The 546,051-nt window shown below is 50.3% G+C and overlaps 161 protein-coding genes and 2 non-coding genes across 163 annotated transcripts in view; 76 read left to right on the forward strand and 87 right to left on the reverse strand.

Moving 5' to 3' along the window:
- Positions 1 to 36,828: 36,828 nt before the first annotated feature.
- On the forward strand, positions 36,829 to 39,321 carry J4E84_000532 (uncharacterized protein; the record flags this gene model as incomplete). The annotated part of the gene is made up of 7 exons (XM_049383170.1): positions 36,829 to 36,871; positions 36,924 to 37,050; positions 37,750 to 38,011; positions 38,062 to 38,322; positions 38,371 to 38,856; positions 38,905 to 39,017; positions 39,069 to 39,321. 7 exons carry the CDS (start codon positions 36,829 to 36,831, stop codon positions 39,319 to 39,321), a joined length of 1,545 nt encoding a protein of 514 aa, XP_049248688.1.
- A 6,604-nt stretch (positions 39,322 to 45,925) lies between these two features.
- Positions 45,926 to 47,113, reverse strand: J4E84_000533 (uncharacterized protein; the record flags this gene model as incomplete). The annotated part of the gene is made up of 2 exons (XM_049383171.1): positions 45,926 to 46,615; positions 46,664 to 47,113. The coding sequence occupies 2 exons, from the start codon at positions 47,111 to 47,113 to the stop codon at positions 45,926 to 45,928; spliced, it is 1,140 nt and encodes a 379-aa protein (XP_049248689.1).
- A 5,246-nt stretch (positions 47,114 to 52,359) lies between these two features.
- J4E84_000534 (uncharacterized protein) lies at positions 52,360 to 54,855 on the forward strand (the record flags this gene model as incomplete). Its single annotated transcript, XM_049383172.1, has 1 exon — positions 52,360 to 54,855. One exon carries the CDS (start codon positions 52,360 to 52,362, stop codon positions 54,853 to 54,855), a length of 2,496 nt encoding a protein of 831 aa, XP_049248690.1.
- A 415-nt stretch (positions 54,856 to 55,270) lies between these two features.
- J4E84_000535 (uncharacterized protein) lies at positions 55,271 to 57,704 on the forward strand (the record flags this gene model as incomplete). The annotated part of the gene is made up of 3 exons (XM_049383173.1): positions 55,271 to 57,088; positions 57,197 to 57,294; positions 57,353 to 57,704. The coding sequence occupies 3 exons, from the start codon at positions 55,271 to 55,273 to the stop codon at positions 57,702 to 57,704; spliced, it is 2,268 nt and encodes a 755-aa protein (XP_049248691.1).
- Positions 57,705 to 59,487: 1,783 nt separating this feature from the next.
- On the forward strand, positions 59,488 to 60,035 carry J4E84_000536 (uncharacterized protein; the record flags this gene model as incomplete). Its single annotated transcript, XM_049383174.1, has 2 exons — positions 59,488 to 59,682; positions 59,892 to 60,035. The coding sequence occupies 2 exons, from the start codon at positions 59,488 to 59,490 to the stop codon at positions 60,033 to 60,035; spliced, it is 339 nt and encodes a 112-aa protein (XP_049248692.1).
- Positions 60,036 to 60,361: 326 nt separating this feature from the next.
- Positions 60,362 to 61,423, reverse strand: J4E84_000537 (uncharacterized protein; the record flags this gene model as incomplete). Its single annotated transcript, XM_049383175.1, has 1 exon — positions 60,362 to 61,423. The coding sequence occupies one exon, from the start codon at positions 61,421 to 61,423 to the stop codon at positions 60,362 to 60,364; it is 1,062 nt and encodes a 353-aa protein (XP_049248693.1).
- Positions 61,424 to 62,490: 1,067 nt separating this feature from the next.
- J4E84_000538 (uncharacterized protein) lies at positions 62,491 to 64,591 on the forward strand (the record flags this gene model as incomplete). The annotated part of the gene is made up of 3 exons (XM_049383176.1): positions 62,491 to 62,520; positions 62,572 to 62,776; positions 62,829 to 64,591. The coding sequence occupies 3 exons, from the start codon at positions 62,491 to 62,493 to the stop codon at positions 64,589 to 64,591; spliced, it is 1,998 nt and encodes a 665-aa protein (XP_049248694.1).
- A 567-nt stretch (positions 64,592 to 65,158) lies between these two features.
- J4E84_000539 (uncharacterized protein) lies at positions 65,159 to 65,918 on the forward strand (the record flags this gene model as incomplete). The annotated part of the gene is made up of 2 exons (XM_049383177.1): positions 65,159 to 65,714; positions 65,779 to 65,918. The coding sequence occupies 2 exons, from the start codon at positions 65,159 to 65,161 to the stop codon at positions 65,916 to 65,918; spliced, it is 696 nt and encodes a 231-aa protein (XP_049248695.1).
- Positions 65,919 to 67,351: 1,433 nt separating this feature from the next.
- Positions 67,352 to 70,304, reverse strand: J4E84_000540 (uncharacterized protein; the record flags this gene model as incomplete). Its single annotated transcript, XM_049383178.1, has 7 exons — positions 67,352 to 67,513; positions 67,561 to 67,707; positions 67,757 to 68,302; positions 68,353 to 68,827; positions 68,877 to 69,414; positions 69,461 to 70,095; positions 70,171 to 70,304. 7 exons carry the CDS (start codon positions 70,302 to 70,304, stop codon positions 67,352 to 67,354), a joined length of 2,637 nt encoding a protein of 878 aa, XP_049248696.1.
- Positions 70,305 to 70,738: 434 nt separating this feature from the next.
- On the forward strand, positions 70,739 to 71,057 carry J4E84_000541 (uncharacterized protein; the record flags this gene model as incomplete). Its single annotated transcript, XM_049383179.1, has 2 exons — positions 70,739 to 70,744; positions 70,767 to 71,057. 2 exons carry the CDS (start codon positions 70,739 to 70,741, stop codon positions 71,055 to 71,057), a joined length of 297 nt encoding a protein of 98 aa, XP_049248697.1.
- A 625-nt stretch (positions 71,058 to 71,682) lies between these two features.
- J4E84_000542 (uncharacterized protein) lies at positions 71,683 to 72,218 on the reverse strand (the record flags this gene model as incomplete). The annotated part of the gene is made up of 2 exons (XM_049383180.1): positions 71,683 to 72,122; positions 72,176 to 72,218. The coding sequence occupies 2 exons, from the start codon at positions 72,216 to 72,218 to the stop codon at positions 71,683 to 71,685; spliced, it is 483 nt and encodes a 160-aa protein (XP_049248698.1).
- Positions 72,219 to 74,003: 1,785 nt separating this feature from the next.
- J4E84_000543 (uncharacterized protein) lies at positions 74,004 to 76,564 on the reverse strand (the record flags this gene model as incomplete). The annotated part of the gene is made up of 5 exons (XM_049383181.1): positions 74,004 to 74,196; positions 74,252 to 74,579; positions 74,637 to 74,815; positions 74,899 to 75,217; positions 76,354 to 76,564. The coding sequence occupies 5 exons, from the start codon at positions 76,562 to 76,564 to the stop codon at positions 74,004 to 74,006; spliced, it is 1,230 nt and encodes a 409-aa protein (XP_049248699.1).
- A 3,799-nt stretch (positions 76,565 to 80,363) lies between these two features.
- J4E84_000544 (uncharacterized protein) lies at positions 80,364 to 83,150 on the reverse strand (the record flags this gene model as incomplete). Its single annotated transcript, XM_049383182.1, has 3 exons — positions 80,364 to 80,543; positions 80,599 to 82,312; positions 82,363 to 83,150. 3 exons carry the CDS (start codon positions 83,148 to 83,150, stop codon positions 80,364 to 80,366), a joined length of 2,682 nt encoding a protein of 893 aa, XP_049248700.1.
- A 425-nt stretch (positions 83,151 to 83,575) lies between these two features.
- Positions 83,576 to 84,553, reverse strand: J4E84_000545 (uncharacterized protein; the record flags this gene model as incomplete). Its single annotated transcript, XM_049383183.1, has 3 exons — positions 83,576 to 83,876; positions 83,929 to 84,331; positions 84,382 to 84,553. 3 exons carry the CDS (start codon positions 84,551 to 84,553, stop codon positions 83,576 to 83,578), a joined length of 876 nt encoding a protein of 291 aa, XP_049248701.1.
- A 263-nt stretch (positions 84,554 to 84,816) lies between these two features.
- J4E84_000546 (uncharacterized protein) lies at positions 84,817 to 86,592 on the reverse strand (the record flags this gene model as incomplete). Its single annotated transcript, XM_049383184.1, has 3 exons — positions 84,817 to 85,931; positions 85,981 to 86,239; positions 86,290 to 86,592. The coding sequence occupies 3 exons, from the start codon at positions 86,590 to 86,592 to the stop codon at positions 84,817 to 84,819; spliced, it is 1,677 nt and encodes a 558-aa protein (XP_049248702.1).
- Positions 86,593 to 87,504: 912 nt separating this feature from the next.
- On the reverse strand, positions 87,505 to 89,210 carry J4E84_000547 (uncharacterized protein; the record flags this gene model as incomplete). Its single annotated transcript, XM_049383185.1, has 5 exons — positions 87,505 to 87,761; positions 87,815 to 88,182; positions 88,231 to 88,491; positions 88,545 to 88,911; positions 88,964 to 89,210. 5 exons carry the CDS (start codon positions 89,208 to 89,210, stop codon positions 87,505 to 87,507), a joined length of 1,500 nt encoding a protein of 499 aa, XP_049248703.1.
- Positions 89,211 to 90,121: 911 nt separating this feature from the next.
- J4E84_000548 (uncharacterized protein) lies at positions 90,122 to 91,610 on the forward strand (the record flags this gene model as incomplete). The annotated part of the gene is made up of 4 exons (XM_049383186.1): positions 90,122 to 90,403; positions 90,463 to 90,885; positions 90,933 to 91,348; positions 91,406 to 91,610. The coding sequence occupies 4 exons, from the start codon at positions 90,122 to 90,124 to the stop codon at positions 91,608 to 91,610; spliced, it is 1,326 nt and encodes a 441-aa protein (XP_049248704.1).
- Positions 91,611 to 93,009: 1,399 nt separating this feature from the next.
- Positions 93,010 to 94,442, reverse strand: J4E84_000549 (uncharacterized protein; the record flags this gene model as incomplete). The annotated part of the gene is made up of 2 exons (XM_049383187.1): positions 93,010 to 94,309; positions 94,363 to 94,442. The coding sequence occupies 2 exons, from the start codon at positions 94,440 to 94,442 to the stop codon at positions 93,010 to 93,012; spliced, it is 1,380 nt and encodes a 459-aa protein (XP_049248705.1).
- A 453-nt stretch (positions 94,443 to 94,895) lies between these two features.
- On the forward strand, positions 94,896 to 96,272 carry J4E84_000550 (uncharacterized protein; the record flags this gene model as incomplete). Its single annotated transcript, XM_049383188.1, has 3 exons — positions 94,896 to 95,130; positions 95,223 to 95,684; positions 95,734 to 96,272. The coding sequence occupies 3 exons, from the start codon at positions 94,896 to 94,898 to the stop codon at positions 96,270 to 96,272; spliced, it is 1,236 nt and encodes a 411-aa protein (XP_049248706.1).
- Positions 96,273 to 101,364: 5,092 nt separating this feature from the next.
- On the forward strand, positions 101,365 to 102,367 carry RPS18 (ribosomal 40S subunit protein S18B; the record flags this gene model as incomplete). The annotated part of the gene is made up of 4 exons (XM_049383189.1): positions 101,365 to 101,368; positions 101,517 to 101,541; positions 101,878 to 102,083; positions 102,135 to 102,367. 4 exons carry the CDS (start codon positions 101,365 to 101,367, stop codon positions 102,365 to 102,367), a joined length of 468 nt encoding a protein of 155 aa, XP_049248707.1.
- A 2,674-nt stretch (positions 102,368 to 105,041) lies between these two features.
- Positions 105,042 to 105,991, reverse strand: J4E84_000552 (uncharacterized protein; the record flags this gene model as incomplete). Its single annotated transcript, XM_049383190.1, has 2 exons — positions 105,042 to 105,868; positions 105,919 to 105,991. The coding sequence occupies 2 exons, from the start codon at positions 105,989 to 105,991 to the stop codon at positions 105,042 to 105,044; spliced, it is 900 nt and encodes a 299-aa protein (XP_049248708.1).
- A 612-nt stretch (positions 105,992 to 106,603) lies between these two features.
- J4E84_000553 (uncharacterized protein) lies at positions 106,604 to 108,292 on the forward strand (the record flags this gene model as incomplete). The annotated part of the gene is made up of 2 exons (XM_049383191.1): positions 106,604 to 107,081; positions 107,133 to 108,292. 2 exons carry the CDS (start codon positions 106,604 to 106,606, stop codon positions 108,290 to 108,292), a joined length of 1,638 nt encoding a protein of 545 aa, XP_049248709.1.
- Positions 108,293 to 108,974: 682 nt separating this feature from the next.
- Positions 108,975 to 110,888, forward strand: J4E84_000554 (uncharacterized protein; the record flags this gene model as incomplete). Its single annotated transcript, XM_049383192.1, has 1 exon — positions 108,975 to 110,888. The coding sequence occupies one exon, from the start codon at positions 108,975 to 108,977 to the stop codon at positions 110,886 to 110,888; it is 1,914 nt and encodes a 637-aa protein (XP_049248710.1).
- A 219-nt stretch (positions 110,889 to 111,107) lies between these two features.
- J4E84_000555 (uncharacterized protein) lies at positions 111,108 to 112,945 on the reverse strand (the record flags this gene model as incomplete). The annotated part of the gene is made up of 5 exons (XM_049383193.1): positions 111,108 to 111,644; positions 111,699 to 111,804; positions 111,859 to 112,375; positions 112,438 to 112,846; positions 112,898 to 112,945. 5 exons carry the CDS (start codon positions 112,943 to 112,945, stop codon positions 111,108 to 111,110), a joined length of 1,617 nt encoding a protein of 538 aa, XP_049248711.1.
- A 1,867-nt stretch (positions 112,946 to 114,812) lies between these two features.
- J4E84_000556 (uncharacterized protein) lies at positions 114,813 to 116,397 on the reverse strand (the record flags this gene model as incomplete). Its single annotated transcript, XM_049383194.1, has 2 exons — positions 114,813 to 116,108; positions 116,392 to 116,397. 2 exons carry the CDS (start codon positions 116,395 to 116,397, stop codon positions 114,813 to 114,815), a joined length of 1,302 nt encoding a protein of 433 aa, XP_049248712.1.
- Positions 116,398 to 116,572: 175 nt separating this feature from the next.
- On the reverse strand, positions 116,573 to 117,703 carry J4E84_000557 (uncharacterized protein; the record flags this gene model as incomplete). The annotated part of the gene is made up of 1 exon (XM_049383195.1): positions 116,573 to 117,703. One exon carries the CDS (start codon positions 117,701 to 117,703, stop codon positions 116,573 to 116,575), a length of 1,131 nt encoding a protein of 376 aa, XP_049248713.1.
- A 2,650-nt stretch (positions 117,704 to 120,353) lies between these two features.
- Positions 120,354 to 122,435, forward strand: J4E84_000558 (uncharacterized protein; the record flags this gene model as incomplete). The annotated part of the gene is made up of 2 exons (XM_049383196.1): positions 120,354 to 120,542; positions 120,588 to 122,435. The coding sequence occupies 2 exons, from the start codon at positions 120,354 to 120,356 to the stop codon at positions 122,433 to 122,435; spliced, it is 2,037 nt and encodes a 678-aa protein (XP_049248714.1).
- Positions 122,436 to 123,541: 1,106 nt separating this feature from the next.
- On the reverse strand, positions 123,542 to 126,871 carry J4E84_000559 (uncharacterized protein; the record flags this gene model as incomplete). The annotated part of the gene is made up of 5 exons (XM_049383197.1): positions 123,542 to 124,197; positions 124,246 to 124,799; positions 124,852 to 126,094; positions 126,266 to 126,667; positions 126,715 to 126,871. 5 exons carry the CDS (start codon positions 126,869 to 126,871, stop codon positions 123,542 to 123,544), a joined length of 3,012 nt encoding a protein of 1,003 aa, XP_049248715.1.
- Positions 126,872 to 127,311: 440 nt separating this feature from the next.
- On the forward strand, positions 127,312 to 128,458 carry J4E84_000560 (uncharacterized protein; the record flags this gene model as incomplete). The annotated part of the gene is made up of 2 exons (XM_049383198.1): positions 127,312 to 127,438; positions 127,488 to 128,458. 2 exons carry the CDS (start codon positions 127,312 to 127,314, stop codon positions 128,456 to 128,458), a joined length of 1,098 nt encoding a protein of 365 aa, XP_049248716.1.
- Positions 128,459 to 128,898: 440 nt separating this feature from the next.
- Positions 128,899 to 132,913, forward strand: J4E84_000561 (uncharacterized protein; the record flags this gene model as incomplete). The annotated part of the gene is made up of 5 exons (XM_049383199.1): positions 128,899 to 128,906; positions 128,997 to 130,594; positions 130,643 to 131,652; positions 131,700 to 132,053; positions 132,101 to 132,913. The coding sequence occupies 5 exons, from the start codon at positions 128,899 to 128,901 to the stop codon at positions 132,911 to 132,913; spliced, it is 3,783 nt and encodes a 1,260-aa protein (XP_049248717.1).
- Positions 132,914 to 133,077: 164 nt separating this feature from the next.
- J4E84_000562 (uncharacterized protein) lies at positions 133,078 to 136,131 on the reverse strand (the record flags this gene model as incomplete). The annotated part of the gene is made up of 1 exon (XM_049383200.1): positions 133,078 to 136,131. The coding sequence occupies one exon, from the start codon at positions 136,129 to 136,131 to the stop codon at positions 133,078 to 133,080; it is 3,054 nt and encodes a 1,017-aa protein (XP_049248718.1).
- Positions 136,132 to 136,605: 474 nt separating this feature from the next.
- Positions 136,606 to 141,957, forward strand: J4E84_000563 (uncharacterized protein; the record flags this gene model as incomplete). The annotated part of the gene is made up of 2 exons (XM_049383201.1): positions 136,606 to 141,348; positions 141,400 to 141,957. The coding sequence occupies 2 exons, from the start codon at positions 136,606 to 136,608 to the stop codon at positions 141,955 to 141,957; spliced, it is 5,301 nt and encodes a 1,766-aa protein (XP_049248719.1).
- A 393-nt stretch (positions 141,958 to 142,350) lies between these two features.
- On the forward strand, positions 142,351 to 144,855 carry J4E84_000564 (uncharacterized protein; the record flags this gene model as incomplete). Its single annotated transcript, XM_049383202.1, has 1 exon — positions 142,351 to 144,855. One exon carries the CDS (start codon positions 142,351 to 142,353, stop codon positions 144,853 to 144,855), a length of 2,505 nt encoding a protein of 834 aa, XP_049248720.1.
- Positions 144,856 to 145,865: 1,010 nt separating this feature from the next.
- Positions 145,866 to 146,647, forward strand: J4E84_000565 (uncharacterized protein; the record flags this gene model as incomplete). Its single annotated transcript, XM_049383203.1, has 3 exons — positions 145,866 to 146,305; positions 146,370 to 146,551; positions 146,601 to 146,647. The coding sequence occupies 3 exons, from the start codon at positions 145,866 to 145,868 to the stop codon at positions 146,645 to 146,647; spliced, it is 669 nt and encodes a 222-aa protein (XP_049248721.1).
- Positions 146,648 to 147,271: 624 nt separating this feature from the next.
- On the reverse strand, positions 147,272 to 148,832 carry GLD1_1 (mitochondrial glycerol dehydrogenase Gld1; the record flags this gene model as incomplete). Its single annotated transcript, XM_049383204.1, has 5 exons — positions 147,272 to 148,118; positions 148,331 to 148,344; positions 148,440 to 148,527; positions 148,582 to 148,629; positions 148,813 to 148,832. The coding sequence occupies 5 exons, from the start codon at positions 148,830 to 148,832 to the stop codon at positions 147,272 to 147,274; spliced, it is 1,017 nt and encodes a 338-aa protein (XP_049248722.1).
- Positions 148,833 to 150,230: 1,398 nt separating this feature from the next.
- Positions 150,231 to 151,216, forward strand: J4E84_000567 (uncharacterized protein; the record flags this gene model as incomplete). The annotated part of the gene is made up of 2 exons (XM_049383205.1): positions 150,231 to 150,893; positions 150,947 to 151,216. The coding sequence occupies 2 exons, from the start codon at positions 150,231 to 150,233 to the stop codon at positions 151,214 to 151,216; spliced, it is 933 nt and encodes a 310-aa protein (XP_049248723.1).
- A 2,189-nt stretch (positions 151,217 to 153,405) lies between these two features.
- Positions 153,406 to 154,257, forward strand: J4E84_000568 (uncharacterized protein; the record flags this gene model as incomplete). Its single annotated transcript, XM_049383206.1, has 1 exon — positions 153,406 to 154,257. The coding sequence occupies one exon, from the start codon at positions 153,406 to 153,408 to the stop codon at positions 154,255 to 154,257; it is 852 nt and encodes a 283-aa protein (XP_049248724.1).
- Positions 154,258 to 157,440: 3,183 nt separating this feature from the next.
- On the reverse strand, positions 157,441 to 157,995 carry J4E84_000569 (uncharacterized protein; the record flags this gene model as incomplete). The annotated part of the gene is made up of 1 exon (XM_049383207.1): positions 157,441 to 157,995. The coding sequence occupies one exon, from the start codon at positions 157,993 to 157,995 to the stop codon at positions 157,441 to 157,443; it is 555 nt and encodes a 184-aa protein (XP_049248725.1).
- A 3,097-nt stretch (positions 157,996 to 161,092) lies between these two features.
- Positions 161,093 to 162,851, forward strand: J4E84_000570 (uncharacterized protein; the record flags this gene model as incomplete). The annotated part of the gene is made up of 3 exons (XM_049383208.1): positions 161,093 to 161,196; positions 161,259 to 161,854; positions 161,902 to 162,851. The coding sequence occupies 3 exons, from the start codon at positions 161,093 to 161,095 to the stop codon at positions 162,849 to 162,851; spliced, it is 1,650 nt and encodes a 549-aa protein (XP_049248726.1).
- A 680-nt stretch (positions 162,852 to 163,531) lies between these two features.
- J4E84_000571 (uncharacterized protein) lies at positions 163,532 to 165,500 on the forward strand (the record flags this gene model as incomplete). The annotated part of the gene is made up of 3 exons (XM_049383209.1): positions 163,532 to 163,684; positions 163,741 to 165,318; positions 165,369 to 165,500. The coding sequence occupies 3 exons, from the start codon at positions 163,532 to 163,534 to the stop codon at positions 165,498 to 165,500; spliced, it is 1,863 nt and encodes a 620-aa protein (XP_049248727.1).
- Positions 165,501 to 168,024: 2,524 nt separating this feature from the next.
- J4E84_000572 (uncharacterized protein) lies at positions 168,025 to 168,991 on the reverse strand (the record flags this gene model as incomplete). Its single annotated transcript, XM_049383210.1, has 3 exons — positions 168,025 to 168,442; positions 168,495 to 168,812; positions 168,873 to 168,991. The coding sequence occupies 3 exons, from the start codon at positions 168,989 to 168,991 to the stop codon at positions 168,025 to 168,027; spliced, it is 855 nt and encodes a 284-aa protein (XP_049248728.1).
- Positions 168,992 to 173,588: 4,597 nt separating this feature from the next.
- Positions 173,589 to 175,650, forward strand: J4E84_000573 (uncharacterized protein; the record flags this gene model as incomplete). Its single annotated transcript, XM_049383211.1, has 3 exons — positions 173,589 to 173,602; positions 173,655 to 174,434; positions 174,489 to 175,650. 3 exons carry the CDS (start codon positions 173,589 to 173,591, stop codon positions 175,648 to 175,650), a joined length of 1,956 nt encoding a protein of 651 aa, XP_049248729.1.
- A 1,536-nt stretch (positions 175,651 to 177,186) lies between these two features.
- On the forward strand, positions 177,187 to 179,271 carry J4E84_000574 (uncharacterized protein; the record flags this gene model as incomplete). The annotated part of the gene is made up of 10 exons (XM_049383212.1): positions 177,187 to 177,366; positions 177,416 to 177,438; positions 177,530 to 177,611; positions 177,663 to 177,688; positions 177,741 to 177,805; positions 177,860 to 177,957; positions 178,011 to 178,121; positions 178,188 to 178,302; positions 178,350 to 178,899; positions 178,947 to 179,271. 10 exons carry the CDS (start codon positions 177,187 to 177,189, stop codon positions 179,269 to 179,271), a joined length of 1,575 nt encoding a protein of 524 aa, XP_049248730.1.
- Positions 179,272 to 180,216: 945 nt separating this feature from the next.
- Positions 180,217 to 182,088, reverse strand: J4E84_000575 (uncharacterized protein; the record flags this gene model as incomplete). Its single annotated transcript, XM_049383213.1, has 6 exons — positions 180,217 to 180,517; positions 180,574 to 180,995; positions 181,060 to 181,445; positions 181,502 to 181,776; positions 181,828 to 181,947; positions 181,994 to 182,088. 6 exons carry the CDS (start codon positions 182,086 to 182,088, stop codon positions 180,217 to 180,219), a joined length of 1,599 nt encoding a protein of 532 aa, XP_049248731.1.
- A 1,802-nt stretch (positions 182,089 to 183,890) lies between these two features.
- J4E84_000576 (uncharacterized protein) lies at positions 183,891 to 186,931 on the reverse strand (the record flags this gene model as incomplete). The annotated part of the gene is made up of 3 exons (XM_049383214.1): positions 183,891 to 185,852; positions 185,903 to 186,681; positions 186,733 to 186,931. The coding sequence occupies 3 exons, from the start codon at positions 186,929 to 186,931 to the stop codon at positions 183,891 to 183,893; spliced, it is 2,940 nt and encodes a 979-aa protein (XP_049248732.1).
- Positions 186,932 to 188,125: 1,194 nt separating this feature from the next.
- Positions 188,126 to 190,754, forward strand: J4E84_000577 (uncharacterized protein; the record flags this gene model as incomplete). Its single annotated transcript, XM_049383215.1, has 5 exons — positions 188,126 to 188,165; positions 188,218 to 188,937; positions 189,493 to 189,533; positions 189,584 to 189,611; positions 189,658 to 190,754. The coding sequence occupies 5 exons, from the start codon at positions 188,126 to 188,128 to the stop codon at positions 190,752 to 190,754; spliced, it is 1,926 nt and encodes a 641-aa protein (XP_049248733.1).
- A 2,078-nt stretch (positions 190,755 to 192,832) lies between these two features.
- J4E84_000578 (uncharacterized protein) lies at positions 192,833 to 194,536 on the forward strand (the record flags this gene model as incomplete). The annotated part of the gene is made up of 1 exon (XM_049383216.1): positions 192,833 to 194,536. One exon carries the CDS (start codon positions 192,833 to 192,835, stop codon positions 194,534 to 194,536), a length of 1,704 nt encoding a protein of 567 aa, XP_049248734.1.
- Positions 194,537 to 195,152: 616 nt separating this feature from the next.
- J4E84_000579 (uncharacterized protein) lies at positions 195,153 to 201,302 on the reverse strand (the record flags this gene model as incomplete). Its single annotated transcript, XM_049383217.1, has 2 exons — positions 195,153 to 198,350; positions 198,402 to 201,302. 2 exons carry the CDS (start codon positions 201,300 to 201,302, stop codon positions 195,153 to 195,155), a joined length of 6,099 nt encoding a protein of 2,032 aa, XP_049248735.1.
- A 1,042-nt stretch (positions 201,303 to 202,344) lies between these two features.
- Positions 202,345 to 203,532, reverse strand: J4E84_000580 (uncharacterized protein; the record flags this gene model as incomplete). Its single annotated transcript, XM_049383218.1, has 1 exon — positions 202,345 to 203,532. The coding sequence occupies one exon, from the start codon at positions 203,530 to 203,532 to the stop codon at positions 202,345 to 202,347; it is 1,188 nt and encodes a 395-aa protein (XP_049248736.1).
- Positions 203,533 to 203,993: 461 nt separating this feature from the next.
- Positions 203,994 to 204,777, reverse strand: J4E84_000581 (uncharacterized protein; the record flags this gene model as incomplete). The annotated part of the gene is made up of 2 exons (XM_049383219.1): positions 203,994 to 204,326; positions 204,391 to 204,777. 2 exons carry the CDS (start codon positions 204,775 to 204,777, stop codon positions 203,994 to 203,996), a joined length of 720 nt encoding a protein of 239 aa, XP_049248737.1.
- Positions 204,778 to 205,661: 884 nt separating this feature from the next.
- On the forward strand, positions 205,662 to 207,468 carry J4E84_000582 (uncharacterized protein; the record flags this gene model as incomplete). Its single annotated transcript, XM_049383220.1, has 3 exons — positions 205,662 to 205,931; positions 205,994 to 207,251; positions 207,320 to 207,468. 3 exons carry the CDS (start codon positions 205,662 to 205,664, stop codon positions 207,466 to 207,468), a joined length of 1,677 nt encoding a protein of 558 aa, XP_049248738.1.
- An 8-nt stretch (positions 207,469 to 207,476) lies between these two features.
- Positions 207,477 to 209,507, reverse strand: J4E84_000583 (uncharacterized protein; the record flags this gene model as incomplete). The annotated part of the gene is made up of 3 exons (XM_049383221.1): positions 207,477 to 207,497; positions 207,584 to 209,254; positions 209,415 to 209,507. 3 exons carry the CDS (start codon positions 209,505 to 209,507, stop codon positions 207,477 to 207,479), a joined length of 1,785 nt encoding a protein of 594 aa, XP_049248739.1.
- A 1,134-nt stretch (positions 209,508 to 210,641) lies between these two features.
- J4E84_000584 (uncharacterized protein) lies at positions 210,642 to 214,402 on the forward strand (the record flags this gene model as incomplete). Its single annotated transcript, XM_049383222.1, has 3 exons — positions 210,642 to 211,089; positions 211,711 to 212,854; positions 212,917 to 214,402. 3 exons carry the CDS (start codon positions 210,642 to 210,644, stop codon positions 214,400 to 214,402), a joined length of 3,078 nt encoding a protein of 1,025 aa, XP_049248740.1.
- Positions 214,403 to 216,153: 1,751 nt separating this feature from the next.
- J4E84_000585 (uncharacterized protein) lies at positions 216,154 to 216,658 on the reverse strand (the record flags this gene model as incomplete). The annotated part of the gene is made up of 2 exons (XM_049383223.1): positions 216,154 to 216,448; positions 216,504 to 216,658. The coding sequence occupies 2 exons, from the start codon at positions 216,656 to 216,658 to the stop codon at positions 216,154 to 216,156; spliced, it is 450 nt and encodes a 149-aa protein (XP_049248741.1).
- A 4,078-nt stretch (positions 216,659 to 220,736) lies between these two features.
- Positions 220,737 to 222,046, reverse strand: J4E84_000586 (uncharacterized protein; the record flags this gene model as incomplete). Its single annotated transcript, XM_049383224.1, has 3 exons — positions 220,737 to 221,020; positions 221,062 to 221,419; positions 221,471 to 222,046. The coding sequence occupies 3 exons, from the start codon at positions 222,044 to 222,046 to the stop codon at positions 220,737 to 220,739; spliced, it is 1,218 nt and encodes a 405-aa protein (XP_049248742.1).
- Positions 222,047 to 227,387: 5,341 nt separating this feature from the next.
- On the forward strand, positions 227,388 to 227,953 carry J4E84_000587 (uncharacterized protein; the record flags this gene model as incomplete). The annotated part of the gene is made up of 2 exons (XM_049383225.1): positions 227,388 to 227,607; positions 227,658 to 227,953. The coding sequence occupies 2 exons, from the start codon at positions 227,388 to 227,390 to the stop codon at positions 227,951 to 227,953; spliced, it is 516 nt and encodes a 171-aa protein (XP_049248743.1).
- Positions 227,954 to 239,842: 11,889 nt separating this feature from the next.
- On the reverse strand, positions 239,843 to 240,118 carry J4E84_000588 (uncharacterized protein; the record flags this gene model as incomplete). The annotated part of the gene is made up of 2 exons (XM_049383226.1): positions 239,843 to 240,057; positions 240,112 to 240,118. 2 exons carry the CDS (start codon positions 240,116 to 240,118, stop codon positions 239,843 to 239,845), a joined length of 222 nt encoding a protein of 73 aa, XP_049248744.1.
- A 974-nt stretch (positions 240,119 to 241,092) lies between these two features.
- Positions 241,093 to 243,126, reverse strand: J4E84_000589 (uncharacterized protein; the record flags this gene model as incomplete). Its single annotated transcript, XM_049383227.1, has 1 exon — positions 241,093 to 243,126. The coding sequence occupies one exon, from the start codon at positions 243,124 to 243,126 to the stop codon at positions 241,093 to 241,095; it is 2,034 nt and encodes a 677-aa protein (XP_049248745.1).
- Positions 243,127 to 244,174: 1,048 nt separating this feature from the next.
- On the forward strand, positions 244,175 to 244,590 carry J4E84_000590 (uncharacterized protein; the record flags this gene model as incomplete). Its single annotated transcript, XM_049383228.1, has 2 exons — positions 244,175 to 244,404; positions 244,455 to 244,590. 2 exons carry the CDS (start codon positions 244,175 to 244,177, stop codon positions 244,588 to 244,590), a joined length of 366 nt encoding a protein of 121 aa, XP_049248746.1.
- Positions 244,591 to 244,735: 145 nt separating this feature from the next.
- J4E84_000591 (uncharacterized protein) lies at positions 244,736 to 245,425 on the reverse strand (the record flags this gene model as incomplete). The annotated part of the gene is made up of 1 exon (XM_049383229.1): positions 244,736 to 245,425. The coding sequence occupies one exon, from the start codon at positions 245,423 to 245,425 to the stop codon at positions 244,736 to 244,738; it is 690 nt and encodes a 229-aa protein (XP_049248747.1).
- Positions 245,426 to 245,918: 493 nt separating this feature from the next.
- On the forward strand, positions 245,919 to 247,292 carry J4E84_000592 (uncharacterized protein; the record flags this gene model as incomplete). Its single annotated transcript, XM_049383230.1, has 1 exon — positions 245,919 to 247,292. One exon carries the CDS (start codon positions 245,919 to 245,921, stop codon positions 247,290 to 247,292), a length of 1,374 nt encoding a protein of 457 aa, XP_049248748.1.
- A 231-nt stretch (positions 247,293 to 247,523) lies between these two features.
- Positions 247,524 to 249,465, forward strand: J4E84_000593 (uncharacterized protein; the record flags this gene model as incomplete). The annotated part of the gene is made up of 2 exons (XM_049383231.1): positions 247,524 to 248,912; positions 248,959 to 249,465. The coding sequence occupies 2 exons, from the start codon at positions 247,524 to 247,526 to the stop codon at positions 249,463 to 249,465; spliced, it is 1,896 nt and encodes a 631-aa protein (XP_049248749.1).
- Positions 249,466 to 250,201: 736 nt separating this feature from the next.
- J4E84_000594 (uncharacterized protein) lies at positions 250,202 to 251,863 on the forward strand (the record flags this gene model as incomplete). The annotated part of the gene is made up of 3 exons (XM_049383232.1): positions 250,202 to 250,346; positions 250,411 to 250,563; positions 250,626 to 251,863. The coding sequence occupies 3 exons, from the start codon at positions 250,202 to 250,204 to the stop codon at positions 251,861 to 251,863; spliced, it is 1,536 nt and encodes a 511-aa protein (XP_049248750.1).
- A 241-nt stretch (positions 251,864 to 252,104) lies between these two features.
- J4E84_000595 (uncharacterized protein) lies at positions 252,105 to 253,668 on the reverse strand (the record flags this gene model as incomplete). Its single annotated transcript, XM_049383233.1, has 2 exons — positions 252,105 to 253,532; positions 253,660 to 253,668. The coding sequence occupies 2 exons, from the start codon at positions 253,666 to 253,668 to the stop codon at positions 252,105 to 252,107; spliced, it is 1,437 nt and encodes a 478-aa protein (XP_049248751.1).
- Positions 253,669 to 254,167: 499 nt separating this feature from the next.
- On the forward strand, positions 254,168 to 254,734 carry J4E84_000596 (uncharacterized protein; the record flags this gene model as incomplete). The annotated part of the gene is made up of 4 exons (XM_049383234.1): positions 254,168 to 254,224; positions 254,291 to 254,425; positions 254,480 to 254,534; positions 254,577 to 254,734. 4 exons carry the CDS (start codon positions 254,168 to 254,170, stop codon positions 254,732 to 254,734), a joined length of 405 nt encoding a protein of 134 aa, XP_049248752.1.
- Positions 254,735 to 257,609: 2,875 nt separating this feature from the next.
- On the reverse strand, positions 257,610 to 259,802 carry J4E84_000597 (uncharacterized protein; the record flags this gene model as incomplete). The annotated part of the gene is made up of 1 exon (XM_049383235.1): positions 257,610 to 259,802. One exon carries the CDS (start codon positions 259,800 to 259,802, stop codon positions 257,610 to 257,612), a length of 2,193 nt encoding a protein of 730 aa, XP_049248753.1.
- A 2,050-nt stretch (positions 259,803 to 261,852) lies between these two features.
- Positions 261,853 to 262,656, forward strand: J4E84_000598 (uncharacterized protein; the record flags this gene model as incomplete). Its single annotated transcript, XM_049383236.1, has 2 exons — positions 261,853 to 261,858; positions 261,925 to 262,656. The coding sequence occupies 2 exons, from the start codon at positions 261,853 to 261,855 to the stop codon at positions 262,654 to 262,656; spliced, it is 738 nt and encodes a 245-aa protein (XP_049248754.1).
- Positions 262,657 to 263,151: 495 nt separating this feature from the next.
- J4E84_000599 (uncharacterized protein) lies at positions 263,152 to 264,699 on the reverse strand (the record flags this gene model as incomplete). The annotated part of the gene is made up of 2 exons (XM_049383237.1): positions 263,152 to 264,574; positions 264,692 to 264,699. The coding sequence occupies 2 exons, from the start codon at positions 264,697 to 264,699 to the stop codon at positions 263,152 to 263,154; spliced, it is 1,431 nt and encodes a 476-aa protein (XP_049248755.1).
- Positions 264,700 to 265,197: 498 nt separating this feature from the next.
- J4E84_000600 (uncharacterized protein) lies at positions 265,198 to 266,673 on the reverse strand (the record flags this gene model as incomplete). Its single annotated transcript, XM_049383238.1, has 2 exons — positions 265,198 to 266,618; positions 266,667 to 266,673. The coding sequence occupies 2 exons, from the start codon at positions 266,671 to 266,673 to the stop codon at positions 265,198 to 265,200; spliced, it is 1,428 nt and encodes a 475-aa protein (XP_049248756.1).
- A 407-nt stretch (positions 266,674 to 267,080) lies between these two features.
- On the reverse strand, positions 267,081 to 268,327 carry J4E84_000601 (uncharacterized protein; the record flags this gene model as incomplete). The annotated part of the gene is made up of 4 exons (XM_049383239.1): positions 267,081 to 267,506; positions 267,567 to 267,789; positions 267,842 to 268,017; positions 268,070 to 268,327. 4 exons carry the CDS (start codon positions 268,325 to 268,327, stop codon positions 267,081 to 267,083), a joined length of 1,083 nt encoding a protein of 360 aa, XP_049248757.1.
- A 1,130-nt stretch (positions 268,328 to 269,457) lies between these two features.
- On the forward strand, positions 269,458 to 271,023 carry J4E84_000602 (uncharacterized protein; the record flags this gene model as incomplete). Its single annotated transcript, XM_049383240.1, has 1 exon — positions 269,458 to 271,023. One exon carries the CDS (start codon positions 269,458 to 269,460, stop codon positions 271,021 to 271,023), a length of 1,566 nt encoding a protein of 521 aa, XP_049248758.1.
- A 1,371-nt stretch (positions 271,024 to 272,394) lies between these two features.
- On the forward strand, positions 272,395 to 274,935 carry J4E84_000603 (uncharacterized protein; the record flags this gene model as incomplete). The annotated part of the gene is made up of 2 exons (XM_049383241.1): positions 272,395 to 272,402; positions 272,481 to 274,935. The coding sequence occupies 2 exons, from the start codon at positions 272,395 to 272,397 to the stop codon at positions 274,933 to 274,935; spliced, it is 2,463 nt and encodes an 820-aa protein (XP_049248759.1).
- A 338-nt stretch (positions 274,936 to 275,273) lies between these two features.
- J4E84_000604 (uncharacterized protein) lies at positions 275,274 to 276,662 on the forward strand (the record flags this gene model as incomplete). The annotated part of the gene is made up of 1 exon (XM_049383242.1): positions 275,274 to 276,662. The coding sequence occupies one exon, from the start codon at positions 275,274 to 275,276 to the stop codon at positions 276,660 to 276,662; it is 1,389 nt and encodes a 462-aa protein (XP_049248760.1).
- A 220-nt stretch (positions 276,663 to 276,882) lies between these two features.
- On the reverse strand, positions 276,883 to 277,728 carry J4E84_000605 (uncharacterized protein; the record flags this gene model as incomplete). The annotated part of the gene is made up of 4 exons (XM_049383243.1): positions 276,883 to 277,349; positions 277,411 to 277,534; positions 277,557 to 277,652; positions 277,708 to 277,728. 4 exons carry the CDS (start codon positions 277,726 to 277,728, stop codon positions 276,883 to 276,885), a joined length of 708 nt encoding a protein of 235 aa, XP_049248761.1.
- A 360-nt stretch (positions 277,729 to 278,088) lies between these two features.
- J4E84_000606 (uncharacterized protein) lies at positions 278,089 to 284,115 on the forward strand (the record flags this gene model as incomplete). Its single annotated transcript, XM_049383244.1, has 2 exons — positions 278,089 to 278,464; positions 278,516 to 284,115. The coding sequence occupies 2 exons, from the start codon at positions 278,089 to 278,091 to the stop codon at positions 284,113 to 284,115; spliced, it is 5,976 nt and encodes a 1,991-aa protein (XP_049248762.1).
- A 1,322-nt stretch (positions 284,116 to 285,437) lies between these two features.
- J4E84_000607 (uncharacterized protein) lies at positions 285,438 to 286,481 on the reverse strand (the record flags this gene model as incomplete). Its single annotated transcript, XM_049383245.1, has 1 exon — positions 285,438 to 286,481. The coding sequence occupies one exon, from the start codon at positions 286,479 to 286,481 to the stop codon at positions 285,438 to 285,440; it is 1,044 nt and encodes a 347-aa protein (XP_049248763.1).
- A 1,107-nt stretch (positions 286,482 to 287,588) lies between these two features.
- Positions 287,589 to 288,476, reverse strand: J4E84_000608 (uncharacterized protein; the record flags this gene model as incomplete). Its single annotated transcript, XM_049383246.1, has 4 exons — positions 287,589 to 288,095; positions 288,146 to 288,151; positions 288,212 to 288,389; positions 288,445 to 288,476. The coding sequence occupies 4 exons, from the start codon at positions 288,474 to 288,476 to the stop codon at positions 287,589 to 287,591; spliced, it is 723 nt and encodes a 240-aa protein (XP_049248764.1).
- A 1,527-nt stretch (positions 288,477 to 290,003) lies between these two features.
- J4E84_000609 (uncharacterized protein) lies at positions 290,004 to 292,149 on the forward strand (the record flags this gene model as incomplete). Its single annotated transcript, XM_049383247.1, has 7 exons — positions 290,004 to 290,236; positions 290,324 to 290,404; positions 290,465 to 290,749; positions 290,804 to 290,901; positions 290,965 to 291,182; positions 291,254 to 291,490; positions 291,553 to 292,149. The coding sequence occupies 7 exons, from the start codon at positions 290,004 to 290,006 to the stop codon at positions 292,147 to 292,149; spliced, it is 1,749 nt and encodes a 582-aa protein (XP_049248765.1).
- A 521-nt stretch (positions 292,150 to 292,670) lies between these two features.
- Positions 292,671 to 293,843, reverse strand: J4E84_000610 (uncharacterized protein; the record flags this gene model as incomplete). Its single annotated transcript, XM_049383248.1, has 4 exons — positions 292,671 to 292,725; positions 292,774 to 293,545; positions 293,593 to 293,635; positions 293,730 to 293,843. 4 exons carry the CDS (start codon positions 293,841 to 293,843, stop codon positions 292,671 to 292,673), a joined length of 984 nt encoding a protein of 327 aa, XP_049248766.1.
- Positions 293,844 to 295,452: 1,609 nt separating this feature from the next.
- Positions 295,453 to 298,196, reverse strand: NIP1 (Translation initiation factor 3 subunit c; the record flags this gene model as incomplete). Its single annotated transcript, XM_049383249.1, has 4 exons — positions 295,453 to 296,706; positions 296,751 to 297,123; positions 297,172 to 297,784; positions 297,869 to 298,196. 4 exons carry the CDS (start codon positions 298,194 to 298,196, stop codon positions 295,453 to 295,455), a joined length of 2,568 nt encoding a protein of 855 aa, XP_049248767.1.
- Positions 298,197 to 299,092: 896 nt separating this feature from the next.
- On the reverse strand, positions 299,093 to 302,016 carry J4E84_000612 (uncharacterized protein; the record flags this gene model as incomplete). Its single annotated transcript, XM_049383250.1, has 6 exons — positions 299,093 to 299,883; positions 299,932 to 300,410; positions 300,459 to 300,718; positions 300,766 to 301,125; positions 301,175 to 301,452; positions 301,518 to 302,016. 6 exons carry the CDS (start codon positions 302,014 to 302,016, stop codon positions 299,093 to 299,095), a joined length of 2,667 nt encoding a protein of 888 aa, XP_049248768.1.
- An 887-nt stretch (positions 302,017 to 302,903) lies between these two features.
- Positions 302,904 to 304,593, reverse strand: SIDA2 (L-ornithine N(5)-monooxygenase; the record flags this gene model as incomplete). The annotated part of the gene is made up of 3 exons (XM_049383251.1): positions 302,904 to 303,026; positions 303,081 to 303,627; positions 303,674 to 304,593. 3 exons carry the CDS (start codon positions 304,591 to 304,593, stop codon positions 302,904 to 302,906), a joined length of 1,590 nt encoding a protein of 529 aa, XP_049248769.1.
- A 1,561-nt stretch (positions 304,594 to 306,154) lies between these two features.
- On the reverse strand, positions 306,155 to 310,475 carry J4E84_000614 (uncharacterized protein; the record flags this gene model as incomplete). Its single annotated transcript, XM_049383252.1, has 7 exons — positions 306,155 to 306,643; positions 306,757 to 306,887; positions 306,935 to 307,335; positions 307,391 to 308,958; positions 309,014 to 309,668; positions 309,724 to 309,883; positions 309,947 to 310,475. 7 exons carry the CDS (start codon positions 310,473 to 310,475, stop codon positions 306,155 to 306,157), a joined length of 3,933 nt encoding a protein of 1,310 aa, XP_049248770.1.
- A 7,923-nt stretch (positions 310,476 to 318,398) lies between these two features.
- On the forward strand, positions 318,399 to 319,082 carry NPS2_1 (putative NRPS-like protein biosynthetic cluster; the record flags this gene model as incomplete). The annotated part of the gene is made up of 1 exon (XM_049383253.1): positions 318,399 to 319,082. The coding sequence occupies one exon, from the start codon at positions 318,399 to 318,401 to the stop codon at positions 319,080 to 319,082; it is 684 nt and encodes a 227-aa protein (XP_049248771.1).
- A 107-nt stretch (positions 319,083 to 319,189) lies between these two features.
- On the forward strand, positions 319,190 to 334,629 carry NPS2_2 (NRPS; the record flags this gene model as incomplete). Its single annotated transcript, XM_049383254.1, has 2 exons — positions 319,190 to 334,441; positions 334,495 to 334,629. The coding sequence occupies 2 exons, from the start codon at positions 319,190 to 319,192 to the stop codon at positions 334,627 to 334,629; spliced, it is 15,387 nt and encodes a 5,128-aa protein (XP_049248772.1).
- Positions 334,630 to 335,702: 1,073 nt separating this feature from the next.
- J4E84_000617 (uncharacterized protein) lies at positions 335,703 to 336,985 on the reverse strand (the record flags this gene model as incomplete). Its single annotated transcript, XM_049383255.1, has 2 exons — positions 335,703 to 336,068; positions 336,125 to 336,985. The coding sequence occupies 2 exons, from the start codon at positions 336,983 to 336,985 to the stop codon at positions 335,703 to 335,705; spliced, it is 1,227 nt and encodes a 408-aa protein (XP_049248773.1).
- Positions 336,986 to 338,139: 1,154 nt separating this feature from the next.
- Positions 338,140 to 338,817, reverse strand: J4E84_000618 (uncharacterized protein; the record flags this gene model as incomplete). Its single annotated transcript, XM_049383256.1, has 2 exons — positions 338,140 to 338,639; positions 338,802 to 338,817. 2 exons carry the CDS (start codon positions 338,815 to 338,817, stop codon positions 338,140 to 338,142), a joined length of 516 nt encoding a protein of 171 aa, XP_049248774.1.
- An 870-nt stretch (positions 338,818 to 339,687) lies between these two features.
- Positions 339,688 to 341,103, reverse strand: J4E84_000619 (uncharacterized protein; the record flags this gene model as incomplete). Its single annotated transcript, XM_049383257.1, has 1 exon — positions 339,688 to 341,103. The coding sequence occupies one exon, from the start codon at positions 341,101 to 341,103 to the stop codon at positions 339,688 to 339,690; it is 1,416 nt and encodes a 471-aa protein (XP_049248775.1).
- Positions 341,104 to 341,732: 629 nt separating this feature from the next.
- On the forward strand, positions 341,733 to 342,530 carry J4E84_000620 (uncharacterized protein; the record flags this gene model as incomplete). Its single annotated transcript, XM_049383258.1, has 1 exon — positions 341,733 to 342,530. The coding sequence occupies one exon, from the start codon at positions 341,733 to 341,735 to the stop codon at positions 342,528 to 342,530; it is 798 nt and encodes a 265-aa protein (XP_049248776.1).
- Positions 342,531 to 342,677: 147 nt separating this feature from the next.
- On the reverse strand, positions 342,678 to 345,127 carry J4E84_000621 (uncharacterized protein; the record flags this gene model as incomplete). The annotated part of the gene is made up of 2 exons (XM_049383259.1): positions 342,678 to 345,032; positions 345,119 to 345,127. 2 exons carry the CDS (start codon positions 345,125 to 345,127, stop codon positions 342,678 to 342,680), a joined length of 2,364 nt encoding a protein of 787 aa, XP_049248777.1.
- A 683-nt stretch (positions 345,128 to 345,810) lies between these two features.
- Positions 345,811 to 348,211, forward strand: J4E84_000622 (uncharacterized protein; the record flags this gene model as incomplete). Its single annotated transcript, XM_049383260.1, has 4 exons — positions 345,811 to 346,222; positions 346,272 to 346,486; positions 346,628 to 347,344; positions 347,453 to 348,211. 4 exons carry the CDS (start codon positions 345,811 to 345,813, stop codon positions 348,209 to 348,211), a joined length of 2,103 nt encoding a protein of 700 aa, XP_049248778.1.
- A 292-nt stretch (positions 348,212 to 348,503) lies between these two features.
- Positions 348,504 to 349,163, reverse strand: J4E84_000623 (uncharacterized protein; the record flags this gene model as incomplete). The annotated part of the gene is made up of 2 exons (XM_049383261.1): positions 348,504 to 348,783; positions 348,847 to 349,163. 2 exons carry the CDS (start codon positions 349,161 to 349,163, stop codon positions 348,504 to 348,506), a joined length of 597 nt encoding a protein of 198 aa, XP_049248779.1.
- A 1,478-nt stretch (positions 349,164 to 350,641) lies between these two features.
- J4E84_000624 (uncharacterized protein) lies at positions 350,642 to 351,029 on the reverse strand (the record flags this gene model as incomplete). The annotated part of the gene is made up of 2 exons (XM_049383262.1): positions 350,642 to 350,908; positions 351,015 to 351,029. The coding sequence occupies 2 exons, from the start codon at positions 351,027 to 351,029 to the stop codon at positions 350,642 to 350,644; spliced, it is 282 nt and encodes a 93-aa protein (XP_049248780.1).
- A 1,691-nt stretch (positions 351,030 to 352,720) lies between these two features.
- J4E84_000625 (uncharacterized protein) lies at positions 352,721 to 354,361 on the reverse strand (the record flags this gene model as incomplete). The annotated part of the gene is made up of 2 exons (XM_049383263.1): positions 352,721 to 353,608; positions 353,660 to 354,361. 2 exons carry the CDS (start codon positions 354,359 to 354,361, stop codon positions 352,721 to 352,723), a joined length of 1,590 nt encoding a protein of 529 aa, XP_049248781.1.
- A 3,067-nt stretch (positions 354,362 to 357,428) lies between these two features.
- Positions 357,429 to 358,355, forward strand: J4E84_000626 (uncharacterized protein; the record flags this gene model as incomplete). Its single annotated transcript, XM_049383264.1, has 1 exon — positions 357,429 to 358,355. The coding sequence occupies one exon, from the start codon at positions 357,429 to 357,431 to the stop codon at positions 358,353 to 358,355; it is 927 nt and encodes a 308-aa protein (XP_049248782.1).
- A 2,713-nt stretch (positions 358,356 to 361,068) lies between these two features.
- J4E84_000627 (uncharacterized protein) lies at positions 361,069 to 361,627 on the reverse strand (the record flags this gene model as incomplete). Its single annotated transcript, XM_049383265.1, has 2 exons — positions 361,069 to 361,408; positions 361,464 to 361,627. 2 exons carry the CDS (start codon positions 361,625 to 361,627, stop codon positions 361,069 to 361,071), a joined length of 504 nt encoding a protein of 167 aa, XP_049248783.1.
- Positions 361,628 to 362,629: 1,002 nt separating this feature from the next.
- On the reverse strand, positions 362,630 to 363,266 carry J4E84_000628 (uncharacterized protein; the record flags this gene model as incomplete). Its single annotated transcript, XM_049383266.1, has 4 exons — positions 362,630 to 362,822; positions 362,889 to 363,014; positions 363,073 to 363,085; positions 363,143 to 363,266. The coding sequence occupies 4 exons, from the start codon at positions 363,264 to 363,266 to the stop codon at positions 362,630 to 362,632; spliced, it is 456 nt and encodes a 151-aa protein (XP_049248784.1).
- A 175-nt stretch (positions 363,267 to 363,441) lies between these two features.
- Positions 363,442 to 364,491, forward strand: J4E84_000629 (uncharacterized protein; the record flags this gene model as incomplete). Its single annotated transcript, XM_049383267.1, has 2 exons — positions 363,442 to 363,613; positions 363,674 to 364,491. 2 exons carry the CDS (start codon positions 363,442 to 363,444, stop codon positions 364,489 to 364,491), a joined length of 990 nt encoding a protein of 329 aa, XP_049248785.1.
- Positions 364,492 to 365,258: 767 nt separating this feature from the next.
- Positions 365,259 to 366,510, reverse strand: J4E84_000630 (uncharacterized protein; the record flags this gene model as incomplete). The annotated part of the gene is made up of 2 exons (XM_049383268.1): positions 365,259 to 366,424; positions 366,477 to 366,510. 2 exons carry the CDS (start codon positions 366,508 to 366,510, stop codon positions 365,259 to 365,261), a joined length of 1,200 nt encoding a protein of 399 aa, XP_049248786.1.
- A 2,232-nt stretch (positions 366,511 to 368,742) lies between these two features.
- Positions 368,743 to 370,567, forward strand: J4E84_000631 (uncharacterized protein; the record flags this gene model as incomplete). The annotated part of the gene is made up of 3 exons (XM_049383269.1): positions 368,743 to 369,061; positions 369,299 to 369,418; positions 369,471 to 370,567. 3 exons carry the CDS (start codon positions 368,743 to 368,745, stop codon positions 370,565 to 370,567), a joined length of 1,536 nt encoding a protein of 511 aa, XP_049248787.1.
- Positions 370,568 to 373,355: 2,788 nt separating this feature from the next.
- J4E84_000632 (uncharacterized protein) lies at positions 373,356 to 375,117 on the reverse strand (the record flags this gene model as incomplete). Its single annotated transcript, XM_049383270.1, has 2 exons — positions 373,356 to 373,841; positions 373,888 to 375,117. The coding sequence occupies 2 exons, from the start codon at positions 375,115 to 375,117 to the stop codon at positions 373,356 to 373,358; spliced, it is 1,716 nt and encodes a 571-aa protein (XP_049248788.1).
- A 684-nt stretch (positions 375,118 to 375,801) lies between these two features.
- PAM16 (mitochondrial import inner membrane translocase subunit TIM16) lies at positions 375,802 to 376,325 on the forward strand (the record flags this gene model as incomplete). The annotated part of the gene is made up of 3 exons (XM_049383271.1): positions 375,802 to 375,804; positions 375,851 to 376,235; positions 376,297 to 376,325. 3 exons carry the CDS (start codon positions 375,802 to 375,804, stop codon positions 376,323 to 376,325), a joined length of 417 nt encoding a protein of 138 aa, XP_049248789.1.
- An 802-nt stretch (positions 376,326 to 377,127) lies between these two features.
- On the forward strand, positions 377,128 to 379,238 carry J4E84_000634 (uncharacterized protein; the record flags this gene model as incomplete). The annotated part of the gene is made up of 3 exons (XM_049383272.1): positions 377,128 to 378,095; positions 378,189 to 378,888; positions 378,972 to 379,238. 3 exons carry the CDS (start codon positions 377,128 to 377,130, stop codon positions 379,236 to 379,238), a joined length of 1,935 nt encoding a protein of 644 aa, XP_049248790.1.
- Positions 379,239 to 380,441: 1,203 nt separating this feature from the next.
- J4E84_000635 (uncharacterized protein) lies at positions 380,442 to 382,901 on the reverse strand (the record flags this gene model as incomplete). The annotated part of the gene is made up of 4 exons (XM_049383273.1): positions 380,442 to 381,671; positions 381,722 to 382,153; positions 382,202 to 382,502; positions 382,555 to 382,901. The coding sequence occupies 4 exons, from the start codon at positions 382,899 to 382,901 to the stop codon at positions 380,442 to 380,444; spliced, it is 2,310 nt and encodes a 769-aa protein (XP_049248791.1).
- Positions 382,902 to 384,679: 1,778 nt separating this feature from the next.
- On the reverse strand, positions 384,680 to 385,867 carry J4E84_000636 (uncharacterized protein; the record flags this gene model as incomplete). Its single annotated transcript, XM_049383274.1, has 2 exons — positions 384,680 to 385,473; positions 385,540 to 385,867. 2 exons carry the CDS (start codon positions 385,865 to 385,867, stop codon positions 384,680 to 384,682), a joined length of 1,122 nt encoding a protein of 373 aa, XP_049248792.1.
- Positions 385,868 to 386,628: 761 nt separating this feature from the next.
- Positions 386,629 to 387,918, reverse strand: J4E84_000637 (uncharacterized protein; the record flags this gene model as incomplete). The annotated part of the gene is made up of 1 exon (XM_049383275.1): positions 386,629 to 387,918. The coding sequence occupies one exon, from the start codon at positions 387,916 to 387,918 to the stop codon at positions 386,629 to 386,631; it is 1,290 nt and encodes a 429-aa protein (XP_049248793.1).
- Positions 387,919 to 388,574: 656 nt separating this feature from the next.
- Positions 388,575 to 388,923, reverse strand: J4E84_000638 (uncharacterized protein; the record flags this gene model as incomplete). Its single annotated transcript, XM_049383276.1, has 2 exons — positions 388,575 to 388,745; positions 388,801 to 388,923. 2 exons carry the CDS (start codon positions 388,921 to 388,923, stop codon positions 388,575 to 388,577), a joined length of 294 nt encoding a protein of 97 aa, XP_049248794.1.
- A 1,649-nt stretch (positions 388,924 to 390,572) lies between these two features.
- J4E84_000639 (uncharacterized protein) lies at positions 390,573 to 391,919 on the forward strand (the record flags this gene model as incomplete). Its single annotated transcript, XM_049383277.1, has 6 exons — positions 390,573 to 390,603; positions 390,652 to 390,671; positions 390,724 to 390,810; positions 390,858 to 390,953; positions 391,006 to 391,633; positions 391,690 to 391,919. 6 exons carry the CDS (start codon positions 390,573 to 390,575, stop codon positions 391,917 to 391,919), a joined length of 1,092 nt encoding a protein of 363 aa, XP_049248795.1.
- Positions 391,920 to 395,673: 3,754 nt separating this feature from the next.
- J4E84_000640 (uncharacterized protein) lies at positions 395,674 to 396,924 on the forward strand (the record flags this gene model as incomplete). Its single annotated transcript, XM_049383278.1, has 1 exon — positions 395,674 to 396,924. The coding sequence occupies one exon, from the start codon at positions 395,674 to 395,676 to the stop codon at positions 396,922 to 396,924; it is 1,251 nt and encodes a 416-aa protein (XP_049248796.1).
- A 446-nt stretch (positions 396,925 to 397,370) lies between these two features.
- Positions 397,371 to 397,646, reverse strand: J4E84_000641 (uncharacterized protein; the record flags this gene model as incomplete). The annotated part of the gene is made up of 2 exons (XM_049383279.1): positions 397,371 to 397,474; positions 397,523 to 397,646. The coding sequence occupies 2 exons, from the start codon at positions 397,644 to 397,646 to the stop codon at positions 397,371 to 397,373; spliced, it is 228 nt and encodes a 75-aa protein (XP_049248797.1).
- Positions 397,647 to 398,728: 1,082 nt separating this feature from the next.
- J4E84_000642 (uncharacterized protein) lies at positions 398,729 to 401,258 on the reverse strand (the record flags this gene model as incomplete). The annotated part of the gene is made up of 2 exons (XM_049383280.1): positions 398,729 to 400,378; positions 400,428 to 401,258. The coding sequence occupies 2 exons, from the start codon at positions 401,256 to 401,258 to the stop codon at positions 398,729 to 398,731; spliced, it is 2,481 nt and encodes an 826-aa protein (XP_049248798.1).
- A 292-nt stretch (positions 401,259 to 401,550) lies between these two features.
- Positions 401,551 to 403,816, reverse strand: J4E84_000643 (uncharacterized protein; the record flags this gene model as incomplete). Its single annotated transcript, XM_049383281.1, has 2 exons — positions 401,551 to 403,477; positions 403,530 to 403,816. The coding sequence occupies 2 exons, from the start codon at positions 403,814 to 403,816 to the stop codon at positions 401,551 to 401,553; spliced, it is 2,214 nt and encodes a 737-aa protein (XP_049248799.1).
- Positions 403,817 to 404,334: 518 nt separating this feature from the next.
- Positions 404,335 to 405,662, forward strand: J4E84_000644 (uncharacterized protein; the record flags this gene model as incomplete). Its single annotated transcript, XM_049383282.1, has 2 exons — positions 404,335 to 405,526; positions 405,592 to 405,662. The coding sequence occupies 2 exons, from the start codon at positions 404,335 to 404,337 to the stop codon at positions 405,660 to 405,662; spliced, it is 1,263 nt and encodes a 420-aa protein (XP_049248800.1).
- A 2,457-nt stretch (positions 405,663 to 408,119) lies between these two features.
- On the forward strand, positions 408,120 to 410,652 carry J4E84_000645 (uncharacterized protein; the record flags this gene model as incomplete). Its single annotated transcript, XM_049383283.1, has 2 exons — positions 408,120 to 409,778; positions 409,828 to 410,652. 2 exons carry the CDS (start codon positions 408,120 to 408,122, stop codon positions 410,650 to 410,652), a joined length of 2,484 nt encoding a protein of 827 aa, XP_049248801.1.
- Positions 410,653 to 411,262: 610 nt separating this feature from the next.
- Positions 411,263 to 413,615, reverse strand: J4E84_000646 (uncharacterized protein; the record flags this gene model as incomplete). Its single annotated transcript, XM_049383284.1, has 3 exons — positions 411,263 to 413,016; positions 413,072 to 413,392; positions 413,447 to 413,615. The coding sequence occupies 3 exons, from the start codon at positions 413,613 to 413,615 to the stop codon at positions 411,263 to 411,265; spliced, it is 2,244 nt and encodes a 747-aa protein (XP_049248802.1).
- A 378-nt stretch (positions 413,616 to 413,993) lies between these two features.
- On the reverse strand, positions 413,994 to 414,223 carry J4E84_000647 (uncharacterized protein; the record flags this gene model as incomplete). Its single annotated transcript, XM_049383285.1, has 2 exons — positions 413,994 to 414,022; positions 414,076 to 414,223. 2 exons carry the CDS (start codon positions 414,221 to 414,223, stop codon positions 413,994 to 413,996), a joined length of 177 nt encoding a protein of 58 aa, XP_049248803.1.
- A 451-nt stretch (positions 414,224 to 414,674) lies between these two features.
- J4E84_000648 (uncharacterized protein) lies at positions 414,675 to 415,208 on the forward strand (the record flags this gene model as incomplete). Its single annotated transcript, XM_049383286.1, has 1 exon — positions 414,675 to 415,208. The coding sequence occupies one exon, from the start codon at positions 414,675 to 414,677 to the stop codon at positions 415,206 to 415,208; it is 534 nt and encodes a 177-aa protein (XP_049248804.1).
- A 1,070-nt stretch (positions 415,209 to 416,278) lies between these two features.
- On the forward strand, positions 416,279 to 416,648 carry J4E84_000649 (uncharacterized protein; the record flags this gene model as incomplete). The annotated part of the gene is made up of 2 exons (XM_049383287.1): positions 416,279 to 416,287; positions 416,352 to 416,648. 2 exons carry the CDS (start codon positions 416,279 to 416,281, stop codon positions 416,646 to 416,648), a joined length of 306 nt encoding a protein of 101 aa, XP_049248805.1.
- A 522-nt stretch (positions 416,649 to 417,170) lies between these two features.
- J4E84_000650 (uncharacterized protein) lies at positions 417,171 to 418,228 on the forward strand (the record flags this gene model as incomplete). Its single annotated transcript, XM_049383288.1, has 2 exons — positions 417,171 to 417,324; positions 417,375 to 418,228. 2 exons carry the CDS (start codon positions 417,171 to 417,173, stop codon positions 418,226 to 418,228), a joined length of 1,008 nt encoding a protein of 335 aa, XP_049248806.1.
- Positions 418,229 to 418,472: 244 nt separating this feature from the next.
- AMT16_1 (Phospho-2-dehydro-3-deoxyheptonate aldolase amt16) lies at positions 418,473 to 419,646 on the reverse strand (the record flags this gene model as incomplete). The annotated part of the gene is made up of 2 exons (XM_049383289.1): positions 418,473 to 418,753; positions 418,806 to 419,646. The coding sequence occupies 2 exons, from the start codon at positions 419,644 to 419,646 to the stop codon at positions 418,473 to 418,475; spliced, it is 1,122 nt and encodes a 373-aa protein (XP_049248807.1).
- A 1,217-nt stretch (positions 419,647 to 420,863) lies between these two features.
- On the forward strand, positions 420,864 to 421,786 carry J4E84_000652 (uncharacterized protein; the record flags this gene model as incomplete). The annotated part of the gene is made up of 2 exons (XM_049383290.1): positions 420,864 to 420,947; positions 420,995 to 421,786. 2 exons carry the CDS (start codon positions 420,864 to 420,866, stop codon positions 421,784 to 421,786), a joined length of 876 nt encoding a protein of 291 aa, XP_049248808.1.
- A 2,323-nt stretch (positions 421,787 to 424,109) lies between these two features.
- RPL7_1 (60S ribosomal protein L7) lies at positions 424,110 to 425,156 on the forward strand (the record flags this gene model as incomplete). Its single annotated transcript, XM_049383291.1, has 3 exons — positions 424,110 to 424,123; positions 424,177 to 424,289; positions 424,477 to 425,156. 3 exons carry the CDS (start codon positions 424,110 to 424,112, stop codon positions 425,154 to 425,156), a joined length of 807 nt encoding a protein of 268 aa, XP_049248809.1.
- A 2,665-nt stretch (positions 425,157 to 427,821) lies between these two features.
- On the forward strand, positions 427,822 to 429,189 carry J4E84_000654 (uncharacterized protein; the record flags this gene model as incomplete). Its single annotated transcript, XM_049383292.1, has 1 exon — positions 427,822 to 429,189. The coding sequence occupies one exon, from the start codon at positions 427,822 to 427,824 to the stop codon at positions 429,187 to 429,189; it is 1,368 nt and encodes a 455-aa protein (XP_049248810.1).
- A 1,933-nt stretch (positions 429,190 to 431,122) lies between these two features.
- On the reverse strand, positions 431,123 to 432,755 carry J4E84_000655 (uncharacterized protein; the record flags this gene model as incomplete). Its single annotated transcript, XM_049383293.1, has 2 exons — positions 431,123 to 432,604; positions 432,705 to 432,755. The coding sequence occupies 2 exons, from the start codon at positions 432,753 to 432,755 to the stop codon at positions 431,123 to 431,125; spliced, it is 1,533 nt and encodes a 510-aa protein (XP_049248811.1).
- A 3,159-nt stretch (positions 432,756 to 435,914) lies between these two features.
- On the reverse strand, positions 435,915 to 436,930 carry J4E84_000656 (uncharacterized protein; the record flags this gene model as incomplete). Its single annotated transcript, XM_049383294.1, has 3 exons — positions 435,915 to 436,396; positions 436,734 to 436,740; positions 436,922 to 436,930. 3 exons carry the CDS (start codon positions 436,928 to 436,930, stop codon positions 435,915 to 435,917), a joined length of 498 nt encoding a protein of 165 aa, XP_049248812.1.
- A 263-nt stretch (positions 436,931 to 437,193) lies between these two features.
- J4E84_000657 (uncharacterized protein) lies at positions 437,194 to 437,905 on the reverse strand (the record flags this gene model as incomplete). Its single annotated transcript, XM_049383295.1, has 2 exons — positions 437,194 to 437,252; positions 437,317 to 437,905. 2 exons carry the CDS (start codon positions 437,903 to 437,905, stop codon positions 437,194 to 437,196), a joined length of 648 nt encoding a protein of 215 aa, XP_049248813.1.
- A 2,611-nt stretch (positions 437,906 to 440,516) lies between these two features.
- On the forward strand, positions 440,517 to 441,886 carry J4E84_000658 (uncharacterized protein; the record flags this gene model as incomplete). The annotated part of the gene is made up of 3 exons (XM_049383296.1): positions 440,517 to 440,710; positions 440,775 to 441,419; positions 441,475 to 441,886. 3 exons carry the CDS (start codon positions 440,517 to 440,519, stop codon positions 441,884 to 441,886), a joined length of 1,251 nt encoding a protein of 416 aa, XP_049248814.1.
- Positions 441,887 to 442,117: 231 nt separating this feature from the next.
- Positions 442,118 to 443,912, reverse strand: J4E84_000659 (uncharacterized protein; the record flags this gene model as incomplete). Its single annotated transcript, XM_049383297.1, has 5 exons — positions 442,118 to 442,402; positions 442,471 to 443,216; positions 443,272 to 443,383; positions 443,438 to 443,498; positions 443,827 to 443,912. The coding sequence occupies 5 exons, from the start codon at positions 443,910 to 443,912 to the stop codon at positions 442,118 to 442,120; spliced, it is 1,290 nt and encodes a 429-aa protein (XP_049248815.1).
- A 261-nt stretch (positions 443,913 to 444,173) lies between these two features.
- On the forward strand, positions 444,174 to 444,789 carry RPS14 (ribosomal protein S14, S11; the record flags this gene model as incomplete). The annotated part of the gene is made up of 4 exons (XM_049383298.1): positions 444,174 to 444,242; positions 444,298 to 444,402; positions 444,454 to 444,538; positions 444,593 to 444,789. The coding sequence occupies 4 exons, from the start codon at positions 444,174 to 444,176 to the stop codon at positions 444,787 to 444,789; spliced, it is 456 nt and encodes a 151-aa protein (XP_049248816.1).
- A 278-nt stretch (positions 444,790 to 445,067) lies between these two features.
- Positions 445,068 to 446,111, reverse strand: J4E84_000661 (uncharacterized protein; the record flags this gene model as incomplete). Its single annotated transcript, XM_049383299.1, has 1 exon — positions 445,068 to 446,111. One exon carries the CDS (start codon positions 446,109 to 446,111, stop codon positions 445,068 to 445,070), a length of 1,044 nt encoding a protein of 347 aa, XP_049248817.1.
- Positions 446,112 to 446,931: 820 nt separating this feature from the next.
- On the forward strand, positions 446,932 to 448,680 carry J4E84_000662 (uncharacterized protein; the record flags this gene model as incomplete). The annotated part of the gene is made up of 1 exon (XM_049383300.1): positions 446,932 to 448,680. The coding sequence occupies one exon, from the start codon at positions 446,932 to 446,934 to the stop codon at positions 448,678 to 448,680; it is 1,749 nt and encodes a 582-aa protein (XP_049248818.1).
- A 394-nt stretch (positions 448,681 to 449,074) lies between these two features.
- Positions 449,075 to 449,724, reverse strand: J4E84_000663 (uncharacterized protein; the record flags this gene model as incomplete). The annotated part of the gene is made up of 5 exons (XM_049383301.1): positions 449,075 to 449,209; positions 449,265 to 449,408; positions 449,507 to 449,591; positions 449,643 to 449,658; positions 449,712 to 449,724. 5 exons carry the CDS (start codon positions 449,722 to 449,724, stop codon positions 449,075 to 449,077), a joined length of 393 nt encoding a protein of 130 aa, XP_049248819.1.
- Positions 449,725 to 450,840: 1,116 nt separating this feature from the next.
- On the forward strand, positions 450,841 to 451,744 carry J4E84_000664 (uncharacterized protein; the record flags this gene model as incomplete). The annotated part of the gene is made up of 4 exons (XM_049383302.1): positions 450,841 to 450,885; positions 451,032 to 451,137; positions 451,186 to 451,301; positions 451,583 to 451,744. The coding sequence occupies 4 exons, from the start codon at positions 450,841 to 450,843 to the stop codon at positions 451,742 to 451,744; spliced, it is 429 nt and encodes a 142-aa protein (XP_049248820.1).
- Positions 451,745 to 451,982: 238 nt separating this feature from the next.
- J4E84_000665 (uncharacterized protein) lies at positions 451,983 to 453,329 on the reverse strand (the record flags this gene model as incomplete). Its single annotated transcript, XM_049383303.1, has 1 exon — positions 451,983 to 453,329. One exon carries the CDS (start codon positions 453,327 to 453,329, stop codon positions 451,983 to 451,985), a length of 1,347 nt encoding a protein of 448 aa, XP_049248821.1.
- Positions 453,330 to 453,854: 525 nt separating this feature from the next.
- Positions 453,855 to 455,334, forward strand: J4E84_000666 (uncharacterized protein; the record flags this gene model as incomplete). The annotated part of the gene is made up of 3 exons (XM_049383304.1): positions 453,855 to 454,091; positions 454,145 to 454,349; positions 454,403 to 455,334. The coding sequence occupies 3 exons, from the start codon at positions 453,855 to 453,857 to the stop codon at positions 455,332 to 455,334; spliced, it is 1,374 nt and encodes a 457-aa protein (XP_049248822.1).
- A 2,868-nt stretch (positions 455,335 to 458,202) lies between these two features.
- Positions 458,203 to 459,568, reverse strand: J4E84_000667 (uncharacterized protein; the record flags this gene model as incomplete). Its single annotated transcript, XM_049383305.1, has 2 exons — positions 458,203 to 458,834; positions 458,884 to 459,568. The coding sequence occupies 2 exons, from the start codon at positions 459,566 to 459,568 to the stop codon at positions 458,203 to 458,205; spliced, it is 1,317 nt and encodes a 438-aa protein (XP_049248823.1).
- Positions 459,569 to 460,188: 620 nt separating this feature from the next.
- On the forward strand, positions 460,189 to 460,929 carry J4E84_000668 (uncharacterized protein; the record flags this gene model as incomplete). The annotated part of the gene is made up of 4 exons (XM_049383306.1): positions 460,189 to 460,203; positions 460,336 to 460,447; positions 460,497 to 460,634; positions 460,685 to 460,929. 4 exons carry the CDS (start codon positions 460,189 to 460,191, stop codon positions 460,927 to 460,929), a joined length of 510 nt encoding a protein of 169 aa, XP_049248824.1.
- Positions 460,930 to 461,490: 561 nt separating this feature from the next.
- J4E84_000669 (uncharacterized protein) lies at positions 461,491 to 462,233 on the forward strand (the record flags this gene model as incomplete). Its single annotated transcript, XM_049383307.1, has 2 exons — positions 461,491 to 461,878; positions 462,199 to 462,233. 2 exons carry the CDS (start codon positions 461,491 to 461,493, stop codon positions 462,231 to 462,233), a joined length of 423 nt encoding a protein of 140 aa, XP_049248825.1.
- A 26-nt stretch (positions 462,234 to 462,259) lies between these two features.
- Positions 462,260 to 466,026, forward strand: J4E84_000670 (uncharacterized protein; the record flags this gene model as incomplete). Its single annotated transcript, XM_049383308.1, has 2 exons — positions 462,260 to 462,263; positions 462,299 to 466,026. The coding sequence occupies 2 exons, from the start codon at positions 462,260 to 462,262 to the stop codon at positions 466,024 to 466,026; spliced, it is 3,732 nt and encodes a 1,243-aa protein (XP_049248826.1).
- Positions 466,027 to 466,726: 700 nt separating this feature from the next.
- On the reverse strand, positions 466,727 to 467,821 carry J4E84_000671 (uncharacterized protein; the record flags this gene model as incomplete). The annotated part of the gene is made up of 1 exon (XM_049383309.1): positions 466,727 to 467,821. The coding sequence occupies one exon, from the start codon at positions 467,819 to 467,821 to the stop codon at positions 466,727 to 466,729; it is 1,095 nt and encodes a 364-aa protein (XP_049248827.1).
- Positions 467,822 to 468,112: 291 nt separating this feature from the next.
- Positions 468,113 to 469,797, forward strand: J4E84_000672 (uncharacterized protein; the record flags this gene model as incomplete). The annotated part of the gene is made up of 2 exons (XM_049383310.1): positions 468,113 to 468,599; positions 468,659 to 469,797. The coding sequence occupies 2 exons, from the start codon at positions 468,113 to 468,115 to the stop codon at positions 469,795 to 469,797; spliced, it is 1,626 nt and encodes a 541-aa protein (XP_049248828.1).
- Positions 469,798 to 471,418: 1,621 nt separating this feature from the next.
- J4E84_000673 (uncharacterized protein) lies at positions 471,419 to 472,811 on the forward strand (the record flags this gene model as incomplete). Its single annotated transcript, XM_049383311.1, has 4 exons — positions 471,419 to 471,690; positions 471,743 to 471,844; positions 471,894 to 472,589; positions 472,646 to 472,811. 4 exons carry the CDS (start codon positions 471,419 to 471,421, stop codon positions 472,809 to 472,811), a joined length of 1,236 nt encoding a protein of 411 aa, XP_049248829.1.
- A 675-nt stretch (positions 472,812 to 473,486) lies between these two features.
- On the forward strand, positions 473,487 to 474,385 carry J4E84_000674 (uncharacterized protein; the record flags this gene model as incomplete). Its single annotated transcript, XM_049383312.1, has 2 exons — positions 473,487 to 473,780; positions 473,834 to 474,385. 2 exons carry the CDS (start codon positions 473,487 to 473,489, stop codon positions 474,383 to 474,385), a joined length of 846 nt encoding a protein of 281 aa, XP_049248830.1.
- A 1,236-nt stretch (positions 474,386 to 475,621) lies between these two features.
- Positions 475,622 to 476,225, reverse strand: RPS25 (40S ribosomal protein S25; the record flags this gene model as incomplete). Its single annotated transcript, XM_049383313.1, has 4 exons — positions 475,622 to 475,647; positions 475,740 to 475,949; positions 476,106 to 476,160; positions 476,223 to 476,225. 4 exons carry the CDS (start codon positions 476,223 to 476,225, stop codon positions 475,622 to 475,624), a joined length of 294 nt encoding a protein of 97 aa, XP_049248831.1.
- A 1,424-nt stretch (positions 476,226 to 477,649) lies between these two features.
- Positions 477,650 to 479,987, reverse strand: J4E84_000676 (uncharacterized protein; the record flags this gene model as incomplete). The annotated part of the gene is made up of 4 exons (XM_049383314.1): positions 477,650 to 477,697; positions 477,752 to 478,101; positions 478,150 to 478,984; positions 479,034 to 479,987. 4 exons carry the CDS (start codon positions 479,985 to 479,987, stop codon positions 477,650 to 477,652), a joined length of 2,187 nt encoding a protein of 728 aa, XP_049248832.1.
- Positions 479,988 to 483,924: 3,937 nt separating this feature from the next.
- J4E84_000677 lies at positions 483,925 to 484,060 on the reverse strand. Its single transcript has one exon. It is a non-coding gene; the product is annotated as a tRNA-Arg (tRNA).
- Positions 484,061 to 484,334: 274 nt separating this feature from the next.
- On the reverse strand, positions 484,335 to 484,422 carry J4E84_000678. Its single transcript has one exon. It is a non-coding gene; the product is annotated as a tRNA-Gly (tRNA).
- A 674-nt stretch (positions 484,423 to 485,096) lies between these two features.
- On the reverse strand, positions 485,097 to 486,176 carry J4E84_000679 (uncharacterized protein; the record flags this gene model as incomplete). The annotated part of the gene is made up of 2 exons (XM_049383315.1): positions 485,097 to 485,223; positions 485,284 to 486,176. The coding sequence occupies 2 exons, from the start codon at positions 486,174 to 486,176 to the stop codon at positions 485,097 to 485,099; spliced, it is 1,020 nt and encodes a 339-aa protein (XP_049248833.1).
- A 508-nt stretch (positions 486,177 to 486,684) lies between these two features.
- On the reverse strand, positions 486,685 to 487,373 carry J4E84_000680 (uncharacterized protein; the record flags this gene model as incomplete). Its single annotated transcript, XM_049383316.1, has 2 exons — positions 486,685 to 487,109; positions 487,244 to 487,373. 2 exons carry the CDS (start codon positions 487,371 to 487,373, stop codon positions 486,685 to 486,687), a joined length of 555 nt encoding a protein of 184 aa, XP_049248834.1.
- Positions 487,374 to 490,474: 3,101 nt separating this feature from the next.
- On the reverse strand, positions 490,475 to 492,011 carry J4E84_000681 (uncharacterized protein; the record flags this gene model as incomplete). Its single annotated transcript, XM_049383317.1, has 2 exons — positions 490,475 to 490,948; positions 491,073 to 492,011. The coding sequence occupies 2 exons, from the start codon at positions 492,009 to 492,011 to the stop codon at positions 490,475 to 490,477; spliced, it is 1,413 nt and encodes a 470-aa protein (XP_049248835.1).
- Positions 492,012 to 492,482: 471 nt separating this feature from the next.
- J4E84_000682 (uncharacterized protein) lies at positions 492,483 to 493,933 on the forward strand (the record flags this gene model as incomplete). The annotated part of the gene is made up of 5 exons (XM_049383318.1): positions 492,483 to 492,522; positions 492,576 to 492,777; positions 492,831 to 492,883; positions 492,933 to 493,561; positions 493,649 to 493,933. 5 exons carry the CDS (start codon positions 492,483 to 492,485, stop codon positions 493,931 to 493,933), a joined length of 1,209 nt encoding a protein of 402 aa, XP_049248836.1.
- Positions 493,934 to 499,775: 5,842 nt separating this feature from the next.
- On the forward strand, positions 499,776 to 501,117 carry J4E84_000683 (uncharacterized protein; the record flags this gene model as incomplete). Its single annotated transcript, XM_049383319.1, has 2 exons — positions 499,776 to 500,113; positions 500,163 to 501,117. 2 exons carry the CDS (start codon positions 499,776 to 499,778, stop codon positions 501,115 to 501,117), a joined length of 1,293 nt encoding a protein of 430 aa, XP_049248837.1.
- Positions 501,118 to 507,984: 6,867 nt separating this feature from the next.
- On the reverse strand, positions 507,985 to 508,806 carry J4E84_000684 (uncharacterized protein; the record flags this gene model as incomplete). The annotated part of the gene is made up of 2 exons (XM_049383320.1): positions 507,985 to 508,538; positions 508,605 to 508,806. 2 exons carry the CDS (start codon positions 508,804 to 508,806, stop codon positions 507,985 to 507,987), a joined length of 756 nt encoding a protein of 251 aa, XP_049248838.1.
- Positions 508,807 to 509,683: 877 nt separating this feature from the next.
- J4E84_000685 (uncharacterized protein) lies at positions 509,684 to 510,890 on the reverse strand (the record flags this gene model as incomplete). The annotated part of the gene is made up of 3 exons (XM_049383321.1): positions 509,684 to 510,129; positions 510,186 to 510,592; positions 510,646 to 510,890. The coding sequence occupies 3 exons, from the start codon at positions 510,888 to 510,890 to the stop codon at positions 509,684 to 509,686; spliced, it is 1,098 nt and encodes a 365-aa protein (XP_049248839.1).
- Positions 510,891 to 520,324: 9,434 nt separating this feature from the next.
- J4E84_000686 (uncharacterized protein) lies at positions 520,325 to 521,909 on the forward strand (the record flags this gene model as incomplete). Its single annotated transcript, XM_049383322.1, has 3 exons — positions 520,325 to 520,352; positions 520,403 to 520,699; positions 520,753 to 521,909. 3 exons carry the CDS (start codon positions 520,325 to 520,327, stop codon positions 521,907 to 521,909), a joined length of 1,482 nt encoding a protein of 493 aa, XP_049248840.1.
- Positions 521,910 to 523,267: 1,358 nt separating this feature from the next.
- On the forward strand, positions 523,268 to 524,516 carry J4E84_000687 (uncharacterized protein; the record flags this gene model as incomplete). Its single annotated transcript, XM_049383323.1, has 2 exons — positions 523,268 to 523,464; positions 523,526 to 524,516. 2 exons carry the CDS (start codon positions 523,268 to 523,270, stop codon positions 524,514 to 524,516), a joined length of 1,188 nt encoding a protein of 395 aa, XP_049248841.1.
- A 636-nt stretch (positions 524,517 to 525,152) lies between these two features.
- On the reverse strand, positions 525,153 to 528,161 carry J4E84_000688 (uncharacterized protein; the record flags this gene model as incomplete). Its single annotated transcript, XM_049383324.1, has 2 exons — positions 525,153 to 526,271; positions 526,323 to 528,161. The coding sequence occupies 2 exons, from the start codon at positions 528,159 to 528,161 to the stop codon at positions 525,153 to 525,155; spliced, it is 2,958 nt and encodes a 985-aa protein (XP_049248842.1).
- A 3,666-nt stretch (positions 528,162 to 531,827) lies between these two features.
- On the reverse strand, positions 531,828 to 533,654 carry J4E84_000689 (uncharacterized protein; the record flags this gene model as incomplete). The annotated part of the gene is made up of 4 exons (XM_049383325.1): positions 531,828 to 531,893; positions 531,944 to 532,260; positions 532,309 to 532,885; positions 532,935 to 533,654. The coding sequence occupies 4 exons, from the start codon at positions 533,652 to 533,654 to the stop codon at positions 531,828 to 531,830; spliced, it is 1,680 nt and encodes a 559-aa protein (XP_049248843.1).
- Positions 533,655 to 534,491: 837 nt separating this feature from the next.
- On the reverse strand, positions 534,492 to 535,478 carry J4E84_000690 (uncharacterized protein; the record flags this gene model as incomplete). Its single annotated transcript, XM_049383326.1, has 3 exons — positions 534,492 to 534,741; positions 534,796 to 535,342; positions 535,403 to 535,478. 3 exons carry the CDS (start codon positions 535,476 to 535,478, stop codon positions 534,492 to 534,494), a joined length of 873 nt encoding a protein of 290 aa, XP_049248844.1.
- Positions 535,479 to 535,837: 359 nt separating this feature from the next.
- GAL7 (galactose-1-phosphate uridyl transferase) lies at positions 535,838 to 537,182 on the forward strand (the record flags this gene model as incomplete). Its single annotated transcript, XM_049383327.1, has 4 exons — positions 535,838 to 535,938; positions 535,990 to 536,041; positions 536,096 to 536,873; positions 536,923 to 537,182. The coding sequence occupies 4 exons, from the start codon at positions 535,838 to 535,840 to the stop codon at positions 537,180 to 537,182; spliced, it is 1,191 nt and encodes a 396-aa protein (XP_049248845.1).
- A 534-nt stretch (positions 537,183 to 537,716) lies between these two features.
- J4E84_000692 (uncharacterized protein) lies at positions 537,717 to 538,239 on the forward strand (the record flags this gene model as incomplete). Its single annotated transcript, XM_049383328.1, has 3 exons — positions 537,717 to 537,821; positions 537,926 to 538,000; positions 538,123 to 538,239. 3 exons carry the CDS (start codon positions 537,717 to 537,719, stop codon positions 538,237 to 538,239), a joined length of 297 nt encoding a protein of 98 aa, XP_049248846.1.
- A 2,602-nt stretch (positions 538,240 to 540,841) lies between these two features.
- OLE1 (stearoyl-CoA 9-desaturase) lies at positions 540,842 to 542,336 on the reverse strand (the record flags this gene model as incomplete). The annotated part of the gene is made up of 2 exons (XM_049383329.1): positions 540,842 to 542,101; positions 542,154 to 542,336. The coding sequence occupies 2 exons, from the start codon at positions 542,334 to 542,336 to the stop codon at positions 540,842 to 540,844; spliced, it is 1,443 nt and encodes a 480-aa protein (XP_049248847.1).
- A 2,974-nt stretch (positions 542,337 to 545,310) lies between these two features.
- The window catches only part of J4E84_000694 (uncharacterized protein), a gene marked incomplete at both ends in the record, with an annotated part of 1,172 nt that continues 431 nt past the window's right edge, over positions 545,311 to 546,051 (reverse strand). Inside the window, 2 exons of the mRNA XM_049383330.1 lie at positions 545,311 to 545,582; positions 546,034 to 546,051. The exon at positions 546,034 to 546,051 is cut by the window's right edge and continues 69 nt beyond it. Of these exons, the coding sequence (XP_049248848.1) occupies positions 545,311 to 545,582; positions 546,034 to 546,051 (290 nt within the window). The remainder of the gene's footprint in view (positions 545,583 to 546,033) is intronic.

Here is a 546,051-nt window from a genome sequence, read left to right on the forward strand (position 1 = left end):
TATATATTTACTTATTCTTTTTAATACCTTATCTACTTAATTACCTTACACGCTAATTATATATCTATTCTTAAGTACTACCTATAAAGTCTAGTCTTATTATTTATTTATAATAGCTTTATTATTACTATTAGATAAGCTAACTACTTATACCTATAGTATACTATGCAATACTATATACGCGCGTTACTAAATCTTATAGATAGAGAGGCTACTAGTAGTATAGACTAATAACTAGTTATAGATTAGAACTTCTATAACTTATATTAGAGTACTATTAATATTAACCTTATAGTTATTATAATAGAACGCCTTATAGTTCTTAGTAGCGTAGGTAGCTATAAAGAGATAGATAACAAGGTTTCTATTCTTATTAACAGCGACCTAGTTAGAATTATACTTATTTAGAACTACCTAAGTAAAGACTAAGTAGGCCTACTAGATTTAATAATAGTTGTAGATAATAGAGAGACTATTAATATTATCTCTAAATTCTCTAAAAAAGATAGTGCTAATTTCTATCTATTTATTAAGTATAAGGCTAGCGTTAGTAAAAGCTATACTATTAGCTAGTATATTATCTTAAGAGTCTTCTTTAACGCGTAAGTTAGAGCCTAGATTAGTCTTATAGTTAAGAACATCTCTAGGTAGAAGAACTAGTAGAGTAGGTAAGAGCACTAGTAGAGTAGCTACTAATACGTAACTAGCAATAATCTATATACTATATAGTATTAGTAAATATTACACTTGCGTATATAGAATATAAAATATATTTACTTAGTAAGGTAGAAGAAGTATAAGTAACTATAGATATAGTAGTAGTTTTACTATAGTAAAGTAGAACCTCTTATTAGCAATTGCGTAGTAGAGATAAAGCTAATAGTTTAGTATAAAATATACGTAATAAAGGTAGAGAGTAGATAAGATAGCGCTATTACTAGATACGTTAGAGAAAAGCTATACTAACAGGCGTAGCTGCTAAGGCCCTTAGGTGTTTACCTTTACTTATAGTTAGTAAGGCCTATAATCTACGCTCTCTTACTATAACGTATTATTAAAATATATATAATATATTACTTAACTTTCTAAAATGTTTATATTTCTATAACATATTTATTTAATAGTTTAGATATATAGTTTAGAACTACTCTATACTAGAATTTATTTACTAGAAAGAACGCAGAAATCTTATATATATAGCTATTACTGTTTTTAGTATAGCAAAATCTATAATATATAGTTATAGTAGTAGTTATTTTTAGCGTATATATTCTATACTTATAGTAGCTATTATTTTTATAGCGCTATATAGATAAGATTATTATATTTATAATAGTTATTGTTTTTAAAGTAGTAGTTTAGAATTCTATAATTACTTTTAGATTCTAAGACATTACTAGTCTAATAGCTGTTTTTTAGTAGTAGAAGAGTAAAGTAAAAGTATTAGAGAATTATATATTTATAGCTAATAGTTTAAGTACCTACGTAGTATTAAGATATTTCTAGTTTTAAAAACAGTATAGTATTAGAGCTATAGGTAGATTAGTTATAAGATTAACAGTCTATGTAGTAAGTGTAGTATTATCTAATTTCTATGCTAATAGAACGTATCTATAGACATTAAGTAGTTCTATCTAAGTTCTAGTTAAACTAGACGCATATAATTATTTAAGTAGTTTCTTTTAGTTTTAGAATATATATTTAAAGTTCTCTTATTCTAGTTAAAGCGTCTATAGGTACCTATAGACACGTAACTAAGAATAGTATAAAAATGTTACCTAGGTAGTCTTCTATATATACTCTAACTCTACAACACTTAATAAGCGTTCTAAAAAGAAACTAAAAGAGCTAAATATGCGCTAGTTCTTTAAAAAAAACAACTATAGATCTTTATATAGCTTTGTCTTTTCTTAAAAATAGTAAGTAGTCTATTACTATAAAGCGTAGTCTTTTTACTAAAATAAATAATACTTACTCTAACTATATAACGCTTAACAAGCGTTCTAAAAAGATATTATATATATTAAATATGCGTCTTTTTTCTAAAATAGCACGCTGCCTATTACTATAAGGCGTAGTCTTTTCTCTAAAATAAATATAATAGTTTACTATAAAATATTGTTCTTAAAATAATAACTATATATATATATACTACGCATGTGCTAGTTTTAGTAGTGTATAGACTAGGTAGCTAACTATATATATTACTACGTGTAGAGACACTTATTTCTATTATTATATACTTTACTTATATAGGTATTCTCTAAAACCTTTTACTCTATCGTAAATATATAGTAGTAGCTAGACTCTAAAAACTAAAAGCTTATTAGCCTATAGATATAAGATTACGTTAGCGCTGCCTAGATAGTAATAGTATTAAAATTACAGAGTAGTAAAGCTATATACAAAATAGCCTAATATAAAAGAAGTATTAGCTAGCTATAGGCTTTTTAAATAATAAAGCGCTAAGATAATATACAAACTAGCTTTACTTACGCACTTCTCTATACCTTATCTTAAGAAAGTAAACGTGTAATAAGAATATAAAACGTTAACTATATTTAATACACTTTTATTTTTATTATATTCTACTTCTTCTAAATTATTAAAAAACTTCTAGACTAAAATTTATAGTTTAAGCTAGCAGCGTAGTAGAGTAAAAGACCTTAGTAATAAGATTATAAGCGTGTGTTTAATACTACATTATAAACAATAGATATATTATTAAACTATAGAGGTATATATATTTTCTATACTAGACGTAGTCTACTATCTTAGAGTTTACGTTATCTTTAAACTATACTAAAACAAAAGCAAAAGCTTTCTATAAGTTAAGTACTATTCTATTCTACTAAATTTATTAAAAGTAGCGTAGGCGTAATAAAAAAGCTTAGTAATAAAATTATAGGCGTGTATATAATACTACGTTCTAAATAAGCGTTATTAGACTATAGAGATATATAAATATTCTGTACTAAACGCATTCTACTACCTTAGAGTTTACTTTATATTTAAACTATACTAAAATAAAAGTAAAAGTATTATATAAGTTAAGCACTATTCTATTCTACTAAATTTATTAAAAGTAGTATAGGCGTAGTGTAATAAAAGAGCTTAGTAATAAGATTATAAGCGTATGTACAATACTATATTTAAAAAGCGTACTATAATATATTATAATAAGCTAAGATAGAGTTAACTATATACTAATTAATACTAGAACAAAGTATAAATTAACTCTTCTAGTACTCTATCTACTTTACACTGCTTCTCTATACACTAGTCTTCTAAAACAAAATACCTAACTCTAAAAGATTATAAGTATATATATAATACTATATTCTAAAAGTATACTCTACTAACACTATTATCTACTAATATAGTAGGTAGATATAGGTCTATGCAAAGTAATAATTTAATAGCCTAATAATATATAAAACGTTAATAGCGTTTAACTCGCTATAGTTTCTATTATATCTACCTTTTCTAGTTTATCTAAAAACCTTTAGCTTATAATTCTATAGGTTAAGCTAGCTATTAAAATATAGAAATAACTACATAATATTATAGTCTATATATTTATATCTCTAAGGCGCAACATAGCCTATAAACCTCTTTACCTATCTTAAAATTAAAGATTACTTATTAATAAGTTATTATCTTATCTTTCTTTTTTACCTCTTACTAAAAGCTTATATATAGAAGAAAGTAAGAACAGCTAGGCGTACTAGTAGAATAAAAAAATAAGCAGTTTTCTACTACTAATATATACGTATTAATATATTACTAATATCTTTATTAACACTAGAGCTTATAAGACTAGTGTTAATAAATAGTAGCTATCTACCTACTAGGTAGTAGTACCTATTTAACTATATTATATATAAGTAACACTAGTACTACCTCTAGGTAGGTAGGTAGCTATAAGTTTTTTTTTATTTTCTTACTTTTTAGCTCTGTGTTTAAAACATAACAAGGCTATATTAAAGAGATTTAGTAGTAGGCAACTACAAAATATTATAGTAAAATAAAAACCTTTATTTCTAAAAAAAGAGTAAACTTTTATATATATTAAGCTATTTTATAAATACGTAGTAAGAGTAGCGTTATAGAAGTAAGTATAAAAGATTAACGTTTTTTATACGCTTCTTAGCTACTAGTGCTTATATAGGCGCTTAATATATAGATTTATATATTAGACTACGCGCTAAACTTTAAACTAGCTTACTCTTTAGATATAGATTATATTATACGTATATAAGTAGAATCTACAAAAACTATAGTAGTATTATATTAGTAGCTATAGCACTATGTAGGCATCTTAGATATAGAGTAAATAGGCGTTAGTAGAAGCCTAGTGCCTAGTTAGCTAAGCGCTGCTAGCAGCTCTTATAGTAACTAGAAATCTCTTTAACTTAGCTAGGTTATTAGCAACGCCTTTAAATAAGTATTCTATAGCTACAATTATATTAAACGTAATCTAGTTAGTCTCTCTACCTAATAACTATAGTAGTAGCTTATTACTAGTAATACTTAAGTTACGTACGTTAAAGCTAATAGTATTAATCTTAGATAGCGTTGCTATTATAATATATTCTAGTAACGCCTCTCTATTACTCTTATATCTAACTACTCTAATTACTAGTATTATTATCTCTTCTATCTTACGCACTAACTTTATAAGCGTAAGAAGCCTATTCTTAGTTACGTAATATCTAAACGTCTTACGCAGTTTACCTAGACTTATATACTTAGTAAAGAGAATATATTATAAAATTAGATATTAGAGAGTACTACTATTAGTTATAGTTATAGCTAGGTAGTTATTAGTGCTATTATTATTACTATATAAGTTAATAACTAGTGCAGACTCTTTAGTATAACTACTACGCTGCTAGTAGTTGCCTAGAATAGCTACACGCTGCTTTTGTAAAGAAATACTATCTATAATATTATTATTATTAGAGTTATTATTAAGATTATTAGTTAGGTTAATAATTAGTAGTTATTTGCTAGTAGGTAGAGTTGCTCTACACTACTTATCTATACTACCTACTAAGCTAGGTACTGCGCAAGTTCTAAAACGTAGTAGTAGTAGCATAAATATTCTATTATTACTAGCTAAACTAAATGTATAGTATAAACTAGTGTTAGTAGACGCTATAGACGTAGTAGACGCAGTAGATAGTAAGTAGGTAGAGGTAAACGCGTAAGTTAATAGTATATAGTATAGAGTAAAAGCTACTAGAGTAGTAGGTATAGTAGTTAGATTTATAGAGAATATAGTAACTAGACGCAGCGCCTATACGTTAGTTATACTTATAATATTCTAGATACTCTATAAATATAAAATTATATTTATATAGATTATAGTTAGGTAATATATCTACTCTTATAGACTTATATCTTTTATAATATTAAATAGTTCTCTAATAGCTATATAGTTAGTGCTAGGTAGCGCTAGGCGTTCTAGAAGCTTATTAGGCGTAATACAAAGAGCAGCAGCGTTTAGTTATACCTTAAACTTACGTATAGTCTACATATAGACTAGCTATAGATAGATACTAAGTATATTATAAATATTAATATCTTAATAATAGTTAAGTTTAATACTACGTATAGCTATAGTAAGGCGCTAGAGTAAGCTCTTTAAGCAAAAGTAGAAGTAAAAATATAAGTAGAGTTAGCTATATTTAGAGTATATTATAATAGAAGTATTACTTAAGAAGCTATTATAATAGAGAAAAGAAAAGTAAACGTAATTAGAGCTGCAGCCTTATAGTTATAGTAAGTAGAGCTAGTAAGTAGTAATTTTAACGCTTTGCGTAGTAGTAAGTAAAGAGAAGATATATAATAAATAAAGCGCGCTGCGTAGTAGAGATATAAGTTATAAGAGCGCGCAAGTAATAGGTAATAAGTAGGTAATATAAAAGTATTAAGGCAAAGTAGTAATATAGTTAGAGTACTAGCTAAGAGTTGTAGAGGTAGTAAAGCAAGTGTGTTTAACTAGTATTACAATATCTAGGTATTACTTAGTTACCTTAACTTTAAACCTTGCACTAAATCTATATCTAAATTTACCTCTATATTACTACAAAACTTACACACTAACCTCTTTTTCTATAATAATCTAAGTTACTACCTTACCTCTTCTTTCTATTATATTAACGTACACACCTATCTAATCTTTATTCTCTTTACTATACCTAACTACTATAAGCTATAGTGTACTTATTCTAACTAGTATATTAATTACTAGCAAGATTAAGTGTACGTATACTAGATGTAACTACTAAAATAAATAAGACTAATACTCTAATAGGCGTTACTACTAGAGATAGCAAGTTTAAGTAGATAGTATATCTAGACCTAGAGTATAAGTAATGCTGCGTTGTATTATATACTAGTAAAGCTAGTAACGTAAGTATCTCTATCTAAGAACTTTACTATATGCAACGTATATCTTATAAGCTACTATATATAGACTAATATTATTTACAGACCTTACTAGTCTACTAAACTTTTAATTCTATCTTACTTTTATATTAAATAATAGTAGCGTCTGCACTATACTTATATACTATTAACTAGTTAATTATAGCTATATTAATATACCTAATATATTACTACTAAGTTTAGAACCTAAGTGTAATAGCTCTATAGTTTAGGCGTATAACTACAAGCCTATAGGTTTACTAGACGTAGTAGTTAAAGACACAATAGGTATATTATAGTTAGAGATATATAATAAGAATTTATATACGTTTAATATTAACTACACTATATATATTATTAAGAAATAGCTAGACGCCTTACCTCTAGAGTATAATATAGCAGAGAATAAAGGCGCATCTATTAATATAGACACTAAGAAGTTTAGTAAAGAATATAGTAATATATTAATAGCTAGTAACGTAGGTATATAGTAAGTATCTAGTAGAATAAAGAGATAATCTTAGTATAGAACGTACGCGCAATATTGTGTTCGCTAAGAGCGTAGGTATATAATTACTAAGTACTCTCTACTTAAGTAGCTATAGCTATTTTAATTATAGTTATTTTAGTTATAGCTATTTTAGTTAGAAGTTAGGTAAATATTCTTCTACTAATGTATTTATATTAGATTATTATTTAAACTTATATAATATACCTTACTCTTATATATAATCTAAGGCGTATCTTATAATTCTATAAACTAGTTACGTTATCTACCTATTTTAGAAGTAATTATTCTAGACTATATATCTATATCTATAGAGGCGTATACGCGCGCAAGAATTATAGAGATATCTAAAGTAGTTAGATAATTCTAAGGTAAATAAGAAAATATAGAATAGTATTATTAAAACAGATAGTAAAGTAGTAGTAGCTATTACTAAGAACTAACTAATAACTTACCTTTACGCGTAATACCTACCTACTACCTATATACTTGCGTTAACTTACCTATAACTTAGGTAAGCTATCTTACACGTAATAACTACTCTAGACTATACCTAACTTCTACTCTTTTCTAAATAGTTTTATCTTCTTAAACTATAATACTAGAAAGAATACACTAACTATATAGGTTGCTCTCTATTACGCTCTACGCCTACGCTATAACTACGCTCTTACTACCTAGTAGTAATAAGGCTTTATTATTATTAACTAAGAAGCGTCTACTAATAAACCTATAGACCTATACTAAGAGTTACCTATTAGTAGAAAGCAGCCTAAGTATAGGTAAGCCTATTAAGGTAAGTAGTAATAAGAATGCTTATAATAGTTAGAAAGAATAAAACACTTATAGATAAGAGAGTAATAGTAGTGCTACTATTAATAATACTAACTATAACTATAATATATTCTTATATATACACTATAGTAAGCAGTCTATAGATATTAAGAAAGAAGTAAGTAATCTACTTACTCTACTAGTATAAAAAGACAAATAGCTACACTATATAAACTCTAGAAACTAAACTCTATTTATATATAAGTTGTCTAATAATAAAAAGATTATAATTACTAGATAGATATACGCTTCTAAGAGAGTCTCTATTAATAAGAATACTATAGTCTACGTAGATATTATTAGATAACTATATTAAGACTAGTAAGCGTACCTAGAGTACCTTATTACTACCTATATTTATAGCTCTAACTTAATTCTAGAAGTACTCTTAGTTAGTATTAATAGCGCTAGACTAGAACTATAGAAAGTAGGTAAATTATTTTCTACTATCTATTGCAAAGACATCTAACTCTATAGCTACTAGTTCTCTCTATTTACTAGTATAATACGCGTAGTATTTAAGAGGTTTCTAAAAGATCTATATTATAGTAAGAGAGAATAGCCTATAGGTTTTCTTAGGTAGAAGCTAGAGTCTATTTAGTATATAGAGAATTAGGCTAGTAATAATAGCTTATTAAAAAGTGTATAACACCTAAGAATAGGCTATAAAGCGTTAGTAGTAATATATAATATAATATAGTATTACGCTATAAGCTATAACTTCTATTACGTATTCTTCTTCTATAATATTACTCTACGTATATATTACGCGCGTACTACGCGTATATACTATTATTATAAGATAATATTATAATATATAACATAATCTAAGCTAGTAATTTTACCTACTCTATAGTCTATCTACTTATTATCTATAATATTCTCTTATAATATCTCTATATAACAATATTACTACCTAATTATACCTAGCTACGCCTTTAATAATACCTGCCTACTTCTTACTAGCTTCTATTCTCTTTACTTACCTTACGCTACGCTTATCTACTCTATATTATATAACACTACTATCTATATTACTATATTACTACCTTTTACTCTACGCCTAAAAGGCTTAGCTATTAGGTAATATAACTTACGTAATATATATATACTTTAACTACAAAGCTATTAGAAAGCGCTAATTATAACTACGCGCTTACTACTATATTACTACTTTTTACTTTACGCCTTTTAGGCCTAGCTCTTAGACAATATAGTAAGCTACTATTCTCTTACTTACTTACTATACGTATACCTTAATATTAGTGTTCTTAGAAAGCGCTAACTATAACTACGCGCTTATTTCTATATTACTACTTCTTACCTTACGCCTTCTAGGCCTAGCTCTTAGACAACGTAGTAAGCTACTATTCTCTTACCTACTAATAAGAGCCTACAACTTAAGATAGCTATCTCTTACTACTTAACCTACCTAAACTACTATCTATACTCTTTTAGTAAGAGCGTTAATAGCTATACGCAATTCTAACTAAACTATAGACTAATCTAATAAATAGAAAAGAGCCTAGAATAAATAAGATTAGAGAAAGGTAGTAAAGTTACTATAGGTAAGTAAATAGAAGTAGATTTAATAAGAGCTACTATTCTTCTTACTAAACACTCTTTATATACGCCTCTACTCTAGTTACTACTCTAGTAAGACTATAAAGTAAGTAACGTAGAAGAATAAGCTATTAGAGCTATAAAGTAGAGCGCTAGTTAATATACTACACACTAGCTCTATTACAGTTACTAGTATCTCTAATTCTAACTACACACTAAACTTATCTACTTCTAAGTTTATAGCTCTACGTCTAACTAGCTACCTATTAGGTAAAAAGTAAGTAAAGCTAATAAACTAAGCTACTACGCTAGAAAAGGTAAACTACTATTATAATATAACTATCTAGTAAGCTAATATATATAGTTAGAGATATAAATTAACACTATAAGCGTCTATAGGCTGTTCTTTAAGTAGATCTAGTTAGAGATATAGTAAAAGTATTTACCTACTACCTTTACCTCTACTACTCTCTAAAATAAGAAATCTATTATTATTACTATAACTTATAAGCTTCTTAACTACCTTAACGTAGTGCTAAGTAAGGCTACTAGGCAACTTAGATTATTAGATAAGAAAGTATATAATAAGATACGCGTAGAATATTATAATATAGCTAAGACTATATAGTCTTAGGTTAATAAATTAAAGAGCGTAGATAAGTATAAGGTATAGTACGTAGCTAACTCTAACTACACGCAAATCTTAATATACTATATAAGCAGCTTAGAAAGCATACTTATAGTATTAGTAGTAATAAATAGTAGAACTAGCTTCTACTATAACCTAGGTAACTATAGTAAGCGTACACTACTATACTAAAACATATATACTAACTATAATAGCTTACTATTACTCTATTATTATTGTCCTTAAAATACCTAGACGCCTACTTCTACCTAAGATAAGGTATAGTATAGAGGCAAAAACTAGCAATATTATCTACTTTCTAGCAGCGTAATAATACTATAAACTAGAGATTCTTTCTAAACCTAGTATAAACGCAAGATAGATAGTGCTAACACTATAGACTAATTAACTTACTATAGATACTATAAAGCTACTAGAGAGAATTAAGTTCTTTATAGCAGCGCTAGATGCTAAAGACTAGGTTAATAGCTAATATAGAAAATAACTAGACTAACTAAGCTACTACTAACAAGAGACTACTAAGTAATCTAACTACTTTTCTATACTAGTACTAATTGCATAAATTAAATAATAAGCTAAATTTCTTTCTACTAACGTAAACTATTTACTCTTATACTCTTACTCTAGTAATATTACTCTATAACGTAATTTCTAGGTCTAACACTCTCTACTTTATTATAATAAGAGTAGCAAACGCCTACGTAGTTAGTAAGATTTATAGTAATGTTAAGTAAAGCGCGTAAGTAGACCTTAGTCTATATAAATAGCACTATAAGTACGTTAATTCTATAGTAAAGATAACTTACTATTAGAAATTTAAACTTATAGTAAAGGTAAGTAGAATAAATTAGGTTTTATAGTAAGAATAAGTAAGATAGTAGATAAGCTACCTAACTCGCCTGCTCTTAGAATTCTAGTCTTAACTACTCTACTTTCTATAAAATAATAGCTCTACAACGCAGGTAATTAACTAGTATAGTAGAACTTAGCGTATGTTATATTAAGAGCGTTAAGAACCTAGATATCTTTAATAATTTTAGAGTTAACCTCTATAATATTACTATTACTAACTTTAACTACCTTTACTACATAGTTTAAACTACTACTCTTAGCCTATACTCTAATAGACTTATAGTAGATATATAAGTAATACTACCTCTACTATAAACTACTCTTAATAGATTAAACTCTCTTATCTCTAAACTTAAAGAATTATAACCTTAAACCTTAAGTAACGCTATTACTAAAATTAATTAGAGAGGTAAGACTAGTTAGAACTCTACCTAGCGTATTAGCGACTAGGTTAGAATATAAATACTACTAGTAGCACTATAGACTATAGCAGTACTCTTAACTACACTAATATCTACTATATAAGCTCTATCTACGCTGCAACGCCTTATATCTCTAATAACTACTAACTCTATAAGCGTGTTAAAGAGTAGCTACTAGAATAATAATAGAGAGTTGTAACTAGTACCTTATACTAGCTACCTATACTAGAGTAGCCTATCTACTAGTAATAAGTATAACCTATCTCTAAAAAGGTTAAAGTTATTCTAGCGTAGTGTACTCTTAACTCTATCTAAGCTAGCTCTAGCGCTAGTAAGCACTCTAGCAATACCTATACTAATAAAAGAGAGAACTACTAACTAGCCTATTTTACTATCTAATAATAAGAATAATAACGCTTCTAAGCTAAAGTCTACTCTATTCTACTCTAGTAAGCGTAGTTACTAATAGACACTAGCGTTAGCCTCTACTTTATTAACTTACCTATATACTATAGAGTTACACTAACTAGTAAATAAGGTAAAGTAATACTACACTACTATAGAGCGCTCTAATATATATATAGTTATTAGTAGTATAAGAAAGTGTAATAAAAACGCAACTACAAAACTATAATATATAGTTACTATAGCTTTAACGTTAAATAAGAATCTTATCTACTATATCTACTTACGCGCTACTAATAGTAAGCGCCTAGCTAACTAGAATAATAGAAAGAGAGTAATTAGGCGCTTTAATATTAACTGCATAGACGTCTAGAATAAGTATTTTATTAACATCTCTAAGAGTAACCTTATAAATATTCTATATAGGTTATAATAAGTAGATATATTATATACGCTCTAGGTAGCGCCTAAGAATATAAAGATATAATATATAGACAAGTAAGAAGAAAGAGCTAATCTAAATACTAAAGTTTATACTTATAATACAAAATATAACTTTATACAAAGATATATATAACTATAAGTATAGTAAAGTTAAAGTAGACTAGAATATAGTAGTCTACTATAGTAAGGCTAGCCTAATAGTTACTAATTATATTATTAGCGTAAGTCGCGCTGCTAAAGACTAGCTAAGTACCTAGGCGTAGGTAGCTAAACGTACACTAGCTAACGTTAATATACCTACTACTATAGTTATAACTTGCCTAACTTTTACCTACTAAGTCTAATACTATCTTATTTATATATCTTCTAATAACTAACTAAACTTTATATATATTATAACTATAGCTAATAAACTACGCGCGTAGTAATAACTTAAAGCTCTCTAAATCTACTATATTAGTATTAGAAGCGTAGACACTACTAAGTATAAATAGATATCTAATATTACGCGTAACTTACTCTTAAGCTATATTAGCTACTTACCTCTTCTATAGTATATAAGTATTAGACTAAGTTAACTGCGTAAAAAGACTAAACTATAGTTACTAGAGCGTATAGTTAGACCTATTAGGCCTCTACCTAAAGTAAGTAATAGAAATATTAAAGTACAGAAGTAATAAGCTAACAGAAAGTAGTAATAGAATTAATTAGAAGAACTTAGACTAAAATAATAGACTTAATTATAGAGATATATAGAAAACAAAGATCTAAAGTAAAAGCTATCTTCTATCTCTAGCACGTATGCGCGTAATACTAGCTTATAGATAAAAGAAATAAGTAGATATATACTACTTATCTATAGCTATTAAAGCTAATACTATAAAGTTATTTAGTAGCGTAGCGTACGCTAAGTAGGTAGTAAGGTATATATACTTTAGCCTCTCTTAAGATACTCTAATTACTACTATAACTAGAGCCTAAAGTCTTTCTCTAACTTATAAAATAAAGTTAATTTTATTTAGTTTACTACTATAAAAGTCTTATATATAGGTAAAGGCAAGTCTAGTATACTTTATATTAGCTAAGCAGTAGGTAATATACCTATACTTTTATACTAGTAAACTACAAATACTAGCTATAAGTAGAAAGAAAAAAGTGCACTACTAGAAGGCTTAAGTAGACTACTACAGAACTTTTAGATAGAAATATACTACTACTAACGCCTTTATATATAGATCTATAAGCCTACTAATATTATTTTATTATTAGCTACGCCTACTACAAAGCTACTATTATCTAAGCGTACCTCTAGTTACGCTATATAGCACTAAAGTCTTTCTTACTACTTTACCTATCTAGCTAGTACGCTATTCTTAGAATAATAGACGCGTAGAAGCTTAACTTATATAAAACTATTAGATTACGCTAAGAAGACTATACTAATATATAAGAAATAGACTTATAAGAAAGTATATAATTAGGTATATAAAACTAGCTAGTTAATAAGAAATATAGAGATTATAATGTTAAGCTTAGCGTTCTAGAGTACTTAAACTAGAGGTCTAACTAGATATTAAGCTCTTTATCTAAGTCTAGATATATAATATTAGTGTTTTGTTTTTTCTTATTATAGTAGTAGAATAAGGTAGTAGTTAATAGGTAATAATATAGTAAGCGAGGGCTACCTTAAATTAGTATTTCTACTTTCTAACTCTAATTAGTAGTAAAGCGCATTTCTAGGTTTATAGTACTTTAGAGTATTATAGTATAAGTGTAGAAGTGTTTATTATACTAGCGTAAAGAGAGAAGAGAGAGTAAACTAGTAGATATAAAGTAGGCTTTATTACGCGCTTAATTATTATATATAGCGCTACGCCTAAAATCTCTATAATATTAGTATAGTGCTAGAGGTAGATAATACTTATAGTTAGTAGAAAGAGTAGAATACCTATATAGTAAAGAAGAGCTTACGCTATTCTCTATATAAAACTTATTAACGCTATTATAGTTACTTCTATAGAAGCCTAAATCTACCTTATCTATTAGAGAGATAGAAAAGTCTTATATAAAGGTAATAATATTAGCATACGTAGATACTCTATAGAGAATAAAAGTAAGCTCTTATAATAGGCTATAAGCTACCTACCTACTCTAAGAATCTAGAATAGCTATTTCTTCTTATATAGAAGTAGAATTAACTAGAAAATCTTATTAGATAAGGTAGAATACTACTATAGGTAATATACTAGCCTAGCGCTGTAGCAAGCTTCTTCTCTTTTACTATCTAAGCTATAGCTATATTTAAGACCTAACTTTAGTAAAGTCTATAAAGTAAAAACCTATTTACTAGATTCTAAACGTCTTTTTTAAGCTCTTTTCTTTATACTTATAGAGGCGCTAAATAGTTAGGTCTTCTTCGCTACTAAATGCGCAATTTAATAATATAGAAAGTGTTAAAATTATAGCCTCTATACTTCTTAATATTAACCTCTCTATATTACCTACTTTAAAGTTAAATATAGTAGGCTAATACGCGTAGTAGCGCTCTAGTAACGTAGAAAAAGATAAATATAGAACTTAGAATAGTAATAATAATAAAAACAAACCTTTAAGAGTTATACTAGCTCTACTACGTCTAAATAGAGGAAATAAAGATAATAAGAATAATAACTACTACTAGAGCTAAGAAGAAGAGAACGCTAAAGACGCAGAAGATAAAGTAACACTAGCTAATAGATAATATAAAGTTGCGTAAGTTAAGAAAGGTAGAAGACCTAGCGCTAAATTATTTAGATTTACTCTTAAACGCAACTTATTCTTTAACTTACTAGGTCTTAGAAAACTATTACAACTAGTGCTATAAGTATAGTAGCTATAGCACTAGTCTTACGCTCTAATAGAGTAGTAGATAAAGTAGTTAGAGTTCTTATTATTGCTCTGCTAAGCGTGCTTAATATAGAGAGAGTAACTCTAACCTATTACTAGGTTAAGCTATATAGTACTCTTAAGAAAATACTTAAAAATAGACTATTAATCTCTATAGCTCTATAATATAGCGCTAAACTTTAGCTTCTTACCTATCTTCTATCTAAGATTTACCTATTTATAATATAGATTAGAAAAGAAGTAGTAAAGTAGATAGTTAGATTACTATAGCTAAATTTTACCTATATTCTAGTACTATTAATTCTATAAGAAGTAAGTGCTAGGTTTATCTATAATATAAAACTTATAAAAGCCTATTAGTAGGTAGACGCTCTAGCTATAACTACGCTTAATAAGAGTAATAAGATTAGCCTAGAACTAGTTAGAAAAGACTGCCTACGTAGTAAGAGCGTAGTAGTTTACTATAAAAGAAATTAGTAATTAGAGTAATAACACTAAGTAGTAAACTTATATAGAAGCTATAGAAGGTAGTCTTCTACTAGACTTATATGTCTCTCTTAGAGAGCTCTATAACTATAATATCTAATAGTTATTATATAATAAGCGTATAAGCAAGGTAGATTTATTAGATTATTAATAAAAGTATAAAGGTAGAGTAAGTACTACTAAAACCTAGCCTATAGAATTAGTAAGTAAGCGCTAACTAGCGTAAAACCTAAGGCCTTACTAAGAGTGTTATATACTATAGAGTAAGTAATAGATGCTTTTATAATAGAGTAAAATAGAGAAGAAGTGTTTTATTCTAGTAAGAGAGAAAGAAGCTACCTTAACACTAACGTTACTAAATAACTAAAAATAACCTAATAACAAACGCAAACGCAAATAACGCAACACTACTAGTCTAATGTTACTAGATCTTATTCTAGCTAAAATTTACCTTACTTATTATACGCTGCCTCTGCTCTAGTATTATTGCGCTAGTATTACTAATACTTACTAATAATTAACTACGCTATAAAACTACCTCTCTAAAGTAGCTACTATTAATAGCTTAAGTTAGGTATATATTACTATATAATACGCTTGCGCTAGGTATTAATTTAGGTATAAACCTTTGCATTTTACTTAATACAATACTAACTACTTTTAAGACTAACTATTTCTACCTATATAACCTAAATATAATACTTATTCTCTATTATACTAGGCGTGCGCGCAACCTCTCTACTCTATCTAAAGTAATACTAACTCTAGCTCTTTTAGCGCTTATAAATAGCATAACGTTAGCTATATATATAAAGACTACCTATAGCAACGTAATAGATCTCTCTCTCGCTAGCTAACTACTTACTAATATTAACTTAAAGAATAATAGATAGGTTATAGTAGAGAATATTTACTTTCTAGAGTAGAGCCTAAATATAAGAATATACTCTATTATACGCAATAGTAATAGCTACTAGATTAGTTACCTACTACTTATAAGGCTGCGCCGCAAGTTAACAGACTATAATAAGATCTATATAGATATTAATAACAACGCAGTAATTAACCTATTTATAAATAGATATAATAAAAACGCTATTAGTTTTAGAGCTACAAAGATAATGCAGAGTACTAGCTTTAGTAGAGGACTTGTAGTAGAGGCTAAATTCTAGAACTAGCTACTTACTAACGTAGAAGGTAGTAGAAGCCTTACTAATATATATAGAAAGGCGTATATAGAGCTATATAGTTAAGTTATACTTACGTAAAGCTATAGCGTAATTACATAGATAAAGAAGTATAACTATACTAAAATACAAATATAACTCTACAAGTCTTATAATATATTAAAGAGAAAATAATATATACATTTTTAAAAAGGTAGAAGTAATATTATACTTAGTAGTAGAATACCTAGAACTATAATAGTTTTACTAAGCAGAATATAAGCAATTTGCAAGTTTAGTTAAGTACTACTAGAACTAATATAGGCGCGTAATAGGCAAGCTAGAGTAAAGACTCGTAATTTAGAGTAGGCTAGAACCTTATAGTTAATATAGAAGGTTTAGAATAGTTAGAATAGCGCTAGTTTTACTAGGTAGAATGTTAGTAATTTGCGTATTTAAGTAAGAACTAGTAAAACTAATATAAGCGCGCAATAAATAAGCTAGAGTAAAGGCTTATAATTTAGAGTAGGCTAGAACCTTATAGTTAATATAGAATAGTGTAGAAGAGGTAGAATAATAGTAGTTTTGCTAGGCAGAACTTAGGTAATTACTAGAACTAAAACTTAAGAAATTTTTTCTAATATAGTCTCTCTAAATATAGCTTTTTTTATAACTCTAAAGTAAGAGCTCTAATTAAGTCTAAACTATACTTTAACTAATATATAATAAAGTAAGTAGCGCTATATAAACTAGTATAAAGTTAAAAGTAACTCTAATAACTTTAACTTTACTAAAGCTAACTCTAAAAATTATCTATATATTTTATATATTACGCTACTCTTTTAGTTTAGAAAGTATAAGTATAAGCCTAGTGCTAGTTTATTCTATTTAGATTCTTTTAAAAGTCTAGACTATAAGCTAACTTCTTCTAAGCTTTTTATATTTTTTCTATAGCTATTATAAAGTAAAGTGCGCTTTATATATACTTAAGTTTTCTATTAACTCTAAGCTATACTATGTATTCTATAATTAGAACTACTATATTAAGTAAAGTACTAAGTATAGAAATACTTATATTATAGATTTAAAAACGTATAGTACTATATAGCTTATAACTAGAACTATACTAAAGTTTATACTATACTTTTATATTCTCTACTACTACTTTAAATTAACTCTTACTATAGCTAAGTAAGACTCTAGTTTAGCTACTTCTTATAAACTCTCTACTTAATACTAGTATAAGGCTTTATACTTATCTAATAACTAGATATTTTTATTTAATTTCTCTTAAAGAAATATAGTTATTTTTATAGTATCTAGTTATAGCTTAAATAATTTAAATAATTTTATATATTTTATTAGTAGTGCTTTAAACGTTATTAGTAGTTAGTTTTAGTAGTAGAAGAATATATTTAGTAAGATTATAGTATAAGCTCTAACTTTCTTTATACTATCTATATATTAACTTTTATTAGAACTAACTTTTACTTAGTATACTCTTAAAGTACTACTACTAAGTAGACTATCTACCTCTAAGTAGCTTTAGTTTCTACTACTAAGTCTACTAAATTAATAACTAGCCTAAGAATAAATATAACTTAGATAATAAGAAGTATAAAGTCTCTACGCGCTATACTAACTACTATACTAACTTTTTTTATAACTACCTCTAAACTACTAAAAATACTATCTACTATAGTTACTATTATATTAATATTTAGTCTAGTGCTATTTTTTTTCTAAACTTAAGTATATAAGCTTTCTCTACTATATATAAGTAGCATAGTACTTTTAGATATAGTACTTTAGTACTTATCTCTACGTAGAATTCTCTAGCGCTTTATATAGATATAGTTTACTATAGTACTAAAGCTTATAAAAATATTAAGTAGAACTAGAATAAGCTAATAGAGAATTTTACTAAGTAGCTTAGTAACTCTAGACTAGCTCTAAACTCTACTTTATCTACTAACTTTTCTATCTTTAACTAACTTTAGCGCTATATTTTAATATTATTTAGCTAGCTTATATTTAACTCTAAGTTTAAAGCTAAATTAGAAGCTTATCTTTTCTAGATTTTACTATTATTAACTTTTAGTAGTAATACTTTACGCTAAAGCTTTATTAAGTAAGAAACTCTTCTACTACTATATAATAACTATTCTATATACTACTATATTAAAGACTAACTTATTCTAGAGCTATTTTTTTAGAGCTTTAGCTATATCTAAAAGCTATATCTATCTAAGAAAGAGCTTTCTTTACTTAAAAAGAATCTAATTCTACTTAAAGAGAACTTATAATAGTAGCTAGAGTAGAAATTTCTTAAGATTAAGAAGAAGATTCTAGAGCCTAATAAGTAGTTTAATATAAGTAGTAGTTTTTTTAATAAGTAGATCTATTATAAAATAGAGAATAACTAAGTAGACTTTATATACCTCTAGTCTAGATCTATATAGTATCTATAAAGTTACTATTCTTAAGATTTATAGTATATACTAGATAGTATAAACTAAAAGCTATTAAATTAACTTCTTTATTATAGGCCTAAAGCTAAATTTATTATATACTTTTTTTTTTTTTATTATAACGCACTAGTCTATTATAAAAATACACGTCTCTATATTTAGCTTTAAAATAATCTAGCGCCTTAGTTTTAGAAAGTTTAAGTAAGTTAACTTATATTAGTGTAATATAGCTAGCCTACTTTACTAAGGCTTTCTACTAGCTCTAACTAGAAGTGTTTTTTACTTATAAAACTTTCTTTACTATTTATTTATATAAATTCTTATTATTCTTATATAAGTTTACTATAGACTCTAGTTATATATTTATTAGTAGCTAGCTTAGTAGAGAATTTACTACTATCTACTTTACTAGATCTATATAGATAGTCTTATATAAGTTTCTAGGTAGATTTAAAATAACTATAAGAGAGAATAGTACTACTATTATAGTATACTTTACTTAGAGCTAGTCTAATTTCTTACTAGACTAGTTTATCTTAATATTACGTATAGAAAACTATACCTTATTACTAATCTAAAATTACTTTATAAAGTAGCGTAACTAGTTTATAGTCTTTTATTACTACTACTAAGTAAAAATAATTATAGCTTAGACTAGATTAAGCCTAGACTTTAGGTACTTTATAAACTAAATAGCTTAGCTTTTAGAAGTATATATAGACCTCTCTTAAAGTAGAATCTACTATAGTATCTTTACTATATATTTATTAAGTAGTAGATTTAGGCTAACTTCTATAACGCTTAAGTTATAGTTATTTAAGGTAAGTTAATATACTAAAAGATAATTAGGCTAGTTAGTCTATTTAAAGTTTACTATTATATATAGTACTATCTATACTTTTTAGTTTACGCGCTTTATACCTCTATTAGTCTAGAGATAGTATAATATTAAAAGTAGCTAGTTTACTTTTATTACTTTATTAAATATACTAGTGCAGAAATATAGATATAACGTAGTTAAGTACTAGTCTATCTTTATAAGCTTATATAAGATAGTCTAAAAAGCCTCTAACTAGTTAGAGCTATAGTTTATAATAAGAGCTAAGAGAAATTTATAAAAATACTACTAGTAGTTATAGAATATCTACGTAATATAGTTTAAAGCTATAAAAAAAACTACTTCTAACTAAATAAATTTTAATAAGTAATCTATAATAACTAAAAGATACTATAGTAAAGTTTTATTATAGGCTAGTAGTTCTATTATAAAGTTTATTAAGATCTACTACTAGTACTTATTTACTACTAAAATAGGCTATAATAGCTTTTAGCACTTTTTTTAAAAAAAGTAAGTAGTATAGTAGTAGTAATTTCTAATATAACGCGTAATATTACTTAATATACTATTTTAGTAATAGTTTTAGTATATATAGTAAAAAGTAACGTTTTTTTTTAAATACTTTACTAGGTCTAACTTATAGGCTCTCTAAATTACTATTATAGTAAGTAGCTTCTAATTTAGTAGCTATAAAACGCTTCTCTAAAGTAGTATATTATATACGCTAATAGCGTAGTTTTTAATTTACTAAGTTATATTAGCTTTAAGTAAAAAAGCTCTTATACCTAGATAAACTACTCTTTACTTCTTAATATAGCTAAAATTCTTTACTAGTATAGCGTTTTATAAACTTTATATATAGAAGTTAAGAAATACTAAAGAGTCTAGTAGAGGTATATTCTCTACTTAGACCTAGACTATATTTACTAAGATCTAGATAAGTATTATAACGCGTATTAACTAGTAAGAATTCTTTACGTAGTCTTACTTATAGTAGCTTAATATATTAAAGCGTACTATAAAGCGCCTAGGCTAATAATATAATATATACTAGAATTTAAAAAAATACTCTACCTAGTAATACTATTACTTACTAAGGTTTTATATACTAGTAAAGTACTTTAAGTTCTTATAGTTAGTAAGAACTTTAAAAAGCTTATATACACTAGTAAGCTTAGCTACTTATATCTTAAGATAGCGTACTATAGTAAGTAACTTCTTATTATAAATAATATAGTTATATTTTTTACTTATAAAAGCTACTAAATAGTAAGTAACTAAGTATAAAATACCTCTAATATACTATAAAAGACATCTTTCTAAAGTAACGCTTAAGTAGTTTATCTTAATAATTATTTAGTAAGAAAAGTTTTACTAATAAAGAATAGAGTTTATAATAAATATAGACTTTAATATTTAGAAAGCCTAATTCTTCTCTAGTCTTTATTTAAACTAAGTAGCTTTTTCTATAAGTTAGTAGAAAGAAGTAGCTATTTTAAAGAAGTTAAAAATAAAGTTATAATAAAAGTTTATAAATTTAAGAAAACTATATATACTTATTACTATTATAAGCGCTTACTAGTTCTAGACTATCTAGAGCTTATCTAAGTCTAGATGTATAGTACGCTTTACCTTAATAATATAACTAAGGTAGTAGATCTTCTTTACTATAAATACACTTTTTTTAAAGTTTAAGTTAAGTTAGGTATTACGTAGTAAAGTTAGAACTTATTTTACTTTAGTAAAGTAGTTAGCTCTACTTTCTCTAGAGTAGATTAAAATATTATTAAGGTACGCTATTATAAAATTACCTAGTACTTTCTTTAGCATACTATTAATATACTACTAAAAGAATATAAGTATACTAGTTAAGCTAAAAGAGTAAATAAGCTACTTAAATAATCTAAATTAGATATAGAACACTATCTTTGCCTTATTACTATTAGCTATATATAGCTTATAGAATATAGTATAAATATTAACTTTAGTAAACTAATAAGTCTCTAAAAGTATATATAGCGTTTTCTTAATTAAAAGTAGTAAGTAGTAATCTATAACTATAATTTTATTAAAACTATAGTAGTTAATATAAAAGCGCTAACCTCTAGAGGCCTTCTTTACTAAAAGAACTAGTAATCTAGTAGAAAAGAAGCTAGTCTAGATTTATCTTTTATTAAGTAGGTCTATAAGCTATACGTGTAGCTCTAGTAGCTAGTTATATAATATTAGATATAAAAGGCTTTATAGTGTATTTTACTTATAGCTATATATATCTATAGATAAGTTAATATAATAATTAAAGTAGCTCTAGTAAGAGAGTAGTCTACTAGCTTTATTCTTATTAAAGAAGTTATAAAATATAAATAACTTAAGTAGTAATTTACTTAGCTTAGGCTTTATAAAAAGTTAAATACTTTCTAATAAAAGATAGAACTAACGTAAAGTATAAGTAAGAGTATAGATACTTATAATAAGAACTGCGCTTTTATATCTAGAAATATACGCTTTATAATCTACTACTTTAGCTACTTTCTTAATACTAATTATTATAATTTCTAGCTACTCTAAAGCCTAATTATACTTATACACTACTATTTCTCTAGTATAACTTATAGTAAGAAAGCTTTATAAAATATTAAGAATAATACTCTTTTAGCGTATTTATAGCTTACTTAAAATAATATTATAATATAAGTTTAGAACTATATAGATAATAAAATAAGTTAGCTAACTATTAATATTATACTTTACTATAGCTAACTATAAAATAATAAAGTTTTATAAAAGACTTACTACTTAGTATAGTAACTATAAAGCTAATTTAAGAAATTAAGTACTTACTTTTCTAGTAACTACTTTATTAATTACGTAGAAATATTTATACTCTAAGTTAACTAATACTTATACCTACTTAGCGCTCTCTAAAAATAAAAATACTAAAAATAGACTTTTATCTATAAACTAGCTAATATTAACTAAGTAAGTATTAAGGCTACGTATTAGTAACTTTTTTACTAATATAACTATAGTTTACTTCTAAGCTAGACTCTTTTTAGAAGTAGTTAGTTTTTTAAATATACTTCTTTTTTATCTAAACTAACTAATTATATTATAATAAAGCGTATTATAGCTATATTTAAGTATACTCTTATATAGTAGCCTACGCACCTATACTATATATAGATATCTACTATCTTACGCTTACTAAATATATCTATAGAAATTTAGTTCTTTTAGTTAGAAGCTAGACCTCTATAAAAGCCTTTAGATATAGTACTTACTACTTTAATATTTACTATATAAACGTTACTATTATAGTTCTACCTCTAAAGTACTATAAGTATAAAGTAATAAAGCTAAGACTTTTAAGTAGACTTTATTTCTACTATCTTAAGGTTAACTATAATAGCCTTATATATAAGAACTATAGTATTATAGTTAGTGCGTAATATACTTTAGTTTATAAAGACTTTTTTTATATAATTATTTAAGGTGTTATAAAGCTAGCCTAGCTTATACTTATTAGTCTAGTAAAGTCTACTTACCTATACTAAAGTTTAGCTAAAAATAATAAAGAATTTTATAAAAAACTAATGCTTTCTTTAGCGTAAGTAGTTTAAGTATACTAAAGCTTACTTTTTACTATAAATATTACTATAGTAGAATAATAAATAGTTAAGAAACTTTAGTAAATTCTAAGTACTATATTTACCTATCTTAAAGTATAGAGTAACCTACTACTAGACTATAAATAATAGTTTAGCGTTAATAAATATAAACTATAACTTTCTATTCTCTAGAAACTCTTAGTCTATTACTAGCTTATACTTAATTATTATCTTCTAGACTTAAAAGTATACTTTATTACTTCTAAAGCGCTCTTTTATCTAAAAAGGTCTACGCTTATCTATATATATAAGTAGAGTGTTAGAAACCTATATTCTAGATAGTTAGATAATGTTATATAACCTAACCTAGCGCAAGTATAAGTAGATCTAGAGAATTATTACCTAGAAGGTAATAATTTATCTATTCTTACTAGATAATATACTATTACTCTACTATCTCTTACATTCTATATTAATTAGTAGTTACTAGTCTAATATTTAAATTATTTACCTTATAATACGCCTATATTATATAATATCTACTTATAATACTTATAGTAATAGTTATATACTAATAAATATTAATAATAACATAAAACTATCTAATATAGTAGCATTAGCTATAAGTTTATTAGTACTAACTTCTATTAAGAAAAAAGTATATAAGCTAATATCTTTTGTATCTAAGATAAATAATAATATTAGTAATAGTCTAATTCTACTACTATTACTATAAAATTATATTCTTACTTCTAATAAGACTTAGAATATTCTAGAAAAGGCTATTCTAAACTAAGAGCTATAATGCCTTTATACTTAGAGAACTCTCTAACTAAAGCGTATTAAGCTAGCTAAGTTATAGAACCTTTACGCTAGAGTTACTATAGATAACTTAACTACTCTTAAGAAGAATATAAAAGTACTATCTATAACTTACTTAAAAAATACTCTCTCTACTAGAGGCCTTTTAAGATCTAAACCTTTATAGTTATTCTTAAAGACTAACTAAGCGTAATATAATTACTAGAAGTAAAATTATAAGTTATACTTTCTTTATATACTATAAAGCTTTATAATAAAAATATAGAAAGTAGATTTTAGTACTATATATATCTCTAAGCTATTAAAGACTCTATAGTATACTTATTAGATATTAGAGAAGTACTAGAACTTTACCTAGACACTATTATAGGTAGACCTTAAGTATATTATATTAAACTTACTTAGTTCTCTATAAGAGCGTAAATAATATACTTATAATTACTTTAAGCGTACTATACAGCGTAGTAATTAGAATTCTATAAACTTTTTAGATTATATAAGGCTATTATAAAAGAAACTTAGATTAGACTAAATACTAAATATATAAGTACTAGAGTATACTATAGTCTTATAAAATAATATTAGAAAGAGCTTACTCTTACTCTCTATAAACTAACGTTCTATACTTCTATAAGTAGAAGAATATACTAATCTTATTTTCTAATAAAAGTTTTATATTATAGAAAATAAGCTATAACTACTTAAGAAGAATAAGTCTTAATCTACCTAAAATTAATCTAATATTTAGAGTACTAGTAAACCTCTAAAAAACGCTAAGCGTACTAAATTAGCTTAGAATAAGTTAAAGAGAAGTAGTTTAGGTAATAATAACGCATTTAAAAAGTAAATTATATACTATAGATATAGTAAAGTTAGTTATTATAAAAATAAATGTCTAAAGGCTAATAAGTTTAATACTATAGGTAAGTCTACTAATAAGTCTAAGTTAGAAAAAGACTAGAGGCAAAAGAATTAATCTTCTACTTTACTACCTATATCTCTTTAAATAAGAAGAATAAGAATATAAGAACGCTACATAAGGCCTTATAGCCTACTTTATTCTAACTCTTAATAGTAAAGTTTACTCTTAAGATGTCTAAGCCTAAAAAAGTAATAATTAATAGTAGTTTATAACTAAACCTTATCTCTACTATATTAGTAAAAAAGTAAGAATTAGTTATTAATTCTTTATTTAACCTTCTTATAGAAGAGGTTAATAGTAGAAAGCTTACTATCTATAAAATAACTAAAGTAAACGTTACTATTACTAATTTATAGAGCTGCGTAAAGACATAGTATATTCTATTTATAGTATCTAACCTAAATAGATATACTATATATTTAGAATTACTATAGATTAATTACTATAACTCTAAGTTAAACTACGCTTTGTAGTATATACTCTTTAGAGGTAATAAAGCTAAAGAAGTTAGCTCTTTTTAAAAGATTATAGTAAAAAATATCTAATTATTTAAAAAAAGTATACGTAATTCTAGTATAAACGTATATATCTATTTAGTAGGCGTAGTAGGTTAGAATAACCTATTCTTAGCTTAAATAAGCAATATACCTCTACTATATATAGAGTTTATTAATATTTATTTTAAGAAGAACTTAGTAATTATTACTAAGTATAGCTTATAAGACCTAGCTCTAAACTTAGAACCTAGAATAAATCTACTATATATACTATTATATAATCTTTCTTAAACTAAGTTAGAGCTTTTTAAAAAGTACCTAGAAGAGTATATAGTATAAGAGTAAATAAGACGCTTAAAATTACTAGCTAGCGCACTTATTCTCTTTATTAAGAAGAAGAATAGCTCTATAAGACTATATATTAACTATTATAGCTTAAATAAGATTATAATTAAGAATAGATACCTACTACCTCTAATTATAAAGTCTTTAGACTACTTAGCGTAAGCTAAGTACTATACTAAGCTAGATATATAAGAGACTTACTATAGAATTTATATCTAGAAAAGAGATAAGTAGAAAACTATATTTTATACTTAATATAGTTATTTTAAGTATACTATAATGCCTTTTAGCCTTATAAATGTATCTACCTAGTTTTAGATATATATTAACTAGACTCTTATTAGTTTAATTAATATATTATATATTATCTATCTAGATAATATTCTTATCTTCTTAAATACTCTTAAAGAATATAAAGTATATATTAAGAAAGTCTTGTAGAGACTACGCAAGACTAAGCTTTATTTAAAGCTTAGTAAGTATAAGTAGTATACTTAACGCACTAAGTACCTTAAATATATTATTATACTTAATAGAATTAAGATTAACTAAGACTATATTAAGACTATCTAGAATTAGCCTAAGCTACGTATAGTTTATAATATTTAGGTATTTATTAGCTTTATAAACTACTATTACTAATTTATTACTAGTTTTTCTAAATTAGCTCTACTATTAACTATTTTAACCTAGAAAAGTCTAGACGTAGCTAGAGGTAGCTACGCTATATAGAGAGAGAAGAGCTAGTCTCTAGATATTAGTAAAGCTACTAGAAAGGCTTTCTATAAGCTTAAGAACTCTTTTTTAAAGAAACTAATCTTAGCTTACTTTAAAAGAGATTATAAGATAAAGATTAAAGTTAATATATCTAGAAGTACAATATTAGGTATTCTAAGCTAATATATTATAGAATTACCTAAGCTAGATAACTAGTACCTAGTTAACTTTTATTTACGTAAGCTTATTATAGTAGAGTATAATTATAATATATATAACTAAGAACTATTAGCTATTATTAAAAGTTTAGAATATTAGTAATATTACTTTAAGAGTATCTATTTTAAGATCTTTACTAATTATATAAACTTTAAGTAGTTTATAGAAACTAAGGCTCTTAACTATTATTAAGTTTAGTCTTATCTAGTACTTACGTAATATAATTTTAACTTAATTTATTATTCTAGAAGTACTAATCTAGTAGATAGTCTATTACGCTACTTTAATTATATAGCTAAGTTATAGAAGCTAGTCTAAAAGTATAATAAAGCCTTTATATAGTCTATAAGAAATATTATTCTTAATAAAAGTAAAAAGACCTTCTTAGCTATAGCTACGCTAATAAGGTTTAGTTCTAGATTAGAACTACTAAATAAATTAAGTAAAGCGCTTAATAAGTTTAAGTAAGTTAATTAAACTAAACTAAGAGAGTAAAAGCCTATAGAAGATTAGAATACCTCTAATAAGGCTAGTAAATTCTTCTTAGAAGAATTAGACTTAGATATAGAATAGATAAACTTATTAGAACTTATTATAAATTATAGTTACTTTTAAAAGCTTACTAATATAGAAAGTAAGTTAAAGGTACTTATAGAGTACTATAATAACCTACTAGTAGAATATTTTAGAGTAAGACGTATATTAGAAAAGCTCTAACATTAATATACCTAGAAGAGTATAAGAAAGAACATTACTAAGTATTATTATAATTACTTAGCTTACTATAAAGTAACGCTAGCTTACTATAAACTATATAGCCTACTAGAATCTCTACCTTCTCTAGATTAACTCTAGAAGAAAGCTACTATAAATTTTATTATAGAGCTTCTCTCTAGTACTATATAAGGCTAAGTCTATAATATAATACTAGTTATTATATATAGACTTACTAAGATAGCCTATTATATTCTAGTAAGAGGTAATTAGAATAGCTTAGACCTTACTTAGGCCTAGATACGTAAGATTATCTACCTACATAGTATTCTAAAGTAGATTATCTTAGATAGAGGCCTACTAATAAATATAAAGCATTAGAATACCTTTTAATACTATTTAAACTCTAGAAGAGTTCTTATATCTATATTCTACTTCTAGATAGATAGTTAAACTAAGTAGTAGAACTAAATACTAGAATAGTACCTATAGTATTACTATACGCTAGAATAAAATAACTAGGCTCTATAAATATCTATTAAAGAATTTGCGTATAATAATAGTATTTACGTAACTACTAGTATAACTCTCTTTTAAGCCTATTATAGTATAGACTTAAGAGAAGTAGACTAGCCTAGTATAGCCTAGAGTAATAAGAAAAGCTTTATAGAGCTCTCTAGTACTATAAAAGTACTTAGCTTATAAGCTAAGTGTAAGAAAAAAATTATTATAGCTAATACCTATTAGAAAGTATATACTAATAAGAAGAAAATACCTCTTCTATTTAAGGTAGAGAATTAAGTTTTAATTTCTAATTAGTATATATATTCTACTAGGCTAAAAAAGAAGCTAGATTAGAAGTATATAGGCTCTAGACGTATAATAGCCTAGATTAGCCTATCTATATTTAAGATTAATATACCTAAACTAAAAGTAGTCTATCTAGTCTTTTACGCATTACTTCTAGAACTATATAAGCTAACTAGATAATTATTATATCTACTAATACAGAGTATTAATACTATATATAGATTTAGTAATAATATATATAATATTAACTAAATCTTAGATTAAAGGCGTAATAAAAATAATTAGTAGAAGTATCTTATTAAATAGTAAAGCTACTCTAATAAAAAGAACTCTTAGAAACTAAAACTAGAGATTAGCGTAGAGGCGCTATAGAAGTTTTAGAATAATAAGAGTATATAGCTCTAATATTAGTTTAAAAAGAAAAAACCTAAGTAGAGCTATAGATAGCTTTCTAAAAAGAAGAGAGATAAGTTAAAATAATACTTAGAGAATAAAACTAAGTATACCTTTACTAGTTTTTTTCTAATTTAGATTTTTTAATATAGTGTTTAATAGTACTATAGCCTAATAGCTTACCTTAGCTATTCTTATAATAATTATATACTACCTATTATAAGTTATTATAATCTATTCTACGTTATAAGACTTTACTTCTATTAGTTTTCTATAAATCTTAGACTTTAAGATAAAATATTATATTTCTATAAGTTACTTAGAAAATAGATTTTATAAAACTTTAGTAATTCTTACTAAGCTAGGTATACGCTAGAGAATAAGCTATTAAAGCCTATTATAGGTTAGAATAACCTAAGATAAGCTAAGAGTTCTAAATATTACACTTAAAGGCTACTTTTCTACTAGATTTACTACTAAATACCTAAACTAGTACCTAATACTCTAAAATTAAGCTATATACTACTAGAATAACCTAAAATAGCCTATTACAGCGTATTCTACCTATTCTTAGTATTATTATAAATTATGTTAGCTACCTTAATTTTCTTAGTAAAGACACTTTTCTAACTTTAGATAGTATTAACTCTACTATTCTTAAGAGTGCAGATTTTAGTAGTCTTATCTAATATAATCTTCTTAAGCTAAACCTTCTTAGAATTAATAACTATATACTATTATAGATTAAAATAGCCTATAATAGCCTAGTATAGAAAAGACTTATCTTCTTAGAACTATTCTCTATTATATTATTAAAGGTGCGCTTTTACTTAGCTATGTAAACTTAATTAGAAGCTAAAACTAACTCTTTAGAGTAACTAGAAGTAAAGAAGTAAACTAAAAACGTAGTAGACTAATAATAATAAGTTTTACTATTATAAAGAAAGAGCTTCTCTATATAGAGATAATATTACTTATTAGAAGTTAGAATAGCTTATAATAGCCTAGAATAGCTACTTACTTCTTAATAATCTTCTTAAAGGCTATAGCTATCTTTAGAAGTTTATTAGTAAAGCTCTAAATTTCTTAAGTAGTATAATTATAAATAGATTTAATCTACTAAGCTAGAGCTAAAACCTTAGTACTATTAGTATTAGTAGAAGATATAATCTAGGCGCTCTAATTATTAACTTAATAGAGTAAGTTATAGTTATAGATAGTAATAGTACCTTAATTAATCTTTTATAGAAAATTACTAATAGTGTAATTAAAGTAACTATTACCTAATTCTACTTAAGAGAACTATATAATAGGTTAGTATAGATTATAATAGCCTATTATAGAGTATTATAACTTACTATATAGTAATTTTAGTTAAGAATCTAGCACCTAAGGTACTTAGACTAATAGTAGATCTTACTATTTATAACGCAGAACTAGCTACTTAGAAGACTAATATACTTAGCGTATTCTAGAATCTTTTTCTTATCTAGTAGGTAGATAAAGTAATAGCTAACTTTTCTAAAGTACTTAACGCTACTAGTAGAGAAGAATATAATATAGTAGTAATAAGAGTTTATAGCCTACTTACTATATTCTATAAAAGTATTTAAAATATTAGTAGAGTTTATAGTAGGCTATTCTAGACTATAATAGTCTTAAATAAGTCTTCTAGAAGCTAAATAAGGTAGAGTTATTAAGAGTAAGCGTAAACGTAAGTAGAATAAATAGTGTAATATAGATAGTTATCTACTAGTATTATATTAGCTTAGTTATATCTTAGTAATCTATAATACTCTATAATAGCCTATAATAGGCTATTATAGGCTATCTAGACTACTAGCAGAAAATATTAAAATTAGAAGTACTTACCTAATTATTATTAGTTAGTATAGAAGTAATAGTTAAGAAATTTAAAAGATCTTAATATAATACTACTAAGACGCTAGCTACTAGCGTAGGTAGTAGTGTTTACTATAATATTTTATTATTACCTATTTTAGTAGTAAGTAAGAAAATTACTAGATAAAGGTAAAAGTAAGTCTAAAAAATAACTTTCTTATAAGATAGCGTATTTTATATCTACTAACGTACGCTTTAATTACTAGATAATAATAATCTATAAGATAGCCTACTTTAGCCTAGAATAACCTATTCTACCTAACTCTAGAGAATTAGAGCTAAGAAGAAAGATATTATTAGAAACTTATATTCTAGATAGTTAAATAATATTATATAATCTAATCTAGCGTAAGTATAAGTAGATCTAGAGAATTATTACTTAAAAGGTAATAATTTATCTATTCTTACTAGATAATATACTATTACTCTACTATCTCTTACATTCTATATTAATTAGTAGTTACTAGTCTAATATAAAGAAGAAGAAAAAAATAAAAAGTCTATACTAGCGCTAAAACTACTAATAGGTACCTTTATAGTAGAAGTAGTATTTCTCTTTTATAAAGTATTACTAAAAAAAAGTATAGTATTAAACTATATACTTAAAGTCTTAAGGCGTTAAGTAAAGTATTTATTCTAGACCTAGAGTATCTAAAATAAAGCGTAGTTTTCTACGTAGTTTTAAGTTAGTTATTATAGTTAGTTTAGAATTACTTATAAAGTTATATCTTTAGCTATTTTTATTTCTTAAGCTTAGCTAGTTTATCTCTAAACTTATATATAGTACGTAAAAAAAAAGCTTTATAAATATTATAAACTAGCCTTAAAGTTAAAATATACTAAGTATTAATAGAATATTATAAGGCTTAGAACTTAAGAAGCTATATATAGAATCTAGAGGTTTGTGTAGTAAGTCTAGACTTTACCTATACTTTCTCTATTCTAGTCTAAGCTTAGATAAAGCCTAAGACTATTATACCTATATTTTAATATTAAACTTAATTCTTTTTTATATTTTTATAATTATATTAATTTATTAACTAATATATAGCTTTACTAGTATAATATTACTATTATTAATTTTAATTACGTTCTAGAGTTTTATAAAAGCTACTATTAGAAGATAAAAAGCTCTTAAGTAGTTAACTTTAGCTTAGAATATCTTACTATTAGTAAATATAATAGTATTAATTACGTCTACTAGCGTAACTTCTACTACTAAATTACTATTTAGCTTAACTATATAAAAAAAGCTTAGCTTATAAAGCTCTTTATTAATAAAGTTAGCTAAGTAATTAATACTATTTATTAATATAGTTTTAGAACTACTAGAAGTATTAGTAAAGAGAAAAATCTAGTAGATATTATTAAATATAGTTATTTTAAAGCTTTAAAGTTAGTAAAAGTAGTAAAATAAGAAGAAGTACTAACTTAGAGTTCTAAGTAATAGAGTATAAAAGAAAAAAGTAAAGAATAAAATAGTATTTTAACTTAAGGTATATTTATAAATTTCTCTTTTACTACTATAACTAAATTCTATAGCTTTAGCTATATTTTTAGACTTAAAAAAGCTTATAGAGTTTTATAGTTCTTATTATAAAAGTATTTTTTAATAATTTATTAAGATTTTTTTTTATTTATAGCTTATTATTAGGCCTTTTAGCCTAAGACTATTAGTTAAGCTTCTTATAATTTATAGATAAACAAAGAGCTTATATTTTAATAAATTTACTTATAAAAGAAAGTATTAAAAGCTAGAATTATTTATATATTATAAAAAGATTTAAAATTTAAATAACTATCTAAGTAATTAATAATCGCGTAGTAGAATATAAGATACTTCTACGCCTTAGGCGTATTAGTATAGAAAGTATAGTATATATTACACTTATAGGTTATAGTAGTAAATAATAGCTTATATATACTTTATCTAGATATAAAGAAGAAAAAATAGAGTACGCCTTTAACTTAGACTATAGTCTAGTTCTTAGTTAGACTAAGTTTTTAAAATAGTACTTTAGTATATAGTATAATTATAATAGCTTTAATATTATTTACTAAAGTATCTAGTATATTACTATAATACTATAGTTATTAATAAAGCTAATAATTTAGAAAGATACTATTAGTTAAAAAAATACTAGTAACTTTTAAAAAAATGTTTCTTAGTTATAATAAGTTAAAGATTTTTAAGTATAATAGTATATAAAGCTATATACTACTAATTTCTTTTTATTCTTTTATATAATACTTATACTATAATATTAACTTTAATACTAACTTTTATAATTCTAAGCACTTTTATAATAGCTAAAGTTATATTTAAGCTAGTACTTTTAGAGCTATAAGCTAATAATACTAAGCTCTTAATTTAAATAATATAAAAAATACTTATAAACTTATAAAAAGTTTAAATATTATTTTATAATACTTTAGCGCTATAGTAGAGTAGCGTTTTAAGTAAGTTATAAATAAAAGCTTTATTATTATCTAATACTAATAGTTTACTTTAAGCTATTACTTTAAGTTAAAAGGCTAAGAAAAAAACTAAAATTATAGTAATTATAGTACTACGTAATACTACTTATAATTAGTTTTTTTCTCTCTCTTTTATATAAACTTACTTTCTCTAAAATTTTATAAATTACTATAAGTAAATAATAGATAACTTAGTACTACTATATAGACTTTAGAGTAAGTTAGTAAGTTATTATTAAAGATAGATTACGTAGTATAAGTTAGGTAGCGTAGCTAAAAGTAGTAAGATAGTAACTATTAACTAGACTAGCCTTTAGCAAAATTAATAAGGTGCATTAAAATATTCTTAAAGACTTTGTAAGGTACAAAGAAGAAAAGTGTCCACTATGTGGAAATGCAAACACGGGCTATGTGTTCGGCTGAAGGCTATGACAAAGGCATCAAAAGTCGCAAGTCTCTTCTCCAGAACCGCAGAGTACGACTAAATGTTCTACACTGTACACCGTAGTGTAGCTAGGTAAAGGAGAAATCCAGGTGAGATAAACTTTGCGCTACCTATGAGCAAAGGGTGCATGAAAGTCGTACGATTGACCCTGCAGGAAATGATATTCAACATAGCCGAGCTTCGGTACTCATCATGTTGTTGGACGGAACGGGTGCAATGAATGAGTACGTTACCCGAAGCGTACTTGATCTGATAGCTCTGCTAGCCACGTTTTCAAACACTTCATTGTGTGCGCTATTCACGTATGTCACCGAAGATCTTCGGGGTTTGGATGACCCTGTGGCTAGATTGGACGAAGTTCCGAACCAATCGCGAACGTCGGCGTGGCTTCCGTAGCCACTGACGTGCTGAAGGCACGAAACGGTAGAGACCCTGATATAGCGTGTGCCAGACTACCGGGACAAGATGGAGAACCGACAGCAGGGGACTGAGATGAAGTCAGGTCTGGACCTCGATCGATATCCTCCGTACAATTCTCTTCTACGCCTCTTCGACGCTTGCAAAGTAAGCTTTCTAGTTCTGCCATATGTGCGAGCCATCTGTTCCAAATCAACGTACCAATCCACGGATTTATGTTGCCTAACGTCATTTACCGGCGAAGACCGGCCACACCGGGGAACACCACAGCACACCTAGCCGGCCCTGAACTATGCCCTCAACTTCTATTCTCTAACCAGCCCCCAGTTATCCTTGCGACTTCATGTCTCCTCAGCAGCGATCAAGAACAGATGGAAAAATTTCAGGTCTTGAAAGTACGCAAGTAGAGAATGACCTACCAGTGAGACAACTCTCACATCTAGAACCTATGATCTAGCTCTGGGATAGATTGAAGCATTACCAAGTTGTGAAGATCCTCGGCCAGGGTCTGATCACGGTTCAATGGGTGAATGGGCAGCAGTAGAGCCCATAGTAGTCTGAGACGTCTGAGACTCCAAGGCCGCAAAGTCTAGCGCAGGTCCGCAAGAAGCCGTAAACTCTGCGATCCCTGTGTACTCGAGACTTCATAGCCCAAGGTTACAGACGGAGTTCGATGAGCAAATCTCGGTGTGATGGTCTAAGAGTACCTCGCAAAAGGTTGCTGATCGAGCTTGGAAGGCGCGTCCAATTTCCTTTTTGGGAGAGGCAGAATATCTGCCCGGGCAGAATACATCATCCAGACACGATCAACACAGAGAGAGATATTGGTCAAACATGACTAGGGAAAGTGCTTACTTGGGAAACATCATAAGCTTCAGAAGGGAGATGGGCTTCAATAGTCTTTCGTACCGCAGCTACACTTCAATAATGGGTTTGATTGTAGTTTCTGCTCACCGAGATGTGTAGCACGTGGTTGCACACTGCACGGTGGAATGCTCGGTGAGTTGGCGTTAGGTCATAGATGCGATCGGGATACCAATCAGACGTGGTTAGAGCCATGTATCTAAGGAAGCGACTGCGAAGTCTTCCCCGTACCCGTTCATGGTGTGGAGCTAGTTGAAAAGCCTCGTGCTCCGTCTTAGGGTAAGAATACCCTCTTGGGCTAAGTTTGGGCCGACTTAGAATAATTGCTTGATGACAATTGAAAAAGGGTCAGGAACAGGTTTGGAGGTAAGGTACCACTACAATAGCATCGACTTAGACGGCGTCCCGTACAGCTTGACATAGGCAATGTTGTGGAAAGTTTCAGCCTCGACGCCGTATCCCCGCGTAGTCTGTCTATAACCCACTATGCGTCGAAGTCGAGCATCCAGCTAGTGGAAAGAAGATCACGGGAGTTCTTTCTCGTGCGTATGCCGGCGGGAGGCGCAGTGGAAGAAGCACTATACCCGCCGCTTTGCTTACCTCGCTGCACGGAGGTATGCCATCCGACTTGGATAGAAGAAAGAAAGGCATATGAGCGTGGCGTGGCTTCGTGGTGGCGTTCTGCACTCTAATGCGCGTGCGGGAGAATGTTCCTGCCCAGCTGCCTGACTATTGACCCTGGCAAAAGCTACTTGACCGTGTTGGTCTTAACGTCCGGGCGTCGAGAGGGCACATGAAGCCGACATTCGTAAACTTAAAAACTACGTCACACCCTACCATCCTTGATGGTCTAAGCATACTGCGTTTTTCTCATGGCGGATCCCGGTTGGGCGCTTCAACGCGGCAGCGCGTCCAGCAAGCTTTGGTGGCTATCGGTCCGACTAGATATTACCACACCGGCTTGGGTCAAGGGCGTCGCGCTGCTTAGATTCTACGTGTTCCTAGCGACATTCCAACAAGCGTCCATGTTAGGTTGAGACCATACGGGATACTAAGCTATGGAGGCCTGGAACTTCGTTGAAAGTTGATTTGAGACGATCTGCCGCACGTCACTGCACCAGTGAGCATGCAAAGTGATGATCGACAGGCGTGATCTAACCGTACCTATGTTTACACCAAGAAAAAGGGTCCGATTCCACATAGCAACCTTGATCGCGCGCATGGCGTACTGAGGCTACTTGCGGTTTACAGATCTCTGTTCAATCAGATGGAGAGCGACTCATACCAGTCGAAAACTTCATGACATAGTATCATGGGGTCGCATGTCCGCGTTCGGTTTCGCATGCCTTTGCCAGCATCTCGTAGGAGCGGCCGTTCTAGCCTAGTCTAACAGTGCCGTCCGCTAACCCGATTTCCCCGCGGTCGTTGCTGTGTGGTGCGCTAAAACACTAGATCCAGCTGCATCCGAAAGCTGGTGTTTAGATGGGCGACGCTTTTGAAACTTCGTCCCAGTTCTATGTGCGTGTCAGCAGTTCCGCACAGGAGTTCGCCGGGCACTAATGAACCTCAGGCTCAGTGCTCTAGTAGAGGATATACAAAGTTAATGCCCGATATGCATTGCGGATCTTCCATGTGAATTTTGCAGAAGCAAATCCTTCCCTCCACCACCACCTTACTCCGACATAGCTCCTTTTGTTGATAACTCCGCCCTGAGATATGCTCGCATTCATGCCGGCACAATCATCGAATTCGTCTCCTGGTAGGTCGGCATCATGTCCAGCTCTTGATCCCCCCACTAACATATACCGCAGGATTGAACTACTGGTATGGCAGTGGCAGCTTGCCTGACACTTTAGAAGGACTTCCGCAAGGTAGCGCAAATCCTCGCTTGATGCGTCGTGCCTCGGAAGCCGTAGGACAAGCTCAGGGAATCCAAATGTGAGTATGTCAGTCTTAGCAGACTATCCCCACCAGCATACACACGATAGCAATCGACCCCGTCTCTGGACCCGGACCGGACCCATCTTTCGCCCACCTCGCACTCCGTTACCACTCCTCAAAAGGCCGAACCAGTACCTGGAAGGTGGTGGATGGCCTTGCAGTACGATGAGTCGACGACGTCCCTCTGAGCTCGCGGCAGGCTCCAATCCCCATCATCCACCAGAGACACAGAGCACGTTTCGAAGCACCGGTACGATCCGGAGATGCCAAGAAATACCTGGGAATCGTGAGAGATTGCTCAAGCTATTGCTCGAGCGATGATCCCCGGGGAAAGGATCTGCAAGTCGTCTTACGACCGCCCGTGGCTGTGCATATCGGCATGTCGTATTGGCGACGGAGAATATGTGCTCCGTTTAGGGTCTCCTGGCTATCACGACGGTAATTTGATATACCTGCCCGTTGCGGCGTCAGGATGACCCGTGCATTGCTGCGCTTCCAAGGATTTCCTTCGGCACTGGTTTCGGGGCTGTTGAATTCGGGCTGCTGGCGCGGGGTCCAAACCACCATGGACGGCGCGCATATCGATGCGAGTCTACGCAACGATGTGCGCAAGCCAGATGCGCGACCGTCGGGATGCATCGCCAGCTGCTTCTGCCATTTTGACGCGGATTTTGAGTTTTGCTGACACTTCATCAGTCAGGAGCCCTCCGAGTGGGACGAAAGCCAGGTGCCCCTCCACCTCGACACCAACCAAACCAACCTCGTGATTCGCCCGCTGGCAGCGTCCGCCGCTGCAAATCACAAAGCCCCGCTGGCGCCCAAACAGGGACTTGGAGGCGCCCTTGCCAATGCTCGGGGGCAGCATTCGTCTCCCATTGCCGGCACGTATGCGTTGCGGACGCCCCGCGGGAAGATCACATCGATAGCATGTGAAAGCTGCAGGAAGCGCAAGTCCAAGGTACGTACCCGTTGTGCGCGTATGCCACAGGCACACTGACACATGCGCAGTGCGACGGCGTGAGGCCCAAGTGCAACACTTGCCAATCCAAGAACCTCACATGTGTCTACGATGTCGCCGAAGATGGCAAAACGACAACTCAACTGCGGGCCCATGTCAGGCGGTTAGCCAAGGAGTTGGATGATATGAAGTCCGTCGTGTCGCTGCTGGCAATGGCACCGGATCGTGCATCGGCTGCAAACTGGGCGTCCGAGCTGGAGAAGAATGGTTTCGCACACCATTCAGCTGAGGAGGTCAAGAAAGCGCTTTCGGTACGTTTCGCTTCAACCACTCATGGCCTGTTGCTGACTGAAGAAAAGGAGTCTCTGGGTCCAACACCTGCCCTTGCAGACGCCGATTCGTTTGGAACTCCAAGCAGTAGCGAGCCCTTTCCTGGTCACACGCACCCCTTGGCCGGCTCATCGTACGGCGGTTCTTCCCGTGAAGAAAGAGAACAGAGCCAGTCTTCGCTGGCCTATTCCCACGACAATCCCGTCGACGTGACTGTGGCCGCGAACCCCTCTCCACTCAGCCTCGAGGCTGCGGCGAATGCCCTCAACAAATTCGGCTTCGATTGCGCGTTCTATCGGAGGACCAAACGAGATCAGCTCGCGAATGGGTGGAGCGAGCCCCAGATATTTGGAAGATCGGAGATCGATGTCGATACTCTTTTGCTGGGCTTCTTGGACCCTCAGGATGCGCAGCCAGTCTCGACGTGGTGTTCCAGAACAGTCAACAGGCTGCTTCCCTCGTCCCCTCTGCCAGTCAGACTTGCGTCTACATGGCTTTTGACTAAATTGATGCGCGTAAGTAATGTTTCGCACGGCACGAAGTCGGAGCTAATCCTTCTGCAGTTCCTCATATGGCCCAGTGTGGAGAACGTGAACGCAAGTCCGGAGTGGTTGATGCCACCCGCAGGAAAGCAGGAGACGTCACCGTACGATATGCTCATTGACCTTGTTCCCTGGTACGTTCGCCGGCTCTTCAAATCTTCTGATTCTTACTGACCATCCTACAGGCCTCAAGTACGCCAGCTGCTGTATGCGCATCCCCAGGAATATCCAGTTGTACATCTCGTTGGATTGATCGGTATCACATGGCCATACGCGGACGATGCGTGCCATTACTGGGACATTGAATCCGGCTACACCCGTATGACACCACTTTTTGAGAGTACCATCGCCGACCTGAACAACTGGACTGTCGATCCAAAGATCCTCGAGATTATGCCGCAACTGGAGGGGCATATCCCGATCAAGCCGGTAGCATGATATTCTTGCAGCGTTTTGGGTTGTTCATGTTATTCTTTCGGAGTTTAGTCCATCATCGGGTTCTTGGTGAAGTTCATCTTCGCATCTCTTGGTCGCAATCGGCGTATCCTTCACGTATCTTGGGGCGTTGGTCACATCGCAGGGCCGCTGTCCGCGAAAAGCCGTCTTTGGGTAATCATGTCTTGTAATCAAATGTCCGGGAGTAAGGCCTGGGGAGTGTAGTAATTGGGAATCGGAAAGGAACGATACAAACGAAAATGGAACATACTTGAATATAAGCAGCAAGTGCACGATTGCCTGAAAGTATCCGAACCCGGCCCTAGCAGCGCCAGGCCTTCCAAATAACTCTCCTTCGAGTCCGCGGAAAGCAATCTAGCGCCAAACTCCACTATCGGCTTCCAGCCATGTGGCTCTTGTGGCTCTTCTGTACCCACTCTGATCAATGTGATGCCAAGGCTAGACCGGAAGAATCAAACCGGTGTGGCGATCGGTGGAACATCTCGACTCTTTACACGGGCGATCCCGCTAGGAACTTCACTATGGCAAACGGCATTCGTGATCGAGAGTCTACTCGAGTCGGTAGATGATTGTGGTTCGATTCTTACTCATGTCCATGGCTATAGCGCATCCCTCTCGATTGCGGAGATGACTGTTAAAGTATTAGTGAAAATATCGAGAGACGGGCGCTGTGCTCTATACCCAAGAACGGCATATCTACGTGCAGCTTTGCACCTTACTGGTCCCGGCAATTCGAAGGGCACGCGTGGGGAACACGGCTTCTGCCGTGTAAAAGCGACCCACTTGCGATATATGGGTCTTTCGAAGATGTTGGTATTGGGAAGGTATTCCTCACTGAGCGTTAGGAACTCTTGTGTTATCGTGGCTTGAGCAGAGCGGATGCAGCGGGCAAAGAGCGACAGCGCTGGCTTTTGTGAGGCATCCTCTCCGCGGAAGCCGCAATGGCCTAGCCAAGTATATTCCCGTCTCTGTATCCTGAGCGTGCAGCCATTGTCCCACTATGCTCTAGCTTCGACTGACCATTCTGTCGGGATTTAACATTTCTTGGATGCTTTTGCTGTTTGGGAGGTTTGGGCTACAACTAACATTTTACCCAGGTATTACCGGGTGGAAATGGATCTTTGTGCAGATGGCTAGAACGAGCTGTATTTCAAAGGCCCCGTATGCAAACGAACATTCTCATAAACCAGACTCCATTGCGTTCACATGGGGATAATCCTACGAAACATTGTAGGGCATAGCGGATAGCAATTCTCGATAGGTATCTCCCCACTTGGGCTAGCGTTCCTTCTCAGATGTTAGACGCTTTTAGCCACAACCAGACTTTGGAAACGTCCCCAATGAGCATGCGACGCCCGACCACCGAGCATCAATCATCAGCAAGTTCGTGGGAAATGCCCATTCAGGCTGAGCGCATGCAGCCATGCACAAGCGACTTTGTACGAGCTTGCCTATAGCATCACCCGGTGGACGTACCGATGGATGACTCTGGAGCTGAACTTCGGTTGCATGGGGATGTCAAGGACTGCAGTATCCCATGCATGTGCTGTCGCCGGCATGCGCAAATCAAATCCCATCTCGCAATACCACCCGCGCATCGCGAGCCGGGCCCACTCTTTCATGGCTGTCAGAAACAGAGTGCTTGCGCAAGGGTTGGCATGATTCCGATTGGCTCCAGGTCAACTCAGGTGCACCATCAGCAACTGCGCGTTCATGATGGTTGTTCGGCCCGAGTCTTTGATCGAGCACACTTCGGCCTTCATTGCCGACATCCCTGTACTCATAATGCTCATCGGTTGGTGAACATGTTTGATCATGATGCATTGCATAAAAGCGCTGCCCACGGGATGCGCTGGCTAAGTCTGCATTAGAAATTATTTGGACTAAGCTGAACACACCGGGTGTTCTAGGACCGAAAAGACATTGCAGCACATCTGCGAACGATTGAGAACAAAGGAGACGATTCGACAGAGGAAACGCGCGACTCAGAAAAGATCCTCAACCCCCACTACATTGCCCCCTCCGCTACCGATAGGATGTCCACAACCTCTTCGACTGCTTTCGGATATATCCTGGTTCTCTTTCCCAGCGTTGCCGACCAAGTCATTCATCCCTGTGATCCATTCAGTTCGCCCCGCCGTTTCATTATCAGCCTTCAGATCGTACGTGATTTTGCTGCCCACGTAGCCGACATGGTTACCAATGACCTTGTTCACTTTGATCTCACCGTCGGGGCTGGACACACATATTGTCATGGCAGCATCCTTCCTTGCGGCAAGAATTCTTGATTGTGCTGCGAGACGCGATCGCATCGGTGTGAGGGCGACATCTGTATGGCTCGGTTCGAAGGTCGGGGAGCCGACTACAGAGTCTACACGTAACGCTGATGTCACCCCATAGATGGACGCTCTGTATTTATTTGGAGAATCCGCGACAGGCTCTTCCAACACGATGGAAAATCCGTCCGAAGTGGAGATGCGTGAAGCGGTCGCAATCTTGGACGTATCGGACGGAAGTAGTGCTGTCGCAAGAGGTTTACAAAGCGATTGTATGACCCCTTGAGGGTCGTGAGGCATGCGAATGCGACGTAGCATTGGAAAGCCGTTGGCCTGGATACTTGCTGCAAGCAGAGATGTGGCGTGGCAGCATATCGGTTCAACGTTAGGGAAAGGGAATGGTAGTGATTCTGGTAGCTCCGCAGATCTGGGTGAAATGAATGAAGGCAACGGGGAGGCCTCGGAGCGTATTTCCCAGTGGATGTATTGGAGTGATGGCGAGTCGAACACAGGATCGAAATTTCGCCTCGATAATATTGGCGCTCTGGTTTGGACGAGCGAGAACTCCTTCAAGCTGGCAAGATGTGGAGAAAGAATGTCCGCTATCGTGAGTATGCTTTCAATTTCCAAGTCCACAAGCGTCAGTTTCTGGATCGAGACGGCCTGCCGTGAGGTAGCAAGGCGCTGAATACCTTTCTCCGTGACGCCGGGGAGGTTTTCAAGGCGCAGTGACTGTAAGTTTGGTGGTATAGCGTTCAAAGCCTAAAGATGAGTGTACGAAGTCAGTATTTGTCTCACATACAGTTCGTACATGGACATTACTAACTATGTTGGTAAACGAGTGCGCCGCGAGTCCAGAGATCGCCAGATTTTGCAGATGTGGAGAGTTTCTGAAAGTTCCAACCACAGCTCGGAAATTGAGATATGTCAAACACTGGCCCTGCTCTTGATGCAGAACCAGAGTTGATAAATTGGAATGTTGAGAGCTCAGGTTGAGGAAGCGTTCGGTCGGGTCACATTCGGCGATATAGTTGCCTCTTACTGTCTCGTCGTCTTCGTCATCTGCTCCGGCGTCTCCATCCGCATTGGTCAACATCCACGCTCTTTCCCTGAGATTTGGTCTTGTAGACAGCGCGTGCGACAATCGGTCAAAGGCTTGTGAGAAGTGGACATGAAATCCGACTAAGCGTTCCAAACGCGGACAAGCCATAACCAACGAAGCTGCAAGATCCACGATCTCTTCTCGTTCAATGGTTGCGTTCTCGTAAAGCGACTGAAAATCAGACATGTGCAATTCCAGTACACGCCGAGATAGTCCAGAATTCTCGCGAAGTGTCCTCCGTAACAACTTTAGTCGGCTTGTGCCTTTTGTCTTGAGCTTCGGAAGCCCTCCATGCTCTTCATTGGTGAGAACCAGGACTTTGCTGTACATGACAGCACTCGCAGCCTTATCCCATGCGCGGCTCGTCAATGACAGGCTGTGGAGATCTCCAAGATAACATGATCCACAAGCTTGGTTGCGGTCCTGATAGATCATATTCAATTGGGCAAGAATGCAGTCGTACACTTCCCTCGGAAGCTTCTTGAAAATATGCGCCGGGAATTGGTAAATAGGCCTTGAGCGTCTGCGCGTTGAGTTCCTCCTGCCTCGTTCGAGCTCCCACGGAGTTTTCGTCAGGCGAGGTACAGCCCAGGCATCATACGCCGCATCTTTATGTATGCTCCGGATGGGAATCTCGGCATCGGTATATCGAGTTGATGAACGTATAGCGGCCTTTGGAACTACAACCGTTCTGGACGCGGTGGAGGATCGGTCTGTCGACACACTAACGGATCTCGGTCGAGACGGCTCATATCTAAAAACAGTCAGTGAATGAGGTTGAAGCTACTTCGAATACCGAACCACCCGCAAAGTCTGAAACGGGGGCCTGAAAAGACCCTGTGAATCGTGATGGCCATGAACGGCCTTGACTCCTTCAGAACGTATGTGTGGCGCGCGGTCGATTCGATCAAACTTACACATCGACCTGGTGCTTCTCCCCTTTATCCTTCCAGGATCTTGATAAACGGAACATGATTATCGCGCGTTCCTGAACAACACTGCGGCTATTGAAGAGAATGACAAAGGAACGAGTGCCAGTCTCGACAATACGGGAACAGATGTCGCATCAATAAGCCCAAGAACAGTACAACACAAAACCGACGAAAAATTTGGACCAGACGCGTGTAAGACGGCGCGCAATGTTCCAGCGCCGCGACCTACCCTGCAACACTCATATATCCCGTACGACGCACCCAGACATGCGCTCCGCACGGGCGGCAACCCAGCATGATGCCGTCACAAACCCACGGACTACCCTGCAATTAGCTCCCAAGAAAGACGCCGAGATGGTAAAGCCCACAGCGGACGAGGTCAGCGGGTCAATCAGAGAAATGCATGTACGCCACGAGTGAATCATGGCGACAGCACTACGATACGACAGGTAGGTTCCTTCGGCTGTTTCTGGAGATTGCAAATCCTCCGTCGGGTTGGCGAGGACTTAGCGCCACCGAAGCCGCGGGTATAGAATTGTGCTCTCGCTCTCGCGGGTAATGACAGATAGTGGGACCAGGAACGAGAAATATTTTCTTGGTCACTGTTGTGCCGTTGTACCTAGGTAGTTATGCGACCATGCAACGGCCCTCCGCAGCGTCCACCTCACGATATCGTACGACGCTCTCGCCGCGCAAGGGCTGGAGATGGGTGTTCTCTGTGATCTGCCGAAGATCATGATGCCCAGGTGCATTCTGCATTTGCGATGTGGAGGCTGGAGAACTGTAAAAGGGTCGAACGGATCTCGGAACGACCGCGGCCCTGGTTTGGCGATCCACTTCTGGGCAATCTGCGGTTCCTTTCGCCAATCGAAAGCTCGGACGCCGCGAGAACCTGCATATTCGTCCGCTTTGTGGAGAGCTGATTATCGCTATCCGTCGCTTTTTCTGGTAAGATATGCACTCACAGCGAGAGAGCGTCGACATCGAGATAACGCGATGTCTTGCGGGGTTTCGTTGATGATCAGAGTCTTGGTGCATAGGGTTTTCTACGGCGTCCGTGCCAGCAGGATCGATACCACCTCCCTTCGAAATTTCGACAATCCTTCCAATTTGAGCGCTATTTTCCCCCCACAGCTGGATGTTCGAAGAGAAGCGTTGTGATTTGAGTTTCTAGAAAACTCCGTGTATATTCCCATGTCTAATACGAGTCAAACACCGGTTCAGACAGGTACCCGGATAGTAACATCGCATGCAGGCACCTGGTTTTGCTTCGTTTGCGGCAGGCGATATGTTAAGTATACAGCCTGGCATTTGTCTTCGATATGATCGCGACGCACTGGGAATCCGACACTGCCCAGGTGGCATGGCGATAAGAACGCGAAACTGGAGAACACCCCAAAGGTGTGGCCGAAACTACCAGATGCAGTAGCCGTGGAAAGCGGCACTAAAATGTCGTGAAGATTTAGCGTTTGAACCCTTACCCGAGCGGTTCTTAAGCTCGGAGGATTATGGACACCGAACGTGCCGAAACTGTTTTAATGGGGCAGCCGGTGCGGTGGCTTGAACGCTGGTTTGTGGCACAGTTCGCAACAGACCAAGTGAGCAGGGACGATGCGATGAAGGGGTCTTCCCGTCTTTGCGCGCGAGGCTCTCTGTTAACAAGTTGAAGAAAGCTCTTGCGCAAAGACACGCGTAATTGGGCATTTGCCGTGGTCACCTTGCTTTTCGGTCGGACTGAGGCGTGTTGTGCTTAGTAACATAGGATTTTGTGCACCAGATGCCATTATCCATTGTGCGCGATGTATTGTACAACGTCATTATCTCAAATAAGGGTGGTGTGCCACCGGGTAAGTCTGCCGACCTGAAACGCAGTCACATGGAGCGATTAATCTAGAGCAGACATGATACGGTGACATCGAGCTGTGAGACTCGGACTCAAAAGCCGTCGCACAGTGCTAGAGACCGATGTCTCGGCAGATTCATCGACTATGACGCGAACACCACTTATCGACAACTAAGATCACTAGCCAACGAAGAAGATGTACGCAATCTACGTAGAGTCACATTTGGATATCGGATGCGCGAACTACCATACTTCCGCAATTAGCTACGAAGAGTAAAATGAATCTCGATTTCATGTCTAATAACGTGACTGGATGAGCGAGTAATTCGCTGAGGTATATTACATTACTCCATAAAGATCGTCCCTTACAAGAAACCCCCTATGGATATCATTCACACAACAAGCCTTACACAATTTGCGAACCTGTATACGCTTACAAGAAGTAAACTGCAGCAGCGCCGAGCAGCGCGCTCATGCCAATGGCACCAGTCTGCCTGGGGGCAGCGTTGTCAGTGTTGGAAGGAGTGCTGGTGGGGTCAGCAGCATCGCTAGCGTCTTCGCCGATGCTGGTGGTGGGAGTGGGCTGGCCACTGGTGAAGGGAACATCAGAGACGGGAGTTGCGCCCTCGAATGCTGGCTCTCCCTCGTCAGAGGTGGAGTCGGCAATGGTCGCGTTGGAGGGGTTGAGGACCTCGTCGATGACGTGAACAACACCGTTGGCAATGAGGATGTCGGAAGCGACGACACGAGCGTTGTTCACGAAGATACCGCCCTCACCAATAGTGATGGTGAGTTGCTCGCCGTTGGCAGTGGTGAGATTGGTACCGTTCTCGAGGGTAGAAGAGTAGCCAATGGTGCCGGCGATGACGTGGTAGGTAAGGATGCTGGCAGCGTCCTCAGTGCTTAGGTTACCGAGAGCAGAGCCAATGTTCTGGAAAGCCTCGTTGTTGGGTGCGAAGATGGTGATGTTCGGGGTGTTGTTGACGGTGTCAAACAAGTCGGTCGCGTTGATGGCTCCGCGGAGGGCAACAAGGTCGGCGGCAGAAAGGGTGTCGGCAGTGTTCTCAGGTAGAGTCAGGACACTATCGATGATGTGGATCACACCACCAGTGAAGTTAACATCCTGCGTTTGTTAGCTAAGCAAAAGACAAAATTAGAGAAGAGCACATACGGCTGTTGTAACAGTTGAGTTGGCGAGCAGACCACTGTAGAACATTACGCTGTCATCCATGGCAATTGCCTCGACGACCTGACCTCCAGTGACATTGGTGAACATTGGGTTGGTCAACGCTGTAGGAACGAAGGTGCTAGTGTTGGTGATGTCGGTCGACCTGAATGTACCGTTGAGCACGTGGTACTGTAGCAGGGCGGTGAGGAGGCCCTCGTTGGAAGTGAGACTGGAAAGTGTCTCATTGTCGATCTTTCCGAAAGCACTGTTGGAGGGTGCGAGAATGGTGATGTTGGTGAGACCAGCCAAAGACTCGAGTACACCTGCGGGAATGACCGATTGGAGGGTGGAGAGCTCGTCGGTGGAGTTCAAGGCGGCAGCGAGATCAGGGACAGTCTCGTTCTGAGCAAGTGCGAAGCCCGCAAGGGCGAGGACGGAGAGTTGCTTGAGCATGTTGATGACAGGCCGACCTGATGATACTAGGATATCACGAGAGGAGGTAGTATGAGGTGGATGATTGTCCAGATGGTACACAACAAGAGGGGAAGCTGGACAATAAGTACTATGCCACCCATGCACATAGCCACAGACCAATTGTTCCGCCGGGCCTCAGCAAGGTTGGCATTTGCTCTTCCAAGCACATCTCGAACAAACGCCACCGGCCAGTTCTTTCCGCACCCCATGCTGGCCAATAAGGCCTCCTTTCGTAGCACGGCCTTCCAGGGCGAAGCTTGTAGCTCGCGATGTTGCCCAGTGACAACGGGAAAGAGTTTGCCAAGTCATCGCACAAGTGGAGCTATGACACAGCTGAAGCCGTACATAGATGCGACCAACAAGCGGCTAGCGTTCTCCGCATGCACTTGGGTGGCATGTAATAGCGACGTTGAGGCTGTTGATCACCCGTGTGTATTCACTCTCTACCAGCTCTTGCTCTTTGGAGGTTTTCTGCCAACGACGGTACCCATAGCGGCCGCTCTTTTACAGTAGTGCTTGCGACTTCCTGGTCAAGCTTGGTAGACTGGCTGTCAGAAATCGATTGAGAGAGTCCGCGTTGTTTCTAGACCCAGGACGCTGGGCTGAGGTGAAGTGCAACAAGCATGCGCCGCTCGATCCGGAAAGTGTGGGGTAAGCATGCACCAGTAGCTTGGCAGACGACACCATGACCCAATCGAGCTCGTCTCGAAGGTCTGGGGCGCGTACCTAACTCCGTTTCTTGGGCATACGATGCAAGCATCGAACATTCCTACAGCAGATCGGGCGGACACGCCATGTGGCTAAGGAACCATTGCGCGTCTCTTCACACAGCCTTGTTTGTTATTTTCTCAACCCACCACTGGTCAACATGCCGGAGCCGGTGCTGGTGGCACAGTCGCATGCTTTTACAAGCAACACGCGTCGACAGTATGAATTAAACCTCTCGCGCAACCGTGAATGTCATAGCCAAGCATCACTCCAAGGTATCACCAAGATTCAAGCAACGATGCATGACGACATCGATCTCGAGATCTCTCCCTCAACCGTCTTTCTAAGTAATACAAATCCATTTCTAATCAAACCGACATTGGCCCGTATGTTACAACAACAAAGAACATCACGGCAAATTTTCACCGATGACCCTGCACCCTCCTCCAAGCCCGGAGTATCATTTTAACCGAAGATCACGAATAAGACTGCTACGCGCTACCAAGACGCGTCTCACACCAATGTCGTCTCGTTGTTCCAAGCGACTCCGTACTCGTCTATACAGACCCCTGTCCATTTTCCCTGAACATCGAGCCCTAGCGGTGAATTCAGGTACCCATACAAGTTTGTATAGTCAGGACCCTGATCTGAGAGGAGTGGTAGGTTAGCTCGCATAAGCTGACGGCGCGGACCTCCGTACCACTTTTTCTAGGCATCGTGGACTGTGCTGCCGGCAAGTCTTACTTTAGGACAAGGCGACTCTTAGCATTTCTAGCCAGAATTGCAGTACATTACACGATGCGACATGTCCTCCTATTTCGTTGTTCTGCGCCGTATCGACTCATACTCGAGTAGGGCATTGCTCCGTTCGTGCTGCGCCTCGCTTTGATGTACCAAGGAGATATCGAGAAACTCGTCTATCTGGAATCACCCAGATGACAATTATATCCATGCCAATTATTGTCAGCAGCTTGTTTCGAAGTTCGGTCGGTCGGAGGACTAAATGGTCCGTAGCCTCTTGTTTCAAAATTCCACTGCTTGGCTGTGCAGCCTCGTCGGTGGCCTGAGCATTGCACATTGAGCCTCCCCCGAACAACCCCTTCGCAAATCCGAAATGCAGGAACGTCTCCTACTTAGCGGCAGCCAGCCCGAGGGCAATCTCGTCTTCTCGCCTTTGAGTAAACCCATAGGCCGGAAGGCATCCTATCCGGTGCTGTCGTTGGATACCACAACGCATCTTCGTTCTTCCAAGCGTCATGGCGATAAGAGAGTTGAGAAAGGCCGTGAAGGTTGTCTCCATTAATCGCTTCGTCATACTAGCCCGGGGAATATGGAATACAGTGATATTTCCTTGGAAGAGTACTTCGGGTGCAGGGACTTCAAAGAGTAAATCTTACTTCCACGTCCATCTGCGGGATACAGTCCAGAGATCGGATGAATGCCGCTACATACTATATATGTTCGACATCGAGTGGTGGAAGACAAGACGAGATCGAGGGCGGAAGACTGAAATTTATGGCAGTCTGACAGTGCAACTGGACAGCTGAGTTCAGCTGGCATCGTAGAAGTTATATTGATCCAGATGTGTCGGCGTGGTGTCCTCGCGAGGGATGAAATTCGAAGACTGCATGGGTGTGTATTCGCTGAACAAGTCGGCCATGCTCGCTTCTGGACCGAAGCCAAGGTTTTGCATGAATTGTGGTTGGGAATTCGACCTAGTTGTGCTATCCAGTGACGCCAATTCGTCGAAAAAGCTCTCCAGATCGCTGGTAGGCTCTGGGCAGCGAGGATCGAATTGAGACGGAGTAGAGCCCGGATGCAGCGTATGTTGAGGGACTGCCACCGGCTGAGCTATAGGACGTGTGTTTGAACACATCGATTGTCCTGGATCCGGAGTTACCATATGGGCATCGTTTATATGCTGTCTGAAAGGCATGACCGAGCTCTCCGGCACTTGCAAATGATTCGGCACGTCAAAATAGGCTATGACCTTTTCCTGCAGTCTTTGTAGCCGCATGTGGTATACGTCATGCAGGACAATGCGAGCTGCATGCCTATTGACAACGTCTATCAGACACCGGATTGCTGGTGGTAGGCATTGAGAGGAAGCATGTTCGAAGCAATGGTCTAGCACATCCAACAGCCGGTGGAGGCTTCTGTCAGACGGAGTGCATGCGAAAGAGGCGCAATGATACGTCGTTAACAGTAAGACGGCCGGTGGTGTCAAAATCGCGAAAGTATTGTCGGAACATATGTGAGCTAATTTCATAGGCATCAGCGCTCTCCATCTTTCGAGATGCTCGACCGCATCTTTGTAAAGATACTGTGACGTTGTATCTTCGATGCTAATGAGTACGTCGACAAGGTCGACAAGACTGTTGTAAATGCTGAGAGAGAGTAACGGGGCTCGCCTTCCTGCGTGTGAGGGATCCTGAAAGCCAGACCATGGTTGCCACTCTTCCAGACCGTCTTCATCAATGGTTCCAAGGTGTACGAAGTCGCTTCTTCGGAAATGCGGACGCCGTTTGAGTTGAAGTGCTAGCATGCTATCGAGCAGAAAGCAACCAAAATAAACATGCTTGCCTCTGGGATTACTCATCAGCGTCACCTGGTCTACACTTTCCAGGACCCTTGAGGCAGATCCAACAAGCAACCAGGCATCTCCAGTATGTATTCGCAACATGTTAAAGACAACCAAATTGAGAAGGGCTTTGATGTGGCCAATGTCGAGGCGATCCAGTTCACTGGGTACGAGCGACTTGGCGTGCTCGTATAGTTTCCTGGGCTTTACTGATGAAGAGTCCAACGGATTACACGTCATGGCTGTTCCGTAAAGTGATCCCACCGCCAGCACGCTCCATAGTTCAGCGAACAAGCCAGATCCAGGCTGACCAGATACACTTGGAATGCCCTGAACAGGGAGGTCGTAGGCAGTCTTCAAGATGTCATGCTTCTCGCAGATTGGAAGCCAGGATTGTACGTTGGTGAAGTAGACCTCTATAAGCTTCCAGCTGTCTCCCAATATTGGTTCAGATGACGCTGCCATAAGCTGATCGAGATTTGCATGCTCGACATGCTCCTGTAGGTAGGCGCTGCGATCCTGGGTATGGCTAGCATGTGCAGCTACAGACTCATCTGCTCCGGAGTCGTCATCACTGGTATGAGGTGAAATTCCAGTCGATTGTTCATGACGCGAAGGTTCTCCTCCAGATAGTAGCTTATCCACCTCGGTGTAAAATTTCGCTTTCCGCCATCGTCTGTGCAGCTTGTTTGCCTCTTTCGAGTCACCACGACCCAATAGTAGTGAAGATGCTCCTTCTTGCGCCAGCTTCTCATGGAGAGCTGTCTCATTTTCAGAGTCTCGCTGGAACAAATAGGCAAGTGCTAGCTCAAGAGTGCGAATGTAGCCAGGTTGGATACCTCTTTTCTTGGGATTTGCAGTGTACGAGCATTCTCTCGACGTTCCTGAGCAAGTGGAGCACGTTGGCTGTACTCCGTCGCACTTCTCACGGGCGACACGGCACTGGTCACATGCTCGTGATACTCGGGTTCGTTTGGCAGGCTTCTCCTCCGGCTGGGGTGCGGAACGGCGCTTTGCCTGGGCTTGGGCAGGCATGAGCCTTATTCGGACGAAAAGACAGCGAGTGAGCAGGTGCCGAAACTAATCTCGGGTGACAAAATTGCCAATGACGTCTTCGCATGGTTCGCGGATTTGTTTTCTGCGGTATTATGAGTAAACGCGGCAAAGCTCGGTGGCAGGCGCCGCCAACCCACCGTTTGAACTGTCCACCTGCGCCGCGGAGCTCATCAGCTGCAAGGCCGGGGATCTATCATGTGTGAGTAATAATTGACCCGCGGATAGTTTTTTCGTACGCCCTCAAGGCACGTTAAGGGAGTGCAAAGTTGTCGCGTGTCCAGGCGAAGTCGGGAAGGCGCAAAAGAGGGGGAAGATAGCTTATCCGGAACTTGCAATGTGCGAGTGCTCCTCGCACACAAGTAGCCTGCGCCAGTACCCAACCACCATCGCGACATGGCGTCGCGTAAATGTAATCGTTGTCCTTCTTACAACCTCTTCCCCTACTCCCCAGGCTGACTGGGGTTCTTTGTGTGTTTACGGCCTTACCATGCATATACATAGAGGTCGCAAACACACCCGGCTCAGCAATATACAGCGCACCTCACCTTTTGTCCCTGGGATCACCGGAACTACAGCACACTTCCCGAACACCAGATACCGGATCCGGGGGCCAAGGGGTACCTGAAATAAGTCTTGCGCATCCTGGAGGTCTCGACTATGGCTTCTGTGGTGGTTGGGAAACGCGTCTTTGCGTCCTTGGGCGAGGACGATGGAGCCACCAGTGACTTCTACCGCCGGCACAATAGGCCAATTTCAGGGGAGGCCGCTCCATCCAGGACTGGTGGATCCCGTCAGAGGCGGAAGCTCAGTGTGGGCGACATGTGTAGGAAAATAACCCGTACCTTGATCGGTCGCATACTGACCAGCGACAGCCTCCGCAATGTTCGGTACCCGCTCCACTCCTCTCGCTGCCCCCACCCCCGCCCCTCCTGCGAGTTATCGCCGCCGCACGTTCAAGAAGGATGCCTCCATCGTGCTTCTCGGTATGCCAGGAACTGGCAAGTCCACCCTGGCTGTCATTGCCTCGATGGCATGCCGGAGGCGCGTTGTCGATATTGATGACATGTTCCAAGACACAACGGGCTTTTCTACTGCCAAATACCGCAAGCAATTCGGTGCGGCCAACTATAATTTGCGACAAGAAGAACTGCTAAGAGGTCTTCTTCATGAGCATGACCACGACGCGATACTTGTCTGCAATGGTGTCTCTCTGGAGCGGAATGGGCAAACCTTGATACAAGACTTCGGTCGGACACATCCCGTAGTACATGTACTGCGCGATCTTCCTAGCCTGCATAGCTACCTGGGCCGGCCTGACATGCAGAGACTCAATGACATGTTCGCCTTTACCGCACCTATGCTACGGCGCTGCTCTAATTACGAGTTTTACAACATATCCGAAGCCAAAGCCGGGAACGTTGACACGTCAGATGACCAGACCATGGCTCCAGCATTTCTCACACTGAAGAGGGCGCAGAGGACCTTCCTCAAGTACTTGTCGCTTATAACGACTCCCGAGCTTCCGGATGAGTCGGTTGGGGCGTCCATTCCACCACTAGAACCTGGTTATCCGCTGTCCGATGTAGCAACCGAGCTTCGGAAATACACTTGTGCCGTGCAGGTATCGCTGCAAGACATACTTGCTCCAGACGCCGACGTTCAGAGCCTAGAAGTTGGCGCTGACGCCTTTGAGATCACCCTTGATTTGAGTCAACAACGTCCCATGGCCACCCTCATGGACGATGTTAGCGCTTGTGTGTCGAAAGTACGCAGAAGCACAGTGGTACCGATCATATACCATGTGCTGCCTACTTCTACCTCGGATGGCAGCCGAACACTCTATCTGGAATACATACATCATGGTTTGCGCCTGGTCCCTGAGTACGCGACTATCGACTTGTCGCTGGACCCTGGCGCGCTTGCGGACGTCATCAACTCTCGTGGTACAACCAAGATGATCGGACATCTACATGCCGACAAGCCATGGGAGGATCATTCTTGGGTGGCACAGTACGAAAAGGCCGTACGTGTTGGGTGTTCCGTCGTTCGATTTACTCGGCCAGCTCATTCCATTGATGACGATGTCTCAGTTCGCAGCTTCAGTCGTCGAATGGCAGCGCAGGATGCCCAGATCCCTTTGATTTGTTATAATACAGGACGAGCTGGTCGACGCTCCGTATGCTTCAACCAACATTTTACGCCTGTTGTTGCGGCCTCGAAAAGGGACGAGGCTGACGATACTGCGTCAATAGCACAGTACCCACGCGATTCTTGGCTTACTGCTAAAGAAGTGACACAAGCCCTCTACAATTCATTCACATTCGACCCCATGCAAATGTACATCATTGGTGTGCGCCTAGGATACAGCGTATCGCCAGCGATGCACAATGCAGCGTACAATGCTTGCGGAATGCCACACGTTTTCAGTCGCATCGAGAGCCCGACTGTGAATCGTCTCCAGGAGCTTGTACGCAAGCCGAACTTCGGTGGGTCCATTGTCATACAGCCCTTCAAGATGGAGGTAATGGCGCTGGTAGACTCACTGAGTCAACATGCCCGAGCGATTGGCGCTGTCAACACGGTTATACCTGTACGTCGGAGAAAGGACGATGGCAGCATCCCAAGCGACCTCGAACTCTTTCATGAGCGCAACCAGTCTGGGCCTGTCCAAGCTCTCTATGGAGACAACACTGAATGGATTGGGATCCGGTCCTGCGTACGACGTGGTCTCTCTCCAGCTAACGCGGTACGGCCGTCAACGTGCGGACTCATTATTGGGGCTGGCGGTATGGCGAGGGCAGCTGTTTACGCGCTGTTGCAATTGGGTGTAATGAATATTGCCATTTTCAACCGGACTTACAAGAGAGCCGAGAGTCTCGTAGAGCACTTCTCGCGGCTCGCCTCGAGCTCAGTGGACCAAGTCAGCTCACGGAAGATGCGGCAGATGCGACCGAACTTGACGATATTGAAATCGCGCGATGAGTGCTGGCCGGAGCATCTCCGGGAGCCTACTATCATCATTTCGTGCATACCCACGGATCCGATAGATGGGGGCCCAGCAGCGCAGTTTTCGCTACCTCCACAGTGGATGGAGAGTCCGACTGGCGGTGTCGTGATGGAGACGGCATACAAGACGCTCAATACACCACTGTCGCAGCAAGTGCGCGACGCGCCAAAGAAGCTATGGACGTACATGGACGGTCTAGACTTTATCCCCGAGCAGGCATTCGCTCAGTTCGAGCTGTTTACTGGCAAGCGAGCGCCACGGAGGGTGATGCGTGAGGAGGTACTGCGTGCATGGAGGGACGAGCAGGGCAATACTGATTTGGAGATGGTGAAGAAGAGATGCGCAGCCATAGACGACCAGGAGCCGTAGGGCTGCATGATGATACGAAGCATAATGTTATAATGCCTAATGACGAGCGTTGACTACAATATAACTACGTCGAGTCGGCTAAGCATGCTCACCTGGGCAAGATAGACGATAAGATCCCTGCAGCGATCTGTGGTGCACGTTCCTAGTGAAAGTCGGGACGCGTCGAGTTGACAACAACTGCACAAGCCAATGCGCTTACCGCTGCAATCCCGCCGCAACATAACTTAGCCACGCATAGATTCAGCTTCCGCGCAGCTCACACTACTATGCACCATCACGACAGGACGGCTGCCCGGAAATGACGACGCGCCAGCCCCTCCAAACCCTTCCCCCGCCGTCGGCCAACGTTATCAACACCCGCTACGCCCACCTCCAGCGGCCGACCACCACCCGCAGCGCCAATGGAAGCGCAGGGATGGACGAGCAGAGATACGCCCAGGAAGACGTGCAGGATGCAGCTTCCGTCGGGTCTGCGCTGAGCGATCTCGAAAACGATGCCGAGGACGAATTCGAGAAGCGCATGATCCAGAATGCGCGCGACGAGCGGCGGCTGAACCAGGCGCTGGGGAGCAGACCGCAGGCTTTCCGGAAGGCACGCACGCACCCACGCGTCGGGCTGACTCTGGACAACCTGGAGAGGAACAACGCGGTAGCTGGGGCGGATGGCCATGTCAAATTTGAGAGCCCGCCCAGCAGCACCGGGAGCGCGAGGAGCGACCCGGCGATACACGCGCCAGCTACATGGGGGAGGAAGAGCAGGAGCAACCGGAACTGGATGCGTACCATCACGTACGAGGAAGAGCAGCAGCAGACACCCGAGCGAGCCGACGACACAATACACGACCACTACGATGAAGCACATGCAAACGTGCCGCGTCGCTCAGTCGAAGACAGCCCGCTCTCGCACAAGGGCACACCACGCAACGACCAGTCGCAAGAGTGGGACCTTACGTTCGAGCTCAACGAGGCCTCTATGATCGCATCCACGCCTTACATACCACGGAACACTGTGTTAGACGATATACGGCAGAGAGAGATGCAGAGTGTCAAGGAGCAGGCAGCCACTGCCCGGCTGGAGAGAATGCGCCAAGGGTCGCCCGAACAATCGCGCCCGCGGACGTCTTCTATACGGACGGTAGACACCGTAGATAGCAGCGCGAGAATAACAGATCAGGTGACACAGCCAGCTCCTTCGCCCAAGCGGAGACTGCGCACGCGGACTCATTCGTGGCAGTCCATTGGGAAGGCGCAACCGGTCACGGGCATCGGCATGGAAGATCCGCCGGTTGCCATGTACAAGAGTGCTGAGAACATAGCTACAGTAGATCGCGAAGTAGTCGCCACGGCCCAGCCTGTCCCTCCAAGACGCATACCGAATCGAAGAGAAGACTCACAGGATCTATTGCGGCGGCTCGCGAGAGTATCCAACACACCAAGCCCGAGACAGGCAGCACCATCCAGACCGGAATCTGCGCCCCCGGCACCGCTCGACAGCGCACCGCAGACTGTGCTGACCGAGACTACGCAATCTGAAAGCAAACCCGCCTCTGTGGAGGAGACGCCTGTCTCTGCCGAGGTTCCTGATGCGGCAGCAGCGACCTCGATCGTGCGGCAAGAGCACACTGAATCCAGGGAAGCTGCGGCAAGCACCGAGCATGTGGAAGCTACACCAATGCCGAAAGAGCGACCTGCCCTGAACCCAAAGACGCCAGTGGTGACTGGTGCTTGGGTCGATACACCAGGCCCGCGTACAGTACAAAGACCTGCCGTGGCGTCCAGATCGCGTTCACTTTCACCCAAGAAAGGCAGTCCGCGCAAGCAAAGACCGTCTGAGAAGGCCGAAGAGCCATCCGAAGCCATGTCCGTAGAGCCTGTTCGCCCTCAACTTCCAAAGTCTGCATTGCAGGCTCTCGTAGACGAAGCCAAATCTCAAGGCAGACGGCCATCAGCCGACTTCGGCGATTCGACCATCAACTCACTCGAGGATCTCATCGCTCCGTCAGGTGAAAGCCAAATAGACGAAGACACTCTTCAAGGCCTTCAGCTACCGACCGAGACTCCTCGTAACGAGGCAGAGCGCCAGCGACAGCAAGAACTGTTACATCTCCACCGCATGAACGACCGGCTTCGCGCAGCGCGGACCAGCATTCGCGACGCAAGCCGCGGCATGAAGCGCGTCGAAGACCAAGTCGAGCACGTAGAAGAGGGCGAGAATGGCGAAAAAGTCAAAGTGGTGAGTCGTGCATGCCCTTGCGCGATAGACGATCATGTCCAGAACTTTTCCATGTTGAGATGGTGGAAAAGTCTGTTTTGGCAGCAACAATTGAAGACCCTGCGCCAGACATCGAACAGTTGGGGGAGAGCGTGGGGCGGGCTCACAGGCTTGAGTATCTTCTTGATAATCCTTTTCACTTGGTGGATAAGTGAAGAGATTGCTTGGTATGTTGCATCTGTTCTGCCGTTACGCGTACAGGAATGTTACTGACTAGTCTCACAGCGAGATGTACTGCCAGCCGATGTATGCTTACTCGTCGCCCCACCCGTTCAGCGTCAACATGAAGGCTCCCAAGTTCCCCTTTGTCATACCCACAGTCATCTACCGGACCTTCGTTCAAGGCTGGTGGGTACCAATATCGTCCTTCTTTTCTTGGATTGCCGCCACCATGTGGAGTGTGTTCTTTGGTTTCGAAGAGGCGCAGGCCGTTAATTACAGTGCCAGCCAGACTATCAAAGCTGGGAGCACCATGAGGGAAAGCCACTGGATTAGCGACGAGGCGGCCAAACTTATGGAGGAGAAGGGCTGGGATCACAGCATGTTTGAAGACGAGATTCTGCCTGGGGGCAGGTGACGGCAAGGAATTGCTTTTGTCACGGTCATTCATTACTTTCCTTTTGTCGCATTGATTCAGCGAAGGCGTCTTGTCTATTAAGGCCGCATGTTTGAAACAGGAGTTGGATACGCCACGATTGTATTATTATGATAGCGTCTTGGATATCGCGTGTGAGTAGCAAGGGTCATGTTGGTTTATCGACTGATCCTTGATCATTGCATAAGAAGAAATTTATCGCATACCTCAACTTCGGCTTTAAGATGCTTTTGTGATCGAGACGGAATGAAGGACTAAGACATCTGCTTCGCATCTTTTTGGATAGTTCCACCTATCTGGCATCAGCCTCGAGTAGCGCGTTGTCTATTCTGTTCAAGCTTGGCCTGCAGTTCTCGGGCTTCTTCCTCTTCCTTCTCCAATTCCCGGCGTAGCCTTTCTTCACACGCTTTGGCTTCAGCCGTAATGATCAAGCCTGTACTTGTAACTTCGAGCGCGCAGGCGGGGTCTCTCAGCTTCAAACTCAACGTGAAAGGTGGAGCCCAGTGTTTACTCAACAGCGACCTGGTGATAGCCCTACTTACCTTGTCTACGCCAGTATAGCGCGCGTAGTCGAAGCCTTTGCCTAGCACATCACTCTAAACGACAGGATTACTCCCTTCTTTGAAAGCTGTTCTCGCTGTTGAGCGTCGATAGTTGGTGGACCATCCAGCAACGCGTCTCACATGGTTGATACTGCCGTTACATGGGAGTAGAAGTAGTACCTGATCTTGTATCTACTGACGCTGTGTAATAGAAGTATGCCGTCATGTAATCGACGATTAATCGACATAGGTCAGGGCATGAGTGAACACCTGGGCAGCGTCGACAAGGAACAACGAGGAATATATTCTGGGGTGGTCGTCAGACAGCAGAGTATCGCATTTCGCGAATGCGATATACTATAGTGCTCGTTATGCGATACGCAATGCGGCTGTTGTTGGATGTATCAGTGATGTCGAAAGGCTACCTAGGTAGCAGCTTGTTGCCCCGCGAGCAGCGGCGCGTCCTCGCAGCACGTGACGTATGGGCTTCCACCTGAGCACTCTCCAAACTCTGCCTGCCCCTCAACTCAAAACCTACGCAAGCCACCATTTGCAGATTGCTCGGCCAGACTCCGATGACGAGCGACCAACGCGAACCGTCGCCTGGGTACTGATACACAATCGCGCCGCCACCCCAGATCATTGGCGCGCGCTCCTCGCTTCTAGACAAGTTCACATCTGCATCCGGCATGGTGTTGCGGACTTCAAACACCTGCTAACTCAGACACCCTTGCATCACCCCAGCTGAAACATGCTGATTGGTTTCAAGCGCCGCCCATCCAATCCTCCAACCATTAATAGTTTCCCGGTTCTGGGGTGTCGTTCGCAAGGTTTAGGGGCGGAACACCTGGGACGCGTACCTTGTGGGCTCGAAGTGTCTCAGTATGCCGCCCTCTGTGGGGGCTTGACAGGACGTTAAAAGGTGGAGGGGCTCGCTGCTGCGCGAGGGAGGTAAAAGCAACGTGAAGCAGGTCTAGCAACTTGCGGACGGTGCGGTGTAACAACATTCTTATCTTTCGAGCGCGGGCCGCACACAGTACATTCTCTTCTTGTTGACGACGACGCCGTATTTACGCCGTAATTTGGGGTCGGAAGGCTTACTATCACTCATTCTTTGTCGCCGCCCCTCGTTTCTGTTCGACCTCACTATCTGGCTTGCGCCTACACTACGATCCTTCGGTCATTCCCACGTTCAACGCAAGATCAGTTCTCAAAACGCCAAAATGTTTCTCGCCACAATTAAACTCTTCTCGTTCCTGATCAATCCAGAGTTCTGGGCCAGGACCGGCTTCTTCGTCGGCTACATTATCGCTTTCCTCCTCGTCTTGGAAGTTGTCCGTCTAGCCAGCACAGATGCGAATCGCAAAGAGGTTGAGAAACTTCTAGACGCGTATGCTGCGTCGAGGAGTGACGTGCCTGTAAGAAGACGTCGAGAAGAGGCTGCACCAGTGAAGAAGGTGGTGCAGGTATCCATCGATGAATTGGAAGACATGGAGAGGAGAAGTGTGATTGCCGAGCAGGAAAGACAAACACAAGAACATCAACAACGGGAACAAGAACGGACACGCACTCCTAGCCCTGCAGCGGCGCGGATACCAGAGTCCAGACATACCGAAGAGAAGCGCAGACGCAGAACGACATCTACATCCGTATCTCCACATGCTACTTCTCAGTCCCACTCACACCCGCAAACCACCTCCTCTTCGAGTCCTACCCGCCGTCTTCGGAAACGCAGCGACACGCTCAACTCTTCCAGCAGCGCAGAGGCTAAGGGCACTGCCGTACGGAGGCGCAGGGAAACTTCTCCCATAGAGTCTAAGACACGGGAGTCGAGGCATGCGAGTCCAACACCAAGATCGAGAAGCAAGGAAGCCAAGATACTAGGTGGATCATTGGGCAAGATGCTGAGGAGTAGAGGCTGAAGTTGAGCGGAGAGTCCGAGACGAATCATGTATAACCTTTTATGCTACGTAGGCATGACTTTACGAGTAGATGTAAATCTTCGAAATGTACAAAATTGGGTATCTCATCAACGCGTTCACGCACCCCAATCATGCTTCCTTTTTGTCTATCCTGAAACTCGACGTTAGGTCCAGCCTATGCACCTGCCAACCCATCCATACCCCCAATCTCCTTTTCAAATACCTCGAAGTCCACTCCTTCGTCTTCGAACATCTTCTTCACCTTCTCGGCGGCAGCTATCTGTCGCTCTTGCGTGAAGCCACCCGGAGCGTTGCTTTCGTACTGGATGAGCTCGACCCATCTGAAGAACAAGCTCTCCTTGCCCATGGCTGTGAGCCGGTCCTTGAACTGTATGACCTTGTCCCTCGCTTCGGTTTCCGAGCCTTCGTCGAGCTTCGCGCATTCCCAGACGGCCCATTGTCCGTTCTCTGCTTCAGGGTCGCCGACGTAGACGAAGACGCATTTGCGGAGGTGGTCGAGTGTGATGTCCTTGCGATCGAGCAGTTGCGTGGCAGCAACCATGCCAAAGAAGTCCAGGTCGAAGTCTGAATCCATCAACAGATATCCCGTCTTCTCCCTCAACCTCGTCTTGTCAACCGCGGGCAGAACTCTGGTCTTGAAGAAGGGATTATCCGCGCCTGCACGCCCACTTCCACCTTCAGCCTCCCCAAGCAGGTCCTTGGCTCCCCATCCTCTGCTGACCCTCACATATACCTCCTCGTCCCTAAAGCCCACATTCCACCGCCAGCTCACGGGATTGCCTGGCTGCTCAATGAAGAAGGTGAACGGCCAGAGCGCCACGAACCGGAAAAGTAGGAAGTCCAGCATGAACATTGCCATGCGCTTTCCTACCCTCCATAGCAGAGTTGCCCAAGGCGTGCCTGCCCAGTATATGGTAGTCTCATTGTGGTTTCCCATGACGGACATGAGGATGGCCCAGTAGTGAGGCCCGATGACGTACAGGCGCCATAGTACGAGCGCGGTTATGGCCGTGTTGAGGAGGACGGGGACGCCGAATATACGCCGCTTGAACCAGGCTGGATGCACATCGACATGTGTTATGTATACGAGCGAGCGGTCGAAGGTGGACAGGAGCGTCTCGAGTTCAGCCGGGGCTGCGGTGAAGGGCTGTGGGATGGCTTTCTTGGACTTTGTGCCGGCGGACTTGACCGCGCGTTGTTTAGTCTTGGGGGGCATGGCGAAGGCTACGAAATTGCGGAAACTACGACGGGGTTTGGAGGAAGCATTGGCCGAGATTACGATGTGCTGAACGTTGTGGTTGGACACACGCAACGTCGAGCTCCAGCATCATTCCGATCAGTTTCACCGTTCCGAAAATCTGGGGTAGCTGCCATCCGCCACACCACACCTCGAGATATCCATTCTCAACCTCAACTGCTCCTTTTCCCTAGCTTGACACACGCTCGATTCGCTCCTTTATGCAAGTGCGACACCTTATCTCTCAGCCTCCTCTAGGCTTTCACATGCGACGTCTATTTCGGGGCAAAAGCAGGTCGGCCTTTGTTCTGCAAAACCCCCCGATGGACGCATCATTCAGAACCGTGCCCAAGGCAGTGCCCTGTCCCGGTTTGGGTTCATCTGGGTCGGTGCTCGTTTGACGTTTTCGCCGACCATCCACTCAGGAACTGCGTTCTGCTGATCTCCGGCATCACTGAGGAGACCCGGTACTACCGTCAGCCGTCGATAACGTCAACATGAAGGCACCTTATTGAGGCACAGTTGACTGCGGCGCAATGTAAGCAGTGTTCTTGGTCATGGAAAACATGTTGTACATTCCTCAAGATGCAAGAACACCTATACACCGCAGAAAGGAGACTGAATGAGAAAAAGCATACTATGCGTTGAGAATAGCAAACGTTAGATCTGCGGAAAGATCGCTCGCGTACCACGGGTGCGGTAGGTATCCACTCACCGCAGAAGCCGGTAGCCCCAATCCAGTGAGGCCTTGTGCTGCCACATCTAGGCACGGCTGCGGATAGGCCGGGCCCGTCGTATGGAACGACCGTCCATCCAATGGGATTGAACATGGTATGGTTATTGCATAGTCGTCATCTAGTTTGCTTATCTGGGTCAGCCGCTGCTCTGCTCTAAGCGATGCATACTACCGTTTAGACTGCATCAGTCGCGTGGCAGTAGAACCTGATATACACCACCTCGTTCCCGCCTCCCAGGTAGAGCTTTTTGGTTCTCTCCAACCTCCTCTGCAGCAAACGTTTCACACGTCCAACATCAAACGGGCAAAGATGTCGCAGCAAGGAACCCAAGGACCTCCAGTGAGTGATGTCAATTCCAGCCTCCTTCTACGCGCAACTAACCATGATCAGTCTGGAGCTTCTGGGCAAGCCAGTCGAGGCCCTCCATATGCGCCCCTCAATGCCGGCCTGGGTGGAACCCCTGCCATTGTGCCTGACGTACCTCTCGCCATTGTCTTTCTCATACTCTACCTGATCTTTGGCGTTATCCACATCAAGATCTTCAAGGGTAACAAGCATCGCGGGCACAAGTTCATCTTCAATGGCGCTATACTCGGTAAGTCCTTTCAGTCCTATTGACTAGTATGCACACGGCTAACACATTGCAGGTCTTTGCAAGATCAGAATCATCACCATGTCCCTGCGGATAGCATGGGCCAACTATCCCAGGAACATCGGACTCGCCATCGCGGCCAATATCTTCGTCTACATCGGTACCATCATCTTGTACGGAGTGAACTGGTTCTTTGTCCAACGTATTGTCCGCTCCCAGCATGCGCGCCTAGGATGGTCAACGCCGTACCGCATCTTTCACCGAGGTGGACTGGTTCTGTTGGTAGCCACTCTACTTATGCTCATCATAAGCCAGATCTGGCAGTTCTTCACACGCGACCAAAGCAAGCTTACTGCTTTCCACGACCTATTCGTCCTAGCTCAGACATATTTTACGATATTCTGCTTTGCGCCAGCTATCCTAGTAGGCATCTCGCTCCTCGTTCCTAGGACAGAAGTCGAGAAGTTTGGCGCTGGTCGACTGAGGTACAACATCATCATCCTCCTCATCTCGGTGTCTATTCTCTCCATCGGGCAGATCTTCCGCTGCGTTCTGGCCTGGATTCCAGGAACCCCATTGATTGATGTACAGCGCGACGTCATCAAGCTGCCGTGGTACCTGACCAAGGGAAGCTTCTACTGCTTCAATTTTGTCACTGAGATCCTCGTCATCATCATGTTTGCAGTGGTTCGCGTCGACCTACGTTTCTACGTGCCAAATGGGGCCAGGAAGTCAGGTGACTACTCCAGGAGCCGCGTTGACTTGCACGACGAGAACGAGAAGAATCTTACCGTACCCCCGCCCACTCTGGCTCACCCGATGGCCCACCCCAACGACTCAAGTCAAACGCTACACAGATACCAGTCTTCCGTGTTCGAAGACACCCAGACACTGGCTGATTCACTACAATACCCTCATTCGACTCTAGAAGTAGACAACACAGGTAGCTGGAAGGTCAAGCGTCTCTCGGGCGACTCATCGAGAAGCCGCCACACTACCATTTCTTTCGCAGCCTCATCTAAGACAACACTAAATGACAAGGCTTCGCGCCCCGATATCAATGTGCCGCCAGTTCCAGAACTGCCTGCTGAATGGCCATTGCCGGCTTCCACGCCACCGCCGGGTGCAAGTTCTGTTCTGGAGCATACAAATCCGCCATCGCGTCGGGGCACCCCGCAACAACAGACATACGAGCTTGAACATCACCAATTGAATGAGTTCGATGTAGGCGATGCGGTTACCGACGCATTGGCCAGGCTGGAATCAAACAGTGACAGACGTAGAGCCAACCCTTCGACCCCACCTCCGAGATCTCATCGCAAAACGCCAGTACCGGTTTACACTCCTACTATGCCATCTAAAAGTGGAAGTGTTTCGCCATCCCGAAAGACCAGGAAGCGCGTTAGTTTCCCGCAGACAGAGGTCATCCGCAGCCGCGCAAACAGCGCCAATTCTCAGGGTGCAAGAACCCCTGCTATCGAAGAGATCCCCGAACTCCCGATCCAGAAGCCCTCCGAGTCATCGAGACCAGCTCACCGAACTGGACCGACAAGAACTCCTAGTCTCGAAATTATCTCCTTGTTGAACCACATGAGTGGCGATTCCACTCGCATCCGAGACGCATCACTCCAGCGAACACGCGCCACCTCAGTCGCGGGATCGGACGAACCTAAGACTCCTGCTTCTTGCGATCTTACTCGACAGACAAGCTCAAAGTACAGTAATGATAATAGCAGCGCAACAAGCTCCGAAGTGCGAGAGAAAGAACTCGCGAGGGAGGAATTCCGTCGCTTCAGCTCAGAGGCACCGCACAGATAGGGTTCGTCTCTTTGAGCAATACCCACGAACTCACGACTTTCCTTAATCTCTAATGGCTTGACCATCATACATTCTTGTTTTGACCGGCGTCTGCAGCATCTCGTACCTATGGTACACTACGCGCATATTGGTCCACATATCGTCCCACTCTCTGGACGCTTCCCTTATTGTACATACTTACAACTCAATCCTGAGTATCTCCTATACAATTATCTTAGGCGTTTAGTGCTATTAAATTGAATCTATCATGCTGGTCGCCTAACGGCACGGCGCATCACACATATCCGCTCCGGTTCTTTGTCTCCACCCGATATTTCAGGCAGCAACATTCTTGCAACCACCATTCGTTCGTGACGCTAAATACAGTCCGCAGACATTTTGAGTATCGTACGTATGCAATATCATGTAGGAAGCTGCAGCGGACCGGAGATTGAGAGTTCATCCGATGCGTTCAAATTTCGAAGTGAGTAGATATGTATAAAGTAGCTGAAGGCGTTAAGCAACTTTCCGTACCACCAACCAGCATCACAGTTTCAGTTCCATCTCAACCTTCACAGTTCAGCAACAATGTCCTCCACCCAAACCCCCATCCGCGTCGGCGTCCTATACGAGGGAACGCAAATGACGGACCTCGCCGGCCTCGACCTCCTCGGCAACCTCACACCCCAAACCATCAACCTGATCATAGCCATGAACCCACATTTCGCGTCCATGGCACCCCATGCCATCCCCATGACCTTCCTCTACATATCCTCTACCATGGAGCCCGCCCACGTAACCCCAGACATGTACGTGCGACCCACGCATACCTATGCAACCGCGCCGCGTGACCTCGATATCCTGCTCCTCGGCGGCCCGAACCCCGCGACTGTTCACGAAGAGAGTCTGGTATTTTTGAAAGAGGCGAGTAAGCAGACGAAAGTCATCCTTACCACGTGCACGGGCGGTATGTGGTTGGCGAGGAGTGGGGTGTTGGAGGGGAAGAAGGCTACGACGAACAGGGTCATGTTGGGCATGGCGCAGAAGATGTTTCCTGGGACGGAGTGGGTGGATCGTAGGTGGGTTGTTGATGAGGGGTGGTTTGATGGCGCGGAGATTTGGACCGCTGGGGGTGCGGGGTGTGGTGAGTTCCTTTCTCTTTGATGATGAAGTTGGGTTGAGATGTATTGGTGCTGACTTCAATGCAGGTATCGATATGTTCATTGAGTATACGTACCAGAACTTCGACAAGAAGATGGTGGAGTTTGGATGCGTGGGGTTGGATTTCGACTTTGAAGGGCGTAGCGAGTTTTACAAAGGAGCGCTGCCTGATATGACCATGGCCTGAAGATGTGAGTATTGCAGAAGGACGTATCAGCTTCATATAAGCTTTTGAATGAATCTATGTAGCAGTTTGAGTTCCATCATGCCCTGATTATGAGATCGATGGACGACATCGTAAGCTTCCACGCTCGATTTGAACAGAGAGACCAGACACATTCCCATGGCTTTGATGATTTTTTGTTGAAAAGAAGAAGGGTTGGAAGTTATGCGAGGAGAAAGAATCAGAAAGCCAGATTGGAATTTATACATTTCTTGATGCACCCCACAGCACTACAGCGACACGTCCTTCGCTTTCCTCACTTTTCATACATGGCGATCATTATGTCAACATGCATGACTTTTTGTTCTCATTGTCTGCCACAGTCGCATTCCAAATATCACAGCAGAGTTCCACCTTTGGCTTTTGTTACAAATCAGGTAACAGATGTGTAGAAGCTACTGGTGTATAAGCTATTGAGATAATGAAGAGCCCCAGGAAGGCCCATGTAGGCTGTGGTGAACAGTTTTGAGAAAGCCTGAAGGCACACCATCAATTCACATGGACACCATTTGAGAGGCAGACGCTGAAGTCCACACGGAGAAGGAAATCCATGTCATTCTCTTCGATGTAATTTGGAGGAATACCGGTGGAACACATACGTCGTCATCGAGTAGTTTTTGGTGCTGAAAATGAAATGATAAAGTGTAGAAGACTTCCCAGACATGAGAGGAAGATATCATCTTTTGTACTTCAGCCAAACCTCCTAGCAGTCCATGAATAGTTGTAAGACTGTTTTCTGGTAGATTTAGCCCACCAAGAGCCCAAACCCATGTCCATGGTTGCTTTCGTTTTCTGAACCACAGCTTCAATCAATGCATACAGCAATTGCGACCACAGCCACCAACATCCGAATTTTCGATCTTCGTTTCGGGATAGTACCTGATGTAAGAAGACGATAGCGACCAAAATGAGTATTAGTCGCAGTTTTTGGAGAAAAGAAGCAAATACAATTTTTCCTCGTCTAGGGTAGTTGCTGATCATACAAGAGTAACATTGGGCGGATCAGAAAAAGCCATAGAATTTGTTGATTGTGTTTTGAGGCAATGAATGCACCGAGCAACTCCGTTATGTGGATTCTGGTGATTTTTGGAGACAAGACCGAGTTCCCAGAGTGACAGAGAGATGAAGTAGAAAGGCGTAGAGATAGTTTAAATACATCCTAGCGCATTGGCAGATGCTACGTACAGTCGCGATGCTGGTCATCACCATATTGCTTGCAAGTGGTTATGAAAACGCTTGGCACATGGGTGCTATGGTACAACATGTTCGGCTTCATTAGCATTCTCCATTTTCCCATACTATGTACTTGGTATACGAGCGTGCAATATCCATGTCCATCTAGTCGTACAAGGACTTCCAACTCAAAACAGGCGCCGCATCTCCCTTTCCCACTAACATTACTTTGCCGCTGTTACCACACCCTCGTATTCTCGACTCGCTATGTAATCCAGGGTGCGCTGGAAGTGTTTCCTTGGGTTCTCGAGCGAAGAAGCGTTTTCGTTGGATTGTAGGTTGGAGTGAATGAGCTCGATGAGACCGTTGAGGTATTTGGTCGTGACCTAGTAATCGTTAGAAAAGCTTCGGAGTTTGCAAGATGGCAACTTACAGCATCGTTTTCTTGGTCGAAGTAGTAGACGTATCTGTTCAAAATCTCGACAAAGAGCTCGACTGAGACCGCGGCATCCATGCATGCGTCGGCCACACGGAGAGCACGTTGTAAGCACTCAAGCACTCGCTTGCCGTCGCGGTACAGCTGTACTAGTCAGTACTGGTTTCTTGAAAGTCGGGTTGGGTTCACTCACGTTCTTCGGGTCCTCCTCGCCTAATGCCCTGATCTCAGTCGCCCACCACAGGTGACTTGCGAGGTACACTGCGCGACACTGATCCGGCTTCTTGAGCAGCTTGCTTCCATGTAACGCGCACTTCGTGATCAGGGTATCGTAATTCTCCTTGCCGAAATTCCTCGTTGTGTGTAGGCCACTCGCAATGACACACACAGCCTGGAACTGCGCTCTTGAGTCGCTGATGGCCTCCTCGTATATCGTAAACGCCTGCGCGAAGAACTCGTACGCGACCTCTTCGAAACCGTTCTGATCTGCGACTTGACCACAGGCGATGAAGAGGCGGAGGGATAGGTCTGCGGAGCCAGTAACGCGGGTGTAGAGTGTCGACAGTGTGCTGTGCATGAACTTGTAGAGAGCGGATGATTGTGATTGCCAGTTGTCTTCGAAGTGTTCGCGCTTCTTGTACTGCCGTGCGAGCTTGAGTGATGCTGTGATGATGGCGGGCGATGTGTACTTGACGCGCTCGTTGCCTTCGGCGAAGGACTTGCGTGCGGCTTGAAGGAGCTATAGGAGTTATTAGTACGTACTATAGTCTGCATGTTAATTGAACTCACCTTGAATTGGATATCGTTGTCCTTGCCGCGAATAAGGTGTACTATCCGCGCGAGCCATCCCTGCTCTTCTATCGTCTCTTCCGTCTCCTGTGCCCGTCTTTGAATCGGTCCTCCTGGGTATCCCTGCGCCTGCTGGATGCCTTCCCGAATGAGAACCTTCAAGATCTCCAGCACACTCTCGAGGTTCTCCACGGATGCGATGTAGGTCTGATTCCGCATCAGACTTCTTGCGACTTCGCCGGCCACGGCTCTCCGAGTCGGGTATGGTTGTGAATGTAGCAGAGGGATGAAGTTGGGTAATGCGAGCGCGGTAAAGAGAGAGATGTAGGTCTTGATCGGCGAAAGGAGGAGGCTGAGGATCTGGCTTTGGGTTGCTTGCGAGTGCAGGTCGGCGCTGTTGGCGTATTCGGCGACCTTTTGATTCGCAAACGTCAGGACTTGGTCGATGTAGTCGAGTCTTTCGGGGTAGATGTTCCTATGGATGTTAGTATCGTCGCTATTTTAGGAAGTATGCTGGGACGTACAAGGCGAGATTTGCTAGCGACACCAATAGTCCGATCGTGTCTTGTATTGGTAGCCGCTGCATCTTGACCAGCGTCTGCACCTGCTCATGGAAGATCTCGAACAGCTTGACATTGTTCGGTATGCCGCGTCTCTTCTCGATATCGCCATCTGTCTCGGTCGCTGGGGTCTCGTCGTTCTCGGCGGAGGTCTCTGCGGGTTTCGATGCCTCTTCGGAGTCTTCTTCGGTGCTTGGTTGCGTCTCTGAGGGTTCCTCTGCGTCTCCGTTCTGCTGCGCTTGCGCTGATTCGGGTTCGGCGGCCTTTTTTTCCTTCGCTATCCGCATTTGCTCCATGAGTTGTGCTATTGACTCCTCTTCCGTCTTCTTGCGCTGCTCTGGGCTTTCCGACTCGGCTTCTCTTTGCGCGTACGACGACAATCGGTCCATGAGGCCGACTACGATGGCTTTGACATTTACGTGTGGATTCAGGCGTGCGACGGCGGAGAGGAACTGGTCGAGCGTGTGCAGGTGGAATTCGTCCGGGAAGACCTGGGTGACAACTGCTGCGGGTTAGTGATATCCAGAGGTCGGCAATCGGATACATACCCTCGAGGAGGTATTCCTGGGCCAAAACATCGCGACATTGCACAATCTGTTCCAGCAGCGGGTTGAGGATCTTCTTGTAGTTGTCCAAGTCGACCAGCTGGCTCAGCCTCACCAAGTTGCTGCCCACAAGGAGCTGCAGTTCCTGGCGCTCCTTGGTCCGCTGCTCGCGCTCCCTGGAATGGCCCTGGTGCTGCAGGCGCACCCACAGCTTGTTCATCTCGACAAAGTTGGTCAGGATGAAGCTGATGGAGTCCTGGAGATTGCCCTCGGGCCCCTCGCTGTCGCCCGACGGAAGGCAGTCGCGAGCCTGGCCGGCCAGATAGTAGCGCAGGAAGAGGCCGCGGATGGGGTGCTGGACGCCGCGACTCATCTCCATCATGTCCTTCATGATCTCCTTGACGGGGGCATCCTCAATGGCCATGTAGACGGTGCCGACGGTGACCATGAGGTACAGGCGCGGGATGATGTTGCCGGCATACTGGACGAGTTCGTAGAGGTCGGCGAGGTGGTTGACGGGGTGGTTCTCGCGCAGGTAGACGGAGAGATGGCGCAGGGCATCGAAGACGGCCATGTACAGCTCGTAGTACTGCTTGGGGCCGAGGCTGCTGGTGCGCAGTTCCGACACGAGGGTCGAGCTATCATGGGGGTCATTAGCACACACAAAACATCACCAGAGGGGCCCTCGGAGCTTAGAGTATGTCGGCGCGTACCTGCACTTGAGCGCATCCATCAGCTTGCCCGGCGTCTCAAGGCAGCGCCGCATGAGCATCGTCTGCTGGCGCACCACGGCCAGGGCATCTTCGAGCAGCCGGGCCTGGTCTTCTACGGGGGGCGGCGACGCCATTGTGAGCGAGAGAGGCGGATCGTCCGGGGGTGTGGAGAGCTCGTCGTGGATACGCACCGCCGCCTTGGGTGTAACCGTTCGCCAAGCACGCAGGGATGCAAGCTCCCCTTCGACCTGCGTCATCACAGCATCCACCACCATCACTCTGCCATGTCAAAACTTGGGCTTGTGCATGCATCTATTATTTAATCTATTGGTACATCGGTATTCGTCTCACAGACGTGTCTAATCTTCATAATATAACTCCTCGCCGTACTAGGCTGGCTTCCGGCCATTATTCGTATATCGTAAAACACAGGGAGAAAGGAACAGGCGGGTCGAGCCAGTCTGCCGCCAAAGCAAAAACACCAAAGAAGCCTGGACCGCAGACATCACGCAGCTAGCTATGGCGCCGGAGTGACAGCTGCAGCGGCTTCGAACGTCTTCACGCGGTAATGCGTGTGCCACATGCCATCATCATAGTACTCCGTGGGGCCATTGTCTGGCGATAGCGTGACCGTGACGAAGATTGGCTTCGGCGTCTCGACTGGCGTTGAGATGCTGCTGGAAGACAAGCTCGAGATCGTCGGTGTTGCAGTTGATGTTGCTGAAGGTACCGATGGGCTAGGAGTTGATGTACTTTTGACGGATGATGTTGATGGTGATGTGGGTGTTGGCGTGGGAATCGACGAAGCCGGTGTAGGTGTTGACGATGACGACGACTTCAAGACGCTGCTTGAGCTGCAGCTAGATGACGACGCGGGCGCCGGTTGAGGCTGGACGACAGTCGCAGTGACCTCTTGGGTGACAGTCTGTGCCGGACCGACGACTTCGACCGTCTTCGTCGTCTTGATCACCGAAGTGGCTGTTGCGACCGGGGTCGAGGCGTCTCCGCCGACATTGACAACCGAATAGCTCTTGTTGCGTGGGACAATCTCGCGGGGCTTTGACGGGTCCAAAGGCCGTCCGGTAGCCAGTGTCGAGAAAAAAGCGGCCAGTGCCAGAGTCTGAGCGTTGAGAAGCATGGTATCGAAAGGATTGGGATGGTTTATTGACTGCGCCGTTGATAGTCGTGGACACGTGTTGAGCACGGCTTCGGTGTGGGTATGCGCTGGCAGAGCACAGTGTGGGAATCACGATGTAGGTATCCGTTTATTAGATCCATAGCTGCTGTCGTGCTGCGCAATTTCTCGAGGGCTGGAAATGTGGTGGTTGGGTGATGGCTGGTCGTGCACGGACCACGGCTCCCGCGACGCGAAGCTGGCAGACGCGACAGGCTGGACTCATCCAAACTCTTGACCGTCAAAAACTTGGAACTTTGCGACCCATGTAGCATGTTGTTATCTGTCGCATCACATGTCAATGTCGGGTAATCGATACAATTATAACGTTAATTAGTTCAACGCTGTCCAAAGGCCCCGTTCCCCGGCATCTCCTGCGGCGACCTCTGGTTCAGCGCCATTTCCTGAGGATCCCGCGTTCCCTGCGCTTCGACCATTGGACCACCCTGGAACTGGTTCCCATACGGATTCGCGTTCATCTCTTGGTAGTGTTGTGACTGGTAATGAGGCTGCTTGTCCTGAGCCTCGACCTCACTCCTGTATACCATGCCGTCCACTTCCTGGCCCTGCCTCATCCAGGACTGCGGCGGATCCGTCCGTTGCATCCTCGGTTGCATCAGAGCCGATTGTATTTGCGCCTGCTGGTTGATCTGTCGCGAGCGTTTCTTGCTATGTCGTCGGAAAGCCCAAAAACCCAGGCCGGCGAAGAGAAGAAACAGTCCTACTCCGACACCCACACCAATGCCGATCATCCTCTGTTGCGCGTCGACGGCTTTGTCTGATTTGATGTCAGTCAAATTAAACGGCTGCAAATTCGGATTTCGGACTCACCGAAGGTGTCTTTCATATCATCTCGGCTGGCATCTGGCGTCATATTAGAGACTCAAATGTGTGAGGGAGGCAGGCATACTGACCGAACTCGCTACTTGGATTAGACATACAGACTAAGCTTCCGGATGAGTCTCTTTCGCAATCTGAAATCGATACTGAAGTTGGGAAGGACATGAAGATGGGATGGGTATAATCCCTTGATATACAGTTCTGCTCTAACGTATACTTTATTGATCCTGTGTCAAGGAAAGGCAGTAAGCACTAACTATGTATGCGAGACGATCTACTCGTTCTACTTATATCACAGCACAGTGATGGCAATTCAGGGCTATGTCCACCCTTCTCTCGTTGGAGTAGCACAGAGCTAACTCCTTCAGGAAAAGTGCATGCACGCGAGGAACCGCCCCGCCAACCGGTAAGGCTGATTGGCAGACTCACAAGATGCGGAGCACGCTCAGCCTCGTCACGTCGGACGCCTAACCTGACAGGAAGATCTATATCCTCTTTGGGGTGCGCTGCAACGATGGCTTTCAGGATTGTCGCCCAGCACTACGGTAAACTCGGATCCATCCTTACCATATATCACTGCTCACTTCGCGTGTTCCGATGGTCATGCACGGTGGCAACAGCGGTGGAGGAGCGACTGGGAAACGTGCTTCATTTAATACTGTTAGCAAACGTCTCAGACAAGACATTCAGACCCCACGGAATTCTGGCAAATCCTCATCTCGCACCCGTACCTGTCGCACATGACCTTCACCTTTAGCCTCTTTAGCCTCTTCAGCCGAGAAGTCTCGTGGTTCAGCCTCGTTCAAAGCCCTTGTTTTCACACTCTTGCTGAACTTCTTGCTCCACCACCGCGCAATGCCTCGTCCTTCACGCTCCACTGTTGCTCTTCCCTGTCCGTCCGATTCTGCCTTGTATCCACCTATCGGAACATCGCGTTCAGTAACAACAAGGTCGCTTGCGGATGACTGATGAGTAGAGCTGCGTCTTCCAAGTAGGAAGGCGGCGACTGCGATGAGAAGAACCCCAAGTATGGCTCCGATGCTGATGCCGGCGATTGCCCCGCTCGATAAGCCTGTGTTGGGAGAGGTTGAAGCTGGCGCAATGGTGTTTGGTGGTGGAAGTGCGGATGAGGAAGGTGTCACTGAAGATTGTGTAGCTGGGATTGTTATTGCAACGGATGTTGAAGAGGAAGCATAGGATGAGGAAGGGAAGACAACGGTGATCGGGAAGGTCCCTAGAGTCGAGCTGGACCTTTGCGGCGTGACAGGCGACACCGGAGGCGTTGTAGGAAACGGCACAACCGCTGGGGGAAGCGTCGTGATGAATGCGGAGACAAAGAGGGACATATTCTTGTAATGTAGGGATCTGGAGCTACGTTTGCGAAACGCGCGCAGTAAACAAGATACCGACGAGTCTGAAGTTGCCTCGTCAATTCACACGATAATAACGGACGAGGAGATAAGGAGACCGGCAAGGGGGAACTCGAGAAGATAATCATACCTCCCTCGGACGGCCCCCACACCACACCAGCCGTTCACTTCAGCCAACTACTACACTTCTTCCTATAATTGGCGCCTGTTCTCATAATAGCGATAAAACCTCAGCCTTTGGATAGCCAGGGACCGGATCTAGTAATACCTAGCGAGGCCTCACCAATGAGTGTGCTTTTTCGGATAAGATGTTGGAAGAATTACTCATCGGGGTTGAGCTTGGCAGCCTGATGTCTTCAGCCTTATGCATCACGGAATACCGCTGGCGGGCGAAAGTCATAGGGGAAAAACGAGATGTCTGTCTTCTGATAGCAGTCATAAGCCTCTACCTACTCAGCCGGCTTCGCCTGTCCGTTCGCCATACTCGGCTTCGGATTTCCCTCAAAGCTCTTCGCATGTCTCCAGCCCGCTTCCAAAGAACTCGCAAAGAGCCGTGTAGTACCCCAGACATCGAATTGCACTGCGATACCTCGCATACCAGTTTGGATAGCCATGGGTATCTGGTCCAGCCCCATCACACCACTAAAGCATCCGTCAGCCGTCTGGCCCAATACGAAGTAACATGCGATATACGTACCCAAAGATAGGCAGATCATACTTGGCAGCCGCCGCATTGAATGTCCCCATGGCTTCGAAGAACTTCGGATCGGGGTTTCCGTTCATGAATGAATGTATGTCCATGCCAGCGTCAATCATGTAATCGCCAGGACCAAACATGAGACCGGAAATGCCCTCTACAGCAGCAATCTCTTCGCAAGCCTCAAGGCCCTTTAGAGATTCGATCTGGGGGATGAGGCAGACGTGGTTGTTGGCCGTTTGAACGTTGTAGGGGTCGTTGGGGTAGAGCGATTGTACCATACCAGGTGTAAATGTCCAAGGGCTGAATGAACGATGGCCTTTGCCGCCTGGGAAGACATATTGTGTCAGAATAGGTGGTGATGGTAAAGATATGAGGGACATACCGCCAAAGTACATTTCCTTAATGAAGTCTCGGACTTCTTGCGCACTCTCTACATGTGGGATGACGATACCGGCGCATCCTGCGTCGAGGGCAGTGGTAAGGCTGAGCTCATCGTGCTTCGGTACACGGCAGATGACCATTGATTTACCCTCGGAATGATGCTGAGCTGCGTGAATGCAACTTTATCGTGAAGGTTAGCATTGGTTTCTTATACACATTCAAGTTCTCAAAGTCTTGTCGCAATTGGATCGAAGAGAACTTACTCGTGCAACGTCAACCTGTTGTACATGCCGTGCTCAACATCCATCCAGATGAAATCCGGCTTGGTGGAGGCAATCAACTTGGTCACAAAGGTGCTTGGGATACCTTGTGCAATGCCCATGAGGGTCTTACTCGCATCTGCCTGGGCGTCTTTAAGTGCTTGTTTGAGGTTTGCAGGTTGCGTGAGCATAGCGGCACGGTAGGGTGCTTTGGCGTGGAGCTCGGGTTGCTCGCTGTACGGCTTGAAGTCTGCCATCTTGGATGATGTGTTCAGCGTAGTGAATGTGGGAGGTATTGGAAGTGCAGTAAGATCGTGAGAGACTCCAAGAGGTTGCAGCTTGTATGTTCTGGTTCAATTGCTGACTTTGATGTGCAAAGAATACTCAGTCTTTATACCTGCTGAGTATATCTCCACATCTTATCATGCGTGAGTAAGCGGTAGTACCGTGTAGTCGCACCCGCATGTTTCGGAGCGGCCATGACTGCTGCCTTGATAGGGCGAAAAGTCGTCCGGTCTAGATACACAACTGGGCAACGTCGAGGATGACGGTGGCCTCGCCTGGTTAGCGCTTATTACCGAAGACTTCTTGCGCTGACGATGCTATGCGTTAACACAGTGCTAATCCCGCTCCATCATAAGATTGTCGTGAGATGCGCGCTACGGAAAGACCGACGACCTTTCGCACTAGCCTGCACAGGTGCGTACTGCGCAGCGTGTCAACATTGCACGTCTGAACGGATCATAGAGGTTTCGACGAACGATAATGGTCTTCTTTCTTGATGAGTGATTTTGGTTTCTTCATTACTATCGTAAGTGCTGACGCCGAGCAATTGTGGACAGTTGCAATCTACCGTGCTGCATGGAAGCGATCATGCAGGTGTTGTGTAACACATGCAATTCGGCCGAATGATGTCTCGACACGCAGTGACATAAGTGAACAATCTGCTTTGTATACTACAGAGTGTCCGATAATCGTACTCAAGTAGGATTAGACCGTGGTGTATGGGGCTTTCACGTAGTAGCATGACACGCAGCCTTGCGTTACCCAACGGTGATAACAGTTAACTCCGAACATCCATCAAACAGGGTATCAAACTTCCGGCCGTGACGCTCTCGTCTCATCTGAACAGTTTTTTTGAAAGGTTATAAGAACATTCCAGGTCTTAACGCCGAAGGTAACCTTGGAATGTAAGATGTCCTCTGACCCGGTCCCACCCGGGCGGTGTAGACGTGTGCGAATGGATAAAGTATCCACAGAAAGGTGTCGTAGAACATTAAATGTAGCGCCGATGAACTCATCTTAGTGTTGTGGTATTCGAATAGACTGGCGAGGGATGTACGACTATCGATGGGTGGGCGCATTGACACTCTGGCGACGCTGGCCGAGCAATATATGTGCTTGAATATAAGCTCGGGGATTGAACTGATATCTCTCTTGTCGTTTGCTTGATAGCACCCTTTTCCGCGTCGTCAATCTCTACACTCTTCTTCTCCATCTCCTCTGGTGCCATGAGGCCAGTGTTCTTCTTTTGCTTCATACGCTTTGGTATGTCCAAGATGAGAGACGTCACGACGATGAGGGCTAGCAGGCCTGCTACACCACCGACAGCGATGATGGCGACGACGCTCGTAGAAAGACCACCGAGTTTACCTGACGGTCCTGACATTATGTTCGAAAGTTGATGGTTGGCGTTGGCTGAGGTGTGTTGGGCTAGTGCTGTAGAGGGTGTGACGATACTCGAGAGGAGGTTCGTATAGGTATGCTAACGAAGTATGCTGTTCGGCTGATTGCAATAAGCTAAAACGAGTGTGATCGTGTCTGTAGCGCCTGAGAATGCAGTTACACCTCAACACCATCGCGGCGCATCAGTCTCCTTATACAAACTATCACACCACCTTGTCATCTAATCCTCCAAGCAAAGAAGCGAGCAAAGTTTCCCATTTCGAGCCATTCTAGCCCTCCAAAAATCCACGTTGTGCTGAAACTTCAGCTGGTGGCTTTCTCATCGAACAAATGCAGCAACGCTACAACTTTCCCGAGGCCAGCAACGCAAGCCACGAGACTTGGCATCATGGGCCTGGTGTTTTGTCTAGTCAGCGGATGAGCTTCCGTGCGAGTGAGAATAGTCGAATATCCCAAGCGGCACTCTTCGCTGCGTGGCTGATGTGCTCAGGGGTGCTAGGGCTGAACGCTAACGCGATGAGGTGTTTTGGGCTTGATGGCTGTATCGAATTCAGAGCGCCTTCATTTTCACCGGATGAGTTGCGCTCGAAGCGAGAGATGTGTTGTGCAGCGCATCGGTTAGCGGCACCTCAGACCGGTACCTGACGAGATCCTTCATGTTTTCTTTTCTAAAAGCTCTTTTGGTCAATCTAGAAGTTGCATGGCGTCCTGTGGTGGCGTGCTGGCCAGCGCAGCGCTCAGGTATGTGTAGAACAAGGACCCGAACTCAGATGCAAGCGATGACAGAACAGCATGACTGACCAGTGCGTTGTTTTGTCCACGCGCCGATGTTGTTATGAGAAGTTTGTCGGCGCGGCCGAGATGCCGCTGAAGGATTGATGAGTGACAGCTAGCAGCCACTTAGCGTCGTTAGCGCCTGCCTGACTCCACGTTTTTCGGTTGCAGCCGCGGCAGTGTTCAGCTGGGACATGGGCTTCGCTTCACACAGTCACAACGTGGAGATTTGCACCATCATTACTCGCACGTTGACCCTGCTACCAGATCTACGGGCTCCCGGTACTTTTGAGGTTGCTGCTTTCCTCGCCAGGAAAGCGAGCTCGAGCCCATGAGACAACTTTGGAAACTTTCGGCTTCACCTAGCAAGAGATTGCGCCGATAGAGGTTCATACTACTGACATACTATCTCGAAGCCGCTGTCGCACACCAGGACGCGAGACACAACATGCGCCCCCAAACGTTCGGATGCTACTCGATCGTCGATCGTTGGTATCGTTCTCGGAGCTGGCACCCCCGCCTTGCGATTAAACGAAGCGTCATTGTAGTCAGCTTTCCGGCACGTAAGCGATGGGCATACTTCCTCCAGGCCTAGAATCGTGGGATTTTTTCGAAGCATGCCAATGTACGGTGTAAGCCATGCAAGAGACAGGAAACATGTAGCCGTCTTTTTCCAGGTATCGCTCAGAACCGCCACGCTTTTCTTTTCCCACCTGGCCAGGCATTTTCTACCCCGCAATCTCCCCAGCTTCTGCTTACTCCGCAGATGCAAACAGGTAGGAAATAAGAACAAACGATGGCCATGACTGCGGATTCGACATTCTTTATTGTGTACAGCCAGGTCCACCTACGAACATGTCCTGGTAGAAGCGAGACTTTCAATTGCCGAGCTAGAGGCAACAACATGACTGTCTGCTCTAACTCTTTCGGAGAATTATTCAAATGCGAACTTGACAAGAATGAAGGTGTATCACTCCAGCGGGCGCCTCTTTATACCTTGTTGAATCGTGTAGGGGCTACTTCCGCTCAAATCCAGAAATTGAGCCCAGAGAAAGATGTGAGCAAAGGGGAAAGACATGTCTTCCAATTTGGCCTGTTTTGGCAGCTCATGACCCAAATCACGAATTGAATCAAAACATTTGACTCCGTATCTGATCATCCAGTGGCACGCGACTGCCAATTCAATATTGTAGCGACCTCGATATCAAATCATGGGGACTCCTAGGGAAGATTTTGGAAAGAGGATTTGGCCTGCTCTATGTTTATTAAGGCGTTTAATCCAGGGAGCGAGTCAGCCTATTCAACGTTGTAGAAAAGAAAATCCAGCAAGACGGCGAAGATTCTTTACTCAAGTCCGAAGACCGTCATAGGCACGTGGCAAACGTAGTTCCGCTCAAACATGCCGCTTTAGTTTCAGATCTTTGGACAAAGGCAGTACGATCAAGTCTCTGGATCATCTGCCAGCGTATCTCGCGTTTTGCTCAAGCTCGTCCGCTCGGGTAGTGCATAGTAGGCAACAGATGAGGAACGGCTCTCTCCAAACAAAGTGCCTATGTTCCCTCAGTCGAAAGAGCGACAGGATCTCTCCATTCATCTAAGCATGCTATGTTTGAGAGACCACACATGACGTGTTGGTAAAGAGGTTTTGGCTTTCTTCGAGATATGAAGTGAGAAGCATTAAAGGTGTGTATCGCGCGAAAAGTTATACATATGTTTGAACACTGATCCTGTTGCGAAGCACACATGTCGGATGTAACTATAGTTTTTGGAGGGTCGCGGGACAACAGGAGAACCATAAGGCTAGTATCGTCACCTTTGAGAGAAGAAGCGCCATGCTACGTCGTGGGGCTTTTTAGAAAAAAATCCCCGAGGAAGCAGACATCCATCGAATCTCATCAGGTTTTGGATACTCATAGACGACGAGGATGATGGTATAAGTTGGGTATCGAGCAGGCAGACGACTTACATATCACTCACACCACACTCTATTCCTCTTCGAATATAGTTCAAGAACGTCCCTTGGAACTAGGTGCCAGCTTTTACATGAAGCATTGAACACTTGCAAACACTGCGACATGCAACGAAGACCATAGACTCGGAAGCTAGGTGTTTTGAAGTCTGCATCAAACTTCTCATCGGTTTTCCGAAGACATGCAGATGCAGGTATAGATCGGAGGAGGTATTTTGATTCGCTTTTGAGCAACGGTAAGAGATGGGAGACAACCGATACAGTGTCTTTGAAATTCGATGTTTCGCACCACGAAAGAGAGAGAGACAGGGCAGACATGAGCATTAGCTTTCGGTCTTTGAAAAGGACTGTCCACGAAATCCATCACTTTGTCGCATGGAGTTTTGATGCTTGAAGACTGTCAAGAACGGCGAGACAGTCGATCGTCATGGCCGAGTTTGGTGTAAATATCATTCCGGCCCAAGTAGAAGCCAGAGAGACCCAAATCGATACATTGTTAGAATTGAAGATCTTTGAGAGGATCGTACAGCTACTCGTGTTCGACTTTCTGAATGAAGGGAAGAGGGACATGCATGCGTGATATGTGGCTTTTTGTGAGGCGCGCACAGAAAAACAGACCGACGCCTAGGCCGCCTTTTGGAATATTGACCACGTGGATGAGAAGCCATCATGCAGAAAACGAATATATTTTGAAAAGAACAGGATATTTCGCCGACATGTGAAGGTCTGCATGCCTTTTGTTCATGAAGATGGCGAAATGAGGTAATTGAAGCAGAAGAGCACGAAAAATAGATTTATATAGACGCGAACAGAGTCGGGCTAGCACAAGCACGTGAAAAGGTGGCGCATCAAACAGTCTCTTAACTAGCGATGATGACGACGCTCACCAAACAGAGATGAATATGACACCCAAATAAAAAGCCGAGGCCCGGCACTAGATACGAGACATATTCCCAGCCCAATAATGATATGCAGCCGGTCTTTCGCTACGCCCAAACACCGCGGAAATGCAACTCTGCTGTACATATACACACATATCTTAGCCGAGCCTGTCGCTCGCGCGGTTCAATATATCAGCCGTCTTCTTGATGGCTTTGGATGCGGCATCCCAGTCTTTCTTCTCGATTGCTTCGCGTGCGAAGGGGAAGACACTGGCTTCGAGGCCGTTGTTGAGGTCGGGGGCGAAGACGACGTGTTTGTATTGATCGCGGTTGGGAAGCTGTCTGTGTGTTAGTTCATGATGACCATATTTACGGCGCGGTTGAGAAACTTACACCATGCGGTCCCTTGTCATCCTTTCCCCTCGCGAGATCAAGCAAGTCTGTCTCGAAACCCGCGATCCTCCCATTGTGGCCTACCCTCTGTATTGTGACACCGCTACTTTCGAAGCCACCAGTGGCATAGACTTGGTTATACCAACTTTGTTCCCACCGACCGAACGTCTCTGCTTTCTTCTTGAACATGCTCAGACTGTCGACTAGAGGTTGGAACATCTCAATGTCGTACTCGCCACCACCGCTTTTCTTCTCAGTCCAGTCCAACAACTGCTGGCCTTCTTCCTGCAGAGCGCGGGCGTAGTCATCAATCTTCATAGGAATGATGGGCTCTTGAGCGAGCTCGAGGATGAGAAGAACCCAGAGTTGGGCGAGCACGGCGTGGTAAGCGAAACCGGGGTCGATGTATTTGCGCATCCAGGAGAGAGTCTCGTAGCAGCTGCGCGCAATGGGGTTTGATTGACCCTCTTTGCTGGTGAAGCCGAAGTCGAGTGAGGAGGTACCAGCAATGGATTGGAAAGCAACGTAGTCGCTTCCAGCAGCTAGGTTACCAATTTTGGAGTCCGAGGTCTCCCACAGCTCCTTCATAGTCTTGTTCTCCCGGGGGTCGGAAAGTCGGTCGAGCACGCGCGTCCAGGCGTGTTGGAAGATCGGAGAGCCTTTGGCCCACAGCTTGTCACCCGTTACACCTACGTCGACATTCAGGTAGGCGATGGCGCTATCTCGAAGGGCTTGTACGTTGGCTTCAACATGCTCGGTAGAGCCGATTCTGTTGTATTCACCAGCGTCCCAGGACGCAAATTCGATTGTGCGGAGCGGTCGCCATCCTTGCGAGCGCAACTCGCCTAGTACACGTACAACTTCGAGCATGACAGCCGTGCCAGAGCCAGGGTCTGCCGCACCGAAACACCAGGAATCGCGGTGGTTACCGATTATGATCTTGCTAGCCGGATCTTCGCTGCCCTTGAGAGATCCGAAAACATTGGTGATCCGCTGTTGTTCGACCTCATCCTGGTCGTTTTGCAGGAACACCTTTGGCGAAGTCTTTGGATGACCAGAATACCAGTGCTCACCAACATCCGGTACACCACCAATCCATTCATCTGGCAATTGCTCGCCTGAGCCTTTGAGCGACTTGAGCAGCTTCTGCGCATCCTTCCACGAGAGCGGTAGACTTGGGATTTTTGGCAAGGCCGGGTTCTTGTCTCGGGGCATGCGCTCCACCTTCTTGAAGCTCGGCAGTCCAGGCGTGAGCACATCTCCCATGATCATATTTGTCTGTGCGACGGATCCTCGCTGCACGCTGTCTCCAGGCCGCCACTTGCCATCTGGCCAGGGATTCCCCTTCTTGAAGCCGTCATCTGCTGGGTCCGAGTATACCAAGACTCCCACAACCCCAGCATCTTGCGCAGCCTTGATCTTCATGGATAGATCTGGCTGTGTTCCGTAATATCGGCAGAGCGCAATCGCTCCTTGTACGTCCACCCCGCTATCCCATAATCGCTTGAAGTCTTTCTTGTCGCAGTAGTTGACATATATCAAGGGCCCGGTGGCGTTTCCTGTCGCAGATAGGCCATGGTAGGCGGGCGTTTGCGCTTTGGCAGGATTGAAGACGGACGGCTCTTCGAGTTTGGCCTCCCACTTCTTATCCTGTGGCTCGACGATGGCGACCCTCCGTCCGCCCTTCTTCGCGTAGTTCATGTATACGTAGTACCTGCACTAGTTAGCGTGGTCTTTTGTGACGTCTCACAATGTGTAACGTACTCGTCGTGGGTATATGTGTCCATGTGCGCATCCTTGAACTTGCCCTCGATCCACTGTCCCAGCACATAACTCCCCTCAGTGCCCCCTATGTGGTCGTAGCTTGTAATGTATTCCAGATTCTTCTCAATTCGCCAGCTCTCGACGCTCTCCATAGCCGTCGACCGTACCCACTCGGGGTTGAATGGCGTGCCGAATCCTCCGCCCATGGGCACCACCTCGCTGACGACCAGCAGGTATACCAGAACGATGATCAGTATGAGACCGAACAATCGCGCGATAATCGACCATCCCGGCTTGTATTCTTCCGGTATCGTCGGTATGTGGTCCGTCATGGCGCTGAAGTTGGGACGCCAGCTGGGCCAGGGTATTCGCGGCAGATTCCAACTCGATAGGGAATGTCTGATGCTGTAGAAGCGTTTCGAGAACCTGCCTCTTGATCGATTCCGCCTCGAGCGCCCCTCCTCAGCAGACTCTGGATCTAGAATGTCCATCTCCTCCATGGTCTGGCGCAGGTCCTCGTCCTGGCTCTCTCGCACCGGACTCCCGAGATCCGAGTCGCCATCGTCGTCGACCGACTGTACGGAGGGGGCCTGGTAGTATCCATTGCGCCTGCGCGGATCGGCTTGTATGCGCACATCCGGGCTCAGGAGGCCTTGCCGCTCGGCATCGTCGCTGGTCTCGTTGGGCCCGAGGCGCGCAGGGGCGTTGCGCGAGGAAGTCGCCTCGTCGTATGTGGGGATGGGTGGCGGAGATGGCTCGCGGACGTAGCCATGTTTCTCGTCGCTCATGGCGAGCTAAAACCACGTGAGGGTGTTGTCGTACACGTGGTGCGCGGTGTCGTGGTAAGGGATGCTCGCTCGCCCGCGGCGAATAGTCCGCAGGAAGCGAATGCTGCGTACGCGTATGCTTTGAAGGGTAATTGGGTAGATGGACTATCGATTGGGCATGTACATGGTGCACGGGTATAAGGAACGACGACAACTATATCAATACAGGCAAGAAGAAGGCGGACGAGGGGCTGCGTCTTGTCGGATGCAGGTGGCTGATGTGCATCCAGCATCTGGGGATGGCGGAGCGGAACATGGGTGCCGAGACCCTGTCCAAGATCTTGGTAGTTGAAACCATAGCTGTCTATCTTTGCGACTGCATCACCACGGCATGTGTTTGAGCTTGGAAAGAAGTTTGTCAGTTGTCGCACGAGGCTTGCACTTTTCTACATGCCGCGCCCTCCAGTCACCTTGATCGTTTCTCCGTTTACATAGCTGAACAGCGGACTCGCAACCGCCAACACGGCACTCGCCGCCTCGGTCGCCGTGCCCGGTCTCCTCAGAGGAATGTCCATGTGTTCCTGGCCCTGCCCTGCGCCTGCCTTCTGCGCCTGTGGTATTCCCAGCGCTACCTTCTCGCCGTCGGGCGTGGTAATGAATGCGCCAGCCTCCTTCGCCGCCGTCAACCGTGTCTGGATGTGGCCAAAGGCTACTGTGTTGGAGCGCACGCCGAATTGAGGGCCCCATCTGAAGACGCATTAGAGGGCAATACATTGGAGTGAGAGAGGGGGGTACATACTCTTTCGCAATGGTCTTGGTCATGCCGGTCACACCTGCCTTCGCCAGCGCGTAGTTGATCTGTCCAGCGTTGCCGTTCACACCACTTGTGCTGGAAATGTTGATGATATTCCTCGGCTCGCCGTCCTTGACCCTGAAGTATGGCGCCGCAGCCCTCACGATCTTGAAAGGCGCTGTCGCGTGCAGGTCGACAATCGTGTGCCATTGCTTGTCTGTCATCTTGTGGATGACGCCATCCCATGTGTAGCCGGCGTTGTTCACGATGATGTGGATCTTGCCGCCTCCGAACTCAGCGGCCTTTGCAATAAGCGTCTTGATGTAGGCGTCGTCGAGCACGTCGCCTGCGACAGCCAGGGCGCTGCCACCAGACTCGTTGATTTCCGCAGCTACCGATTCTGCCTTTTCTATACCAATTGTCAGCCCGTGTTTGCATGCAGCAACTGCATTGACTTACTGGCATCTACATCGGCAACCACAACCTTCGCGCCTTCCTTTGCAAACAGTTTCGCAGCCTCGGCGCCAATTCCCTGTCCTGAACCAGTGATAATGGCGGTTTGGCCAGCCAATATACCCTTGGGGTAGTTGAGATGGCCTGCAATCTGATCGATGCGCTTAGAGTAAGACATTATACTTGGAATATTGCGTTCACTTGGGAAGTGAACCAGAGATTATGATTATCTCACTGAGAAGACACCTCAAGGTTTATGGCCGCTCCTTCCTGAAATGCGGAGTAACTCAACCGCAACGGCCGACATCATCACTGGCGAAGCCGAGGTTCACGCCGTTAGCGCGTTTTGCCAGACGCGCCTTCCTAGGCACCTAGGTTCGGCTGACTCGACTTACGACACCAACGCCAAACAACATGTAACGACGTACTATTCAGATGGGCCTAAGGCTTCCTGCTGTTCTCTAGCTGCACATATGCCTGCTCAATCTCCTCAGAATAGTCCTGCTCAACAGCTTTCCGCTGCACCAGCTGCTTCAAGCTGACTTTGAGCGGTTTCTCCTTCTTCGCGATCATGACGGTCTCCCTAGGAATCCTGATCTCATCCATGTCGGTCTTATTGGTGGCAGCAACCACCCCATTGTAAAGCTCCTCGAGCAGCTGCGCCTCGCTCTTTCCGTCCAGCACACCTTCCTTTGCTTGAGCAATAACATACGGCGCAGGCCGGGCTTCGCCACCTACCAGCACATTTTGCACGTCTGGATGTTGCAAAATACGCCTTTCAATATCCTGCGCATGAAACTTGGCCAGCCAACTCAGCTTCGTCAAGTCGTCTTTGCGCGCAGAAAACGCCCATCGCGTGCGGCCATCAGAGTCCTTGACAGGCCTGTAGAGCTCCTTCGTTTCGATCCGCCCCAGGAAACGATGTCCCGGGTTCCAGAAGGCCGATTGGAAAGGATTGGTGCGTCCATCGCCAACGTTCTCCAGTATGAGCTCGTGGAGATCGTCCGAGCCTACGTCCAAAGGCACCATCCGATGACCGTTCCCTGGAACGAAGTCATGGGTATACCAGAGCCTTCTATCGGCTGGTCGTAAGCCGACCTGATCTCCATTTTCCGTGGAGCCGATGAGTGGGCTCACTCTCGTGTGCTGACTAAGGTCATCTCCAATCGCTCGATCTAATGGTGCACCCGTGTATGCAACGAAGTCCAGTGACTTCAGCATTTGTCGAGTTTCTGGATCCGCATAGAGGCTGTTGATAGTGAATGGAGGGCACCTGATGCCTTCAATCCTGTTCATCGACGTGATTTTCTTGAACAGGGCGGGGGTCAGGGTAACTTCGTCTCGTGGCATCATGACGCAGGGACTGTCTAGGAAAACCGGGCTCAAAATCATCGCATGTAAGCCGGCTATCCATTGCGGTGGACATGGGTTAAGAGACGTCTTTCCGATCCAGCTTTCGTACTGAATGCCGCGGGGCCAATGTCTTCGACTCAGTATGGGCACATGCTTCGACGTGCTCCACATGCCGTTTGTGTGGAATATAGGCTTGGGATCGCCTAAAGAGAGGTGAGCTATTGAGATGTCGAGCCAATCCAGAGAGCATACCAGTAGTGCCGGATGTATGGATGATGACGAATTCATCCCATTTGGCCTCTTCGAACGTTTTATCGTATGGGTATCGTTTCTGCTCTTCGTTGTAAAGCATCCATTCCAGCGACGGCAAAGCACATAACTTCAAGCCCGACTCCGGCCCGACCAAAGGGCCTGCAGCACCATCTTCAGGATACAACCATACTTTGCAACTAGCCGCTGCAATCAAGCCTGCAAGCCCCTCTTTGGTCACACGCCCATCCGGAACCAGCAACTGCAGAGGCTGTTATCCAAGAGGTTGCACAGAGTACCTCAATAACTTACTTTTCGTCCATTCTTGGCTATGGCTGGTATCAAGATGGCATACCTTGGATCGTTGGGCCCAAAGTAAGCCATCGTCTCACGATCGACCGCCTTGCCAAGCTGCTCGTCGAACCAGAAAGCCATCTTGTCGATGGCGTTTGCATACTGCTTCCACGTAATCGTCCTGTAGCCGCATACTTCCCAATTGTCCGGTGCGTATCGCATGTACATATTGTTTGGTATCCATTGCGCTTTCTCTTCGATGGCATGCACGAGGAGTTGACCTTGGGGGTCTTCTAACTTGTTCTCTGCTGCGGTGGTCATCTTGGTATGTGAAAATGGGGACCTGACAGACAAGGGCGGGAGCAAGGTTGCTGTGGTCGTGAAGTAGACTTAATCTACATTCTTCGCCCGAAGCTGTCTTTATGTACGTTTCTTTTTCAATTATATCGACTAGGTAATCATGCCGCCTCCGTCTTACGCACGCAAAAGAATTGTCAGTCTATCAGATGTGCAGTGTTTGGTTGGCTCAGCCATCTGATACACGTCCAAACACTGGTATCGCCTATCAATCGGCCCGGTGCCAACAAAGCGCCATGTTTTCCCCCACTCGGCTAGTGCTGAGCTCATCAAGAGGACCTTTTTCGCATACAACCTTAACTGCCGGGCAGAAGCTTATATTGAAGCGGCTGTAGTTGCAAAGGTTGGGCTGCCCCACTAGGGTATCGGACATAGGCAATAGAGCTAGAAGTCAAGCTCCTCGACGCGCCACTCATGCTGTAATATATCTAAATGCAAAGCGCATTTGACGAAGAGACTGTACCCATCAAATCAACATGCAAGCATCTTTGGTCAATGCAGTGGGTGGTACTAGTGACGACGATCCGAAGGGCGACTCACAGCTCACTAATACATTTCTCACTTTCACATGCCGCACTAGGTGTGGTTATGATCCGTGCCGCAATCTGTGCGAAGGTTTCTAGATAAAAGCTTGTGGAATCTTGGAAATTGTTTAGTTGTCACATTTCTAATCATAAATGCTGCACTCCATCACGCAGAACGTAGCTATCGCGGATGTCAGTAATCAACGATGCATGTTTAGTTGCAATGTCACACAGCTGGTGCATGTGTCAGATGGCAAAGCCGAACCCGTCTCTGGCATCGTATTGGCTTTTAACTACGGGGTATAAAGAATTCTGTTGCAATTTCATCGACATATCGTCCATGTAACAGGCCTTAGACCTTAGTCTCGACATTCACGTTACCGATCTTCTTCTCTTCGCGGTCCTGCTCTTCCGCAATAACATCAGCGGGGATGCGATCTGGCGTCTGGTTCACCAGTACCAGCATCGGACCCAGAGCAAGTGCCATCAGGCCAAAAGTGACGCAGAAGCCGATGAGAGGAGATGTCTTGATTTGGGTGTTCATTCCGTAAGAGATAGCTTGTCCGATGGCCTCGAGACAGCGGAAAGCTGCGCCATTGCGTACGTTTGCTGTAAATCATCAGCGACTGAATCAAGAAGACTTGCTGAATGATGAGACATACCTTGAGCGTCCGTTGCGAAGGAAGAGAGTAGCCAGTACATGTAAGATTGCGACAGAGGTCCAGTCGTTTGCACGAAGAAGTATGGCAAGAAAGAACGCGCATACAGCGAGTCATCCCAGTCAATCTTTCCTGGGTTATTTCTGTTGAATCCGACTTGCATGACGATGGACCAGATGTAAACGCCAAGGTTGAGAAGCACGACGGTAAAGAGACCGATTTGTGCACGACGACGTTGGCTGACACCCTTGAGATCGAGGAGGAACCCGAGACCGAAACAACCGACGATACAGAAGAAGGGCGAAATGAGGGAGGAGAGAGCGCGGGCGCGGACGCTAAAGTAGGTTCCAAGATAGGTCGACCATGTTCCACTAATAGCTGATTAGCTGACGTTTCTACATAAGCGAGACTTGACTGACCTGTAGAAGAACGACCATATAGCCCAGAATGCGGAAAGCAGGATAAGCTTCGACGTCATGGTGATCTTGATCTGCTTGAACTCCATAATGGTGCCGATCTTCTCAGAGACGAGGATACGCGTTCCGTCTGAGCGTACGACTCGTTCAAGAGGTGAGATGAGGAAGGCGAATGGCAAGGCCATACATTCGATGATCAAAAAGGCGACGTAGGTATCTGGCGTTACTCCTCCTTCGACACCTTTCTCGTGGTTCTTTGACAGACTGTGACACAGATTTTAGCTGCTGCGAACTGGGCTCCAGTCTGCAGAACTCACTTGATAGCACCACCGACAAGCTGTCCCAAGTTTCTAGCAACGATCCAAAGAGCGAGGTACTTGCCACGAGATCCAGCTGGCGCGAGTGACATTATAGTTCCGGATTCTGCAACATACCAAGCACCGGTCCCGATACCAGTTATGAAGCCGCCCAAGATCAAGTACCATTGGTTTCCGAACTTGGAGTTGCAGTAGTAGGAAGAGCCGCGGATTGGAAACGAGCAGGCGCCGATGACCAAAGCCCATTTCGTTCCGAGTTTGTTGACGATGGGTCCTCCGAGAGCACAACAGACGGCAAGCATGGTGTAGTTGACAGCGGTCGCGATGTTCGAAGTCTGGGGAGTAGCGAGACCACCTCCGCCAAGGCCTGCAAACTTATCAATTCCAAGTACCGTTTCATGAGCTCAAAGACGACTTACCAGCAATAGCATCAGCCATCGCAGGACCGCAGAAAGCCTGCACACTGAGTAGCAGCATCTGCGTCAAGCTGTGCTGCCATATTCTCTTCCACTTTGGAACTGTTCTAGCATACTCTTCCATGTTGATTCTCTCGTCGGCGACATCGTATGTTGGAGGAGCGTTGAGCGGGTCGTTGCCCTTTGTGCGGAGCGCATCGTCGTCGCCGCCGGCATGTGTGTTGGGAGGAGCAGCGTCGAACTTAGACATCTTGAAATACTCTTACTGGGAAGACCAAAAACGATACGGAGCAGATGCGACTGAGCTTCGAGCTGAGGCGAGATCAAAGGCATCGCACGCGACCTTTATATACACCATGTCCCTCCCGCACACATCTACCTCCTACCGTCTGTCCGCGCGACCAGCATCGGCTTATCTGTGGATCCCGGAACTATGTTACCCCAAGCTGGGGTAAACGAGTCGTTCCCGTCCAGCTGATAGTGACTTGTGGAGTCAATCGCTCCGGTGATAGACCGGTTTCCGAGGGAAAGGGCTGTTTAGATGAGAGTGTAGACTAGGCTGGATATGGAAGTGCGAACAGTTTGGAAAAGTGGAGGTTGGGAACTAATGTGATTAAGGAATGGTAAGCTTGCGCTAGACATGGTTGCGAGGCTTCGATGTCGGGTTGATGCAAGGCGTGAGTCAGCTGTTCAGGTGCTCCGCGGGTTGAGGGCGAGTTTTATAGAGAAGAGGTTTGTTGATATCGCCCTTTGGCTGCATAGACCCGGTTTCGTTATCGCAATGTCAAGCATGGAAGGTCGTGGCCCTGCTTCATCCCCAAACCGGGCAGAATCGGAGAAACCGCCCGGGCTTGACGCATCGCTGACGTCCGCCAGCCTAACCCCGTTTGGAAGGGGTAACAGTCGGGGATCGCCAAGCGAGAACGGCCGCGATACTTGGGACGGCAGGCCTCAATTACTCAATCAAAACCTCGCGTGCTCGCATCTGGCGCGTGGAGAATGCGTCGCCATCGTGTCACCGTGCTGGTGGCGTGTGCAGCCTCTAGGGATACTTAACCGGCGGGATTACATCGTGGGTCGTTACTGATAACGACTTCCGGCAGCGCCTCCCCATTCCAACACGCGAGCCATTTCAAGCGCGATAGACTTTGATAGTTCAGCATGGCACCGTCGCGAGAGACTACGTCCGTCATCGTTGCTGGTGGTGGCGGGACGATAGGGTCGTCGACAGCCCTACATCTCGTACGCTCAGGATACAAACCTTCAAACATCACAGTGCTAGACACGTACCCAATACCATCGTCACAATCGGCTGGAAATGACTTGAACAAGATCATGGGCATCCGCTTGCGGAACAAAGTGGACTTACAGTTGAGTCTGGAGGCGAGACAGATGTGGAAAGAAGACGATCTGTTCAAAGAATATTTTCACAACACCGGTCGAGTGAGTATTTCAAGCGCAACCTAGCAAGAAATATATTTAGAGACTAACGGTATTTGCAGCTTGACTGCGCCCACAGTGAAAAGGGTCTCAAGGACCTCAAGCAAGCTTACCAGGCTCTTCTCGACGCGGGTGCTGGCCTAGAGACGACAACAGAATGGCTAGATTCGGAGGACGAGATCTTGAAGAAGATCCCACTCCTAGATCGCGAACAGATCAAAGGTTGGAAAGCTGTCTATAGCGATGACGGCGGCTGGCTTGCTGCAGCAAAGGCCATCGATGCCATTGGTGGGTATCTGCGCGATCAAGGCGTCAAATTCGGCTTCGGTGGAGCAGGATCCTTCAAGCAGCCTCTTTTGGCTGAAGGTGTGTGCGTTGGTGTTGAAACGGTGGATGGCACAAGGTATTACGCTGACAAGGTGGTTCTTGCGGCTGGTGCATGGAGTCCCGTGCTTGTCGATCTGCAAGACCAGTGTGTTTCGAAGGTATGTTATTTCAGCTCAGCTAACTACTTCCAAATTAACGTCTTCAGGCATGGGTATATGCCCACATTCAACTCTCTCCCAGCGAAGCCGCAGAGTACAAGAACGTCCCTGTAGTCTACAACGGTGACGTGGGCTTCTTCTTCGAGCCTGACGAACACGGCGTCATCAAAGTCTGCGACGAATTTCCAGGCTTCACACGCTTCAAGCAACATCAGCCTTTTGGCGCATCGGCACCAAAGCGCATCTCGGTACCTAGATCTGCTGCGAAGCATCCCACAGATACCTATCCGGATGCCTCCGAGGTCAGCATCCGCAAAGCTATTGCGACGTTCCTGCCAAAGTTCACAGACAAAGAGTTGTTCAACAGACATCTGTGTTGGTGTACAGACACAGCAGATGCGGCACTTTTGATGTGCGAACATCCTGATTGGAAGAATTTCGTGCTTGCTACCGGAGATAGCGGGTGAGTTTCTTCCTCGTTACGAATGCTGTTTTGCTGAGTTACTGACCTGATATGTAGCCATACCTTCAAGCTACTTCCAAACATTGGTAAGCATGTGGTCGAGTTACTCGAAGGTACACTGGCAGATGACCTCGCGCATGCATGGAGATGGCGTCCTGGTACTGGTGATGCGCTGAAGTCAAGAAGGGCGGCTCGTGCGAAGGACCTCGCGGACATGCCAGGATGGAACCACGATGGTGAGGCGCCTAGGTCGAAATTGTAATGATGTGCAAACGAAGATGGAAGACAGGGCAGTCTAATTCGGAAGGTGGTATGAATCTAGTGCGCATCCTCCTACGTATCTCCACGTCGTGCCTTATCTCCGGAGGTTTTGACTCAGACAAGGCGGTTGAGTCATCTTCAATACTCGCCTTATCTTTATCAGCTTCTGCCTAATAGTACTGGAGTTGAATAAAGGCCCTCACAATCCAACTGGCAATCCAAGAATCTGCAGTCTTCTATTCAACACCTATCGAGCTCAAGATGGCTGCCGAACTCGACGCCGCCTATATTGCTCGTCTTTCCTTGCACGATCCTCGTAACTTCAGCATCCAGCACGCCCAAACCCTCCACCGTATAAGGCTCCTCCAGCAATGGAATATCTCTTATGGCTCGAGGGTGCTCGAATTAGGGTGCGGGCAGGGAGATTGTACGACTGTCCTTGCTTGCGCCGTTGGCGAGCAAGGGAGCGTAGTGGCCGTCGATCCAGCAGACTTGGGTTATGGTAAGTCCTTCCGAACTATTTTTTTTTCTTGCTTTCCTGGTAGGCGTATAGACGTAGTGGGTTTATGACCTTTTAGGTTCTCCGTATACCCTCGGCCAAGCACAAGATCACATCTCACAAGGACCGCTCGGAAAACAAATCACGTGGATTCAACAACCCCCCCTGGAATACCTCTCTTCTCTTCCCATATCGTCTTCTATCTCTTCGGCACTCACCAGCAGCGACAAAGCTTTTGACGCGACAGTGCTCGCCCACTGTCTATGGTACTTCCCCACCCCCTCGCTCATCCTCTCCACCTTCCGTGCCATCAGACAGCACAGCAAGCGTCTTCTCCTTTCTGAATGGTCTTTGATAGCGACACATCCATCTGCTCAGCCTCATGTACTAGCAGCACTTACGCAGGCAGCGCTGGAGTGCCGTAAAGGCAACAGCATCTCGAATGTTCGCACTGTCTTGGGCCCAAAACGACTCATCGAGCTGGCTTTAGCGGCCGGGTGGCAGCTGGAGAACGAGACGCGCGTGCAGAGTGACGAGGGACTGATGGATGGACAATGGGAAGTCTCCGCTTGCCTCTCTCCCTCTTTTGAGAGAGAGATAGAGGTGAATGTGAAGGATGAGAGGGAACGGGGAGTTATTTTTGCGTTGCGAGATGTATGTGAGGCAAGCCTAGAAGGCATCCAGGGGGGCAGAATGGGAGTCAGGGCGATGGATGTCTGGGTTGCCAGCTTTGTTTGATCTAGCAAGTTGAGCACACGGTCGGGGGACCAAGTTAAATCCCATTACCATTTACCGCCTACTCTACATGACGATTCTAGTGATACATGTACCTTCACGCACAAGAAATAGATTAGAGGATACCTGGAAAACACATGAAGCTAGTAACGACGGACAGATGGAGTCAAACTTTGTGTGCGCTGCCAAGACGTGCCTTGTAGTTATACGCTGGCTCTAGCAGACTCAGCGGCCTTGCGAGAATCTCGCATGACAGACTCAAGGTTCTTTCGCATGATTCGCAGTGTCTACGATTGGTATGAGCTTGGTCTCTCGCTGAAAATAATGGACCACTTACCCGTTTGCATCGCTGCCGAAACGGACCCCGCGGCATCTCTTTGATCTCTTTGGCCTTCATCTCCAGCCACTCTTCTGGAGTACCCGCAGTGAGGTAGTAGTTGAGTTGTTCGGAGAATACGTCTGCATCGTAATCTTCGGTTGTGCTGAAGAAGTCGTAGCCTAGAACTTTGACATCCATGTTGGCCTCGCGAATCATCAAGAATACTGGTTTGATGGTTTCGAGAGCCTGGAAGAGGGCCAGATTCCATTGCATATCTGACTCCAGATATATCTCAACACTGAGTTCTTGACGATCTCTCAGCATCAGCAGACTCTTCATGTTGTCGTACAATGCCCTGCATGCTATCCATTTTCCTGAATAGATATTACCATAGTCCTCATCGATCGTGATGACGAGACGTCGTATAGCATCCTTGAACGAGAATGCCATGGAACCAAAGCGGTCGCGTTCAAGGTAGGCGCGGACATAGCGATAGTCAAGCTCAACGTTTGAAAGGTCCTTGAAGTACGTGGTTGCAGCTTCAGATGCGAACTCCTCGCCCACCAACGCGGCGTTTGCGAAACGTGGCACAGGGAGATATTGTACTCCTGTGCCAGCTTCGTCGGCGGAATGATATTTGGGGACAAATGAGATAGCGTCGTTTAGGCTTCTGATGTGCTCTTCTGTCCACTGATAGTTGTATATCTGGTCTCGCAGTTCGCGAGGGAGCTTCTGGAGGATGATTGCCGTGAATGATTGGCATAGCTGCAGATCTGCGCAGGCCGCAGCGACCTGATAGATAGGGCGCTCGACGGCCTCTCTTTCTCTCATGAGATGACATAGCTCGGGATCGCGCTCAAAAAAATACTTGATCTTCTCACGTCTAAGTGCTGCTTCCTGCACGGCAAGGCGCTCTTCTCGCAGTTCAAGCCCATCATATCCTGGTACGTCGGTGTGCATGAACCAATCCCAATCGTCGGTTCCGTTTACAGATCGCATGATCTGGTCCTGCCTCGTTTGGACATTTTTCTGGATTTTGTTGTAGCTTGGAACGAGTTTCTTGCCTTGATCGTAGAGACCAAGAACACGAGAACGATCTCCAGCATTCAGACCCCAGAGCCGATGGTCAATGGCTGGGTCTGATAGCCTAGGAAGTTTTAGCAAGACGAGACGGACGTATAGAGCCGAGCAGCATCGTACGCAGGCGGTTGTCTCGCTGCTGTCGAGTCGGACCGATGTGGCACCAAAGTCGCCTTGAACTCCATCTCGTGGCCAGACATGTCGCTCGCAAGAGTGCTACAGAAAGAGGATGAAATTGAAGGATGAAATTGAAGGATGAGATTCTGTTTATGAATTGTTCACTTGTCCTTGCCACATATTAGGCCTCCTGCTGCATTCCGGCTAGTCCCGAAGGAGGCTTACAGCGCCTACGTCATTCACGAGTTGGAGACAGGCACGACTCCACTAAATCCTCATGCAACCAGCCTCGAGCAGGATTCTTGTGAGCCCGCACCGAAAATGCGCCGTTGCATCCATGAATGGTCTGACCTTGTTCATCCGCGCGCAAAGGGCTGGCCTAACCACCGCGCATCGCACTACACCGTTGACAACGTCCCAACCATCATCGGACGCTACCAAGACGGAACCAGCATAGCTACGCTTGCCTATAGTGGACCTCCCGCAGCCATCGCGTGAGCGCGCCTGCCTTTGCGACAACGACTCTGGACCACGACATGGCGCAACAATTCCTCGCTGACCGCAATGGCTGGCTGTCGTTCCGGAGCAGCACGCCCGTGCTGTACATCACAGCCGAAGACGCCGAGTTCGACATCGAGACTATGAAGGCGTGGCGCGACGAGGGCTTCATTGTCGAATACATCCCTATGGGCAAAGGTGGCAAGCAATACGTGCAGACGCTTCACAAGCTGGGGGACAAGATGGGCATTGGGGAACGCTACGCAATCGTGGGTATACAGCCCTTTCACACTCTGGCGCATGTCACGAGTATACGTGCTCTGCGCCAGCACCCTCCGACTCATGTACTGACCATGGCTCTGTAGCATTCGGTGACGCTGCAGCCGTATGTCTAGACGTCTACTCGGAACCCAAAACCGCCACCTCGAAACTCTGCTCCCTCATCGCCTACTATCCGTCCTCCATTCCCGATACACGTCACCGCTTCACATCGTCCTTTCGCGTGCTCGTACATCTAGCCGAGGGCACATCCGGAAACGACATCACCGTTGGTGTGACGCGTCGCCCCGAAGTTCTTGGCATACAAGGCAAGCGACGGACGGTGCAGAAGCGCGTCACGCACGGTATTGGCGCGGGAGGCTTACAGGACAAGATACTGTATCCGTGCTTCACATACGAGGGCGTTGATGCAGGCTTTGCAGAGCACGATCTAGATGAATACGACGCCGTGGCCGACGCTATCGCATGGAGCAGGAGTTTGAGCACTGTTCGAAAGGGCTTCAGCGCCGAGGTAGATCTGGAGCGGCTATGGGAGGAAAACGAAGAGCGTATGCATGGCGACCAATCGTATCTATTGTAAAAGCTAACACTCAACAGAAAAGTACCGCGGAAAATCGCTCGATAAGATCCTCGAAACCTATACCAAAACCCCGACACCATACGTCAACTTTACTCCGACTATGACCGGGGCAAGCGGCCATCCAGATCTCAAGCGCTTCTACCGCGACTACTTTCTCAAAACGGCCCCACCATCAATGCACATGCGGCTCATCTCGCGCACAATAGGCGTCGATCGAATAGTAGACGAACTTTACATCCAGTTCAAACACACATGCCAGATGCCCTGGATTCTTCCTGGCGTTGCACCAACAAACCAGAAAGTCGAGATAGTCGTGGTGAGCATCGTGGGATTCAGAGCTGGAAAGATATGGTGCGAGAGGTTTTACTGGGACCAGGCTTCTGTGCTTTTCCAGGTCGGCCTCATGGATCCTGAAGAGGTGCCTAAGGAGTTCAAGAAGAAGGATGACAATGAAGATGGTGGGCTCGAGATGCTACCAGTTAGTGGAAGTGAGGCAGCGAGGAAGGTTATGGATGTGGAGAGTGAAGAATTTAATGACATGATTGATGACTGGTGAGAATAACGGACATCGCGGTGTAGTTTTGGTAAGTCAATGTTGGCCGTTCTGGCTTGACCAACTCTACATTATATTTGAATAATAAACAGCATGATCAAGAATGCCTCTCCATGAACTCCCATCAACCTCGTCTTCATTGTAAGGCTACAGACAATGAAACGCGCAGCCGATATATACCCTTGCGTACGCTTTCAAGATTCTGAAAAATTGCATCATCCGATACGGCTTTATTCTCCCTTGCACTCTTCAGCCCTGACTACCCGTTAGCACTCAGCGCTTCACACGACCAAGCTGATCTCACCTTCCACAAGATGGCCCTAGTAGAACTCATAGACAGAATCATACAAGCCGTTAAGCCCTGCGATTCTAAACCGCTGAGGTATATAGGCATTCGATGGTGGCTCGCGGATCCTATGTACACCGTCACGTATCGAGTATGTAGGCCGGTGTGGTACGTCAAAGTCGTCGTCGTACGCCTCATACGCGTCATCTTGTTCATCGTATGTACGCTGGAGGAGTTGTGCATACTCTCGATCCTGATCCTCTTGGCGTCTCCGATGGGCACGAGAAGGTTGTGCTCGGTCTCGCAGCGCTTGCCAAACGCTACGGGATGAATGGCGGTCTCGTCCGTCCGTAAGCCGTTGCATATCAGTACGGCCGATTGGTTCGCGGGTGGCCTGGTGAGTGTCGCCTCTATCGTTTCCCGTTCGACGTGCTGCATCGGCTATCCTACGGGTATCCTGAGCCTGTGGATGATGTTCTGGGTTTCGCTGCAGGCGCTTCCGAGCACGAGGAGTAGCGGACCGGTCATCTGCACCATTCCGTCGAAGTAGACCTAGCTTGACCCCAGCCTGTCCGGGTAGTCGCAGTAGAGAGGCCACAAGACGTTCTGATCGAGACACTAGCCACCTCATACGCTGACTTACTAGCACATCCCAATCGGATTGACGGGCTATAACGCGCATAACCTCAGAGGGTACTTGCACTGGTCGCTGCTGGGGTGGTTGGACCCGTTGCTCTTGGGGTTCTTGACTCCATCGGACCATGCTGTCTTCTCGAATGAAGTCTGTCGGTACTTGGACCCGTCCTTGCTCGGGTTCTTGGCTCCATCGAACGATGTTGTCTTCTCGAAGGAAATCTGTCCGTACTTGGACCGGTCGCTGCTGGGGTTCTTGGCTCCACCGAACCATGTTGTCCTCTCGAATGAACTCTGCCAGTACTTCCATTGGTAGCTGTGGGATCCCTTGGCTTGTTGGAATTACAGGCTCTTCTCGCACAACGCCTGTAGGTACTTCGATTGGTGGAGATTGAACCTCTTCGCTTGTTGGGACAGTAGTCTCTTCTCCATGTAGAGGCGCGCGGCAATTAGGACACAAACCATTGCCACTTTCGATCCAACGTTTTACGCATTTTTCGCCGAAGATATGATGGCATTCGAGAATTATAGGGGGGTGATTGGCGTCGTATCCTTCCATGCATATGGCACATTCGAGAGACTCGAGGGAAGAGAGGAAGGCCTGTGCATCTGTTGGTTGCGTCATGGTGTTGGTTGAGATGGCACGCAAGAGAAATAAGTGCTGGCTAATCCCACCCAACTGTGGAGGCGAAAGAAATGCTTGGAGAGTCGACTCTAAGTACAGCTGAGTAGCTGGGAGCTGCAGTCTCCCTCGTGCACGACCTCTTTGGCGTAGACTTTCACTCAGCCCTGAATCACATCATGAGCCAAACTATTTTCACTGGGACTGGCGCAAGCAGTACAACCCTTGAAGCAGTCACGATAGATTAAAAGATGAGATGAATGTTGACAAACGGGTCTTCTCGAAGATCGCGAAAGGCAAGCAGAGTGATCTATTTGTATACATTTGTGCTGAAAGAAAACTAAGAAACAGCATATCGTGGGGCGTGATGGTGATTTAAGGAATGCATCCGAGGCTATCTGGCTCGTAAGACCAGGGAAAGCTCGTGCAGCGTTAAAATGAAATGACCTAAGAGACCGTGGTAACTCGCCGTAGCATCGTATACGAAGGTGAAATTGACGAGTGAAGAGCCCCTGAGTTCCGGGTCTTGCGGAGCCTCGCAGACATATCGAGACTTCAACCCTGTGATCTCACATCTGCTTCGGGGCTCGGTGGCGATCCGGTAGGCGAGCTAGCGTGTTCCGGTATATCGCTCCGCTCGGTCTCCATCGCCACTGGCAGCTGAACTCTCGACCCTCCTAGCTCTGTATCGTATAAATAGGACGCCCGATTCATCGAGTTACGAGATAGGCGATTGCTTGCACGCGCCCTCCCCATAGCGATATTTCTGATAGCACCGCCAGTCGCTGCCGAGTCTATCGATAGTCGAACCTCCGCCCTGTTCCGAGCATACTGCTGCCATTCGTGCACAATACTGTACATCGAAAGAGGGCGCGAAGACTCAGATCCGCGGCGATCTCGATGTAAGGTATCGATCAGTAATTGGTGTGTGGTAGGAGCGATACTGATTCGTTCAACAACGGTTTCGGCGTCTGATAAATTCGCTTCGCTCATGCTCAGTGGACGATTATGGAAAGTCTGCGTACTTCCCCGAAAGACGTCCCAGTAGTCGTGAGTGCCAAAAGTGTTTCCAACGAAAGCCAAGGCAGAATGACGTCTGGTAAGTGGACGATGAGACAACAGCGAATCTTCCGAAAGGTTTGCCTGCGTTCCACTATTGATCATGACTGGGTCACTGATCGGAACAGTGGACACGGCATACTGTGTTCTGAAGTCTGTTAGTTGCCTGCGGCCCCATTCCCAACGCTCTTGTGGAGATAAAGCATGGATCGCCTCAAGGTCGAGATCTTGGAGCGAAACCAGCGCATTCGTTGCGGCAGCTGACCGGTCGCGGACATTAGGAGACTCCTGAGTTGATTCGCCTTGGAGGTCGACGTGAGTCTCTGTAGACTCAGCCAGGGATTCCGAGTTTTCCACGATGGGCGCTATACCAGCCGGTAAAGATCCCCCGACTTGGCGATGGCGATCTTGGTCGGAGCTACTCTCAGGGAACCTTGTAACTGGGGGACTGGGCTTTGATTTGCGTAGTCGTGCTGTAAGCCTCATACTGAGGCGAGAGAAGGCCTGCCGACCTTTGGACCAAGCGTTTTGGCGGAATGTCGCATACCTCTGGCCACCCGAGCGGATATGGCTGAGACCTGAAGCTTGTTCCCCATTACTGGATTCAACAGACACTGGCCCTGGGTGACTGCCGATGGATGCTGGGTGTTGCTGGGTGTCTCTCTGAGCGGTTGACCGTACAGATGTCTCCCGGGATGGACCGGCCGGTGTGCTTTCCGGTATGACGGTAAGAGTGGGAGATAGTGTGGCGATAGGAGTGGCAGACTGTATAGCCCGAACCAGAGTTTTGCGGAAATCAGCCTCAGCTGCAAGCGTCTCCGGCTCTAGACTCTTTGTAGAGAGAAGAGACAGGCGCGTGCCATTGAGTTTTCCGAAGGCCAACCACAATTTCTGGCATTTGTGGCAATACACATCACCGAATTCAGTAGAGTCGCCCGAAACCTGAACATGCACCTGTACAGATCTGTGGTGATGATGGCAGGTCGAACAGTTTCCACTGAGGTTCAGTGCCCAACGGCCTTCGGATAATCGTGGGACACTTTCGACGGAGGAGATCGTGTCATGTCTGGTAAGCTCGACGACGGGTGCGGTTCCAGTAGTAAGTTCATCATTGGTGAACGATCCGTCTGTAATAATGTGGGCCCGAGAATCCATCTTTGGAAGAAATGTCCGGGTCGTTGTCAGGGCTAAGCGATGAACCGGCTTCCACGACTGTGTTGCCCAGAAGAGTTCTTCGCCTGATGCATAGGATGATCCGGTCAGACAAATACAGTGACCGAATTGAGTAGAGTCAGTATAGTGTGAGAGTGTATCCGTGGCTCAAGGTCGAATCAGTCTAGGGTAGGCTGTATGGATAAGTTGGATGAGGCTGTGAAGTGCTGTCTTTACAAATACACACGGGTGTAGCGGAGCTTTTAACAGCCAGGCATACATGTGGCTGCAAGGCAGCTACAGCCACAGATACTGTGTGCCTACTTCCAGGCACCATACATCCTGGCAAATGACTTGACGATGTGGGAAAAGTGTTGAGGTCGAACGGTGGCGCAGCACGCTTAGAGATGCTTCGCCTCATAACGAACCTATGGAGGTCGATAGAGTTGGGGCGGGAACTGCAAACTGTGACGTAGGAAACGTGTGAAATTCACCGAGAGAATACGGTGAGGTAGTCCCCATGATAGACAAAGAGCTTGCTAAAAGTGCTTCCAAAGGCCGTCCTGGATAAAATAAGCATCGAGACGATACCGAGCGCGACCTCTGGTACACGCGAAGTACGACACGAAGACGTACTACGCGGAGGACTGGATGCGATTGAACGTGCTAGCCTTGAATCACAGGCAGCACTCGTGATCGAGACATAGCTATCGTGCCTTCACTGTTAGGTCATGTCGTTGCTTTTTCCTGTTGTTCCGTAAGCATGCCCAAATGCGTGCGAAAGAGACGTGTGCATTGCCAGGCAGCGCGTCGCCTGCTCGCGCACACAGCCCCAAACTGTCCGCACTGGGACTGCATGGGTGACGACGGGAGAACTATGGCGGCAGGAGCGGTGAAGGAAGACGTCACACGCGAGTGCATTGACCGATAGTTTGCGAGATGAATTATATCGCGCGCGAGCGATGGGCGGCACGCAAAGCACACAAATTGCAAGAGCACAGCTCATGCGAGGAAGGGACTGAGTCGGTGTGAGCAGGTCGTCGTCTACTCTGCAGCCTCAAGCCCCATGGAATCCAGACGCACATGAACTCCAACAGCAAAATAGAATCCCAGGATGTCTCCCTCTGCTCACAATGCAGTTGGCGCCTCACTCTTCCCACATGGCCCCGGGGGGTAGACAGAGGAGCGGAGTGGTTTTGCCAGCGGAGGCCCAAAGCGGTTAGAACGCTCGCACGTGCCATTTCCCTTGGCAAGCCAACACTCGCAAGCGAGAACGATCGAAATTCCTCCCACTGTAAGAGCATCGACAACACCACATCGACGACGTACGACAAGCCGCCATCATGTGTGAGTATACCCGGATTCTATCGACTCATATCAGTTGTTGCGACCCTGGCTTTGATCGCGCCGAGTGTGCCTCACCCAGCGCGTGGAGTGGGGTCGCAATAATTGATGTTCAGACACTCGTAATAGAGGCATGCTGACAACTTTCCAGCGCTCGTCTCCGGAGAGAAGTCTAAGTACGTTCATACAAGAGCCTGCGATTCCCCGTTCAGCCCTCGGCTTCCTTCGCATCGAACCGCCTAGTCCTATGAGTCCACACGACCTCGCAGCCGCCTTCCAGTCCGACAGCACTCAGAAGCCAATGGGAGGGAATAGAGTAGACAATCGTACGCACCAGGCGTTGCAGAAAGATGAAGGGAACTATCTGTGCAAGGGGAAGCTTTGTTGTGCTGTTCGGGCTGGAGTGGCCAATTGCGATGGCTGATGGTTTTCGGATTGCGGAGGTCTACGCATAGAGGCGGCGCACAAACGCAGGCACATTCGCACAATGAGAGCAGTGCTGACTTTACCAGCTTCCAATACATCATCCGTTTGTTGAACACGAACGTCGATGGCAAGCAGAAGGTCATGTACGCCTTGACCAAGATCACGGGTGTCGGTCGCCGATACTCCAACTTGGTCTGCAAGAAGGCCGATGTCGATCTGTCCAAGCGCGCTGGTGACCTCACCTCCGAAGAGCTTGAGCGTATCGTTACCATCATCCAGAACCCCCTCCAGTGTACGCCACGACCATCTCTCTAACATGGATAATGACGCTGACACCCTGCAGACAAGATCCCCGCCTGGTTCCTCAACAGGCAGCGCGATATTGTCGATGGCAAGAACAGCCAGGTCCTCGCCAACGGTGTCGCCTCCAAGCTCCGTGATGATCTCGAGCGCTTGAAGAAGATCCGCGCTCACCGTGGTCTCCGTCACTACTGGGGCCTCCGTGTCCGTGGTCAGCACTCAAAGACCACCGGTCGTCGCGGCCGAACCGTCGGTGTCTCCAAGAAGAAGGGTTAAAGGTTTTCGCATGCGCTGGGCAGCTGGGGCTGGAACATGCCTTTACGAAATGGGTGGTGCACTTACGGTGTTTATCAAACGGCTTTCATTGGCTTTCACACTTACACTTCATGCGGCAATGCACGATATGAGGTGAGGTGATGCGGCACGGTTAGGGTTGGCCGAATACAGCCTGTACCAAAATCACACATTCAAATTTCGACTTGTTCCATCATGATGCGTATTCGCTCTCGACAGTCAAGGGTTCCGCATCAGTCATGTGAGGGAGCTTATTGTGTGGCGCCTAGAATAGGCTAGTGATTGGCGACGAGGACTAACATCGCTTTGCGCCCACACTCCGCTCACGAGGCACCACGTCACACAACGACCACGCTTCGGCGCACTAGAGTGTTCTGAGTGCTGGTTCTTGTACTGAGTGGACATTGTCATCGGCACGATCCGCTAACGGCGTCTAGGCTGGTCACACCTGCTTTCCAAAGGGCACATTGGACAAACCCACGAATCATGATCCCCATCGAAGCTGCGGCACCTGGCGAATCTTGGGTGCGAGACAGGCCTTCCTATCCTCCATACTCTCCCAATCAATTATCCCAGTCCAAAGCAACCTATTCTACTCGATTTATCAAGCGCCAAGTGTGGAGTGCGTTGTGTCCCGCACATGCTGCAACATTTCAACCTCGCGATCGTCGGCATCTGCAGTGCCAGTGCGTCCTGCTCGATGGTACGCCTTCCCCGCTATTTACGCCTCTCTCACAGGACGTGACTCGGAAGGCCCGTAAAGTCTTCCTTACGGCGCCGAAGTCGTGGCATGGTTGCATATTTCACCTGCAGGGCCAGTGAAAGGGCCGCATGGCTGAGGTGAGTACTGTGGATATAACCCTTCCTGAAAGCGCGGGCTTTCGCTAGGCCGTCGGAAGGTCTCTTCTTTGCGTTTCCTCTTTTCGTATTGAGTTTCTTGTCCGGTCGCAGTCAGCGCTCGATTATGACGACACTTATCCGGACTCCTTCGCCCAAGTTGCGCATACGATCGTTGTCCTTCGACTCGCCCTCTTCGCGTATCACTGACACGCCCCTTGACGATGGGCCTCTGTCAAAATCAACGGGCTCGCTCATTACACTCTCAAGCTACGATGCCATCAAAGCCGCCGCACAGGAAGCGTTACGCTCCGTCAGAATGCTACTACCCCTGAATACCAAACTGAGCGATGATTCAATGTTTTCCGACGCATCCAGCCCCGCCTCCTCAGCAGCAAGTTCTCCCAGCTCGGCTGGAGGCGGTATAGAACTGTCCACCCCACCACTGTCCTCGTCCCGTCGTCAACGCCCACGTCCTCACCCTCTACAATTCGCACAACCGACGAGCCATGAGAATGCACTCGTCCCGGGACCAACCTCACCATTTCTCTACCAAGATACAAGTTATGCAATGTACTCGCCGTGGCTGGTTCGTGTAGTACTAGACATGTACGACGTCAGGGGACTGGACTGGATGGCCATTGCGGATCCAATTGAGCGGGTATGGGGCGTACAAACTAGTAGCGCTGATGTCCTTGGGATCCTGAGTGACAATGGGCGTGTGCTCAATCGGCGCTGGTGGGACTGAGCAAGCGACTGAAAACGTTGCTGCAGGGATGAGGAGACGCACTGAGCGCGCTCGATGTCATCTGAGATGAACCGCAGTGTACGGCGGGGATGCGAGCGCTTTCATTGCCTCTCGGTCTTTACTTTCGCTATTTCTTACTTGTTGTGTACCGGCGCTCCGTTCTCAACGCATGTTTCAGGTACGGCATTTGCATGGTAACGATTACGACTCACGACTCTTATTCACGAACGCACTGCGAAAACGAGTGCGTCGTTCAGATGATAACGAGGAAGCACGAAGCACAACTTAACGATGACATATTTACGAACTCACGATTAGCATACATGAAATGTAAAACTACAATCATGAAGCAAAACTGTTCCGCATATTCGCAATTAGTTCTTCTTAGTGATACAAAAGGTGATAAAACTAGATCTTACCAAGTATCCGGTCGGTATACTGTGAAGGGATCTAATTAACCTGCTCAGGTTCATGAGGCCCGGTACCCGGGCTTGACTGCCCCACGCAAATTTGCATGCGGGAGGATGCAAGATCATGCAGCTCTCGAACAGCTGTCCCGCAGCGAGTGGCTCAGCGACGATGCATCGGGACCATTGCAGATAGCAGTCTGAAGAGGGGAAGTTTGGGAAGACATGACGACACAGCGAATGAGAAGCGAAGTCGTGGTGCGTCTTGTGAGGCTTACGATTTGCATGGAATAGGTACAGGGATGACAGTCGTATGCATTGGAAACCACAAGCCGCTACCCATGAACTTGCTCTACTACATATCATAGTGCAGTGCCTACGGCGAGATCTATGATGATTTGCGATGGTCTCTGACTCTGACGCTCCGGCGGATGGAAGCATATAACGCATTTCCCTTGGTGGTGTAGCCCGAAGCGGCATTTCGTGGACTTGGAAAGACGTGCAGGAGGACTGCAGTCGCCCTGTTCCTTGCAATCCATAGAACAGAGTGTTTACCCCTCGCGGGTGTATGGAAGCGCCTTTTGCACAGGCGTTCCTGTCCTTATACAACAGCACGTGAGGACGAGCATGCTGCGCGACGCGTGCTGGCAAGACGTGTCACCACTCAGTCGTCGGCACCGACAGCCATCTCGAGAACCTCGACATTGCCCCTTCCTTTTGTTTGGCCCTCAATCAGCTCGTTCAGACCCTTGAAGGCTCCAGGCTCAACGAGACCCACTGCCTCCCACTCGGCGCCTATTGTGTCTTGACTCTCGATCTTCTCCATGAAGGCCAATATCGCATCCTTGACAGTACCGGTAGTTCCCTTCTCTTCAGTGCCCGCTGGCGCCTTGGGCGCAGTCTTTATGGATTGCTTGAGGACGGACGTCGGACAGGTGACGCGCAGTTTCATCTGCATGCGGGCGACAGGTATCGGCTGGTGGGCGATGAGGGCCTTCATGGCGAATAGCGCCTGCGACTTGGCTGACTTGTTCGTAACGATGCCGGTCCACTTGGGCAGTTCCTTCGCTTTGGCTTTGTCCTCACCATCTTCCTTGCTCTCGCCCTTGTCTCCCTGTTGCGTCGCCGCTGCCGAGCTCAGTTGATCCAGCGCCTTCTCGATCATGCCTGTGGTGTAGACGCGCTTCGTCTTGGGGTCCACGAGTTTTCCCGCCACGATATCGATGACTTCATTCTTGGTTCGCTCCAACTCGGCGTTGCGCTCCTTCTCGCCTACTTGCAGCTCGCCGTGGTCTAATATGTCGGTGATGATGTCTTCGAGCGACTTTTTGGGGAAGGCCTTTTCGAGATCGGCTTTGGGTGCGACTTGGCCTTTGGATACGTTGAGGAAGACATTCTCGATTTGCAGTACGTTGGAGATGTCCTTCTCGATTTTATTGCGCCATTCGAGGACCTTGTTCTTGTAGCATGCGATTTCGAAGCGCTTCTTGCCTGCTGGTCGTTAGTGTACAGAGGCATAGACATGGGCGGGGGTTGCGCACCCTTCTTCATGCGCACCAGCGAGACGTTGGTGAGTCTGATCTGGTTTGACGGCTGGAACACTCCGACAGGCATTTTGGCGGATTATGGGGGTTGATATGGGTATAGTGTTGACTGAAGTGCAGGTGTTTGGCGCAAGTTGCAAAAGTTGCATTCCATTTTGGTGGGGTCTGCCGCCGATGACATGCGCAGGTTCACTCACTACGATCCCACGCGCGCTAAGCCCAATCCGGACCACATGCATGCAGGTCCGGCTCTAGCTTCCCGGTCCGCAGAGAGAGCTCGGCAGCAGCATCTCGCCACGGCTTCCATCTCAAGGTGCCTGGAATGAGGCGACTGGCGTAATGATGTCTATGATCCAAGTCCCCGGCCGTCTGGTGTCCTGCCACAGGCGCCGATCAACGCTATCGTGAAACGCTAAGCCGGGCATGTGATGCTGGCCCCGGGGAGCTTGGACTCCAGCCACGCTGATAAGCTGTCGGGATGCGTCATGCTCCGTTGCCTGGACAAGCCGCGCCTCCTCCACACGAGCTATCCATAGCTCGACTTAACTCCACCCATCCCATCTCTCTTCCATCCTTTCTTCCTCCCCCATCACTCATCGCCTGCTTCTTCATTAAAACGTAGAGGCACCCTTCTCATCTACTTCATTTACCGCTAGAGCTCCGGAAGCTCAGCACCGCCATCATGAAGGTCGCTGCCTCGGCGCTCCTCGTTGGAGCTGCTTCGGCCGCTGTTGGAACCCAGCAGCAACAGGTCCTGAAGTTCCCCGACTCGTTCAGCGAGCTCAAGGAGTCCTCATGGACCAAGCCTCTCCAAAACCTCGAGGAGAGCCTCAAGTCGCTCACCGGCGAGGCTCGCGCCGTCTGGGACGAGGTCGCCATGATGTTCCCCGAGAGCTTTGAGAAGGCCGCTTTCTTCTCCGAGCCCAAGCCGCACACGCGCAAGGCCGATAGTGAGTGGGACCACATCGTCAAGGGCGCCGACATCCAGAGCGTCTGGGTCGAGAACGAGAACGGCGAGAAGGAGCGCGAGATCGACGGCAAGCTCGAGCAGTACAGCTTGAGGGCCAAGAAGGTCGACCCCAGCGTCCTCGGCGTCGACAAGGTCAAGCAGTACTCCGGCTACCTTGATGACGACGAGGAGGACAAGCACCTCTTCTACTGTGAGTACCTGCATGACCACCACAAACACACCTGTGTCTAACGTATCCCAGGGTTCTTCGAGTCGCGCAACGACCCCAAGAACGACCCCGTAGTGCTCTGGCTCAATGGCGGACCTGGCTGCTCCTCGCTGACTGGTCTGTTCATGGAGCTCGGCCCTGCTTCCATCACCAAGGACCAGAAGGTCAAGCACAACCCCTACTCGTGGAACGCCAACGCCTCCGTCATCTTCCTTGACCAGCCCGTCAACGTCGGATACTCATACTCGAGCGGCTCAGTCAGCAACACTGTCGCTGCAGGCAAGGACATCTACGCCCTGCTCACCCTCTTCTTCAAGCAGTTCCCCGAGTACTCTCACCAGAGCTTCCATATCTCGGGAGAGTCGTACGCCGGTCACTACATCCCCGTCTTCGCCTCCGAGATCCTGTCCCACAAGAACCGCAACATCAACCTCCAGTCCGTCCTCATCGGTAACGGTCTGACCGATGGCCTTACTCAGTACGAGTACTACCGCCCCATGGCCTGCGGTGAGGGTGGCTGGCCCGCTGTCCTTGATGAGTCTCAGTGCCAGTCCATGGACAACGCCTACCCCCGTTGCGCCAGCCTCATTGAGAACTGCTACAACTCCGAGTCCGTCTGGTCCTGCGTGCCTGCCTCGATCTACTGTAACAACGCTATGATCGGTCCTTACCAACGCACCGGTCAGAATGTCTACGATGTCCGCAAGCCTTGCGGCAGCAACTCTCTCTGCTACGACGAGCTTGACTGGATACAGGGCTACCTCAACAAGAAGGAGGTCATGAAGGCCGTCGGCGCTGAGGTCTCCAACTACGAGTCTTGCAACTTCGACATCAACCGCAACTTCCTCCTTCAGGGTGACTGGATGAAGCCCTTCCACCGCGTCGTTCCCGGCATCCTCGAGAAGATTCCCGTCCTCATCTACGCTGGTGACGCCGACTACATCTGCAACTGGCTAGGTAACAAGGCTTGGACTGAGGCGCTTGAGTGGCCCGGTGCCAAGGGCTTCAAGAAGGCCGAGATGGAGGACTTCAAGATCGACGGCGACGGCAAGACTGTTGGCCAGGTCAAGTCCAGTGGCAACTTCACCTTCATGAAGCTCCACGCTGGTGGCCACATGGTTCCTTACGACCAGCCTGAGGCGTCGCTTGAGATGCTCAACAGGTGGTTGTCTGGTGACTTCTGGGAGTCGTAGATACTTTCCATGTAGATTAGCTTGGTTGAGATTGTCATGTAGGAAACCGATTCGCAATGATTGGAAGGATTCCCGTTCGTTGCTTGTATCATACGGGCTTTATTTGCTTCGTGTTATCAGGAACCAATACAAATAAACGATCACATCCAACTATCATCCGCCATGCTCATTTCATCAGTGTCTGTTTTATATAAATCCAACATTATCACGTGCCCATTGTCGCTACCCACGATTATATTCAACTTCGTCAACTGTGGCTTTTCAATATTGCAAATGATAGTAGCACTGGTGGTGTGTTTAGGAGTGAAAGTAGAAAAGATATTGGTACGCGATGAGATTTTCGGTTCACTTGTTCCGCTCTGACGTAATTCCCAGGTACCCTTCACATGCGTCTTTATCGATGTCATGTCCAAACCTTTCACTTGGTAAGGGCAGCAGTATTTGCAGGGGTCTGAGAATCGCCATTACCAAGGCACTCATCACTCACCTTCTCCACGCTTCGAGCAGTGGTTGTTGTTTACGTCCATTTAATACTTCACTTTTCCCCCAATACGCATAAAAATATACTTCCTTAGTACCATAGCACCCACCTGAGTACTTCAGCCTACAAGGATTCTTCTCAACTCACATTCGCCACCAACCTTACTACCGAAAGACTGAATTTTCAAAGCCTACCACCAACATGACATCAAAACGCAAAGCCACCGACTCGCAGAATGACGGTCTTGCCTCGACACCAAAGCGTCCGAGAGTAGCAGCGACAAAGGAGCCGCGAAGACAACCTCCCAACGTCGCCGGTAATGGGGATGCTAAAACCACGAGTGCTCCTTCTCTCCTACAAACACGGCCCTGGCTCACGCGTGCTCAACCGATATCCGAACAAGATCTCTTCATACTGCACTGTCGCGACAATCTGGTTCCCGGCGCGACTGGGCCAAAAGACTGGCATGTCCTGGCCGAAGAGTTTAACGCACGATTCGACCACGAGTTGAAGAAGCCACTGGCCTATAACACGTTGAGTAAGCGATGTGGAGCCGCGAGGAAGTTGTTTTTGAAGAACAACCCGGAATATGCCGGGGTGTGCGTTTACCCAGTTCCTCAAGTAGAAACTGGGACAGAGGAAAGATCTGGAGGCCCAGACACAGTGGACTCTGATAGAGATGACAGTGAAAGCGATACAACGGATGAGGATGCAGATGCCATGCCAAACGGCAAGACCGCGGAACCGCAAGGAGGATCTGCTACTCAACATCTGGAAACCCCTGTCGCAACACTGCCAGCCCACAAACTCCCGACGCCTGTATCATCCAGCCCGCCGGCCCGTCATGAACATTCCTCTACTTCCAAAATTACCACTCTCTCGCCTGGTTCCTTCAACCCCTCTACCGTGGAAGAAAGCTACATACCGCCTAATACCCGCGCAAAATTCCACCTCCAGCAGCGCACAGACGAAAGAGTCACATTTCGCTTCTCCGACCCACACGAACCAAGCCTAGCCAGCGAAGATGCACAATACGTCGATACAAACACGCTGCTTTCCATCTCACCATTCTACGCTCGAACATCAGCAGAAGATCCCAGGAATACCGTCATCACTGTACCAGATTACATTGCTATACGAACAGTGAACATCTTCATTCAGCTCATCTCGCCGGAACGCGCAAATGAGCTGCCCACACACTATCTCTGGTCAGCCAAAAAATATGTCCCAGGCGTGTACGATCGCTATGGCGCTATACGTGTGGAGAAAATCATCTGGACTGTAGACGCGCTTCTCGATCTTTTGCTTTTCGCGCAGTGGATGGAAGTGTACTGGATCGTCGACATGGTGGTCGATCGACTGCACTTCCTGTTTGCCGAAGAAGCGCGATGTGAAGACATCTTTGCAGACATGGGTAAGCCTGTCGATGGCTACGTTAATATTGCTGGGCGGCAGGTGTTCGTTGGAAGTAAACTGCCACCCGTGGACAATACGCTGGCTCGCGTGACGGCCAAGGACTTTGAGAGAGACTTCATGGTACTGTTAGCCGAGATGTCAGCAAGTACGCCCGTATGGAGATTTCTCGCAGACTTGCTCTACGCATTAGGCGAGGAGGTGAAAAGCGCTGAATGGTTTCCGGCCTTGTCAAAAGACGTACAACGTATATTGTCTCAACCGGAAGAAAACTATCTTGACGCAACGACTGCGCGAAAGGAGTTTTGCGCGCGATATCACCATCATGCAGTAGGCTCGGAAACTTGCTACACAGCCCACCGCGTCCATTCGGCTACCCATAACATCGATGCTCTATATGCTTCATCGTCTCCGAAAGCGCTGATTCGTCTCTCCGAAGGACTTGACTCAACGAGTAGTCTGACTAGCATCATGTACTCCAGCACTGGCAATGCCAGTAAGTTGAAGCAGGACAACTCGACACAATCTATGCTAGACACAGAGAAGATGGTATTGGACATGGAAGGTCGTCTATACGAGGCGAAGATGGCGATGCAGAAAGCGCGAGTCGCTGGTGAAGATGAGAAGAAGGCTGCCACGGAGGAAGCGAACAGGATCGCGCGGTCGATGTACAGTCACGAGGCGTCCGCGAAGGGGCAGTGAAAGTCTTTTAGATGAATGTATTTCAACTGTTCATTTTCATGCGTTCTGCTATAGATTGTTATGCTTATTTCCAAAGCTTCTGAAGATGAGCATTTTCGCAGAGAGCGGTAGATACATCAATCTGATTAATAAACATTGCAAATTTGACTACTAAAGCAGTAACAACATGTGCATGTATACTGGAGAGCGCGACATGTACACTATTTGCTAATGAGAGGCTTACAGCTTCTCGACCTCAAGAACGTTGCCTTGCGCGTCGGTGGCGAGCCTCTTCTTAATAAGCGACGCGTTCCTCGGGTTCGGCGCGTTGAAGATGTCATCGATCTCCTCGAGCGTGCGGTTCTTGGTCTCCGGGATGAAGAGCCAGACGACGAAAGCCTGGACCGGGCACCAGCAGGCAAAGACGATGTACAGCTTCCAGCCAATCTTCTCTAGAGCAATAGGATAGGCGAATTGGTTGATCAACATGGCTGTGGTAAGCGCCAAGTTGGAAAAGGCCATACCCTTGGCGCGCATCTCGAATGAGAGCACCTCGACGGGGTAGAGGGCTTGGAGCGGAGTAATACCAAAGGCAAAGACGGCGTTGAAGAGGAAGACCAATGCTACGAAGGCATTACCGGCAGGGATGCTTCCGGTCTTGTTCTGGTAAGAAACAGCGCCGATGGCTCCGGCCCAAATTACTGTCACGGTCGAAAAGGTACCGATCAGCATGGGTCGTCGACCCAGTTTGTCGACGCAGAGAGCTCCCACGACAGCCTAGGCGCCAGCAATCAGTAATCGTACATGTAGCTTTTCTGTGAATAGACTTACGAAGGCAAGCTGCATGCAGCTCTTTCCCAAGTTGATGTTCATCTTCTTGATCTCGTCCGTGACGCCTGCAGATTCGAGAACACCAGAGATGAAGTAGTCGACAGCACTGTTTGACACACGATTAGTGACTTCGTTTCTTGTACTAGTCGAGCAGACTTACCCATTGCCTGCCCATTGACCGAAGATCGCGACTATGCAATTGCAAGCGAGGCGGTAGCGCGCAGGACGAGTCTTGAAGAGAGAGCCGTAGTCCCACCAGCGCTTGTCTCCTCCGTCCATGTTGAGGTATTCCTCGTATTCGCGAATCTGCATGGAAACCCAGATGCTGTCCTCATTGCCGCAACCATGGTACTTGGCGAGAGTCTTCTTAGCCTGGGTATGTTTGCCGCGGGTGTACAGCCAGCGAGGGCTCTCTGGAAGAAGAAGAGGTAAAATAACGAGTAAGGCTGGGAAGAGCATCTGAAGCCAGACGGGAATCCTCCAAGATTGGTTGCCCGCGAGATTGGCGGACCCACGTGTGACACCAGCAGCGAGAAGTGATCCGACGAACCAGAAAGTATTGTAAAGACCAGTGATGATACCACGGTGAGCTGGATGCGCAGTCTCGATGACATGAAGCGGACCAGCGGTTGTCATGATTGGGACTGCGAAGCCGAGGAGGAAACGACCACCCATGACTAAGGAGGAACGCGAAATCAGCATAAATCTCATCGAGACGTCGTACGTGGGCGTTGCTTACATTGGCCGACAGGGTTGGACGCAGGAGCAGTTGACTGGATGATGACACCAGTGCAGCCAAGAACTCCGCCAATCATCATACCAATGCGACGACCCCAAGTGTCGCAGGCGGGGCCGATAAAGGGAAGGGCAACAACACCACCAATCTGGTACATGGAGGTGACGATACCAGCCCAGGCTCCAGTACTCTCGACGTTGTAGTACTCCTTGAAGGTGTTGTTGGTGAGGAGCGAGTTGAACATGGATCCGTCGAACCCGTTGCATGTCGAGCAAAAGAATCCCACAAATGCACAGACGTAGAGCAGCATAGCAGAGCTGGAGAAACGTTGAACAGGCTCCTTCAGCTTGGCTTCTGCTATGGCTTCAGAGCCAGAGATGATGGCGATGTCAGCCACAGCACCTTTGTGGTCCTGGTAGGTGTAAGTACAGTCAACGGCTCGTAGTTTGAACATGATACTTACGCCATTCTCTGAGGTCGTCGTAGCATAAGACTCTTTGATGTCCGACATTGCTTTGGTGGAGACACTCCAGATGAGCTGTGTGGAATACGTCTGGGAAACGGGTGGACTATTAAACAAAATCGGATATGCACAAGGGAAGGACCTCAAAGACCAGACTGCCGGGCTATGGCCCGCAATGTCCGGCTAATGCTGCATCCCAGCGGCGTGCTGTCGGACTCGCAGTTCTGGAAATATGTTCCCGAGCTAAATGGACACGGAAGGCTCTGGCCCGCATCCTAATTGGGAAGCGGCTCCAGCATCTCGAACAAGCCTCAACCGTCCCGTTCAAGCGCATGCGCCACATACTTGGGAGAAGTGTAGTATCGAGAGGCATAACTATCGGAATCGTGGACCGTGGGCAATCGTGTTGGCTGCTGCACGACAGCTGCCACTAGGCCAAGACGATCCCAGTACGCCGACAAGGTCCCTGATAGCGAAACAGTAGAACGCGGGGAATCTCCTGGTGTTCACAAACCCGGGACATATCCTTGTCATATGAAGGTATCCCATTTCGCCAGTCTCGACAGGGCTACTCCAACTTGCAACAGTATGGGGGACAGATCGCCTATCCCCGCGTATGCTTTTGGTCTAGAAAATAGAAGGGCAATCCTTCAAATTCAGCAGACAATGGCCAACACTAGCTGGAATGTAGATCGCCCGTGCCAACGGCGGCGCTGGGCGAGCTCAGCACAAAGCTATCAGCAGGATCATGCTGGATGAGGCATTGAAGGCTGACGCAGGAGGTGACCCCAGGTGATAGAAAGGCTTGTCTTGATAGTAGCGGTTTTATCCGCGAATGAGCTCCGATGTCGAGGATTGGCGCGAGCGCAAGCGCATGGCACAGCACATGGCCTAGGGCGGTTGCTGACGCATGATTCTGCATGACAGTCGGCTGGAAGCGCCTCGTTGCATGCCGGGGGTCTCAAGCAAAATTCGATTAGATGAGAGCTAGGTGTATGCACATTGGCGCGTTATGGACGAGTAATGGGGTAAGGATGTCGTGGTGCAACGGAGGAGCCCCCATCACTCGGTTGCCCAGCCGTAAGCGACGGCGCTACTGTGGCGTTCCCGAGGTTACGACCAATGCGGACAGGCGCTACGGAGAGCCTGTCTCCGTGCCAGCTTCGGTCAGGTCAACAACACCTTAAACCAACGGTTTCACGAAAGCTCTACTACGGTAAGAGGCATACGCTCTGTGTGTGGAGAGGCTAACAATATGAGCTCCGGGACTACTTTGGTTAGCATGCCAGCAGAAGAAGAAGAGTCCACGGGTACGTTACGAAGGCTTGGCTATTCTAGCTTGAGTTGCAGTCTGCCTTGAGATGAATTTCAACTGCTGGGTTAGGGTGCGGCATGTGGCGTGCGGTGGGTGAGTATTGATCCTACCTAGGTACAAAAAGGGGAGGTCTAATCATCAGATTGTGGCCATCGGTAATGCGGGCCGTTTCTATCCTCGTCGATTGCTAATACTAATCACAGCGCTTGACGTTTGTCTTTAGATCCTTAAAAAATCTTTGGACTTTGCTCCGAACACATCTTGTTCAGGTCACCGGGCGAATTTCTGAGTCAAGCCTAAAAACACTGCGTCAAAATGGACATGTTTAGCGCGACGAAAAACGAGATGACGCATTAGATCCGGTATCATCGAGGACTGGAATCAAGCGTTATAGGACTACAACAAGGCGTTTAAGACTAACAATTGATGGTAACATATCTAGGGTGCATCGAACTACATCGACTATTCCAAGATTGTGTATCGACCTGTGAATAGGTCGGATCGTCCTTAGCGGTCTCGTCCTGTATTCAATCCTAACCCATCAGGTTTAGAGAGGTATCGTCGTTGTGGCGACATGCCGGCCCAGAAGGCTCGTCAAACTCAATCAGATACCTCTGGTCCTCTGCTTTGGATTGCAGCAATCAATTCCGCATTGCAGACGCCCATGTTAACAAGTTCAGGAGCTATCCCCGCTCTATGGGCGATACCAACCCAAAATCCGCGGGCTGGATCCTCATAGCGAGTGATTTCGAAGAGCAAGTTCATGTTCTCGACACTTAAATCCATCTCGGCGTTCTTTTCCGCAAGAGTGCGCCACCGCGCCAATATCAGCCCGCACATATGGTCATCTTGAAGCTGTGCAGCCAAGCAGTACAGGTCCATTAGTGAGCCGTTTCCGCGATGGAAACCTGCCGGCGCTTTTGTCAAACATCCGGCGGAGCTGCATTGCACGTACCACTGAACGACCTCTATAGATGAGCATTCAACCTGTACTGTCGTTTCGCTGTCGGCAGCCATTAATTGCTGAAGCACCACGGAGCTGCTACCAAGGTCTTCGAGGTCGCCGATGACAACTTCAGATGGTGAGTCATGTGCGTCATGTACCTCTAGTACAACCTTTTCGACGTGTGCCGACATTAGGTCGTCTATGTAGTTATGTACGTCTGCTCGATTTCGAATGGCATCTGGAGGCATCCATCCGGCGATGCGTTCATTGGAGATGGAAACTTCGCCCTTGTCCACACGCATCTGCGGTCTGTCAGCATGAGAGACCTCAGTAGGACCACGAACCTTTTGGTTGCTGGTGTAGGCTTGCACGCAAGGAGCTTGAGCGTGTAGGGCGGCAACCTTCGAGCGCCGAATGGCTTGTGTCTTTGGTTTCTTTGCGTACATTATTTTGAGGGGATAACCTGGATGTTTGGCTAACCAAGCAGGTCGGTGTTGTCGTGCGCGCTTCTCCATCGCCGCTGGACCCACAGACATATCGTACTTTTTGTTGTATGCTTCGGCGACTCCCGGCCACGGCAGCGGGCCGTATGTTTCTGACGACTCGCCATAGGCATCTGGCTTGTTATTGTCGCGTTTTATGATGATGAACCCGACCTGCTCTTCGGCATGGCGTTGCTTCCCCTCTCTTTCCATGGTAAGCATGGCGCGCTGAGTGACACGGTGAGCATTCTTCAGCGTAACTAATGTTGTCTCATCCGCTTGATCCTGTTCCGACTCTTTTTGACCCGGCTGATACTCATCTTCGCTGTCATCTGTCTCGCCTGTGACAATTGAGTCGGACGAATGATGAACTGTTCCGGGACCTGCAGTGGCCTTCAACATCTCCAGAGCACGCAACAAAGCGCTTTCGGAAGTAGCAACAGCATCAAGAACCATAGTTGAGCAAAGCTGGGGTGATCTCAAGATAGAAGAGATCTACAACGCTAAATGTACCTGCCTGGTGTAGACATTCACTAGACGGTATGTATTCACACGCGTGAGTTTCGGGGTGCATTGTCGACGTACCTAGCTACTACTCAGCGGGACGGGATGACTAGTTACAACCTCGATACCCATAGCACGTCCCATCTAGATGATTCTAGTTGAGACATGCTCTTGCGATGTTCGCAAGGTGTTGAGCTTGCATCTTCCAAAAGCATAATTTCACATGCTGTAGGTGCACAATGCTTACGGTCATAGTTTTGGGGATGAGAGAAGGCCAAGGCCGGTTTCATTGATCTCCAAAAGGGCAAAAAGTGATACTGATACTTGTTGTAGTTGTGCGCACGCTGATAAATAGAGTGGGATACATGAACTGACTACGAAATCGCCAAAAATTCACTAGGTGACGTTAAAAAAGCGTCTCTAGAGCCTTAGCCCATGGAAAAACGCTTTCCTATCCCCTTCTTCTTACTAGACCCACCAAATTTCGCCCTCATAGCCACCCAACTGCCTGGCTCTTTGTTCAGACGAGTCAAAAACATTGCTACGTCAGCTTTGATGGAATTGAAGCTTAGCATCATCTCGTTCGCGCTTTTCGAAATACCATTGAGATGTGTACGAGCTCGCTCTCCAGCAAGACCATGGTCCTCGCACATCGTCCGATGCACCTGCTCGTAGACATACAAGTCCTGGCTGGCTCCTTCCATGAGCGGATCTAGCTCAAGGGGCAAACTTGAAGTGCTGGAGTGGGCTGGATCGGAAAGCGACCGGAAAAGAATTTGGTAGATGTTCAATATCCTGAATGCGCGAGAGAAGAACCGATCTAAAGGTGCTGCCTCACTAACGATGGCGTTATACAGCGTCTCTGTTTTCTGTACCAGAGCAGCCTTATCGTTAAGAGAGGCGGAAGCAGATAAAACCTCAGACTCTAAGTCGTGAATGAGCGTAGTGAACGTTTCGCTAAATTGCTCGCTTTCATTCTCGACTTCAGACGTATGAGACAGTATCTTTGCAAATTTAGCTTCGTTGGCTGCTATGATCGCTGCGTCGTGTGCGCGAAGGTTGGTGAAAGTTTCAGCTGCCCGTTCGTTCTCGGCCTGTAGTTGCACAATGGTGAACTGAAGTTGTTCTAGCTCTTTTTGCAAACGGTCAGCTCTGGCGATAATTTCATCGGAGGCAGCTTGGTCCGTGACAGCGAGAGCAAGCTCGCGCTCGTAACGTTGTGCACGCCGTTGCGAATCTTCAGCAAGCTCACGGTAGTATTCGATCTGCCGGTGCGCCTGTTGGAGATCGACTTTGAGCGCCTTGAACTCTGCTGGTTGGTCGTCAATCTCTGCTTCCTTTTCCTTGATTTTCGCTCGCAATGTATTGTTATGAGTTTGCAGGTCTTGCTCACGATCTTGAATCTCCCTAATGTACTCTCGCGCTGCTTTGAGTTCGCTCAACTCCTTGAAGTGATCGCGTAAGACGTCTGGGATGGCGTCCTCTATCTGATAGCCTTTCGTTTTGACATTGGCTACAATATCGGACAACTGCTTCCTCATATCCCCGAGAGTAGCCATGAATGCGGTGGCGATGTTGCGTTGCTTCTCGACGGTTGTTGGGATTTTAAACTTGAGCCCGTGGAATGTACCGTCAGGAGTCTAAGAACGAGATTGATGTCGAACATGGTGTTGACATGGTTTCCCGACAGCGTGCATTCTAGGTGTGATGACGTCGATGGCGACGGTAAACCGCATCGTGCCCTTACAATGAAATGATCTGAGCAGTCGGGAATTCGTGACCGAAAAGGGTACTATGTGAGTACCACAGGCATAATTGGCTAGAATATGCCCGCATATCTTTAAGCTATAATGCGCAAGTGGCCGCAAGCTTTGCGCACTATGTGTATCGAGCAGGGAGGTATGACAGCATCCCTCTTAACCGGACAGGTAGTGAGTCGGAATGAATCTAGTATGGCCACTTTCAACCCGCTTTTCCAGACGAGTAGCCGTTTGGTCGAACTTATCGAGCTCGTTCCTAATTGGATCGCACCTTGCTTTATCAGTGGTAGAGACGAGGAGGCCATACTTTACTGGATCTTTCGGTGGGTAGGTCTGCCAGTACGATTGCCTGTTGCTGCTGATGACGGGCTTGGAAGAACGCCGCCAGGTTCGCGACACGTTCCATGCAGAGACTTGTACTTCGGGTCCCGCAAAACGGGAGACGACGTCGAGCAGCTCTGATATTTGGAACACTTGATGTCCCCGGTGAGCACACTGTCAAGATTTTGTTGTTTCTGATGGTGTCGGTATGGTGCGCCGCGCTGGTCAATGATGCATACCGTCAAGAGCTCCTGCATTACGCGAAAAGGACGCGTCGGAATCGGAACGCGTCGCATGCATCGGAACAGGTATGCGCAAGAACGAACGAGATTTGGATCCAAGGCAGCCGTGTGGCAAGCTAAGTCTTTAACATCGGTTTTCAGGCGACGTCATTTTTAGTTGCGCTGTGAGCGTGTAGCCCATAGCTTCCAGCGACATTGTTTTGCTGATGACAATGGTGACTTTGCGTGTGACGTCACATGCGACGCCCCTGAACGCCGGCTTTGTCTGCCTACCCCACTGCCATTCGGGCACCTTTCCAAGGCTCAAACCTCAATCCTTTTGAACCGGACTTGATGGCGACTACTCGGCGCGACGCGTTCCAGGACAAGAACGACAGTACTGTATTGTGAAGCAAAGGAGACGGCTTGTGGCGTCCGATCAAGGCTGCGCCCTCTGGACAAGCTGACCGGTCGCGCGACATGCACTAATTAAATGGTTATGTGCAGTTGCGATACGCCGCTGCGCGCTGCGGGACTGCGCGCTCAAACGTATGAAATGATGACCAGGCATCACTCCAGAGTCTCCTCGCGGGTGTGGTGTCTTTTTGTCTTCTCTGTCTGCATTCTGCGCGTGTAGGATCGCTACTCACATCACAAACTGCTTTCAACCTGCATCGGAAATGGAACCTCACCACTCCCCAAGCAATGATGCGGACTCCATAGGCGCCAGCTGTGGAGGTATGTTTACGTTGTCCAGTATGGGGTGTTCTTGCTAACACTGGAAACCAGGTACCCCGATTTTGTCCTAGTAAGCCCGGCTTTGATCATGTCTGGCAGTGTTAGCTGTGTCTATCCGATTGTCAGTCGCGCCGGATGTTTCACTCCTTCTTCAAGCCAGCAGCAAGCCGCAAGACCCAACGAAAAAATCCACTGTTCCCGGAAACGTAGCTTCTTGACTCAGACTATTCTCATCATCGCCAATCCATTACGCCGCCATTCCCGACGCGTAGACTAGCCCCGATCGATTCATCGAACACATGCTAGTTTGTGTTGATATAGACTCCATGGGTCAAGCGGAGGTACTAACTCGCGGCAAATTGCACAAGCAAGGCTCTGAGTTAGGGTAATGTCTGCAGGAAAACTAGAGCCAACGTCTAGAAGAGCGACAGCCCCTAATACCATGAGGATAGAGCCCGAGGGCATACAAGGTCGTAAAGGCAGCCGAAGCTATAAAGAGTAGAGAAGAAGCCGGTACGAACACAAGCTTGAGAAGAGACCTTATAGTAATGATCCGCTGAGGTGCAGGCACTGTTGTTCGAGAATCCGAGGACATGTTGCTCATAGACAACAACTGACTAACGGGGGTTCCGCTATCTGCACTCATAGTATGTCCGCGAAAGCGCAAGCCCCAGCACCTGTTTTGGAAACGAAATGGAGAAGTGGTTGTGTAGAGTGGAAGAGAAGCGCGGGGTGCAAAGGTTTTGATTGTTGTGACGCCAAGGCACTAGTACAGCACAGGTCCCATCACGTGGGACGTCGCCTCGTTGATGTGCGAAGTGAAGGAGGAGCTGAAGTTCTTGTTACGCGTAAGATATTGTCTGATTGGTTTAACATGTATGCAAAAGTCGTCAGGTGCTCTTATCGGGCTCATATACACTCATATGCTCTCGTGGCGGCGAGCAATGTCGATACTCGTAGCTTCAAGGCCATCGTTCATTGGCTAGAGGACGTGGAATTTCGCGTTTGGAGACCCCCACGTGCAACGCGAGCAAACGGTCGTCGTCAAGTGCCCAGATCCCGGTTCTGACCGATGTTTGTGTCCGTGGCTATTTTCGACTTGGGCTTGATCTCCTCACCTCCTCACACCACCACAGACAAAAAGGTTCTCCTCACATTGCCACACTAGGATGGAGACTGTCGCGCAGGATCTCAAGCGTAAGCACGTCGCCGATGAGCATTCACTGTCGGAATCCGAGGAAGTCAAGCGTACAAAGCATGAGGCGGATCCACAAAAACTGCTTGAGACATCTTCTCGTGTCATTGAGGGCCTCTTCTGGACTCTACCAGTGGAGTTGAAGGACTTAGTATCCGCTCATGTAAGTCTCCTCCCATATGCCAATCACTCTGTCTAACATTGCTAGCTTTCCGAACACGACCTCAAGCAGCGCCTGCAAGTCGCTTCAGGTCTTATACAGACTCACGGCCCACCCATCAACAAGCAGGGCGCCGCAGAATACTTCCTCAAAACGCTCTACAAGACGGTCTTCTTCTCACTACATCCGCAAGATGTGCATACATTCGACGGTTTGGTTGAGGGTTCCACCACGGCCAACTTCAGCGCGATCCGAAACGTACTCTTCGAAACGTTCATACCGACCAACGAGATCTTTGTCCGTCTACTGCAAGGCTTCCGGAAAGACAGTGATTCCAATGTCCGCATCGTCTCCTTCACAGCAGGATCGCTCGTCGACAACGCGACCTTGCTAGTTCTGGAGAAATTCTTCCAGCGCCACATGACTTCTTTAGAGGCCATCGTCATCCCGAGCTACGACGACGGCCCTATTCATAACGCATGGGCTTTCCACTATCCAAGAACCAAGGCCGAGGTCAAGGAGATTGATCGCCAGAACCTGATCGTCGCTTCAAGCAACCCGCCAATTGGTCTCCCCGGTCACCAGTCCTGCATCTTGGAGCAGACAGGCGACTTCGAACTGAGAGTCACCAAGCGCAGGCCAGACCTACCTGACTCATCAGAAAACAAGCTATCAAAGTCTGTTTCAACCAAGCTGGATGTTCTGGTCCACTCCTGGGCGCCCGCCAATCTCTGCCGCAAAATGGTAGCCGAGGACAACCGATATCGCGTTCGTGACCTCTCCATAACTTCTCTCCGCCAAGATCCGCGCATCAGGATGTCCATTGGTCCTATCATTGAAGGATTGGGATGGTCTCACCCCGTTTCGCTAGAGGAGTTGCGACTCAACTTCGTGAATTGCGCCGAGTACGGCAGGGCAATGATCTCTAGTGAGATGAATGAGCGACCAAGGATTATCAACATGGAGTCCATCAAACTGCTCCAACTCCACGAGTGCGACGGCAACATTGAGTTGATCAAGGGTATCTGTGAAGGTTCAGTCAACGTCGAGACATTCCTGTTCTCTGTGAACGACGGAGCGATCCATGACGACGAGGAAGACGCTCTTGTGCAGTTTGTTCAATCGGCGAAAAACTTGCGTACACTTTCTCTCGCATACATACCTCCTCCCATCCCGGCAAAGACACAGTCGTCCGACAGCCCAGAGCTCGCTGCCGACGAAGACTCTCCGGTAATGAGTCCCGGTAGTCGCCTCGACGGTACCCAGGAGCAGGCGCATGATGATGTCGATCAAGCCGTCTTCACGCAGGAGTATTGTCGTTTCCCTCTTGCTCGTCTTCTCGGTCCGGTGAATCGTCAACTACGCAGCCTGGCGCTGACACAAGATCTGGGATGCAAGATTCGCACGGAGGACTTGGTCTACATTGGCAATACATGTCCCTATTTGACAGACCTCGCCATAGCCTTCCCCGACATCGCCGACACTTTTCCAGGGGCCTATCTTGACGCCTACGTCAAGCTGCAACTCAAAGCTCTCGCCGATGTTCTCAAAGCCTACCAGAACCTCAAATACCTCCAGCTCATCGCAAGCGGCGCCCACCGCGACCTCTCTCCTGGATACGTCTCCCCCCTAGAGCGCATTACGCGTCTAGTAATCAAGAGTCTTGCAGAACATGGTCTGCAGATCGAATACTTCACCATCGCCCTTCGTAACGATGAACATCCGCATGCATACGGCGCCGAAGCATGCCATCTTCGCGTCCATCCCGATGCCGATTTGTCTGAGACTGTGGGTGAGAAGACACTGAAGCGCGACATGGCTATGTATGGCGATTGCTTGCGATGCAACTTTGAGGATGTTGTGCAGAAGAAGACAGGCTTTGCGTACGATTACTGAGTGCTGGTGGAGGAGGAGGATGGTGCGTGGGATGAGTCAAGTAGTTCTTGGATGAAGTTTGCGCATCGACGCCATAGCCAGAAGATGATCAATGATACCAATGCCCCCTGTCACGAGACTTATGCAGTACCGTGATGACCTTCAATGCCCTCCCTGACTCACAATTGCGCTCCTCATACACGTTGGAACCTTCTGGCCTCTACAAAATATACATGGAAAGAAGTGTTTGATTACCATCTCGTGCTCTTTCGAACACTTTGTGCCGACCAAAACGGGTTCCGTATACGATTACTTCGAGAGATGAGGGTGGAGCGTGGGGTACTTCAACTGTGTTCATAGCCATACCTGTACGTAGATGCCATAGCGAAGAGGCATTCAATGATAAAACTCTTCTCATTCTCGACGTCTTTACGGTATCCTGTGCCATTCAGTACCTTCGCGGCTATCACTCTGTAAATACCATGGGCACTGAATACCTCCCGGCCTCCATATTAGCGAGCTATCTTCAAGGTGTAACACGTTTGTATCCCCCTCGACATGCCGTGTATTTGGATGTTTTAGTATGTATGTATACACTATCGCTACTGATTGAGCCATCTGAAAGCGCACCAGAGCACTGCCGTCAATCAAGAATACCTCTGCATGTCTCCAATTACCGTCCCAAAGCACACTAGAGCACTATGTCCAGTCAACATCCCCCTTGCATATCAAGTTTTTCACGTGACCGTAGGGTTATACAAGTATACCCCAGTCTCAGAACATGACCTTGTTGAGGTACCGTGATGTGCTTTGATACCTCAGCCAGATGCGCGTGCACTCGGGAAACACAGCGAATACCTCCAGCCTCATATATCCCCGTACAGAAAGACGTCTGCTAACCTCAAGTAGCTGCCAGGGTAAGGCGAGTGAACAACAACAGGCCAGCTAAGACATGGAATCCGACAAGGTAATTGACTTTCATCTCAACTCATATAGTATATAAAGTGGCAAAATGGTATCATACGCCATCCGATCCACTCCATAATGAGACAACCGAAACCCCACCTTAGAAAAAGCAAACTCCACACGCAGTAGTCTAGTATACATTTGTGACTGCGCCAAGGGTATCAACCGGTATTATGATCTCCTGGCGCGCCATCTGCTCCAAAGCCATTGTTTCCAAAGGTGCCATCGCCAAAGTAAAGCATATCGTGGGGTAGGTACTCCAAGTCCCAAGGCATCATGTCGGCGCCTAGTAGTGACATGTCGACGTCCTGGGTGTCGATGACCATGTCGCCGAAGGTGTTGTCTGAAGGTGTGTTGAAATTTCCGAATGTCGGTGAGAACTCAGTTTGAGGTGTAGGTTGCAGTTGGTTGTGTTGGGCAGATGAGCGGGTGTATGAAGTCGGATTTTGTAATGGCGTTCTTATGGCTGTTGGCGAGCCGCCTGAGAACGGAGAATGCAGATTCAGAAGCAGGTCAGCATCTGAAACCAATACTGGATCTGGTGTGGGCATGTGGTTGAAGGTTGGGTTTGAGGGCGGTGGAGGCATGGATGCCGAGCTGAATTGCGAGAAACCCGATGGTGATGCTATAGATTGGCGTGGCTCGAATTTGATGGGAGGATCGGATATCAATGATGCGATAGAAGGCTGAGTACTTGCTGGGAGTGTTTTGGAAGGTGGCGGCCTCGTACTCCGGTTTTCGCCATTCTCGGAAGTGTACATGACAGCGACGTTGGTTGATGGAGAGTTCATGGTACCAGTAAGTGACCATCCGATTGCTATGAACTGTTAGTGAGATTTCGAGAACATGGGCATTGATAACATACCTTGACTGGGGTGTACCATGGGCGAGCCAGGCATGTTCGGCGTTCTCGCGCCCTTCCGAATGGCGGCTGCCATCTTTGCGACGTCCGCTTCAGAGTTTTGCGCAGTCAGATAAGTTCCCCAGCTCAGTTTCCTCCTCCAACCAGGGCTAGTGAAAGATGGCTCGGGTCGAGGGGCTTCTAATGCACTTTCCATCTCCTCGGCAGTGTACAGCAAGGGGTCGCCAACACCCTTTGCCTTTTGGTCTAGCACAGTCATGATGTACTTGACACCCGCCCAGTAGGTTTCCAAGGCCTTGAGGGCACGATAACAGCGTTGATAGTTTTGGTTAGCAGCGGAAGCGAGCAATGTGTGCTTAGCGGCGGTCTGCTTTTGTTCCAGATCTCTGGTAGAGCTGTTGTTTGGATTCAGACGGTCAAGAGATTGATGGTTGGCAGCTTTTTGCCAATTCTCCCCGTGCCGGCCAGGGCTTGCAGGGCGAGACTGAGGCTGCGACGAAGCTGAGTGCAGCGCGGTCTCTTTGAGGAAAGCACATGCGGCGATGTATATTGGTTGACTAAGAACAGTCAGTATGCGAGTTTTGCATCGGGAACCTAACCTTATCCTACCTGGTAAAAGGATTGCCGATGCCAGTCTTCACATCAATGAGCTCGGTAAAGGCCAGGATGTCGGCAACAGTCTTTGCAGAAGACATGGAAAGCTCCCTGCTATTGGTGGACAGTGATTGCGGTGTTCCCTCAAACGTCCTGAGCAACGTTGGCTGATGCAGAAGAACGATCAAGGTATGGAACCAGCAATGGAGGAGGAGAAAGTTAGTGCCCTGGTGGAGCTTGACGTATTGCTGAAAGTTGACCGCATTGAAGTGCAGCTTGGGCGACAGGTTCTGATAGATGCCCGTCAGCCTATCTTCCCAAGCTCCGAGTTGCTTCTGTAGGTCAGCAGTAATATCAGCGGCACTTCGTATCCGGTTAAGGAGATCGGTAACACGGCCGTATAGATGGATGATGCGGATCAGCGCAGGAAAGGGCAATGGCCAACCGGAAGAGTCCACTTCATCCAGAGAGGGAAATGAGATCTCGATGTCGCGATCGCGAAGGGTCACCGGCCGTCCTGTTCCAGAAGATATAACGCGGTCGAGGAAGAAGATGGACCAGAAAGTGTCCAGCCTCTCTCGCTCGGCAGCTCTCTGCTCTTGCTCCTCTGCGCTAGCCCCGTGATTGTCTAAAACTGTGGATTGCTCCGAATGCCGTCCACCATCCGGGTCGCTCTTGACAGAATTTGGGGTTGGGCCTTTTCGTCCCTCATACTTCAGGCCTCCCACAGACTGCATGCCCAGATCCTGCGCCATTCGTATGGCAATCCCCAGATACATCCAGAGTCCACTGTCGCGACTCGCACCGAATTCATCATATGCAAGAAGCAGCGCCGCCTGTACCACTGCTACACTGGGACACGGAAAAGCGTCGGGAATAGCTGACTTGGCTCGCTGCGCAAACGCTTGGCCATGCTCAGAAGGCGGGATCGTGGAGGGTTCTGCATCGCCTTCCTTCTGCACGTCGCTCTTGCCTGTCAGCATAGGATGTGTCGAAAATCGGGCCGCTAACGCACAGACGGCATCTACGAGGATTGCGTCTACCTGCTTCTCCTCCAAGTCACGCATGAAGCGCTCTCGTTGTAGGAATGGGAAGGAGCAGCCGAGATGCACAAAGAACAGCTTGCAGAGGTGGGTAATGAGTGGACTTGGAGACATTGACGAGGCGTCGTATACGGGTATCTCGGCGGGTGTACGGGCTTCTGGCACTGGTGGTGAGCCTACTGATGGTTGCGCGGGTGAGGATTCGATTGCGTGTTCTGGACTTGTTAGCTACACGACACGGAGTTACAGCAGAGCAGCAAGAGCCGGATGCGCCGGCCTTTGCACGAGCACAGCCTCATGGGCTGAGAGCTTGGCTTCTGAGACACAGGTGCTCTCCGGTAACAGCATCATGAGCTGCATATCCATGGTGTGCGGGATGAACGTACGATCTGATGTAGTCTGAGCACTACCATGCTGCTTTCCTCGCACTTTGACCACCATCTGTCGCAAACCGGGCAAAATGGCTGTAGGCCCAAAGTACCTGAAGTATGGCATTCTGTTCCGCGTGCTCAGGCTTAAGCCCCCGCTGCTTCCTGTCGACTCGACCTTGGGCGAGGCATGGACGCTTGATTCGGAGGTTTGCGACGTCGTATGGGGAAGGTGCGGCCGTGTGAGCAGCGGGTCGATGGGAGGCTCTTGTTTTCGGGAAGGCGCGCTATTCGAGACGGAGCTTTCTCTTCTTGCAGCCTTTTTGCCTTCTTTTTGGTGTTCGCTCGTGCCATTATCGTCTCCGTAGCCGGCGCATTCGTGCTTGTTCTGGACACAGGTTCCGCATACAGGTCGCTCACCTATTCTACCGTCAGCAAATGATAGACAGACTTGCCCAACTCCGTACCAGAACACCGCGTCTTCTTCTTCCTGCATGTCAGGCACGCGGAATTGATGCGCCGCCTCTTCGCATAGGGACCATCATGGTTCGTCACAAAACGGATAGGCTTGGGCTGGGGCGCGGCAGCATTCGCAGAGGCCGTCTGAGGGGCTCCTTGATTCATTAAAAGCAGAGTGTGGTCTCAGCGGCAAACGGGAATGACCGCATCAAAGGCCGTGTTGGATGCTGCAGGGAAGGTAGATTTGAGTGGGGTAGCAACAGCTGCCAGATGCGCGTCAACGGTCGATCACGAGCCAGACCAGACAGTGGAGAAGCTGCGAGGAGACGAGAAGCTGTGGAGAAGCCAGCGCATATTCAGCAAGGCTGGCACAGGGCGATCGGCAAACGCTACGACGTGACTCTGCTACCCGACGGGCGTGTGTTGACGGCGAGTGGTGGTCTGGGTTGCGGAGCGGAGAACCCCAGATTAGTCGTCGACGCTACCCGGGCCATGCATCAATTCATGTCCGAGCGCGTCTGGCGTGCTGGGAAAAAGTCGCCGCGGCGGTCCCACCTGGGCTGGGAGCAGCGTGCACGCCATCTGCACCCTCGCCCAGCACCGCCATGGAGTCAATTCGCCCAGCCCTCGCCAGCATCCGGCTGTCGGCGCCCAAGAGAGCCTACAGACCACTTTACCAATGTCTGCACACATCAGCCGCGCGGGGCGCCACGCCGCTGCCTCATCCATCGGGTACGAGACACGACGTAGCCAAGATGGCTCAGCAATTAACGTCTGACAGTACCCGGACCACCGCCTGCGACGCCCGAGCCACAGCCATCAGATGCATCTGAACGGGTTGCAAGAAAGAGGCGGCAGGCCGACATGATGAAGCAGGCGCGCGAGATGCGCGACGTCTACGCCCCCACCAACAAGCCCAAGAACATGCTGGCCAAGCGCTTTTGGAAAGACGTCTCGATCAAGGAGGACGAGGGCGGCCTTCAGGTCTTTCTCGACCACCGACCTGTGCGAATGCCCAACAAGCAGATCCTCACGGTACCCGCATCGAAGCCCCAGCTGGCGACTGCCATTGCCCTCGAATGGGATCTCCTCATGAGCGCGCAGCAGGCCCTCAAGAACGACTACATCCCCATGACCTCGCTCGCCGCGCGTGCAATTGATATCGAGGCGGCAGACAAAGAGGGGAGGGAAAACATCAGGAACGACATCCTCAGCTATTTCATGCGCGTGCTGGACACAGACACCCTGCTCTGCTGGGCGCCCGCAAAGGTCATGAACGAGACGCTCCAGAACGGGAAGACACTGCGCGAGCTTCAGGAGGAAGTCGCTACAGGCATCATCGCCTACCTCCAGACACACGTGTGGCCTGGTGTAGAGATCAAGCCCACGCTCGACCCCGAGACCATCATCCCCACCGAGCAGCCAGAGATGACAAAGCAGGTGATCCGGGGTTGGTGTGCAGGTCTTCCAGCCTACGAACTGGCAGGGCTCGAACGCGCAGTGCTGGCGTCCAAGAGTCTGCTAGTCAGCGTGCGGTTGATCCACGAATGGGGCGAAGCATTTGCGCAGTCGCGAAAGGTGACCGATGCGCCGCGCTTCGGCATCAAGGAAGCCACCGAGGCGTCGAGTCTCGAGGTTACGTGGCAGACGAAGCAGTGGGGTGAGGTAGAGGACACGCACGATGTCCAGAAGGAAGATCTACGGAGGCAGCTTGGTAGTGCTATCATCCTCGTGGGCGGCGACTCAGCCTGAGCACGTGAAGATGCTATGTAGACAATGTACAACATGAACATTTCCAATGCACGTGTCAGGACGTAGTGCCGTACCTAGGCAGAGCCAAAGCTTAGGCTCACCAAGCTGGAGTTCGCCCAATGCACGCATTCACTAGGCGAATCCGCCATGACATATGCCCGAGCAGGATGTTGGGATAATCGCTCGGTAGCCCAGCCTAGCGGAGCAATAGTCGTGATTCGCTGAAGCAGCGGCCTGGATGGTGCGCCCCTGACGAAAGCCCCCAAAACTGTCACGAAGCCCCGCCGCGTCAGTGGTGAAATCCTACAAAGTCGCAACAGCTGCACACGATCTATAGAATACAGGACTCGGTGCTGACACACATCCAACCGAACCCCTCCTCCCTCTGCCCGCCGCCTACAGGCCCGCATATCCTTGGCCCGTTGGCCAATCACACAAGCATGGAAGGGTAGGTGCTCCAAGCCCGCTGGCGTCATGGCGGGGGACATGTGGAGGAGGACGGTGATAGCCCAGAAGCACGTCTGACAGCGTATTGCAGGCACAAGCGCTCCAAGTCGTCGAGCGTCAAGAACCTCCTGTCGCGTGTCACTTCCAAGCCCGACGGAGCTGCCGCGACCACAGACAGCAGCGACACTTCTCCGCCCAGCACAGCCGTCTCGGCCAGCTCGCAGCCCGCGCAAGCTAGACCAACAACATCGGGCCACAGTCGCAGTCTGTCCAAGAAGCACAACCCACACCTCTCGACCAGCATGTCGAATACAGGCGCCGGGCAGGACAGCCTGAGCCCCGTCTCGCCCAGCGTCCAGCAAGCGCCCAGCTCGCCCACGGGCAAGTCAACTTCGATAGAGCAGTCGGTGAAGCTGTTCCGAGTATTCGAGTCGCTCCGCAATGGCGACACCGCAGCCATATCGAGGGCCATCAGGGACCAGGCAGGGCCAACAGACGGCGAAGAGGGCAGGTCGTCGCTGCAACTGCCCAGCGCGCGCACGGAAGGAACGTCCATCCTGCACCTGGCCATCCAGTGCGCCGAGGTGCCCGTCATCGAGTTCGTGCTATCCAATGCGACAGCCACACCGGACTCGCCCATCGATATCAATGGCCGCGACCGCGATGGCAACACCCCGCTCCACCTCGCAGCGACGCTGGGTCGCGCGCCCGTCGTCCGAATGCTTCTCGACCAGCCTGGTATCAACGACTCCGTCACCAACTACAACGGCCAGACGCCCTTGGATCTCGCTCGCACACCGGACATCTTCCAACAGCTACAGCTCTCGCGATCCATCTTCATCGACACCAACGTCAAAAAGATACAGCACATGGTTTCCGCTGGGGACATGGACTCACTAGAGAAGATACTCCAGGATGCTAGGATAAGGAGCACGCTGGACGTTAACGGCGGAGAGCTGGCGACTGACCCGGTTGTAATGGATGCGGGCGGTACCCTGCTGCACGAGGCGGCCAAGAAGAAGGACATCAAGCTAGCTCAGCTTTTGCTGCTCAATGGAGCTGACCCGTTCCGTCGTGACCGCAAAGGCAAGCTTCCTCAAGACTACACCAAAGACGACCGCACGCGCGCCATCCTGAAGCGATCACCCGCCGCAGCCGCAGCCCAAAGGGGCATTCAAGAAAAGACCATACTCGCAGGCGGACCCCCGGGCCAGACTGCGACGGAGAGCGGAATGGGCGCAAGAGAGTCGCGTGAGATGAAGGGCTACCTCAAGAAATGGACCAACTACACGACCGGATACAAGTTGCGGTGGTTCGTGCTTGAGGACGGCGTTCTCAGCTACTACAAGCACCAGGACGACATTGGGTCTGCATGCCGCGGTGCTATCAATATGCGCATAGCGAAACTGTACATGGATCCCCAAGACAAGCAGCGATTTGAAATCCAGGGCAAGTCGTCGGTCAAGTACCACCTCAAGGCAAACCACCAGGTTGAGGCTAAGCGATGGTACTGGGCTCTGAACAACTCAATCCAGTGGGCCAAGGACGAGGCTCGCGAAGAGGAGAAGCGGGCGAACCAGGATCAGGAGATGCTGAAGCAAGCCAAGATTGAGCAGATCAAGGGCGAAGGCGACACGTCCAGTATTGGCAGCTCCAAGGTAGCACCAAGTTCGCGAAACTTGACTGCTGGTAAGTGTCACCAACTTCCGACCACGTATGACACACTAACACATCCAGCATCCACTCTCGGCGTCCCTCACCCAAGTCTGGACAACACATCCTCACGAACTGCAGTCAGCGTGACAGAGGACCCTGGAAGTGCCTACGAGCCTAGCATGAACGGACAAGGACTGGACAGAATGGTCAGCCACATGGGTACCGCTACCATAGCTGGCGACGACGAAGACGAAGACGACTATGGCGACGATACGAGCAGCCACGAGATGAAGCCCCAAAGCAAAGACGCATTCAACATCACAGCGCAATCGGCTAAGCTACAGCTCGATCTCCTGACATCCGTGTCGTCGGCACTCCAGACAGAGAGGAGCCGAACACCCGACTTGAAGATTTCCGACCCAATGATGCTACAAGCATTTGCCTCGTACGAATCCGCTATCGGGAACCTGAAGGGGCTAATCGGCGATCTGCTTCGCATATCCAGAGATCGTGATGCCTATTGGCAGTACCGCCTAGACCGCGAGGCCAATGTGAGGCGCATGTGGGAGGAGAGCATGGCCAAGGTGGCAAAAGAGCAGGAAGAGCTTGAGAACCGGATAGGCGAGTCTGAGGAAAAGCGACGGAAGCAGAAGAAAGCTCTACGGGAAGCCTTGGAAGATTACGAGACGACTGGCCCCAAGCCGGATGCCAAGGACGACGAGGACGACTTCGCCGACGCGCCAGAAGATGCCCAGCAACAGAAGGATATGACATCACATGTGGGACTTCCTGCTAAGAGCCAAAAGGTCAGGAGGAAGGCTACATTTGCAGACATTGCTGCCGATATCTCAGACTCCGATTCGGAAGATGATGAGGAGTTCTTCGATGCGGTTGGTGCTGGAGAGGTCGAGGTTGTTGAAATGCCTGCAGCTGCACCCAAGGAGCCCACGCAAGTAGACATTCCGGCCTCTTCAGACGACCCGTTCGAGAGGAAGCACATGGAGATTGCCACAGCATGGGCAGGCTACGAAGACGGTCCGCGGAAGAGGCTCGCAATGGATGCCGACGACAGGCCTAAGATATCACTATGGGTAAGTTTGATGGCGTGACTAGTTGTGCAGATGCTGACATTGTTCAGGGTATCCTCAAGTCCATGATTGGTAAAGACATGACCAAGATGACACTCCCTGTCTCTTTCAACGAACCCACTTCACTGCTTCAACGTGTCGCTGAAGACATGGAGTACACGGATCTGCTTGACACTGCTGCTGAACGCGACGACTCTACCGAGCGCCTACTTTACGTGGCTGCCTTTGCTGCATCGGAGTACGCTTCGACTATTGGACGTGTCGCCAAGCCTTTCAATCCACTTCTCGCCGAGACCTACGAGTATGCCCGACCAGACAAAGGTTACCGTTTCTTCATCGAGCAGGTCAGCCATCACCCACCGATTGGTGCCGCCTATGCGGAGTCCAAGAAGTGGGATTACTACGTAAGTGCTAGAAGTATGTTCTCTCTACCATTTCTAACAATGTCCAGGGTGAATCTGCTGTGAAGTCGAAGTTCTATGGAAAATCTTTCGACATTAACCCTCTCGGAACTTGGTTCCTTCGTCTTCGCCCTACTGTCAACGGTGGGAAAGAGGAGCTCTACACCTGGAAGAAAGTCACCTCCTCGGTAATCGGCATTATAACTGGTAACCCCGTTGTCGACAATTACGGTACTATGGAAATCACCAACTGGACGACGGGTGAAAAATGTCTGATCGAGTTCAAGCCTCGTGGTTGGAAGGCTTCGTCAGCTTACCAAGTGGTTGGTAAGGTTTTCGATAAAGAGAACAGGGTCCGCTGGAGTATCGGTGGACGATGGAACGACAAGATCTACGCGCGCTTCACGCCGGGCTTCGAAGATGCAGACGTTGAGAAGAGTGGAAAGAGTTCAAAGCATGACGACAACAAGGCTTTCCTGGTCTGGCAAGCTCACGAGCGTCCAACGGGCATTCCCTTCAACCTTACCCCCTTCGTGGTAACTCTCAACGATATTCCCGACAAGCTGCGCCCGGTCGTCGCACCAACGGACACGCGTCTCCGTCCCGACCAGCGCGCTATGGAGGACGGCGAGTACGACTTTGCGGCCGTGGAAAAGAACAGGGTCGAAGAGAAGCAGAGAGCGACTCGCAGACAGCGAGAGGCTGAAGGCAAAGAGTTTGTACCCAGGTGGTTCCACAAGGGCAGGTGTGAGACTACTGGCGAGGAGTACTGGGTGTTCAACCATGAGTACTGGAAGGTGCGAGACCGTGTCGCCAAGGGAGAGACGACATGGCAGGATGCCGGCGCGGAAGACATCTTCTAGACTTCCGTTCAATCTTCTCTATGAGGCTCGCTAGTAGGATAGATACAGGCGATTAATGTGCATGGTCATATATCTTCTTCGAAAAAGCTTCTCTGTACAAGAGGGCCATTACCTGCTTATGCTAATACATCTGACTATCCAATCCACTGCACCGGTCATTCCATCTACACGTCCCCATCATCCAACTCAACATAAAGCCTCAACTCTTTCTCCAACATAACCCTATACAACCTCCCCTTATCCTCCTCCCCGAACACATCCCTTGCTTCCGTAAAAGCAAGCATGATGTATTCCTTACACCAAGGCAGATTCCTCAACCCAGCGTAAAACGTATCCTTGACCCGTTGCTCCGCCTCCTCAACGCGTACCTCCCATCTACTCTTCTTGCCATCCCTACGCGGTCTTTTATTCGCCCGCTGTCTCGCCGACTCATCACGTAGACACCTTATCTCAAACTCCACATACGCTTTCCACAGCGCGGGACACCGGGATCCAGTGGTAGACTCCGTTGCGCGCTTGTACAATGCACGAATGGAATGCGTCGTGGAGCCTGCAATCTCTCCCTTGAGGGTTTCGTAGTGTATCGCGAATGCCCAGCCTGCTATACTCCTTTCTTCGGGGCTTTGCAAGGCGTTCTGGTGCATGATACCGCGCACGCGATCGTCGATGGAGAAACGGGCTTCGTTGGCGGCGTAGAGAGCGAGGAGGATCGTGTTGGTTGGGAAGCGGGATATGAGGGGTTCGAGAGTCGTGCGGATGAGAGAGGGTTTGACGATGGGGGCGTGAATGGTGTGGTGGGTCAGGAGGCTGGCAATGGATTGCGCGTGCAGTTCTGCGACGGCGGAGATGGAGAGGTGGTGCGATGTGAACCATGAGGTAAGGTTGGCGTGGAGTTCGAGGGCGTGTGAGGCGGAGTTGTTGTGGGTGAGATAGGCTAGGAGGGCGAGGAGGGAGGTGCTTGTTATTGCTGTGGTGTAGTCGTGGTGGAGGAGGGCGTGTTCGCTCTTTTCGCTGAGGGTTAGATGTCCCGTCTCTAGGAGAGTATTACCAGGATGCGAGTCTTTGGCTGCGCCGGTTGAGAGGTTCCCCTTTGGTGAGACAAGCCGCCATAGAGCTTCGCTGTGTTCGCCTCTTCGGAGCGCTTCCCACACCCAATTGCTGAAGAGTTCCAAACTCCAAGGTGCCGATAGCACGCTAACCCCCTTTTGCATAGATAGCGCCATGCTGAAGACTTGATCTGCTTTGGCTGAGTTACCTAGACGCGATTCGACTAACCCATAGGCGTTGTATAAGCGCAGGCTTGACGGACGTGCTTTGAGTAATCGCTTTGCGGACTTGAAAGCTTCAGATGGGAAGTGTCTCGATTCGAAAGCCAGCAGATACTCTCCTATGATATCATCGCTCGAAGGATCTGAGGCTAGAAGCTTGAGCAAGCGCCTGATGAAGTCTGCATCAAGCCTGATGCCATCTAGTGAGAAGCTTTGCTCGAATAGGAGTTCTGTAGTCATTTGAAAGTGTTTTGCTGAATAATTTGAAGAGCGTTTGGTGGCTTTAGTGAGTTCCGTAGAATCGTCGGTGTCTGAGGACACAGCGTGCCAGTAGCGCTGCAAAAACGGACCAGAGGACCAGGAACGTTGTTTTGGTATGCGATATGGCAAATTTGGCAAGCCGCAGAAACACAAGAAAGCCTCAATCATCAGCGTTGCCGGTATATCGGGCGATATGATGGTCAGGTATGGCTCGACATCAGAGAAGAAGATTGTGTGAAATGCATCATCCTCTGCTACATCGTCCGACGTGCGACCAGGGAGTCGTAACACCGACGTAGCCTCCACTTCGCGCTTTCGGAAATCTTCAAAGACTGTGTCCAGTGCTTCTTTCTCGAGCAGTGATGAAGGTCCTGGGGGTGGCGCATCATCTATGTTGCTGCTCCTCCATCCCTTTGCTCCGGACTCGCCGATACGTGCTACTTCGCTTTCCCAGAACTGTTCGAAAGCCTGTTGGTCTGCGTCTACTTCTGGTCGTAGCAAATGATGTTCGAGTAAAGCTTGCCACACTGCGAGAGCGAGTTCCTGGTATCCTGCATCGTGTGTCATGGATGTCAAACGTAGCAATATGTGCAAGGTCTGTTCCGGTGACATTTCGCTTTTGTTTGTACGAAGAGACTCGATGCATTTGAAGAAGGTCGCCCGGCACTCCTCAAACTTGAAACTTGTGAATCGTGATTGCACAAAGTCAAGATACCTCATCCACAGCTCCACACTCTGAGGGTGCTTCGCAAGCACGTCCTTCCATTTGCTGGCCAGTCTGGCGCCGTCCCAGGCCCTTTCTGCTTCTTCCAGCAGTCCTTTGTACAGCTCCAGCCTGCTGTCTTGATCTGCGCCAATCTTTTTCAAGGCCTCCTCATATGTAGAGATACGTATATCAGCAAGATGTGCTCTATCAGATGCAGTCAGCTCAGCAGATGGTCTTTCGAGCTTTAGCATGGCTTCTTGGTGACTGATCAAGTCCAACCAGCTCTGGAGATCTTCAGGATGCTGTTTCGTCTGTCGCGCGAGCTCCGAGTTCTTGCGAGTGACTTCAGTGTCGATTATAATATCAGGGTCCGACTCATATTGCGTGTCTGGATCCACAGGCTCGTTGGACTTTGGCCCTTCGATGGCGCGGTAGTCTGTCTCAGGCTCCATCTCGGCGTCTTCATCCTCACTGTCATCGCGCTTCCTCTTGGTATTTGCAGATAATGACAGAAAGTCCTGAGAGTGGTCCACATCGGGGACCTCGGCCTTCAGCAGCCGCAAAGCGTGCTCACCCGACTTGTTCGCACGCTTGCTCGTCAGCAGTCGCTCTTGCCGTCTTCGTGTCGCTGGCGTAACGAGTATTTTCCGATCCGTTGAGTACTCTCTATCGATCTTTTGGTTTACAGAGAGTCCGAGTATGAAGCCATGACCGAAGCGACGATAGGGTGGGATGTCGTAACGGTTCATGGATCCATACCGCAGTACGTCAGGATCTCCGCGTCGGTCGCTGAAGTAGGGCCTGTCTTTGCTTGAATCGCGCTCGCGAATAACTCGCTTTGGCGATGGTGATCTCCCCTTGGTAGAGTGTTTTTCTTTCGATAATCGTTCGGCTTTCTCATGGTGTTCGGGTTCCTTGGGTGGCTCTGGGGCGGCCTTGGGTTTTGGCCGGAAGCTCGCAAACTTAGGAATGCTCGACGCCATTGCGTAAGGTGCAACTCCAGCAATCCTCTATTTGTAGATGGAGCTTCAGGCTAGTATCATAGTTGTGGTCGCTGCTTTCAGTACAGGAATCTACGCGACGCGCGTAGTCATGAGTCAAAAGACAGATTTCGCATTGACAATTCAGACATGCTCCTCACAGAAACAGGGCTGGCAGGCGTATGTCTTCTACTGTGAAGACAAAAAGGATGGAAGATCAGAGGTAAGACGTTCAGAGCGATGAAGGGCGCATGGCACGTGCTCGGGAGTCCGGCGGCGTGTCTGGCTCGAGCGGCCCGCCGTAAAAACCATTAGCGTGAAATCCTGGCTTCCCGAAATTTTGTATGCGCATCGCCAGCTTCAAGCTTTCAACCAATCCGCCACGACAAACTCTACGCTGTTCCGCTGCGTCTGATGGCTCATCGCATTACTCGAATTATACTCCAGAGCCTGTCGTAATAACGACAACTTCCGAAAATGGCGACGGCGCTCCAGAAACAGCTCGCGACCATCGCGGCTTCGAGCACCCATCAGCTAGACCTGCGCGCGCAGAAGTCGGCGCATGGAAAATCGCTCCTCTTCGATTCCAAGGTCGCCGCGTCACAGTCGTTCGAAACCGTCTACCTCATCTGCTACGATGGCTACAAGGACCTTTGCGCATTGGACTCACGGTTCCTGCGCTTCTCCAAGAATCTCTTCAGCGAGCAGAGCAAGGCCGAGGACCGCACCCAGATGACCAAGGATGAGAACGCCAAGCTAGACACCGTGCTCGAGGCATTCATCACGCTGGTCGGACCAAGGCTGCTGTTGAAGCCGGCAGAGAAGGCTCTCGAGTGGCTGGTGCGAAGATTCCGCATCCACGAGTACAACACCGAGACTCTCGTCTTTACTTACCTGCCCTACCACAACACCCCACAGTTCCTTGCGTTGCTCTCCATCTTGCCCCCACAGCCACCGCACGCCATCCGATTCCTCTTCCCGTACATCCAGGCCCCGACCAACGTACCGCAGCGAACTATCGCGTACACCGCCATCAATACCCCACAATTCTTCAAGGCATACCAATCATACGTCGCGAAGGTGGTAGAGGCGGGGCACCAGGCCTCGCATATGCTGTCCTTCTGGTCGGGAATCACGGTCGAGGCTATCTACGGCATAATAAGCAACGCAAGCACTGGAAGGAAGGATCTTCAGGCCCAAGGAACCGAAAAGCTGGTCCTGGAACTGCTCCCGGTTCTCAATACTTGCATGCGAGCCAAGCACGGCGCTGACACGGTTCTGGCTTGCTACGCCATTGTCATCATGATGGTGAGCCAGGCAAAGGTCGGAGACAAGGTTCTGGATGGGCTGATGGAGGCTGTCATCGTAGCATACGACGAAGCTTCCCTTCAATCGTGCCTTGGCTGTCTGGCCATCATCGCCATGGAGCGCTCCAAAGCGCAGGTTCCAGCCAAAGTATTGAGGAGATTACTCAAGGTTCCCCATCTTGTGCAGAAGTTGACGACAGTGTCAAAACAATGCCAGGTTCAACGACTTGTTCTAGGCTGTGCCCTTGGCGCACTCAGCGATACTTCCGACGAGAACTGCAGGGTTTTCCATGAGCTAATCGCCTCAGGCCTCCTCGGCACATCGCACATTCAGATGGTGCTATCGGCATTGGTCCAACTCCTCCGCGACAGTCCACCGGGCTCCGAAGAGCACGGAGAACTGCTACAAGTCGCTACTAAGATGGCTGAATCAAAAGACCTACAAGCAACGTTACAAGAAGCGGCGAAGCAGCACAATGTCAATCTGGAGTCTCTGGGACTTACCGTTGGCCAAACCTTCGAAATTGAAGATATTCCGGGCGAGGACTCTGACGAGGAGATGCTTGATGCGGATGAGGACACAGCCGAGAAGCCTGCCATACAACTCCCAGAGCTTACTGTAAAAAGCTTCCTCGACGCCGGATCAGCGACCGAGTTTTCAGAAGCGGCCAACGTTTTCGAGCAGGCTGTGACGACTAAGCAAACACGGCGATTCCTCGCCTCGGACGCATTGCACCAAGAATCCGCTCTCAAGCAGCCACTCTACCTTTCATTTCTCGCTCGCGTCTGGAGTAGCTCCCGACCTGTCGCCATTCGCGTTGCCGCCCTCCGCGCAGCCGCATCATCGTTCGAAAAGCTTGAGGCTGCACATGTCTTGCAGAACATCCTGCCATACCTCGTACACGCACTTGCAGATGCATCGCCAATTATCCGACGTTCAGCGGCTGCATGCGTTGGGTCTCTGGCACGAAAGGCTTCCGCCAAGTCGAAAACACCAACTTGGGGCAAGTCCGATCTGTATGGGAAAGAGTCGAAGAATCTCGCAGAACTCAAGCCTGAAGATTTCCTCGTGTTTGTTTCCTCGATGCTACAGCCGATCCTCGAAGAATGCGTCATGGACTCAAAGTTCGCTATTCCCGCTCTTCGAGATGTCCTGGAAGGGACACAACTGAAAAATCATCCGAAGAATACGTTCAAGATGCAGACAAGGACTTCAATCCTTGCGTTTTTCGCCAGCCACGCGAGGTTCACACCGGTATTGAGTGTCCGCCTCGGCCTATTGCCGATGCTAAACATTCGCGGAAAGGCCTCCGACTCCGTTCGTACCAACTCCGTGTTCCCTTTGTTGACCGAATGGGCAACCTTACCGACAGCTCCCGTCAACACCATCTGCGACAGCGAAGGGCTCTCGCTCGATGAAGTGGAGCGGGCTCACATTTCCGCGACAATGCCCAGGGAGGCGATGAGCGCGAAACTGCTCGAAGACATCATCTCTGGGGCTTTCAACACGGAGCGTGAAGCTTTAGTGATGGCCGCCTTTGATCGCATTCAAACCTCATGGTCTTCCTTCAGATCTGAAGCTCGTCACGCGTTAGCTCAGTGCATGCTCAGCCTATCAACCAGTGAAAGTGACAAATCTTTCGATAAGCTTCGTAGAGAACGATCCGTTGAGATTCTGCGCAACGTTGACCTTGATTCTGCAATCCTGGTCACCTTCCTGGAAAGCATTCCATCTCCCACCTCCATGCCCGAAGGACCGCCTTCAGCGAAAAGGCGAAGGACAAGCAAGAGTGAGATGGCTCGAGTCGAGCTTTCATCCCAAGACGATGTTCAGCGACTACTCCGAAAGCTCACGTTGGTACTTGAGCTGGTTGAAGGGTCAAACCCTGGACAGCACCCAACACTGTTCAAGAACCTTTTCGGCATCTTTGCAGAACTACAGCCACTCAAGCAACAGTCTGGGTCTGAGCTAGTGTATCTTCAGAGTATTATTCTGGGATCACTAAGCCCGATCGTAAACACATTGAAAGAGCAAGCCGACACCGCCGACTACCAATCGGCAGTACGAGCGGACCTACTCATCGACTGCATTCGACACTCCAGCAGCCCACAGGTTCAAAACAGCGCGCTGCTTCTCATTTCCAATCTTGCCTCATGGGTTCCTGATCTCATTCTTCACAATCTCATGCCTATCTTCACCTTCATCGGATCTACTCTGCTTCGCCAGCATGACGACTATTCCGCTCAGGTCGTTGATAAGACTATTTCTCGGGTCGTGCCTCAATTGGCTGCCTCTCTTCGCTCAAAACACAGAGACTTCATCGCTGGCGTGTCCGACTTGCTGCTCAGTTTCACTGCCGCCTTTGAACACATTCCCCTGCACAGAAGGATGAAGCTATTCACAGAGCTTGCTCGTACGCTAGGCCCCGAGGATTCGCTCCCGGCTATCGTGGCACTTCTTGCCGATCGCTACCACAGCAAGGAGCAACGAAGGTTCTGTGCGGACTTGCTACTTCACTTCGAACCTGTCCACACCCTCGTCACCTTCAAGGGATATGTCGATCTCCTCACTGATGCCGTGGGACCGAAACCCCAGGTCGCGGAAACACTTTTCAGCCTCAAGGAAAAGACAAAAGACAACAAATTCGACCTGTCAATTCAGAGTATGCTGTCGTGTTTGACAGATCTCGCGCTTGACGATAAGGTGAAGGCACACGTTACTCGAGCGTACAGAAAGAAGGATAACCCTGAACGACCACGCAAGATCTTTGCAAACATCGTCGAGACTACTATTCAACTGTCAAAGAAGCTTGCAACAAACCCCAAGACCTACGCCGGATGTAGTCGTGTTCTCGCCAGCTGCCTAGACCTCCTGCCAACGACCGACCTTATCAAATCAGCACAGCTACTTCTTGCGAGCACAGACTCTCACGTCCAGGTAGCTGCCGTCAAGTCGGTCGAGCTGCGCGCGGGCACCGCCAAGCAGAATGACCGCAAATCTGTAGAGGCCCTGATCTCTTTCTTGCCTAGCGTTCAGGATCTACTGGAACAATCACCTGACATGGATGCCAAGATGGTCTCTGTCAGCTGCATCGATCGCATCGTCGACCGCTTCGGGAAGAAGGACGTATCTGCTGTTGTATCAGTAGCTCAAGTTGTGTCCGGTCCCCAATCGCTTTCCAGCAGCGACGATCGCCTTCGCATCCTCTCCCTCCTCTGCCTCACATCTGTCGTTGACGTTCTCGAAGATGAGGCCATCTCGCTCCTCCCTACCGTGTTGCCAACAGCATTCCAATATCTATCGGATGCGATCGAAGAGGAAAAGACTGGTCTTCACAACGCTGTGTTCACCGTGCTTTCGAACATTGTCGAGCGACTGGGCTACATGTTCTCGCGCGACTACTTGGACACCGCTCTTCGACTATGCCAACGCTCTGCCGCTGCCGATCTGGAACAGTCCTGCGACGAAAGCCGCAGCAGTTTCTTCCAGAGTGTATCTGAGCATCTCGGTGCTCAGGAAGTGTTCGCTGCTATCAAGTCAACGTGGCCACATGCCGCCTCCCAAGGCTTCGATGCGTCACTTGAGCAGCTTGAGCTTTTGCGCGCGACTGTCAACAATCAGACCAAGGCTAAGCTTGTCAAAGCCAGTCCGCCGCTCTTCACTCTACTTCTGCAAACCTTCCGACTACGTGAGACGGTCCAATCTACTACCGTCGAAGTTGATGAGGAGGAGCTGGAGCAGCTGGAGCTTACGCTTATCGACTCCGTCATATCTATGGTACTGAAGCTCAGCGATGCTACATTCCGACCGTTCTTCGTTCAGCTTGTGGACCAAGAGGGCCCACTGTCGAGCAAGCCTCAACAGGCCGTCACCTTTTACAAGTTCCTCGGCGCCTTCTTCGACAAGTTCAAGGTACGCCTTGCTCTATCATTCCGTATCAACATGTCACTAACACACAACTAGTCTCTCGTAACAAGCTATTCGAGCTACATCATCGAGCATGCCGCGAAGCTGCTGACTGAACTTGCTAAAGAAGACTCTGATGTTACCACACGCAGGGCTGTGCTTGACGCTCTCCAGAAGACATTCCAGCACGATCAAGACGGCTTCTGGCAAGCGCCATCTCACTTTGGCACCATTATGCCGCCCCTGCTGTCTTTGCTCAGCCTACCATCCGCATCGACATCTACACCAGAGGACAACACCAACAACGTCATTCCTACCATCACCGAACTTGCTGTTGCATCTGCATCATCCATGGAGAACCATCGCGAGATGAACAGCATATTGCTGAAGAACATGAGGAGCGACGACAGGAACACTAGGTTAGCGACAGTGCTGTGTGAGCAGAGCTTGACGAGGAGATTAGGAGAAGAGTGGCTGGGTCTACTTCCTGAGATGCTGCCTTTCATCAGTGAGCTCATGGAAGACGACGATGAGATGGTCGAGAGGGAGTGCCAGAGGTGGAAGAATGGTATGGAGGAGATTTTGGGAGAGAGTTTGGAAGGCATGCTACAGTAGTTTGTTGCTGCATGTGTTTGGTATAGATTAGCAGCTCGATATATGTGGGCGAATACATGCATTTATTTGTTTGTCACTATGAACCGCTCCCCATCGCTCGTCTCATATTGCGCTATATCATCCATCACATGTCAATCTTAGCATTCACCACCATTCACAAATGCTTTCACTCGTATATCGGGCAGATGTCACCAGTTTGCCCCAGAAGACCGCTGACGAGGTCAGTGCGGCTACCATGTGCTCTTCGCTGGGGCCTGGATAACGGGCACTCCCCTTCCGCATATAAATGACGGGTCCATCTCCCTATACTGCACCTGATTTCACGTTACCTTGCATACCGCGTATCACACTCGCGGGAATACTTTCTTGACTTCCGGCAACGTTGACATCAACATGCCTACCATCCCCACTGCGCTTCAAGCCCGATCGACAGCGCCTATGAATCCCGCTTCAGTAATGGCGCCGTCACCTAGCAAGAAGCGCAAGGCCGAAGAAGCGAACCCGATCTCCAAGAGCGGCTCTGATATGGCGCAGCGCAGCGATCCATCCTTGACAGCTCCTACTCGCGACCATCTCCTTCCGAACGGGCACACAGACGATCAGAAGACGCCAGCAAAGCGCCTGAAGACCACCCATGCGAAGCGCAATGTAGCTCCAGGTCCTGCCGCGAGCACCACGAGTCGCACTATAGCCTCTAGTCGTGTATCAGCCACTGGCGCAGTGCATGTCGCAACAAACGATACGCCTACACAAAGCTCGATGACAATGTCGACAGAGTTGAGGGCTGCGAAGACCAAGGTTCACAACAGCGCTGTGTCAGGTGCTGAAGACGTGTACATCATGGAGACAGAAGACGACACTGCTTCAGAGGAAGAGGCTTCTGCCTTCGAGGAAGAGCATTATGCTTCGGAGGAAGAGGAAAATGATGTAGAGGAAGAAGACGACGACGCAGTTGCACAACAACTGCGCGCTAGAGCGACAGGTAAGAGCCTATCTCGTCTTTGCCATGGGCGTTTCCAGCTGACAAACACAGTCTTCAGTCCACCACCTCGCCCAGCGATTACACCTTGGGACTACGGATTCCCAGCGCCGACACACCCCTATCACGACCAGCCCAGCTGTCCAATCGATTGGAGTAAAGTGGTCATCGATTCCAAAGTTCCCAACAGGTGCCAAAACGCCTACGAGCTACGTAGGCCATGGCAACAGGAGCCAGTCGCTTGGGACAAGATGGCAGAACTGGGCAATGTCAGTGCAGAGGGCGTACGTAAGCGTTTCGCGTCGGCCAATAAGGCAGTCTTTGAGCTCACGGGAGTTTACTTCGCCACGAGCCCCCTTGGGCTTGCCGAGCATGACATCCCCTTGTACGCAGAGCTGAAGAACTTCCTTCCAGATACAAGCGAAGCGTCTCCGGTTCTGAGCAAAGAACCTATCACCAACCCATTGTTCTACGACGGTGAGGCTGTTCAGCTTGTGGTCTTTCCGCCTGGACAAGATGGTGGCGTCAATCGCTTCGTACCGCAAGAGGTCATGGACCGGCTACCGATCGACGACCAACACTTTCTTGAGTACTCCCTCGATAATTTCGATCGGTGGTACACTTCGGTTTTTCTAGGTCGCCGTCACACTTTCCCGAGACGCGTATACCGCCTGGAGCCATACGATGACACAAGCTTCATTCACCGCGATAACGGCACACCGTCCATCGCGATGAGCGATTTGTTCGAGACATACCGGCTCTCCCAAGCGATGGGGACTACGGAGGTCTGCGATATGATCCTTGACGAAATTGTCTTGTCTTTCAAGCAAGAAATCGAGCTTGTCAAAGAGCATGAAGAGGGGAAAGTTACCATGCAGGATTGCGACAACACCATCCAGTTCATGAGCTTCAGAATTGACGACGTCAACTTACTTTGGGAGCACACCAAGGCCAATGATAAGATCCGTATGGTAGTGCTCGAGTCATTGTTTGACCAAGTTGAGCTGTTACGAGCTAAAGTGGAAAAGCAAAAGCGTCATCTGAACAGGGATTTCGTGATAGACTGGTGCTTCCACACCATTCTCTTAATGATGGCCGGGCCTTGCGACATTGTCCAGAGGTTCAGACGGGGCGAGGGAAATCTCCAAGATTTCTGCGCCCGGTACCACGACCATGGGAACTCTAAGTCTGAGTGTTTCCGCGCCAAACCTGAGTCCTCCAAACTCATTCCCGAGGAGACTGACGAACCCAGGATCATCAAAGTTCGCTTCGGTACTGTGGATCTGGAGATCGAGGATCGCGCTAGCTATGCCGGGGTCATCTTTCGCTTTGAGCGTCTAGTAGAGGACAAATCGGAGTGGGACTGGCTGCGCATACGCTCCATCGCCACGTTCGTTGAAGGCCCTCTAGTTCCTGATGCTCGCCGCAGGAAGTGGCACCTGGAGCCGATCTATTATGAGCTGGATACCATCGATGCCCATGGCCGATACCCTTGCCATCCAGGTTATCAGAACCAGGATTGGACAAATCCGGTTGGAGAGCCAGATGTCTACGACGAGCCATGGGGGAAGGTCATCAGGCGCGAAGTCCCCGCGGGCGCGACCAAGTACCGCGAGACCAAGATACCCGCTGGCAAGGACGAGCATGGGAAGATAATTTTCAAGGTGACAGAAGTCTTCTTTGAGATTGAAGACCCGCGTTGGTACCCTCCTAATGACTGGAATGCGGACATGGACCCTTGCGATTTTTGGCCCCAGGAGCTCAGGGAGTATCGGAGGTGGCTCTGGGTTGAAGAAGGAGGGACGATCCCGCGGATTGAGGTTCAGCGGTTTCGACCTTATGAAGACGACACTCGTCATTGGAAAGAGCCTTTTGTGGATCGGATGAACAAGTTGAGCGTTTTTGACATCCTTAATTGATGTCTCGCCTGCCATTTCGTCAATATCCTGTATTGCTCGACATAATGGTAACCCAAATCAGTGTCAGCTTGTCCAAACCAATGGAACGGAATGTTGCTCTGTGCCAGTAGGAGATGAATACAACATTGACTGTAGTTGAGTGCCTCGTCACTAGTTGGACTATCAGAAGCCTGTGATGTTATCGTGCGGTAGATGCATGATTGGGTAGACCCTGGTCGCTCAATATGCGAGTGCACTGTACACCACTCCCTCGAATGGCCCAACGTCCCAGAATCCACTGTACTGGAACCTTTAGAGGGGAGTTGTCTTGGACGAGACTGCTTGGGTCCCGGCACTTGTGCGCCCCACATAGATGACTGCACAGGTCTCTCCATAGATATTCATCTGGTCTGAACGACGGTCGTCCTGTTGACTGGTCTGCAAAAGAAATCTGCTCCGCCGTCTAATCATCATGAAGAACTCGATCCTCGTAGCGGCCACGCTCATCAGTGCGGCGCTAGGTCAAAATGTCAGTCGCGGCGCTGCGATGATGCGCTTCGCATGTTCTCAACTCACCGTCGAGCGGCTAGACCCCTTGGTCAACCCTGGAGTCGTTGGAAGTCCGCATACGCACCAAATCGTCGGAGGGAACAGCTTTCAGGCTGAAATGAAGCCTGTGGAGTATGATCTGGTCGAGAAGAGTACTTGTACTACGTGTACTTTCAGCGAAGACTTCAGGTATGCCATGAGGCGCCTAGCTGTAGCGGAGTCATAGCTGACGGAACTTAGCAACTACTGGACTGCAGCGTTGTACTACCGCGCCTCTCAAAATGGCACCTACAAACGTGTCCAACAGTTCCCCAATCTTGGGCTAAACCAGAGAGGCGGTATGACAGTGTACTACATACCTCCATATGATGGCTTCAGCAACGTGACTGCGTTCAGACCCGTCCGTCCTCCACTCTTGAGGGCGAGAGACTTCGCTTTCCTTCCAATGAGCGGTGTTGCTGACTTCTCATTAGGGTTTTCGCATGCTCGCTGGTAACCCAATTCTTCGCAATACCACTGGCGAGTCCCGCGGTATCTGCCATCGCTGCATTTACAAGGACTCACAGCCCTTTGGTGGCGCTCCGTGTACAGGAGAAGATACAACATTCCTCCCCAACCGCATGTGCGAAGGTGGCATTCGTACCCAAGTCACCTTCCCTACATGCTGGGACGGCGTCAACCTCGACTCGCCAGATCACCAGAGCCACGTCGCATATGCAGAGATCCCGTATGAGCCATACTTCCCGCCCATGGCTACATTTCCGTATACACCCGAGCAGCAGAGGGGCAAGTGTCCAGAGGGCTATCCCGTGCAGCTTCCGCAAATCATGTATGAGGTCATGTTCGACACGACCCCATTCAATACTCCTGAGCTGTGGGGCGAGGAGGGGACACAGCCATTTGTGTTCAGTATGGGCGATGCGTGAGACCCCCTCTTCCCGTTGGAACGCGTGAAGGACCGTAATCATGCTAACGACTGATTGTAGGACCGGCCATGGTAACCATGGTGATTATATGTTCGGTTGGAAGGGCGATGCGCTGCAACGAGCGCTGGACGCACGGTGCAGTAACGATCAATGTAGCGAGTTGGCTAGGCAGAGCGACGAAGACGCGATGAAGTGCAGTATTCCGCAGACGGTGGTTGAGGATGTCGACGGGTCTGAGACTTGTAAGCGCAATACTAGACACTCAAGGCACGATGCTAACTTACTGAGCAGGGTTGAAGAGCTTACCTGGTGGAGTGCAGATCAACGATGGCATGTAGAGGTCCTGTTGGCATTGAGCCAGGTGGTGTGGTAGGTGTCGAGATTCCAGTGGCACATGGAGCGACTATGTAGGCTGGCCACTGATGTGGCTACGCTCCTTCAGCTCCTTGGCTGATGACAAAATAAATCCTTCTTCCTCAAGATACCAGACGAGCCAGAGTCCTCGATGAAGATACGTTGTTCGCGTTGCTGGCGTCGTGAAGAGCGCTGAACAGCATGATCGGTTTAACGATGGCTGCAAGGCCTGGGCGAGGAAGACAGAGGAGGTATCGTGTGTGACAAAACACAGAGAGGATATAGCATTATTGAAGCCGTGGGCAGCGGAGTAACGCGACGCGACGTATATCCATGGATGACGCAGGTACGCGATTTGACCTAACCGAAAAGATGTTAGCTCGCGTGCCGGCTCAGTCTTCCAAATCTACGCGTCGCACCTCAACCTCCTTACCCAGGAGCCTCTAACGAATTGGCGTTGTAATACTCAACTCCTCAAAGATCAAATACATAATCTGGCTTTACGCAGTAAGTCACTTGCAACAATCACACTCCCCCAAACGCGCAGTTGTTCGAGAAGCTCAAGTAAACATTGATGGTATTGCGGCTTATGTGCAGGCTCAAGCTATCTACAAGACGACCTTGTTGGGCGCTTCCTGCTCCTCTGGCTCATCAAAGATGTTGATGCTCCATCTAGGCTTGTTCGCCGTGTAGGGAACATTGTACCTTCTCCTTCCCTGGTGCTCATCCGAGAATTTGGTAATAGCCTTGATGTCTTCGTCGTCCAGCTCGATCTCCTTGAAGTTCTCAGCAATGCGCGACGGAGTAACAGACTTGGGAATGACAGAGTGGCCGCCGACTTGAGACCATGCCAGGATGACCTGTGCGGGTGTGGCGCCCTTCTTCTCCGCAATTGCTTTGATCTCAGGGCGGTGGATGAGCAATGGGATGTCGAAGAAGTTGTTGCCAAAGGCGGAGTACGCGGTGATGTGGATGTTCTTCTCCTTGGCGTAAGCGACGAGCTCCTTGCTGGGGAGGATGGGGTGACGCTCGATTTGGTTGACGGCAGGCACGAGGCCAGTCTTCTCAACCAAAGCCTTCAAGGCTTGGTATGTGAAGTTGGAGACGCCGACCGAGCGGACTTTGCTCTTTGGCAGCTTGTTCATGGCCTTCCATGTCTCGCTGTTAGGGACGGAGTTGTCGATGTTAACCTCATTGGGGTCAGAAGTCATGGGGAACAGATCCGAGTGAGGGTTCTTTCCAGGCCCGAAGTTGACAGGCCAGTGAATGAGGTACAGGTCGAGATACTCCAGCTCAAGTTCAGCGAGAGTGTCATCGAGAGCTGCCTCTACAGTGGCAGGATCATGCTGAGAGTTCCACAGTTTTCCCGTGATGAAGATGTCCTCACGCTTCAGACCTGGGATGTCCTTGTATGCGCGCTTGATGCCCTGCGCAACTTCCTTTTGGTTCTCGTAGCTGTGATTGGTGGAATATCTCGTCAGCTTGTGTTCTCGGGAATGCTAGTGGGGTATGGTCATAGCTTCCTAAGCTTCCATCTCCACTGAGGGGCATTGCAGTTGGACTTCCACCAACGCTGACGAAAAATTGTCCCACGTCAGGTGGGAGCAAGCCCGAAGTGAGATGGGTGAAAACGGGATTGTGAGTGTGAGCTGTGATGGTGGACATACATCTTTGCAAGATCCTAATTTGATCGAGTCAGCCGTTGAAATTGAACACAATCGTCGTTCAAAAGATGGAGTAAACGGTTCCAGGGTCTTCAGGGTCTCGGAGACTTACCAAGTGACGGTATCCGATCTTTAGTGCCTCGTAGACACCGTTGCCGACCTCACCTGGAGCGGCTTGCCATGTACCGTATCCCAATTGACTAAAGCGACGTCAGAACAACGAATCATCATAAGCACAGGCTGGAACAACATACGGGATCTTGTAGCCAGAGCTAAGGGTGACGGTCTTGCCTGAAGACATCCTGAAATGATACTTGAAGTTTGAATGCTGGGAATGAATAACGTGGGGTGGGTGATTTGATCAAGGAAGGCAGAATTGCCCTCTTTAAATATCGCATCTCGAGCGCTCTCGGCCATCGTGTCGGCCGGGAGGGTTTATGTATGTCTTGCAGAAATTACTCCAGGACGTGGGATGTCGGACGTACACAGCAAGGCACAGCACCATGTTGGCTGGGCTGGCGGGAGAATTACTTGCTCTCGTGACGAAGATGCACCCCGCTATCGTGATTTGGGAGGACTACCTTGCAGCTGCGCATTGGTGGGGCGGACCTTTCGGTTGTAATGCCACCGAGACGTCGATGGCTGACGAGATGCTCCGCGTCTCATATCTTGGCTGCGAGAAAACGAAGTAACACGTCTCTTTCCGGCGAATCCTGAGATGACAGTCGATGTCGGCATAGGCGTATGTTCATGCAATGACCGCTTCCCCATATTGTTACAACGTCCCAGATAGACAATGTTTCAAGCGGACCTACCTTTCTTTCCTACCAAGTGCATTGGAATGAACTGAGTTACACGACATCCTTCAGTTCTGAGGTCACCTGGATGGATTCCGCGTCCGCTCGAAGAACGACGTATTGTGGGGTGTTATCCAGAATTGGCCCCAACGCTGCCATGTGCATGAGATGCCTAGGTAGTGAGCAGTATTCCAGGTGCCGGTATGACGGTTGAGAGCTGAAGGTAGACGGCATCTGATCCCCGTTCGTGATGCTGCGGACGAATGATCGCCAGCGAGGAGAAGCGAAGTTCTTGTGTTAACGATACTTCTCTTTTTCAAAAGGACCTAATTAGATAAATACATGTACATTTTAGAAGTTGTAAGTTGCTTATCTACGTTGCGTCCCTGTAGTACTATAAGACAAAGAGTAAAAGCTAAAGTATTATACTACATACTTAGATGTAAGTTAGAAGACAGGGATATAAGATAGTTGCACTGCTGCGTCTTTGTTGCTTGCTCAACTCGAGAAGAAGCGAAGCGACAAAGCGTGGCTGAGCTGATTGCAGCACAGAGTAAGCTCTTCGATCTCCCTCATATTGGCAAGCATAGTCTCGAATGCCATCGGCGCTGCTCGCCGTTTGATAGTCATCGAAGTGGCAGCATAAACAAAGGGCTCATCCTGTTCAGTAGAAGAACCAAACGCGTTGCCTTGAGACTCTTATCATATAATTTGGTGGCCTCGACGCAAACGTAAATGCCGGAACCCTTACCTTCTAACCTGTTCATGCTGTCGGCTGCAAGGTTCGGTTCATTTTCTTCGTCGTGTGAGATGGTTGGATAGTCGTCGATGTGGCAGCGGCGTGGAGAAAGGGCCGGTGATAAGTTGGCGGGCGACTAGGGCGGCACCCCGCAGCGCATCTTGAGCTCGACTGGACCGTTATCGCACTCTTCTCCACTCCACGCGCCCTTTGAGGCGATAACATCGGCCTGATCGCGGTCGTCTGAAGTATAACAACGGCGCATCCAAGAGCTTCGACTCAAGGCCATCTTTGATCCATTGCAACTTACACTGCCTACTTACACACAGCTAGACCCCATCGCATCGCATCGCATCGCATTCCAAACATGGCACCCTCCGCTATCCAGGTCGAGCCAGCGCCAGTCGCGCAACCCAAGCAGCTTGTCCCACGATCCAAAGATGACGCGACCAAGGAGTTGACGCCGTTGCAAGCCATCTCGCAGGGCGTCTGCCTCCCCGGCATCCCCCTCTTCTCCTCGTACGATAAGCAGCGCGCATGGATACTATCGCACATGGCGGGTGCTTTCCGCGTCTTCGCAAGGCACGGCCTGACCGAAGGCATGTCGGGTCACATCTCGGTGAGAGACCCAGAGCACCCGCACAACTTCTGGACGAACCCGCTCGGAAAGCACTTCGGTCTCCTGAAGGCATCCGATATGGTCCTTGTTGATTACGATGGCAAGGTGGTGGGAGGAAACCAGAGCAGACCTGCAAACGCAGCTGGCTTCCTTATCCACTCGGCAATACACAAGGCGCGGCCAGACGTCAACGCGGCATGCCATTGCCATGGAAAGGCAGGCAAAGCGTGGAGCGCCTTCGCGAAGCCATTGGAGATGCTGAACCAAGACGTATGCTACTTCTACGGCGATGCGCAAGCCGTCTATGATGACTTTGGCGGCGTTGTCCTCGATGAGGCAGAAGGCAAGAGGCTGGCAGCGGCATTGGGACCGAAGGGAAAAGGGATGGTGCTGCGAAACCATGGCCTCTTGGTACGTCCCCCAGTGCGCGATCCCGCGACCGGCATTCAGCTAATACCACACAGACGGTAGGAGGTACTGTCGACGAAGCCGCCTTCTTGTACACCCTCATGGAACGCTCTTGCCATGTCCAGTTGAAGATTGAAGCGGCAGCGGCCAACGGCGTCCCAAAGGTCTACGTCGACGACGATGCAGCGGCATATACATACAAAATGGGGGCCGATGCTGAGAGCCTATACTGGGAGTTTCAACCTGATCTGGAGTACGAGTACGAGATGAGCAATGGAGCTTTTAAGCATCCCGAATGCGACGAGGTAGTGTGGCCTGGATACTGATTGCTAGGAATGGATTCGTTCACCTCGTACAACGAAGAAACCGAGTAACTGTGCTGCGGTCCACATTAGTTCGCAAACAAAACGTGACACAACCCTAAGGCAATGTAGACTCCTAGGTCATCCATGTTATGTGGGTGTTCACTTGTTTCATGGATTGGTTGTTAAAGTTAGGCATTGTCGTCGATGCGGAGGAGCCGGATGCCATGTTCTCACACCACCCGGTCTCCTCTCGATATACTCAGCATCGTGCCGTCATGCATCAAGTCATTTCTCTCGACTGCGCGTCCCGCCTCATGTCTAGTACGTACTGAATCCAAGCAGCTCGCTCCCTTGGCAAGTTTGGACACTATACGCGCCAAGGCTGTAGCAGAAACAGCTTGATGACTGAACAGAGAGCTTTCGTCGGCCCGCTTCTGTTTCGTCGACGTATCCGGGTCGACAGCGGAGATTTTCACAGATCCAGCAATGCGCCGCTTTGGCGGTCGTGTTTCCCTGATTGTGGCACGCCTTCGATGAGTAGCGGCGGCGCTGCACGGCGGTATCGATCTGCGTGCAAGCTAACGATGGGTGATGTTGTACAACGTAATGGAAGGGTCTAGGTCTGGGTATTTAGGCGGATCTGTGGGACCTGCAGGAACTACTCCCACGTTCTTTGATCTACACAATCGAACGTTATGTTCGACTTCAGGGTCTGTGGCTTCCTGGTCGTCGCATCCCCGTTTCGGCCAAGGGCCAAAACCTAGTCCTGCGAAAGCACCTACAGTTATGCCTTTGCGCCTACCTCTCCCTCTGCCTTCTACACTAAGTCTTATAGTTTTTAGATCTCTTCTAGTATATAGCTTAAGTTAAAGTATTACTCTAAGTAGTTAGTTAATTTACTCTTCTATAGCTTACTTAGCCTAGCTAAGTAGACTTTAAAAAAAGTATAATAGACTTAATTATTAAAAGCTATACTTATTAGTTTAAGTAGCTTTTTAGATAGTATATATATACTATTTATAAAGTTATATAGCGCTTTAGTACTAATACGTATAAAATTAATTCTTAATATTTAGTATAAGTTAAGTAAAGTATTAAATATACTCTTATAGTATAAAATTTAACTCTACTTACGCGTAGTTAAAAGATAAAAAATACTAGTATCTTTAGTTACTTTTATACTAATAAGTAAAAGTATTTAATTATAAAAAAAAGTTATAACTAAGTATTATAATAGATAGAGAAAAAATTAGTCTAGTATATTACTTTTATACTTACTACTACTTATATAATTATAATATATCTAGATAAGCTTTATAGTTTATAAAAATATATACTTAAAGTACTATTAACTAAACTATAGTTCTACTTTGTAGAAAAAGAATAGCTTATATACTTAAATATTAAGGTTAAAATAAGCTAGAATAGACGCAGTAGTAGTAGTAGTTGTCGCATCATGCTTATGCCACGCGTCAAGAGCTCTTAAGCAGCGGAAAGGTTTTGCTTTGACGTTCCCGCGACGGGCCGACTGCTACGTCCGTACTGCGTGTCATCATTTAAGCAACTCGACCTCTCCCGGCCGTTCTTGTCCGCTGAGCTTATTACAGTATACGGTAGTCATGGTTCTCCACGCCAAGTCTCATCTTGTCGGAATCCCCAGCATCAATGCATTGGGTAGAAGCCACGCGACCGTTTCCCGCCAAGATCGCCGGGTTAACTCGAGATAGCAAAGAGCGATCTCGCCCCTGCGCTATCGCCTTTGGTCAACAAGCGTTTCTTGTCGAAAACAGGGTTCATGCTTGGCGTTCGAACTGCTACGAGGAATGGGCTGGATGTTTGGTTTCCAACATACAAGCGCGTGCCGTCTCCCAAGGAAACCAAGTGCATTTCCTAATGGTACTTACTGCGCAAGCAAAGAGGCTGCGCAACGGTAGTGAAAAGATAGGGCACTTGGCGATGGGAGACCTTCCATGGCGCACGAAAAGGGCATGTGTGAAGACTGCTTGGCGGAATTGAAGGACATGGCTGAGACCTTTGCTTGAAGGACTAGGGTAGTCGTTGTGAAGGCGGAGGAACATTCCATAATCCGGCCGCTGGACTATATATAAGATGTCCTCGCACGACGAGCAAGTTTCTCATCACAGCAGCCAATTCAGTCTTCCTACCAAGTCATCCGACACTCCCATCACACAAAGACTAGCACCGTCACCATGCTGTTCCAATCCCTCTTCCTCGCCGCCGCCACTCTAGCGCCCACATCACTCAGCTGTCCCCAACACACCAACGCTAAACGCAATGTACACCTCACTACAAGACAACAAGTGCCTCCAGGCACCAACGTAACCCAGAACGACTGGGCCTACGAAGCATCTTTCAACTGGGGAAAGATCAACCCCGACTACGAGCTCTGCCAGACTGGAACTCAGCAGTCTCCCATTGCACTCTCATTAGGCAACGGACTGGCTTTGAACCACGTGCCCACCTTCAAGTACAACGGCAGCGTTGCCGGCAACTTCTACAACTGGGGCTATGGTCCCGCCTTCACCGTTGCACACGACGAGAAGGCAGCAGAGGAAGACATTGACTGGACCAGCCACCCAAGCTTCACGTACGACAACGAGACCGTTTACCTCAAGGGCTGGCACATCCACGCCCCAGCCGACCATTCCGTCGGTGGCGACCGCAGCAAAGCCGAACTCCATCTCGTCCATGTCGACGCCGAGGGTCACGAAGCCGCCGTCATGGCTATCCGCCTCGACCCTGGTAACTCCAACTCAACCTTCTTCGAGCAGCTACCCGCCATGATTGGTTACACCGAGATGGGAGTTGAGGAGCCTACTACTATGGACTTTGCTCCTCTGCTTGAGAGCGTCCTGTACTTCAACGAGTTCTGGACGTACCAGGGTAGCTTGACAAGCCCCCCTTGCACTGAGGGTATCCGTTGGTTCGTTGCTAGGCAAATCCTCTTCACGGGAGTTGATCAGATGAGGGCTATTCTTGGTGCTAGCACTTACTCTGCGAGAGCGGAGCAGGAAGTCTGGCAGCACAGAATCAACGAGTAGAGGGTCCGAGAAGATTATTGTCTCTGACGCATGATGAGGAACCTGGAGTTGGTGGTAGGGAAAGACATTGCATTGTATAAAAGGGCGATTACGAATGAGCGAGGCGTTGGTGCTGGGGCAGTTGATGGCCCACATTTGGCGGTTATCTTCTACAATTCTTCTTGTATATACATATACCTTTATCTCTTTCGGACGCATGAATCAACGAGTACATCTCTTCCGTCGAATTCTACCACGCGCAGTGCCCTGCATCGACCCTCAAGTCCTACACGTGACATGTTAGCCTCGCAATCCCGTCTTTTTTGATACTAGTCAAAGAATATCAGCTTACAGAACCAGTGACATAACTGCTTCCCTCACTCAGCAAGAACAGCACCGGCGCTCGAAACTCTTCGGGCACCGAAATTCGCCCCAGCATATTCTGTTTCGCCCACTCGTCCGTCAACCCCCTCTTCCGCGCTTCCGCGCTCAGAGGCGTGTCAATGTGACCGGGGCTGATGGTATTCACTCGGATCGGCGGATAAGCTTTTCGTGGCTCTTGGCTGGGATTTGGGTTTGTTGCCGTGACCGTGCTACCGGGAAAAGTGTTCTGTGGGTGACCCCATTCCGCGGCAAGCGATCGAGCAAGTTGATGCACTGCCGCTTTCGAAGCATTGTACGCGGCAGTGTTGATTCCATGGTTAGAAATGTGACCTGAAATCGAGGCGAACAGGACGATACTGCCCGATTGATTGGCGTTGTGCAATTCGTTCGCTACGGCACGGGCGATGAGGAAGGTGCCGGAGATATTAATATCGAGGATTGTACGAAACGTGTCGATGGGGTACGAACAAGCATCGCTTTCGCCGGAGATGGCGGCGCAGGAGACGAGCCCCCGGATCGGATGACGAAGCTTAGCACGGATAGTGTTGAAGGCTGATGTGATGCTGGGTTCATCCTGGACGTCGAGGCGTTGGAATAGCGCATGGGTGTGATTACCTCGCGCAACTTCCTGAATCCGATCTGGTCACAGTTATACAGGAGATCAAATTTGGAAGATTGCAGGCATTGTGTACCCCAGCTTTCGGGAGTGGGGTCGGAGACATCGACAAATACGACATCTGCGCCACTCTCTAGAATCGCTACACCTACGGCCGTACCTACTGCACCGGCACCTCCGGAAACTAGAAGACTGTGTCAGCTCCAGTCCATACGTCGATTGGTAAGCCGTACCTATGATAGTCCGGTCATTCAGCCTAAAAAGATCTTTCGTCGCCATATGAGTAGGTGGAGGATGTGTCATGGCAAGGTACAGAGTTAAAGATTATGTTGATGAGAAGATGGAATGGTTTGGCAGCGCAGTTCAAATGCGTCGAGCAGTTGCTATATTGTGAAGCGGGGTTATGACGTATGTAAAGCTGCAGGATAGGTTGTGCAAGATTCAACGTTGCTGACCATTAGGCCCGTGTCGCGCTTCCCATTGTATACAGACTTTTGTAGTTATGGAATATCAAGATCGATGGGTATAAAAGGGAAATGAGCAGTGTATGATTCCTCTAGCTCTGGATAGGTTCGTCCCATGGATTATATTGTGGTACCGGAAGTACCGGAAGCACCCTTCCATAACAAAGACACCATGTCAAGTTCTATCGCCGTCATCTTTCGGACGCGGAAGGAGCCAGGCTACGTGAGAGCTGGCAAGGTTCCGAATCTTACTCCTAGAACGCGTACCATGGTGTGGCCTTGAAAGCCAACGTCTGTAACATCTCGTGTGAACCGTATCATCGTGCTCGTAGAAGGGCCAACGAGGTTTCGAACTCATTTTGGTGATGTGTGAAAGGAACTTTGCCACGTTGCTGGAGTCCATTTTGTCCAGGCTTCCTCCGAAGGCGGGGCCGACAGCTCTTGCGAAGCGCAAATTGGGTCAAAGGGCGAACACTGAGACTGCGTTGGCTCGCATCTGACATCAGTCACACATGCACCCTCATCTACGTTCGGTGGTACTTCTGGATCGTCTCTGTTTTTGAGCTCGTACTCCCACTCAAGGTGGGTGCCCATAGTTGTCTCGGCGCGATTCGAGAGAGTACTCTTTGTCGCGACGTCTTTCAGGCCACTGAATGGGCGATGTATGAGGCGAAGTAAGTCAAAAACTGCTGCGTGAAGCTCAGATGAACCACGATCAAAGAAGAAGAGGCTGTCACTCGCCAGAGAAGTCGGGGGCGTCGCGAACTCTTCACCATCCCTTGTCTGAGATCTATAATCTTGCAGCTTCCCCATGTGAGCTGCAAGAATGTTACGAAACCTGCCAGCAAGCGTGTCTTTGATCGCACAGTACTCGAGAACACTAATGCATTTTTCCAGCAGTTTCACGTCGTCAGTGTATGGCTCGTTGTTCAGAGCCCTCTGCGATGCCTGGTAAGCGATCATGACTCCCGCCGTGTATGCTGTGTAACTGGAATTCTGGGTTAGCATCCTTCGCCACCGTGGCATACGCCTGACTCACATGCAGAGCCAGCAAACTTGTACTACCTTCCCTTCCTGTAGCATTAGACTCATGACAGACGCGTTTGTTTCCGCAGCTTGGTATCCTTCCTCGATAGCCCTTCGTGCTTCTGGTGGAAGAACTACGATGCCAACTGCATCGAGCGGGATGTATGCAATTATTAGCCGCCGAGCAAGCAGCATCATAGCCGAAAGGTAAAAGAGATGAACATAGAATATTACTGGGCGGAATGTGGCCATCAGCGGGCTGCTGTCGCCGCGTAACAGCGCAGCAACTGACATCCAGTCGGGGAGTTGCGCATGGAATCTCGATAATTGCGCGCGAAACTCTAGCGTGACATTTTCCGGTACAGGCGCCTTGCTTGGTAGACGGTGAAGTAAGCTTGCCTTGATGATGGAAACTTTGACGCATTCGCGTCGAATCATGTCCTGGGGCGGCGCGTCTAGTCCATTGAGAGATGAGTGGACGTCGAAGGTTAACGAATCAGAGTTGTAGTCAAGAGATGCGCTCAGCCAGCTATCGGAGTAGTCAGCGATATATCACACATAACTAAAGGCATGCCAAACTGACCATTGCAAGTGGACAAGAGTCATATGCGTGCGACGAATGTCGTCGTAATAGCTTGGGGACCAGTCTGGCGGACATGTTTCGAGATATATTTTGCGGTTGCGAGGAAGGCTCAGACCAAGTTCTGAAAGTCATCAGTGGCGTATTTCTCGTGAGTATACCCAAGTGTGACTCGTACCAATGTAAGCCAGAGCAACTGTCGCCTTGACGACGATGTTATACATGCCAAGCAGCGCGCAAACATTCATGGCTCGAAGCGGATCGTAGAGAATCGCAGAGTCCAGGCCATGTTTGGCGACTGCGTAGAAGTAATCGGCAAGCTCGGGAGGCGGTGCCTTTGTTGGGTCGGCTAGCTGTGAATGTATAACACCGATAGAGGCCATACCCGCAATTTCTGCGGCATAAGTACGAAGTTCGATTGTACTTCCGTTGCTGAACATGTGTCCGAGTGGCATGTTCTCGTTTCCGGAGGCTTTGATTGCTTCGATGCATGCTTGGACGTCGTTCCTATTCATAATGTAAAAGAGTGCTCCCACACAGTTAAAGAACATCTCTAATGGGCCGTGGACGTTGGAAACACTTGCGTTTTCGTGGTTTGGAGCAAGCAGAGTGATGCCCGTGACTTCGGTCTGGCCCTTTCGAACAGTAGAAAATCGGGGATGATCCATTATCTCAGGGACGGAAAGCATTGTCGATGAGGGAGAATCCGTAAATGTCGGTGGTGAATCGTTCTTACCAACTTTGGTCTCAGATGCAGGCCCAGACTCGGAAGAATTGCGACGGCCCATTTCGAAGTTCTTGAAGATGACTCCCAGATCGTCACCCTGGGTCGCTCGCAGGTGCTGCAGCAAGGCCGTGGCTTTGTCAGGTGAAGCCGTCTGTAGGAACCACAAAACTTCATACATCGAACTTTTATCGTCCTCCAGTTCTTCAATCTTTCTTTTTTGCGCCTGAATGAGGGGTGGGTCGTATCCGCATTGTGAATTTCTCTCCGAGCAAGAGCGACATGTCGGTCTGCCCCCGTCACACTGTCGTGTGTCAGCTTCGACTTCACGGAATTGCTGTCGTTACTAGCAAAGAATTCGGTGAAAGACCTTGGTGCGTCGGCCACGGCAGGGCAGACATGCGACCGTCACGCGTGACGGCCTGCGACTGGTAGGAGTTGCTCTACTAACAGCGGCGGCAGCAGCCAAGTCTTGTGGACGCGGCGCGATATCTCTGAGAGAAGACGATGACATTCCTAACAACCGGGAGTGCGAGAGCTTGGATCAAAGTACAAGCTAAAGGTGCGGTCTGCTCCTTATTGGCGGATAGGCCAATGTGCTATAAGTGATGAAGCAACCAGCTTTGGATGCCTCGAGTGGTCGGCGGATGCAGCGGCATGGCCAGTGCACTCTGTGCGTGGCAGGTACGTTAGCCATGACGTCAGACCTTATGCAAACGCTGACTCCATGCATTGAATTCGACGCAATTTCTATGCATACGTGTCTGAATGGAGTTCATTGCAGTTTGATGGCTTCGTGATTATCCAGTCTGGTGGGTCTTGCCGAGAAAAAGGCCGACTGCACCTTTTGTATCCACTGCCCGCGCAACTCACGCACGCACCATCAACGGCAATTGTCACACATCCGTAATTCGCAGTCGCCATACGGGCAAGACTCGATATCTGATGACTTTTGAACTGCCCATGGGCATCTCTGTGATATTATGATCACTATGAGGCCTTGTTCAGCAGGGCCTTCTGAACAGTGATTGTTGATTAGTGAGCACGGCTTGCGATCTGCTCAGGTTGGCACCAGAAGCATCTTGAAGGCATACGTTCGACAAGACTTCCACGCATTATGGACGTCAGATTTTACGGGAAAATATGCGACTTCGCAAGTTATACGCTTAAAGCTCCAAGGATATGTTCCTAATGAGGATCAGCATAGCCACGTCGAACGCCATACAGTCCGACTGGTATTTGTCTAACTCAAAGAAATCTCCACTATCGTGCAACCTTTTCCCACGCAATCACGCGGAGAGAGCGTAAGCTTTCCCCAGACAAAGGGACGCAATTTCTCCGTTTGTACAAATGTTGGCAGAAGGATCGTTAGGGAATCCCCGCAATGGCTGTTCACAAAACCGGTGACATCATAGCTGCATGCGTAGGACTGCTCGGTAGCTACAGCATTGTTAGCATACCTGATACTGACCAAGTCGACACCAGAGATCGTGGCATCTTACCTACATATATGATCACAGAAGCCTTGGATTAGCGAGGAATTGTAGCCCTGGGAGGCTGCGCCGCGATGATACTGCACACCGAGATACGTTGGAGTTCAACTGAGTCAACGAACGCCCTTCACATATCTAGTAACGAGTGGTAGGTGCAAACGCTGCTCAGACACATCAGGCCCAAGCAGTTCAGGTGTTTGACTCCACGTATTCTTCTTACACAACTGTTGCCTGTATTCGACACCACAACCAATGGCATCTGTATCTTGATAATGATATACCTGTTTGGACAACAACTCCAGCGCTGGAGTCGCGACACATTGAAGCTACCAATATGGCCAAGGACGCAGTACGCTCACCCAATACCACTTCACCGGCTTCCAACGCCTGCCCAACACTCCACGATAAGAAAGAAGCCCAGCCATATTGGCCTAAAATCGGAACCAAAGACGACATTCCGACATGGCTCCAAGATAACGGCTTCATTATCACGGGACATCCAATGCCGACTCATTCGTACAAACGATCCTTTCGGCTCTGGCGTTGCCTTCATATGGAAACGATGAATATCTGGACCCACCTTCTTGGGAGTACCGCGTTCGTTGGGACTGGCATTGGGTTGCACAGACTTGCTATCTCGACGCAGCTTAATCTGAGCACTGGCGACAAATTTGCTTTCGGCATTTCTCTGTGCGCAGCAGCCCTGTGCTTTGGGCTCAGTACAACGTTCCATACACTTCGGAGTCATTCCTACAACATTCACCATTTCTGGGGCCGCTTCGACATCTTCGGCATTTGTCTTCTTGCTCTTGGTGGAGGATCATCGGCCACTTATTATGCCGCTCGCTGTGATCCAATAGCTCGACGGGTATATTGGTGTCTTAATGGGGGCGCCGCTATCGCTGCTGCTGCTGTGCTCTTTGATACTGGCGGTGGTGGGAACAAGATGAGAGCGCTTCGTGGCGGTAGCTTCGGTGCACTCGCTCTTACGGCAATGCTCCCAATATCTCATGGCATCAGCAAACTTGGATGGAGTCGTGCGTGTGCTGAGATGGGCGCTCAGTGGTATGTTGCAGAAGGGCTGGTTCTTCTGCTTGGGGTCTCATGTTTCGTTGGTAGGTTTCCAGAGAGACTGAGCCCAGGCTCGTTCGATATTTGGGGCCACTCTCACCAGATACATCATGTTTGCGCTGTAGTTGGCCAGGCTTGCCATATAGCCGCTCTTGTCGCCGGCTACAAATTCCGTAACGCGCATCCAACTTGTTGATCGAGAGAGGCTGTTGGTGCCGGCGCAATGAGTAATGCAATGGCGGATAGCACTATCGTTGAATGCAACAAGAAATTATACTGAACGGCGTATAGTAGTTGCAGCAACTGTACGATAGAGTAAGGAATATCAACCGACGGTAGGTGGGTATCGAAAAGATGTTTCCCATGTGCAGTGACGAGTATGGCCGGAGAAGGGGCGACGGGCAGGAGTAAGCGAAGCGTTCCTGGGACGCGGCGCATCACCGACTGCCGCCTGCGCAGCAGCAGCAGCAGTCAACCTTCGCCCAATTCCCATCCAATATGTCGGCCTCGACCGAATCGAGCGCAACCAATGTAGATTCTCACAGCGAAGACGCGCCCCGCGTTGAAGCGCTCTTCCTCATCAAGTTCGACAAGAAAGTTGGGTACGTCATGCGACGCTGGACAGCCGGAGTACCTCAGGGAGCTATGCGCTGATCACTCACAGCTATACAATCGCCTGGAAGCGCACAACGACACCGGATATTACCCTCGACAACGCCGTTGAATACAAATCGCTACCCTCGGGTCTGCACTCAGTGCAGAATGACCTCGTCTACTTTACCCACGATGGCTATGCCGGGCTCAGCGCCTTCGCAAAGGGCGACGCGAGCGCAGAGGATCGCAATGCCACGTTCGTTTCCGTGGGTATCCTAATTCAGAAGGAGGGCAGATTTGGGAGGCTAGGAAGGAGCTGGCTACTGGCCGGCCGCTTGGAGAAATTGGCTGCAGCTCTGGCGGACGACCCGGAAGCTGTGACGCCGCTGGACGAGTTCTGGCAGGAGCAGGTCTCGAGACATGGCAAAGGCGACACCACCTCAGAAGCCGGAGAGGCGAAGGGTCACAGCAGAGCGCGCGCCATCTCCACCGTGAGCGCTGTCATCAAAGACGAGGAGAGCCTGCCGGACTACCACCCGGCCTTATCTATACAACGCTTCCTCGACGTATTCGGGCCATTGGTCTTCCGCCTGCTTCAAGCGGCCCTGCTGAGGAAACGCATCCTCTTCGTGGGCGTCCCGCCGGTCAGGACTGCCTGCGAGTTTGGTACGTCTGGGATCTTGTCATTGGTTATCTTCCAGCTAACATGCCAGTCTACAATCTGTCTGTCCTGTCTAGCATATCGCCTCGCGACACCGAACGTTTGCCTCCAGAGACGGAAAACCTCCTCCGCCTACCCACCCTCTTCTCCGTCGGCGTACACGACATACCTCTCCTCGACGACCTTCGCAAGCCCAAACACGGCGGACACACACCGGGCCTCGAGCCATCAGAGGGCTGGGCGGCGTGCACAACGGACGAAATCATTGTCACAAAGACGCAGCTCTACGACATCATCGTCGAATTACCACCCAGTTACGATGCGCCCCCACAAGAACGCCGCTGGCCGCGGATACGAACGAGCGATGGCAGTTTGATCAAGGCTAGCCAGCGGGATGTTGCGCGCTACAAGCTTTTGCACAAGGAGCTTTTCAAGCAGCGCACGAGATCGGAAACATCGCCCGAGCCGTATACGGACGACGAGAACGACGACACTGCTCCCCTGCTGTCACGCGACGAGGTCGATACCAAACGCGCCGACGACGACTTCAACGAAGCATACGACGACACGGTGGTAGAACCAACAACGTGGTCGAGGCTTGCATATATGGGCTACATGTGGTGGGCTTCGGCTGGCGAGAGAGATGCATACACGACAGCCGAGCGGGAGACGGACCGCGAGCTGATTGGCGACCTCTCCGCCTACTCACAGTCGTTGGAGACAGCGATAATTGCCTACTTCCACCGACAGTCTTCGCTGCTCATACGAACGCTATCGCAGATCATCGAGGCGGATACACAAGGCGAAAGAGGAGACGACGACGATAATGACAGCGATGCATTGATTGTTGACAGAGACGACCTGTCGCGAATGGGGCTGGACACCTGGTCAGAGGCTGATCGCGCCTTTGTGCAGGAATTTGGTAGTCTGTACTTTGGACGTACTGTTGGGGTCAAGGGCAGTGAAGTGGAGTGCTGTGGTTTGCGGGTGCCAATCTTCTAGCTGGGCTGGGAGCGTTTAGCTAGCCACAAACCGGCAGGTTCCCGGTTGTGTGGAGGGCTTCAACGGTGAACACAGACTGTTGTGGTGTAGGTTAATGACAGTCTACTTGTTGCGGGCAACGTTGGAATCCGCTCCATCGCATTAGTGGCGCTAAAATGTTGGGATCGTGTACCTGGAATACCCGCTTTCAGTCACAGGCTGAATGGCGTACAAACAACATGTTTGCGGCTGTATACACGTCCGTATAGCTATGCACACCTCGGTCATCATGCTTTGGGTTTCCGCGTGAAGCCTCGGGGGTCCGTACACAATCAAATCCGCGTAGCATGATTTGTCGGTTTGGTAGAGCTCAGGCAGCCCGAAGTCGGACCCCGCAATTGAATGCACAGGGCGCGCGCAAGCGAATTCTGCGCCCCGCATCGTCATATGCCATTCCCAGTGGCCGGCTCAAGGGCTTAGTATCACCGACCAAAGTTTTCTTTTGCTGTGAATCATACCTCGCGCTGTACTAATAGTCTGCCTGTGCGCACGTCTCCTGCGTCTTTCCATATCCCAAGTGTGTTTACTTTGCTCGAATTCACCCGAGATACATTTTTGGCCCTCCATTGTTGTTGCTGGGCCACCAAGAGACTGTTCTCAAAGTAGCGCCTCAAGATACCTGCTGCATTAATCACACCAAGATGCCTATGCTCAAAGAGCCCTGGAAGAAGTACCATCCCTTCAAGCCATTGAACCTGCCGGACAGGACATGGCCTAACAAGACCATCGAGAAGCCACCACGCTGGCTGTCGACCGACCTCAGAGATGGTAACCAGAGTTTAGTAGATCCCATGGTAAGTACCAATCCACCCAGAAGCCGCTGCGAACCAGCATCTGACACGGACCGCAGGATGGCGCGCAAAAATGGGACTACTTCAATATGCTAGTCAAGCTCGGCTACAAGGAAATCGAAGTCTCCTTCCCCTCCGCGTCGCAAACCGACTTCGACTTCACGCAACGCCTAATCCAAACACCCGGCATAGTACCTGACGATGTCTGGATCCAGGTCCTCTCGCCATGCCGGAAAGAGCTCATCCGCCGCACCGTCGACTCCCTCAAGGGCGCGCGCAAGGCCATCCTCCACCTGTACCTCGCGACCAGCCCGTGTTTCCAGCAGATCGTCTTCAACATGAACGACGATGAGACAATCGCCCTCGCAGTCGAATGCACAAAGTACGCGCGCTCGATAACCAAGGACGACCCTGCGCAAGCCGGCACAGAGTGGGCATACGAGTTCTCGCCCGAGACTTTCTCAGATTCGTCCCCAGAGTTCGTCATCAAGGTCTGCGAGGCTGTCAAGGCAGCGTGGGAACCAAGTGTAGAGAACCCGCTGATCTTCAACCTGCCAGCCACCGTGGAAATGTCGACACCCAACGTCTACGCCGATCAGATCGAGTACTTCTGCAAGAACATCTCCGAGAGGGAGAAGATCTGCGTCTCTCTACACCCACACAACGACCGAGGATGCGCAGTAGCGGCGGCAGAACTGGCACAAATGGCGGGTGCAGACCGAGTAGAAGGCACGCTCTTCGGCAACGGAGAGCGCACAGGAAACGTTGACCTCGTCACCCTGGGCCTCAACCTGTACACCCAGGGCATACATCCAAAGATCGACTTCTCTGATCTGAAGTCAATTATCGATATGGTGGAGAGCTGCAACAAGATCCCGATACATCCGCGCGCACCATACGGAGGCCAGCTTGTTGTATGCGCCTTCAGCGGCTCACATCAAGACGCAATCAAGAAGGGATTCCAGATGCGCAAGAAGAACGGCGCGGACAACGAGAGCCGGTGGCAGATCCCATACCTTCCCCTCGACCCCCAAGACATCGGCCGCACGTACGAAGCCATCATCCGCGTCAACTCACAAAGTGGAAAGGGAGGAATCGCCTGGATCATCCAGCGCCAGCTCGAACTCGACCTGCCTCGTGGTCTGCAAATCGCCTTCTCCAAGATTGTGCAGAAGGAGACCGACATGCTCGGCCGCGAACTCCTGCCAACCGAGATCACGAACCTCTTCGAAGAAGCCTACCATCTCAAACGCAACCCTCGCTTCTCCCTTGTCGATTACGAAATCAAGGCCGACCGATCAGAGACACCTCTGCCACCGCAAGACGGCCGAACAGTCAGCAGCCGCAACCTGCGCCGTATCTTCAACGGTGTCATTGAGATTGACGGCCAGGAACACAAGATCCAGGGTTCGGGCACCGGTGCGCTGTCATCGCTGGCCGATGCACTGAGGAGTCTGGGTATCGACCTGGACGTTGTAGACTACAACGAGCACACGATTGGTACAAGCAAAGACGCAAAGGCCGCGACCTACATTGGTTGCACAGCCGCGCAGAGCAGTCAGAAGGTCTGGGGTGTTGGCATCCACCAGGATGTGGTTCAAGCGTCTCTCATCGCTATGTTGAGCGCAGCTTCTTCAGTAGGTCTTCGCTCATGATAATAAGCAGCACTTTGGCTAACACATCACAGTTCCTATCATCGAGACCTACCACACCCATTCCTTTCCGCCCCAAGCGATCGAACACCCTCGAGATCCCCAGCCCAGACTCAAGTCCTACACGAAACGGCAAACAAAATGGAAGCACTAAGATGAATATATAAGCCGTTGGGTATCATCAAGAAGGTGTCCAAGTCTGGTATAGCCCTCTACTAGTATTAAAAAGGTCGTAAAATAAGAGTAAATGCAACATATCCTTAGCCTAGGGAAGCTTAGGCTAAGCCTTGCAGCTTGTTAGCACCTAAGGATTACCTAGCGAGGCAGCTCTTCTTATAGTAATTAAGTAATAACAATGCTCTACGTACAACTGTAGAACTTGCAATAAATAACTATAGCTTGCTATTGTAATAAAGTAACTAGGTATTGTAATTTTAAAATAATATAAATTCTCTTACAAGAATATTTACTTGTACAGCTTCTCTCTCTCTTTCTCTCTATTTATTCTCCTCTTCTTTATTAACTAACGCTTCTCTATTAAGCTTAGTCTCTAACTTAAATTCTTTATAATGTTCTCTAACACTAAATATTTAATAGTAGGTAGCCTTATTCTTCTTTTTAGTAGCCTGCCTGCTTATATAGAGCTTAAAATAGCTTAAATTTTAGTAGATCTAAATAATAACTTAATTAAATTAAGCGTGTCTTAGGTTCTTAAGCTCCTCTAAGAGTTCTACAAAGAACTTAAGAAAAAGCAACGCTACGTAGACTATATTAAATTAACTAGGTTAGCAATTAATTAGCACGCTATAATTAATATTCTAGACACAGTCTATATCTACTAGCTAGTTATTAAAGTCCTCTACTATAAGCATCTACCTTAACACTTTTTCTCTCTTTAACGTTACTAGCTCTTACAACTTTATCTTTTAGTAAAGGACAACAAGGCGGTGGAGGATTTGTGTGAACAAGACTAGGAATTCATTAAGGACATGTGGAAGGACTCTAAAAAATGGAAGCACAATAGTGGATAAGCTGGAGGCTGCCGTTAACGGCAGTCAGGCGGACGTCAAGAGTGCGGGGGTGTAGCGGCATGAAGTCTTATCAACGCTTCACAGTTCAGTTTCTCCGTTCACACATATCGCATACAGCATTTGGGATGTAAAAGGTCGGGGCATTGGAGTTTTAAAAGTGCTGTCTAAACGGAATGAGAATATCTAAACAAGGTATCAATAGCTGTACTCAAATCACACATGTAGAACCTTACAATATCCGCGTTCTGTGTTCTTGTCCGCTTGCCTACCAGACGTTTTCATCGGCACAGCTCCCACAGCAATCGCTCTTGTTCTTGCCATGCCCAGGGCGTATCCGACATCGGCACATGCATCCTACACAACGCTTATCGCCGGCTCATGGACCCGTAGATGTGGATACCGGTTGGTGTGAAGTAATGCCCGACATATGGATGACATACCGGCCCAAACTCTATCTACAACTCCGATCCGTGTCACCATATCCATACAAGATCACGATCATAACCCTGCCCACCCCCAGCGCATTCTCTCTACCAACAAGGACAACCACCATGGCAGAAAACGACCGGAACAGCATCCCCCCAGCCCCAGCCTACTTCCCCACATCCGCCGACTCCCCCCTCCACCCCCCAACCGCCCTCTACACTACTCTCCGCGACCTCCCCTCCACCTCCCTAATAAAGACCCAGGACTTCACCATCCCACCCCGCAGCGGAAAAGCTTGGACCGTACCCGCAGGCGCACTATTCCGTCTCTCCACGCCCGAAGGCCCCCAAGTCGGCGATTTAAACGTGTGGAACCAGCATGATCCCCGAGAGCGCTTCTGGGCATCTAGGACGAGGCAGTTGCAGGGGAGTCATGTGGTGCAGGGGGATAGGCTGTGGAGTTGCCTCCCGTTCATGAGGCCGATGTGTGGGCTTGTGGAGGATGGATGTGAGATTAGGGATTCCGAGGGGAAGGGCATGGGGAAGGGGAGGGAGAGCAGCAGGGATGAGAGGGGTGGGGTTACGAGGTGGGGTGGACGGTGTAATGATTTGTTAGGGACGAGGTGTGATCCTTATGGTATGTCTGAATGCGCGGGTCTGGGGTTTGGTTTGGGATGGGCTGTACCGCTGGACTTTTCTTGTTCTTTTAGATTCTTCCGTTCAAATAGAGTATGCGGAAGTTATGCTAACGATTAACGCAGTTTCTAACATGCTGACATCCTCATCCTACGATTACCACTGCCACTCCAACCTCGTCCGTTCCATCTTGCCATATGGTCTGACGGAATTCGATGTTCACGACGTACTCAACGTATTCCAGGTCACGGGTCTAGATTCCCAAGGCCGCTACTTCATGGAAGCTAGTCCTGCGACCAAGGATAGCTTTCTTACCTTCTTCGCCGAGTTGGACTTGTTATGTGCGCTGAGTACATGCCCAGGTGGTGACCTAAGCCGGTGGGGCTGGACGCAGGCGGAAGAGGAAAAAGAGAAGAAAGAGGGAGATGATGATGAGGGGATGAAGAGTACGTGCCGACCTATTCGGGTAGAGGTTTATGAGATCAAGGAGGAAGTCAAAGGGGAGGTGTTGAAGGGGTGGAAGAAGCCGGAGAAGAGTGGATATAGGGGAATGCATGGGATGCGTATTCCTGAGGGCGAGGCCTAGTCTTTCCTAAATTCTACAACTTGTTACTTCCATGAATTTTGCCGCCATCGAGCACAATTGTGTCTCCGTTGACATGTCCGCCAGCCCTACTGCTCAGATATACAACTGCAGCTGCGATGTCCTCTGGCTTTCCTACCCTTCCATTCGGGTTAGTCTTTCCCAACGCCTCCTCACCACCAGCCTTCTCCATCAGTACACCTGCCATCTTGCTCATGAAGAATCCTGGCGCAATACCGTTGACAAGAATGTGTCTGGGCCCTAGTTCAACAGCAAGGTTGCGCGCAAGATGCAGGACTGCGGCCTTGGATGCGGAGTACGACCAAGAGCCTGTCTCACCGAGAGATCCCACGCCAATCCCTGCTACGCTGCCTGTTACGATGACGCGCGAGGGGTCTTGGACTGTTGCAGCTTTGGTGAGGAGGGGTGTGAGTCTGCGCCTATATCAGCGCTATTATCAGATAGTAAAAGAAACGAAAGACTTACTTCTGGATTGTAAAGAAGACACCCTTGACGTTCAAGTCCATGACCTTATCCCATCCATTCTTTTCATCCGCCTCTTCAAACTTGCTGCCCCAGGTAGCTCCTGCATTGGCAAAGAGAATGTCCACGTGATCGGTATGCTTGCTGACTTCCTGCACAAGACGGTCGATCTCGGAGACCTTGGAGCTATCCGCGGGAATGGAAATAGCTACTGCACCAGGCGACTTGTTGGGGAGCGCATTTAGGGCTGCGACGGCGGCATCGCAGGCTGAAGCTTTACGGGAGGTGATGAAGATCTTGGAGCAGCCAGCTTGCATCAGGCTGGTCTTGTGTTAGGCAGGTGCGCTGGAATGATGGATGGAAGCAGATGGATTCATTTACCCTGATGCTGCATGGAGACCTAATCCTCGAGATCCGCCGCTCACGACTGCGACTTTGCCTTTCAAGCTAAAGATGTTGGTGAAGTCGTGCAGCTGCACATCTTGTTCCGCGGATGCCATGATGATTGTATGTATTGAGTATTATGTATATGGCGACAATGGAACGTTATTTGCACACCAACAATACGTTACTATGTGGGAGTGTTGATTAGTCGTGATTCACGACTGCTCATGTAACGACCTCGGTGCTGACGGTGCCCAGCCATCCGAAGTTGTATCAATGCATACGTGATGTACCGAGGCTGTAAGTCGCGCTAGTCTACTGCGTGGGGTAGCGTGTTATCCAGTGCACATGCTCTTTCTCAGGTTGTGACGAGGACTTTCAATGAGAGAGTCGTTGATTCGTTGTTCATAAGTCGAGGTGGGAATATACACGATAGATTGCGACCAGGCGGATGCGTGACATCGAGTCGGAGAATAATTCGCTCTAAAGCTTGCCTATCTCTTCCACGCATAGTTCCGGAGAATACCAGGGTGCTTTTATCTGCGCCGCGCGCTGCGCTACAAGAAAAAGCATTGTCTCGAGTGTTGGCTAGAGGTGCAGTTAAGGTTGTCGGATCTAGGTGTGCGGCAATCTCGGAGCATCGTACAAGGACATAATGGGGACGCTGGTGTGAGACATGGCTGGCCTCGAGGGCCACAACATCGAGACCCAACGTGAATCGACTGCTCAAGTGAGATGTCGACGATGGCTACGGCACGCGAGCGAAGGTCCAATGCCCAGGTAGTGTGCGCGCTCCAGTGCGCCCGCCTCGAGTACCTAGGTATCGGAAGTAAACACCGGCTTCCTAGTCGGCGGGAGGCATGGAAGGCGCGAAGAACTTGGCGCATTCCGACGACACCACGCGCACCCACCATGAAGAGCGTAGCGGATATTGCAGGAGCATCAACGTGCATCCTTCAACGGTTTTGCTGTCGATACATACTGTTCTCGCTCTCCTCGCCGACCTGGAGAAACTGCCGCGAACAGGACGACGCGTTATCACGTCGCCACTCTACCCCAACACGACTCCGAATTTCGCAGATCTCCATCCGCCCGCCAGAGACAAGCTTCTCCCTTTCTCCAAGCGTCTAAGAGATTTTCTGCATGACCTCCTATTCGGGACTGACATGTGCTGATCGCCCCGGTTGGAAACCGCCAGGCGAAAGATCACCGGCGAAATTTTAGCCTGCCTCCAACGGCGTCTTATCGGAGGGCCGATCGCACGTCAAACTCGGGTTGCAGAACTCAACTTCGGGTCCGCCAAGACACATTCGGTCCATTCTCGCAGATGAGCGGCTCACAGCACGCTACTCTTCCTGTCATCCCAGTCTGTTTTCTCGAAACCCCATCGGCTGCCTTCCTTGGACGGAAGCTACCGACCCGCCAGGGGGCCGCGCAATCATAGATGATCAACGAGCGATCACAACTGTAGATCTTTTCACTTCTGTTTACTACTCAGAGTACGTACGGGCCTCGTCGACACAAAACTATGCGGCCGGAGGGGACGGCATCAAATCGATACTTGAGCAGACGTCGGGTGTCACATTCCATACCTTCCGCTCCACGCGACATGTGCAACGGCGCACAGGATATAAAAAGATCAAAACTCCGACTTGCAGACACAAATCGTACCGTAGAAGCATTTTGCGGGCCTCTGGTATGCACGTCCTGATCGACACGCTCAACAGATGCTACAGACCATTGAGATTGGTGCTCGCTCTTGCGGATACCGCAATGTACCCTGCCGTGTATCAGAAACATAGCACCGTTCTTGAGACGCCCGTCAAAAGCCTCGTAAGGCACCTATCCGGGCTTGCTATCCGGCAGCTGTCAGTTTCAGGTGGCGAGGGGCCGCGGCGCGGTCTAGACGAGCGGTTCGGCAGTTGGCAGTAAATTTCCACCCGCCTTGACCTGGTTTCTGGTCACCTCGGCTTCGCATTGCTCTTCATGTTGCATCTGACTGGCCGAGCCGCTGTCGACGCCAAGCTCGAAATCAACAGAAGGACAGACTAGCCATACATTGGCCTTGCCTGTGGGGCTTCCGCGACGGGCGCGGGCACGCGCTGCAACGTGGGGAACCACGTTTTTGCAAGCGGTGCCACGCCTGATGACGGGCGCCGCAAGGTCAGGGATCTTCTCCGGCGACGCGCGCAGAACAATTCTCGGAACACTGTCCTGAATGAGGTAGTGTTAATTCAACGCTTAGTGTACTTACCCAAGAAGATGTACGAAGAATCTTGTTCATAGTGACATCAGTGTGAGCATTACGTAGGTTCAAGGTCTGCCAACAAATCGGAAGCCACACGGCAATTGATGTGGCTGTGGCGTACCGTGCACGGCGATTCCACCGCTCAACGTGCTGTGGCTGGGGAGGCCTGGCTACAGTCTCCGCGAATCCCACTAGGGCATGTCGGGACAGATCGCTAGTGAACCACCATGACGGTGTTCCCTATCTTCTTGGGGACCGAAAACTGATCCTTCGGCGCCTTTTTCGCCATCGTCTTTCAAAGTCCAGAGCGCTTCATCCGAGTAATCCTCGTGCTTGCAGATTCGAAATCCCGTGTGCTTTTGCCATGGCTGCAGGCGTTAGCGAAAGTGCCTTTCTTCAATGCCGCATGCAGGTACACCCCTGTATGAATCTCGCCGAAAAGGTATGCCTTGGACGTTTTGGGTGAAGCCATGTGGACCGTCTGGCATTTAGGCACGAACCGATCATCTTCTGGAACATGAGGCTTCATCAGAGCCGGACAAGCTGTCAGGTAAGACTAGCCATCCGGATCTACGTCCGAGCCTGCTAACGGAGCTGCCAGCCCGTGTAGAATTTGAACTAGAACACTCGCTTCGTCTCATTCTAGTCGAAGCAGCACCAGCTGTATGCCGTGTGCGGAGCCATTGGGCAGTACTCACGAGACACAAAAACATAGGTTTGCACGACGACTTCTATCGGTCCACTCGTGGACGGGAGCCAAACCACATATCTGGGCATTCGTGGTACTATCAACCCGCAATAAACTTTGCTCCTCCCGTATACCGGTACGTCGAATGCACAGGAGGCCTCTGCTTCGTGGTGTTGTTGAACAAGGCTTGCTAAAGTCCCCTACTTTCCCAGGATACGGAGCTTTGTACAGGGTCCCCGAAGCTCCTTTCCATTTCAGCGCGTCGCCAAGTCGACACGTGCTTTAAACGAAGCACCTTCACCAATCCCCTGTGTCGCTCAGAGCATCCATCCGAGATCGAAAGGTGGCGACCTGACAGGGTCCTTCTACCGCCTTACCACAAGGTTGCTAGACGAACTTCACTGCAACTGGGAATTGAGCTGATCATTGCAGCATTTTGACTAGCATACTAGCCCCATACGACGCCCCGAAATACCCAGTATTTCCTTCATCGGATCTTTGCCGAGATTTAACATCGTTCCCACGAACCTTGCCGTCTGCCGAAGCGTCTCTTGTCTCCTCACGGCCGTGAAAGTTCAATCATCACACACCACCTCGCAGTTCACCCTAACCAGTCTAGCCACTGACCCTAACCTAAAGCTGTGGCATCTCGGCCACTCAGCCGAGCGGCTGGCTGACAGCACTTACTCAGGCGACACAGACCCGACTATCGCGCTCCAGCCTTCTGTATGCCCGAGTCACTCAATCTGCCCAACCTACCGCTCGCTTGCACGGTTTCTCCACTTGGAGCGAAGACCTGTCATTTATCTTGTTCATCCACAAGTTTCCATCTTCCGCATCTTGCATCACGCCAAGGCAGCATGAGGTGTTGACGGTTGGCTTCCATTGGTTCAACACGTCTACCTGGTCCCACAAGCTACTAATATCGTTGGCCCGTTCTGAGTAGCGCTGTGTTCGGCTTCTACCGAGACCACTTACTCTTTCTCCATAGCGACATCATCTCGACTAGAACTTGTTACCTACCAAGCGAATTTCGATACCCACACCCGGCCTGTCCTCGAGCGCTTGGGCTATCTCTCACAATGCGCAAATCTCCGCCAGGTTCCAGTGGGCAGTCGCCACGGACCATGATACCACCACCAAGTCCGTTCACGATGTCGCATCCGGTTGCTCGCACGACTACTCTGGCGGCGCCTACTGGCCCACAGCTTGGCTCCCGTTCACCTGGGTATTCTTCGAACTCTTATAGCCATTCCACTTCACCAAGTACGGCATCTGGAAGCCTGCCGGACCACAACCACGATGGCGCGAGCCTGATGATATCCCCTACTCAGATATCTTCCGCGAACTTGAACGCGCAAAAACGCGCATACAGACAGAGACGTAAGGATCCCTCGTGCGATGCTTGTCGAGAACGCAAAGTCAAGGTGAGTAAAGAAAATAGAAGGTTCATACGTACATGAAAAGCAAGTGTTTTGGTGGCATTCCAGCAATGCCATCAGAGGCGGACAAGCGAGATTGGGGATGGATGATCAGGTACTGGCCACCTAGACGACCATCTTCCCTTTCAGTCGCGTCGAGCGCATGCGTATCCAGTTGCGCATGAGCTTTGCTGAGATTGACATGCTTCCATGAGCAATGTCAGGGCATTGAATTGGAGACCATGTGAGGATGTTACTGACCACTATTTTAGTGCGATGCAACCGAGACATCGGCTTGTTCGGAATGCTCGAGCCGTAACCACAGGTGTCAATTCACCAAGGAGACCAACCGGCGAATGTCATCCATCAAGTACGTGTTATGACTTAGCCCACTTGGACGAACATTTGCTTACGTTGCATAGACAGGTCCAGGATCTCCAGAGTCAGATTGCCGAGTTGACTCATGTCAACTCTCAGCTGCGCACCAAGGTCTCCGATGGTGAGCCTTTAGATCCCGAACGGACAGACACGAAGCGCAGGCTTTCTGAAGCTCAGATTGGCGCCATACCGGGACCACGTCCGATCACAATGCCAGCCTTGAACAACTTCGACCAGGTCCGCAGCAACATCCGAACACATGCCCAAGGCATATTTTCTACACCCCATCACGATCCAAAGGGCGCTGGATTGACAAATTGGCGGTCACCCGAGATACCAATACGCGCAGACTTTGCGTATCTCGCTCGCTCATACATGGAGACGATACACGAGTCATATCCTGCTGTTCACTGGCCCACCTTTCAGCGGGAAGTGGACGAAGTGTACACTTCGAAAACATTCGAGGGTTGCTCTCGTGAATGGGTTGGATTATTCTTTGCGGTATTGGCTTGTGGTGCTTTGCAAGCTGAACCGGGGCACACCAACTCTCCTACCTCAGTGTCAAAGGGCCAGGCAATGTATGAGACCGCGACTGCTGTTCTCCAGTCCTGGCCGCACGATGTCTCAGTTACATATGCTCAAGCAGCACTTCTGTTGAGCATTTACGCTACTGAGTGCAACTTGGGCCCTGCGGGCTCTATGTGGCTCGCCTCTGCCGCAAGAATGGCCCAGGAATTGCAAATATGCCCTGAAGTTGACGTCTGGCCTCTTGTCGACGGCGAGATCCGACGTAGGCTCTGGTGGTCCATCTACGTTCGCGATAGGTATGGAAGCTGTTTCACATCTCTTTTTGCCAACTGCAGCTGACTTTGAAATAGGATCATGTCGCTTGAGACAGGCAAGCCTATGATCATCAACGAAATCGACTGCGAAATATCTCTGCCATCCGCCGTGGACGACCGCTACATCCAACCGAACAGTTCCTTCCGCTCGTTAGCGAAGCCAACTCACTACACTGGTTTCATGGCGAACATACACATCACACGCCTATATGCGCCACTGCGGCAAATTCTCAAATCAAGCGTAGTTCTCCCACAGAGCCTACAAAGCTTTGATGAAGAGCTTCGACTTAAGTTGCTGCTCCTTCCTGAAGCCTACCAGCCTGATTCCAATACACTGTTCGACATGTCGGCACTGCCCACAATCTTTTGCTTGTTGTCCGCTCGCTTTAGTGTGTACCGGCGCAATCTGACTCCAGTAGCCGGTCTCGCGGAGCGAGTGAGTGCTCTAAAGCGGTGCTTTTCCGTTTCTCAAGACACGGCAACGTATGTGTCAAGGGCCTTGCACAATCCTCCCAAACAGGATTCTGGAAAAACATGGGAAGAGCTAGTAGCTTCGATAGCGAGCAATGCCGTATGTTTGCACTTGTGGAGATGTATACTTGTGCTATGCTTCCGTGGCGAGTACAAGGCTGCACTCGTTTGCTTGCATCTCTCTAGGGCTATTGGCAATCGACGGAAGGTCAACACGGCGTGCGGAAAGCACGTGGTATTCTTCCTCGAAAGGATGTTCGACAGAGTGCGTACCGGGCGCGCAAGCAGTCATCAGCTCGAGCAGGATGAGGAGATGATCGCGTACGTCAGTGCGGACGCTCAAAGCAGCCTTGAGCATTCTTGGGTTTGGGCGGGTGATAATTTGATCTCTTCGAGCATGAAGCCAGACCCGACCCCCATCGCTACAAGATCGCCGAGCGGCGATGAACCGATGCGGGACGCACTACCATTGCGCACGTCATCTGGTTCACCGATGAACACTACAACTGAACCGGATGAGTGGAGCAAGGTTGAGCAAATGGTCAAGCAGCTGATGGATGAGCTCCTTCATCGATCCACGCAATCGCCTGCCTACTATCCTCCACCCCATAATCCTGTTAAGCGCGTGCAGTTGGCACCGGAAGCACCACCACCACCAAAGATGGCGCCAAACCCAAGTCCGACACCGTCAGGCACAAGTCGCATCAGCATTGCGAACATTATATGAAGCAAAAGGCTCCCTACAGACTATAGATAGCTCATCACCGGCCTGTACGGATATTCGTTGAGACAAGCACTCCGGCCAGCATTCAACTGGAGTAGTCCTTTGGACTCGAATACCTGCATTGGGTACTACGGCGACCGCATGTAAACTATTCGGAGCAACACATTCGCTAACTCCAAAGCGCTGTACATTCGTTGTGCACATTCAAACCCCCGGGTCGTCCTGCCGCCCGCAAAAACAAGCCGAAGCAAGTACACCTCCCGAGCCAGTTTTCGACATTTGCTCGAGCATAACAAGCATTGCTCTCTTGGCCAAGACGGGTTGACGCTGCTATGGTTCCACGCTTGCGCTTGTAATTCAGCTCTCAATCGGTGCGTACATGATTCGCTTCAGCAACCACGCATGGTCAAGGCGTTGAGATGTCTTGGCTAATTGATACCGATTGTCGCAATGCTCTGCGTATAAAACGATACTCAAATATACTTCCATGCTTGCAGTCCAACGCTGCTTGCCTCCGTAATATATGTTGCACTGCAGTCCCCAATGCCGTGACAGTGCTCAATTGACTCAGCACTAGTGGAAATACTCACCTATTGGAATGCTTGGGAATCTCACTTGCGCACACCTAGGTTCGCGCCGCGACTTACCCGCGGCCTTGTCTTTCAGCGGCACAGAAGAGCCATCCAATCAGTACCTAGCCATATACTCGGACGCTACCAGTGTTAAGGTCGGAAGCGAACCTGCGACCGAACTCTGCTGACACGGTGCCTGTTGTGCGACGACCTTGCTGCAATAACGTTCTCGTCAGCTACGCATAAACCGCCATGGCTTAGCTGATACCTACCACCAGCGCATATCTTCTCAGCCCCGAAGGTTGTGAAATGTCATTGCGGAGCAGAACCCGACACTCGCCCGGGCAGATCGTACCTGGCACTACCCTGCCGATAGTCCATCTCGAAAGGCGTTAGCTCGTGGCCGAAAGCAGGAAGGCATGTGCAGGGCGGTGTGAGGAAACAGGGCCACTAGCCAGACAAGCTTCACGGGCCAAATGCTTAGCGAACGGCCTGTACCCCGCTATGACATGTTGTCGCTCTCGAATGAGCACCTTGGGCGCGACATCGTGCGTCTGTTTACTTGGATTATTCCCAGCTCAAACGCCTCATGTAGAGTAAATGGCTACGGAGACGCGCTAGGCGGTCTGGATGATGAATCGACGTACGCGTCGTGTAGCGTCGGCCTGCAGCAGGTGGCCCCCAACGTATGTCGTATGCAAGTCGTGGTGGGGTAGCAGAGTGAGCTGGAACGCGGGCGGCGTGTTGATGCTGCATGATAGGCGCGACAGGAGCTGGTGAGCGATATAAGCTGCTGATTCTGCGGCAGCTCCGGTAGTTCTTAGGCTGCCTTGTTTACTTCCTTGACGTGGCTTCCTGCTTCTCTTCTTCCTCCATCTTTCCTCGCACCTGCACCTCGATCATAGAAGGCAGGCACTATTGTCTCTTCCAGAAGACCCCTCCACAAACACACCCTACGACCGCCAACATGGTGCATATCAACCGTGTAGCAACTCACAAGGAAGTCTCCGAGGAGCAGAGCCAATTCGAGGCCATTGATGCCACCACTACCATCAATCTGACACCAGACGATGAAGCCGACGACTACACTGCTACCGTCTACGGTTCCAAATATGCTGCTGAAGATCTGCCGAGACACGAGATGCCGGTGAGCCCAGCCCTTTTGAGTAGCTATACCCGGAATTGACACGATCTAGGACCGAGAAATGCCTCCCCATGTGTACGTACTTTGCTACATGCACTATTGGCATCGAACACACCAGACTATGTGCCGCACCACAGCTGCGACAGCATCGCTGACGATATGCTAGTGCATACCGCATGATCAAGGACGATCTCACGCTCGACGGCACCCCGACGCTGAACTTGGCTTCATTCGTTACAACTTACATGGTAAGCTATTATGATCATTTATCGGATAGACACAGACTGACATATGGGCAGGAAGAAGAGGCCGAGAAGCTCATGGTGTATGTCGAACAAGCCCGCGTTTCGTGACCTCCCAATAACCCTCTACCTCAGCGACGCCTTCTCGAAGAACTTCATCGATTACGAAGAGTACCCTGTCAGCGCCGATATCCAGAACCGTTCGTACATACACTACAAAATGGGCTGAGGAATGTTTGCTGAATTGTGAACAGGATGTGTATCGATGATCGCCAGGCTGTTCAATGCGCCGGCAGATCCAGAGGCGAACACAATCGGCACCTCTACCATTGGGTCTTCTGAAGCCATCATGGTCAGTGAATACAGTGGTATGAAGCTGGAAGCTGTTGAGCTGACACAGCATAGTTGGGTGTACTGGCCCAGAAGAAGCTTTGGCAAAACAAGCGCAAGGCCGAGGGCAAGCCCTACGACAAGCCAAACATGATCATGAACTCGGCTGTACAGGTCTGCTGGGAGGTATGTAGCCCTATTGCTGAGCCGTTTCGGGCAGACAAGAAGGAGAAGCATACTGATTGTATGCAGAAAGCATGCCGATACTTTGATATCGAAGAGCGATACGTATATTGCACTACTGAGCGCTATGTGATGGACCCCAAGGAATGCATTGATCTCATCGATGAGAACACCATTGGAATTTGTAGGTATTACAGCATCTATAAGAGGACAATGAGCTAATTCGAATAGGCGCAATCCTGGGAACGACCTACACTGGCGAATACGAAGATATCAAAGCCATCAACGACCTCCTCGTCGAGAAGGATATCGATGTCGATATTCACGTCGACGCCGCGTCCGGTGGGTTTGTCGCTCCGTTCGTCAACCCTGGTCTACTATGGGATTTCCGCCTCCCAAAGGTCACGACCATCAACGTCTCTGGTCACAAGTACGGACTTGTATACCCCGGTGTCGGCTGGGTCGTGTGGCGCGACCCCAAGTACCTTCCCCAGGAGCTCGTCTTCAACATCAACTACCTCGGTGCTGACCAGGCGTCTTTCACACTCAACTTCTCCCGCGGCGCTTCGCAAATCATTGGACAGTACTACCAGCTCATTCGTCTTGGAAAGCGAGGATATAGGAAGATCATGCTGAACCTGACGCGTACGGCCGACTATCTCGCCGCGAACCTCGAGGCGTTGGGCTTTATCATCATGAGTCAAAGGGGAGGCGCTGGACTTCCTCTCGTTGCTTGCCGCATTGATGAAGATCTTGGCAAGCAGTACGATGAGTTTGCCATGTAAGTGTGCACCCCATTTTTTCTGCAACTGCAACTAACGAGAGAAGTGCTCATCAACTACGCGAGCGCGGATGGGTCGTTCCCGCATACACGATGGCCCCTCACTCCGAGAAGATGAAGATGCTGCGTGTGGTTGTGCGCGAGGACTTCACCAAGTCTCGTTGTGACGCACTGCTTGCCGACTTCAAGCTTGCGCTGTCGACGCTGGACAAGCTCGACGCGAAGAAGATCGAGGAGCACAGGCAGCATGCATTCGAAATGCGTCGTCGTTCGACCATTATCAGCCCCATCTTTAAGAAGAAGGCGACAGATCACTTCGACGAGGACCACAGTCTACAGGCAAAGACTGGAAAGACACATGCAGTCTGCTAAGCGTGAGCAATGCGCCGCTTATTTAGCTGTCGAGGTGAAGGAGTATATGGGTTTTATATACATAGACCCCACCAATGAACAAGTCGCTATCATTGTTCTAAACAAACTGCGAATGTTGTGATGATCGGGCAGCATGAATTCCATCCATCAAACTTGCAGCATCTAAGAATACAATACAGAGTCTCTAACTCCCGCAAAGCGGCCCTATAAAGTCTAATTTTCGCAAAGCAACAGCCTATATACCCCTAATTCTACTCTATAGCTCTCTTATAATTTATTATAGCGTGTTACTACTGCTAAAGAGAGTGTAAGACGCCTCTTTTTAGCTGTGCACTACTCTACATTTAGCCTTAGCAGCTTTAACAGAGAAACCTACACCCGCTCCTTACACCTGTGCAGCTTAGCCTATCACCTAGCATCCATACTACTTTAAAGAGTTCTGTTCACCAGCTGGGGCTACATGGACGTCTCACGAACCGTTCTTGAGTGACGCATAACTGCAGAAGATAGGGGTGGAACCAGAGCACATGCCCAACTGAACTGCAGTGGATAAGATACCGAGCAAAACGCTGCAGCGGGGATGAACGTGAAAGAGGAACGGAAGGCGGGCGGAAGTCGCGACGCGTCACGCTAGCCTAGTCGGGCACACGCGTCGCGGCGAATGATGTTCGGCGAAAAGGAGGGGGGAATCAGCACTGCAGACGGTAGGTCTGGTCGCATATTGTGTAACTGTTGTTAGCGTCCGAGATGTAAAGGTCGACAGACACTGTATCAACAGGGTCGGATGTTATAATGAGCTGCACTCTACATCACTAAGAAATGGGACTATGGTGACAAAATGTGTACGTTGGTACCTTTGCGATTAAACAGTCCAGTGGCTGTTACTCTTCTTCATCATATCCAATGCTAGACATTTCCCATCGATCATTACCTCCTAAATAGAGCCTAAGCCTTGGTCTCGGCGTTCTCAACCCTAACGGGGCTGTGCTCAAGACCCTTCTCGTTATCAACCTCGCCACGCTCAGCACGGCGAGTGCTGCTGTATTCGACCCTAGTCTTCCAAGCGGGAACTCCAGCCATGAACATCTCCTCAACATCCTCAAGCGTCTTTCCAGCCGTCTCGGGGAACAGGAAGAACGTGTGGATAGCCATGGCGAGGCAGAAGACACCGAAGATGATGTAGACGCGCCATTGGATGTTGACGAAAGCGGGTGGGACGAAGTAGGAGAGGGCGAAGTTGAAGATCCTGGAGCGGAGTTAGTATTTGATGATTTCAAGCATCATAGGCAGGTTTGTACATACCAGTTGGATGAGGTAGCGACGGCAACAGCCTTTCCACGAATGCGGAGAGGGAAGATCTCTGGTGGGTAGACCCAAGACGCGGGACCCCAGGTTGGCGCGTAAGAGGCGACGAAGAGGTATGTGCAAGCAATGACAGCCTTCGCAGGCGCGCCAGTAATCTCCCAGGATTGCTCGGCAATACCACCAAGACCGCCTTCAGGGGCGGGATTGCCGTAGGATGCCATGAGACCGGCGTTGGCGAACATCCAGATCATCATAAGGACTGCGCCGATGACGAACATGGGACGGCGACCCCAGCGGTCCATGAAGAGAAGAGCAGGAACTGTCATCAAGACGTTGATAACGTACTGGATGGAACTGGCGACGAGGTTGATGTTACCGGTAAGACCTGCCATGCCGAAGACGTATGTGATGTAGTACATCTGCAGAAGGAGAGTTACGAAGTCAGTATAAGTTTCACATGCAGTTGGTACAGTCAGAACTTACCATGACGTTCATACCAGTCAGCTGAGACCAGACTTGAGTGAAGATACCAATGTGAACGCGGTTGATCATGTTGGGCTTGAAGAGCTCCATGAAGGAAACGTCGGCGTTCTGGCGTTCAAATTCGATCATCTGACGAATCTCATCAAGCTCAAGCTTCACGAAAGGACTGTTGGGATCACCCTTGCCGTGAACCAGGGTAAGAACGGCCTGTGTCTCCTCCCATCTGTCGTGACGGGCGAGCCAACGAGGAGATTCCGGCAGGAACAGAAGTCCAATACCAAGGATAACAGCAGGAATCATCTGCAGACCCCATGGAACACGGAAAGCCTTGGTGCCTTCCATGAAGCTGCAGCCGTAGGAGATGTAGTACATAATTAGAATTCCCCCTGAGAAGCGCTTATTAGCTTTTGTCTCACCAGGAGTTTGTCGAGTGGGTACTTACAAGTGATCGCCCATTGCTGGGATCCTACAACACGACCGCGGCGGGAGGGAGGAGCGAGTTCAGAGACGTAGACAGGGACTTGAGCGGAGCAGATACCGACAGAGAGACCGTTGATGAAGCGACCGACGATGAGCATGCCGATGTTTTGAGCGGCGCAGGAGATGATGGAACCAATGATCCAGATGGCACAACCGATTTGAATAGCCCTGCGACGACCGAGCTTATCCGTCAGGTAACCAGAGACGAGAGCACCGACGAAAGAACCACCAGGCATACTGTACTGAGTCAGTTGCTGAAGATGTAATACATGGTGAGAGCCGACTCACGCTGCAGTGATGCCTCCTTGGACATCGGCGGTAGGACCAGAGCAATCGTCCTCGGGGCCTGTGAAGGGAGGACCCTTAGGCCCCTGGTTGAAGTAGCATCGGTATTGTTGAGTTGGCAAACTATGAATGTTAGCATCAGTCTCAGATAGCCACGGCGAGTACGTACATAGCGCTCATGGAACTGATATCGAAACCAAACAGTCCACCGCCGATGACCGCAATGGCGGTGATGCCGTAGATGTTGCCGATCTGGTAACCCATGGTGGTATCTTGTCTTGCCAATCACCCTGCAATGGATGTATAAAAGAAACCCGGAGGTTGGCAGGCGTGGTTACAGGAGAACAAGCCTGGCGTTCGGGGTGCGAAAAGGGTTTATATGCCACACTTCCCTCGGCTTGATACCATACGCGCAGGTTGGGTCAGGGGAGCCAGGAACAACGTGGGAGCCCCGCAGCGGACCTTCCACGGTTCCAGGTAACGGTCATCCCCTTCGTCGGCCGGAAAACACTCTGATATGCTTCCTGGCTTGGTATAGTCTCCGAAGAACGACGCGTTGATTGGTGGGAGCATGATGTGGAGCCTTGCAGCGGAGTGAAGAAATGACAAGCCTGACACGATCCGTCGGCTTAGTGCTTGTGTTTTGAGTCGCAATCTTGGGACAATTGATGCCGAGACAACGGGAACGGGTTGGCAACCAGGCGGATGAAGCTTTCTGCCTTCCATGGCGCCACCTGCCACGGAACTCGGAGCTGCGATCATCGATATGCTCGCCTTTCCTGGTTTGGCTGTACCACAAAGGATGCTGATGGTTGCATCCATCTCATCGACCCGGAGATGCGAGCCCTCCGCACTCCGCACAATGTCTCTCCATTTTTCCTCCAGACTCCAGACACCCACAATTTCGCACCCCAAGGGCACCCCATGAAGCAGAAATTTTCGTTCTTGGTGGGGCCCTTTGCGATGTGCAATTCGCGCTCAGAGCACAGTATGGAGTTTCCACAGTTGACGTCACGCACCGCAATCAAGAACGGCATGCAGCCAGTCATCGCGCGAGACGCTGACGTCGGCCCGCTTTTCCTCGTGCAACCGTGCCGCCGCTAGCGTTGTCGTATCATGCGCCTCCCGTTGAGTGCAAAGCTTAAGCTCGCAGCCGAGTGCCGAGCAAGCCTGTAGCTGTCAAGCTTCAACAAGTCGTCTGAGAGGGCGTGGCATTTTGGGCCGTAGTAAGGCGTTCAGCTGACCCATCCTTTGGTATGCAATTGGCATGTCGGTCGACGCGCCGGTGCACTCCATTGACCACATCTATACGAGGTGAGGCTCTAGGTGGGCCGTGACCATCGCTACGGGGCGATGAGACCGATCACTGTTGCGGTCGTGTCTTTCGCTGCATGTGCCGATGACATAGCGTAGAACGTTGCACCGAAAAGGATGCGGCGCGGGTCCGCTGATGATTAAACAAGTCCCAGCGACGCAAGCGCTTCATCGCGTGGAATAGTGGAGTCGCCGGGCAGAGGATGGATGGGGAAAGGAGATGTTGGAGCGCGGAGAGGAAACTGGGTCAATGTTTACCAGTACTTTCGTTACTTCCCCAGCTGGCTTGCTTGTAACGCGACTTCCTCATATATCTCGGTGCACCGCTCTCAAGTCTTTAATATCACATTACTTAGCACCCGCGACATGCAGTGCAGCACAAGTAAAGCGGATGCATTTCCCGATATAGCTCTCGCAAGATTGTCAGGTAGCCAGCAGCCACCCGCATTGTCCCCACACGCACCTCAGTCGCCGGGACCTGGAAGCGCCGTGAATCCGCCGTGCTGGTCGCTGGACTCCGATGTTCTTGATGTGATCGTCCGAGAGCATCGGGAAGTATAGGGATCAAGGACATTACACCCCAATCAAGGCAAGTCGACGATTCAGACACACCGTATGGTGAAAACGTAACTTTTTACAGGATGACTGTATCGCATGATACGAGCATCTTTCCATAGGTTTATGTACAGCTTCCTGAACAAGATACAATGAGAAACGATAAGACATTATACATGGCCAGTGTCAGACCGGGCTTAGCCCCAAACAAGCTTCTTCAAGGAATACTCAAACTGTTCCAGGTAGCCGGTGCTCTTCTTCGCGTCCACAAGGCTGATTATATCCTTTTCCTCTACCTTCAGTGTCCTGTCTTCATCCCTGCCGCCCTTCTTCATCTCATTGGCGATCCTCACAATCTCATCGCATACCGATTTGACAACCTCGCCTTCATTGTCAGGATTGTCGCCAGGGGATGACGGAACGCTGCTTCTCGGTGGAAGCGCTTTGAACGCTAGGAAGCGGCCCGCAGTATCCTGCTTCTGGTCTGTCTTGGCGTCGTCTTTGCGTTGCTCATCACTGGCGGCTCCAGAATCTAGAGCCCTTGTATTGCGCCGTACTAGCTCGCCCTTGGTATCGGCTCGATATCGTATGATGAGACCAACGTTTTTGTTTGTGTCGGTGTGTCGTTGCGCCAGTGCGGACGTAACGTACACACCTCGCATGAGGCCTTGCACATTCTCCAGCGGAATACGCTCGAACTCGCGTACTTTCTCTGTTCCCCAGTCGAGACGGCAGAAGTACAAGGCCTTTTCTGTTAGTAGAAGGACTGCTTCTTCAAATGTAGCAGTCTTGACCTGGTTAACAGCAGTGGGTACGCTCAACGTCCAGCCATGTACCAAGTCTTCGTCGCGATCCTCAATCACGATGCCAGCAGAACGTTCAATGGCCTGCTGCCGCACTTTGCGTACATCGATAAAGTAATCTGAGCTCTTCATATCGGCTTCGAATTCCGCGAAGATGGTATCGGTAGCGCGACCGAGAAGGTAGTCGATGACTGCCTGAGCAAAGTAGTCGTTCACGATGTTGTTGTAATATCTCGTGAGTGTCAGTCCGAAATCGGTAAGCGCACCAGTTATCTGCCGTTTCCGGGTACGCGTGAAGTCGCCCTTTAGCGCAGCAGTGCCAGCGTACTGCCGAGATATGGCATCGCCATTGTCAGCCCAGAGGGTGTTGAACCACGATGTACTGGGGTCATTCTGGAGATCGATGCTGTAACTGCCCATTGACAGTTGTGCTTCAAGAGCGGTCCTGGCGCACGCAGATTGAACAACGTTGGTGCGGTCCAGACAGTCCATGCAGTTTGTACGCAAGACGCCTGACTGCTTCTGCTGTACTTGATTTCCTAAGATCTCCACCCATCCAGAAGATTTCATGAAGGGTTCGATTGAATCCATCAACTTCGAGACGTTTTCAAAGCGCATACCGCGGCACACGTTGTGGAAGTCGAACCATTCGAAACCCAGCTGCTTGCCTTTCCCGTCCATCCCGCCATTCTCATTGAGCGACTTTGCATGCTGTTCATAAAGCTCACCAATCTTCGCCTCAGTACCGTGTTTGTCTATGAGCGAATCACAGTATATATCGCCATAGCGTGAAGACAGATCGGCAAAATGCTTCTTGAAAGCGCGAGCATTAGTCTCAAACGATCCCCAAGTAGAGACTTGTGGTTTAAGGCTATAGGGCGATTGAGAGAAGAACAGGGGAATTGAGCCTCGAATCTGTGTGAAGGAGAAAATCTTGTCTTGCGTCGTGCTAAAAGCCGGGTTGGATAGGATCTGTTCCGTCTCGACGCTATTCGCGGTACAGCCCTCGTCATCTGTGCCCCGTCGCAGGTAACGAAGTCCAGCTCGCTTGATAGAACGTCGCGAGATGAGTGTCAACAGGAAGTCTTTGCCGTCCACAAGAGAGGCATCGGGATCAGATGCTTCGCCACTGGCTTCCGTATTGAACTGTGAGTCCTCTTTCTGCTTTTCATGCCAGGACTGGAGCTGGATGTCATCTGGAGTGGCACTCGGGTCGACCACAAGACTGTTCGACTGGCCATCAGCTGTCTTGATCGTGAAAGGTCGTTGACCAACGAAGCCTTGCATTACGGGGAGCACAAAAGCATGCTGGCCCGCGTCAATGAAAGGTGCGATGATGTGCTGATTCCAGAAGAACTAGATACTGGTGAGCAATCGTCCGTTACATGGACAAGGTGTAAACTGACCAAAGGATCGAATTGTTTAAACAAGGCAACACTAGAACTTGCTTGCTGCTGGCCAATACCGTGTGAGATGTCATAGTCGTATGAGAAGAAGAAGTTGCCTGATGAAAAGTACATTTTGGTGGTCTGCAGAATCTTTGGTAAGAGTGCTACAGTGGCCGCGTCCTTCTCGCCGCCCAGGGCCTTGGGTATGTCTTCTGGGCTGACTGGTTCCAAAATGTCCTTGTCATCTGTAGGGATGGCATCCGGCTTAGACTCGCTCTTGGGGTGTTCTTCTTCCTTGGGCATCCCCGAGTCAACGTTCTGCGGCGCATTCTTTGCCGCCAGGTTCTCTTCTGAGCTCAGCCCTTGCAGACGCCTGTTGTCAGCACTCCAACCCTTGCGCGAGAACCACTTGTCAGCGAATCTGCCATATACACCTTTTCTTTGTATAACGTCCTCGGCCACACTCGTCTTGCGCTGCGCACTGCCTTTTTGTCCGGTGACCGAATCCTTGACCTCGCTTGGTGTGGACGATGAGTCCTCTACAAGCGAGTCCGTCACACTGGGCGCGCCATCCTCACTATCGCTATCGCTGTCTTCGTCTTCCAGGCCGGGCGCCCGGTTGCGGCGCTTCAGATGGTCACGCGTGGCTGCGATGGCCTTGTCGGCGTCGGCTTGCGAGGAGAGGGGGATGAGGGCGATATCGGTGATCTTGTAGATGGGCTTGCCGCGTATGAGCGCCACCTGTTCGCGATCGGATATGGATATCAGGAAGTACGAAGTAGCCACTTTGAGTAGTCCTTAGAGCAGGGTCAGCCTGTGTCGCAATGCGCCAATGATTGCGCGCGTACCGATGATGCCATGCGCTTCCACAGACACGGGCGCCGTATCTTCTTCGCGCCTGTCTTTCAACAGGGGGCCGACATTGCCCTTGTAGTCGACCTTGATGGCCTGCTGCGTAGCGGGCGGATGGTTGCGGGGCGGGGACGGCTGGAGGATGAGACCATCAACGGCGGCGAAGATGAGCAGCTTGCGAACAAGGGAGGGCATCTTGTCAGCGGCGCTATGCGCGTTCAGGGCTGAGTGACTCGACAAAGTGCGACATCAGGTCGCTTCTAGGCGCGTTGAGACGTCTGGTGGGTTGAGCCGCCATGACGTCGTGTCGCGCCGCGCTAATCTCAAGATTTCTTACCCCACGCGTCCTCTTGTCAACCATCGTGAAATGCTCAATTAGCCCCCTTTTTGTCTTGCGTCATAAGTACTGGCATTGTATCAAAGGAATGTTCGCGACGACAGAAGTGCCAACCAACCATATCTACCCAGACTTCGTCTTAAGCAGTCAGTATTCTTTCAAAAGCCGTGCAAAGTCAGCACGTCCTCGAGTGTTCGAAACGGTCACAAGCACTTCCAACGCCATTGACTAGGCTGCAAAAGAGAAGCCAGTCAAGTGCAAATTATGTTATCACGGCTTTAACCAACATGTAATACACGGCTTTGGTGGGTTTTTGGGGTACTTCTGGCACAGGCTTCGTTCCTCGCTCAGGAAAAGCGGTGCAGGTCAGAATTGGATGCCACAAGTGAACGGGTGAAGGCACACTGGGGTGCACAGCGTCGATACGATCAACACTTGGAAATTGCGTACAGCCTATGAGGAGACCGATCCTGGTATGCTCTGACAGTTCCTACCTGTTCTTTGTGAGTCATGCTATTCAGCGTCACACCTTCTCGTCCACCATGCATGGGATCTGGCTCGGTATTCTAAACGGAAAGCGCCTCTCGGATTTATGCGTTAAGTGCAGCCTGCGATGTAGTCATCCATACACTCAATCCTCACATCTGATCATGCAGCGATTTACTATTCGTGCGTTCGTATATACGATGGACATGAGTAAGTCTTCATACATAGCATGTCTTTGTGGGGCGTTTGCATTACTTCATCAGGCCGCGCGAATCGGAGTTAGACAACTAACTCCGGATCAGGCCGCAGCTCCTTCTCGATCTACGGGGTTTCTGATGTTACAATTGCCTATTTGGTCTATAGCAAGTTCCAGACCGTACTCTATTCGTCGTGGATTACGCCTGGTGGACATCCGTAAGACCCGTTCATGTTGTGCTGAATCGCTGGCAAGATATAAATTCGCCCGCCTTCCACCCCAGCTTGAGTATCACAAAATCCATCTCCTCTACTTCAGTCGAAAATCTGCATGTCATCCGTTACCACAAATTAATCGATTCAAAATAAATATGTCCTCGAACCCAGACAAGGAGGTTGTGCTCGTAACAGGTACCAGCCCTCCGGACGTTTACCAAGCTCGTCATACTGATAGCCTCTGTAGGAGCAACCAACGGTATCGGTCTGGACACCGTCATTTATATTGCCTCTGCATCTCCAAAGTACCATGTCATAATCGGCGCGCGCAACATGTCGAAAGGCGAAACAATCTTGAAAGATGTGCAAGCCAAGGCAGGCATCCAAGGCACACTCTCCTTGGTGCAACTCGACGCCAATGACGACGCTTCTATCAAAGCTGCGGCCAAGAAGATCGAGGAGGACTTCAGCAAGCTTGATGTGCTTATCAACAACGCTGGTGTATGTCCCGAAAGAGACGGCACATGGCCGGACCGGGAGCTGATGCGCACCACGTTCGAAACCAACGTCTTTGGCCCTACCATCCTCACAGAAGCTCTCATTCCCGCAATGAAGCGCTCATCTAATCCGCGCATCATCAACGTGTCCTCTACTATGGGTAGCATCACTTTGATCTCCGATCACAGCTCTCCCTACGCCCAGGTTAAATACCCCGGATATCGCATGACTAAAGCTGCGCTCAACATGTTGACGGCATACCAGTACGTCCAGCTCAAGCCGGATGGCTTCAAGGTCTGGACGTACTGCCCAGGCTATGTGGTGACGGACCTAGGCGACGACAGGGAGCAAAGAAAGGAACAAGGCCTTGAGAGTTCAGAGACGAGTGCGCTAGGGTTGTTGCAGATTGTGCAAGGCGAGAGAGATGCTGATGTAGGAGGGTTTGTCGGCAGATACGGACAGAAGTATGGTTGGTAGTGACTGGTAGCCTCCCGTGCGGTGGTAATTCACAGCACAAATACTACATTGATGATTTCCCAGGAAAATGGGTTTCGCGCACTTTAGAACGCTATGAGATCTTCCGGGGGCCTTCAATGTTGTTGATGGTTAAGGTGATCCTTCCGTTACAGGCGACCTGCCCCGCTTTTGCCCTGGCAGCTCCTGTCACCGCGTCATCGCTTCCTCCAACGAACTACTGCTACGCGTCTTGTTTCCATCAGAAGCGCGCACGAACGCGAAGTGACGCACGTGCAAAATAACGATCGTACAGAATCTGTACCTGCTACATTGAGAACTCTCCGAGCCGGTACACTGAACCCACGTGATGCGATTAACCAATCGCGAGACCCGATGAGCGCACGCGACGAGCTAACGCCAACGCGATGCATGGCGGGAACGACTTCAACATCTGAGCTTTAGTGCATGCCGTTGCGCACGAACAGCATGGGTGCGATGGCGTATAAAGGTCGGGCCTTGTTGCTCGCGGTCTTTTTGTTTGCTTTGTGCGTCTTCACCTTGAACGCAGACTTCAATTCAGAAGGAAAGAGCAACATGTTGGGATCATTGGTAAGGATGACTCCTGGTATGCGAGAACGAACGGATGCTAATGGTATCAGGCTTCTGCGAGCGTAATGCTCTTCGCTCGTATGTTGTCTTCTTGCGCGGGGATGTCCAAGCTGACAACACATAGAAAGCGCACTAGCATCCAAGTCTGACATCCGTTTCAACCATATTCAAGTCGTCGGAACGCACAACTCCTACCATCGTGAAGTCTCACTCGCCGAGCGACCAGTCTTTGAGAAATACGTACCGTCCCCAGAGGACTACTACTACTCGCACGCAGAGCTCGACAATCAATTGGAGTACCAGTCCGTGCGCTCTTTCGAGCTCGACTTACATTCGGATGAAAAGGGCGGCCTGTACTATCCCCCTGTCATATGGACGCTATCAAACTTGACAAACGCCACCACTCCTTACAATGGTGACATTCTGAAGGAGCCAGGTATTAAGGTGTTCCACGTCACAGACTTCGACCCAGATTCTGTCTGCCACACGTTCATCGACTGTCTCAAGCAATTAAAGAGTTGGTCAGACGCAAACCCAAGACATGTCCCTATCACCATTGATCTCGAGCTCAAGACCGATGCGCCGGCATGTTCGTTAGGCGGTGTCTGCCCTGGCGAAGCGACAAACTGGACGCTCCCTCGCCTCTTGAATGTCGACGCGGAGATCCTCTCCGTATTCCCTAAGAAGCAACTCATTCGCCCCGATGACGTGCGCAAGAGTGGTCTTACCCTCGAGCAGTCCATCCTGCAACAAGGCTGGCCGAAGCTAAAGGATGTTCGCGGCCGCCTCCTGTTTTTCTTCGATAACGACCCAAAACCCAGTGACCCCAACTCACCTCGCGAGCTCTACAAAACCGGCGCCCCCTCGCTACAAAACCGCACTGTCTTCACCAATGCGCTCGAAGGATCCTCTGATGCTGCATTCATCAAATACAATGAGCCGCGCGGGAATGGCACAGCAGATATCCAGCGTCTTGTCAAGAAGGGCTACTTGATCCGAACACGTGCTGATATACCCATCGATACCATCTTGAACCGCACTACAGAGATGAGGGACTTAGCTTTTGAGAGTGGTGCGCAGATTGTTAGTACCGATTTCCCAGCTTGGGGCATGAGTAGTCGATGGGGTTGGGATTATGTCGCCAGGCTTCCCGGAGGATTGGCTGCGAGATGCAATCCTCTTATCGCACCGGAAGGCTGCAAGGACAAAGACCTGGAGTAGATGATGAGAGAATAGGAATGATTCATATCACGCCGCGATCACATCATGATCTTACTACAACCTGTGACGCAACTTGAAGTGAAAGAACATCGGTCTCTTCCAGCACACATCTCAGTACAATGAAGGATGCGTCACATCGCTTGCGCCCGAGCTTAGCGACAGACGAAGGCTGTGCATAGTAGGTGAAGATGACCGTATAATTGTCTCGGTGAATTCACGACTAGGCAGCGTGGCGAGTTCGAGCAAACACGTGGCCCGTGCGCTCTCTAGCCCGCCCGCTCCTGCCCGTAGTCTTAAGTAGTCTGCCCTCCCTCTCTTCTTCCCTTACTCTCCACCATCTACTGACTCCGATTCTCAACCCGCACCTTTCGCGGAATGCACACGAAGCCCTTTATTGCTCCGCGCTCGCACGCATCATATCAAATTGAACTACACCTACTCTCCTTTTTTCAACATGCGCAACACTTCTGCTTCAGCATCTCGACTGTACAGTAGCAATGCCTGTGGTATGGAGACTTCCCGTACTCAGGTATTGCGACCTGCCGTAGGGTTCCCCAAGCTGTTCTGTTCTGTATCTTGGAACAAGGAGGGGAGCCACCTCATCCTTCCTTCCTCATGCGGCATTTTTCACAAGGTTTTCTTTTCGGTTTCGCGTTCGTGCGGACCTCTTCTACATCTTTCGCTGATTCGGCGGCTACCTACCTTCAACCTTGTATGGCCTTCGGGCTGATCCTCATGGCATCCGAGACAACGCCTTTCACCAACCTAGAGATTGGTGTCCCGCTTGTCCAGTCCCTGCGCCGAAAGCCGTGCTTGGCATGCTGCTCACCGGCCAGTCGACCTCTTGCCGCTGGTTCTGAGGAGCCTATATCAGTACTTTGCTGGGAGTACTGACGAAATTATCAGTACGGATAAAGCCGTACGGCAGTACTGATAAGTCGACCTCCAGTCGGCGCCTCATGTGATAGGAACGGGCGGATACGCGATGAAGTGTATGACCGAGCGTGTCCCCCGTTCCTCGACAAAATTCATTGGTCTCGTTGCAATTCTGCTACATCATCTTTTCGTTTGCTTTTGCGGCTTGCTGCTGGGCTGAAGAAGGGATACGAGGTTTTTTTTTGGGTGCAACCTTGGAGTCAAACTAGACGATAGCAATCCAGATGTCCTTATCCGACAAGAGCGTGATTTTCATTCTATCCTTTCGTGTTTGGGACCACCACTACCAAAGCTTTTCCCGTTACTTACTGCTTCGACTTTGACCTATATATCTTATAATCTGAGGCAGGCCTCCATGATGACCTAGCTTCACAGAGCAATTCTCGTCAATGTCTTGTTCGTGACTTTAGTCCATAGTACGCATCTTTCAAACCACTTCATCTGCTTCTGCGGTTCTCAAAGTCCAAGCTATAAGTAGATGATCACGTCGAGAGCCCGCTCATTCCACGGCCAGTGGCTGGGTGGAGGTGCGGTGGAGGAGTGACTTTCGCCCCTTCACTTTCACCAGTACACGCTCATTCACTGCAAAATGTCGCTTTCCTATCTGGGTCTAGAGCGAGCCGCAACGGGCAATGCGGCAATTCATAGCCCGTCGCAGTCACCCGCGCGTACTCCATTTCAAACACTCCACCCCGCGATACTAATTATCAGCACGCGACGCCCCTCAGAAGCGGAGCTATCTACGTTCCAGCGAGCATGATTTCTGAATCTCCTATACACCTGAATGAGCGCCCTACTGTCGCAGACTCTAGCGAGCATGGCAATGCTCAGCGACTCGATAAACGGAAGATTCCACATGATCGCGGCCCAGACGAGCCTCCTCCCCCCAAACGCTTGCGCCCGACTCTCGATATAACCCGACTACGATCTCTCAAGAAAGTGTTCTGGGCTCTACCCGAAGAGTTGATGGAGTTGGTCTGCCAATATGTAAGGTCGGGACAAGTCACGTATAAGATCAATCTAACACTTTACAGCTCTCTCAGCACGACTTTTATAACCTCCTACTGCTATCGACTCGATCCGGATACAAAGGTGCGACTCGGAAACTACAGCGCATTTTCGTCAGATATGCTGAGCTGTGTATGTCGAAAAAGAGCGCGCAGTGCCTGAACAACACCTCCTCGCTACTCACGCATCCACATAACTTCCGCGCCATCACCTTCGACATACCTCCACGATATGAATTGTTCATGGCTACCGTGCTCCCGAACTTCAAGCACACCCCGGTCAGGGCGATAATGTTTAGGCCCAACAGCATGGTGGTCGAATCGGTCTTAAACCAGATGCTGTTAACTTATCAGCATCTACCAAAGGCCGAACTTCTCATGATACCAAGTCACGACTTTGGAGACCTGACTCGAATCCAAGGCACGCACGGCTTCATGCGGCGCCTCTGGACATTCATAGATCCACGGAACAAGGACCAGCGCAACTGGATCAGATCTCACAACGCATCGGTCACGCGTCACACACTAATCGGACCACATGTACGGGCGCCCCCAGGAAAGTATCTATCTGGCAATGCACCTCCGCAGATCCGAGAGCTTACCGGTCACTTTGGCATGTGCATCCGACTCATTCGAATTGCACCCAGCACGCGTTTCGATGATCTCAAAGACCGACCGCTCGACTTGATATGCGCCCCATATGCGCCGGCGGATATCGTTCGTGGGATGATCGACAGTAAGCGGCAATACCGCGTCCATTCAGTATCGATCGTCAACGACAACTATAAAGACAACACTTTGATGGACAATGTGCTGGTTCGACTTTTCGAACAAATGCCCAACGGTATCATACTGGAAGAACTTCGAGTGGCCGAAGTCAATCTCCTTCTCAAGACGGGTTACATTCCACAACATGCCTATCTAGTCAACAAGATCGGTCTCTTACGCCTGTACAACTGCCCAGGATTAAGCCAATTCACAAGCGTCGATGCCTTCAGAAACTCTGATCTACACACGTTCATCTACCTATGGGATTACCCAAAGCTGAACCCAGAAGTACGGGATGGAGTCTTTCGCAATGTGACAAGACATTGCAGCAAATTGGAGCACTTCTGCTTCCACGCGCGAAGAGACATCTCGGACGAGCAAGTCAAAACTGCGCTCAGCGCTCCTGATGCCAATGGCCAAACAAAGCCTGTATCGCGAAAAGAGCGAAAGAAGGCAAGACAAAGCGAGGTGTATGGCATCGGGCACCTACTGCGCAAGTTGCCTCCGATTTTGAAGACACTTTCCCTGCGCATTGGAGAGAGGTCAGAAGTTCCTGACCAGGAACTACAACTTCTGGGTCAGTACTTCCCAGATCTAAGACACGTCGGCATTCCTTGCCCAGTGCTCTGGGATGCGATTGAAGTAGGTCACTTGAGTGACGATATGTGGAGAGATGTTGGCGAACAAGCAACAATTCTCTCCACTATCTATGGACTCGAATACCTACATTTGTTTGTCGCAAACCTGGGAACAGAGCCTAGGATGGGCACCAAGGCCATCAGCACGGCACTCCAGCGTGTTGCGTACGAAGTCCTCGCTATCGTCTCAAGTGAGTGCAGAGGACTCAAGTACCTCTCTATCACGGTATGGGACTTCGTCGAGCACGCTGGAGGGAAGTCGGAGCCTGTAGCTGTGCACCTGAAAGTCAACAGGGATGACTCAAAGCAGTCGGAGCTTGTGTGGGCGAAGGAGCTGGGCGTCGACATGGAGCTGTATGGTGACACAAAGGAGTGTACATACGAGGGCATCGTGGATACGAAGACGGCGCGGTGGGCGAGGCCGAAGTACTGAAGGTCATGTAAGCGGCAGTTGGATGTTTGTCGTAATAGTTATAACCCTCGAAGCGACATGTATTCGCCAAGAAGATGTATGCCATCACAGTGGAGTCATCGTAATGACACGTATCCGTCAGCTCAGCACGGAAATTATAAATTGTCGACACATCTTCCATTAGTTCTATTCACTTCACCCCCACTATCACAGCTTCGTTCATCACACACACACCCCTCCTCATCCCACTACCGAAAAGACCAAGAACCATCAAACAAATACACACCTGGTATCAAGCGCAAAAGACACGTGTATATTCCCCATGGAAAACAAAGAAAGACACACACTCCATCCATATGCATGAAGACCAGTATTGACAAGGAAAGTAAGAAACACAAGAGCGTGATTACAAAGTGAAAAATTGTATGTGGGGAAAGTGGAAGTGGTATCGCAGAAGCCTTCTTGAAATACCGCCCGTGTAAATCCCATGAACGAACGCCACGCTTGCTCGCAATAAAAAAGCGCAAAATGGATGGTGAATACCGCGTGAAGTGCGTGGCAGCGGCGTTTTGTGAGTTGCTGTGCTGCGCTTGCCGTTTCGGTCCATGTCCCTCTCTTCTCTTTCCTTACTCGTGGCCTAGTACCTCAGCTTACCCAGTAAACTGAAGCAGTAAGCACACTCCCTCTCACTCTTCATTTGCACCATGAAGACTCTTGCTCTTGCGCCCAAGACACCACCCGTCTTGCCGACGCCGCCGACCTGACCGTCTTCATTTAAGTGGTCTTCCCATACGCTGACAGCAATACCACTGCGTGCGACGCGCTCGAAGCACGTCTCGGACAGAGTGACGTCAAGTAGTATTTCACCGTGTTTCTTGCCTGTAAGAAGAATGCGTCGCTCCTGGGTATGGTCTCTGGTACCAGGTGCGCGCTGCCGTGGGTTCGTAGGCGAGGATGGCACGCTTGGGTTGGGTGAGGGCAGCATTATTGTTAATCGTGCGCTGCCCATGTCGCGCCATTTCTTGAGTGACTCTCGCTCATAAAGCCTGCACTTGGTGTTCGTAATTCCAGCTGGTGCACCGGGCGCGCGTACAATATCGCCGGTAGGCGTAGATGCGCCTGAGCCGCGTGGGGAGTTGGAACCGCTGTCGAATGAAGAACCAGTGCTGCGAGATCCAAGTGTTGAGTTGCGGATGCTGAAGACGCCGCTCTTTCCGAACGAAAATCGGCCTAGTGCAGAGCGGAGAGCTGAGTTCATAGTTCCAACAGAAGACTCAGTCGCTGCGGAGATGGAGGCAGCGCGTGTGCTTGACTTGCGGTAGCTACTTCTCCTACCTAGCGTACCTCCGAGCCAGCCAGAAGACTCAGCGCTTGTCCTAGCCGCGTTCTGACGGTCCATCGCCTCGGCCCAGCTCGATTGTCCGTAGGGGCCGCGCGCGTTCTGGAGCGCGATGTAGGTGGGGTTGTTGATACGAGACTGGTTGATCATGGCGTATAGTTGGGCGCACTCCGCTGCATTGCGACTTCTCAACATAATGTTGTTGCCAGCTTTGATGCGCGACTCTGCGGTGGGTGGGGAGCGAATGGAGATATCAATGGCCGTTGATTTGCGCAACGGCACCAGAGGGGTAAGCTCAACCGCAATAAGGGGAGCACCTCCCTCGGGAGTGATGATCTCGTCGCCGTCGGCCAGGAAAGGCTTCGAGTGGTTGATTGTGATCTCGAAGACCTCGATCTTACCTGGCGTAACGACGATGCTACATTCGTTTGGATGCAAACTGTCCCATCGGCCAGCATCGGACCAAGCGAAGATGGATGCGATGGTCTTGGAGGCTTTGCCGGAACCCTGCGGAACTGCTCTGTATGGAGTGTTCGACGCGGATTGTGATGGGGTGATGGTGCCGTTGGGGAGTGTGTAGATTGATGCAGGAGGTGAGACTTTGGGAAACTTCTTGGTCTCCTCATCTACCTTCTCAACCTTCTCTGATGAAGTGGGACGACTGGATTCCCTACCGGTGGTGTATGAGCGTCCATGATACCCGCGTGGCCCAAGGTATCCGATCGGCATGAGTGGCATGGGAACGTCGTCATCTAACTCGTCTTCTGACGACTCCGAGGTGAGGCTTTCTTCATCTTCATCGTCCACCTCATCCTCAGAAGCAGTGTCCTCCTCGCTCTCGCTTGACTCCTCCGTGCAGGTAGATGGCTCATATTCATGCTTCAAGGGTGACGATGACCGGCGTTTGTTCTTGAAACCGGGTAACGTAGGAGTGAATACTGGTGTTTTACTTCCCTTGAGTGTCACAGGGGTTGCTGGACTGGGCGATCGATGCGGCGGTGTTGGAGGCGGCTCTTCGACCTCTGCTTTGGGCTCTACGATATCATCGACAACTATGTCGTGTTTCTTTCCTTGCAGCTTCGACGGCGCGGAGGCTGAGACTTCCCGGAGATTGTCATCGTCATCTTCTTGATCCTGTGTTGGCGTAGAGGGCCGGCTTGATTTCCTTTGTCTTGGGATGCTCGGTAATTCTAGCGAGGGGACGGATGAGACTCGTCTGTGTGCCTGTGGACGTTGCGGCGAGGGAGGCGAGCCGGGTGGTGAGATCTCGGAGTCCATGGTGGTAGTATTGTTGTCTTCATCGGAGCTGTACGATTCTTCAGAGTCGTCGGAATCACCGACTTGCGAAGATGGCATCCAAACACTGTAACTCTTTTGGGGTCGCTTCTTAGTGGATTTCCGGCGTGGCTTGGACTCTGGTACTGGCGTCTGGATTTTCTCTGGCTCTACCGGATCTTCGAGAGTGATCTGACGGGACGGCCGTGCTGAATGTGGAGAAAGGGTAGGGTTCTTAGACAGCCTCTTCGCCCTTGTCCGCTTCAGACTCGAAGGCGATCCAGTGCCTTCATTTCGCACCGCCTCATCAAGACCACGGGGTGTTCGATCAGGATCATTGAGCAGTTGGTATGCCGTCTGCATGGGATCTGTGGGTGTGTGGGGTTCTGAGTCGTCTATTTTGCCAAAGACAAAGTCATCGTGACTGGGCGGAGTTACAGGCGAGATGGTGCGGGATTGGTTGCGCCTATCGGGTGTGTCATAGTGCCATACTTTTGATACTTCAGTATGTTGCTCCCCAATAGGTATGTCAATTTCATGTGGGCTTGGTGTCCTGCTCTTCTGTGGGGGTGTCGATTCAGTTGCAGCTGAAAGTAGAGACGAGGATCCATGGCTGCTTGTCGGCCTGTGTGTGGTGGGTGTGGCCTGGTTCTTCCTGACTTCAGAGATTTGAGGTGGGATGGGGTTGAGACCGAGCATCTGCACCCACTCAAAGCCAGCTTGCTCATCATCGGATATCAAAGACATGATCTCGCTCCACTCTGATCCATCGTTTTGTTTTCCACGGATCATGACAATTATTTCACCCTTTAGGTCGCCATTCCGTGCTGATGCATTGCTGAGGTGAACAGGCGGGAGGAGCAACCATCGCCCTGTAGGATCGACTTCGCAGAAGAGGAGGTCGCCTCCGACTCCGGTACCTGGTGCGTTGTCGCGGAGTAAGATCTCAACGCGACAACTCATTTCTTGACCACTCGAATGGAACAGATGTAGGTCGAAGTGGTCTCTAGCTCGCACGCAGCGCGTGGAATCAACCCGGACGCCGGCAAGAGGGGCGAGACTTCGGGGATCGCGTGCGCGAGTGGGATCAACGCTAGCCGCGGCTTCGTCTTCGAGGCGGGCTTGTTCGTCGTTCGACCGCTTGCGTGCTGTCGTAACTAGGTCTTGGAAAATCTTCGAGATTTGCTCGACGCGCTCGGAAGGTTTCACATGATTAATGCCCTTGATCAATGTCAGTATTTGTGGCAGCATGGACAACTCAGTTCAACATACCTTCAAACTCTTCGACAGATACTTGAGCCGAACCAGTGGGCGTTTGAGCATATAGGCGACGTCGACACGCTCGCCATCGCTGTTGACTACATATCCTTCAGCGTTTCGCGGCATGCCTTCGTCCCATGGGGCACCGTCATCTGGTCCATTGACGACCTTTGCGGGCTTGAACGGGTCGTCATCTGCCGGCGCAAGACTGATTACGACGTCTTGGAAGCCGAGGCGCCACGCAGCGATGTAGTCAGAGTACACTCGTTGTGCACTCTGAGCCCAGGAAACAAGTGCATCGGAGTCCTCCCTAGGGACGCGCTTGTGCAGGTTCTTAAGTCGCTCTAAGCAGACACCCATGTCGACGATTGGCTTAGTAACTTCACTAGGATCGGACTTGGAGGAGCGAGAGAACAGGCCAGCAGCGATAGCGGACTCGGACTTGGAGAGAACGCAGCTAAGAAGGACAGGGATGACACCGTCGACCAGTGTGCGGAGCTCTCTCATGTATTTGGCTTCGTCAGAGGAGAGCTCTTTCATGATGTCGTCGACAGTGGCAGTGGCAAGGCGGCTCCTGTTGGTACGGATACTTCTGGCAGAGACGATGCTCTTCGAGCTTGCCTTGGGCATGGAAAGCACTGAGATAAGATCCTCGTGTCTGGCAAGCTTCCTCCGCCGGGTACTCTGGCGACTGATAATGGTCGAAGTTTCCGGGTTCAAGTACGAGCCTACTTCTGATGCAGGTGCTCCGGGACCTGTGCCTGCTTCCTCGGAGATGGTCGTGATTGTGTCAGAAGCTGGTACCTGCGAGGATCGCGCTGACTGCGAAGCAATGGTTGAAAGGCGCTTGCCAGTCGAAGGGAACATACGCGGTCCTAGAAGTTGTCGCGGTCGCAGAGGCTTAGGCATGGCGTCAAGTACAGGCGCATCAGCAAAGGAAGAAGGGGCGGACGAAGCAGTATCCAAGTCGGTGATATCATCCTTGGGTATGTCGTCTATCGACGTGGTCTCGCGGAGAGGAGAGGACATAGATCGGCCTTTGGTAGGAGAATACTGGCCGCGCTTTGCACCGCGGCGCTTCAGCGAGGGCGTCGGAGTGACGGACACTTCACTTTCCTGGTCTTGAGTTGTCGTCTCTGTCGTAGTATCCGAGACGACAGTAGATGGGGTCTCGTCGATATCCTGGGTATTGATGGTCATCTCGCGGCTCGACCGTCTTCTGCGCCGTCTGCTGCCGCTACCACTGCTACGGCGGCTTTCGACAGGCTCGTCTTTTGTCGCATCAGTGGACGCGCTGACGTCTGATTTTTCGGCCTTGTAGGGCAAATCGACAGACGAGACCGAATCTTTCGATTTTCTCCTCCTGGGTGACCTCTTGCGTGGCTCATCTTGTGTTGTCCTGGTGGAGGTAGTGACCTCTGAGGCAGTGACTTCGGATGCATCAACGGTAGCGGGCAGGTCCAGGGAGGATACGGATTCTTTGGACTTCCGCCTGCGGCGCGAGCGCGTCTTCTTGACTGGGATCTCTTGTGTGGCATCGGTGGATACTGTGATGTCCGATTTGCCGGCCTTGGAGGCGGACTCTGGGCTCGACACAGAGTCCTTGGACTTGCGCCTGCGTCGGGGTTTCGACTCTGCCAGAGGGTCGGGTGTGCTGCTGAGCCAGGCTTCTAAGCGGCTTCCCGTGGCCTTGGTGGGAGTGGTCGTCTCTGGGGCTGCTGGGATGATCAAGGGTGTTGCAGCTTCTTCCTGGGTCCTTGGGTAGGACCTGCGACTCTTCTTCCGCGAAGGCTTTGGCGCGGGCTTGGTGCTCTCGTCCTCTGTGCGAGCACCGTTGCTTCTCGGTCGACGCCGGCGCCGTCTCTCTCGCAGCTCGTCGTCCCGGGGTGACGTGATGCGGCTCTCGTTGAGCGATGGGGCAGAGCTCTCTGCGTACTCGACCGTGACCATATTGTGGGGGTCGTCGCTCTGTACTGAGCCCGACCGGCGTCCTGGGGGCCGAGTCCACGGCGTGAAGGGCATAAGATCCTCTGCCGACATGGATGCACGGGGCGATGTGCGCGCGCGCCGTCTGCTACGCCGCATCCTCACCATCTCCGTCTTTTCTTTCTCGGGCTGGGGCGAAGTAGGGTCGGACGGTGTCTCATCGCTCTTGGCGGTCTTTCCACTTCCAGCCCCACTGCTGGCCGGGCGTTGTTCGTTCTCTGAGCTCGACGGTTTCGATGGTCTGCGTGGCTTCGGCGGGGCTTTCTTCTGTCCTGTGCTCTTGCCTATGTACTCCGCGAGGGGCAGGAGGGGGTTTGACTGGGGCGTGACGGGGGCTATGGGCTTGAGCTCAGGGCTTGCGGGCTTCTTGGGGATGATCCTCGAGGGGCGCACCCAGGCGTTGGGGATTGTCTTTGGCTGTGGGCGGCCGGCGGCTTCTTTGGGTGGTGACATTTTGGCGCGCCAGTGCGAGTCGCTGATGACGCGCTTCTTAGGCGCTGTTGCCGTGAGCAGGTCCTCGTCGAGTTCATTGTGGGGGACAGGCGTCTTCTTCGCGCTGCCCGGGCGCTCTGGGCTGGCGCCGACCGACTTTCCGCGCTCATGTGTAGGTTTCCAGTTGGGCTTGTCGTCGTGGGGTTTCGACTTGGGCGTGGTCGCGGGCTTGGGCGAGGCGGCGGGCTTGGTGGACGTCTCTGAGGCGGATGCGCCGGCGCCTTCCTTGCTCGCGGCGTCGGGGTCGACCTCCTGCTGCCAGCGCTTTATCTTGTCGCGCACGTTGGCGGGCTTGTTGATGCCAATGGCCTTGGCAAAGTCCTTGCCGTCCATGGCTGCTTGTTTGTCCGTCGCGCCCATCTTCTTGCCCGGCGTGCCATTTCTCTGCTGTCCAGCCGTGTTGTCGGGGTCACTGGGCCGGGGGGAAGCGGGCATCGAGTCCCAGTGTCATTGGAGCTGCGGGCAGACGTCGCGGGGACGGGGCGGCTTGCGACGGGCGGGTGCGAGTGTTGTGGTGTTTTGCGTGGGCGTGGCTGACGGGCCGTTTCCAGAGCTACGCCGGCGCTGCCTCTGTGCGGGCGGCTGCGCGATTAACAATTTCGACAGCGAGCGTATAGGTGAGTGTGGTGAAAGCTGTCACCCCATAAGAGGGGAACGTTGAATGTAGCGCAGGGCGAGCGAACTGCTAGAGGGACGGTGTGATGTTTGATGACCCAATAATGGCTGCGGCCCGCCAGTAAAACCGGACTGGCCAAGTCTGCCCGCACGTTCCAGTGTCGCCGACAAGCAATACGATAAGCCCATGAGCTTGTGCGGGATCAGCATAAACTTGCCATGCAGCGTCGGCATCTAGCCACGCTCGAGTCCGAGTCCTGCCAGCCTCTTGTTTACACGGCGGCTGAGACATTCCCAGGTTGCTATCTCGCAGCCCAGTCACGTTGGGCTATCCCGCGGGAACATCCATGAGAGACAGGCTCGCCTACGGACCAGTGCACCACGTCGACCCACGATTCGATCAACAAACCCATGCTGCAGCTTTGCTGGCATTACTGGCATTACGACTACATCGAAGATGCGCGCAACAAAGTGCGATGATATGCTCCGCGGCCTGTGATCTAACCCCGCCATCTTATTCAACAGACATCCTTGATGGTACGATGCATGGAAAACGGACAACAGGTTTTGTATTTGCCCGCTGCCGAGTGCTTGGAGGCTATCGTACCACTCAGTGCGCTTGTTGCGGAGATTTTAATGTGGGATTATCTCATGGTTTATTCTAGCCTCCTGTGTCTGCTTGTTCTGACCGCAGACGGCCGCCTTGGTAAACGCCAAGACAACGTGTCTACCATACCACCCGTGGACCTCTCAACCTTGTAGGGCCAATCTTTCGACTTCCAAACTTGCCCTCACAAAGGCCAATGACCCCAGAGGACTGTTGTAGACAATCGGTTGTCCCACATAGTACTGTCACATATCGTTAGCACTGGCACTCACTAATACTTATACCACCACTCACCTCATAGCTAGCCGTCGAGTTCAGACTGCATACCCCAACCGTGCCGTTCCAGCCTAGCGTCCCGTTCTCATTATGGACGATGAATGTATCGGCGACATACTTGTACGCTTTCTTCGCCACATCCACATACGCACTTTGGCCGCCGCTGTATGGAGCGGTGCCATTCCATGCTGCATCCGTGGATAGAGCCCCCAATCTTACACCTTTGAGCAAAGAGTACACAAACATACTGCTCGCACTACTCTCCAAGTAGTTGCCTGCTTCGCCAGGTCGGTCCATTACATTCCACCACGCCCCAGTCTTTCCGTCTGCGGCTGCCACGATAGCGGGCATGAGTTGTTGGAACCGAGATCCGATGTACTGGCGTGCGTGGCTTGCATTCGCGGGGAGCAATTCGAGCGTATCGATGAGTGCCATACAGTACCATCCCAGACTGCGTCCCCACACGTGCGGGCTGGCGCCTGTAGCGCTGTTGGCCCAGACTGCTGTGAGACTGGCATCGTAACCGTGTACTAGGAGACCGGTTTCTTGCGAGTAGCAGCGCTGCCATAGCAGATCGAGCTGGAAGACCATGTCTTCTAACGTATCTTCAGTTATGGAAGAGCTACCAACACCGTTTGTGTATGCGGCGAGGAACGGAGTCAAACTAAACATGCCATCCAGGTAACTCCAGTACGGGTAGACATAATACCATAACCCGCCTTGGTCATTTCTAGGCTGCAAATCCACACTCTTTCTCAATGCTTCGAATGCTGTTTTGTACTTTTCATCCCCGGTTTCCTGCCATAATCGCAGTAGACCGTTTCCGCTGCTCAGACGGTCCAACGGGTATTTCGTGTCGCGCGTTGCGTTAGAGACGACAGGAACCACAGAGTCGGCGCTCTTAGTAATATAGGCGTTGAGTGCTGGGGCCAAGGAACTATTTGCATAAATGGAGAGGATCTCGTGGAACGTCTTCTGCGTAAATCCAGCCTGCAACAGGGCAGAGGAGTCGGTCTGGCTGATCAGGATACCCTGGCTCCGGGAGATGATCGACTGGGCCATCTGAATGGAGATGGGAGGAGACGCATGATTTACGGCGTTGGGAAGAGCTGTCGCCGATAGGGCAAAAAGACACCAGTGTGCGAGGGAAGTAGTCGACAGATACATGGTTGTTTGTGTCAAGAGTTCTAGCCCACGTAAAGATGCCGGGAACTTCTCCAAGTGCTTATGTACTGCTCGGCCTGTTTGTGATGGGCGGCAAGGATCGAGCTTACGACGCGAAAAATGCCGACAATAGGGTTTACACTAACATGGGTGATCGGCAATCCCGGCGTTACTTGCTAAGTTTCCGGGAACATACGTTGTAAAGGAGTTCTGAAGCTGCATCTACTTGCCATAATCTTCTATTAGCATTATCCGAGTCTATCGATCTAGGGCGTCCTGTCCAAGCCACGCCTTCAAAACTAGGGTATCAAGTACCGTGTCTGTATCCAAAATGCTTTTTCAACCCATCCCAACAATCAAACCGTAAAAATGATGTCCTTGGCCAAGTCACTCCTCCATTCCAGCGGTATTGGTGTCCTCCTCAGAGGCACTGCTTGTATGCGTCTGATGCATGGAACATCCTTCTAGTTGCGCTTCTTGCCGATCTTCTCAACGAGCTTCGCCGCGTCGTTGACAGCCGCAAACGCGCTCCAAGTGGCCATGACACTCTGGTACATGAGGTATCCTGGGATCACGATCCAGAAAGCGTTCATCAGGACAAAGTATCCCCAGTAGTAGAACTGCTCAGGACGCGAGTACGACAGGTTGAGGATGTAGTGGTCGAAAAGCGAGGTAGCATAGTACAGTACGTCGCCGTAGAACTGGCCGAGCGAGACGATGAGTTGGGCCGAGTAGCGGAGCGGGTGGTCGATGGCGATGAGGTAGGCGCAGAGGAAGGAACCGGGGCCCCAGAATACCTGTGAGAATGTTGATTAGTTGCTGTCCTTCTTCGAGAGAAGCCCAAACAAGACGTATACGTACAGCGGTGACGGTCTCCATGCACAAAACGAAGGCGTCCTGGGTCAGGTAACGCGAGTCGCTGAGCGCGTACTCCTTCCACAGCTGGCCAAAGAGGTCGTTCAGTCCGCCCATATTCCTAAAGTTGTAGGCGAAGTAGCCCTCGAAGAACGAGTGGATGCAGCCGCACAGCACAAACCACATGATGGTGGAGAGGTCGCCGGTGCTGGCATTGGGGCGCAGGCGCTTGACCATCACGTACGTGACACTGAAGATGGCGACGCAGCCGGCAGCGAACATGAGCAGCAGGTCCAGCGTGCCCAGCTCGTTGGCCAGATAGCCCACAATCTCCTTCTCAATGGGGTAGTAAGGGTGCTGGCCCGGGGGCAGCGAGAAGTTGCCGGCTGCCATAGCGAAGGATGCGAATATCGAATTAGACAAAAAAATGTAATGCAAGTGGTGCAGAGGTAGAGAAGGGAAAGGAGTACAAGAGCGAGTGCGGTGTCTATGGGCGGGCTACTAGCAATGGGGGCACGGCGTGCGTCGTGGTGCCAGATGGCAGGCCGAGTGGGAAAATATTCCGGGGCAGGAGACGCCATCCAATTGGGACAGCGCTTGCGGCGCGCCCTGGCTGTCAGCGGCAGGGATAAGAAGCGCGACCGCGACTCCCCGTCGTGTCAGATGTCAGCAACTAGAGTCAGGCCGAACACGTAGACATGTGACCATTCTGAAGTGCTCCGTCGGCTGTACCGATGCCTTCGTAGTCGTTGTTTGAGGCTGTTCGTGGCTCTTCGAGACGGAGCCCTTATCGCATTCTCCCGGTACGCCAGGTACGGTACGCTCATTTCCCTAGCGCAAAGAGGCGTCCTGCCGTCTCGGATAGGCACTCCAGCCTGCACCTTGTGCGCTCGAGCTCTCGTCTCTGAATAACAAGACTTTTCAACACAGAGGCTGTCCGTTGCGATAAGTCGTGCTGAAGCCGGAAGTGGCGCGAAAGAGCAGCAAAGATGGACATGTCTAAGCGCACGTATGCCCCAAGGTGCGTAAGGCGAGTAATGAGTAGGAGGTTCGGTAGAACGTACAGCGACAGGCGTTGCTTTAGCCTAGCTTTATCTGCTCGCGCATCCACGGCGCTGCGAAAGCGAGTTGACCACCTGGGCAGCCCTGGAGGTGTCGACGTCCCCAGGCCCCTACCCCTCAAGCTAGTCCCAATCTAGTATACCTCGGCTCCTACTCGGGCGTCTTCTAAGTCCGCGATATCACAGCGTCACTCCTCAACTGTCGCATACATCACAATGTCGCAAGGAGGCTCATCTTCAGACAAAGATTGGCGGTCCGTATCGAGGCGGAAGAAAGCAGAACAGAACGAGCGCATACCAAAAGAATGGAAGTTGAATGTCTTACCAGGAGCCGACGTAAAGAGCTACATCGATATAACACGCAAGTCAGGGCTATTCACAGAAGAGGAGCTGGAGATCACCGGACGATATGATGCTGTGGCACTGGCCGAAGCAATCAGAGGGAAGAAACTCAAATGCGTCGATGTGACACGGGCTTTCTGTAAAGTAAGCCGTCCCAAATTGGAGCAGACCTCTTGGTAGCGGCTGATGAACTAACAGTATGGCAGAGAGCAGCAATTGCCCACCAAGTCACCAATTGCCTCACAGAAATCTTCTTTGATGACGCGCTGAAGAGAGCCCAGGAGCTTGACGCCCATCTGGCATCAGGAAAAGCACCCCTTGGGCCACTCCACGGCGTTCCCATCTCACTGAAAGACACCTTCAGGGTCCGAGGTCATGATGCATCGATCGGCCTTGCAGCTCTCTGCTTCAAACCGGCACAAGAGAACTCGATCCTAGTCGATTGCTTACTCAACGCCGGTGCAGTTCTCTATTGCAAGACCAACGTACCTCAAACGCTCATGGCACTCGACTCCCACAACAACGTCTTCGGGCGAACTATTAATCCGCTCAACACTGCTGTGACCGCTGGTGGAAGCTCAGGTGGAGAGGGCGCTCTCATCGCGATGCGCGGCTCAATCTTGGGTGTAGGCACAGATGTGGGCGGCAGCATCAGGATCCCGGCCATGTGCGATGGTATGTTCGGTATTAAGCCCAGCTGGGAACGTATTCCCTATGCGGGTCAAGAGGGCGGCATGCTTCCCGGAGCAACAAAAGTTGGTATCCCGGCGAGTGCAGGGCCGCTCGCACACACCATGCGCGACATCGAACTCTTCTTCAGCGCAGTCGCATCCCAGCAGCCGTGGAATATGGATCCAGATGTCATACCATCGCCATGGAATTCTCTGTCAACTACGCGAAAGAAGCTACGGATCGGCATCGTCCGGCGAGATGGAGTCATTGAACCACATCCACCAATCTCCAGCGTCTTAGATGAAGTCAAAGCTAAACTGCAAAAGTCTGGTATCGAGGCAGTTGAGATGGACATCACCCCTCTTTTCTCTCAGTGCCAATCCCTCGCCAATGCGCTTTTTGGTGTTGAAGGTGGCAACGCCATGTTTGACTTGCTGGAATCGTTCAACGAGCCACTCTCGCCATGGCTGTCCACTCGACTCAAGCGCAAGAAGCCAATGGACCTTCCCAAAGTCCAGCAGTTCCATGGCAAGCGCGAGAAGCTGCGAAAGGAGTTCTTGAGCATCTGGAAAGACGCGCATGGCGAGATCGATGCCTTCGTCTGTCCGGTCGCGCCACATCCCGTGCCGCCCATTGACCGGTACAACGGCGTCAGCTACACGAGTTCGTTTGTACTGTTAGATTACCCGGCCGGTACTGTACCAGTAAGGTCGTTTGAAGAGGCGGATATGAAGGGCGAGATGGCGAGCACGGAGCCATTGGGAAGTTGGGACAAAGCAAATAGTGAGCTTTGTAAGTATTACTATTTTCCTCGACTCGCTGGAGGCACCGAAGCGCTCATATACTAACACGAACTCCAGGGACCAACGTTGACCGTTCGATCTATCTCGGTACGCCGCTGTGTGTGCAAGTCGTCGCGCCCAGATTACAAGAAGAGAAGCTGGTGCAGGCCATGTGTGCCATCGACGACGCTTTGAAGGGCTCAAACACTCTCAGCGCGAAGCTGTAGACCAAGGGTCAAAATGCCTGTACGGTGCACTGTCCACCATATATCCCTCCGTACCTCCATCCTTTGAGTCGTTCTCATCAGCTGGCGGCAGCTCAAGTCCCGTCTTCTTTCTCACCATCTCGTCCCAGTCGCCTCGTACAAAGTGACCAAATGCTTCCATGTTCCTTCCTAACTTTTTCTCAGAGATGCGTTCGAGCGTGTTGGTGTATGAGAGTACCCTGAAATGGCAGGTGTCGCAGGTAAACGTCGCTGTGCGAAAGGCCACGGTGAAGTATTTGACGTGAGTCAATATCCACTCGTTCAGTAACATCTCCAGAGCGCAGCGTGCTATGTCTTCGACTGGTGGGAGCTCGTCGTCTTCATCGGGCTCGGCCAGCGGACATGATAGGTGGAGATACTGGAGGAGTAGTAGGTCTCGTAGAACACCAAGATCCGATATCTCTTGACGGAACTGGTCAGGAGTAATGTCCTCGGTCAAGGCGGGGAATGGGATACCAAGGCTGGCGAGGTTGGTACATTGGGTAGCGATGAAAGCGAGATCCTTTGTGTGAAGTCGAAGGCTTGGGTCTGCTCCGAGATGTAGAGATGTCAATGAATGACCAATACTGGGGAGGATGGAGGCCAGGGGAAAGTGGCAGTACTCGGGTTGGTCGATCTTGCTAATGCTGCTTTCCCAGAAGCTTGGTGTGGTGGTGCCCTCGATGATCGGTCTGGCCTTGTCGTAGATCAGGCACAGGGTCTGCAAATTGTTGCAAGACTCTATGATGGTACACAGTGCCGTCTCTTCCTCCTGCTCGATCTCGCGTCCCGACTCTTTAAAGATGAGAGATGTAAGGTCGACTAATGCGCTATGGCATTGATTCAAGAAGCTGCTGACCCCTGCGCAGTCGCGGATCTGGAGTGACGTCATAGCTTTGGCGAGGAAGTGTTTCTTGACGTCGATTTGCGCAAGATCGACATGTGTGCCGCTGAGCTCCTCGAGACATTTCAGTCTGGTTCGCCAGCCAATACCCCTGATGATGTGGATCAACGGCACTGGGTCTCCATCGCGGCCATTATCGATGACAATCGAAAGAATCTTGTTGCCTTTGCATTCTTTCAACAACCTCCTGCAATAATGAGCAGGGGCGTCGCGGTTGACCAGGATTTCCACCTCTTTGCCATTTTCTTTTCGCATCCTGAACAGCATTATCGGACTTCCGGTTGTCTCGATAAGCTTTGGTATTCGGACCAATGGATTAAACTCACTCGAGTCCTTGGAGTCGCCTGCGGCTGCCTCATTGTGGAGTTCAATGTCCTCCAACTCCTCATCGTTTTTGGGATGAAAGAAATCCCATTTCTGGAGAAGATGGGGCAATGATCCCCAAAAGAGATTCCCACGCGACTTCTCACCATCGTACCATGTTGGTATACATATGGTATCGAGATTAGGAAGATACCGCTGCAGAAGCCTTAGACAGAGGGCTTCAGTCTGCGCAGTGACACGGCTCTCATTGGTGAAAGCGAGTGTGCGAAGCTCCGGTTTCGTCCCAGGAGTATCCAGTAGAGTGTTGAGGTTCTTCATTATTCTCAACGACCTTCGGCCTGCTTCAGGCGTAACGTGCACAAGTAGATCCTGGAACTTCGCGAGGCTTCCAGCTGACAAGCCTTCGAAACGATACGCTGTGGCAGAATCGATGCGTAAGTATGGCTTTTTATAGAGATATCCCTCAAAAAGGGCAACCTCGTCATCCCATCTATTGCGGAGGGCCACGCGAAGCCGACGGGAGATGGCGTATTGGGGCAACTATAGCAGCATACGTTAGCACATCATTACACAGAAAGAGTAGCAATGCCGTATCCTGATACACTTCAAGGATTATGACCTGCTCACAAGATCGCCGGCAAGATCGATGTAGTCGTCCAGGTGTATTGAGGCACGGCGATGGGAGACATGTATTACTTACGTAGTCGCAAACCATGCGTCGCAACTCCGGAGGGAGCGACTCCCAGAAGTACTTCTCCGCCTCGCTCATATCAGGTTGTGTAGTGGTTGCCATGCTGAGTGATTGTATGCTGCAATCGATACTGTGGTATAGTAGTAAAGAGGTAGAGATTGGGGTGTGAATTGAATCGATCAGCTCCAGCTTCAAGAAGTCGACCGCCAAGGCCGACTTGCAAGCCAGAAACTCGTAGTGAGCGTGCATAATTGCGTCTTTGGTGAAAGTGAAAGTAAGAAGCTGCAACGTTGACAGCGCAAGTGGGAGAAGAGACGCGATCGGCCGCGCCATTCCACGGTGAATTGCCTATTTTGTCAAGTGACTCAGAAATTCTCTATCTCTCGACCTCAAACAGGCTTCTACTCTAGTCAAGTCACTAAGACTTCAGTCACTCTCAGTGAAGGGCAGGGCTGGGTAACTACGCACGGACTGACCGCCAGCTAGCGTTGCGCTGGCTCTATATAAATCCGCCCTCCCCTCCTTCTCTCCCTTTCTCAACACCGAGATTTCGCAGCTCACTCAACTCAACTACAACAAGGCCTCTTTACACACCGCTTTCATGCGTCATTCGACTGAACGAACCTTCTATGGCCTTCGGGCTAATCCTTGTGGTATCCGTTGCTGGTTTCCTGATATGTTCAGCACTGTCATTTTTTCCAGACATTACCCTGAGCGCGAGGCGGCTTTACACTTCAGTGTTCCGCACTCTAGCAAGCTCAGTACATTTGGTCCTGAGGAGCCTATATCAGCACTTGCCGGGGGTGTTGATGAATTCATTACCTGGTCGGCGCGCATACAGAAGATAGGCTTGGATGCTGGTAGTGAGGAGATTAGTCTGAGCTGGCATTGGCAAGTCTGGGAAGTGTTCTTTTTCGTTGAGTTTTGCAGCTTGCTGCTGGCTTGAAGAAGGAGCGCAAATTTGAAGCTCGACCCTTTCATGTGACAGGTCAGAGGCCTTGGGAGGCTTGGTGTCTCTTATGGGCTAATCGCGAAATCAATTCACGCGTTGCGTTTCCAGTCTCTGCGGAGTTTGCTTCCAATCTGTTGCAAGAAAGATGGCAAGTGAAGTGAAAGCTGAGCATATGACGCAATTACCTTATCTGGAGCAATCCTTTATCTCATGATTGGCCACCTGCCACATATTCCCCTTCGGTCGCGACTGCCAGATGACTAGACATCCAACCAACCACCAGCATGTCGTCTACACAGCCCTTGCTTGCGCATGCGCCCGTTACTCCTCTTAGTACGACCAACAGCTCCGCCGTCCCGGTCGGCGCCCTCGCAGTCATCGAATGGTGCATATTTGATGGCTATACACACAAAGACGTTGTGAGCATGTACAACGGCGCTGGCTATGGCAGCGTCAGCACCAAATACGGTATATCGTATCAGGTGAGGAGGTGGGGCCCAGTGTGGTATCAAGAGCAAGGCGCTGTCAGACCATGGGAGCTCTACACGAAGATTGAGAAGGAAGAGTTCAAGAAAGAAGGACTGAGCGGTGAAGACTTCAAGTTTGTGCATCCACGGGAGCTGGATGTGGTGAATGGAGTTGTACACGTACGAGGACAGCCGCGAGGACAGAAAGAAAAGCGACAGGAAGCAGCAAGACGGAGGTCTCAGGGTAAGGCCGCGAAGCAACCGGGTGCGTCTTCTATACGGTCATCGGCAACTTGACTAAGAGAAACAACTTACTGATCTTTCACCGTGTAGTCAATACCGCCCAAAGCCGCAACGCCTCTCGAATATCTTCAGCAACTCGCGCATCCAGTTCCAGCTCCCGCCCCCTTCGCAATCCCAATCAAGTACAACCCGGTCATTCACCCAATTCAACTCCACCACCGGTTATACCTGAGCAACTTCGGGTCGCGATCAAGGCCAAGCACGGCGAGTGGCTGAGGGCGAATGAAAGGGGAGAGACAGAAATGGCGGATTTAGTTGAGCAAAAGTTGGCAAGCCTCGAGCGACAAGCAATGAAGGTCAGCCTGCCGGGATTCTTGGCGTGGAAGTTCGGACCAGAGCATATTGGCGCCGCGGTGAGCGGATGAGGCAGAAGGGCGAGGGACCGTCTTAGGCCAAATTCCCTTATCACCTTGTTGTCACGTAGCCAGTTGAAGCCTCCTACTTTCACTTCCTTTTTTTTCCGATCACAATCAGATCGCACACGCCGTTGTTGGCTGACGCCTCTTGATATGAGCCCATGCACTCACGAGACTGACTGAAAATGGTTTTCACCGGGTGGACTCCGCTCGTGCCTGTTACATAGTCCGCGAGCCTAATCCTCCCGCTGCGCTTTTGCCCAATCTACTTATACTCCTGCCTCAACCTACTATTCTCTACCGACACTCCGGTGTAGGTGACGAAGCACCACAACATCCAAGCATCGCAGAAGACACACGAAAGAAAGCCGCTACATTAAACCAGCCGAAAGATTCTGCAACCGTGATCATGTCATCCACAGATAACCCTACAAAAGGGGTTGACGCCTCAGCGCGGATGTCAATCACAGCACGGAAGCGTCGGTTGAATGAGCCCTACGTCGCCGCGGACGCCCAAGTGCTCCCTACAAATACCGCTTCCAACACGGATGAGCCCGGCGAGCATAATGACAACGAGGACGCGAACTCTCCGCCCAAGAAAAAGCGCAAGACGAAGTCTAACTCACCGAATGCGCACGCTAGAGTTGCTGCGAAGGATATACCTAGCGATGAAGAGATCAAAGCCTTCATAGAGGGCGTAGCAGCTATCAAAGACTGGACTTCTCAGGTAGTTGACACCAAGTATATACAACTGGTGCAATGGTACGACGTCGAAGGCATCTCGATGAAACAGTGCGGCACCAAATGGGTAGAAGAAGGATATGCAGAAGGACGCGCAGATCCGAAAAAGCAGAAGACTGAGGTTACTGAATCAGGGATGTGGAAGCACTACAGCAGCCACGGGAGGAAGTTCCTCGAGGAGAAAGGTCTCGTGTGGGTATCTCCATCGGCGCGGAAGGCTTACAAGAAAAGAATTGGCGTCGTCGAGCAGTCCAGAAAGACAATCCCAGAAAAGACAGTTCCACACAAGACGGTTTCACCCAAGACAGTCTCAGATCGGACGGAGCGCATACCATCACCTGGTATAGAAGAGGGAGAGCCGCTGACGATTGCTAGCCATACCAACGTGCTTGAGAGCAGTGAACACATGGCCGACGAACCAGTGCCCAGTATTCAGCGATACACCACACCGCAGCCGCAAGAGGAGGCCGCACGAGGTGTTACGAAGGTTGCGATGCCCAAGCCAGAAGACTATCGTGTGGGACTGCATCATGGAGAAGATGAGGAGCTGTTGTTCCTTCTCTCGAGGAAAGTGAAGGCAGAATCGAGACCAAGCGACCTCATTTGTGACTTTGAGAAAAAAGGGAAGAGGTAAGTAACTCTATGTCAAACATGACTGCAGACCATAGGACTGACATCATACGTCTTGACAGCCCTGCCGCCGCGCAATCAAGCGAGGTAACGAGCGATCCAGAGGCCGAAGCTGCAGAGGTCGTACGCTACAAGAACAGTCGAGCAACCGAAGATGTTCTGAGCTTTAAGCGGAAGACCGGTGACGTGCGCCGCGGACATCCCACTCGACCTATTCTGAGCCGAAAGCAAGCCATCGAGCACTGCACCTTTATAAAGGACGCCATCAAAAACGATCCGACCGTCGATACGATCGAGTACGGAGAAGACATAGATGCCGATACTATCGCCCGCTTCGTCGCGTGCATCTCGCCCGACTTCCGAGCGGCCCTGCCCACGCACGATGTTGTCGGATTGGTCAACGCGGGTCACCCGGACACCCGGACTACGGAGATCCAGTGGTCCATCCGGGAATTTGAAGACCTATACGTTTTCGCCCACACGATGGGCGCACTTGCGGTGTGCGATATGATCATCGATAGAGTATATGAGGAGCTGCATCGTCCCCAGCAGCGCCTGATTCCCACCATCGATGGTACGATGGAGAAATTCGGATTCCTCCGCATGAGCCCGGCGTTCATGAATCTTCTATCGGAGAATGACACGCGAGCTTTCAATTTCTTTGTCGGTGCTTTGGCCATGAAGGCCGAAGATACCCTGAAACTGCTGAAGATATCCGGGCTCGATCATTGGTACCATGAATCTAAGCAGGCGTTGATCACGAAGCTGGAAATAGAATGGGCATCAGGTGCGAACAAAAGCGAGTCGGCAGCGATATGTCCGACATACCATCACCATTGGAGCCCAGCGACAGGATGCTACAGGTCTGTAGTGTCCACGGCGCCCTTGGTATCGAAGTCCAACGCTGCGAAGCAATCGACCCCCACGTCCCGTACGATCCAGAAGCGACCCGAGCCCTACCAGCGCAAAGATCGTAAGAAGGAGGAAAAGGAGAAGGCCTGGGCTAAGAAGGTGGCATTCCAGAAGATCGATCGCGAGGCCAATAAAGCGCATGGACGTGGACCGGCAAATTTGGAAGCCGAGCAGGCCAGGCTTCAGAAGGTTCAGCAAGAGCTCCACGACGAAGACAAAGAGTACAGTGCTTCCTCCGACTCCTCACACTCGTCAGACGACGAAGACGTCAATGTGATCGTTGTGCAACTTCCTCGGGTATACAGCAGAGCTCGCGATCTCTTCCGAAACAGCCCTGGATCATATGCTGAACCATCCCAATACACTGTGATTGCGTCTGATCTGACGCATGCGAGATTCGCTGCCCGAAGCGGAGGTGGGCTGAACTATTCCGGCGAGGGTATGAATCTTTCCAAGGACACGGCGGAGATTCAGCGGAAGAAAGTAGCGATCGTGGAGGGCCAGCTGCAGATGTTTCGCGATAGCGGTTACGACCCCGACAATCTGCAGGGCCCAGGCCAATTGCGCGCCATGTCTCGGAGGGCGAGTGAAGACGGGGAGATAATCGATGGAGACGAGAGCGACGACGAGGACTAGGATACTAGTCACGATGGAGAGGCGACGAGGGTGGTGAGCGCGAGCGCTACGATGCCTGGATTCGGTGTTTAGACTGGTGAGATTTCATATAACGAGTACCTCGCACGCTAGAGCAGGAACTGCTGCGTGAGTCTTCAGGAGCTCGCTTGGTCGTGTACAGGGGAGAACGGAGGATATGATGCCTGCCGGGGCATGAGGATGATGGCTGGTCGGGCCTGGGTTGAGTCGTTGTGAGGGCGGTGGGCCATGTCCTGGTAGTTTACGCGCATATCGTGGTAGGGTAGAGAAATCGCGTGATGTTTGTCAAGCTGCCGAGGTCTCTTTGCTTGCGCGCGCATGTCTGTCCTTCCGCGCGTGCATGAGTCAGCATTCCGGACGCGTCGGCCCCACACGTGCGCAAACGTCATCGTCCCTGGAAGCTTCGGCCCAATTCGCGTCCTTGTCTATCTGAGCCAGCCCCAGCCCCTTGTCCAGCCCTACACATTGCGACGATAGCGATTATGCTTGCCACGACAACTGCCGACCGTAACCTGAGACGTCGATAACATCCCAAGGCCACAGCGTTCTTTATACCACGAATGGTGACATCGCCTCGCAGATGCCCCGGAATATTGCCGGTGGGGCAGCTCGGCGCATCAATTTGGGAGATTGTGCCGTAAATTGTCAGTCTGGTGTTGATCACACGTCTGTGCGAGGAGCAACGGTGATACTCAAGTATGGTGCTCGCGGTATAAGTGTGCTCGCGCCTGTACGTTCGTTGCCATTTACATCTTCACGCTGCCGCTGCGCCGCCATATTGACATCATCCTCAAAATGCGCTTCACAACCCTAGTTTGTGCCATGCTTGCACCTCTGATAGCCCTGGCGGCTCCAGCCGAGATACATAGCAGGTCAGATATACTCGCAGCCCGCCAGGCGCGTCCCACAAAGCCGGCACCATGCGTGCGTGTGATGAACACAACCGAAGCGCAGACAGCTACGCGTGCCGAAGCCTTCGCCCAAGCTTTCATCTACAAGAAGGACATCAGTGAGGCGTTCAAATACATAGCCAAAGACTACATTGTAAGAGGGTCACGACAGCTTCAAGAGGATCAATGACGGCTAACCACGTATAGAACCACAACCCCGCTGCACAGAACGGGTCTGACTCCGCCTGGAACATCCTCTCTCCAATCTGGGGCTCGCAGAGCATCACACCATTACGTACAGCGTTCAAGTCCCCACAAAGCTGGCTTAACTACCGCACCGGAAGTTTTGGGGAAGTCGTTGACCGTTTTCGATGGGAGGGTGGGTGTATCGCGGAGCATGCAAGTCTTATCTCTTCTACTGCAATAGAATCATTACTGACGTGGCAATCTGCAGTGGGATCAAGGCGAGAGATTTCCGCCGCAATATGTCTGAATAGGCAATCGATTGATGCATATAACCACACATGATAGGAATGTATGATCGAAAACATGTAGATACGTTAAGCCCAATGAATAACGACAGCGCAAACCCTTCACGAATGAATCCCAGATATCCCACCAACCTAAGAAAAGATGTGTCGTACATATGATACGTCTCTCTTGCACCATCGCCGCAATACCAATCTCGTTCAACTTTGATCGCAGAACGTGTTCCCTCATGCGAGTCGTTTCGCAATATATCCGATATCACAGCGCCAACCCCTTAGTTGTCCGTTCACACTCCGGCGTCCTATCCCATTCGATGACATGAGAACACGAAAGCTGATCATGCCAGTTCACATCTCAGACATCGATGCTGGACTTGCCCTTGTCTTCCTTGTCATCACCCTCAGGTCGGAGCTGCTCCTCGGAAGGCCTCGCGCTCTCATCGATGTAGCGCTCGGCATCAGCGTCGGCATCGAGATAGTCTTCTCCGCGCAGCAAGCTGTACCGCGCTCCATCCTTGTTCGTCTCTTTGATCTGTGGAGTGCCTACCGTCAAGTCGTGGTGGCAGTTGGGGCACTCATGTACCGTCGGAGCACGCAACGCAAACCACATCGCGCGAGCCTTGCAAGCAAAGAAGTAGAAGTGGATAAACCTGTCATCATGTTAGCAACCCTACTGATGACTGGCTCTGAATTTGAATGGCTTACATGTTGACAATCATGGGAGCTGTTGCGTATCCAGCCAAAAAGCCATATCCCGCTGACCCCAGATCGTCAACCTCGACCGCCCAGATCGGAATGAGTATTGCAAGATACGCGATACCCGCCAATCCGTCCAGGAGAGCGAACTTGGGGCCTGGCATACGATTGTGCCTTCGTTGGTGGACAATGCTCGCCGTTGAAGCAACCGCAGTCATGGCGAGGGGGATATAGCCGAAGCAGAATGTAGTTACATCGCGATGGTCGTACCAATACCGGTAACTATGGGATTCCAGCGAGAGAACGGTGATGGCAATGAGGAAAGGTGTTGTGAGGGCACTGGCAAACAAATTCAGTACGCGAAGAGAACGTTCCTGCGCCATGATCATATTGTTGGTTTGGGTAATCTGTTGGTATCTGAAAATTGAGGTGAAGACGAAAAGAGCCAGATGGCTTGGTGCAACAAAGACAAACTGAAGTCTACAGGCCTGTTTAAGTCACATCACCGACTGGGATAGCGTCTCATCATCTCTCAGGCAACAGCGAAAAGCACATAGCCGCAAGTGCATCAGAGCCGCGTGTACACACGAGGCGCTTTTTGGCATCGTCAGCCAATCGATGTGTCGCTCCGGCACGATAGCGGTACTACGCAGCAGTAGTGAGACAGCGAGATCTTTTGTTTACTCCCCCGAGTATGTGTTTTGGCCAATGAACGTTGACGTTGGGTGGCTATGCCGGCTAGCCTTGGTATAGCGCAGGTGGGCGGATTACTCGGGTCCTGTGTCAGGCTCTCCGCAGTGCATGGACGCATGCTCAAGAATAGAATGGCCTCTGAGACGTCTCAATATCTGTCTACCTACATACGGAGGTCTTTCCATGCATCGTTTCACTCTTGCTTCTACATCGATAGAGAAGGTTGCACAAGTCACGTGACGTTTACATCATCCGGGCATGCATTGCGGTCATACTAAAGCTCGTTTCCGTAATATTCATGCCTTTCTTCCAAATCGTAGAGTAGCGCCTGTTATTTATTCTGATCTTGGAGTGGGAAGCATGTCGCGTAGCCGCTTCCGCCAACGCTTGCGGCGTGTGGTTATCCAGGTAAGCAGAAATTACGTAGGTGACTAGGGAAGACCCTGAGGAAACCGTTGATTACTAAAACCCGCAAAGATCTTTGGGAAGATCCGGACCTTTGTTCTCTTCGCATGCGTGTAAGCATGCACAACCAAACTTATTTCACAACACGGCCCTTTTGGCATCACGATGCACCCGACCTCCATATCTGCTGCCAGAGTGAACTCATCGGGTCTTATCGAGGTGTACACCTACAAACCCTGCTCCAGTTATGTGCAGTACTTACAAGCCGTCGTGCGTCATTTCGGCACGCAAGACACGAGTGAGGTCTACCCAGACGCAGCTACAATATCCATGTTCCGCACTGCTTTCGCACCCCTCACGGAAGATCTAACCCGGAAGCTGAACCGTCTGCCCAGATACTCCGCATTGGTTTATCCTAGGACATTCCAACATTTTTCCCCAGCGCGCCGCCTGGATAGCGTTATTTCCTCCGCTCGATGGCGACTATTACGAAACATTCAGACGAGAGGTCAGAACAAAAGCCGCTTGTGAGAACTACGACCTATTCCAACGATTTGCAGTAAAACCCTGAGTGTTCTTCAGAATTATCATTTATTGCCGCCATCCTTATCAGAAGATTATATTCCACGGGGGTCCTCGTAGAATTAGTTGTGAGTGGCTTGTCGCTATGGTCCTCGCGACGCCAATGGTAGCTGCCAATTCGTATCGAATTCTGCACAATTACTATAGGGTAGATGTATACATTAGCTCAGAAGGTGTTTGCTTATCAAGATTCAGTGATGTGTATGCAGCAACATGCGACACGGGTTCTGGCCACCCCGCGGTACCGAGTATTGCATCTGCGATTTGATAAACCCAATCAGCTCTACGTAATGGTCAACATACCTTCTGCCTGTGGTTACCTCCCAAAATGATAGCCGCGCACGCGCCGAATATGACGCACAACGGTGATTTCAGAGCATATATAATCGCCTAAGATCCCAAACCCCCCAAGGTCTGCAGCGTAGAAGTCATCTCTGACCACAACATCCAGCAAACACCAAACCAGACTTACGAGATGACTCAACACACAGAAACACCCATGAATATTCCCAAACCATGGGAATCTGGCCATCAGACTCATTTATACAGACTGCCTCGGCATTTATCCAGGAAGATATTGGAACTTCTACCTTTATCATCTATGGCGACGTTCGCAGTGACGAGCCACCACTCGAATACATTGGTCCGCTCCATCAAGAACCCTTTCGCCCTGATCAAGAAAGAAGGGAATGAGGCTGAGCGAGCGAGGTTCTCGGTTCTGTGCTTCGACAAGCACTATCCGGACCATATCATATGTTATTATTGCGGCTCATACCATAAGCGCAAATCACCTGGTAGTCGGGATGTTTGGGGTCAAAACGCTCCGGCCGCCTTCAAGTACGGGACTAGGACGATATGCAAACGGCGCACAACAAAGTTCGACGGTTTGGACTGGGAAACCGTCCACGAAACGATGCGCGGGTTCCGGCACTCCCCTCGGTATGGACACAATCTCCTGCGCCCTGAAGGCGTTCATCAACAGGGGTCAAAACGGTGGGGCAGTGACATCTATGCATTACCCTGTGATGGTCATTTGCTTTTGAGAAAGAGATGGGTCAGTGGTATTCCGGAAGTCGAGGATGTAGACCCCAAGGCTGTAGTATTTGGGATTCCATACTCGTTATGTCCACACCTGAACTCGGTCCTCAATATATATTCCATGGGTTGTGGTATAAGAAACGCTGTCTCTCGCTTCTACACGTACCACGATCCTGAGGAGCTCAAATATGGATATGTTGATAAAGCCTTGCGGTGCACCGCCTGCCCTACCGAAGTGGTCATCGAAATAACTCCGCGAAGGCTGTTCATTGGGAATTGCGCAGACGAGTCGAGGTTTCCGAAATCAACCTATGTCGTAAGTGTCTCCAGATACGTCGACTTTGGCAAATGTCAGGATCCAGAGGACATTGAATGGAAGGCGCTCACAGAACGGAGACCGGGATTCTGGAGACGCCTCTTTTCGAGGAGGGATAGCGGGTCGCTAGACGGGGAAACAGCACGGCCGACGGTAGACCTTACACACCTGGAACCCGTTTGCGAGAGATTTAATGCGCGTCTTCATGCGCCTCTGCTCTCATCGCCGTCCCTCAGCAGTCCTACTGACCTTCGTCTGGCTATGCGTGATAGCACTGATGCACAACCTCCACCATACGCCGAGTAATCATAGTCAACAACATCGGGTCGCGAGAGTCCCAGCGAGCTGTGAACTGTGCCATGGGCGCATCCGGTAAGAAGCTTTGAAGGTGTCGGTTTCAACGAAGCGCAGTACGCGCCTATCTTCGACCCAGGATGATGCCCGGTCTTGCTTCGCGCGAGTTGTTGCGTCTGCACTTTGGTGTGCGGGATCCATGAATGGTTGTGATTGAGAACCAGACCGCAGTCTGAGTCAAAGGCGCACTCTATTCTTTCTTTATGGTTGTAATTTGTAGCTTTAGAACGTGTCGCAAGAGGGTGTGGCATGAACGGATTGGCGCAGGCCCGTGATGTCTAGGGGCAGCATGCCCCCACGACTGTATGCGTGGGCGCAAAATAGGGCCATTTCGGTCGCGCATCGAAGCAATTAGTGGTCTTGATCAATACTTGAGTGTTTGAACGTCAATGCTGATCCAATAAGAGAAATGGCCAGCTCAATCGCACAGACCATCGGTACACCTTCCCTAATTCGGTGATGACAATGAGACGATATCACACCCCCAGCCGTCCACAACGAAGACGGCTAATATGCGCCTTTTGCTCCCAACATATGCTTGCAGTCTCATTTTAAACAGATCTTTACTTGCACTATTCGCTAAGTAAGATTCCCGCTGCGCAATAACCATTCTGAGAAATTACCTGCATTTATGTACGCAATCGGAGTGAGATGAACGGAGAGTCCACCACGGATGTCTGTTTACCACACAGAACAAGGAGAGCATTCGAAATGAATAGATACAATACTCGCGCATGTGCTAAAACGGGCTAGCTGTAGAAACCTGGAGACAGTACACGGAATTTGTACATCAAGTCCGTGTTTGCATGTCTGCCTACACCATCCTCATGTCTGAAACGCCCACTAACCGTTGGCTACATATAGATCTCGTGGACCCTGACCAGGCTGTTGGGGGATGAATCTTTTGAATTTGTCTCTTGCACAAGTCGAGCTTTCAGGCGATCAGTCCCTTCCACATGAGCATCGTCAGGTGGTGGCTGCGGGCCATCGACCACGTGGAAACACAGAGATGCGTCGACAAGGCTGACGTCGTCGTCTGTTTCCGGCCTGAAGATAGTGATCTTGCTGATGGTCTTTTGGCCAAGTTGTAATTTGTGCTGCATGAGAAAGTAAGCGAACCCAGCACCGTTTGGAGATCCTGGTTTGGGTTAGTCTTACTATATGTCATCGGAGTTGAACGCGACTTGCCTAGTAGCGCATGGCCCTGATCCGTAGTGGTAGAGAAGTCGGTTCCCGGCCACTCGCTTAGTTCGGTGTTACGGTCGCGTAGACAAGAAGCGATGATTTGATTAGTCACCTCGTTGGAGATGGCTATCATGAAGAAGTAGCGAATGTTCTTGATATTGGGGTTGTTACGAACCCAAAATCCCCAGATGATGTCTGAGAAAGCGCGAAGTTGAGGTAGGTCGTCTTTGTTCGGCTCCTTCGTACCACCGCCCCAGATAGTCTTGGCGGATGCTTGAGGGCTTTCAAGGAAGAGACCATAGATAGCGCCTCCTTTGGTGTTGATTCCGAATTCAAAATGCGCCTTTGTTGCCTGTAACGCCGTCAGCATCTAACTACTGCTCATACGCAAGCCTAAACTCACTCTGTATTGCTTGTTGTTACCTGCTGTGCTGTACCACTGATTGATAGCCGGGATCTGGTTGCCCTCATTATCTCTTTTCTCTGGGTCCCAATGCTCGACCCTATAGCACTGGTTATCTCCGCCTGCTGAAGTCGGCCGTCCGTCGAGACCAAGTGAGCGCATCGCATGTGAGAAATGCCAGTGCTCAGAAAAGCTGCAGCTGAACGACGATGAGCTAGTTTCTCGCCAGTACCAGTCCTGAAGCTCTATCTTGAGGTCACTATTGTAAGGCCTTGCAGCAGATGGGGGTTCGCGAGTATCTTTCATCTGACGGCCTGCGGTCTGATCAGAGCCTTCGAGACCACAGATCAGGGCGCCTCCTTTGGCTGCATTCTTGTTCCAATCCTCCTCCGCGGCATAATCATCGTCCCAGAAGGCCACCGTGGGGTGTAGTCCGTTGGGTTCACGGCTGGTCGAATTTGAAGATATGCGGGTGATGTTACGGTCTGAGATGGGTGCGGAGGCCAGCGGAGTCTTGATACTGCCGACAACTGTGTGTATGGCAACCGCGACGACAAGGGCGGTGACGAAGGTCATGTCGCTGATCGCTGCCAGGGAAACTGAACGAAGCAACAGATACAAGGAACGTCAGCAAGACGAACAGCGTGATACAAGAGGCAAGGCGCAAGACTAGCGGCTATTGGAGGCTGCCACAGTGACTTCGTAGGTGAAGGAGCGATTGTTCCACATCCCAATTTGCGCGCGTGTCTTCTATGACGAAGGTCTTGGAAAGGAAAGTGCAACCACTGATGAAGCATGCTTGGCCACGGGTTGTGTGATGCGTAAAGACGTTTTCCTAAGCTACCCAGCCTCTGGTCCAGGGCCACATAACACGCTATATGTATGGTTGACATTGGTTTCAATTTGCTAAATGCGGTCAAGGTGACCTCGGGATGTGAGAATGTAGCCGCGAAGCATTCGGACATGAAAATGCCATATACCGGAAAGCCATGATATCGAAAGCCATACGAAACAATCTTTCTGAGAACTACAGAACCCCAAATCACTGGTTGTTTCGTACCTCAGTCAGCCAGTCATCTCCTCGGTACTCATGCCACGGAGAAGGTTCTGTCGACGATTGAGCTAGAAAAATGAGGTATGTCGTATTCTATTCAGAGGCTCATCGGAACCCATGAGTCTTCAACGTCGTCGATCCAACAAATGTTCGCGGTGGCTATTCCATGTCCGGCTACCCAAACGCATCTTCATAGGGCTAGAGCAAAGGCTTTGCAGGTGGTGCAAGACCCAGGCGTGGGCGTGTACCCGGGCTCATGCACAACTGCTTTCTGGATGAAAATAGCAATGCAGGTCCACAAGCTTTATGATAGACAGGATGTAGCGCGACGTTCTCAAGCACACTGCTGCCTCTAGCCTAGTCTTTCCCATGACTGCATCTCTCAGGGATATTCCTGCGGACTGGGCTATATAGTGGACTGATATGATGCCGAGTCGAGCGTATCGCGGACTAATATTACGGCTTGTATAGGTAACGAATCGACGAGACGTGTAGAACGTGAGGGACGCGGAGGACGGATGATCGTGGAGCGCATGCGCCGTAGCATCAGGCGGGGATAGGTGCTGGCGCGCGTTTCTAGTGTGGAGTCTGGCCGGAAGGAATTCAAGGTAATAAGTTCAATGCAGATGTACAGTGTGGTAGCATCTCGACGTGCTGTATCATGGATGACGTGATAGCCGCCATCTCGACGAAGCGCAGGCCCCGGGGACGGCGGGGCGCCTGACGCGTGTCTAGCGCGTTACGGAAAGTGGGGCATCGCGGTCGCGTCTCTAGGTACGCTCTTCGCGTGGCTCGTCTCCTCATCCATCTCATCATTGCCGTTGTCACCAGCAAACGTGCGGTCATCAACGCAACTTATCCTCATCTCTCAATCAGCGCTCTGCCTACCGCCCAAGCTATTTTCTCATCTTTTTCAGACCTATACTGGTTGCAGCGTCGCATCCGTTTGCTTCGGAAAACATCCACGTTCGCCCGTGTGCTGCAACTAGACTTCAGTCCCTTTCGAGTTCAGCTTCCACGTAGACATTGGATATGATCTCGTCACAGTCGTTCACATTTCATCTCACCATCTCCAATAACTTACCCTCTGACGCTGTCCTCGCTTTTCACGATGTTGCATACGCTTGCAACGTCAGTCCATTGAGTGGCAGTCAGTTGCGTCGCAACTATTCAGACCGGTCTGTTTCGATAACGAGAATGCTTGGAATACGCGTCTCATGCTTGTTAGAATCATCAATGTGAGTCGCAGCGTATTAACCTCGAATCTCCGAGTGAATCGAGTCCCACTAGCATGCCTACCCAGACCGATGGGTGTCTACTTGCAGCTAGATCGTCAACAGCTCTTACGTGAGTTTGAAACCCGGTATATACGTACAACTGATGTGGAAGTACAAGGATCAGGAAGAGAAGTGGACACGACAATCCTGCTAAGAGTACAACGTGATGTCACTTCCAGGAGCAAGAGCAGTGATGATACGGACTGGGTTCAATGACTACAAGCTCAGAGGAATGACCTCGAGGCTCTTGCCACGGTCTCTCTTGGTGACAAGGATAGAGATATTTGCGCTCCAATTCATTAGACACCTCTGCCAGGCCGAGCGGTGTGCGGCCGCACACTCTTTCACTTAGCATGCTGGCCACGCCGTTGCCTACGCGGACTTGCCCCTCACCCTGTCGCGCCTTCCTCACGGACCCTAATCTCGAGACCCTCACCACCCGACTAGCGCTTGTGCCTAGCTCTTCCGTTGTATATCAGCTCGCGCTCACCGGCCTCGTACAGCTTCCCCTCCACCGCGCCTTCCACTCGCTTCCTCAACCCTCTTTCGCCCTCTTCAAAATCGAAGCAATTGCGGACGACGACTGCAGCTTCCGACGATGCGCCTTTCCGTCTTCACTCTTCTAGGGCTGGCCGCTACCGGTGGCTACGCCGGCAGCTCTCCATCCTCTACGGTCGCTTCTACGGTCGGCAGCGGACAGGCTGAAATCCAGGGTGCGGCGGATCCCTCGTCCATCTTAATTCCCCGACAATACGGAATTCCTACCGACCCGATCTCGGTCACGACATCTGTACAAGGTACCGTCGTTCCACCGACCAGCGTCCACTATCCCCCGGTCGCCTCCAGCGTGGTTGCTGTCCCGCCTCCATCCATCGTGTCTTCGGTGCAAGGCTCTCCCCGCCCGCCTCCGTCTTCCGTGGTCGCTATACCACCGCCTACAATTGTGTCTTCGATACAAGGCTCACCTCGACCTTCCGCATCCTCTGTAGTCGCTGTCCCGCCACCGTCCATTGTGTCTTCGGTGCAAGGCTCTGCGAGCCCGTCCTCTGCAGTCGCTGTCCCACCCCCATCGATCGTGTCTTCAGTACAGGGCTCCGCAACTCCATCCTCAGTGGTATGGAGCAGTCAGCCCTCGTCTCAAGCTGCATCATCTCAGTCGGCATCCTCGGTGCAAGCCTCCGCGCCTCCATCATCAGTGCAAGGACCTGTTCCGCCATCCTCTACTGTGTGGAGCAGCCAAACTTCGTCTTCTCAATGGGCGTCCTCGGTGCCGCCTCCTGCCCCGTCGTCTTCCGCAGCTTGGAGCAGTCAACAGTCCTCTCAAGCTGCGTCTTCGTCTTCTCAAGCTGCATCCTCGTCTTCTCAGTGGGCATCCTCCGTGCCGTCTTCTGTCCCGTCGTCCACCGCAGCTTGGAGCAGTCAAATATCCTCTCAAGCTGGCTCAAGTGTCGTTGTGCCGCCCCCCACTGCATCCTCAATTCAAGGAAGCTCTACTGCACCATCTTCCCGCGCCCCGACAAGCTCAGTCGTTGGATCATCAGCCGCCCCATCTTCTGGAGCGTGGAGTTCTTCCGCGGGATCTGTAGCGCCCACGAGTATATCGAGCAGCCAAGCCGGTAGCACTTCGACTGCATGGTCATCGGCATCACCTAGTACCTCTGTGTCCGCGTCTGAATCACTCGTCGCGCCTTCTGGCTCATCTTCTGTGGCTCAGTCAAGTGCTCAAGGCAGTTCGGCTGCACAATCGTCTGGAAGCGCAATCCCGAGCACTCGATTGACTTCAGTCCAAGGCAGCACTACTGTAGAAGGCATCATCATCATCCCTACTGGGATTTCTGGTAGCAGCACCTCTACTGGCATCATCATCATCCCTCCTGGTTTCACGGCAAGCACTACCTCGGGTGGCTCCATCGTCATCCCCACTGGAATTCCTGGTATCAGCACCTCGAATGGCATCATCATCATCCCTCCTGGTTTCACGGGAAGCACTACCTCGAGTGGCTCCATCGTCATCCCCACTGGAATTCCTGGTAGCAGCACCTCGAATGGCATCACCATCATCCCTCCTAGTGGAAGCAGCACCCCAAGCGGCTCCATCATCGTCCCTCCTGGTGTCTCGGGAAGCAGCACCCCAAGTGGCTCCATCATCATCCCTCCTGGTGTCTCGGGAAGCAGCACCCCAAGTGGCTCCATCATCGTCCCTCCTGGGGTCTCGGGAAGCAGCACCTCGAATGGCATCACCATTATCCCTCCGAGTGGAAGCAGCACCCCAAGCGGCTCCATCATCGTCCCTCCTGGTGTCTCGGGAAGCAGCACCGCAAGTGGCTCCATTTCTGCTCCGATCGTGATTGGGAGCAGCACTATACCTCCCAGTCCGATGCCTACAGGCGTAGGCTGTCCCGAATTGTGTCGTTCCCTCGAGTGGTGCCTAAAGTATTGTGTGGGCTATGTGTTCCCTCGCCCTCCCGATGAAGAACCACCGCACGAATGTCTTGAGCCAGCTAATTACAAGTGGTGTCATCTATGGTGGTTTGGCCCGGATGACGACGGTGGTAAGGATGGTCACCCAGGCGATCCAGACTCTGTTACAGACAGCGACCCCGAGTGCAAAGAGGAGAACTGTATCGCTGCATGCGTCACACAGAGACTCGCATCATTCTTGCTCTTCAAGCGGCCTTTCTGCCTTTGTGTCCCACACAAATGTGACAAGGATCACGACAGCGACAGTCCTAGCGATAGCGACAATGACGATCCATCAGTCAAGCCGCCAAAGCCAAAGCCGACATCGTTTCCAAAACCTACGAACCCTAAATGTAAGCTTTTCGGGTGTGGATGCGGGTGGGCGGGACTAGGGTTCGGGCCTGGCTGCCCTGAAGATGTCGTTCCGCCCATTTCGCTCACCATTCCATGTGGTATCTTCGGCTGTGACCCGTGCATCTTCTTCGGTTGTCATACCGGCCCGCGGCCTACGGGTATCATAGGCGCCGACGGATACTGTCCAGGTCCAACAGGGTGTGATCCATGCCCGCCAGAACTTTGTAGCCTCCCAGGTTGTACCGTTCCGGGCGGTTGTGGGCCGAAGCCTGGCCCTGCGCCAACTAAACCGGCGGACCAACCAGACCCAGAAGATTGCGACGACAACATGCGGACCACCATCACTGATCGCTTCGTCATGTGCACGGAGGGTTTTGACGTTTCGTCCATGCCTTCTAGCTATAGCTTCTTCGGCGGTGGTACATCATCCACGATGGTTACATCTGTATGTCTGCCGCTGATCGATGCCACGAGGACCATCTGCGAGCCGGCTAAAGGCTACGACACCACGACAACGCTGACTACTACCGGCACGCTAACTTCCGACGCCCCAGCATGTACCCGAGCACCGCTCTCTTTGGATGATGATGAGGGAAACAACAATCCCGATGAGCCATCAAACACGTGGACGTACTCTAGCATGGGTTCATCAACCTCAAAAAGCTCTTCCAAGGTATCGTCTAGTAGTTCCTCGTCGTCTAGCAGGTCCTCGTCGTCCACCAGTTCTTCGTCGTCCACCACTTCGGCAGCACCAGCTCCTAGCCATACACCTATGGACAGGAACGGCCACTGGACAGTGGAATTTCAGCAATTCTTGTACGACGACTACGCGGAATTAGGATGGGACTTGTACGATCCCAATGGCTTCCACGCGGGTTTCCACAATGTACGCGGTTACAACAAGGACTCGAAAATCACCGACTACATCCAGAGCGTTAATCGTCCGTACGGTGATTCAATGCCTTTTGGAGTTGACGTGACCGTATATGAACGTAAGTGAACTCTTTTATCGCCTTATTAGACACGCGCTAACTTTTCCTAGCACACAATGGTGATATGGCCAAAGTCAATTTTGAGATCCGCAAGAAGGTCACCGGCTGCGATTCCATGCCGGGCATCCCATGCAGGCCTTACATGACAACAGAAAATCGCATCGAAAGTGACCCATGGAGGCTGCAGACTTGCGAGCAAGCTTGTAAGGATAACAAGAAGAAGGCTCCTCTGGTTTCCAAAGACATGTGGTGCCAGGATCTCAACGCGGCAGATTGGCAACCCATGTATAAAGGGTACACTGGATGGCAGCGCCATTTCAAGTGTGGTTGGAAGGGATTTGATTGAGCGTTCTGTCCCCTGGAGGCTAACGGTATAATTGTGTGGATATTCAGGAGTGGCTCGTACCAAATTGAGAATTGTATTGTGGACATGTGGGCAAGACTGTAATCATATAGATGGATGCCAGCCGTGTGCTCTAATACTAGATGCCGTGTCGACATTTGAACTGGATGGTGTACGCATATCGAGCTTTTCATGTTTATCTCAAAAGTGACGTTGGGTCAGGGCACTTGCAGACTATGTGCTTGTTTTCTATCGTCGGACTGACTTACCAAGTACGTATTTTTAGGCCCACACATTCCATGACATTTGGGGTGTAATTTCTATTGGAGCTGTTCAAAGCAACAGGCACATATGAACAAGATTCCGCCGACACGCCTATTGTCTTGTCAGTATTGCGAGTCTCTGTAGATTGCATGCATTTTGAGTGATTCACTGCTCGATCTGCGCGAGTGTTGCTAATCATGGGCAGAACCAGAGTACCTCCTCCTGGGGCTCCACGGTCGCGTGTCTCGCTACCCGGACATCACTGCACACCTTGAAAGCCCTGCTGTGCCCTGCCGAATGGGCTCAGTACCTCCTCCCTCCCAATACATTGCATCGAAACTCTTCAAAGCAGTATCGCAACGATGTCTCAAACTGTTAGCCAAGACGAAAAAGATAGCCTGGTCGATATCAGCGCCGCGGAAAAGGGCCTCGAATCTAGCAGCGGAACTCATACAAGAAAGTCCACCACCACGAATTCTTATGGAGAGATGCGAGAACTTCTCTACCGCCGATCTTGGGTACGTAATAATCTGGTATACAGCGTGTATGATGCACTTGCTGACTTCACAACCCGGCATTCAGGTTCTATTGGAGGTGGTGAAAACAATCTTGCAGGGCCTTGCCATATTGTTCTTTGGGATCGTTCTTCTTATCCTTTCCCTTGCCGCTGCCAAGTTGGCCTTCCTCCTCATCTTCGGCGCTATTAAGATAATCCTCTGGCTCTTGATTATGTTGATTGGGTTCATCGGCATCCCGATGCCGGCAGCTGTTGCCCAATAGGAGCCCTTTGGTTAGTTTTGCAGAGAGTGCAAGAAAGGCATTAAGTTAGATGCTATATACTTAGCTAATTAAGCTGCTACAGAGCCTCTAAGCAGTATTGCTAAATCTCTTAAAAATAAACCTACTAGCATGTAATATTCTACTCTTACTAAGTTAAGCGTTAAGCTTAAAGCTACTTTTAAAGCTATAGAGAATATTATATAAAAGGTCTAAAGTATATAAATATATTACTATAATATAGTAAAAGTATAGTAATACGTTTCTACTAAAGTTAATATAAACTATAATAAACTTATTAGAGACTAAAAATAAGCTTATTTTTTATAGCTTCTATTTTCTTATAGCGCTAATAAAACTATAGTAAAAAGTAAATATAATAAGTATTATATAACTTTAATAAGTATTAGAGAAAGTTATAGCTAAACTATAGAAGTAGAAAGATTTTTTAGTTTTAAAAAAAGCTAATAGAAAGCTACTTTAGATAAGCTATAATAGCTATTTATAAAAGTATTTAAGGCTAGTAATAAAGTATTAACTAGTAGTAAATACCTAGATTTAGATAACTTTATAGTATTATAAAGTAAGCTTTTACTATTACTTAATAAGCTTACTTAGTATTTTTTTTTATAAGTTTATTTATAAAAAGAAAATATTTTAAGATAGTAAAACTATATATACTTTTTTTCTTAATTCTAGCTCTATATTAAGTATTTATTATTAGTATCTAGTAGATAGATTATATAGAAGTATAAGATTCTAACTTTATTATAAATATATAGCTAAAGTTATTATAGTTTAGATACCTAGCTAAGTAGTCTATATACTTACTCTACCTATATATAGTTTTTATAAAGTAGATCTTCTTCTTTATACTATAATAACTTTTAAATTTAAATTAACTTAACTATCTAATCTTAATATAACTTTTATATATTATTATAGTCTTTAAATTATATTAGTAACTCTAGCGTAATAGGCTAAGTTTATCTTTAGTAATCTTTAAAAACGTATAATTAATAATAATTAAGCGCTTATACTCTACCTAATATATTAGCTATTATACTAAACGCTATAGCGTTTTAGAATATAAATACTTAAACTCTACTTAACTAAATTACTAAAACTAGTTAGAAAATAACTCTTAAGCTTATATCTAAGCTTATTAGCGCTACGCTATTCTCTTTACTAGTTACTAGTAGTAGTAGTAGTAGTAGTAGTGTTCTCTTATACGCTACTTTTACTATATTCTCTACTACTTATACTCTAGGTAGTAGTAGTAGCTTTTTAGGTAGCTTATTTAACTCTTATATATTTTTTTTTATACTCTTTCTAGCGTTCTTCTCTATATCTACTTAGAATACCTAAGTAATAAAAACTACTATTAGTAGCTCTATCTTTTTAGTATCTCTTTAGTTACTCTACTTATATAGAAATACTAACTTATATAGTACTAGTAACTCTCTAGTTTTAAGATTATTTAATAATAACTTTAGTAATGCTTTAAATTTCTTATACTAAGAGAACTTTTAATCTTAGAGTAAATACTTTTTTATTAACTTTTTAGAGAATAAAAACTCTACTAAGAATCTACTTTAGAAAAATAATATAGTTATATACTATAAGAAAGTATTCTTTAACTCTAAGATTACTATATAGCGCTCTAAGTAAGATATTTACTATAACTTTTTTTTTATTTTACTTTTTTACTTTAAGCGTAATAGCGCTATATATAATACTAACTAGTTTATATTCTTTTAGAGAAATATTAATAATAGTAATACTAAAATAGAATAGATATACTAGTTATTATACTTATCTTCTCTAACTACTAAGCTATTTATAAGCGCTGCCTATAATACTAACTTTACTTAATAACTATATAATAGCTACGTAACTCTAAAACTAGAATTAGTTTATTATATTCTATTAGTCTATAAATATAGCTTAAATAGTAAAGAAACTTACGTTAGTAACTTTAATAAAACTCTACTAAAGAACTATTTTAATTAGAAAGCTATCTACTTTCTTAATCTTATATTTAATACTATTTACGCTCTCTATAATAATATAAGCTAGTTTAGTATATATATTACTAAACTAGAGAAAGACTTAGTTAATAAGAAGTTAGCTTACTAATAGTATAAGAAAGAAGTAGTTACTCTAGTATATAAGTTAGAGATTACTAAAAATAATATTAAGAACTTAGATATCTATCTTATTAACTTTAAGAAATAACTCTATATTCTCTAAGATAAGGTTTATAGTAACTAATAATATAATAAATAGCGCACTTACTAAAATATATAAAAGATTACTAAAGTTACTATCTATAAAAATAAGTATAAAAAAATATACTTTTAAAAGTACGCTAACTATATAAAAGTTTATAAAGAGAACTACGTACTTTATAAAAAAGTAGTAGATAAATCTAAGAAATCTAATAGCTCTAACTTTAAAAACTTTAATAGTTCTCTATACTCTTTTTATAAAGCTTCTTACTAGTAAATAAACTTTAATTATACTAACTAAAGCCTAGTCTCTTCTACGCGCTAAACTACTTCTAACTTTACTATTTTTATTATCTATAACTCTAATTACTATTACGCTAAGTAGTCTAAGCTTACTTTCTTTATAAGCTCTACTAGTACTAAGCCTAGCTAATATACTAAGTAGAAGCTAGATATTATAAGTTAGTTCTACGCTTATTTATACTTCTTTAAAAATAATAATATAAAATAACTTAACTATCTCTATAATAAAGTTACTAATATTACCTAGAATAATATTAGTAATAGTTAAACTATCTCTAGTAAGAAGTTTATTATAGTAGAATATTAATATAGAGTAGAGTAATAAAATGTAGTCTAGTAACTCTATATAGTAATCTTAATATAAGTATATTTTTTAAATACTTTATATTTACTATAATATAGTAGTAGATATTAATAAAACTTTCTTTATAATATTTACTATAGATATAGTACTTTAATAATAATAGTAATATACTTATAAAAGGTAATAGTAATAAAAGCTTTTCTAAAGAACTTAGAGAACTTAGAAGTAGTAATAGGTAAGCTATAAAACTATAAAAATATTAAAATTTTAGAAATATATATCTAGATAAGCTTTTAGAGCTAAGTAGAGGCTAATAGTAATAATAAGTAGCTCTTATTAGTAAAAGAGCTAAAATTTAGAAGGTAGTATAATATTAACTAAAAGTCTCTCTATTAGCTATAGAAGTAAGTAGATAACTATAGTTAGAATAAAGGTAAATATCTTTATAAAGATTAATACTATAGTTTAGAAAATAGCTATCTTATATAAATTTTTATATAAAAAGCTATATACTTAGATACTTCTTTTTACTATAAATATTTTTTTCTAACTTCTTAATACTTCTATTTCTATTCTCTAATATACTTTACTTCTTTCTTAATAAGTAATACTTAGTTTAGATTAACTTCTCTTCTATACTTATAGTAGAAATCTATATTATTAAGAATACTTAGGCGCTTAGAGTAATAAAAGCTTTTTTACTATAGGTACTTACTACTTATAAAAGTAGCTTAATTAACTTTATAGTCTCTACTAGCTACTTTATAATAGCTACTCTAAAGACTTTAGCTACTAATATATAGCTTATATACTACTAGAGTAAGAATTTTAACTATAATAATATTAATATTATAGCCTAGATTAATACTCTAAGACGCGTAGTAAGTATATACCTTTTAGATATATTTATTCTTATCTATATAAAGAGCTTTACTTCTACTATTTATATAATTACTATTAAATAGTTTAACTAGCTTTAGATACTAGATAATAAACTAGCTATAAGCTTAGATAGAGCGCTAGTAATACTTAATAAGTAGGTATTTATTAATTATATAGTAGATAATAAATTTATAGCTTAGAAGTAAAAGATACTTTAAGTAATTTAGAAGGCGCTAGATATATAAAGAGTATAGTATTAGACTATAGAGGTTATATAATATAGTAGCTAATATAGCTAAGCTTAGAAATAATTATATATAAAATATAAGTTACTAGTAATTATATAGATATCTTAGGTTATCTTAGAGGCTTTATACTAGCGTTAGACTTACTAGATTACTTTTTAGTATTAGTAGTTACGTAAGACGTGCTTTAATACTACTAGTTAATAATCTAGATAGCTATTAGTATTATATTATAAATATAAAGTAGTTAGTATATTATAATTACGCGCGTAGTAATTATTATATTAGTAGTGTAGATATAAGTATTATAAGGTTATAAGTTACAAATCTAGGCTTATATTAGAGATTTTTTAAGTTTAAATTTAAAGTCTAATATAGTAACGTATTATTACGTAATTATATAATTATATAATCTTAGAAATAGTATACTATAGGCTCTATCTCTTAGGCCTAGAGAGAAGTAAGAAGTTTATATTCTTTTAGTAAGTATAGAATATCTTAGATAAGTACTATAGTTCTATAAATACTTATATTAACGCCTAACTTTTTTATAATAATAAAACTACTATAAAGCTAGATAAGTCTATTAATATCTACTTAGTCTACTTTAAGTCTAGTATTATACTACTAAAGTAGAGTAATAAAAAGAAGCTCTTCTAGCTTACTAAGAAGCTCTCTACTACTTAGAGAAGTAAGATAGAAACTTTTCTTAATAATAACTATTATAATAATAACTAGTAAGCTTTTAGTAAGAAGCTCTATTATATAAAGTAGCTATATTCTACTTTTTACTCTACTACTAGTTACTTAAACTCTAGTTATAGTAGTAATAGTAATAATAGTAATAACTATAATACTACTAGTATTACTATTTCTAATACTACTACTAGTATAAATATATATACTTATTATATTATAGTAAATATATATAAAACGCGTACTCTTACTAAAACCTAAGTTCTTACTAATATAAGCTATTACTATTAGTATTACTACTAAAGCTATACTTTTAAGTCTAATAAAGCTTTTTATAAAAGTAAGTCTAAGCTTATATTTATAGAATATTTTCTAAAAGTCTTATAAGTATTAAATAATACTTATATAAAGAATAGAAAGTCTATTTCTAAAGCTACTATCTAGGTAAACTTAATATAAGGTTCTACTTTCTTATTAAGCGCTAATAACACTATTAACTACTTAGAAAACTAGTTATTTCTAGTAATAGTTACTTTTAGAGACTTTATAAGTATAAGTCTTCTAATAAAGTAAAGAAGTCTTCTAGTATACTTTTAATAATTTTACTTACTCTATTTTCTACTATTTAAAACTATAATAATAAAGATAATAATAAATCTAACTTTACTCTAAAAGCTATTCTTAATTAGATTAAGCTCTTAGAAGAGCTTTTTAGGCTAGTAGTTTACGTCTTTAGTATTATAGCTACTACTATATATAGTAATATATATCTTTTTTTAGTTAAATAATAGTTAGTTTTTAAAGAAATTATATCTCTTTTATAATAATCTTTTATATATATTAAAATTATAAGTAATTTAGATTATACTTCTATCTTTATTAATAAGACTTATACGTGTATTTACTATTATAATCTAATACCTTTATATACTTTTAGAATACTAGAATTAGCTAATAGTACTTAAGTTACTAGTATTACTTATATAATATAAGTAAACGTCTTAATAAATAACTATAAGAAATAAGTTTTAGCTTATATTACTTAACTTAGTAGTGTTTAGCTTATACTAGATATACTATAGTTCTAGATATATAACTTTTAGGTAAATTAGAAAACTATAACTTTTATCTTTAATTCTAATTACTACCTCTAATAGTATATCTATAACTATAAGCTCTATACTATATAAAGTAGTAGGTATTATAAATATTCTCTTTTACTACTTTATAAACTTAAGAAGGCCTACTATCTAAAGGCTTCTCTTCTACTTAATATAGTAATAATCTCTAGTTAAATAGCTTTTATCTTAGTAACACGTAGTAATAAAGTATATCTTACTACTATAGAAGAAGTTAATTACTTATATAATATAACTAATTAGAAATAGTCTAATACTTAGGTATTATATATAGCTAGAGCTAAGGTCTTTTTTAAAAACTTTAATAAATTCTATAATTAGATAGAGTATCTACTTATATCTAAGAATAAAATTCTAGCTAAGTTTCTACGTATTCTTTATTTTTTATATTCTAGATTTAACCTAAGAGAAACTAATAAAGTGCCTTCTTAGAGAGATAAACTAGATTATTATATTAAGATTTAGCTTAACTTTAATACTAGTAGACTTTCTAAGCTTTTATTTTAGTACCTACGCCTATTATTATATAATAAAGCAAAAGTAGTAAAGCTTTATATTAATAATATATTATAAAAGAGATATATTAAATATAGTACTTCTAAATAAGCTATATCTTTTCTTATTATATATAAGCCTAGTAGTAGTATTTATATCTATATTAACTACTAAGAACTAAATATATATACTATTAAAAACTATAATATACTACTACTTATTTATAATATACTTATAAAGCTTTCTAAAGCTTATTACTTTTTTAAAGTAGATATAATTATAGCTTTTAATAAAATATAAATTAAAAAAAAGTATAAGTATTTCTTTATATTTATTACGCTATATAGTCTCTACTAATATATAGTAATACTCTTTAGTATATATAATAGTCTAGATACTTTCTAGACGTATATTAATAATATACTATATAAGTATTTTAATAAATTCTATATAGTATATTTAGATAATATTATTATTTTTAGTAAGACTTTTAAGAAATATAAAGATTATCTCTTCTATATTATTATCTATTTTTCTAATACTAGTCTACTTATAGATATTCTAAAGTCTAAGTTTATAACTTAAGAGATTAAATTTTTTAGTCTAATTATTACTATAAATAGTATTAAGATAGATTCTAATAAGATTAGCGTAATCTAAGACTAGACTCTATCTTATACTTTAAAAAATATATAAGCTTTTCTAGAATTTACTAACTTTTATAAATACTTTATTTATAAATTCTTAGAAATTATAAAGCCTTTTATATATTTTACTTAAGAGAATTCTAAAGAATTCTAAATAACTTCTAATACTAAGCGCGTTTTTATAGTACTAAAAATAGCGTTTTATAGTAATATTATACTAGCTTACTTTAACTTAGATCTAAAGAGTATTCTTAAGATAAATATATCTAACTATATATATATAGCTATACTATCTTAAGTTTAAGCTAATAATAGTATAAGACTAGTAGTTTACTTATCTAAAAAAATAATATCTATAAAGTATAACTATAAGATTTATAATAAGAAGCTTTTAGTAATTATAAAAGTATTTAAAAAGTAGTAACTAGAGCTTACTAGTATATTAGACTTTATAGAAGTTCTTACTAATTATAAAGAGCTTAAATATTTTAAGTCTAAAAAATATCTAAATTAGAGATAAGCTTATTAGGCTAAGTTTCTAGAAGAGTTTAACTTTAAAGTTAAGTATTATTTTAGAAAATAAAGTATAAAATCTAATAGTCTTACTAAATAAATAGATAACCTTTTAGTCTATATATTTAATAATAGAGTATAATACTAGTATTAGACTTTTCTTAGTAACTACTAATAAAATAGAAGAAGCTATAAAGCTATTTAACTAGCTAAGCTTTACCTTACTAAAAGTAAGTATAATATTCTCTTTTTACTTTTACTTATTTAAGAAGCTAGTAAGAGCGCGTTATTCTCTAAGACTAATATACTTTAGCTTACTTAACTTTCTCTTTATAAAGAATATAATCTATATAATAATATATCTAATATAAATAGCGTCTCTACGTAGAAGCTAATAGACTAGCTCTATCTTTTTAATATTTATCTTACTACTATTTATAAGGCGTTACTTAATAGTAACTAATATATTCTATATTATTTTATTATAGAAGAAGTAAGGCTAGAGCTTAGTAATATTAAAGCTAGTAATAATAGTAAGCTATTTATAAAAAATAATTAACTTATAGTACTCTTTAGTAAGAAGCTCTATACTTATATTATTAAGAATATTTATAACTCTCTTCTTAGAGATTATAGTAGCTATACTACTATATACTAATAAGTAAGTAAGTAGTATTATTAGTAAGATATAACTAACACTATTACTTATTTTATAAACTACTATACTATTTACTAGTAATCTAAAACTAACTATAAAGCTAAATATAGCCTACTATATTCTTTTTTTATACTAGCTAGATACTAGAAAAATATCTCTATTAACTTTATTATCTTTCTACTCTTCTTTAAATAGTATAGATAATCTTATTACTATATTATAGTTATTATTAACTATTTATTTAAAAAAAAAAGTTTATAGCTATAGAAAATATAAAAGTACTTATAGTTATTAATAAGTTTTTTAAGTATATATAGAAAAAAAAAGGTTACTTTAAAACTTTTATTAGTAACTATAGCTACTAGTTTATATTATATTTCTAGAAGTAACTTTATAACTATATTAGTATCTAGCTAAAGTTATTAACTTTATATTACTTAGAAACTAATAGCTAAACTAAGAATACTAATATAGATTTTAAATAGTACTTATACTTTTATATTAATTACTTATAGAATAATTAGACGTAGTTACTACTTTTAGTAGAATTTAAGTTTAATTTAGTAGTAAGCTTAGTAACTAGAGTTTTTTTATTTTAGGCTACTAAGAGCTACTAGCTTTATAGTAGTTTAGAATCTACTTATATTACTAATATACTATCTACTACTTAAGTATAGTAGCGTAATACTAATATACTTATTACTTATCTTAAATAAATATAATAATTCTTATATAATAAACTTATCTAGTTATATAAAAAAATATATAAGTTTACTAATATTAATTAGTACTTTATACTCTACTTTAATATTAGTAACTAGATACTTCTTAACGCAAGATATATTAAAACTAAGTAACTAGTAAAGTTACTAAACTATAAGAATATAAAGCTATATTAAATTACTTATATAATAGATAATATAGCTTATAAACTAGATCTTTTAGCTAGTCTAAAAAGCTTATTTTTTACTTTTTACTTTTAGCTACTTTAAGTATATAAAAATAACGCTCTACTTAGTTAGCTATAAGCTAGTAATATTACTTTTTTTAAAGTTTACCTTAATAATAAAAGTAATACTAAATATACTATTATTTAAGTACTTAACTCTTACGTACGCTATATAATTAACTTATATACTAGTAAATAAAGTTATCTATAATATAAAGTAGAATAGATTAGTAATAACTAGTTAGATAACTAGTAACTCTACTATAACTTATATAGAAGTAAGAAGTTAGTATAAAACTTCTATAACTATAATTCTAGCTACTTAGAACTTTACGCTACTTTCTATAATTATAATAATAATAAGAAAATTATAGTTACTTTACTTTATTTATTAGACTTTGTATACTTAAGAAGAACTAGCTAGTTATTTAATAATTACTTTAACTATAAAGCTTTTAAAGCTTATTAAGTTACTAATTCTAATATATATCTTTACTTAACTTTAACTTCTATAAGTAGTCTAGACTCTAATACTTATAATTTACTACTTTTATATAGTTAGTATTTTTCTAATAGCACTCTACTTAGCTTAAAGAAACTATAGTAAGTATCTCTATTAAAGAGCTCTTACTATTCTTACTAACTCTTCTAGTAACTTCTTATAAAGAGAGTTACTAGTTTTTTTTATTATATATACTTTATTAGGTGCTTTATTAATATAAAGAACCTAAGGCCTATAAAGTATTAAACTTATAGCTACTAGGCTAGCTTATATACTTAGTTAGAACTTTAAGTATTTTAAAGAAAGAATATATTATAGTTTAGATACTTAGCTAAGTAGTTTATATACTTACTCTACTTATATATAGTCTCTATAGAGTAGATTTTTTTCTTTATACTATAATAACTTTTAAATTTAAATTAACTTAACTATCTAATCTTAATATAACTTTTATAAAAGTTTATATAATCTTATCTTAAACTAATACTTACTTACTTAGTAGTAATCTTATAATATTACTATAATTAAGAGTATAAATACTACTCTTTATTTATTATTATTTAAGATTATAAATAAAGACTATAAAATCTATATAAATTCTATTACTTTTTTATAAGTATCTTTTCTTTATAATAACTATAAGCTTATAGTAACTAGTTTATTTTATATTACTTAGTTTTAAATACTACTTAGATAGCTTTTTTTATATTATATTACTAAGCTATATACTAAATATAAGTTATCTTACCTAAAGTAGTATAATATTATTAAGCTTTATTTTTATAAAACTTAGTATTATATACTTTTTTACTATAAGTAATAATATAAGCTATAAAGATTTTACTAATTATTATAAAGTATAATATCTTTATAAGTAATACTATTACTAATAGCGTATATATTAAAAAATCTAAAAACTAGTTTTTTTATTATTTCTATCTACTTACTATACTAGAAGTATATTAATCTTTTATTTTATATATTCTTTACTAGTACTATACTCTAGAACTTTTATATACTTATACTAAAATAATATATAACTTTAAAGCTTATAAGTACTATATTATAGGTAACTATATATACTAGATTAATATAGTTATAGTCTTTTAAAAGTATAATAACATCTCTAATTTCTTAGTATATAATATAAAGTTATTACTTAAGCTTATTAATTTTGTGCTTAAGCTTCTTATACCTACTATTTACACTAGACTTAACTAGTTGCTACCCTAGTCACAACTTAGGCAGAGATCTGAATTCGATTTGTATTAAGGAATGACGCGCCACTCAGTTCCCCTCTCTCCTCTGCTTCTCATCGCCCTTGATGTTCTTCCGATCAACGTATTCCATGCCTGTCCCCGAATGCGTGTTGCTGCCACTGTTCGAATGTTCTTTCTGCGCCTCGTAGTCTTCCTGGTCTTGTGCGGCTTTTTGAGGCGTCTTAGCGGACTTTTGCACACCAAAGGTGTCTTCGCTGTTCTTTGAGGGGTCGTTGACCTGGTCTTGAAATAGGATGTTAGCGAAGAGGAATGACGTGGAAGGCGCGGGAGACGTACTCGGCATGGTGATTTCGCTGGGACTGATGCTGTGGAGTTATGGTACTTGGGTCCTCAGCAGGAGATTTGTGCGAGATGAAGTTCTTTTGAACAGTGTGTAGACGTCATGAGAACGTCGCGTTGCGTCAACGTCAAGATGACGACTCGGAAGTCATCACCGAGCGTCCTGCATCATTGGGCGGCGACACACTTGACATCAATGCTCAATAATCGTATTTCATTGAGCTGTTCGATTGTTCGTGACTACGTGTTTAGGCTTGCGCATCCCGTCGCGCGTTTCGACGCGTCAACCGAGGCGTCCCTGATCGACGAACTCCAACCCCGCTACCAGCCACCTCATCCCCGATGCCTCTCAGCCCTTCTTCTCTTCGCCCTTGCCGCCATCCTTCTTGTCTCCGTCCTTCTTTGATGAATCGCCCTTGTCGCCCGATGCTTTGGGAGGTGGTGCGCTACCACCGCCGCCGGAGTTCATGAACTTGTCGTCGAGCTGGTCTGAACGCTGTGAGCTACTGGAGCATAGATCACTCGTCAATCAAAGCATACCTGACATGATGTGAAATGTGAAGAGAAGCTAAGGCAAGGATGGAGTCGTTATGAAGGCTGACTCTGTAGGGATGTCGGAGAGGAGGAAGAGGTGACCAGAACTTAAGGTGCGGTGCTCTCCAATACCTGCCTTGTGGTACAGCATGCGACATGACGTTGTTGCGCCTTTCCCCACATTCGACTACTTGGCTGAAGTCTAGATGCTACATAATGCTAGTCAGGCCGTTTACCCGTCTTCTGAACTAGTTCGTAAGAGGCGACGTCACGAGGAAGCAGGGAGATGTTGATGAAATGCTGATTCTACGGACAGTAAGAGCTGAAATGAGCTATCGTACTGCAAGGTACTATCTACATCGAGCGTCAAGCTGCCGAGCCCTTGCGCAAAGATTCTCGCACTTTACAATCTTGGAAGCCAAGAGAGTCCACAAAAGCATCTACCTAGTACCGACGGCCCCTGCCACCACGCGTGCCCCGATCCCATCTACCACCACCTCTTCCGCCGCGATTTGGGAAGAAAGACGGGTTTCTGAAACTGTTGTTCTCGTACCACCAGTGATCATCCCGCGAGACATGCAAATCTTCCGACTTCTCCACGTAGCGTTCCTCCTCTTGTCGCAAGAGGTAAAGTCGGCTCTGGCTCAGGGGCATGATTGAGTAGCCAGCGGCGACACTGTCGGTTATGGTGCGTCGAAGAAACGAAGTGAACTGAGGCTGAGAAGGCAAATCCTTGAGACCCATCTTGGCCAAGAACTGCGGAAAGGCGTCGAACTGCTGGATCTCGCGAATGTCCTCGGCCATGCGCGTTGAGGTACCCGGCGGAGGAGCCCCATGGGCGTCAAACAACGAGTCGCGAAGCTCAACCAGGGTCTTACCGGGCGGACGGGCTGCTGCGCTGAACATCTTCAGGAACATCATGAGGCGGTATGAGGTGGGAGAGGCAGCGTATGTCTTGCTGGTACGGTATTCGGAGATCTTGGAGGGTTCCAGGTATGCGAGCTCGGCCATACCAGCGCCCTTCTCATCAAGCATCCAGACGACGTTGCGAATGATGGCTTCTTCGATGATCTCATACGTCAGGTCTTCGGTAAGTCCGTCGTCGCAGATGAGAGCTGCTATGAGAACGTGACCGAGATCGGGGAAGTTTGCCTTGTTGCGCGGACCGGCCATGAAGCGTCTGATCGTGTTGTTGGCACTGTCAGTGATGTGAGAGTTCTCGATCGCCAGGCATAGCAGTAGGTGGAAGAGACCGAAATACGCGTCGACGGCCTTCTCTGACGCGTGACTCAAGGTGCTGCGTGCGTCAGGGCCGCTGTAGCTCTCCGCATCTGATGAGAACTGAACGACAACGGTGTTCATAGTATGATACAGGATATCCACATAGCAAGCTCCAGGGTTCGTGATGTTCGCAGTCCTATGGATATCCAGCGTGCTCTCCATCACATGATCTCTAACTTGATTCCAGTGGCGTCGGCTCAGGGGTAGAGGTAGCCAGATATCGAACTTAACACCCTGAACGCTGCGTCGGATGTGGTGCTTGTAGAACGCCTCGTGACTCAAAAGATCAAACTCTGTTCGGAAGACCGGCCGGTTACCGCCTGTCACGGCGATACCAATACCAAGCTTGGCGTCGAGGAATGATTCTTTGAGACAAAAGCATTGCAGCTCGCGAATGCGGATGAAGTCGTAGGAGTTCATCTTGTACTTAATGAAGGGAATGGCGTCGGCAAAGGCCAAAACGTCAACGGTCTTGGAATTGCTGAGGATCTCGAGAAGGATCTCGTCTGGTAGCCTAAACAACCCCGAGGGGCCTCTCTGATGCTGGCTAGGGGCTGGGGCGACAACATCTCGTCTGGGTGAGTCGACCTCCATTCCACCAGCTGGTACTGGTGACGAGTCTTCTCCAAATCTACACAGAGAGCACTTGAAGCGATCTTCTCCCAACGTTTGAGCTTCTTGCTGCCGATACCAAGCCAGATCGACAGTGCGATTACCATGATCTTGCTCTAGCGAATCACTAGAGAAGAAGCTCAGCAGCTGGATAGCGATACCCTTGAGGGTATACGCCGGCGTCCAGCCCTCATCGGTGTTCAGCATGGTGGCGCAAACATAGTCGCTGAAGACGTTTGGATGGATGATTGCGCTTTGGATCGTGACGTCGGGCGCCACCAGCGGATATCGGCCGGTGAAGCGGATCTTGAGGTGGAGTGGCTTCTGTCCTTCCGGAGTGAGAACAAGACACGCTTTTGTGATGTCGTTGTCCTGGAAGTGAATGCGGACGTTGGGATAAGGATCTTGTTCGATCTCCGCGATGTCCTTGAGGAGGCGACGTCGCAGTGAGCGTGACTGAACCGTGTTAGCTTGGTACTGCGTCATGACGACGAGGTGCTGCGAGGTTGCGGTCGCGAGGTTCGGTTCCGTCAAGAGAATGACAAGAGACGTTAAGAGGAAAGAAACAGAGGTTATAGCGCGCATTCGAGTTGTCAGTTGCTGCAGGTGGTCCAGGCTGAGTCATGCACGTGACTAGGCAGCACAACAAACAAACGGAAGTGTGGGTCTTGACGCCCTTTCAGATTGATGGACAGCTATCAAACCTGTCTGATACCGCATTGAAAGGATCGCATGACCAGTCTTCTGCTCCCAAAGCATCTACTGAATGGCTTTGTGCGGACAGGCAAAGGGGGCCTGAGTTAGCTATATCCAAGACTAGTGGCTTCGAGTTTATCATAACGCAACGCAATCCCCACGGCCTAAAAGTCATCTCTGGTGCTATTATGTCATTGGAAAGTCTGTTTGAATGACACATCCCAGTGCGCCTTAACCAAGTGGTCCAGAAAAGGGCGTCAAGGTAGCCAGCTAGGGATGGCTTGCTAAGGTTGAGTAGTGCGACTGGGTGAATAAAGTCCCATATTCTCACAAAGTGTCGCATTTCTTTGGTCTGCATGATGAACTGAGATGAGGAAAAATGGCTGGAGGAATTCAAGGAAGTCATATGGCTGGATGGGGTCATGTCATCAGTGATGTCTACACTTAGGACTCGTAAGGACTTACTATGTAAGAGTATAGTGATATGAGAAGGAGACTATAAATACATCGTCTGGATGAGTTGAAGTGCGTCTGGCACGTAGAAGTTGTGTTCGGGGCCAAATGGATGAATACGAGGGCCAAATTAAAGCTGAACCCTCGTGCAACAAGAGGCAGCGCGGACCGCCTCAATATGTAGAGCTATGCGAGCAACGCGAGGATGAAACTCGTAAGGGACATATCTGTTGGACGAAGTTCTCGAATCTGCATCTATCGGGGACTACAGAAATAGAGAAAGTGAAGGAAGAAATGCGGACCCCACAATAGTTCTTGCATCGTGCGACTGGATGACACGACGAATGCGAGCGCCTGCAAATATGAAAGAGGGGGATATCGCAATTTGGGCTATAAAGAGCCGTTCGCAGTCGTCTATGTCCTTCCTTCGATCAATCCAAACTTGTTCGTATCTTCTCCTGCCAACCATCGAAATCAGTACATCATGAAGCTTACGACCGTTGTGCTCGCTCTTTTCTCATCGGTCACCTTGGCCGCTCCTGCGGCCCAGATGGACAAGCGCGCCGTCGTTGACGCAACTGTCGCCGTCGACGGGCTGCGCTATCGAACGTGCCCGAAGACGACCTGCTCGGCTCCGGGTCAATATCCCAAGGGTACCAAGATCAAATTAAGCTGCTACACCACGTCTGGTACTACTGAGGTGGATGGAGACAAGTAAGTCATGACGTGACTTGGGAAGAACTCTTGTGCTGACATGAGTGAAGGCGCTGGGCCAAGGTCTCCGGAGGTGTTGGCAATGGCCGATGGGTATCGTTGGCGTATATGGATTGGCCTGGTGCGCTCAACCCGTGGTCAATTCTCTGCGGGAATACTGTACTGATCCGACATAGGAACGATTAGCGGTTGCTGATATGGCGTGCTGCAAACGGAGGTAGTACGGCCACGATGCGCTTCTCGCTCACTCGGTTTCGCGACCACCTTCGCGATAAGTTTGCTGATATTTGGTGGATAACGCAGTCGCTAGCTATGGTTCAGAATATGCCTTCTAAACCAACACTCCAGCTTTTCCCCAAGTGACTTGTGCGTCGGATGATGATCGTGCCACGAGCTTGTGACCAGTGATTGCTACATTCTTCCACTTCAGACTTGTGCAATTGATGGTGCCCTTGAACTTGCGACAATCGTTGCCAGAGAAGACAATGTACCCCAAATCTGTCTCGTTATGTTCGGGTGCCTTGGAGGCATTGTGGCTGGAGTCTGTAGGGCTGCCGCTCCATCGCAACCAGAACTTTGGTGAACGGAAGCTGTTCTTTTCGAATGTTTCGAAGCGAGTCCTCTCGGGAGACTCCGGCTCCGTGTTTTCGCTCTCTTCTTCGTCCTCTTCCTCATCATCCTCTTCGTTTGATTCATCTGGTTCTATCTCTGCAATCGTTCGCCGAAGACTGTCACGACTGCCAGCTAAGATGACTGAGGCTTGTAACAAGCCCGGCAAAGACAATTGGCCCACGACACCCTCGCCGGCTTCGGTCAAGCGATACAACTCCAGCGATGCATCTTGTTCTGGCTGCGTATCCCCAGTTGCGCCCAGGGCCTTTTGCCATGCCGGACATTTGACAGAATAGCTTGCGAATGTCTTGTGAACGTCGAATGCGCTCGTATGTTTGGATTTTCCACTGCGGCCAGTGCGGTTGTGCATGTGCCGCGTCGAGAAGGCGGCGTCTTGCCAGTCGTCCATTGCAAAGGAAACTGGATGTTAGGGCTCTAGAGTCAAAGATTGTTTGAATGGTGTTCGTGGGCTCATGTGCCTCGTTGCCAAAGAGAGGTTGACGTCATAGACTAACTGGATCCCAGCCTCAGGGCCTAAGGAAAGCGAGTGATGGTCCTGGTGTCTCTGGAATGCCACAGTGGGAGAAGCATAAAGCATGTCAGGACGGCGATAGGGGTGCATCGCGGGGCATGCATACTCCGCACTTCCAACCTGCTTATATTAGTCGGGTCACTCCCACAACGGTAGTCATGTGCTGGTGGCTGGACCAGCCATTCTGCATCTGTCATGACGGGCTTGTCAGGTCTTGCCGTCCCGGGCACAGTGTGCCTATCATCGGGTTTGGGAAAGAAGTTGATGGCGGTATGTCAAGGGTCAAGGGTCAGGTGGGCCGCACGTGAACAGGCGTCGCAATTCGGGCGTCGCGAATCGCTCCGTCAGCGCAGACCAACAAACACCAACGATGGCACCCAAAGGGTCTAAGAAGTCGGCGGCTGCAGCGCCCAACAAGACGCTCGTCCTGGACAATGGCGCATATTCGATCAAAGCCGGTCTAGTCTCGCCAGCCTCGGAGCCTACCTACGACGACTGCAGTGTCATTCCCAACTGCATCGCGCGCAGCACACGCGACAAGTGCACCTACGTCGGCGCCGAGCTCGATTCGTGTAAAGACTTTGGAGAACTGGCGTTTCGCCGTCCAGTGGAAAAGGGCTTCATTGTCAACTGGGAGGCGGAGAAGGCGATATGGGAGCATGAGTTCATGGGCGACGCCGTGGGGGAGGGGTTGAGGGTGGGTACGCACAGTCGCGAGCTCGTGAAGGGTGTGAGAACTGACAGAACGCAGTGTGACCCGAAAGACACAAATCTGGTCTTAACAGAGAAGCCAAACTGCCCGAAAGAGCTGCAGAAGAACTGCGACGAGATCATCTTCGAGCAGTTCGAGTTCGCGGCCTACTACCGATGCGTTGGCGCGACACTCAATGCCTACAACCCTCCCACCGCGTCCTCGTTGGCATCGCTACCGCAAGAATGCCTCCTCATCATCGACACATCGTACTCAGACACGACCGTCCTCCCTCTCTACAATGGCAAGCTCATACAATCGGCTGTGCGGCGGCTCACAGTCGGTGGGAAGCTGCTCACAAATTACCTGAAAGAGCTCTCCTCGCTGCGGCACTACAACATGATGGAGGAGACATACCTGCTCAACGAGATCAAAGAAGCAGTCTCGTACGTCGTGCCATCATCGCAGCAATTTGCCAACGATCTGGAGCGCACTTGGAAAGGACGGCTGGGAGATAAACGAGAGCTGGATTCGAGCATAGTGGTCGACTATGTGCTGCCGGACTACGAGAATGCGATACATGGGCATGCGCGACCCCACGACCCTGCAAAATCACGCATGCGCCGAGGGCTACAACCGCTACAAGGACCAAGAGAAGATCTGCTGCCTCTAGGCAATGAGCGCTTCGCCGTGCCCGAGCTCCTCTTCAACCCTTCCGATATTGGCATCCAGGAAGCTGGAATACCTGGCGCCGTCATGGAGTCGCTGAGCACACTGCCAGAAGCTCTACGAATCGGCCTGTTGGCGAATGTTGTAGTGGTAGGCGGGAACTCGTTGATTGCCGGCTTCATGGAACGAATGCAGACAGAGCTGAGGGCTCTGGTACCAGCCGAGTACACGCTGAATGTGGCGAGGGCAGATAAACCGATCAAGCACACATGGCTAGGAGGAGCAAACGTCGCTAGCCAACCCGACTTGTTGAAGGAGTTGCTCGTGTCCAAAGCCGAGTATGACGAGAGGGGCTCTACGTGGCTAGTGAAGAAGTTTTCATGATATACATAATAGACACTTGAACATGACAGTATCTTTCCTGATGCCAACATGTCTAGATCAAAAGTCAAAGTGCAGGCTGAGATCAGACGACGCATGTTCTCCAAAACCATGGGCTTCTCCAGTGCTCGGGGCTGCTAGGGCGCTGATTGGCTCATGTCCGGCGGCTTGGCGTGCTCGTCGACATGTCGAAGGAATTTCCAGCAGACGTGCATCACCCGCATCTCGAACCCAATGCGCCGAATACCGCGCCCCTCGCGGGCAATTGATCCCTCACATCCCCTCTCCGCTTGCATACGGCAAAGAGCCTCGCCATTGCCCTGCCGCCCCGCCCCGTCGCCCTGCACCCATCTCCGCACCCCATCCGCCGCCTTCTCCACAACCGCACCCCAAGCCTTCCTGCTACCGGGCAAACAGGACAAGAGAAAGCACCAGCAATTTGTGCGAAGATGGCAGAAGCGTCTGCTTGGCGACTCGGAGCCTATTGGTGCACACGTCGACCCTTATGATCCCACATCACCGGTCCGCATAGCGCCTGAAGACCAGGGCGAATACGAAGAGGTCCTTGACGAGGAAGCCTCAAGATTCCCCCAATACAAGCCTGCGAAATATCTACGCGGCCTACATCGGGTCGGTGGCGAGGAATGGCTGCAGGAAAAGGTCGAAAAGGACTTGGCTAAGGAATTCGAGAAACTCACGCTACGGACGTACACGCCACTGACACTGGACATGGCCAATGAGATCGAAGAGCTCACGGGCACTCCGTACACTTTGAAGGACGAGAACCTGCTTATGGCGCAAACTGTACACGAGAAGACCAAGCACCCATATACCGACTACAACTTTGGCCTCCACGCCAAAGCTACCCGGATTACCGATATGCGTGCCAGTTTCACACAAGCTGTCGCCGAGATTTATGCCCTGAAGCAGGCTGGTTTAGATATGGACCTATCCAAGTTTGCCAACCGAGGTGTTTACGATCGGCCACGCTGGGTCAAGGACATCAAGTTAGTCAAGACAGAAAGCGGTGAGCTTGCTCTTGCCTTCCCCCAGCACAAGAGCTTGGATGATCTCTTGGAGACGATGCAAACGGCACCCGCTTGGGAGGCTGAGCCAGGGGTATCGGACGAGCTGCTCGTTGAAGAGGTCGTTGAGGAACTTGAGGATGCCGGCCTTGCACAGGAGCAAGTACAGACCATGGACCCCGACACACCAGCACACAAGAAAGCAGCAGTGGTCAAGATGGATGGCGAGAACAAGCCGTTTGACTTCATGTCGAACCGCCCCGTCCCTCGCGCCAAGCCAGTTGAAGCGCCCGTCAAGGAGGCAATTGTTGAGGAAGTGGTCGTTCAAGAAACTACGCCACCTCAAGTTGCTCAAGATGTACCCCAAACCGAGCTTGTTGACCATGCAGCCGACCCGGAGCCCGTTAACCAAATCGCTCCAACTGCAGCGAGCGAGTCGCGACATGCTATCCTCGAAGAGAGAGCGAAGCGTTTGGCGGCTGACTTTGCGGCTCTAAAAACCTCAGTTCAGCAGAGCAGCAGAGATTCGTCTGCTATCAAGCCTGAAGAGACGAAATGGCGGCACGTTCCCGTCACTGACATCAACGTCAAGTTCGCTGTACGTGTATCGACCCTTTTTATTTTACCTTTGCTGACTTATGTAGCTTTACAAACGCCTTTACCAACTTACCGGCTGCCGCATCTCCGATCCACACCTCTCTTCCGCGAACACCCTAGGCGATCTATACAATCATCTATTAGAGGCCGCCAAACCCCAGCCTACCAGTCTCTTCAGCGCTATGCATGTAGAAGGGCAGAAGGCACGTCAGCGAGCGAAGCAGCAGGCCACATCTGATGCCGACGCCAAGAGGAGGGCCGACCTGGGCGATTTGATTAATCTGGGCAACGTCGAATTGCGTCGCGTCAAGCCTACCAAGGTTGAGAAGCGCAGCAAGACTGGTCAGGACAAGGTCATCAGCTATGCTCTATGGGAGCGTGGTCTGGGTTCAGGTATACCGGCTAGGCTTGAACAGATGAAGCAGAAGCAATCGAGGGGAGCAAAGAAGGCACAACCCGAGCGTGGAACTGTCACCCCCTTAACCAGCAAGGCCGCCGGTTTCTTGCTCAGAAAGAGCGGTACCTTGCAATCAGCACGCGCAAAAGCGGTGTAGCGGACAGTTCCTGGAACCATGAATACATTTGCATCCGATGCATGACTTATGCCCAACCATGATCTGAACGGGTCAATACATTGTATAGTATGTACACTAGGAGAGCTGGCATAGTTGATAGCTTCCTTCTGCTGGAGGGCCAAATGAATGCCCTCTGCCTTGCTTCATGCAAATGGCAATAATGTTTCACGGACTGCGAAATGGTCGCGTGACAGAATGCTGCTTCGCACGTGGCCTGTAGGATAGTGTGCTTACCTAGGTACGCATCGGCCTGCTCCGAGAATGCAAATCATCCAGCCGCTCTGTGAACGGCTCGAAATCCTGAAATCATCCCGCTAGTCAGCCACGAACCGAAGTCGCACCTAATCAGCGTACCAACTCCTGATAAGAATCAAGCCATATGCAGGGCTCACACGCAATGCTCCTTACCGAGGGAGTAATCCACGATTGCCGACAGGCTAAGCTTTGCCCAGAAGTGCTTGTCAAAGATAAGAGTGGAGCTACTAGTTCTTCGCAAGCACACAGGCTAGGCGGCATACGGCAATCGTTTTTCTTCGCACCCTGCCATCGGCGTCAAAACGGCTTTTCATGACGCGGCTGGGAGCCGAGTGTGCGCGGTGGGGTAGTTTACTATAGAACGACCATGCTTCGCCCGGTTTGACACTGGATTGGTCTTGTCCAACCCTTTCTGGCCATCTTTGTTTCTGCGTTCTTGTCACGACCCACGCTACCCATGATGTTGTCAGCGGAAAAAGCCCAGGACGAAACCAGTCTCTCGACAGACAGCGGGAGAGGAGTCGGCGCTGCGACAGCCGTCCCGCGCGAAACCGGAATCCTCGCCAAACTGCGCCGGTTCGAAGAGCGATTAGATGCGAAACTAGGTAAGTTCTGACTGTACGAAGTGCATGTGAGACATATACTTACTTCGTACCTCTACCTCTGCAGGCATTGAATCCGAAGCCATCAGTCGCAAACTGCCAGAAGACAAGGGCGACGTGCCATGGCACCACCAACTCAACATGTTCTTCCTCTGGGCCTCGGGCACAATGAACACGTCATGTTTCGCGACGGGGTTCCTTGGACATGAGTTTGGTTTGAGTAAGAACGTACCGTTTCCCGCGCATTTGCAACAGCTCGACTGATTGTTTTGTGTTTTGTAGCGCTTCGCCAGAGTATCGTCATTACCATATTTGCGTCTATCCTTGGTGGCGCGGCGACAGGTTTTGCCGCCACTTTCGGTGCGCCGACTGGGCTGAGGCAGATTTCCATGTCGAGATATGCGTTTGGGTGGTGGCCTAACAAGGTTATTGCTGCTCTTAATACTATTGTGCAGATTGGCTGGGCGTCTGTGGCTTGCATCACGGGTGGTCTGGCACTGACTGCCGTAGCGGATGGCCATATCTCGCTGATCGTTGGTATCGTCATCCTGGCCGTGGTTGCTACGCTTATCTCATTCGTCGGTCTGCGAGCTATTTTGGTCTACGAGCGCTACGCGTGGTTCGTCTTTTTCATCATCTTCATCATCTTCTTCGCCGAGACGGGCAAGTATACCGATAACAGCAATACGCCCAAGCTAAAGGGAGCGGACCTCAGTGGACAGGTTTTGAGCTTGATTGCTATTGTCTACGGTAGTTCTGCATCGTGGCAGACCATGGCATCCGACTACTACGTCCACTACCCCGTTAACGTCTCCCGCTGGAAGGTCTTCCTCATGACCACCTTCGGTATCGCTATTCCTACTTCCATCGGTATGCTGGCGGGCTGCGTCGTATCATTCGGCATGAACAACCGACCAGACTGGCAAGAAGTGTACGACAACGACGGCCTGGGCTTTCTCATCCAAACCATGCTTTACCCACGCGGTTTCGCAAAGCTGATCCTCACGCTTCTGGTCCTTTCCGGCATCAACGTAAACGTTATATCCATCTACAGCGCCGCCATTTCTTGCCAGCAATTTTCCCGTCCTTTTGCACGCGTTCCCCGCTTCATCTGGATTCTGGTCTGTTTCGCTGCCATCCTCGGTCTCGCTATTGGTGGCCGTGAGCAACTGAGTGTTTACCTGCAGAACTTTCTCAGTCTGCTCGGCTACTGGACTACTCAATACTTTGTCATTCTGTGCAGCGAGCACGTTATCTTCCGTCGTATGAACTTCGATAATTACGACTTAGATGCATGGAACGATCCCAGTCGTCTGCCGCTGGGTATTGCTGCCGGCACCGCCTTCGCCATCGGAATCGTCGCGTGGATCCTTGGCATGGTCGAAACGTGGTATGTCGGTCCGCTAGGTGGGCTCATCGGAGCTGACGGTGGTGACATTGCGAATGAGTTCACATTCGTTGTGACTGCCCTGGTGTACATACCTGCGCGGTATCTCGAGAAGAAGATTGTTGGGAGGTAGGGATATGGGCTGCCAGAGTAGGAGCATTGTAAGTGTCTAGGCACGGCACTGCCAAGAAAGGCTTCAGACGTGTTGATGACGAAGAATCGATAACTCATCCATGGTCAGACCTTTTGAGAGTGACTTCGTACTTCGACTGCACAGGAACTGCATCATATTAGTGAACGCTGGGCCAGCTGCGACAAAGCGGCGCAACTCTCGGTTTCTCGACTTACACGTTGCCAGTTACCTATGAGTACCTTCAAACTTCCCAAGCTCTCTTCGCAATCGTATACATAGCGTCTCCTTTCAGCAGGCTGACCATCCATTTGCCATCCGGAGACTCCTCGCCGCCTAATGCCTGCCCGGCGGTGATCACAGCCCACTGTACCATGGGTGAGACAAAGTCTGTATCTCCTCGCGCACGTTTGTGTTGCAGATAGTCAGTGATGCAGCGGGCAATATTGAGCCCTGCTGCACGGATGGCAGGATAGTAAGAACTCTCGGTCACAACATCCGCGCCTGTGCCGCCCTGCATGTGATCGCTCGGAATGTCTTGTGTGCCGTTGGTTTTGCTTCCTAAAGTCGCCATGACACGGAGGGTGTAGATCAATGCGGTGTTGTACAACATCAGCATCCGTGCAACAGAGTCGCTCATGAACCGGTATATAATGCGTGGCGAAATCTGGGTACTGGTCGGATCAAGACACTCTTCTTCGATATGGACGTTCTCCTCATTGCTATCCCATCGTCGTTTCCACGCTCGAAGAAAGACCAAGGTCCCATCTGCCTTGCATTGCATTTCCTGTCGCCGTTGAATATAGCTTAAGCCAGACGCATGCTGAAGCTTGAAGAGCTCGTCACTCGCAGCTATTAGCACCGAACAATCTGCGAGCACGTCATGCAAGTCTTGTTCATCTGGAGTTTCCAGCGAGAGCGCTGTTCTCAGTACAGCTTTCCACTGTGGTCGCGCAAAGATTGATGGCGTTCTGTTCCTCAATGATGCTATCAGTATCATATGCCGCACACCTTTGTACAGCTCAAGTGTCCGAAATGACGCGTGAACCAGGGATGCTGGGTCACGTAATGCCAGGAGCTGCTCCATTCCAAGCATGTGCTTGAGCCAATTTCTTGGTCCAGTGGGCATGAAAAGTTCAAGCATAGCCAATAGAATGACGGAAACGATTACGTCGTCATGCATACGGCGTTCTGGCTGGCTCAAAGCCTGATTCAGCCGCTTGAGAGCTACACCATGTATGGCATAACCTTCGGCGAGGATCCCACTCTGGTGATGCTGCGCGCCGAAGAAGAGGGTTGCAAAGCTGAGTGCGGCTTGAACAAATAATGGGCTGCTTGCTCCTCTTACGGCGTAGTTGTCCGTGACAATGTCTGAGGGCTGAAGTTCCTGTAACCCTAGGTCTATGGGACCGTTGGGTAGAAGATGGCGGCGTGCATAACATATGCAAACTTCTTTGTCGTTGAATTTAGGCCTGATTTCAGGGAGGTCGAAGCGGTGTTCAGGAGATTCCGAGGTAGACTCTTCTACTTCTTGCCTCTTCCAGACAGTCGTTACAGGCGGGTCCGCCGCCTTGCTCTTCAACTTCTGTGACCTCCTAGACTTGACGATTTTGCCTTGCACAAAGACGATCGACTGTGGACCATCGCATTTGAAGCCAGCCTTTTCGCATCTCTGACATGTTGGGCGAGTCTCATCTTTAGTAGGGTCAGCCTGAGGTCTAATGTGCACGACGTTGGCGCTTACCGCACTTGATACGGCGCCTGCGGCAGGTTGAGCATCCTTTCGAACGGCCGGCTACATTGACCATGATCTAGACTTTGTTTTTGCGAGATGCATGTGGATGAGACGAATGCGGTACATTGGACGAGGTGGCTGAAGAGGCAGGCGGGGAGGTCATGGGCTGACATGGGGGACATCGGCCTAATCTGGGTCAAGCTAAACCGCTTGCGGCTCATTGGGCGAGATGCCTCGACCCCTAAGACGTGCCGCACCGCCCCTTCTTGCGTTCTTCCATCAACCTTCCAACGCTAACGCGCAGAGAGTCTCCCAGACCCCCTTGCAGTGTAAAGCCACACTGATATGTATGCGCGCATTGAGCCGCAAAAGGCATAGGTATATCATGATATCTTTCGTCCGCTCACCAGCTGTAGATATGGATTCGTACGAAGGCGTCACGCTATCTGCGATAAATATCATCACTGCATCTCCTATCGTCACATTAAGGTTCGAGTTTGTCTTCGTCGGAACAAATCCTATCCATTGAACTTACCAAGTGATCGTCGCTCTTCGTCTGCCACCTCACAGCTATGACAGTCACAGCAAGCATCGACATCGCATCCTCACCGGAAGCCGTCCGCGCAAAAGTACGAGCTTCACCTTTTCCGGCCTGATACAAAGCTTATCAGTTGCAATGCTTACGAGATTCCCAGTTTCTCGACTTCGCATCCCTCCCCAAATACCACAAAGGCTTCTTCGCTTCTCTGACCCCACTCGGCCCCGTCGAACCCGAGAACAAGATACGCGTTGTCTTTTCATCGGGACAAAAGATGTATGCTCCAATAGAAGTACGTCATATCTGTATTTGACTATGACGCGACATTGTCTAATAGAGTTCGTAGCATAACACACCAACCTCTTTCGCGTGGACAGGGTCTATACCGCTTCTGTTCACAGGTACGCATTCGTTCACTTTTGAGCCAAGTAGTACTATTCCAGGTGGCACAAAGTTCACGCAAGAAGAAGTCTTCAGCGGCGCGCTGTCCTTTCTCATGGGTGAAAACGCGGTGGCACGAAAGTTCGGCTTCCCGGAAAAGACGAAGAAAGGATGGGAGGGCTACAACAATGACCTGAAGGCGTGGTGTGAAGCGAAGTGATGCACGCAACCGTTCGATGTCTATTGTTTCGAGTATCTGGAGTTGGGGAATTCCCTTTATGTTGAGTAGGATATAGACTGCCATAGACTTCCATGCGTAACGGTTCGTTCTCTTTGGCGCTCACGTTTCCTGTTTCATGCTTTGACCATGATCTTCCGCCCCTTGAATGCCACCCGAGCAGCAATAAGCAACAGCACACATCCGAATAACAAACATCCTCCGAACACCCACAAGCTAGCAAAACCACTCTTTTCTTGAATCGCACCTCCGATCGGCGTTCCAATAAGCAGTCCCACGCCCACGACAGCGAAGGCCTGACCCATTCTTGTGCCGACCTTGTCTCGCGCGTCACTACTCAGCTGAACTACAATGGCGGGTGGAAGCGAGACGAACGATCCAGAGAAGAAGCCGTAGAATGCCATGAGTACTATAATGCCGGCGGAGGAGGTGGCACCCATGAAGCATATGCAGAGAACGCCAGAGATGATGCAGCAGGGAATTACGACGTTGAAAGGGCCGAGTTTGTCGGAGAACTGTTACGGAGAGAAATTAGTAACTCCAGGCCAAACAAAAGTAGTATCCAGAGGGTGGCGGAAAAGCTTACCAAGTTCGGTACTATACGCCCAAAGACACTCGTACTATTCATGATGGCGAGGAGATAGAATGCCATACTCTCACTCGTAATATGTTCCTGGATAGCGTAGGTTTGTGCATAGAAGAACGGCATATATAAGCCCATGAAGCCAAGGAAGAATCCCGCGACCATGAGACTATATGACGGCATCCGGAATGCACGCAGGTCGAGAAGAGAACGCGATTCCGCCGGCAGAACCCGGACGCGCATGCAAACATTGGGTACAGTCATAGTGGCGAGGACAATGAAGCCGAGCACCCGTGTCGTCCAGGCGAATCCGATTTGAGAAATGAGTTTGTGGAATACAATGGGATAGATGACTCCGCCAAGCGATGACCCAGCTGCGGCAATTCCAATTACTGTTCCGATTCGGGTAGAAAAGTAGGTTGAAAGGATAGCCACACTAGGGATAAACAGACATCCAGTCCCAATACCGATGCAGAACGCTTGTGCGAGAAGGACTTGCCAGTACGTATGGCATAGACTGAGCATCATCTGGCCCAAAACCAACATGAAGCTTCCCACGATGAGCAGTGCGCGAAAGTAGCCTGCGTCATAGATGGGACCAGTGAGTGCGCCGACCAAGAGGAGCAGGAACGCCTGTATAGACCCGATCCAGGATATGGCTGAAGCACTCGAGCTGGCGAGCAAATTCGTTTCGTAATATGTTTGGAATGTTCCGAATGTGTTGATAATCTGTGCTGTAGGGTCAGTTCAGGTCTTTCATGAAGTCTGTACGTGGTTTTGACTTACGCCCCAAGAGTTAAACAACAGAAAAAACGCCCCGAGGACCTGCAGCCATGCCCACAGTCCACCATTAGGTATTTTGGACGCGTCATTCACATTAGGTTGACTCGATCGCGCAGGTTCCAGCCTGCTCTCGGCTGTATTTTCATCGTCCTTGTCCTCTATCACGCGCTCCTTGTGTGTGCTGCGCAGTGAATTCAAAGTCGCATACGATGGCTGATGTCTTGGATCCTTCGACGACTCCGCACTGTACTGCGAATTCAAGGTCGCAAGGGATGGCTGTTGACTAGGTCCGCCAAAGTTCGTCAACTCATAGGAAGCCGGTCCAGTCTGTCTACCGGGGTCCAGCGTCGATACGTTCGTAGGTGGCATACTGGGCCTGTTCCCGCTGCCAGTGTAGCTGTCGCGAGTGGAAGTGTTGTCGCTAGGTATCAAGACGGAGCAGTGGCCCGGCAGTGAGTGTCCAACGAGGTTCTTGTTCGAGAAATGGGGTCCTTAAAAACGGAAACTACCAGTAGCAACGCTTGCTGAGAGGCACACAAGCAGGAGATGACGGATAGAATAATCAAAGAGTTGGCAGAACGCGGACTTAGAAAGACGTCTAAATGAGACGTGAATGAGAGACAAGCAGCCCCAGGAGACCATATATCAAGCTTCGGAGTTGACTGGGGGCATCGGCTAGAAAGGGTGCAACACAGACCTGGGCTGCGCTACACTTCCTCCTCTTTCGGGCATATTCTCAAGCAACCGACGGCTCGCTCCAGCCTTGGAAGTTGAGGCTGAGGAAGACATGGCGAAACGTACTTGCTAAGGTTTGTCCAACACTCCGTAATCCAATCGGGGGATTTCGTTATGAGGAACGATCCGGTTTCATGCTTTAGTCAAAACCTTAGGGAGCACAGCCTTGCAGACAACGGCGCGCCACGTGCGAGGCAACAGGCACGTCATGAAACTTTCCTGATTGTTATCTCCGCATTACAGCCGTGCAATTCCGGCCGAGACAGGGCTGTATCCCATCGTCGTACCTTCCAAGAACACTGCGCTTCGCATATGTAGTCTGCTGATACCCTGATGCTATTTTTCCGCCCTTCAGCGCGGCCTATCTAACCCGTGAGATTTCATCCTCCACCTTTGTATACCGCGCTGCGTCTGATTCCGACACATTTGCCTAAGACGCCGCCACCATCGTAGAGAAAAGAAAACATTTATGCCGTAATGATGTACAAATCAAAGTCAAGCTGGCATGCTGTCATGATCTTGGGGAATATGCTTCGTCACATCGTAACGTACTTTTGGTGACCGTAGGAAAGGTTTTGGTGGAAGGACTCGCTCACAACGCCTGCGTGAACGCCCATGAACGCTCACTATGCTTACACCCTAAGGAAAGAACCGACCTGGTTTGTATGTCGCCGGCCCGAAAAGTCGTGCCGAATGTCGAATGCTGACATGGGAAAGAACTAACGTCGTCGAGGCTCCACTTGTTCGGACTGCTCCTCATGTGTCGCTGGCGACCCGTTTCGTCGCCAAGCGATGGCCGGAAGGGTGAAGAGATGATGGCTCGACTTGCTCCACGCGTTCTTCAAGATACACGTTGTTCAAGAGGCCGGCTGGAATGGTACCATCTTGGCTCGGCTTCAACTGGCCCGCCGATGCCTTTTGGCGCCGATTCTCACGCTCATTGACTACTTCGCGCAAGATCTTAGTGGCACCACTCCATCCGAGTTGATTCGCTGTTGCCCGATGATTGAAGAGCCGTTCCACGAGTGGAAGTGGCAGAGATAGCAGAATAGTCGACAGCACGACGGTCGCGTGGCTAGGACGGTGATCATCTTCCGGTGGCGCGTCACCGAACCGAATCTTGCTTAGCCTTGGGTTATGCGCGGCGTTACGTGGTTCAACGAGTGCTGGCAGACGTGGAGCATCTGAAAACTCTGGCGCTATCGCGTACAATTTGAAGTCGGCAGGGAAGGTGTAGGCGATGAACTCGAGAGCGTGATTGAGCAGCATTGAAATGAAGGGGTCTTCTGCATCGGGACCTTCACCTCTTGATCGTGGCCCAGAGCTGGCCTGCAGTGTATATTGCAGTACCTGCTCGACAGTATCCCATCGGAGAAGCATCCGTGCGATCTCAATACCGCGCGCCTGCATGCTAGGCATCTGGAGAGTCCTTGCTGCCGCAATGTAGCTCAGAACTTGTCGCATGCGCATGCGGGCGTCGTTGGAAGGGGACGCTTGGTCGTTCTCGTACATGTAAGGTGCAAGGCCGAACAGGAAGGTCTGGGCAGAAAGGAGCGGGGCGCCATACAGAACCCTGACAGCTTCCTCTAGGGATTCGCCGGTAGTGAAAGGGTCGAGCGCAAGGACATCGACCAGTCGGCGCGCGTCTCTGCTGCGGTGGCTGGGGGCCGGGCTGCGACGAATTGCTTCGGCTATGACAGGGCTCCGCACGACTACGATGCCGTGAACTGGTACTGACATCAGAATGGACTCAGGTGACCGAACTTGGAGGATGAAGTCGGCGAATTCGGGGTTGGCGAATTGGATTGACAAATAGCTGGCAAGTTCAAACGGCGACTCCTCGAGGCGTTCGGTAGGAGGGGCAGTGCCATTCTGGTAGGGCATGGCATGATGCTCGTCCCCGTGGTCTGATGTGGGTACCGTGTCGCCAAATTGTGCCTTGCTCGGTGACTGCGAGTGCGAGGTGCGGGTACCGTTTGCGACAAAAGCTGCCTGTTCCGGCGAGAAGTGACCGTTGGGAGGACCCGGATAGAGGACAGGACCGCTGGGAAACTGCGAGGGTCGAAACTCGGAGCCGTTTGCGTAGGCAGCTTCAGGCGGTGCGACTGCTTGTGGCGGCACATGCCAGGGCGCTCCTGCCTCTGAGGGATGCTGGGCGTGGCCGGGGAAGAAGGGCGCAAACTGCTGGGGACCGAACCCAGGCGGGGGACGTGGCAGCGCGTGCTGTTCGTGCTGGTGCAGCTCTGGCTCTTGAGGAGCCACAGGAGGTGCCGGTGACTCATTCGCGCTCTGGAAGACCAGAGCACCAGCACTGAGCTGGTGGCGGTGCGAGGAAGTGTGAGCGCTGTCGCTGCCTTCTGTGGGCGGTGTCTGCGTGTCCGTCTTGTTCGAGGGATAGAAGGGCGGAGGCAGGTGGGCGGGTATGGTCAGTTTGCGGTGCACTCCGTTCGTGACAGGCTTGGGCTCGGCGCTGGGCTCGGCGCTGGGCTCCACGGGCGCGGGAGGCTTCTCGTCGGCATGGCCGTTGACGTGGTTCTCTGCATCTTTGGAGTTCAGTACGTGCTGGGTCAAAGAAGGAGCCGGCAGTGAATGCTCACCATGAGTGTCTGCCGGTGCCGAGTGGCCATTCTGCAACGGGCCAGGCGCGGCGGTTGCATCGAGCTCTCTCTTTTCTGCGCCCGAAGTGTTTGACTCTGGCGTAAGAGGAGTCTGCACCGCCTCGGCCTGCTGGTTTTCAGTTTGCTCTTGTTCCTGCCTCTCGTGCGCGGATTGCGGCTCCGGCTGCGGCTTAGCTGGTTGGGCGACACTGTCCTTGGTGGAGCCGTCTGGTGTGATGGGTCTGGCTGATGGCTGAGACTTGGACAGACGGTAGGGGATGGCAGGCACGATGCGCGAGCCTGGGCGCCGGTGCTGCTTCTGCGCCGTGGCTGCGCGTGTGGTGTCGGCCATGTTTGCTGGGGCGTGCGGAAGAAAGTGCGACTGGGGATTCGGAAGCGGCTCCAGGTAATTGCGGCCTGCTGCTTGTTGCCAATTATCCTGGAGCGCCCTGGGACGGGAGAAGTGTGCGGCGAGGGTATTTGCTACGTGGGGTTAGTCGACAGCAGAGAAGTCCAGGCAGAGATGGAGACATGGCTTCCCCACCAATTTTAGCTGCACACCTCTGACCTCATGGCCATAGCTTAAGCTCCATTTGTCATCCTCCACCGCCCACACTGAAACACCACCACTTTCTTTGTTCCCTTTTCTCTACATACGCGTTGTCGTCGTGCTGCTTAAAGAGACTATTCTACTGGTTGTCGGAAATTACGCCAGTACATGTCGTGCTGATGGGTCATTGACAGTCAAGGAGAGTCTGCAGACGGCGACCCTGCAATGCAGGGCAAGCTTCTGCCAGAAGATGTATTCTGTACAATACAGCATATCGGCTGACTAGTAATGCAAGCGAATACTGTTTATCCGTTTGCTCTCACTCTATCTAGGTGGCTACCTGTGCATTCCTGCCGACAGCTCCAGTCGAAGCGACTAATCATGCAGAGCATCATGATATTCATATCGACTCTGAACTCCACCGGGTGTACCTTCCTGCTCCAGACATCAAACAGAACGCTCGAACTGGAAAGAGCCACTGACTGACCGCTGATGGAGAAGGCACTACCTCAAGGCAGGACGAACAGCGCTCCTTTGCAGGGCAGTAACGCCCCTCTTAGCCACATGGCACCCTTATCGCCATGGCTGTCCTTCCGAGTACACCTCAATCTTCTTCTTTGCTATCGCACGATAAACCGAAGTACTGCACCTACAGCTCCGTCACCTTCTCCCGTTTGCCCTATATTTCCTAGTCCAACATTGCCTTTCGTTACACCTCTAGCATGATCCTAGGACAGGCACAACCGATCCGCAATGACAGAACCTCGACGCGATTCTCCAAGCCTGCGCGCCCGTTGAAGGACGGTCGCTGCTCAGATTGTCGAGTACGCGACACCAGAGCCATTTCCGCTAATTACTGCTTGACTACCTGTCCTCATGAGCATGATTTCACTCCTACGCGTACGTTGGCACTAGATGGCATGCGCTTTGACGGCTTCTAACATTTATAGCGAACAAATTCAGCATCCTAGCAGAGCTCCAACACTCGCCCACCGAACCAAAGTGGAATTTCGATTTTGTTCCCACCACTACCGGAAGCACGAGGCGGCGAGGCAAACGGGGAGGAAAGCGCCATAGAAGCAAAGACTCATCTACCAAGAATACTGAACGATGCGAAAATGCAAACATTAGCGCGTTGTGCAAGACCATGGCTGCTTTGCGTCTTAACGAGGATGAGCCGATTAAACCAGGGATGGACGACACTTCTAGCCATAGTCGAAAGGCCGCACCTATCAATCCTCCGTGTTTCGATATCGACAGACCTTCTTGGGCCCCACAATTTCTTCCAGATTCAACAGCCACTGCAACAAGCCAGTCCCAGTCCTCCCAGATCAAAGCACTGCGGTCTCAAATGTCCTCTAATGGCGCAGCGACTAAGCGGCAGAATTCTCAGTTCTTCCCAATCTCCGCTTTTCTTGCCTGTCCCGATCTTTCAGGACGGTTTCCATCCAAGTCTAAATTTCTAGAATCAAAGGCTCCTGAAAAAGTTCCGCAACCCTCAGAGTCTTCAGTCCCTCCTCCTACATCCTCGTCCCACGCACAACACGCCGTAACAAAAGCAGCACATCGTGCACTCACTTCGAGGAGTCTACAGACCAAGCCTACCACATCCACTGACGAGTCAGATATCCAGCAAAAGGGACCACCTCTTCTCCCAACCGTGGCGAATACCCCTTGTACGCCCTGTCCTCTCAGTCTTGTCAACATGTCCTCCAACATGATTGAGCCAACCTTTGTATCCCCTTCTGGTGCATCTCAACCCACCGAACCCGAGACAGCGAATGGAAAAATTGGAACTCCATCCATTGCACATGGCCTTGGGCGGGAACCTCCATTTTTGGACGCCGAAAAGATGAACGTCAACCCGCGTTTTCACGGCTGTTGGCAACGCCGTTCAATACCAACTCCAGCAAAGGTTCGTCAGTCGGAAACGCTGATGAGCTCGGGTCATGCGCGTATCAGGCTGTCACCGCAAGAAGTGACTGTTCCAGCAAAGCCCCACGCGCGTTGCTATATTCCTCAGCAACCCGGTCGAAAGTCCAAGTTCTTTGCCGACGGCAAACTCATCGCGCGCGAGAGCACCTCCACAGCCCAGCAGCCCGTACTCGGAACCCCATCGTTTGGAACAAGCTCATCCACTTCTCCTGCTCCCGAAAGCTCTTCTCGTCCACCCTTTGGGGACCCGTTCAAAACGTCGGAGGCAGAACATCCGTGGAACGCTTATCAATGGTATACTGCGCTGTCGGACAAGCCTGCAGCATCTAGCGCGTTCTTCTCAGATATTTTCACATCGCCCAATACGCGGAATGATGAGGACAGCATCCCACAGCGCTCACCAAACCTCGACATCAGCCACGTGAACTCCAAACCATCCACGCAAGACAATCACAGGGCCACAATCTCCAAAGTGCTTGCACTCCTTGAAGCTGAACATAAAGAAAGCGTCTCCAAATCAGACACCGATGACTTCGACACTGTTAGTCTTCTTTCCGAGTACGATATCATCGATCCGGCAACTACGAAGTCCATGGCGGATTCCTGGGAGGAAGTACCTACACCACCCGAGACTACGTTTGATGTCGAACCCATTGACGACTCCGACTGCGACGATGAAGATGACGAGTATTACTCTGAGTCTTACTTCCAGTCTCACTAGGAGGAGACACCCGCCACACCTACCAGTGCTGCACGATGGACGAGTGATGGTGCCAGCACGAGCGCAGTGGAATGGCCTACTTTGCAAGAGGCGATGAAATTGCGACATACTGGAGTTGACGAGAGTACGAGTCCGACGAAAGATGACGACGAGATTAAATATTGGGACGGTGTTACAGATTGGTTCATGTGAGGTCGCACGCTTGTATAGTGAGTGCGTCTCGTTGATGTCGACTTCGAGAGTGTTGCGGCTATGATGGTGTTAGTTTGGGATTCCGTGTGGGTCTGCTTGAATCGTGTTGTCTCTTTCTGTCTTTGAAATCCCTAGAACAATGGCAGTATACATTTGATCGTGCGTCTGACGTCACTACTGTGAGCTGATACATTGCAATGGTATCTTGCCATGGTCTCGACACACGCATAGACCAAATGCTTTCTTTTATGTAATTGTCATTGGTTTTATAGTATAGATATGACTCGAAAGACACTGAAGAATCTAAACATCTCTAAACACCTCTTTCTCAAAGTCCTTGCACAAATCATTGAATGGCAGCCATTCATCCTTGTCCGACTTTGCCCCGCCCTTCTCCGCGATTGGGCTCCACCACGCCTGCTCCACGCCCGCATCATCATGTACTACAGCAACGGGCGCGACCGGTCCCATGGCATTCGACTCGTACAACTTCCTAGTGTGATTAAAGTACCACATGCGATCCCAGACCGAAACGCGGAGGGACTTGAGCCCATCTCGATGCGCGTTGTGGTGGATCAGGCCAGGGACGACGCTCGTCCACATGTTCGTGTAGAGAGGAACATCGTTCCAAGACTTCTCATCGGGGAATTTGGCACCCGGAGCGACGACTGCGGGGCGGAATGGCGGTTGCGACTCGGTAATGTCTTGGACAAGGTCGTGAACGCGTACTGGCGCGACGTTGAGTTCAGCAGACGCTTGCGCAATGGACTTGGGGTCGCCATGTGTAACCCATGCTGAGTCTTCTTCTGCGAAGACTGTGGGATGACCAAGTAGACTGGCATAATCCAGTCCGATGCCAAACTCATCTGGCTTGCCAGCCTTGTGCTCGCGCAAGTGCCGCTCAGACTGCGGGCTAAGGATGCTCTTTCTCCCCGTTAACCAATCCCCCGTCTTTTGGAAGAAAGACCTGTGTCGTTGTCTCATGACCTCGCGTTGGAATTCCTGGTCGCCGAAAATCTCACTGAAGATCTTCTGGTCGCTGCCAAAGTTGCGGTCTTTGTCTGCCTTCTCCATGGCGCGTTCGAAGAGCGCTTTCATCGCGCCCACGCGGCCCATGGCATCTCCGGAGTTGAGGTACCGTTGACGGAACTTGACGTATGGGTTCTTGTCCCAGCCGATATCGGTATCTGTCTGTGGTCCGTAGATGTCTCCAGGCAGCGAAGACTGCGGTACAGCATAGCAAGGGGGGTCCTCTGGTTTCCAGGGCCAACAGCGCTTCTGCGCCGAGAAGACAATGTTCTGGCTTATACCCTCTGCAGCCGCCGCTCCGGAGCCCATAGTCTTCCGTATACGCGCATTCGCCGCGTTGTTGATAGCATGGAAGCGCGAGATCAACGCGCTGGGTCGCAGTTGAAACCAGATATCGTATCCATCCACCAGCAGCAACAAGTCGTCGTCGCGTTCCGGCCCAAGTTTACGCAGGTATTCGAGCACACCGCTGATCTTGGCTATATGCGAACCTCCAGCTACTAGCGATTTATCGTCAAATGTGGCGCCCCAGTTAATCAGCGTAGGGGTTGGATACCCAGCCACTGCAGCGCTGAGCATCGTCTTGCAAAGATTGACATCTTTGTGGTCTGCCGGGATGAGAACGTGGATGATGGAGGAGTGTTTCGCCTTGTTCTTGCCGCCAGATGAGAAAGCAGTAGGAACAAGATGGCGGTCACTGTTGACGGTAGTAATGAAGAGAACGACGAGTACAAAAGATGCTGCGAAAAGTATCCAGCGCCGGCGACTCCAGCCTGGTAGGCGCGCGACCGCGTCGTTGGAGAGTTGCTTGTACCCGCGCATCATTCGGAAAACCGTGCTGACACGGCGGAACTGTGAAGCTCACGTTGCGAGATGATGGTTGCGACAGCGCCGTAGTTGGCAGTGCACCTGCACCCGGCCGAGCGCATTATTCATGCTGGTAATGAGCTGTCACTGATGGCAGTTCGCCTTCTTAGGATCTAAACTTACACTTGAGCTAGTCGGATATCCCAGCCGTGCGGCGTCAACTCCGGGAGGTGGCGGATGGGCGTACACTAGTGGGTCTACTTGCCGGCACCATCCGGAAGAGGTGTGCCGAGATGCCACTAGTCTCTTTGGTGGCTTGGACCATCTGCTCGGTAAACTGCCACGACAGGGGCGGCGTGGCTATGTGAACAGGAGCGAAATTAGGCAGTAAGATTTGTGCATTCCACTCTTGGTGCCAGTTCGATGAGAGACTTTACATGTGATCGTACAGTTTGGTGTAAAACACAATGTTGGTATTAAGATTTAGTAAATTCAACGCCTGATGCTTCGCGATCAATGGTATATAGTGTCCCAAAACGAGACTTTCTCTGCCTCTCCACTGTACAACGCAGGTTCATGCGACTCGCAAAGAGATTTCCACGAGAGCGATTCCCCCTGGTCACTCCAAGCCCCCGACTTCTCCTCTGGCTCGCCTACTTTATTGTCGTACGGCATGTTCTTGGTCCACCGAACTCCATTGATAGGATCTGACCCAATCTTCTCGTCGTTTACTTGAGATGCCGCGCGTTGAAGGCGCTCAGCCTCTCCAGAGTACCACATGCGGGGCCACCAAGTGTCTCGAAATGACTTGTCGCCTGTGAAGTGGAGCACTGGGAAAGGCTGGCCAGTAACTGTGTTGAAACCCAGAGACACATCTCGCCACGAAGTTTCCTTCAAGGCCGGATCATCTGATATGGCAGCAAATGGCTTCCTTGACTGCAGCACGTCCTCCTGTAGATCAATCCTGTACGGCTCCACGGATTTCGATGATGAAGGAAGCGAGGATCGGTTCGTCGCCATCCAAGCAATGTAGTTCTTATACCCCGCAGCTGTTTGGAATAGGCTCGATCGATAGTCCAGCCCAATGTGATATTCAGTCACTTCGCCTCCCTTGAGCGTTGGTAGGTCAATTTCTTGAACTCCTTCGGGCATCCCGTAGGGCTTATCTCCATGCGATAGTATGCGCGCATACTCTTGATCACCCCATACGTCTGCAAAGTACTTCTGATCGGAGTTGCGCAGCACGTCTTCGGGATTGTACGTCTGCTTGATCTTTTCTTGAGTTGCACGAAACATCTCGCGCATTTCGCCAGCGGGCCCGATGATGGTGCCTGAGTTCAGCCAGCGCGGTCTTGCGTGATTCATATCACCCCATCCATCAGTGTAAGGGCCAAAAGCGTCGGGGTGAAGAGGTGAGTCAGGAACGACCCAGCACGCTAAGCGAAGAACATCTTCTGGCCAGCATACTTTGTCAGGGCCGAAAAGGATGCTGTTGTAAATCTTGTGTTTCCGCACATGGCTTTTGCCGTACCGGTTGACCAGCCGATCATTGGCGGCAGCCGCTTCTTCGAAGTAACGCTTTAGCAAGACATCCGGACCGAGCTGGAACGTAACATCGAAGCCATCCACCAGTAAGACTATGTCTGTATCTTGTGCGGGGGACAGACTCTCGAGGTAGCGAAGAGGACCCGCGATTTTCGCAAGGTGAGTTTCTGCAGCGTTGAATGCGCCCGCTCCTGCCCAGTCGATGAGAACAGGAGGTGGGTACAAGAGCACCGACGCGGAGAGAAGAAGGCGGCACAAGTCGAGGCCACTACTCGTAGCTACAATGAGCAGGTGAAGACGCGATTCTTGGATATTCGCGGTGAGTGGATCTTGTATCGCGGCTTGCCGTATGGTGTCGAGGGAGTTGAGATGTAGTGCAGTCCAGAAAACTACCAGGGTCGCGAAAACCAGGGTTCCGAAGACGAGAGTCCTAGGACGAAGCATGGCGCAGGTGTATTGAGCCACAGCCGTCTGAAGGCGATTATGATATGATCAGTGGTAATAGAGCGCTAATTTTAGGCCAGCCATAGCCCAGCAAAACTCTCCTTTGGCATTGATACCGTGCAGCCCCGTGGTCAGGCAGACCTCGGGAGCGTGGCGTCACCCATGGCAATCTCGTATGGTGAGCTGCATGATTGGCATAAATGGCATGATTCCGAAAGAAGTTGATAGAGCGAGGCATACTACCAGGATATCGGGAAAGACGGATGCTAGTGTCTTACTCGGATCCAGGCTCCAAGCGATCGGTTGGACGCACGTCTGGGGTCACAGAAGAATCACATGTGCACGGACTCTGTTCTCGCTAGAGTAGCGCGTCACGCTAAGAAAGCGCGACGCCATGTGTCATTCGCTCATCCACTTGCTCTCGCCTTGGACTTAAGCTCTATACTACTGTACCACGCTCCACCTGCCAGAGCGAGCAGGATGCCCGCGCCGTTCATCGGACTGACAGGCACGTCCCACAAGAAGGCTCCCAATACGATGGTTAGACATTGCTTGAGATTTGCACAGATGGTCAAGGTCAACGCGCCCGCCAGCTTGTTCGTCTCAAAAGACGCGACATTGAGGCCGAATGCGAGCAGGCCGTTGCCCGAGACTGTCAGAATCCTGTCCCTTGTAAAGTGTCCGGCGTTCACAAAAGCAAGAAATTCTGAAAACTCGCCAATGAGCACCGAGTACAGCAGAGATTGCACTGCGGCCAGGGGCCCCATGCGGAGGAGCAGCTCCAGAGCGGGTAGTCGCAGGCGCCCCGTCATCAAACGGTTGGTAACAACGGTCTATTTCGAGCTGTTAGCATCCTTCGCGAGAACGTGCATAATCCTTCGGGTATTACTTACCTTTATGGCAGCGAGGACCACACCGATGAGTGTCAGTGTGAATCCAATGGCGGTGAAGTAGTAGTCACCAAAGGTAGCCAGTCCGACGCCTAGCATTACCGGGACGATGGACAGATACGTGATCAGTGCATATCTTCGAGAGAAAATAACACGGTATATCAGAATGGTAAAGAGCGGGCATGTCGCTCGCATGATTTGGTGGAAGGGAACAGAGACCATGGCTCTTTGCGAAGTTATTAGCGTACGAAGATGTATGTAAGGTAATGGAAACTTACAACGACAAATTTGACATTGCAATGTTCAGCGTGAACAAGAGCGAGAACATGAAATGGACCAGATGCTCGCGCGGCGTCAGCCTCGTTAGCTGGAAATGCCCGAACATCAAGAAGACTGAACTTCCAAGAGCAGCACTTCCGGTATGTACCGCTGTGAGAATCCACGGGAACGGAAACTGGGTATCTCGTTAGCTAAATCGACTCCTCGTATCTGCTCCTGCTACATACCGAACCCATAACAGCTTTGTTGTAAAATGTGAGACTCAAGTTCATTATAAAATAAGTCGCCAGGTATATGAACGTCTTCGTCCTACTGGCAGCTGGCTCTGTAGGACGCTGAGAAAGCACATGCTTTCCATCTTGTTGGCTTTCGAGGTCCAGTAGCGGTTCATTCTCCTTGATATCCAGTTCAACAGGATATTGCTCATCGGTTTCGGCCACTTGGTTGGGTACAGGCTCGGCCTGAGCCATTTCGAATTTCTCCATGATGTTGTCGTCTTTGTCGGTCGACGTGAGGAAGGAGTCGCGTGCTACCTCGCAATGAGGCGTCTTGACAGTCTAAGGGGTGTTCAAATTCAGGTGGCTGAACCGGTATCTGATCCGACAAGTATTAGTTGAAAGAGATTATAGCGTCACTGTGGCTAGGGTCAACAAAGTCTCTTCGCGTCTAATCCTCAACCACGACCGGATAATGCTGCGGTTGGCCGACACCTTAGCTCCTTCGCATGCCTGTCTGCCCAGGACCCGCTGAGAACGGTGTGTGCCGTGTCACACGATAGATCCGGGTAAGGTGTGGCCGTCGGGGACCGGAGTTAACACTGCATCTCAAGCAAGGGCGAATAAGGTGTAGTGGCTGCACGTGTGCGCTGGCCCGCTGAAACTGTGCTGACCATTGACTGCGCCATGAAGTCCAACTAAGCCATAGTTTAGGCACAGTGGCTTCATCCGCTGTGATCATGCGTTGCCGGGTTCCGATATTAGCAGAATAGGAACAGTCCATATGAGTTAGTGTCCTGTGGCACTTGGCTCCTCTGCGCGTTCTCTGGGGCGGAGCGAAAAACTGCGTAACTCGCGGCGGAGCTTGGAGTCCTGCGACGGAACTAACTGAGAAGCTACGCGCATAGCCATAGTGGCCAAAATGCGAAATCGATGTCAAGCCTCGCCGAGTGGTGGAGTACTCGTGCTAAGGATTACATCACAAAGATAACATGCGACGTTACTAAAAAGGCCCCGGTTGACTTGGCAGGCACCCCATCAGTTGATCCTTGTGGCGCCCCCGGTACTTCCGTCACGCTAGCGCTCATCACCATCATGTCACCCAACCAAGCGTTTCCTAACCGTCCGATACGTTCAGGCCCATCCTCGGCACCAGTAGTTGCCAAAATGAGATCGTGTAAACGATAATAGAAGATGCCGATAGCCGTCCAGGCGACCATGAGGCTCTTCGGCCGCTCGGTCCGTAACTATGGCTGGTGGATACTTCATCCAACATCTCGATACTCTTGTGTACCTATAGGTATCCGGCTCACTTCCACAGAGAGTTCCTTGTCCTTGTCCCGCTCAATTACCAGGCATCCTGTTATACACTCGTTTTTGCAAACCCTCACACACTCCTCATGTCTAGTCACACACGGCAAGATGCGCCCACCTCAGCGCCCTCATACCGCTCCACCCATGAGCCCAAATTGTTCGGACGCATTACCAAGATATGTTGTATCGGTGCAGGATACGTGGGAGGACCGACTTCGGCAGTCATGGCGAACGCCAACCCCGACATCCAGGTGACGGTGGTCGATTATGACAGCAAGCGCATTGCTGCATGGCAATCTGAAGAACTCCCCATCTACGAACCTGGCCTCATGGATGTGGTCAAGCCAGCCCGCGACGGCATTCCCAACAAGCGAACGCCAAACCTCTTTTTCTCCACAGATGTCGACCGCGGCATTGCCGAAGCCGAACTCATCCTCTTGAGCGTCAATACCCCCACCAAGACATTGGGTCAGGGTGCCGGACATGCGAGTGAACTTTCCTATCTGGAGTCTGCTGTACGAAAGATTGGTGCTGTTGCTACAGACAACAAGATCATCGTGGAAAAGAGCACTGTGCCATGCCGGGCGGCAGATACGCTGCGAGATGTTCTGAGAGCAACGAGTAGACCTGGCGTCGAGTTTGAGATCCTATCAAACCCTGAGTTCTTGGCCGAAGGAACCGCTATTCAAAATCTCTCGAACCCTGATCGCGTTCTCATCGGCTCTCTCAAGACTCCCCATGGGTTGGCGGCTGCACGCGCTCTCTCTCAAATCTACTCAGCTTGGGTCAGCCCAGATCGCATCATCACGATCAACTTGTTTAGCTCTGAACTGGCCAAGCTAGCTGCAAATGCACTGCTCGCTCAGCGGATCAGCAGTGTCAATGCACTGGGTGCCATGTGCGAGGCAGTAGGCGCCGACATCGATGAGGTGTCCTATGCCGTTGGATTGGACAAGCGCATTGGGTCTCGAATGCTCAAGGCGTCGGTCGGCTTTGGTGGCTCCTGCTTCCGCAAAGACATCTTGTCCCTTGCATACATCGCAGAGTCCCTGAACCTGTTTGAGGTCGCCGCTTACTGGCGATCAGTAGTCGACATAAACGAGTACCAGAAGGACCGATTTACCCGCCGCATAGTGCGATGCTTGTACAATTCGCTTTCGAACAAGACGCTTGCCATTCTTGGCTTTGCATACAAGAAGGACACAGGAGACACTCGCGAGTCAGCAGCTATCACAGTCGTCAACAACCTACTCGCTGAAGGTGCCAACGTCAGGATCTACGACCCACAAGTCAAGGAATCGCAAATACTGCACGATATCGAGAGCAGTAACCCGAGTCCGCAGAGCATCAAAGGCAGACTCACGGTCTGCTCTTCGACTTACGACGCGTGTACCGACGCCGACGCCGTGGTCATATTGACGGAGTGGGACGAGTTCAGCAACAAGCAGCCTACGAGAAGCGGGCACGTTCGCGGCGACTCAGTACACAACGGTGATGTGGATACAATGCGCAAGGAGATATCATGGAAGCGCGTTTCGCAGGTCATGCGCCGTCCAATGTACGTCTTTGATGGACGTAACGTCGTCGATCCTGTGCCTCTCGAAGCTCTGGGTTTCCGGTACGAAGGTGTTGGTAAATCGAGGGGGTTGTAATCGGTCTGAATGTTCAATGTCGAGATATCCAATTTGCTTATTTACTTAATGAGGTGTAGAGTTAGTACCCAGGTTCGGCGTTGGTCAACCGCTGTTGCAGCAATAGACGGTAGGATGGTAGCTCTACCTAGGTAGTAATCAGCTTGCTATTCCGATACAGATCCTTCAAGATGTTCTCTTTCACGTCGTTTCAGCTGATTGACTTCTTCGACCGCGGCAGTAGTTTGTCAGTGCTGCGAACGTCGTTGGTGATGGGGCAAGGTTGTACGCGTCAACTGGTGAGATGTTGCCCCACCTCGCATCCACCGTGTTTTAGGTTAGCGCCGTACCTGGACGCCTGGACGCGCGCGCCCCCGGGGCCGCGCCTGGCAGGCGCCTTCCAGCCCAACACGCTTCGCACTTCTCTAAGGGACCAATCCTGCCCATGGGCACTGTAGCACGACTATCGCAACATTTTGACTCTTGATATGCCAATATCAACTCAACAAAAATTTGGGCATGCTCACTTTCAAGAGGGCTGCTGCCTAAGGGCGCGTGGAATGATCGCACGGGTTTCTTCGCGCGTCTGCTGTACGCGCCTTCAGCGAATGACTTTCTAGCAACCCATGTCGATGCATCACAAGTCGTCGCAGCCTTGCTGTGCCGCGCTCATGCGTAAATCAAGGTCTCTCTGGATGCCCCGCGGTGGATTCCTCGTCGCTGGGTGTTCCTTGCCCGTAGCTTCTTTGCCTTCAGTCAGCCCTCCCGTCCTCCCCGTCATGGAAGCCTTTGGCATCGCTGCAAACATCATCTCGATCATTCACATCACAACCGAAGTTGTCAAGCGGCTTAACGATTTCAGAGTGACAACAGAGGGTCTGCCAAGGGCATTGAAGTCACTCAGCGTCGAGCTTCCAACGCTGATAAATTCTTTAAGGCGCATTCGGCAGGCTATTGACGATGGTAGGGTTTCTGAAGAAAGCCAGGAAGCGTTGGAACCACTTATCAAAGATTTCGAGCTTCAAATTCAGGCTCTGTCGGATATCATATTGAAGATGCGCCCGCGGGTCAACTCGAATGCGTCTCGTAATCTCAAAGCCGTCACAAGCTTTCGTTATGACAGCGAAGTGAAACACATAGAAGGTGTGATCAGAGGCTATGTGTCGACTTTGACATTGGAGTCTGCTATCGCAGCTGATAGCAGAGGTGGTGCAGGTATGTTGGCGTCGGCCATGACAGACTGTGGGCTTGATCGATCTAACAACCAACAACTTGCAGTTTCACAGCCACTTCCGATGCCGAGATTCATCTGTCCATTCGGCAAGGATGTCGACTTCATCGAGAGATCTGTGCTTGCTGATCTCCTTGCCTTGAGGGGACCTGGATCGCGACATGCGCTTGTGGGGGCAGGCGGCATCGGGTACGTACACAGCCACCCGGCTGAAACATCTACAGCCTTCACATTCTCCGTTGTCCAGCACGGCAAAATTTACAGCTGCTGAATACGAAAACAGAAAGTCACAGATTGCGATCGAGTACGGTTATCGAGTCCAACAAGATTTTCCAAACACTTGGGTTTTCTGGATCGATGCAGAGAATATTACGAAGATGGAAGAGAGTTATCGTGAGACTGCCAGGATCTTGCGCATCATTGGCGCAAGCGACAAAGACGCAGATGTCTTTGGTCTCGTCTACGATTGGCTGCGCAACGAAGCGAATGCAACATGGTTGATGATCATCGACAACGCGGACGACAAGGACGTCTTCAATCGTCTACCGCCGAAATACAAAGGATCCGACCAGTCCAAAGAGATACGAGAGTTCATACCGCAATCTTCAAATGGCGCAGTCCTAGTGACCTCGAGAAGCCGAGACGCAGCTTTTCAGATCACCTGCAATTACAAAAACATAAAGCATGTGGAGCCAATGAGTGAAGCAGAGGCAATCGCGCTCTTACAAACGCATCTAGAAGATAGCCACGAAGATGAGGACAAGAGACTACTTGTCGAGACTGTCGACTACATCCCACTCGCAATTACTCATGCGGCCGCTTATATCAGCAGACGGTCATTACCAATACGCGACTATTTACAAGAACTCAGCACGAAGGATGAGGAAGATTCAAACGCCTTAGAAGAGGATATTCCACAGCTGCGCCGTAAGGCGGGGCGTTCCAACTCAATTGTCAAGACATGGAGGATCACATTCGAGTACGTCCGCAAGACCATGCCTTCGGCCGCGAGGCTCTTGTCGCTGATGTGTCTTTTTGATCGACAGGACATTCCGGAGGCGCTTCTCCAAGGACAATACAGCGAAGTGATACTTTCGTCACGGAACACCCGCAAATCATGGTGGAAGCGACGGCCTCAAATGCGCCGAAAGAGAATAGAGCAACAGTTGTTGTCTTGTCCTAAGAGTCTCCCTTGCGACTTTGAGGACGACTGGCTCACTCTCCGGGATTTCAGCCTGATCAAGATGAACAGGGACAGGAAGCATTTCTCTATGCATCCGCTGGTGCAATTCACGACTAAAAGGTGGCTCGTTCAACATGATGAGCTCGATGTCTGGAGTCAACACTTCATAGGTATCCTCGATGATAGATTTCACGACTCAGATGACGGTGACTTCAAGAGATGCGAGCCTCTGATCGCACATGCATATGCAGCCATTCCGTACCGGCTATCAAATGCGGCCACACAACCCTTACGTGCATGGGCATCGCTTACCCGGAAGGTTGCGCGTTACTATGACCAAAGAACTGGGCTCGAGAAAGCTCAAGATCTTTACCGTGTTGCGGCTGAGGCTTTCGAAACTACAGGAGGTAAAAAGACACCCGAAGCACTCAAATGCCGTAAACAGCAAGCGCTCCTACTTTTCCAGACGGACAAAAATGCAGAATCAGAAATCCTGTATCGCCATGTCTTACGCTTGCAGCAGAAAGCTCTCGGCCATGAACATCACGATACACTGGACACCATGGATCGCATAGGCGATGTATTATCTTTCCAACGCCGTCGTTCAGAAGCCGAAGCAATCCAATTGCAATCGCTCGAAATCAGAGTCCGCAATTTTGGTCTTGCGCATCCCAGCACGCAACAGTCCCTTACCAAGCGTGGCTATTTTCTTCTAGCAGGAAGTCGCTATGCTGAAGCCTACACCATCTGGAAGCAAGCCTCTGAAGCACGAAACGTAGCACGCGATACTAGCTGGGTCAAAGAATTGGACCTAATCGGGTTGAGATTGCAATTAGATGGTCGATCCGCCGACTCGGAGTATTATCTCAGAGAGTCGCTCTCAGAGAAAGAGCGTATATTTGGCGAGGACTATGACTCCACAGTGCCCGAAGCTGCTGTAACACTGGCACGCATCTTACTTTCTCAAGAAAATTACATTGAAGCAGAGACCCTGCTACGTCGTGCACTTTCTTGGTACGATTCCAGCGAGTTTTACGACAATCCAAAGCGCTTCCAGACAATGAGTGACCTCGCTCACACACTCGCGCATACGAACAAACTTGAAGAAGCAAAAGAAATGGCCACAGTGTGCCTATCATGGCGAACTGAGAGCCTCGGCTCATATGGCCGCGAAACTCTGGAGATCATGTGGATATTAGCCGGAATACTAGAGAAACAGGGGAGCTTTGTGCAGGCTTTGAAGAAGTATCGTGATACATATGAAGGTGCGAGACAGACGCTGGGAGAAGCACATGCGGATACGAAAGACTACAAGCGTGACTACGGGAAGCTTGAGCAGGCTATGAATCAAAAGAGCTCGGCGATATCAGACGAAAACTGGGATGCAGCGACGATGAACTCTGCATTTGATCTCAGTAACGAGGATACAGGTGCAGGGGCTCAGGAACCAGGTGCTATGCTCTTCAATATGACCGAATCTGAGAAAGAGGGATGTGATGACACTGTCGTAGCAGCTTAATAACCATGGAGAGCATGCATATGCGGAACTAGCATCCTAACGAGTGCTCTGTAGAAACGGGAGTGAATAGCAGAGTGAATGCTCAGTTGTTGTTATTACAGAATGTCCGCGCTGCGTCATTCACTGAGCTTTGCGACCCGCCCCCGTTGACATAAACCCACACCCACGCGCACTTCGCTCTACAATATTGAAAATTCATCATCTGCAGTCCGCATCCTTCTGACTGCGTGACACGAGCACGAGATCTTCAATATCGTCTCTTCCATTCTGCCGCTCCAAACCGCAATCGCATCCTCGCAACAGCGCTTCTCCACCCACTAGTATCACGCGACTAGACAATGGCCTTGCCTACACCGAAAATCGTACCCAAGGCCTCTGCGCTCTTCTTGCCGTACGAGATCGAACTCTACCAACGCTGGCGCAAGTCCGCCTTTGGTATCGCTGTTGAAAACGATGACGATGTCCTCCTACCCACCGCGTTTGAGTACATGGACTTCATGGAGTGGCGCGCCAGACAGTGCTCAAAACTCGATGGGAATCAAGAAGCGGAGAAGAAGTCGTCAGATCCAGCGTTTTCGGGATATGTATTGGCGGAGCGATGTGGACACCCTCTACATCCTGGAGATCCACGTCCAGATGCTCTAAGACAACCGAAGGACGAAGTAGAGGAGGAAGGCGAGGAGGAAGGCGAGGAAGAAGGCGAGGAAGAGGATACGATTGCTTGGTGTTCAATGTGTCTTTTGCAGATTCATCTCAAGCTGCTTGCCGAGTTATGGGATAAGTGGTTGAACTCCGGCGGCCCGTGGCGTGTCTTACGTCCCGGCTCCACAGCGGAAGGCTGGCAGATTGCCAAGCGAGCATACTATATGCGGAAGACCAACCTAGTCAACGATGTCGATAACTTGGAGGATATCGCGCGATTGGAAGATGCCTGGGAGGCTGCGCATCCCGCTGCGGACGTGGAGGTCGTTCGTGCGTACAGCGCCAAGACGGCAGTGGATGTGTATGCGAAGGGTGTTCAGTTTCCTGCACGCTTAGCAGAACCTGATGAAACAGCTCCCCGAACACCAGCAGGAAAGGAACGAAAAAAGCGCCTCTCGTACTCACCAGACACACCGGAGGATACTCGGCATCGCTCTAGTGCCGTGTTCGCTCGACGTTGCCTTGCCTACGACCCTGAGTCACCCCATCGATGTCCTGAAGAGGATGGATGGGCTGAGACCTCGTTCAAGAACAGCTGGGAGTACAATGTACGGCAATGTCGCACCCTGCTATGCAACAAATCGCCCAATGAACCCGACGTCACTTACCGCGAACTCGCTGACGAAGCTTCAAAAGATACCCTCATCAACGGCATCGAAGAGTGGCTCGGCAAGATGCAAGATGATTGGAAGCAGCCCTGGGTTGACATTTTGCTGGCTACAACCGAAATGTTTCTTGTCTGGCAAGATCCGCGTCACGACGATGATGCTGACACGGATTTCAACAACTGGGACAGGACTGAGACACTCGTGGGCACCAACCTGGAAGCTTATGCGCGGCAAATTGGCGATATTGACGAGGAGGATGAGACCGAGCTGGTACAAGGAGAGGTGACAGAAGACTTCTTCGACCAGGATTCCGTTGCGTCTGACTCTGACTCAGACTCAGATGAAGACGAAGGCGAGCTCCCTGACCCTATGAATCTAGAAGAGGACGAGGAAGTAGCCATCAGTGTAGATGAATAGGAAACGTCAGCTCGGCTGTACAGCGCAGACGCTGGAGCAGAATCTTTACCACCTTGCTTATCCAGTCAACATGGAAATTCAGAGCAAAATGACAAGTAAGGAAATTATGAGACAATCAGCCTTGATATGTGGTAATAGGTATGCAAGACTACTTGTCTCGAACACAAGTCAGGTATCAACGCCCAATAAAATGATGAATTCGCCAAAACGTGCCCAGACTTTACATGACAATACAGCAAGAGTTTTGCTTCTTAGCCTGTGACTGTGTTAGCATGACCGAGCTTTCAGTTGCCAGCTCTTGATCACTCACCTGTGTGTAGAACATCTTGCTCGATGCACTCAGCTCATCACTTTTCTGAACCAGGTTGTCAATCTTCTCTCCTCGCTCCAACACACTCTCGATGGTCTTGTGTAGCACAATCTTGGTCTCGTCCAACTCTTTTTGGATCTTCATTATGCTGTCGGCCTGTTGTGGGTCTTGGTACTTGACGATGTAGTCTTTGAGCTCGGGGTAAGACATGTTGGCCGATTCGGTCGCGTTGGCAAAAGCGGAGCGCGGGTATTTGGAGAGGAACTCGTCGCAAACTTTGGAGAGAAGCTGGTGGGCTACGAGGGAGGGGTATTCGTGGTCGGTGATCATGAGGCCGCATACGCCTTCGGAACGACCGTAAGCGTGGAATGTGTAATCTGGACGCGCTCGATTAGCATATGTCTGCGCATGAAGCGGCTATGCTGACGAAGGACGTACCTGACTCCTCGACATCCTGTCTTTGCCCTGGTAGTGTCCTAGAAGCGACCGTCTTTGCTGTGAATGACATCTGGGCTGCTATCAGCTTGTGTCCCTCGGTCCGTGTGACCTGCCACAACTCTGGCTGTGCGGTGAAGGTAACGTACGAACTCTCCGACGCTTCCCCGTGTGAAGCGGCCGAAGCTGGACAGATCGCGCTCGGCGCAAAGTTCGATCGCGGGTTTGGTCTCATTCTTGAGGATCTGTACATGGTTAGTACTCGTCCGAGACTGGAAGCGGCGGTGAATGGGCTCCTACACCAATATAGAGAACCTTCATGTTGGCGGCGGGTTTATTTTATTCGTGAGGAAAGTAAGTGGGGAGACTGGTAGGGTAAGGCTGTGTAGCTTGTATGCGCGTGGTAGGGTCGTGGAGAAAGGAAGCCTGGAGTCGTGGCCCGAGATAGCACTCCTGGCGCCAGCATGCGTCTCATGGTCGGCGGAACCAGCATGTGGCGCGCTGATTATGTCATGCCGCTAATGCGCGGGGGCGGGGCAGGTCCAGCCGAATCCAGGACACTCACCCATCATCGATTCTGCCAAGCCTGACGCAGAGGCAATCACGCTTTCCATCGTGAAGAGCGCTCCACCGAGCGCACCTGAATCAGATCGACCGCCAACGTTCGGAGAAGTTGTAATAATGTCGCCCTCCGTCGAGGACGCCCAGGCGCAATGGCTCGAGCAGCTCGATGCCATGCGCAAAGCCATCGCCGAACTCAATCTCCCTGCCGATACTGAGAAGGCGCCAGCCTACGGAGACGACCTCGATTTCGATGATGATGACTTCTCTGGAACCGTCAGCGGCGAAGATATCTGGGACATCATCAGCGACGAGTATGAAGAAGAGTTCAGCAGTGATCACCTCGACCAATTTCCCGATGGCCAAGTTGGTGGCGAGGCTTACAGCCAGCAATGGCTCGCAGAGAAATGCTCTTCAGTAGCCCAAAGTGGTTCCGGTCTGGATTCTGGAGCGTTGACGGAGCAGATCACCGCGATCCTGTCAAGTGACAGCAATGGTGAGGCTTCATGCCAATACTCGATTACTGCAGCATACTAACTATGAATAGACGAAGAGCTACAGATGATGCTCGCAGACATTGTTGGCTACGGAGAGTTGGACCTTGTGGCCGAGCTCATATCGCATCGCAAGGACATCATGCGATCCTTGCATAACCCTACTCCCGCTCAAAGCAATGGTGCCATGGGCCGTTTACAGACCCGAGCCGAACGCGAAGAAGCATTGCGCCGGGCGGATTGGGAGCACAAGACTGCCGCGTTGGCACCTTCTATGGACCGAACAGGTCCCCAGTATCCTCACGTTTATCGGACTCACGAAGCCGGCAACAAGCTCTCGGCTTATGGCAAGAAGTACGCGCTACCTCCAGATACTGAGCATCGCGACAACAACCTGTATGAAGAATACGAAATCCCCGCAGTTCCGGTAGGTACTGTCGGCGTCGGCCGAAGGCTTCTCGAGATCCAGGAACTGGACGGCCTCTGTCAGCGTACCTTCAAAGGCTACAAATCCCTTAATCGCATGCAGAGTCTGGTGTACCCAGTCGCCTACAAAACCAGTGAGAATATGCTGATCTGCGCACCTACTGGTGCTGGTAAAACAGATGCTGCCATGCTCACCATTCTCAACACCGTGGCCAAGAATGTTGTGCCGAACCCGATCGACGAGCCTGAGGCGACCGACTTTACAGTCATGATGGAAGACTTCAAGATCATCTATGTCGCACCCATGAAGGCGCTCGCTGCTGAGGTCACAGACAAGCTTGGAAAGCGCCTAGCGTGGTTGGGTATCAAGGCTCGCGAACTGACTGGTGATATGCACCTTACCAAAGCCGAAATTCTGGACACCCAGATCATAGTTACCACGCCAGAAAAGTGGGACGTGGTGACGAGAAAAAGCACTGGAGACACCGAGCTGGTACAGAAAGTACGTCTGCTCATCATCGATGAGGTTCACATGCTCCACGACGAGCGCGGCGCTGTATTGGAAAGCTTGGTAGCGCGTACTCAGCGACAAGTGGAGAGTACACAATCACTCATCCGGATTGTCGGTCTCTCTGCGACCTTACCCAACTATGTCGACGTAGCCGACTTTCTCCGAGTCAACAAGATGGCCGGTCTGTTCTACTTTGACGCTTCATTCCGTCCTGTACCTTTGGAGCAGCACTTCATCGGCGCCAAGGGCAAGCCAGGCACAGCGAAGTCACGTGAGAACGTGGAGAGAGTGGCCTATGATAAGGTCGTTGAAATGCTCAAACGGGGCCACCAGATTATGGTCTTTGTGCATTCGAGGAAAGACACCGTCAAAACAGCTAGGCGATTATACGACATGGCTATGGAAGAACAGTGTACCGATCTATTCGATCCGCAGGACCATCCTCGTTATGAAAATGCTGTACGCGATATGAAGCAGTCGAAGGGCCGAGAATTACGCGAGCTACTTGGAAAGGGCATGGGTACTCACCATGCCGGTATGCCTCGTTCTGACAGAAACCTGATCGAGCGCCTTTTCGCTGAGGGCGTTCTAAGAGTGCTCTGCTGTACAGCGACATTGGCTTGGGGTGTCAATTTACCCGCGGCAGCCGTCCTCATCAAGGGCACCCAAGTTTACAATGCACAAGAAGGTAAGTTTACCGACTTGGGCATCTTGGATGTTCTGCAAATTTTTGGTCGTGCCGGTCGACCCCAATTCCAGGATACGGGTATTGGCTTCATTTGTACGACACACGACAGGCTGGATCACTACATGCGCGCCGTAACTGAGCAACAGCCTATCGAATCCAGGTTTTCCGCAAAGCTCATAGACAATCTCAATGCCGAGATATCGCTTGGTACAGTGACTACGGTCTCTGAAGCTGTGACTTGGCTCGGTTACTCTTACCTCTTTGTACGGATGCAGAAGAGCCCGCTGATGTATGGCATTGAATGGAATGAGATACGCGACGACCCACAGCTTGTCGGGAGACGTCGCAAGCTTATTATCGATGCCGCACGAATCTTGCAGAGAAGTCAAATGATCATCTTCAACGAGACCACAGAAGATCTGCGAGCGAAAGATGTCGGGCGTATTGCGAGCCAGTACTACGTCCAGCAATCAAGTATAGAAATCTTCAACACAATGATGCGACCTCGTAGCACAGACGCGGATGCTCTGGCTATGGTCAGCATGAGTGGCGAGTTCGACCAGGTACAATCACGCGAATCCGAGGAGAAGGAGCTTTCAGCCCTCAAAGAAGAAGGGCATGTGATCACACAAGTCAAGGATGGGTATGCTACTTCGCATGGAAAGACAAACTATCTTCTCCAAGCTCACATCTCGCGAGCACGACTGGAAGATTTCACCCTGGTTTCAGACACGAACTATGTGACCCAGAATGCAGCACGTATCGCGCGTGCGCTATTCATGATTGCGCTTAATAGGCGCTGGGGTTACCAGTGTCAGGTACTGCTAAGTCTTTGCCAATCTATCGAACATCGATGCTGGTCTTTCCAGCACCCACTGCATCAATATGAGTTGCCGCAGCCAGTCTTGCGCGCGCTCGATCACAAATATCCGTCGATACAAACCCTGCGCGAAATGGATGCAACGGAGATCGGAGACCTAGTACATAACAAGAAGATGGGTGGCGTCATCTCAAAGCTCATGAACAACTTCCCAACCTTGAGCATTGAATCTGAGATCGCTCCGCTCAACAGAGATGTGCTCCGCATCCAGCTGTTCCTCACGCCCGACTTTGTCTGGAACGATCGTCACCATGGTACTTCCGAATCATTCTGGATCTGGGTCGAGAACTCGGAAACATCTGAGATTTACCATCACGAGTTTTTCATCCTGTCGCGCCGAAAGCTCTACGATAATCACGAACTGAACTTCACGATCCCACTTTCTGATCCTTTGCCTACGCAAGTATATGTTCGCGCCTTATCTGATCGATGGTTAGGCGCCGAGACTGTCCATCCCATATCCTTCCAACATCTCATTCGGCCGGACACAGAGAGTGTCTATACCGATCTGTTGAATCTTCAGCCTTTGCCGATCGCTGCTTTGAAGAACCCACTGTTGGAGGAAGTATACGCGCAGCGCTTCCAGTACTTCAACCCTATGCAATCGCAGATCTTCCATTGCCTATACCATACACCTGCCAATGTCTTGCTTGGATCGCCGACAGGTAGTGGCAAGACTGTTGCTGCGGAGCTCGCAATGTGGTGGGCGTTCCGTGAGAAGCCCGGCTCGAAGGTCGTATACATCGCCCCTATGAAAGCACTTGTTCGCGAGCGAGTTCAGGATTGGGGCAAGCGTTTAGCTGGGCCAATGGGCCTCAAGCTTGTTGAGTTGACTGGTGACAACACTCCGGACACACGCACAATTCGGGATGCCGATATTATCATTACAACGCCTGAGAAATGGGATGGTATCAGTCGTAGCTGGCAGACTCGTGGATACGTTCGGCAAGTCAGTCTAGTCATCATCGACGAAATTCATCTACTGGGCGGTGACCGTGGGCCAATTCTGGAGATCATTGTCTCTCGTATGAACTATATCGCATCACAGAAGAAAGACGGGTCAATCCGTCTTCTTGGCATGTCCACTGCTTGCGCTAATGCGTCCGATCTTGGAAACTGGCTTGGTGTCAAAGAAGGCTTGTTTAACTTCCGCCACTCTGTGCGTCCGGTACCGCTGGAAATCTTCATCGATGGCTTCCCGGAACAGCGAGGCTTTTGCCCGCTCATGCAATCGATGAACCGACCTACTTTCCTGGCAATCAAAGCTCACTCACCGGAAAAGCCAGTTATCGTCTTCGTAGCCTCCCGTAGACAGACTCGTTTGACGGCTCGCGATTTGATCAACTTTTGCGGCATGGAAGATAACCCAAGACGCTTCCTTCACATGTCTGAAGACGACTTGGCACTCAATCTCGACCGAGTAAAGGATGACTCATTACGCGAGGCACTGAGCTTTGGTATAGGCCTGCATCACGCCGGTCTTGTCGAGACTGATCGATCGCTCTCAGAAGAACTCTTCGCGAACAACAAGATTCAAATCCTAGTCGCCACTAGTACACTTGCATGGGGCGTGAACTTGCCAGCCCATCTTGTCGTAGTCAAGGGTACGCAGTTCTTCGATGCCAAAACAGAAGGGTACAAAGATATGGATCTCACGGATGTGCTGCAAATGCTGGGTCGTGCCGGACGTCCTCAGTTCGATGACTCTGGTATTGCGCGTATATTTACGCAAGACGCCAAGAAAGAGTTCTACAAGCATTTCCTGCATACTGGATTTCCCGTCGAATCGTCTCTGCACAAGGTGCTGGACAACCATTTGGGCGCCGAAATCTCTGCAGGTACTATTGCTACAAAACAAGACGCGCTCGATTACCTGACCTGGACTTTCTTCTTCCGCCGGTTGCATAAGAACCCGTCATTCTACGGATTAGAGATTTCAGCAGAGGAGCACAACACGATTGCCGCGCAGTCCTTGGCCAACGACTATATGGTCGAGCTGGTGGAGACCTCCCTCAGTGAACTGGACGAGTCCTCTTGCGCTATTGTCGAGCCTACAGGCGAAGTTGACCCAACACCACTCGGCAAGATTATGAGTTACTACTACCTCAGCCACAAAACGATTCGCTACCTTGTGAAGAATGTCAAGCGCGACGCAACCTTCGCCGACGCTCTATCATGGATCTCTCACGCCACCGAATACGACGAGCTGCCTGTTCGCCATAACGAAGACCTCATCAACGCCGAGCTTTCGAAAGCCCTTCCTATTTCCGCGGACGACTTCGGCCTACCCCTGTGGGACCCTCACGTCAAGTCATTCCTACTTCTACAGGCGCACTTCTCGCGGATCGACCTGCCAATATCCGATTATGTCGGTGATCTAAACAGTGTGTTGGATCAGAGTATCCGTATTGTACAGGCATCGATTGACGTACTCACTGAACTGGGTTACCTCTCTTCATGCGAGACAATGATCACGATCCTCCAAGCTATCAAGTCAGCGCGCTGGCCAAATGACGGGCCGTTATCGATATTCCCAGGCGTGGAAGTTGAGAGTGAAAAGAAACGTCTCGAGCACCCTAAGGCCAGTCCGAAAAATCTCATTGAGACAACTACCGCATCGCCCGCGGTGCTTGAACGTGCGGCCAAGTTCGCTGGAGTCACACCTACTGGAATTAAGCGTTTCATCGAGCCAGTCTCTCGTTTGCCCGTACTGAAGCTCGACCTGGGCAACGTCAACGCGCTCGCCTTGGATTTCAAGATCTCACGCCAGAACCCGGCTAGAATGCAACAAGGCGGTATACGCATCTTCGCACCACGCTACCCCAAGCCGCAGACGGAAGGCTTCTTCGCTATTGTCTCGTACTCTAGTACTGACGAGATCATCGCTCTGAAGCGCATCAACTGGCCCGACCCCAGTAAGAATGGCAATCGCGGACGGGGTGGACGCGGCGGAAATGCATCTGGGGGCGCACAGTCGAGATTGCAGGCTTCAGCCAAGGTGTCATTGCCGCCTGAGGCACAGGGCAAGAAGGTCGACATCAGCGTGCTCAGTGATTCGTACCCCGGTATGAAATGGAAAATTGGGGGTATTGATGTACCTGAGGCGCCTATTGTGGACGCTTATGGAAAGGGGAAAGAAAAGGCGTAGTGTTGTAGGTCGCCCGCCAGGCCATGACAATTCAAAGTTCAAGTATATACAATTATGACGCCTGGATAAAACAGTTGATATGATTCATAATAATAGTCACTGCACTGTCTCATCATTCTCCCTTTCCTCTCTCTCCCTTTCCTCTCTCTCTCTTTCCTCTCTCTCCCTTTCCTCTGTCTCTCTTTCCTCCCTCTCCATCCGATCAAGATCACTTTTATAGTCCACAACATCAACATGCTCCTCTCCCAACAAACGCCTCCCTTCTTCGTACGCCTCCTTATACAAACGCATCGCATCTGCTCTTCTCCCGGCCTTTTCCACTGCAAATCCCAACGTCCACACACTCTCCACCGTCTCCTGATGTGTCCTGTCTAGATGCGTTTCCCTCGCTTCCAACGTCCTTGTTGCCACTTCCTCCGCTTCTTGTACAGCAGCAGGCGTGGCTTGACAAGCTAGACAAAATGCAAACTCGTTGGATATCTGCAACATCTCGGTACGACCCCCAGGGAGAAAGCGTGTGTATCCGTCCAGTGCTCGCCGGAAAGACGTTTCTGCGTCTTTATACTTGTGTTGAGCGACCTGCGCCCTCGCGATCCTGACAAGTGTATCGCATACCTTAATATCGTCGTGGGAGAGCGTGCTTTCTTTGTAGGTGAGCGCTTCGTTGAGGCGCTTCAAAGCTTCCTCAGGTCGGTCAAGCGTGTGAAGCTTTAGACCGAGAAGTTCAAGGTTATGGCACCACTCGGCATCATAGACGTTGGAAGGTGTATTACGATGCCTGAAGGCGCCTTTCCATGTTGTGTAGGCTGATTCGTAGTAACCTTCAGAGTGGAAAACGTATCCAAGTGCATCGGCGTGCTCTTGAATTGAGGTTGAGCTGAAGAAGCTAGGAAGCCAGTTCCAGGACATTGTATCTTTTGGCAATGATGCGCGAAGGGCAGCGCCGCGATGAAGGGATGCGTGGGAATAGCTTGCAACGATGCTTTGAGGATGAAGAGAAAAGAGTCATAGAGATGGATCAGGCGTGTCAGAATAATGAATTCTTGTCATTGACGATAGATGAGTGTCTTTCCGATCACTCACATGTGTGCTATCAAGTCCGCTGCTTCTCTTCACGTCCGCACCGCGCGACATCTGCCAGCCTTTGTTGGAGACCTGTTTGTATGCTTTGCCTCTCTATCCTCCTCCCCAGACACGGTCCTTCGTGCCTCTGCCTCCTATCTTGGGTATATGTACATGATTCGTAGCGATCGCTTCTTGTGAGGCTGTCTTTGGGTGGTCGCGTAGCGATGAGTGTATGAGGTAGATCGCTGTGGATCAGCTCAGTCGTCGCCAAAGACGATGAAGCTCGCTTCTTCCTCAATCTCGAAGTATGCGCAGTCACTGTCACTGAATTCGCTTTCGCAGTCAGAGTTGTCCTCGTCAGAGTCATCATCTTCCCAGTCACTGTCTCCACCATCCTCCTCAATCTCGCAGGTTGAGTCAAGGACGGCTTGTGACTCCTCTGCCTCAGACCGCGAAGTAATGTTGCTTGACTCGTCTGTTGAGCCGACATGATGTATCTTTCCGTGAGAGTAGTCTTCCGAATCCTCTGAGACATCATCTTCTTGTTCCCCTTCCTCAACAACTGTGTGTTTCCCAGGCTCGTAGCGCGGCGATCGCCTATGGAAGTACGGATTGGGTCGTCCGGGCTCGAAATCGGTGTCCGGGGCAAAAACAACTGCAGCCTGTTTGTTCGATCGCGGTCGCTTTTCTAAGCAACCCGTAGTCTCTGACCAGTATAGCTCCACGGCCTTCGCTGCGGTTCGCACGTCTTCGTGCGCGACCTCTGGATGCTGCGCAGACCATGAAGCTTCTTCTTCGGCCATGAGCTCAAGTCTCGATAGCTCCTTAAGTGTGCCGATCTTCCCCTTGCACCAGGCGCTGTAAACGGTGTGTTGGTGTTCTGAGCTGGTGAGTGTACAAGATGGCGCGCAACCGCCTGCGCTTTCGAGAGCCTCTGACAATACATTCATGTATCTGATGTGCAGGTCGATGATACAGACGGGACATCGTGATTGTAGCTGGCCGGCTGCTACAGGGTGCATAGGATGCTGACATATCGATGCGACTGGCGATTCGAAGGAGGATGACGTTTCCGAAGAACGTCCGTGGGTAATGTGACCGGAGATGTCGTCAAACGGGTCTGAGAAGTATCCAGAGTCTTGTCGTTTCAACCACTGGTGGAAGTCTTCATATTCGCGTGCTGTGGGGATGTAGCCTTGCTCAGCTGGCCTAGTATTCGTGTGCAAACATTGCCATCGCTTGTACTGCTTCAGCTCGCGGGGCGGCATGATGACGCTCGCGGGTATCTTGGTGCAAGCCATGGTGGCGTTGTGTGTTGCGTGGTAAGGGCAGGTCAGTGACCTGCAGGTAGAGAGCAGGACTTGTGGTGCCGTAGACGTGTCGCGGGGCGATGGAGATTGACTGCTGTTGGTGTGTATGCTAGGAGTGTTCACAGTCTCGTCCGACAGATGTAGTGCGTGTCCAGGTGGTCCCTGAGGAAAGTCACGGGTGCAGCACTACCACGGTTGAGCGGTTCGTTTGCGGGGAATGTGACCGCTGGTACCAGGGAAACTCTCGGTTGCGCAGATGTCTTTTGGACGAGCCTCTGTTCGTTCACTGCTGCAAGCACGGTCGTGATGTTTGTGCGCGCGCTGTGAAGGGTGGAGGCGAAGATTGTTTCGGATCGGTTGGACGTCCTTTGTCACAAGTCACAACTTGTGAGCGCGACTGTCGCTGCGTTTCCGCTTGAAACGCTCCCTCAAAGTCTGACGTCTACGCCAGGAGGCTATAGGTGTATAGAGATGTTCGGAGTGGCAGTGTCGCGCTCAGACGCGGTGACCAGTGCGGACGTCGTCGCCCAACTTCGCGATCTTGGGGAGATTGGAGTACCGGAAAAAGGCCATGATTCTCGGGCAGATATAATCCATTCCTGTCGCTTTGCTGGGTGGAGTGGAAATTTCGCGATGTGTCGCGCGGGGGTTGCCGTCGACTTGGGCCGGCGTCGGGTGCGGATGTGGGGGAGGGCGGCTGCTGTGAAGAAGAAGGCGGGGCAGACGCGTCTGCTATGAATGACTTGTTGAGGCGGCTCTCTGCTGGGCTTCACTGTCGATCGCGAGTAATATCGCGTCTTCAGTGTGGGTAGGGGCGTAGGGGCGTGTGGGTGTGAAAGGGTCAGCTTTCGTGGGCTGGGCTCGACACTATCGAATGGACGGTGCGGGCGTTTCGTCATGACCCCCTGACTCATTTGGTTCGCGCTAGTGCAGATTAGCGCATCATCCTGTCGCTGAGCCCCTCAGCCACACATACGCCACACCACCTCTCACTTCCTCACGAATGACTTGATCACCAGACAAGATATAACTACCTAGGTATGGGATTCGCATACAAAACTACTGCAACAACGCCTATGGTATCGAATATCCTTATGTCTAGCTCAGCGGCCTCGCAGCCCTCGCCATGAAGCACTGAATCTGGCCCACCTCCTCGCTTGGTAGCTCAATCTCGAAGTTTCCCTGCAGCACCTCAAAGCGGAAACCGACCAACCCAGCCTCCCGCATCATCGATGCCATGTCACTCTCTTTCTGTTGCGTATGTTTCGCTTTGCCTGTCTCTTGCATAGCTTCGCTTACAACGTAGCTGTACAGATCCTGAACGAGAAGGACACCTCCGGGCTTCAGCCTCTGCCCTAAGATCCGGAGAGCGTCCTTTGCAGAGGGAAAATGGTGCAAAGCTGCGCCGACTGTGATGAGGTCGAAATTGCTATACTCTTCGCTGTCGAGCGAAGAAGGCTCGATCGGGTCTGACAGCAAGTTGCCGACCGTGCCTGCAATATTTTCGCGTCTAAGGCCGAACGTGTCTATGTTGTTGATGTACTTCTCAATCATGGTACGAGATACATCAACTGCGTGTATGGAAGATACGTATGGTCCGAATATCTGATTTACGATCAACGAGGGACCTGCGTATTGTACGCAAGTGTACAAACCTTACTCTGCAGGGAGGTACGAAGTCAGTATGTGTCTCACACGCACTTCGTACAGCTAGAACTTACCAGGAACCCGGGTCCGCAGGCATAGTCCAGCATGTGCACTGTCTTGCCCGTTTCTGTGCCACCCGGAAGCTTAGCCCAGTCGATGCCTACAAAAGCGATCCTATCGACAAGTACACGAGCAATCTGTTGACGGCTGGCCTTGTTTATTGGGCGCTCTTCAAACCAGTCTGACACCTGCCTGACACGCTTTTAGCTGATGCATTACTGCAGCGTCTGCGGATGGTACAACTCACCCTGTGTCTTTCTCGTGGTGTGGAGCTGACATATTGCTCAAAGGTCTCGCGTCGCAACGTGATGCTGCGCCTTGCTGTGTGCTCTGCGAAGCGTACTTATACAGGTCATATTCCACTGATTGCTCCATGAGCACCCCATTGGATTTGCACTGGTTTGCAATAAGTCTCCGGCTTCATAGTCGTCGGCGACTTTCAGAAGCACGCTCGGATACATGGTGCCCTTAATGAGGCTACAGAAAAACATCCGGATAGAGACACAGCCTACTGTTGGAGCCTCGCTCCTCCCGTAACTGCTCTTATGTCCCACATTCCTTATTGTATCCGCTTTGGTGCGCAAATAATGTCGTACGTTGCTGATAGCATCCAAGTTGACAGGGTGAGCATCACCAGGTCGGCTCTCCACCAGACGATCAAATCACACATGCTGTGCACCAACCGGTGAGCCAGGTTTACCATTGAGTCACCACACCTCGTGGAACTCAAGCCTACCACGATGAGCTCAGCCCGAAATATGGTTCGAACGCGCAGCGCGGACTTTCCGAACAGCCGCAACGTTGTGTATCTGGGTACGTACACCTACCCAACCAGTCACAGCGGCCTTCATATCAGTAATTGGGCCTTTGCATATTGGCTTCCTCGGTGAGATTCATAGCGTCGCACATCGGTTGAGTGCATACTCCTCTACCCACTGCTACAATGCGACACCAGGTTCTGGAGGTTGGTTTGCGGGGTTACCGGACGCTCCCGCACAACGCTGCAATCTAGACGAAGACCTCGCCGTCTGACCCACCACACCTGTATAACGAACGAACGATTTTGTCTCCTTCAGCTGACATATTCTCGGCTTTTCCGGGCCAAGCGAGATGGTATGGAGCATGACTGGACCCAGCAAATCACGAACCTAATATTAGTCCTGCTTTCAGCCCGACCCTAGTCCAGGGCTGAACTTTGGCTCCTACCGAAAGCCACAACGCTACATCTCCGACGAGAAGGTTATATTCTCGCAATCGAAACAGATGGGCGGATGTATCATGCGATACAGGTCCGTCGTGAGAGCAATACTGTACAACTCTTTTCTTGTTGGATCTTTTGGGCTATGGAGTGCTTACGGTAGACATATAGCGGCTGAATAGAATGAAATGCTCGGCTCCATTCGCATCACTATGCGCGCGATCGAACCACAACTAGCATTCAACGAATGATGATGTGTTCGTTGAATGAACTCTGGATGCGATGGTGCTGACAGCAAGCCTCACGAACCCCAATTGGTCCTTGTCATGACTAGGTACATGCTAATTGCTAACTGTTGTGCTTACTGTTGTGCGGTAGACATGCCCTAACCTAAGTCCGGATGATCCACAACCCAGAAGCACTCAGGCGCGCTCAGGTATGCATGCTACCCTGTCCTTACCCGTCAGCACTTCTCTTGCATTTCCTGAAGGCGCAGCTGCATTTGGGTCATGTCTCTTGCCCACCCGGGCAAGCTCAAAGCTAGTGAGCTCGCTGTTCCCTCAAGATTCCGATCCACCCTTCATACCTAGTACCTTCTATCAGGCAAAATGGATCGACGTGAAGAATATCGCGAGGACATGAGCAGTCCCCGAAGCTATGCCGATAGCCAGTGGAGCCCACCTTCACACTTCCAGGAACACAATCAGATATACCCAGTCGATGGTTCTTCACAACCCTACTCCAACTCGAACACCTCGCCAGCAGTCTCACCCCCACTACCATATGAACAAGAGTACCACCAGTCTCCACAGCCGCAGAACTATGAGGCATACAAAGAAGGGTAAGTCTGATCTCTCCCATTGTCTTTTCCAATGTAATCATCACACCGCACGGCCGCTTCTTGGCCCATAATCTAACGCTATAGCAGGTATTCGACAGAGAAAGAGACTCCGTATAGCACACTCGACCCAATAGGCACGCCTACTCCAGACTTCTCCGGACCTCAAGTGTATGTGCCCTGTACTAACTACTTGTGATACACACACTGACTTCATCCACGAATGTGCAGAGTGCCCGGCCAGTTCAGTCAATACCCTCATGGAGGCCGACCAATGTCACCTTCATCGCATGGAGGCACTACCATCACGTCTCCAAACATCCGGCCCTACGGTTTCAAAGAGCATGTCGACTCGTATGAGAGTTATCATGAACCTGCCCCTCCAGTGCCACCAAAAGACGATCGAAGATGTGGCATGAAGAAGCGCACTTTCTTCATCCTCATTGGTCTCGGTGTTCTTGCACTCATCGGTCTTGGCTTGGGACTCGGTCTGGGTTTGGGTCTAAGGAAGGAGTCGTAAGTTTCAACAAGTGTACTTCTTCATGCACTACTTACTCTAACGCAACGCAGACATAAGGACATTGTTCATCCTTTCTGTCGCGATAACCCAGAATCATGCATCGGCGGTTCTCTCAACGCCGAGTATATGTCGAAAAAGGGTGTATTCAGTGAGTACATATCTGTAAGGTGAATGTGAAATGCACACTAACCTTGTATCTACTTCCTCCCAGACGGCACTGGTATCGCTCTAGCTGGCGAGTCGTGGAATAAAGGCCAACGACGAATCTTCACGCTCTACTTCCAGCATCATACAGGCGACATCCGGTTCATGCAATACACCACAGACAGGCAATGGATCGGTGGAACCAAAGCTCAGACTGTGGCCAGTGATGCAAAGGACGCATCGCCCATATCCGCGGTCGCGTTCGCCATCAATGAAACCCAATTTGTGAGTACTCTGAAACTGACTTTGACCCCTTCTTAGTCTTCTTCTCGAGTAGATGTACTAACTACGAGTAGTTCCACATCTTCTACATCGACAAGAACAACACAGTCAAGCAACTGACGCAGACCAACGTCACCGACATCTGGGAGCCCGGACCACTCAGCGACCTCAACCTCAAAGCATTCGACTCGCCGACCACTGGGCTGCAGGCGTGCTGGAAGGGTGACTTCTATGGTGACACTGACTTTACAGAATTCCCCACCGCTTCCGGTCTAAATAACACAGTCCCATTTACAGGACGAAAGGGCATGGTAAGTTCCATGTTTGTAGAGTGCCTTGAGTTGATGCGCTGACTCCATCATCATTAAAACAGAACATCTGGTACGCCATCGACGAATCGACGTTTCAGCAATATGCTTGGTACAGTGGCCAAGCGGAGGAAACCTGGATCGCGACCGATAAATGGTCTGGTTTCAATGGCCACGGCGGCGTCGGCTGCTACAGCTGGGGTGCTGGCTCCACATCCTACGCCATGCTGAACAACAAGGACAACGACGTCGAGTTCTGGTGGAAAGACACGAATGAAAACCTCACGTCCACAGAAACCCATCCCATCAACTCGTGGCAAAACGCCACCATGGGCACCATACAGGACGTGTATCCCATCACGTCGCTGGGCTACACAACATACTTTTACGCACAAATGGCGGATCGAAGTATCAGAGGATATAACGTTACGTACCAAGCCGAGAACACGACGTTCCTCGCAAACGAGACGTTTGCCATAACTGATCCTGCGGGCCCAGTGCTTGGGCTTGGGGGTACACATCTCACTGTCACTGCATTTGCTGAGAAGCGTGGGGAGGAGACGGTGTGGGACAGCCTGTATGTCTTTTATCAGACGGAAGGCGATGATATTACGGCTTTCACGCGAGGTATGCTGGGCTTGCCTCCTGATTCAATGCTGTAGTCTTGCTAATACATCTTAGGATTGGAAGGCGGTGAGTGGAATCAGGGACCTTTGCAGATTCCCGATGAGTAGATGTGGAATTCGAGAGCAGGGTTGATGACTTTCGCTTCATGTCAGATTACTGGGCTTTTCATTATCGCAGTCACCGCGACGGCTAGTCCTGGGCGTTTGCGCTGGGGTACCGGCTGGTACAAATATTCTATATCATGATTTTACGAGCTTCACGACAGAGCGTCCGTGGTCTCTGGGGTTTCCCCTCTGGAAATATCGTCCCTTTATGCAAGTCGTTTCCATTGTCCATGTACACAGTAATGTGAGCCCACAGAAGGACGCGGTATTTGTATTGTTGTGGCCTGTCTGAACACCCTTGATGCGACTGTCGAGGGTGAAACTAGCTCTTGTCTTTCCAAGCACCAGCGTTGTAACCAGCAGTAGGCAATTTTCCTGGAAACGAGTATGGTAAGCGACGGAGCCATTGACAGCGGGCGGACGGTAGTCTCTTCGGGAAGCGAGCGCGTCCATCAATCCTTGAGGCGCGTACCTGCAATATCTTCCTGAGCGTCTCTGATGAGGAAGCTGGAAAGCCATTAGCGCATATCACCAACAAAACGCTGACCAACTTACTTGTACCACAAAACGGTCGGCAAAACCGTACCCAGATGCCACAGGCTGTGCGCATCCACCATGCCCATCCAAGGCGGGAAGTCCAACAGCTCCAGGCTCATAGCCAAGATGATCCAGGCAACACACAGACCCGGCCAGACAGCCCAGGTCCTCCCAATCTTCTGATACTGAACGTAACTGAAGCCGCTCCAAAGCAGGTTGGACACGATACCAACAGCGACATTGGCAGCCATGTTGTACGTGTAATCCCAGGACCAGAGCGAGAGGTACAATACATGCAACGTATACAACGTAATGCACAGTCCCGTCCAGAGCCTCAGCAAGCTCTGTTTCCTCGGCTCCTTCCTGTCGAGTCGGAACACTCTGATAGGCGCATAGTACAGCCCATACAGAACATTCGCGCCCGCAGCGAAGTAGTCCAGCTTCTCCGTGACCCCAAAGTCTCTGGTATGGAATATCATGCTGAACGTCCAGCTCGCCAGGCCCACGTAACCAAACCATAAGTAGTATTTCCGCAGCGGGTACGACGCGGGTATCTTGTCGCGGAGCTGCGACATGCCCCAGTCGTGCGCGAGGTAGTTGAAGAGGGAGAAGATGACGCTAAACGGCTCTTGCATGCCCATGAAGCGGTAGAAGGGCCATTTGCCGTGGAATTGGTAGATGGGTTGCATGTACGGGGGATCGCGCGCGAGGCGTTGGGTGGTTATGATGTGCTGGCACGTGTAGTCGCATTCTGAGGGACAGTCCCAGAGGAGCAGGCGGCGGTGGAAGGCTGCGCGTGTGAGTAGGCGTGGAGGAGGGTGATTAGGGTGGGCATACGTATTGACGTGCCATCTGGACCGCAATTGGCTTCTTTACACACCTGTAGATGAGCAGTTAGTTACATGTCTCCAGTCGGTGAAGGCGCATTCTCTTTGCTCATGTCTCCAGCCAGGCGCAACTCCATCTACACGTACCTGAACACAGTCCTTGAAATCGGGCAGTCTGTCACCCAATGAAGCCTGGGCTGCTCCGCCCAGCAGAAGCAGAACGGCGAGGGTGTGCCATGCAGAGGCTATTCGTAGCTTCATGGTTCACCGATGTGGGAGGCTGCGGCTGCCATGTGGTTTCGTCTCGTGTTCTCAAGTCGCGTGTCTGCGATGAATCGACAGGGTCTTGGCGGGCCGGTAACTCCGTCGTTTCCCCTGGCACGTGTATGGAACGACGACGACGACGACGACAAGGGAATTCGCAGTATGGCAATTACGCGCAATGATATGGTTATCAGTGTGTCTAGGCTGTTGTCTTAAGGGGAAGAAAGTTGGAAGGTGCGTTATAGTCTACATCCTTACCAGAGCGAAGGCTAACAGATCCAAAGCAATTTAAGTCTCCAAATTCATTTACTTGAGTTTTTATGTTCGCAATATATCATTCCCCATCCCTCAGACGGTTACTATCGCGTCATCTTTCAACGTTCAAGATCTCTATCCACTAGATTGACTCTATCCAAACGTATGGTTCGGCCAACAATCGGATACCATTCGGATTCCACATTCCAACAGCCCCACCTTTGGGCCACCGGTTAGAAGAGGAGTTGTTCTTCGCTTGGTTGGTCTATCTTAAGGTGAGGGGCTCATACCCGCTTACACCCAACATTGTATACGTTATAATTCCACGAATCTCCATCAACACCAGTCTTCCAGACTCCAGGGCGTGTGGCTCAGTGGTAGAGCGTAAGATAACCTTGTACAAACTACATAATAGACAAGTACTGACGTCCTCCGAGGTCCGCTTTGCATCAACTTTCGCGCTAGTCCTAGTGCAGAAGACCTGAAAACAATTGCGGAAGGTCCGGGTTTCGGTAAGACAGTGAATTGAACGAGTTCGAGCACAGTTGCTAACAGAATTGTCAGATCACCCGCCCGTCCATTTCTTTTTGCCCATGCAGACGTCTCGCATCTAGAACACCTTTATTTGAGAGTGTGGGTGTCCAGCTTTTTTATTCTTTTTGCTTAGACAACTTTTACTCGCCAGATATACCGCTCAAAGAGACAGGTGAATGTTGCTGCTCAACGATCCTACCTTTACCGTATCTACTTGATCCAGAGACGCAAGAAGCAGCGTGTAGGGTTATTCATTAGCTGCTTTTGAACTTAAGTTATACGTGCTAAGATCTATACAGCACGTGAAGCCCGTAAGTTGACATATCGTTCATGTGCTCTTGAACACTTTCGCAGAAGATACGGAAGACTCCTTATCACATTATCTATCGCTCTCATTCTACTCCCTCTAGAGTATTTAATTCGCTTTTGATCGACGTGCGTTTCTGCACACTACTCAACACATCCAATAGAGCACAACTGTACTAGGGCAAATTTCCACTTCGTCGCCTTATATTTAGGCACTTCAACGAACTCGAAGAATGGATGGCTACACAAAGTCACATCAAAGTCTGTTGGAAACTGTCGGAATTGCGATCATATACATTTTATTCACACATCCATCAACCACCAAGGTAGTCAAAACTACGCGGCCACGAACATGATGTGCTTTTTGCGTACTTTTCATTCCTGCATTCGCTCTCATGATCTAGCTGAAAAGCATTCGCATTACCACGGAGCTACCAAAGGTGTAGTCCGACAAAACCGTATTCGCCGCCCATGACCCTACGTTGCCTCCTAGAAGACGAGGTATCTACGTCTAAGCCTGGATCGCACGTCCCAAAGCACCGCCAGTGAACTGTTGATTCCTTCCGCCCCGTGGTCCACCTCCGCCGCGACCACCACCACCACGGCCGCCTCCTCGGCCACCACGACCGCCACGTCCACCTTGCCTCTCAAAGGCGTTGGCGGTTCCTTGTGTGCGTTGCTCCAGTGTCTTCTCGTTCGACTCGATGAGACCGGATGCCTTGTCTGACAGGCTGAGCGCGAGGGTCTGTAGTCTTGACAGCTCAACACCCTTCCTGAAGATGATGGCGGAGTTGACTTGGTCGAGAGCGGCAGCGAGCTCCTCGTGTGAAATCATCTTGGAGACGACTGCGGAGACCTTGCGCTCCGACAGCTCGAACATACCCGCCAGTGTGGTGATGGATAGCGTGTCGTAGAAAGGTGCGTATGTGAAGAGATATGTCCGGAGACCCTCTTCCTGGATTTGCGAGGAAAGCATCTCCTTAATCTTCTCCGAGTCGGCCATGAGCTCCCAGATCTTGATCGAGTTGATGAACTCCGCTGCCTTCTTCCATTCACCAGCAGACAGTGCCTTGGACGCCTGCATGACGTGATCACGCGTGTTCTCAGGAGGACCAGTGAAGATCTGGCGCTCATGGTACTCTAAGAGACGGCGGTAGGTCTTGCTGATGACTCGCTTCCTCAGGTCGGGCGAGGAGCCAAGCTGTGCGAGAAGAGGAATCTCAAGCAACATGGAGCAGGTCAGGTAGACGCACTCTAGCAGCTCAAGGTTGATGTGCATGTGGAAAGGAAGTTGCCGTTGACGCTCGAGACGCTCTTGCTCGGGCGAGATCTGGGAGTATCGCTGCATCTGCAGACCTTGTGCAAGCAGCTCCTTCTGCCTGTTGCTACCGCAGATCTCCTGCAGCGAGGTTTGTGCCTCGTAGACGAGACCGGCACGGAACGCGCAGAGACCGACTTGGACCAGGGCGCGGTTGAAGAGAATCTGTGTGTTGACGTCAAAGTTGCTAATGGTCTCTTGCAAATGCGACATGAGCATCATGTCGCGAGCCTTGTAGTACTGGTCGTGCAGAGACAGGAAGTAGATCTGGCACAACATGGCGCGAGCGCGGATGATGCCCTCACTGTTCTGGAAGAGGTATGTGCAAAGAGTTTGTACGAGGGAGGCGGTGTCGTTGGAGATGGCGCGGGGGGTGATCTCGGAGTCAAGGCTCTCCGGGATCGCCTTCCAGACGTTGTTCTCGAGGATAGTGATAACTTGGGAGGGCTATGGACGTTAGCATAGAAAGCAGAAAACGGCGTGTTTCTTACCTTGAAGTAGACGTGTTCCAATCTCCGCATAACAATGCGGTTCAATGGCTCTTGTGGAAGTTCCAGGCTTGGGTTCTTCTTCATGCTCTCAACGTATACCAGGGTGCGCACCAGCTGAGCGTACAGCAGAGCCTCGTCGGTCAACCGTTCAATGTACTCGGAAGTGTGTGGGTCGATGTGCTGCAGCGAGCGGGTGAGTTCGTCGTCGAGCCTCTCAACGAAAGAGACGACGCTTCCTGGGATGCGGAAGATCTCGCCGGGTGTGATGGTGGGCAGCTTCTCGTCGTCCTCCCACTCCTCGGCGTTCTCAATGACAACAATCTCGTTGCTGTTCTCAAGAATCTCAAGGAGCTTTCCGAATTCCTGGTCGGCCCTGCGTTATGTTAGCAAATGGCAAACATGTCAGGCCAAAGGTACTCACAGCTTCCACTGATCTTGGTGCATGTGGCTGGCAGTACCAGACGTCAAATCGAAGCGCGTCGAGATGAGGGTCAAAAGAACGCGGACCTTTTGGTAGTCATTGACGGCGACGTCGAACAACTTCTCCAGTGTCCGGATGTGCTCCAGCTTGTCCGAATTCTTGCGACCACGCTGCTCGACAATGGCGCGCAGGTGCTTGAGAATACCCTCAGCTGTGTACAGGACGGCCTTGCCACCAGCTCCGACTGTGATGAAGCCGTCGTCAGTGGCCTCCTCAACGACCTCGGTGCCGAGTTGAGGGATCTTGTTCTTCTTCTTCTTTTCCTTGGGTGCTTGAACAACTTCCTCCTCCTCGCGCATAAAGTCCTCCTTGTTCTCCCGGTAGGCGTTGATGTCCTTTTCAAAATCACGGTTGTGCTTCTTGATCTTCTGGCGGACAGCGTTGAAACCACGGCCGTTGACAGCGTTCATCTTCTTGGGAGTGACCTTCTGCTTCTCGTGGGTCTCCAGGACAACCGTCTCGAGGTCGGCAACAGCCTGGATGTACAGCTTGGGAACCTTGCCATCGTTCTGCTTGGTCAGAGTAGGCACCTGGCGGATGAGCTTGTCGAACTCTGTATAACGCATGTCAGCACTGTTTGTGTACCCCGCCACCATGTTCTATGCCATGCCCAGAGCCACTTCGGAATTGGACGTACGTTCGGAAATGACAGCCCAGTCGTTGATCTTTTGCGCGTTCTCAATGAGCCGGATGGTCGCCTCGAGCTCGTCGAAGCGCTTGTCCTTGGCACTCTTCAGCACCTTGTTCACATCCTCGTCGTCGCTGTCGCTGTCGCTCGAGGCATCCTTCAAGAAGCGGTTGGCTCCGGTTTCGGATCCAGAGTCGGACGAGTCGTCGTCATCGGATTCCTCGTCCGAGTCCTTGTCGCTGTCTTCCTGCTCAGACTCCTCGTCGTTGGAGTAGAGCTCCTCCTCGCTGGACTCGTCCGAGGAGCTGTCGCTGGCGGCAAAGAATCGCGACGCCATGGTTGCAGTGCTCGAGAGTAGGGATTTGCCGGAGGGGTCGAGGGTAATATGTGTGGCGGGCGCCGTGTGGGTTGACCAGAGTCACTGCCGCCTTGGTTGAACTTTCCGGAGCCGAATTTCGAGCCAGCGCCAAGCCATGACTGTGTGCCCCGCGCCTAACCCTAAGCAGACGCGAACGCCTTCACCACCATACGCTAGGGCAGTCACTCTAACCACGGAAGTTTGCACCACGTCTAAAGCGTTGGTATTCGACATTCATTGCTTGCGTTCACTACTAGTTATTCAATAGCACAGTCAGCCTACACCGAGCTCATTCATCCTCTAACCCCATCACGAGCATCGCGGCTGAAAGTATACACACACGCTTTTGCGGCCATGAACACAGCCGAACAGGTTTATGAGAATGCTAATAAAAGTACATGTGCTGCCATCCACCGCCTCCCCGACTGCTGAGGACGTTTGAGTCATCGCTCGACATCTAGCGACCCCAGCCAAGCTGTTGAACATGCATCTGGTCCGCCCCGTTGTATACCATTCAATCAACACCCAGCTTCTCTCGCTCAGTGACTCCCAGTGCAGGCCGTGAGTCATCAATCTGGCCCAGCAGAGAGCCTGTCAGAAGCCAGTTGAGAGCGCTGTGCATCGTCAGAGCGTGGTACAATTTGAGCAGATCGTGGGGAACATGTGCGGCCTGCGCGGTCATCCGAGTCCTGCTCCACCTGTCGACAGCGACATGTTCCCTATCTCAGTCTTGGGCAACGATACTGACGGAAGCACTCCGAGGGAAACGTGCATCAAGGAGAACTCAGAACGCCGCGACTCATCCACTGTCGCAACTCTACGTGGTGCAGTGGGTTGTTTTCGTAATATGAGAACTACTCGTCGAAGCCATCCCGTCACTGCCAATGATTCTGACCCATAAAACCTTCTTCAAGCGTCCGGTCTTCCAAGTTTCGCACAAAGTTCTGGTTGCGGTTTGAATTGCCTGCCCTTGACCCCCTTCTCCTGGCGGCGCTGCTCGCGCTTTCAGGGGCACCATCAGGTGGCGGTGGGTAGTATGCCGGTGATGGTTGCAGACGAACAGGCGCGTTGGGATCGAGGTGGCTCATGACCCTCTGAAGGGCAGGGGGGATACCGGATTGTCCCGACTGCTGTTGATCCATCGTCGTTGCTCGCTGCCGCCCAGCGCGGGTAGTAGCTTGGGCATACAGGTTCTGGGGCTGGTTGTATTGCCGTGGCTGTTGTGGCTGCATCATATTCATCGGCTGACCGTATTGTGCTGTCTGTGCAGGATATGGTGGAGGAGCGCCCTGGTGGTTCGGGCCGTACATGTTGTAGGGGTTTTGCTGAGCCTGCGGGCTTTGTGCAGCGGCATATTGGTTCATCTGCATGTTCGCATACGCAGCATGCTGGGCTGCTTGCGCTTGTTGCTGTTGCGCGACGGCCTGTTGTTGCTGCTGCTGTCGCTGTCTGCTCATGCCCTCGTATCGTTGCTGTTCCTGAACACCGGGGGCAGGCGACCTGCTTGAGCCAGACTTTAGAGTCATGGGAGGTACGAATGGACCAGTGAACTTGGCCTGGGTTATGAACGGATGTAACTTGGCCTGCGCAGGGGTCCAACGTTCTAGTGGGTTGAGATTCAGCAGTCCCTGTGCAAAGTCGATAAAGGCCGCTCGGTTGGCCATTTCTATGAGATGTTAGCCGTGAAGGTGACACAGTCTGTTGGCCTGCTTACCTCGCTCGATCTCGTTTGGCTTCATGTTCTTCCGCGGCATGGGATAATTCTTAATTATGTCGGGCAGGGTTGTGGCAGAGAAGTACTTCTTGCTGGGCTGCTCCTTCGTGCCATGTTCCCGTGAGTACTGCTCCATTGACTTCAGCCGATATTGCTTGCGACCATACTCATCCTGCGACTTCTCGTAGAACTCTCCTGATTGCTTGCCCATTTCGAGCATCCAATGCGGTGGTAGCCCCAGCATCTCCGTTATCCTTGACACTTGGTTGTACTCAGACGAGCCTGGGAACAGAGGCAGACCGAGGAATAACTCGACAACAATGCAACCCAATGACCACATGTCGATCGCTGCTGAATACGGCAGACCAAGCAGAACTTCGGGTGATCGGTAGAATCGCGATTGGATGTACGTGTACACGGTCTGGCGTTCGTCGCATGCGGAACCGAAATCGATGATTTTGATGATTGGGCTCTCGAGGCTAGCAACAGGTCAGTGGACGCGCGCAAATGTCAGACATGTTACGTACTTCTTCAACAGGATGTTCTCGGGCTTCAAGTCGCAATGTATCAGCTTTGCCTTTCCAAGCAATGCGAGACCATTGATCAGCTGCTGTGCGAACACGCGCACCAGGGTTGTGGACAGTCCACGGAACTGATTTTGTTTGATCAGCTCGTACAAGTTGACGCTGAGCAACTCGAAGACCAGACACAGATGTTGCCTGTGGATGAAGGTGTCTTTCAGCCGCAGAAGGTGATGATCATCGTTCTTGTCCATTTGCTTGTTCAACTGCGCCGTGTTAGAGCCGTCCTGCGTCTTTGTAGGTGAATACTGACCAAATCAAGCACCGACACTTCCATCATACTCTGGTTGAAGTATGCTGTCCGGTTCTTGATAACCTTGACCGCAACAACCTCCTGTGTCTTCAAGTTCTGGCACTTGACGACCTGCCCAAAGGTACCCTGACCTAGCACATCTAGAATCAGATAGCGGTTCTTGTGCCCTGATTCCTCTGACCCAAGAATGTCGTTTACGTAGAGTATGTAATCGCTATCCTCGTTGTCGTATCCGTCGTTCTTGACGCCCTTGCTCGGCTTCGTGAGGACTCGGCGAGGGTTGCGCGACGATTGGTAGTTGAAGCCGCCGTTGCACAGCTTGTAGGTCATGGGCAGGTGGGCAGTGAGCGCTTGTAGGGGCTAGACGTTCTGTTAGTATGGAAGCTGTCGCCCACACTGTTCGACTTACGCTAATAAAGCCGCCCTCAGGATTTGCGCGACGAAAGGGCGGCTGGGCATTGATCTTAGGTTGCAAATCGGCAGTGTTGACACACTTTTCGAATTTTGGTACTGGCCCTCGGCCTGGCGGAGGCAGCTGTGGGGGGTTTGAGCTGGAGGAGGCGCGCGGCGATCGAGCGTCTCTGTTGTATACCGCGTTCAATTGCGCCGTCGCAGATTGCGGGTAGAAACTCTCGGGGCTCATGTTGGACTGTAGAGGCGGCAGTTGAGGGGCATGCGGTCGGGAGGCTAAAGCGAGACTGTCAGTACTGGGGGCCAAGGCATGTGAACATCCAAGCACAGGCTGAACCTACATGGCGGAGAATAGTAGTTGTTGGGCGGCGACATATAGGGATTGTTGCGCGTCGGGCTCTGCCGGCTGGCTTGCGTCTGCGCTTGGGCCTGAGGGGTAAAGCTGGTGTAGTTCTGTCCGCCCTGCTGCGCACCGCCCGAGTAGGGCGAGGTAGGTGAAAGGTTCATGGGCGAGTATCTGCGGGCGGCGGCACTCTCCTCTTGCTGGAGGAACTGCTGCGATTGCCTCTGCTGTTGCGTAGGGCGCGCCATGTTCAGCCGCGGCTTGTATGCGTCCTCCATGGGAACATCGCCATCGCCGTCGTTGTACTCGGGGCCTCGGCTAGCAGTGCCGCCAGGCGATTGCAAAGGCATTGAATTCTGTCGTGACGGCGTTGCGTAGGGGTCCGGCTTGACCTGCGAAGACACGCTGGCGTCCCGCGAGGCGTGCGGAGACGGGGCCATGCTGTGCGAGTAGCGATTACCCGGTGCCTCCGAGTAGGCAGTCCACTGCGGTTCCATGGCAACCGGGAGCAGCGAGGGCTAAGGGTGTAGAGCGACGGTGTCGCGGATAGAGACGCCAATCAGTCCTCACTGCCGGTGTTGCATGCCGAGGATACGCGCCCGCTGATGGAGAGGATCGAGCTACGGCGGACGGTGACTGCGGCGCAGCGCTGGAGTCGTGGGTGCAAGAGGCGTGGGCTCGAGGGGAGCGCGCTTGTTGTGGCCGTACGGGACTCGGGGTGACGGGCTTGGAGCGTTTGGCGGTTGCGGGGTGGTGTTACGTGGTCAGCGGCTGTACGCTGTCGCAGCAGGGCCTGGAGCAGCCGCAGGGAAGAAATGCGCGGACGGGAAGCGCAGAGGAGAATATGCACAGGCAGAGGGAAAGGATGGCTTCAAGGTCAGCGTAGCGCTGATGTCGGCGCCATTGCAACATCCATGGAATTGGGCTCTTTCCTTGGTTGCGCTAGCGACCAAAGCGGCCAGCCTCCTCGCGCCCATCATCGTGGGGTGACTGCCGTCATTCACTGTGCGGGCTGCAGCTGCCTTTCTCTGCCGTTTTGTTCATTATTATCACGCATACAGCAGGCACACGACGGTCGCCGCGCAGCTTCTCGTTGTGTCGACTGCAGCTTCTTTGGGCTGCCTCCTTCTTCAGGGTCCTCAAACAGGCAGGCGCGACCCTGGATGCCCTAGGCACCGATATCAAATTCAAATAAGCGTTGCTTTTTTCCCTCACAACACCCGCCGCGGACCGCAGCAAGTGCAAGCGACATGTGCAATTGGAACGACAAACGAAATTGGACATGGCTGGGCGAAAAGCTGGCGTGACCAAAGACGTCATAGTAGTATGTGCAGCTGGAAGAGGAGTGTGCCTAGTTACATGGAATCCACCGACGAACCATCCATTACTCGCGCATCTCATACCCGCCCAACACGTCGCCGTTGTCCCACGTGGCAGGCCTCTCAAAGATGCTCCTCACCATCTCACCTCCACGCGTCGCAAGCACCGAAAGAAGGGTATCGCTCAACTGTCACACAATTAGCACATCTTTCTCTTCGCAACATGCCCAGGCAATACTTACACCGTGCGTAGTCTCACAGCAGCCCTGCAGCCAAACACCGGCATCGTCACCAACACTCTTCTCGGTGAAGTTGATCTTGTAGTCCCTCTGCACCTGCCACTTGGCGCCCTCTAGCTCTCCACCGGGCATTAGGTGCCTTGCGTCCTTGAGCAGCGTCTCGTGCAGGTCCCTGTGGTATCCTGTCGCTACAAAGACGGCATCGACATCCAATGTCTCCTGCCTTTCTTGGGCACCCGCACACTCCGAGAAATATAATGGACTGGTGTCTTGTACCTGAAGGCGTACACCACCCGGCCGAACTGGGGAGTCGGTCACATCGGTTACGCGACGGTATGGCATGATCCTGTGCGGCCAGTTCTCTTCCTCGGCGGGCGAGTTACCATGACGGATGCGCTGTAGGTATAGGGTCTCGTAGATGTGTTCGAGAAGCGGAAGGCGGACGACGCCGTAGTTCGTGCCCTTGTCCTCCAGCAGCGTAGTTGCGCGAAGCTTAGGGGCGCGTGCGTATGTGCAGTCTGTTCGCGACGGGTTGAAGATTTCGTTGACACTGGTATATTAGCGAGGCAGTCCGGCAACAGTCATCTCTCACTTACAATGGTGAGTCGTCGCTTGGTCGCAGGGCTCCTCCCTTGATCAGCATTCGTGTTCGCGAGTTGGGGTAGTTTGCGTGTAGGAAGTCGAAGATCTCAGCGGCACTCTGGCCGTTTCCGACTACTGCCACACTGTAAGGTGCGCTGTGATCCTTCAAGATCTCCTTCGAGATGTATGAAAACTTTGACGAATGGACAACCTTGGGATGGTTTGACGGGAATGGCGCAGGAATATTGGGTCTTCCACCCGCCGCGATGACGACATGCTTGGTTCTCCGCGACTCGATGCGTCCTGTCAGGGTGTTGCGCGAGACGACGGTGAACGTGGTTATCTCGCCATTTGGCGACTTCTCGGGCATGACCTTGATAACCTCCTGGCTGTAGGCTACCACCTCTTCGAACCAGCTAGCGCACCACTTCATGTAGTCCTCGTACTCCACACGAGCTGGTAGGAAAGTGTTCAGGTTTGCGAACTCTACTAAGCGGTCCTTCTGGTGTAAATAGTTGATGAAGGTAAATTCACTTCTCGGGTTTCGCATGGTGGCCATGTCCTTCATGAATGTGATCTGCATCTTCGCACCCGGTAGAAGCATGCCAGCGTGCCACGCGAATTGCGACTGCTTCTCGAGAAACGCGACTTTTGGTGGTCTGCTTTGTAGGCCCGCAACATCCACCAGGGAAGGATCAGTCCCATCCAGAGCATCATGCAGAGCCACACCAATGGCTAGTGACGCTGGACCGAAACCGACACATATAAGGTCGTGCAGTTCTTCTTCTGCAGTGTATCGGAGGTGTGAGCGGTTTTCAATCGTGGGAAGATGGCTTTCATTAAGGTTCTCGGTCAGGAAACCGTTGAAAGCTCGTTGAATGGCTGGGGCTGGCCCTTCGGATGTGCTCGATGACATTTCGGCGTGAGGACTCATATCTGCGATACGTTCGCGGGTTGTCACTACGAGGTATACTTCTTCTGTTAGTATTGCTGGCACACATTTCGCGAGCTCGTGTCGCGCTGTGCGCAACTGTTGGCGGGACTACGTACACTGACAACTGTCACCGACGCTTCAAATTGGGTTCTTTTTGAACTGGGCAATCAGGCGTCAAGAAGCTTGAGTCGCGGAGCTGTAAGTGGAAAGCCGACAGTCAGCGGATTCATGTGATAAACAATGACGTCTACACTTGACGCAGATGAACAATACGAAAAGACTGATGACAGCAACGTACCTATTTGATCGCTCAATTGTAAGATCACAAGAAGCACCTCACTCGCTGGATGGTCAACGTAGATACCGTCGTCAGGTTATGGGAGAAGGTCACGACGGCGGCCATGAGTTGTACCTTGACCATGGCCGTGCCCAGGATCCGTTCTTGCGTGTAGCCCATCCATGTCGATCGGCAGCGGCCGCGATGCTCGTCAGAGAATGGTCCGATGTCACTTCGTAAGAGCAGACCCTGACGGTCCGTTCCAACCTAGTGTCACCATGTGTGGTTCGCTAAGCAGGTGATGGCAGCACAACCCCCATGTCACTGATCTTCGGACGCGCCATCTGATAAGATGACGGAGCATAGCCCGTCGAGCAACAGCTTTTTCGGCACTGGTAAAGCGTATGACGGAGGCAAAATTTTCAGACGTGCCCCGCAGCGCTTGTCCTGTAGTTGCGTCGAGCGACGCGATCGAGTATAGTCTCCGTGGGGTCGTGGGTAACATGCGCGCTTGGCGGAGTAAAAGTTATCAGATGAAAATGAATCAATCGATCAGATTAGATGAAGAGATTTCTTGCGAGTTCGGAGCGGCCTCGGTCTTACTGGTGCACGCCCAACGACACCACCATCAACTGCATGTTCCGGCGTTGCTACTAGGCTCGGTTAGCACGCCGCAGCCGCCGATCATTCCAAGGTCCAGAAGCACGTCGTGCTAGCGCATAGTGAAGCAAGCTGATGACGAACGAGGCGCTCGAAGACGCCATCTTCCGCCCGTCAAGTCGCCCTCGCATCGCTGAGAGCAATATGCGGTAAGAGAAACAGGACATGCGCAGAGCAGAAGCGTTGACTTTGTGAATAGCTGTGGAACGAAAAGATTGCACCGGCCAGTCTTCGGAACAGTGCGCTCATTTGGATAAATGCATTCGTCCATGTTCCATCCTAGGGCCCACTGTGAGCATACCATTTCGTTAGCATGCAAACGCGGCAACATGTACTGAAGAGGATGCACCAGCGCGAACTAGGCAGGTTGAGGAGCAAACGCATGTACCATGCTTGACGCAAGAAGCATTAATTAATTATGAAAGTAACTATGATGGTACAGGAACAAACATTGTTCAACGCCTTCGAAATGCGAGGGGTGCTCCTATAGGTAGTCAAAACATGAGGGTACTGGTACATACGCATATTACAATGCGCCAGTCGCCTAATCAACACGCATCGAAGAGACGAACCGGTCCGAGGAGACTGCGAAATGAAAGGTCGATCAAGTGTATAAATGAGCACCTAATCCAGCTCCTGTGTTGCGACCATGGCAGCATAAATGCCTCCCATGGCTACGAGCTCATCGTGTCTGCCCTGCTCAACGATACGACCGCCATCAAACACGAAGATACGATCTGCATATTGCACACTCGCTAATCGGTGTGCTATCATGATGGTAGTTCGTCCTTTGGAGGCAGCGGCGATAGCCGTTCGGATGTCGCGCTCGGTATTGGCGTCCAGCTGCGATGTCGCTTCATCGAGAAGTAGGATCTCGGGATCACGTATGAGAGCTCGGGCGATAGCAAGGCGTTGGCGCTGACCGCCTGAGAGTTTGGAGCCATGTGCACCGACTTCCGTGTTGTAGCCCTCTGGAAGGCTCATGATGAAGTCGTGAAGCTCACATTCTTTGGCCACCCGTTGTATATCTTCATCGGCGACTGCGGTACCTGGCCGAGCGCCCAGTCCGATATTGAACTTCACGGAGCCTGGAAAGAGATCTGGCTCTTGCTCCTGCTGGGTGTCAGCCATCTTCATATGAAAGGCGCCCCATGAAGAGCCCCACGCTCGATTGAAATGTAACAGAATGAAGTGTGTGTTGATCTGAACGAGAATGGGTAACTTACCACAAGTGCTAGGCGAGCACGATGGTTTCGAACGGGTTCTTGGCGTATGTCTTGCCCATCAAGGTACACTTGTCCAGCATTTGGATCGAAGAATCTCTCTATCAGATGAATTGTACTCGACTTTCCAGCGCCTGGCGACGAAGTCAGTACTTATCGTGCGACGACCTCGTTGACTTACCGGAACGACCGACAAAGGCTACGTTTTCGCCCTGGCGAATCTGAAATGAGACGTTGTTCAAGGCGGGAACATTAGGCCGACTCTCATAGTAGAGACTGACGTTACGGAACTCCAGTTCTCCACGCACTCCAAATGTTCCATACGATGCTGAAGGGCCAGACAACAAAGCGCTACCATTGGATGCAGTGGTGGTAGCGGATTCCAAAGGCCTCAAATCTGTGATGATCGACGGCTTCTCGTCATGTAGAGAGAATACATTCTGCGCTGCGGCCTTGGCCCGAGTTATTTCGGGTGCCAAGCTGAAGAGCTGACCTGCGGATTGTGCAGAAAAAAGAAGCGCAGGGAGTACAATGAAGAACTCTCGTTGACTATAGTTACCGTTGCGCACTTGTTTAGACCCCCTGTCGCATCAATTAGCATGTGACTGATGGAAGCGGCATCAACATATATGCTTACCACCAGTACGCCAAAGAGTAGACGAAATATGTGACCGAGAGTGAAAAGGCGAGTAAAATGTTGCCAAGCACGCTGAACCTGAGGTGCTCCTCGTATGGCTTTCTGATTGCTTCTCGGTAACCATCCAGGAAGTGCGATTCCAAGCCAAAAACTGCAACGATCTGCATAGAAGAAGTGGCTTCGGAAGCGAGGGCTGCAGCGTCATTGTAAGCCGTCTGATGATGCTCTTCGGCCATAGCCAAGATACGAAGGCGCAGGAATCCAGCTAGAAGCATGACAGGTACAGCCGCCAGTAGAACAATGGCGATTTTCCATGCCACAATATGGGCCAGAACAATTCCGCCAAGAACAGACGTCGCAATGGAGAAGACGGTTCCGAGTATGACACCAGATAGACCACTAATACTGCCGCTATCAGAGTTCAGACGCGACATTAAAGCGTGATGAGAATGACCAGGCTTAGAGAACCAGGCAATGTCTTGTTGCAAGATAGTCCGGAAAGATAGATCTCGGACTCGTAAGGTAAGGTTTTCGGAGACCATGCCGAAAGCAGTTTTGCCGAAAGAGTGTGAAGTTAGAGCGATGATTGCCAGTCCGAAGAAAAGCAAACAGTAGAAAGATATTCTCCTCGTGAGATCGTCCGAGCCGGACGTGTCATTCAAGAGCTCAACCAAGTTGCCAAATATGAGCGCCTCTCCGATGATGACTCCACCACTGAAGACGGAGGAGATCAAACCGACAATTATAGCTGGCGTTTCACGGCGGCTCAATGCCAACGATCTGCGAATTAATGTCAAAGCACTCATCTTTGGCGCGTCGGTTTGTGATGCTGAAACCGGCCGGGAGGCATTGTTTGATTCGCCTGAAGACTCTCCATGCTCTTTGTGCGTAGAGCTGGCAGCAGATCGAATCGATGAAGTTGCTGAAGGCCGCCCTTTTTCGAATTGTTGTGCTTTGATAAGCTCTGCGTAGATGCCGTTCTTTTTGAGAAGATCTTGATGGCGCCCGTCTTCTTCTACACTTCCGTCTTTCATGACCACGATACGATCAGCATCTCGAACAGTTGCCAGACGATGTGCAATTATGATGGTGGTTCGGTTGGCGTTGGCTGAAGAACGACGTAGATTTTCCAAAACGATCGCTTCACTTGTACCGTCCATGGCACTTGTGAATTCGTCCAGTAAAAGCAGGGACGGGTTACCCACAAGCGCACGCGCGAGGGTTATACGTTGCTTTTGGCCTCCGGAAAGTTGAGACTGGGGTCCGGAACTGATCTTTGTGTGTATGCCCTCAGGAAGTCGGTCTAGGAAATCACAATATGCCTCTGTCGCCGCCGCCTCACACCGAGCAAGAATCTCGTCTTCAGTCAATCGTTCTCTTTCGGCACTTGGGATACCATGCTTGATATTATCCAGTATTGTTCCAGTGAAGAGAACCGGATTTTGAGTGACGAGTGCGATGTGTGTCCGCAGGCTGTGGACGTTGAATGACTTCAAGTTGTCGTTGCCGAGGTTTACGGCGCCATAAGTTGGATCGTAGAGCCTCAAAAGCAGGGATGCAATAGTAGACTAGGAAGAAGTGAGGTTAGCCAATGGTTTGTGCTAGTCGAAAGTTGATGATTACCTTTCCCGAGCCGGACGGTCCAACTAGACCCGTGACTTGCCCAGGCTTTATGCGTAAATTGATACTGTCGAGGATTCGCACAGTAGGACGAGCTGGGTATACAAATGACACCGATGAAAGCACCAGATCCTGTTCGAAATGTGTCCTGTCCGCCGGCTTTCCCTTTGGGGAATAGACATCGATATCGGACGTGGGATGATCGAGAACATCCATTACCGCAGCCCCAGCGGCGGCGGCCATTGCAAATGTCTGAATGAATGGACCGAATGACCCGACGACGAAAGAAGCGTCTAGTATGAGGAAGACGACTGCATAGATGGTACCAGCCTCAGCGCTGCCGTCTCTTAAGCGATCACCGTACCAGAAAGCAAGTGCGTTGGTCGCATATGCAACGAAGTAAACCGAGCCAAGCATGACAGCTCCTGCAACGCTCTTCCGGATTCCAACCCGCAAGGCAGATCGAAGGTGATGAACGTGTTCCTCGCTAAGCTGCTCGAACAGGCCAAACGCCTGCACGATCTGTACTGCGCGGATAGCACTCTCAGCGACCGAGGCAGCTTTCTCGGTGTATTGTGCAGCCTGCTTGGCGAGATCGGAAACTTGTTTAGTACCGAAATAGACAACGAATGCCATTGAAGGTATAACCGTGACGAACCTATGTAGCTATGTTAACGATTCTCTCTTGACATGACAGCGATGATGATAGTTACATTACTCCGGTCAGTTTTGCGTTTAGCATAAAACCCACAGTGAATGCGGAGATGAAGTAGCTTATGGATGCGATGAAGAGGCCCACCTTCTCCGAGGTACCGAGTTGAATGGTCTGTGTCTTCTCTGTGAGAATACTAGAAAGATCAGGCGAGACGGTGTCTACGAAAGGCAAATCGAGTCAATACATAGTCTATGCGAGGCATTTCTCGGGCATCTACGCACCATAGTAGGTCATGTCCATGCCTAAAGCACGATGCAAAAGTCTTTCTCTTGTTTTCCTACTCACGCGTTCTCCTATGACAGCCCAGCAAACCGCCCAAGCCCAGGTAATGACAAAATACCCGACTGCGACTGACATCATACGGAACAAGAGATGCTCCAGCTCGTCTGGGTTGGGTGGGAAGTTGTTGATAATGCGCCCAAGCACGACACCTATCAGAGGAAGCGGCAGCCCGGCCAGAATCGCAGTTACGATGCCCAAAATCAGAATCAGCTTGGAGCCAACATCATCCAGCTGCCTGTAGAGTGCAAAATAGGAGGTTTTGTTCAAGCCAAGGATTTGGCGGATGAATCGTTGACGAAAGACGGTGGGACCTTCAAAAGCCTGAGGCTGAACCGTCGCTAACGACGGTTCTACATGCCTTTCCCATTGCGTACTGTGGCGGACAGAGGGCTCATCCTCAATTTCACTTTCTTCGGAATCCAGAAGGGGTTGGCTCTCGGAGCTGTCATCGTCGTGATAGTCGGGCATTGTGGCGCGCGCCTGGCGTTGCGCAATGCGATTGCGGGTGTGCAGTGCTCGGCTGCTGCTCAGATGAGCATTAGCGAGCGAGAGATGCAGCGATAAACTTGCGACTGTGGACTAGAATGAGCGAGGATGCCATGGAGGCGATGTTGATAATTCAGCGTTGTTGATGTCACATCCATGGCCAACACGGAAGACGTGGTAGGAGCGCAGGACTAAATTAGAGTCTTGGCATGGTCATAGATGGCCGCCCTGCAACATGTTCACGCACCAGAAGGGCAGCGACAACCAGCGACTCTCTGAGCATCTGGAGAGGCCGCATGCGTAAGGCCTACCATATATACTCTGTCATCGGGCTGCAGCAGGTGAGTTCACATTAGGCAGTCGGGTGACAGCCTGACGGACGCGTGCAGCGTGCATCCCTAGCAGCAGTTGTAGGGCTGGGCTAGCGGCGACGTGAAGTCAGGTCAGGGGTAGACTGCCTGCTGCTGCATCTGATAATTTCTGCTCAGGGGATGACCCGCCTGGCATGTCACGCAAGCACGGGATTTTCGGCGGCATGCCCGGCCGCGTCTTCCCCACCAAGCAGCGGCACAGCTCCGAGGTCGCGTCCACCACCACGTTGCGACAGAATCTTGCGCACGACGCGTTTGCGCTTGACAAACTGATTCTGCTCCATAGCGTGGGGCAGTGGCTACACCTCATCCGACCATTAGATTTTTGTGGGTGACTATAGCCGCTAGCTAGTTAGGGTTATTAGGGGCAGAATAAGGCGTAAGCAATAGTTAGATTAGATAAAATTATTCTCTATATAGCTTAGCGTACTATATATAAAAGAAAACTAAAATCTAGCTCTAGAACGTATTAATAATATATTTATATCTTATCTTTATAGAAACTATAAAGGCGCTAGTACCTTCTCTACTAGTATTTAACGCTAAGTAGCTTAAAGTACCTTTACTACTTTTTAAGAACGCGTTTAAAGACCTAGATATAGCTTTCTTAAACCTTAAAATAGCTAATAATACACTAAATAAAAAAAGTAACTCTAAGCTAATTTAACCTATATACTACCTATAATGTCTTTATATTACGTTCTTAACACAATTTAGAAGAACTCTATTCTACTCTTTATAAGTAGTAATAGTAGCCTAGGCCTAATAGTAATATTATATAAGTATATTATAAGTATACTAATATAGCTTAAAAGTATACTAGGTAGCTACGTATATATTATCTACTTACTACCTACCTATATAATATAGAAAGATGCCTTAGGTAAGGCTATTAATATAAGAGGCCTAAGAATATAATATTAATATATTTCTAATATAATCTAGTTCTAATATAGAAAGGCCTAGAAATATAAAAAGCGTATATTCTCTTTACTTTTCTTAAATATAATTATATAACGTTAGAAGTATATTTATATAGGTATTAAGTATTATACTACGCTTACTAAGCTACTTAAGGCTTATTATTATTCTAAAATTATACCTAAGATAGAGAATATACTTAAAAGCCTAAGAGACACTATTATACCTAATAATAGAATAACTTGCTAGAAGTAGGTAGCTAGGTACGTTTAACGTATACATAATATATTCTTAACACGCTTCTACTAACTTTAAAAGCTCTACGCTATAACCTTTAAATACTTTATAAGTAGTAGATCTTATAGTAACTAGTAACTAAACTATAAACCTATATACTTCTAATAGTAATATAAAGTAAGAGACACTATAGATAGAAATACGTTTATAATACGTAGTAACTAAGTTGCAAAGTCTTACTAGTAATAAACCTTAGTTTATTAAGTGTATAGCCTAGATATATAAACTTAGATATACTAAGAAGTATATCTTTTACGCTATTAGTTCTAAAATAGACCTAGAATACCTTAAGAACTTATTTAATAATAGCTCTCTAGTAGAGAAAGATAATAAAAGAGTATATAATACTATAGTGTTAATATCTACTAGAACTCTAAGGTATAGTAAGTAACTTTATGCTATATTACGTTTAGCGCACGTTTATAATACGTTTTAGAATATAACTACTTTTATAAAGATAGGTAGCTAGTTAAATAAGCGTATAATAAAGCTAAGTACTATATTATAATTCTAGTAGATCTAGTATCTTATCTATATATAATTGTAACGTATTATAGAGAGTATATATATATTTCTCTTCTTTCTTTAATTCTAAGCAAAGACCTAAAGGCTAAGCTTCTTATAGTTATTCTTTCTATATTAACTCTAGGCCTTATACATAGTAAGTCTACTCTCTACACTTCTATAATACGTTATAATAATATTCTAATTACGTTTAGCTAAGGCTTTAGCGTTTTTCTAAGTCTAGGTATAGATTAAAAGTAAAGGCTTTAGGTCTATTAAGAAGATATGTGTTATGCTAATAAATAAGAATAAAATTAGAAGCTTACTTAAAACTTATAAAGCTATAATATACCTCTATAGCTCTAGTGTAAAAGGCGTTGTATATAAGCTTAGAACTAAGCATTAAGACCTAGCTATAGTAAGTAGCTAGTAACGCGCTAGAAACGTGTTTCTAATATAATATAGGCGTATATCTAACAAATATACTCTACTAATAATAGTATATTTATATACTACTTTCTTAATAAGTAAGCCTCTCTATTACTTTAATAAAATACGTTCTAGATAGATATATTATATAAGTGTATCTATAGTAAGTAGTCTAAGTTGCTCTTTACTATCTTTAATAAAGATACTATAAAATATAGATAAAAGTACGTTAATGCGCCTATAATATATTCTAAATATAATATAGTAATCTCTCTTAGAAAGGTTATTATAGATATTAATTTTATAGAAATATATATAGAGGCATTTACTAAGTTCTTTAAGCTCTATTTAGAGGCGTTAGAAAAGCTAATTTACTTCTACTATCTTTATAGAGATAGTATTATAAGTATTACTATTAATATAGATAATAAATAGTTATAAAGTTAGTTATATTCTACTAGATTGCGTTAAGAATACGTTACTAACATAATTCTATAGGCTAGAGACTCTTTCTCTAAGAATTTTTAGAAGTTAACTATAGATAGAAATAGTATTATCTCTACATAGTTTACCTGTATAAAGCTTACTTTCTCTATAGTATTAACTACACTATTTCTAACGCAAAGTATATAAAATACTCTATTTAGAAGCGTATAAAAGCTCTTCTTTATTACAAATTACTAGATAAGTATTATACTTATATTAGGCTTCTGTAAGGTATAAAACTTCTTTTAATTATAAATATAATACGTTCTTATAATATAGTAGAGAATAAATCTAAGGTAGTTATAGATTAGGTAGCTTATAAGGTATACTTTGTTATTATAAGTAGTCTTGTAAAGTGTAATAACTATATAGAGTAATGTATTTAGAACTTATTAGAGCGCACTTCTAACGTAGCTAAGTAAGCTAGTATAAAGTTATATTATAATAGAATTAATAAGACTTTACTTAAGGCTATTCTAATATAAGTACGTTTAAATATATTAAGAATGTACTAGTAACGTATTATAGCTTCTATAAGTAAGACCTCTAGAATATAGAGAAATATAAAGTAAAAATAGTCTATAGCGTCTACTATAAGAATAAATTACGCTATAGTTATATATAGAGGTACTTTAAGGCTATAGAAAAAGAGAGTAAGTCTACTGCGTGTAATATATTTTATACGCAGTCTTATTAAGTTTAGAGTAGAAATTAGAGTACTAGAACTTTATTATTATTAATAATAATAATAGTATCTTAGAGTAGGCTAATTTATCTAGTTTTATTATATAGAGTAGATAACTAAGAGGCAGAGGCTGCAGGCGCTCTTCTCTAGCCTACTCTTCTCTAGCCTACTCTTCTTTAGCTTGCTTCTCTCTAGCACTAGAAGCTAGCCTAGAGTAGATCTACTATATTGCGTTCTTATTATATTTCTAATACGCTTTTAGGCCTAACTCTTCTTAAGCTCTTAGGTAGTAGGTACTTAAAAGTAACTAGGCTATTATAGAGAGAAGAGCGCTCTTAAAAATTAAGAAGAAGAAGATAAAGCTATAAAAGCAAAGGCTATAACTAGAGAAATACAAGGTAGAACTAGAAAAGCATAGGTAGTAGCTTTAGAGAGATAACTTTAGCTAAATTATACTATAAACGCGTTCTAATTACAATCTAGTATAGTTACTATATATACTAGAGTCTATAGACAGAATACTAGCTAGTAGAACGTAATAGAAATACGTTATATGCACAATCTAAGCCTATATTAATCTTTACCTAATATAGCAAGGCGTAATAAATTTTCTCTTGCTAGCTTAGCCTCTTACCTTTCTTTAGAGTTAAGCGCCTACCTACTACTATTTTTTCTCTCTCTACCTTCTCTCTTTACTCTACTATAGAACTTAAGACTATGTATTAGTATATAAGTCTTCTAATAACGCGTTTCTAACATAATTTAATTATATTTAGAATAACTATCTATAGTATAGCTAACTTAGTGTTCTTTCTTAAGAGACACTACTATTTAGTAAACAGAATAGAAGTAGGTATTACCTTATCTACTAGAGAGAAATCTTCTATTACGCTTACTATTACTAGCTTAATAGGCTGCTTTGTAGTATAAGTACGCTAAAATTATATATAGAATACGTACTTACAACGTTATAGTAGTAGTTTAGTAACTATAGTACGCTAGTAAACTACGTTAAAAAATACTACTCTAACTACCTAGTAGCGCCTATACCTATAGAGTAATTATTAATAAAGTAAAAAAGAAAAGTAATATTCTTCTTTAGAGGTATTATTTTACTAAGAGACTCTACTCTTAGAGTATCTGCAAAAGACCTACTAGAACATATTTCTAGTATAATTCTATTACGTTTGCTAGCTAAGGTATAGGCTAAGGTATAGCATAAAGTACTACTCTAGCTAAACTAACCTCTACTACTCTAAGAACGCGCTTCTCTAGACTTAGACTATAAGCTTCTATAAGTAGATAGCTCTAAGTATAATATCTTACTATAGAGTAAAGCTAAAGATAATATAAATATATCTACTATACGTTCTGTATTAACTCTACTAGCTACGTCTCTAATAAGAGTAATATATAAGAGAAAGAAAGATAAAGCGTAGAAGAAGACTATAGAGGCTTTAATTTCTATTCTACTCTATAAGTCTACTAACTTAAAGCGTAAGTAGAAGAAGAGTAATATATATATCTTCTCTAACGCGTAGTAACTACGTTGCTAACATATATAAGTAAATTTAAATAAGGTTAGGCGCTTACTTTTAAACTAGAAGCTTCTAATCTAATATAAAACCTACAAATTAAAGAAGAGAAATAGTTAGTAAACCTATTTCTCTAGTAAACGCGTTACTTACATATTATAGAGTATTATTTAGAGGTCTTCTACTAATTAAGAAGATACTTTACTTTTCTAGATAGATAGTTAGCTTCTCTTTTTAATATATTATTATAATATTATATACTTCTATAATTAGATTAATATATCTATAAGAAACGTTATATAAACGCGTTATTAGCGCGTTTTACTGCTTAACTTAGTAATAGGTATAAGTTTTAGTATTTCTATCTATGCGTAGCTACGCGTAAGCTGCGCATATACTCTATAGCTACCTAGGTTATATAACGCTAAGCGTATTAGTTATAGATTAAGTAAGTTTAAGCAAAATATAATAATATTACAATTATAACGTAATAGCTTTTTTTTAGCTACTACTAACTTTATTACCTACTAACTACTACCTTAAATTACTACTACTTTCTGTAACACGTTATTAATAAGATAGTAACACGTTTCTTAATAAGATAGCTAATTATAGTTATTTACTCTCTCTAAGCTCTAGCGCTATAGTAAACTATGTAAGTTTTATATAAATATAACTAGAAGACGTATCTAATATATTTTAGCCTGCCTATTACGCCTACCTTACTCTACCTACTTTGCCTCTTCTATACCTACTCTTTAAAAAGAACGCTAATAGCAAGATCTTAATTTAATACGCTAAGCAGCGCTATAGGCACGCTCTAGAGAATAAAACTCTCTATAGTATAAGTTTTTAAAATATATTTTCTATATATCGCTAATATATTTAGGCTGTTATAGGTTCTTATAGCTCTCTTATAACTTACTATATTAACTAGTATAGCTCTATTATTTAGAGTAATACTTACTCTCTAGATAAAAGACCTAGTACTACCTTTATCTATAGTAAAAAGAGTATATAAACATGTTATCTATATATTTATAACATATACCTCTTCTCTTCTAAGTCTTTTTCTCTTTCTACTTTTTTCTTTTTTTTTATTCTTAAAGTTTTTTTCTTTCTTTTTTTTTGCCTTTTTTCTTTATTAGCAAAACATAATATAATTATAATTCTAATATATTTTAGAGTTCTATTAGATCTTAATAGATAACTATAACTTTAAGTATAACTGCCTACTTAAATAAGTACAAGACAATGCTTTAGTTTAATAAAATATTCTAGCCTAGGTCTAGTACCTTATAAACCTAGTCTACTATTAAAATAGTTATCTTTAAGAATAAGTAACATATTCTCTATATATTTACTACGCGTTTTTATACTTACAATTCTTAGCTTTATCTTACTACTATAAAAGGTATACTTAATATTTATACCTTTTTTAACCTCTGCGCTAACTACTATATTATTAGCTATAGTAAGCTTTCTTAAAACATATTTAATACGCTCTACTAATATATTATAGTGTATAACTTCTAAAAGAATAAAGATAATAATAAGAATTTTTATCTTTTTTATACTTACTTTAACTAGGCTATAGGCCTCTAAAGTATCTCTACTAATACTTATACTAATATACTACTCTAGCGTAATACGTTTATATTGTGTTTAGTATATAATTTAATTAGTAATAATAGAACTGCAATACTCTAATATATTTTCTTTACTTACTCTTTTCTATTTCTGCTATAATAACTTGTAAATATGTTATATAGTATTTATGCTAGTAAGCGCTAGCCTAAAAGAAGTCTTAGCAATAGTTAGGCTAGTTTTTTTAATAGTTGGATGAGCTGCGCTCTCTGTGGGGCAATGGCAAAGAGGCTATGGAACAACGACGCCCAACCAGCCACCGCGACGGCCTTGTCGTTATCGGAGACGCGCCTACGCTCTTTACGTCCACCACTTTACGCTACTACTCTGGACTAGCATGATTGAGGTGGAGCTTCGGTTTTCAGTCTCGATTTAGTCTTGTCTCGAACAGTTTTTGCTCCCGTTTTCGCCCACTTGCAAAGCCGCCGCCAAACGCGTCTGATTTACTGTATCAGATCTTACGCGCCGCTTGTCGAATGACACGTCCACTTGTCACTCAACCAGGATGTATGACGCTGCATCTACGGACAACGCGCTCAACATCACGGAGTCGCGACACCAGAAATCATCGGATCAGTGCACGCCCCAGCTTGGATTTTCTCGACTTTTGATTCTAGCACTATTCGACCATTTGGAATTCGGCGACCGCGATACGTTCTTGGAGGTCGCTTCTTGAAGGTTGCTTGCTGCCTGCTTGCTTACACCGGAGCACTGCACACTCCGTCGTCAAGTGTCGAACGCGCTACCCAAGTACAGAGTGCTGGAACCCGTTCTCACGTGCGCCACCCCTGTGTGTACTGGTCTCAAGGTACTTGAAGACCTTCGACCAATCATCGTGCCTCAGTTTCTCATCATCGAAACCTGCGATCAAGCATCGCATTCTGCAGATTCCCGTCCAGCAATATCGAGTGCATTTTTTGCAATTCTTTCTTCGGGAAATTCATGGACGTATCGCTAGGGACGACATAGACTCGAATGTTCTACCAGTAACCGTTGCCATCGGTCGACATATCTAACAATTTAACGCAAGATGATTCAAGAAAGCGGCGGGAACCAACGACTGTCGGTACTTAATCAGCGGCCCTCGATCTTGAGCGGGCCAGACCTTCTCCACGAGCTTGTACGTCCACTTGATCACGATGCAACTGCTATCGATTTCCTGGAATATGGATCGAAAAGGCGGAAGTTCTCCTACAAGGACTTGCATAGTCTAAGCGATGCCCTGGCTGGCAGTATCACAGAAAGACTGGCAAAGCTCGAAAGTGCCTCGCCTGTCATTCCGGTCTTCCTACCACAGTCCCCAGAACTGTATATCGTTCTTTTGGCCATCTTGAAGGCGGGAAAGGCATTCTGTTCTCTTAATCTCGATACACCTACACAGCGGCTGAAGTTTATCCTCGATGATATTTCCGCCGACCTGCTCATCACATCTTCGACTCTAGATGAGCGGATACGAGCAGCGATCAATATCGATGTAATCTCGGTTGACAAAGAACTCTGCGACCGCGAGGACCAGCCTATAATCGATTTGCGGCGACCAAACACCAAGGATCTGGCCTATGTACTATACACCTCCGGCTCTACCGGGAAGCCAAAAGCTGTCAGCGTAACTCATCATGCAGTTACCCAGAGTCTATTGGCTCACCACCGCCACATTCCCGACTTCGCCCGTTTTCTTCAATTCGCAGCCCCTGTAAGTGCACATGCAGAATAAGCGCTCTTTCTCTACTAATGTAGTGTAAGACGTTTGATGTGTCTATTTTTGAGATATTCTTTCCCTGGTTCCGAGGGCGAACCTTGGTGAGCAGCACACGTGCCCACATGCTCGATGACCTTCCAGGAGCCATCAACAATCTAGAGGTCGATGCAGCCGAACTTACGCCAACAGTCGTGAGCAACCTTCTTCAAGGCAGGTCCAGCGTGCCCGGACTCAAACTGTTACTTACCATCGGTGAGATGCTCACCCAACACGTCATTGATGAGTATGGTGGCGACGAAACGAAGGAAAGTATGCTATGGGCCATGTACGGGCCGACTGAAGCCTCGATCCACTGCACGCTGCAGCCACAGTTCTCGACACATTCGTCAACTAGCATCATAGGTCGTCCCTTGGATACTGTTTCGGCTTTCATAATCGCGCCCATGAATGAACGACCATCGGCCGACATCGAGATACTGAGTTCCGGAGAAGTTGGTGAACTAGCCATTGGAGGACCCCAGGTTGCCGAAGAATATTTAAATCGCCCAGATCTCACTTCTGCATCGTTCATCGAACATCCGGAACATGGTCGCTTATATCGTACCGGCGATCGCGCAAGAATCAACCGCCACGGCGTCTTGGAATGCTTGGGTCGTGTCGTTGCTGGTCAAGTAAAGCTTCGAGGGCAACGGGTTGAGCTCGGCGAAATTGAACAAGCTATCATGAGGATACAGAGCTGTCGGACAGCAACCGTATTCATTGTCAAAGAGTCTTTGGTTGCCTTTTGCGCTGCCGACTCGAGCGAAGTCACCCGCGCAGATGTCCTCGCTACCTGTAACCAATGGCTTCCGGCATTTATGATTCCATCACACGTATACTTCATCGATACAATGCCGCAGTTACCGTCGGGAAAGATTGACAAAGACTCTCTAGCAAAAACACATCTTCACAAGACTAACTCTACTGGACTGTCCACGTCTACCACCATATCCCCAGGCGATCATGTGAGCCAATCAGTCCTGGAAACCGTTGGTCGTCACATCTCTCAAGACCTTGGATCAGATACCAACCTTAGCTCTGCTGGCCTGGATTCCCTTCGAGCTATTCGCATAGCGTCTGCGCTACGTCGACAAGGATTCATCCTAGGAGCCATGGAAGTACTATCTGCGAGAACATTGAGCGATCTCGTTGCGATATGTACAGGTTCTACACAAAGCGCTAATCGGCATAATCCGACGTATCACTCTGCGAAGATGACCGGCATCGTAGAGATCCCTCAGCTCAAGCGATGGAAGAATGATATTGCATCCGTGATACCCTGTACTCCATTGCAGGAAGCCATGCTTGCGGAGACGATATCCAGGCCTACTGCCTACTGCAACTGGATCGAAGTTGAGCTATCAGTTGCGCGGACGTATGAAGATATCCGAAACGCCCTCGACTACTTGGCCAGTAAGAGCGAGATCCTGCGTACCGGCTTCGTTGCGGCATCACAGCACGCAGGAACGTTCTCGCAGATTATTTGGAGAGCATTACTGCCATCACAGATTCAGGAAGTTGATGTCTTTTCGAGGTCTTACTCAATGAGCTCCGATGAAGACTTTCTTCGTCCCTTCCACGTACAAGTTATGTCGATATCTAGACGAACTCGTCTCTTGTTCCGCATACATCATGCACTGTACGATGGCTGGTCATTCGATCTATTGCTCCACGATCTCGACACACGGTTGCGTGGAGAGGAGACAGTATCGCGGCCACAATTTCGTGATGTAGTCCAGTACTTCACTGAACTTAGGCCGGAGGATCAAGAAGTATCCAAGAGCTACTGGAGTAGTCTCCTCAATGGCTACCTTCCGGTGGCCCTCCCTAATTACCATGGAAAGCTCGTTCGCGACCCGGCGACACATCACTTTTCGGGCCGTTCTGCTATCAACAGATCCAGACTATTCCAGCGAGCTCAGGAGATGGCTGTCAACCCCCAGGTTTATTTCCAGGCGGCTACTTCGTACATACTCAGCCTTTATAGCGGCACAAACGATATAGTTCTTGGAAACGTTACCTCAGGGCGGACCATTCCCATCGCTGGTGTTGAGGATGTTATCGGCCCATGCATCGCAACCGTCCCTTTCCGCATAAATCTCAGTAAAACGCTCGACATTCATGATCTATTGCGTACGACCCAAGCATTGAATAGAGAATGTCTGAGCCACAGCACCCTTCCTTTCCGGGACATAGTGAAGGCGGGAAATATCCCACCTGGGACACGACTCTTCGACGTTCTGTTTGTATGGCAACAGTCAATCATCTCCGACTCAAGCTCGTCGCTCGCTTCAAGAGTCATCGATAGCGCGGACGATCTGGAATTTAGGCTTACGCTGGAATTCGAGCCGCGCGAAGACAACATATTTTTCCACGCTACCTACGACGCCTCAACTATACCGGAGCATCAGATCAAGTATCTCTCTCGTCAGATCGACGAGACAGTGAATCTGCTCTTATCGAATGCCAACCATGGCATCGATGCCATGAAACGATGCTTCACCACGCCTTCCTTGTCAATTGCCAACCCCACGCCTCGACAGCAAACGATAGAGCATGGTCCTGCCCATGCGGTAGAACAATGGGCCCTGAAGGATCCGCGAAGGTCAGCTCTCAAATTTGCTCGCGTCAGACGTGGTGTCGTGGAAGTAGAAGCGGTGGCGACCTATGGTCTGCTCAACACACGCGCTAACCAATTTGCCCGTGTCCTCGCCGATCACGGCGTAGGCGACGATCAATTGGTTTGCATAATGATGGAAAAGTCCATTGATCTTTACATCTGTATCCTTGCTGTGCTCAAGCTTGGTTGCGGATATCTACCGATAGTCCCTGATACGCCGATCGACAGAGTCAGAAGCATCCTGGACGACGCGCAAGTAACGGTATGCGTTTCCGACACAACAACTGCAACAGGCATTCGAAATCACCTTCTCGTCGATATAATCGAGTTCAACACCCCTCATCTTGCGAAACAATTTGATCAGAACCTGGACGTGCCATATAGCGGACAGCATCTCGCCTATGCTGTATTCACTTCCGGCAGCACTGGAGCGCCCAAGGGAGTTCTCGTTACCCAGGATAATCTCATGAGTAACTTGCAGTACCTTTCAACTATATACCCCGTTCATGCAGGCTCATGTTTGCTTCAGTCTTGCTCGCAAGCATTTGATGTCAGTGTTTTCGAGATTTTCTTCTCATGGCATGTTGGTATATGCCTATGCACGGCAACGAAAGACGACTTGTTTCACGACTTTGAGGCCGCTATCAACTGTCTGGGTGTCACACATCTAAGTTTGACGCCAACAGTTGCAGCATTGGTAGATCCAGTGAATGTTCCGAAAGTCGAATTCCTGGTGACTGCTGGAGAAGCTTTGACAGAACATGTTCGAAGAAGGTGGGCAGGCAAAGGCTTGTACCAAGGCTACGGTCCTTCTGAGACCACAAACATATGCACTGTACGGGCGGCGGTAACTCCGGATGATCTCATCAACAACATCGGTATGCCTTTCGATAACACTTCAGCCCTCGTGCTCGATCCCGAGAGCGAGGCAATTCTCCCCCTCGGTGCCGTAGGTGAGCTTTGTTTCGGAGGTTACCAGGTTTTCCGTGGCTATCTGAACCGACCAGAGCTGAATGCCGCCAAGATCATCAACCACTCCACCTATGGCAGGATATACCGGTCAGGCGATACAGGTATACTACTCCCGGATGGTTCCATACTTTCCAAAGGCCGTATGGATGATCAAGTCAAAATCCGTGGTCAGCGTGTCGAACTCGGTGAGATAACGTCAGTGATGCTCGATCATCAGGCAGTGCAAGACTGCGTCACCCTTCTCCTACCGCGTTCCGACGATACTCAAACACTGGTAGTGTTCTGGGTACCCAACGGAGCTGCATCTGACTCCTTCCAATGTTTAACGCCTATGGAGTTTGAATCGGTGATATCGGATCTGTCTGATCTGCTATCGCGTCGCCTGCCTTCGTACATGGTTCCCTCGCATCTCGTTCCCGTTTCGCGCCTTCCCATGACAATGCAAGCCAAGATCGACAAGGCTCTCCTTCAACGCACATTCTGGGACTTAGCGGAAGAAGAGCAGGTCGCCTTGCAATGGACGCAGGATGATGCAAAGGCGGAGGTCTTCTCGCCATGGGAGAAAGCCGTGGCCGAGGTTCTTTCATCCACACTGAACACCTCACCGGAAGGAATACAGCGGACGTCGTCATTCTTCAGCCTGGGTCTAGATTCGGTTTCAGCTATACGCTTCTGCAACGGACTTCGAAAACAAGACTTGGGTGACTTCTCCATCTCTACAGTGTTGAAGAACGCTTCAATCGCTCGTCTCGCATCTGTCTGTCCACTGCATTCGCGCCCTTCGACTCGAGAAACGACCAGGCCTAATACCGTCAGCCTAGACAAGTTCTTGAGCTCAGAAGAAGTGTCTCGTGTTCTTGCGCGTTACAATCAAAGCGAATCACAGGTGGCTAAGATCCTACCGTGCACACCACTTCAAGAGGCTATGCTTTCAAGCGGCCAGCCGTCCTCACATTCGGCGTACTGCAACGTAATGCTTTTCGACGTCAAAGGAGACGTCTCCCGGTTGCAGGAGTCCTGGGAGAGTATGTTACGGCGACATGAGATCCTTCGCACATGTTTCGTTGCTACTGAAAACCCGTCATTCGCCTTCACGCAAGTTGTGCTACGCGATACCGACTTGAAATGGCATCACTACAGCACCCTGGATGGCCTACCGCCGCGTATAAACAGTGTTATTTCTGAACAAGTAGCAGCCGAAAGCCCTCCGATTCACCTCGCGTTGATACAAGACGAACGATCAACAAAGCTACTTTTTGGCTGCCATCATGCGCTCTACGACGGCATTGCTATCTCTACGCTCATTCAGGAAGTACAAGACACATATCACGGCATCAAAATTCCGCCACCGGTGTCTTACGATGTGTATCTGCAGTACATGCTACAGCAAGACTATGCAGAGGGCGACAACTATTGGGCCACTCTATTGAGCGGCTTTGAGCCTACAATCTTTCCCAGTCTTACCGGCAAAGATTTAAGAGCCCAAGGAAACCCTGCATCTTCATCGAAATGTCTACAACTACCACTCTCCACCATACGCACAGCATGTCAAGACATGTCGCTGTCATTACTATCGGTAGTGCACGCGGCTTGGGCCAAGCTTCTGCACTTCTATACGGGTGAAAACGACATTTGCTTCGGAAACGTCGTTAATGGACGCAATATCTCCGGAGACGACCTTGATCGCATCGTTGCTCCTTGCTTCAACACCCTACCCGTCCGCATCATTCTCGATCCTCAGCAAAATAATGCCGCTTTGATGCGCCTAGCCCATTCTATTAGCATCGAGTCGCTAGCTCATCAGTTGACACCGCTCCGTCGCATACAAGGCACTGCACTCCGGGAAGGCGGCCGTCTTTTTGACAGTTTGGTGATACTCCAGCAGCCGAAAACAACTTTGGACTCTACTATCTGGACACTGGAACAAGATCTGGGTGACATGGATCTACCCATCGTATGCGAGCTTATTCAAGATCCGGTCCGGAATACTCTAGAGTTATCGCTGCACTACCAGACATCACTGTTGTCTGAGAGGGAAGCTCGGCTGGTCATGGAAACATTTGACACCTGCATCTCATCGTTGCTTGCATTCCCGGGAATGAGTTCTTCCGACATAAGCACACTGCCAGCTCACCTTCGAGCAGAGTCCAACATGGGTTATGAGCAATGCCAAACCGACGCGGTCTTGCTACATTCAGGTTTCGAGCGCATAGCGGCAATGCACCCTGACCGTATCGCCTTGGAATATTTGCTTCCAGATGGTGGCAAGACAGTTTGGTCTTTCGCGACTTTAAATGAAAAAGCCAACTCTGTTGCACACGCGCTCATTAGGCAAGGGGTTGGTCCAGATGACATCGTCCCCATTCATATGCTGAAGGGCCCTTGTTTCTATGCAATCATTCTAGGAGTTATGAAAGCTGGGGCTGCTTTTGCACCAGTATATCCAGGACTGCCCGAAGCACGCAGACGGATTATGTTCCAAGAGTTGAAGCCAAAGCTTGTGCTTTGCTCGGATGCCTCGACACTGCCCGATCATTTAATCGAAGCGAGGATTGTCAATGCTGAAGCAATACCATCTGTGCCGCATCATAATCCTGTCATTGACGGCCTCTCGGACACAAATTTAGCGTATTGTTTGTTCACCTCTGGCTCTACAGGCGTACCGAAAGCGGTCAGCATGGAACATCGCGCTCCTGTCCAAACCATCGCAAGCTCAGATTCCCGTATTCCCTGGAACCCTTCTTCACGACTGCTACAATATGCGGCTGTAACTTTCGATATGTGCTACTACGACTGTTTCTTGGCTTGGACCCATGGGTTCACGCTCTGTGCCACTGACCAGAATGACTTGTTGAACGACCTACCGAAAGTCATCAACTCTTTGCAGGTCACCTTGCTCGACCTGACGCCTTCAGTAGCGGTTTCTCTCAAAAGATCTGATATACCGAGCGTCAAGTGGTTGTACTGCATCGGAGAAGCCATGGCACACGCTATCGTCAAGGAGTGGGGCGATTCATGCGTCAACTCGTACGGGCCTACTGAAGCTGCATTCTGTACGACAATAAGCCCTGTTTCAGAAAAGGCTCGTGTTTCAATTATCGGCAAACCCTTCCCAAGCACATCCTTCGCAATCTTCTCGGCAAGAGGTAAATCGATCTTGCCTGTGCTGAGCACCGGCGAACTATACATTGGAGGCGCACAACTCGCACGAGGCTACCTCGGCAATCCCGATCTGACAAGCGAACGATTTGTCATTTGGGGTGGGCAACGCTTTTATAAGAGTGGAGACCTGGCGAGGATGCTCAGTGACGGCAGTTTCGAATTCGTAGGACGCACGGACGATCAGGTCAAGATACGCGGGCTTAGGATAGAACTCGGCGAGATCAACCATGTCCTCCAGAATGCTCATCCAGATGTCGCGTTTGTCACTACACAGATCTTGAAAAAGCAGGAGACAGACAGGGACCAACTCGTGGCATTCTTGATTACGCATGGCAAGATCGAAGAGAGCGAGCTCAAAACGATTGCAAGCAGCCGGCTACCGTCGTACATGGTACCCCAGTTCTTTGTCTTCGTCGACGAGATTCCGAGATCAATGGCTGGGAAAATTGACAAGAGAGCGTTGACAAGCATATTCCGAGAACACATCGGCACCGAGTTGCTAACTAATGGGTTTCAGCATGGCTCAGGTCATCAATGGACACAAGTTGAAACCGAGGTGAGGGACGTTTTTGCGCGACTGTCTGATGCTTCGCAAAAAGAGATCACACCAGCAACCTCCATTTACCAGCTCGGTCTTGACAGCATCAGCGCAGTTCAAATCGCTGCAGCACTTCGGAAGCAGGGTTACTCCGTGAGGGCTGCCGATGTCCTGAATCACACCACATGCGCCGATCTTGCCGAGTTCATTGGCCAGGCGAAGGCATCGGATGCGTTTGCACTTCCGCATTTCAACTTTAGTGCTTTTGAAGGCAAGCACAAGGTGGGGATACTAAGCGACCATAGCATCTATGATGGGGATGTCGTAGCCGTTCGTCCTTGCACTCCACTCCAGAAGGGCATGATATCGCAATTCCTCGCGACAGAAGGAGCTGTGTATATGAATCACATCCGTATGCAGCTGGAAGTGGATACAGACCTCGAAAGGCTCAAGAAAGCGTGGGACATGACGAGAGAACGCCATAGTACATTGCGCAGCGGATTCGCTCAGATCAAAGATCCGCTTCACGCCTTCGCGATGATTGAGTATACTCCAACTTCGACAAATCTGCCATGGTCTACCACCTTAAGCACTACATCTGACCCGATCGATGAATGGCTCAAAGGATTACAACGTGCATTCTTGCAAGATTTACATTTACCTCCTTGGTCATTACGCATCGTCCAAGAAGAGGGTCACTTCGCTCTTGATCTGGCCATATTTCATGCTCTCTTCGATGCCCAAAGTCTTCAGTCCATCTTAAATGATGTTACTGCTGCATATGAGGGCCGCGGTTTATCGCCGCCTACATCTATCGACACAACCATTAGTAGCATTATACAGCTCAGCGCTACAAGCACCGAAGACGGAGAAGCAGTATGGAATGAGATTGGGAAGGCTGCAAGTCCATGTCGCTTTCCCAATCTCACACCTTTAAGATATGATCCAAGCTCCCCATCCGTTTGCACTCGTCAATCCACGAAACTGCTTCATGTTCTCGAGGATGGCTGTCGAAATGCCAACATCACTATGCAAGCTGCAGGTATCGCGAGTTGGCTTTCATTGTTGAGTTCTTACACTGGAGAAAGCTCGGTAACATGCGGCGTCGTCTTATCCGGCCGAACCTTTGACGGAGCTGAGGATGTCGTCTTTCCATGTATCAACACAGTACCCGTGGCATGCACTGTTTCAAAAGACATGGCAGCGACTCTTACTAACATCATGGCGTTGAACACCCAAATCCAGCAATATCAATTCACGCCACTCAACAAGATCCAGAGACTTATGGGCTTTCCCAACGAAGCATTATTCGACACAATTTTCGCTTACCAGAAGCTGCCTAGTCGTACAGAACCTAGCCGTTTGTGGAGAGTTGTTGAAGAGAATGCGGCTATTGAGTACCCGATCTCGATCGAACTGGAACCAATGGAAGGGTACTTGGAGTACCGCCTTACTTTCTTGCCTCATATCGTACCAAAGGAGCAGGCCGCTCTGATCCTCGAGCAGCTAGATCACCTGATGGAAAGCTATACGTCAAGCACCAGTGCGATTGAGGCGCACTTCTCCGAACAACTATACTCTATCACACCTGCTAAAGAACCCGAACTGCCATCAGATGTTAGGTTACTCCACGAGCTGGTCGAGAGCACTGCGACGAAGTACCCGAGGCGCGTCGCGTTTGAGTTCGTTTGCGGGAACGATCAGGGCTCACGTACTATTGAGCAATGGACGTATGCTGAGCTAGATGCTGAGGGGAACAGAATTGCTCACCTTATCACTGCGCATGGTGTGCAGCCTGGGAGTCTGGTTGGTGTGTGTTTCGACAAATGTCCTGAAGCATCTTTCGCCATGCTGGGAATATTGAAGGCTGGCTGCGCTTATGTCGCTATCGACCCTGGTGCGCCTGCTGCACGCCAGGCTTTCATCGTTGAAGACTCGCGCGCTCAAGCTGTTTTATCTCTATCTTCTCAAGCTGATCAGTTTGAGGGCAGCGTTAGTGTGCCAATACTGAAGCTTGATGAGATCGACTGGCGTTCACTACCAGGATCTTCGCTTTTGCGCAACGACCGGATCAGTTCCCAGGATCGTAGCTACTGCTTGTACACTTCTGGTACTACAGGTACACCAAAAGGCTGCGAGCTGACTCATGAGAACGCTGTGCAGGCGCTTCTTGCTTTCCAGCGCTTGTTTACCGGACATTGGGATACAGAGTCGCGATGGCTTCAGTTCGCGTCATTCCACTTCGATGTTTCAGTTCTTGAGCAGTACTGGAGTTGGTCGGTCGGCATATGCGTCGTTTCAGCACCTCGGGATCTCATCTTTGAAGATCTAGCAAAGACCATCTCTGATCTCAATATCACGCATATCGATCTGACGCCCAGTCTCGCCCAAATTCTCCATCCGGATGACGTACCCAGTCTTTGTAAGGGCGTCTTCATCACCGGTGGCGAAAGCCTGAAACAAGAAATTCTCGACGCGTGGGGTCCAAAAGGCGTAATCTACAACGGTTATGGGCCAACCGAGGCAACGATAGGATGCACCATGTTCCCGCGCGTTCCAGCCAATGGAAGACCCTCCAATATCGGCCCTCAGTTTGACAATGTGGGGTCTTTGGTTCTTCATCCTGGGGATGAAGTGCCTGTCCTACGAGGCGGCGTAGGCGAACTCTGTGTTTCAGGAAAACTTGTTGGCAGAGGCTACCTCAATCGCCCAGAGCTAACTGCAGAGCGCTTCCCTCACCTCGAACGTTTAGGTGCGCGTGTGTATCGGACCGGTGATCTCGTTAGAATCCTACACGATGACACATTCCAATTCCTTGGGCGAGCAGATGATCAGGTCAAATTGCGTGGCCAACGCCTCGAGGTAGCCGAGATCAACTCCGTCATCAAGCAGTCCAGCTCAGCGATCTCTGATGTTGCAACGCTAGTACTGAAGCACCCAAAGCAGCAAAAAGAGCAACTGGTTGCCTTCCTTGTGTGTGGCAAACTCTCCAGGGCACAACCTCAGGTACAGCTAAGCGACGTCGAGGCGATGGGGATCGCGAAGGAAGCCTGTCATGAGAAACTACCTCCATACATGATTCCCACGCACTTCGTTCCTCTCTCTACGATGCCATTGAACATCAATAACAAGGCGGATGCCAAAAAGCTCAAGCAGCTTTACGACGCACTTTCTTCTGGCGATCTGCAGGCAATATCAGCCACTTCAAACGAAAAAGACGAAGTTTGGTCGGAGCATGAGAAGAAACTTTGTCAAGTACTTTCTCAAGCTCTGGGTGTTAGCGAACAATCTATCAGTAAGGATGCTAGCTGCTTCGAGATGGGCATGGACTCGATCTCCGTCATCAGTATATCGCACACACTCAAGCAGTCAGGCTTCGCAAGTGCTACTGCATCTGTAGTAATGCGATGCCCGACTATTCGACGTCTCGCCAAAGCCTTGGAAGCTGGCGGCCCCACAGATGAGGCTCATGGATCTATCCTCGCAGCACAACAAGCTATTCACGCAGTGCAGCACCGCTACAAACGGTCTGTCGCACAATCACTCTCTATCGAATCCAGCGTTATCGATGTCGTCGCGCCATGTACTCCTTTGCAACAAGGCATGATTGCGAGATCTCTGGAGAGCGAGAACGGACTCTATTTCAACACTTTCCGTTTCAAGCTACATGACAGCATCGATGAACGAAGACTGGACGCCGCATGGACAAAGGTGTACGCTTCAATTTCCATACTTCGTACGATCTTTGTCAACACAGAGGAAGGTCACGTGCAGGCAGTTCTCCGTGCTCCTGCCTACACTGGAATGATACACACTCCAGCCAAAGAACACCACCTTGCCAAAAGCTTGGAATTGTTGAGACAACGCTGGCTAGGGCTCAATCAACCCGACTTTACCCGCCCTTTCGAGATACATCTCATCACCACACCAACGCAGAAGCTGCTGTCTGTTCATATCTTCCATGGACTCTACGATGGCAACAGCATCGAGCTCATCTTCCGGGCCGTCTGGGACGTCTACAACAATAGGGATCTACAATTGCACGCACCTGCCTTCCATACTGCACTTGCTCACGGTCCGCTCAGCATCTCTCACGGGGCGAAGGAGTTTTGGCAGAACCATCTAGATAAGCAAACCCTTCATTTACCCACCATTTCCGGCGAGGCTAGTCAAGAAGCTGTAGTTATTACACGTACACTGCCTGGGTTGACCGGCTTTGACTCTGTGCGACGCCAACTTAATGTTACATCACAAGCTATTGCCCAGGCTTGCTGGCTCAGCGTACTTTGCGAGCACGTCCAAGGAGGCGTAACGGCTGGAATGGTCGTCTCTGGACGCAGTATCGATCTTGAAGGTGCAGATCGCATCATAGGGCCAATGTTCAACACCATCCCCTATCAGCATTGCGCTCAGCGTGGCGAATCTTGGTCATCGGCAATCAAACGAGTGCACGATTTTAACGTCGGAGCTCATCCTCATCAGCACACTCCACTGAGACAAATCATGAAGTGGTGCAAAAGAACTCCGAGCCAGCCTCTCTTCGACAATCTCTTCGCGTACCAAATCGCACAGGGAGGTGACGGATGGGCAAAAAACGATGCTTGGGAGATCCTAGACACTGAAACTGTTGCTGACTACCCACTGGCTCTCGAGGTTGAGCAACGGAGGGGTGATGTGTTCAAGTTGACATTGGTTAGTCAAGATCATGTCGCACATGAGTGTTTGGCGAATGAGCTTCTTGATCGGTTCGAAGAAGCATTGCGACAGGTCTTAGTAGATCCGTCTACTATTCCTGCGGTAACCTTTGAAGATGGAGCGATGCAGAACGGTATACTATCCGCAAATGGAAAGATCAGCAACGGCGACAAGACGAGCGATTTTGAATGGACGAGCGATGCCATCAAGATCAAAGAGGAGACTGCTCAACTATCGGGTCTTGAATATTCGAGCATCAACGAAAACACCTCCATCTTTGAACTTGGACTCGACAGTATTGACGCCATCAAGTTATCATCCAAGCTCAAGAAGCGCGGAGTGAACATTCCCGTAAGCGGCATCATGCGCGGGCTGACCATTGCGAAAATGGTACAACTCATCTCGCCCACGGAAACGTCAACTGAAGCGACTCTTCAGCCAAACCTTGACGCCTACAAAAGATCAATGAAGAGGCATCTCGAACAGCATGCGTTCAACAACACCGATGTTGAGAAAGTTTTACCCTTGACACCCTTGCAAGAAGCTATGGTGGCTGAGATGATTGCGTCAGACTACACAAGATACTACAACCATGATGTACTCGAATTGGATCCCAATACAGACGTCAAAAAGCTCCAAGAGGCCTGGACAACAGTCGTCGCTGCGTCACCAATCCTACGGACTGGCTTCGTAGAGGTAGATGACCCGGAACTCGACGATTCTTTCGTACAGGTCGTCCACAAACAACATCATGACTTCTGGACGCATGTCGAATCAGAGGGCAGGCCCGAATTTGCCTCAATCTTCCGTAAACTTCGACATGATTCCCTACAGAATTCGCTTTCGACACCCCGCTTCCACCTTGGCTTCGTGGAGACATCTGGCCAGCGTTACCTTATTATCTCCATTGCTCATGCTCTATACGATGGATGGTCTCTTGGATTACTGCATTCCGATGTGCAACGAGCTTATAACAATCAATTCACCTCTCGACCAAGCTACGAGGCTTCTCTGATCAACATCGTCACAACGTCCGTATCTGCTTCCGCAGGCTTTTGGCAAGATTATCTCTCGGGAGCCATTACAAGCTCTTTTCCCCGACGAACAAACATCTCTAGCGAAACTGGCAGTCATGTTCATCGCCACGAACGAAACAGCGCAATGGTACTAGATGAGCTCCAGACGTTCGCAAGAAGGCGTAATGTGTCATTACAGACTATCGGCCAAACCGTCTTTGCTCTCGTTACTTCTATCTACACCAACAGTCTGGATGTCACCTTCGGCTCTGTACTATCCGGAAGAGACGACGAGGAGCGATCTCAACTAATGTTTCCCACTATGAACACGATCGCGATACGGTCAGTCCTGCACGGATCTGGAGGAGACATGTTGCATTACATGCAAGACAACTTCACAAACATCAAGCAGTGGCAACACTACCCACTTCGGAAAGCTCTCTCGGCAGCCGGTGTTGATGGAAGACTGTTCGAAAGTCTATTCATCTACCAGAAGGGCTTCGCGTCAGAAGAAGAGGAGGGACAGAGGCTGTACACCAGCATCGAGGGTCATAGTGACGTTGAGTATCCGGTGTGTGTAGAAATGGAGGTAATGGACAAGAGCTTGGTTTGGCGTTGCGCGGTGAAAGAGGAAGTATTTGACGAAGAGGCTTCAAAACAGCTCCTCGATCGAATGGACGACGTGCTTAGACACTTGATGGAACAGCCAGAGACATCTGTAATTGAGGTCACTACGAACGGCACATCAGTATGTTGTATGCCGGCTTTCAAGCAGAGACAAAGTCGTGCGACAAGCAGCCATGAGGCAGTTGACGACGAAGACGCTAGGGATCCACCAAGCACCGAAACAGCTCGCAAGATACGCGAGACTCTGGCCTTTGTGTCAAAGACACCCGAAGATGAGATGACGAGCGGCATGACAATATTTCACATGGGGCTGGACTCTATCAGCGCGATCAAGGTCTCTTCTCTTCTGCGCAAACAGGGCATTATCCTCGGCGTTGGTGAGATGCTCCGAGCTGGTACGATTGAACAGATGGCAAGTCTTGTGGATTCGCGCACCACACAGCAGCTGGAAACCAGTGCCAACCCTCATGAAGTGGTTCGGGAGGCTCTCAAAGATCTCGATAGATCACACATCCTAGACCGGGCTCATGTTGACGATGCAAGGGTCGCCGAAATTCTACCAGTCACCGCCGGGCAGCTATACATGCTGTCGACGTGGCTGAATACCAAAGGCAGCAACTTCTACGCCGAGTTCACATACGCTATCCATGGAGGTATTGGTCTCAACGACCTCAACAACTCGTGGCAAGCCCTAGTTGCGACAAGTCCGATTCTGCGGTCCTCCTTCGTCACGACTGGCGATCATCAGATACCCTACGTAGCAGTCGTGTTGAAAGATCTGGAGAGCTCTATCACAGACATTACTGGCTGCACACATGACGAAATCCGCCAGCGCGTCCAGGCTACAACGACCATGCAGCCTTGGGCCCACCTCTTCGCTTCACAAACTTCCAGCGGCTGGGCGTTGAAGCTGAAGATCCACCATGTATTGTACGATGGTGTCAGCTTACCTCTCTTGATGCAGAAACTGCAAACCATCTGCAACGGCGCTGAAGTCGCTCCGCCAGACAAGGCACTTACCCAGATGGTCGCTAACGGATACGGGACGTCGGAATTAGAGAAGAAGAAGAGCTTCTGGACTCGATATCTCATGGACTTTGCCCAGAAGCTCTTGATGCAGCCTGCTGAGAGCCCCAAAACGAGGACACAGCTCTTCAAGCCAGCCTTGTTCACAACGCCCAACCTGGAGGCAGCTGCGCGCCAACGTGGTGTTTCAACGCAGTCCATCTTCCTCGCTGCGTACGCAAAGGTTCATGCTGCGAACACATCGGGCACTGCAGATGAGGACGTGATCATTGGTGTCTACCTGGCCAATCGCTCGCTGCCTATCAATGGCATTGCCTCGGCTGCTGTACCAACAGTCAATCTACTACCACTACGTGTCAGTAAGCCGCTCAAACGCCAGATGGCAGAGATGGCTGAGGATATCCAACGCGACCTGCAAGAAATCAGTGAGCCCATGAACGCTTCTGCTAGCCTCTTCGAGATCAGCGAATGGACGGGTGTCAAGGTTGATACTTTCGTAAATTTCTTATCTCTGCCGGATACCCCACAGGCGGAGGGAGAGACCAAGAGCAAGGACTCTATCATCATCGAACCGACTCAACAATGGCAGCAGCCGGTCAGTAGGGTGGCCGAAGTGGAGGAGCACAGCTTGGAACCACCTGCTGAACTGGTGGACGAGCGTGTCAATGGCGCATATTTGGTGAGTTTACCTTTACGCGATGTTGGGACGAGCAGGAACTAACAGATATGTAGCATGCTGTCGATATCGAGGCGACCATCCGCAATGGCGCCTTGGATGTAGGCGTCTTCGCACCAACGGCGATGTTGAGCCCTCACGCTGGCGAAGAGCTGATGAACGAGCTGAGGAGACAGCTCGAAGAGTTTTGAATATCTTTTGTTTTCTTCTTAGTTGTATCAGGTGTTCAACAGCACTAGGCGCCTGGTCGGTCTCTTTCTCCACTTTCGACGGCGTTCGGTTTGTTCCCTGTATGGTTTTGGACCTTGATTCTTTGCCCCGGTGTATATAGACTTTTCGCAATGAACTTCATGCAGCCAATGTACTTGCCTCCCTATTCACATCAAGCCGATGTACTTCGTATGCATGTGATCCGTGTCCCTGTAGGCTAGCTTTAGCTGGTAGTATCGTGTGGTTAGCCAATTCGCGTGTGACGGCTGCGCAGGTTTGTTTTCGAAGCGGCGAGAAGGAGGAGGAAGCTGCGGAAGCTATAAGTCAGAGGTATAGCGGTTGGTGGCGCGGGAAGTGGAGGGGACGAGGCCGAGGAGGAAGCGGGTAGTTGGCGCTGCCACGGAGGGAGGGGTTGAGATGGCAGCGTGCCGTCTTTGAGGTTTGATTCTGGGGTCGCGTGTTAGTTGCAGCGATTTCGAGCTTTTCGACGCGACCTTCATGCGGCTATGGGACGTCTCTGGATGATGTCGCATGGTGTCTGGGAGTAAAGGGAGGACGCTCACAAGGTTGTAGGACAGTAAACACCAGGGCTAGTACGTAGAGCAGACTCCTGTCTGACACCATGACGAGGCCGCTCAAGTACTCTAATACCCCTTTGGCAATAGAGTTCTGTAGAAAGGTACATGGATCGGCGTCGATTTGCCAGAAGGTCGTCGCGCAATCTTCGTGTGACGGACGCGTGCGCGCAGAGGCTCGGAATGAGGGTGATTCCGAGAGATTCCGATAGGGCCAAAGCTTCACAGCACAGCAACCAGCCAACAACTCAAGTTATGCAGAATGTTATTAGACTATATTCATAGGTTGAATGTCATGGTATCTCCAGTGCTCAATAACGCCTCGCTATCATGATCGTCAAATGTCGCCGACGAAGGCTACCCAGTAAATGCACAACCCATCCTTCCTCTTCAATTTCATCTCATGCACACCACGAGGCAGGTGTGCAGCCTCATCCTCACAAGCTGATATAGCCCAGAAGATCGTTAGTCTAACCTGCTCAGACCATCTGCTCGCCGTGCCTGTCAGCACCGACAGGCTTCCTCTGCACGCGGCTCGAGGCGCTGCCGTGGTGACCGTGAGCAGGCCCGTCAGGATGCGGCATCATGGTTCCCCTAGGACCATCTGCGGCATCGAAGGGTGCACCGCCCCAGCTGGTTCCCTCAATCGTACCCCATCCAGCCTTGCGGGTGAAGACAGTGTCGTGGAAGCCATCGAAAGAGCTTGGACCGGCGCCGTAGACGAAAGGAGCGTGGCGCATGAGAGGGATGTGGTTGAAACGGAAGTCCCAGACGGAAGCATAGGTCATGCGGTAGGCGCTGAAAGCCATCAGAGTGCCAATGACAGCTCCGGCGAGGATATCGTACTAAGGATTCGTTAGTGATTGTTCTGACATGTAAAGTGGAAATTGTTAAGACTTACCCAGTTGTGGTACTCGTCGATAGTAAGAGCACCTCCGATCAAGCAAGCTCCAAGAATAGGTGCGTAGAGAGCGACGAGCTTCCACATAGCCGGGTGATGGTTGGAAAAGACCTTCAACTTGGCGTTGAGGTACAGGTACAGGTAGACGAAACCAGCGAATGCAGCCGTGGTGTGGCCGGAAGGCATAGACTCGAGACTGTCGTTGATCTCTTTCCTGTCACCTGTGCAGATGCTACGGTCGAACATGATCTGACGGTACCCATTTGCGACGTTGCCATAGGCGCTACCGGCTTCGACACCGTTGTCGTTGGCACCGACAGTGTCAAGGATGTCGGCAGGGATGACAGGCTTGCAGACGGCGAGGAAGTGAGGACGAAGACCTCCAATGAGCCACTTGATGAAGACCTGGAAAACAGCTGCGGTGATCAAAGCGTAGAGAAGTCCGATGGTAGCATTGTTCAGGTCCCAGAAGCTGCGAGCGCGGATCTGCACGATCAGGAACACGGCAAAGGGGATGAAGAACGCCATGAGCGCGGCAGCCCAAATGGGAACAATTTCGTTGCGCATAGGGTAAGCGAATTGCGGGTAGACAATCTCCCCATCTTGGAAGATGATGGGGAAGCTGCGGCTCGGGGCTGGATCAGCGAAGTATACACCGAGACCGACAGCGCCCATGAGGGCCATGGTAAGGATGTCGAGCCAGGTAGCCTTGATCCATGATCCGAAGCCAGGCCTGCTGTTGTAGGAGGACGAGCCGCCCTTGGAAGCACGTCTAGGCCTGGCGCGCTTCTCGTGAGCACCGGTTGCCGTTGTGGTGTCTGCGGCGACGGGCGTCGTGTTGCGCTTGTTGAAGAACCCCATTTTGGTGGAAGTGGGTTCGTTGTTGATCCGTTGAAGTGCTGGATTCGAGGTATCTATACCGCGTGCTGATGACGTATTGTTGTCTTTGTTGTGATTGTTTGTTCCGGAAGGGGTCACGCAACAAACGACGTAGCGTGCCAGCAAAGCCAATAGCACTTGCACTTAGCGGACCGACTGAACAGTCAAGGGGAGAGAAGAAGATGGATTGGCCTTGTGCGAACTCGACAGAAAGACTTGTAATGCGAGTCTTATATCCCAAAGCCAATTTCCACATTACAAAGTGTCACACGGCCACGCACTCTGTCAAACGACATCATTTTCGCATCTCTGCCATTGCGTTGGTAAATTACCAGCCACAAACCGGTTGCTAACCCTGCTGTTACTCTCGATCTGGACGGCTGGCGGCATGGTGATGTGGAGGGCATGGCGATCTTAACGCGATTAAGCGGTCTGACACAAGGAATCTTGGAACCTGCCAAAAGCTTGGTGCATGTAGCCAAAGCTTGGTTTCGCTAGCGGTGGCTTTGTGTGGCTGATTTGGTGGCGGTGATGTCAGGAAAGTGGCTTTCGCGGCATTTTGGTGCCGGATCTGCTTTCGATTCTTCACGATGTGTGGCGCTGGGCCGATGGTGTTGCGCAGCCTGCATGTTCTGGTTTCCCATGTGCGTCGATGCGCGATGACCGTTGGTGACGTCAGATGTATGCATCTCGGAGCGATGCACTCATTTCGACGGGGTGAGCATCCTGCTCACGACACATCGCATCTCGTCAGCACATCAGTTGAATCATGCACCATACGGCAAAGTTGCTTGTGCTGGGTGCAACTTCCAAAAACTGTTGTTCCTGAACGAGCATCTCTCCAGCGGTTGAGCGCGTCGGATCGTTGGCTTCACTCAAACACGCGTCGTCACGGTCAACAAGAAATCAGGCAGAGACTGCATGTTCTCTTTGGATTCGGTCAAAGCGGGTACTATAAAGAAACCTGTTGCGCAAAACTCCTTACAATAACAGACAAAATCAGGGCTGGTTGACCCACCCTGCACCCGATTGCTTCAACGTCCTGTTCTCCTCCTGGGTATCATCCGCCTCAAACCATCGCGCACCTCCTTCCCCTCTCTATGTGCATTCAAGTCCCAACACAATGACAACATGATTTAAGAGTGGATGTGAACCTCGGTGCTTCCGCTACGGTGCCAAGTCGCAAGAAGCACGCCACAGCGACCGCACTTGTGCTGGACGTCCTTGAGTGAGTTCATCACATAAGGAATGCATCCCAAGCAGCAGAGGCAGCAAAGACCGAGGGCCCAGGCGTGCGTCGAGTTTCCCGTCTCGAAAGCGACGTTGGTCATGGCACGCTGTCCGCATGCAGGGCAATCTGTAGGCGCAGGTCCACGGTTCAGGTTCGCGATTGGCGTGGCGTTCTGGTAGACGGCTCCGCTTTGTTGTTGGGGAGGCATGCCAGGCTGGGCGCCGGCGTGGTCAGGTTGCACGTATGCGCCTTGTGGATGCTGAGGCGCTGGCGAGCCAGTAGGGTGATCTTGAGGCTGTTGTGTGTACATGGCTGGTTGCTGCTGGTATTGTGCGTTGGGATCTTGGTGGTAGATGGGTGGTTGACCGGTCGCGTCTGGCGATTGAGGGTATTGCTGCATGGGCACTTTAAGACTGTTAGCAAGATAGTCATGGTATTTGAGATAGGGAAATTGAAGGCTAGGCGGCGTAGTCATTCAAAGGACTATGCGCTCCATGACGGCGTAGTTCTTAAGTCGCATTGAATCGCGTAGAACTTATACACAACAGTCGGAGGGTAATTACTAACCGTTTTGCTTCTCCATTGTGAAGGTTTATATCGTTGAAGCCGGTGGAATACTGTTTCGTGTTTCGGTGGTGTGAATGCAGCAAAAGAGTTGGGTGTTATGCAGCGGCGTTTACCACAACATGTGAGATTGGACGTGGCTTTTATCGAAGCCTTTAGGCGTTCCATCATCGCTTGGGTCCATGGCCAAGGGGGCTCAAACCGGGTATCGCAAGCACAGCCTTCATTTCGCGTGATGATCACTCGCCGTTCACCCCGCGTAAGGCTCTTAGCTGCTTGACGAGGCCAATGAGCGGTCCGAAGCTCGTACACGTAGCATGACTGTATGCAAGACTTGGAGGCGCTTCAGCCTCAGCTGCCCGCATTGGTGATGGGGCGAAGGGCGTTGGCGATGAAGGGTGCAAGTAGCGTGCCAGGGAATAGCGAGCCAAGGCTGTAATTTCCCGAAGCGGTTTGACGCAGTCCTGAACTTGGGGGCCAAAATCTATACTATTCTCATATTACTCATATTATGCAAAGCCTTGCGTTGAACGCCTGGCTGACACGCCGCACCATAACGGGCATCGGCATGCTTTGTCGCCACGTCGTCTTGGCTACATCACATTACATCTCGAAGTAGACATTGCGCACAAAGTATGATGGCATTTGACATTAGGTGTAAGGCTGTGCAGATAACCGCGATCAGCACGTGGTTACAGGATATCTACTAGCGACTAGGGGCTGCCCGTTCCTGCAGATGCCTATTTTTGCACCGCTGTGCCGCCGCAAGGTTTGTTGATTCGACCAACCGAGACGTAACGAGACCAGGTGTGCGGAGACGGGACCGGTGAGCTGAGCGTGTGGGCAGACTGATTCAATTTCACCGGTTGTGCACGGCCTTTTCATGGCTTCAGTATCTCGTATCCATATCGTCTAGATCAACGTCGTCTTCTGACTCTGAATCAACGTCGCCGTTCGTTGGCTTTGCATGACCGACATCGCTCCGGTTCAGCAGTCTTTGCTGTTCTGGGGTCAGGTCGACGACAGTAGGCGCGTAGTCGCCAAGCTCCTCATCAGCGTCTGCACCATTGACTTCCATCTCTACTCGTTCACCGTCCTCTAGCTCAAGCATACCGCGCTTTAGATAAGAGCCCTCTGGTTCCCATCCGAACTCTTTCTGCATATATTCTTGCAGATCCTCTAGCTCATCTACCAAGTCAGCTTTCCACTTTCCGTCGAAGTCGTCGAGAGCTTTGCGGAATTGGCCGAAGAGCGGTTTCAAGAAGCCTCCGCCAACATCATTCATGTCGAACAAGTCGCCTTCTATGTTAGCGCAATGGCCAAGCTGTATCCGCAGGCATCGCAAGAAATCGAGGAACAGGCGCGATCGCTGTTTGACGGCTTGCCGACATGTGAGCAAAAGGCGCAGGAGCCGCTTCCACTGTTCGAGACAGGAGTTGTTGTTGAGGGTCAAGACCATAAGGAAAGTAAACTGCAGCTCGCCCAAGATTTCGTCCTCTCGTCCACGTAGATCACTCGCCTGGCAGTGGTTGTCGATGAGATCTCCCAGAAACCAGGATCGGTCTTGCGCGGCTTCTGTGCGTTCCCTCCCGGTCGCGCCTTCTCTCCAAGTCTTTTTCAGGTCGATGGGCAGGAACCGTAGCTCCTTCTCCGGATGTAGCATGCTGTTGCTATTCTCTAGGCCGGGTATTTCGTCCAGGTCTTGTGGGGCGGATGATGCGGATGTCAAGTTCCAGTGATCCGGATTCAGGCCACATATCCTCGATAGCATAGTGGGTGTGACTTGCGATGTAAGCTTGCTCCAGTCGGTAGATTCCTCAGACCAGCCGTCTTCAGCACCAGAGTCCCCTTCCTGGACGCTTTGTCGGTAAGGTGTCAGGCCATCTTTCCATATGCTTCCCAGGTTCGCCTTGTGTCTCAGAACTTCGGTCTGCGAGGTTTCGGCTACGAGGTCTTCGGTGCTCTCGTCCCATTTCTTAACGAAGACTTGCGGCGAGCCTACGCCAGGGGTGACGTAGAACCAGGCGCCGTGCCTCACAGACAAAGTGCTGTCGCTTGCAGTGAAAACGAAATGCAGGCCTGGTGGAATGTTTTTGACTCCTCGAAAACGTGGTGATGAAGTGAAGGACAGGAGGTCGATGCCGGCAAGTGCCTTCGGGGGCAGATTCAGCAGCAGTACGCAGTTGTTGATTATTGACGGGTCCATCCTAGGGCGGAAGATTTCCTCGAACCAGGAATGTCGGAGAATTTTGAGAATAGGTTGTTCGCAAAGCTCTACTCGAGCAGGTGAGAAATGGGGTATCATTAATTCCAGGAAGGGCAAGAAGCGAAAATATTAAAACACGTGAGCGCGGCAGCCTAGCTCTGATGCAGGGTCCAGGCAATGAACGCGACCAAGGGAAGTACGTAGACGCTGAAAGTGGTCAGGAAGGAATAAAGGTCGAACGGACGCGTCGCCCCCAGCGCTTAAGATTGTTTCGCCGCATGAGTAGCTATCGGGGGAGCTTGTCGACATCTGATGCCATGTACCGGTAAAGAGTGACCGATATCTCCCCGAAACACACGCCATACGTCATTGAGTTAGTACGAGGCTCGGCTCGGGATGGCGATCTCATTCCGACTCTCCACTTGTGCTGGAGGGAACCATCTGATTGATGGGTGTCCCTTGACAAGAAGCCGTTGTGGCAGCCATCCTGTTGTCTAGACGCGATCTGCCTGGGCGACGTGCAACCTCGACGATATCTCATCGCCCTAACCCGCCCGGCCCGACCCACTGCCAGCAGTGAAACCCTCACCCACGCCCCGAGACCAGCGCGCACGCAAGGGAGCAGTTGCAGGTGACATAAGCCCACGCTCTTCATGTTACCTGCAGAAGCATCCGTCCGAGCCATCCAACAGACGACGCACTGAAGACGCACGCGCACAACCGCCGCCATGGACCGCCGCCGCACCCCCGGCCTCTCGTCGCTCTCCTCGCGCGGTCTGCAGAACCACCACTACACGTCGCACGGCGCCACGCTGCGAACCCGCAATGCCGACTCCCTCTCGACCCAGCTGTCCGTCTTCCAGTCGCTGCTCCACAACTTCGCCGTCACCCACTCCAAGGATATTCGCGCCAACCCTGCTTTCCGCGCCGAGTTCGCGCGCATGTGCTCGGCGCTGAACATCGACTTCCTCGCTTCCTCGTACCACCGGGACAATAAAGATGGCAAGCCAAGTGGCGCCGGCGGGGAGAGCATTTGGGCACAACTGCTGGGCGGGAGTGTGAATGACTTCTACTTCAACCTGGGCGTCTTGATCGTGGAAGAGTGCCGGGCCACGAGATCAGAGAACGGCGGGCTCATCAGCGTCTCGGATCTCAAAGCCCGCATATCCAAATCCCAGCGCATAGGCGGGAGCATGGAAGTCAGCGATGACGACATCAAGCGCGCCGTGGACTCGCTCGCTCCCCTCGGATCCTGCTTCTCCATCATGAAGATTGGGCACAGAAGCTTGATAAGAAGCGTACCCAAGGAGTTGAATACCGACCAGAGCACGGTACTCGAAGCCATACAGGTTCTTGGCTACGTCACAGTATCCATGTTGCAGCTGAATCTCAACTGGGAGAGGCCTCGAGCCCATGCTGTGGTTGAGGACCTCATGGCAGACAGTCTGGTCTGGGTCGACACACAAGCCGGGGAGAACGAATACTGGAGTCCGGCCTTCCTCACTGCCGCCGGCATGAGCTCGTAGCACTTTCACAGGCTTGACATGAGGAACGAGCGCACGAGATACGGCATTATGATACCCGGTGTTTCACACCACAACGTAGCAGACAGTTAGATTGTATCTTTGGGCAAACTCATCATTACATATACAGACTATCATACATCTATTGCATCACCACAAAAGTTCAGTGTTGCAAATCCTCGCCTCCTCGCTGTCTTTCCACGCGCCCCTGGTATGGCTCAATTCAGGCAGTACTCTGCGATGCCACCTCACACTCCATCTGCGAGCGGTGTCTTCGTCTTCAAAATCCAGCACCCATCGATTGTATACGCGGTTCATGACTAGCTGATTCGTTTGGCTGGGGCTGTCTTCGTTTGCACCAGATAGCATGCTCTGAATCGCCGGGTCATCGTAGGTCGTCTCCAACTCTGGACTCGCTGGCTGATCAAAGGTGCCGTATGCGCGGGGCCGATTCGACGAGACGGCCTTGGACGACGTCTTCAGATTAATCACGTCGCGAAGACGGTGAATCGATGTCTGCGACTCGTTGCGCAGGGGAAGAGTCATGCCATGCTTGTAGGCATCGCGAGAGAAGATTTTGAAAAGGTCCGACGTGCTAGGCTCGTAGCCTTCGATATGCATGAGCACCCTCCATACAGGGTTTCCTCTCTCGTCGACCGAGGGCGCGATGGGTTGGTAGCCGCCTCTCTCCACCAACGCACGCAGTACGGGGTTGTAGGGCTGCATGAGAACATTGAGACTCATGGGGTGATGTGCGGGCAGAAGATTGTAGGATGATATGGCAGCTGTGATATCTTCACCCTCTTCGAGGAACCCTCTAGGGGGTGGGATGGCGGAAAAGATACTCGCGGGCTGGTGGAGAGCGCTCAGCTTGTGCAATCTCGAAGCATTCTTCTGATACGCGAGGGCTGCCTCTGCGTTCTTGAAAAGTAAGTAATAGAAGGGCAGTCGCTCTAGACTCAGCGGGTCACGACCAGGCACAATCTTATAAAGATCGCCATCTCGATGCCAACCCTCAATGTGCTTGCTCTTTGGTATGATGCGACGGAAGTCGGCTTCAGTCAGCTCAGTGCTACAGTTCGTGAGTTGAAGAACGGTAATTTGTTCCCCCTGCTTGCGCAACGAATTGACCACTTGCTCTTTGAGTGACGGAGTAGGGTCGTAAACTTCCCGACGAACGATAGGCGTTGAGTCCGGGAGGTTGAGCTTGGGATACCTATCGCTTTGCTCGGGCTGACGAGGTTGCAGAGTAGTGCTTGCCTCCGGGAAGAGTTCTTCAAGAAGCGATTGCTCACTCATTTCGGCGGTACCCCGTGTTGGTTTTGGTGATAGACTGGCAGTAGTGGATGGGCTAACCTCTGGCTTCTGCTGCAAAAGCGGCGATGTCCTCATAGATTGCTCGGTCGTTGTACTCTTTCCGTCACCGTCTTCAGTAGTGGCGCTCAAGCCGTCTGACGACTTCATTAGGCGTGACTGTGTATGAATCCTTCGCGTCAACCTCTCGCTGTCAATCTTCTTCTCTGAGCTTTTTAGCTCAGAGCCTCTTGGGAATTTCTTCACGTTTTCGGCATGTTCGCGGGCTTGCCGGCGATACTCTTCCAGCGACGGGAGTACTGGTTTCGGCGCTCTTGGCGTGGTTGGTGAAATACGAGCAAGGTCTTTTTTCAGCTCTTTCACACTACTGCCAATCTTGGATGACGTTGCTCTTATGTCGCTGACGTGTAGCTTCAAGAGTAGATCCGGTCGCCCATTCACGCGAGCAGAGTGTTTTTGTTCCGCGTGGAGCAATTCCCAGTTCCTGTACGACGCTCTTAGAGCCTGCTTGAGCTCAAAGTCACCCTCGATTGCTGCGTCTTCATCCAATACGCGTATGCAGTCACGAGCATGTCGGGTAACTGGGGCCACTGCTAGAGAGCGTGCTGTCTCTAGCTCTGTAGCCACACTGCCTAATGTGTAGACCGACTTACGGAGGGCTTTCTGGCTATACTCAAGTGTGCGAGACAGGGTCTTCGGATAGGAAGTATCAGAATGACGGAAAGAAACCGGATCGCCGCTCATTGAAGCATGTCCTAGTAACGACTGTATCGGGGTGGAAGGGTATGCATCGTTCCGGGGTATAACAGGTGCCGCAGTCGGTATGTCCTGTTCCCTGGGGGACGAAGACGGCAGCTGTCCCAGCGCAATCTTTGTTTCTAATGCGGCCTGGAGGGCTTTGACTTGCTCGAACAGGCCCTGGAGCTGCTGACGTATGACTGTAGTATCGTCATCTCGAAGAGTTGTAGCGACCTCCTTCTCGTTACTTATGGTCGGATTCTGCCTACTCTGATCTTTGCGTATAGGGTCTTGGTGTTTCCGTCCACGTTCTCTTGTTTCGGGAGACACAGGTAAGGCCAGAACCTTCCTTACAACAGCTGGCTGGCCCAAGCGTCTCTCCACGGTATGTTCGGCCTTCCTCGCGGACTCAAAATCTTGATCTCGACTGTCCGCCTTCCCTGTGCGCTTGTCCTGTGGGCGTGTTCCCGAATGTGAATGCAATACCCTTCGCTGGCGCTGCGCCAGCGATTCAGTGGTCTTCCTGATCACCACAGCACCAGTGTCATATGTCTGTGCTTCGGATATGCCCTTCCCCTCTTCATTCAATTCGGACGTAGGACGGTTCTGGGCTTGCGATTGCGATTGCGATTGCGATTGCGGCGGCGATGGCGGTTGCGATTTGGTAGACGGTGTAGTCCGGGTCCAGGGTACAAGTCTGATCAAACCCCCGTTCAACCAGCTTTCCTTCTCTGTTGTGTGGCTGTCGGCAGTGGTGGTTTGCGGGGATTCATCGCCGACGGTCGAGGACGGTGCGGGCGTCGTCCTGTGGGCGCAGCGAATCTGGTACGCGGTCCCCGAAGGATGACATGGCCGAAGATGTCGAGGAAGGCGCGGCGGTGGCATAAATTGCACGGCTTCGTAACATGGCAAGCTACCCTCTCTCGAGCGCGATACTCAGAAAAGCTTCGGAATGGGCCCGCGCTAGCACACCCATCCGGCCTAGCTCCCTGGTCGCTTAGTCACCCAGCATCCTTCACCACATTGGGCTGCATTGGAGGGCCCTGACAATGCTGCGCTAAGAGGCAATGGGACCTAGGTACAGGTGGAGATGAATTCGCATGCTAATTAGAGACTTCAAAGTTGAAGCCTTCAGTACACACGTGACGTGAGTCACACCAACGGCGCACTCAAAGCACTTCCGAGATTTTCACCACCCGTCTTGACATTTGCTGCAGTGCGCGGTGACAGTATGAGCCCGGCAACATCTTACACTCTGCGCCCTCTGGAGCGCAACCCTCCGAGCATTCCCAGTAACGCACTCGAGGGCGGTGCCTTCCGCGTTCATTTATCACAGAAAGAGCTGAAATTGCTGGGGCTTGTCAACGGCGATTGTGTACGACTGAGTACTGCTGCCGGTTTCAAAGGTTATGGAGTGGCCTGGCTAGCCTCGCAGACAAATCCTGGCAACAAGCCAATCGCCAAGGTGTCTGATCTTCTGCGAGAGCAATACGACCTCTCGCTTAATGATCCCGTCTTCATTGAGAAGGTAGACTCCTGGAAGCCTCTCAAATCCATAGAGATCAGTCTCGCAGATGCACCAAATCAAACTGCCAAGTTCAGCTCGAATGAGCAACTTTTGTATTGGCTACGACACACTTTAGGTAGGTCAACGATCATACTTGGCTACTGTTTCTGACAGCTATGTAGCAGTGGACTCTGACATTATTCTTCCGGGATGCAGCTTTCCAGTTCAACAAAAAGGCTTCAAGCAGAAGAGCCAGAAGTTGCGTGTCACCGTGCAGAACATTGATCCGCTGCCAACTGAGAAGTACGCGACATACTTCGACGAACTTACTACTGAAGTCACTACCACGGGTGATATCCCTACTCAGCAGACCCCGAGAGCTTCTAAGCAGATTCTCCAGGTAAGGGGTGATGGCATCGGTGGACTTTCTGCTCACATCACTACGATGAACAGACGCCTCTCTTACCTCACAAACACTCTACCTCATCAACGCGACGTACGCCTTTGTGGACCTACTTCTTTCTTACTACACGGCCCCGAGGGTACAGGCAAAAGTCTTCTACTAGAACGGCTAGCGGAATGCCCATGGCAAGAAGTTTACCGAGTAGATCCAGACACGCATCCAAAAGGACAAGCCAAGGCAATATCCGATGCTTTTGAGGACGCTCGTGACAACCAACCGAGCTTGATCATAATGGATAATCTCGACAGGTTTCTCGAAAAAGCTGAGACACTTGTAAACAGGCTGCGGCAAGAGTTGGCCAAGCTGGGCGGTAGCCAAGTGGTCGTCGCAGCAGCAGCGCGTAGCATATACGATGTTGATACCAGACTTCGATCACCGTCAGCTTTCAAAACGAAGCTAGAGCTCTTTCCACCCAACACCACTCAGCGGGAAGATATTCTCCGACAAATTTTGGGCACTACGAGCAAACTTGGAGACCTTGACTTCCCATCGCTGGCAGAGCGCACACACGGTTTCGTCGGACGCGACATCCACGATCTGTGTCTTCTCGCCCGAGACCGACGCGAACAACAAATGGATGAGACGATAAGCGAGGAAGAAAAGACCACCTTTGGCGAGAAGCTTGAGCAAACAGACTATGTTTGTCAGGAAGATTTCGATGCCGTATTCGGAGAAGTACAACCGACGGTCCTCAAAGATAGCATTCTAGAAGTGCCCAAGGTTCGATGGACAGATATCGCTGGTCTGGATCACGTTCGCGCTGTACTTGAAGCCATTACTATTCGCCCATTTAAGGTAAGCTATATTCCTATGTCATCCCTATGTCTCCCACGGCCGTGTACGATGTACCCTTAGGCGTTCATCTACTTCTACAACCAGGCTCAAAGCTAATCGCATCTCCAGTATCCTGACCTCGACATCAAATTCGGCGGCCCTCAATCCCGAAAAGGCGTTCTACTCTATGGCCCCCCCGGTTGCGCAAAGACCCTGATCGCACAAGCCGTTGCAACGGAGAGTAAACAGAACTTCCTCGCAGTCAAAGGCTCTGAACTCATCAAGATGTATGTGGGCGAGTCCGAGCGAGCTATCCGCGATGTGTTCCGCAGAGCGCGCGCTGCAAAACCGTGCATCATCTTCTTCGACGAAATCGATTCCATCGGCAAGTCGCGCGAAAAAACGCAGGATAGCGGTCTCAATGTCGTTACAACCCTGCTGAACGAGATGGATGGTATTGAAGCACTCAAGGATGTGTTCATCATCGGCGCGACCAATCGGCCTGACATTCTCGACTCGGCGCTCATCCGTACCGGCCGCTTCGACGCACACATCCACATCGGCCTTCCGACTGAAGAAGCGCGGAAGCAGATCCTGCAAATCCATACGCGGAAGAGACCGCTCGCAGAGGACGTCAATCTCGATGTTGTTGCCAAGAAGACAGACGGGAGCAGTGGAGCAGATATCAGTGGATTGTGCGCCGTCGCTATCGAGTTGGCGATTACGGATTACACAATGGACCCCAATAGCGAGCCGAAAGTTTACATGCGACATTTTGAGCAGGCGCTGCAGCAACACGTCCCACATACCATTGCGGATGAAGCCGAACGGTACAAGAACTGGCGGCCAGGCACGTCGCTGTCGGAGCCGTCGAAGTCAGAGAAATAAGCAAATGATGCTGTTAGTCTGTAAGATTGATCGAACTGATCGTGCGCTTCCTCATGTATTTGATATGAGAAAGCTAGATATAAACACATGCTTTAGACTGTGCGAAGAAAGCTGTTCTGTCAAAATTGCACAATCAAGAGATTCGGAGTACTTTGCTTGTATGATAGATCGGTATAGATCACCGTAAAGGTCTGTATGTTACAACATAGCACACGAAAAGCAAGGGTATCCTCGAATACAAATCCGTAACGCCGTTCTCCCCTGCGCAAACTCGAAGCTCCGGTGTATCTCCTTAGCCAGCAAGCTCCGCCTCTTTGAAAATTGGTATGTTAATGTCAAAGTCTTCGTCATAGCCCGCTACTCTACCCAGAATACAATTGGCTTTTTTTTGTGCCTGCTCGCTCATGTCCGCCACATGCGTGAGAGCGATATGGTTCATAAGTGTTTCCACACCACCGTAAACGCCCGTGACTTTGTCCTGCCCTGAGCAAAGCAGGCAGCCGAAGTTGTCATCGTTTGAGCTAGGCTCTGCTGCCTTCTTCTTCACGTGTGACTTAGCGAGAAATATCCACCTGAAGAGTGGGAGACGAAGTCAGCATATTTCTCACATGCTGTTTGAACAAGGACACGCTTACCGATACCGTATCCCGGACGTGGAAGTCTTGACACGCGGGTCCACTATCTCGACAGTCTTGTTCTTTTTCGTGGGGTGCGGCTTCGTGAAGACGTCGCCCGTGAAGGTACAATGCTTACACCCCCAAATCTGCTTTGTGTTGTAGTAGCCGCAGGGCTGAGTGCGGACTGTGATACCCTTCTTAAGGTCTTCTCTAACAGCCCAGGCACCCTTGCAAAATCCCCAGTAATCGTTGTCCTTGTTAGGGCGGCCGTTCATCATTCTTTCACCACCTGCTGGTCCGCTTTGAATAGTATCGGATCTGATGTTGTTGCGCATACGGTGGCCTGGAAGGATGCCGATCGGAATAGAGCTGCTGCTGTCGGTTGAGGCGACAGATGGCGTAAAACTAGCATGTCGAGGTCGACTTGTAGCTGGAGAAACTGGCATCAAAGAAGTAGCGGCTGCTGTTGGAGAACTATACAAACCCGCTTGGGAGTTGCCGTTGCTACGTTGGCCGGGTATGCCGCGTTCTGTTGCAGGTGCAATATAATGCTGAGGATGCACTAACTGTCTAAGGCTGGCAAGGTGTCCTTCAGCTGGTGCAGGATATTGCTGTGGCTGCGTATACGGTACGGATGGTGTTTGGGAAAGTGAAGGGGAAGGATCTCGTTGCTGTTGTGATCCAGGCCAAGGCATGTGCGTAGGTGCATTTGCGTCGTTCTTGGGTGTATTGATGGGCGGCGCATGAGGCTGAGGGCGTAAAGGTGCCAGCGGTGCAATGGGAGAAGGTGTATATCTGTCTTCTGGGACCATATAGGGAGAGCTGTATGGTGGAGCACTACGAATCTCATCGTCTTGATCATATGGTGCTACTGGAGGTCGGGCATGTTCACCTTGCGATGAGTTGGAGCTTTTGCGGCCAAGAGAAGCTGTCTTAGACTGCGTAGAGCTAGAGGTATCCGACCATCGAGGATGTAGTGTATGCGTTCCTGTCTGGTGAAATGAACTACTTGCGGGATGCGGTTGATTGTAGACATGCTGCTCCTTTGTCGGCCTGACGATATTCACTTGACCGGAAGCCAATGGTGAATCATGGGAACGCTCATTCAGGCTTCTATCCAGCTCTTGCATTGATTCAGTATATGCGTCTCGGTCATTGAGCGTGGTCAGCGTATCTCGGCGGGTGGGATGGGCACCACTATGCCTGTGGGGTTTCCCTAGTCTTGACTCGTTTTCGACGTTAAGGCCTTGATAAGAGCTAATCATGTGCTGGATATCATTCATAATCGATGCGCGGTCTTCAGGGCGAAGTCTGTCCAGAGCTAGAATGACAGGCTCCGCAGCTTGAGCAGGGGTATAGGCCGGTCGAGATGCTCTCAGCGTGTCTTTGGGCCGGCAATAGTCGGGCCGACTGTGTCCAGTATAACCGAAATCGTTCTGCGATTGAAAGCTTGCGGTCGGATAGCTATCTGACAGTGAACGTATCTGGCCATGCCTCGAGTCACTTGATATGTCCTTGTAGTTCTCACCGACCGCCCTCAACGGTCGCACCATCGGCTTTGCTATGTAAATTCTTTGTTTCAGCTCGTCCAATGTCGTCAGAGTCTCGTTTCGGTTCGTAATGGAGGCTTCGTGGAGGACATGCAGATTAAGCACGCAAACTTCGCTGGAGGCTCAACGTTAGCTCTATCCCGATATGCCAAACATCCGGACACTCACTTCGTAGCGGCTTGCCGTAAGCTGTTGATTATTTCGGCCTGCAGCATGAAGCCTATATGGTAGAGACGTTCCCGTGCGGTATCTGTGCGCATGTCTTAATTCTCAAGTCCACTATACGAACCTGTCTCGTAGAACTTACCATCACCAATGCGCACATAGTCACCCAACTCTCTCTGATCTTGCTTATATCTCTGATCGATCTGTTTTTCCCCAGCGATAAGAGAAGCTTGTAGCTGCTCCTCTTCCCATTCTTGCTGACCTTGATCGCGGGCTTTACGGGCGCGGCGTTTCTGCTTGACAAGCTTGAGGAGCTCTGATCCACCGTGGAACGCGGAAACAACAGCAGACACTGCTGCGACGATCTGAGTAATTGTAAGCAAAAGTCAGAAGAGGAGACTTGTATTTTTGGCCGAGGTCGCGTGCGCACACCTGCAGAAGAATATTGGGGGCATAAAAGAGTAGACCTACTTCAAGACCGGACATTCTCGATAACGAGTTATTGTCCCTCGAATGCAGCCGTTTTACTTTGCTGGCTGGCTAGATAGCGCTCCCAGATCGTTTTGAGACCATCAGTGCGAAGCCTTCCACTGGTTTCTGGTGCTGGTTCTCGTTGGATCGAGGATGATTGAGCCTGAGCAGGCTGAAAACCGAAAGTCTCGACTGATCCTCGAGTTTAGGGCTGACTAGGCCTGCGATAATCGCCAACTGCGCGCGGTGATGAGCCTTTCTAACACATGCTCAATCAGTACGAGAGGGAGCAGAGCTACACGTAGAATCGTCGCGTAAGATGATGCGATGGAGGCCGAAGGGGAAGATTGGATAGCCAAGCTGGAATAGAATAGATTGATTGTAAAGTGAGAAGGGGAAGTCCCTCAGAAGGCTGAAGAGGGTTCCTTCCCATCGGTACTCCGCCTCGCTCGAGTCTGACTGGGTAGCCTGCGACCGCTTTTTACATTAGGCTAAGCCTTTGCTGAGCCAGGCGTAGGCGACAGTATTGCTTGACCGAGGTGCAGCGCTCATTGTGCTATCTAGCGCGGCCGCTCCAATGATGAGTAGCGATGGCTTCAGGCCAGGCGGGCTGTGTGATGCCGTCTAGCCTGGAAGCGAGTGGCATACTGTATCGTAAAGCAGGAAAGGCTTGGCTGGGGGCTTCTTTGCAGCCACATCTCTGACTAGTCCGGCTCTTAATTTGACAGATGCGCTCTGCTGCCAATATGAGGGCCTATCGTGACGGGTGAGGCTTGAGACCTGCTGCTCGCCAAGAGGTGGGGGCTGAATGGTGAGGGCCACACCCCGAAAGTTGCTTGAGAGCCGGTCTTCTTTGCAGGGAATGAATTCAGCATGTACCTAGGTAGTGTGCGCTGTAGGTCTCGGAGACGAGAGACTGGAGCTCGGTCACTTTGGCTGAAGTCTGCTGGGTGGACGGCAGTGAGATGATGGTGCGCCTTCCTGCTTCCGCTCCCGAGCGGGGGTGGCCAGGTGGTTCGCGCCATAGCCACCACGCTTCTCCAAACGGTAGCTGCGACCGTGTGCCATGCCTGCCTACGAAGAGTACGCGCGAGAAGTCTGTGCCAGAACACACTCAACCGAATGCTCATTCTTTCTAGACAGCTTTTCGCAGTACCAGAATACATACCGAAAGCGTTCGCAACCCTGTATACATACGAAACAGCGCCGATGCGATGCATTCTGCCGGTTCACCGGTCGATCCTCTCGGCCCCATTCCAGGAATGTGGGTTTCGGGACGCACAGCGTTCAGCAGGAGCCCAAAACTCATAGGCTCTAGTCAGCGACAAAGGGACAATAAGCGTAGTGATAGGTGTTGAAAGTTCCATTCGCAAACTTGCAGGCCTTCTAGCGGTACTAAAGTCTTTCGCCTAACCCTATCCTTTCACCGACCAGCAGTACGTCTCGAATCATCCCTATCCGCACATGAAGAAGTCCAGGGATATCCTGGAGAATGCAACCAGAACGACCCCCGCTTATAAGAAACAACCCGCATAAACCCAAATGGCACGCGAGTACATTTTGCAACTCTCGGTGTATCAGCGCACAACGCCCTAGTAATACCAAGTCCCGATCGCTAGAAACGCGATTCAACGTAGAAGGACAAACGAAAAAAAGAAGAATGAGATGTTCTCGAAAGTTTATAGAAGTGAATGAAGAGACAAAGCTTATGCATCTTCGAGCTGTACTCTCTGGCTCTTCCGGTTCCTGACTTCCACCATCGTGGGGGTGAGGGCCAATCGATCCACCACACGATCCTCGTGCGGACTCGTCAAAGTGCGAACCACGCCTCTTGGGCTATTCGCTCTGCTGACAGATACACTTCTTGCGACGCCGACCATGGCTTTCGCTGTGGCGACTTCTTCTGTCTTTCCCTCCCTTCTCCTTGCTTGGATCTCAGCTCGCTTCTCACCGAGTCTACTGGCCGAGTGTGGTGGAGTTGACAAGCTCTGCAACCTCTGCAGTGGGGAGGGTGCGTCAAGAGGTGCAGAAGACGGATGCGATGACAGCGCGCTGAGTTTGGTCACCTTCGGCTGCTGTTGCGAGGGCGAGCGGATTAGTGGGGACGACGGCTCGCTGTTGACTGTAAGGGTCTCGCTTTTCAGAGCCCTCACTGGCTTCGTGCAGATCTCCCATTCAGGCTCTCGCTCGTCAAGATGCAACGTAATCGGTTTAGGATGACCGGGTGATGCCTGGGCGACTATGATCGTGATCGATTCGGCCTCAGATTCGAAGCTGCAAATCGAGGTAGGGGTCAATGCTGGCTTCAGGTACGGAGATGCTACAGGCTTCAGCTTGGTAGAATCCATCTGTCTGGTCGTGTTCTCTGTATTCTGAGCGAAAGTCTGCTGAAGGGGAGACTTCGTGGGCATCGTCCGGGACCGCTTCAGATCCTTTTTGCTACGGCTCATGATAGATCCTGACAGAGGTGACGGTGCGCGGCCGGGGTTGGTGGACGGAAATAGGGACAGTCGTGGTGAGCCAGACGCTGGAGCGGGCGACGTCACCCTGCGCTGGAGATTGTAATCTACAGGACTTTCGTCCTTCTGATCGTCCTACTTTCACGTTAGCCCTAGTTGAAAATAGTCATACCTGCGGACACATACCTTTGCAGACAGCTCTAGCAGCGGCTTGATCTTCTCGGAGTTGCCTTGCCGTCTTGCCAAAAGGGATAATCGGTTCGGGTCGGACTGCAAGAGGTTTCCGAACATGACGCTGTATCTTTCCATTGTGATATCGGGAAGGCTGACGTCCAGAAGCGGCCCTCCATCATCTGCGGACCCGGTCGGATTCTGTGGTAGTGCTTTGTTGGTTGTGCCCGATACTTCAACCTGTGGCACAGGTGGGACCTCGCCTGCAACGCCTCGCGCTCCTAGAGCAGGTGTTGTGAAAGACCGTTGCATAGACTTCTTAGGCCCATGTGACGGCATATTTCCGAGCGTCATAGCACGATCTCGGGTCGCAGACGTCTCCGGTGGCGACTGAGGTGGGACGAACTCTCCTGGAGCCCATTTCCGCGATGCTCGGATATTCGGCCTATAGGTCGGCGGTGACACACTGCGCAACTTCTCCCTCTCCTTTTCTTCCGGTCGAGCTGCCTGGGACTCATTGGCTTCCTCGTCATGGTGGCTGTCTGCGCGAGGTGCCGCGGCAACGGTCTGCGCCAGCTGATAGAACGATGGCTTTTCTGGTTGAGGAGGAGGCGCTTTACGAAACAACGACTTCCATCGGCTGATTTTGGACTTGGGTGCCTCAACACGGCTGCTCAGCGAAGCCGAAGAGTCGTTGGGGTGGTTTAGTGTTGCCATTGGAGAATGGGCGGGTTTCGAGTCGGTTGTTGGTACCGCAGCCTCAGGCGTTGATTTCCAGTGTGAACCTGAGGTGGGTGACCCAAGAGCGATACCAATGACCCCTCGTTCCTTCGTGGCGTCTGGACTGTAGAGTACAGTTGTGGAAGTGGTAGGCGATTGGAACGAGTGGATATGGTCCTGAGAATAGATCGATGGTGCAAGATTTGTTTTCCTATGGAACATGAATGGCCGCTCTCCAGGTCCACTCGATGTGCTTGGCCGCACTGCCGTGCCTGGGACTCCTAGATTTACTTCGGTGCTCAAATCGGAAGTGGAGGGCTTGTATTTGTCAACGCCTGTTTGAGAACCCTTAACAGGCGGCATTGAGGCCCCATTGTCTTGCTCCGTGGCGTCCCTGCGATTGTTTCTCAGAAACCTCAATGACTTCGACCTTGTAAGCATCCCGGGCATCTTGGGTTTCAAATTCGTTAGAGTAAAGGTATAGTGAGTATGAAGGAAAGACAGGAAGATATAGGCGTGGTTGTAAAGGAATGGACAGCTCTAGTGAGCCAAAGAAATGGAACAGGCCGCGACACAGTCGTGGAGAGGTTGAGAGAAGGAAGAGATGCAGAGAACGGCGGAATGTGCGCCAGTATCACCACCGGTCCGCCAGGAAACGAGCCTGGCGCCTCCACACTTCGCTGTCATCATACCAGCGGCAATCACTCATCCACTTTCGGGGCGTCTGGGAGAAATTGCAGAGTCGAGAACCCGCCCGTTGCGGAGCCAGGACCAGGGTAATGCGCTGCATGAGATCGGTGGTTCGATTGGCTCTGCGGCATGTCGCGCCAACGGGACCCATGGCATTTGGCAGGATCACCTCGTCTGCGCCGTGGCAGGGTGACGATACCGGGGGGAACAAGCGACAAATGCTGCAGGGTTGGGATGCACCAACCTTGGCCAGGTGGTTTCAAGACGACGCTGGGCCGAGGAGCAATTTCGCGATCCGCCGCCAAGACGATCTGACCGACTTCACTGGCTGTGGTAAGATTATCAACCGTCAACGAGCCCACCCACCGTGCAACGAGGCTACCTACAACAAAGCTGACGTCTGCTCTTGCAAGACGCAAGCTGAGGTGCACATGCGGAACATGAGAAGCTGCGACACTGGGCCACGCTGAAGCAACAAGTCCTCGCCCACCTATGATCGCTGGGAAATGAGACCCCAACACATCATGTGTGGATACGGCGCGACGTTTCGGGCTTACTTACCCAAGATTGCGGACGAGGTGTCGCCGCCTTCCTAATCAGACAGGCATGTATACGCGCGACAGATGATTGAAACGAGGCATGAACGGTCTGGCCTGCCTCAGGCACTCACGCGACCTTGTCTAGGCGGCCAACACGCCCAGTATGCAAAACGCAATGCACCTGTGAACGCTCAATCCAGAGGACATACCGAAGGCGACTATAAGCATTGTACTTGCCGCAACCCCACAGCTTGCTCGCCTAATGTGCCGATACACTCTGCATGCTCATTGTGCAGCTAATCGAACGACTTTCCTCCAACATCTCCAGCACACGTCGTGCGTGCCCAAATCCACAAGTGCCGGATCGAATCCCCTGCGACATATAGAAGCAACCGATATACCGGCCTGGACATCCCTTACGAAGCTACGACATATCGATGACCCTGCTGTCAATCTAGGAAAGGATGTCGCAGTCTCGAACGCATGTATCGCAGGAATTGATGCAAGACTCCTCGGTCGATGCGGCGTAGGACCGCTCCAGTTGGTCTCTGCCTCTGCTGCTTCATCGGGAGGCAAAGCTGGCGAGTCTTGTTCCCACCTCTTTCGAACTTCGCTCCTCGTCGCCTGACGCAGACGGACTTGGACGATTAATTGAAACTCCTAATGGCTTCGCGAACTGGCTCCCGATTGGCAACATATCTTCGACCCTCGCTCCCTATGTAGCAGCATGCACAAAAGTCGCAGTTGGACTTCAGGACCATCTCCACATTCCGAGTTGGCCATAGCACCCACGCCCATCTTCTCTTCTCTTTCTACGTGGTCGAACTTGCTCGCAACTTTCATGCGTCGTGCATACATCGTTCCCGCCCTTTGAGAGAGTAGTTTAAGTGCGAAACCTGTGCGTAGATCTAATAGAATATGATGGCTTCGGACGTCCGCGGTTTCTGTATGATGCCTTCCTTCGGGTATTTCATTCGGCCGGATGAATTGCACGTTCATTGAAGCGTATATCGAACACCGCACAGCGACAGGTTCTGCAATACGTTTTATCGACTCTGTTCGGGACGCAATGGAAGTGTTGATTAATCAATAAATCCATTTAACGTCCGTGCGGCACTCGAGAGAAGTCCGCAGAGACTTTGAAGCAGGCCTCGGGACCATCCGACAGCAAGTTCAGTAATCGTACTTCTACACCACGAGGCTACTTCTGACGTAGTTCAAAACGATATTCGTCGCAAAGTCGACTCCAAGTTACCCGAGAAGAGTTTCGCTCTATCGCGCATTGCGCCGGGACAGAACTTGAGTTCCTGGACAGCTGCAGGCGCAGTTTTAGCTGACCACATACCACAAGTAGGCGCTAAGGTAACTGTAGCGCAGAACATTCATGGTGGTCGATGGAAGGCCGCGGGGACATGTTTGCCCGACCGGTCACGAGTGTTGCCGAAACTTTAAAGACGATACCTCGGGCAACCACCTAGTCGGACTTCTCTTCTGACCTTTTGCTCGAAGTAGCCAGAATTCCTCAAATCAAGGTGAAATTACCAATCTTTCGGACGAGATCTGCGGTGAATTAGAGGCGGCATCTTGGGCCTTCGGCGCGTTGACCGTCGTTGGACTACACGATATATAAGGTTAATGGCACTTTCAGATATGTATTCAACAACATACCCTCAGACGTCAACATCAGTCCCACTCGACCATTGGTCTCTTGTATCTTCGTACATCCTTGCAATAACTCATCCCTCCTCAAATACTAGCATTCGCTGAATTTATCCTTTATCTTTCTACAACGACAAGCTGCCGTACACCCAGGTGTCGGATCCATCAACTGCAATATGCACTTCAACCCCGAAAAAGACATACCCGACCTATCGGGAAAGGTCATCGTTGTGACAGGCGGCAGCAGCGGTCTCGGCAAAGAGAGTGTTCTCCAACTTGTCAAGCACAACCCAGACAAAGTTTATCTCGCAGCCCGGACAAGCAAGCGAGGCAACGCAGCAATCGAAGAGATCGAGAAACAAGTTCCCTCAGCAAAGGGGAAGATACATTACCTCGAGGTAGACATGGCATCGTTCGCATCCGTCAAGCAAGCCGCCGATCGCATCCTCACCGAAAACACTCGTCTGGATATCCTAATGAACAACGCCGGCACAACAGGCAACCCTGCAAGCGTAACGAGTGACGGCTATGAGGTCCAATTTGGAAGCAACTACATGGGCCCTACTCTCTTCACCAAGCTCCTCCTGCCACTCCTGCTCAAGACGGCCGAAGAACCAAACAGCGACGTTCGCATCATCAACCTCAGCTCCGAACTATTCAAGCAGGCTCCCAAAGAGGGTATCCTCTTCCCTAAGCTCACAACTGCCTGTGAGGACATGAGCTCTGTAGCTCGTTACGGGCAATCGAAACTGGCAAACTACTACTTCAGCAAGATTAGCGCACAGAAATACCCAAACATCACGTCTGTAGCTCTCCATCCCGGCGTTGTCAACACGGGCATCTGGGATAATCTGAAGACAAGAAGACCTGTACTAGGTACGGTCCTTTCTGTAGCCTTTGGTCCGTTCTTGACGAGTGTCCCCGATGGTGCGAAGGCGCAGTTGTGGGCCAGTACCGCGAAGAAGAGCGAGGTCAAGAACGGGGCTTTCTACACACCAAAGGGTAATGGGAACGAGTACACGCAGGCAATACTCAAGAACGATAAACTTGCGAATGAGCTGTGGGAGTGGACCCAGAAGGAGTTTGCGAAGCATGGATTCTGATTAATGTTGTGCGCTTGTTCAAATCTTTCATCAAATCGTACGGGTAAAGCGATGGGGTATGCTTTTATGAACAATCCATACAGCGTTATCGCAGTTTTTAGCAAGTAATCATAATACAAAACCATTTACACTGCAGTTCCTTAGTGCCAAAGTGAATAGCAACAACTGAGGCCTTGCAAAAGGTAGTAATTGTGAGCAAGCAAAATATCTGAAAGAGCACGGGAAAGAGCGACATCACACAGCACATAGCGAGATTTCGCCAAATTTCGCAATATGAAAAAGAAACGCATTCATATGTATGCTAAACATCGCTCAGTCTCGAAGATTCATCAAACGCCGCTGATGTGAAACTTATGAACCTATACCCAAGACCCATATTTTATGAAAAAAGAAAAAAACAACGCCACAGCTTATGCTTCGGCCTGCGCCCGCTGACCCGCGGTGCCCAAGTCAACACTTTTATGATATTGCTTACATGGCAAATTCTGGTGCGACTCGTCCTCGTCGTACTCAATGTCAAACATACGCTTCAGCTCTTTACATGCTACCATATATTGCTGTCGAGCACCCGGGCTCTCCCTAAGAGGATTAGGCGCCTTGTCCCAGCCATGCGGCACCCCGGGTACACAGTGGTAATGCACGCGCTTTCCGAGATCCTTTTGTAGGCGGTCGCGGAATCGTTCGCCCTCAGCGAGAAGCATGTCCCATTCACAACAGAAGAGGACAATGTCGTCAGGGAGCGCCGCAAGCATGTGTTTCGGTGCCACACCAGGGCTGAGCCATGGATGTGCAAGATCGAGCGAAGGTGGTTGGAGATACGAGTCGTCGAAGAGATCAGTGAAGACAGCGGGGAGGTTCTGGTCAACCCTCGAGCACGTCTCTCGGCGCTGGGCGCGGGTTTGCGTATAATCGATCGATGGATAGAAGGATACTATGCCTCTGATCTTGAGGACAGTGTTGGACGCCTCCGTCATGACTGACACTCCCGAGTTGTCTTTGTATGAGGATATGAGCGATAGCGAGGAGGCGCCTGTCTGGCGGAGCATAGCAATGCGATCGAGGCGTGACTTTTGGCGCACGAGTGGGACGCGGGAGCCGTTCGGGGTGAGGTTTTGGCCAAATGCAGGAGGAGGCTGAACGACAGCATTGGGAACACTACCCGCGCGGTCATCGATGATCTTGGCGCCAGATGTCGTTCGGTCGAAGAGCTCGCCCTGCAGACATAGCGGGACCGTAAAGCTCATGTTGCCTCCTGAGGAGAAGCCCGATATGGCGAAGCGATCTGCATCTAGCATCAACTCCTCAGCGTGTTGCGCCAGCCAGAGAACCGCATCGGCACCGTCTTCGACAGCCGTGGGAAACGGATTCTCAGGCGCGAGGCGATAATCGACGCTGACGACTACGGCTCCGACCTCTTCGACGACGACACCGCACCAGCGCGCATCGTCGTGTGCAGTGCCCAGTACGAAACCGCCTCCGTGAAAGTTGATGACAACAGGGTATTTCCTAGTACCCTTCAGCTTCTTATGCTTCTTGTATTCCTTGGGCACGTAAAAATTGAGGCGGAATTTGCCTTTCAATGGCGAGACGGTGGCATCGATGTCCCTATGGAAGGCAGGCTTCGGGGGTCGTGGGCGGGCCAGGCGGTGGAGCATCATGCCGATGCCCATGAGGACGCGCCAAAACTGCGCCTGGACGTGGAGCATCCATCGCGGCCGGCTGCTCTTGGGTTGTGGTGGGTTGTCGACGGATACGGTCATGTTGACGGTTGACGGTTGGTGGAGAGGATTGAATCACCCTATACGGCCCGCGCCATCAACGAGGCCGCGGGTGGTGAAAGAGATGAAAGGGGGCTGTGCCTGTGGCAAGCCGAGTGCTTAGGGGTGATGCGTGGTGGTAGTGTCGCGATAGTGTGGGACTAGAATTGTCGCGACGGTGTTAGTTGGGACGTCGAGTCCTTGGTTGTGCGTTTAGTCGCAAGCGTTGGGAGTCTAGAAATGTGAGGCCCAGGGCCGCGCAAGGGTCCCCGATAGGCGATGACGTAGGCTAATCAGCCGCACCCCATCTATGCCACCCAATCCATGTGCTGTCGCGCTTTCACCCCAGTTGAGAAATGGCCGCGGAGCAGAGCGTGCATGGCGATGCCTCGGCGCCGATTTCAACAGACATTTGATGTTGTCGATGCGCCGATGTGGCCAGTCGCGGCTGGCTGGGTGTTCCGTGTTGCATCACAAGGCTGTCACACGACGGCAGACGTCTAGTCCTGCAAAGAGTCAAGCGTATCATCACTCAGACATCGCAATCACAACCACAATCAAGCACTGACTGATCAGTTTGAACGGCGTGAATTCACGCCACTCCTAGTGATAGATTATAGACTACATGTGTGCAGCAGAATTGAGCCCAGGGCAGAGACGTAAAGACCATACTCCAGGGCATCACATATCCAATGGGTAGACAACCGTCCCACCCAGTACCCAAACGCAAAGAGAGCAAACCGGAACGGGTATAGTGGCTGCTCAAGTCCTCAGAAAAGCGCCGAACGCTCACCTATTGATGCTGCCATGGACAAAATGCAAATGTAAACATCGATGGAAAGCCGACAGCGAAGTCGATATCAGATGTCAAAAAACGCCGGGGAAGTTGTGTATGCAAGTCAAGTGCAGAAGAATCGATAAGGAATGAGGGCAGATCAAGAGGTCCATGGAAACCTTCACGCGTCGACAAACTCGTACTCGTCATCCTCGGGAGCGACATGGCGCTTTGGGCGCGGGGCCTCGTCGTACAAGTCGAGCACTTCATACTCGTTCTTCACCAGCTTCTCTGTCTCCTTGGTTTCAAACCTCTCCACAGCCTTGTCGAGTGCATGGTTTAGGATCTGGCTGCCATGGCTGGGACCGCGATGGGCATCGAATGAGTAGGCGACCTCGGCATCTGGGGCAGGAGCAGCGGAAGGATGGTCAACGTCCTCGTCGGCGGACGACTCGTCACTAGCAGAAGCCATGTCCTTGTTGAAAGCGGTGCGAGCCTTCATGGGGCCGGGATACGATGCCCTGCATATGTTAGTACTCCGATAAGCAACCCGGGACCCGTGGAGGAGCCACTCACTTGATATGCGGGTACAGCTTAGCAGGGCGGGGCTTGCCGTCTTCCTGTCGCCGGCCAGGGCCAAACGACTGTCCGTTCGCCCACTTCGCCCTGCTGTTCTTGTCGCGGTTGAACTCCTTGGCGTCGCTGCGGAGGTCGCTGGTGAAGGTCTGCGAAGCCGACATGTCTGTGTTGCGACTTGGATCGACGGGTGTAGTTATAGTATGTATTGTGACTGGTTGGTATGGTTTGGCAAGAGTATAGACGGAGTATGTAGAGTGTTGTTGGGAGGTGCTGCGGCAGATGGCTAGTAGGTAGATTAGGTGTGACGGAGAAGGTAAACAATGGGATGCGACAGGTACGATAGCTGTGTCGAGGTAATAGGCACGGGTGAGAGGGAGGCGCGGCGGATGACTAGCAGCTGTCTTGTGAATGACTCTAAGAAGTGACTCAGGATGACGAGGGCTGGGGCGACGAGAGTGGCTATGCAGGTACTTATGGAAGATTACGGCTCGTGTTCAGGCCAGGCAGTTGTTTACTCGCGCCGCCCTTATGTCGTCAAAGGCGTAGGCACCATCCCCGCCTTGTCTGGTTCCTGATAAGGGGACTGTCGACGGGTGGGAGCTCATGACCTAGGTTCCAGCTTCCGACTCGCCGAGGCCTGTTGCCCGCTTTAGCCCGATGCGCAGCCGGTTTGACGCTGTTGCCCATGATGCCATCATGGCGGTTTCAGACGCCTTTGGCGGCCAACGTGGGCGAGTTGGAGGCTGCTGTGTCCTGGTTGGTGTGCATGGATATGCGTGAAGCTCCCAGCCCTGGAGCTCTCAAGCTCGCAAGCGCCCCAAGCTGTCGCTCCAGCTTCCGATCGCCGACCCCACATCGAGCCTCCACACCTCAGACAGCAACAGTCACGGCATGCATCCCAACAATCGCAGCTTATTAGATGACGCCCTTTACCACGCTCCCTGATAAGAGCCCGGATTCGGCCGCCGCGTCTGTGCCCGGCTGCTAGTCTAGCCCATCATCTAACGCGGGTGCGCGGCTTGCTACGAACCAGCCAAGACATGTACCCCATACCATGGCAATGCGACGCCCTTCCGTCAATCAGCTATCTTGGAACATTAACGTGTCTAGAGTGGCATGGTTGACTAAGGCAGCCGTTCCAGGTGCATCCTCAGGCGCTCGCTTCAAGTGTGGTACGCGGCCGCTTCTTCATCCTCCTCGTCGCTACTTTCAACTAAGCCAGCCTCGCTTGGGAGGACATCAGGGAACCAGCCATATGTACCGAGATCTACCGTGTACTGGCCCATGGCATCCTGTCTGACCTCCACTCCCTCTCTCCGCAGAGCATCCGCCTGCTGAGCAGCAGCGCTCGGGCCTCTTTGTTCCAGTCAGCAATCAAACAACAACCAACGAAGTCTTGTTATAGTGACAAGGAGTGCTGACCTCGGGCTGATACCGCCTTTGGCGTTGATCACGCGCTGCCAAGGCACGTTGCGGCTATGGAACGTTGAACTCTTGCTGCTATCGGCCGATGGCGAAGGCAAGTTCTTGAGACAAACTCCGACTTGTCTTTGACGTCATGCGTTAGTGATGCTGCGACACGATGGTCATGGTGCCGCTGTAATACCTTGGGCATTCGGCTATGATCAGACAAACACGTCAGCAAGTCGTCCTCGTCATCCGGGAACACAACGCACGCTTCCCTACCAGCCTGGCAATATGACCATAGCTAGTGACCTTGCCAGAAGGCACCTCTTGAATCGCTTCGTATACTGCTGTGTACCATAGCCAGACTTCTTCTGAGCGCTCTCCTGGTGCCATGATGATCCGAGATGTAGGGTGACTGAGTGCGGCTGCCCAAGCCGAGCGACCGTGAACGCGACAACACGAGAGCACGTGATGCGGAACGCATGCGCGCGCCAAGCCTTCAACTTTCCGTATCGAGCTTCGCGACTGGACTTTGCAGCATTACCCGCAACCAACGCCTCACCTCAACATGTCTGGTCTCGCCGACTATTTGGCTAAGAACTACCTCACGGCAGATTCAGAAAAGAAATCGAAAAAGCGCAAGAGGAAGAACAAGGACGCCGGACTTATCATCGACGACGATGACAATCTGGGCTGGAAAGATAAAGCAGATGAGGACGACGAGGATGCGCCCATGATAGGTATGCGAACTTCTATTTCCCCAATTTGTGCAAGCTCGAGGCTAACAAATGACGCTTCAGTCGGCGGAGGCACTCTCAAGAAATCCAAGAAGAAATCCAAAGGCACCAGTGCCGCAACATGGACAGCCGTAGGCGTCGCCGCGCCCTCACACGCCGAACAACTTGCTGCCGACGCTGCCGCCGCAGATGCAATCATAGCAGGGACCGCCGCCGATCGCGAGAAGGCCGCTGAAGCGGAGGATGAAGCGCCGGAGATGGTAGACACAGACGGTGTCATGAGGATGGAGTCGGGCGCCAAAGCAGGTCTACAAAGCGCTGCCGAGGTCGCAGCAGCCATGAAGAAGAAACAAGACGAGGAGAAGCGCAAAGCCGAAGAGGCCGCAAAGGAAATGGGGAGCGCTGCGCAGGAGACCATCTACCGAGACGCCAGCGGTCGCATAATCAACGTCGCAATGAAGCGCGCAGAAGCACGGAAGAAAGCCGAAGAAGAGGAACGCAAAAAGCGCGAGAAGGAGAAGGCAGCGCGCGGAGACGTACAAAACGCAGATGCAGAGCGCAGGAAACAACAGCTACAGGACGCGAAGACGATGACGATCGCCCGATACGCAGACGATGCGGAGCTCAACGACGAGCTGAAGGAGCGAGGGCATTGGAACGACCCTGCGTCAGGCTTCTTGCGCAAGAAGAAGGCTGGACGCAGCATTACAGGCAAGCCTCTATACCAAGGACCGTTTCAACCCAACCGGTACAACATCCGCCCAGGACATCGATGGGACGGTATCGATCGAGGAAACGGGTTCGAGAAACAGTGGTTCGATTCGAGGAATAGGAAAGCCAACATTGAGAAGCTGGAATATCAGTGGCAGATGGACGAGTAGAGTTCTGGGGTAGTAACCCACTCTCATAAGAAGCTGGGATGTATATCATTTGCATAGCGAGGCGTTTGGGTACATGACACACAATACGACGGCCATAGGAGACTGAACAACCGCTACTATCGCAAAACTATGTCCATCCTGCAAAAACATTTGGCTGACTATCCATCAACGGAGGAGTGATACATGCGACCTGATTTGGACATGTGGGCAAAAAGAAGGCCAAAAACATACAACAGTAACTACTAATCCGCCGGTGTTCTGCTTGAGCAGCGCTGGGAGGACAGAAAGCGCTGTGTCTCTTGAATTTTTGGTCGTATGTGAAAGAACTGCAAACTGAAATGGGATATGACCTCGATATGATTACGATCGCTCATGCAAACTACTTCGGTAAGGTTTACTGGCTCTCCCGTCACAGGGGCACGACGTTCGTATTCACCAAATGACGATACAAGTATAAGCCACTTCACTTCACGGTCCATCTGTCACCACGGCAGGGAGCGTCAAGAGACTCTTGTCGTGTCATTTTCGATGATGTTGTCCTTGACATAGATCCCCACACTCGACTCAGATACGAAACCTTGGTCTGTAAAGGCAAGATGGGCACTGTTGCACATGGGGGGCTTTTACTAGACATATGCTTGCATACTCTGATCAAACTACAAGAGAATAATTTCTCATAGCTTTCCGAACAGGCATGTCATGCATTCATTCAAGGTGCATACCTAGGTAGTGTTGTCTTCCCGACGTAGCCTACACTCATTATGCAATTATTCTCCACCGTCGCCTGCACTGCTATTATGTCTACCATGTCCGGCCTCGCCCATCTCAGCGCGATCCTCACTCGTCGTCCGACGGCGAGCACCAGTACTGACTGAGTGACCCGGCTTGGGGTGTTCGTGGTGGTCAACCAGAGGGAAGTGCAGACCAGGCTTGCTGGCCAATGCATCCCTAATCTCGTCCACACTTTTCGCCGCCCATCCTGCACTTCCCAGAGTACTCAACGGGTAGAGAAGCTGATTGTCCGGGTGCATTACCAATTCCTCAATGCTCGGAGGCGATTTGCTCATGATGATATCGATGTCCTTCCTGATTTGTAGGCAGAATGCGTCCAGGGGCAAGTCGTTCACATCATTACCGAACGGGTTCTCGATTTCGCGGCCGATGAGCGCAATGCCTAGGATGATGTAGGCTGCAAAGACGCTCGCTGGAATTGTAATGTATCCTAAGAGCTTGTATAGTTGAAATGGTAGGAGGAGGATATAAACCCAGGTAATCTGACTGATAGCGATGCTGTATGCGAGAGGTAGCGGGGTCGACAGAATGCGCTCAGTGCCCGCGAGCACATCGTTGAAGGTGGTGAGTGCATTGAGGGATTGCGTCTGGTAGATGGAAACTTTGAAGGTTCCGTTGTCATAGATCGACTTCATGTAGACGCTCAAATGGTTGAGAATCTCCAGAGGAAGGTTGCCAAGGGGGGCACGACTGCGTTTCAGCAGCTTGCGCGGGTTCGACTCAGCCATTGGCAGCCCAAGGAACTGTCCTGCTGTCTTGAAGATGCTCGGCTTCTTGTGCGCGTCTGGCTGGTCGGCGTCGCGCGCAAAGGTGTCTAGGTGACCGACCAGGTGCTTCAAGTCGTCGTAATGCATGTGAGGCTCAAATCGGAGCTTGTGCTTGAGTGCGACTGCGTACGCAGTGATCAAGTTGAGGCAGTTGATCTTGGCGAGTAGGTCTTGTTTGCCGAGCGTGGCGTCCTTCTCGTGACGTTCATCGACGTGTATCCAGATGAGGCGAGCAAGATTTTGGGACGCGAAAGTGAGTTGTGCCCAGTATTTGCGGCCATCGTTGTAGCGCTCGTAGGCGGTGGAACTTCTAAAGCTCAATGCGAGACCGACGACGAAACCAAGTACAGTAAGCAAAAGCTGGTTTACGCTGACTGGAGGTGGTCAATACACGTTGGATGGAAACAGAACAAGAGCTTAGCGTACGGTCATGTACAAACTTCGAGATCAAAGTTATCATGCTCGACCAGCCGGCTACAAAGAGCAAGGGCAGCACCATTTCAGGTGTTACACTGCCATGAACGCGGAGAAATACAGGCCACTGCAGAGGTAGAGGTACGAAGTCAGTATATGTCTCACATGACCTTCGCACAGTCAGAACTTACCTTGGAGTGATGATCAAGATCGCGCGGTCCAATCTAGTCAGCATTAGTGACTGTACGAGTCGTTATAGAGAAAGACTTGCAAAGTAGTCGTCGAAGTCTTTATCGCTTTCTTGCTTCTTCAGTGGCGGCCGTGTCGACGAGCCATTGGTGTCATTCGACACATTTGCCGTGCTTTGCATCTTCTCCGCCATCAAAACGTATCGTCAACTGCGAGAAAGAAAGGTCTGGAGATTGAGCTTCGTCACTCCTTGGCGTCAGGTTTTAGGCACGCGAGCACCTTATACCGTGTCGCGTGCCCCTATTCTTAACTCTCTCTTCTGCGTCATATCGGCCAATAGAAGTCTGTAGCCCAGACCTGGCGTTTGAGAAACCCTTGGAAGGCGCTGCGTGTCTAATGAAACAGTGATGGCGATGCTGTAAAGGGCAAGGCTGCGATAGGCGACTCCAATCGAATGCATACCCGTGGCGGGAGTGGTACCTTGGTAGAGCGTAGCCTCCGACTCACATACCGCTCAGCTTGGCAGGGTCCCTTTGCGGGCTTACTAAATATGTAATACGGAGTGAGAAGCGTTGATGGGTTGTCGCTGTAGGTTGCTCTCCCATGGTGCGACTCTGAGTTACAATATGTCCAACATCGCGTCCAATGCGAGGCTACTGTACGTCAAAGCTGTCACAATCCTCTAGCTTTGTATGCGTCGTCTGGTGGTTTCTGGCTTTGAAGTTCGGTGTTATTCACCAGGTAATGAGCGCGTAGATTGGATCGCCGGCTAAGACAAACTGTAATTCGCCTAGAATTCAAGCCTCAGCTGGTCGAGATCTTGTTCAGCGGCTTGGCAGCGTTGGCACTGGCGGCGCTAGCAGGCCTCCCTACTGTTCACGAACCGCAACCCAGGTCCATTCTAATCAGGTCTTAGCCGTGTTTTCTGCGCGACGGTCTAAAGAAACTCCAAGAAAGTTTTATTCAGCCTGCAGATATTTCTACTATCAGCCAAGTTGAGTCCACTGTACCTTGAAGAGATCTTCAATAAAGTACGATCTTAACAACCAGCCCGAGCCAGGACCAGAGGCGCACTCTACTTTTCCAAAGAGATCTTCAGAGTCTGATGTGCCAGAATCACAAACTCAGACACGGTCGGGGCCTTTGCTTCTCGCTGCCGTGCCGTCTGGTATCACAGTTAACTCCAGGGACTGTAGACCAACACTACTTCAGTATCGGCAAACACCATCTCTTTTCGCATCTTTGGTCCATGTGCTGAATGAATCAATGTTTGGAAAGAGCACATGCGTGTGCGCATCTGAGTAAAACCATGTGCATGTGCAGCTTGATTTCGGCAGGCTCTTCCTCCTCTTGATCTTCATATTCTTCTCCTTTGCCTTCATTGCCCTCGTTCGTGCCAATTCGGGGGAAGGCTTTCTCGGCAAGGTCAAGCTATGCCGCCTCTCCGAGTGCCAAATCGCCTTTCTCCTTGAGAAACTGCAGCTGCTCCTCTCCCGTCAGCCCCTCGTATCTTGGACACCCATTAAATGCCCGCGCATCTACGGGGTTGCAGTATTCATATCTCGGAGAGCCTCCCACGCCATTCTGTAGGATGGTTTTTCGTCCTTCTATTGCTTCCCGATGCTGTGTCCACGCGGTGAACAATTGCTGTGCATCAGTCGCATCGTCTAGGGTAGGGCGGTCTTCTCTGACTGTAAGTGCGAGCAATTGTATGAGATGGCCCGATTCTGGGCGGCGCAGCTCGTTCTTGACAAACTCGATCAAATTATCGATGAATGTATTCCAGGCATCGTCGCTACGACAGTCGCCGCGGTGGATGACGAACCCTCACTTGGGGTGATGGCGAAGTTATCTAAGAATTCGAAGAGAGGTCTTTTGCGGTCCTCTTGACGTGTTCCGAGGTTCTAGTCTGTGGGTTACCTCATGAGTGAGCTGGGAGACGTTGGCAGTCAGTTGGTGTCTGTAATCGTGGGCAATGCTGAGCGCGCGAGTCAGGCCGATCACATGACGTCGTGACTTCTTTTTGTCCCGCTCGTGCAGTTCCGACATCCCACTCGCGACAACGCGCCGGCGATGCGCCCCACCCTCCATGTCCCTCTCCAAGCATGCGAAGACGTACTTGGCGAACCAGTCGAAGTACAGACACTTCAACGCGTTTAATTCCTTCGTCGAAGCGTCCATCCTCCAAAGCAGCGATGCCTCCAAATCCCGTACCCTCCGCCGCCAACCCGACAGCGTCGCCGACAAGCCAATCGCAATAAAGGACAACATCTGCACGAAGAACCTAAAGACTACTGCTTCCTCCGGGATACTCAAAGACTTCAGCAGCCCATATGACGCCACAGTGGTGAGGCTGCTGCAAGATGAAGGTGCCGTGGTGGTAGGCAAGACGAACATGGACGAATTCGGTATGGGATCGCACTCGACACATTCACACTTCGGACCAGTGAAGATGCAGAGATACAAAGGAGAGGAGGCAAGTGCGGGTGGAAGCTCAGGTGGAAGCGCGCTTGCTGTCGCGTCGTCGCAATGTTGGGCGTAAGTGTTTGACAGCCGACGAGGACGGAGTATGTGTGCTGAGACGAGCAGCGCGTTAGGTACCGATACTGGGGGGTCGGTACGGCTTCCTGCTGCATATACCGGAGTCATTGGGTTTAAGCCGAGCTACGGACTGCTGTCGAGATGGGGTGTAATTGCCTATGCAAACTCTCTGGATACTGTCGGGATCTTTGGCAAGAACGTGGCGAGTGTGAAGAGCATATTCTGTGAGTCTATAGAGATGTAGACTATGATTTCCACATCTCTGACTGAGTCCAGCCAAGGTCAACATCCACGATGCGCAGGATCCGACGTCCGTTCCTAACACAACCCGAGCAAAATTCCGTACAGGGAAGCGACCAACTTCGTTGAAGATAGGCATTCCTCTTGATTACAACATCGACACATTGCAGCCCGCTGTCCGAAAGGCATGGATTGACCAACTCAGATATCTGTGGAATGCTGGTCATACTTTGCACCCTATTCGGTTACCCACAACACAACAAGCACTATCAGCCTACTACGTCCTTGCGCCAGCCGAGGCATCGAGCAACCTCGCAAAGTACGACGGCGTGCGTTTCGGAAGTAGAGCCGAGGGCATCGATGGTACACCAGATAGTGTGCTCTTTGCTAAAACCCGGGGTCAAGGTTTCGGTCCGGAGGTTCAGCGGCGTATACTCCTTGGAGCCTTTTCACTAAGTGCCCAGGCTATCGACAATTACTTCATACAAGCACAAAAGATTCGGAGGCTCGTACAACAAGATTTCAACAGGGTGTTTGCCAGTCCAAACCCATTGCTCGATGCCGAAGAAACCGCGGCAGAAACAGAAGGAGTGGACGTGATCATATGCCCCACAGCTCCATCAACGGCACCGTCTTTGGCTGAAGTCGAGAATCAGGATCCAGTCCACTCCTACATGAACGATGTCTTCACCGTACCAGCTAGTCTTGCCGGGCTGCCAGCAATCACTCTTCCCACATTTACTCCTTACAAGGAAAAGAGCCAGAGTTCGACGGTCCCGGATTCATTCTTCAACTCTGTAGGATTGCAGATCATTGGTCAATACGGAGATGATGAACTCGTTCTGTATACTGCAGAACAGATGGAGATTTTCAGAAGTTCTCCGCAGCCCAATGGCAGACCGGAAATAACCGCATGGGGCGGTGGTCTTGAATGGGTTGTGGACGAATTCCTTCAAGCGCTAGGGCCCAGACGTCTTGACGCCGGTGCTGCTATGTGTGAGATGAGCCGGACAGCGTATGTGGCCACTTTCGCTGATAAGAAGAACCCGCTTGCTGCTGAGAGCAAACAGTTTGAGGCGGCTCAATACATTCGGGGAATATGGGGTCATGTGTATGACGAAGGCCGGATATAGAAGGCAAATCAATCTATCAGCCGCAAGAGGGTGAATGAGTTGCCTAGATGTATGTGATTGTCAAAGATGTAAAGCATATGCTCTGATACGTTCACCGCCCAGTCACCACCGGTGTTTCTAATACGTAAGATCTCTTTTCTCTCTGGAGATGTCATGTCAAATGACAGACCATCGTTTCCATCGAGATCCTCAAGAGTGCCACTCCCTCACTCAAGCACTATTGCGACTCCCAACTACAGCTCGATATTACGTACGCTCTCGCCTCACTCCAAAGACAACACATGCCTGATCCGCTTCACTTACGCCGTCAATACCAGAAGTCTCGCGCTCAACATGAGCGTCACCTTCCTTGTGCGGTCCTTTGAGGATGTCAAGTCCGAACGTATCAAGGGGCGCGGTCGATGTACCGCTGGCAAGACTACCATATCATTGTATGGGCTTGGTGACAAGACATGTGGAGCCGTCCTCTGCGTGGAGGTTTGCTAGAAGATCATAGTCACCTGGTATGTGCAACAAAGTCTGAGCGAACCGCGGCTGCCGCTCTTATGTTGATATGTTATCGCTTTCCAAGAGTTGTTGGGACCGGGTGGGTGTTTGGTATGGAGTCCACTGGTGTTAGGGGGATGACATACTTAGCAGCTACAACTCACCATGTACCGCCGCAGCCGCCATCAACTCCCGAGGTCACACGCCAACGAATTGGAAACTACGTCATATATGGGGAGTGGCTAATTGCTTAGATGCTGTTGAGTGTAGTCAAAAGATACATCTTATGATGTACCATGTCACTTGTCGTTTTCCAGGGTCCCAAGGTTTGCCTAGGTACCTAGGTAAAGTGAAATGCGAGGCTTCTCCCCACGTGTTGCCCACTAGCTGCATCATAGCTCCACTGACGGACCGTCGCGATTGGCTTCTCGGCCATACTACATTGAGCGCTACCCATCGATGCATCATCAGATCACGCGCTTGAACTTGGTGTAGATCTAGATTCTTGACTTCGGTCGCGCGTCCTTCCAGGCATATTCACATGCATGTAATTGACAGCAAAGATCCCACTGAAACAGGACACAGCTAGGAACTCGCTATTCGAGTTGTATGCACCGTACTATGATTCACATGAACATACCGCGAACTGCCAAGTCCGCAATCAGATAGTGCCCAGAAGCGGGGAATGCGTATGCAGTGCCACCACTCGATTCTGATGCAGCCAGTGGACGTTTGAGACGTAAGCACCGGATTAGGGGTCACCAACATCATCCCACGTTGGTGGTGCTGTGCCCGTGCCGTCCCATGGCTCTCAAGGCTCCAGAGCAGCGGGTCGTACCTAGGTACAAGCGATCTGCATGATGTCTCACACGTGCAGTGCGTCAACTCAAGCGCTAGAATACGGTGAGGAAGTCAAGGCCGAGGCGTCCTCTTTGTCAGTGGTCAGGCTATAGCTTCGAGCAGAGCGAAGGTGCCGTGGAGCCCGATGCACTGATACGGTTGCAGCGGCAAGTGACTCCATAGCCAATACCGTCGAGAGATGCTCGTATCAGCTTGAAGGCTGACGAAGGCTCCTCTGCAACCGGCCCGGTTGAGTATACCGGTAAGTGCGGCATATATGCGAGAGGCAGCCTAGAGCGGTACGTCTCAGCACCTAGCACACCCAGTGGGTGAGCTATCCAGCCATTCACCGGTGTTCCTCGACCAACCAGATGGTCTTCCCCTCCAAGCTGTCTGTTGTGTATGGTGTGAGACGAGCGTGGCGTACGCTTAACCGCGGGAATTCGAAGGACGGTGGCTCTGATGGGGCGGTTAGCAGGTCGATATGTCACTCTCCATCGGACCCCACCGCCTCGCGCATGACCATTTCGAGTGACAGGGTCTCCACCGCGGCGTGGGTAGGGAGTCGTTACCAAGTCGCGGGCTGGTGGCCAGGTGCTCTATATAAGTGTCTGCCCTCAGCACCTTGATGGCTCATCACGCTCCAACACTTCCACAATCCAACCAACCAAACAATCCAACAACCCAACCAACCAATCAAAATGGCCCCCTGGTACGTCTTCCGACCGACTTTGGTGTTTGACACACGGTGGTGTGCTGCTGCTTCAGGGCTAGCGCCAGCACCGTGATGGACACTCTACTGGGAACATGGAGGGGCTCTGGCTAACAAACGAACAGCAACTGCTCCTCCTGCAAGTGCGCTGGTGACTGCTCCAGCTGCGGATGCGGATCCTGCTCCGTAAGTACATCTCGAGATATACCGACGCGGTGTCTTCCTTTCGGTCTGGAATGGCACTAACAATCCGAATAGCACTAAGCGTCAAGCTACCCTGAGCCTCGGAACTCTTCCAGCAACACTTCCATCGAGCGATTCGGAGATGGAACAATGAACACTGTTGGAAATCGGGGTGAACTGCCAATACCAAGGGCCATGACTGCTGGGAAATATTAGATGAGATATGATCATGAAATAAGGACACTCACTTGAAAACCATGTCTCCCCACGTGCTGTGAACATGTCAATGGATCTGCTTGATTTCTGGACTTACCTACTGCGGATGAAGCATCGATATTGACGCACCACAACAACACACCGAGAGGCAGGATATGCGGCGAAAAGGTGGAGACTCCAGCAATCTGTCGACTACCTTTTTCCCGGTCATGGTCTTGGCCAGCACATGTGTCGTTTTAACTGGTGTATAGTAGATCACTTGACGGGAATCGATGGGGTTCGTATCAGGGAGGAATGTAAAAACTATGTTCATACAACAAGTCAAGGTAATCATCAAGCGCTCCAACTACTTCAGATATCAAGATGTTGACGAATGTCATCACCAAGCCTCCACTCCTCATCTTTCGCCATACGATCGAGAGGGCTTTGCATGTCGTCCTCGTCACTTCTACGCGTACCACTTGTACCCGTGTCGCTGACGACTGTCACGCCACTCACACTACCGCTTGTACTCTTGCTCCGCCTCTTCTTAAACCAACTCCGTTTACTCTTTGTGCTCGCTGCATCTGTATCCGACGCTATCGATGCGGCATACTCGCGTCCATCACCCTCGACTAGAGTAGGGTCTGTACTGGATGCTACACTGAGATTGGAGGACAGCTTTGTAAGTTGATTAGGATCAAGGTCTCCGGAAGTATCAATTGGGCCAGGTTTGGGCGTGGGCATAGGCGTTGTATCTGTGGATGATGTCGATTCGACGAGCTCGGCGTCGCGATACCATTTTCGACGGCGGGTATAACGCCCCCAACCATCTTGGCCTCTTCGTCCGTCTCTCCACTGTTGAAGTTAGAATCAGAACGTTGTACCAATTCACTCTACTTACTTTATTGTCGTAGTATATCCACGCCGAATCCTCCTTGGACGCGCCTTTGTCAGCCTTGCTGTCTTTCTCCGCGCCTTCAACCTTCCATTCACTGCCTTGCACCCACCGCCATCTCGACTGACCTCCTTCAACTTCAGGTAGTTCGAACTGTTCTTTAGGTGGAACCGGGTTCAGGTGCTCATCCGTCCAAGATGCTCGCTCGTAAGCAAGCATAGAGGATGTCCATCCGATACCTAGCCATCTTCGCTGGTTCTCATAGATGGAGAAGGTGAAGCGTACGCCTGTAGATTCGGGCCGACGCTTAGCCGCCAATGAAGCTGCAACCTCCTGCGTGCTCTTCTTTCGAGGTGGCAGAGGAGGCGCACCCTTCCTATCTACTGACACGATTTCGCCAAAGTCTAGTCCGGTTATGAAGGCGCAGGTACGTCGGACTGTTCTTGATCTCCATAGGAGGGTTCGGGTTACGCGGGCTGGCCGTGAATGCCAGCTCAGCATCACTGTGCCTACTGCTAGTACCACTCGCTTCGTAGTCAGGATATAAAAGGGCGGTAGCGTGAGTGCTATCCATAGCGGCAACACGAAGAGGATTCGGATAAACAATACGGTGAGCGCCGGACGTGTAGTAGCCGACGTCGCAGTCCTCTGCGTGGATAAGAAGTCTGTGAGGCGTAGAAAGGGATCTAGTAGGATGTTGCAGCGCGAAGTGAAGAGCTTCAGACTGTCCACAATCTCTTCCAGGCTTTTGTGATGCTTGATGTTGGTGTCCGACTCGACGCGCTTGTGCGCCTTCTGTCCCTTCTCGCCTGTCCACCCGGTCGACGATAGTGGAGAATATCTTCGCGTGTACATGCCCAGTATCAGTCCAGACACGACGATAATGGGCCCTGCGTATCTTGTCACGGCATCACCGTACATGACGACGGCCCAAAAGCTTGCGACCACGAGAAAGCTCTCCCATGGGTCTCCGGTCGTCCATGTCACCAGCCCAGCAAACTTGTTCAGAGGTAATATGAAGGGGTGCGAATAAGCGAGCACGCGAGTGATCTGTGGTGGTGTAGCCGCAAGTAGGGGCGACTTCTGGTGCACGAGTATGGCGGAGCGCAGTTTTGATTGCGGTGTCGTCTGGCCTAGGTTGGCGGGAGAGAAGCTGGCATACGTCGGGTTGGAATTCGAATCACCGGTTGGCGGCGGGGACGACGCATCGTTGCTGGACCTTGAAGGGGTGGACATGTGCTGTATCCAGGGTGTGTCTATGTGGGCATGAGCATGTTGTTTGCGCAACTCGGTTTTACTTGCATGTGGTTGCAAGTTTGGAAGTTACCAACCTAGTGCTGCCATGCATGGGGTTGTGCGTCATCGCCTGGCTGAGCAGTGGAGGCTGAGTGCCGCGCTCTTGTCAAGCCACGCTCAGTGATTGTACAGGAAGGAAGCCTGCAGCGATGCACAACTGAAGCTCGAGAGATGTTGGAAACTGTCATGCAAAGTCGCACATGACGTTGTCGCCGGGAGTGATGCGGGGATCTTTGAGCATGTGAATGTCTTAGTCCGAGGGCGACTTGCGGAAGCCTCAAGGTGCCTCCCCCGGCGCCAATATCCAGAAGCACTCTGAACGAAGGGCGCACACGGGATGCATCACCGTCATTACCATGTTTGACCGGACTGCACGACTATAGCCATCGTCAGGCGCGCAGAGATGCTTGCGAAGATCGCAGTTTGCGATCGTGCTGTGATTGGCTGAGATCACGTGCCAGGTGCGGAGGCAGGCCGAGAGCGCGGAAGGCGACCCAGAAATTTTGGAGATGCCCTCATTGCCAACAGCACCCATCCGCCCAAGACAGACAGGCGTGGCTCTCGCATAGGATTCGACGGGAATAGCATATTACACAGACTCTCCTTACCTCGTCACCTCTTACAATGGTATGTTCCTATTCGCTGTCACACCGTCTGCAACTAACACGTACAGGCCCACCGCATAATAACACAAGTCGTCTTCTCCGGCGCTCGAATAATAGGTCGCGCCGTCTCCGAATCGTACCGTCAAGCCGCCGCGTCGCAGAAATATGCAGTCGCCAGCCAAGGTGGTGGAGGCAGCGGTGGCGCCTTCTCGTCTTCGAACATCACCATGGACGAAGCCTGCCAAATCCTGAACGTGGGTCCCGGAAAGATGGGAAACATTGAAATAGAGGCTGTCACGGAGCGATTCAAGAGGCTGTTCGATCTAAACGATCCGAAGAAGGGCGGAAGTTTCTATCTGCAAAGCAAAATATTGAGGGCACGAGAGAGGATAGAGAGAGAGGTGCAGGGACATCAACGGGTGGCGGAGCGCGAAAAGGAATTAAGGGAAGGGTGTAAGTACCCATGCACGCACCGCATGTGAGACACATACTGACCTGGTGCACCTACTTCTAGTCAAGCCTAAGTTTACGAAAGAAGATTGAGATGGCTCTACATGGAGCAATCTAACTTGGCCGCGGTTCCTCTCGGTCACTCGACCTCGAGGGCGAGACACACAAACTGGACTATGTTCCTGACGAACTACACGGAGTGATGAAGGGAGAATCTGTTGCATTTTGGGCGTTGGGCATAGCGTTTGAGCCTTCTATGTTCTATGGGCACAGTAAGCGATGGCGCTTCGTCATCGAGAGTGTGGTTGGATGGGCATAAGCATGCTTCGGTCTCTCTCCACTCTCCTGCTTCTTACATTTCTTTGCGAGTGTTCAATACTGTATTATCACATGTAACGATGCCATATCCATCAATCGAAGAATACCCCACGGAAACGTTGATTTCGATCACCACCTCGCAGCAGCAGCAGCTGGCACAGCAGAAAGCTGTCAGAGATCAGAACCTATCTGAGTGCCCAGGTGTGGGATATCTTCATCGTACGTATACCGTCTGATGTGTAGCTTCACAAGCTTTGAGCAAGTGTCAGACATGACTGGATGTACATCTCATCCAACATTGCAAAAGCGGAGGGCGTTAGCTTCAGTAACTAACTTTGTCTACGGCTCCAAGCACTGACCAATTCAAGTTGCAGTGAACACCGGGTCCCGGTCGCGGGCACCCCACAAATTCACTGGGTCGCGCTAAGGTCTTGGCTTACTCGCATTGTCGTTGGACAAATCTTTCGCGCCTGAGACCTTTATCCCTCCGCAACCCACCGCTATCAGCACCAACCCACAACAACCACTCATCAATTGCGCGCGACGAACCCTCCTCACACTACAAACGCGACACGCCATGGGAGACTCATATCGTCCGTCGCGACCTGCGCGCGACCGCCCGCGACCACTTGCAGACCGCATGACGTTCACTGGCGGTGATGGCGACAACTACCGACCAGGCGGTGCGCGCAACGGCAATCAGTCCCAGTTCACCTTCGAGTCTAGTCACCCCGCTCCCCGCTTCCCGCCTGCTAGCGATTCCAATGTGCCGCGGGGTCCTTCCGGCTCTGCATCGTCAAGAAGGCGCGGTCGTGGTGGGGCCTCGCGAGGCTCGTCTCGCGCGGACGGCAGGAACAACACAAACGGATTCCGTAGGGGTGGTTTCAAGAAAGCTGCCCCACACGAGCGCGCCCTTCTGACCCATCGCGACGGCGGTAGTCCGGAACGCGCTCTAGGTGTTGCCGACGGCTCCAACCGGTTCCACAACCCAGATGACATTTCTGACGACGAAGAGGCAGATATGCAGGTAGAGAGCGCGGATTCTGCCGATGAAGATGGCGACGGCGACGCTCGCGAGCCCAAGGCAGCCCGAACGCAAACCAAACGTGCTGATGGCGATTCTGTTCCTAAATGGTCCAATCCCGACCCGTACACCGCCTTGCCGCCTCCCGATGAGACTACGGGAAAGAGAACCGACTTTGTCAAACTGATCCGGAAGGCCAAGAATCAGGAAGCCGAGAAGGCCGCTGGACACAATTCAGTTGTTGCCAACGACGATTTCATCTCGTTTGGTGACGAGGACGATGGCCGCGACGCTGTTCAAGGCTCCTTGAGCGAGTTCGCGCACATTGACAGCATTGTTGATAGGCAACAGGCTGCTGTAGCTGAACATCGGGCACCACGTCCTGCTAGAAATAACAACAAACGCAAAGCCAATTTGAGTGGTGTCGTGGACGAGTGGCTACCCGTTCCTAACGTCAATCCAACACCGTGGCTTCCCTCACGCGACCCGTATGCGCATCTCGCTAGCGAACCTGAGAAATGGTAAGTTCTCTTTATTCCCACGACTGCATCTCTGGCAGTTATGCAATACGCAGTCTACCTTGCAACGCGATTATTGGACTAACACTGTGACAGGCTTCATAACGAGATACTCGACTTCTATGACTTCGTCGCACCAAAGCCCTTCGAGCACGAACAACGTAACCGGCTAGTCAACCGCGTTAACAGCGCTATGGGACAACGCAGGTTCCCTCAAGAAAACGGACGCATCTTGTGTTTCGGCTCCTTCCCTGCGGGTCTTTACTTGCCTACGGCCGACATGGATCTGGTATATGTCTCGGATAGGCACTACAATGGTGGAGAACCTGTTGTCGACATGTCTGCGAGAGGGGCCAACAAGAGTCTGCTCTACAAGGCAGCCAGACGGCTCAAAGACACGAGGTTGGCGGCCAACAACAACGCACTGGTCATCCCTGCGCGCGTTCCCATCATCAAGTTCGAAGACGAGCTCACCAAGCTTCAAGTTGACATCTCGTTCGAGAATTTGAGCGGAGTGCAGGCACAAGCGACATTTGCACAGTGGAAGCAGCAGTACCCCGACATGATATACATGGTGGCACTCATGAAGCAGTTCCTCGCCATGCATGGCTTGAATGAAGTCCATACTGGCGGGATTGGAGGGTACAGTATCATTTGCTTGATCGTCAGCTACATTCAGCATTCCCCTAAACCGGACAATCTCGGGGAATGTTTCCTAGGATTCCTCAAGTACTACGGTGACTTTGATCTATCCCGCAAACGCATTCAGATGCATCCTCCTGCTATCATTGAAAAGGTCAGTCTTCCCATGTCGCTGTGGGATGAGCAGTGGCCTCCGGCTGCTTTTCCCGCTTTCGTATGCATAGCTAACAAACGCAGACGAACTATGGTATCGATGGCCGCCCAGAAAAATATGACGGCCTGTCCATCCAGGATCCTAATCGCCCAGAGAATAACATTTCCGGTGGATCCCACAAAGTTCAGGTTGCCTTTGATGCCTTCAAAGAAGCGTACTTTACCCTCAGCGATCGTATGCAGGCCGCTCGCTCGGGACAGAATATCGGACCCAGCATTCTCGAATGCGTTTTCGGTGGCAACTACGAGACATACACCAAGCAGCGAGCCCACATGAGAAGCCTCAAGTGAGTGACGTTACGCTGGATTCATTCGGGTACCGGAGACCGTTCTGTGCGAAGCTTGGACGAAGGTTTTGTCCTATCCACTAGCTTCTCTGGGATTTCATCATTCCTTTTGCTCTGAACTTACCTCCTCTGCAGCCAGAATCGGATCAGGACAGTCATTGATAAGAAGATCGTGAGGCCCAAACATGGATTGACGACTGGGCAAAAGTCACGAAGAAAATGATTCAGGCACAACGGAATGGAACGACGATTGTGGTCTGACGCGCCCACAACAGTTTCAGATGCCAGACAGGTGCGGTATGAGGCGGTGTTGTGGCTAGGCGAGTACGAATGCTCCGGCAGGTCCACTCACCATGCGGACAGATTAGGGCGGCATGATTGTTTCCACCATTGCGCGATACCCAGAGCAATCCACGGCGCTATAGGCGTTTGACAGCTATAGACGTACAACACCCGGACGGATGCCTCATCGACCGGAACAGGCCTCGCACTACCATGTTGATCCCACCAGACCTCGACGCGGCGACACGAGCCCTCCCCGCCACCGATGTTGTCTTCTGTCCGGTTTTAATTGATCGGGAGTGACACGAGATGTCTAATCTCTATACGTTTTCCAAATCTCTGTTTCTTAGTATTGTAGCTGTCCCATGATAAAAACCGTTCTTTTTTTTCGCTGTTCTTCTGCTCGCTCTTAGGAGCACCTAGATGATACTAACGATACGCTTTATGCGTGCAGTCATACCCAGCCCTGCTACTGCGAGGCGAGTCCGAAGCCTGGTCTGATGCAAGGACGTCGCATTGCGGCTTTCTACGTCAGTCCTCTCTTCAGAAATGTCGCCAGCAACGGGACGTCTTTTCTCATTGAGTGGCAGGCTTTATGCATGCGCTCGAGGAAGAAAGACTGGCCTATTCGAGTAGAAGCAAAATCACGTATAAGCTTTAACAGTTCTAATGGGCGTTTCACTGGAGTAGAACTGGTCTGCTTGAATATGAGCAGGGTTAGAAGAACTGGATAGCGGATTATAACAAGATCAAGATCGTTGCTAGCAAGATTGATAGGCTATCAAAGCAGACGCTTTCAAAGGCAGAAGTACTCCAAATAGCGCCAGGCTAATAATGCTCGAGTTATTACATAGGAAACCCACCGTCTCCGACCCCATCAGACGCTCATCACGGCCTACGACATGACTGCATCTGCTACCATGCTCTACAACTCCTTCTTCGTCTCCATGATGGTCTCGTTCTGCGCCCTGCTGATGAGGTCCTTCGCAACCGCCGCGCTCTCCCTCCAGCTCCTCTGGCGCTGCCAGAATCTGATCTCGGCAGTACTATCCCTGAGACTGCCCTGCCTAGCTTCTTCTTCGAGACTTTTCCTAGTAATTTCGCCACCCTTCTCACTCAACCTGGGCATGTTCTGCAGCTGACTGAGGTTCTCCTCAAAGTATTGCTTGCGTACCAGGAAGCGTTCACGGCGTTCCTTCTGTAGGCCAGGAGAATCGAGTCTGGACAATACCTCGCGAACGCCCCAGCGGAAGAAGATGAAGAGGTGCTCGGAGAAGAAGACAGTTAGGAGGAGGGCCCATAGTTGAATGTTGGAAGGACTACCGCTGGGTCCAGTGCGGTCGTTCCAGAACATGTAAACGAGAGCGGATGTAGTGAGGCTGCCCATCCAGGTGAGGAAGGAGAGGGAATCGAGCCAGGGGCCGATGGTATCAGCACGCCATGGGGTCGGACGTCGCATCTCAACGCAGATCTTCATGGCATCAGCACGCAGCTCGATCCAGTCGTTGATGAGGAAGGAAACAGCGGTAAGAGGCCAAACAACGGAGAAGAGCGAAAGGTAACCAAATTGCACAACCATCTCACGAAGGTCGGCGGTAACATCGTAGACGTCGAGTTCAGCCTCCTTACGGACACGGTCAAGGAAGGCAGCGTCCTCAGCTGGGTCATTTTCGGTAGCAGCTGGAGCGGAACCACCGTTCTTTGCAGCCCTGTCGGATTGCATTTCCTTGTACTTAGCAAGACCACGACGCTTGAGGTAAGGAACGATAAGCTCCATGCCAAGGTTGACGACCTGGGCGGTGACGGTGAAGTATATGACTTGCTTGCGAAGACGGTCGGGATTGATACTCCAGCTGGCGCTTGTCGAGTTGAGGTGTAGCTGCTTCTCGTCTTCGGCGAAGGGTCGCACAGCAACATTGAAAACGTCAAGGTAGGGTACAATGACCTTGCCAAAGGGTACATAGACGAAGGCAGTCAGGAAGATTCCCAAGTACGACATGATGAAGTTCATGACAAAGATCTTCTGAGTCAATGCTTTCTCGTACGCACCCGCAGTCTCGTAATTCTCGAATTGGGTCAGGCGTGTAGCGGCTTGCGTTAGGAGGGTGTTCAGAATAGGGTTGACGGTCGTGAGGATGCCAGTGGGAATGAATACCTGGCGGAAATTAGTTGCATTCGGATATGTAAGTCTGGAGTTGTACTCACGAGAACGCTCTTGAGCGGCCCGTTGTAAACCTCAGAGATGAAGACCTCAATGCCAAAGCAGGTCGCAATAACAGCTCCGAGGGAACAAGTCGCGATAATCGCGAACGGAATCTGCAGCAACTGCCTCTGGAAGCGCTTCGATGCCGGGAAGAAGCCAACTTGCTCGCCAGTGACCGGGTCGGTGATGGTCTTTTCAGGTGCAAAGTCCTTCTTCTTAACATCGATCTTGGAGACGCCCTTGACGCCCCAGCGAACGCTCAGGTCCACCTCCTGTTGTTTCCAGTATTCGGTGAAGACGGTGCACCACAGGGCGCTCGCGAGGCCGTAGATGGGCGAAAAGGAGCCGAAGAAGAGCCAAGAGAAGAAGCCGAAGCCGGCAGCGGGGATGAGGAAGGTAAAGTAGGACTGTGTGAAGGCGAAGTAGAAGGCAATCTGGGCAGGTTAGCTGATAGCCTCACGGCCGATGTTGTGGAGACTTGCCTTCTCTCCCAGACGGTTCCTGATATCATCCAAGTCCTCGGTAGTCAAGAAGTACTGCGAGGTCCACTTCTTGATCCAGTCCTTGTTGTAGGCATGGTCGTGCAGCGCAAAGACGGATTCGACATTCTCCCACTCTCCCTCCTTGGGTGTGATGCCAGCGCCGCCTTCAGACGGAGGGTTGGTAATGAGCTGGTATATTATACGCAGTCTCTCGGCCTCGTAGAGGGGCTCTGCTTCGAGCGATTCGCGCGTAACCTTTTCGGGGGCAGCGGTTCGGACACCGTGGATCCAGTCGCGGACTCTGTGTGCGGATTAGTCACGGTTCTTGCCAGAAGCAGTAGAAGCTTGCATACCTGGACCTGTACACCTCGCCGAACAGGTGCTCGTCGGAAGCGACCCTCACGAAGAGCAGGATGGAGTGCGACTCGCCATTGCGCACCTCCGTCTGCAGCCCGACGTTTGCGAGCGCCTCACAGAGCTTCTCGAACTGCGCAATGGCCTTTGTCTTGTCCGTCTTTGCAAAGCGGTAGCTGATCACGTAGTCGACGTCCAGGTTGCTCTGCAGCGCCTGTGATTTGGCCATGTCTGACGACGTGCCCGAGGTCAGCAGGGCAATTTTGATGCGGTAGATGGACCAGGAGAGGTTGGTGAAGTAAGGGATGGCAGCGTCGGTGCTCGTCCCCTCCTTCTGGGTCGACATGCCCAGGAAAGTTGTAACTGGGGGTTGGCCAAGCTACCGGAAGCCAAAACGTCATCGTCGCCTGCATCCCCGCCTACGCCATCCCTGCACCACATCACTGAATCTTGCACCAGCCATAACCAAACAAGATCTCTGCCCATGCGACGACGTATGTCATGCTGCAGCTCCGCATTCCTTGAACTGGAAAAATTGTATAGACGATTACTGCACCAGAACCTGAAAGAACAATAGATCTATTGGTGTGTTAGCGAGCACGCACGCTAGACCGGGAGAAGTGTACTGTAGCCTTTGCCAGTACAGCCTGGCGAACGTCTATCTCTACCGTCGAACTAGGTATACCAGTCTTTGTGCGTATGAATTTCAGTATAGCCCTTCACTGGTACGAATGAACAGCGTGCTCCAAGGTCAATAATCGACTCACATAGCTTCTTGCCGCAAGAGGTCATTTTTAACTGCAACACAGGTAGCAAGATAGCTGTTCTACTAAGTGATCTGATAGAAATCGTGCAGACCTTTAGGATGTAGTCGAATGCCTACCTGCGCTCAGACTATAATTATGTTCCGTCGATGCTCATGCTCACGAAGCAGGGAATTCGAGATCTTCTCGTGCAGTCAGCACAGAACATCGATCAGTCAATCAACACATGCATCGTATTGAATTTAGCACTTAGTACCCTTAATTCTCTGACTTCCAGATGTCGCCAAGTATTTCTCGGTAAGTTTTGTGATACTGTATTCATTGTAAAGATATGGTGAACTGACTGCTGTCCCTTTCCGCGAGGCAATGTTTGCTGCCTTGGGTGTTTGTGTGAGAAGCACACCTCTTGATGTCTCGCTTGACTCTAAGCCGCTATTCGGGATATGACTGGAGTGTGTTCGGTCTTTGTATCGCGTATCCGCAGCAATGGCACTGGGGACGGCGTCTGATACTCAAATTGCCCTCAACTAAACGATCTGTCGGATTGACGCCCTTTGGGCTACCCGGTGATCCCTTGCATGAACAGCGACAGTAAAGCGCATACCAGTACCCCTATCCAAAAAAAGAGGCGATTCTTGGACGAATAAGACAGACAACCACTTGACCGGAGGGGCGTATTCCATGGTGTTTGGAGCTTGTTGCATAACACTGCATGCACTATTTTCGACCACCAGCCGCATCCGCCCACGTTGATATGCAAGGCTGGTGTTCGTGTTTGCTTGTGGGAGGTTCCCGCTGTAACGGGCAGATATAGGCGAGTCTGCCTTGTGAGGCAGCCTTAGGCAAACTTCAGGCTTTCAGGCACTCATGCACGGAATTTACCCCTCCTTCGTGGGACGACGTTCACAAAGAGGGGTATTCAGGAATTTTGCTCTGATGTATAATTACTAGGTATTTGATTGCTCTGAAACTAGTAAGTGAAACTTACTGTCTTTGCCAGTCATAAACGTATGGAGAAGAGTGAAAAAGGAACAAGAAATGACCAGCTATCATCGACCCAAGAAGTCTCTAGCTGAACTTGGAGAACTGCATGCAAATACCCACCCAACCGCTTTATCCAATATAGAGCCATGCAGAACAGGGGGTATCGTCGTGCGTATGCAGAAGCGACCCGTAAAATGAGGATATCGAACCACCAACGCCCATGATGACACCACCTCCCAAAGCGTACAGATAGCACCACCCAATCAACGCCTGAAATCACATCGTTAAACGTATCGAATTGATGGATTACGACGACCCCATCAACTGGTCCACCCGTGAAGCACACTGCGCCTTTGTAGAAACTAGCCGCGCCCCGCTATTTTTGATGTATTCCCTTAGAAGTATAGTCCCATCGGCGATTGATAGCTCCCATAGTGGCCTTGAGTATTCCTGTGCCGGTGAGCTCAGCGTTCCCGTCACCAGTGAAAGGCACCGTGTCGACGATGTCCCGAGGAACTCCCAAGCCCTGGCTCTGCGCTATTTTGATAAGGCCATCATCAAGTTGCATGAGATGCTCCCTCGCACCAGGTTCCTTGCCAACCTGGAAAAATTGGATGCCAAGTTGGTGTGGTTTTGCATCCTCATGGTCGAGCTTCCTGGCGGCGTTGATGATGGGAGTTTCAAGATCATCGGATGGCACACCATCAGTGATGACGATGATGTTCATGGGCTTGATACTATTGTCGAGCATGAATCGCTCGAGATAGGACTTGAGAATCTTGTTCAGTCGCTGACCGGTCGGTGTTGCACCCCTGGGACGCACTGTCTGAAAGATCTCGATGACGGTACTCGCCGATGTGACGTTCTTGTAAATGCTAGAATCGGGGTGGTTGAGGAAGTAGATGTCGATTCCGTCTGCATCACGCTTGGTGCAGATCGGTGCAATCACTTCAAGAGCCTTGCCAGTCTCCTTCCAAGAGCGGCCGGCCATGGATCCAGAATCATCGATGAGAAAGACTGTATCGAAGCTTCGAAGGAAGTCATAGGGATCGTCTTCTTCTATATCGGTAGTCGGGGCTGGGTATACTGCGGGGGCATTCTGAGCTGGGCCTGGTGTATACGCCGGCGGGGCATCGCGGTTAGAACTAAAGGGATTCATGCTTGAGCTGTCTGGCAAAAGGTCAGCTTCAGGAAGAGCAATCGTAAAGTGTATGTATTATGTGGGGTAGTGCTTACTGGGCCTTCGTGTAGCAGGTGACGCCGAGTCAAACGGGCCAGGGTATGAGAACGGTGCAAGGCCACTGTCGCGGGATGCAGAGTTTCTCTTGTTCACCGGTGCACCTGTAGGCGCATTACCAAGCACCTGTCCAGCGCCTTCTGTGTCCCGTGGGCTATAGCTATTGGTCGACTTGGACGCCTTGCGTGTCGAAAAGGTCTTCTTCAATTTGCCAAACATACTTCCAGACTTTGGTGATAATGGGTAGTGTTGAATGCAGGGAGTGACAGCGTAGGATAGAGAGTTGGCGTTGTCGAAATACTGAACGGTGGCAAGTGAGACAGACATTGGAGCAGTGGCCAACGTTAAAGTGAGTCAGAGCAAACGGTAAGGACAGGTGAAAGCTGGTTTGCGCAGGTTACCAGTGTCCTGATGGAAGGGACGTGTTGTTCCATGGTTCAGGTGAATCTATATACTATTCACAACCCACAATGCGAAAAGTGTATATGCGCCTTGTGTGTGCCTTACGATCGGCCTTGGCCATCGATGGATTAGGAATGGAAAAAATATCGGGTAGTCGCGACCAGAAGCTGTGCTGTGCAGAAAGAAACTCAGGCTGATTGCTCAGCCACCACGGGTCCGAGGGTAGGCCCAATCACGCCTCTTGCATAGCCGAGTCAGCCTTTCACGAGTCGGCTCACAAGCATTTACCGTTCAAAGAACGAACCACGAGTAAAAGACTTGAGAATTTAAGGGTGCAATGAACCATTGCACTTAGTCCAAAGAACATGCGTCACAAGGGTGCAGGCACTGACTGGGTTAACAAAGCGGGTTAGACTTTCCCTATCCAGCGCCTCAAACGGGAGTATCCTTCCTTCCTTCCAGGATCTCGCGTGTTATTGAGGTCTCAAGGCAGACACAAAACCTCATGTTCCTCTAGCTTTGCGATCCCTAGATTCTATGCGGCGCCTACAATATCGCGTGGCTACGGCACAGGATTCCTAGCAAAGATTCTGTCCTAGCGTCGAACACATGATCGAGGCGTTTTGAGACCATAGCTGTATGAGGCTCAAAGGCCTCAGAAGCTGCCTTGATGGTGTACTGTCTTCTTAATACACGTCCCTCGCTGTCCAGTCACGCTCCACAGCCATGAAAAGATCTCTGACCGCCACATGCCTGCTGAGACAGCTACTTGGTGTCCTCTGATGACTCTTACGCACGACGGCAGTAGTAAGCGCCCGATTACCCGTTAAAGACTTTGGGTGAGCCCACATGACCGGTCGCTTGGCTAGCTGCCAGGCATACTCACTGCGGTGGTTGTTCCAACATCCCGCGCAGATTCCAATGTCGAGACTACCTGTATCGAGGCTGAGCTGATTTTGTATAAGGTCAAGAAGTGGGAGTATGCGTCCGCGCAGTCCGCAATGTCCGTGATTGCTATCGACCTGGTAATTGGAACACTGGCGAAGTGATGACAGAAGTCGATCGATGTCTCCAAGGTAGTACGTCGGCTCTGTATTATCGTAGATTTTGCCTTGCAACCGTACAGTATCGATCTTGGAGAAGAAGCGAACCATCTCTCCTAGCTGAAACGAGTCGCATTGTAGCGATGTATCGTACCAGAGCTTGCATTGGCGTTCGCCAGACGTGTACAGCTTGAGGAAGTGAGCCTGTACAGAGTTGATGGTCTCCAGTATGTACTCTCGTCTCTGTATCAGCTCGTCTTCGACGCCGTTTGGTATGTCCCACCACAAGGCTTTTGTGTGATCCTCCTCTGTCCCCGGTCGCCACTGGACCGAGTCGCGTATGATCAGATGCTTCGAGTACCGCGTTACCCACGATGGATGATCGAAGAGGAGACCGACGAAGAGCTTCTGCCGTATCCTTTCTTCCGTTTGCGCTGGGGCTGGCTTGCCTCTCGACTTGGCATCGATGAGCTGCAGGTATTTTTTCCTTTGTATGTGCTTCGACAAGCCCGCAACAGCATCGAATCGGTCGGCTACGACGGCGAGATTGGCGAGGTTGGCTATGGGCGGGTTCGTGACGGCAAGATCGAGGCCATGGATGGCGCGGAGGAAGTCTGCAACCAGGTTGCGGATCGAAGAGGCTTTGGCAACGGCTACACGACCGACGTTGACGATGGCTATGTGAGGAAGCACGTGGGCAGGCGCATCTGCAATCTTGCTATAGCTACTCAAGGCAAGTGCTTCCAAAGCGGCCGTCAGCCGCTGCCCTTCATTGAAGCGGTCACTCAGCAGATTCTCAAAGTACCGCGAGTTCTGCTGCAGGGTCTTGGATTCTACGCGATACGAGAAGCGCTGTCCGCCCTCTTCCTGGGCGACATCGAGGATGAGGTCGCCATCCGCCGCGATGACTAACGCATCCTCGTCGTCCGACATGGTTTAGGATTGGTGCTGTGAGTTCTCAAGGCGGATTTCCTCATGGGTAGGGCCAGAACATTATGGCTCGATGGGATGGCAATTCGCTTTCCGTGTGTTGGGTGAGGAAGAAATTGGGAGAGAGTGAGGTCACAGCCCGCCCGCAGCTGAAGGCTGAGCGGCGGCCGCTGCAGAACCAGCCAATGAGCGGAGACTTGCCAGCTACGCCCAGTGGCGTTGGGCCGACAGCTAGGCGGCCTCTACACCACTTCACACCGCAAGCAGACCATCACCATCCATCGCCATTTGCACTGCCGCTGCTTAGCTAGAGTCCCTAAGCAGGCTATTCTCTCGTTGTGGCGCGAAAGCTTTGGAGCACGTGACCTACATCCCATGAGGTAAGATATCATCACACTATCAATCATCATCAAGGCAAACTTGTAGTCAAAAGAAGTGTTGATTTGAGCAACGTAACAACTCCACGCTGAATGCATATGCCGGGTATCCTATGCGAAATGGCCACTGATCTGACGCCCCCAAACCCATTACAAAAGAGATAGTAGCATGAGGAATGCACCCCAGCCACACTGAGACCCAGTAACCGAAATCATGGCCCAATTGCCTCCGCGACGTGGTAGACCTTCGTGTGTTGGCAGCAGCCAGCCACTTGTGCTTGTCTAGCACTTTCGGGAAGGAAGCTTCATCCTCATCCACTCATCGCCGACAATGGCATGACCCACGCGCGACTCAAAGAACAGACGTTGCTTCTGTGCGCGTTGGACGTAGGTAAGACGACGCCTGTGTACCCTGCCCTTCTTGTCGCGTGTGTATTCGTACTTTTCTTCTCCCTGTACAGTCGTTAGTATGACGTTGTATCAAGACAAAGATTAGAGGGGCACTTACGATAAGGGCCCAGAGGGACTGCTCTTCCGGGTTCATGTTGCAGTGGTAGGCTGGCTTGGGAAGGGGCTTCTCGCCGCTGAGCCGGCTGTAGATGCTGTCGACACTGGAGCGGACGGACAACATGGTGAAGTGTGTAGTGGCTTTGAAGTGGGTCTCGAAGTGGTGGCTGGAACGCTCGCCGCGGACGGCTTGGGTGTACGTTACCGGACGAGCTCGAGGTCGTGGTCGTAGTTGAGGTATACAGGAGTGTGAAGTTGCAAAGGCATGAAGGAGGGACGGGTGAGTAGTTTTATGCGGGTGAGATTGTGCTGCACAGTGTTTGCAGCGCGAACCGTAGTTCGCTACGTTTGTTGAAAAAAGCGGTGATTTTAATCGCGCAAATCGGTAAGCGGTACCGGCTTTGTGAGGACCGTGGACCACACGATGCAGCCAACACATGCGCAAGGGATTCGTGGGGATTATATGTGAGTCGGCCAGCAGTGGAACGGAAACAGGTAAGCCTGGGGGCATCATGGGACACCCACGGGGCTCCCAGGTTAGTTGCGCCAACCGCGATAGGCGGGCAGTGAGATGTTCCAAGCCGCATGCCCAGCGCGGCCAGTCCAAAACGCATCTCCAACACTCTGACCTAACCCAACCACGAAGCTGCCGATCGAGTACAGATTGCACAACCAGCGGCCAGAGATTGCATCACAATAGTGCGCTTATCTTGGCGCGTCCCGCTACGCAACGTCGTTGCGCGGCGCCCAGAAACGCGGAGGCTTGTCGCAAAAAAGCGGCGGGCTACGACGACTTATATAGAGGACCGCGCACTGAATGTGAGGCGCAAGAGAGGATCTTCATATCCAAGACTCTTGGCTGTGATCTACAGGTGAGGATGCGTGTAACGTGGAGCCAGATCGGGGCTTGGAGCTTGCGTGTGGGAGAGAGATCTGCGGAGGCTGGCGCACGAAAGGTTAGAACGGAGCGCCATCCCGCGTTCATCACAGAGCCTCCACGACGCATCAGTTCGGCCTGCGGCCTCTACCATCACCCTTTACCCCACGGAGTCATTGGTTCTAACTGGTATGGGATGATGGTTTAAACCTTACTGTCCCAATTCAACGTGTCGCTTACCCAAACAATCAGCTTCTAATCTCCCTGTCCTGCAGCGTCCAAAAGTAACCTCTCCCAAGATTGCATGGCACGTCGTGATCGGCTTCTGGCTGTCACACGCGGCTTCCAAAGGTTGGCGCTGGTGCTTCGTGGTGACAAGGAGTGATGTGACGGCAAGTGTTGACCCCTATCATACGCTTCCTTGCACTGTTGTACCTGGAGAACCATAGGGGCAAGCGCACTGCATATTAATGGCTCTTGGCACTTTTAATGAACTAAGACGCGATAGTCGTTGTACACACACTCGCTGGAAACGTCGAAGGATCGAGACCATGCCCTTCCTCTCCTCTACCTTGATGTTCCGTGCATGCGCTGTTCGTATTGCACATAGAAAGTCATAGACACAGAGTGACTTCTCAATCACCGAAACCGCTTGCGACATCGGAGCCCTCGCAAACGGGCTGAAAAGAGCATTCACTGTCCATGTTGCTGAATCGTCAGGGCGTTGTAAATAATAGGCAGTCGTAGAGCGATGCTCGGCACAAGGCGGCCGACGTCGGAGGGGTTGCGATAGCGGGGCAGGGAATACTGCTTCGTGGGGTAGCTTCACGAATCTTTGGCAAATCCTCAAGAGCGCGCAACCCCCTTTGTTGGATTCCAAGCATACTCAACTCATCATGACTGCCCACAATATTGTTGTCCTTGCCGGTAAGCCATATTTCCAAGTCCGTACAGCTGTGCGCTAATTCCATACAGGTGACGGTGTCGGCCCAGAGGTAGCAGCAGCCTTCGCACTTTCCCAATGCGCCTACTGACGCACACATCCAGGTCGTCGCCGAGGCGATGAAGATCCTCAAAGTCATCCAAAAACATACCGACAACACCTTCAACTTCAAAGAGCACCTGTTTGGAGGAGTAAGTTTCAAACTATGACGTAGGTGACTTGTCTTACTAGTTTCTAGTGTTCGATAGATGCACACAACAATCCTCTCACGGATGAAGCCCTCGAAGCTGCAAAGTCGGCCGACGCCATCATCCTCGGTGCTGTCGGCGGGCCGGTACGACTCTACAACTCCACACTCACCCGACGCCATCTGACAACTTGTATAGAAATGGGGAACCGGCAAGGTGCGCCCTGAGCAGGGAATCTTGAAACTACGCAAAGAACTCGGTACCTTCGGAAACCTGCGGCCGTGTTTCTTCGCCTCCGACTCGCTCATCGACGGCTCACCCCTAAAAGCCGACAACGTTCGTGGCGTAAAGTTCAACATCATCCGCGAGTTGACTGGCGGTATATACTTTGGCGAGCGAAAAGAAGATGAGGGTGATGGCAAGGCCATGGACACAGAGCCTTATAGCGTCGAGGAGATTGAGCGCGTCGTACGGTTGGCGGGTAGTCTCGCGTCTGTCGAGGACCCGCCTGTCCCGGTATGGAGTCTGGACAAGGCAAACGTTCTGGCGACATCGAGATTATGGCGGAAAACCTTTGAGCGCATCATGAAGGAAGAGTACCCACAACTCGAGTCCGGCACCCACCTCATCGACTCGGCGGCTATGCTTATGATCAAGAGCCCAAGGGCACTGAATGGTGTCGTGGTAACGAGCAACTTGTTCGGCGACATCATCAGCGACGAAGCCAGTGTCATCCCTGGAAGTCTTGGTCTGCTTCCAAGTGCCAGCTTAGGTGGCATCCCAGACGGCAAGACCAAGCTTAACGGAATCTACGAGCCTATCCACGGTACGTTTATTTTTTGTTGGCGCGCCGCTGCATCTACGCTTGCTTACAATCAATAGGTTCCGCACCCGATATCGCGGGCAAAGGCGTCGTCAACCCTATCGCAATGATCCTGTCCCTCAGCATGATGTTCAAGTACTCTTTATGTCAACCAGAGCTTGCGCTGAAGATCGATGAGGCCACCAAGATTGCCATCGACAACGGCATCCGAACACGCGATATCGGCGGAAAGTCAAGTACGGCCGAAGTCGGTGATGCGATCGCTGCGGAGCTAGAGAAACTTCTTTAGAAGTAGATTGGCCGCGAACAATATACCTCAATAAGCGTTAAGCGTGGACAATAGATCAGTGCATACGACCTCAACTAGCAACACGGAGAGGAGACACGTCTCGCTTAAATTCGGAGTGTTCACTCTTGTCATACATGTCAGGTCAAGCTCAAGATCTAGTATGTGTGAACACCAGGAGCAGTGACATTTTGCGGATCATGTCCGGGAGGGGTCCTCTTCGCGCTTCGAAATGTCTTTGCTGTTTTTTTTTTTGAAACCGAAGAATGTCATATTTCAGCACAAGTTTACCATAGAGCTCATTGATGTGCGTCAGGATAACAAGATCGTTGTTCGTGGAAGACATGTCGTTGTCGGCACACAAGAAGGGATTGCCGATTACGTCCTTAGCGACGGCTTACTATTTACAGGGTAGCAGAGCATAAGTCGACGTTCATTAGCCGGCAAATCAACATTGTGAAGCTGCTGGGCACATTGAAGTAAGTTAATGTCGAGCAAAAGTGCTCGTATACCAGTGTTACCAGCTGTCAATATCATCTTGTTCTATTGACTTGCCAAAATTGATCTTCCAAGCAGCAGTACCGAAGCAATACGTCCAGTGGTACGATATACATCATCTCTCAAACGTTCAATGTGGACAGATAAGCAGCTGAGAAGATGGATGCGTGAAAGCAATGGAGGGTGTCATCCTACACCTGTCTCTATCTCGGCCAGCGGAACTTCAGCCTTGAGTACGAAAGAGAAGACTTAGTCATCCTTGTGTACGCCTGTCTCATCCGTGCGCTGAACAGTATATACATTCAAGCATCCTACATTCCGATCGCCGAGTACGTGAACTCGTAGGATACAATTTAGTGACATATCAGTCTATCACTGCACAGCTGGACACAGCCTTCACTTAAGACAAGTATGCAGAGTGGGGGACTGGGTTCAATCATGTGCAGTAAAGCGCAGTAATTCCAGGTTTGAGATATGCAAGGTAACGACGCACGGGTTCATATCCGCTCTCTTCATCATTCTGCATCGTATTCATAACGGCGTATACTGCAAAGAGTATGTTAGTCTGGACAAAACGACTAAGTTGCCGGATTTTAGACGGTCTATGCTGCACCTCAGAGAATAGGCTGCAGACTATGCCTCATTGCTTGGGACCGGAGGGTAAGACCATGAGATGGTGGGTGGGGAGGAGGAAAGCTGAGTGGTGGAAGTTCAGTGCTTGTGGATTTCATGGTCTGCCGAAGGAACTGAAACATATCACCTCAGCCGAGGCGCAATCAGTCACATGTTTCTTCGCGATTATTTTCTTGTATAGGTTTTGTGGCTCATTGGTACTCTACGTTGGTATCAGAGTGGAGGGTGATCTCGGACACACGGGTACCTAGTGGGTGGGACAGGCCTTAGGAATCTGGAACAGAGTGCTACGACAAAGCATGCACACGCGACCTGACAAGCTGCAACGCTAAGGATACAACGGTGCCTTTTAATTCGAATGATGTGCTGCCAACGGTCGTGCGTATTCCCCAGCGGCTAGAAGTACTGGATACCGATGGGAGGGATGTTTTGCTATGCATTTTTGAAAGAAGTCTCTAAATCGAGGAAAAATCGACGCCAGGGTCTTCGAGATAGTGAAACCGACACAGTAAATCTTACATGTTTTGTGTGGTTTGCTTCTCATGCAAGAGTGCAGCACACCTCTCGAGATGTTGAAGTACTGGGCAGAGCAGGTCCCTGAGTCTGTGGGCAGGATCACGGTGTTACGGATTTCGTGGGCGTCATAGCTGCGAGGCGCATCACAGTCAGTTGTAAGATTTGCTTTTTTACTTCAACGGCTTTACGGTATGTCATTGGCTCACACCAGATTCCAGGGCATCCCACAAACGCCCCGGTAGACAAGTCGAGTATAAAAAGTGGGCTCTAGTGAAGAGGTGTCCCGGGGGACCCGGGGAAGCGAGACAAGGAACATCTCGCCTGTCACTCACACTGGCGGCCCGCGATAGGTATCCGTGCAGATATCACTCTCCAATCGATAAGTTAGGTGGTGTCGAGGTGAAACACTCGGGCGGCTCGGGTTGGTGGAACTCGTTAGCTGTCCCACCAGGCGCTTCAAGGCAAGTCTGTGTTTGTCAGCCTGGGCCATCGAATGGCTGGTCTAAAATGGCGCGGGATTCTGCAATATCAGAAGTCTGGCTGAGATTGACGGGGTAGGTAATTTAGGAGCTGGGATGCTACAAACGGTTTTCTCGGGTCATGGGTGTTTCCAGCGAAATGGAACCAGGATGCTGTCAAATATACCGTATGATGATGCCACCCAGGCACGTCTTTTCTGTCACAGTTGACGATGACGCCCGGTTTGAGGCCACGGCGAGGAGAGCCGATGCCATGGTAGCGGCCAAGCAAGCGGCGTTCTCCTGGAAGTCCTCGTGGAACCTGCCAGAGTCTTGACGTTATTCAGGAGACCCTCCTCGTATTACGCTGCGTCCAACAAAACTGAATTTGGAAGTCGTGCCTAGATGCCGCCTTCGATGCCCAGTGCCGATATTCCCGAGGCTGTATAACCAGTTCTGGTGCGGACGGATGCTTGGAAGCGTGTCACCAAGCTCCCCTGCAGCCTGCTGTGGGTACACGATGACACCCGGCCAGTTGAAATGGTGAAAAGCTAGACTCAGGTATAACAGTTGCCAAAGGCGGCAGGCGTCGCATGACGGCAGCCGCAGCCCGCTTCGACGGCATCTTGTGGCAAATTGTGTCGCGCAGCGCTGCATTTGTTGACGACCATGTATACAGCATCGGAGCCCGTAACGGAGAACAATCACAGAATGGGGAAGACAACACTACAGTGAAAGCAAATATCGGCAAGGATTATCACGCGCACGTGGTTAGATGAAGCGAGCGATCTTATCGATATGACTTTGATGTCGTGCCGATGCATTCCCTGCACGTCAGCCCGAGAACCGAAGAATTCTGAAGATCTCTGATGGTGAAACAAGGGCCCTCGGGTTCTTTGCTAATCATCACAAGATGGAGTTTAAACAGCAGGCAGAATCTCGTATGTGATTCCCCCGCCCTAACGACCTTGGCAGGAACAAGCGCCGTTGCTACGCTCGAAAAAGCAAGACGTGAAACCAAGTCCGAAGCTCGTCAGCCAGGAACAGACAAAACACCTTTGCGGTGCTGAGCGGAGCTGCTCCGAAACCCCACAGACTCCCGCGCTTCGCTGTTTCGAAACAGTAAGGCCAACTTCGTATCCGCACGCACGCGAGCTGGCCTGACGCACATTGGCCGCGGCCTGGTCAGGAGATGCCACTGCTGAGCAAATTCGACTAGCATGCTGGTCCCGCAACGGCCTCGAGGCGCTTGAGAGTGACCGTGCTAAACGGGAACGTAGACGAGCCCGACGGTAGTCTTGGTCAGTCGTCAGCAGATGATATAAAGGATGAAAGCCGCCCGATGTGGAAGAGGCCATCACTTCCAGTGACACACAGTCCCTCCTGACAAGCTAGCCTTCGTCGTCATTCATTCTACACTTCACTCTTTTGCATTCGAAAACGCTGGGTCGTCTTTTTCTTACTCACTGGACTTTTTTGTTGCTAAATAGGAAATACTTCTATACACTTCCTGTATTCACAGTGGAACATTGTCAACAGACCACCGTTGTGGAGCCACCAGCACTTGAAGTCTAGAAGTTCTTCATTTGATAACCCCCCAAAAGTCACTCTCTACGTACACGGTCTTTACGAATCCACCAACAAACTCAACCATGTACACAAACATATTTTCTGTTCTCGCCCTGGCTGGCGCTGCTCAGGCCCATATGTCCATGTACTACCCAGCTCCTCTAGGAGGCGCTCCTTCCATCAACCCACAATCTACGGAGCTAGATCCACAGTTCAACTATCCGCTTGGCTGCTGCGGCCCCGATGGCGGTGACAGCAAGCCCTCTCCTGGCCTTTGCCGTGGCCATCTCGACAAGTTCGACACCGAGGATGCCACTGTTACCTGGCAGCCTGGTCAAGACGCCTACTTCCAACTCACCGACTACGACTACGACCCCGAGGCACCTGGCGGCACCCACTACGGAGGCTCTTGCCAGGTTGGCTTCTCCACCGACAAGGGAAAGACATGGAAGATGGCCGCCTCATACCACGGCGCTTGCCCGCATGCCACCGAGGATGGATCTCCCGAGGCCCAGACCTTCGACTTCAAAGTCCCCACCAACATGCCAGAAGGCGATGCCATCTTCATCTGGGTCTGGCTCAACCGTGAACACGAGGCCTTCGAAAACTGTGCCAAGGTCCACATCGGTGGATCCGGTTCCGGCTCTGGCTCTGGCGATACCAGTGAGCCCAGTGAACCATCACAGTCTGCAACTCAGCCCGAACAACCCGCTTACTCCGAGACTGAGCCCGAAGAGACTCCCGAGCCAACCTACGTACAGCCTGAGGCACCTGCTGAGGACGAAGAGGAAGAAGATGATGGTGAGCGATACGAGCAGCCACCGGCCCCGACTCCTGTTGAGAACGGCCCACCGGCTGTTGTCGTTACCACCGTTGTAGCGACCACCATCTACGAGCAATACCAGGCTACAGAGACACCCACAGCCGAGCAGAGCGACAACTCTGATCGTGGTCACTGGTGGAACCGTCCTCACAAGGAGGTCAAGGCGAACACCCGCCGCTATGCAGTAGACGGTTCGAGCTGTGAGTGCCGCCGCGACGAGCTTACTCTCGCAGCCCGTTGCGCTTGCGATTCTGCCAACAAGGCCATTGAACGCAAGGCTCTGCGCATGCATCGCCGTACTTTCTACAAGCGTGTCGATGCTTGCGACTGGAACTCTGCTCCTGCCATGGAGGTCTCGTACTATACTCCCGATGCCAACTGCGCACCCGGTGCCAAGGACCGCATGCCGGAGAGCGACACTTTCGAGCTAGGCTGGGACGTTAACTGCGGTGTCGTCGAGGGCCAGAGCGAGTATGAGATCAAGATGATGAGCTGCGACATGTACGGTTAGGTGTGTCGGTTTAAGTCCATATTTCCTCATACCTTATCTTTCACTTCTTCACTTTCGTTCATCATGTTCCTGAACGCTGGGATACGTTTTACTTCTTCTTAAAGCACAGTGGGGATCACCCTATGCTTCCAAACTTTTACACACTAGATTCGGGATGGATTGGCGTTTTCGTCACACATGGGAGGCTTCACGACGTTCACGCACATAACTTATGACGGTTGGGCTGCGTCAGAGCCTGAAGGGACACATTGTAGAGCACTGGCAACACTGCAAACAATTGATCACTTTCGCAACTAAACAGACTTCACATTTATGAATTCGTGCACTGATACTTATTACAATTACTTCATTGGCGACTACTCAAGATTCCACAGTCATCCTCTTGGGTGCAAACCAGGAGAAATTTCATTGCTACACTCGTGCCAGATTGAGGGACAGAGGAGCATCTAAGACGACTGTCCACCCTTCCTGCCGCCCTCCTTAGCCTTCTCACTGCCGGGCTCGAAACTGCCAGATGAGGCCTTGCCACCCATAGAGGCGATGTCGTGTTCTGTAGTCATGTAAATCCTAGCTATTTAGTATACAAATGTACACTTACGCTTGTCAGCATCCATAGATGCGAAACCGCCGCTATGGGAGTGCTCTCCACCTTTCTGTGCTGCGGCCTTGACTTCGTCCTTGGGACGGTTCGCAAAGTTTCCGGGGTTGTCGTTGCCAGACATTGCTTGGTTTGTGCGAGTGAGTTGAGACAGGTATTTATGTGTGATAAGGTCGATAGTCGTCTCGGATTAGAAAGATGCTGCTGTGCTCATCAGTAACCTATCGACTGAGCACTTTATATGCCAAGGTCTCCAGGTCAGGATCGTATACATGTCGTCGTCAGTGCTCCGTCACAACAATTCGCATATTACTATGATGAAATTGCATCTTTGTTCGACGGCTACATCACACGTAGCCCAGACATCCAGCTACATGCAATTTACCCGCATCCACATAGTTGCGTACAACGCGGTGCTTAGCCTCGGCTATGTCATGACGGTAGTAAATGACATAAGAAAAAGCCTCTCGCGGTACTCAATGTCGTAGTGGAGAGGCTGACGACATGACGTGACCATTTCGTTAGTCGCTAGCACGGACGCGTCTCAAGGATCGCGTTGATGATCGATTATCGGACCATGGTGGGCGCTTTGGATGGAGTGTAGACAAGCAAATAGTCGCAGGTATATTTGTACTATGTAGATGTAAGTGTCATGAGATTAGGATGATAGTCCTGAACAACTCGTGTGATGTGCGCCAGGCCGATTCCGAGATGTCACGTGACAGCGCGAAAGCGCGCAAAAGGTTACCTAGGTAGATACATCTCAACAGGGCGATACTCCTAGGTGGAACAAGCCAATACACTTCCTTGAGGGGAATGCTGAGGTTTATGGGAACTGAAGAGCGGATGAGACATATGAGCATGGCTGGTGAGAGCGTAAATTGGTGGGAAGGTTCGATTGCACACACCTGCGTGGTATGACCACGAGCTCGCGCTCTAACGTATTTGAGAAACACAATAAATACATTTCAACATGGATAGCGGGCAACAATAGACACGAAAGAGCTTGACTGATGAGTCCCAAACAACGCCAGCGTCCAAGTCATCATCGTAACCAAGTGACTCCAATATACACCGCCGGAAATACACCCTCTTGACCCCATATTTTCATTGGGATCTCCATATACCCACGTCTGATCCCAACCTCGCGACCGGTACCTCGTATCCAAGACCCTTCATAGCACGTACAATAGGAGGCCAGGTATTCTATTCCTGTGTCTTTCCCCCACCCATGCGCTCGATGTTGGACAGTAACCTGCTCTTCCCACCACTTTGACTCCGGTTCAAACCGGGAGCACCTTGGAACTTAAGGCCACCTGGTGCGCGAAGTCCTGATGGTTTAGCGATTCCACTGCCGGTGCGCTCGTTCATGGCACCTAGACGGTCACCCATCGCACTGCCGGGACGTCCACCGCCCAGTGCGGATCCGGGGCGTGAGGCACCGGGGCCACCAGCCAGGAAACCCGTGTTGCGCATTGCTTGCTGAGGCGGCGCTTGTTGTTGGGGGGCAGCAGGTGGTGCGGAAGCCATTTGTGAGCGGCGAAGGTCTTCTTGTTGCATCTCTTCCATCTTTTCTCCGCACATGGAGAGCATCTGTTCGGCGGCCGCTACGAGCTCGCCTTTCTCGATGCGCTCAGCTTCAAGGTCTTCAACAAGGGTATCGTGGGATTTGCGAAGAGACCGAAGTTCCGACTGAAGCCCGGCGAGTCTAGCCTTGAGGTTCTCGATTTCAGCTCTCTGCGCTTCTAGCATCTGAGCGTCTTCGGCGTTTCGTGTGGTCTTTGAGGGAGACGCTCCTTGGCTCTCGTCCCTGGAGTCATGCTGGCCTGGATTGATCCTACTGAAAGTGTTGTCACGCTTCTTCTCTGCGTCTTCCACTTGCCCTTCGAGACTAGCAATCTGCGCCCGAAGCTCTTTGCATTTTTCGTCGGCTTTCTTCTGGTAATTGTCCTTGAGGGCTTTGATCTTCTTCTCGTGTTTAGCCTTGTAGGCTGTGTGCAGGTCGCGTGCAATCTCATTGACCTTCTCGGCAATAGCAGATTGGCATTCAAGTTCTGAGTAAACCTTCTTGTTCTCATCGCCGTCATCGTTGTTGATGAAAGTCGTCATGTCGACGTTCTTGCTTTCAGCCTCGATGACCTTGGTTTCAAGCTCAGACGAGCGGCTCTCTGCATCATCAGCACGCTTCTCTGCATCGGCCAACCTCGCTAGGAGATCTTCGCGCTCAGCGTCGTTGCGTGCCATCTCAGCCTGGACGTCCTGCAGCAGTTTCTGGACCTCTTCGCCTTTTGATTTCCAGTCAACCATTTGTGTCTCTGCATATTCGCGAGCTGAGCGTTCGTCACGGACGGTCTCTTGGGCTTCGCCAACTCGGCGTTCAGCATCGGCGATAGCTTTGGAAAGAGCGTCGATCTCAGCCTCTTTTCCAGACAAGCTGGCGGTGAGAGAAGACACCTGAGACTGAAACTGGGACTTTACAGACTCAAGCTCTCGGATGGTGACAGTAGGTAGCGATCGTGGTGTAGGCGGTGGAGGCAGCTCAAAATCCAACAAATTCAACATTTGGCTTCTCTGGCTTGGTGTTGCAGGTACTTGCGATCCACCCTTGGCCGGCGATCGCTGGTCTCGGTAATAGGAGCGGAGATTTGGCTCTGTAATAGACTTGCTAGGCGAATTGCGCCCGCGTCCGGGTGACGCACGGCGGGATGAAGAGAAGGATTCAATCTGGGCGGTAAAGTCCAAGAGTAAATTTGTGGTATCGTTATCGTTATACGCGCGCCGTGGCGTGGGACTGGGAGTGCGTTCCGAGCGGCGGACCGTAGAGGGTGTCATTTGAGGGCGAGCGCGAGGTGTAGCCTTTCAAACTGTTAGTATCCTACTTGAGATCAACAGCACATGGACTTACATCTGGCATGCTGCTCTTTGTTGGGCTCTGTTTCAGGGATGCGAATTTCGTCATATCGATCCCCGGCATCTCTGAGAAGTTGCTGAAGCAGGTATCATCGATGTCCAAGGATGTTGGCTCTGGCCCGTCTGGATTGAAGTCCGTGTTGTCCATGCTCAGATCGATCTCAAATTCGTGGCCCCGAGATGTTCGCTTTCTGGGTGTCTCGCGAGTTTTAAAGTTGCTATCCTCCATGAATTTCATCGCGGTAGTCAAGCCCTCGTTGTCGCGGAGCGGAGACTCTTGGTGAGAAGAGGCCGGTCGCTTTGACGGTGTGACTGATGTTTGCCGCTGATGTGTATGGGTTGGCTTGCGCTGGACCGTTTCGGGCGAAGGTACGCGTGACGATTTCGAGGGCGATTGGCTTTGGTAGGAGTGGCTACTCATTGCGGACCCGCGTCGCTCGGTAGCAATCTCCTTGATGGGCGAGATGTTCTTCTGGGGAGTCTGTCGATCCGCACTGCTAATTTTGAGTGCCGGGTCTTCAAAGTCGTCCATCAAATTCTTTGCTGGCAGTGTCTTCATTGGGCTTGTGCGATCCTTCAACCCAAATTTCTTCTCGGGAGACACTCTGAAAGCGGATTGAGGCACACTGTCCTCAAATTCTATTAGCGGCTTCACCGGTGTGGCTGCTGCTCCAGGGGCAATGTTCTCCTGATCTTGGACTCCGATGTGTTCGACGAAAGGCGACGAGGGCGGATCGTTGTACGCCATATCAATATCGTCGACGATGATGTTGTCAGAGTAAGTATTGAGCTTCTCCGGCGAAAGATTCGACATTGGTTCCGCCATGTTTGCGATTCGGGAAATGCGGTGTCTGGTGTTCGCCGGAGCGCGCAATTGTGTGTTGTGGTTGCTTGTTTACAGTCCGTGCGCGTTGGTTGCCCCTTCCCCATCCGGTATCCCCCGTTTTGGCCGAACCCCAACCACCATCTGCGGCGCAGTATGTATGTTGCAAGTACCGTCATCGCGAAACAACAGGACGTTACATTATGCTACTCAAATCCACACAGACAAATCTATTACCAAAGCTTCGTGTCTTGCATGTTTATGCACGTCATTGCAACCAAATATGTGATGTATTTCAGTAGTTAATTGCTCCTCGTAATGCACCCGCCAATCTTTGATACTCTTTCAACAGCTCGTCAACCTCCTTTAACTTCAACTCCTGGGCATCTTTGGCTTCCAGAAAGCGCTTCGCTGGTGGTGTGGTCTTCTTTAGTTGCTCCAAAGCCGCGATCGCTCTTGCACCCTTTTCATCTACTGGTGGCAACTCGTTCGTGGCTGTACGACTGAGTGGTTCTGGGGAAGGCGATGCTTTCGCTTGTTCCTGGCCCGGTGAGGGGAGAACAGGTGTGCTATTATTACTTACAGCGCGCGCAAAGCGAGGCAGTACGTTCATGCTGGGAAAGCGGTTTAAGGGGTTGAAGTTGTTGCCCATGTTGCGCAGAGAATCCACCGCGGAGGTGCTGCTCGGTGTTGGAGGATCTGCCTTGATCGGAGCTGGCGACGGTGTCTTCTCCTCTACACTCTGGCCTGGGGCGAATGCAACGCGCCGCCCACTGTTGCTACCGCCGGACTTGGTAGAATCGACGCTGCGATCTCTGATCTGCCTCCTACCAGCAAAGAGATCAGCCATTTTGGCATCGAGTCCTCTGCTAATTGGAGCCTCTGTTGGCTCATCACCCTGCACTGAACTTGCTGCACTGACACTCAAGCTGTCTTCATCGCGCTCTGCGCGAGTTGGGGAGCTCACGAGCTTCCTTGCATCTTCCAGTGTCTTGGGAAGTACTGGCTGTTCTTGCACAGGGCCATCGGGATTCTTCTCCTTTAGACCACCAAAGAAGAATTTGAAGCTGGTGTCCAAGGTGTTGTTAATTCTTCCAAGTGCCTGGTCAGCAGAGTCAAGAATCGAGTCCCGAACGGCATCAGAGGCAGCCTCGATCTTGTTGGTCTGTGTTTGAATAAGGTTACTCAAGCGACGCTGAGCTTTAGTGGTCGTTGGGCTGGAGGGTTCTTTGGGAATTGTCTTGGAGATGGGCGTGGCTGGGGTCTGGATGAGATCTGGCGCATCCGAAAGTCCAAGAGACATTGGGGTGATCTCGGATTTGGGAGTTGAAGGTCTGGAATCTGGTTTTGCGGGAGTGACTTCGTCGGCGCGCAACGAAGAAAGATCGACGGTTTCCAGGAATGAGATGGCTGCCTCGAGATTAACCAAGCAATATGCAGTTTCACCATCCATGCGAGTTGAACCGCGGAAACGATGGATGAAGTTTAGATCGCTAATTACGTTCAAGTTGACGGGTGGCATAGTAATGAGGGCGTAAATGAGGGTTGGCAGGATTTCATCAGCAGACGAGGTCGAAGGGAATATCTTGGACAGAGCTTCGACAATGGACTTGTGTGCAGCAGTCAAATGTTGGACCTTGCCCAGCGGGTACTTCTCCTCATTCATCTTCAGGATGTCTTCGCGTGCTGCAGATAGGTACTCGCGAATCTCGGGCTCCTTCTCCTTGGCTTTCTGGCGCTCTTCCTCGGTCAACTCCTCGCCAGTCATCAGGAGTTCCTTTAGACCAATGCCGACGAGGGAGAGAGCAGCTGTGCGTGATCTGAGTTTATGATCCCTTTCCTCGTCATCAGTACTCCTGTGCCGCCATATCCTCTGGTAGACCTTCTCGCATACGGCGCGCTCGACGGCCTCTTCTAGTGCGAACCGCTTGAGCTCGAGCGACCTGCGCGCTTTCTTGCGGTCGGCCATTTCAGTGGCACTGAGCATTTGTTGTTCCCCTGACGGGTCGCTACCCTTTCTTATCGACGATGGCTTGCTCGACGAAGCCGACGCTTTCTTCGCATTCGCGACATAGTTGTCGCTCGTTAGGCGAGCAGAGAGAGTGGCTATGTGTGTGCTTATCTTCGCGGAGGCGCGTCCGTAGAAGTCTTGGAAGAGGTCGGCGAGAGCTTCGGCGGACAGAGGGGTGGGATGCACTTTGGCTGTGAGGGATTCGAGGAATCTAAGGGTGTTACTATCAGAGGACGACGCATGCTATGTGCAGCAGAAGGTACCTCTCGGTCAAGCTACGGATCTCGATAGGCAGCTCCTCGAAAGTGTCGGGCACTTTGGTCTCTTCGCTGTCTTCGTGCTCGTCCTCGTCTTCCTTCTTTGCAAACACGTCGCCGTCGGGGTTCTCGTCTTCCTCGGGCACCATGGCAGCCTTGAGCGGATCGAGCATGTCTGACGCAGTCGGTCCTTGCAGCGTATTCGCTCGGCTGCGCGAGAGGGGGCTCTTGGGGGCAGAGTCGAGGCGCGTGAAGGAGCGTGAGGGATGCAGGTTTCTAGGCCGGTCGGCCATGGTGTTATTGCTGCAGAGGGTCTAATGGAAATCTAAAAGTGTCGTGTGCCTGCATTGGAAGGATGCTGCTGTGAAACGGTGCGTGAACGGAGCGCATGCGTTCACGTCATGCGGCAGCACGGCACTTCCGAGGGAACCGAAAGTCGCGGGTGAGCACTTGAGCAATGTGTTGAACGATTGTGCTTACTAGCGGGTGACGGAAGCGGGCGACAGGGCGAAGAGGCGCCGTCTTGGTGGTGATGGAGCTATGGGGGAGCTCCCCGCACGGCGCGCACGTGAAAAGGAGCTGGGCGGGCCTGGGGTCAAGTGAACCATCGATCGTCATCGATGTCCGACGGAGGCAGCCATCTCAGTTGGCGCCTGCTAACGCCTCCTCTGCGCAGGTCGCTCGTTGCAACTCCCTCTCTTACAACCAGAGATCCACCATGCGACGCCCAAGACCCTGCCCCTCCGCCTCGCGCGTGGCTGCTTCCTTCGTGCTGGCGTTCGTCGCCGCAAGCGTTGCGAGCGCGGCCGACATGCCCGTGATGCCGCCGCCGCCTCTCCCGCACAGCACTCCCCACGCCGACAAGGACTTTACGCTGCGCCACATCTTCCACCACGGCACCTACAGATACCCCGAGCTGCACCGGCGACTCGATGTTCCAGAGCACGCCGCAGTATGGACCGCCCCCGACGACGACGCGGCCAGTCGCGAGCCCGTGCCGCGGTTGCGCGTCAAGTCCGAGGCCATGAGCATACAGCGCCTGGCCGATAGGAGCAAAGAAACCATCACCGGCATACTAGAATGGGGCCGCATCACTGGGAGAGGCGTGGAGCTGCCGGAAGAAGACTGGACTATCGACGAGATAGCAGGCCCCAACGTGACGGACCGCGAGACCGTCCTGAGCTTCGCACGCATGGCCTCGGACGCCTACATACTCGAACCCGGCACGGGCGAGTGGGAGCCTGTTGGCGGCGGCTTCAACTACACAGAAGACTTTGGCTGGGAATCCGACGGTCTGCGCGGGCACATCTTCGCCGACACCGAGAACTCGACAGTCGTCATAGGCTTGAAGGGCACGTCGCCTGCCATGTTCGATGGTTCCGAAACCACTACCAACGACAAGATCAACGATAACCTGTTCTTCAGCTGCTGCTGCGGTCAGGGGGGACAGTACTTGTGGCGACAGGTCTGTGACTGTCAAACGTCGGCCTACACCTGCAACTCTACCTGTCTAGTCACTGCGCTGCGAGAGAAGAACCGCTACTACTACGCTGCACAGGACCTCTACCACAATGTCACAGCACTGTATCCGGATGCTGAGATCTGGATGTCCGGACACTCCCTAGGTGGTTCTGTTTCGTCCTTTCTTTCCCTTACATTTGGGCATCCGGCCGTCACCTTCGAGGCTGTGCCCGAAGCCATGCCAGCGTCACGTCTCGGGCTACCCGTTCCCCCTGGCCACCAAATCGGTTCACTACAGCAGCGCAAGTTCACCGGCGGTTTTCACTTTGGGCATACCGCAGACCCCATATACATGGGAGCGTGTAATCAGGCCACCAGCGCCTGCACCATTGGTGGATATGCTCTGCAGAGTGTCTGTCACACCGGGCAGAAATGTGTATACGATACAGTCAAAGACTTCGGCTGGCGCATGGGCATCGGCACCCACAAGATTGTCGAAGTCATCCGAGACGTTATACTCAAGTACGATGCGCCTCCTAAATGTGAGGCTTACGTTGATTGCACTGACTGCTATATGTGGGAGTACTTTGAGAGCAACGGCACCGAGACTACTACTACCAGGAGCTCAAAGCCGACAGCCACATCAACATCAACCAGGTCCAGTCGCACAAGAACTGAAACTTGCAAGACGCCAGGTTGGTGGGGCTGTCTTGACGAGGATTCCACGACCAGATCACACACCAAGACTACGATTACTACGACATCATCGACCTCGACGTGTAAGACACCCGGTTGGTTTGGCTGCAAAGATGAGGACACGACATCTACAACCATGACAATCACTACCACACCTGCTCCAGCACCTACTGTCACAACAACCTCGGCGACACCTACCTCTACCTCATCGTGCAAGTATCCAGGCTGGTTTGGCGGCTGCCTCGACGGTGACGAGCCGCCTGCAAAGACACATCACACACCCAAGCCAACACCCACAGCTACCCCGACCAGCACGTCATGCACATCCGAAGGCTTCTTTGGGCTCATATGTTATGACAGGTCGAAGAAACACGGGAAGACGACTTCAGAATCTCCTATGACAGAGAGAATGGAAATGTAGAGTCGCAAGGTAGGAAGTGACTAGGCAATATTATTTTGACTTTATGGTTTAAGTGTAAAGGAAGGCGTAAAGGAAGGCATTATATCCAGGCGCATGGGTTTTTACTTAAGCATTTAGATGCATCGCAAATTCATACAACATTGGTCAATACAAACAATACATACATCACGATATGCCGTCTATTTTTGGCGATTGGTGACGGTGATGCGGAGATAGCGGGAATGCATGTTCGGTAGGTTCTCTTCGGCAGCACCGCGGACCGCTCATGTATGCAGACAAGCTTCTGTTTGACACCTTGATCTAGAGAAGCCCCTTGTGAGGCATTGGTGGCTATTTGTGCCGAAATTTAAATATCGCTCAACGGCTCTAGTCTTTGGCCGGACGGTGTTATTCAAACAAGTCGAACATGTCACGAGCGCGCGGCATGTCGTACCGAGTGGTCGCGTCATACGCGGTATGCAGAAACACGCCATTTTGAACGTGACATCCACCCGGCTGCAGATGATGTATTCCTTGATCCTGTGCAGAGCTGCAATGTTTGTGGATTTCAGACACGTATCGAGCGAGTTGGGCAGTACTCGTAGTGTCCGAACCATGTGGCAGTACGAACTACGGATCTGCAGCCCGAACAGCATGCGCAACCAGGATCTAGCCAGAGCACGATGCCTGCTTGGTCGCCATTGGCGGCTGATGTCGTTGGCGCGACAAAGTGGCGGTCTGGGTTTGGTGGCAGAAGCTGTCCATCAGTCGCTCTAGAAGATGTGAAGCAGCCGAATCGCCTCGCGCGTGCTATCTAGCATCCCCACCTACCCTTTCGGCAAAGAGCGACGGCGAGTTTCCTGGATGCAGACGTAGCCTCCTCCTCTGCACGGTTCTCGGGTGCTGATCGTCAATGTAAGGGTCCCCGAGCGTCTTGCGGTGGGGCCTGTCGAGAGGTTTCAGGATTGCATGCTGGCTACCGGCGCGCGCGGATGCCCACAACAGGTTTCTGCGAGGACTTGAGGCAGTATCTCGGTGTGTTGCCCTCGATCAGGTGCACTGCAGAGCTGGCCACGGCGGACGTGGTGGGAGAAGTCAGACAGTCGTTGCGGCGTCTCGCAGCCGTTGGCCTGGCCGGTGACGCTAGATTCGCAAATGTCGCAATAGACCAGGGGCCGGTCGACGATAGCCCATACAGCTGACAAGGCGGTTTTAGCATGCGATTGTCGGGCCCAGAGCAGGCCAGCTAGTCGTCGTAGCCGTGCCTTGGAAGTGGCTTTTTCGTCGATTCCTCTTAAGTTGCTCGATCGCCGATACAGCAGCTTCTGTCTCCTCGATCTTTCCGCTCTCCGCCCCGTCTCGTTCGCCCCTCCGCTGGGCCTGTCGTCCGTTTCCGCTCTCTTGTCAGCCCTACCGGCTAGAGTCACGGGACCGTTTTGTTTTCAGGCACCCCTTTGCTGGTTCTCCTAGACCCTGCAGCGGCGGCCTCTAGCCAGCTTTTCCTGCCCTGACGACATCACGCCTACGCACTGCTTTGCGCCGCCTCGCCCTACTGTCGACTCAGCCGCAGCGTGTGGCATCGCATCTGACTGTGAATCAATTCGGCGCTTCTGGGCGACTTTGTGCGCGCATTCGGCAGCACCCTGGGCTGTGCCTGCACATCATCGCTCGTGCCCTCGCTGCAAGGGAGATTGCCTCACTGCACCTACGTCATTGCTCAGCACAGCGGCAATCCCCACCAAACCAAGCCCTAGACCCTTCACCCACCTGCACCGCACCAACCACTCCTGCATTTCAAGTCCCCCATATTCATGCACCTATCTCCTACAACAACCTAAGCTGCCCCTCCCGCCCCTTCGACACTTCACCCGCCCGACGCGTGTGAAGACATTCGCACCATGTCTACACCCGCCCTGTCGCCCAGGCCCAGAGGCTCTTCGCACACATCTTCTCGCCCACGAGGCTCAGGATCGACGCCCATGACGAGGCCAAGTGCCTCACTGCACCCGACGTCTGCGCTACCCCCCCTCACGCCCCGCATGAATGGGGTAGCCAAAACCCCGAGCCATGTCGCTTCACAGAAGACGAAGGAACCCTCGACCCCCTCACCTAACTACTTTGGTCTGGCCGTCAACAGCAATGCCGACCACTTCTCCTCTAGTGCAGCCCAGCACATTCGCGGCAATTGGAGCCCGCCCACGTCCAATGTGCGCTCGACAGCCGCTGCCTCTCCACGCATAATACCCGTGGAGCAGAATCCCGAATTCGAGCAATTTAGGAAACAGTCGGAGAACAACCGAGCGTTTGCCCTGGGCAGCTTCGACTTTGCCTCGCCCGGCCTGAAAGCATCCTCCAAGAGCCCCTTCTTCAACAACATCGAGTCGGCGCAGCCCTCGTACCCCCAGTCACACTCAATGCCACCACCCGACCACCCAGGCGACAAGAGCGACACAAGCGACGAGCAAGAGTTCGCACCCAAGCCACGCTCCCCGAAGCGCATGTTGTCGACGGAGTCCTCCATGTTCCCTGACCGACCACGACGCAACTCTCCTGCCAGCTTTGATGGACCTGGCCGTTCAGACGCCGTAGCTCAGTTCGCCGAACCTCGCATCCCAAGGCCATCGCTACCTTCGAAAAAGACACATCCTTCACACATCTCAATAACTACTCATCGCGCTGAGACACTACCCGCACATTTTGAGGAAGAAGGCAATACCAGCGGCCCCAGCATGGTCACTGCTCAGCACATCATCAACATCCTACAGTCTTCCATAGACGAGGTCCTTCTGCTTGATCTGCGCGTATCAACACAGTACGCAAAGGCCCGCATAACAGGCGCCTTGAGCCTCTGCATTCCTACGACACTGCTCAAACGCGCATCCTTCAATGTCCAGAAGCTAGCCGAGACATTCAAAGACGATGAACAAAGGGACAAGTTTGAGCGATGGAGGAGCAGCAAACACATCATAGTATATGACGCCAACTCGTCGCAGATGAAGGACGCAACAACTTGCATTAACACGCTCAAGAAGTTCACCAACGAAGGCTGGTCGGGCGGCACGTTTATTATCCGTGGTGGTTTCTCGGAATTCGCTGAGAGGTTCCCTTCTTGGATTACACACCAAAGCTCCGGAAGTCCAACATCGGGTACAGCTGCTCTCAATCTCAACTCCGACCTACCTGCTGTTGCGCCCGTCATTGGTGGATGTCCTATGCCCGCAACCCAGAACGCTGCGAACCCCTTCTTTGGCAACATTCGTCAGAACATGGATCTTATTGGTGGTGTTGGCCAAATGCCCGTGAAGCAGCCATCCGGCATGACACAGTCGGTAGAAGACGACCTTCCCCAATGGCTTCAGACTGCTTCCGAAGAGCAAGACAAGGGCAAGACCGTCGCGGAGCGGTTCTTGCAGATCGAGAAACGCGAACAGAAGCGTATGCAGAAGGCCTTGTCCGGTGAGGTCGTCTACAATGCACCATCGTCATCAGGAGGTCCCGGGAAACACATTCAGATTGCAGGTATCGAAAAGGGCTCGAAGAATCGCTACAACAACATCTGGCCATACGAACACACACGCGTCAAGCTCGAAGGAGTCGCTGAAGGAAGCTGCGATTATGTCAATGCCAACCACGTTCAAGCTGCCTATTCCAACAAGCGTTACATTGCAACGCAGGGACCTATACCAGCTACTTTCAAGGTAGGCTCCGTCCCAACCCTCATCATGTCATTCACTAACTCTTTGATAGGACTTCTGGAACGTTGTGTGGCAGCAGGATGTTCGCGTCATCGTTATGCTGACTGCCGAGCAAGAAGGTGGACAAGTCAAGGCTCACAACTACTGGTCGGATAAGCGATACGGACCTCTACACCTCAACCCGCTTGGAGAACGCAGGGCATCCTTGGAGCCATCGAAGATATACCGTCACAGGGAACAATCGAGGCCAACGATGGGTCGGCGCCGGTCAACGAACCCACCGAAGCTCGCCAACTTTACCAAGGAAGCCACTACCGGCTCTCCCAGCCAAGAGCAGCCCTATGTAACCGTTCGCAAGTTCACTTTATCCAACGATGATGAACCTTTCGCACGTATGCGTGAGATCACACAGCTGCAGTATTCCCATTGGCCCGACTTTGGCGCACCGGCTCATCCCACCCATCTGCTCGGTCTGATTGAGCAGACAGACGCCGTCGTCCGCTCTGTCAACGGTGGCTCGCCTTCGCAGCCTGATCCGCCTAACAGCCGTCCGATCATTGTCCACTGCTCTGCTGGATGTGGCCGTACAGGTACTTTCTGCACAGTCGACTCGGTCCTGGATATGCTCAAGCGGCAACGACAAGCTCGCAACGCCAGGCAGAACACGCCAATGGATGCCGACTCCAACGATAAGCTCGCGAAGAACGAGCGTGAAGACGACAGCTGGGTGAACAATGAGGACATCGATCTCATTGCAAAGACGGTGGAAGACTTTAGACTGCAGCGTCTGAGCATGGTACAGAGTCTGCGACAGTTTGTGCTATGCTACGAGAGCGTAATGGAATGGCTTGTGGAGCAACATCCCAAGTCTGCGTAGAACGCGGCGACTCAGGTGATATCTTCCTGCGACGGAAACACCTTTGTTCCCGCAATCATAATATGGAAATGAGAAACACGAATTTGTTAACGACCAGGGAATCGGGGCAATGGGCGGCGTATGCATCTTGATTGGTGTAAGACTGGGCTCATTGGGAGGCGTTCTGCATGCATGCGGCATTGCTTGGCTTAGAGCATATACATGGGTATGCATTGGGATGGGTGTCCTCGTCATTTCGGCGCATAAGGGGATCTGGGATAGTGTTTTGTGACTTTGTTTAGATAACTTGAGAATTGCATCCTATTGCATTTTACCTTCCTATTGTACTTTGGCTGTATGTCACCACTGAATGATGGCATAACTGCGACATGAAGGGCACTCGTACTGGTGAATGCGCTGAAAGGAGATGGTGCTTCAGTAATCAAATGTCTGGAACGGTGACCCTGTACATGTGCCAGTGGTTTCTCTTCATGATGATATTATCGGACCCATATAACAACAACGTCCTTGGGCTAGTTATACTACACGATTCCCACTACTAGGACAGAAAGAGAACAAACAAACTCAGCAAATTGCACACATCGCAATGCCCGCACGCAAGACAGGCAACCTAATACGCAGCATTCCCCTGATCATGCTCCTTGATGTACTCAGCACCCTTTTCCAAGAACTCCTGCCTAGTAATAAAGTGTTGCTTCGATTCCTTCCTGCCCGCCCATTGCGCTGCTCCACGCCAAGCATCCAGGACGCAGTCCCCTGCTTTCCTCACATTGATTGCTTGCTCGGCGGGTAATACAGCGCGAAGTTCAGAGCGCAGGCGTTCCTCGAAGCCTTGGAACATGGTGTTGCCACCGGTAAGGAAAATGTCCTTCAGAACATTGTCGCGATGAGGCGAATCTGCCAGGCGTTCTGTGAGGATGTTGGATGCGATCTCCACGATGCCGGCTTGGTCGAGACCCGCAATGGTGGGTTGGAAGACCACTTCTGGTACGCGGATGCGTTCGACGTTGAGATGGATCTGGTTCGTCTCCTTTTGACTTTCAGCGTCGTAAGGGTAAGGGCCGTGGAGGAAAGAGTGGAGGATGGATTTTGTCCAGTCAGTTTGTGCTTCGCGAGTCGATTCTTCGGTGAAGTTTGGGTCGTGTTGGAGAAGTTGGGATTCGATCTCCTTGAGATTCTTGGAGAGGTCTTCCTCTTCTTCATCGTCGGAGCCTTCGCCTGTGGCGATGGTGCGGTAGACGCCCCAGTCTGCATCGTCGGCACCGAATGTGTCATCGTCGCCGCCGCCTCTTCTCCGTTTCTTGGTGGGTGCGTCTGACGCGAGATTGGCAATCGACTTCATGCGCATTTGGTTGGCGAGCGACTTTCGGTTTCCAAGTTCAGCCTTGAGGCGCTCGCGGTCCTTCATCTTCTGAATAATGGCTTGACGGGCTATCCGGCGTTCTTCTATCCAGCCTTGAGGGTCTGTCTCTCGCCGTTGATCGTCGAGTCGTTGCTCTTCTGCTTGGCGCGCCTTCTCCTTCTCCTTTTCGATCTTGGCACGCTGGCGTGCATCGTAGTTGGACTTCATTAATCGCTGCTGTCGCTTTTGCTTAATGCCCTCCTCGTCGAGCTGATCATCCGGAACTTCTAGCAGGGGGAACGTAGGTACTTCGACTTGTTCTTCTTCAACGTCGCCGAGGTCCTTGTTACGAGCCTTCTTAATAGCAGCTTCCAGTTCCTTGACCCGCTTGTTGAGCTGATTCTCGTCGTCAAAGTCGTTCGACTCTAGTACGCGTGCCTTTTCCTTCTTGGTCGTGATCTCCTCCAGTTGCGCCTGCAGTTGTATGCACCACTCCAACTCTTCTTCCTTCTTCTTCAGCTTTTCAAGTCGCATCTTTGCAGCCTGAGCCTGCAATCTTCTACCACTCTCCTTCCGCTTTTCTGCTGCGGCAGCCAGCTCTTCTTCAGTCTTTTGTATTACAATCTGCTCAGTGTAGGGGAACTGGATAGTATGATCTCGGTCTTCGAGGCCCGTCCAGTCCAGATAGCTGCTGAGGTCGTTCTCATAGTCTTGTGATACGTAGCAGTGCTCACGAACGAGATCTTCGGCCTGGTTGTCACTGATCTTTCCGGGGAATGTAGGGTATTTCAACCTCAATAGCTTCAGCAGGTATTGCGCGGACTGGAAGCGTCCCCAGTTCAGACGAGTAGTTTGTGATAGGAGCGGCTTGGAGTTTACCACAGGGATAACATGTGTGGAAGTGTATGAGGAGTCCATGACCAGACCGTTGCGACCGCCGTTGTAGGAGTAGGAGAAGAGCGAATCGATACCGTATGCGACAGACGGTGCGCCGTAGCACTCGAAAAGTATTTCAGACATGGCTATAGGATGCACATTAGCTATCAACACGATATTATCCAGTATAAGCGCACGTACTCTTTCTTGAGTAGCCCAAATTGGCAACAGGCTCGGTCATAACGATGGGCCTGTCGATGCGCCCGGACCGGCCGTCTACACCCATCTTGACGAAGCAGTAGTCGAGCACGCCCTCCATGACATCCCAGTTGTTCACGATGTTGCTGCCAGGCTCATAGACGGGCTTGGATTGACCTCGCGCGGTGCCGTCGGCGTAGACATCTGACCCAACAAAGGTAAAGGTGCGGTTGAGCTTGCGGTCGCGATACCTAGCCATGTTGGGTAGTACTGACAATCGGGGTTTGGAATCGAAGGACCATCCGGCGCGGACTGCTGACGAGCCTGTGGTGTGTTAGTCGGCATGGCAGCTTCGGCGCATGCGCAGCCTGTACATACCATTGTCGATGACTATGGCGGTTTCGCTGTTGCTACGCGACCAGCCTTCCTTGTCGATGGGCCGAAAGCCCTCAAAAGGCGGCTCCGACACGCTCCAGAGCTTGGGTGGAGGTTTGGGTGGATTGCGCCCTGCGAGTTGCGGCGCCTCGTCGATGGCCGAGGGAGCCATGGTGGTGACGTGGGAGATGGAGATGGGGATGCGACAGGTCCAAGATCAGGGCGTTATCTCATGTCGCGGGTCGGAGATGTGGCGTGTGTGCCTGGCTAGCGCGATTGGTGCTGAGGATGCGCGGCATGGCGACTGCGGTGTGGTGAGGCTCTCGCAATGCTCGGTGGTCCGAGCCCGTCTCCGTATGTTAGGTACGCTACTTCACATGCCGACGGTCTGGATTGCAGTCTTGCACATAGTGCTAACATGATCATATCTCATTACTGCTATCTACTGGCCTGTTTGCTGTCCCCACGTCCTGTGATCGAATTTCTCACCAGACTTGGCCTTGCCTTGGGTATTGTCCCCTTCACACCAAGTATATCTCATCTTGCATGCTTAAGCAGGATCCTTCAGACCATTTGTTGCTATGGCTCGTTAGCGCTATTACAAAAGCATCCCAGCATGACTATGTAGATACCTTCCAGGTGGAAAAGAACGTTAGATTGGTAGTTCTTGAACATCTGAGCCACAAGCTCGGTGTCCATGTTTTGGATGTTGATCTCTTGCAGATTCTTGTTCAACATCATGACGGCCTCGTTCAGCTTCTCCTTTCCGGTAGTCAGCATTGTTTCCGTTGTGCATCGAGATATTGGATTGACTCACGACGTTCACAATGATGCGAGAGAGCAACTGGCTCTGTTGGTGCTCGTGAGGGCTTTCCTAGAAACGCGGTCAGAACTACGCGCCGGTTGCAATAGATTTCTCATGCCGTCCTACCATTCTGGCGACTCGATAGTGTTGCAGTTGATAGTACGCGTTGGAGCTGTTTGGTGGGGAGGATGAAAGCAGTTAGTGCAGAGGATGCACATGCAGGTCCCGAGACGGAACCTTGGAAGAGCTCCACCTCCGCAAGCTCCATCGCGATACAAACACCGAGACTCTCCTACGTTCCCAAACGTTCTTGCCACAACGTACACCCGAGCATCACGACACCTAGACACATCCCTGGACATCGGCAAGCGAACAGCGCGACGAGACCACCGACTGCGACTTGCTGGCTTCTTGACAACTCATAATATGGCACCCCTAACAGCGGCCTCTGACGACAAGACGCATCAAGCGCTCCTGGACAAGCTTGACGTCTACGCGGTACCCAAGCCTTTCCGCAACCCCAACTGGAAGCCTCCACAACGCCGCAACAAGAACCTCAAGCAGATTCTCGGTGAGGCATCGCGCAAAGAAGCCTCAGTAATGGCCACGCAGAACAACAGTGGCAACTCAACACCTGCTGTGGCCACTGAAGGCAACGCAGGCCGCCAGCCCAACATCGCTCAAGCAGCCCAGAGCCTGAGCACGCTGGTGCTGGAGAAGAACGGCAGGGCTGCTGCCGGGCCGGCGCCTACATACACCAACATCGAGTCAGCCCCGAGCTTCCACCCGAGCAGTCAAAAGAAGTACTGCGACATCACCGGCCTTCCTGCGCCATACACCGACCCCAAGACGCGTCTACGCTATCACAACAAGGAGGTCTTTGGAGGCATTCGGACCATGCCGCAGAATGTATCCGAGGGTTATCTCGCCGCCAGAGGTGCACACACAGTCTTGAAGTGAGCATGTCTCGGTGCTGGCGTAGCTATTGCTGCTCCAAAGTCGACTCATCGGCATGCGTCTTGCACGGGTGGCGCATCGCTCAACTCATCAAATATGCGACTACTCGTCCATTCGTTGATATGCGCGAGACCAAGTAAGCTGACAACATGCCTCTGAGCCGGGCGAGGAACACTGCTCAGATAGAGTCTTATTCAAGGTTTATGTATGATCATCAAAGTCAAACTACTCTCCACCCACCACATGCCTCTCGGCTTGTGGCTCAAGGAGGTGCTCCGGCTTAACCGTGATCCAGTATTCTTCTGCGCCCATAAGACAGGATACCAGGGCCTCGAGGGAGGATTCCTAGTTACAGCAGCTTGAAGCATGCTGTTGTCAGGGCGGGATCTATGTTGTAATGATAATTCGAGTGTCTTGTAACTACAAGCGAACAATAAATCGATTGCTCTTCCCTGATGAATATCAGAGCCTTGTCTAGCTGCTCTTGCGTTAGATGGACTCGAGAGGTGTAGAGGTTGAGGAGCATGCCACCAGAATTTTATGCGATTACCCGCGGGAACTGCAGCGCTAGCAAGGGTGAGCTTCGGGCCGACCGTCGATTGAGCGCGCCGCGTCTTCACTCGCAAGGGGACACGAGACAGCAAGACGAAAGGTAGCACCTTCATGCCAGATATACATCGAGACTAGGCGCCACTCTACTACTTCTCCTCTCCTACGCCGTCTTCTTCCACATCGCTACGGAATTTCGCACGCCGCGCACTGTACAAACAACAAAATACCAAGATGCCGACTATGTGGCTTTCAGACACCCAGAGTAAGTTACGCAAACATGCAGCCTCAGTCACCGCATAGGACATGAGCTAACAGCAATGACAGAGATTGGGGTCGCCTTCTGTTCAGGGGGTAGGTACGCGCCCACCACCACGAATGCGCCCACTACTCAGCAGAAGATTGACAGCATGAACAGGCGGACTCTTTCTGATGGGAGGTGTCATGATGTTTTTTGATCGCGCAATGTACGTTTCAACTCTGCATATACGTACAGCCTTTACTGACATGCGAACAGGCTGGCAATGGGAAACGTACGTCTTCGACCTCCTCGAACCGAGTCCTCCGCTATCGAACCCTCTCTAATACCCCCAATAGATACTCTTTCTGATCGGTCTCACACTCATCATCGGAACAACGAAAACCGTCGCCTTCTTCGCGCGCAAGCAGAAATGGAAAGGCACGGTGGCATTCGTCGCTGGTATATCACTTATCCTGATGCGTTGGGCTTTCATCGGTTTCATAATCGAACTGTACGGCATACTTGTGCTGTTTGGAGACTTTCTCATGACCATTGCGGGCTTCGTCAGCAATGTACCGGTGATTGGGCCATATATAGCCAAGGCACTGGAAACGATAAGCGGTGCGAGGCGAAATGCTGATCTGCCTGTATGAGATAGGAAGGACAGCATCAGAGCTACGACTTTGACGAGCTATGGATGGGAATGCTAGGATATTGTATTATACGCACTTGCACAGGTAGCGCCCGGGGGGTGCTAGCTACATGAATTTGAATGCAGCATGAATGGAAGGATGGTAGACACAGTCTAGATGGCTCACGAAGCGCTTGTCTTTGTATCTTCTACGAATCACTAGGTGCCCGAGGCATTATTCCAGAACATTTCCGTATGTGAAGACAGTGGATCTATTACAGCTCTTGCATAGTAATTGCATACATTGCAAGCGCAGCTTGTCCCATCAAAATGCTGTTGTATAATGGTGGCTTGGAAAATGCTCCGAGACGCAGGTCGGGTAGGTGGCATGGAACACATTCACGTGGTTTCGCGTTGACGCGTTTTCAGGTTCCCCGCGATCGCGTAAGTGATCCGTTGCCGCACTTACCAAACTGCTGTCGCGCAGTCAAATTACGCGTCTTTACATCTCACTCAAAGTTATCCAACATCCTTCGCACGCAACATGTCTCGCGAAGAATCGCCCTTCGTGCGCGCCCCGGCCGAAGAAGAAGGTTACAACGGGATCCATCGCGCATTCTTACAGGCGTTCCATACGCACAGCGTCCTCACAGTAGACGAAATAAAGTCTATCCTTGCCTATGTGATGACTGCACACAGTCCGTTTCCTTTACGCCATTGCCATCGCACAAGCTGACGACACCGACAGACCCCGAGCGCCCATGGACAGCAGGCGACGTAACCCAGCCAAACATCACGTCCACCATACAAACCATAAACGCCAAAATCGAAGCCTTCGACTACGAGATCCGATCAACACGCGATCAACAAACCAAAGAAAGCATATACGCCCTCGTTAACAACGCAAGCGACACCGTCACCCAATTCGCTACCACCTTCTCCGCAAACGAAATCGCATACATCAGACGCGTCCTCGACCAAATGTTTGAGACAAACAACACCAACATCCGCGAAGTCATGGCGGTGAAGCATACAGAAGCCTCACAGCTTGCTCGCACCTCACGCCGGAACAGACAGAGTCAGGCAAACAGCAGACAGAGCCAGATCAACGGCGATGCAGACGACACCCAGGCCAGCGCTGATACGGGAATAACGATAGCCGAGGCAGATCAGGTCCTGGAAACACTCGTCTCGCAAGCCTTCTTCCAAAAGTCCAAAGCGGGTTACTATTCCCTGGCTCCACGCGCGCTCATGGAACTCCGCGCTTACCTCAAGGAAACGTACAATGAGTCTGCCGAAGAAAACGAGGATGGGCGGGAGATTATCAGGATCCGGGATTGTGAGGGATGTAAGGAGATTGTTACGTTTGGCATAAGGTGCAACAACAAAGAGTGTGGGGTTCGGTGGCACGATGCGTGTGCTAATAGCTACTATCGAGGCAGGAGCGGGGATCGTAGGAAGTGTCCCAAGTGTCAGACGGAATGTACGGGAGACGTGTTTGTAGGAGAAAGGGCGGCTTGGACGGGAGCAAGGACGAGCACTGGCGGTAATCGGCGCAGCACGCAGCAGCAGGAAGTGGTGGACGAGGAAGAAGATGAGTGAGAGCACGTGATAAGAGCCAGGAACGTCAGAACGAAGATACCCGTGGGCATTCAGGCGTTGGATGTTTTGTGATTTGGAGTTGAAGCCAAGAATTTTGATTGGTTCAATCATGCATCTCGTTCATCGATCATAAGTCAGTCCCTATCGTCTCATCCATATCCCAAACTCTCTAGACTTTTGCCAACGCCAAATACCCCATACTATATACATAATCTAACCCGAACACTGCACTCGACAGATGCGTTTAGTGTGCACCGTTGGACTTGCTCTGGTTTGCCCGCCTCTCGGCGACAGCAGATGCAAGGTTCTCGAGAGTGTCGACGGTGCTATCCCAGTCAATGCAAGCATCTGTGATGGAGACACCCTTCTTCAGACCGCTAGGTCCCTCAGGGGGGACCTTCTGGTTGCCCTCGTTGATGTTGGATTCGATCATGACACCAACAATGCCGGTCTCACCGTTGCGGATCTGGTCGGCAATGTCCTTGGCTACGAGGGGCTGGTTGCGGTGGTTCTTGTTGGAGTTGCCTATCAGATATTAGTGTGTGTTGGTAGAGCATTCTTGTATACAGGAACGTACCGTGTGAGCAGTCGACCATCATGACCTCAGGCAGGTTCTTCTTCTTCAAAGCCTCCCTGGCAGCCTTGATGCTGTCCTTGTCGTAGTTGGTACCCTTGGATCCACCACGAAGGATAACGAAGCAGTGCTCGTTACCTGCCGTCCTGGTGATAGCAGCCAGACCTTGCTTCGTTACGCCCATGAAGTGGTGCTTGGCAGCAGCAGCACCAATCGCATCGACCGCCACGGTCAAGCCTCCATCGGTACCGTTCTTGAATCCAATAGGGAAAGAGAGACCAGAGGCTAGCTCACGGTGCAATTGTGACTCGGTTGTTCGCGCACCAATAGCACCAAGAGAGATAAGGTCGGCGAGGAACTGTGGAGAGATAGTGTCGAGCATCTCGGAGGCAATGGGCATGCCCGCGGATGTGAGGTCCACGAACAACTTGCGCGACACTCTCAGGCCCTTGTTGATTTTGTAGCTCTCGTCAATGTCTGGGTCGTTGATCAGGCCCTTCCAGCCGACGGTTGTGCGTGGTTTCTCGAGGTAGGCGCGCATGATGATGCAGAGGTTGTCTTGAAGCTTGTCGGCGAGGGCCTTGAGGCGCTGGCAGTACTCGAGTGCCAGCTCTGGGTCGTGGAGCGAGCAGGGCCCGACCATGACGAGGAGACGGTCATCTTTCTGGGTAATGATGCTGGCGGCTTCCTTGCGACCTTGAATGACGGTCTTTTCGGCATGTGCGGGGATGGGGATCTCGGACGCGAGAAGTTGGGGTGGGATCAGCGGGTCGTAGCCAAGTACGCGCACATCGTCGCTCGGGTTGATGGACATGTCGGGTGTTTCTGTTGCAGCGGGAGCCATTGTACAGTGGGTAGGCTATCTTTGTGTATATTAGTAGGCTGTCTAAGCGACTGTCGATTTGCGGTCAGTCTTACTTGGACTGTGGCACAGACGTATGCGGATGTACAGCAGCGAGGTTGTACAGGGCGTGCAGTAGAGTGCAAGGAGGGGCGTTGAACGTCTCAAGTCAGAAAATCAAGCGCGCAGATGGTGTATGCAGGCGCAGGTCCGAGGTCGGCGAGAATGACAGGCAAAGGATACAGTGAGGGCGTTGCAAATACAGTCATATGCCACCAAATTATTTGGGAAACTTTAGGTCGGGGTGGGGCTGATGGTTGGTTCTGGTCCCGCAGGCTATCGATACACCGTCGACGGAGCTTTGCAGCTGCATGTGCGCCAAGCTCGTTACCCTGGAATTGGGAATCGCCCTCTTCCTGTTGGTCAATGTACGTCTATGTTGCTGCTGGAGCTCGACGACGGCGTGAACATGACCTTTTCCTCTTGGTGTAGTCTGCAGATCGGCCTGGTTTTGAATTCTGGTATGAGGTGGCAGCTGGCAGGCTGGATGGAAGCGTTGGCGGCACTGTCTGACCAAAGCTGCAGCAACGGCTCACTCAGCCCGTATCCCTTCCAACAGCATCTCTCCGACCCCTAGAGGCCTGCATTCAGCTTGCGACATGTCCAGGTGGCTACACACACACGCCTCCTGCCACATCCCGCCATGACAAGTGAACGTAGGCTCCTCCCCTTCCCCTTGGACATGCAGATACACAGCCCACGTGATGCCGTACCTGCCTCGGTTTCGGCGAGTTCAAGGTTTGGCTTCAGTTGCCAATCACCACTCCGCCACGCTAAGCCACACCATCGTCGACATCATCGCGACTATCTCTCGCACGCACCGCCGGCAAGCGACACCTCGGGCTGGATCTGGACGGGCCTCCAACTCCCGGCAACCAAGTCGCAAGTTCCCCCCACAGTCGCTTGAGGCGCGCGACTCCACCATCCAAGCCTTGGTTCTTTTCATGCGACCTGAAACAGCGCCCCTGATAGTCATATCAACCCCCCGCCCGGCTTGCGTCAAACATACCGACCAGGTCTCTCGATCGCAGTCCCGCTTCCTCAGCCGCACCCCTCTCGACCCTCACTGCACCACCACAATCATCTCGTTACCATTCCACCGACGCGTTGATCGCGTTGCGCCGACGTAGGGAAGGACCACTCGTTTAGTCTACATCACCATGTCTGCATTTCACTTCATGGCCAGGAAGCGAGGGCGCGACGACGATTCAGACTCGGATTTCGACGAGGAAAGGTACCTCAAGGTATGTCGGCAATATCGTGTGCCGGGCTTTGGCTAATGGCGGTACAGAAATCCCGACCGGGCAGCAACGAGCCGACCAACCACGACCAGTTCCAACATCAATCGCTGTCGACCCCACCAAGACTCTTTACGGACATCCGGTCTATGACACCGGCACATTCAGAATATGGAGGAGCGAATTCGCCGGATTCGATATATGGTGGACCTGTCTGTATATCAAGAGAATCAAGTGGCATGGACATGGATATGGATATGGACGACGATGACATGGATGTTCGGAGCCAGCCGCCAGAGTCGCCCGCCTTCAACTCGTTTGGCAGCAACTTCATGCGACCGCCCATGCTCCAACCATCGCTATTCAACTCAGACGCCGTCAACAACAATAGTCGGATACCCACACCCATACACCCGACTTTTAAGAGAGGGGGGATGAGCGGATTGGGTTATCCGATGAGCGGATCAGCCGGTGGCATAGCTATGAACAACTCGAATGTACCGTCAATGCAGGCACCTCCACCAGCCTGGAAGGGACAGAGGCAGGATGTAGACGAAGATCGGACTAGACGCATGCCTTCACCCATATCCGAGGACGATGACATTCCAGATACGCCAACCGCTTTCACCCAGTCACAACTATCGCGACTTAGTTTTTCGCACACCAGTACGGCCGATCAGATGGATATCGAGTCATCCTCCACCTTGGCCCCACCTTCGACGCCTCGCGGAAGGAAACGAAGCGGTGCTTTGACCGGTATGGGACGTTTCAGTATGGGTTACCGGGAAGACTGCGAGAAGTGCAGACAGCGGGTTCCAGGCCACTATTCACATTTCCTACCATAGAGAAGGTGGGCCTAGAGACAGCGGACTCGGGTCATTGGGGTACGACAGCATGGCGAACCTTGGTATTTGCCCATGACATTCGCACCACGATACTCACCTACACGGGCTCTTCAAACTTCGTCATCATCATTATCCACACTTACCGTGTGGCGTTTTCATGCCTCATAATCGGCGTTTCATCAGCATGGCGCTCCAGGAGTCTTATCATGCGTTAACGATATCCCTCTAAATGTACAAGTATTCTACTATTCGACGATAGCAATTCCACAAAAGACACTCGTCATCGTACTTGCCACTTGACTGAACGTATCATTGTGCACCGCTCTGTTTCTTAACTGTGCCCAACTATAGCATGTCAGAAACACTTATCGGGCCTTCTTCTCCGGCACCACGAAAAGAAGACCTGCAACAGTATACATCAGCAGGTTTTTCCAAGATGCAATACGGTATAGCGTTACGGTTAAGGCCAGCAGAACATGGTACTGTGTGAAACAAGTGGGACCTGGGGTGTAGTGAAACGAAACGGCACAGCGCTTCCTGTGGCGCAAAGCGAATCTCGTCATTTGTGAAACGAACGATCTGAGGGTTCAGAGTAGGTCTAGACCAGGTTCGCGGGTGTCTTGTGCCGTGGTGTAGATATCGAACGACAGCGAAGGGACTAATCAGGAAGGTGCGACGGGGATGCTTTATGTGAGGCATGTAAGGCGGCCATTCGGGAGTTGGCAAAAGAGTGCAATTTCCGTAGACGATGGTGTCAGTTGGGGATTTTGTATTGGGAAACCCACCAGTGGTGTACGTCGAACGGAGAGGATCAATGATGTCGATTCATGAAGAAGAGTTTTGTGCACTTGTCTCTACATTACGGGACATGATCAAAGTAGCTTAGTATGTTGGCGCGGTCCTTCTACAAGCAGACGCTTATTTTTTAAGATGCATCATATGCCGGTATACTTGATTGAGAATCTTATAGGAACGGCGGGCATTTTAGGATGTATCATAAATCCAATAACAACGAGCAAACTTAGTAAGGTGGTAGTAGCATAACCATCAAAATCAAACTTTGACATCAACTCCTGGGATAGAGCAATACAAAACAAGAAAAACCATCATAGTGATTGTTGCCAGTTCCCATGAACTCACCTACTACCGCCTAGCTAGAATCTTCCTCGTCGGCTGGTGGCAGCCATCGTATGATGCGCCATATATCCCTGATCTCATAATAGCATTCATAATGTTTCTTTGCGTACCGAATGGCGCGTGAGCGGTTATCCATAGAACTGATGTCAGGATCAGGTAAATTCGCGAGCAGCCTCTCGTAGTATGGGTTACTGCGCTCCGCGGGACCCCGGGGCTTCTCTTTCATATACTCACGATACCGGTAAGCTAAGGCATAGGGGTCTTGTCGAATCGGAATAGGTTCAGTCATGACTACAGTGGTTACAATATAGATGTCGTTCCGCGCGAGGGCGAAGTTGATGTGGAAGTTTGTGGCCTGGTAGAGTAGTAGTAAACCAGGCTGACATCAAGCGTTTATGAGTAGGGACACGCTCGGCTGTGTGACATTGTGAATTTTCGCGCAACAAAGGTTGAATAGATGACCTTGATGTGAGGAGCCCTTTCTATGCACAATGTCGTACTAGAGGAGCAGCGGCCTGGGAGGAATTTGTCAGTGGTGACTGAGTATACCTCGGGTGCCGAAATCGCTCCAAACGCTCATGTAAACCGACATGAGATGGCGGAAAGATCGTAATCTTCTTCGGAGAAAAACCGAAGGAAGTTTGCTGCTGCCCGTGGTGAGCAAGGCGCTCCTTTGCCGGGCTTCAGTTGAGATCGGTTTGAAGACCAATGGCGGAAAGGCATTCTCAAAGCGTGGCTGTCATCGAGATTGCTCTTGTTGGCCGTCAAAAAGTATGTGAGATGACCATAAAAGCGATGACAGGGAGGAAAAGCAGCACCAGTAACAGGGGACTCTGTTGCAAATAAAGGCATAAAGACCCGTGGACATCAGAAGCTCGTACGTCCACGGGTGGACGCAACTCGAGAAAAGGTTGCCAAATGCATCCTATTTAGAGGTATGATGTAGAATGGGATACGACGGAGTACAGACTCTACCGTATATGCTCAGCGACGTAAACAAGGTGTACAGCGGATATAATGCGAAGCCGTTGGAGCGCTCATGTTCCCTTGACCTCGGTCGCGGCTGCATCTGTTTTTGTGGGGCGCAGCATCTTGGCGCCCGCGCTTGCGGGATAGCGGCTAGCGCTAACGCTAAGAGTCTGGCAAAAATTGAGCTTCCGAAGAATTCCTCGAACACCACTTCAACATGTCGTCGAAGTCGTACGTTGTCCCTACACCACGCGCAGTTTCCAAAGCTAATCCTTACCCAATAGAACTGTTCCCACACAGAGTGAGATCACTCTCGTGCCTGAGAACCTCCTCAAGAAGAGGAAGTCTCAGGAGAAGGCTCGTGAGGAGCGCGCGATCGCAACACGCGAGAAGCGAGGTACGACCAACCCCAGCATGCTATCGACGATCCATGAGGGCGATTACGATGATTATAACTACCACACTATCGGCTAGACTACGGTCAATGTTGTCGAATTGTTAACCATCTTTCGGGAATGATGCAATCGTCCTCACTGGAGCTCATGGCATGACACACTGTTGCAGACAGCGCTGACATGACACAGACAAGAGCAAGAAGAAGCGCGAGGTCATCTTCACGAGAGCCGAGAAGTATGTGAAGGAGTACCGCGATGCCGAGCGGGAGCGCGTGCGCTTGTCGCGCGAGGCCAAGAAGAGCGATAGCCTATACGTCCCCGCCGAGCCCAAACTCGCCTTCGTCGTCCGGATAAAGGGTATCAACAAGATTGATCCCAAGAAGCGCAAGACACTGCAGCTTCTGCGGTTACTTCAGATCAACAATGGCGTCTTCGTCAAGCTTACCAAGGCGACTATGGAGATGCTGAAGATTGTTGAGCCCTTCGTTGCTTATGGCTACCCGAACCAGAAGTCGGTTCGTGAGCTCATCTACAGTAAGTTCGGTACAGATGCAAGTTTACTGCCAGATATTAACTGGGATACAGAGCGTGGCTATGGCAAGGTCGACAAGCAACGCCTTCCTCTGACGGACAACGAGATCATCGAAGAGAACCTTGGCAAATACGGCATGATCTGTATGGAAGACCTCATCCATGAGATCTGCACCGTTGGGCCGAACTTTAAGGCTGCTTCGAACTTCCTCTGGCCGTTCAAGCTTAACAGCCCTACTGGTGGCTTCCGCAAGAGGAAGTTCAAGCACTTCATCGAAGGTGGTGACTTGGGCAACCGGGAAGACAAGATCAACGAATTGATCAGGCAGATGAATTAGACCACGCGAGGTCAATATTTTTTGGGTTTCGTCTCTGGTTTGGGCGTGAAAAGCTTTGGGATATACCACGGGAGTGAGCATTTACATCGGCGTTTGGGACCTCTGACCTTTAAGTATCACGGTCACTTGACGAGTCTACGTGCAAAACGCATGCAATCTGAATGAATTTGAACTGTTGCGCTGTGTTCGCCTCATACAACTTGGCCACCAGAATCTCGTGCTCCTTCGGCAAGGACATTGCTGTCGTCGTGTATTTGCCAGTGTCATGCGATGCGGATTAGCGGCATGTATTGCCAGCGCACCACGAACGCGTTGGGCACTGTGTGAGCCGAAAACGCGCGTGCGATCAATCTTCCAAGCAGGAGCCTTGGGTACCTTTGAAATGCGCAGGATATTCGCAGTAATTGCTTTTCATGGCCGGTCTGGAAGGTACCACAGGCTCAGACGTTTGAAATGGGTAGAGAGGAAATATCTCACTACCGCCTCAGCCATCTCACGATGCCTGGCTATCCTCACACTCGGTCACGTGCTACTCCTGCGCTAAGCCACTTTGATTTCAAGTTATCTTAGCAACATCGCTTGCCAATCCAGTACCGCGTGCATCTCCTTGCCGGCACTTATTTATTCATTCTCCAGCCCATAGTGTTCGCCCTCACCGCATCCCTGACGTAAACTCAAGTGCCGTGAATATCGTTGTGGACGACGTAGCGTTCGACTCCACACGAGACAAATATTGCCTCCTACGCGGGATGGTGAAGTCAGCTGCATGACCAACACGATGTTTCTGGTGCCTGATGGAAAATCACGGTAAGGGCTGCAAGCGTCACTATGGGTATTGATGAGCTCGAGGGGCCAATCCGCGGCCAAGGACGTGGGCAAGAAATATGTTGGACGGTGTGAGTGGAGCAGGTGCCGGCCTCGAAGGCTCGAACATCCTCACATGCATCCCAGTGCATACAGTGGGCACCTGCTTACGATATTGCACCGAGCCCAGAGGGGGGCGCCGAGCGCTTGGGTTGCCAGTGACGATTGCACGAGCAGCAATTTGGCGACGAGGACGTTGATGACGCTCGCCTACAGGCACCAGGCAGTCCGGTTTCGCCGCCGACGTTGTCACTGCCACGCTACCATGGGCATCAGATTCGGGATCGATTTGCATAAGTCGCGCTGATCGCGACACCCTCCGTCTTGCCCATGGTAGGACGTGGCCCCGCCCGACGGACAAGGCCAGGCGTCGCAGGAGCGCTCAACGGCCGCGGCACAATTTTGCACTGCGAACGGGTCCGCGTCGGTGGTGAAGTGCGCGATGGCAGTGCTATTCTTGGGCCCGGCGTATTGCCACGGCCACGACACGAGAGCAGCCATCAAAACAAAACGCAGACTGGCACGGGGCTGCGCGTCGCCCAGTGCAAATTGACTCCTGTCTTCACAATTCAGGCACTCGAGCACTGTTCACAACCCAAGCAGCTCAGATGACAGGTGCTCACCACGGCGCAGCGGACCAGTGAGGCCGCTACTGCAGGCGCGCCAAAAGAAGAGGGCAGGCCGGGTTGCGGGCGATACGTGGCTGGCTTCTGTCGCGGGTGCAGAGGGTGGTCCCTGGCAGCGTTCATTGGCCGGGCGCGGTGGAGTTGTGCAGCGCTGCACCACGACTGCAGCGCTCCTGCGGCGAGAGTCATGAGTGCCAGTCACCGCAAGACGCGGGCTGGAGTCGACGCTGCGACCCACTAACTGCAAGAGGCAGAGTTTTCATAGCACATGAGTGGAGGAGCGGGCAAGTAATGAACCATTCTTGCAGGTGCGGCCTTCGGATGGCGACGGTCTTGCGGGCGTCCCAGAGCCCCTTCGCTGCTGCTGCTAGGCCTTCGCTAACGGTGTGTGTCGAATACACCCACATCACCGCCCTCTGCCCTCCCCATCCTCACTCTCCCCGTGCCCCGTCTCCCCATCTCCCTCGTCCTGTCGTCGTCGCAGGCGTTGCTCGTCGCGACACAGTCCCCAAGCCCCAACGGACGTGCGCCCCCAATCTCGGCTGTCCGGCATCCCCAGCCCGCTCACCAGCACCTCCCGACGCTTGCTCTGTCTCGCGGGCTTGCAAACGAGCACACCTGCACTCACGGGTAGACGTGTCCGTCTGGCTCCGACACCCAACGCCTCGTCCCCTCCGCCGCTGTCCACACGCTGCGAGTGCTTTCTTCGGCTTTGGTTTGGGCTTGTACTGTGTAATAGTCCTTGGTTTCAACCTGTTTTCTTTTGCCGCCCATCCCCAGGGACCTCGACTCTCCGCGACATCTCCCACCACGACCTCGCATCGCCGGATCTATTGACTTAGCCCCGGTCTGCCTGCGCTCCATCACCCTCGAGCTGCCCTTCACCTCTCGCCGCGCCCTTTGCCTCCCTTCCAGGCACTTCTCCGGCCACCCACCGCCTCCGCGCAACCACCAGCGCGACCCATTTCCACCGCCCACAAACACCTCCCGGACGTCGCATTTCCTTGAATGAGCACATCTTTCTAGAGGGTCCGTAGGCAACTCTAGAGGCGGCGCGAACGAGAAGACTGTACGTCACAAGCCCCAAGCCGCTGGCCACGCCCGTCACGCCAGCACTCACTAACACGACGCCAGGAGCCTCGCCAGTCTTCTCTCTGCGGCAGTCCCACACCATCATGCCCTCCTTCTACCCCCGGCATAACATGCCACGGCTATCTCCCCAGGAGTTCGTCCCCAGCTACCACTCTGCCTGTGGCGCCTCATACCCACCGCAGCAGCCCGCGTACGCTGGCCCCGCGATCCGGCAGCAAGATGATGGTTACGACTTCGCAGACCGCTACGGCCAACTGGCCATCGCCATGCCACCCATGTACCCGCAGGCCGGCACCTACCTCAGCAGTGCGCCTCCCAGTCTTCCACCTGCGAGCTCCTTCTACGATCCCATGGGCGCAACCACCCTGCCACCCATGCGCGCACAGTCCGGCCACGCGTTGGCAGAGGCGGCTATGCAGCAGCAGCGCGTGCACGAGTACAACCAGCGAATGAGTCAGCCCGCCAAGGAAGAGAAGCCTGTCGGCGGCGTGTCTGCAAAGCTGGACTATGACATGGACGTCATGACCGACTTCGTGTGCGAGACAGCCCTACGACTCATCACGCCCGGCCGCATGATGCCCTCGTCGTTCCGCAAATGGGTACACCAGGTGCTTTGCGCCACACGGCTGCCCTCGGCTACCATCCTGCTCAGCATGTACTACCTGTCCAGCAGGATGCCTATGCTAGCTCACGAGCCCAAGACCGACACTCACCTGTTCCGTCTCCTCACCATCGCGCTTGTGCTTGGTAGCAAGTTCTTGGACGACAACACCTTCATCAACCGTTCGTGGTCCGAGGTTAGCGGTATTCAGGTTCATGAGCTGAATGAGCTGGAGCTAGAGTGGCTCGTAGCAATCAAGTTCAAGCTTCATCGCGATCCATCTGAGCAGCATGGTTGGACATCATGGTCAGAGCACTGGAAGGACTACCAGAACAGTGCTGCTGCCCGCTCTGGTCGCAGCAACAAGCTCAGCCCTATCGACACATCGGTACACCGACGCTCACTCAACCCCAACAAGCCGCTTCCTCCTCTGCCGATGCACCAGGCCTACACTCCACCGTACGACTATGCGCCCAAGTCGGCACACTCTGCATACAACCCTCCGACCTACTCGCAGTACGACCCATGGCGGTCCGCTAGCGAGCACTCTCCTGCGTCAGCACCGACCACGGGCCCTACCACCCCAGAGTACTACGGCACAACGGGTACTTGGGCTCCAGCTGAGGGATACTCGCGTCGCACCATGTTCGGTTTCCCACCCTTGTCTCAGCCCGCCCCTGCGCAAGCGCTTCAGCAGCCGTCCAATTATGGCCCACCCGCCTACTCCACTCAGTACACACCGTCTGCATGGAACCAGCATGGTCTCAGCTGCGGATGTGCCTACTGCGTGCAGAGGCACCCGCCTTACTACATGGCTCCTGGTTATGGCCCACAGGCTGTTGCCGTCTAATTGCCCGCCACCTACCGGCCGCATATCAAAGCGACATCGCCTTGCCACACCTTCACGGATACATATTCGGCTGCCTATTCCAGCACTTCCTATGTTCAAAAAGTTACCTTCTGTTTCGCGAAGTACCATGGCCTACCAAGCCGACCCAGTTCCGATCACTGGACACATCTGGCTACTTCGATTCCCTCGAGTCTAGACTATCAGACACTCTCAAGGTGCCATTGCCTTATTCCTTCTGCTATCTGCAAGCATATTGGTGCGCCTCCGGATCTCACGAAAACGCACAAGGCTTGCGATCATCTTGCATGATAGATTTCACTGGTTCTTTTTCCTTCGTTTTCCTTCACTCTTTCCTTGTATCACCGGTATTACGTTTTAGACTTTGGTTTGTCCATGGTCTAATAGGAGCATGTCAGCGAAATTGTGGGTTACGGCGTTCCTGCTTTTACCTGGGTGTCATCTCGCACCTTACGATTGTTCATTTCTCTAGCGCTGCCTCAAGAATGTTTACGGGGCTGCCTATCTCGGTTTATGGATTTCTCTTCTCTGGAGTCGGCTTTTGCACTCGGCACACCAAGCCTCTCCATGCGACCAAGCCTTCGGTAGCGACCAGCATCACGCCACCACCGGAGGGTCGCTTGTTACGTTCACGACTTCTTTCCTCGATCCCCGCCTTCCGCTGTAGTCGGGTTGTAATTAATGGCACAAGATCAGCGATGGGATTCGCTTTATTTCTTTCGGAGTGGTGGAAAAAATACCTCTTGCTTTACACGGTTCTGTTTGGGCATTGCTTTGGGAAACGGGAGGAAAGATTTGCTTAGTGTATAACTGTCATACAACGAGATACCCTGACAAGGGGGTAACATCAGAATGCGAAAAAAAAAACATCCTAGAAAAGCGGCACAGTCGCACAGGAAACGCCAAATTCAACTCTACTTCTTCTGGCATCCGTGGCTCTCATTGTATGTTCGATTATGTGACAGGTCTTGAAATGTGAGTCAGTCACACATCCTTCGTTTGAGCAAGAAGCCACGGTGCTAATCCCGCAGTGACTGTCATCACGGAAACAACCCCGACCGGCTTGTGTAAATCAAGCAAGGATGATGTTTTGGTCATTCCGATCTGGGCGTAACATAGCCTGGGTAATTCGGTCTCAACGCCACCCGGCACCACTATCAAGCGTTCCCGCCATCCCGTAGAACCCGTTCTGACAGACGACGTTGGAGCACTGGATCCCGTGTGCTTCCGCAAGAGCGCATTACACGCGAGCGTTTTAGATCTGCTCCAGCCGTGTGTATGTGCAAGCCTCACGGATGAGGTCGAAATACATGGCCGCGGCCGAGTTGACTTGCGACTGAAAAGTAATCAAGGTTTGTCTGTATGCCCGGTATGTATGAGTGACCCAAAGCTAAGCTTCACTCGATCGATGCTCGTCTTCCAACACGTTATTCGGCGAATAAGAGCAAACCATGTAGTAGCAAGATGCAGCAGGATCGCTGTAGCCTAACTCTAGATCATCTTAGCCGTCCTTCTAAGTTTGTTTGTTCCGATCTTGGCTGGCTCAAACAAGGACTATAGATCAAGATGCATTTTGGCTATAAATCGTCTTCTAGAGTATGCTCAGGTCTCTAGTACATCTGGAGAGTAACTGAAACACGCATTTGTCTTATTACGACAAAAGCATGTGTGCTGAAAGATCGGCAGAGTGCTTAAGTAGACGTGCGTGAACTTCCAGAGCGCGTCTGTATCATGAGTTTATATAATAATAGAACCACAATGGAATGCGGCGAGATCGACTTCACGCTTTCCTTCATGATTGACAGGAATGTTGTTATCGGAAATCACGTCGTATAAGTGTTGAAAGGTAGCCTGGAGGGCTCTCGGTAGTAGCAAGTATCTAGGTACTTGCGTGCCAGCCAATGTGCATAGCTGATCATGTGGCCTCCCCAGGCCATTCTTCAACCCACCCGACTAACTGCTTCAACACTCGATCTTGCACCTCTTTCACTCCCGCGTTGACCTTTCCGTTCTTCGTATTCAAGTCACTAGTGTGAACACCGTCAGGCACAATTTCCACTGGTACCTGCTCGGTACTCTGCAACGGACCTCCGGGTCTCCCTTTTGCCGAAACACTGATCTCTCTCCACGGGTCGAATTCGCCGTTGACGAAGATCAGCCGGCTTGTGTTGGTGATATTCCAGCCCCCAAAGTACGTATTGAAGTGCTCTTCGGTTCTCCCCGCTGCGAGACCATATGTTTCTCCATTCGGTCCAGGGGGGAAATATAGTCCGCACTGACGAATCCAGTAGTCTGTTGTTATGAGGCGAGAAATGAGCGATGGCCGTCCTGAGGGAGCGCCGACTTTCCAGTTTCCGAAGGGTTCGTTGCAGTTCATCCAGAACCATTGCCGGTTCATGGCGTTCCTCGGCGTCGTGTCGGTGAATAGTGGGGAGCTTGCATTGTAGGTATTGAAGCAGTCAGTATTACCTGTAGTGTTGAATTCAGGATAAAGATCCCCGGCGCAGTAACCAGGGAGTTCGACCTCTTTCCACCATTCCGCGTATCCTTCGAGCGCTTTATCGACACCAACACCAGCTTCAGAGGGAAGATCGTTGAGGGTGGCATTGACTGCGTTTTCAATATAGTCGCAGAACGTGAAGAAGCCCGTGTTGTATGTGAACTGACTCCCTAGCCAGAGATAGGGACCACGCGCCAGAGCATTCATGAAGTCGTCGTTATGAGCGACGTCTTGCATGCCAAATTTGGCCTTGAGTTCGTGTTGCTCATCCCGAGAGCCAGCGCTGAGGATATCATCCATATGGTTGATAACAAGAGAGATGTCTCTACTACAATTCTTCGGCATAGCTTCTTGTATAGGAAGGAAGTAGGCCCAATAGTCAGAAACAGATTGAACTGATGCGCTCGAAGCGTAGTATGCCCATATGGTGCCCGGGTCGAGGCTTGCAATCCACACTAGCAGGGCAGCAAAGTAGCTACCGCCTATAGCTACCCATGGAACATCTTTAGCACTGCTGCCAATTCTCTCGTCGGTAGCGAAAGGTAATTGGACTTGACGTGCGAAATATGTTATATCCTTCATGCTGTTCTCGACAGTAAGGTACTTCAGGTTTTCAGTGGTGAAGTTACGGAATGGTGTGCTATCGCCCCAGTAACGATGTTCGAGAACAATTGTAGCTGCGCCAATCTGCTCAGCCAGGGCTCCTGTTGCATGGCTGGGGGTTAAGAAGCTGTGGTACATAGTAGCGTTGACTTCTCCGGGCGAAAATAGTATCACCGGGGAACCAGGACCCCTCCAGTACGTTGTGTCGTAGTAGTAGAACTGGTCAAAAGTCCCCAGGCTAGGGTTGTTGTGGTCTATCAACTGCTTGAAAGTGCTGTTGTCGTAGTAGTGTTTCTTCGGCGGCGATTCGCTGCCTCCCAGGGGTGGAGTACAACCCCAGCCTTAATCGGACGTTAATAGACCTAGTTTGTACTCTACCCATGTAAAGACTTACCTCCATAAGGACCGCAGTCATACCAGTCCTCGCCATGAGATTTATCGGCATGCCCGATATGAACGTGGTCTTTCTGAGCTTGAGTGGGAATCGAGAGAGCTGCTAAAACCCACAGTCCTCTCATGTTAGGCAAGATAGATGGAACATACAAAGTCTACTGGATATTGCAATCAGCTGTAAGGTTCTTATAATCACTCTATGTACGTCAGCACCATCCATGTGCCGAGTGCAACCCGAATAGCTGAGGTACCTAACGAATCGATGAGACAGGACTGCTGCTTTGCTTTCGTGGACCAGCCCCAGATCTAAACTCGCCTATGAAAGACCCCCATGACGACAATACATGTCTATTTCCCCGATGTGCACACCCTGGTGCGTTGTGTGATGATCGACGATGTCCCCAGGCAACTGAACGTCGCTCAGCACCCGGGTAGGTATTGTGGGCCACACTCGCCTCATCTACAGAACCATCTTCATTCATACTGCGGATCCGATCGATATCTAAATGCGTTCGACACCTGCTCGAGATCGCGCTCAGCTCTGTCTACCAAGTCAACGATCAAGACAACGGCCCGTAGCGCTTATGTGGACGGCTCGTACAGTTCTAGAAAGAGGGGTAATGCGAGAGGTTCCTACATAGGTCCGAATTTTGCTTAGACGGTCGTGAGAAAACCCGGAATGGCTGCAGACAGCTTCCAGCGTCACCCTGCTGTTGGGGTTTTGGATGTTGTCGGCCCGGGCCCAGGAGACGGGGCCCGTGGCTTGGCAGCGTTCTGATCGGCCGCTCACGCTCACGTGCACGGACACAAACATCGAATCTTCACGCGCGCAGAAATCCTCGGAGGTTTTTTTTGTCTTATTGAATGGCTCAACTTGTTTCGAGGCCCAGATTGAGTACAATATCATCATTGCTAACATAGCATACACAGCTTCAGATCATGTGCTACGCGGCAATGCGGCTGCCTTGGGCATGGCTTCTACACTCCAGCCCGTACTGATCTCAATATCTCTTAATGCAGAGTATTCTTCTCCTAATTTAGAAGTTTGGCGGCTGATCATATGTGACGAACTACACCACTTTCTTCCCGAATATTCTCCCGAACGACTACTCATAATCGTCCCGCTCGCATAGCACGTGTCTTCTTTCATCCACTACTCTTGCATACTCTAACAATAGCCGTAGCCAGTATAGCTCCATATCTGCCTTACGGAGAACTCGGCGGCTCCATATCGCCGCGCCCTCGCCAATTGCTGCGGCATGCCTGTCATGATTCTCACAACTCTTCCCTCGACAACATCCGCCGACAAAGAAGCAGAGTTTGTGCCAAAGGTCGGGAAGACTGCCGAGGTCGAAGGGGACGAAATGTTTGTACGGTACGAGCCGCGAGCGGTGCCATTCTTCGAAGATAGTGGCCTTCAACACTAGGGAGCCCGTCATGAGCAATGCGCGGAAACGAGCTACAACTGATGTTATGCCACATATCATCATTTGCGAGAACAAGAGTGCCTACCACTGTACGCGTTGCCATCAATGTCTGGTAGGTACTTGTACGTGGCCATGTCAGCCATAGATGTATGCGCTGCAGTTCGGAAATGGTGATCAAGGTAGCTGCAGGCATTCCCGACGTCCCAGCCTCGCCCGGCGCAGCGCAGTTGTGTAAAAGCACCGTCCAGATGCTCGTGCATCCATTCAAAGTGCGGTGGTTCGGGTGCTGCTTGATTCAGAGAAGCATTGGCCCAGTCGATCTGACCACTGCTAACAGCCTTGAGAAAAGTGGAGTTCATTGACGCAACAAATCGATGGCGATGAGACTTCATCCAGGTCAAGGAATTATGTCTGCCACCGGTATTGGAGCCACGCCAGATAGCCTGCAGAGACGAACATACGAAGTCAGTACATGTCTCATATGTATCTGATACAGCCAAATCTTGCCTTGTTGCGCTTCTCTGACCACGCCACACCAATAGACGAGTTGACCAGATGTTCGGGGAGGGTAAAGCTTGGTATATCCACCCAGGTATGGAGGTCAGGAACCGTGATTTCGGCGCTCACGTGTCGTATGTGCGTTGCCGAGAAAATAGGAAGAAGGGTAGACGATGTCGACACCAGGTGAGGCGCCAGCATCGTGCCGTGGACAGCAGCCAACTCTGGTCGAATGCACACATCCTGAACAGCAGAATCCGAAAGCGGTACGTGATCGGTTGACGCGTTTCTTGGAGGGCAGACAATGCTGCGGAAAGAGTATGGAGGAATCTCTACGTGTGGTCCAAACTTTAGCTGGCGAAGCTTCGCATATGACGATATTGCGGCTTACCTCGATTCCACCCTTTCACGACGTCTTCCTCTCTGGCATAAAGTGCCTTGCTGACACCTCCATGAATATGACTTTGCGCGCCTGCTGAGTGTGACACTAATCGACTATGCTGGCGTGCCTGCTGTCGGGCTCTGTCCATGACGTCCCAAGGAACGAGCACACGAGGCGAGGCATGCACACTCACTGCCACGTCAATGTCTGGTAGCAACGGAGCGATTCTTCTGAGCAAGCCCAGTTGATCGTCACAGGTCATGTCCTCTCTCGGGCAATTGGCCCGGACCTCTCCACGTCGGAATGAGAAACCCTGGAGCCGTTCGATTTTCTTCTGAACCCCGGCGAGAGAGACCAACGAGGCCGCAGCAGTTTGCGTGGCCTGTGCTGTGATGCCCCAGAATGGCTCCAAGTCGTCATAGATTTGATCCCAGAATGGCTCGATTGATATCCCTTTCAACTGTTGGAGGCGCTCGTGAAAGCCGCGGAAGCCTGGGGGCGGACATCGTCCGCGTCGGTGCCGATATGATTCTACCGCCTGTGCGTATGTGTGCGTTTCTTGAATCGCCAAAGACTGGAAGTAGTCCTCGGCATCGTTGATTGAACGCTCGAGAGGGTGCAACGGAGTACGCGTTCTTGGATACGTGATAGACACACTATATGTTGCAATCACAAGAAAAGCACATGTCAGAAGTCGGTAGTGTTGCATGGTCGTAACAAGTACAGGCACGGTAAGATGTTCAGTGTGGAAAGAAAAACATTTAGATTCATTCTCATCCTTTTATTTAGAACCAAGTCGCCTTGTCCTCGACTCTTCCTTCGTCCACTGGAGCGGCCCGATCATTCCCTGCTCTCTAACCTCTTCCAGCGCTGGAGCTGTTCCATGATCCTTGAACAGATTAGCTTAGGTCTCACGCTTCTCCGATCCAGCGTCCGGCGCGGGAGCTGGTCCGTCATCCTTGAACAGATCCACGTATGTGTCACGTTTCTCCGATCCAGCGTCTGGCGCAGGAGCTGGCCCATCGTCGTTGAACAGATCGACGTAGGTGTCGCGTTTCTCCGATCCAGCGTCCGGCGCAGGAGCTGGTCCATCGTCGTTGAACAGATCGACGTAGGTGTCGCGTTTCTCCGATCCAGCGTCCGGCGCAGGAGCTGGTCCATCGTCGTTGAACAGATCGACGTAGGTGTCGCGTTTCTCTGATCCAGCGTCCGGCGCGGGAGCTGGCCCATCGTCGTTGAATAGATCGATGTAGGTGTCACGCTTCCCCGAATTGGCCCTTTCAGAGCGTTTGTAGGCGCCACCACCCTCTTCCGGTGCAGGAGCTGGCCCGTCGTCCTTGAACAGATCCACGTAGGTGTCACGCTTCTTAACGTCCTTCAACTCTTCTGCATGAGCTTCGACACTTAGTACAGTTACTTTCTTATCCGTGGGTCAGGGAAGGACATACGCGAAGCGGTCGCTGCTGACAAGCCAGCCAACGCGACGAGAATGATGAAGCTCTTGTGCATCTTGAAAATTGTGTACGAACGAGAAGATGGGAATCGCTTTTGAAGATTCGTCTTGCACAATACAAAGCGTTTGTACGGCAAGAGATGATTTCTCTGTGGGGTGTCTGCCCAGCTATTTGTACATCGCCCTCCACTGGTAAAGACATCGATGATCAAACACTTACCTGCTGATAGAGTTGTTCTTGTGCATCGTGACGCGGCCTGTTGAACTTACGAAAGAGCTGGCAGAGCAGCAACGCATATCTTGAAAGTTTAACGAAGTGCCATCAACCAGTACTCACTACGTTGATTTGCCGTGCGATGACTATCCTATCCCTACCTGATGGGTAGTTTGATAGTAGTCGGCCGAGCCGTGTCTTGGTTGAACATGATTGAACATTGATTGTAAAGTTTGTCACTAACATAGTGCATAGTGAGGCTACGTATAGGACGTATGAGAGAGTGAGCAGAATAATGGCGTATCTCAAAAGCTTACCGCCGAACTGCATGCTCAACCTGAACTGCCGTGTTGTAACTACCCCCACTCATTCGTTGGGATCTGTCGAGGCGCCTTCTGACCGAATCGGATACTTTGAAAGTGAAGCTATCGTCTATGACGGAATTATGCTGCATTCATTTGATGAGCGCTAATCGCTCCTATACACTCGATGTAACTAGATAGACTGAAGCTCCAGCTAATCTGAGGACAGTTCAGACGGGTATACCAGCTTGGTTCGCCTCTCTTCCAAGCTAGCTGCAGAGGTAGGGGTACGAAGTCAGTATATGTCTCACATGCACTTCGTATAGCCACAACTTACCATTGAGCATGAACATCTCACCGCAATGTCTGATATGACCCTCATCCGATGCGGTCATATGCATCACAATGCCTGTGAATTGCTGTCGGAACTGCTTCCTCCACGAGAAGATGCAATGCACAACATGCTGCTCGTAGGTAAACCATATGGTCCTCCCGGGCTCGATGAGCATCGATAGCTCGGTTCCGTTGATAAGACGGTACTTGCCATCCAGCTCTGTCTGGTATAGCCAGGCGCCCCCCTTGTCAGAACGAGAGGCTGTCGTGAACTCATGCGTGAGATCGAAGTCAATGCATTCCGGCCTCAACCAACATAACTCGATCTCATCGAACTGGCAGTTCCGCGAAATTCCCTCGGCAGTTGTGAATCCGCACAGGCATGGGGCGTCATCCCGTGTCAGCGTTTCGATTGCTTGGGCTCCGACCGCGTAAGCTCCGCATAGAGCCAGGGTAGCAACAAGAACGGCAGCAGCTGTTCGTAGGATGAGGTTCTTCCTTGGCTTGGGTGTGTCCTTGCTGCTCTTTGGGTAGAGTGAGGTAAGGCCGATTCGCTCCTCTATGGTGCTTTCAGATTCGGCTTCCGCGCCCATGCTCGACTGTTGGAGAACAGTCATGAAGCGTTGGAACATTGATCCTGTATACTTATGATTAAGCTGAGTCCTGGCTCCGCATTCGTTCCATGTGGGTTGGTACCTTTCTTCCTGTTTTACGGGTTAAAAAGAGAGAAGTGGTATACTTCACGAGCGAGAAGAGTATGGGCGTGTACGTAAAGACTGCACAATAGTAGCGTGTCGCTCCAATGGTGATGTTATTATCTTCGGTCGATCTTCTTGTAGTTGGCTTCAGCTGACATAATAGCCAGGAAACAACAAAGTTTGACTAGAAAACGCGCAGTCTTCGGCTTCGGCTTCGGACGCGGGACTCAACCTTCAACAGTTCTAACGTGGTACCTAGGTAGCTTTCGACAGGCCCGCGGATGTGCCGAAGCAGGACCGTACCTACGCAACCTGCATGCAGTACCCCTCAGTGATGATGCTCCGAAGGCTCCGTCCCGCGATGTCGTTCGCAAGTATCTCATTGTGATGCTCGTTATCGTTGTTGCACCCAAAAGCGCGCAGCGGGTCCAGCTATCTCCCGATGACTTTGTATGCTGAAGGCATTGCACGTAATAGTTTCTCACACTTTTTCAGTGCTTACCCAGCAACATGAATCACTCATCGCGTAGAACGCCTCGAAGTGAAGACCTCGAAGAGTCAGAGGGGCTTTTGCCATCCACAGGTCCAAGCGGTGAAGCTCGCCCCAAATCCGCCCCGTCTCTCCCACTGCTTTGCTCATGCTTGAGGTACGCTGTGGTGGCTATCTTGTTCTTCGTCTTTGGCTTGATATCCAACAGTGGATACCTGCGCAATGAACGGGGCTCATCTGGTACGTGGTCTTCCTGTCGCTGAATACGTGACTAACACAGTATCACATAGAGCCATCGTTTTTGGAAGAAATCAATCGCAGCACTCACCCCAACCATACCAACGTTCCTGTCTTCGCAGGAAGTAACGGAACCATCTGGCAGCAACCGCCAAGTCCAGAAGTTGACGCAGCATGGCATGCGCTAACCTCCGGTTATCCATTCTTGATAACGGAGGACGACATGCGCATCCTTGGCAAAGATCCAGACCGCTATATCAGTGTCCCCCAAAGCTTCGGCTACGGCGAAAAGAAGTTCATCACCCGATTCGCGCATCCACATAACATTCACTGCCTCGACCACATCCGGAAGCGCCTTTACCGTAATTATTACGGATACCCAAAGTAAGTTGTAGCCGCGCAAATTGCATGTGAGATATACACTGACTCCGTATCTTCACATTTTTAGCGATACAATGGATTGGATCCATACCGAGCATTGTCTCCACGCTTTGGTGGATCATTTGACGTGCTACGTCCAGTACGATGTTCTCAACTACATGTGGGTCGAAGGAGAGCCAGCGGCGGAACCTGAGCTCACCTACAATCGTCAATGTCAAGATCTGGACGCGCTGCTACGCTGGAGCAAGGATAATCGTGTCGACAAAGATTTGCGAGTATACTATATCCAGCCGGCTGCGGGTGATAAGATCTTTCCCGCAGACGCAGAGTTCCGCAATATCGAAAACGATTACGACCAGAACAACCCCGACCGACCGTCAATGGAGGATCGACGGAAGACTTACCAGAAAGCATACCAAGATGCGATAAGCTATTGGAAAACAACAGGAGAAGTGCCGATTGAGGAACGACCTTGGTAGTAGATGTTACTTCTATCACTTGAAGATACCGAAGCGCACAAGGGGATTTGGTTGCAAAGATATCGCTATCGGACGAGATTGGGATATGCACTGTTAGTATGGAGGCAGTGTTTCGTCACTTACACGGGTATGGGCACTGTATTCACACTCCCCTACTGTGTGGTATGATCTGTTCAGGCATCACCTCCAGTCAGTCATCAGGAATGCGAGTTTGAGGTGGGTGTGATCGCCAAATTCCGAATTATCAGCACTGGCGATATCTAGTCAGCTCTGATGTACCATCCAGCTTGGCCCATTATTTCATTATCGTTATGAATGTATTACCTCTACTCTCTCTTTCAGATGAATGACATCGTGGGTGGACACAGTTTAGTACAAGCTCCGCGTATTGCATGCGGCGCAGGATATGCGGCGTGCGACGTGCGTCATGCGGACGACATCGGGTTCCGCCGATTCGACCGCGATATATCGTGCGCTGCGATCGCGCAAGCTGAAGAGTGTCTGCCCAAGCGAATTTGGGCGTGCGCGCATGGCGAAAGAGTCGGACAAGGAGACAAGCCGCTCATCCAATGCTGTTGTTGGCTGGTGGGCCCGGCCAGTAGCGAGCGAGTTGCATGACGACTTGGATGCATCTACGGCCTTAACGTCGACGATGGCTATCTCCGGTCTGGCCCAACTTTTCGCCGACCACATGAAATGCGGCCGAGGGTGGGCGCGCATTGTTTTCCTCTTTCGCGAATACAATATAGCTCCTATTTAGGCCGCTTGAGTTAGTCTAGACGCGTGTATATATCCAATGTCTCGCCTGTCGCTTCCGTCTCGCATCATACGAAGGCTACTCAGTGAATCGCGAAACTACCAGGTTTGGGGGAAACGTCAGCCCTTTTGGCAAAAACCACACTTTGCTCGGACGCTCAAGATGAGTTCAATAGGTGGTGCAAGTATTGGCGTAGGTCTTTACGCCGTGGTAAGCAATCCAGCACAGATTGCTGCGAAACCCGAGGAAGCCGATGAAAAGAGACATCACCTGAAGAACGGCAAGGGGTTTACGAACCCGTGGGATAGCTATATCGAGTCAAGTGCTTGGGAACTGCAAATCAAGGGTATGCTATGGTAAGTCCGGCATACGGGAGTTTTACGAAGACTTTACAAGTTGCGAACTAACACTTCGTGGTAGGCGCAAGATTACTGGTCAAGCCCACAATCCAGACACCTCGCCACCGACAGTACCAGTCCACAAACCAATGTTCCTTCCCTCCCGAGAGACACCACGACTTCGTGCAACATGGCTCGGTCACGCATGCTACTATATAGAGTTCCCGAGCGGCTTTCGTGTTCTCTTTGACCCGGTCTTTGAAGAATGCTGTGCACCGTTCACTATAAAGAGCCTTAAACGCTACACGCCCCCTCCATGTGAGATTGAAGATCTACCAATTGTCGACGCAGTAGTTATAAGCCACAATCACTACGATCACTTAAGCTACCCAACAATCCAGCGCTTGAAAAAGAAATTCCCCGAGGCGCATTTCTTTGCGCCCCTAGGCAATAAAGAGTGGTTTGAGAAGAGCGGGGTTACGAAAGTCACAGAATTGGATTGGTGGGAGAGTAGAGATATCAAGTTGGAGGAATTGTCGCAAAAGGGGGGTAGGGCTGGCTCTGTTTCTGTGAGTTCGGTGAACATGGGCAAGACTAGTGGTATTACAGCAACGATTGGTGCGCTGCCTTGTCAGCATATCAGTGCAAGGACGCCCTTCGACAAGGCCAAGACGCTTTGGGCAAGCTGGAGTGTGGAATCTGGCGGAGCGAAGGTCTACTTTGCTGGGTACGTCTGCTTTGTACCACACTCATGACTCATTCTTTATGCTGACCCTACCCAGTGACACAGGCTACCGCACGGTTCCGGCTAGCATTCCAACCACAGAAGACGACTACTCGGCTGCGTACTCGCACTTACCCACTTGCCCGGCTTTCTCACAGATCGGTCAACATCGCGGCCCCTTCGATCTCGGTCTTATCCCTATTGGCGCCTACGAACCTCGTTGGATGTTCAGTAACGTGCATGCTAGCCCCAAAGATGCGGTCAACATCTTCGTGGACACGAAATGCAGGAGAGCGCTAGGCATGCATTGGGGTACTTGGGTGTTGACCGAGGAAGAGGTCATGGCACCACCAAAGGAGCTGCAAGAGGCTTGTGAGTGGAAGGGGATCAAGGGAGGCAAAGAAGGTTTTGGGGTTTGCGACATCGGGGAGAGTACTGAGTTCGAGTCCGGACAGGCTACAAGAAACTAAATGTGAAAGCGGCCGACACGATCGAGTTGTGGAAAATCCAAGTGCGTAGTTTGAAGGACAAGGCGTTGGGTCAGCTGGGTACATGAGTATGCACGTAATGTATATATTTTTGACTTCACGACGTGCATTCTACACCTATATGTTATGATCCGTGTCCACTTTCATGCGTATAATTATCGCAGGGCTTTCCTTCAATATCTACTAAACCCTTGATGGGTTCTACTCAGAACCTCAAGTTTCCTGAGTTTTCTGCAAGATGACCTTGATCATTTCATTCCCTAACTTGGTCGCCTCCGGGAACCTCGGTTCGAAGTATCTCTGGATCTCCTCAAACTTCTCCCGGTAGCCATCAAAGTTACCCAGACTGACACGCGAGCTCCAGTCCCGGGCGGCAAAGGTGAACTCCAGGTCGTCGGCCCGGAACGTGTTGTCGTCGATGGCCGTGTCGATGGCTTCCTCGAGGAGCGTGGGGTTGCAGAAGAGGTACTCTGTAATGCCGAGCCACATGCGCGAGGGCTGAATGTGTGTTAGTGGATAAGAATTTGGAAGAGTAATGTAAAGAGGAAAGAAAACTGGGGACCTACAGGCGTCGAACAGATCATGTGGTCGTAGGGGACTATGCCTAGCTTCCACCAGCAGTCTACCATGGCGAGTAGACTGAGATGGTTGTTTTTGAGTTTCTTCTCTGGGATTGTGCCTAAAGCGAATCGGTCAAGCAAGTCATCTCGAAGGAGCAGCTTCTTGCCATCCTCGTTATCGCCAAACACAGCCTTGCGAGCGGTATGCACACGTTCACGGAGCTCGTCCCGCTGCCCTGCGAGCATGAGCTTGAACAGCTCGGTCACAGATTCGGCATACTGCTTAATCTGCTTCTTCGCGTCTGGGTTGAGGATCGCAAGACCTGCATAGACGTGCCACTTATTAGAGTAGATGCGGAGGGTAATGTTCATCTTGACGTTCTCAATACCACCGACGTAGCGCGAGCTGTCCCACGGGAATTGGTTGTTCGCGAACCATGCACCGCCCATGCTGAGGAAAGCGGCATGAGTAACAGCTTGTGTGTCCGCTGTAATGCGATCATGCTGCTCGGCGGAAAGATAGACGTGCTTGGACCCGAGGCAGGACATAACATTCTCCACGAACGCAAAGTCAGCATCCGAGGCGCGATACTTGATCAGCACCAGTGGCTGCCCTTTCGGGTCTATGCCTGGCCCGTGGAGGGAGTGCACGGAGACAATGCTGACGTCTTTAGGAAGGTGTTTGTCAAAAGCCTCCATCTCCGGGGCCTTGCATGAGGTCTGACCACCGACTATTGCGCCGACCTTTGTAGCTGAACGTAGGCTCGAGTCAGTAACAACACTGATCCGTGACAGGAGACGGCATACATGGGCCGAAGGTCTTAACGACCGCGTCGATGTTCTTCGCCTCGACGCTGTATATGATGAAGTCGCTGCAGCGAGACACAAGATGACCACTTTGCATGATCTCAACTCTGGGCTGGCGCAGTCTCAGCATGCGTTCGTTCATTGATATATAAAAGCGCTATCCTACAAAGTCCCGAAACTCTGCCACTAATGTATCAAACTTGTCTGGAAGATCGCAGGCGTGAACCCTTCAACGAGAGCATGTCAGCGCGTTCGACGGAGAGGAATCAATCTGTGAGCCACTGGTTAGCAAAGTTCGCGCCATAGTAATGAACAATGCGATGTAGTTGGTCGTAGTTCAGAGGTGTATAAAATAAGGTAGCGAGAATTCACATCATGGACGGCAACATGCCCAATTACTGCAAACCAAGACGGCAGCAGTGTGGACATGCGCCGTACTCGAGCCAAATGCACTCACGGTCATCATAACGGGGGAGGGGAGGATGAAAGAGTGAAGGACTTACCATTTGCAGAAGACACTGGAGCTCCGAAGCTATCAGTCGCGAATGCACTCACTTCCAGCCAGCTGTGCTCAGCCGGCGGGCGTACATCTTGCCCATGTCGCCCATGCCGATAATACCGACGCTCTTGCGGTCGTCCATGGCTGCTATTGTGTCGCACACTCTTGTGCGTGAGTGAGGTGGAGGAAGTCAGCCCATTGCGAAGCGATGGAGGAACTGCAGGTCGCTTGCGGCAGCCAAAGAAAAGTTAAGTAGGCGGCTTGGCGCGCTAAGCCCGGCGTTTTGGTTGCTCCGACACCCGCGAACAAGCGAAATTCCACCTCCCACCACCGAAAGTTCGACTCGATCGCCGACAGTGTTACGAACCGCCAGTCACGTCAAGAAACCCATATTACCGCCAACATGCCTCCCAAGCAGAAGGTTGCCCGCGCTCCCCAGGAGAACATCCAGCTCGGACCCCAGGTCCGCGAGGTGCGTGACCAGCAGACATTGGAAATCGCGACGACATGGACTGACAGCAGCGCAGGGTGAGCTTGTCTTCGGTGTCGCCCGTATCTTCGCTTCATTCAACGACACCTTCGTCCACATCACCGATCTTTCTGGCCGCGAAACCATCTCCCGTGTCACCGGTGTAAGTGCAGCCATACCGATTGCATGCGACAGCCGCTGACCAGTACGAAAGGGCATGAAGGTCAAGGCCGACCGTGACGAGAGCTCTCCCTACGCCGCCATGTTGGCAGCCCAGGACGTTGCTGCCCGCTGCAAGGGTAAGATGATTGGAATGGATAATCTGGAACGGGAACAGGAGCTAACATATGCAGAACTCGGTATCACCGCTCTCCACGTCAAGATCCGTGCCACCGGTGGTAACGGCACCAAGACCCCCGGCCCCGGTGCCCAGTCCGCCCTCCGCGCTCTTGCCCGTGCTGGTATGCGCATCGGACGTATCGAGGACGTTACTCCCACCCCATCCGACTCCACCAGGAGGAAGGGTGGTCGCCGTGGTCGTCGTCTCTGAGCATGTGCGCAAATCATTGGCTCAGTGGTGGAATATGGCATGGCATGGTATGCACGATTTATGGTTTCATGACCACAATCAAATAAAGTCGCGGGGAACGGCGAATCGCCTGGTCTCCTTGTTGTACTTGGCTTCTCCTACGAGATAGTCAAGCTAAATCAACAGAACCCTTTTTAGTTCGAAAAGAGTTCCCGACAATCAAGTGCTTACTGCTGTGTTGATTATGAGGTTTACACATTACGATTACGACTGCTTTGGGTATTACGTGACGGACAATATCAAATGTCGACGACTTGGATAGGATTGCCCAACTTGCCTGTATTTCCACGCGTCTGGGCTGCATTGACCATGATAGTATTTGGACTCTGCCCGCCCCACACGCGATCCCAGAGCAGCTCTCGCATGCCACGGTACGCGACCCTGACTACATTCCACCAAAGCTTTGGATTCAGGATACCTCGCGTCCACTTGGACTTGATTGAAAGCCCTCGCACATATGCATCGTGAGCTCTGTCCCACCAAACTACAGTTTGCCCTGCGCCCCAATGCACATGGCCGAAGACGTGTAGTGTTGGCTTCACTCGCCTGACCTCAGCAAGGAGGTGCTCGCAGCCGATCCCCGTCGGCAGGGACAGATCCAGATGGTATTTCGGCGGTGTATGTGTGACCAATATATCGATATCTTCAGGCACAGTTTCTGACCACGCGTCTCGACCCCTTTCATACTGGAAGGCATGCACGTTCATGTCTCCACACGCTGGTATATGTGGTGCGCCGTAGATTCGTATCCTTCTCTGACCTGGCTCCGCTGCGAGCAAGGGTGTGGTAACATCCATCTGATCGCCGTCTTTAGGCTCAACCTTGATCGTTAGGCTCAACCGTCGGTGCTGCAGGTAGTGTACCCTCTTCCAATTGAGCCTTCCAGTCCTGTGCTGTTCGGACAGCGATTGTCGTGTCCTTGGATCCAGAAAAGTATCATGGTTCCCACTGATCACTACGATCTCTCTATGCGGGAGCGAGCTCAGCCAGTCTATTTGTTTCTGTATTTCCGCCACACTTCCGTCATTCGTCATGTCACCAGCGTGGATGAGCAGATCGCCTTCCGGTACATCTTCCGGTATCAAATTGTGCGTATCGGATATGCAAACGACTCGAATGGGTGGGCGTTGTAGAGGCTTCGGGGTTGAGCGCAGACATGTGATAAGGTGGTATGCATGGTAGAGGAGTAGCTTGACGGGAGCTCGGAAGAAGAGGGCGATGAAGGGCGTTGGCTCGAACTCTGATGCGGGGCGATACCAAGGATTCAGATGCTCGAGAAGCATTTCCGGGGGGCCAGATGCCCGTCGTAGCTCTGGTGACCGGTTCGCCTGTCACTGGTTTGGTGGTGAGCAAATGGGTGGCAGCATGCGACGCGTCGACCAGGGTCCATGTTCGCGTGGCTTCTTAGCGTGGCTGTGCGGGCCGCGGCTTTCCTCGAGGCATACACCCGTCAGCCTATCACCTCCAGGTGATGTCTCTGCTGCACCTAACGAGTTCAGCAGAACGCTCCTCAGCCACGATTGCAGCCTTCGTCATGTATCGCAAAACGCCATCGCGCTGTTACCCTTACCGGACCCCACTATTCCAGCCTCCTGGATTGGTCTGGGATGTGATGACGGCCTTCAGCTCGAGGCCACGGGGCAGTGTTGGTTACAGATCAGGTTGCGCGCCTGCATCGCGGCGTGCTATGCTCTCATGTCGCCATGAAGGTTTGGTAGAAATAGCCTTCTCGCTGCTTACCCTTGAGTAATTCTCCAAGTTTGCGTTCATCTCATTGCTTTCCTCTCTCGGCGAGACCGTCCAGCTGTCCCTTTCAAAGGTTATTCCGAACAGCCTTAGAGATGGCAGAGTTGGCTATCGGAGGTGTATCCTTCTTCTTCCAGGTGTTTGCGGGATGTATCCAAGGTTGGCATACCCATTGACCTACGCCTGAAGATGCATTAATAATCTTGATTAGGTTACGAACTGATCGCAGATGCTTGTCATCTTCGCAAAGACTGCCAAGCGCTTCTGGTCAACTTCAAAGTGGAAGAACATCGACTTCTCAACTGGGCAAAGCTTGTACAGCTCGATTATCGAGACGACAAACTGGTCCTGAATCACATGTCGAAAGGCCTCATTATCAACATCATGGAGCAACAACAAAAGCTTCTCTTCTCATTCGGCCGACTAGACAAGAAGTACGAGAGACTTACAGAGCCTCTCCTAGAGGAAGCAGCTGAAGCATTCGTCCTACAAAATTTTGATCGCCTGATCGAAGACGATACCAACGGCTCTGGTGAAGGGAATGCAAGGTCTGTCCGGTTCCCGCCTACTGACGAGCTGGTAAAAATGTCCCTCAAATTCGTGCAACAGTTCAAGGATGTACCAAAGAGGCTCAAATGGGCTGTATTCGATCACCTCAAGATGGAGAAGCTAATCGCGAGACTGGCCGACTTCAACGACAAGATGCACGAAGCGCTCGACAAAGCTCAAGTAGACCTGCTCATCGATATGCAGACGCGTACAAATGACCAAATAGTCTTGCTGAACAGGACGATGTCGCACATGGTTCAAATCTACCAATCCCAGCAATCAGAACAGATTGGCTTTCGAAGGGCTTATTCACTGATAGAGATGGAAGATTCCGAATATGATGGTATGATGGACAGTGGTGCCGTCGCAGCTCGTGGTGCCGCCCGTCAGCCTCTTGCTGCTTTAGCCCAGCAAAACTTCATTCACCTTGCTATCGAAGACTCTCACGAAGATCTTACCACAAGCTATGCAGAAAAGATCAACATGCCAGATCTTCCAAAGGACATTCGTGATACCCAGCTCCAGTACATGGACATACGCCCTAAGCTAGGCAGTCAATTTCCCCTGGAGATTGATGAAGGTGTACGCACGGAGGCATACTACAAGAACACACCTGTGTGGATAGAATGGAAATCACCCGATACCACGGGTCCCATGCAGCAGGATGGTGCTGTGGACGCCAAGATCCACGCTCGCGTCAAGAAACTGGCCGCCTTACTCAGTAAGCACAACAGAACAGTCCGGTTTAGAGCACCCTTCTGCCGAGGCTACTTTATCGATGAGGACGAAGGACGTTTCGGGCTAGTCTTCGAAAAGCCCGCGTCCGTCCCGGCGGACACTGAACCGACATCTCTACACGCACTCATCGCAAACCCCGAGAACGATATACCTTCGCTCACTGACCGTATCACACTCATGAGACTTCTTACCGAGACAGTTGAACGTCTCCATGCGGTGGATTGGCTTCACAAGGGCCTACGCTCGGCCAACATCCTCCTCTTTCCGAAGAAGGGAGGAAGAGTTGAAAACGGTCAGGTCACGCACGGCGAGGTCAACTACGCGGATCCTCTGATTAGTGGTTTCGACTATTCTCGTCCGGCAACCAGCGATGATATGACTGAACGTCCTCTTGACAATCCCGCTGCAGACATCTATCGTCATCCGTCTGTACAGCATAGAGGAAATCGCGAAGATGCCGGCGGTCGTGAGTCTTACAAGAAGTCTTTCGACCTTTACTCGCTCGGTATCGTACTGCTGGAGATCGCTTACTGGAAAACCATTGACCAGGTTCTGTCTATCGATCTTGAAAAGGCGCGGCCTAAGCATACGTGGGCTGTGGAGAAAAGGTTACTACAGACGGAACCACAACATCTACGGGGCGTGAAGAGTTATCTAGGTAACACGGTGGAGGGTGTTATCAGGGCTTGTTTGCAAGGGCCTACCGCGTTTGATCTCGATGAGAATGCAGATGAGAAGAGAGAGGTTGTTGCTGCCCAGTTACAGGAGGCATTTGGAGAAAAGGTCGTGAAGAAGTTGGCGTGTATGAAGGGCCTTTAGGCATTTTCTCTCTCATTTATCGCTAGGACACCATGAACATATCTGACCCATGCTTGTTACGTCTATGCCCCATGATGAAATGATGTGAATGCGCTTGATCATACATGTGCTCCGGTGTGCTTGTCTCTTGTCTCTGTTGTAGTCAACATGTGAAGCTAGACTGGCATGTTCGGCGGCGAGATGCACAGTACTCTTTGGGACCTGCAACAAACAAGGTTCTGGTTTAGGGGTTGAGAGTTGTCATTGTATCGAAGAGGATCCTCCAATGCCGCTATTTCATCCATCGTCAATCATATATATGTCCATGAGCAGTCGCCCATGATGCCATCCATCGCTCCGCAACTCGGTTATGCAAATATCCCTAAAGTACAAACAGGCTCGAATCGAAGGCGCTTTACATTCCGTGCTTCTTCAGGTACTCGCCGAGCTCAACTACGGAGTTGAAGGCGTTGGGAGTCTGGATGGTGTCGGGGTGGTGGGCGATGATGACGGCTTGGGTAGTCTTGAAAGCGACGATGCCCTCTTTTCCCTGGGGTTGTTGTCAGTGCTTGAACACTTGATGGTGGGCAATGTCTGGCACCTACCTTCTTCGCCTTGAGCGAGTCGTCGCTTGCCTCGATGGTCATGTACTTGACACCGTTGACCTTGACACCTTCCGAGATGACCTTCTTGGGCTCTGACTTGTCGTTGAAGGATTTGGCGATGGCGGCCCTTTCCTCAGCGGACAGCTGTAATTGGTCAACACCAATCTATTGTTTATGCGCCACCGGAGCTTTGATTCTGGAGTGCTCGCTGTGTCCGGCGCGTATTGTATCGGACGACTTACCGAGAAGTCGGCGGAGGCGGCCCAGGCAGTCGAGCCCTCGATGTCGCAGATGAGGGCCTTGTCGATGTTACCAGTGCCGACGAGGCTGTGATAACGTTAGTCATGGACAGGTGATAGATTGGGAGGCTTGATGTACCTGGTGTCAACGTATTCTGCGCCCAAAGTTAGCCAGGACCTTCCAAACTCGACGCCTCGAGCTGCTCACCTTGCCAGGACATGGTTGCGGAGGGTTGATGTGCGTGCTGTGGAAGCTTGTGGTGATGGGAAGATGAAGAGGGATGCGGCGAAGTAGATGCAGGTACTTTTGACTAAGCAGAGCAAGAGGGTAAATGCGGTGAGGGTGTTCAAGGCTGCGTTGTTGGGCTAAAGTTGCGATTTGATAGTGGGGCTGTTTTGACCCCGCCTCTCGCGATGAAATCTAACGGACGCAATTCACTCCTCCAATTCCAGCACGCAAACCTCTGAGCTTCTAATCTGACGACCCGTCACGCGTCCTCCTTGCGCTATCATGCAGCTGCTTACTTGGTGGGGGTCACCACTGCCCTCGATGCCTAACGCGACGGCACTGAGCGCGCCGCATTTAGCTATGCCCACCGCGATACCCGCCTAGTATCCGCCGCGCTCTGGGGTCGAGGACGGATAGCGGGTCAGAGTGCTGGCAATTCAGCAGTCGCTCCAACAGTCACGCAAGAGCGGACACTGGAACCGTCCATGTCCAGGTCCTTCACACGTCTACTATTTAACCCGTCTCTGGCCTGTTTGGAAGCAAACGTTGAAATTGCAGACATGGCAAATCGAGCTCCGGGGCAGATATGAAAACGTATTAGCTGGAGTTTGAGGGACGACTGGCTTTTCATCATGCACCTTGTGCAATTTGTACAAGCTGGCGATTCATTTCTCTTCCTACATTGCCGATCTATTCCCTGCCTTGGCCCTTGACTGTGTGATGGCTGTTTGCGAACACGTCCCGCTAGTCACGTGCCAGCGCTAAGACGAGCTTGAAGCTTGGAGCTACCATCCAAAAGTTACGTCGCGTTAGACATGACCAACAAAGCAACTACAAGCCCAACCACCGAGTGTACATTGAAGAGCACGCAACAGGACACTGCTACGACTGAAATTGCGCGACAGCCAAGACATGCCATCTCGTTCTCCATCTCCCGCACGCTCGCGCACGCGCAGCCCTTCTCGCGACCCGTCGCACACAAGATCACCCAGCCGCCCTCGGTCGGCGCAGTCAGGCTCGCCGCGCCGCTCCGTCACCCCTCGCTCGCCTACACGGTCTCGTTCAATTACTCGATCGCGCTCGCCGACATCACCGTCTCCACGGCGCAATGGGCGACGGAGCTACACACCAGAAAGCAGATCGCGCTCGAGAGGTAGAAGTTATTCCCGGAGTTTGACTCCAAGAGATCGGTCGCCAGCACCTAGAAGCGCAAAGGTAAGCATACTCCCTGTGCTAGACGCAACTTTCAGAGCTGCCTTGCCTCAGCCTTCCTGCACCAGCACGCTGACCCACCAACAGATCGTAGTTGAAGCCTTGACCAGGAACGTCAAAGAAGACCACGTGCGCGAGATATTCGGAAAGTACGGTGTCATCAAGGAACTCACCATGCCCATGAACCCCACCTGTATGTTTCGCCCTACCTCCCCACAGAGCAGGACTGACTATTGAACAGTCAACATCAATCGCGGCATAGCCTACATTCTCTACGAGGAGATCGACGACGCCGAACGCGCAATCGCGAAGATGCACGACGCACAATTAGATGGAGCCAAGATCCAAGTTTCCATTGTCCTTCCCCGCCGGCGTTTCTCACAGACACCTCCGCCCGCGCGTAGAGGCCCGCCGCCACGCGACGACTACGAAGGTGGCTATGGGCGCGGTGGACGGGGACCGAGGGGCGGAGGCCCACCTGGCGCGTACAGGCCACCACCTATGGATGGCCGTTATCGATCTCCACCGCGTCGAATGTCGCCCGATCGAGGACACTGGGGTCGGGGCAGAGGCGGAGGCGGTCGTGGTGGACGAGGGGCCTACGGAGGACGGCCACGGTCGTACACACGTTCTCGCAGCCGGTCACCACGACGAAGCCTATCGCGCTCTTCTTACAGTCGCTCGCCATCCAGAACACCACCAAGACGAAGTGGGGGAGGAGGCTATGGCAGGCGGGACAGTCCACCAAGGAGGGGAGGTCGCGCGGGTGCAGGCGGCGGAAGGAGGAGTCCAAGCTATAGCTCCTATGGCAGCGACCGGAGTCGAAGCAGAGACCGCAGATGAGAGACGCAAGATTGTCTTCATTGTCGGCTGGAAAAGCCTAGAGGCATCCGCACAGTCAAGTAGGAGCTCGGTTGGACTATTCGGTTGGCCAGACCAATGGTATACATTAATTGAAATCGGTCGCAGGCTCAGTTGGGCGAAGTCCATCTTGCCTTGAAAGAAGTTTCCTACATGCCCACGCGTCTTCGCAATCAATCAGGTCATCTTCAACTGAAATCCTGCTCCCTTCTCTTCTTCCTCTCTGCCCTTGAAAATACTACTAAAATCCACGTTGCCCTGCATGCCGGGCGCCTCTCCTCTCTTTGGCGCATTCGGACTCTTCTTCCTTCTCCTCTCCTGCCCGGCCTTGCTTGGAAACGTGGGAAACATCTCGGTCGGTTTCGGCTTGGGTTGCTCTCTGAAGTAAGGATGCTCCAGTACTTCTTTCGCTGTAGGCCTATGGTCTGGATTCAGGGATAGCAACGAAGAGAGGAGTTCAATGCCAGACGCTGTCAAGAAGGGAAATTTTGCACGGTTGAAGCCTGGGGCGTTGCGGTGGTCGCGCGGTAGCTTTAGTGATTTGGAGTTGGGCAGGCGGTAGAATTGTGGCCAAGACTTCTCTGATGGGAGACCACAAAGGGAGAAGATGAGTGAGAGCTCGTCGACCTCGTTCTTGCCTTGTAGTAACGGCTCTTTTGCAAGCAGTTCGCCGAATATACAGCCTACGCTCCACATGTCGACTTCCGTCCCGTAATCTCGAGTCCCTAGTAGAAGTTCAGGCGCACGATACCATAGCGTGACGACCAGTTGTGTGAGGGGTGCGTTCGCCGGCGGGATGTATCGTGCCATACCAAAGTCTGCAAGCTTCAGCTGGCCACGGTTGTTTAGTAGGATGTTTGATGTCTTGAGATCGCGGTGCATGATGAAGTTCTCATGCAGATAGCCGACGCCAGAGACCAACTGTCGTAACAATGTCTTGACTTCACTTGCCATGAATGGCTCACTCATGTCTTCTTGTAATGTCTTGAGGTCATGTTCGAGGAAGTCCATGACCAGGATACATTCTTGCGGGTCGTCACCAGATAGAACCTCCAGAAGATCGACGACATTGGCATGTCTGCAGCGTTGCAGGATGGAGATTTCTCGTAGCGCGGTGATAGGGAAACCGTCTTGGTTGTAGTCCATTTTGACTTTCTTATGGGCGACCACGGAGCCTGTAGTGATGTCGCGCGCTCGTGAGACCCAGCCGTATGAGCCTTCTTCGATCTGATTGAGGGTCTCGAAGTTGGAAATATGTCGACAAGGGTTCCAAGCTCCGCCTTGAAATCGCAGGAGCTTCCTCTCGGTCTCTTCTTCTTTGGGCTTTGCGGCTCCCTCGTCATCGTCGCCTGTTGATAATCTCCTGCGCTTTGCAGGTCTCGATTCCGCCTCTTGCGTTGTTCGTGAGGCTGCTTCCGCCTCTTGATGTTTCTGAAGCTTCAGGCGTTTCTTCTCTTCTTTCTCTTTCTTCCGACGCGCTTCCTCGGCTTTGTCTGCTTCATCATTTGCCCATCGTGATGCCATAGCTCTTTCTCTTTCCTTTCTGACCAAGAGACCGACTTCCACTATTATCTATGTGCAAAGGCGTGTATTGAGGTTAAGTTGGTTTGGTTTTCCCAGAAGGACCCGGTTGGTGTGTTTCCGTGTAGATGGCGCTGGTTGGACCGATAGCACGTGTGAATCGTTAAATGGTGGTCATAGCTTCGTTCACGTTGGCGTTCCGATCTAAACTTTCTGTAGTTCCGAACGCGCCAACGTCATGGAGCTTCGATAAACAAGACCGACATGAGGACCAAACCTCTGAACCTACTGCGGACAGCGACACAGTGTTGTCGATCGGTACCACGACAAACCTCGATCCGAATAACGAAATGTGCCTCCCGGTGGTCGTCGACTTCTGCCTCTACATCTTCCGACTCGGAACGACAATGGTCGACGCCGCTGGCGAAGACGCTGGCTGAAGCTATTACAGTATGAGTCCCCTTCCCAGTATGAAAGCAAGTCTAACATTAGCTTCAGACGACAGGTCCAATCTCGGTAGCGGCGTATATGCGACAATGCCTCACTCACCCCGATGGCGGTTACTACACAAGACAAACATCGACTGGACAGGATCAATTTGGCATAAAGGGTGACTTTGTGACATCGCCAGAGATCAGCCAGGTATTTGGCGAGCTTATTGGTATATGGCTATACGCAGAGTGGCTTGCCCAAGGAAGGAAAGACAAGGTGCAGATAATCGAGGTTGGGCCCGGACGAGGAACGCTAATGGACGATGTACTGAGGGTATGGTGCTCTGCCAATAGTAGAGAATGCGAAGCATGCTTACAGGATGGCAGACCATATCTAGTTTCAAGGCTTTCACCAATAGCATCGAGGCTATTTATCTCATCGAAGCATCGCCTTACCTACAGAAACAGCAAGCAAAGTTGCTGTCTGACACCGATGATCTGAAGAAGAGCGACATTGGTCTAACCGCACAATGCAAGTACATGCCTTCCTGCAGGATCGAGTGGTGCGAAGACATAAGGCTGGTGCCAAAAGGTACGCGCTCGACTCTACTCTCTTCATCAACAGCGTACTGACAACATACACAGAGCATACGGCAGCGCCTTTCATACTAGCCCACGAGTTCTTTGATGCACTTCCAATCCACGTCTTCCAGAATATCTCTCAATCTTCGGTGCCTGCCTCATCGACCATCATCACGCCAACCGGCCCTATCAAACCCAAGCACGGCGTGACAACCCCCAAGAATACCTGGCATGAGCTGGTTGTTTCGCCAACTTCGCCGTACTCGGATATGGGCGCAAGTGGCTCTTCGCCAAAGAAAGGGGATGAAAAATTGGACTTCGAATTGACCGTTTCGAAGACACCGACGCCACACTCCTTATACCTGCCGAAGTTGTCTGATCGCTACAAGAAGCTAGAGAATACTCCAGATGCGATCATCGAGATCTCGCCTGAATCTTTTGCCTACGTATCTGACTTCGCTGTACGGATAGGCGGCAGCGCTCCTAAGCCTAGCAACACCTCGGCATCCCATACTCCCTCGAGCAGAAGTGCTCCTGTTGAGGCAAGCTTCATAAAAGCGCAGCCGTCTGGTGCAGCTTTGATCTTGGATTATGGACCTTTGGATACTATCCCAGCGAACACTCTCCGGGGCATTCGCTCACATACCACTGTCTCGCCTTTTGCATCGCCCGGTCTGGTAGATCTCTCGGCTGATGTGGACTTTCTCGCCCTTGCAGATGCAGCTTTAGATGCTTCTCCGGGTGTTGAGGTTCACGGACCCGTTGAACAGTCTTTCTTTTTATCGACAATGGGCATTAAGGAGCGCGCTGATCGCTTACTTAAGGCTGCTAAGGATGAAGATACGCGAAGACGCTTGGAAACAGGCTGGAAGCGACTTGTCGATAGAGGGCCAAACGGCATGGGTAAAACCTACAAAGCTATGGCTATCGTGCCCTACAAGAAGCAAGGCCCAGTCCGACGGCCGATCGGGTTTGGCGGAGACATCGTTGGCTGAACAATATGATAGCTACCAAATCAACAGTTTTAGCCTTGGACATTAGGTGATGGGCGTCTGATGACTAAATACGATACGTATTCCCATACTGCGTGCCGCAGTTGATTGTATCCGATTGATCGATCGAATTTCTTCAATGTTAATTCCACTCGACTGGCTCTCACGATGGAATGATACTTCGCATAGCCATCCTACCATGATTGATGCGCGATACTTCCATCACCGGTACCCTACGTAAGAGAAAGACCATCCTATGGGTACACTCATCTTGCAAGGAAGTCTTGGTGTCTTTGAAGGAAAGAACAACGTCACGGATGAATGGACGAGTGCTCTGCACATCAATGATGTTAAGACAATTTACTCCTGAAAACTCCAAAAGAATAGAGTTTAAATCGTATAAGGGGGCATAAAAAGGGAAGAATCTACATAAAAGACATACTAATAAAAATCGTTAGAACACACACTGGCATCGCTAGCCCTCCGACGTCTTCCCTTGCCCAATATCATGCCCACATTCAGTGCACATCCCTGAGGCACCTCGTCGTCTTCAGGCTCACCCCGCTCCCAGTCCTCAATCTCATCTTCAGCAAGTTCTTCATCGATCACGTCGAAACGCGCAGAATTGAATCCTGCGTCCCCGAAAGCAGAATACATAGACTGGCGCTGCGGCTTCGGGAAGACAGAAGCGTTGTCATCCTCATATTCAGCGAACGGTTCGGGGTCAGGATGGCTAGATAGAAGCTGTCTGTACTTCTCCACGCGCTCTTCTTGCGTCTCAATGTGGTCATAGATCGGGTTGTCGAGAGGATCTATGTATCCCGTGCGAGAGGATGGGCCGCCGGTGTAAGACGCGATCGTGTGCGCTGTGGTTGCGAGTGATCGGCGGGAGATCATTGAAGCGGGAGGATTGAGGAAAGAGTTCTCCTGCCTGGTAGAACCCGCGACTGACGGTTGTGGCACAGGCCTGCGTCTGATCTGTAATGGAGCTGGACGGTCGTCCGAATTGTGGTGCCGAGGAAGGCGAACGGTAGGGAGGCTCATGGTATCATCAGGCGTGATAGTCCTTTCTGGATTATGCGAAGCCATTGACTCGTTATAATGCCTTGACGCGTTTGTCGATGAGCGAGAAGGTATGAGTCCAGGCTGGTTTCGCAAAGCCGGATGGACATCTTCTTGGTTGTGAGGAATAGTGTATACCCGCTTACGCATACCGGGCATCTCAAAACCAAGATCCTCGGCCTGTGACTTGAGCTTAGTGTCTGGAGGCCGGGGATTAGGACCCAGTTTGGGGTCGAACAGGCTCGGAGCTGTTAGTTCTTGTTCTCGCCGCCGTCTTACAGTTCTGGTCGAGGCAGAACGGCTAAAAGTGCGCTGATGAGCAGGGACGGTAGATGAACCTAAACTTTGACAGGGCATCGGACCGACGGGAGTTTTCTGCGTTCTCGTGCGGTTATGTGCACGAAGGTGGCGGTGTTGCTCATGCTTCCACTGAGCCCGAAGATGTTTGAGATCCATGCCCAGATCGCATGCTCTTAACATATTGCTTTCTCCACTCGCCTTCCTGACCCAGTAACGCACGAATCGAAGACGTTTGCTCTTAGTGCTGTCCCAGCCAGCAACGCTACGGATCGCATCCATTGTCGTGAACGCCTTGCTGTTGAAGCGACCGACCATACCGGCGAACAGAGCAAAAAGAACATCCGAATCTGATCCCATCCGCGCCATCATACAAGCCGGGCATTGGTCTGCCTGATAGTGCCACTTCGATCCGCACTGAATCGGCTCATGACCAGGGGGAGCGGAAGCACCCGAACTAAAGTTGGGTTGCCACATCCGTAGCACAGGTTCTAGTTGACGGACTTTCAACTTCTGATCCGTCGTTAGAAGGCCGTGGGTCATTACAAGTGGATAGAGAAACTTGCCGATGGCGCCATCGTATTCGTGACGGATCCATTTGAAGATGTCAATGACAAGATTTTGGTTTAGGCCCTTGTGTGTCGTACACAGGTTCGTTGAGCCGAAAGAGAGCCGCGAAGCGCGTAGCCGGCTAGGAAGCCGTTGTATAGCTTCCTTGGTATGTTTACGATATAGCGCTTCCTTGCGCTCATCGCGCAAATCATTGGGAGTAGGGACATGCCGAAAAATACGGACAAGTCTCTTCATGTCGCTGTTGTGGAGCCGGCGAGTCTCCATCCTGTGTAGGAATGAAGGCATCGTGAAATGTTGTGAGATGTCTTTGTGGTTGTAATGCATTGTGGGTGCCTTGTGATAATGGTTGTGTTTGGTCTGTTGTAAACATGGAGGAATGTGGAGAGGTTAAGAACACGCACGGGACGTTTGCAATGAGACAGAGTGGTTTCATGATGCAGCGTATATTGCGAGTGATAGGGCGCGGCTGTGTAGTCTGTGAAAGTTATCAGTGTGTATATATCATGGAACAAGCGAAAGAGGAAGAAACAACTCGAACTCAATAAAGTATCAGTAGAGATACCTGCTCATATGATCTGTTGGAGTGAAAGACAGTATCGGTGAGACACTCATCAGTAAAGCAGCTAAGGCTGATTGGCACCAACGATCGAAACAGCGCAACGTGAAAAGCCGTCGCTAACGAGCGAAGGTTGTAGTATTTTGAATGGGAACTCAAATTCGATGTAATCCAACCGTCCAGCAAACGCCGTCCCAGAATCGTACAGTCCGTGAATGAATGACGACAAGATACAGGCCGTATTTCAGAAATAGCAGGAGAATATGCACCAGTGATGCAATGCAGCGGATGTGATAGAACCATCCGGAAGTTATACACCCGAGACTATACATTACCTGCTGCAACAGCATGATGTTTGTTTACACATAAAAAAAAAGTACAGATTAATGTGAGCTTTCCAACCCCAGAACATTGGCTCTCCTGCCGTGCAGGTTTTGATTGACCTTGTTCGTCAAATCTTTGAAATTTGTGCCAGCCGTTGATGAGATGCTGCTAGCCTTCTTGCGCGAGATGCGAGGTGTCGATGCGCCTTGTGGCACTACACCCTCGTCCTGTGTCAGGCCCGAGGCTGCCGCGGTCGACATGGGTACTGCAGTAGCTTCGTTCTCTTTTTCTTGGTCGACCTTCTGCTGTGCTGTAAGACGAGCACGCTCATATTTGGCAGTCACATCGCCCTTGTACATTGTCCCGCCAAGTCGGTCGAGGTATACGAAGAAAGGTTGCGAAAAGTTGGTCTTGATACCCCAGCTCTGGTGATGAATGTCGTGGTAAGCGGCATTGTTGGGGAAGATCCAGTGGATAGGGTCGTAGGGGAATGCGTAACCGCCGTGATCAAGCACTGTCTTGATGGTAGAGCCAGTGAAGAACCACATCGACTGTCGCATTGTCATGCCGGTAAGCAGATAGCTCAAGCCAGCACCCAGGGTATCGAGCGCGAACCCTTCGATCGGGTGGTTGTACAGAGCGCCGTAGGCATATGGCACATAGAGACGGTGATGCCGCGAATGGAACGTTACTGCGTGGGTTAACAAAAGTCGAAGAGCATGACACGGGTTGGAACTTACCATATAACCATCTGTTCAGGTGCATGGCACGGTGCAGCATGTACTCCCACGCGTCCATGATGACTATGGCAGCACTGAATTGGATGGCAGGTATGGCATACCAGTACGCAAAGCTAGCCACGGCCATCTCCCAAGAAGCAAAGGCGGGGACGAGAGTCTGCTCGCCCGCAACTGTCGCTGTCTGCAGCAGCGCGGGGTATTTGCCTCCGATGACAACGGAAGAAAGTATCGGCTGTGAGGTAGCGACCTTGGAAGCCAGCGCGATCGGGTTGACGCCTACCGCAGACAAGACGTAAGGAACCGCGCGCTGGGCAAGTCTGAGCTTCTGCGCGTACCAGGCCACATCGTACTCGGCTTTGCCGGTTGTCGGCGCCTCGTCGATTAAAGAAAGGCTGAAGGATGCGAGAATCTGAATGACTTGCTGGAGTATGACGTCGCGCAGCACTTCGTAGCGTGAAACATGGTTGCGCTTCAGAACCTCTGCTGGCGTGTGCAGCCGATACTGCGGGAAGAAGTCGTACACGTCAATGACGTGGAAAACCAGGGAGACAACCCAGTATCCGACGACAGGCAGTGCGGCTTGTATGAATGCATCGGAGACCCACGATGTGAGAGGCTGAAGGGGCTTGAGGGTGTATTCGGGAAGCGGCGGGAGGTCGTAGGACGTGATGTTTGCGCTCGCCATGGTGCGGCAGCGGTGCGCTAGGAGAGCGGATTATCGATTACAACTGTATGTATGCGAGACTGAGAAGTTGCGCAGCGCAGCCGGCGAAGACGTCGAAGGTGCAGCGTACTCGAGGCGAGATCGCGGTGCTGGGCCAGCTATGGGGTGACAAAGACGGAGCCGGAAGCCGCGGACCAAGGAAATTAGGGAGAAGGCGCGATGCGACGGACGAGTGATGTCGGTATTCGGGCTGGAGGGCGGATGGCGCGCAATTGACCAGTCGAGCTCAGAAAGGAGAGGCTGAGGTGGGCGGAGCGAGGGTTGGGTGAAAGTCGTGTGAGAGTGGTGCAGCAGCGTGCCTGTGACAGCACCAAGGCATGACGGGGGTTTACGATATACGCGCGCATCATGACATTTCGCCGCCGGGCGCCCGGGCGGGCCTAGTCGCTCAGCCACTTCCACTTCCACCCGTTGCGGTTAGCGCGCTTTTCACACCCAATTTTCGACCCCACCAATTTCTCCTTCACGCCTACAGGCCAGCGCTTCTTTTCCGCTCCAGTCTTCAACCCCTCGCCTGCCCGCCCCGACCAACGTACACTCTTTCCACACATCCCCAGACCCTACTTCCCTCTACCGCCAACATGATCATTTTCAAGGTACGTTGTGCCTGCGCTGGGTCGCTCTTACCTGCGCCCTACCCCGCCTTCCCTGCTGCACTTGATGCTGCTTTGCGCATGCAAAGAGCCTCTTGTCTTCTCCACTAGTCGCGTGGTACTGACTTCTTCCAGGACATCATCACCGGTGACGAGATCATCTCCGACTCCTACAACCTCAAGGAGATCGACGGCGTCGCCTACGAGGCCGACTGCACCAAGATCACTGTCGGAGGAGAATCATTCGGTGGGTACTGCCAAACGAGATGAGGATCTGGCAGGCTAACGACGTGTAGACACCGGTGCCAATGCTTCCGCCGAGGAGCAAGAGGAGGGAGCCGACGACCAGAAGGAGACCAAGATCGACGTCGTCTACTCTTTCCGCCTGAACGAGACCGGCTTCGACAAGAAGGGCTACCTCACATACCTCAAGGGTAAGAACGCTAGGGCAAAATCTTCCAGACCCAAGACTAACGATAGACAGGTTACATGAAGTCAGTCAAGGAGGCCCTCAAGAACAAGGGCGCCGACGAGGCTACAATCAAGGACTTTGAGAGCAAGGCCTCCGGTTTCGCCAAGAAGATCATCGGCAACTTCAAGGACTACGAGTTCTACACTGGCGAGTCCATGAACCCCGACGGTATGATCGTCCTCCTCAACTACCGCGAGGACGGTGTCACACCCTACGTTACCGTCTGGAAGCACGGTCTCGAGGAGATGAAGGTCTAAGTCCAAGAGGACTTGGCTATGGGAAAGACGAGGCTTGGTTCACGGTTCATTGAATTCACGATTACCTATTGCATGTTTGGGAAATATCCGCCATAGTGCGAAAAGCGGAATGGCACAAATCTAGACGATCTTAAGGAGCCGTACACGATACAGCATATTATTCTCTACCCATGCTACAACCTGCGCTCTAACACCTGTGATGGGGCTTGGTGGAGGCGACTATAAATGGTGAAATGTCGAGTATCAAGCAAGTCTCGCGGCGATGTCAGAATCAGTATCGGACCATATCCAGGGCTGGCACTTGAAATTTCGCCTAACTCAGCTTGGTGAAACATCTCATCGCGTGACCACGCGATACCGCGTATGTGCACAGACCATAGGTTTCATCACCTAGCAACAGCAGCCTCAGGCACACATTTAGCAATCCTCAGCCTTCCGCGACTCACCCCGCTATATCATTACGTCCTGAACCTATTCATTCTTCTTTTTTGTCGCCGCGATCCTGCCAATCTTACTGTCGCATGAAGTCCAAGGTACGAAAGAACATTGTTGCCCCGCGTCATGACGGGTAACGGTGGTCCCGCCGTTTCGCTACCGGCAACTCCGCGCCACCGCTCTGGAGCAGCCCTCAACGAGCTGATTTGCTCGCTGGAAAGACAGTGGAACATCGGTCTTAGGCTTCGTGGTAATGGATGGTCACCAAACAAAGCCATCCCGAGCGATGCGGCCGACAAGGTCAATGCGCTTATCCAATTCCTCTTCTACAGCGCACCGACGGCGCTCGAAGAGGCGATTGAACAATTCAAGGGAGACGCCCCTAGTTTGACGCGTGAGGAGCGCTTGGAAAAGCTTCGTGAGATTCTGTCCCGTGTTAAAAAGGGTGAATTGGAGTCGAAGGGCAGGACGCCGAGGAATGAGCCGCCTAAAGTGCGGGCGACACCCTTTAGTGGTAAGTACAAACTTGCTTTTTAAGTTTCCTTCAGAATTAGCGCGTACATTTCTTCCATGACGGTAGACTATATCGGTGCATGATGGGGAACCCATATATCTTGCGGACTCTGTGATAGAGATGGTCCACGTTATGCCTTCCTCGAATTGTAATTGCTTCGTGGGTCGGACTGTCAGCATGAAGCTATTCCGTCATCATGTCAGCTACCATTCTTGATGCATATCAACGAATGCATATTGTTTGCATAAATAGTAAATTAGTCAGACTGTAGCTCATCGGGACTGGACTGGGAGAATGTCTTTGCAATAGCTAATACAAAGACAGGGGCCAAGCCTACCTCGCAAGTAACAACTAGCTTGCATGATGTTCAGCACGACGAACATGAGTCTTGTGCAACTGCTGATCCAGGATCACCCACAGACGTTGACACCGACGATGAGACGGATCAAAAATACGAAACACCGCGATCACCGTCCCGGTCGCCGTCACCATCACCCTCTCCATCCACTAGGTTAGGACAGACGCTCTTTCAGGCAAGTAACCATGCCTCTTTACATGTCTCTAAGAAACGGCCATCTGAAAGCTCCAACCATTCCGAGAACTCGCAGAAATTGACCAAAACCTCGAAAGGGAAACAGGCTGTCAAATCCTTCAACACTTCGCCGATTCCACCACCGCAATTTGACTTCAAGAAGCCAACACTCGATATGGCTCGGTCTTTCCAACCCGTAAATTCCGTTTCATCTTCGGTCAACACCTCCTTCAACAACACCACATTCTCCTCCCAAGAGACAGCAAATACAACAAACACTTCATTCACCTCGTACGATGGCGCCATCGAGTTACAGGAGAATAGGTTCTCTAGGCCCCAATTGAAAAGGACGAGTTCGACTACAATCGGTTCTCTGGATGATGTGGAGCTTGACCAGGCTATGTTGTATCCCGGGAGCGAAGTGCGTGAGAAAGATATACAGCAAGACCTGAACGAACACTTTACTCAAGGGAGTAGCGGTCAGAACAGATCTACTTATGGCTCTGTTGATGAGACTGGTCTTCTTGAAGCATCTTTCGAGGTTGAAGAGAAGGAGACCGACCCGCGAGTAATCCCACATGACAAGATGGAAAGTTCCAGACCACCCGCCGTTGTTGACAATCGCCATGGGCAATTCCGTGCATCATCGACGCCACGGTTTCGATCTAACGGAGTTCCAAACGGTCAAGAGAAATCGCCGGCTGCTATGCAATCTCCCTCGAAGATACCACACGAGATTCGCGATCTACCTACCCAAAATCTCTTCGTGGACGCGCTCCCACCAGGGCTAGAACATATCCCATACCATATCTTGTTCATCTGCGAACGTCTAGCGATAGACCACTCAATCTCAATCTTGGACCTGGTAAGCGGTATGGATATCGCTACTGTATCCTCCGATGCAGAGGCGTTTTGGTCTTTCATTGACGAACATCGGAAAATACCGCGTATGAAGCTGCGGGAGTCAAACCGTCTCTGGCAAGCTGCGAAACGCGACTTTGATGGGTTCACTTTCAGAGGACACATCAATCTCAGCCCCAAACGCACTGGCCCGATTCTAAACCTTACATTGTTACCGGTACAATCGGATCGATCATGCCGACTAGAGCGAATTTTTGGCTCCGACCGATTTCTCTACTTATACACGCCAGTCTTCGACTTCTCCGAAACAAATCGTTTCACGGGTGAGCGGCTTCAACAAATTTGCAATCAATTTCAAGCGTGGCTACTCACAGAACACCACTTCTTGAACCGCAAGTGGAGAGTCTTCCATGTTGAAGATGTGAAGAAGCCCAAGACCGCTCGACCCAAGGACATGGTCTATGACAAAAGGATCGTGCTGTTCGCCACCGAAGGATGTGGAATTGAGCAACCCTATTCAGTGGGTCAAATGCTCGATCGATTCCTACCATTCCACATCAACAGACACCAAAGCTTTTGCAAAGCCTTCGCTCGTATTGAACTGGGGCTTTCTCGAACCACCCCTACGTTGTGCTTTGAGACGTCACAAATCATCCACGTGGATGACGACTTGGCCACAAACGATCCGGAGGACACTATGTACAATGACTCGGACTTAGAGTGGCAGGCGATTCCGGATGGCTCGGTCATGAACGATGGATGCTCAGTTATCTCCGTTGGCGCTGCATTAGCCATATGGCAGCTATACAAGAAAACAACCGGGATGAAGGGACCTTTGCCCAGTACATTCCAGGGACGCATTGGCGGAGCCAAGGGACTTTGGATGATTAGCGCGGAATCCTACACCAAAGATCCGGAGCATCTCAAGCACTGGATCAAGATCAACAGGAGTCAGTGGAAGTTTCATCCACCCGCCGACGATTTAATGCATCATCATCGAACGTTTGAGGTCTCCAACTTCAGTTCTCCGCCTTCACAGTCGGAATTGCATATATTGTATATACCCATTCTGGCCGATCGAGGCGTGAAGAAAGAAGTTATTGCTAGTCTCATGGAAGAGCGACTCGAAAGCGAACGCGAGAAGCTGCTACATTTACTACCAGATCCAGTCAAGGTCTACGAATGGGTTCACCAGAACGGTACGAAGACTCAGGCTGAACCTGACTGGCAAGCTGCACTGCCGGTATCCTTAGAGGAAAAGTTGAAGTTCTTGCTCGAGGCGGGCTTCGTACCTACCAAGTTTCCCTACCTTGCCAGAAGTCTCGAACGCTTTATCCAGACAAAGCATGTCTTCCAGGAATCCAAGCTACGTGTGCCTCTCGCAAAGTCCGCGTACTTTTATGGAATAGCAGATCCTTTTGGAGTCTTAGAACCAGGAGAGATTCAAGTACAGTTCTCCTCCTCATTTGTCGACGAGGATACCGATGAAAAGTACCTCTGCCTTAGGGACATGGAAGCTCTCGTCACTCGTCAGCCTGCCTGTCGCCGCTCGGATATCCAAAAAGTCCGCACGGTCATACGACCTGAACTGTCGCATCTGGTCGACGTAGTGATCTTTCCTTGCAAAGGCCGATTCCCACTAGCTGGGAAGCTACAAGGAGGCGATTACGATGGTGATATGTTTTGGATTTGTTGGGAACCTAAACTTGTGCGCCCTTTTCGGAACGCTCCAGCGCCAATGACTACACCCAAGCCTGCGAAATACGGCATAGAGACACGGACTGAGAAGCTCGAAGATATCATGAACACCAGCGAACCTGAACAGGTGGACAACTTCCTCAGTAAAGCTTTCGAGTTTCGTAACAACTCATCGCTGCTTGGTCTAGTCACCACTTTCGCAGAGAAACAAGCATACACCGAAAACCGCATTCATTCTCAGATACTTGAACGACTGTACGATATGCATGATTTGCTAGTCGATGCGTCTAAACAGGGCTACGTATTTACGCAGACGAAGTTTGATAAGTATGTAGCCAACTTGAAACCAAGACAGCCGCGATATAAGGAAGAGATGAAAAAGTGCGCCAGCAAGGGGGACTCAGCAGGTGTTGAGAAAATCCGTAAAGCAGATCGGCGAGTTCGATCCAACCATATAGTCGATTACCTCTACTTCGACATCGTAAGAGCACACAACATCGAGACAATGAGTCGATTCAGGTCCGTTCTCTCGGAAGCTATTGAGCTAGACGACGCGCTTTTGTATCCAATTGATCACCTCGCCAAGAAGGGATCGGAGGCTATCAAGCAAGAAATCCTCTCTCTGACAAGAAAGCTGGACGACGTCAATTGTACTTGGAATGCCGGCTGGCATGGTGATTTGAGCACGACGGAGCGGCTTAATACGGTTGTAAACAACTGCTATCAGAAGTTCCAGGCTATCCAGCCCGAAAACCCGGGCGACACCGATATCCGGCCTCTGCTTGATGATTACCTTACGCCCGGCTCATGCATGTGGGACACCATCAAGGCATCAGCATTATATGCACAATTCAAGAGGCCGGAGAAATCCAGTTTCGTTCTGAAAATGGCAGGACGAGAGCTTGCGAGTCTCAAGGCAAACAGCTCTGAGAAATCCAGAGCCATAGTCTCGTCTATACGCATGAACATGAAGCCGAAACCAATCAAGGCACAGGTTCAGTACGAAGAGGAAGAAGAAGACGACTTTCAGACCGCGCTCGAGGAGCTCACCTTGTAGTTACCTCCAGGTCGTACGGAAACGGTATTCATCTTACGACGCTTTCACGTATCGGCCACCTCTCACTTTGGCACCATACACACATTATTCGCGCAGGATCATCACAGTTATTTGGGTGTTCAGGAGCGCCCATACAATCATTTCGACGGGGTCTTGATCTTTCCACCAGTGTTCGATCCACTGTATTTACTCATTGGGTACTCGAAACATCATTGCACCATCCATGGTTGCCGTTGCAATACCATTTACAAATCAATGTCTCTGGAGTCAGTCCAGGAGTCTCACTGAGCCATTCATAGCCACATCTTTTTAGATGGTGGCACAAACGTAGTATTAGGAGGAGGAGGACGAAGAAGGAAGGAAAATGAAGACATTCCGGTTTAGAGTCTGAAGAGATGTATAGAGGGGGTTAGAAGATGGAAGTGGAGGTATAATTCGGGGTCTGCTCCATGTCACTCATTTGTCTCTCTTCCAATGATCGTAGCTCCAAGCCAGTTCATTGTGATTTCGCTCCTTGCTCACAATTCGTTGCTTTTTATACTCTTCTACTCGATCGTCATATGCATAGCTCTAAATGATATAGACCTACACGTGATGAATATGCAGAAGCGCACGCATCAACCAGTGCTTGTCGCTTTGAGCAATAATTGGGTATCTTTAAAAACATCCACGACTCTCCAGTACATCTTTAGCACACGGCTCACCCCATCGTAGGAGCAGCTGCTGCAGCCTTGATCTTCAGATTCCTCCTCTCTTCTTCTCTCCGCGCTTCCACACCAGCCAAAAACTCCATACGACCCAGATAGGCTTCCTTGGTCTTTCCATGTGTATCCAATTCCTCTGCGATGCCCTCTTTGTCCACGAAGCCTGTCCAGTCCATGCGCGATTTGTCCACGACATTGAGCTTCTGCGCCTTCTCGACCTTCTTCGCGACCGATATGTCTGTTTCTGGCGGAATTTCCTGCTCGCGTTGTAGATCGGCAGCGGCGGTACGGGGCCAGGAAAGTTGGTGTTCGGGTGCGAGGGCGCGGACGTAGCCTGTAGGGTTGGGGTCGAATCGGGATGGACGGCGGAGGGGGCGACGGATCTTGGGTCCACTAGACTCGGAGGGATCTTTGGGGGACTCTGTTGTGGGTATTGTCGCTGCGGACGCATCGAGTGTCGTCCACCCATCTTTGAGGTATTTGTCGAGCTGCGAGCGTGGAACTTGCTTCTCCTTGGTCGTGTCCTGCCCAGCGAAGGTGAAGACTTTCTTGATCGTGAGCTGTTCTTCCTCTTCCGCTGATACTGGGATGTTGGCTACGGGTACGTGATTTTGTTGTGCAGCTGATTCATGTGATGCTGTGGAATCCAAAGGCTTCAGAGGCGCTGCTGTCATTTGGGCCCATAGCGCATCGACATCTACAGTTGCGCCCTCGGTCCTTGCAAGCGGTCTCCGTTCTTTTCCCTCAATCCTCCGTTGCGCCCGTGTTTTGACAAGTCCACCCTCCCCGCCTTCATCATCTGATATGATCAGCTCGTCTGCATCATCGTTGCCGCCTTTCTTCCCCTTCTTCTTCGCTCGCTTCTTCCGCGCAGCTTGTATTGTCACTTCGTCTCCAGAATCAAGGTCTTCATCGGCAGGTGCTTTCCGCTTGCCCTTGCGCTGTGTGGGTTCTATCGTGACATGGTCTTCGTCTTCGGAACTGGATGCCTCTTCGGGAGGCGCGGCTTCGGGGTTGAAGTCCTCATCGGACGACTCGTGGTACTTCTCGTCGACGTTCTCGAGGTCTTCGTCGCCATAAGTGTGTGGCATGGTAAAGTGGGTATTGAGTCGGAGGCCTGGGATCGCGTCGCGCAAGCCAAAACGAAGATGCGCCAGATCGACGGCCAGGGCCAATGGGGTCTAGCGTGGCGCAAGGGCGCACTCCAGACATCTGGAAGTTCATACGTCAGTGACGTGGGCGGGGAGGCAGGCGCGTTCCAGATCAAAACAAGCGAGGCATGCCTCCAGCTGGGCTGGCTTGCTTCTGTCTCCTAACCTCACCGTTGCTGTCGCGTAATGCGCATTTGACTCTATCACTGATCGCATCACCCAGTCAACATCATGGCGCCAGTCGATACAGTCGCATCTACGCGGAGTAACTCACTCCCCATCGCCATCTTCGGGGGCCAAGTGCTCCTCGTTACAGTACTCACAGCTCGTGTACTTCTCACTACTCGACGCGCCGCCAAATCTCAGCCACCATCAACGCGCACGCGCTCACAAGACTCGGCTCGCCGCCGCCATGCCGTCACCTTCTCCATCATTGCGCTTCTCTCACTACTCTCCGTCGGCAGCTTTGCCTTCCTCTGGCGCGCTATCTCCTACGTGCGATGGGCTGGAGAGAATACACATGACATTCCAGGTAGTCTCTGGAGTGGCTGGTATGGCACTGGCGAGGAAGGGAGATGGTATCTAGCCGACTGGATCGCGGACATCGATCTCGTGCGCGAGTTTGACAAAGTTGGAATAATGAAACCGGAGGGGTTTCTGTATACTAGCCAGTATTTCGTTGGACTGATCGCAAGCTCCATATTCATGGGCGCTGAAGGTATGTGCAATGCGATCGACGCAGGTTCTCCAAGTCCCTCACTGACTGGTCATCTTTAGGCCGCAGGCGCAATCTTTCCAACACAACCATTGCGTCGTTCGTACTACTGAGCTCTATTGGAAGCTTAGGGTACTCTTTGAGCTTGTTCTTCATCACCATCTTGTATACGCCTTTGACCATACACCACGATGATACCCCGTTACACGACGCGCTGTTCACACCATATGCTTTCGTATACGACACTGGCATCGTTGCGTCGCTCATTACTCTGAATCTCTTTCCACAACTAGTCTCCGAGTTCGGCGACAAGAGCATGATGCGACTCGGATACCTGGCCATGCCACTTGCCTTTGCATTTGCGCCACAGTTGGTTCCCTACGCACTGGGTCATCAGCATACGTCTAAAGCAGCGGCTCATAGATCATACGTCAAAGTCTTCCACGCGCTATCAATTGCCTCTATCCTCGTATACTGGCGTGTGTGGACTACTCTGGTGTACGTCAACAGACCTGCCCAGCGCTCCCACGTTTGGGATCTCTTCGCGAATTCTATTGCTAAGAGCGATTCGGCGAATGCAAACAGGCTTCTCGCAAGTATCAGCAACGCGGGCCAAGCTCTCAAGCACATCAGCATGCACCCGGCTATCAGTGTCACCAGCCTCGACGTCCTCTTTGCTGCCATCAGCTTGCTGACGTGGACTTTCACGCGCGATCTAGATGTGCATGCGATCCTAGAAAGCAGCATACTTTCTTTTCTCGTTCCCACCCATGAGAAACACGTCACATTCAAGCAAGACCTGGCAAGAGTGACGGAGCATGCGAGCGAGCCCTCGTCCCCAATAGAGCCTCTTACGCCGAGGAAGCCTGGGCGCCCGGCAAAGAAGGCTGACGTAAATGGTACATCCACTTCCGCAGCCACGAGTGCGTCTCTCAGACGCAGCACACGAGGGAAAGCGCGCACTTCAGATGTGGATTCTGACGCAGGCTCATTTGCTGGTGACCCTGATGCTACATACCAACCAACAGAGCAGACCAAGCGCGCTATACAGGGAATGGAGTCAGACGGCTCCGCGCCTGAGGGCGATCTAGTTCACGCGGGAGAGTCGACTGCACTAGCTATGTTTCTTGTCTTCTTCGGTGGACTGGGTCAATTAGCTGCGGGTACGCTGGGTGCCGAGGTGACAGGACCGCGAGACTGAGGCGGTTGAGTGTATTGTACTTCAGATCGCCCGAGTAACGAACGGGAATTATTTTCTTATTGGAAACCTGAAGAGTACGCAATCTATGAGCTGTTTAGGGTAGGCGTACAGGGCCTTTGGTGTACGGGAACAAGGATGGATGGGAATAGCGGCTTTGGCTTTTGATTTTGGATACCCCGGGTGCGCCGGAGCGTCGGGTGGTTTTGATATTGCTTTTTTGGAATACAGTGTTTGCAGGGATATAATGTACATTTTGTGCGAAGTCATCAAGTTGACGAGCAGAGTGACGATAACGCGCATGTTGACATGTCCTACTGACTGGACTCCTACACGTGTGCGACGTCCATCTGACAGTAAAGGGGCACACAGCGCTGTATCAATGACGTTCGGAAATAGTCTCTGCTACGCTGTGTAACCTTGCTGCCGCGGATAACAAATCCTTGTCCCCCATGCGGCGTTGATATCGTCAGCTTGACTCAGGTAAGGTTGGGCTGACGGAGGTTGACTTCGGCACAACACTAATCGGGTAACTGTCCCAAGCCACAAAATACCAAGGCGTTCGCTCTTCATCGAAGTTGGGCTGGTGTTGGAGAGCTGGGACGAGGACAGAATGGTGGTGCCTGAAGATCTTCCCTTGTTACCGTAAGCGAACGTGGCCTGCACGCGACCAACCGCCTCCTCACAATGACACTCTCCGTCTTCTACGACGGTTCCAGATGCTTCAGCGTCGTGCCACTGCGGCTATTTATCAGCAGCACTGACTTGTCTCCGACCCGGCCTCGAAACGTGTTACAGTGACGCTCTGGTGCCCGACGACTGGGCGCGCGCGGAGAGCCATCCTTGCCGACCCGGCTTCTTCGGCTGCTGGCTGCCAACAGAGAGTGGCTGCGAGAAGTGAAATTGCAGGGCGGGCATCCTGTCAGAGGGCAATCCAAGCATTCCTGGAAGAGTTGTAGTACTCCCGAGCGTTTGGCTGAAGGCGTGATTCGGGTTGGGCGTCGGCTCATCAGCAAGGACAGCGGTTCTGGGGCAGTGGCAGGCTCGGGCCTAAAGACCATCACCACCGTGCGCAACGCAAAGACGCTACACTACCACTGAACAACCATGGAGGTAAGCCCAGATTCCTTCTTTTACTCCTTTGCTTTCCCCACGTGTATCGTCGTCTTCCCTATCTAGCTAGATTACTGGCAAAGCCCCGGCGGTTGCGTCGCGACTTCCTCAGCCCTATGTACGTCTGCACCATGGCCTGAGCTCCCTGGGTGCCTTCCGCTCGGTGTCGACTGCCTTGCGCGCATCACCGACTGTTGTTGTAGAACATCACGGGGGCTCCTGATTGACTCGTCGCTTCTCTGCCACCTCTCCTTTGCATGTACCGCCCGTCCTCGTGGCCTCTCCCTGCTGGTCTCGTACCACACGTTGTCGCAGCGTGCCTGTCACTTCCCCACGAGAGTAGCACGCTTCACTGCGCAGATGCCTGCCAGCTGAAGGGCGATAGGAAGGGCCGGCTCTCTGTTTTCTGTCTTTTCTCGGCGCGGCGCTTTCTTCACCCACGATACCCAATTTTCTCTTAGTTCTGCGACTTCTGCTCTTAGCGATATACCCTGTACCACTAAGCACCACCATGGAGAGCCGCTTTCTTTCACACCGCCCTTCAGCAACCTTCGATGCTGCTCGCGACATTGTTCGAGACGATGGCGCTGAGGAGAGGCGGACATCCGCTAGCTCATCTTTACTCAGACCAAGTGCTCAATTGACCATGGACCGTTTTCTGCAGGATCTATCAAACGCAGAGCAGCCACCTGTTGACTTTGCGCCGCAGTATCACACTGGTCGCGTCCCCAATAGCAAGGCGGGAGATGGCAAGCCGCGGTTGCTGCTCATGGGCCAGAGAAGGTGAGATCCGTCAAGGTCAGCGTGTTGAGCGCGCTAACAAATCCATCTGCAGGAGCGGCAAGTCTTCGATATCAAGTGTCGTCTTTCACAAGCTGCCGCCAAGTGAGACGCTGTACCTCGAAACGACGTACAGGATAAAGAAAGAGTCCATGCAGTACGTTAATCACCAAGTGTACGCATACATGGCTGACTAATAACGCTAGCTCGTTCATGGACTTTCAAGTCTGGGATCTGCCAGGTCATCTGGACTACTTCGATCCAGCTTTCGATACCGACAACATCTTCGAGGAGATTGGAGCTCTGATATGGGTTATCGATGCCCAAGATGAGTATCTCGATGCAATTGCGCGACTGAACATGACCATCCTCAACCTTCAGCAATCATACCCCAACATCAACGTGGAAGTCTTCGTGCACAAGGTCGACGGTCTTTCAGATGACTTCCGCGGTGACACTTTCCGCGACATCATTCAGCGCGTGCAAGACGAACTATCGGATCACGGCTATGAGCAGGCGCCCATATCTTTCTACCAGACTTCCATCTACGACCATTCCATCTTTGAAGCCTTTAGCAAGGTGATCCAGAAGCTCATCCCACAGCTTCCCACCCTCGAAGCGCTGCTCAACAACTTGTGTGGTGCCTGTAACATCGAGAAAGCCTACCTCTTCGACATCATGAGCAAGATCTACATCGCAACAGATACAAGCCCGACCGATATTGGCAGCTATGAGATATGCTCCGACTACATTGATGTAGTCATCGATGTTAGTGAGATCTATGGCTGGGATCGACCCGATGAGGGCGAGGATGAGAGTGAGACTGGTAACAACGATGCCGAGAGTCTAATCACCATGGAGAAGAAGAACAGCAGATATCTCTACTTGCGGGAAATTAACAAGTAAGCAGACTACCTGCATGGTTATGGAATCGTGAGTGTACTAACGATGGATACAGGTATCTCGCTCTAGTATGTATCATGGGCCAGGATAATCCAGCGGAAAAGAAAGCCATCATCGACTACAACGTCGGCGTCTTCCAAGCAGGACTCAAAAAGGTCTTCCCCAAGAGCGACAGAGAAGCGCAAGTCGAGATCCGCGATATTCACGACGGCGCTGAATGAGTGATTGGGGTGATGCTCATTAAATGAGGAAAGACCACTGAACGATTTCGTACTCTAAGAAGCGGGAAACGCCACGATCCCTACATCATGCAAATCACACAACTAGTGGAGAGAAGATGGAAGATGGACGTTGTATATACACACACGAAGGGAGGGTTGTATTACTACAAAAGTGAAACATTCGCATGACACCTGCGATATCGTACAGTAGCCAGGTTACAGAAATTTGCATATTGACTCTACGAGTTATGCGATTCCAAGTCTTTCATGCCGATCTCATCCATTGCAAGTTGTCCAAAAGTGATGGTCCAGTAGTAGCGTCTTGGCCAAGATCGCCAATGACATCAATCTGAAAGTGGCCAATCATCGGAACCGAGATTGTGGTACTTCCCGACAGCAGCGCCTCGGAACGCGCAGGCGAAAGCAATCTATTCTCCGCATCGCGCATCCGACGGTTCCTGGCTTGCGGACACGTCTCCGAATACTTTCTTCGGCGGCTAGTTAGGGGTGTGCCTCGGTATCTGAGTGACGTTGACGCGGGAGTACCACACTTTGAGCTGCGTAACTGTTGGATGAACAGGTATGAACGTCTCCGAGCAACTCTCGCTATATGTAGACTGACCACGCAAATAAAGCAGTGCATCTGAACGCATTACCGTCACTACCACCGCCATAATGTCCTCATCACAGCGATACCGCCGTGCTGCGAAAGAGGAGCCCACAGACACGATCACGTCTTCTATTCCTCCGACCTCCTCGGGCGCTCAAGAGAAAGCAGAGCTTAAGAAAGCCGTCAAGGAGCAAGCCGCTGCGACGTCAAATGGCTTATCCGTGCTGGACATACTGCGCATACTAGGCGGCGTCCTCCTATTGAGTTGCGGGCTGAGCTATCTGAGTACAAGTGGAGAAAGCATGACATGGGGATATAATGCATGGTGGACCAGAGCTCGAGAGTGGAAGAGCCTCATGGTAAGTCTCTCTTACACATTCCAACAAGCTCTCGTAGCTAACATGACACGTAGCAAGGAGAACTCACCCTAACCGATGCTGAATTGGCTCTATATGACGGCAGCGACCCCTCAAAACCGATCTACCTCGCTCTAAACGGTACAATTTACGACGTTTCCATTTCGCCTACGACCTACGGACCCGGCGGCTCATACCACTTTTTCGCGGGCAAAGACGCAGCGCGCGCCTTCCTTACGGGTTGTTTCGCCGAAGACACTGTGCCCGATCTACGCGGCGTAGAGGAAATGTTCATACCCGTTGAGCCCGAAGAGAAAGCCGGTCTGACACAGGAAGAAAGAGAAGTGGAAATGGAAAAGGCGCGGAAGAGGAAACCATTGAGCAAGGGGGAACTGAAGAACAGGCGTGCACAGGAACTCAAGAGCGCTAGAAAACAGATGGTTGCCGGTCTGGAGGGCTGGCATATGTTGTTCCGTGGAGACAAGGGTAAGCCGTATAGGCGGGTAGGCTATGTCAAGAGGGAACCTGGATGGCAGGACAGAATGCCTAAGAGGGGCTTGTGCGAGCAGGCCGAAAAGGGCAGGCCGGTTCGGAAATATGAACAATAGGTCGAGCTTCCCTCGGCATACTGTCCTGGCCTTCCAGGCGTATATCCATTGTATATACGCACAAACTTGATGCCCGCGTCCCCAGCCTTCCTACTGTAAATCTTGTCTAATAACTATTCTCACACTCGAATCTTGTCCTTCACTTGCGCGGCAAGTAAATATAGCTATGCTGCAATAAAGTATGTCCTTCTCAACCGACGCAATTTGTGAGGCATCTGATGGGCCCATGTGGCCAATCTATCCTAACAAAATACCAGTATATCCTTGAGTCACACCGTCGCGTGACTTCTTGCAACTTGAGAGATCGAGCCTTCCATACTACAAGCGAAATGATGTGATCCAAAACGCAGAGCAAGCAGGAAGGGATAGCTATACTATACCTACCAGAGGTTCTGACTTCCACAAGCGTATAAGGAACGAACTTGGCATGCCTGACACTTGATGAGATAGAGTTCTAGTTTTCCAACCAGTCCAGATCAAGAGCCCATTCCTCCGCCTCCGTGTACTCTTACTATTATCTAAGATCGGGACGAAATAGGAAGTGTGTAGTAGGAGAACGTGCCGCCTCAGATAGTATACGGGCCTAAATCAAAGAACAGCGGCATGGATTAAATCCATCTTCACAGACCGATGGTACATGTCCGCAAGTTGATCAATACGTGCTCGCGCTCTGACCGGACATATCCTTGTGAGCAGTCATAGCAAGCACGAGGTGTAAGCAAGACAGAGACCTGTCGTCGGTACGTCTCTAGGGGAAAGAGCAGAGTGCTGTGGCAATTTCAAGCTGGAGAGTAAAAGCGGTGGAATTTGCGATTGACATGACGCCAGACATCAGCGCTAGTATGCTTGCAAAAGCCAGAACAAGGGGAGGGGACACGAGGGCTGCAAGTATTGACAAAACCAAGACAAGGACAGTGGTACGAATGAACACTCTGTAGTGTGGACTCAATATTAGCACACGAGCGCTTTCACTAATAGCAAGGTCAAGTTGGGTGGTGGTGTTTCGGAAGTCTTTTCATTCAGTACATAACCGACACCTCCAATGGACCCTAGGTGCTGTACCCGAGCCCGTTCCTCTCATTTCATGTCCGCTATGAAGCATGCATCCCAATGTAGTATGACCCGTTCATTTCATGAAGACGCCGATTGGTAATGGAAAGAGGAATGCCGTTAAAAAGCCGAAAGAGGTATCCGAGATTCGCATTTACGTTCGTTTAATTGTCGGTTGCGTAAGGCTTACTCGGCGGCGCCGACAGCTCGTGCTGCAGTGTGTTAGTGAACGCTCATACGATCTCCAAATATTCCAAGGTTTCGTAACACGTGGATCTTTGGAAATGCATTTGTGGTGACATACTGTAGATGCTGAGCTTGGAGTGTCCGACAACCTTCTTGATCTGACCGTTGGCCTCAAGGTCGTTAAGAGCTTGACGCGCGAGCGAACCGTTGATCTTCAAGCGATCGACGAGAGTGGCAACGGTGATGAGGCGGTAGGACTGGACATCCTTCTGGAGCTTGTCGTTGGTCTGCTTGTCGAGAACGACAGCGTGCTGGGCCTTGTCCTTGACTGCTTATGTGTTAGTGGCAAATCGACTCTGGAGTCATGTTGAAGTGCGCGATGGTGAAACAGGGTTGCGGGAGTATCAATAAGGCTTTCGAGCGTTTCCGACGTGTTCGCGAGGTGTATAATTATGCTGAAGGTGTGCAGTGCTGGATCACGTACCCTTGCCCTTGGACCACTTCTTCTTCTGCTTCTTGCCTCCAGTTGCTGCAGGTGCCTGTCTAACGGTCAGCGCCAACAATCTTCGTTTTCGGAATGTCGACCGCGCATTAGACGTACCATTTTGTCGGTTGTTGTGTGGTTGCTGAGGAGAGACGGTCGAACTCAGGTCAATTTCGACTTGCTCGGGGGCGGAGAAGGTGCGCTTTCTTGGCGCGCTAACCAAGCGAGCTACGTCCCCACGTGATCAATCACTCCACCCACTCCACCGTCCGACCTACTCGAGATAATGTCTAAGGCATGTGACGCAATTCTTATTTGCTACTCAAGTATGTGCGTCAATTCGTATGAATTTGGGTTTCACGTCCACCACGGAACTCCAGACCACAGACACGTGCAGCACCTGGGCGTTGTTCTCCAGAGATACCATTAACAGCGCCACCCAGGCGCCGCACGCTACGATTCCGATCTTTTTAGCGCTTATAGACCGTTGCCAGGAATCATATGTCGCACATTATGAGGAGGGATCACGCGTTCCCTTAGTCGGCGGACATGCTTCCCAAACGATGCTTTCAATGAATTGGAAGACTAGCGCCTGAACCGCCAATGTATGCAACCAATGCGGCGTGATTATAATGATGTGCTTGAACAGGAAGGTGTGGTTTGCTGAACGGCGACAAGATCATGAAGTGGTCTTGACGACCATCAAGGTGTCGGTGGCGGATAGAAGAGGACAATGTCTGTGTGCGAACTTCTGGGGGGCTTCGGAAATTGTTGTCGAAAACTACCAGAATAGACATGGATGCGCGGGGGTCTGACCGTCAATGCAACGCTGCAGGGCATGAGCATACGAGGTTCGGAGAGATGTGTGCACCAAATTTAGCACGCGGTTGGTTGACCGTGATCACGCATTAGTAGAGTGCAGTGTAGATCAATACATGTTCCACACGGACGCGAAGCCCTGCGCCAGCACGCGGACGAAGTGCATAGGGGAAATCCCATTCGATGTCAACATACACCATGGAGCAAAGATGCGCCGAAGATTGTTTTCCAATTACAAGCTAATCAGCACAAGTCACTACCAAGGACTCTTGCGCCAGCCAAGTGCGTCCGACTCGCCTTTTCGCATATTGTATCTCTCCGATGTAGACAACGCAGATACCCCTCAACCATGACTGATACTGACTCAAGGAAAGTAATGAGAGACAAAGACACGTCTGACAGTAAAGGAAATGGACGTCAACATACGACTGAACCACGAATAGAGACGATGAGGGCAAGGAAAAGGTTGGCTTCAACTAGAAAGATCTCCCTCCGTCTTTTTTGCAGTCCGATGCCAACAATTACTTCGCCCGCTGAGCCCACACGCGAGCACGCGTTCTTCCTCTACGTGATTGCAAATGCTCGCTAAGATGGAAGAACAGTCCGTAGTAACCAGAACATGGAACAGAGCTGACAACTGGTAAATGCTGATGGCTCCAATCCGCAAGTGCAACGATGAGAGGTATTCGCCAAGACGCCATGTCCAAATGATGGATGCATAATCATTAGAAGAAATGGGTGTGTGGTTTCGAGAGCTCGTGAACTTCCATCTCCTGTTCGAGTGGTTAGCTTCGCTCCGGTAACGATACTCTAGCTGCAGTACATACCATCTTAAAGGAGTTCAGTTCCTCCTTGATCTGTTGCGCAAGCATCGGTGTAAGCCTATTACACGTTGCGATGTCGCCTCTACGATCGTAGTCCTGTGGTGACCATGCATCGTGGAATTGGATACGTGGGCTAAAACTGATGTTTCGAAGACCTCCGTGAGGTGTGGTAGGAAGACTCCTCGTGCTGCCGTTGGGAATACGCGGTGGTTTGCCGAAGTAGTCATCGTTGCGAGCTTGCCCAACCTCTGTTTTTGGCGTAGCAGGGGAGCTAGATCTTGATGAGCCCACATTTGGGACGGCATCGACGGGCTTCAGAACAGGCGAACCTGAATCTGAGTTTGTACCGGTGCCTGATTTTTCGTCAGTAACTGCATATGAGGAATGCGTAGCACACGTACGTTTTAGGATGCCCTTCTTCATCGAGGAAAGAACCTCGGCACGATCGCGATCGGACCCAACGATGCTCTTCCTTGACATAGCCTCGTTGCCCAACGCAGAGGGGTTTACAATCTCTGCGGACCGTCCGGCGTCAATCGAATTGCGCTCCAATCTAGGATAGCCAGTGCCACCTCCGATCTGCTCGTGAGGGTTTGCGTTGACATTGACCTTTTGTCTCTCAGCCTCGACGGTGACAAGAGACACCTGACCCACGCTGGGTCTAGTGATAGGGCCATCGGCGGCAGGGACTCCAATGACCGACTTTGGCCTGAAGAGGCCCTTGATGGATTTTGTGCCCTTCTTCATCCCATGACCCATCTTGCGGAGCATGACCGATGCAGACGACGCGGCTGACTGTATTGAGAGGTTGTCAGTAGAGCCTATGCCACCCTGTCCTGAGTAGATGCCAGCGCCAATACCTGCCGCCTCTTGCTTTGCGATAATCGCCGCTTGTTCGGCATCCTCGTCGTTCTGGTACTTGTCTTTCCTCAATCTTGCACGCTCTGCCGAGATGTTATTCTCAGCAGAAGCCTTTCGAAGCTCAGCTGCGCTTCCAAAAGAAAAGGCCCTGCGTAGCCGGGACTTCATTCCCTTGTCCTTGTCGTTCACAGCGCTGAGGTGTTGCATCGCTGTGCTAGGTAGTACAGGTGCCTTCGCAGGGCTTGCAGGCTCTGATGGGGAGACCGGGTGCGACAGAGGAGATGGAGCTTGCCGCCTGTTAGGCTCAGGTGCTTTGGAAGGACCGCCTGCTGCTACGGAGGCATAGCTGCGCTGCGTGTTCACCCCAGGGCGAGACTGGATTCCTTGTCAGCTTGCGAAAGTCTGGTGAAGTCACTCTACTCACCTGAGACCTTGAAGAGTTGTTAGAGGAAGCACTGCCTGCACTGCCTTGCCGTTCATGACTGTGACTCGAGTCGGGGCGGCTTCCTGCACGATTCGAATTCGAGGGCGTGGTGGTGGTGGCGCTCGGTGTCGTGCTTGAACCAGCTCCTGAGCTAACCTGCAATGATGCCATGGCGGAGGTAACGTTGTTGTCTCCTTCCAGTCCGTTGAAACTGCGTCTTCTATATCGCTTAGCGGGGTCTATACCGCCTGAGCGAATAACTTGCGTATCATCTGCACTGTTCGCTCGGTTGTGCCCTGGCCTGAATGGCTGTGGGCCGTCATTCTGCGTGGGTCCCATCTGGGAGTTTCCTCCTGATGTAGAGCGTTGCGTCGGGGTAGAGGCACCGGTCGGAATGCTGTTGGACGAGTCTGTCCGTCCAGCGCCTCGCCTGTATCGTCCTGGTGAGGGCTTGGCAGGCGTATCGCCTATTGAAAGCGAGAGATCGGGTATGGAGGTGGACAGCGTGATGGAGGGCGCAGCGGAGTCGTAAGGTTTCTTGGTGTCGCGGTCATCTCTGGCAGCTGTGGGTGGCCCAGCCGACGAGCGGTTGGACGAGCCAGAGGTGGAGACTGTGGAATCGGAGGATGAGGAGGGGTGAGAGGGGTGGCCGAGTCGTGTCTGGTTGGCGTGGCTGGGAGGCTGCTGCAGGGTTTGGGGGGCTGGAGTCGAGGCAGACCTGTTGTCCTGGCGCAGCTGGGGCGTGCTGTTGAAGGCATACGGGGCTATGGGTGCGGCGGTCCCTCTGTATCCAGTGCCTCCCGAGTTTCCATTTTGCTGGTTGCGCGGCATCTGCGAGGCCCGCTGTTGTTGTTGGTTGGGGTGGTTGGGCGTGTTTTTGTAGGCATCGGACGGCGAGTAGGGCATTGTAATGGGTCCTGTCGTCTGGATGACTGATGTGAGTACCTGAGCCATCGGAGGCCTGCGAGGTAGCGCTATCAGGAGCTCGACGGGGGTGGGCGAGGGCTCGTCGGCGGCAGGAAGCGGCGACCGAGACGGGCAAAGGAAGATCTGTGGAGGGCGGGCGCATTAGCAGGGGGCTCTGAGAGTGCGAAGGCTGCGGGTGGTGGAGCGATGGGCATGGTGGCCGCGGTCGCGGACGGGAGGCAGGCGACCAGAGCGTGGCCTTTAGGGACGGGGCATTGGGGGGCAGGCAGGCCTGTGTCGGGGCTCCTGGGGCGGCGACGGGCAGCTGGGGGAGGTGTACCTGCTATGAAACAAAACGGACAAAGTATTAAAACAGAGAATAGAATGTAACGTCGTCAAGCGCTGGGAAGGCTGTCGTGAATCGACGGAGATGGCAGCGTGTACCAAGCCTCCCGAGCAGTTGTTCAAGCCTGCATTGGTCGGTCGTGGAGAGTCGGTCTTCTGCTGCTGACAACGACGTGCGATTCAACAAGCAAGCAGAAAAGGAAATAATAGAGGGAGGGTAAGGTTGGCCGTCGCGGTGAAGAGTTGAGGTTGTCAGGCAAAGGGGCCGCACTAGTCTCTGGAGCACGCACGGACGGGCGCGGCTAGGTCTAGGAGATTCAATAACTTCCTCACGCCAGACAACGAGCACGTTGCCCTGCCTCGCCAGGTGCAGCAGCGTCTTTATGCCAGCCTGCCTGTGCGGCCAACCCGTCGCAGGCGTGTGGGCGACGCTGGATGCCGTGAGCCTCTGCTGGACAGCCTCAGGGCCTCACGGCTCGTGGCCCAGGGCAGCTGCCGCTCGTCGTATTCACGCAAATCTTCATAGCCGATGGCCGCTGAGCTTCATCCGCCCCGACGTTGTGAAGACAGCGTCCGTCACCTCACCTCACCTCGCCAGCTTCACTTTGACCCTGGTCGCGCCCCCGTCATATAGTGCTCGGGCGCAGCCGATATAAGCAACAATATCGCGGCGGCCCATTTGCACCTCTAACCACATGTTGATCCTGCCACATTCCCACCCTGCCGTTCGGAAGCTTCTCGCTGCATGGCAACGGCACACTGCACCAGGCCCGGCCAACGTCACGGCTGCCTGCAAACCCTCCAGCTCCTGTCGCGGCTGGTGCGTCGACGCGTTGCGCTTAGGCCGAGCAGATACGACGCGATCTGGTAAACACTTACGAATTCGCCTCTGCGAGGGTCCCCGACGGCCAATCCGCAGCGCGCGCCCGGCGTCGCGCGACCCACCGCACCTGCGGCTCAGCCGTTTGCAGCAGTTGGTGAGTAGCGGTGGGCTCGTTAGGTCGCTGGCGGGCTGCGATAACGACGCTCCAAAGCCCGCCTTCGCCATGTTGATGCTTCACCGACACGTCTGTACCCCGCTCCTCTGCACGCCAGTCTCCCGTCCCTCTGCCACGCCGTGTCTGCTCCTACTGTGCCTACGTGATGCCACGGCTCTACCAGCACTCCCCACCTCTCCTGCTCCCGGCACTGCATGCATGGCACCATTGCAGAGGGTCCCGGCACCACGTCGGGCCTTCCGCGAGACTCGCGCAGGATCGCATCCCCGTGATGAAATTTGCGGATTGCGATGTTCCCCAAGCCGTGGGGAACGGGACGAGGATGCTCGGCTCAGCGAGATGAGAGCTGTTTGATGTGCATTGTCGAGGCACAACATCATTTCCTCTAATTGCGCAACCGCACTCGAGACACGCCTAGCAGTCCCGTCTCTGCTGTTGTGCAGAAATGGCAGTGGTGCGCGGCGTCGCAGCTCATGGCGTTCGAGGGTGGGTTTTCTCCGTTCCACCATGTCTTTTTGTGCCCCGCTTTTCTCGCCAGGGTGACGCGATCAGCAGAAAGACGCGATCAGTGCGGCTTCTATTTTGAGCAGCACCACCAATCAACGACTCGTGTGGAGAGATCGAGGAAAACCTCCTGCTTCTTCGGGAATCATCTACGCTCACTACCAGCCCTCACCCACACGTCTTCACGTCCTCTTGTGCATCTTTTTTCCTCGCCTTCTTCGGCAGTAAGAGAATCCCGAGACTCGTCCAGACGGAGCATTTGCGCTAGCCTTTAGCACAACGCATATAGAATTGACTCTCGCGGAGCTAACCAGGGTCCCAAATTGGCGGTACTTCATTGTCGTCGCAAGGAACCATCCCTCTCGATCAAGGCTCTATTACTATTCCTATGCTGAGACGCAAATCCAGCTCGCCGATCAAAAGCTGCCTGCTGTATCCTGGACACTGCAGGGAAGGCAATTGCAACCGATCGTTGTGCGTGTCAACACATCACCATGTCTGACTTCTCGACCCGACGGCACCAAGGCTTGGTTGGTTGCCCATGCTCTCGACTGATCCACTGCATCTCTGGGGTATTATCATACCCAGTCCATCCGCCAGTATCCAAGTCCAGATCTCAATCGCCACGATGTCAATGTCGACGCTTCTCCGCGTCCGCGGCAGCTGCGCAACACACTTTCATACCTCAATACACCCCAGCGATTGTAGCCGTTGTGTTTAGTCTCCACGCGTCCATCGACCTAGAGCACTCCCAACGAGTATTCGGGGAGAAATTCTTACCAACAACCAATCAAGCATTTTGGCTCATCTACCCGTCTGGAACCCCACATGCGTCCAATCGCTGTCTAGACCGGCCAAGCACGCACGAGGAAGCTTTTGTGGCTGCTCTGATTAACGTCACACAGGGTAAAGCCCTTTACTAGCAATGTAGTCTGCGCATTTGTTAGCAGAACAGCCAATTGGAACGCGCTTGATGTTTGAACGTCTCGCTTGGATGTTTCTTCCGATCGTCGATTGCCGTCCAGCCGCTGTCTGCGGGATCTCCAATGCCCATGCACAGTGCGCCATGGAACTGGATCTGCTGTCCTGTTGTCGGTGTAGTAGCTGTGCAGCTCGGTGCACACGACCTCTTGGGACGATGAACACACACCACAGCACACAGGCATGTTCCATCCTTGCAAGCAACCCACGCGAAGAGTGCTCAGCACGAAAGCTCTGATGTAGTAGCGTTCGCGGCTGTGTGGATTTGCTGGTCAACCGCCAAGGACGGGAGGCAGCGCTGATGTTGCTGTATTCTGACCGCTTCAAACAGCTTTGTTAGGTCTGGGGCGCCTCTCGCATAGTCGTTCTGTCGGGGTCCAGGGATGCATTACATCTTGGCCTATGTGTGGCTGGAAGATCCATGCTTGTCCATTGGAAAGATGACTGATTGCTAGGGAACTTGGCACGATGGCGGGAAAGGACTTCTGCTCACCATCTGTCTACTCTAGCAAATGCTGTATACTCCACAGCCCTTGGAAAGCGCAGGACTCAAAACTCCGCGCTGATCCCAACCCCGTCAGCGTCGAATCTCACTTTCTTCACTGATCGCCCATCTGACATCATTGCGAAGACACGTCAGCCTCCGTGTCGTTGAGGAGCCAACCCACATGCACCGTTGAGTCGCATCCACTCTTTGGTCACCGCGTTTCAGATTCAAGGTTATCGGATCGACAAGAACGGGTATCATAATTTCCCGAACCCTGATTTACCCAAGATGACGCAAGGATCTTCCGCTGCAGACCCGGCAGGTTTGTTTATGTGCGTCAAGTTGCTTGTCTTAATTGCCTTGACAGCAACGCGACCAGGTCGCTGGGTTGGAAAGATGTATCTGAAACGTGACGATCGATGGCTGCACGTATATCATCCCGCGTTCTGCCACCGGGAGGATGGAGATATCAACAGCCTGCTTGGCATTATAACGAGCGCGTGTGGAACGTCTAACTGCTTGCCGTGACTCGTGTTCAGTACCCGAAGCGACAAGGTAGAGTCGATGGTGGAGATTGCAAAAAGAACGGCCACAACAAAACATGCAACTCCAGACAGAGCATCAGCATGTTTAAGGAGCGTCTCGATTGAAGGAAAAAGCAAAAAGTAAGCGAAGCCCATGGGGATCGAACCCACAACCTGTTATCTGTTAGAGTCTGGTGGGTGTCTCGAGGCGCGGTGAACCATACCTTTGGTGTTTGATGTTTTCAGCCGAAAACCAACGCGCTACCATTGCGCCAAGGCTCCTCTTTAGGAAGTATAGAAGACTGTCGCGAAATCTGCCCTATATAACTACGCTCAGAACTGTGCGTCCTTGCCGTGCGAGCTTCCAGCCAGACTAGAGGGCAAAAATGCGGACTCCAAGTGACGAGTTCCTGCATTCTACCCCGCTGTTAGCCAGGCGCTTAAAGCATCCGGCGTTGGCGGCACCCCACTGGCACGTGACCCCGCGCAGGTCTGCAAAAAGACATGTTCCTCCCTAGGACCACCACCACAACGACGCGCAGGATGGCAAAAGGAATGCATCGGCCGGGAATCGAACCCGGGGCTAGCCGAAACTGTGCTGTGAGACATGGCAACGGCTAATTTTACCACTAAACCACCGATGCGGATTGGAGGTGTTGTTGATGGAGAATTGAGCAGACGGTGGTACTATACTCCCGGCATCACCACGCGAAGAAGAAGCATTGGGGGATAAGATGTGAGAGCTGGAGCATTTTGAGTTGATTCGGGTCGTTCAGGGGTAGTGAAGGATTTGCCTGGGCTGTGGGTCTGGAACGCCATGGACTTGTACCACTGAGCTACCCCTCTATCGATAGTAGCGTTGCAAATTCTTAGACGTCTTGACCTGACTACAAGGCTCGGAAGCAGACATGATTGTTTGATTGCGTTGCCGCGGCTAGGTTCGGTGACAGATATTGAACATTCGCAAAATCTACACTCGAGCAACTACAATGGGATACAACGGCAGCGTGGAGCCTTCCTCTAATTCAGGTGCCTCACCCTCACAGAGACTATGTGTACCATTCTTCGAAAGATACCGAATCATCAACTTGGCAAGGTGACAGCATCAATCATCAGATTCTGGCCTTACAGCAGCCCTCAGGTTTCAGCGCTGTACCTCTAATTCTCTTCTAATGCCACTCAATACCTTCCTCGATTACGCAGAGAGAACTATGAAGTTAGCATGAGGACTCTACGTAGGAATTACAACCCCTTCGCCATTACATTCACTCCCTCGATCGTTCGGGACCGTTCTTAGCTCGACTCCAATCACGTAAACTCATTCATCCTTCGAGAAAAAGCCAACATCTCCGCTCTTCTGTCCCATCTCCACGAGCCTCTCTCTCATCTTCTTCGCCCTTTCTGCCATGTCAGGTTCAAATCCCTCGAAATCGTATTCCTTGGCCCTGAACGTAGGTGTAAGAAGTCAGTGTATGTCTCACGCGCAGTTCGTATGGGATACTTACCAATCACCGACACCGTGCTGCAACACATTCCTCGCTCGCTCGCTCCCCGCATGTGTCGTTCCTATACTTCCATGCAACGTCATCCTTTCTTTCGAACTGTCGTACACGCCGCGATGTAGGATGTTGTTATTGTAGAAGGCCACCTCGCCTGCCTTGAGTTGCACAGTAATCTGGTCGGGCATGTGTACTTCGTACGGGTCCGCATTTCGTTCCGTCTCAGTGCGTGCGCGTTTATGCGATCCAGGCACAAGTACAAGGCTGCTGTCGTCGTACAGTGCAAGGTTCCACTGTGCGTGATGCCCTGGCTTCTTCAATCGCTCGAGCTCTTCTTCAGGCGTTGCGGTAGCTGCGACATCATCTCTATGCCAGCGCAGACTGAAGTCCTCGTCTGGTCGAACCAGCATGTTGTATAATTCCATGGTCAAATCGTCCTCGCCACACCCAATTAGTGCTGCGACGTACTTCAGAAGCTCGCTGTCAAAGTACGATCTTGCGAATGTGAGATGATCGGGATTTGACGGGTGGAGCAGATGCTGCACGCCCCAGATGCCTTTCGAGGGATCTTGTGGCCATGGTGGGAACTGCTTCGGCAATGTACGTATATATGGCCATTTCCCAGATCGTGCCGCTTCTGTCATGCTGGAGGCAGCAGCGCCCAGGGCGTCGAGATCAAAAGACGGGAAGAGCGAAGCCGATAAGACCACGAAGCCATCGCGATCGAGAGCTTCGCGAGCTGCTTTGTACGGGTCGGCGCTCGATGAGGTGATGTTGTTTGAGTCCGGAGGCCCATTTGATGCTGGCTTAGCGGCTGGTTGCGCTATCGGTAGCTGCACCCTGGCCCTTGCACTTCCTTTCGGGCCTCCCTTATCGGGCTGGTGTTCGAACTTCCGCATCTTCTCTGCACCTGGGAGAAAGTGTGATAGAAAGAAAGCGATGAGAGCTACGTGCTTTTGTACGTTCCAACGCGCATTTCGATGTCGATGTGCTACCCCGCTAGTGCTGTTAGCCCCGCAATGAGGCCCATTTGGGCATGCCGTAATACGGACTCAAGCCGAGTTGTATACCCAGCTCTAATATCTCTACTACGAGTTTCTCGAATTAGGAGGTGATGAAGTCATGAGGTTATACCAGCGAAGACCCAGGAAGAAAGACATGCCCAGACATGGTAGACGCGTTCAAGAGTGGGCGAGTCTCTTCACTTATCAACAGCAATGGATACTGGAGTTGTGGTCTGGATAGTTATATTCAGTCTCAAGAGTAACGCCTAATTAAAATTCCGAAAAGAGCGACTGTCGCACTAGAAGTAGGAGAGGTTCGTCGACACGTAAGCACACAATCCAACACTGTTTCCCCTCTTAACATGCATCTCAGTCCAAGACCTCGATGTCATCCTAACCAAACTTATTCCGCAATCTCAAAGACCTTCACCGACTCATCCAGGTACCCGTATCCTGCATTCGCTTTGACAGCTTCGACGAGAATTGTGGTGACATCAGTAGGAACGTCGCCTCCAATCCTAAAGTGACGGTGCTTGCGTTCGACCGCATCCCAAATCCCAGCCACATTGGGCTTGACAGCATCAACAGACCTCTTGGCAAATCTTCCCTTCAGACGTTCGTCCCCGCTGTGCCAGAGTGAGCCTCCAGTCTCCTTTGCACCACATCCTTCTTGACCACCACCGGTAGCCCAGCAGAAGTCTTCGAAACCTCCGCCGCCGCCACAGTAGCCTTCCGTAGTCACGGCGCATGGGTCGCCGTCTTCGCCGTTGAATACGGCGAATGAGTCTGGATCGCGGCCATCGACCTGGGTGTTGTTGAGGCCGCGACCTAGAATCGAGCTTGTAGTCTTCCAGAAGTTCGCACAGCAGGTTTCAGCAGGGATGTTGCTGCACATAACTAAGGGTTGATGTAGAGAATAAGTAAATGGCCCACACTTGGCCAGCACGGGGGACATTGCTTACAGTAGGCGCCGTCAAGGTCGAGGTTGCACTCTGTGTTAGGAACGCTGTCTTCCCAGATGGCGAACTGGATAATGTCGACAGCATGAGCCATAAGAGGCAGAACCGCAAGGATGAGACTCTGAGTGTACATGGTGAGTTTGGTGGTAGTTCGAGCCGTTTGTGTGTTTGAGTGGTGGTGGATGAGGTGAAGCGAGGGCTAGAAAGCTGATGTTGATATCTGAAGGTCTCATCGTAACTTTATATACACGACTTCAGATATTGACCCACATGCTTTACCCATTACATCTGTTCTCAAACGAAGAGATGGTGCTAGTAAGGCAGACTTCCACGCAGTGGTCCATCCTCTACGCGACCATCGCGAAGGATCACAAGTTTACGCCCGTGGCGGAGGTCCAGAGGTTTAATCCACTCCCAACGTCCCTCTTTGACTTGACGCTGCTCGGTTGCGTACGCGATATTTACTTGCTACGCAGGTCTTAGGCAGGTAGCCAAGAAATGATCTGCCGGTCGAAGCACGCACAAGAAGCTAGTCTTTCACCCACGGGAACGGCTCAGTGACTGCACTGCGGCCTTGCATGTGGTCGGTGTTGAATCTGTTGTCGCGTTTTTGAGGCGGAGTCAACGGTTGCGTCGCGAAGGATCTGGCGCTAACGCAGCGAGGACTGGAAAATCCTAAGCACGGGGTAATGACCACTATAGGACGCATATCCGCTTGGTTCAATCAGCTTTAGCCGGTATAGCATAGACAAGTCGACGCCCTTCGTGTGCGCGGTCGCGGACCCGAGTTAGACGGCCGATTTGTCAGGCCAGGTTGTGTGAATGAACATGTTCGACGGGTGTATGATCTCCGTAGTCTGCACTTTCAACAACTTGTTACCAGTTGGTGTAACCGGGAGATTTGCACGGGTGTGGCCGGGCCAGATCCTCGACAGGCCAACAAAGCAGTTGCAATATCGGTCTAGGCCATGGTCTCCGACGTATGCTGTCCTTGACCACGCTGTTCTTGTACCGATCGTCTTGAACTCTGCAACAGTGAACAGAGCAATCTCCACGATGTAGTAGAATACCTGGGAGAGGCTTTGTCTACTGACGGCCGCTGAGCTCTCAAAGTACACTGGGGATCTCGTTTCCGTTACAAGTTTGCCAGCCTGCATCTAGGATTAGTGTGACATGCCTACATAGGGTTTTACACATAGAAATTGCGATGAGATGAGACACAGACGTCCCTTCTTTGGTACGTAGGTAGCATCCCTTCGACTTCGTGTGCATGCAAGCAGTGTTTTATCGCAGCCCTTAAAGGACGGATTCTCTTCGCTCATCTTCCACAGACCGCCCTTGGTAAGATCCGGGATCTTTCTGATCGATGAGTGAAGCGTATCGCATTCGTTTATGTATCTACGTTGCGAATGATTGACGAGATGCCTCGGCAGGGTTGACGGTGTAGGTATTGCCGAGAGCCCATTCCGGATCCGCACTATTGGACGAGCACGCTGAGGAGCTCGCAATAGCGGGTTGATGTGACTTCGTTGCTTTCGACGCGGCATTTGATCTTGTCAGACACACGAACAGAGGCCTCGACGAGAGTGATAAACCCTCATGACCTAGAAGCCAGGATGGCTTCAGGCCGTGCGGCATTTATAGGTGATCAGCGTGATGTCTAGAGGCTGACGGTATCCCAGGACATAATACAGGCGCTTGCAACTCTAATACGAATTGATGTATGTGATGATACACAACAATTGCGAAAGCTCATTGATTGAAGCAGGACCCATTCTTGAAAGCAAACGGCAAGAGTTGGAGGGCCCCGTGGTGACTAAGCCCCGCGCCAACCAATCCTAGAAAGGAAGCCCCACCATGGCTGCCTCCAGCTCCCAAGGTCTCTCTCCATTTTGACTATTCTCTACCTTCTTTATTCATCAGCTCCTGATTTTCAAAAAGATCGCAAGATTGGAGTCCTTAGAGAATAATACGACGAAATGGGGGATGTGAAGATGGCGTATTCTACCTACGTAAAGACAGTCGGAGACATCGCCAAGTCTAACGCGGCAGCAGAACGCCAACGAGAACTTGAAAGTCAGCTCTGCTTGAGCCACACTTTATCAAGTGGGAGTTTTCAATTTCGAGTGTCGTAAGCGCTCTTCCGAGACCCATGCTCATTAGTGCAGCCTTCTTTTATCAGTGCCCGTGTATTTGTAAGCACTGTGGACGCCTTACAGGAGTATTCCCACGAGTTTCTACTCGATCCTATAACTGCGGGAAACCTATATAAGTGCCTTCAAAAGCTATTAGTAGAAAAACGATGGCACGAAGAACGGATCCAAGGGATGATGAGTGGAAAAATGTCCAAGATGCGAAGAAGAGGAAGCAGATACAGGACCGATTGGCACAACGTGCACGCCGTATGTGTGGACCATCGCGCATGCATCATTTTATACTCATATAATGTAGGGCAGCGACTACGTCAGGCTCAAAACGAAACCAGCATATCGACATCGCGATTGCCTCAAACCGAACGCCCGGAATCCTCCACGAATGTTACATCATCTGAGATCGCAACTAGATCCAGTCCAGACGAGATCGCGCATCTCAATACGTCGAGACCACCCTGCCCACATTTTCAGAACGTAGAAGCACATTCTAGCCCACTAGAGCTTGATTTAACGTGCAACCCCTACCCCCAAACTTGCTCCATACCTTCCCCACTAGCCCAGACCATAATTCCCTTGACTGTCTTTGCTGCACTCTATGCAAACGGCGACATCCAAGGCATTTCCTGCGCTACTACCTACTCCTCACGGACCCCCATGCCAAAACCACATATTCCATTACCTCTGCATCCGACAGAGCTGCAAATGATGATTGTACATCCGCGGTGGATTGACCGGCTCCCATTTCCGCGAATGAGGGATAGTTTGATAAAGCTGATAGGTGTGGTGGACGAGGAAGAGCTGTGCAAGGACTTGTTTACTATGCCGAGTTGGGCCATTGAGCCGGGATACGCATCCTGGGATCCTAGGGCCTGGAAGATGGAAAGGGAGTGGGAAATGAAATGGGGGTGGTTAATGATATGAGCGTATCGGTTGCTGATGAGAAAATGCTTTGTTACACAGCCAATGAACCTAAGAGATCAAGGGAATCTCGCATTTATTTTACATAGGCAGTCTTCCCTCCACCGCAGTAGGTACCTGGAGATATCTACGCGGTTTCCATCGTTTGAGCTTGCGGTGTCGCTCAGCCGTCAACCTTCTTTCCTTCCCCTCCTTCGAATCGATGCTTCCCGATTTCCAAGACGTCGATCTTATCACCCACCGCGACGGCTCCTGTATTCAATGGCGTGACTTGCATACCCAGACACGCATTCTTAGACCCCTCATCGATAATCCTGTAACTCCTCAACGTAGTCAGAGGCTCGTTCTTATCGGCTACAGCAGTTTTTGGGTCGACGTTAGGCAACTTGCACCTGGTCGTCCGACACGAGATGTGCAGGTTCATGGAAGATGTGGAATCAGATGAAGTGATTTGCGCCTGCTTCCAGTCGTCTTCGGCAAACGCAGGAGGTCCGGTGATGTAAATGTTTGCGCGGAATCGCAGCGCGTCGAGGAGGGTAAGATGCCGTTGCCAGAGTTCTGGAAGTTCGGAAGAGGGATTGGGGAGCTTGGATGCTACGTCGTGGACCGAAGCGAGATTCAAAATATGGATCGGGTACTGTAGTACTATTAATCATAATGCCGTAGAAGGTCAGGACAGAATCTCCAAGATTCAGGCGCCTGGAACGGCAACAGCTGAGATCAAAGAATAGTAAGACATGACTGAAAAAATCCATACGTACCGAATCGTGCATTCCAATGACCGTCTCAAATCCAACATCCTCCTTTTTGGGCGCGCATTTGTGTACTTCCCGATACGCATTCGTGTCAATTCTGAAGAGCGCAATTGGATTTGCTGCACCAAGGGTATATCTCAACTTCTCGAAGACTTCGCGATCAATCTCCGAGCTAACATTGAGTGCAGTAGGGCTGTCTTTCCAGATACGCAAAACTTCGCTCCGATATCCCTTGCTCTTGATCCTCTCCGGCGAAGGGTTGAAAGGTACTCTGAACTCCAGCATCGGCTCCGATTTTCGACTCAATCTTGCCAACATGATTTTTCCATAGTTGATCAGACCCTCGATCGTGAAGTCGGTGTCGGGAGAAAAGGGGAAACGAATGACCAAGCATCCCTCACTTTTGACCCATTCTCCGTCTTCTTTGTAGCCTCTTGCGGAAGGATCCGGAACCCAGATCTCAGTGTCGACTTTAGCAAGGCGAGGGAATTTCCTTTGGGTCATAAAGTGCCATTCACTGGTCACCTTGCCGTCTAGCGTGGGCAAGCTCGTGACTTGCTGGGCGAGGGTGAACTGGCGATCATATTTCAGTCCTGTGCGATCGATGTCGCTCTTGCTCAACTCGACGGGTGCACCTGACTTCAGGGGGTAGACGAAGAGTGCCTTGACCGTCCATGGCTTCTCTGGAGTGGGGTCACCGCCCTTGGCATATCTCTTAGAATACTGATCCTCCAGGTTACTGCGTCCTTGGAGCCCGAGTTTCCTGCAACCGGCTGGCGGAGGTAGTGGCTTTGGTGTTTTGAAGGCAGCGAGAACAAGCAAAAAGACCAGAGGGGCGATACAAGATGCCGTCGTAAGGAGGACTGCCTGGAGTGTTATGTTGATGCCAGCTTCTTTGAGCATACCATTGGCAGCAAGTACGAAGTTTTCGACATTTTCCGCCATGCTGGTGTAGACGTTCACACGCTACTAGGGAGAGGAGTGTGGCGTGTGGTCAAAGGAGAGATGTAGAAGCTCGAAGATGCGACTCTTATCGTGAAAACATGCCAAGGTATAAGCCCAAGCAATATCGTCGGCGCTAGAACACACAAGGCAGGTGTGCTTGAACGAGTGAAAGACCAGATCACCCAAAACGCGTCTCTCCTGGGGCAGTATGTTTGTCGCGAGAAGGAAGCAAGGCATGTGGAAGTGAGGAGAGGGTGCGAGTCATGATAAACCGCGGCCCGCATTTGCTCTCGACAAAGTCTCCCGAACACCCACCATACGCACCTTCTACCTACACGAAGGCTTTCTCGACCCCATCGCGCACAGGGCAAGCAGAATAACGCGAAACGTCATGCACGTCAACGCGAGATCACGAGACTACCGCACCACCATCGCAATCCGCTGAGGCTCGACCGCAAGCCACGACACACCATGGCCAGTGAAGAAGCACCCCAGCTGTCGCCCTCGTCGCGTAGGCAATTGCTCCTCTCGCGCAGATGGCATAGATAACTGACACTATCACAGACAGGCTGCCCACCGTCTCGGCATCCCAAGCCCTCCAAAGCCTCCATGCGCGCGGAGCCCGCACTGTATCGACGGGCCTGGCACAGCTCGACCAGGTCCTCTCACCGCCGAGCCTACCGGGCCACCATGTCTCGGGCGGATACATACGCGGCAAGGTGACGGAGATCTTCGGCCCGTCCGGAGTCGGCAAGACAGCATTTGGGTAATTGTGCCTGCGTCACAGCTTCACAAGAGACGGCGGCTGAAGGGTTCAAGGATACAGGCTGCAGTCTCTGCCCTGCGCGAGGGCCAGCGAGTGATATGGATCGGTATGTATATGTCCACAACTGCGGACCAGGGCTAATTGATTGCTTGCAGACGCTGCCTGTGCGCCTTTGGTCAAGCATCGCGTCGACGACATGCTCACTGCGCAACCCGATGCGCCCGCTATCTCTCGAGATGAACTGCGTGCTCATTTCCACTACTTGCCCATGCCGACGCTTGCCCATTTCCTGGCGCTGTTCATGCACGCGCCCGCTGCCTTTCCTCCGCACGGCACCAGCCTGGTCGTCGTAGACTCTCTTGCAACCCTCGTCGATAACGCATACCCCCGCAATGTCGACGACCGCCTACCCAAAAACAAGACAGATCAGGCACGGTGGGCTGCGGGACGTCGATATACCGTCATCAACGAGCTGATCGCCACACTTACGCGCTTCGCTGCACTGCACGACATCGCCCTACTAGTGACGAGCCAGACCATTACACGCATCCGTGGCGCTTCACGCGCATTGTTGGTACCGGCAATATCAGGGATCGAATGGGAGAATGGCGTTTCTACTCGTCTGGTTCTCTTCAGAGACTGGCCCCGACACGCCAAGGCCAAGAGCAAGGTACAAGCCGACAGCTTGCAGAAAGCGCGATTTGCTGGCTTGGTCAAGGCGAATGGTGTAGCTCTCGCGGAAGAAGGCAGTGTGGGCAACGTGGTATCCTTCACCATTGACCATGTGCGTCGATATACTACCTGCAGAGCGTTCATCTACCACGATGCGCTCCAACATCCTGTGCGATGAGCTCCCGCTGACGCTATACAGCACGGTCTTTGCGACATGAATGTAGCAGCCGACGATATTGCAACCCCTCTGTTCGTCCCAACAGAAGCCAGACCGCCTAAAAGATCCTTCGCCGAGATCGACGAGGACGTGGCTCGAGAACCAAATTCTGATGAGCTCTATGGCTGGATAGAAGACGATGAAGTCGCCACTGAGGGGTTGTTGATGGATGAAGCAGCCGTCAACGAGAACGACGCTGTGGGACCTCGCCTAGATGTTGTCGCAGAGGGCCATAAGAAGAAGGTAACACGGACATCTACGCTTTGATTGTAGGGGCACCAGTCCACCCTACACCTCTGCCACAGTCAAGACCCGCCAAGTTATTGCTCTGTCGCGACGCGCGTTGCTCGTCAGACGTGTTCTGCTTACATCTGGGGTAAGCTCGTATGTATCTCCCTTCTCTTCATATGCAAGGTCTAAAAACTGGCAAATCTACCAGTTAGAACGTACATCTCGCATTTCCACCGATGATACAGGCCTCCGGCCCGCGGGAATGGGTCTCGCTATTCAGCCGTGTGGGGTCATACAGTGCACCCCGGAATGAACACCCACACCTTGTCTCCGCACCAACCCGCATGCTCGCCTGCATTCGAAGCGCTCTGACATCAGCACCGAGATGCGTCTCCGCGCGCTACGGTCAAACACTCTCGTTTCCGCGTAATCCAGCTCGGGCATGTACGTATTCTTCCGGCGGTAGATTTGCTTCGCATCCGTCCTCCACTTATACAAATCCGGACACAGAGCCTATGGGTGTCGTCCCCAGGCTAGCGGTATCCACGAAAAGCAACAAAAAGCAAATGCACAACACAAGCCTCATCAGCCTTTACACGTGCATGCATCACCCCGGAACTCCGGTGCTCACAGGGATCGGGGAAGCGCCCGCAAACCCAAAGCCCTGGGTTTCTCACCGGCAAAAGTCGTGCTTCTTTTGGATGATGATGGCTTGAGGCTTCGCGAGTCCGGGGTCAGCGGGGTTGGTGTGTCGCCTGGGCGTGGGGGCTGCCACCTACCTGCTTGTTTCACGTTCTGATTGCTCGTGGCAGACCACCTGACCATGTGATAGGCATTTTCGCGACAGTGTTATAGCAAGCCACTGATACAATCGCATCTGATTACCCCACGGGGAGCATAGCGAACTACACAATCCTGCCGGAGAAGCACCTGCTTCCAATGTGGACTCCGCAGCAAGCGATAGTTCATGTTACTGTCCTGTCGCCAAGGGCGCATACGTGAACGAAATCTAGATTTACTTGCTCACCGCCAGTCAGCCACACAAACTGCACAAGAGATGGTGATCTCCTCTTTCCACAACAATCAGCATCTGTCATGCCAGGCAGAAACAGCTTCAACGCATATCATCGGCTCCACCAACAGCAGGGGCGTCGTTTAACGCCAGATGCAGAAGGTCCTTGCCTTAGTATCAACCGCGCAATGTCACTCCTTCCCCACGCTTCTCCACAAACGCACTACGCTTCGCTGGTCACCGTTGATCCCTTGCCCTGATGGAGGCGGAGGCTGCGTGAAGAGACGGCATTCACGGCCCTAGCGGGCGACTGACACGCGGTATCCGGGGCCGACCCGCCTGTGAAGCAAGATGTTCGCTTCGCTTGGACGCCTGATGTGGGGATCGTGGTGTTGATCCTGAATCTGGTGTTTGGAGGTTTGCAACGCTGTTGCCTCTTCGAGTAATCCGTGAAAGGAGGTGCAGAGGAAGACGGCGTGCGTACGTAACGGTATTGTTGGTCGGGTAACGGTGTCCGAGATGATAACGTAGTGCACACTGGAGGATGGTGATAGCGGCTTCGTATGTTGTTCTGCAATATGCATGTTAAGGCGAACTTGAATTTTAGGAAAGAGAGGCTAGTGACTGGTGTCAATGCGATGAGTAGTACCTACTTTGTTGTCCGAATGATTCGTTTCTGATAGTAATTACGCGCTGTATGAGTATGGGCTGGCGGTATTGATACTTGCTGCTTATAAGACACTTGATACCACGGCCTGTATTGCCTTTTCTGTACATTTGCTAGTACCGGTAGTCAGCAACCCGCCTATGAACAAGATGTGCTCCTGACTTAGATGTATCTGGCTGCTACAAGACACCGCATGGCGTTGTCGTTTATAACATAGTGCTCTGGTGGTATTACAACAAGCATGCGAATCGACGCGCTTACAAGCGAGGGCAGTATTGCACCGCAGGAACATGCAGATCGTGTAGCAAAACATACTTTATCGATTGCTACCTTTCTTGAACGATTATTGTTGCCTTAGCCTTTAAGGACGTAAGGGATAGATAGGTATAGTGCAAGACCATACGCAAACACTAGTGCGAAGCTGAGTCGCTAGTAAAACAAAGTTGAGTAAGACTTTGCACCGAGTGCACATTTTGGTCCTGTTAAACACAAAGGTGTCAAAGTTAACAAGCGGAAGCCGATCTATGGCTATGCAGGCGCCTTGGCTCAGTTGTCATACGGACTAAAGTTCGACATGAAGTGGGTATGCACAAAGGTCTTTGCTGACTGGGTTTCTATCTCCCGCGACAAGCGGAACGGAAAGACACCAGAACCATCCAAGATTGGTACTGAGCGCAGCTCATATCAACATAGGCGCTTGCACAACAGCTCAAGCATGAAATGAACTCCAGTGCTGCGCGGGCAGATATGCGAGACGCGTTCGCCATCGACAAACCAGGCCGGCGTAATAGCGTGCACTCAAACAAAGACCATTAACATCCGAAACAGTACTATGTGGCTCTATAGTACCCGAACGGACAGAAAGAGGATGAGGTCACGAGGGACCAAGCCATCAATTAAGGACATCCCCAGTCTGTCAATCGTGCTCGTGAATACGAAAAGCCCATTATATCAATTGGTAGGCCACTTCCGATCGACCAAAGACTGGAAGCCTCCGTAGTGTACCATCTTCTGTGTTGATCCTCATCACTGTACAGCTGAGAGCCTCGCAGCGGCCCTCGTGTAAGTAACTCTATCCCCGGCCTCAGAAGTTGCGATCATCCTGGCATAACGCGAATCTCCCCGGGGCTAAAGGCAGATCGACATTCTCCCTTCATCCGCGGGCTGCATCCGATTGATTGTTCCCAAGATCACGATCGGGGCTTCGTAGATCCATGAGGGGTTGCTAGTGAAATGCTCTGGGGCATTAGAGCCTGGAGAAGCGCTCAATAATTGCGATAGGAGGTCTATTGAGTTTGTCAAGCGCAGCAATTGCGGACAAGACGACGATCTTTATGCAGACTTGTGGAGATCGTGGTCTGACGTAGGATCGACATGTGACTGGAGATTTGTTCATGTTGGGTGACTGCATTAAAGAAATTTGCAGACCTCGAATTCCGCCATCGGTCCATGTCAACCCCAGCTATGCAGCATTCGTAATCTGTTCCCACCATCTGTGCACTGGGATTGCCACCGAAGCTTGGCGTGATGTACTGGGGTTGTCGCGTCGTTGCGTCTTGTCACTATCTTTGAAGACGACAGACTGACATCGAGTAGTGAACAACATGGCCACTACGGTAAGTCTAGGCAGAGAAGGTCGGATCTGATGAGGTGGCGGTATCATCGAAACAAAACCCCTGGATCGCCTTCGCCTCGTCTCGGTCCATGAGCCACTGTCAACGGTGCGGGGCCCCAGAGCCCGACCCGTAGATCAACCGATACTATCGGGTACTGTTGGCTTTGACGCGTAATGGGGTCTTCCAGACTTGCGAAACACGTCAGTACAATGGGCCAAAGAAACCCTGGGAATTCCAGTCTGAAGTCATTAAGCGCTGCAACAGTTGGTGAGTGTCAGGTCTCGCTGGGCGATGAGAAGGTAAAACCCTGGCAGAACTGGTCCCACTGCGCAACAGCTGTCAGTCACCCAGGGGATTGGAAGGTCGACGGGCACTGGTCCGACCGACGTCGCAGATGGCAATCTGCCAGGACAGAGGTTGCTTGGAACTGTGCCTCGGCCGACGTTCGCTGTCTTCACGAGCGAAACGCATGGTGGAAGAACGTCGGCATAACTAAGCTGGAGTTGTGCTGGTTTCGGGTCTAGCACTGTGACGTCTGGAAGGACAGTGCTTCTACAAAAGCTTCCACAAAGGCGTACCTTGCATATCGGAGGTCCAGAAGCAGCTAAGACGTCACCGAGGTGGAATTGAGCGGAGCCACAACTCCAGCGACATGCGTTCCGAGAATCTCCGATGCCACGTTTACCACAGAAACAGCTCCTGGCTCTGCTGGCGTGAGAAATTTCTGTCGGCTCGGCATAGGCGTACGCTCGGAGGAAGCGCCACAAAGCGGGGCGAGCTATCGAAGGGCTAGCAGTACTCAAAAATTTCTCGAACAAGAGATAAGAATAGCGGACCCGATATTGAAATTGCAGCGTAGCATTTGCATCAGTGCTCTGCGACGGCATCGGCGACTTTAAGGGACGTAGTTAGAGCCGTGAAGCAGTTCTCACATTGGCAACAATACCAAGGAAGTAGGCGTCATAATGTTCGGGACCGCCGGTCCGTTGCAAAGGTCCCCCACGATCTGCTGCAAAGCCACTCACAGGGGTACGGCAGGGTGCGTTGGAGATAACGAGCAGCGGAGATGGGCTGCGGGACCGAGGCGGAGACCACTAGTCAGCGAGGGGCTGCGATAAGTACGGAGTAGGGAAAACTCGTCGCACAGTATGAGCTGATGGTGAAGCCATGCTGATGCTGCTTTTGCCGATGCATCGTCAGTTTTGGGCACGTCTCGGCAGAGATCGCCCTCGCCCTGCGTTGGTTCACCGACTCGCATCTTCATCTGTGACTGTGTGAGTGCACAGGCCGGGAAGACGCATAGAAGGCGGGCCGTAGTATAAGGCAAGGTGGCCGGCTCGGTAGCACGGGGCTACTCCGCTGCGCATGTGCTGGTGTGTAGATGCTGCGAGAGATATTGCGATGCTGTGCGAGGCACTGCAACGAGGGGTCTCGGGGCGACATGGTGGCTCACTGTTGCTTGCTGTGCCTGCCGTACCCCAGGAAATGATCCCCCACAGCCATGGACGCGTCTTGGATCAGCCCCCGGGCTGCGGTGGAACGCGAACAAAGCCAGTGGGTAAATCAGGTGTGCTGCGTGTGTTGGGGAGCGTTAGTGGTCGTCGGCCAGGGCCAATGGGTGGAGGTGATTGCGGAAGCGCTCAGCACAAGTAACAGCAGCGGGGATGCATGGCCGGATCCCTGAGGGTGGGTGAATTCCGTGGTGTTGTGCTGCGGTGTAGGCAGGCACGGAGGAGTCAGGGCCACGAGGGGCAGGCGCACCTATGGCTGAGGAAGGAGCGCCTGTGGCCGCTGAGGAAGGCGCATCCATGAGATGCGGGAGCACAAACAAACCCCAGATGTGTGACGTCTCGAGCACCCCATACAAAGGCCGCCGTCTCCTTATCTCTGTGCCCCAGCTTCGCGGCGCCCATCACTCGCACCGCAGCGCCCGCCCACCTCTCCGCAGCGACGTAGCACCATCTGACCTGCTGCCTCACTCTGCCCACGTACGCCCACTCGGTGTCCTGGCCTCATCACGAGAGTTTGGGGGCCCCGGTCTGCTGCGCACACCTGTACTGTAGCCCTCTGCAACCTCTCGCCGACACTCACCGCTGCAAAATTTCAGCTGCAGAATTCTCACGATTGCAAATTGCATCGTGCGCTCAACCAACTGTCGCAGCTCCACCGGCGACTGCGCCATCAAAACCAGCGTCGGCCCAAGGCAAGTTCCGCTGGGTACTGCGCCATAGCATCCCATCCCCCATCTCACCCGCGCCCGCCCAAAAAGGCCTCGGACGCACTCAGGACTCGCTCCAGCAGCTCCCTGCACCCGCTGCACGCTCCTCTCCGCAAGTCATCACGCAAGCGTTCAAGGGCCCGCATTTCTTGATACGTCTCCACGACTCGAGCGCCCCCCGAAGGAAGCCAAGCCGCACTGGCGCACCGCGTTTCTTTCTGCGCTTGCTCCGGCATATCCTCGCCCGCGTCAGCACAGACAGCCCTGACGGCCATCAGTCGACCCCCACACGCCCGCCTCGTTGATCCATACATATATCCGAGCCCCCCATCATCCCCCTTCCCCAAACTTTCACCCTCGGTCACATGCAATCCAACTCTGCCTCGACAGGTTTCGCCAACCTGCTGAACCCCGACACGTCCTCCCAACAACAGCACCAACTACCCACTACCACCCAACACTCCAACTCCATGGCTACTGCTACCGTGAGCCTCATGGCTCCCCTGCTGCAAAACGCCCCGCAGCAGTCGGACGAGCCCCGTCAGGATCTCCCCAGGCCCTACAAGTGCCCTCTCTGCGACAAGGCATTCCACCGTCTGGAACATCAGACTCGCCACATTCGCACTCACACTGGAGAGAAGCCCCATGCCTGCACTTTCCCCGGCTGCACAAAGCGATTTTCTCGCTCCGACGAACTTACTCGGTATGTCACAGCAACCACGTCTTGCCAACTTCCAGCTAACTCTCCATAGACACTCGAGGATACACAACAACCCCAACTCACGGCGGGGAAAGGGCCAGCAACATGCCGCTGCCCACCAGGCCGCTGTTGCTGCCGTTCAAGCTGGCCTTATGGAGCCTGGCTCTGGCCTTGCGCACATGATGCCCCCTCCATCCAAGCCCATCTCCCGCAGTGCTCCAGGCTCTCAGCTTGGCTCACCGAATGTGTCACCTCCTCACTCATTCTCCAACTACTCGCCAAACATGGGCAACGATTTGGCAGCGTACCACCAGGGCGGCTTCAACAGCAGTAACAGCAACAGCCCCAGCGGCTTATCCCGCCCCATGGATCTGCTGGCAGACGCAGCCTCAAGACTAGAGCAGCGCCCTGGTCACTACTCGCACTCAAGTAGACACCACATCACGAGCGGCTACCACCCCTACGCCAGCCGTCTGCCTGGCCTCTCTCAGTACGCGTACTCGTCGCAGCCAATGTCAAGATCTCATTCACACGAGGATGACGACCCGTACTCGCACCGTATGACAAAGAAGTCGAGACCAGGCTCGCCAACGTCGACTGCTCCTCCCTCGCCGACTTTCTCTCACGATTCTTGCAGCCCCACTCCTGACCACACCCCACTCGCAACTCCTGCGCACTCACCCAGATTACGCCCGCACGGCTTCAATGACCTCCAGCTTCCTCATCTACGTCATCTGAGTTTAAACCAGAACTTCGTACCAGCTTTGGCGCCCATGGAGCCATCTACAGATCGGGAACAACCTTACGTGCCCAGTCAATCTTCCGGGTTGCGCATAGGCGACATCATCTCAAAACCAGAGGGCGCCCAGCGAAAACTGCCGGTTCCACAAGTACCCAAGGTGGCCGTCCAGGATCTCCTCAATGGCCCGAGCAATAGCGGCTTCTCCTCCGGCAACTCCTCGGCGACTGCTTCGTTAGCCGGTGAGGACCTGTCGCATCGCAACTAAAACTTTCAACTCCACTCCACTCCACTAGCATGGCATCGGCGTTCTCTATCAGCATTTTCGCATTCCGTCATTCACGTTAGCAAGCGATGAGATTAGACATGGACAAACTTTCATGAGGAGTAATGCTTGCGGCATTTCACGATTTCTGTTACATCGCAGACCCCACCACCCAGATAGACCTTTCTTATTTGTTTTGTTGGATCCAATACCCCGCGAAGCCGCATCTGGCGATTCGCAATCTTGTATAAGTTCCACTCAGCCTTGTTTCATCGGCCTGGCTGTTGTGAGGGAAGCGCCTGCTTATTCGCAGTGCCGAGATGATTAGACAGTATCCCCCAGCTTGGCGCTTAATTGAAATACCAATCCACACTTAGTCACTCTATCTGCATTTGAGCATGTAATTACGAGATGGTTATGTTAGGGTGAAGCATGTCGCTATGCGTGACGTGATTTAGCACCATGGTGATGCAAGTAACGAGAATCATCAGCAGGGAACCAAGCATACTTGCATACACAACCCGGAAAGGTGGAATTTTCCAGCCTATCTTTCTAATCTCTCCACACTGCCCAACCACCACGCCCAGTGTTTCCCCGCAGATAAGTTTTGTCGATTGTCTGGTACACCCACAAACAAATCTTACGATACGGGTCGGACCAACAGCACTCAAACAAGACCGGCATTTCCCCACATTCCGCTGTCTGGTACTACCACACTCTGTCCCGAACACGATCCTCTCCTACGCATGGTGTCTTACCCCGGAGCAGGTAGGGCAAATGTGCGGTGAGGAGAGGCAGGCTAGCCACCCTCCCACCCAACATATCCAGACATGTTTCATTTGCTCACTCATCTTGTGTGAGCAGCTAATAGCTATTCTTGTCCCTTTCCGCATTGTGCGATAAGCTCCGACCCATGACGACTCTGGCACGCACACCTTGCGGTACTGGCGCTAGCAGAGCGATGACACGAGGGCCCTGAAAGTTTTTTTTTGCGGAGAGGACGGAACATGGGAGGAGTCAGACTGTGGAGTACGTGGCACACGCAATAATAGTGGCGCTTGCCATGCTTCACTGTCGCAGTCCGAAACCGGAAGGCGCCTTGGTGCCAAATGGACAGAATCAACAACGTTGGCAATCTCCGAGATGCTTTGGCTGGGTGACATCCTTGCGGGGATCTATCGAATCGTGCTGGCTTATCTCTGGTCCTCACCACAGCACGAATCGCGACTTGGCTATCGGCAGACGCCGCGTTTCCATGTGAGACTATGCGATTCGACAGCCTCCAAGCGACTCGTCAGATTGTATGTCTCGGATTTGCAAGTGCGAAACTCCCACAGCCTATCTTCACTCGTCACATTTATTTCCCGCCGGTTGATTGAGGCGATCATCTCTGGTACACCTGGGCATGCACCCCGGACTGCAGAGTGCAGCAGCGCCGTCATTACTCCACAGCGATGACGATCGTGACAGTCTCGAGTGTGCGAATCGGCAGGTCTGGCGGGATCTTCTCCGCTGGCTGAGCGCTAGATATTGCGGCGTTTGAACAATGTCGGGCCGGCGGGCGCGAAGCGAAGATACATACGTCTCTGTATACAACACCTATCAACACGACCAACAGTAGGCTTGCATTTCGAGCAGCGAGACGCACCAGACCAGCACGCCGCAACCAGACGGCGACATTTGCAGGAGGATGGAGCTGGCAAGCAGCTTCAGCATTACCACGCGACTCCGGCACATGCTTTGAATTGTCGACGTAGCTCCGCCGTGGGTTACCCGTTACAGAAGTGCAGTGCACGCCAATCTGCTCACGTACCTGACCATCGTGGGCCCTTAGCTCGCACGCCTTGTCCCGATGTCGACTTGGCAGCTAGATCCGCCCCTCTTTCTTGTCAGCCCAGAAAAGCAAAGATAACGCACGACAAAGGGGAAGACAAACTTCTGTCCCACAAAAGTGTCTCAGTCAGCCGCGCGACGTTAGCAGCAACCGGGCTCCGAGGGTACTCTCCATTCACCCCAGAGAACACAGCCGGCGGGACAAATACCACACTCTACTAAGCCTTCCGCCCCTTGCTTGCTGACTCGGGACCGCATAGCAAAGGGCGTCTAGCGAGCTTCTAGAGCCGCCCATCCAGGCCGCGAATCCATCCTAAGTACCAGAATCGCTTACTTGTGGGGTCTCCACACTGGCAATCCGGACCTGCCTGAGCAGGAAATCGCGGCGGTTAAGGCTGGCGACATGCGAGTCACACACATAGTATCTTGGGGGTGGATCACTTGTGCAAACGTACTCGCGTCGAGGAATGCATGCTGCCGACAGTAAATGCACCAGTCAGAGGGAAGGACGAGGTGTCGTGGACTGTGGAGAGGATCCCTTCTCCACATCTCGATCATCGCATATACTTCCCGATACAGCTGGGTTTCCGCCAATTGTGCAGTCGGAGGCAGCACTTGACTAGCATCGTCACAACCGGCATCCTCTCCGATCCGATGCGGCTCAAAGCCAAGCAGAACTGAACAATGCTCAGTCGCAGTTCTCGCTATCGAAATCATCCGGGGGAGTTTCATTGTCGGTCTCACACGCCAATATCCTTCCGTCCGCCCTTGCTCCGTGTCAGCCGAGGGTATCGAAAGCTCGTCGCACGTTTTCTGCCTCGATTCACCCTTTCTGACTCAACCTCCGTCCATGCAGGGGCAACATTACCCTCAAAGGTTTGAAATATGGTTTCCAGAGTGCTCGTTGAGGTCAGCCGCACTTGCACAGCATACGAGATGCAGGATCTAGCACAACGCTCTCTCATCTAAACCCAACACTGTGCCGTACCAGGCTGTTGGTACTGCACTTAAGCGACCGCAACCAGGTCCACGCAAACACTTTATTCCGCAGATCGGTTCTATCTAGACGGTAATATATATTGCTTCCGGTGCCCTGCGCAAGGGCGATGCACAGATGCTTTGCAGCTTGGGCCGCTCGTTCGCCAACCATCCAATGCCTTCACATACGAGTCGAGGTTACATCTCCGGCATAACGATGGAGGGCTTCTGCACTCCATATCGCGGATGTGTGGTCCCGTGACAGCCGTTTGTACCGCCTACCAAGCCGCATAGAAGGACACTATGCAACTATCATGACACGCTAGATTCCAGGATCGCAAGTCTTGGTCTCACTTCATGATGACGCAGCCTGATTCTCACACCTGAGAATACCGTCAACAATCAAGGCAACAGTCTGACAGCTGTCTCCGGAGTCTTGCAATTACATGCACGCTGCTCTAAGCGACCGCGCATCGCATGTGCATCGCGGACCATATACGTCCGATCACCTCTTACCGCTGTTCTTATCTCAATAACCGACTTCTGCGGCGCATCAAGGCGCAACGCTACATATAATCGTTTAATCTAGATTCGTATTTACCCGACCAATGTCGCGGATACCCGAGAGAATGGGTGTACATTGGGATAGATTGCTCAACGCATGTACCAAACGCCCAAGCTACTACTCCTTCAAATTAATTGAGGAGGGGCAATGTACCAAAGTATTTCTGGACGACACGTCGGTGGTTCGAGATGGTCCGACCGTGACATGATAGCGGCGTGCCTCGCTGCACATGCAATCTACTGCTACGATACCGTGAGGTGTACAGGTAAGGCAAGGCATATTGTTGAGATACCTGCATGTCGTCAGATCATCATCACTAGTATAGGCATCACCATCTCGGAGCTCAACAGCGTCTTCAGAGCTTACAGCCCCCCGACATGTGAAAATGACCCCCACGCCGCCAATGTCGAGGCCTCGAACCTCTCCAGCTCTCCAGCCGTTCAAGCAAGGGGCTTCCCCAGACAAGTTAAGACGCGTAATTATGCCGGTCCGAGATACCGCGGGTCCAAACGCGGAAGAATTCTACCTTTCTTCTCTCTGTTTTTGAGACTGGCCGGAAAAACTAAGGATGTGACTGTACCTCGGGCTAAGTACAACGCCACCAACATTTTGCGGGTGAAATACCTCCTCGACATGTACCGCGTCGAATTCATCCTTTTCGGAACACTTTTGACCCAAGAAAGTAGTGCGGACACGGCGACCAGGGTTGAGCATGGGTCAAATATTGCGTTGCGGCTCAAATGGCACCCACGTGCAGGACTTTCAGGGTCTGTGGGGACGATAACGGCGCTGCATCTGTCTCGGCGATCTCGTCTCCAGGATATATGTGAGCTGCAAGCGATGTGTATTGCGCGAAAATGAAGTTCCGGTGGCTGAAAAGGAAAGTCGATACAGAAGATGTGGAGACGATAAAGTGACGCTGACTCAAGTCGTATCGGAGAGAGATGAGGAAGGATTCCTCTTTCTGGATGCCCGGGAGACGATTGCGAAGTTTTTCCGAAACTCACGATGCAATGCGAGAATCCCCAATATCACGCTTTTGTGAAGTGATTTGAGCTGATGATCTCGGCAAGGCTTGACTGTCTCGAGTTTAGTATTTGCCAAGCGCAGATAGACGCGTCATCCACTTCTGATGCTGGTCTTTCGGATTGCTTTGTCGGCGCTTTGCCAGACACTGGGACAACATGTTGAGATATGCAGAAAGAGGAAGATCTTCGAGGCAACTCGGCTTGGGTCGGCCTATGTACCATCGCCTTCCCTTCACTCTGGCCAAAGACCCAGCTGAGGGTTCTCAGGAGCAGGATGAATTCTTGCACAGAAACCACAACACCTGTTGATTATCGCTGCACCTTGGGGTGGAAACATATTTTCGTTCTGTCATGAAATCGTTCATTGGAGGACTGTAAGAAAGAAAGCGACTGGTTCTTAGTTCTCCGTCCTCTTGCGTACGGCATACACCTGGCCTCAACGTCACACGTAATCGACAGTCTGTCCATTTCTGTTGGATATATTCAGAGCCCACGATACGCTCATTATCATACACATCGTCATCTGCGGCGAACTGTTCCTCCTCATTACTCGCAAGCAGGGTTCAGAAAGCTCAACGCTGCTGTTGCACATGTTAGCACTTTCGCATCCAAAGGTGTGGGCAGGAATAAGGGAAACGTACCAAGGTTCTCGCCCATACTACATGTCGCCGCTGAACACGACGTTACGGCATCGAAGAAAGGTCCGCACAGACAGCTGTCGTCTGCGTTGGGATCGCAGCCTGCTACCACTGCGGCTTCGTTCCAACAGTTCATCTGCGCACGCAATCAGCACACATTCTCTCCATGACATATAATGGTGAGTGTGCGACATACCGGGCAAGGTCCTGCTCCAGCGACACCAGCGCCCGGTCCCATAGGTCCTCCCATGGATCCCTTGGGCCCTGGAGGACCTTGTCTCCGCGACACAGGCGAAGACGATGTGATGGGTGACGCAACAGCAACGGAAGCTACCACAGCACCGACAATTGCAATACTGACGCGCATGTTTAGAGTAAGGGAGGCTTAGCAGTAACGATCGTGGGGCCTTTTACAAGCACAAAGAAGGTGAATGATTGGTTTTTTGTTGATTGGATTCGAATTGATTGAGCAATGCGATAGTCATGCAACTTCAAGCCTGCTAACTACACAAGTTCCTTATATGAATTCGACAGCGTTGACCGTGTATTAATTAGGTGGGTGGCCCAAGGCGATGGTGTTAATGCGGGCTTGTTTCGCATTTCTGCCGCACCATCGGTTACAAGTTGGTGTTGAAACGACACCCAGATTCCGACATCCCGCTTGCTAGAGTTCACGAAAACAGGGACGAGACGGAACTCAGAATCGTTTGCTTAGTGTGGCGCGGATAGCGGAAATGCGTGGTTCTTCGTCCATCTCGAACGAGCATGTTGCGATAGCTATACACTGAGGTTTGGAACGGCGACTCGTATCGTCGCGCAAATCATTCTCACGTTGCGAAGTCAAGGTCTTTACCAATGGAGGACAGCAGGTTGTTTCTTATCACACTCAACACGATAGAAACGCATTAAGTCAACCTTCCAGAATACGCCGCAAAGTTCCAGATCTTGTTTTCGCATCTTCAGTACGCTCAGCACCTTGTTTTGTTGCATATCCATCCCAAGGCATCGATTCTTTGTTTCAGTTATATGCGTTCATGCCTTGTTGGTTCTCAGATCAAACGCCTGGCTCCGCCTTGTTGCCTCGGAACATTGCACTCTTCAAGGCATCCCCATCAAGCAGGCGCTTACGTCTCAGCCCTACCTGATAACCGCTCTGCGACAGTGCGTATTGGTGACAAAAGCTAGCGGCAATGAAAGTCGAAAAGAGGTCAGGTGCGTGCAAATTTTGGGGCTACTTGTTTAATCCTCACGCTCTACGCAAATGAACATTCCCTAAAGAGTGTCTTAGAAGCGCCCCAGATATTCGGAACGGTCGTCAGTTTCCAGTTCTGCTTAATCTTTGCATAGACATGCGAGCGACAAAATATCCCGTGTCTTGGGTATACTCAACACCATACTAATGCTATCTTACCCCCATACCGCATCGAGGCAGATTTCCGTGAGCCCGTTTCAGCTTCACATAACTCCGTCACACAGCCACTCAGTCTAGCTGCTTCGTCTGTAGGAGAGCCTGTGCATACATCGCCAGGAGAACGACGAGCAATCTTTCTCACGGTACTTGTGGCAAGTTGAGTATACTTGCAGTTCAAGGACCATGGAGATTGGGATTAGATGTTTGAGGCACCGTCTCAGCACCTTGGTGCGCCCGTCTGTGGCATTCAGAAGAGATCATTGATAGAGAGGAAGATGGGGCAAGAACTTTCTTTGAGATAACATGCTACGCTATATATGCACTGTACAAGCACATCCGATTGACGTGTCCAGAAGCCAGTTGCTCAAGCATTGGAACTTATTCGTTTCCACTGCGGTAAAGGCTCACCACGCGTAACTATTCGCGGCCTCCTTTCTCGACAAGGCCCTCAATCCAAACACTCACTTGCTCTCTCTTCTCATCAAGAACGAGGGGAAAGTGATCGCAGGCGACCTTGGTAACATCCACCTTCATCCCGTCCCTCTCTGTACCGACCCAACTTCCCTCGATAACATCGATGGCAGTTTGCTGTACCCTTGGTACAACGATAAGGTCCTCTTCTGCGAATAACCAAGACACAGGAACATCTTTGTAGCCAGCGTGGGTAAGTACGTCACCGAAACAAGCACCGTGATGCTTGCCAAACTTGGCAACGTACGAGATGCCGTCTTCCAGCGTGAGGTTGTTGAAGCAAAGTGACGCTGTAGCGGCAGGATCGGACTGCGTTACCCATCCGTTTGCATCAACCTCGATTGGGGCACTCTCTTCGCGTGCAAGGGCCTGACCGCAGGATTCGCCGACACGTGGTACGGCGGCCGTGAGATACGCAAGGCGTACCACACCACCAGTCCTGCCCTGATGCTCTCGCTCTTTCTTCGTTACGTCTTTGATACCCTCGGTTGCTGGGCAACCTATATGATATCAGCATTAGTCATTCCTTCATCTATCAGAAAAGGTATGAAAAACCTAGGACTTACCACCATAGCTATGCGCAAGTAGGATGACTTCCTTTCCACCGTCTGCGAGCTTTCTCACAAACTCGTTGACATAAGCTGCGTCGTCATACATGCTTGGTTGAGTAACGGAGTTGGCTTTGTAGCCAGCAGGATAGCAGGGTGGTTCGAGAACGTGGATATCGTAGCCTTTGGCACGAAGTGGCATTACGAGAGGGTCGTACATGCTTGTAGGGCAGAAACTGCCCGGAACAATGACGACGCTTGGTTTTGAGGACATGTTCTCAAACTGTACTGATAGAACAATGTGGGAGAGAGATGGATGTCGGAATGAGATATCAGTGAGTGATTGTAAGCTATCGTGCTGCGTGCGTGTGGATGCTGAGAGTCGAAGTTGATCGAGGGCTGGTTGACATATTTCCTCTTCAGCGGCGCATCTCTTTATATACTTCCTATACCATCCTTCCACTAACAATCTGGTTATTGTTCGGCATCTGAGTTGCCGCTGATCCTGCACCCTACCGCGATTTAAGAGGATGGCTGCCGAAAGCCACGCACTAGCCAGAATTCAGTGCTAATATTGCAACTGCTTTACAATCTCATGAATTGTCATCATCGTACATGTGGAGAAAGCTGTATATCACGGCTTGACAAGTTCAGAAAAGAGTTGCGGAGTGGTCGTGCATTCTGACGTTCTGACATGCACGATGTCAGAAACTAGTGCCGGGTGGGAAGGGCCTAAAAACCCAGCCAACCGTCGCCACAGCGACGATCAGGATTATTAAGCAAGGAACATCAAGTATTCCCTGTGGTTTTCCGTGTCTGCTGAGTTGCTCCGGGGCGACTGGAAGTAGACGGGGACATTATTGTCAAGCAATATACCAAATCGCACCAAAGCTGTTTTGCATCAAAGATCATCACATAGACTTGGTCAAAGCAGTGACAAAAAGTTCGTTCAGATGCCGAAGCAAGCACGGAAGCAGATGTGTTGGCATAGCGATTAGATTAGAACATTAAGCTAACAAGGAACAAGCTGAAGACATTCTATCCTCCATCAGATCATCACATACTTGCTTTATCCCCTAACAAGAAGCCGCAGGAGCTTACGCCTCGTTCTTTCCAGAGTCAGGTGTGCTATCGGTGTAAGAAGCAGCGCAGATGACGGAGTATTCATCGTCGCCGTAGTAGTAGCCAGTGTTGACGGCATAGCTTTCATCCCAGTACTGAGTGTAAAGTGCGCAGTAAGTACCAAGAGGAACACCGTTCTTGGTCAAGATGTAAGAGGTGAAGAAGTTGCAAGGCTTGTATTCGCCGTTGGCGTCAGCAAGGTGCTCCTTGTCGAACTGGGTCTGCGACTCGCAAGCTGCAGCGCACAGGCTGGGGTCGTAGGGGTTGGTGTTGAAGAGACGCATTCCGTTGTAGGTGTCGTAGTCCTTGCCTTGCTTCTTGATCAAGGGAGCGTTGATGGCAGCGGGAAGGTTGGCGGGAGCGTTGAAGCCCTCGACGGTAGGGGCGGGCTTGCAGACTCCTTTGCCGGCCTTGGAGTAACCTGAGTATATGTTAGTAAGGAGTACTCAGGGCGATGAGCAGGGTTAGAAAGCTTACCGTTGCTGCCAGTGATAACAACATGGAAGTCACCACGGTACTGGCCCTGGTTGGTGGCCGATGCCTCAGCCACGGGGTATCCGTAGATTGAGCACTTGATGTTTGTGACGGGCGCTGGGTCACTGCATCCCTCACCGGGGTCGACGCTGGGGTCGCGCTCGAAGAAGAGGTTGAAACCAAGGCAGTACTTCTCGCTGTTGCAGAAGGCGGCACACTCATCAGGGCTGTAAGTGTCGAGAGTCTTGTAGGTCAAGTAGCCAATCTGTTCGGTGGACCCGATAAGATTGGTAAAGGCCTTGGTGTAACCTTCGGGAGTGCCTGCGGTTTGGGCAGCTTTCCGGAGAGAGTTCTCTTTGTTCAGGTATTCATCAACGGAGCCCTGTCCAGGAACATACTCGGCTCCGGCACTGTGTCGATTGTCAGTCACTCTGCAGTAAAGGTGTTCAGCACAACAACGTACCCAGCAGGCTGGGCCTGGCAGGCATCACGCTTCTTGAGCTCTGCACCACTTGTAGCAACTACTGCAGCAGCAGACGCGGCAGCGGCAGCTTGGTTGTAAGACACTGGAAGCTCAGCAGTCTCCTCGGCCTTGGGTCCAAGAACGGTGGGAGTGGGGACGGCCAAAGCAGCCTCGATGTTGATCATCTGGGGTAGGGCAGCAGCTAGGCCACTGAGGGCGGAAGTAGCGAGAAGAACGTTACGCATGTTGAAGGTTGGTTGGAGGAGATGGTGATGGAGAAGGATAGTGCTGATGAGATGCCAGTGAAGCTTGCTGAGTGCTGCTGTGGATGAGGATCTTCAATTGACGAGCAGAGACGTCTTACTTATACATTGCCAGGACATCATCATGGAATACATGGGGCATGATTTAGCCGAGACCTGTATTGTTAGTTGCAAGCCGCTGTTGTTGCTAACGCCGCTCGATAGCGCTTGGCGGAACGTTTCCAGCTGGGCGCGTTGTGGTGAGGCTCGAGAACTTGACCACATCGGGCCCAGAATCGCGAGCGTGTCGACTCTCATGGAACAGAATGGACGTTTTGGTACCACGATGCAAGTTCCAGCCGTACGCCGCTGTCTGGTGGCTTGTAGCCTCATCGTGTCCGAAAAGCACCGTATCACAGTAAGCATGGGTGGAGCAAGGGATGTTATTGAGAAGTGATACGATCGCAAGCCACAAGTGTGGTGAAGCGCCGCATAGATCGCGTCCACCGAAGAGCCCAGGAAGAGTGCCGGGTGTCCATAAACAACCCGAAATAGTGACGGGAGAGCGCCTGAGGCTAAAGCTTGACGCACGAGCGGGCCCCTTGTCAGTTGCGTCGCCGTGCTGATCTCCTTTAGCGAAGTCTGGATGAGACGGGAGATAGATCAAGCCAATTTCCACAAACGTGTTGGCATTCAGGCACCGTTCCCGCACCACCAACAGCAAGATTGGCTAGCGCGACCGGAGCGGCCAAGCGGGCCCCACTCTCGATAACGCTAGCACGCTGGCTTCTGCAGTTTCGAGAAATCCTCAACAACACCCTTACATGACGACAGCTCTGTCTTCGTCTGAGTCGATCATCGATATCGTTTCAGAGAGTCGGTTGGCGATATTGACGCCTGCCAACGGCGAGGGAAGTATAATGTCTACCAAACCTTCACCACCTACGCTAAGATGCGCTATATTCGGCACACTGATAATGCCCCAGTATGCGGATGCCAATTGCGGCGTTTCTGGCAAGGCGTCGAACCCAAAAACGGCCGGTGAGCCCACGCCTGCCACGCCACGAGGCTGGCGTGGAGCTGTCAATATTGGTCTGCGGTGCTCACCCCCGTTAGTGCACAGATTTCCCAGCCCTTCTCCATGGCAAACGCTATCTTCCTAGTCATTTGACCTGCCAGTTCGGGGTCATCGACAGGACTTGTTACCGATACCGCGTTTTCAAATTGCTGCCGGCTCCGCTTGCACCAACTAACTGGCTCGCGGATTTTCAGAACCATGGAAACATCAGAGCTTAGCTGCCAACCTTGCAGTCGGAGACATTAGCCACCCCACATGATTTCTAACAATGCCATTACCCTGAAGACGTTTCTTCGGTATCCTGAGTTAAACCCGACACAAGTCCTCGCCCAGCGCCGCGTGTTGTACAGACTTGGCACACATTACTCCGCGGATCTAGACGCCGCGCCCACGACGCAAAATGTCCGACTAGACCCTAAAGCCTGTCGCGATGGCTTTTTCTAGAGGCGAGCTGAGATGCGGAGCTACTCCACAACAGCAAAACAGCGAGGATGAAGTCGACGGTGAAGCCGATGCTGGCTGTCATGCATGCACGACCAAACAGCGTCACTTGCATGATGCTAGTCTTTTGTGGAGGCTCAGAAGCGAGCAAATGTCCACGTGTAACTGCCGAGATCACTGATGCGAGGCTGGTCTCAAACACTGGCCTTACAATGACACATGCCAGTAAAGAAAGAGCACTGTTCGCGGTTGACTAAGAGACGTTCGATCGGAAAGTGCGGCACGTTGTGCTCCGCACAGTGTACCATGCTACTCGTCCTCTAGAGATTGTCTGGTATGGAACGCGAAGCTCCATGTACAATGACCGGCGTTAGGGTCTTACTTCACCCCCGCCTTTGTTCCTCTGGTACCTTTAGGCTGGTACCAGACGATCGCGTTCACGCCAAGTGGAAACCTCATGAATCAGCCAGCCTTATTGGACCCCAGCTTCCTACTCAGACATGCCCAGCCACAGACACCAAAAAAGACGTCAAGCGTATGCACCGGTGAGAGTGGGCCCAGACGAGCCACAGCGGTGTTGCATATGTTTAGACCCTTACTACACGTCCACCAGAGGCGAATATGCCGAGGTGCCACTCCAGCTCCCTTGTGGGCATGTTTTCGGTGACGCTTGCATTGCGGAGTGGATGCAAACCAAGCGAACATGCCCCCTCTGCCGATTTGAGTTCTTTGATATTGAGTTTGACCACAACGACGACGAATACGATCTATGGATAAGCGAGACTGAGTCAGCAAACCAGCATCTCGGGACCTCTTCGGGTCACATTTCCACATTTTCGTTTGTTCCAGATTTTCCAGGGGAACGAATCGCAATCGATGGGCTAGGCGTTCCTGCGACTCGCAGCAGCACAGCCGCACACCGCTCCTTCCACACCCGTTTGGGTGGCTCTCTCTCAGCTCCCCCACAATACGCCAGGCAGCCTTATCGCCATGCCCAGACAGGTCGCCGCTATGGCCACGGCAAGAACTCTAGATCCTATTTCGAGAGGGAAGATGTCTGGATCACAGCGCTAACTGACGAGAGGGATGAGCTGGCTGCGACCGGAGTAGGCGATGGCTGGATCATGGCGCCCGATGAGGATGAAGACGAGGCCTATGAACTGGAGCTATATCGGCACCTGTACCTTTGCGATGCGTCAATGCAGCAAGCATGGCTTGAAGACTCACTCCCGGATTATTTGTTCGACGAAATGGTCGCTGAACACATGCAGTGGATGCATGAGATGGGTAGTGAGACCCAATACGATGTATACGACGAGTTCGACTATCTCGTTTGATACATGAATGCGAAGTTCAGGTGCTCAAGACATCAACGTGGCTTATGTCGATGAAACGCTTCCTACTCGGGGCAGCTTCAGCTCATGCTATATACCAGCATTCGATGGGAAAGTGCGGATTCATTCATTCATCCAAGTTGTTAGTTCGCTTTTCACGCCATATGGTGTGCATACGTCTTTTGAGAAAATAGATCTTCTTTGCTATTTGATTTCACTGCTAATAATGCCATTTACAATCTCCTCAAAACGAGGCAAAGCTCGATAACCCTTCCTCCATGGCAAAGCAGATTCTGCGTGCGCAATTTCAAACTCTAGTACCATGGCCATCCTACAGTGCTGCGATAGCTCACCAACAACTCATATACGACGAGTCACTTACGACTTCCGCAATACCAGCGACGCAATCGATGCCAAAAAGTTCCCATTGCTCAATAGCGACAGCGATGATAACTGCAATTCACCAGCAAAGCTTCGAATCAAATGCCTTTGCACCCCATTCAAACTCCACATCGTCACCTTCCCAAGAAGCCAAACTGCTCCAGGAAGCTGAACTATTACTCCTGCTACCCAAGCCCGACCGACTAGTTCTGTTCCCGTAGTTGCTTCTGCAGGCTTGGTCCAACATGAGAACGCTTTCGAGGGGAGCCGCATCCCGTCCTTCTCGAACAGCTTGCTCCTCGTGCTCTGCACACAAAGGATCTGCAGGAAACCGTGCTGTAGCAGCCAACATTGAGCTAATTGGAAGACGGGTGCTGCAATGGACATTCGAGCAGCGCAAGGTCCCCGGTGTCTTTGGAAAAGCACTGCGTATGTCGGTGTCGGGATCTTGTGTGGAAATAGCGAGGCTGCGTCGCTTGCGGTGACTTGTATTATCGGAGTTTTGCGATGCTGGTGTTGGGGCGGTTATCAGCATGTCGTATGCTGCTAACGATAGCTTGTCGATCCATATCGACGGCGGCTCCTGGGAGGTAGAAGCGGGTGGAAAGATGAATTGTGAGAAGTCTCGCGGGTAGTGTGAGTCCGAAGGGAAGATTGGACGAAGGAAACTTGTACATTCCTCGCATGAACACGCGATATTCAGTTCTGCTGCTGCTGCTGATGATGACGATACAGATGATGGAGAAGACATGTCTGCTACTTCGGACTGATCATCTTCCGACTCAGTACAATGTATTTTTTTTCGTTTTTGTATATGGCAACGTCCTTATCGTAGAGTTCCTAAGAGACAAACGTGTTTCAAAGACACCATCTCCCTCTCTCTCCTACTGTCTTGCCTCCTTTGTTCGTCGCTTGAAGTCTCGACGCAGACAAAGCCCCTGCTCGTGGTATGGGCGAGCAAACAGACTGTACTCCGTGTTTTCGGGCTACTTGTCGCTTTGTTCGCTCGCCTGGTCATCTATGGCTGTCCTGCAGCTTCCCTCGATACGAGTACTGTACGTCCTTCGAAAACAAAAAGACGATGCATGGTTGCCGTGCAGCAAGCGCAGTATGGTGTAGTGAAAATAAAACATTTCGGTAGCGCCCACGTGTTGCGAAAAAAAGCAAGTAGTACCAAACAATACATGCCCGGCAAGCCTTGCTGTCCCTGCGCAAGGCCAACGCGTTCCTGTGTTTTTGTTTCTTTCTCCGGCAGAGCTACCGGGATCGATTTTGGCGCGGGCTGCAGCTGTGCCGTATCTTTGGTCGCGTTTGCGGCAAGCGCTGCGCACATTGCAGACCCTTTTTGGGGCTGGCTTGCGTGGGGGGTTTCTGCACTCACCGATGTGCTCGACGAGGAGGCGCTGCGCACTCGCGACAGTGTGGGAATTGGAGGTTTTCTTTTTGTCTAGATTTTCGAGTTCTCCATGACCATGGCAAGTACTCGTGGCAACAGTAGACTAACAATGAGCGTAGAGGGTGTGACTGTTGCTGATGAGATTTTGTGCGGGCCCCTAGAACCGCGTCGCTGGTCTCCTGCTCTCTTCCTCTCCACCTCAATCCCGCAATCATCCTTCAGGCGTGTAATTTGGCGAGGCTCCCCGTTGGACATTACCATAGTTCCACCAGTCATTGTAGAACTCATGGCATGCATCGAATAAATCGAGCCAGTGTAGAGCGCAGAGGTAATCGCCGTTGTGGCCTGCAGCTATGTTTGAATCGCTTGGAAAGCTACGCGTGCAGCCTGTGTGCCCACAGAGAACGGAGTTCTCGCGCGGTACGGGCTCTGCGACTGTTGAGGGGGTGGCCGCGACGTGGTCTGGAGACGCGGTGGTGGGAGTCGACATGGTGGAAGATGCGGAATCGGGTGAGTTTTGCGTGTTGCAAGCGTGCATGATTAGTTTAAGTCTGCCTGGGCGTAGTGACTTGCCGAAAACTGCGAGTAATGGTATTGCTTTTCTGTGATAGCGCTGGGAGGGGTGTCGGTACTGTACGAAAGGTTTCGGTACGTTGTGATGGAGTTGGCAGACGACGCAATGTTTGGGAAATGGTGTTAGAGATGAAAGAATATTTGAGAAATGGGACAGCTTTCATGACGGGCAACTTTTGTTTGGTATTGTTGGGGTGACGAACCACTAGCACGTGGTTGGCTGCCTGCGACCCTAATATGATCTTACTCCCACCAGCATCTCGTCTCCACATCTTTCCTATTGTCACCTCCGAAACGCAAATTCGGTAATTTGGATTAGCTATTGTAACTCAATGACAATAGATTGATTGTATTCACTGTGTATTATGCCATTATCGTGAGTCACAATAGCTGAGACCGTGCCGACGAGTAAGGTTAACGGTCGCGTTCGAATATTTGTGGTTGTGTTATGGGGCCGCGCACCCAGCTATCCACACGTGTTCAGCTGTTTACTTCCCAGTCTGAATCACCGCTCGTACATTGAACGTGCGAAATCTCTCTCGTGACTTGGCAAGCTGGACACATATTCATCCAGAAGAGGTCGCAGGTCTTCGTCGAAAGGTTCCCCTTGATCCGCGGCCATCTGCTGCCGGAGTGCATGTGCCTCACATAGGCCGTCCAGCGAGTCCGTGATCATGTCTTTGTCTACTCGTACTATGTCAGTTAATGCTCGTGCTGAGTCCGACATCGTTCGTGCGCGCGGCTGATGTTGGTGTGCGGTTGGACTGACTGATCTGTGGGCCGTCACCCTCCTGTGTAGGTAATTCCCTGTCTGTATCGATTGGAGGAAGGGAATCCCAACGGCTGAATATATTGATAGTCCCACAGTCACCGGCGCCGACGCACCATTGACCATCACGACTCCAGGAGAAGTGACGGAACGCGAAGGCTTTGTACTTTGGAGTCTCGACGATCTTGTGTGCTTTGATCGAGCGAAAGGGGTCGGATATGCCTCGATCGTGAGAATGCTCATTCAGCCGCTTCTGTTTGGTCTTGGTATTACCCGAGCCTGTACTGATAGCAGATGAGGCAGTAGATGCCGAGCTTCCTTCGCGCACGTGTCTAGGTAGACTGAGCGGTAAGCCTTTCGAAGTCAGGGAGTCATCTTCTCCGGTACCCGATTTCTCTAGGCGTTGTAAGTCCCAAAAGAAGGTCTTGCTTCTCTCGTTGCCCGCAACCAAAACCGGATGGCGACCAAGCTCGTGAAAGATGGAGAAGCGAATGTAGAACTGGTTCGTGTGCGGCAAGTCGAATTGCAGAAGTCTCTGGAAGCGCCCGCCCCATGCCGACCGTGTATTTGAGGTCGAGTTCGCTGGAATTGTCACAGGGGTTCTACTGTGGACCGCGCTTGATGTGGGGACTGGCGGAGGAGGCGTAGACCGATTGGAATTGAATCGATCGATACCCCAAAGTATGATCTTGTTCTCGCGACAGGCATGACTGAGGATCAAGTCACCATACCATTGGACACTGCATGAAGTAAGCAATTGTAGGTCGGTTTCAGAAGGGGATCATTACCAGTCGATGAAGTCAGTGTGTATCTCGGTAGTGGAAAAGTGCGGATAGTGCACTATGGCCGGCTTGTCGGTGCCAGCGTGTTCCTTGAGGTCTTCGGGTACTGCCCACTAGACTTGTCAGAGCTTTGTCAAGCAGTAGGCCGGGGTGGTGCATCCTACCAAATTGATCCTGGTATCCATACCCGCTGTTAGGATGTACTGGCCTTTCGGGTGGTATGCCTGGCAATATCAGTATATTAATTGGGTATATTTGCAGGTCACACACAATGGTAAGCACCTGGTCCTTATGGCCTTGCCCGTAACAAATGGCTCCGAGGGGCTGCTTTTCGTGATCGGGGTGGAGGCTCCATATTCGGAGACTATGGTCAATGCTCACGGAGGCGAGAATGGTCGGGTCTATCGGCGATATGGCGAGATCGTTCACTGACTGTAGGATGTTAGGAAGGCAGCTCGCCGCATACGACAGATGATAACCATACATCGCCATGGCCTATCAGCGTCTGGGTGCAAGGTCAGTGGATGCAATACAATCAGTGATATGGCCCGTACTGCTGTGAGCTCCCCGGTCCGGACATTCAAGACCTTGATGCGAGAGTCTCCCGTGACGCAGACGAGCGGGTCGCCATTTTCAGCCTGAGACCATACGATGCTGTTGTAGTTGACCTGGTGATGGTTAGACAGGTCGCGCACAGAGGGTCCGTGTCTACTTTATCGTCGGACGTGCCGTGTTCAGTAGTGGCCTCGTCATCTTCAAACCACCGCAGGATCTCGACGGACCCGTTGCTGTCAAGTTTACACCGACATATGACGGTCTTGGCCAATCAGTAGACGGCAGACTGCACACAGCGTGATACATACAAATGGACCTCCGCACACGGCGAAAACAGGGACCTGGCCGGGAGCGGTATAGGGATAGAAGTCTACATCGTAGAACTGAGCTGCAACGTGATGAGTATTGCATGGAGTGACGGCTGACGCGCATGCTTCCTGACTCACTAGAGCTCAGCCTAGACTTGGTTGGGGCCTGTCGAGGAGTTAGTGGTGGCTACGCGCAGGACGAGAGGCATGGGTTACGCCTAGTCTCAAAGTGGCCCTCAGCGAAGGCAGTTCAAAGTTGCAGTCCATCTTGGCGTGCATACCATGGGAAAGCTCGGAAAGCACAGCCGTAATGGCTGATATGCAGGGCGCGGGTCTCGTGAGGTAGCCCAAGTGCAAGGTAAGTGCAAGGTTGTGTGTGCCAATCGGGGGTTAGAAAGAAGCGAGGGCGAGGGACAGGGCTTTTAGTGTCATGGAAATTAAGCTATCACTTGCAGCAAACAGGTGAAAGAGAGACATGCGGCGAGCAGCAGGCGGACGGAGGTGGTGCCGCCAATCAGGCGGGGGCCCGCAGGCGGAGACGGTGAAGCAGTGGAAAGAGGCCTTGAGGGTCTTGCATGTGGCTTGTGGCGTAGTTTGGGGAGGATCGTCGATGATGTTGTTCGGTTGAGGGCTTGGGATGACAAGTAACAGGTCCGTACCACGCGCCGCTAGACCCAGTGCCGGGCGACCAAGGCAGGGACGACCAAGGCAGGGACGACCAAGGCAGGGACGACCAAGGCAGGAGACGCGCAGGCCGGGCGATGCTGTGGGCAGCGGCAATCGCCTGGGTAGGTTTGCCAGAGCGCTGGCGGAGGGGCATCCGCTCGCAGTTCGCAGGCTGGCCGTGGTTGTGCTGGTGGCGCTAGGCTAAAGTTTGCATGCAGGCACCTGGGCGGCCATGGAATGGATATGGATATGCATCATCGACGTCGGGTGCGCCAAGGCCAGTCGCATGGATTGACAGTTGGGCTCTCCAGGGCTCTCAGCACACCCGGCGTGTGCAACGCGCGGACAGTTGGAGGCACGACTCGAGGCAGTCCTGACCCGAGTGGCCTGATGCGCACTCCTTCGACCAGAGGTGCAGGGCGACTGCCGGTGCCCCGCGCCGCTGCCGACGAGCTGCTAACCGCCGTTGCGCACACGTCTCGCGTCGATCCTTGGGCGCGGCAAGGGTGAGCAGTTCGTCAGCTCACTTTCTGCACCTCTCTTGCATGCCACGCCGCCTGTCGCATCCTCCACTACATCCACCTGTCGCAACCGTCCTCTTACTTACTCCCAGCCCTCTCTTTGGCCCGCCTGCCGACACAGACGCTGCTGAGCCCGTTGGCGCCCCTCCGGTCCCGCCATTCTGGCCGTCGTCACGCTTCCGCTCCTTCTCCGCTGATTTATTTATGCACCCGACCCAACTGCTCGCTGCTAGCCCCTTCCGGCAGCCCAAGCCCGCGAGCTTTCTCATATATTTCCTCGCTGCTGCCCGCGCCTGCCCTGTCGCGGGTGAGGGGCGCCTGCTGCTTCGTGATCGCCCATTACATCATAGCTCCTGACTCGTATACGTTTCGACCTGCCATCTGCATCCCATCCCATCCCATCCCCACCCCGTGCTCTGGTCGCACCGCCTGAACGGCCTCTAGACACCTTACCCGCACCTGTGCGCCTCTGTGCCACCTGGACCCTGCCTATTTGACCCGCCGACAGTCCCTCGCCTCTACTGCCCGACTTGCTCTTATTTCCACCGCCCGTCCCAGACCGAGTTATTAGATTCGACAGACCAGGGCGCGTGCGGTAGAGCAGGAACGACCACCACCCCCGTTCTTGCTACCATGGATACCACCTTCATCACCATTCACGGTTTGTCACGTCGACCCTGCCTTTTGCCTGCCAATTCTCACCCAAGACAGACCTCTCCGATGACGCCCACATATTGTACTCTTCCGACTCCATTGTCGACATCCTCGGTCATACACCTGACGAGGTAGTCAATCGGTCCGTGTGGCAATTTTTTCATCCAGAGGAACTCCCGCTGGCCAGAGCTCACCACAGCCGCGGCGTGAGACTGGACAAGGCTGCTGTCTTATCCTATTGCCGCCTGAAGAACCGCCAGGGCGAATGGGTCGGTTGTGAATGCTGCTTCTCCGTCGTCTACGATGTCCTCGTTTGCTGCACCAGCATCTACAGACATGGCATGCAGAGCCAAAGTAAGTCTTTCAACCCGTTTGGGCCCTGCGTCATGCTGATTCCAGCCAATCAGAACGCGCAGTCGAGGCTCCTATAGTGCGCAAGCTATTCGCCTCGTCACCAAAGGACCCGCGCTACCACATGTTGTCTCACCTGTCCAGCAAGTTTGACCTCGGCCCCGATGATCAGACCCATGAGCCGCGAGCTGCCTTGTTCCTCAACAGGTTCACGCGTACCCTGACCGTCATGTACGCAACCAGTGGGATCGAGCAAATCATTGGCATCTCCGGAGAGGCTATGAAGGGTCGCAGCTTCTATTACTGCATTGCTCCCAATTGTCTTGAAGATGCAGTCCGCTGTCTCGAATCGGCCAAAGGCAACGATTCCATTGCATACATGCGCTTTTTCTTCCGGGACCCGCGCCAGGACGATGCGCCTGAAGCTTCCTCGTCTGAGAGCGAAGATGACATCATGACGGATGTTACGGGCTCCGACGATGAATCTGAAGGCGGAGTGGACCTTGACGGCCATTCCACGTCCAACGGCACAAGACATCCGTCAGACTCAAACCGCACCACGGATAACAGTGAAGAGCGGTCTGCGTCGCGCACCAACTCTGGCGGGAACAATGACCCCAACAATACCCACCAAGCCATGTTCGGTGGATCCGCTGCCCGCTCGTCGTTATCGTCCGTGAGTTCGCCTCGTTCCGAGATCCGCGACGATCCTATCGAACTCGAGGCTGTCATATCCTGCACCTCAGATGGCTTGGTTGTGTGTCTACGTCGTGCCCGCCCAATGTTGCCAGGCACCATGCCGGTGGCCCAGCCAGCACAGCAATACAACGGTATCTACGCCGCGCCATGGGCAACACAACCCGTGTTCCATCCTGCTCCACAGCAAATGCCCCAATACCCTCTTGGCGCTCGGCACCCGGCCATGGTGCAGGCAGGGCCGTCTATGGAATTCCAGAACAACTTCATGCAGAGCATTCGCGATGTCGCCGTCTTTGCTTGGGCACTTACTGGCATCAACGGCAGTCTCGTGGACTATGCTCGCGGTAAACCACTAGGTGAAAGTCAGCCGCCTGAGGGCTTTCCGGTCTGGAATCCTTTGCCAGACCCTGGGTTTGGCAAACAAGCATCTGCGGCACCGTCGGGCTATGTTTCGGGGTCCAATAGCTCCTCGAGCAACGATCCATTTGGTTTTGGCGACCCGGGCCTGCGCTGAGAGCTCAGCTTTGCACTTTTGCATCAGGCCAATCCAACACAGAGTAGGCCGCGTGCGACGCGGTGTCGTCAGCGACACTGACGAGCGCAACCTTCTCGATGACCTCAGGCTGCCACAGTATACGACTTTGATGATGGACGCTGTAGACAACTTATGATTTAATGCGAGCGAACAGCGCGGAATATACCAAGCCATATTGGGCTATGTTATCACCATATGGTACGATTTTTTGGACCTCTCCTCTCCTTGTATCTCAGCTGTGAATAGCAGTTAAAAAACTCAATACCTTCAGGTGCTTTTCCGTTCTGGGTCTTTTTCTCTTCCATGTCGTGTGAGTAAGGAACGCGTACCGTCATCCTTTGCTGATGCCGGAATGAACGCCTCGAGTTGTGCCATTGACTATGAGTGGATGTTGTTTCGCTTACCTGCACGTAGTCCTTGGTCTTACGACGCGGCGGGGCACTCGCATCCTTGACCATTGCCAAACTTCAAATTACGCGTTCGAGTGGCCACATTCCCAGATGCATAGCTATTGGAGATACAAGACAGATGAGCTTTGTTGACCTTTGTCGCCCTTGCGATGATCACATGAGGTCACCGAACCCTTGCAAAAGACACAACTCTTTGTCGTAACATCCCTTGAGGCCGACTTCTGGCCACCTTCCAGCGAATAGCAATCTCATATCTACGCCACAGCCACAGAAACGTACCACCATGATTATGGCGTACATGTCTCATCCTGTGCCGTTCTTTTCGTCAATTTGGCCGCTTGGCCTGTTTACGATCCCTTGTTTGCAACGCTCCTACCATGATAGGCTGGCGTATTGCGTCTTTGAATATTGATTTTCACTCTGGTGTCTTCGTCTTCGTCAGTCCCACGGTCCTCTTTTCTCTTGAAGCTTCCGTCGTCCTCTCTGCACGATCGCAACTCTTCTCAGGTTTCATACTGTTATCTTGATGATCGCAGCACTGATTATGTTGTCCCGAGTGCCTGTACTCTCCATCTTGTCTTTGCTGTTCAGTCTGCTTCCTTCGATATGTCTAGCGCAAGGCAACGATGGCCTCAGCAGTGGCAGTCCCACAGCCTCGTTGAGCACAGCAAGCTCGACGACCTCTGCAGCTGCGCAGACACACACTATTTCAGTCGGTCTAGCGGATCACAAGTTCAGACCCGAGTCGACAAACGCCAGTGTAGGCGATGTAAGTAGAAGCTTCATTCATCATCTCGATCGGGCCTCCGTACACATATCAACAGATGAGGAAATACTAATGTGCTAAAGATAATAGAGTTTGCCTTCTATCCACTAAATCACAGTGTCGTCCGCGCAGAATACGGCTACCCATGCATCCCATACGAAATGACGGGGCAGGGTAAAACTGGTTTCTTCAGCGGTTTCGAGCCCGTCGACACTGTCCTTGATTTCCCACCCACCTACAGCATCGAGATCAAAAACACTGATCCCATTTTTTTCTACTGCTCAGCACCAGGGTCTTGCATAGGCTATGGCATGGTGGGCGTTATCAATCCGAATGCAACGACGAGCATCGATCAACAGTAAGTTTATCGGTACGCACTGCATGTGAGACATATACTGACTTAGTACACCCTTATTCAGACATAAAATGGCGCTTGACAGCAGTTACATGCTTAACCCTGGCGAGCCCTTCCCACCAGAGAGTACTCACAAGACACCCGGTGCTGGCCTCACGAACAACGACACCCAAATTGATCTTTCAGCGGGCGCTATCGCAGGCATCTCCATCGCAGGCGTCTCCGTTTTCGTCATCGTAGCCCTACTGTACTTCTTCTGGTGCCGCACAAAGAGCCTGAAGGATGAAGTCGACGGAAAAGCAGAAGTAGCTGGAGCTCCTCGTCTGGATCCAAATCACAGGGGACCAGCAGCCATGGTGGAAAGAGGTCCCAATCGTTCTACCGCCATGGCCGGCAACGGAGGAGACTTTTATCATCAATACCCGCAAAGGTCTATGCTATCGCCGCCCATGGCAGACCCCGCCTATTCACAGTATAACTACAACCAACCCTACAAATCGGCAGCACCATCTTACTACATGCCACAGCCCCCTCCTTCGCATTCGCCGCCACCGCCACCGCCACAGCAGTACCATCCCCATCAGTACAAATACGACATTAACGCACTCATCGACCACCGTATGCATACGTTACCTCCCATCCCACAGCAATCCCCACTCGACATCCACGATGCACTCGCCCACCGCTCCGTAGGCAGACCATACGAACTCTCACCATTGGGAGATTGCATGCGCAGTCCTCCAAACGACCGTCACCACGACAATCACGACTACAGCCTTGACTCGAACGTTGCCGGTGACACTGACGTTATATCTCCGGCTCCTTCCGTTCATCGCTACGCATCACCACCACCGCCGCTCCGCGTCCTTGACGAGACGATACCAAGTTACTACGAAACGGTGTACAGGCCCGATCCCAAGCATATTAATGGCATGGGGACAAGCCCTATAGAGATGGACGGAAGGGCTTTGGCGGGGAATGTCACGCCGGTGAGAATGGTGGCGGCGAAGTGGGAGGAGGTTGGGGAGAAGGCTGTTGGCAGTGGAGGGACTTAGAGGGCATGAGTGGTTGTGTTCTTATGCTGCTGGTGTACTTCTGCTTCTTCTTCTTCTTTTTCTTTGCGTGGTATAGGTTAGATTATGAACACAGCCTCTTCTTTCACACAGTGGCGCTTGATACGAGGGTGAACCTCAGAGTATATTGATTTGAGTTCTTGTTTTCATTTCATCTCAGCTAAACACAGACGCTCAGCAGTAGAGGACATGGCTTCGCTACTAATCTCCAACCCGCACGGTAGAGGAGGACGGGGCTGCCCGTCTTCTCAACTCTCATTTTCCTCGTTTCTTAGATGCCCAGCGCGAGAGCCAACCAATGCCACGCCAGATCCTTCCGTACGTAGATAGGTAATGTGTGTTTGCATGTAGTAGAAAGCCCATTGGAAGTATCCCGCTTTTTTGAAAATCCCCATCAAATCAATGTATAGTAAACCCGACCGAACACTTCAAGTCGTTGGAAGTAAAAGATAAGAAAGAAGAAAGATAGATAGGGAAAAGTGAGAAAACAAAGGATCGTTTGACTTGTAATCATTACATGTTGTTACACTCCAAAAGGTAGAATCGAAGAACCACGGGTCGCCCTGCGGCCCGCAAGTTGGTTCTGAAAAGGAGCAAAGGTATCGTGAATCATAGCGCTCATGTCGAAGTGGAGGTAGTCGTCATAGTAGGCGCGACAGATACCTCAGACGGCTTCGCCTCCTCGGCAACTGGTGGGAGGATCGGTTCGACAGCCTTGGGTGGCGGTGAGTTGGTATTGGGCAGGCTAGCCGTCGATAACGTGGGTGAGCTGGTTGATTGCGATTGGGCCAGTGGAGGGGTAGCGTTCGAGCCAGTCGACTGCGTTTGCGCCAGCTTGGTTTTTCGGTTGCGGTTGGTGTAGTCGCTTAGACTGAGCTTCTTGCGTGCCGGTGCAGGCTTGACGGCGTTATTAACGGCAGGCGAGAAAGGCGATGCAATCATTGAGATGCCTGGTGATTGCGCGACTGCGCTCTCGTTGAGAACAGACGAAGTCGATCCAGGTGTAACGGCGCGGTTGCTGCTAGTGTTGCCAAAATCAAGCTTCGAGGGCATTTCGACGTGTAGGTCTGCAGTCTTTGGTGTGAGACCGGTGGTGGACTTGGGCGATGGTTCAGCGGGCGTCGAAGCTGACCACGGAGGATCGGGTGGTTGTATTGATGGCTGTGGAGCTTCCTTGGGAGGCTCTGGTGCAGTCACCTCAGGTGCTTCCTCTTGTTTTGGGTCGGAGGCCTTGGGACTTGTGTCCTCGGGTTCGGTCATCTCCACGTCGACCGTAGGCTGCGGTGTAGGCTCCTTTGCTGGTGTAAGCTCTTTGTGTCTTGTATCGGGTACGGGGTCGGCAGATATGTCCATCGCTGTAGGCTCCTCGAGCGGTGGAGATGGGGGCAGTGGCGACGGCTTGTTCGAAGATACGTCCTTCAAAGCTGGTGATTTGGCCTCCACTTTAACGGACGTGGACCGCATTCGCTCGCGCTGCAGCTTGTCTTCTTGCGCTTGCTGCAAAAGCTTACGCTTGAATGAAAGTGGTGGTTTCATTTGGCGTGGCTTGATGCAGATCTGGGATTTTGCGTTGTTGTCTTCGATCGTTTGCGTCGACGCATCGACATAGACAGGCTTCGGACGGGGTGGAGGACGGCCATTCGTCTTTGTAGAGCTGCCCGACGTTTTACGTGCTACACCGTGACTGTGTTCGCGGTGCCGTGCCGACGGCGAAGGTTCGGGGTGTCCGAGTCGTCTCTGTATATCTGCATTAGCAGGAGGAAGCGAGTAGGTGGATAAGTGTCTTACCGAGGAAGAGATGCTCGGCGTGTTCAGGTTCGATCCAGCACTAGTCCGTTTCCTTTTGCCTTTGTGCTCATCATGATCAAGCTTCTGGAACAGGAGTTCTTGGTGCTGGATTTTTCTCTTTTCGCGCTCGGAAAGTTTGTCGCCTTCCAATGAGAAGTGGGTTGCTGGTGTGATGTCACGACTGCTAGATTTGTGTGAGCCAGATGTAGAGCGAGCGTCCATTTGGTCTTCGTCGACAGCCTCGCGGTTGACTGTTTCGCTACCAGCACGACTGTTGGTTGCGTGGCCTGTACTCATTGGAGAGATTTGTGACTTTTTGACCTTCTTGCCCTTGGTCTTCAGTGTAGCCGGCTCTGTAATCGTATTGCGACGAGCGCGCTCCAAGAGGCACTCGTTGCCGCTGGATGTATCGCAAGCGCAGCCTCCAAAGTTTGCCAAGACACAAGACACCCACGGTTGTATCCTCCTAAACCCTTCTTTGGCACCGTTGGTTACGACCCTGAGAAGCTGTTTCTTTACCTCAGAATCGATATCCCAGCCGACTGTAAGTTCCTCGCCGGGGCTGATCTCGCGCGTCGCTAGGAAGGAGAAGTGGTAGTCGTTGCTGGAGTCAATCAAGATCTTCATAGACATGTTGGGGTTGCAACTTCTCCGGGCGTATCGGAGGATGTTGCCTTCTCGCCGTGTGTCGATGTATATTGGCAGATGGGGTGGGAAGAAGACGAAGGGTTCAGGGTGTCGCAGCAAGTCCCATCTGTTGGATGCATCGGAGTAGTAATCTGCCTTTCGACCGATGAGACCTTTCAGCTCTCCAACATAGCCACCATCTGGTACCGGAGTTTCGGCGGTAATGAAGTGCCATTGTGGGTGCAGACCATGCGCTAGTACACCCGAGTCGACATCTGTCTGTTTCACAATCTCTGGCGCAGTTGTTGTTTCGAGTTCCTGGATGGTCATATCAATGCGTGAGAAGATGTCCTGTGGCTTCTTGCCTCCGCTTGCTTCGGCCAGTGCTTCGGGGTCTTGTAGCCACATAGCAATGTCGTTTGCGACATCGATTCGGGTGTAAGAGTTGGACTCAGCGGAGGGTGGTTCTGGTTGCCGATAGAGATGTATGAACTCGGTTGAGTAATCCTCGGTAGAAGCCTCTGGGTTAGTGGGTGACTTGATAGGACTGTGGCCATTGAGCATAACTGAAGCGCCTCGTTTCCGTGATGTTGGCACGAGAGCTGGCGCTTGACTAACGACGCCTACAGAACCCGATGGACGATGGTTTGTCTTTGGACGCTTATTTGGCGGTGGCTGATCTCGTGGGCTACCACTTTTGCGGTCGGGGGTATAGTGCAGGTCCCCATTGGTTTGCACTGGCCACCCATTGGGTTGTCCAGGGCCATGGGCGTCCTTGGTTCGCTTCTTGGGGTTCTTGGCGGAGGCTTTCGGTCTGCCCTTGCGCTCGCCGATGCTGTGTACTTCCCTTCGGATGCGTTGCTTCTCGGAAGCGCTTTTTGCGTCGATAGCTCTGGGAAGGCAGTCGGCGCACTCGTGTACGTCGGGGATGTGTTGGGCAGACTCGTAGTAACACACGATGTGCTGCCACGTATCGCACTTCTCGCACAAGACTGTGTTGCCGTCGTCATCTGAGTATCCGCAGATGCATTTTATCGTGGATGACTCTTCGTCCTCAACGGTGGGTTCGAGTGGAGGCGAGGCGGTCGCGAAGGTGGGTGGTGGTGGGCCAGCGTAGAGGGCGAGAGGAGCCGGCTGATGATCAGCATACGCCTGGACCGACGAGACGTCTGTCATAATCTGGCAATGACGCTCGCTTGTATGTGGTGTCATGTAGTGGGTGCTCAGGCTCTGTGTTCGTGGGATCGCATGACGCCCAACGCGCGACGAGAGAGAGCAGGGCGACCGACGGCGACTCGAGACGGATCAAGTGACCGCCGTCAACGGAGTGCCGGGCTTTGTGACGAGTGGTCGAGCTACACAGAGGGTGTGGCTAAGGGGAAGAGGGTTGCGTGTCGGAGCGCAGCGTGTGCGGATAGGGAGCAGGAGGGCGATGAGGGCTCAGGAACGTCACTGTGGGCGTGGAATCGAACGCCTATCATGAAGAGAGGGTATTGAGACTGCGTGTGTTCGAGTTGGAGCGATGCGCCGGCAGGTGAGGCAGGGTGGTGAGGGTGGAGGGCTCGAGGCGGCTTCGGAGGGAGGAGTTGGCTGAGGCGTGCTGTCACAAAGGAAGCGGCGCGCGCACAACGAGAGGCGAGGGCGTCGACAGTCGGTGCGACTGTGCGGTTAGTACTCCAGATGGCGACGGCAGGGCAACGACGGCATCAGGCGGTTGGGGAGTCAGAACGGCAGTGGAGAATCGAGCGTGCGAATGTCCTGAGAATGAATGGCCCCAACTCTCGCGAGCGAGAAGGGCTTAGCTTGCGAGGCCCGTGCACCACCAAGGACATGGCCAGGAGTGAACGCTAGATGTAATTAGTGAACGAGGGGTTACAGCAAGTGCGAGATCAAATTCGTGGCGCGAGGGGCCATGTCGACGCCCGAGCAGAGGCGCCGCCTAGACGGATATCCCGTGGCTGGGACATGCGAGATGGCCACTGGGGCAGCATCAAGAGGATGATGAAAATGCAAAAACATGTCACGGCCTGGTGGTTTGGGCAATGGATGTGACGAGAGAAAGCGGCGGAATCCTGGAGGCAGGCTAACGCGGCGGGCGAATGAGAGCGCGGCCGGCACGAAGCCTGCAGGCGCGCCAGGCCCGATGCAGATGGCGCTGGTCAGACTGTCGCGCGCAGATCAAGTTCGGAGGGCCGAGCGCCGTGCCAGGCCCCAAGGCTGCGAGGAAATGCAGGCCCAACGTTCTTCTGTGCTTCATTCCACGTCTCTTGAGTCGCATCAGCATGGCGTGCTGTGTCTGTGTGAGCGGTGCTGGCACGGAAGGCGCGAGCGCGAGCGGCTGGTCGGGGCAGGCGCACGCATGCGCTGAAGCGAATAAACAACGATAAGGGCCCCGCCTGGAACGCGATGAAACATGCTGCATTGCTTCGCCACCCCAAACGTCATCAACGGCTGGGGTCCACCGTCGCCGCCTGCTATCTATATGTCGTCGACGCGGAGCCTGCCTGTTGCGCCCAAACGATAACCAACTTCATCCGCCTTGTGTCCTCCGGCTCCGCACCGTGTCCTGCACCTGCACCTGCACCAGTCGCGTCACCCGTTCCGGTTGCTACCAAACAAGCTGACGACTGCACATGTCAACAAATATCAATGCGCCGCCACTAACAATGCAATCGCAGCAATAGATTTTGACGACAACACCACTCTTGCCCGAACCGAGTCGCGCCGGCGTCGATTCTCAACCACCCTCTCCGTCGTCTCATTCGTTTTTGTGATTGTAAATCATGGACAAGGAAAACAAATATTACCTAAGGAAAGATCGAAGGCAGGAGCGTCTGTAGGAGCTGTGTTGGTACCACCGCAGGCATGGGACAAGATCCTAGGGCCATTTAGGACGGACACACAAGGTATCCGACAACATAAGAAGCTATGAGTCGAAATGCGGCATCCATTGAAGGAGAATGTGGACGATTGAGGGCCGAGGGCGTTGTTACTTGCCTACCGAAAACACATCCTGCTGCTCTGGTACCGATTATGGACGGCTCATTGCCTCCAACGACGATTGCATGCCATGTCAATAATCCGTTCACGTCTCTATGGCACGAAACTCGTCTCGCATTCCGAATATCCTCTAAACAAATTCAAGGTGAAAGTATACATCATCTTGTGTTATTTGCACCTAATAGAATTTAATGGTGTGTATGCAGCAAATGCGACACAAGTTTTATGGTCCCTTGGCAACATGAAGCAATCAGTGCTTGTCAAATGGTTCAAAAATGCGTCATCGAGAAGATGTATTGAAGGCTGTAGCTGCTTGGGAATCAGCCAACGCGGCAAGACTAATGCTCTAGTGGTGATGCTAAGGCAGGACTGGAATGAAGGGGCTCAGAGGAGAGATCTGAATAACTGTTTCTAAACGAGGGCAAAGCGCCATAAGTAGGAAAATGGACAACACCGACACATCCTGATGGCATGGCGCCGAATATCAGCGTCCTTCTTCTAGTGCTCGCGCATGCGTAAAGCTCGCCTGCAAATCCCTCTTACTGTCAGTCACTTCGTTCCCCTGGGTTCATAAAGTCAGCGATATACACAGGCGGCATTCATCTATGGGTTGTACCCACTGTATTATGGTTTCCAGCCATCTCATCTTCCGTTGCTGGCACCTTATCCTTCATAAAGTCCGCTTGCGCCTCTTCCTTTCCGTAATTTTGGGTGTGTACTGCAGTAGGAGAATAGCGTGACGATGGTTCTCGCGCCCACTCTGCTATGGTGAGAAGAAGTGATCGGTAGAGCCATCTTGATCGACGTTGGTGTAAAGGGTTTGTTTGGTCCTCCATGTTGCTGGGCGAAGACGTAGATGAAGTCGTTCTCGAAGATGAGATCAATGTAGACATGAGCATCTCCACCGCCGCATGCGAATACTGACAAGCGAATAACGAAGGAAGGAGGAAACCAAGCATCTGTTCTGACTCTTTTTCTCGAGCCCAAGCCGACGATGTGATCTATTGGAAGTTTTCGAAGAACGTTGAGAGGCTGGTGATTGAGGGGGTCAGAAAATGAAGAGATTCAGCGTACATGGACACCTTCTAAGCATCCAAGATCCGAGTCCTGCGAGACACATTCCTATATACCCAAACGCCTTGGCCCCAAAGTATAGTGGCGGCGCAGCAGCAGGCAGACAGATCCCACCGTACAACGTCATACATGGCGTTCTCCCCCTCCCTAATCTGACATTCTACAGCCAAGGGTTCTGCGCCGCATCCTAATTTAGACACACCTAGGGTTATCGTGTCTTTTGGCCCTCTCCTGTACAGAGCCGCACCAGTCGGAGAATTGTCAAGTACGAGCGCTGATGAGCTCATGCGGTCTTGCTCATTAGCGGTAATAAGCGCGACGCGTGAGATTTGCGAAGCATAGCGCTGGATGTCCAGGGGCAGCTGTGACGATGTCGCGATGCTGCATGTGGAGAAAAAACAAGGAGGAGCAATATCGGCAGATGACTGACCCGATGCAACGGTTAGTGGACATGGCGAAAAACAAAAGAGAAACAAGGCTTGCGAAGCAGGTATCACGAGGTACATTGTACGAGCAAGAGACATGTCATAATGTACGATGGTTTCTTTATTCGATTCTACTTCGAACCACAAATGTTATTCGGGCAGTCCTGTACTTCGGCAGCCTCCCAATGTATACAATACAGTGAAAGCCGCTCAAGGTGCCTCCTGATGCTGTCCCTTCAAGCTCTCATCGTGGCTTTGTCGTCAAAGTATGCTTGCCAGACCAATACAGCCCCAAGGGCAATATTAACAGTCATATCCAGACGTCAAGGCTGGACCTGCTCTCCTCTCCGAAATTACCCAGGGTTTTAGAAAAGGCATCCTATAGCTGCTCTTCTTTTACCCTAGTGACCTCCTCCCAGAGCTGCTTTGCGTTTTCGGCTTTCAGCTGTCGACAGTCAGTTGCATTCTATCTTTCAGACCAAACAATGTACATACCTTAAGTAGGTGCATCTCCAATTCACCCTCCAGATTAGGCGAATTGAAGAGCAACCGGGTATCCTTCGGCTTGTCACCCTGTGCATCGCCTCCAAATACCAAGCTCTTTGTGACCGCAGCATTTAGCAGCAGTCGGTGGGTACCTTCAGCACGGAGGACAAAGCGAGCCTTCTTGGGTTCATCGACCGTGATGTTGAACTTGAATGTTCCCACGCCACGCTCTTTCCACCCTCTATTTGATCCTTCGCCAGACATGTTGTAAAGCTTTGCGCGGCCGGCCCAGATGGTCTCTTCGCCTTCTTCACCAGTCTCGTGTGCTTCAGGAAGGTTAACAGGATGACATGAGGTGGCGGTGATTGGCTTACGTTGTTGCGAGAGGAGCGGCTGACTTGACTGTCGCTCTTCCTTGTCTGCGTTCTTTTCTGGGTCTTCGTCGTCGTCGCCCTCTTCATCATCAGAAGGCTCGCCGATTGCAGCAGCACCAAAAGGCTTCTCTTTCTCCTTGAGACCCTTAATCTCCAAACTGCCACCAGGAGCAGCGAAAGAGCCTACGGGCTTGGCTCCACCGAAGCCTCCAAAGCCCCCACCCAGCGATCCGCCAAAAGAGCTGCCTCCAAACCCGGATGTACCAGAGCTTCCCAGTGCTCCGAAGCCACCACTTGATGGCGTTGAGGAGGCTGCGCTTCCTGCGAAAGAGGACAGTTTGGCCGCGCTTGCCCCACCGAAAGGCGAGCTAGAACTTGGTTTAGAACCAGCAAGGCCCCCGAATGGAGACGCAGCTGAGGTTGCAAAACCGCCGAAGCCAGATGACTTGAACTTTTCGTCCGACGTTTGAGGTAATGATTCGGCCTTATCAGAGGTCTTCGGCGGTTGAGATTTCGCTGCCATAGCGGCAAAGGGCGATGCGGCGGAAGTGTTGGCAAACCCACTGCCTGGCGGTATCTGGCTCGAGCGTTAGTCTTTGACATTCACGCAGCGCTAGTTAGCTTACCTTGGTCTTCGACTCTGTTGTGTCCGTTGTTGAATCGGCTGCTTCCTTGTCTCGTAACCGCTTGGTGTCTCGCTCCTCGCCTGCCGACTTTTCTGCAGGTTTGCCATTTGCCGAGGCGTCTTCCGCCGCTTCTGCGCTAGCATCTGTATCCTTCTCGACTTGATCGCGTGTGCGCTTGTTTTTGGGGCTTGTTCCGGCTCCTGGGGCCTTATCGGCCGCAGTGGTCGTGGATGTGTTCTTGTTGGGCGATGTCATCTGCTCGTCCCCGTCGTTCTCTTGGATACTTGAGATAGTACTTGGAGAAGGCTTTCCGGGCACACCAGCCTCCAGGTCGGCTGTGATGTCCCTTGACCTCTTGCGCGCATGTCGCTCAACCTTCTTTTCTGGGTGCTTGTCCGCTTCGGCTTCCTCCTCAAAGTCTTCCCGGCTGCGCTTGCGTCGTAACCGTCCGCGCTCGCTGTCTGAGCCAGAAGCGCTGTGTTCGCCAGCTTTGACGCTGCCGTTGGGTGCGTCGTTCATGAGCCGATCGGAACTCGGGATGGGATCCGATGTGGCCTGCGCATCGATCTGTGTGTCCTTGAGCTTTTCCCTAACATTCTTTCCTTCGCTATCGCTGCTCTTATCGCTCCGTGCTGGGGACGTGGGCGCAGCTTTGGTGGTGTCGTCGGAGGTGGCAGCAGCTGCAGTTGTCACCTGCGGCTTCTCTGGCGCGTCTGTCATGGTGCAGGACGGGTTGTGTTCCAGGCGTGGGGTATGTTGGGAGTGCGCTTGGTGGATGGTGTAGCAGAGTAGTAGTAGGAGTCGCAGACGTTGGTGCGTGAGAAGGCGGTCCTTGGGCGGTCGCTGAAATGTCTGTGTGGTTTGAGGTTGTGAATTGAGACAGTGCAAGCTTGAATAAGGACAATAGTAACTATGCTCCGCGGTGAAGACCAAGTTGCGGTCGACGGCAGGGACAATCGCAGAGGTGGTGCTCGGCGAGGCTAGTGGCGACCTTGTAGGTGGACAATGCAGCGTGATGGCTCGTTGAGTGTGCGGCGGGCAGACGATGTCGGAAAACAGGTGCAGATATGGGCTGCAGGCTTGGATTGTCGAGCGGACGGAAGCAGAGCAGATGGGCCTTGTGGTTAGTGGAGTCGGTCAATGCGCTCTAGTACCAAATTTCCACTACAATGCGCCGAATGCAACAGTGTCTAATTACACCGTCGAGTCCAGAACGCGACTGCAACGAGAGGAATGCAGACAAGGCGCGCCGTGTGTGTTGAGCGGTTAGGGGGCCGAGTGTTGGCGCTTCAGTCGGCGGTCGTGGTCGAGTGTGTTGTCGCTGCAAAGACCAATGACGAAGTGGGGAAGACAGACGGCTAATCATGAACACGGGTAGCAGCAACAACAGCGTCTACCGCTACTTGGGACATGAACATCAAGTTTACTGTAGACGTCTAATAAGTACTACTGATTGTATTGGAATGGATTTGTGAGGCTCATGAATAGCTATTTCTACAGCTTGTCCGTAACGCCAGATACCCAGCCAAACACTTTTGCATGCACAACAATGCTGCACTAGCTGATGAAGCACAGGCAGCCCAGAGCAACATAAAATACAAACAAAGGGTATACTGCGATGCCGACGCGGTTCCTTACGACTCCAGAGCCGCCCATGATGCTCACTCCCGCTGCTAGCGACCAGGCGATGAGAACGATGTAGACGGGGATGCGCACTATCATGGGTATGCCAACGGCGCTGAGGATGGAGGCAATGACGAGCGGGAAGAGCGTGTAGCCGATAATAGAGATGGACTGGAAGAAGGCACTGGACACGATTAGCATGTCAAAGGCGTAAGGTAGGTGTGCAGAGGGGACGTACATGTTGCCTCCCAGCAGCTTGATCTGCAGCGTCACGACTGCCTCGCCTATCCAGACCATGGCGAAGACGCCGGAGAAGACCAGGTCCTTCTGGTCGCCCTTTGCTCCCCACGAGAGGAACAGGCTCAGCAGCAGACAGAAGATGAGCGGGCCCCATAGGTCCCAGTCGCGCAGGCCCTCGCTCATGCCGCCCTGCAGAATGACATCTGCGTCCGGCCATCGCCCTGCAATGTTCCTGAGCCCACCGCCAAAGCCGTCTGCCTCGCCGCGCTCTGCAGCGCCAATGCCTCCCCCGCGCTGCATGATGCCGCCCAACAGGTACTTGGGGTACAGCACCTGCTTCATCTTCTCCCAGATGGCGAAGATGTCGCGGGACAGCGTGTCCCATACCGTCTCGTCGATGGTGTTTGTGGGCGCACGGCGGTCTTCGCCGGGGATGCTCGACGTCAGGTACGACTGCGTCTGCGCAGGGTCGCGCTGGATGTTGCCCGTCAGCGGCGCGCGGTCCGACGTGCCCTGGAGAGGATCGTCGAGGTCATCGAGGGTAGCTGGTGATGGTTAGCCTCGTCGCCCGTCTCGTCGCGCAGGCAGGTGTGGATGCGACGCACCATCGTCCGGGTCAATCAGGTCACGCTCCACGGCGTCGCTGTCATAGGGGTTGCTAGTTGCGGCACTTGGCATCATTGCCGCCATGGTGGAAAACTGAAAACCCTGCGTTCACGGGTCGCGGGCTAATGCTCCAATCGGCAGCTATCGTGGGTTGTTGGAGAGGCTCTGCTGTCCTCAAGCCTACGCGCAAGCTCTCGGGGCCTCCAGATGTCACGCCTGAGGGTGCGCTACTCGACTCGGCTAGCATCCCGCCAACGGGGAAAGCTTGAGCGGCTTAGCGTGCAGCCCTTCACTGGCCGGGCGTCACTCCCACCGTCTAGCTCGCGGCCATGCATACTGCCCCTGCGGCCGTTTCGCCGTATTTCGCACGCGGTATATATACACCTAACCACCATCGTCCGCCCTAGACACACTCCACACACACTTCGGCCATCATGACGGACCCCGTTTTGAACGACATCTCCCACAGGCGCTTCAACCTCCTGCGAGGAAGCTGGATACTAGTCTCTCCCCACCGCACCAAGCGACCATGGCAGTAAGCATATTAGTGATACTGTTCACGGGACAACTTACTGAAAACCCACAGAGGCATGCAAGAGTCGCCGTCCAAGACAACCCTCCCAGACTATGACCCAAAGGTATCCCTTCGCCCGGGCCATGTCTAATAACATTCCGAAATTAATCAACCCCAGTGTTATCTATGCCCTTCAAACACGCGGGCAAATGGCGAGCACAACCCCAAGTTCGACAACACTTTTGTCTTCGTCAACGACTACAGTGCCGTTATGGAAGAGCAGCAAGAGTACAACCCTGACAACAAGGACGGATCTCTCGCTTCTAGATTACTCCGTGCCGAGGCCGTCACTGGAAAGTGCTATGTCATTTGCTTCTCTCCGTCTCACAACCTTACTCTGGCGGACATGTCGCCGGCGGAGATCGTCCCCATAATAGAGACCTGGACGAACATTTACGTTGCACATCTGGACCCAAAGTCGCCTCTGGCCAAGCTTGCGTCTGCCACTACTATACCACCACTATCACAAGGCACTCTCGCAGTTCCAAATGCTCAGTATCGGTATATGCAGATCTTTGAGAACAAAGGCTCGGCCATGGGCTGCTCAAATCCCCACCCACACGGCCAGGTCTGGACGACCACATCCCTACCGGAAGAGCCCGCCTTGGAGCTGGTGCAGTTGAGCAAATATCGCAAAGAGAATGGAGGCGCTCATATGCTCGTCGATTATGCAGAGCTCGAGTCAACACAAAAGACCCGCACTGTGTATGAAAACGCGAGTTTCTGGGCTGGTGTACCTTACTGGGCAGTCTGGCCGTTCGAGATCATGATTGTTCCTAAGCAACACAAGCGCTCGCTGGTAGACTTCTCTAGGGAGGAGCGAGCGGAGTTGGCTGAGTGCATAGCGGAAATTACGAGGCGCTATGACAACCTGTTCGAGACCCAGTTCCCCTACAGTAAGTCTAAAACAGTCATAATAGAGAGACATGGCTAACGAGGTTGAAGGCATGGGTCTTCATCAGGCTCCCCTTACTGGCACAGCCGACGAGATTGAGTCCAGTCATTTCCACATTCACTTCTACCCCCCACTACTGCGAAGCGCCACCGTTCGCAAGTTCCAGGTTGGCTACGAGATGATGGCCGAGCCTCAGCGCGACATCACCCCAGAGCAGGCTGCAGAGCGTCTCAGGGCGTGCGACGGTGAGCTTTACCGCAAGAACCTCGCATCTTCGCCAGACACCAACGGCGTCAACGGGGACCACTAAAACCCCGGCGCGAATTTGTTGTTCAATTTTGCTTTCACATGCACATAAGCCAGTCGTCACAGAGCCTGGTTGGCCACATGCCAGGTGCACGAGCTCTTTGAGATGGGAGAGTAGATACCCAAGAAGACTATACACGATACACGATAAGCGTAGAGAGTTGCATAAAGCGGGGTGCTGCAACGGCGTTGGCAGGCATTACAGTGCATTACATTATCTTTTCTCAAATACACGTTCAATCTCAACTGTATCACATACTGTGCGCATGGCCTCGTGAGCAACCGTACCAAGTGCTGTGTCCCGCTAAAAACGTCATGCCGCGGATGCTGCCCTGCCCCACCATGATCGTGCGAACCTGATCTCGACCCCGCGCTACTACCACTCGGCAGCAAGCCCCCCAAGCTCTCCTTCAACTAGTTCACCGACAAACAATCACCACCACCTACCTCCCTATATACATCTACCACCGTAAGATTACCCCACGGTCTGGATACAGGGGTAATAGACAAGAAGCTAACAGCAGGACTCCAGACCAATATGCCTGGAGCCAAGTACACCGAGACCTACAAAAAGGTCAGCGCCATGGGCGAGAAGCTCAAGGCGGCTGGAAAGCAGGGACCTAGCAACGACGAGCAGCTACACGTACGTACTTCCTTATTTCCCCACCCTCCCATTCTCTCCCCTTCTCGTATACCCGCTATCTACCACACGAAGTCCAGATGCTGACAGTCGGTTGTGAATTCTAGTTGTACGCGTACGCCAAGGTAGCAGAGGGCAAGGACTTCAGCGAGGCCAAGAAGCCTGGCATGTTCGATCTTGCTGTACGTTTCTGCATACCTTTCCTATACCTTCGTATCCTCCTTCACGACGTACCGCCTGCCAGCCATACATACCGGTCCAATCCCAACAAACGTACGAGGACAATAACTGATAATATGATTAGGGCAAGGCCAAGTACAACAAGTGGAAGGAGGTTGTTGACGCCGGTACCACCCAAAAGGAGGCCGAGGACAAGTACGTCGAGTTGGGCGAGCAGCTGTTGGCCAAGCACGACAACTAAGTGCGGGTGGATCATCAAGGCAAGACTCATGTGCGATTTAAGTATTGCTATGGTTATACCATCGCCTATATATTGTTATAAGGATCAACGATAAGAAGTGCCTCATCGACATATGTGTAGTACATGTGCTTCGGAAATGCAAGGGCCTGCATGCGCTCGGTACGGAATCTGAGTACCGAAGCTCAACGTCCATAGCCGGCCCAGGCGTGCCCCTCTCTGTCTGGCTCCATGTATTGCATAGTAGCACACCAAGGCCTCTCATCAGCCGTATAAGAACGAAGTGGTAAGTCGTATGCCATGCGGCAACCCACGACTGTCGTCTTCTTCTCTTCAGCTGCCGTTCCGCTGCTACTATCATCAAGAGCATTGAGACTCTCAGGACCAGGCATATCCTCCCCAAAAACAGGAACCATGATGACTTCCTCCTGTGTCTGAGCACACAAAGCAGGCCAGACAACAACCCCTACCTCCCACGACTGTATCCAGATCTCATCCTTCTTGTTCACCACATCGCCCCACGCTTGCTTGCTCAGGTTTGCGCTCGTCACCATTGCCCAGTCGATAGTCTTGTGCTCTTCGTCACTGAAACGTATGTATGTTTTGATATGTGGCGCCGCAGAGCCACGATGCGCTTCCTGTCTTGCTGGACCATTCGAGGACGAAGAAGACGCGTGACTCCAGTGGCATAGCATCGGATGCATATACTCCAGTTGTTTCTGCTGCTGCGCTGATTGAAGTTTCCAATGAATTGACCCACCAGATGCGTAGCCGTCAAGAGAACCCCGGATTTCCTCTGGAGTTGGGAAGATGACACTGTACTTAGGAGTTCGCGACTTTCCTACGTTGGACTCACGTTTGGCGAAGAAAGATGAGGCTTGCGTCGAGGAGGGTGACTGTTCACCGGAGTTGGCTACCGCTGTTGCCGAATGGGATGCAAGCACTGACTGGAAGTTCGAGAGCCATGTGGGCGCCGCACCCAGTGTCGCTATAGAGGAGATTTGCGTCACGATATGAGGGCGCACAGAGTCTCTGGATCCTGTAACAGGAACACTAGAAAGCACCTCCCTCAATCCTAGCCACCCAAAGGAGGTTACCGAAGGGCTAACTGCAGCGGGCTTCTGTCGTGATGGTGCACTTCCAATGAACGCGGCTCTGATACTTGAGAAATCATAGTCCCGAAGTTGCGTAGTCAGTCCTCTCAATCGTTTCTCGTATGCACTCAAATATCGGAGGATATCAACTTTGAAGCGCTCGCCGCTCCCAATAGGGTGAACTTGAGGAGAGTCTGGCTGGGATGGCGTTGCTTGAACCAAAACAGGTAACAAAGGCGACTTCCATACTGCTTGAGTCATGTTGGCCCAGTCGCGATAAATCATATTAGCTGTATGGATAATGATTTGTGCAGTGTCATCATGGCGAAAGAGGATAAGCATCTTCGTGTGGTGAGTTCCGAACGGATCCGGAATGTAGGCGCTCAGAAGCTCGATATTCGGATACCGCTCCGCTGTTTCCTGGATCATTGTCAACTCCTATCAACACTGTGCGGGCAAGAGTATTCACGAGTAGGGCGATCCTATTACCATCATCCCGCTTCCAGAAACCATGCACGATCTTGACTTTGATCATGTCTCTCACATCGCTGTCGAAGTGCTGCCTGAATATGGTTAGCATCAGGACTCGAGCCGGGAGCTGCGTTTAGTCTCGGCGATAGCTACGGGACTTACATGACAAAGTCTAAATCGAACAGAAAGTTAAAGTTCCAGCATTCCTTAATCAACGGATCACCGAGCAAGTCCGACAAGCACACAGCATCGACATTCTGATGTGCCGGCAGCTTCTCGATTTTCGTCAGCTGTATTGGCGAAGGGCAATATCGTGGTTCCCCGGTCCTGTCGCTATCATGATGTGGTGTAGCTGGTTTGGCTGGTCCCGACGCCAATGCTGGTTTCGGTACTCCATCGAAACTCCAAGTCGGCGTAAATGACGGTGGCTCGGGGCTTTTGCGCCGCGGTAATGGTGGGCTGATTGGCTTGTTGAGTCCTGCATGATGGTCGGACTTCGTGACTTCTCTGCTCGGGGAGTCGTCATCAAGCTTGCGGCGTTTTGATGGCGGGGCATCGCTAGGTTGTTGGGACGCCATTACGGTCACGGCGCGATGACGGCAATGCAGTCGCGATCAATCGTAGCTCGGCGCTGTGTAGAGTTGGGTGTCAGGAATCGCGTTGCATCTTGTTGACACGGCGGAGGCACGGTCCACTTGACCATAGCAGGCAGTCACTGGTGTCAAATAGATCAGGAAAGAACACATAGCTGTGGTATAAGGAAACATCGATAACGATCAGACATTACAAAAGAGCAGTCACGACAGCAAATGATGGAATGTGAAGTGTAAATGGATATCATTCTTGATTTAGACCGTAAAGCTCACTTTTCAAAGCTTGTGCTCATCAAAGGCTACAAACATACGCCGTCTAATAGTGTTTGAGCATCGTCTCCATGATGCTTGCTAGCGAACGCTGTGAAATGAAAACATAATTATGCCTACACAAAACGAAAAGGCATCCCAAACGCCGGGCATCGCTAAATGGAAATGAAGAATACTCTAGGCCGCGCTGGCGCTGAGCATAGGTTGTGCGACCTTGGTAACTTGGTTACCCGCCCGGATTATTGGGTTGCCTTGTTCGTCCTTGACGATGTTGACCTCCTTGTTCTCCTTCTGGGCACGCTTCCAGATCTCAACCTCGCATCCACCGCGGATGACACCCACCCTCATTGTAGAGAGCAGGTTGTGGGCGGCGTTGGAGTGGAAGTAGACACCACCGTTGAACATGGCGGTAGCGTCCTTGCCGATGCCGCTCTTGATGAGGGTCTTGCCACCGGGGTGCTCGTTGATGAAGTCGGTGACGTCGTGGACAACACCGGCGACAGCGATCAGACCGCGACCGTTCTTAGCCTGCTCAACGTAGTCGTCCCACTCGATGACGGGAAGCTGCTCAAGAGGAACACCCCAGTCGAGCTTGGCGCGCTTCTGGTCAATCTTCTTCTGTAGCTGCTGGACGCGACCCTTCTCGATCTCGTTGGCACGGAACTGCTTGAGGTTGGAGGCGAGGCCGAGCTTGCTCCACAGCCAGATGGACCACTTGGTGGGGTCGTACTGGTGCCACTCGATAGCGTTACGGTAGTCGGAGGGGAACTCGTGGTGGAAGTTGTGGTAGCCCTCACCGAGAGTGACAAGGGCGGTGATGACGTGGTCCCTGGGGCTGTTGCGGTCGTCGAAGGGCTGGTCGCCGAGCCAGTGGGCAAGGGAGTTGACGCAGAAGGTAGCCTGCTGGACGAAGAAAATGCGGAGGATACCGGCGTAGATGAAGCCACCCTTCCAGTCGTTCCAGAGGAGACCAGCGACAGCCGAAGGGAAGATCAAACCCATGAAGATGACGACCTTGATGTAGTGCTTGTGCTGCCAAACGACGACGGGGTCCTCGTTCAAGTCGGTGATGTCGGTGCGGCCGATGCGCTTGGGGTTCTGCTTCATGACCATCCAGCCAAGATGGCTGTAGAGAAGACCCTTGCGGACGCTGTAGGGGTCCTTGTTGGTGTCGGTGTAGCGGTGATGGGCACGGTGGTCGCGGCTCCACCAGCGGATGGAGCCCTCAACAGCACCGCCGCCAACGAGGGCGAGGAAGACGCTCAGTGGGAGGGAGGCGTTGTAGGACTTGTGTGCCCAGAGACGATGGTAGCCGGCGGTGATGCCGAGACCAGTCCAGAAGTAGTACACGACGGCCCAGAGGGCGGTCTGCCATTTGAGAGGGGTCCAGAAAGCCGCGACGCAACCGGCGAGGGGGATGCCGATGATGAAGGTGACCTGATCCCGTGTTAGCCAATGGCTCTGATTTGGGGGGCAAGAGCAAACTTACGTTGAGCCAGTTGACGTGCTTGTACCAGTTGGCCTTGGTGATGGGTGTTTCGGTGATGTGTGGCTTCTTAGGGTCGTACTTGGGATTGCGGTTCGGCTCCGAGGTGCTCGCCATGGGAGACGGCTGCTTGACGTATTCGGGGTCGACGGCCATCATGCCGGCGGTAGGCTGGTGGGAAGGCATGGTGAGGAGGTGGGTAGGGTGGTTGTAGGTAAAGCGAGGGCGGTCGAAGAAATTCGACGGGAAGCAACTAGCGGCTCAAAAAAGTTGAGCTCCGGTCAGCCTCCGGCGTGAGTACAAAGCTCCAGCAACGATGGAAAGCTTCACCACGATCAAGTGAATGACGGGGTAGAAGATGTGAGGGAAGGAGCAGTGGAGGGAGGATGAGGGGAGGCAGAGACAGCGGGCGGCCGAGCGTGTTAATAAGGCGGCGGGACAGTCTTGAATCCCAACACTCTGCGGGCGTGTAAGCGAAAGACTGGGACCTTGCATTGTCGCTCGAGATCCAGCAATCGCCGCAACTTTGGTCATAGCCAGCCTAGCGCGCCGCACTAACCGCTGTCTCAGGGTCCCGCACAGGACGAGGGACGGCGCTGGCTGCAACAGCGCGAGAAAATTTCGGGCCTAACTGGCACGTCGTGCTGATCTCGGCATCGAGACAGTCGCTGGGTGGCGGTGCGCGCGCAGACGTGCAGAATATCCAGCAATCCCAGGCCGCCACCTTCCCCAGATTCTGATTAATCCCACACGCGGCGGCCCTATTTCCTACACATGGCCCGGCTGCTGCTTCTAGCCGCGACGTCGCGAAGACGATCGCAAAGAGCGGTCTGGTGCAGACGACCGGCAGCGCGAGCCGGCGAGAAGGATGCCTCACTGCCCAGGCGGGCATAGAACCTCACGCCGTGGTGAGGCCACACGTCTCGTCATCGCTAGCTCGCTAGCTGTCCTCTCCGCTTGATGCCCCGCTGGGCCACGCCTGCAGTCGACGAAGCGTGAGCCGGATGCAGACGCGACACCACGTTCGTTGGGAAACTGTTGATATCGCTCTGCATCCGCCCTACCCAAGTCTTCTGCAGCCTTACGTAGGCTGCGACGACATGTTTCACGCAGTGGCAAAGTGCTCGGCTTGGATGCCCAGTGGGTCTCAGACGTCCATGACTTTTTCGATGGCGCTTGTGCTTGGAGAAAATCGTCAGTGCTTCACAACGTTGTGGAAACCGTGAAGGGTCTTCTTCCGCTGGCGCAAATTCCCCGGCACGCTCCAAGCTCGGGTGCTGGGTGCTGGTGCGCCATCGCAAGCTCTGCTCGATTGGGAAACGGCCCTCCTCAACACCTGCTCTGCCTGTCTCCAGCCCATACAGACACACGTCCATATCAGTCAAGACGCGCGCCCACCATCGCGACGTCGATAGCATGCAACAGCCTACGAATCAACGTGCGTTTGCTCACCTCGGCTCCCGGAATCTGTTGCGTCACACCCGCTGCCCTCTCCGTGTCGTCTCATTCTCATGCCACAAGGTCAACGGTCGTCCCAACGTCCTAACGGGTAGGGCTGAAGGCAAACTGCTGGCGTGCGCTCAAGCTATGACGAGCCATTCTTGCAAAAGCTGGTTGCGGCACCCTGGCTGCGTAGCCCTCGTTGACCCTTGCCAAGGCGCAGTCGGTGGCAGAACTTGCGCTGCGTTTCGTTGATGGGATGACTGCTCCTTCATTGATGTCTACATCCTACCACGCCAGCACAGTACATGTTTTGCTATGTAGCCGTGTGTGCCCATGTTCTATCATCAGCAACGGAAACACGATCAGCCAAAGACCAACTACTGAAACTTACAAAAGCTAGAGAGTACCGAGAGCGTACTCACCTTCTCTACACAGGTAGGTACATAGACCTACACGCGACATTGTACATAGTTGCTGGAGATGTGGGAAGGCTGTGAGGGAATCAAGGTAGTTCTGCGCAGTCTCTCTTGGTCTCAGCGAGGCTCCGATCACCGGCTGCTGCCAACCAGAACACCAAGTCGCCCAGCATGGACGCGCTCAGCACCGCTGCATCGGTAACCGGCGAACAGGATCTTCTGACAGCAATCGGACTCAGATCTAGATGCACATTCCTCCAGTACAGTGTGGGAGGCCTCTCCTGCAATATCTCCCATCCTCTATCGTCGGAGTGGTCCGCCCGCCAAGTGGACACATTCGCCCAACAGCCAATCACCGTTTTCCTACCTATCAGTACAGGCGATCGTTTTAGCACATACGCGGGTGTCGCCCCTCTGCCACTGCGAAATGCGCGCCGTAGCGACGAATCTGCCGTGGAGAAGGGTAATTATTCGCGGCGGCTCACGACTATCTTCGGCCAGCTCCAATCTTTGGCGGTCCGTGAGTGGCCTTGGATTCGGGGCTAGGACGTTGTGGAGGAACAATTGTGTATCGTTAAGGTTGGTGCAGGAGATAATACTCCTTCTCCACATGTTCTATATAGATGAGCAAGTAGCTCGTTGGGTTCACGCCGTCACTCTACTGCACAGCGACTAACGTTCCTACTCGAACTAAGGTTCGCCATCTTCACGTCACTTCCCCGCATATCGAACTCCAAGACTACCATCCGAGCATTTCGAGAGCCTGTCATCGGTAGCGCGCTACACTGCACGCGACAGCCCTTAGTCGACCAAGAGGCACGTCTGATCCTGCGACTGGCCGTACAACTGGGTATCTTCAGCCACCTCGCCAATCTTATCAGGATCTTCCTTATCGGAGGTTGAACGGCCGAATACAAAGATCCGGCTCAATCTCGACATCTCTGCTTCTGTTCGGACACGCATCTGGATTGCAGAGTCTCTAAGCAGCCATGGCAGACAGGATCGGTCCCGACCATACGCCAAAGCGAAGCTTTGGAGAGCAAGCAAGACGCGCCATGAAGGCCTTTACAACCAAGTATGATCTTTTGTCACAATCAAAATCTCATCTAACATACTCAACAGAGATGGTCTGGTTGGTACTTATGACTACGCCTTTCTGTTCCGACCAAACCTGCCATTCATGAAGAAGGAGCGAAGAGCTGCACCCTTCTTCGGTCTCCATGACCGTATGCCAGTGCTACTAGCTCTTCTCCTCGGATTTCAACACGCACTCGCCATGTTAGCAGAGCTGGTGGATTCATTTAAAACTCTGGCAGAACTTCACGATAGTCTATGGCCTTTGTGGCCCTCCCCGACCGCCGCATCGGCGGCGCATTCTCCTTGTCGTCGTCGTCATCCTCCTCCTCCTCGTTGTCATCGTCGTCGTCGTCATCAACCTTGCTCTTCTTCTTGTTCTTCTCCGTCTTCTTCTTGGTCTTCTTGGCCTTCTTGGCCTTGCCTTTGGCAGGCGCGGGTTTCGCTTTTCGCTTGCGCGGAACGACACGCGCGGGTTCGCCCGTAGGCTCTATGATGGCTACATCTCGTCAGCAAATGTCTACATTGTTTACAGTGACCTCTATGACAAAGACAATGCAAATGCACATCAGATAGAAGATAGTTGGCCCTTAGATAAAGAGCTTGGATATGTTGGTCCAGATGAAGGAGGTAGGTAGTGCGGCATCCATTGTGGGTGAGTTAAAGTAGATTGCTGCGCTTGCGATGCTGCATCCTATAAACAACCCGATTATGAAGGCGGTAGATTCCATGCTGGGTGGGTGCATCGGATTGTTTGCAAATGATGGCTTTGACAGGTACACGAAATCCTCGACCGATGATTTGGAGGGCGTTCGGGGAAGAGCTTTCCGTGTGTTGATGTCTCCAGGGAAGAGCATTCCGCGTGTTGATGTCTCCGGGCATGAGCTTTCCATGTGTTCACGTTTGGGTAGGACTGGAAAGGCTCGGGTCACTTCGCATGGTGTACTTACAATTTTCCTGCACCGCCG

Source organism: Alternaria hordeiaustralica (assembly GCF_023758085.1).
Source record: "Alternaria hordeiaustralica strain BMP 2776 chromosome Unknown scaffold_1, whole genome shotgun sequence".
NCBI classification, from domain to species: Eukaryota; Fungi; Ascomycota; class Dothideomycetes; order Pleosporales; family Pleosporaceae; genus Alternaria; species Alternaria hordeiaustralica.